This window comes from Bos indicus, chromosome 5 (assembly GCF_029378745.1).
Source record: "Bos indicus isolate NIAB-ARS_2022 breed Sahiwal x Tharparkar chromosome 5, NIAB-ARS_B.indTharparkar_mat_pri_1.0, whole genome shotgun sequence".
NCBI lineage: Eukaryota > Metazoa > Chordata > Mammalia > Artiodactyla > Bovidae > Bos > Bos indicus.
Genome location: NC_091764.1, coordinates 12,290,384 through 12,867,099, shown reverse-complemented (window position 1 = coordinate 12,867,099; position 576,716 = coordinate 12,290,384). Strand labels below are relative to the sequence as shown.

Below are 576,716 nucleotides of genomic sequence, written 5' to 3'. Positions count from 1 at the left end.
GGCTAATGTGTATGAGAAACTCAATTAATAATTAACAAATAAATCGAGTCCAGACACAGCAACCACAGTATCTGCTTCTGCGGGGATGAAATTCAGACAAGTTCCCCTCTTCTAGATTACTTTGTCCCCTGGTACAAAATCAATGTTGCCTTCCATATCTACAGAATTATATAGCAATTCGATTAGCGCTATTTCCGGCCCATTTAGCTTCCAATAACTCCAGAACAGATCTAAACTTTTCGATGTTTGATGCTGATGAGCAAAAATGGCTGAATGTCACAAAAGACAAGGATATCGGAATCCCTGAAAAATTGGAACAGTTGTGTCGTCTTCCTACTTATGAGAACCAAAAGGTAAATTTATGGGATGCAAACCTTGTCTGCTTTTAGATATTCACGTTCTGGATCACCAATTTAAGCCACAGTTGGAAACTTTGAAGTTTTTCCAAAAAAAGTTTCCTGGAATTTTTCAAACAATTCGGTTTAATTTAAGGCAGAATGTTAGCATCTTCAATGAACTGTAGACAAAAAAGAAGGAGGTTATGCAATTCAGTGCTCAGAAACTGATGAGTACTGTACTTCAAAGAAAATCTCTCTTCTGATGAGTCCGACAAGAAGCACTATGATAAAAATCTGTACCTGAAAGTGTGATTAGTGAGACAGGTCAACTGTATTTCTCTCCCCAAGAACGTCACCCCTATCTGCAGCCTAGAAACACGAGCTCTTCATGGAGAATATCTTTCTAAAGAGCACAACAATCAGGGTAAATGTCATCTTCATTAATCATCCTCTCATAAAATAGAGTCAACTGTGAAAGAGCATTAAACATTAAGTCTAATTTCCTGAGGAGATGATCGGTAACCATGAAGCTTAAGCAACTATCAGGCCTAAATGTTAACTAAAACAAGACCCTTTCCTCACTGCCTCTGACGCTTCTTCGGTTTTCCCCCTTTTCTTCATCCTCCACTCTCCCCACCATGCTATATGGAAAAACAAAATCAAGGAAAAACTGAAAATGACCCATAAATGAAAAGGTCATTTTAGAAAGAAAAACAGCAGTTTGAAAAATCCTGTTTTGTCAAATGAGATTTACTTTCCAATCAACTCAAAGTTCTAAAATATGAAATTTAAAATAATCTGACAAAATATAACTTAGACATTCTCTTCCAATCATCACAAAAAGAAAATATTCTAATGCAACCTACTCCAGTGACAGAGAACCTGGAAATGGCTCCTCGATTCATTGACAGCATTTTCATGAAAATACAAGTTCTTTACAAGCTATTTCTATCACTTTTAAATATCATCAGGACTATTATCCTTTACTGTCCTTTAAGTGAAATGACAAGTCACCAGTTGTTCACTTAAGGTAAAATCAATTGAAATATTAGCATGGGACAGAATATTAGGTTGAAAAATAAACAAAACAAAGGTGGGATTTATTGTCATGATCAAATACACATACATACACAAACGCAAGGATGATGCTAACAACAAAAACTCTTATCATAGAGAAATAAATAAAAATATGTAACAGAGTCAATAAAATGAACATATACATAAAAATATTTTTGTTTTGCAGACTTTTTTCTGTTAAAGACCAAATGGTAAATATTAGGGGTTTTGAGAGCAATATGCTCTTTCACAACCCATCAACTCTGCCCTGGAGAACAAAAACAGCCATAGACAGAGGTAATCAACATGGTGTGGCTATGTTCTAAAAAGATTTATTCACAAAATAGGTGGCAGGTCACATTTAGACTGGGGACCATGGTCTGCCAATCCTTGATTTATGTCAGTGAGCGCAAATTGCCAGCAAATTGTACACACTGGCTAAAATGAATGAATAGGTACAGTGTAGATAGGATTTTTGATCACTTAAACACAAATGCATCTTATTTCAACAGAGAAGAACTGTTTCATGTGGTATAACTAAATAATATAATCTGACTTTCAGTACTGGACGTGACCTAAAAAATGTCTAAAAATCAACCCATTAATTTTACAGATGAGTAAATGAAAGTCAAGAACATTTGAATGGCAAGTACTATGTTACACAGACTTTTTTTTCTAAAAAAACAAACTTTCCAGAAAAAAAATCTTAAAACATAAGACATAAATGTCAAAATGGAATCTCTCTAGATGTGATAAGAAATAAAAGAAACATTAGTTTCATGGGATTTGTTTGCGATAAACACAGGCAACAATTTATTGCTTCTCTGTTATTTTTATTGTTCTACCACAATTTGCCACAAATGATGTTACTGAGAGAAGTGACTTTTTCTAACAAAAATAAGCTGAATTTCCACCTATTATCATTGTGAACAAAATTGTCAGATACTGCAAAATGGCAGAGGCTTAATTTTATCTGAGTAAGGTAGGATCTACTAATGTTTATCACTCAATTCCCCACTGTCTGACTTTGGTTATCAGGCAAATCATAATGTAAACCATGCTATCTACTATATGTTTGCCCCACTATTTCTCTAAAAAGAGGGTCTGCATATGGAAAAATTATATAGATATCTATACTGATGGATCAATTGAAAAACAAGGTGCTATAATTCTATTTAATGGCCATTAAGTTAAAAAAAAAAACTCGGGTATAGGTGATCTACTAGGAGAATTTTAAGGATAAATGCACATACACACACACACACAAAACTAAAGTAGAACAAAACCCCAATCCTCTCTTGTCGGGGCATTAACTTTGTATGGTATTTTAGGAACAACAGAGGAGGGTCTAAGGAATAGTTTAGTTACTAGGGGTGGAATAAAGCATTGCTGTTGTTATTTAGTCACTAAATCGTGTCCAACTCTTTGTGACCCAAGAGATTGTAGTCTGCTAGGTTCCTCTGTCCATGGGATTTTCCAGGCAAGACTACTGGAGCGGGTTGCCATTTCCTTTTCTGGAGGATCTTTTCAACTCAGGGATGGAACCCGAGGCTCCTGCAAAGTCCCTGCATTAGCAGGCGGATTTTTTTTTTTTTTTTTTTTAACCACTGAGCCACCTGGGAAGCCCAGAATAAAACATGGCTCAGTGCTAAAAACCAGTCAACTGATAGTGATTTGGGAAAAGAGCCAAGATTTTATACCTATCTCTATTTCACAGTTTCTTCTTTAAAATATTTCTTGTAAGAATGTTAGAGGTCATGGAAAAAGAGTCTTGGCCGATTGGTCATGGCCAATTAATTAAGAGAAAGCAAATACACTTAAAAACAAACAAACAAATATGCCAACCTCAAGGTTGGTATTTGTAAACTTACATAAACTTGTTTATCTGAAAGAGAATTTCCCCTCCGGATAAAGCTTCATGATTCCTTTAAAAAAGCAATGTTTTCCCTATCAAAGTGAACAACCTTGAGGAAAACAATTACTCTTCCTCTTTTTCAATTTTCTAGTTCCTGAAATGCAGGTTTGGACTAGATGTTCTGTAGGTTCCCTAGAAGTCTCTAATTTTATGTGTTTGCTCAAGTGCTTTGTTTTTTCTAAATCATTGTCCAACCAAGTGAAACACTATCTGAACATTATCAGAACTTCAGTGAGATCATGGAATGAAGGGATAACACCATTGGCCATTTCTTATTTATCTTTCAGGAGAAAATGACTTTTAATTGGAATGAATTTCAACAGGAATTTTTATATCATAAACTGAATTACAAAGTAACATAACATTTAAGAAGCTTTTAATGAATTAATCATGTTTGGAGAACTTCCTAAAACAATGGATAATGCTTCTTTTTGAAAGGTAACACATTTTTCTGATTAATGTGGTCAAACAACAAGAACTGTGTGTTAATAGCAAGAAATTCTGTTAGTTCATTCAGGTATACAGTGTCACTCTAGATTAATACATGGCATTTGGTGCAGTACATCTCTGAAAAAAATTTAATTGAGTAGTGAAAGTGAAAGTCGCTCAGTCATCCGACTTTTGCAACCCCATGAACTGTACAGTCCATGGAATTCTCCAGGCCAGAATACTGGAGTGGGTAGCCTTTCCCTTCTCCAGGGGATCTTCCCAACCTAGGGATCAAACCAAGGTCTCCTTCATTGCAGGTGGATTCTTTACCAGCTGAGCCACAAGGGAAGCCCAAGAATACTGGAGTGGGTAGCCTATCCCTTCTCCAGTGCATCTCCCCGACCCAGGAATTGAACCGGGATCTCCTGCATTGCGGATTCTTTACCAACTGAGCTATAAGGTAGTTATATTTTTTCTGTACAGAAAAGTTACTGCCTCTGTGCTCTTGGATTGAAAGCTCTGAAAACTAACATGTATGTCCCTAAAGGTTTAACTTCAGCAGGGTTAATACACATTTTAAATCTTCACCAATATCAATAAAAATGTTAACTGATTTGCCTACCTCTTGTAAATCACTAGTTCTAGAGAGATTTTCAAATTTTTATTTAATCAAGGGCAGACCTATTCATTCACTTCTTTTTTGTTGTTCATTTGCTTGTTTGGCAAATATATATTGAGCATAAACTGTGTGCTGCAAAGGATATATGTTTTTTTGATTTCTGCTACAATACCCAGAAATAATGGAGGGGGAAAAAGCTTTGATTCTATGAGACCTAGGTATTTAGTCATGTAAAATTGTTTTTTTTTTTTTTCTTTTCTTTTTGATTAATGGTTCTTTTACAATTAGCTATGTTTTCCAACCAGTCCATTCTGAAGGAGATCAGCCCTGGGAGTTCTTTGGAAGGAATGATGCTAAAGCTGAAACTCCAATACTTTGGCCACCTCATGTGAAGAGTTGACTCATTGGAAAAGACTCTGATGCTGGGAGGGATTGGGGGCAGGAGGAGAAGGGGATGACAGAGGATGAGATGGCTGGATGGCATCACTGACTCGATGGACGTGAGTCTGAGTGAACTCCGGGAGTTGGTGATGGATAGGGAGGCCTGGCGTGCTGTGATTCATGGGTCACAAAGAGTCGGACACAACTGAGTAACTGAACTGAACTGACTGAGGTATGTTTTGCTTAATAATGACTTTACTTACTAATACAGGAATACCTCAGAGACATTATGGATTTGGCTCCAGACTACCACAACAAGGCAAATATCACAATAAAGTGAGTCACATGATTTTGTGGTTTCTCAGTACTTATAAAAGTTATGTTTACACTTTTGTTTATTAAGTGTATAATAGCATTATGTAAAACAAACAAACAAACAAACAAAAAACCACAATGTACATACTTTAACTAAAAAAATACTTTATTGCTTATAAATGCTAGGCATCATCTGAGCCTTCAGCAAATCCTAATCTTTTTGCTGGTGGAGAGTCTTGCCTCAAGTTGCTGGCTGCTGACTGATCAGGATGGTGGCTGCTAAAGGTTGGGGTTGCTGTGACAATTTTTTAAAATATGAGAACAGTGAAGTTTGACCCACAGATTGACCCTTTCATATTTTCTCTGTAGCGTGAAATGCTCTTTAATAGCATTTTACCCATAACAGAACTTCTTTCAAAATTGGAGTTGATCCTCTCAAACTCTGCTGCTGCTTTATAAACTAAGTTTATGTAATACTCTAAATCCTCTGGCATTTCAACAATCTTCACAGCATCTTCACCAGGGGTAAATTCCATTTAGATATACCACCTTCTTTGCATATCCATCCATGAGAAGCACTCCCCAACGTGAATGCTTTATCACAAAGCTATAGCAATTCAGTCACATCTTTATATTCTACTTTTAATTCTCTTGCTCTTTCTATGGCATCTACAGTTACTTCCTCCTCCCAAGTCTTGAACCCCTCAGTTATTCATGAGAGTTGGAATCACCTCCTTTCAAATGCCTATTAATGTTGATATTTGATATTGTTTCCATAAACCATAAAAGTTATTAATGGCATCTCGAAGAGTGAGTACTTTCCAGAAGGTTTTAGTTCACTTTGCCATATCCATCAGAGGAGTCACTATCTACAACAGCTACAGCCTTAGAAAATGTAATTCTTAAATAATAAGACTTGAAAGTTGAAATTAGTACCTGATCCATGGGCTGCAGAATGCAGGCATGAAAACAACATGAATCTCATTATATATTTCCATCAGAGAAATGCAATGCAATCAGGTGCATTGTCAGTGAGCAGTAATATTTTGAAAGAAATCTTTTCTAAACAGGAGGTCTCAGTAGTGGCCTTAAAATATTCAAGAAACTGTGTTATAAACAGATGTGCTACCATTCCAACTTTATTGTTCCATTTAGAGAACAATGAGTAGATTTAGCAAAATTCTTAAAGGCCCTAGGATTTGGGGAATGGTAAATGAGCACTGGCCTCAACTTAAGGTCCCCAGCTGTATTAACCCCTAACAAAAGAGTAAGCCTGTCCTTTTAAGGTTTCAAGCCAGGCATTGACTTCTCCTTTCTGGCTATGAAAGTGTAGACGGCATCTTCTTCCAACAGAAGTCATTTCATCTACATTGAAAGTCTGTTGTTTGGTGTAGACACCATCATTAATGATCTTCACTGATCTTCTGGATAATCTGCCACGGCTTCTACATTAGCCCCTGCTGCTTCATCTTGTACTACGATGCTATGGAAACAGGTTTTCTCCTTAAACCTCATGAGTCCACCTCTGCTAGCTTCAGACCTTCCTTCTGCAACTTTCTCACCTCTCTTGGCCTTCATGGAATTCAAGAGGGCTATGGCCTGGCTCTGGATTAGGCTTTGGCTTAAGGGAATGTTGTGCTTAGTCTGATCTTCTATCCAGACCACTATAGCTTTCTCCATATCAACAAGAATGCTGTTTTGTTTTCTTATTTGTGTGTTTACTGGAGTAGCACTCTTAATTTCCTTCAAGAACTTTTTCTTTGCATTCACAACTTAGCTAACTGATTGGTACAAGAGGACCAGCTTTTGGCCTGCCTCAGCTTTCGACATGCCTTCCTCATTAAGTGTAATCATTTCTAACTTTTGATTTAAAATGAGAGATGTACAACTTTCCTTTCACTTGAACACTTAGAAACCATTGTGAGGTTATCAAACTGGCCTACTTTCAATATTTATTGTATCTCAAGGAACAGAGAGAGCTGAAGAGAGGGAGAGAGATTGGGAAGGGCGAGTTGGTGAAGCAGTTGGAATTTATCAATTTATCTCATGCATTTATCAATTAAGTTTGTCAATATACAGTATTGGAGAAGGAAATGGCACCCCACTCCAGTACTCTTGCCTGGAAAACCCCATGGATGAAGGAGCCTGGTGGGCTGCAGTCCATGGGGTCGCTAGGAGTCGGACACAACTGAGCAACTTCACTTTCACTTTTCACTTTCCTGCATTGGAGAAGGAAATGGCAACCCACTCCAGTGTTCTTGCCTAGAGAATCCCAGGGACGGGGGAGCCTGGTGGGCTATTGATTATGGGGTCGCACAGAGTGGGACACAACTGAAGCAACTTAGCAGCAGCAGCAGCAGCAATATATAGTATAGTTCATGGTGCCCCAAGACAGTTACAATAACAACAAAGATCAAAGATACCATAATAATATTATAATAATGAAAACATTTGAAATAATGTAAGAGTCACCAAAATGTGACACAGACACAAAGTGAACAAATGCTGTTGGAAAACTGACACAGGAAGCCTTGCTTGACGCAGAATTGCCACAAACCTTCAGTTTGTTAAAACATGCAGCATCCATGAAGCACAGTAAAACAAAGTACATTAAAATGAGGTGTGCCTGTATCTTTAAAACACAGATGGAAAACTATACCTCCATAAAATGGTAAATCGACTGCCTTGTCATGCTGAGGACCCTCAGTCCCCAGGTACGATCCACTGATTTCCCTGTTCCTGATCTTTGAGCCAAGATGCTCGATTTCTTAATCCAAAGTAGCTTGGTCTCAGTGCTAGGATCTGTAGTCCTAGAATCCACGGGTACTGATCTCTTAAGACTTCATAGACAAGAGTTCCACAGAGAATAGCATGCAATGGCAGGGAGGCAGATGTCAGAAAGGAACAGAGATGGTAGTAATAAAAGCTATCAAGGGCCTCCCTGTCTGGTACTATGCTGCACTCTTCACATACAGTATTTCCTGTAATCTGACAACTGTTTCCCACTTTACAGATGGGAAAGGTGAGGTTTAGAGTGAGCTCAGAACTAGCTGCTGCTAAGTCACTTCAGTCGTGTCCGACTCTGTGTGACCCCATAGACGGCAGCCCACCAGGCTCCCCTGTCCCTGGGATTTTCCAGGCAAGAACACTGGAGTGGATTGCCATTTCCTTCTCCAATGCATGAAAGTGAAAAGTGAAAGTGAAGTCGCTCAGTCGTGTCCGACTCCTAGCAACCCCGTGGACTGCAGCCTACCAGGCTCCTTGGTCCATGGGATTTTCCAGGCAAGAGTTCTGGAGTGGGGTGCCATTGCCTTCTCCGTCAGAACCAGCTAGACTGAGTATAATTTAGTCTGACTCTGAGACTCTGCCCGTTCAGAATATTCCAGAAGCATAAATAGACCAGGAAAGAGAGGTTAAAAAAAAACACCAAACCCAAAGAAATGTGCCTCTGTGCTACTCCCCTAACCTATATCCCATGACAGCAGGAAATGAATCATTGTTAGTGTTCACAGCACCTTGCTAGGGACACTGTAGCCACTTTCTAGACAATGTTACATAAATGATAGTTCACTGGTATATTCTTCCTTCCATTTTATATAGTGCCTTTGTGTTTATCATGGGCAAAAATGAACAAGTAAAATTAATATAAAATTATGCACACACATGCCAGCTTGTACATTTATCACAATAAGAAATGTTGAACATTACAAAAGTAGATTGACTGGTTTGATAATCTATCAAGCAAACTCTGGGAGATGGTGGAGGAGAGAGAAGCCTGGCATGCTGCAGTCCATAGGATCACAAAGAGTTGGACATAACTTAGCAAATGAACAATAACACAAAAGTAGATATAAGAAAATATGAGCTTGAACACTTTTTAATAACTATTAATTGTCCTTGGTTTCAAAATTATCAGAGAAGGATCAAGCATAAATATACAAAGAAGCAAAAAGAAACAAAGAGTCATTGCCAATTATCTCAGATTCTTCTCTTGGCTAATTTCACCAAAACCATGTACCAGTTGGATTTATCATTTAGATAATTTTTTGCTTAGAGAGGAATATATTTATTTTAGAAAGGGTGCTTATGACTTGCATTCTCTTCAAAAATGATCTTCCCCTCATCATGTTGTAATGGGGAAAAGATTATATTTAAATATAGAAATCTGCACCTACTGAGGTTGAAGATGATTGTCATTTTTCCACTGGGACTACAAATTTCATTTCTTAGAACTAAACAGAACAGGTTCAAAATCCTAAGTTTTCTCATTAATGCGCACAGTAATATCAGTCTCTAAGCATAAACAGGAATTGAACAACAGAATAGCAAACAATTGGTCTCTCAAACCTAAATAAAAATATCACGAAGTTGAATTATCTGTATGATTCTATTGCCAAGTATGAATGGGTGTAGAAGAAAGGGCATATGACAAATAGAGAGCAGTAAAGAAAAGAAATAACTCCACCCAAATATCCAGCTGAGTAGGAGGCCTGGAGCAGCAGCAGATTCCTGATCCTCAGTGAAATGCCAGGAGAGCGGGCTAGTTCTCTGGCATTCTTCTTGCTTCCTTCCTGTCTTTATCACAGGAACTTTGTTAGAGAATCTGGGCAATGTATTTGATGCTAACAAACAAACAAAAACTAAAAAACATGAAGTTCAGATGTAATCCAACCAGGTCAATCCAGGCTCTACCACATAATACAAGTTGACTGGAGAAAAGCAATTTCTGCAAAACTCAATTTCTTACACTCAAGATTGGAAATATCACTTGTCTACAGTTTGTTGAGAGAATGTGAAATAATGATTTTAAATGTTGAGCACTGGCATAAAGGAGATGCTTCTAAATTGATGGAAGCTGTTGCTGTTTTTGTTTTTAGTAATAATAACAGTGGTAGCAGTAATAGTAGTTAATAGAAGTAAACTACTAAGCTAGTAGTTTACTAGAGACTTCAGTGGTGCTGCTGAGTTAACTGTGTTCTTCTTTTTCCCAATCCTATATGTGGAAATTATAGTGTCAGAGCCTTTAGTTCATTTCTCTTAGACAATATCAGGTTCCCTCAACATATGCTAAAATTAATGGCCTAATCACATAGTCCAAGATCACTTCTAGTTACTCTGTCCCAGGTAATGTGGTACTCAAACCAGTTTTTCCATTGGTGACAAGACGGGCTGCTCCATGTTCAAACCCAGCTGGGGCCACACTTCCCAGTAATTCATTCCTCAGCTGATAGAATGACAGTGATTATCAGTAAAATTTCAAAATCAGTTTTAATTCATAGCTTTTCTTAGACCAAGCCTCAATATTTAAATCTGCAGAAAATTATAGTAAAAAATAAAACCAGGCATTGACAACCACTCTTAAGTCTGCCCAGTAAGCTAAAGATGTAAAAACTGGTAAATGATATATTGCGTTTAACAGAACCATGTGGGTGGATGGAGTAGGAAATGGCAACCCAATCCAGTATTCTTGCCTGGAAAATTCCATGGACAGAGGAACCTGGTAGACTACAGTCCATGGGGTCACAAAGACTGGGACACGGCTCAGTGACTGAACGCACACATGCACACACACACACACACACACAAAACCTCTGTGAGGAGATTCTGATTAGTTTCAACCTTCAAATTTAGAAAGGGATAGAATGAAATAAAATTCCCAATACGTATTATTGCAAAAGGCTTCTTCTTCTTCTTCTTTTTTTTTTTTTTTTTTAAACAGTTGGACAGCACATCAGGTAATTTAAAGTGTGTTCCTAAAAGCCTGTAAAGCTTGGAAACTCTTACTGGTCCTCTGTCTTTGCAAAACTGCAGTTCACAGCACTTTCCACTAAATTAAAAACTTTGAATTGATGAAGCCATTATTTCCTATTATTTTCTTTATAATCTTTCTGAACTAAATGATCAGTTTGAAAGATCTCAAAGTCTCATCCCCCCTACTTTCCAACTTATATAGTGAAAAATGATTATTAATAAATGTAATTGAACTATCATATTTTTTCAAAATATAAGGTCAGTGGAGGAGTGAACAAGTGAAAGTCAAAGTGACTACTGGTAAAGTCGATAACCACTGACATAGATCTTAGTTATCACAAGAGACTTTCATCGTACATGGAAAATAAATAGTATTTTTTCTGAAAAAATTAATTTCCAAACTTTTTTTTTCTATGTTGAATTTCATGATAGTTTCACATAATAGCTTATAACCTGTAGTTTCAATTTTTCTTATATCCCTGCTCACTTTTTTACTAAATGTATGGGTCTCTTTATGGGACTTTCAAACTTGAAAGCATTTTCTCAGTTATGAGTAAGAAAATCATTTTCTTGACCTAAACATTCACTTCTCCTATATCTCTTTCTTTCACTAAAGTTTTCAGGTGAAAACTCTCCTCTATCCTCCTACGGTTTGATTTTATTATTTCTGATCTAGAAGAACCACGATGACCTAGGTCAACAACAATCTTTCTCTGTAGTTTCCTTCCATCTCCACTTGCCATGATACATGTGGCAGGCAAAGAGAAGTGAGAATGGGAAGGACACTTGTGACCCATTTTTAACACTCACCCCAGTCCAGCAGTGTTAGGTTATTTCCAAGTTAGAATCTGTGTAATATCTTTTTGTCCCCACAGCCTATCCTCATCCTACTCCTGCTGAGACTTGGCTAAGTCTCTTTACTTTGTGTGAATTGTATTTCTGCAAAATTCTGAAATACATACTATTTTTCTTTCTAGCATCCTATTCTCTAGACTATATAAGTGTCTGCTGCCTTTTACAAGAGCAGGGTAGCCACCTCAGCCTCTAAAGAAGATGAAATTCTAGAAGGTCAGAAACTTTGGGAGGCTCAGAATTAAGGTTTTTTGTTTTATTGTTTTTTAAAGACGACAAGATCACATCAAAACCACACCAATATTGTGATTCCTAAAATTTAAAGACCTTGGGTAATAAATTTTCATTAAGTCATTTGGTCAACTGGCTGAATGTAAATATGCCAGTGAGACAAGAGGGAACGGGCCAGGGCACAGACTTTAAAAGAATTCCAAGGCCACTGGGGAATAGAACAAAAACTAGTAAGAACTCATTAGGCCTAAGACAACAGAAGATTCAACTTCCAGTAGACCTTGAGCCTCATTATATGCTTATTGTAAGACATTAGCCTATGCTAAGGGACACAACCAGAGGTGCCATGACAGTTTTGAGGCTGCCCACAAAAGGCCAAAAAGTGGGCAGTGGCCCAGTTCCTGGAAATCTCTGCTTCTTCTCTATAATACTTGAAATAATCCTCCTAGTCATTAGCTTATGAAATTACCCAGCCTATAAAAACTAATCACCCCATATTTCAGGGCCTCTTGCCTTCTAAGGTGGCCCACACTCTGTCTATGAAATCTGTTATCACCATAAATAAACCTACTTTCCCACTTAGCTCTTGGGGCAGAGCTCTCTTGCCTGCATGTCTGTATCCTTTATGAGCATTCTATATTAATAAATCTACTTCTTGCCTATCACTTTGCCTCACAATGAAATCCTTCTGCACTGAAACAAAGAACCTGAGTTTCATTAAGTCCTGGGACCAGGTGTGTGGTTTCTGCTGGGAGATTGTGGGTTCAAGTCCCCTCCTAAGCCAGGAATGGTGTGTTGAAGTCCCAGTTGAGGTGTGATAGGGTTTGAGTCCCAATCTGAGTTGTGCAGTTCTGCCAGGACCCAGGGTAGGTGCTAGTAAAATAAACACGATCATCTCTCAAGGGGCTCATATTCTGTTAGAGGAAACCCACAGGTAAGCCAATGAGTGCTAATACAATGTGATATATGGTATATAAGAGATAAATACAGAATGTTGTAATGTACGCATATAATAAAAGCATAAAGGGACAGGAGCCAATCCTACAGGAGCTGGAAATTGGAAAGTTGGGAGAAAGGGAAACTGAAGCTGGGTCTTGAAATACTTGAAGCAGTAGTTTACCAAACAAAGGGAAGAGTTCTCCCATTTATGCTTTCTCATTTCAAAAACAAGAATACATTAAAACTGGAAAACTTTTTTTGTAAGCAAAAGATAAAAGGAATATGCACATAACATCTATTCTACACTATGCTAGCCCCTCAATCCCTGTGTAAGATGCAATTTACTCCCTAAGTAAATACTACCAGTGTCTCGGATCTATTTTCCGTTCAGTTCTTTATATTCTTCCTCATTTCCTCCATTGTATTTTCTCTGGACCCTTTCTTGACAACTACTCTTCAATTATCCAGAGACATCTCTCCATTTCTAACCATGGAACTGCTGTCTCAGAAGCAAGATGCCTGATTGGGTACAATTTGATCTCCAGAGTATTTTTGTCCAGAAGTCAGAGTAAAGAAATTTAGTTTGGAGAAACTTTTATTCATTAGGCATTAATTCTACTTTCCTTTTAATCCAATTGGGTCCATAGAGAGGACCCAGTTTTCCAAGTGGATATTTTGTTTCTTCCTCAACACGTGACTGAGGAAATTTTCAGATTAGGAGGAAGGCACAAAAGCCTTAATCAAGGAAAGTTTACACTCAGAAAATAAGATTTTAAGTGAATAGTTCAGTTTAAATTTTATTTTTTTAAAAATAGCTCAGTTTAAATTACATTATTTTTTCTATAAATATATTCAAAAGTCACTTGAGCTTCCTTTGAAACTTTCTAGAGTTAATCCTTTTGCAGAGTCCCTCTGGTGGTTAAGTAAATAGTTAGCACTGTTTCCCACCTTAGAGAAAACACTTGTCAAGGAAGAATTAACTAGATCTCCAAAGTAGCTATTTTCTTATCTTGGACTCCTACCACCTCTAATTTCCACAAGGTCTTGACCCTGCTGCCTATGCAGCTGTGACATTTTTAGTATCCTTCCCTATAACACCCTCTGAAAAGCATCTTGTTTGATTTAGAAATAATATATTTGTTAAGTGTATTTTAGCAAAAATAATCCCTTACTTTAAATATCATATGGATTTTTATATACAAAACAAACTTAAGTTAAACTGGAATAATATATAATAGCTTCATGCTAAGTCGCTTCAGTCATGTCTGACTCTTTGCCACCCTGTGGACTATACAGCCAGCCAGGCTCCTCTGTCTATGGGATTCTCCAGGCAAAAATACTGGGGTGGGTTGCCATGCTCTCCTCCAATAATAGCTTCAAAGAAATTAAAAGAATAATATATCCTAATCATGTTATCATTTTATAGATAAAGCAACTGATAACCCAGAAACTTGGTAACTGCTCAAAATTATATAAGCTAATTGATATTAACAGCAGAATCAGTTTGAACTGGTATCAGAAACTCCTCGCTTCTACTCCAATGCCTTGTCCACATTATACATTTTATAATTAACTTGTGGGTAGAGAGTAGAGATTATTAAATGAGAAAATGCTTGTAAAGTCCAACACCCAAAATGTAAGAAATTATTGATAAATGTTAACATTTGTGCTTGCTATTGCTATAGCTGTTTTGGTTGTTATTGCCACACAAATATTGTAACTATTATAATGATAGCTGCCAGAATTATTCAAGATCAAATCATTTCATCCAGCATCTTGCCAGTCAGGGATTCTTAGCTTGGGGTCAAAGAGCCTTAGGATTTCACAAAATATTTTAGGAGACTTGTAAATGTCCAGAAATGTGTGGTAAAGTTTTTGCCTGTGTATTTGGATATTTTTTTTTTTCCTGGGGAGAGAAGTGATAATTTTTATCGATTCTCAAGGTATATCCATGCTGTTGAATGTATCAGTATTTCATTTATTTTTGTTGCTGAATAATATTCCATTCCAGCTGGCATTTGAACTGTGTGGGCCCACTTAATGCAGGTATTTGTCCATAGTAAAGACTATAGCACTAAACAGTCCATGGTTAGTTGAATCTGTGGATGCAGAGGAAGCGCCATATGGAGGAAAAACTAAGCGATACACGGATTGACTCTGCACTGCTCAAGGGTCAACTATATACAGATATATCACATTTATCTTCATTCATTCATCAATTGAACATTTGGGTTTTTTTGCACATTTTGGCTCTCATTTATAATACTATGAATATTGTGTGAACATTTGTTTGCAGCTTTTTTGGATAACTGCTGAGTCAAATGATAAGTCTATGCTTAACTTTCTGAGGATTTGCCAAACTGTTTTCCAAAGGCACTACGTTATTTTACGTGCCCACCAGAAAAGTATAAGGTTCCCATTTCTCTACATCCTTGCCAATATTTGTTATTTCCTTAAAAAAACAAACAACAACAAAAAAACTATAGGCACCAAACCACCGGACAATTACTCTCATCTCCCATGCTAGTAAGGTTATGCTCAAAATCCTGCATGCGAGGCTTCAGCATTACATGAACTGAGAACTTCCAGACATCTGAGCTGGGTTGAAAAAAGGCAGAGGAACCAGAGATCAAATTGACAACATTCGCTGGATCATGGAGAAAGTAAGGGAATTCCAGAAAAACATCAGCCTCTGTTTCATTGACTATGCTAAAGCCTTTGACTGTGTGCATCATAACAAACTGTGGAAAACTCCAACAAAAGAGATGGGAATACCAAACCATCTTACCTGTCTCCTGAGAAATCTGTATGCTGTCAAGAAGCAGCGGTTAGAACTGAAAATGGAACAACAGGTTCAGGATTAAGAAAGAACTACAACAAAGCTGTTTATTGTTACACTGTTATTTAACTTACAGTCAAAGCTGTGCTGTATGCTTTTGCTCAGTCATGTTCGACTCTTTTTGATCCCATGGACTGCAGCCTGCCAGGCTCAGTCCACGGAATTTTCCAGGCAAGAATAATAGAGTGAGTTGCCATGCCCTCCTCCAGGGGATCTTCCCAACCCACGGATCGAACCCAGGTCTCCCACACTGCAGGCAGCCTCTTTACCTTCTAAGCCACCAGGGGAACCCAAGAATACTGGAGTGGATAGCTTATTCCTTCTCTAGGGAATCTTTCCAACCCACCTCGTGAGAGATGCCAGGCTGGGTGAGTTACAAGCTGGAATCAAGATTGCCAGGAGAAATATCAACAACCTCAAATATGCCGATGATACCACTCTAATGGCAGATAGTGAAGAGGAAATAAAGAGCCTCTTCATGAGGGTGAAGAAGGAAAGTGAAAAAGCCAGCTTAAAACTAAATATTAAAAAAAGAATTAAGATCATGGCATCTAGTCTCAACATTTCATGACAATAGATGAGGAAACAATGGAAACAGTGACAGACTTTATTTTCTTGGGCTCCAAAATCACTGAAGATGATGACTGCAGCCATGAAATTAGAAGACTATTGCTTCTTGGCAGGAAAGCTATGACAAACCTAGACAGCATATTAAAAAGCAGAGACATTACTTTGCTGACAAAGGTCTGTCTAGTCAAAGCTATGGTTTTCCCAGTAGTCATGTATGGATGTGAGAGTTGGACCATCAAGAAAGCTGAGCACTGAAGAACTGATGCTTCTGAACTATGGTGTTCAAGAAGACTCTTGAGAGTTCCTTGGACTGCAAGGAGATCCAACCAGTCAATCCTAAAAGAAATCAGTCCTGAATATTCATTGGAAGGTCTGATGCTGAAGCTCCAGTACTTTGGCCACCTGATGTGAAGAACTGACTCATTTGAAAAGACCCTGATGCTGGGAAAGATTGAAGGCAGGAGGAGAGGGGGACAACAGAGGATGAGATGGTTGGATGGCATCACCAACTTGATGGACATGACTTGAGTAAACTCTAGGAGTTGGTGATGGACAGAGAGGCCTGGTGTGCTGCAGTCCATGGGGTCGCAAAGAGTCAGACACAACTGTTCTACTGAACTGAACTGATGCTGAAGCTCCAATAATTTGGCTACCTGATGCAAAGAGCTGACTCACTGGTAAAGACCCTGATGCTGGGAAAGACTGAAGGCAGAAGAGGGTGACAGAGGATGAGATGGTTAGATGGCATCACCAATGCAATGGACATGAACTTGGGCAAACTACTTGAGATGGGGACAGGGAGGCCTGGTGTGGTACAGTCCATGGGGTTGCAAACAGTCAGACACAACTTGGTGACTAAACAAAACATACCCATCTTAGTAGGTATGAAGTGATATTTTATTGTTGTTTTGATAGACATGTCCCAGATAAGTAATGATATTGAGCATCTTTTTGTATGTTTATTTGCCATTTTCATATTTTATTTTGGGGAAAAAAGTTCTATTTAGACAACTTATTTTTATTAAGCTTTTTTAATTTAGTAGTAAAAGTTTCAAATATTCTAAGGCTCATCAGATATGTGATTTGAAATTATTCCTTCTCATTCTGTGGGCTATCTTTTCACTTTCTTAATGTCCTTTGAGGCATAAAAGTTTTTAATTTTTAGGAAATTTGATTTATCTATTTTTCAACTGTTTATGCTTTTGCAGTCATATTTTATACTTGATTTTAACCAGAAAGCCAAGAAGTGATATAGCTGTATATTTTAAGAACCGTTACCTAATCCAAGGTGATAAAGATTTACATCTATTGCTTTACCAACAATTTTACAGTTTTTGCTTTTACACTTGAGTCTTTGCTGTTTTGAATTTATTTGTATATATGTTACAAGATAGGAATCCACCCTGTAGAATACTAATAGAATATACTATGATACAGCTGAAGCAGATACCCAAATGATCTACATTATTATATTTAAGATCTCTTCTAACCAAAGGCTTAGTATAATAACTTTCAGTTTTATATAAAGGAAAATGGAAAATATGTATATTGCAATTTTAAGTGTTAAACTTTTATTTGAAACAAAACAAACAAACAAAATGATCTTAAGTGACATGTACACAGTAGAGCCACAGAGGGAGTGTCACATCATTAGCATTTCATTTAATTTGAGCTAATCACCTTTCAGATCACACAATCTAGAGCAGCTCACAGAATATTCACAGCAGAGAGACCAGCTACAAAATAATCAAAATGAAGAAAGTAATGAGAGAGCCAATTCCTTGGCAGCTTGATAAGAAATCTGGGGCTCCCAAGGAGGAGAGAGAGGTCTGGGCCTCTTGAAGAGGAGACAGGGGTCTGGAATTCTCAAGGAGGAGGAAAGGACAAACATCTTTTTTTTTTTTTTTTTCTTCTTCTCTACATTCGTTAGTCTTAGTCACATAAAACGTTTTTTTTCTTTAAGCCCGGAACTGATGATTATACAACAAACAACCCAGTTTAAACTCTATAATCTAAGGATTATATAACAACAATTTTTCCTGCTTGAGGACAGCTTCTCCTTCTTGAAAACCTCCTGACTAATCCTGTTATCTTAAAATGTAAATTGTGGAAGTGGGTCTAGTAAGATCTTTACAACCTTGAAACATTCCTTTGATTTATTGTAATAACCAGTTTAAAAAGTATCTAACTCCCTTTTCTAAGACTAATGAGGGAGGCACTCTCTGTCCCCCTTCTGATGTCTATGTCAGAAGCTTTCTCTGTCTCTTTTCATATTTTAATAAAACTCGGCTACACAAAAGCTCTTGAGTGATCAAGCCTAGTCCCTGGTCCCAAAGCTAAATCTCCTTCACAGATCACCAATCTGACATCTTTCATCGTAAGTTATCATCTTGGGGGCTCGTCTAGGATCTTCTGGACAAGGTAAGAACACTAAAGAGCTCTAGCCTCTCTGCTATTTCAGTATATACATATTTTCTGCTTTACTTTACTAACTTTACAGTGTGCTTGTGTGAATGAAAGACACATCTTGCACGAGGCAAGTGTTGAGCCCTGCTCTGCAGTTTCAAGGCGCCTCATAATGACTGAATGCAGCTCCAAAAAGGGGAATCTTGCTTGGGGTTTATATTGACTTGCCAATGCCAAGACACACCCAATATCCCTGCAAGGGGAGCGGCCAGAGATGGGCAAAGCATGTGGCCGGAATTTTCCCTTCTCAGTCATCTTTTCCTGGTCTCTTTGACCATTTAGTAATTGTGTGGGGAATTAGAACTACTAACCTAATCTGTCAGATCACAGACTTTCAAGGGAATTGTGATCCATGCTGTTAATATGTCTTTTCACTTAGACCCCAAGTACGGAAGCGCGTAGCCTTGCTAGGAGCTGAAAGTTGCAAGAGTACATTTGGAGCGAGAAGGAGTTCTAGCCCCAAGAATATCTCTCAGGCTAGAGGTCACTCTCTTGGCTGCTTGACTCCGGGGCCAGAGTCCTAAAAGTGAGTCTTTGTCACGGCTGTGCCTCCCATCTATGTGGATAGAAGCACTGCTGGTGACCATGAGGTTTTTGAGGACACAGATGGGCAACGGCAGGATCTGGTCAGATTGGAAGTACAGTGGGCTTCTTCCTTTGGTAACGCTAACTTAGTGGACCAGAGGAGGCTCTCATGTGGCTTTTGTCTCAACTCCCTAGATATTCCTTTTGTGAGATCTGTGGGAATGAACTGGAAGGACTAGCCCTGGTAGCTTGAGGACAAAAATCACTTTTTCCTCGCTGGCCAACCCTCCACCACCTCTTTTGCTATACTGGTGTGGTGATACTCAGTAGGGACATCTTGGTTCTTGTTCATCCCTTTATGACTCACCATATCTATTGCAATCAGGACTGTACTGAGGAATGTGCATGGGCACATGCAAGATGGATGCTTCCCCTAGTAGGACTAGCTTGGGAAGCATTCTGAAAAGCTACTCTGCTCCACCCGAGGTGGCATCAGAGAAAAGGGCAAGTCAAACAAAGGTCTTGGTGGTATGGAACTAAATCAGTCTAGGATACCATCAGGTCTACCCCTCATGCATCTCCACTCTGCCTCAACCGTAGAACTGGGAGGGATGAATAAGGTACCTGTGTCAGTAAGGGACAGACTAAGTCCTACCAGGGAAGGAAAACTTCGGTGGAGAGTCTGTCTACACCTCCATCTAGAACAGGGAAGGATGCTTCTGGTGCAAAGAAGCCATGGCTGTGAATGCCACTTTATTCTCTCTTACAGATGGAAGCTAGCCATTCCAGAACCACTCCTTTAAAATGCATTTAAAAAAAAAAAAAGAGCTGGGACAAGTTTGATCCCCAGAGTTTGAAAAAGACATGCCTGATCTTCTTCTGTGATACTGAATGGCCACAGTATCCTTTGGAAGATGAGGAACACTGAACTATTACTGAAGAGTCTCAACTATAATACTGTTTCACAATTGGATCAGTTCTGTAGAAAACAAGGGAAATGGGTAGAAGTGACATGTGTTGCTCTTTATCTCTCTGTGAGACATGCCAGACTTATGTCCTAAGGGTACAGATTTGGGTGTGAAACCTTCAGCTCCCTCCTGTTCTCTTACTTTGCCCCCGTATCCAGGGATCCCAACTGAACAGGCTGAAAATTGGGGCACCCTTCCAGGAGGGGTTCCCTCAGTCTCAGTAGAAATTCAAACTGTCCTGATTGTGGTCAAGACTATTTTGAGGATCCAAAAAGTACATGGAGGTCTTTATGAAGCTAATTTTACTTTATGATCTTACTTGGAGAGATATAATACATGTCTTGGGACAGATGCTGACTCCTGACTCGAGAGCTTAAGTTTTGGAGGAAGCTACTACTTTTGGAGATGAATGGCTTGAAGGCAAGGGAAAAAGGAAACACAAAATAGCCCTCCTCCCTACTGGGAGCCAAGCAGTTCCTCTAACAGAGCCACTTTGTCCGATGTATTCTTGTAGGGCTCAAGTGAGCATGTGCTGAAGACTTTAAAATTATGCTAAGTTGGCTGACATAGAACAGGGAGAGAAGGAAACTCCTGATAAACTCCTGGTAAATTCCTAGATAATTATGGGAGGCTCCTTACAAGTTTACTGATGTTGATCTAGAAAGTTCAGAGGGAGAAATGATCTTAAAAGATAGATTTCTTACTCAGTTGACTCCAGATACCTGCTGAAAGTTACAAAGACAGGAGTTTGGACCAAATCAGTCTATAAAAAAATTGTTGCAGCTGGCTCAGATGGTATATTATGGTAAAAAATACACGAAGGAAAATAGGAAGATAAAAGAACCTACAAAAGACAAAAAGGGCTTCCCTGGTGGCTCAGAGGTTAAAGCGTCTGCCTGCAATGTGGGAGACCTGGGTTCGATCCCTGGGTTGGGAAGATCCCCTGGAGAAGGAAATGGCAACCCACTCCAGTATTCCCACCTGGAGAATCCCATGGACAGAGGAGCCTGGTGGGCTACAGTCCACGGGGTCGCAAACAGTCAAACTGAGCGACTTCATTCACTCACTCACTCACAAAAGACAGAAGCCCCAAGATGGCTGTTAGACTTGCTCTGAAACAGCCTGAGGGAAAAAATGCCTAGAGGAACCAAGGTGAAAAGGGATGAGCTTGTTATTACTGTGGAAAGGAGGGGCATCTCAAGCAGGATTGCCCTCAGGCATCTAAGCCACCCACAGCTCCATGTCTGGTGTGCAAAGGACCATACTGGAGAAGAGACTGGCCTCCGAGGTGTAGGCCCTAGGGGTTGGACTCAAGAAAATCTGGACTGAAGGTGCCTGGGGTTTCCGACACAAGCTCTCATCCTAATTACACCTGAGGAACCCAGGGTATTAATAACTGTGGGGAACAATCAGCCAATTTTCCTTTGGACACTGGGGCAACTTTCTCTGTGCTCACTGGTCCGCTTTCCTCCAGATCCACCACCCTAATGGGACTGTCTGGACAAGCCAAATGCTATTATTTCAGTCATCCTTTAAGCTGAAACTGGACTCTCTGCTATTTTCTCAAGTTTCTAATTGTGCTGGAGGCTCCCTCACCCCTTCTGGGGAGGGATATACTGAACAAGGTCCAGGCCTCTGTTTTCATAAATATGAAGACTGCTCTTTCTCTCCCATTAATTGAACAAAATGTAAGTCCTAAAGTGTGGGCTGATGGAAAAAACTGTGGGTTGAGCACAAAATGCTGTTCCTGTCTTTATCAAGCTCAAAGACCCTCACCTATTTTCACATCAAAAGCAGTATCCATTAAAGCCTGAGGTGTTAAGGAAAGTTTAAGACCCATCATTGAAATTTAAAGGAACAGGGGTTACTAATTCCCTGTAACTGTCCATATAACACTCCTATTTTGGATGTAAAAAAGTCAAATGATAAGTGGAGACTAATTCAAGATATACAAATAAAAAGTGCCTAATCCTTATAACTTATTGTCTGAAATTCCTGAAAGAGCCAAATATTTTTCAGTCACTGATTTGAAGGTTGCTTTCTGGAAATAAACCTATCATCCTCTACCTATGACTTTGAGACAACTGAGAGGACTCTTGAGCATTGCAGGCTATTGCTTCATTTGGATTCCGGGTTATGGGGAACTTGCCTGGCCTTTATACAAACTTATAACTGAAACTCAGCAGGCCCAAACCAACAAACTGGTTTGGTACCCAGAGACTCAAAAGGCTTTTTGCAGGTTCCCACTTTGAGCTTGCCCAAAGGATCAGAGTTCACTTTGTTACTGAAAAAAGGCTATGGCACATTGCTTAAGGCTAATTGCTACTATTGTTTTGCTAATGCCCAAAGCTCTTAAGTTTACCAATGGACAAAGTCTTACTGCACTGACTTCTCATGATGTAAGTGGGATCTTAAACTCTAAAGTTCAGAGCAACAACGGCTCCATCTTTAAAGCTGCTGTAACTCAAGGAGTATCAAAAGCTCTAGGAATAGAATATCACTTACATTGTTCCTGGAGACCCCAATCTTCAGAAAAAGTTAAAAGGTACATTATTAAGAGGTATCTGCATAAGGTAACTCAGGAAACACAAGACTGTAGGCTTAAAGTTTTACCCATAGCTTTAATGTGGGCTTGAACTGCCCCTAAGAAGAAGGGAGTGTCTCTATGATAGACTGTTTGTGCACACAGATATTGTCATAGACAGTACACCTTAGAACTAACTATTTGTCTCAGCTTTCAGCTTTTCAAACTCCTCATCTATTGAAGGCTTCCCATGGTGGGTTTCTCCACTTCAAAGAAAAGACTCCCTTCAACTCTGCGAATACCTTCACCAACAACAATCATATGTGATGCCTCTTCTTGATCTGATGACATCTAGCAATCCTAAGATGGACTGATGAAACTATGGACATAATGTAACTTTTCATTTTGATTATGCTTTAACTTGGTTTAATGACTATTTTGCCTTACATTTGTAACTGTATAATGGGGTTTGTTCCTAACCATCTGAACTCTTTTAGGTTACAAATGGTTGTCCAGTCTCCTATGAGTGCCACAGCCTCCTCCAACTATTACTTGGGGCCCCTGGATCAGAGACCCTCAATATGAGAGTTAGGAGAATATGTTGTCTCAACAATTTAGGGACAGCACCCTATCAAAGCTATGGAATGAAAATGATGCCCCCTTCCCTTGGCAACAAAATCCTCCTAAAAGAAAAGGGGGGAATGAGAGAGTCAATTCCTGGGCAGGTTGATAAGAAATTTGAGGTTCCCAAGGAAGAGAGAGGGCTCTGGAATTCTCAAGGAGAAGGAAAGGGCAAACTTTTTTTTTTGTTCTCTACATGCCTTAGTATTAGTCACATAAAACATTATTTTCTTTAAGCCCGGAACCCATGATTACACAACAAACAACTCAGTTTAATCTCTATACTAAGAACTATAGTGAAGTTGCTCAGTCGTGGCCAACTCTTTGTGACCCCGTGGACTGTAGCCTACCATGCTTCTCCGTCCATGGGATTCTCCAGGCAAGGATACTGGAGTGGGGTGTCATTTCCTTCTCCAGGGGAACTTCCCGACCCAGGGATCGAACCCGGATCTCCCTCATTGGAGGCAGATGCTTTAACCTCTGAGCCACCAGGGAAGCCCTATACTAAGAATTATATAACAACAATTTTTCCTGCTTGAGAACAGCTTCTCCTCCTTGAAAACCTCCTGACTGATCTTGTTATCTTAAAATGTAAATATTGGGATTGGGTCTAGTAAGATCTTTACAACCTTGAAACATTCTTTTGATTTATTGTAATAACCAGTTTAAAAAGTACATAACTCCCTTTTCTAAGACTAGTGAGGGGGCACTCTCCATCCCCCTTCTCATGTCTATATCAGAAGCTTTCTCTCTCCCTTTTCGTAATTTAATAAAACTCTGCTACACAAAAGCTCTTGAGTGATCAAGCCTACTCCCTGATTCCGAAGCTAAATCATCTTCTTTCAAGATCATGATTCTGACATCATTCACCTTAAGCTATCAGTAATCTCTTAAGAAACACTTTGTTGTTGTTCAGTCACTGAACAACATATTGTGTGAAGTGTATCTAAGTGTCAATGAAACTTAAACTTTAAGCAATTAAAACATCAAAGAAACTTTAGTGTTTTTATAAGTAGTAATTCAATCTCAATTCAAGAAAGTAGTATTCTAGCCCAAATCAAACCATCAGCAAATAGATAACTTCTCAAGAGAATGCTAGACTCATCTTCAATAATCATCTTAGTTATAGCTACATAGATACCTAGTCAGAGCAAACTCTCTCTAGACTGTTTTTTGTTACATTCTTGATTTCAGTTTAAAGAGTAGGCCAACAAGGTAAGCAACCTCACAAAAGACAGTTAACTGCAAGGAGGGGTGAAAACACCCACCTGTGTATGCAAAATGACCTATTGGAGTGACAGAAAAAAAAAATAAAATCTCTACTTACACTTTAAAAGAATGACAAAAAAAAAACAAACAAACAACAATATTTATTGGTATTTAGCTATTAACGTAATTTCATAGCAATGTCATCACTCAGTCTACACCAGATTCATATCTAGATAAATTCATGTTATGGGGTATTGCTGTACCAAAGAAACAGAAGTTCCACAATGGAGAGTTTGATATGGTGGTCCCACTCATACCTTTACACTTTCAAACAGAGAGTATTTCAGTGTACAGGCAACCAAGAAGGAGATTTGTGTATTATATTACCCAGTTGTAAATAAACTGATCCTCATTAAATGGGTATAAAACGACAGGATATTTTTGTTAAAAGTCATGAATTGGTGATATGAGGAAGAGAGAAAAACTGAACAATAAAAAATTGCAGATTAAAGCTTATAATCTTTAGTACCAGCTCATCAGCCACACTGAAATATAAATAATGATAATCTAACCAAATCAGACAAGAAGTTGTCCAGAATACTGAAATTATCTAGAAGACTTTTGAAGTGTGAATTCATATATTATTTACAATGAACATTTTCATAGAATGTTTGTGACTTTAACATTAGGGCCTCCCTGATAGCTCAGTTGGTAAAGAATCTGCCTGCAGGAGACTCCGGTTCAATTCCTGGATCAGGAAGATCCACTGGAGAAAGAATAGGCTACCCACTCCAGTATTCTTGAGCTTCCTTTGTGGCTCAGCTGGTAATGAATACGCCTGCAATGCAGAAGACCTGGGTTTGATCCCTGGGTTGGAAAGAGCCCCTGGAGAAGGGAAAGGCCCACTCCAGTATTCTAGCCTGGAGAATTCCATGGACTGTATAGTCCATGGGGTCACAAGGGTTGGACACGACTGAGCAACTTGCACTGAACTGCACTGCACTGCACTGTGACTTTAACAAGGACTGAGAAAGCAGTTAGTTTCCAAAATATCTTCATGTTATGAAGAGAACACTTTGAAGGGAAGAAATTGGGGAAATATCTCTCCTGTTGTGTAGTTATTGTAAAAATGTGTACATATCAACATTTTAAATGAAAATTTTTTCTGTACGTTTTCATTCAAAGAAACAGTTTTAGATATTTACAGCATTTGTTCAAAATCTAGATTTTGTTTGCAAGAATAAATTACTGATTCCCAGGTGAGACTAGAATTTAAGATGAATTCAACCTACAAATTTTTGCATAATTAGAGAAACAGTTTAAAATTGAATATCACATTATATTAGCTGCAGCCAATGAGCTATTTCTTCCATTTTTACATGTGTCTAATTTTTTTTGAGTTTTGAGATATAATTGGCATATATTATTGAATAAGCTTAAGACATAGATGATGACTTGATACATATATATTGCAAAATCATTACCACACTACAACTAGTTAACACCTCCATCATGTCACACAATTACCACTTTATGTATGTATGCGTATGGTAATTGTGTAGTAGTTTGAGCATTCTTTGGCATTGCCTTTCTTTGTGATTGGAATAAAAACTGACCTTTTCCAGTCCTATGGACACTACTGCACAATTGCACTCATCTCACATGCTAACAAAATAATGCTCAAAAATTCTCCAAACCAGGCTTCAGCAATATGTGAACCATGAACTTCCAGATGTTCAAGCTGGTTTTAGAAAAGGCAGAGGAACCAGAGATCAAACTGTCAACATCTGCTGGATCATTGAAAAAGCAAAAGAGTTCCAGAAAAACATCTATTTCTGCTTTATTGACTATGCCAAAGCCTTTGACTCTGTGGATCACAATAAACTACGGAAAATTCTGAAAGAGATGGGAATACCAGACCACCTGACGTGTCTCTTGAGAAACCTGTATGCAGGTGAGGAAGCAGCAGTTAGAATTGGACATGGAACAACAGTCTGGTTCCAAATAGGAAAAGGAGTATGGTTAAGGCTGTATATTGTCACCGTGCTTATTTAACTTATACGCAGAGTACATCATGAGAAACTCTAGGCTGGAAGAAGCACAAGCTGGAATCAAGATTGCCGGGAGAAATATCAATAACCTCAGATATGCAAATGACACCACCCTTATGGCAGAAAGTGAAAAAGAACTAAAGAGCCTCTTGATGAAAGTGAAAGTGGAGAGTGAAAAAGTTGGCTTAAAGCTCAACATTCAGAAAACGAAGATCATGGCATCCGGTCCCATCACTTCATGGCAAATAGATGGGAAAACAGTGGAAACAGTGGCTGACTATTTTTGGGGGCTCTAAAATCACTGCAGATGGTGACTGCAACCATGAAATTAAAAGATGCTTACTCCTTGGAGGAAAGTTATGACCAGCCTAGACAGCATATTAAAAAGCAGAGATATTACTTTGCCAACAAAGGTCCATGTAGTAAAGGCTATGGTTTTTCCAGTAGTCATGTATGGATGTGAGAGTTGGACTGTAAAGAAAGCTGAGTGCCAAAGAATTGATGCTTCTGAACTGTGGTATTGGAGAAGATTCTTGAGAATCCCCTGGACTGCAAGGAGATCCAACCAGTCCATCCTAAAGATCAGTCCTGGTTGTTCATTGGAAGGACTTATGTTGAAGCTGAAACTCCAATACTTTGGCCACCTGATGTGAAGAGCTGACTCATTGGAAGAGACCCTGATGCTGGGAAAGATTGAGGGCAGGAGCAGAAGAGGATGACAGAGGATGACATGGTTGGATGGCATCACTGACTCAATAGTTATGAGTTTGGGTAAACTCCAGGAGTTGGGATGGACAGGGAGCCCTGGCGTGCTGTGATTCATAGGGTAGCAAAGAGTCGGACATGACTGAGTGACTGAAATGACTGTGTATGGTAAAAACATTTGAAATTTATTCTTTCAGTGACTTTCATGTATATAATATAGTATTATTAACTAGTAGTTCAGATTCTCAGAATTTACTCATTTTATAAATGGAAGTTTATATGCTATTTCTTTCATTTAAATGTCCTATTTCTATAGGACTAATTCAATAGTTATTAAAACCAACAATCCAAATAACCTGAATTCAAAATCTGACTCTTACATCACTCTAAATAATATTTAAATCAAGATTTTCAAAAATGATGAAGCACATTAAAATATAACACATTCATTCTTTACAATATTAATAATAATGTTGGATGAAAATAGAAAAGGATGCTTGTATTAATAATAAAATTAAATTATTTGAAAATGTTATTACTCTACATTATTCTTTTCAATTTCTATTATGAAAATATATATTTAGTACTTTAGTAAGTAATTTTTAATAAATAATTTTAGATATTTTAAGAGTATCCTCAAAATTTTTCATTGGAGTGTGTTATTGAAAAAGTTTGGAAATCACCTCCACAGAAAATGTTGCACAAATAGATTTATCGCTCTCTGAATGTGCCTAATGGTACACAATCATCTAATAAAATGGAAATAGCCCAGCACTGAGTGACCTAGATTCTAATCCCTTTAAACAGTTGTAAAACTCCAGGCAAGTCAACTTCCCTCTCGGGGACATTTCTGCCCATCTGTAAAATAAAATGGTAAGACTGGCTAATCTCTAATGACCCATCTAGCCCTGAAATTCTGCTTTCAAGATGTTCTTCCTATGAGACTATGAATTTCGGCTATGTATTATTCAATCATAATTACATGATAATTTATCATAGACTTTAATGATGACAAAGGACAAACAAAAAAGCAATGACTAATTTTGAGAAAATGAATAAAAAAATCATATTAAATACTAGCTCTTAAGAGTATAATCACTCTGATTGATCATTTTTCAAGCACTGTTAGACTTTGTGTTTTGCTTTTGGAGCGACACGAAGATAATATTATCCTTCTCAATTACGTTCTATATGATACTTTATAAATAATAGCAGCACTGATAGAAAGCTCACATTATTGCTTAATTCTCATTTTACAATGGGAATTATACCTTTTTTTAAAAAGTAGAGTTACAACATAATATTTAAAAGTAAGAAAATAACGTATGTAGATGATCCCAAATAAATGCATCAGAGGGGGTTCTGGTTTCTGAGTAAAATATCAAAGAAATTTCTTATATGATTGATCTAGGCTTTGTTCCAAAATTTTCTATAACATATATATGTATATCACTTCTCAAATCATACTTTTGGTTAGAAAGAACTGTTTGTGTTTTTTTTTTGGCTCTTTAATGTTTCCAGTCTTTAATGTAGACAGATGGGAAAAAGTGTCATTCAATCATAAAAGATAATGTGCCTAATTTACTATAGTTTATTTACTATACTATAGTTAATTTACTGTACTATAATTTACTATATTTGTAAACTTACTCTAAAGTAAACATTAACCCCAAACTGCACATGCTTCTGAGATAGTTTTAGGGAAACAATCTTATAGACATGATTGAAAAAGTTAGCTTAATATACAATAATGTTTTTTAAAAAAATACCTGATTCACTGGAATTACCTTATTCATTCAACAATTCAACAGATATTATCTAATGCCAACTCTATATTGTACACTATTGTAAATTTTGGCCATGTATTATGAACAAAACTCTTATTCTCTAAGAGTTTTCATTCTTGAGAGAGAAATAAAGTTATATGGCATTTTGGAGAGAGAAGTATTTATTTAGTAAAAAAATAATTCTTAATAGTGATGAACATGCTAAGGAAAAATATAGCTAGTTTCTAAAAGTTATAGTGGCTATAATGTTAATGAGAGAGATAGGATTCTGATGAGGTGTTTGAAATATTTTGTTATGGAAAAGACTGGAGAAGTTTTGAATTTCACATGATATAAAAATCTATGGTCTGTCGATGTTATGAGTAGAAGAATGTAGTTCACATGGTCTGGAATGGAACTGCAAACTTTGAAGGCATCATATGGGTCAGGGATGTTGAAATGAACCAGGGGAAGGGATGAAAAGAGACATTTAAAGTTGCCCGAATTCTTGGTACATATGAGAGAATAACTGAAGTTAGAATAGAGTCTTGTTGAAAGTAGGCTTCCCAGGTGGCGCAGTGATAGAGAATCCGCCTGCCAATGCAGGAAACGCAAGAGACATAGGTTCAATCCCTAGGTCAGAAAGATTCTCCTGGAGTAGGAAATGGCAACCCACTCCAGTATTCCTACATGGAAAATTCCATGGACAAAGGATTCTGGTGGGCTATAGTCTAGGGGGTCACAAAACAGTCAGACACGACTTAGAGACTAAACAACAACAAATGAAATTAGAAAACTTTCATATTTAAAAGTAGGAGAGATAACTGGACTTCATTAGCCTGGAATAATGAAAGAGTTTTACAGAGAGACGAAATATGGTAATCTCTATAATTACTCAGAAAAAATTAAAAAAAAAAAGAAAAAAATTTAAAGAATGCTTAATTGATCTAAAAACCACAGTATATCTTTAAAAAAAAATGTGGGCATGTAGTAGAATGAGCATCATTTAGTTTAAATGACTAAACAGACCAAGTGTCTTCAATAGACAAAGGAAATTACATCAAGGAAAAGAAAGGACATCAGAAGCATTCTGTGAGGAAGTAAGAGAAGAAGAGAGCAATAGAAAGAGCTGAGAAGTCAGCAATGGAAGAATGAACCTTGGTTAGAGGAAAGCACAGACAGAATAAGAACTTAGCTACTAAAGAGGATAAGTAATGAGAGGGCCTTGTACTTTTACAGCTTACGTTTATGGCATACATTAATGACAGGAATGTAAATAAGTGAACAAATACAAAAATATAAAGTCAATTCAAATTACTAGACACGGGACTTCCCTGGTGGTCCAGTGGCTAAGACTCTGCACTCCCAGAGCAGGGTTCCTGGGTCTGATCCCTGGTCAGGGAACTATATTCCACATGCTACAACTAAAGACTTCTCACGTTGCAGCTAAAGATCCTGTGTGCTGCAACAAAGACCGAGCACAGTCAAGTTAAAAAAAAAATATTACTAGACACTAGCAAACACATACATATAATATATAATGTAATGTATGTACTATAAAATGCAATACATATCAGACCTGTAGTATTACATACACATTTTTTCTTCATAAGATGTTTAAGAAGGCTTCACTCATTCATTGTTTCAATAGCTATTTTCTGAGCATCTACATACTATTCAAAGCCATAGTCAGGAAAAGTCTGTTAAACATGAATGCATAGAAACATTTGACAACTGCAGTTTTCAAGACAATTGTGCTAAAACAATGAAGTAAGCATACGCGTTAAAATAGTAAAACAATTTGAGTTAATTCTCTAATCTGGTACCACTACCTGATTCACAGAAATCTAACTATACAATTTTTCAAAGTCCTTAAGTTTAGCATCTTGGGCTTCCCAGATGGTGCAGTGGTATAGAATCTGCCTGCAATGCAGGAGAAATGGGAAATGCAGGTTCGATCCCTGCGTTGGGAAGATCCCCTGCAGGAGGAAATGGTAACCCACTCCAATATGCTTGCCTGGACAATCCCATAGACAGACGAGCCTGGTGGGCTAAAGTCCACGGGGTCACAAAGATTTGGACGTGACTGAGCACTCATGCAAGTTTAGAATTTTATACTTGTGGTAACACAAGCAGGATGGCATGTGAACTTCTGTTGCAGCCAGTTCATTAACTTTACAATCATTTTCCACCTTTTTCCATCATCTTTTTTGAGTTCACAAGAATTCTTTCTGAGTGTCTGAATGGTATACAAATATAAATGATTATCCCATAGTCCAGACTATTCACCGTGTGGCTAAAGTCTTTTAACATGGTATCTTCTACTCCCTGAGAAATTTATTATTTAGCAAAATAATCTAGTATCCAAAAAATTCTATGAAAGTATTTATAGCTAATGTATCTTAGTAGCATCAATTTCCCCATCTCCAGTTATTAAATTAAACCACATGACAAGCTAAACTACTAGAGGTGAAAATCAGTTTGGAGCACTCTTAGAGGAGTGGACAGACTCTTATCACCAGTCCACCTAAAAATGCTTTCAAAATGATCAGGATAAAATCTGATCTATACTGAGTAAGAAAAAGCAACAAAGAAATGCAGAAAACCAATCAGCAACAAAAAAAAAGAAAACTGGTCATTTCAGCAAACAACCCATAGTGTCAGTAAAAGTGTCTGAAAAGTGAAAGTCGCTCAGTCATGTCCAACTCTTTGTGACCCCATATACTGTAGTCTGCCAGGCTCCTCTGTTCATGAAATTCTCTATACTGGAGTGGATAACCATATCCCTTTTCCATGGGATCTTTCCAACCCAGCCACCAAACCTAGGTCTCCTGCATTGCAGGCAGATTCTTTACTGTATGAGACACAAAGGAAGCTATCCCTTGTGTCTAACTATCTAACTGGGTCCTTTTTTTTTGGAGAGAATTAGTTTCTTTTCAGCCACTGTGACCAGAGTATCATTAACACTTTAAACCTGTGTTCATGCTAAAACTGTCTATACAATATTAGTGATAGATATTATAATGACTCCAAAAGGAAATTTCCAGAAATTTAATATTTTTTTATGGGGGGAGAGAGAGAGAGAAGCAGATTATTTACCACAACAAGTATTGCCTTGTACATACTCCAGGTAAGCAGCTTAAAATTAGTTTAGCAGAACAAAAGAAAAAATAGTTTTTATTCTCCTTTTTACCACTCAGTTTTCAATGAAAAATTTCCTAAGACATTCTTCAGTAAATATCTGAGTAAAATACAAACTCTTCAAGTCAACAGCATTATGCAGACTATATAGGTTTTTGGGGTCATAAAGGAAATTTCACGTCTTAAAGTAATTCACTGGTAATTAAATCAATATTTAGGCTATTACTCAGGAACAAAGACAACAAAATGGGAGAAAGACATTTCCTGACATCACTCTCTCCTCTGCAAGCAGTTTCCACCACTGTTAGCAGATACATCATTCTTTTGTTAACTGCAGATACAGTCTTGATCTTCCTCCTTGCCTGTTTTTCACCCTTTAATTCTATCTGGAGGGCTGGGTTTGTTTTTCCTGACAGTATTTGAGATTTCTAAGCTACCACAACGGTGCCAGCCCATACTGTGCACAGTAAGTGAAGAAGAAACAATCTGGCTGTTGCTTTAACACTTTGCAAATAGAAACTCGTTTCTTCTGCTTGATTTTTGCCCCTGGATATCCGACAGAGCAATCATCAATCCACCAAATAAAAGGCAGGTTTCCTTTTCATCTTCCCTACATGTAAATTTGGCAATTTCAGATGGATATTTGCAATTCAAAGAAAAGTGTTGTTTTTTAATCATGCATTGGCATTCTTTTATACAGTAAGAAAATCTGTTACCTTCCTCAATTTTTTTCAACTAAATTCGAATAAATAACTCTTTAGAATTTATACCAACTACAATACCAAAGAACAAGACTTTTTTTTTTTTTCTTTACATGGGTCCAAATGACAAGATTTTTCATTAAATTAACTATGTTGCTAAACAATATAGCAAACCATCAAAGGACAAGAAAACCATTCTCACAGTTTGGGTGCGACAAAAGTATTTAGTGAAAGAGTACTTACTAAGTTTGTACATGGGAGCAAAATTTACCAACAAAAAAATGTGTCTCTGCGGCATGAGGATTAACTTAGGCTGATTATTTTTAAGAAACAGAAAATTCAGGAACTTTTCTTGTTGCTTCCTTAACTGCCTAAAATAATTTAGATAAAAGGCCTGTTCCCAGAATAAAGCTATGACCAGAGATATCTGCAAGAACATGGGCCGGATGTGGTGGGGGCACTGGAGATCAGGGCACCCTCTGTCCCGCTGTCTCCACATGGCCTGTCATACAGTTGTTTACCAAACATTTACTTTTTTACTTCCATGGGAGTCTTCTTCCTCCCTTTTGAGTTCCCAAGCCATGACCCACAATATCCTCCTCTGCCCTTACCTGAAGATGGTAACTAAGGTGAGGGTTTCAGCCGTTTTGGCAAATTACTCAGTCTTCCTGGGTCTCTCCCATGTAATTTATGTAATTTTAAACTTTAAAGTTTTTTCTCCTGCTCATCTGTCCCATGTCAATTTAATTCTTAAATCAGCCATAAAGACTTCAAACAGCAGAGGAAAATTTCTGCCTTGCAAACAGTTGGTGTAGTTGGCAGGATTCAACTTCACAGGTTGGACACTTCCGTGAGGCTGCTGCAGCAAAGTGGAGACCCTGAGACAAGTGAAAAAGCCCAACGGAAGGGAAGAATTCTTACCACGTCAGTCTCCCTGATTGCCTGTAGGTTCTATTGGAAAGTAGGGTGGTAAGAATTTTTTCCGCTAAAATTAAGATTAGCAGGAGAAAATATGTATGGAAGTAATTCCTTGGACTTAACAACTCTAGTAAATTTAACAGAATAACTCATGGCTTTACTGATCATTACTCTCCCCAAAACAGTCACTTTCCCTTTGTCTCTGTTGTGTCTTTTGTCTTGTTCTATATCCTGAGAGTTTGACTTTATGACCAGTGAGGATATGCTTTCTGATCTCTGCCATCTGGAAGGTGTTCATACTGGTGTGTATCTGGTGGTCAGTTGAATAGACTCTCTGTGACCCCATGATCCCATGGACAGAGTCCGCCAGGCCCCTCTGTCCATGGAATTCTCCAGGCAAGAATTCTGAAGTGAGTTGCCATTCCCTTCTCCAAGAGATCGTCCCAACCCAGGGACTGAACCCAGGTATCCTGCCTTGCAGACAGATTCCTTACCATCTGAGCCACCAGGGAACCCCTGAGTAGACTGGGATCAAAGAAGCTGTAGCCAGGTTGATCAGAAGCAGGTCACACAGCGACTGGCATCTATTCGTCCAGCCATGCTAGCTTTCAGGGGAGTTTGTCATAAGGGGTCCCTGTCCATAAGGGATATTTTTCATCTCAACCTGTTTTGTGACTTTGTTGTTTTGTGACTAAACTTGTGCAATAAGGGCCTTTACTTTCTTAGAATAATCTTGGGAGGGGACTTTCTAGACCATCTGAGGACTTCATCTTTTTGTACCCTCCTCTGAGGATGCTTCTTGCAACCATGATTAAGCCATAAAAAAGCTTATCATTTGAGTCAGTATTAAGATTCTACTTATCAATAACCAGACAGTGAGTCCTTTAAATTGGAAAAACTTCTAAATTGGTAAATCTAGAGTGCACTTTCACAGCAAACAGTTACTTTCTTGGTACCCAGGAAGGATCAAATTAAAAGGTGGATACACAGAAATAGAATAGCTAGTCTTAAGAACGCTCTTGATTAAAAAAAAAAAACAACAAAAAAACCAGCTCAAGAGGTCTCATCAAATTTGCTGGTCAGTCTCCCCTCATGGGCTTTACAGATGCTACAAAAAATATTAGGTTATTTAACAAAAGAACTGGAAGAACCCAAGCAGCAACCAAGGGCCTCTTCCCAACAAGTTGGAAACCTTTGAAGGATTTTTAAGAAATACAGTATATAAAGTGAAAGTTGCTCAGTCATGTCTGACTGTTACTGCAGAGCACTATTCAAAGAGGCAGAAGAAAAAAGAATTAGAAAGGAAAGACTTATGGGAATCATCCCAGCAGGGTAAAAAATTTTAGATGGTTATTAAGAAATGGAGGGTATGGGGAGGGAGGAGGGAGGTGGGTTCAGGATGGGGAACACAGGTATACCTGTGGCAGATTCATTTTGATATTTGGCAAAACTAATACAATATTGTAAAGTTTAAAAAAAAAAGAGTAAAAAAAAAATAAAAAAAATTAAAAAAAAAAGAGATGGAATGAATAAAACCAACATTGATGGGGTTAAAACAAAAGTTTTAATATAGCACAAGTGAAGAGTGAGTAGGCCAAAGGGATACCATCCAGGCTGGCCCCCTAACACTAAAGGGTCCAAAGCAAGTCCATTCTATTTACTCCAGTTTGGAAAAACTTAAAAATCCAGAAGGCAAAATTTACGTGAGAAACCTAACCAGCAATCACTTAGGGGTAGCTGTTAGGCTAATTAATCAAATTAAAGATTAACAAAAAGGGTCCATTGGCTTGACCCCTCCTGGAGACCTAAGGCCTTTTATACAGAAGTGGGTAAAAGGGCTTGGGAATAAAAAGGAGACGTTTCCTGGGATGACTTTTCTAGTTCTCCAATGGTTAAGACTCTGCCTTCCAATGCAGGGGGTACAGGTTCAACCCCTGGTCAAATAATCAATAAATAAATGAATAAATAAATAAAAGTTAAAAATAGAAGTTAACAGGGATCCTTGATGTAGTTACCCCATGAGCTATGCTACCAAAATCATTGGTGGGACCCAGAAACAATTAGATTAAAAAATGAAAGGATTGATAAGATTATAAAGGCTGGAATGTTTAAATGGGGGTTATGTGAAGAGGTTATGTCAACATTGTCTTAATGTATCATGGGAATGGATGCTGTGTCTGACCAGAACATTTTCGCTACCCAGTACTCTAAGACCAAGACTTGTCTATGGAGTCCTAGTGGAGGCAATGGTTAGAGGTATAAGAGTTTATGAGAATGAAGTGGAAGTATTTCAATGGACTTTATGTAATATGGCTCCCTATTTTTCGGATGACTGTGTTGTGAGGATGGGTGTCCTATCTCATCGAGGAACATTCCCCCTCCCTGGTATTATAAAAAAGGACATGTAAACACCACCCCCCAACAAACCCCACCCCCCCAGCTTCAAGCAATGTTAATCAAACATGCTAATGGGAGCCAGTGGGATAGTCTGAGACCACACAGTGTGAAGTAGAAGCTTGAAGCCAACTGTTCAAGGCTTAAGAGAAGCAACTATTTTTGTCTTGCAAATCTATACAAAATCAGAAATGCAAACACAGCCCACAATCAAAAAGCTAGAAATAAAACTACCATAAGATCCAGCAATTCCACTCCTGGGTATCTACCCAGAGAAAATGAAAACACTAATTGAAAATGATACATGCAACCCAACACTAATTCAAAATGATACATGCAACCCAACACTAATTCAAAATGATACATGCAACCTAACACTAATTCAAAATGATACATGGACCCCAATATTCACAGCAGTCTTAGTTACAAGTAGCCAAGATATGAAAGCCTACCTACATATCCATAGACAGATGAACAAATAATATACATATGAATAGTATATGTATATAAAATCTTAGTACATATATATCTCACACATGCACACACAATATTGAACACTGCTGCTGCTGCTACTAAGTCACTTCAGTCGTGTCCAACTCTGTGTGACCCCATAGATGGCAGCCCACCAGGCTCCACCATCCCTGGGATTCTCCAGGCAAGAACACTGGAGTGGGTTGCCATTTCCTTCTCCAATGCATGAAAGTGAAAAGTGAAAGTGAAGTGGCTCAGTCATGTCCGATTCTTAGTGACCCCATGGACTGCAGCCCTCCAGGCTCCTCCGTCCATGGGACTTTCCAGGCAAGAGTATTGGAGTGGGTTGCCATTGCCTTCTCCAATATTGAACACTAGTCAGCCATAAAAAAGAATGAAATCTTGCAATTTGCAATAATATGGATGGACCTAGAGAGTACTATGCTAAGTGAAATATGACAAAGACAAATACTGTATATTTTCACTTTCGTCTGGAATCTAAAAAAACAAACGAACAAAACATAAAGAGATATATAGGTATAGAAAATAAACTGTTCCAAGGGGAGGGGGGTTTGAGAGTGGGTGAAATAGGTGAATGGAATTAAGAGGTACAACCTACTAGCTATAAAATAATTCATAGGATATAACATACAAAGGGAACAGTCAGTAATATTGATTTAACTTTCTGTGGTGTATAATCCACAAAATCATCAAATTACAATGTTGTATATCTGAAACTAATATAAGACAACTACAATTTTTACAAAATTACATAAAAATAAATCTTCAATGAATGAATACATAACAATGACTCAGGAAGTTTTCCTTGTTACATCCTTCTTAACTGCCTCAAAAGAATTTAGATAAAAGGCCTGTATCATATGAGAGGTATCAGAGAGATATCCACAAAGAAAATAGGTCAACATTCAGAAAATGAAGATCATGGCATCCGGTCCCACCACTTCATGGGAAATAGATGGGGAAACAGTGGAAACAGTGTCAGACTTTATTTTTCTGGGCTCCAAAATCAATGCAGATGGTGACTGCAGCCATGAAATTAAAAGACGCTTACTCCTTGGAAGGAAAGTTATGACCAACCTAGATAGCGTATTCAAAAGCAAAGACATTACTTTGCCAACAAAGGTTCGTCTAGTCAAGGCTATGGTTTTTCCTGTGGTCATGTATGGATGTGAGAGTTGGACTGTGAAGAAGACTGAGCACTGAAGAATTGATGCTTTTAAACTGTGATGTTGGAGAAGACTCTTGAGAGTCCCTTGGACTGCAAGGAGATCCAACCAGTCCATTCTAAAGAAGATCAGCCCTGGGTGTTCTTTGGAAGGAATGATGCTAAAGCTGAAACTCCAGTACTTTGGCCACCTCATGTGAAGAGTTGACTCATTGGAAAAGACTCTGATGCTGGGAGGGATTGGGGGCAAGAGGAGAAGGGGACAACAGAGGATGAGATGGCTGGATGGCATCACTGACTCGATGGATGTGAGTCTCAGTGAACTCCGGGAGTTGGTGATGGACAGGGAGGCCTGGCGTGCTGTGATTCATGGGGTTGCAAAGAGTCGGACACAACTGAGCGACTGATCTGATCTGATCTGATCTGATGGTAGGGAAATTTGACATGGGTTAGGAGCAAAGTCCACTCTGTTCCACTGTCTCTGCATGGCTCAACAATTAGTTCAGTTCAGTTCAGTTGCTCAGTCCTGTCCAACTCTTTGTGAACCCATGAATTGCAGCACGTCAGGCCTCCCTGTCCATCACCAACTCCAGGAGTTCACTCAAACTCACATCCATCAAGTCGGTGATGCCATCCAGCCATCTCATCCTCTGTGGTCCCCTTCTCCTCCTACCCCCAATCCCTCCCAGCATCAGAGTCTTTTCCAATGAGTCAACTCTTCACATGAGGTGGCCAAAGTATTGGAGCTTCAGCTTTAGCATCATTCCTTCCAAAGAACACCCAGGGCTGATCTCATTTAGAATGGACTGGTTGGATCTCCTTGCAGTCCAAGGGACTCTCAAGAGTCCCTTCTCCAACACCACAGTTCAAAAGCATCAATTCTTCAGCGCTCAGCTTTCTTCACAGTCCAACTCTCAAATTCATACATGACTACTGGAAAAACCATAGCCTTGACTAGATGGACCTTTGTTGGCAAAGTAATGTCTCTGCTTTTGAATGTGCTATCTAGGTTGGTCAAAGCTTTCCTTCCAAGGAGTAAGTGTCTTTTCATTTCATGGCTGCAATCACCATCTACAGTGATTTTGGAGCCCCCCAAAATAAAGCCTGACACTGTTTCCACTGTTTCCCCATCTATTTCCCATGAAGTGATGGGACCAGATGCCATGATCTTCATTTTCTGAATGTTGAGCTTTAAGCCAAGTTTTTCACTCTCCACTTTAACTTTCATCAAGAGGCTTTTTAGTTCCTCTTCACTTTCTGCCATAAGGGTGGTGTCATCTGCATATCTGCGGTTATTGATATTTCTCCCGGCAATCTTGATTCCAGCTTGTGCTTCATCCAGCCCATAGTTTCTCATGATGTACTCTGCATAGAAGTTAAATAAGCAGGGTGACAGTATACAGCCTTGACATACTCCTTTTCCTATTTGGAACCAGTCTGTTGTTCCATGTCCAGTTCTAACTGTTGCTTCCTGACCTGCATATAGGTTTCTCAAGAGACCAGTCAGGTAGTCTGGTATTCCCATCTGTTGAAGAATTTTCTACAGTTTATTGTGATCCACACAGTCAAAGGCTTTGTCCTGGTCAATAAAGCATTAGTTACCAAAAATTTGTTTTTCCATCTTAATATGATTTTCTCCCCTTTAAAGTCCCAAACCACTGTAGCAACATCCTCTTTAAGTTTAGCTGAAGATGGTATCTAAGGTGACGGTTTTGGCCATTATCTGGAGTTACATTTCCTAGGTCTCTCCCATGTATTCATATTAAATTTTTTTCTCCTGTTAATCTGTCTCATGAAAATTTAATTTTTAGACCAGCCAGAACTTAGAAGGGAAGAAAAAAATGTCTTCAGCAGTTGTAACTATACACAGGAATGGTTTAATAAGTGCTTAATAAAATAGTATCTCTGATGGAAATTGCTGATTTCAGCTAGTATCAACTCTTTCATAAGGTAATAATTCTCAGGTCTGATGTACATATTAATCACCTGATATTATTTAGAATTGGTATTTTTGCATCAATACTAGAAATTTTATTTCAGTAAATATATGAGTTCAGAAACTTCTGAATCTGTATTTGGTCACATGAGTTGATCATAGGTGACTCAGAAATAATTTGAAAAACACCCTGGCTACTCCCTATTGACTTAGAGCCAACTATGAGACACAGAGTATTATGAAATGAATTGTTCCCCTCCTCTCCAAATTCATATGTTGAAGTCCTCACTCTCAGTATGGCTGTATTTGCAAATGGGCCCTCTAAGCAAACAATTAAGGTTAAATGAGGTCCTAAGTGTAGGGTCCTGCTCTGACAGGATTAATGTCTACAAGAAGAGACACCAGGGAACGTGCTCTCTCTCCATACATGCACTTAGGAAAGGCCATTTGGGGATATGGCTAAAAGGAGGCTGGTGGTAAGCCAGGAAGAAATTCCTCACCAAAAACTGAATCAACTGGAACCTTGATCTTGGACCTCTAGCCTCCAGAACTGAGACAGTACATTTCTTTTTTGAAGCCATTGCCATCTACAAATTGGCACTTGCCATCTGCCTTTACAAGGATGAAATTATGAGCCTCACAGCTGCTGACCTTCAACACTCCCTGTAAGGAGTTCATGGAGGAGACCAGGAATGAGTTACACTTGTGCTCTGAGAAAAACTGGCAGAGCAGGTCTTCAGACAGATATTTTCAGGAGATGATTTTATGAATTCAATTCTTGCATCTTCTTGTATCTATAAAAACACTAAAATCCTTCATGGTGAAATCTCCTCCTTGTGAACAGTAGTAACCTTCTGCCAAAAAAATATGTGCTTGATTGAATGAACTCCCCCTTCACCAAAATCACATATAAACTGGCCTCCTCCCTACCTCTTTGGAGTGCTACCTCTCAGAGCTACCTGATTGCTGTCCCCCAGGCAGCAGTCCTCATTCTGCCCCGAATAATAAAGTGTACAACTCTCAGATGATACTTTGTTTTTCTTTCAATTGACATCATCCACATTGTTGTAGCAAACTAACATACAGAGTTCTCATCAGAAGTTGTTTATTCTGGATCTCTGGAAACTTCCCCACCTTGCTTCTCTTAGCTTCTCTCCTTAGACTCTCCCTGAATACTTTATTTCATTTAGGGTATCTAATACATGAGTACGGTTTTTAATACTTCAAATCTGAACAACAAAATAGACAAAGCTATAGAAATACACAGAAAAATTGGCAGAAACTACTCAAGTACCTGAATCATTCACTTTTATTGTAGTCTTTTTCCTTAAGAGTTTCAAATTTGATTCAGTTGGTACTAAAATATTAGTGATTCCTAACCTGGGACCAATGCATACCTTCCAAGAACAGTCAAACATTGTAAAATGTTGGGTACATAGAAATTTTTCTGGTGAAAGAATCTCAGTGGGATCCACTGACAAAGCTTCCCTTAAGACATAAAAATCTACCTACTTGAATTATAGGATGTGTTTTTCCAGATGTTAGATATATGAATAAACAGTTTCCCTTTTCAACTTAACCTGGTAAAATAATCCTACTACAAAAGAAATAAGTTGCCCATAAAATGTTTAGCAGTTTATGGCTTAACAAAGAGAAGACAAAAGAAAAGTATAAGAGATTATTTCAAGTCCTATTGTCTCCTTGAATCTTTCCTAAACTCTCCAATTCAAGTGTAGTCATCCATTCCTCAAATCCTCTATCTTCCCCTGTCTATGCTGCCCATCTGATGCTTATACTTTACATTCAGCCTCTGCCAGTTTAACTTTCACCAGCAGACATTCCTTCACCATTATAATAATTATAAGATGCAGGTTGGAAACCTTTTTGGAACTGTGAATAAAGTCAAAACAATGTCTAAGAGAAAACCTCCACAAGGGCCACAGAACAGGATTTCTTATTTAAAAGCAAACATTACTTTAAAATGAAACAAGCCCCCAAACTCTGCTAAGCTCACCTAGACTTACTGAAATATCCAACCCAACTTCAGTTTTAGCCTCTCCTAGGAATGGAATTTTAAGCCAGCAGTGTGGAATTTCCTGGTTAGCAATAATGAGGTAATCTGCATGATAAGATTCTTCGCCCTTTCCACTAAGGAAAGGTGACCTAGCCTGAAACAATTTTTGCTGTCCTTGTGTTGTTGTTGTTAATAATCTCCTTGTCCCACCCTATTTCTAGAAAAGCCTTCCATGTTGTAAAACTTCCTGGAGCACCTGTCTGTTTACTATTAAAAGGTGGGTTGCTATCAGATTCATGAATCATTTAATAAAGTCAATTTGATCTCAAATTTACTCAGTAGAATTTGCTTAACTAATACATGTGTTCTCTTTTAATTGGACTTAAAGATACTATTTATAAGCTGCAGTGTCTTATTCATGCAACAATATATACTGTCATGGAAAGAAATGAGCAAAACAAAGGAATATTACCTGTAAAAATTCTAGACAGGAAAAATTTCAAGAAATAAAATATTTAAAAAGCAATAATTATCTTCTATAACTAAACTGGCAATAGTTGTGTTGCAGGAAGGGGCACCCCTTCCAGGGCCTGAAACTGGGCTCTTGTCTAACACTCAGAAATGAATTGTCTGAGGAGACACATGTGCTGACAAAGCAAGAGATGTTATTGGGACAGGGCTCCCGGGTGGAGAGCAGGAGGGTAAGGGAACCCAAGAGAACAGCTCTGCAACTTGGCTCACAGTCTCAGGTTTTATGGTGATGGGATTAGATTCCAGGTTGATTTGGCCAATCATTCTGACTCAGAGTCCTTTCTGGTGGTGCATGACTTGTTCAGCCAAGATGGATGCCAGTGAGAAGGATTCTGGGAGGAGGTCGGACATGTGGCGTCTCCTTTTGACCTTTCCCAAACTCTTCTGGTTGGTGGTGGCTTATTAGTTCTGTGTTACTTACCTGGACTTCCTGTCATAAAACAACTCACGTAAATGGTTACTAGGGTACCTGGCCAGGGTGGGTGGTTTCAGTCAGCGTGCTTCCCTTAACAGTATTAGAGTACATGTCATGAATTTAAGACTATAATAGGTAAGCTCAATTAAATTCATAAAATCAACTTTTCTTAGTAAGTGGAAGAAAAGCAAAACATTTAAAGGAAGCAGTACAGAAAAAAAAAAAAATTTTGAACAAGGACTATCAACCTGTTCATTTGAAAATCTGAAAGATAATTTGAGAAAAAGTTTGAAAAAGTTTTAAGTCTACCTTATATAGTACTCATGAGAAATGCTGGGCTGGATGAAGCACAAGCTGAAATTAAGATTGCCGGGAGAAATATCAATAACCTCAGATATGCAGATGACACCACCCTTATGGCAGAAAGTGAAGAGGAACTAAAAATCCTCTTGATGAAGGTGAAAGAGGAGAGTGAAAAGGTTGGCTTAAAGCTCAACATTCAGAAAACTAAGATCATGGCATCTGGTCCCATCACTTCATAACAAACAGATGGGGATACAGTGGAAACGTGTCAGATTTTATTCTTTTGGGCTCCAAAATCACTACGGATGGTGACTGCAGCCATGAAATTAAAAGATGCTTACTCCTTGGAAGAAAAGTTATGACCAACCTAGATAGCATATTGAAAAGCAGAGATATTACTTTGCCAATAAAGGTCCATCTAGTCAAAGCTATGGTTTTCCCCGTAGTCATGTATGGATGTGAGAGTTGGACTGTGAAGAAAGCTGAGCGCCAAAGAATTGATGCTTTTGAACTGTGGTGTTGGAGAAGACTCTTGAGAGTCCCTTGGACTGCAAGGAGATCCAACCAGTCCATTCTGAAGATCAGCCCTGAGATTCCTTTGGGAGGAATGATGCTAAAGCTGAAACTCCAGTACTTTGGCCACCTCATGCGAAGAGTTGACTCATTGGAAAAGACTCTGATGCTGGGAGGGATTGGGGGCAGGAGGAGAAGGGGACGACAGAAGATGAAATGGCTGGATGAACTGATATAGTACTGATTCTACTGTTTAGCAAACATTTATGATAGAGTTCCTGAAGTTAGTTTATAAAGTCAGAAGGAAAACTGGGGCTAAAACAATGTTTCAAATTGAAATTCTTTTAGAAATATAACAAAACACAAGAGATTTTATCAAGACACTGAATTAATTAAAGCTAATTTCAATCTAAAATCCTCAACTGAGCTCATCTGATGTTGCCTCTCAAAGTCTGCAAAAATTTTGAAAAGTAGTTTTAAACCTTATTTATTTTTGCAAAAGAAATTTAACACTATGTATATAGCCTTGATCAATAACAATGGAATCAAAATAAAATCAACCATGCCACAGTAGTCATTTCTTTGAATAGAAAATAATTTTTACAAGTAATTAAACATGACATTTGAATTAGTTCATGATCTATGACAGCTCACAATAGGATAATCTTGGATTGGACCACTTAATTCTTGATTCTTTAGTCTGTTTTTCCCACAAAGGAACTTTATTTAGTTTTATTTTTTAAAAAAAGGAAATGTTAATACTAACTATAAACTCAATATTTGATGTCATTTATATTAGTTTTAACTGGAATATGGGTAATTATGAATTTACAGCTGACCCTTAAACAACGTCGGGGTTTAGGGATGCCAAACCTCTGAACAGTCGAAAATCTCATAATTTCTTATAGTCAGCTCTGTATCCACAGTTCCTCCTTACCTTTGGATTCAACTAATTTGGGTCATATTTACTAAGAAAAAAAAAAAAAATCAGCATATCAGTGGACTATGCAGTTCAAACCCATGTTGTTCAAGCATCAACTTCTCTCGTGTTATCAAATTAGTTCTTCTTCCCCAGATTAAATGTCCCTGAAGGACATCTTGAAAGAATAATGAGAAAGATGACATAGTACTGACTGAAATGAAAACTAGATAACAGCAGTCTTTTGGAAACAATTCAAACAACTTAGTCTGGGAATAGCTTGGATTCTCACATAAAGTATAAAATTGAGAGAGGCAGCATGACTAGAAAGCAGTTATCTGGCAGCCCTAACATTTCAGATGCTTTCAAAATGAGGAAACCTCCCAGTTTCTTCTTCCATATGAGAAATCACAGTGCATGGCTATCAGTTGGGGCCAAAATAAACTCAAAAATCGAGGTTGACTTTCATTTTCAGCGATCTGTCCGACTAGCTGTCCTAAGAAATCTTCCGAGTACAGAATACCTAAGAAAAATGCATGAATACTCATTAAAAACAAATAAAAACCTTAACACAAATTCACTGATGAGCTGGCAGAAAAATAAGGGAAATTCTCTGAAGCCAGAATTGTCACAGTACAAACCCATAAAGCACTGAAACACTAAAAGTGGCATTCCCAAGGATGTGATTTTAACTGACCACAAGCCTTAGAGCCTAAGTGTTAAAGAGAAAGCTTAGGTTCTCTGCAAGTTGGAAAGTCAGAATGGAGACTTCAACACAATGCTAGACACCCAAACAGCTTTCAACATCGCTGCATGTGACAGAAACAATATTATATGTTGAACATAATGCTTTCTCTTCCTGGGCACAGAGGAAGGCCCACTTCCCAGCCTTCCTTGCCGTTTTGGGGGGACTGCATGACAGCATGCTGGCCAAGTAGGATGTGGGTGGGAATGATGTTCTCCATTTCCAGACCTGGCTTTCTAGAGGTAACATATTCCACACTGTAATGTTTAAAAATGTGGGAGGAAATCTCCTTTCACATCAGACTTGGCATGAGGCATAAACCATCATTCTGTTAAGCCATTGAAATTTGGGAGTTTATTTTTAACTACATTTAGCCTAATGATTTTGATTAAAATAATCCAACAAGAAAAAAACAAAGTTTGCTCCACAGAGAGAAATAATTGGAATACCTGCCCTCAATAGGATATAGTATTGAAAGTAATATTCACAGGTGTTGTGGGGAAAAAAAAATAAGTCCAAGCAAAAAATTAGAATAGTCTCAAAGTTTTTGAGAGTCTCCAGGTACCTTGAGGATGAAACATAAATTCTCTCTCTACAAACAGACTTTAAATCTAGAATCAAATATTCTCAAATATATAATTCCAGGATATTACAAGTAAAAATAATAAAGCATGTAAGGAGACAAACGACCATGCACAAGAGAGCAGAAACAATAAACTACAGAAGTAGAAAAGCAAAAGCTACCATTACTAAAATTATCACAGGGATAATATAAATGTTTCTATTAAGAAAATACTATATTAAAATGATACACTAAAATTATAATTAAACAGTAACAAAGTTTCTAAATTTGCCATGCAGATTTGGAAAGAACTCAATGTAATTTCCAGAAATAAAAATGCAATATTTAATTTAGAAACTCCAGATTAAACACTAATTACATTCTGAAGAGAGAATCAATGAATTGAAAGATATGAAACTAATATTTAGAATGTAGCTCAGGAAAAAACATATAAAATATAAAAGGGCTAAAAATAAGATAGTCATGTGTTCTAAAATATGTTTATAAAATCTGACCTTAGTAATTAGAAGTAGTACCAGAAACTCTGGAGACTTAAATCTCTTTGAATCAAATCAACAGCTGAAACAGATATAGTTAAACAGAACTAGTAAGCTGGTAGGTAGGTCAGAAGAAATTATCCCTAACAAAACTTAGGGGAAGAGATGCAAAATACAGATGAAAGTAAAAGATTTATAAGATGTATTGAAGCAATATGATAAACACTTCATTGAACTTCTAGGAGAGCTAGAGGGAAAAAGGGGAAAAGGATATTCAGACATAATAATATTTTCCAGTAATAAAAGACTCCTAGATTCAGGAAGCTAAATACATCCTAAGCACAACGAAATAAATAAATCTATAGTCAGAGCCATCCAAGGAAACTGAAAAACACCATGTATAAAAAGATTTAAAAGCCCAACAGAAAAACAAAACCACTTACAAAGTGCTTACATTACACCACCAATTTATTTCTCAACAATGGAAGGCGAGAGAGAGTTGGATTAAATCTTAAAGAGAGAAAAAAAAAAAAACATTCAGTGCATATCCAATTTAACCATATTTTAAGAATTGGGGTGAAAAAAGACATTTTTATGCAAACATTTACTAACATTATTACCATCAACAAATACTTCTTAAAAGGAATTTCTAAAGAAAGGGCTTCAAGAAGAAAGAAGTTGACCATAAGAGAAAAAAAAAAACTAAGTTGTAATAAATGAATCTAACTCAAATAAATCATTTAATGCTTGATCTTACCAAACCATAATATTAACAATGTATAATTAATGGAGTTAAAAACTAATGACAAGGGGAGTTTTGTTTTAGAATAGGTCAGAACAAGAAAGCACGTTTGCTTTAAAATGAGACAAAGCCAAATAAATTATAAATATAATATTTTAAAAGCATCAGGGAACTTCAGAAGCAACAAACTAAAATTCCAGAAAGAAGAAAAACTCTTTTTTTTTGAGCAGGGGTTTTTCTCTTTCCCTTGCAGGCATTTTCTGATTCCAGGTGCTTATGGAGGCTCTGGCTTGGAAACTCTGGGACCGGGCTACAGAAAAGAGAAACTAGCAAAATTTCAGTGATTCTGCAGGACTAGTGTGGGAGGTTTCAAACTCACAACTGCTCTCCCCAAAGAACATTTGCTAAATTTTGTGCTAAACAGGAAGCTGAGAAACTAGGTGGAAAGCTTCCTGAATGCAACGTGGAATTTCCAGATGGAAGTAACCTAACTCAATATACCACCAGTCTTACCTTCAAGGAACAGGTCCTATTTTGAAGTAATGTAAGCAGGAAGACCAAAGAGCTGAGCTAAGGTCTCTGAAGGACATAGCTGAATTTTCTGCAGTCTTTCAAACTGGAGGAGCCAGAGATATACCGACTTAGAATCAAAACTCTGCAGGCAGAGAAGGAGCACAGCAAACAGAAGCAGGGGTATTACAGAAGTGGGCTGGGTCTACCCAAAACAGAAACCCAGCCCCGACTTTAATTAATGTCTGATTGGATTCAGGAGTTCCGATCCTCACTCTTTGTATCAATAAGGGAAGATAACATAACGTAGAACCTCGAGAGTTAAAGCACCAACATGAATTAAGAAAGTACTAGAAGTGTGAAGACAAGAAAATATGACCAACTCTCATGAGAAAAGGAGAAGTGAGCCAAATACTGGAGTTGGCAAACAAGGATTTTCAAACACCTCTGGTTAAATGTTTAAAAACATGGAGAAAAAGAGGGGCAAAGTAGATCAAAGAGTGGAGAATTTAACAGAGGATTAAAATCTATGAAAGAGAATCCAATGAACATTTCATAAATAAAAAAAGAAAATATCTGACGCTAAGAAATTAATAGATGAGTTGAACAGGAGACTGAACGCAGCTGAAAAAAAGTGAAATAGAACTAGGTGCTGGAGAAGGAAATGGCAACCCACTCCAGTGTTCTTGCCTGGAGAATCCCAGGGACGGGGGAGCCTGCTGGGCTGCTGTCTATGGGGTCACACAGAGTCGGACACGACTGAAGCGACTTAGCAGCAGCAGCAGAACTAGGTGCTAGTGTTTTCAGTGAACTAGGAATGAGGTTTTTTAAAAACTGAAACAAACCAAAAGCAATGAGAAAGTATATATGTATGAAAATGTACAAGACTGTGGGACATTGTTTTTGTCCAGGTACCCCAGAGAAAACACTTTGATGAAAAGATCGGCCTTAATGAGATTTAATAGTGAGAGCTCTCCAGAAAAGCATTGTTAGGGAGTGAAGCACGATTGAGAGGGAGAAATTGAACTGAAATGCAATTGCAAGAGAGGGCTTTATCAATCTTGTACAAGTTCTGGGACTGGGATGGCCCTTCAGAGAGGTCCTGAATTGAGGCAGGAAGCTGGGCACTTTTGCTTCCATTCTGACCTGTCACTGAAGGCAGCTGCCTCTGAGAAGGTGCCATAAACTTAGGCAAAGCCCAGCTCTTTGGCTGACGGCCATGCCGAGATGGGCCTCAGCTGTGAGTTGTCAGAAATCAACAATCCCAGTGGCTGGGGGAATGATGCAGAACCTGGATTCGGGATGGTTCCCCACAGCCTCCACAAGCACCCACACTTGGAGCTACCTGCTTCATATAAATTCCCCCACCTGGAAACAATTCCTCCTGGACTCTAGTTGATCTCTTCTGTGTAAATTTGCCAGGGTAAAATTAGTGGACATATTACAGCCCTCACAATTGCAACAGTTCCTGGAGATAGAGTTGACATTCATTGTCTTCCCACTCTACTGACAATTCCTGATTCACTCTTGGCTACCACATCTACTGGTTTAGGTGCTGTGGGTGTGGGGTGACAAACACTTGTTCTCAGCATTATTCACTAAGCCCTCCTTCAGCTGTGGCTGCTGCTCGTATTCACTCACCATCAAAACTGGGCAAAGAAATGGCGAAGGACATACACCCGGATCATCTGAGTGGTAAATACATTCTTACCCTCTTCAGTCTGTAGCAGAGAACTAGAGTCAATTACCCTTGCCAATACAGTGATTTCTTTTCTTGTCTACTGGTCTCTTGGAATGAGGAATCCAAAGTGATTAGATGGCAACCGTGGAATAAAATTTCTTAGGAATCTGTGTTCCCTGATAGAAACATTCCTTCCCTGGGAACCAGGCTCTCTATAAACTTAAGCACTGGGGATTCAGTTAACATAAAATCTCCAAGTGGATCACGGAGAATGATGGTCTGTGAGTCCACTCCTATTTCCAGTATTTGGCTCTGGCTCCTTACACTGAGATTAATTAGGACTGAGCATTTTTCATCGTTGCTAGTTAGAGTGTGTGCTGTGCCCTGGAGAAGGAGGCCTGTCCTTGCAGAGTATCATCCCTAAGATAACATTCAGGTTGCACCTTTACAATCCATTCCATTGCTTTATCAAGCCAGAAGTTTCTGGGTGGTTGAGTAGGTGATAGGAACTTTGGATCTCAAGTCATGTGCTCACAGCTACAGCTCCTTTGTTAGAGGGGTTCCTGGTATGAGGCATGTTAAATCACATATCAGTGAATCAAACAACAATAAACTCTTATAGAAGGGTGCTGGCTAAGGTTCTCTGAAGGCAAGTTAAACACATGTAGGAAATATGTATCAGATCTAGACAAATCACTGACTTCCAAGATGTAAGGAATCTGGTGTACTCAATTTCTTACCAATTAATTCTTTGGTCTCCTTGAGGGATGGGACCATCCTGAGGTATAACATGGGTCTCTTGCTGGCAAGCAAAACATTCCATGGTGGCAGCCCTGGAGAATGGGAGCCCATGCAGACCACATCCTGGCCACCATTGCTAGTTCATGCCTGAGCCCACTGTGCTAGAAGCAGAGTGGTGGATGACAGAAGTTAGCTGGCATCAACTGACAAAGGCTTTCTGTCTCTCTTGCTAAACAGCAAAATGCCTATTGTGTCAGTTTTCCTTGTATTGCCTCTCAGCTGTGAATGTCCCCTTCAGTACAGGCAGGGACAAATAGCAGACTTGCTGAGGATTTTCTCCTTCAAGATGAGCTTGATGTTAAGCTTTCTCAGTACAGGGTGCTAAAGGAATCTTAAGGAAGGAAACAGTCCTGGGATACCCAGTGTGGGCAAGGCATCAGCAGCGTGGAGGAGAGGACATGCAAAGAGCCTACCCCCGTCAGGGGCCGTGTGCATCTTCACTGCATTGCCTCAGAGCTGTTTCAGTTTTAATATTCTCCACCATAATCGGCCTGCAGAGAACTAGTTCACTTTCTTGTCCATCCCCCACCTCCCCGCCACCCACTAGTTCCCTGTGTTGTCACCACACCAACCTGACTTGCTGAGCAGGATGTAACAGGCACTTTAGGAGGCTTTGGTACCAGAAGGAAATAAACTCTGTATTTCTGGGGCCCAGCATCATGGTCAAATTTCTAGGGGTTAATTGGTCTATAGAGTGCCAGCAAAATCCCTTCAAAGAAAAACTGTCTGATATGGGAGAATGGCATTGAAACATACAAAATATCATATGTGAAATGAAAAAAAAAGAAAAGAAAAATGCAAAAAAAGAAAAAGAAAAACTGTCATACACAGCCTCACTTAGCACTGAAGAAGTCATAATACTTACTAGGCACTTTTGGATTCCGAAGGCAAAAGTCATATTTGAGTGTTCTGTACTGATCCATTAAACAAGTAACTGTAAGTCTGAGAGTTATGGGGCTTAAAGTAAAAGAAAATGACATGAAATCTGACCATAGTGAAACATGTTTATCAATTGGATTCTATGACCCAGCAAGTTCAAATGACACTTAAACTGTCCAGGGCAAGAGGGCTCTGTACAGAGCCTTTCAGTTCAGTTCAGTCGCTCCGTCGGGTCCAACTCTTTGCGACCCCATGAATCGCTGCACACTAGGCCTCCCTATCCATCACCAACTCCCAGAGTTCACTCAGACTCACGTCCATCGAGTCTGTGATGCCATCCAGCCTTCTCATCCTCTGTCGTCCCCTTCTCCTCCTGCCCCCAATCCCTCCCAGCATCAGAGTCTTTTCCAATGAGTCAACTCTTCACACAGAGCCTTTAGCCAAGCCAAATAGGAGAATCACACTGCTGACCCCAAGAGATAGAAGTAAAACTGTATCTTGGTTTTATCCTTGTTACTGGGCCTAGCAAAAGACAGAGTATCTGACCGGACAGCATCCAGAGATCTTGAAACATGTCGTGGATTGTTTTTTTCAACTGATCTACTCAGTTTTAGTTCGGTCGTGCAAAGCAGTAATTCAAAACCAAGTGGAAATGGTACAAAAATGTCAAAAAAAAGCAAGTCTACAAACGCCCAAGTAAGCTGAATGAGCAGATGGTTTAAATGTCTACATAGCAGCACATTCTGCTGTATTGCCCCTGCTGCCTTAACCCACACTTACAGCCTTGTAAGATTTCTTTATGATCAACAGACAAGAAAAAGCATCCGCTAGATTTATAGATGATATTAAGAAGACACCACAAGATACTACAATAAACTGGTTTATGTTCATACAACAAATATTATTCAACAGTGAAACAAATGAATAGTAACTACATGTATCAAATAGAACCATCAAGAAAATGTAATTCCATAAAATACTTTATGTAAAAGAGTATATTCAGTATGGGTGAAGGAAATGGCAACCCCCTCCAATTTTCTTGCCTGGAGAATCCTGTGGACACAGGAGCCTGGAGGGCTGCTGTCCATGGGGGTCGCACAGAGTTGGACACGACTGAAGCAACTTAGCATGCATGCATGCATTGGAGAAGAAAATGGTAACCCATTCCAGTATTCTGGCCTGGGGAATCCCAGGGGAAGAGGAGCCTGGTGGGCTGCCATATATGGGGTTGCACAGAGTCGGACACGACTGAAGCGACTTAGCAGCAGCAGTGGCATATTCCGTATGCATGCATGCTAAGTCGCTTCAGTCATGTCCGACTCTGTGCAACCCCATAGACTTTAGCCCACCAGGCTCCTCTGTCCATGGGATTCTCCAGGAAAGAATACTGAAGTGAGTTGCCGTGCCCTCCTCCAGGGGATGTTTCTAACCCAGGGATCAAACCCATGTCTCCTACATTGGCACGTGGGTTCTTTACCACCAGCACCACCTGGGAAGCTTCATACTTACTATAACTCCATTTATGAAAAGATCTAAGACAAGAAAGCTAAAAATTAAAATATTTGGAGATGCATGATAGAAAAGCAAGGAATGATTAATACAAAGTGAAGGATATATATGCCTTTGTGTATTTGGGCTGAGAAGCAGCAGTAATTCTGTTAGAGAAACACAGAGGCCTTCAAAGGAATTGGTAATGTTGTATATCCTAAGCTTGTGATGGATATATGAGTACTAATCTTATAGTCATTCTTTTTGCTAGTGGCTCTCAATCCAGGCTGTACTTGGGAATCACCTGAAGAGCTTTAAAAACCAAGAACAAGACACAAAATCTGATGCCCTGGCACTGAGGGATTTATCCTGAGATGTCTGGATTCGAATGTTTTCCAAGTGATTCTAACTTGTAATTAGATTTGAGAAACATTGTTTTACACTCTTAATATAGTCTTTTGTATTTTTATACATTTTTTTTTTTTAGAAGACCAAGGACACCGGAAATGAAGGAATTCTCGACTTAGAGTTGTTGTGATATATTGACCCATGTTGCTGCTTGCTCCATGGCAGCCAGATCACATGGTAGTTTATTGGCCTTTAAGGACAAGCCACATAAATGTTCTCATGAGGTAATAACTGCTCCCACCCTAACTCAGTCAACCCCACTTGCTCCTTCTCTTTAGTCACCACCTCGTCTGCCAATGAATTTTACCCTAACCTAGCACACTTCAGGCATCTGAAACACAGGCATTTTTCTTTGTGCTATTTATCCTCTAATTCTGATGTTTCTCTTTCTCTCTTATTATTTCACTTTTTCCTGCCTTTATGCCTTCAGGCCGTTATTTTGGCTTTCTTCTTCCCTCCTGACAATCCCATTTAGTGCTTTTCTTTCCACTACTTTTTCGTCATGGAAATGTCTAAACACTGACTTAGGTCTCTTCCTAAATAGATTATTTTATAAAGAAAAGAAGAATTAAAATGCATTAACTAAGGAACTTGTCTTTTAAGTTGGTAAAAGAAAAAAAGAATTTAACAAGGATATTAACTCTGACAGCTCTGTTTCAGGTTTTTCTCTATTTTTATAAGTTCCTAAAAATTATACAGGAGTGGAATCAAGTTCTTAAATGTCACTTCTTCAGTGTAGTGCTTTAATATCACTAAGAAACAGTATATTTTAAATATCCCTGAATCCAAATCAAAGATATCAAACGTGTAAAAATGAAAGCATGATCATCTAGGATGAAACTCAAGAAGCTGAGCCCAATAAAATCAATACCAGCTCTATTTTTATCATGTAAACAAAGTGTGAACATTCAAGCTAGTAACACAATGGGGAAACTTAAGGCATGAAATGTTTCAAATTCCCATTACTGAATAAGATGCTTAAATGTTAACGGTATGCTGAGAATAATTGCATTTTTTCACCAGGACTTTCAAGAATTGTACTGGAATATCTCAAACATTTTTGTTATGTAAGTTATTGCAAATGAAATATTTTTCTAACACCTTTGAAGGGCCACTTTGTCATCCTAAATATTTCATAAAAATAGAAATAGAATAATTCCTTAAATAGCTCTAATTTTTCAGATATTTTATTTTCAGACTGCAATCATCTTGAAAAGAAGGACTATTCAAGGCTTATTCAAATGTTTGTGACATTTTTCCATCATATTTTCCATCATATTTGATAGAAACAAAGCTTAGATATCATAGTTTTCCAAACACAGTAGCACAAAAAGACAAATACCAGTTGCCAAGAAACTAGAATAATTATGTATAAGTAATAAGACTGATTCATTTAAGCATATTTCAAAAGATTCCTAGCTTCCAGACAGGAAACCTGTATAGGTCAACATAGTCCTTTTAGAAAAGAAATCAAAATTAGGCAATTAACCTTTTAATCCACCTAACAGTTCAAATTCCCTTCATTTCAAAGTTATACAGGCAACACAAAGATAATTGTTGGAGTAAAAGAGTGTTTCTAAAAAATAGAGATTATGGTGGTGTATATGTGTCTGAGTGTAGAGGAATCTAATAATTAAAAGTGAAAAAGACAAGGCTATGCTAGCAGATGTTTATTCTATAAGGGTATGTTTTTTTTTAATGAAGTTTTAATTTGAGGTCATTATTTTTATAACTCAATAATTTAAGGTGGTGATAAGTATTACATCCTGGATTTAAAAAAAGATAATATATATATATATATATATTACACTTGGATAAACAAAAATACCTACCTAATTACCTAGTAGTATCCACTAAGATACGTACAAAGATGACCTAGATCAGAACAAAAGAACCCAGTGTTCTCTTGGAAGTGGATGTGAGAAGAAGGTGAGTGTATCAACTAGTGTCAATCTGGAAGTATCAGGATATGTATGCTTCTACCCAATTGAGGATATTTGCTTTTAGCTTAAGTAGACCTCTAATGGAATTCCCTGGTGACTCAGCAGTAAAGAGTCTGCCTGCAATGCTGGAGATGTGGGTTCAATCCCTGGGTTGGGAAGATCCCCTGGAGAAGGAAATGGCAACCCACTCCAGTATTCTTGCCTGGGAAATCCCATGGACAAGAGGAGCATGGCAGACTACCGTCCATGGGGTCGGAAATAGTCAAACACAACTTAGTGACTAAATAACAACAACAGATGTCAAATAGGAAAATTTCAAACTAACCCAATTTTTAAATGTCCAACTTTTTCTGATAATCCAGAGGCTAAAATTAGCTTAAATAACTAGGATATTGACTATCTCACATAACAAAACATCCAGAGGAGAAGACTCCACATTGGTTGACTCAGCAGCATAATTACATTTTTCAAGGACCAGTTTGGGATTCATTTTTTCCTCAGTCTTTCTGTACTTCCATCCTTCATGTTGTCTTCATGCTGGCACATGAAATAAAGTGGCTGTGTAATTTCCAGGTACTGGATTCAGATCCAGGAACAAGCCTACAAAGAAGGCTCTTTTAAGAGCAGAAATATCTTCACTAGAATCTTCCAGCACTTCTAACATTTCATGGAAGAGAATGGCCATATTGTTTTTGGAACAGGTCACTGACAAGGGGTAATTTAATACCATGTGGATAGACTATTCATTTGAGGTGAGAAAGTTGTGGAGAAAACTCTAGTATTAACAACATATTTCAGCTCATATGGCATTCATTATTTCATTTATTTAATAAATACTTTTAATCTTAGGTATCTATCATGTGCCACTAGCCATATAGTAGTAAACAATGCAGTCATTGGTTTTGATCTTATGCAGCTAATAGTCTAGCTGGAAAGGTACATAGTTTTTAAAATTTTGGAAATAGCTCAATGACGAATTTTTTAAAAATACTATTGAATCTAATAAAATATGGATAAATCTATATGTGCAAACTATCAAACTCTGGTCAAAAAAACTCAAAGAAGTAAATAAAAACAGAGAGATATTCTATATTCTCACATAGAAAACTTAAGATGTCAGTTCTTCCCAACTTGATCTATAAATTCAGTACAATACCAACCCAAATCTCCATAAGTTATTTTGCAGGTATCAGGAAACTGATTCTAAAATATATATGGCAAGGTAAAAGACCTAAGTATCCAGCACAATGTGAAAGGAGGAGAATAAATTACCTGACTTCAAGACTTACCATAGGGCTTCTCTGGTGGCTCAGTGGTAAAGAATTCACCTGCAATGCAGGAGACATGGGTTGGATCCCTGATCTGGGAAGATCCCACATGCCACATGGAGAAGGCAACGGCACCCCACTCCAGTGTTCTTGCCTGGAAAATCCCATGGACGGAGGAGCCTGGTGGGCTGCAGTCCATGGGGTTGCAAAGAGTCGGACACGACTGAGCGACTTCACTTTGCTTTTTCACTTTCATGCACTGGAGAAGGAAATGGCAACCCACTCCAGTGTTCTTACCTGGAGAATCCCAGGGATGGGGAAGCCTGGTGGGCTGCCGTCTATGGGGTCGCACAGAGTTGGACACGACTGAAGCGACTTAGCAGCAGCAGCAGGTGCCACAGAGCACTAAGCCCGTGCACCACAACTACTCAGCCTGTGCCCTAGAGCCCGGGAGGCATAACCACTGAGCCCATGTGCCACAGTGACTGAGGCCTGCGTGCCCTAGAGCCCATGCTCTGCAACAACATGAGCCACCACAGTAAGGAGCCCGCAACGCAACGAGAGAGCAGCTCCCGCTCACCACAACTAGAGAAAGGCCTGTGCAGCAACACAGACCCAGCACGGCCATAAATAAATTTATTAATTTTAAAAACACTTACTGTAAATCTACATTAACTAAGACAGTGTGGTATTGTGAAATAATAGACAAATAGGTCAATGGGACAGAATAAAAATCTCAGAAATAGATTCACATATCATTAACTGATCTCTGACAAAGGAGCAAAGATAATACAATGGAATAAAGATTCACCTTCAACAAATGGTGCTAGAACAACTGGACATCCGTACGCAAAAAAGTAAATTAAGACACAGACTTTATATCCTTCACAAAAATTAACTGAAAATAGGTTACTGACCTACTGTAAAACACAAAACTATAAGATCCCCAGAAGATAATATAGGAGAAAATCTAGATGACCTTGAGTATGCCAATGACTTTGAGATATAACACCAAGGGTATGATCAAAGGAAGAAATAAATGATAACCTGGAATTCATTACAGTTTAAAAAAAAATTTTGCTCTGTAAAAGACAATTTCAAGAGAAAGAGCAGGTAAGCCACAGACTGGAAAAAATATGTTTGCAAAAGATATATCTGATAAATGGCTGTTATATAAGATATGTAAAGAATTCCTAAAGTCAGGAATAAGAAAACAAATATCCTATCTAAAAAATGCCAAAGACTTGCAGACACCTCACCAAGAAGATATGTAGAGGCAAATAAGCATTTGAAAAGATATTCCACGTCATATGTCATACGGGAAATTAAAATTAAAGCAATTAGATACCATTACACATGTATTAGAATGGCCAAAACCCAAAACACTGACAACATGAAAAACTGATGAGGATGTGGAGCAATGGGAAGTGAAATGTAAAATGAATGATACAGCCACTTTAGAAGAGGGTTTGGCACTTTCTCACAAAAGCTAAACATCTTACCATACAATCCAGCAATCAGGTTCTCTGGCATTTAACCAAATGAGTTGAAAACGATGTCCACACAAACACTTGAACACTGATGTTTATAGCAGCTCTGCTCATAACTGCCCAAACTTGGAAAGAACCAAGATGTCCTTTAGGAGGTGAATGGAGAAAGAGACCACAGTATATCTGGACAAGAGAATATTATTCAGCACTAAAAAACAATGAGCTGTCAAGTCATGAAAAGACAGAGGAAACTTTATATGCATATTACTAAGTGAAAGAAGTCAATCTAAAAAGACTAGATGATGCATGATTTCATCTATGTGACATGTGGAAAAGGCAAAACTATGTACACAGTGAAAAATGGACAAAAAGTGGTTCTAGGGGTTGTGGGAGAGGGAGGAATAAATAGTCAGAGCACAGAGCACAGATGGTTTCTAAGGCCGTGAGGCTACTTTTTCCTAGATGATACTGAAATGAACTTTGGGTGACTACAAACAATATAGATTGTTCATAGACTATAATAAATGTACCACTCTGGTTCAAGATGTCAATAGTGGGGGAGGCTGTGCATATGCTGGGACAGGGGGAATATGGGAACTTGCTTTAAAACTTCTGTGAAAAATAAAGTTTATTTTCTGATCCTCTTGATTTCAATCAACTAAATCATGGGTTCTGTTGAATTCTGCCTCAATTCTATGCTGAATTCACTTTGCTAAAGCCCCTTCATGACTATGCATGTACCCTTGGCTTAAATACGTGAACCGTGAACTTCCAGATGTTCAATCTGGTTTTAGAAAAGGCAGAGGAACCAGAGATCAAATTGCCAACATCTGATGGATCATTGAAAAGGAAGAGAGTTCCAGAAAAACATCTATTTCTGCTTTATTGACTATGCCAAAGCCTTTGACTGTGTGGATCACATAAAACTGTGGAAAATTCTGAAAGAAATAGGAATATCAGACCACCTGACCTGCCTCTTGAGAAACCTGTATGCAGGTCAGGAAGCAACAGTTAAAACTGGACATGGAACAACAGACTGGTTCCAAATAGGAAAAGGAGTATGTCAAGGCTGTATATGGTCACCCTGCTTATTTAACTTCTATGCAGAGTACATCATGAGAAATGATGGGCTGGAAGAAGCACAAGCTGGAATTAAGATTGCTGGGAGAAATATCAATAACCTCAGATATGCAGATGACACCACCCTTGAGCCTCTTGAGGAAAGTGAAAGTTGGCTTAAAGCTCAACATTCAGAAAACGAAGATTATGGCATCTGTTCCCATCGCTTCATGGCAAATAGAAGGTAACAGTGGAAACAGTGGCTGACTTTATTTTTCTGGGCTCCAAAATCACTTCAGATGGTGATTACAGCCATGAAATGAAAAGACACTTACTCCTTGGAAGGAAAGTTATGACCAACCTAGACAGCATATTGAAAAGCAGAGACATTACTTTGTCAACAAAGGCCCATCTAGTAAAAGCTACAGTTTTTCTGGTAGTCATGTATCAATGTGAGAGTTGGACTATAAAGAAAGCAGAGCGCTGAAGAATTGATGCCTTTGAACTGTGGTGTTGGAGAAGACTCTTGAGAGTCCCTTGGACTGCAAGGAGATCCAACCAGTCCATCCTAAAGGAAATCAGTCCTGGGTGTTCATTGGAAGGACTGATGCTGAAGCTGAAACTCCAGTACTTTGGCCACCTGATGCAAAGAGCTGACTCATTGGAAAAGACCCTGATGCTGGGAAAGACTGGGGGCAGGAGGAGACGGGGATGACAGAGGATGAGATGGCTGAATGGCATCACTGACTCGATGGATGTGAGTCTGGGTGAACTCCGGGAGTTGGTGATGGACAGGGAGGCCTGATGTGCTGTGGTTCATGGGGTCACAGAGAGTTGGACAGTACTGAGCGACTGAACTGAACTGAACTGAACTGAACTTGGCTTAAAACTTCTTCACTATTTCTGTTCGGGGAGACACTGCTTTGGGAAAGAATCCTGGTGATCCCCTTACTTGCTGCAAGTAAGGATAAATCCCTTTTTCTCATGAACTTTGATTTACTAGTGTCTACTGATTCAACACCCACCAAGAAGTGAGCCCAGTTTTCAGGTAACAGCTAGGATAATAATGTAGTATCACATATGCTCAAGAAATGTTTAGAATGAATAAAAGTCAAACATGATTCTACTTGCTACAAACAGAATGGAGACCAATATAAACACTACTTTCAGGGAGCTTACAATTGAGGAGGTAAATAATAAACTAGGTAGTTACCCAAAAATAAATATGGCAAGCTATATGATAAAGGGAATATAGTATGCAATGTTTTCTTTGTTTGTTTACTTTGCCAATTTTTTCTGGAGCCAGCGAGGCAACTAGTTTCATCGTTCCATGAATTAACGGTAATGACTATTGCAGTTGACTCCGAAATGTTTGAAGGTCAGTGTCATTAAATCACTTGTTGCCTTTCTTCTTTGAGATTGCTCTCACCTCCACACTCTGTGATGATGTTGTATAAACAACACTCAAGCCACACAAAACTTACAATTAACGTGTCTCTCTACTGGTTACATCTAGGCGATAACATTACTGCTGAGGTATTACAGAGGCCGGTTATTGGAACAAAGTTAAGTCTGGGGTTGTTTCCTACATGAAGATTCACATTCATTCAGTTGCTATTATCATTTTCATATCTTCAATTTGATTGCAAACTTGTTCATCTCACTATAACTGATACATATTTGGAGAAGGCAATGGCACCCCACTCCAGTACTCTTGCCTGGAAAATCCCATGGACAGAGGAGCCTGGTAGGCTGCAGTCCATGTGGTTGCTAAGAGTTGGGCACCACTGAGCGACTTCACTTTAACTTTTCACTTTCATGCATTGGAGTAGGAAATGGCAACCCACTCCAGTATTCTTGCCTGGAGAATGCCAGGGACAGAGGAGCCTAGTGGGCTGCATATTAGTGGCCTAATTAATATTTGGTGAAGAGTTGGCCTGAAGCTCTATTGGTACCACCCTGTAAATACCTCTCACGGAAAGGTGAACTGGATTCACTTCTCTTCTGTTATTAAGCACTCCATCAATGAATAGTATGCTCCCCAAGTAGCAGAATCTGGCAAGTGTTTAATCCTACACTGTTGGCATAATAACTTTGGCTGTGTTACAGCATTGTGTTCTTCTAGCAAGTTTAAAATCAATAATAGGAAAGTTACTTCTGGAATCTTCTCAGTCCTTAAACTGAAACCAACTGATCTGTGATAAGAAAAGTCACCTTTGTCTACTTAATTATTAACCTTTTAGGACACAGTGCTTGATAGTGTCTATTTCACATGTATAGTATCTATAAAATTTACAGTGAACTTTTCAGATGGATAATGAGTTTCTTGTAAAGCCATTCAATTTTTTTCTTGCTTGCTTCTACAGAAAATCTGTGCTCCAGGTTCAGGACATTTTTTTTTTTTTTTTTGCTTTTTTCTCCCTTCATGACACTGTTTAGAACATGGAGGATGTTTGCAATGATAAGAGGATTCCAGCAAGGACTTGTCATAAGCAATTGCATGCAATTTCGTTGAGTATGAGGTTGTGGGTGTGGATTTTGTGCTTGACATAATGTCTCTGCTAAATTACTGACAGTGGTTTGTGGCTGTTCTGACTGCTCAGGAATATCAAGCCCTGAAATATATTACACTTCTTTTTGATGTCTGGAGACAAACTATATATTTTCTAACTTATTCTTTTCCGTTCAGACTCATTTCCTGTCTCAAGTCATCTCTATTATTTCCTGACTCATCTCTCTGTTTCTTATTCTCTGCCTTAACTGTATATTCTTTCCCAAAAGAAAAGACATTTTCTAATAATAATATAAATAATAATTACAATTTATCTTTCACCTATAATTTTAACAGAAAGTATCTGATAATTAAGTACATGTGCATAGTTTCTTTGAAATTTTAAATACAGTTTGTATCTTTCTTTGTTTAGTTTTAGGAGTAACTGGCCTTTGAAAAATATTTGCATAACACTTTCCTAACTTTAGAGTTAGTTTTTGTAACATCTGCTAGAACACTGTTTATCAAACTATAACACACATATGAATTACCTGCGGATCTTGTTGAAATACAGATCCTGATTCAGTAGGCTTGATGAGGCCTGAGATACTGCATTTATAACAAGCTTCTAGGGGATGCCTTGGAGAAGGAAGTGGCAGCCCACTCCAGTATTCTTGCCTGGAGAATCCCAGGGACAGAGGAGCCTGGTGGGCTGCCATCAATAGGGTCGCACAGAATCAGACACAACTGAAGCAACTTAGCAGCAGCAGCAGCAGCAGCAGCTGGGGGATGCCAGTGCTTTATAGTATGCCCTGTTCTTTCAATGGCAGAGTGCTAGATAGTAAAAGCTACGAAAAAGCAAAGACCTTCACATCCTTGCTCATCACTGCATCTGTTTTATCTACTGTAGTATCTGTTACATACTTGGTTACAAATAAAAATTTATTAAGATAATAATTAGCTCCCTGAATCATCCACACAGCACTGTGACAGAGTAATGGCAGACACTATGCTCCCACTTTACAGAAGTTCCATAAAGTACAGTGATTTGCCTAGGACTTCCCTCATGATCCAGTGGTTAAGAATCTGCTTCCCAGTGGGGTTTCACCCCTGGTCGGAGAACCAAGATCCCACATGCCACAGGGGAACTAAGCTCATGTGTTGCAAGGAAGACCCAGTGCTGCCAAAATACAAATTCATTCATTAGAAAAAGAAGTACAGTGATTTGCCTGTAGATCACAGAGTAGCAGAAGCATAGCTTAATCTGATTGTCTAGCTCCTATTAACAAAGGACAATAACTGCTCAGCTTTCCAGTGTCTGCTCACTTAGTTTTCCTTAGAAGATGTCACAGGTTTTCAGTGATTTTAGTAACTCTAAATGTGACTTCCATGAGTAGCAGATGTCTAGAAGGAAGCAAATTTATCTTTGGAGTGCTTTTATCTCCACTCACATGGCCATGTATAAGAGCCCTTGTAAAACTCTGTGTGAATTTTCCCAGAGACCAATTGGGCCTGTCTCTCTTTGAATGGTAAAATTTGGGAATATCATTTAGGAGGGAGAAAGATTTAAGATTCTAGTTTAAAAAGTAATTATTTTAGCATGACTGTATCACTCCACCTAAAAAAATTCACAAAGTATAAAAATTCAAGGATATAATCACCTTGTTAAAACTGGAATTGCAAAAACAATGTAATCTGGAAAGAACATGAAGCTCTCCTGTCAAGGTTGTGATTTAGAGGCTTCTATTAGTAGCTTCTGAAGTAGTGGGAGTAAATTATTTTCAAATGTTAGAAGCCACTTAATTGCAATGAAATATAGTTGAATAACAATTAGTAATTCTACTTCAAAGCATAGTAATGGATGGAAAATCAACTTTCCAAAGAAGCACATTAATTGTGCAATTCCTTAAAAAAACCACTTTGTCAGGTTGTTTTGATTCAAGGTGTTCTAAACCATATTTTAGCAGGAATTCTGACAGCTGGGAAAAATCCACCTGCTGAGTTACTACCTTTTAATTACTCAAATAAAGAACAAAGTAGAAAGCATGAAAACTTAAATAGAAAAAGCAAATTTAAAGTTAAGAGAGAGATTACTCAGGTATTCTAAGGTTAACTTAGCTATCCCATGTAGGACAGAAGAAAACCATATTTATTATTTCCCTACACTGTCTAAGGAGAACAGATCTTAGAGAAACTCATTTGCCCTGCTGAGTAGAGTGGCAAGCAAAGATAATTTTGAAGGATGCAAGGGAAACAGGAGACAAGAAGAAAAATAAATTATAGCTAAATTGTTCCAATGAAGCAAAGGAAGTGTGAATTTCATGAGAGGAAGGGTGCGGCAGCTTGAAGATTGGAGTTGTGGAAACAGATGTGACAAGTGCCAAGGACACAGAGCAGAGGTAATCCAAATGTTGAGGGGTTTTTTTTGGCTGTGCCATGCACCTGATGGGATCTTAGTTTCCTGACAAGGGATTAAATGCCAGCCCACAGCAGTGAAAGCACTAACTTGAACCACTGGAGCACCAGGGAAGTCCCGAGATGGAATTTTAAGGAAGGCTTATACGGTGATAGATTTATAAGCCCCTGTATCTCTCCAATCTAGGGTTTCTCAGCCTGACCATATTGCCATTTGGGGACCAGGCGGCTCCTCATGGTGGGGACACTCCTATGCACTCTACTCAGTTGAGCAGCAGTGTTCTTCCTCTAATTGTGACAACCAACAAGTCTCCAGACATTGCTAAACGTCTCCTCAGGCAAAATGACCCTCTACTGAGAACCACTAATCCAGTCTCAAACTTTTTGATAAAGGTCCACACAGGTTATCTGTGCTTTCGGGATCTGGCAGGTATGTGTGTGTCATGTTTTATTCCGTTACTGTTCTCCTTTGCTCGTTTCCCAGGATGTGCCGTCTCAGTGCAGCCCAGCACAACAGCAGCGGTGTCCAAGTGGGTCCAGTTACATTCAGATTAACCCTTAAGTGTTTCTGTCTAGAATATTTGCCCTAAAATTCAAGTACAGCTGCAAGTCCGTTTGAATTATCACCTTAGAATGGAGGAAACATTGCATCCCTATAATGACTGTGACGGGCAAGTCAGTGGCTATTGAACTGACAAGAGGTATGATGACAGAACACATCAAATGCAGAATAAGAGGGTGGGAATCCCCCCTTAATCAAGCTTTCAGTTTTTCACAGATTAGAGAGTTAAGGAAGTATTCAAGACAGGCCTTTCCATTGAAAACATAGATGGACACAATGCTGTAAACCCTTAACTCTAATAAAATAATCCATGTGCAATTCTAGACTGAAAATTGCAGATTAACCCAACCTTTCCCTACATGATATGTCTTAATAAATTACATTATTTCCTGGAAAAAAGAAAATCAAAGAAAGATGAGGTATCAGCAGATGTGTGCCGGCAAATGTGTCAACAAAAAAAGAGCACTCACTTGCAACACATTTGCCAATTTCTGTGGTATAGCTACTCCCACTGTGGCCAGCTGCAACCCTGATACTGTCAGTAACATGATGTCACTGAAGGCAGGGCTAGAAACTGGCTCTCTTGAGTCAACAGGTGCAGGGGTTACCGCACTACTAGGTTTGAGGCAGCAATGTTTGAGCTGCTTCAGAGCCTTGCTGTGCTTCACTTGCTCAAAAGTGACCTCTGAAAGAGAAACATCTGGAGGCTGTGGGGTATGTTACGAAGTAGGTTTTGAAAACACTGATCCACTAGCCGCTTTGCCATTTGAAAATATTCCCCTTTGGTGTCTCCTATCTTTCATTTTGCAGAATAAGTTGTGAGTGTGTGCATGCCCAGTAGTGTCTGACTCTGCAACTTCCATGGACTGTAGCCCGCCAGACTTCTCTGTCCATTGAATTCTCCAGGCAAGAACACTGGAGTGGGTTGCCATTTCCTCCTCCAGGGGATCTCCCTGACCCAGGGATCAAAGTCTCTCTTGCGTCTCCTGCATTGCAAGTGGATTCTTTACCACTAGCACCATCTGGGAAGCTAGTGATTTAAACCCATATGATTAAAATCTCTGGGGATATTACTTGGCACAGATTAACTAGAAACACTGGAGCATAAGGAAAAAAAGTTATTCTAAGCATGTAACATATTTACAGTTTGTATGTTATATGCCTAAAACACTGAAATCTGAAAATACATGCATATGTGAGATGTTGTCTATGGAGTCATGATTATAACGTGCCTGAGTACTATATTGTATATAAAGCCTCACAGGTAACAGGTAATAAAGATGACCTAGGAGTTTAGAGGACTCCAGTACTATAATTATATGAGAACTCAGTGTCCCAAAGATCTGTGTGTATAGAACAACATTGCACTTCAATCTAAAGAGTTTAAGAAAAGATGGAGAGATGTGTGAAGTCTTATATTTATAACCATTTGTAAACATTTGAAAGAGACTTTTCCCTGAACATTTTATAAAGAACGAAAAGATTCTGGTTGCAAAATTTGAAGAGAATGTGGAGGGCAGTTTAAAGAACTGGAAATGACTGGAACAAGGAAGAATCAACAGTGCATCAACACATTGGCCCAAGAGACTGAAAAAAGTCACAGATCAGTGAAACAGAGTGAGAACAAACAGGGAGAAAGTAGAAGGTGGTCACCCTGAGGAATAGGAAAGCCATGTGACACGCTTGTGCAGTGAGTTGCTGTGAGCCTTCCTGGAGGCCTGAAGTGGGCCTCTTGACCACCGAGGCCGCTGGGCAGAAAGGCTAATTTCCAACCCCAAAGGCTCCTCAGAGCCAGGCAGGGCCCTAGAATCTGCATGACATGTGGTGAAGTATCATGCAAGCAAGACCACCATGATCACCCAGGCACTGCTGAGAACTAGACCTCAAGGCTGGAGGGGAAAATTTGAGAAGTAACCCAATATTGCTTAACTCTTGGGAGACGGAAATCCTCCCAGATTTCAGTGTCAAAAAGTAACTCTGAAAAAACACTATGTGATCCCTATTAAAGACATAGGTGGGGCTAAGAGCTACAGTGGGCGGTTATTACACTCAGATCCATTGATGTCTAATACCAATGGATTTGCCTGAGTCCATAGTCAGTCTATGCCATATATTAACTTCTCCAGAGGTTTCAGTGATAAAAGCGGGCAGAGGGTGTTAGAATATATAGTGCACTCAGTGAAAGGAAGGTTAAGACGTTGTTTTGGTTTGTCTGTTTTTATTGTTGTTTTTACTAAGGAGAATATGATGGAAATAAATATTTTACTGCATGTTTAAAATAAGAAATACATATTATTGCAACCTAGTACAGACACATACAGAGAGAACTGTAGCAAAAGCCTTGCAAAATAAAACCTACTTGTTTTCTGATCTACTATTAGAATGAAAAAAGACTGATCTTACCCATTACCTTGATTTGAGGATTCATTAATGGATAAATACCTACATTTTGGAAACTATGTTATATAAAACCTCCCATTTCAAGGTGAATTAATCCTATGGCTAAATTTTTCTACATAATAACAGATTAGAGACACACAAAGAGAAAGATTTTGAAAGGGCAAAGAGACTGGTGATCAACACTAGAAAGAGGCAGGAAAAACTGATTAGAAAGAAAAGGGGGTGATGTAATATCTACCAGAATCAGAGGCATTTTGAAAAAATAAAATGATATGATTAAAATGGACTTAAAAGAAAGTTTTACCATATTAGTAGAACTTTAAAGCCATCCTTCTTCTGGAGGATAATATGAAACATTGCATGTTATTAATATGGATTAAAATTCTATATTATTCTCTGCTGGCTTTAAAAGAGGTATATTAGTACCATAAAATCAAATTTTTGGTCCATCATCAGCTTTTAAAAACAGAATAGAAAATACCCGTGAGCACTGCATGTAATACTATTTTGTAAACATGTTGTTTTTAGTTATATGTGCACATACATGCTATGTGTTTGTATGTGTACTTCATTACAATGTAAAACAACTTTTTTACTGAGGGTTGGAGTCAAAACAGTTTAAAAGCCACTGCCTTCAAATATGCTTGAACATGTATCCTAAGAAACACAAACCGTAAAAGCAGCATTATTTATAACTTTAAAAAATGGCAACTCTGAACATCCTTAGGCAGGAAAATGGACAAATAGACTGTGGTATTTTTATATCATGGAATACTAGACTGCAACAAAAATGAATACACTACCACTTTACAAAACAGCACCGATATATCTCAAAAAACATGTCAAATGAAAAAATTGTTCACAGAAGAGCATACACGGACTTATTCGACTTATATTAAGGTGCTAAAATAATCATGGAACAACAGACTGGTTCCAAATAGGAAAAGGAGTACATCAAGGCTGTATATTGTTACCCTGCTTATTTAAATTATATGCAGAGTACATCATGAGAAACACTGGGCTGGATGAAGCACAAGCTGGAATCAAGATTGCCAGGAGAAATATCAATAACCTCAGAGATGCAGATGACACCACCCTTATGGCAGAAAGTGAAGAGGAACTAAAAAGCCTCTTGATGAGAGTGAAAGAGGAGAATGAAAAAGTTGGCTTAAAGCTCAACATTCAGAAGACAAAGATCATGGCATCTGGTCCCATCACTTCGTGGCAAATAGATGGGGAAACAGTGGAAACAGTGTCAGATTCTATTTTGGGGGGCCCCAAAATCACTGCAGATGGTGATTGAAGCCATGAAATTAAAAGACACTTACTCCTTGGAAGGAAAGTTATGACCAACCTAGACAGCATATTCAAAAGCAGAGACATTACTTTGCTAACAAAGGTCCGTCTAGTCAAGGCTATGGTTTTTCCAGTGGTCATGTATAGATGTGAGAGTTGGACTGTGAAGAAAGCTGAGTGCCAAAGAATTGATGCTTTTGAACTGTGGTGTTGGAGAAGACTCTTGAGAGTCCCTTGGACTGCAAGGAGATCCATCCTAAAGGAGATCAGTCCTGGGTGTTCATTGGAAGGACTGATGCTGAAGCTGAAACTCCAATACTTTGGCCACCTCATGAGAAGAGTTGACTCATTGGAAAAGACCCTGATGCTGGGAGGGATTGGGGGCAGGAGGAGAAGGGGACAACAGAGGAGGAGAAGGGAACAACAGAGGATGAGATGGGGGCTGGATGGCGTCACCGACTCGCTGGACGTGAGTTTGAGTGAACTCCAGGAGTTGGTGATGGACAGAGAAGCCTGGCGTGCTGCAATTCATGGGGTCGCAAAGAGTCTGACACGACTGATTGACTGATCTGAACTGAAAATAATAAAAATAGAAGATGCATGGCTTAGTTACCACCAAGTTCCACAGATATGGAAAAATCATTTTTTTAAAAAAAGGAATAGTAAGTCAGAATTATGATTACATCTTGGCGTTCGAAAGGACAGGAAGACATTCAAGGAAGTGTGCTTTTTCCATTTCTTAAGCTGATGTGGAGTGCAGATGTGTTTTCTTTTTTTGGTTTGTTTTGTTTGTTTTGTTATACCTTTATATACAGGTTATAGGCAGGTACTCTTTTGTACATATAATTTAAAATAAAAATTCCTACAATGAAATTACTGTTGTTGGAACAACATTCTTTTAATTAATAATGGAAAAATGATTGCTTTGAATATTTTATATCTAAGATTTTAAAGAATACCTGAAAATTTTAAGAGCTTTTGTGCTAATTTTGGGTGGGATGTAGTTCTAATTGTACAGATATACCATCTACATATTATAATTCTTTTTCCTCCTTTTTGCTATGGTTGTTTTATGTCAAATTGTTTTGTCTAGAAGTTCCAGAAAAATTAAAAGATATTTTTAATTAAAAAGTATTTTCTTTTATTCCACATGTAAAAAAAACAATATTTCACAATAGAGTGTAAGGTAGACTATTCCTTTAGGAAAATGTTATTTATTATAAAGGATAATGTTATGAGCTAAAAAGTGTCCTTCAAAAATTCGTATGTTGAATTCTTAACCCCAAGTACTTCAGAATATGACTGTATTTGGAAACAGGGCCTTTAAAGAGGAAATTAAGGCAAAATGAGGTTTGATTGGGCAGGCCCTAATCCAATGCGACTGGTGTCGTTAAAAGAAAAAGATATTAGAACATTACAAGTATGCACAGAGGAAAGATCACATAAGGATACAGTGAAAAGCCAGCCCTCTGCAAGCCACGGAGAGAGACCTTGAAAGGCAGCAAACTTTGATCTTGAGCTTCCAGTCTCCAGAACTGTGAGACAATACATTTCTGTTGTTCAAGCCACCTAGTCTATGGTATTTTGTTATGGCAGCCAAGCAAACGAATTCAGATTATACATCCTTATAATCAGAAAAATGGAGAAGGCAATGGCACCCCACTCCAGTACTCTTGCCTGGAAAATCCCATGGACGGAGGAGCCTGGTGGGCTGTAGTCCATGGGGGTCACTAAGAGTCGGACACGACTGAGCGACTTCACTTTCACTTTTCACTTTCGTGCACTGGAGAAGGAAAGGGCAACCCACTCCAGTGTTCTTGCCTGGAGAATCCCTGGGACGGCGGAGCCTGGTGGGCTGCTGTCTATGGGGTTGGGCAGAGTCGGACACAACTGAAGCGACTTAGCACCAGCAGCAGCAGCAATCAGAAAAAATAACCAAAACTATGCTTAAAATCTGGTTTTAGCATAAACTAGCTATGTGACCTTCACTGTAGTATTTGAAATCTCCAACTGTTTTAAGGGATGAATAATATTAATACCTACCAAAAGGGAGGTATGAGAAAATGTGCTTGAGGTATTCAAAGTAAATGTAGCTATTATTAAAAGTTGTCAAAAAATTTTAATGCTATTTCCACACAACTCAAAATGCATAAAAATATCCCTATCATGAGATCCAGTCATTTTATCCAATAGAGAAAAAATGCAGACAAAGATTTACACCACAAGATATTAGTCACAGTGTGGTTTATATTATCATAGAGTGGAAATAATCCAGATATTTAAAAATAGCATGTGTGTGTTAGTTGTGTCCGATTCTTTTCGACCCCATGGACTGTAGCCCACCAGCCTCCTCTGTCCATGTAATTCTCCAGGCAAGAATACTGGATTGGGTTGCCATTTCCCTTTCTGGGGGATCTTCCTGACCCAGGAATTGAACCCAGGTCTCTCACATCACAGGCAGATTCTTTACCATCTAGTAAGTTAAAATATAACTATAAGTTGAATATATTGTAGTTGTTAAAAAACACTGTGATAATATTTATGACACATTAAGTACAAACAACAAACCTTATGTTATGGTTATGACCTTAAATATACCTAGGAAAAAGACTAAAAAGAAAGAGAGCATGTTAAGATTATTAATAGTGGTTATTACATTTCCCTAAAAACACAACCTATGTGTATTCCTATCCAAAAACTAAATAAAATATAATTGTAAATGACAAAAATATTAGTGATCATCCTATCTTTAAAATATACAATAGAATTCAGATCTGTCTAAATAATTCATGTGGCATAGAGCATAAGCTCTGTAGGACTTAATAATCTAGAAATATTTCACTTCAGGTCAACAACATTTTATTAGGCACATGTTGTGTGATAGGTTCTTATATACTAAGATTTCTAAAGATGTAGTGAGTCTTCAAAGGAGAACTACAAATATTCCAGAAAATAAGAATAACACACAAAAAAGAAACAATTCTGTATTAATAGATTCTAAGTAGCCTACTGTATTATCTACTATGGAAAATTAATACTTCGTTATAAAATTTGAACTGCCCACAGCCATATTTCTTAAATAACTTCATTTGTATCACTCACAAGTCTTTTATTAATTTCAAATGCATATAAGTTAAAAGTTACTTTATTATTTTTATACCTCCTTCTTTCTCTTTGTCAATCATTCATAAACATAAAATTATCATCACAATGTGATATTCAATCTTATGTAAAAAAAAAAAAAATAAGATCACAATGTAATAGGAAAGACCAAAAAAGTAAAGAAATTATTTTACACAAAAATTTTTGGAAATTTATTAGAACATTAGTACTTAGGCTTTTATGAGTGAAAAATTAGTCAGAAGGGATAACATTATTTTGTTAGGAGTACAAAAGTAAAAGTTGAATGGTGTGAAAAATTGTTTGACAGTCATTAAGCACATTACTAATTAAAACTCTTCTGCAACTTGCTGTATGAATAAGTACTTAAATAGAATTTGACTTAGTTCAATTAAGAATTTCTCTTTTATGGTTCTTCATAGATGCATTGTTTCAAAAAATGAAGAGTGTGATGCTACTATAAATTGCAAATTATTATTTTAATCATGTCAATCTTTGCATAATTTGTAACTGTGAGACACATCATGGATATATCTAATCTAAAAACATAAATATCAAATACCATTTCCTTGATATTTTCAGGTTGCAAAGCAGAAAAAGTCATAATTATTGGACTGATTTTTTTCAAGTAATATTTAATGATCTATACAATAAGGCCTATGCTGGAGGCTAAGTGAATAAAACTGACAAATTTCTTGCCCAAATGAAGATATAACTAGTGGGCAAGTTAAACAATAAACAAGGGAATAAAATTATAATCAAATTAAATGCTGTTATAAGTGTGGTGAAAAATAAGAGCAGGTGGTAACAGAAAAAGAAGTAAGGATGTGCAATCTATTTAGATGGTAATAGAAATCATCTCTGAGGTAAAGATCTCTGCATCAGAAGCTGAAGAATGAGACTGACTGAGAGTGGCTGAGCTTTCTGCTCAAGGGGTAAAAAGCCATGAGATCAGAGAAACAGAGAGGGGCAGATGATGTCAATTCTTGGATTTCATTTGAAATACAATAGGAAGTCAAAGGAGGCTCCAAGAATGAAAGTGACATGTTTCAATTTGTATTTTTAATACATTGTTTTGACTGCTTTTTGCGAATAAGCTGGAATGGGATGGGAATGGAAGTAAGGAGAGCAGTAAGGAGGTTCTTAGAGCAGTCCAGATGAAGTACGGTGGTGGCTTGGACCAGAGTGTTAGCCTTGGGAATTCAAAGTTCTGAGCATAAGTTGGTCAGGGTCTGCTGATGGGTTAGATGCAGAGATACTGAGGAAAAGTAGAAATCAGGCAAAATGTTTAGATTTCTGACTTGACCAAGCAGGTGAATGGTGATGTCATTTTACAAAAATTACGACGTGTGTATTTTGAGAGCAGAGAGTGGGCTCAATTGTTCAGTCTGAGATGTGTGAAGTCGAAAGTGCTAAAGACAGATAAGTAACGATACTGCATAGGAGGTTAGATACACTAAGAAGAGAAGTTTGAGATGCAGACATGATCGCAGGATCACTTATCTGATTTATTCCAATAACTGCTGACATTTCCTACCATGCAATAATGTGAACTCCAGAGGACTGATACATTTCTTTTTCATAGTTGTTCACCAAATTTCTGGTTCTCATCATGGAATAAATGAATGAACACTATGAACTTAAATCCCAGGCTTGAATATGTACATTTTTAATTGTACAATATAAGAAGTGTGCCATATAAGGGCTTCCCTTGTAGCTCAGTTGGTAAAGAATCAGCCTACAATGCAAGAGACCTAGGTTCGATTCCCAGGTTGGGAAGATTCCCTGGAGAAGGAAATGGCAACCCACTTCAGTATTCTTGCCTGGAGAATCCCATGGACAGAGGAGCCTGGTAGGTTCCCAGTCCATGGGGTCACAAGAATCGGACACAACTTAGTGACTAAACCATTACCATTATATATAAGAATTAAAAGCATTAACAATGTTTAGCCTTTTTTTACATGCTGCCTACCAGCTGTGTCAACTCCTAAAGTTGAGATTAAGATCTGGAAAACATTTTAAGAATCACCTAATAAAACTCCTCCTTTCATAGATCAAAAAGCTGGTGCTCAGACAGAATGACTCAAGATTATATTTGTAGCAGAGTGGAACCCAAGTTTTCTCATTCCACAACTGGTGATCATTCTACTGCTTTTCTGATCAAACTCATACAAAACCAATTTCCGTGGCATAGAGATAACTAAAAGCTTCACAGAAGATCACAAACACTGCTTAAATTATAGACTTGCCTATGAAATAAATTCACCTCAAAAATAACAAAATGTGGAATACTAACACACCACTTTTTAATTTACTTGCTCAAAGAACTTCATAAATTAAACAGAAAAACTCCCACACACACACATTAAATGACTGAATGTTCTTTGGTTTCCAAGGAATTCTCTCACCAGGCCTTAGAGTAGAGACATTTACGATGGAAGATGAAGTCACTTTTAAAAAGAAAACATTGGTTCTTTTGAATCTGTGGAAAAGCAAATGTGTGTCAATATGCTGCTGACTCAATCATACCACAGTAACCATATGAGAATATTCCACATTGTTCCCTGACTTCTGAATACCTATGACATTTTCCCATATTAAGATGATGCCCAAACGACAACAACAAAAATTTGCACAACACAAACACAGCCACTCTTAAGAGGCACACCACAAGGTCCTGCATTTCCAGCCCAGGGTTGATGAAACCTGTGCCACAGACTACACAAATTTTTCATGAAAAATGGAAACTCTTGGTTCTCATGCTGTCATTCATAGAGAGCTTTAAATAAAACACCCAATACTTCTTTCAGGGCTTAAAAACACAATAAACTTGGAAGTCCATGAAAGCTTATGACACACTTAGAGACAGCTAAGCCTTCAAGTATTGCCTTCATAAAGGGTTCTTTCGAATGTGCTGGATATAGTTTAAGAAAACAACACTGGCTCCTTGAAAGTGACCTATGCCTTATATTGACTGCAAATGCATGTGTGGCACATCTGGAAGGGGAGTCTGTCTGTAGGAAGAAATGAGGAGACTCTTGTAAAAGAATTAATCCAGAGGGAGCAGAGCATAGATACGCGAGCGCAGTCCAAGGACATTAGCACCACCTCGAATTCATAATTTCCAACCTCAACTTGGAACTAAAAAGTGACAGAAACTCTCTGTTGTTTCCTGATTCAGAATCCATTCCACCCCCCACAACAGGCATTGCAAACTCTGCTCTCCTAAAAACCTCTAACTCCCGCCCATTCCTTTTGCAAATGGTTTCACTTCCTGCCTCAGAGAGACAATAGAGGCAATCAGGTGTGAAAACCCTCAGCTCAACCATACCCAAATCAGTAAACCTTTTCACACCACAGCCATTTTGTTTTTAGGCTTTACAACTATTTCAGGATAAATGACATATTTTTTTCCTACTCATTTGTCAATTAACTAAAGAATACATCATTATAGAATGCTTTGAATTTCATCTTCTTTGGAGGGAACTCAACTGTTGGTTTTCTTCCCTCTCTCTTTTTTTAAACATCTTCCATCTCTCCATCTTTACTGAATCTTTCCTTCCTGGCAGCATTTAAACACATTAATTTGCCTCATCTTAAAGAAACAAATGTACAAAAACAGAACAATGATTCCTTTCGCCCTAGCTTCCTACTCCCCTAGTTCTTACCCATGATTGTTCTTTCCTTCCCAGACAAAAGACTCCAACACCGTGTCTTTAGCTCTCATTCATCTCCGTTTTCATTCCTCCATTTAGTTCTCAACTCACCCCAAATGGCTTTCAGCCCAACTGTTCTTCTGAACGTGCTCACTGTTACGTAACCAATGACTTCTACAGAGCAAAATCCAACAGATACTTCTCATCCCTTCTCTTGCTTGAAGTATCATCAGCATTCAAAATTGTTGGCTGCCACCCTATTTCTGCAAATAATTTGCTTCCTTAGCTTCACTGATTGCATATTCTGTTCTCATCTGCTTTTTCACTGTTATTTCTACGACCTCTTCCTCTCAGCCTCCAAAGACAACACTACATTTTAATGCCACTCAGGGCTCAGTCCTAGGTCATCTTTGTTTTTGTTCTGTATACTCCATCTAATCAATTCCACCTACTCTTACAAACTGAATGGCCTCCCAAGTATATGCTGATGACTCTCAAAGTTTATCTCCACTTCAGAATTCCCTATTGACTATCAGGCCCATTTCCGATACATCCCCAACATCTCTAGTTGAAGAAAGCATTCACATTCATTTTGCAAACAATGTATTTATTACCTCCACCCATTCCCGGAGCTTCAGTGCAATCCTTGTTCTTCTCTTCAGTAAACAGAAGCACAAGTGACCAAGTACTCTAGCCAGAAAACTGAAAGTCACTTGACTCCTTTTTACCCGTAACACCCTCATAGCCAAACTCGTATCCTAAAAATTCACTGACTCGATGGACGTGAGTCTGAGTGAACTCCGGGAGTTGGTGATGGACAGGGAGGCCTGGCGTACTGCGATTCATGGGGTCGCGAAGAGTCGGACACGACTGAGCGACTGAACTGAACTGAACTGAACTGAATAGCTCTGGAATCGATTTTCCCCCCAAAGTTTCAACTGTGGTTCAACTCCTCTATAGTAGTAACTTCTTAACTGGTCTACTCTTGCGATTGCATTCTTAAAATTGTAGCCAGACTGAGCTTATAAAATACAATTTCTACTATATATATCCCTGCTTAGAAGTTTCAATGCTTTTTACATTTTCACTACATTATATTTGCTTCCATAAATAATACTGCTTTATTTATGTATTTAAATATTTTATACATGAACCATATATTCCTTTGGAACCCGTCTTTTTAACTAGACATCTTATTTTTTAATGTTATCATCAACAATTCATAAGCTGCAAGGCATTTCTTTTCAACTGATGAATCGGGTTCCATTGTATGATTAACCCAGGGTTTCTTTATTCATCCCTCTATTGAGAACGGTTATGTTAGTCCCACGTTTTCATTGCAATGAGTAATGAGTTTCTTGAAAATGTCTCTTGTTCATATATGTAAAGTCCCTTCAAAATACATACCTAGAAGACAACTTCCACAGTCATGATGACTGTACTTTTTAAGCGTCATTAGATACTGCCTCGTTACACAGGACTGATACACTCCAACTTCAAGTTAGCAGTTATCTGGAAAGAAAGGGATGGAATGGGACCAGTGTTGGGGAGTTTAGCTGAAGTGAAACATTTAGTTCTTCAAAACCTGTGAAGCAAATGCAAATATTAGGCTTGATGATGACTAGAGAGGTACCTAACGTATTCTTTTCACACTAATTTTGCACTTTCAGACTATTTCATAATTTACATATGTTAAACCAAGCTTTCAGTGTTTTTCATTATCTAAGAATAAAATGCAAGTCTTTTATTGTGACTTACAAGGCCCCCTTCATCTGGTTTTCATTGGTCCTTCCAGCCTCACGGAAGAAAGCACAATGCTCTCATCTGACCGAAGATGGGGTTTGATCTCAGGAATGCAGCGTCTTAACAGACTTTCCTGATCCTAACTCACGGAATTGACTGGATTCCCACAATTTAGGTAATCATTTTACTTATTTAGTTAATTATTCCACTGCCAGAATATCATTTTCAAACATGGCTTGAGGTGCCACTGCTTTTCCTCCAATTTTTCCTGCAGTCATCTACTTATTTAATTACTTCTCAGCTCTTAGGTCTCAGCCTAAATGGTACTTCCTTAAGAATCCTTCCCTGACCTTCTGAGGCTTTTTAAATTTTCCCTCGTCATACCCTTTTATAACACTCTTTCCTTCCCATTTTGCAACATCCCTTACATTTGTAATTGTTTCTTCAATGTCTTTAAACAATGTATTGATTTATTGATTGACTGATTGATTTACTCTCTTGAATCTAACATTCTCATTAGACTCTAAGCTCCTTTAGGAGAGAAACTGTGTCTGCCTTGTCCAAAACTCTATTTCGAGCACCCAGCATAATGCCTAGCACAAATGTGTTCAACCAATAGTCACAGGAGAATGAAAGTATCAGAGAAACAATGTTAGGCAGGGTATGCTGGATCCTCCAGATCAGTTCCCAAACTCCAATAGAACTATAGAGATCTAGGGCAAGACCTATGAAAGAAAATAAAAAATGAAAATCACATTGCACAGACTTACGAGATACTAAGACAAAGCAGCAAGACCTTGAGCACCATTTAAGTATAGGTGACTCGGGTTGATGTTAAGTCAACTTTCCAAATCTGATGATAGTTGGTGTGGTGTGGACCAAGAATGGGACATGCAGTTGTCGGAGCCACAGGCAAGGCTAGCCAGATATGCAATTGTTAGGTAGTCGGAATAGGAAAACGGAGTCCAGAATCAGTTCAGTTCAGTTCAGTTGAGTCGCTCAGTTGTGTCTGACTCTTTGCAACCCCATGAATCACAGCACGCCAGGCCTCCCTGTCCATCACCAACTCCCAGAGTTCACTCAAACTCATGTCCATCGAGTCAGTGATGCCACCCAGCTATCTCATCCTCTGTTGTCCCCTTTTCCTCCTGCCCCCAATCCCTCCCAGCATCAGAGTCTTTTCCAGTGAGTCAACTCTTCGCACAAGGTGGCCAAAGTACTGGAGTTTCAGCTTTAGCATCAGTCCTTCCAAAGAACACTCAGGGCTGATCTCCTTTAGAATGGACTGGTTGGATCTCCTTGCAGTCCAAGGGACTCTCAAGAGTCTTCTCCAACACCACAGTTCAAAAGCATCAATTTTTCGGTGCTCAGCTTTCTTCACAGTCCAACTCTCACATCCATACATGACCACTGGAAAAACCATAGCATTGACTAGACAGATCTTTGTTGGCAAAGTAATGTCTCTGCTTTTCAATATACTATCTAGGTTGGTCATAACTTTTCTTCCAAGGAGTAAGTGTCTTTTAATTTCATGGCTGCAGTCACCATCTGCAGTGATTTTGGAGCCCAAAAAAATAAAGTCTGAAACTGTTTCCCCATCTATTTCCCATGAAGTGATGGGACCAGATGCCATGATTTCATTTTCTGAATGTTGAGTTTTAAGCCAACTTTTTCACTCTCCTCTTTCACTATCATCAAGAATGGTGGTGGCCAAAAGACAATGAAGGGAAAAGCCCACGAAAATAGACTGAAGGAAGGTCCAAGGACCACAGTGAGGACCTCAGGTAGAATAAACAGCCCTCCTGGCTAGCCCAATTTACATAGGGCAGGCCCAGAGGAGGAGAAAAATGTATAAAAGGAGGAGCCAAAAGTGGGCCGGGAGCCTCTTTTCTCTTTGTGCCTTTTGGGTCACCATGCCCTCACACCTCGAGGATGTATTTTCCTTTACTTTCTAAATGAAACTGAGCTGTAACACTGGTCCGTCCAAGGGCTGTAACACTGGTCCCTCGCTTCATGTTTTTGTTGTGAGGAGACAGAATTGAAGAAATTACAAACTCCTCAGATAGAATCAAACACTAGGCTTCTGAGGGACAGGAGACATCATTGAGAGAATCAGAGAAGTGACCAGAATGGCAGAATGACATGTCTTAGTCTGAAGCTCTACATTTACAAGCCCTTGTGAGAAGGTATCAATTTATCACAGAAGGTATCAATTTATCTAGAGTGGGTAGAGATAGAATTATAGAAATAAAAAATTGTTACTCTTCAGTCAGTTCAGTTCAGTTGCAGAGTCGTATCTGACTCTTTGCGACCCCATGGACTGCAGCATGCTGGGCCTCCCTGTCCATCACCAACTCCCAGAGTTTACTCAAACTCATGTTCATTGGGTTGATGATGCCATCCAACTATCTCATCCTCTGTCGTTCCCTTCTCTTCCCACCTTCAATCTTTCCCAGTATCAGGGTCTTTTCAGTTCTTTGTATCAGGTGGCCAAAGTATTGGAGTTTCAACTTCAACATCAGTCCTTCCAATGAATATTCAGGACTGATTTCCTTTAGGATGGACTGGTTGGATATCTTGCAGTCCAAGGAACTCTCAGGAGTCTTCTCCAACACCACAGTTCAAAAGCATCAATTATTTGGCCCTCAGCTTTCTTTATAGTCCAACTCACATGTACATACATGACTACTGGAAAAATCATAGCTTTGACAAGATGGACCTTTGTTGGCAAAGTAATGTCTCTGCTTTTGAATATACTGTCTAAATTGGTCATAACTTTTCTTCCAAGGAGTAAGCATCTTTTAATTTCATGGTTGCAGTCACCATCTGCAGTGATTTTGGAGCCCAAATTAATGAAGTCTGTCACTGTTTCCATTGTTTACCCATCTATTTGCCATGAAGTGATGGGACCAGATGCCATGATCTTCGTTTTCTGAATGTTGAGCTTTAAGCTAACTTTTTCACTCTCCTCTTTCACTTTCATCAAGAGGCTCTTTAATTCCTCTTCACTTTCTGCCATAAGGGTGGTGTCATTTGCATATCTAAGGTTATTGATATTTCTCCTGGAAATCTTGATTCCAGCTTGTGCTTCATCCAGCCCAGCATTTCTCATGATGTACTCTGCATATAAATTAAATAAGCAGGGTGACAATATACAGTCTTGACGTACTCCTTTCCTGATTTGGAACCAGTCTGTTGTTCTATGTCCAGTTCTAACTGTTGCTTCCTGACCTGCATACCGATTTCTCAAGAGGAATATTTCTCATTTAAAATATAGAAATAAAAAGTATGTTACATCCTTAAATAAGGGCAGATTGAAGCCAAAGAGAGCCAAGTTTGCAATCTATGACTTTCAATAAAAATATCCACTTTCAACATTGTACCTGATCAGTTGCTGCAAATTGTTTACATCCTAAGAAAATAGTTATGCTATGTATACTCACAGGGATGAATAATGCATCCAGAAATATCTTTCCCCTCAAAAAATTATTTTTAAAATATGAGTTATTTTGTCTACCTGATACTAAGTCACTGAACTGACTGAATTCTCACATTTTATCTAGTTGCCTTAGTTATTCTGTTAATTATTTCACTGCTAGACCATCATTTTTTAACATAAACCCAGCATATATAATGTAAACATAAGCTGTCTGAAAAAGCAGCTCTTTAAATCCACCAGCTATCTCATACCTCTTACTGCTGCCTTAGTGCTGTTATAAAACATATCACTTTCCTGACCTCCAAAGATATTCCTTGGGGTCAATACTGTAGATCCCATAATTCACTCAAAAGCTAAAGCTATTGTCAAGGCAACAGTTATATTCTGAAGAGTCTTGATAAATAATTCATTGAATACATTCTTTTCCAGAAGATCCCCTGGTCATGAACTTGGTTCTTCTTCAAGACAGTGTAAATACTGCCTCACAATTGAAGAGCTAGTTCAGCATGGACCAGCTATAGGGGAAGCTGAGGTAGAAAGACACATTTTAGTCTATAAACATGAAGTAGATTGTAAATGCCTATTGACTTGCAGTTATGTTGCTGTCGTCCAGAGCGGCATTTACAACCAGGGGGTAGAAGAGGCAGGGAGAGAATCCACAGACTGGGGAAAGGATAGAAGTCTGTGGTTCCTACAAAGTTCCTGGTAATGGTCCAGGGAAGAAGCAAAAACCCCAGATAGCTATGGCTTTTGGAGAGGCGAAGGTGACACCGAATCTGTATGTCACCTATTTCCTCCTCTCTAGCTAATGTGTATTCACACTAAAAGTGAAAGTAATAATCCTTGTAAACCGCCATTTAAACAAGCAGAATTGTATTCAGTTTAACATTTGTCATGTGAGACAAACTGCATCATTCTACAAAAATAATAGTCATCTGTGTGGCTTTGGAGCACTGCCAGCATTTTCACCAGGCACTTTTGTCTTCTTGCCACTCCTGCCCATCATCTGAGCTCCAGCCCTGGTCCTCTCTGGTCCAGAAACATAACGTGGACCAACCCATGTGGTGGTCTCTCAGAGACTTCTGCCTCGGAGTCCCACTGGAACCTGGGAGCCTTTAGAAAGGTTAGGAGTCCACGATCCTAGGATATTACATCCCTGGGAATGACATCCAAGGGAAATCTTTGCCTCTTTGCTGAACCTAACACAGTATCTGTCAAAAACACCTGATCAGTCATTCTTTTTCAATATTCTGTCTTTTCTATTTTGAATATATGCCACATGAGGGCAGAAATTATATCTTTCTCACTCACTATGTGTCTGGAACATGGTAGTGATTTAGGAAGTACTTGGTGAGTGAATAAATGTTAAGGGGTGAATAGATGGATGGATAGATGGATAAACAAATGGGTAAAGGCAAACACTTTCTCATAGGCCTTTTGGTTTTACAGAGTGCAAAATTATTTGAAATGAATCACCCCAATATCCCTACAAAATGGCATTAAAAAAGAGAAAGAAAGCCCTGTTAAAGACTCCACTAGGTACAATTAATGATAAAAAAGAAAAAAAGGCCCTTTAGGACCTCTGTGTTTATTAACCTCACTAGGACTCCTAAACTGAATAATATTTTCATTGTGTAATCTTAACATTTTTAACTCTAGTAATTTAATATGTGAGCATGCTGCTAGACTAGGAGAAACTGTTTGCATTTTCCCTGGAATCTGCCCTGCCAATCATACCTCTAAATACAACTACAGTAATTAGTGTTTTAATCAGTTTCCAGACCTCATGGTTCCACAGACTGTAAAGTGCAGTGAAGGCATTTCCTGAGTGAGACTGTTGTAAAGACTCAGAAATGATATCTTCCATGGAAGTGGGTGTGTGCGTGAGGAAGGAGGGGGAGGTTCCCCTGATCTCAGGCCTTCATATTGTCAGGGGGCAGCAACACAATTAGAATGACATTTTGAAAATCTAAAACATCAATTAGTTCTGTCCTAGAAGCCTTAATGTCCCTACCATATTAGCTTTGTTGGCATTTGTAGGGAAAAGAACTTCTAAGGCATTTTATTTTCTGTGAATGTGGAGCCACATGTAAATACAGTTTTTTTTTTCCCTTTTTGATGAGGAGTCCCTGCTAATATTTATAATGTGAATCTGTGCTATGAAAATAAGTTCTCTGGTTGGAGAATGCAACAGGCAACATTCCAGGACAGGCCAAAAAACTTATTATTATTACTATTTGACCTTCAATAATACTAGTCTGAGGCAACTAGTTTCATGGAAAATGTGTTTGGACTCAAACACATACGTTAAAACTGCCAGAAAATTGCAGAAACATTGAACATCTATTTAAGGACCAAAGAAGAAAACTGCTAGACTCATTAATGACATATCCTTTAGCTTACTGGTACTTAGGAGACCAGCTATTTTAATGTTTTGGTCTTCTTATAATTATTAGGGGCTTCCCAGGTGGCACTAGTGGTAAAGAACCCATCTGTCAATGCGGGAGACATAAGAGTCATGGGTTCAATCCCTGGGTTGGGAAGATCCCCTGGAGGAAGGCATGGCAACCCACTCCAGCATTCTTGCCTGGAGAATCTCATGGACAGAGGAGCCTGGTGGGCTACAGTCCATAGGGTCACAGAGTCAGACATGACTGAAGTGACTTAGTGTGCACACACACATTTATTAGAAGTTATGCTAAAGATTTTTGTGTCTGGATTGAGAAGGGCCAAGAAACCTATAAGAAACGAGTGATCTCATGAGACATGGTAAAAAAAGAAAAATCTAGAAAACTGGTAGTTTGATGGAATTTGGTGACCATTTTTCCTAAAATGAAATAAAGAATTCAAAATGTGATGCTGCACTTTGAACTTAACCATGCCTAGAGTTCCAGTACACTCAAAAAACTGTTCTAATTTTGATCTTCATCTTCAAGATTGCAGTAGCCTCCTAGGACTTTGTCTTATACATCAAGTTATTATCCCTTTTGTATCAGGTCTGCTATAATTGTTCATTATAATTACAGCTGCTTAATTTAGCAGATGGCTGGAACTGAACAATTCTTAGAGGAATTAAATATGGTTATGTCATTTCCCAAGTTGATTTAAAAGAAGTAATTTGAGATCAAGCAATGTTTCAGTTTCAGTGCTAGTTCAGAATCATGTTTTAGATGTTTAGTTTTAGATGTTTTCTTTTCTCCACTTCTATAATTTTGAATATCTAAAATGAACTAAGTCTGTGTAGTCAAGGCTATAGTTTTGCCAGTAGTCATGTATGGATGTGAGAGCTGGACTATAAAGAAAGCTGAGCACCACAGAATTGATGCTTTTGAACTGTGGTGTTGGAGAAGACTCTTGAGAGTCCGTTGGACTGCAAGGAGATCCAACCAGTCCATTCTAAAGGAAATCAGTCCTGAATATTCATTGGAAGGACTGATGCTGAAGCTGAAGCTCCAATAATTTGGCCACCTGATACAAAGAACTGACTTATCTGAAAAGACCCTGATGCTGAGAAAGATTGAAGGTGGGAGGAGAAGGAGACGACAGAAGATGAGATTGTTGGATGGCATCACTGACTCAATGAGCATGAGTTTGAATAAACTCCGGGAGTTGCTGATGGACAGGGAGGCATGGCACGCTGCAGTCCATGGGGTCACAAAGAGTTGGACACGACTGAGTGAATGAACTGAAACTGAAAATGAACTGGGTTGTTGTTTCAATTTTTTAGGTTTCATGTTATTCAATACAGAAATAAAGATGAATAAATAATTGCACCCATATCCCACATTTTGCTTCATGATTGATTGATCCAGAGTCCCCAAAGGTATTTTCCTATTGTGTTTGCACAGTATTGGCTCTCATCTTTTGTCAGCAAAGACAAGGTGGATAGAAATTATTTCTTACACCAAACTTCTGAAACATGCTAATTCTATTTCCGGTGAATAGCCCATATGGCTCTCAAGATCTAAGTAAAGTGAAAGTGAAGTCGGTCAGTTGTGTGCGACTCTTTGCCACCCCATGAACTGTAGCCTACCAGGTTTCTCTGTCCATAAGATTTTCCAGGCAAGAATACTGGAATGGGTTGCCATTTCCTTCTCCAGGAGATCTTCCCAACCCAGGGACTGAACCCTGGTCTCCCGCATTGTAGGCAGACACTTTAACGTCTGAGCCAGCAAGGGAGTCCCAAGATATGTGATCAGATATAATTAGCACAAAACAGAGAGGCTTCATCTAAAAGAATATGTCATCTATGTTTTTTGTTCAATGGATATTTAATTGGCCAAGAACTATTGAGCAGGATCACACATTTTCAAAGACAGGAAACTGAAAAGGAGTAATTGCTCATAATCCCCTATCTCTCGCTAAATAACAGGGTCCTTCTCCCCAGCCGGGTATCTCTTCCAAAAAGGAAATATTTTTAAACCAAGATTTCACCACTCATAAGGATTTATTCTTATATGCTATTCAATATCTTTGAATTTCCAATTTCTGTGCTCTCCAAGCTATCTACTGCTCCTGTTGATTTTTACTTTGGACACCAGAGGAAGCAAAGGAAGCTAATATTTAAGGGTGTGCATAGATGGCATCCGGTCCCATCACTTTATGGGAAATAGATGGGGAAACAGTGGAAACAGTGTCAGACTTTATTTTTCTGGGCTCCAAAATCACTGCAGATGGTGACTGCAGCCATGAAATTAAAAGACGCTTACTCCTTGGAAGGAAAGTTATGACCAACCTAGATAGCATATTCAAAAGCAGAGACATTACTTTGCCAACAAAGGTTCGTCTAGTCAAGGCTATGGTTTTTCCAGTGGTCACGTATGGATGTGAGAGTTGGACTGTGAAGAAGGCTAAGCGCCAAAGAATTGATGCTTTTAAACTGTGGTGTTGGAGAAGACTCTTGAGAGTCCCTTAGACTGCAAGGAGATCCAACCAGTCCATTCTGAAGGAGATCAGCCCTGGGATTTCTTTGGAAGGAATGATGCCAAAGCTGAAACTCCAGTACTTTGGCCACCTCATGCAAAGAGTTGACTCATTGGAAAAGACTCTGATGCTGGGAGGGATTGGGGGCAGGAGGAGAAGGGGACGGCAGAGGATGAGATGGCTGGATGGCATCACTGACTCGATGGACGTGAGTCTGGGTGAACTCTGGGAGTTGGTGATGGACAGGGAGGCCTGGTGTGCTGCAATTCATGGGGTCACAAAGAGTCAGACACGACTGAGTGACTGAACTGAACTGAACTAATAGATGGTTGATGCAGTCAGGGGAGCTCATTACTATGATACTGTGTTTTGTATATAGATGCCTTCTTCTGAGGAAATAACGGATCTTAATTTCAAATAAGAGGTCAGCTTTGTAATTCCCCTCTGAAACTGGCAAATTAAAACAAAAAGGCATCTTCTATTGAGTACTGGGATTGTAATGGAAAGTAGTTAGGAGACCTGGGTTTGTGTTTTTGTCTGCCACTTGCTATTACTTTGGATTTCAGATCTCTCTGTTTTAATATCTTCTTCATAACCACAAATTATGGCCATGAAGAATAGAATAATGTGTACATATAATAGCATGTATGAGTATTATATATATTTTTATGTTTATAATATTATATACATATAAAAATAATAAGAAAGCTGTGGTACATATGCACAATGGAATATTACTCAGCTATTAAAAAGAATGCATTTGAATCAGTTCTAATGAGGTATATGAAACTGGAGCCTATTATACAGAGTGAAGTAAGTCAGAAAGAAAAACACCAATACAGTATATTAACGCATATATACGGATTTTAGAAAGATGGTAACGATAACTCTATATGTGAGACAGCAAAAGAGACACAGATGTAAAGAACAGACTTTTGGACTCTGTGGGAGAAGGGGAGTGAGATGATTTGAGAGAATAGCATTGAAACATGTATATTATCATATGTGAAATGGATCACCGGTCCAGGTTTGATGCATGAGACAGGGCGCTCAGGGCTGGTGCACTGGGATGACCCTGAAGGATGGGATGAGGAGGGAGTGGAGGGGGTTCAGGATGGGGGACATATGTACACCCGTGGTGGATTCATGTCATTGTATGGCAAAAACCACTACAATATTGTAAAATAACTAGGCTGTAATTAAAATAAATTAATTAATTTAAAAAATAATGTGTACATAAGTAATATATATGTTGTTATTTAGTTGCTAAGCCGTGTCCAACTTTTTGTGACCTCATGGACTGCAGCACACCAGGCTCCTCTGTCCATGGGATTTCCCAGGCAAGAACACTGGAGTGGGCTGTCATTTCCTTCTCCAGGGGTTTTTCCCCACCTGGAGACTGAACCCACATCTCCTGTATTGGCAGGCAGATTCTTTACACTGAGCCACCAGGGAAGCCCTAAATTATATGTGTGTGTGTGTGTGTGTGTGTGTGTGTGTATATACACATAAGTATATAAAAATGTGTATATATTCTATATATATACATAAATATATATATAAGTTCTCTAGGAATGATAAAAATACTGTTTGTGTAAAGATATTTTTAACATTACTGTTGTCAGTAATCTCTCTGCAGAGGAGTTGAGAGAAAGGAGTGGAAAGATGCCATCCATGGGCATTCTTGTGCCCTGCTTCAGGCTGTTTTCACGACTGCTGCTTCCCTCCTCAGGATCCCCTCAGGAGACACCAGAACAGATATACACTCTTCCCTGGGCCTGGTCAACTACACACTTTGGATCCCAATCTTGAAGATGGCAACTACTGCAGTGATGATTAATAGCAGTCCAGTCTGGCTGAAAACGGTTTGCCCAAGAGAAACCTTCTCTCAGGCTGGCAGAAGGGAAAGGGCATAAGTTTTACTATCAGACAAGCTCATTTTCTAATCATGGTTTATCACTTATCTACTAACAGTTGGATCCTGAGCAGTTACTCAATCCTAGTAAATCTTGTAATCTTGGTTCCCTCCTACTAGATTAAAAAGAGCTGAACTACGTTTTAACGATATTGTAAGGCTTAGGTGAGAAACTAAAGTGAAGCTTCTGGTGCAATTTTGTTCACTTGGTAGGTCTTTAATATGTCTTCTTTATTTCATCCTCAATTCTTTTTCTGTTCTTCTGGCAGCATCCAAGGAGCTATCAAGAACATTCATTGTAGACTCCTCTCTGAACCAGTACTCCTCAGCCCGTCCCCCGCAAAACCAGCATCTCCTCTAGAAAAAAAAGTGTTCTGTTTTTCTTTCTATAAACCTCAATGACATTCACTGGAAAAGTTATCCTTTTGTGATAATTTCTTGTGATCCAAAGTAGCTTTCCAATTAATTCTTTATTGTGATTATTTGCTGTATTTTGCAAAACAGACATTGGGAGAAAGCACTAAAGACCTCTTATGTGCTTTTCCTCTACATCACAGTATTTTGGTTTATAAGTTTTTGTTTTATTTGAAACCAAGGAAAGCTTTTCATCTGCAGTCCATTCTTTTATAAAGAGTTACAAACTTTTAGAGTCAGTTTTGCTGTCACTTTGCATTTATTTTACCTGAGTTCCCTAGTGGCTATGCCAAGAATACAATCAGTTGGGTGATTCAAAGAGAAATTCTTCTGGCAAACACTGATAAAACAGTAATGGTTATTAAAACTTCATATGATAACGAGTCAGTTCAAAGAATCAGAAGATAGAACATTTTCAAATGTCATGGCATGCTCTACTGAATACATCACATATATTGTCTAAATTCCACATGATCTCCCGCCAACAGATGAAAATATTGAGTATCTAAAAGATTTAATAAATTTTCCAAGGTCATGTGTCAGAGAAAGATGTAGACACTGCTGATTCTTAACCATGGCTCTTTTCACTAAGCCGTTAATTATTGTTTTATGTGAGAGAGAACAGACACCTAGGGCTCTTAACTGATTTGAAGGAGGAGACATCTTGTGCTGGAACACCCAGGTTACTCTTCATTTTGACCTTATCTCCCATTAACATATTATGAGATGGGCTCCCTTCATATTTTTCTTGAGGGTTTTCATTTAATACTGAGGAATGAAACACAAATATGGTTCCCTGCCTTTTTACTTTGTCTCAGTTTTCCATTTGTTTTCATGTTTTCTTTTTCATAATTCTTCACTTCTAGTTCTAATAAATGTATTATTTGTTTTCATCACATAGGGCCTTTTAAATCATCTCCATTCCTTAAAGATAGGTATGGAATGAATGAATGGAAGTATAAGTAGCTCTATAGAGAAAAATGCATGATCATATGAAATAGTTTAGGGCTATAAAAAGTGTGATGCTTTGAATATAAATGATGCTTCTTATCCTCTTTGCCCTATATTTCACTCTATTTTATATGTTAAAACAGCATAGTCCCCTGCATGTCCCGAAGTATAGCCAGGCTGAAGCCCATGAGAAGTAACCAGGAACATTCCAGGAATTTTGACAATTGCAAAAACGACCTTGATTTGCCCTGTCCTTTTCATCCACCTCTTGGTTGGATCCAGGTTCTGATTTGGGGCTCTCTTCTCTGGCTTTTGCTTCCCCCTCCAGTGCTTGGACTTTAGGGCTAAGTACATCTGACTCTGGGCTTGCATCTTCCCCACTTTCCTAGGCCCTGGCTGAAGTTCACCTCTACAGTCTTCTGCTCCTTGCTCTTTCAGGATCCACTCCTCTCCTGGCTTAGCCTCCAGGTCTCAAAATCATGCACTCTGCTTAATGGAAAATTGTTCAAGCCAAAACTGTTCTTCCCCAGCAATCAGATACATTTTCCCAAGGCACTGATCAATTTATCCATGTCTCCCCCGCCATCACATGATCTCCCCAGTGAAGTAAACATTAACACAATGCAAAAGACAGGTTTTTTTCAAATCCAGGAGGTCGAGTAAAGAATGTTGCTATAAAGTAAAATAAAAGTCTTTACATGAGCGGCATATTTTTTCCTTTCTTATTCCCTTATCTTGTAACATAAGATGTATTGACTTTACAGCACAGTATTTCAGGATTGTGAATTGGCATAAAAGTACTTAAGTTACTGGATATCAAGGAGAAGAGTTACCATCGCTCAAGGACTTCCCTTCTCTTCTGGGGAAGGGGGGAATAACTGTATCATGCTTGGCAGAATTATGATCTTATTTCTGTCTTTATTTGGAGATTAAGTATGGTTAAGGAGATGTGAATGGATGCCAAGCTGACAAGAGGTGGATTGTGATGGGTAATTTTACATGTCAGTTTGACTGGGCCATGAGGCATTCAGACATTTGGTTAAACATTATTCTGGATATGTCTGTGAGGGTGTTTCTGCATGAAATTAACATCTAAATTGTAGACTGAGTAAAACAAAGTGCTCTCCCATAGGTGAACCTCATCCCATCTGTTAAGTGTCTGAACAGAATAAAAGGCTGAGTAAGGGAAAATGTGCTTTCTCTGCCTGTCTTTGAGCTGAGACATAACTCTTTGCCTGCCTTTGGATGCATCAGACTCAAACTGGAACTTACACCTTTCACACTCATGGTTCTTGGACTTGAGCTCGGACTTGGACTGGAACTATACCATCAGCTCCACCGGGTCTCCAGCAGATCTTGGGACTTCTCAGCTTGCACGCTCTTGTGAGCCAATTCTCCTCATGAGCCAATAATATACTACTCATTCTAGTTTTGTTTCTCTGGAGAACTCTTTTAATATACCTGTTCAACACTTAATCACTACTTGTCATTAAATAATTATTTATGAGATCATTTATGGTCCAACTACATATCCCCTGTGTGTGTTCATTTGCTCGGTCATGTCCAATGCAGCCCGCCAGGCTCCTCTGTCCATGGGATTTCCCAGGCAAGAATACTGGAGTGGGTTACCATTTCCTCCTCCAGGGAATCTTCCCAACCCAGAGATAGAACCCACATTTCCTGCATTGCAGGCAGATTCCTTACCGCTGAGCCACCAGGGAATCCCACATATCCCCTGACTGTATTACAATATTAAAAACTATTGTTATTATTATAATTACAATGTAAATTTAAAAACTATCCACTACAGCAACAATAATGACATCCAATCCTTGTTTTACACTAAAAATGCTAGGTCCAGGTTTTAGTACTTTATATGCATCAATTCATGCAATCTCTACAATAAGCCTGTGAGTTAGATATTATTATGATGCTAATTTGCTAATAAGAAAACTGAGACACAGAGAGATTAATTAATACACTGAAATACATCCACAGCCAGGACTAGAAACCTAGCAAGTTGGACCTAGATCTCCAACATGCAAAATGTATCTGACATTATTTTGCTTTGGAATCCCATAATGAAGGGCAGTAGTCTTCTTCACACTGTATTCTCTACACCTAAATACATGAGAGAAGCAGCTTGAAAGTATATGTAAGGTCTTATCTACATGGGTTTGATTACAGAAACTAATAAAGTATTCTCTAAATAAAAAAAAAAGAAAGAAAGAAAGTATAATAATAAGCAAGGAAGTTGTATCCTGGAGCTAAGCCCCTGGGTATGAATCCCAGTCCTAACTCAATCACTTTTGACTGTGTGATTGGAGGCAAGTTACTTAACCTTTCTGTGCCTCAGGTTTTCACCAGCATTATTGTTAAGATTAAATAAATCAGTATTTGTAAAGTGCTTAGAATAGTATCTGGCATTTACTCTGGCAAGTACTCAGTAAACACTAGCTTTTCTAATGATGCTGGTTTTACTCATTAATTTATTCCCATCGCCCATAAAAAGGCATATAATAAGAGATTCAACAAATACCTGATAAATTAAAGAATGCATTTGTTGTAGTCCATGTTGCATTCTTTTACCTGACAACTGGGCTGCTTACTTGCCTTCCCTTCAGCCCTTCATCACCTGTAATGTATGAGGCACTGCGCTAGAGATTAGGGTGATGAAACTGAGTAAGACATGATGCTGTTCCTGTGGCATTTGGAGCTATGCACGTAGACTGACATAAGACACAGAATGTGGCATCATGAGTAGAATAACATTTTCATCTGAACATTAAGTCAGAACAGATGATGGAACTTCTAACTCGGGAGTGGGGGTAGGAGAAGGACCACAACCACCAGCAACGTGGATGACCCTCTGCTGTGAGCTACCCGTAGTAACAAAGGGAAACATACCATTCTCATAACTGTTTCCCCAAATATCAAGGTAATGCTGCTGAGGACACTGGTTTGTTAGGAGGAGCAAACTCAGGTGTGACCTTACCTGCAAAAAGATGAAATGGCTACCCACTTCCTACATACAAAACAGGTGGCAGAGGGGTCTCCTAGCCCCTGCAACTCTTCTTATACTACTGAGACCAAACAGGTTCTAGGCCTAGAGGAAAGAAAGAGGGCATGTCAGTGAGGAAGGTATTTGGCCGGCTAGCGTCTAAATGCCCGATGAAGACTGCCTTCCAGATGGGGGTGACTTTTCTCAGGTAACAGGAAGTCTGGCAACAGGCAGGTAAGGGTCTTGGTTCAGCTGCTTAAGAGTTTTATCAGGAACTGAAGTCTAAGGTGCTGGCTTCAGCTTTTATATTCATCACCCCATAGTTGCAAGATAGAAGCTCTGGCCTCCAGATTTCACTTTCCTATTCAAGACCTGAAGCAGGAGGTAAGATGCCAGCCTTTTAGGAAGAATGCACAGTCTTTCCAGAACCCCGCTAGCAGACCTCTGCTTGCATTTCATCGTCACATGGGCAATGCCAGCTGGACTCGGGCCTGGAAAAGCCAGAGACAAGTCTATCACAATTCACTTAGACAAAGGTCATCTAACTTTTCTGTAACAGGCCAGATAGTAAACATTTTAGGCTTTGCAGGCCATACGGTCTGTGTAATCACTCCACCCTGCCATTCTAGCCTCCATAGGCTATCTAGAAACAACCCAATGCTGCTGCATTCCAACAGCACTGTACTTATGGACTCGGGAACTTGACATAACTCTCACATATGATGAAATATTATTCTTTGGACTTTTTCAAACATACAAAACAATCTGAGGTCACAGCTGTATAAAAACAGATGGCAGACCTGATTGGCAGGAGACCATAGTTTGCTGAACTCTGACTCAAACTGAGAACAGTCCACCTACTGGATCGGGCCAAAAATCCATGACAAAGTTGGTGTCCTGATAGTTGACTCAGAGGGAGAAATGACTATTGGATAGGGAACTAACAACACAGTAATAAAGGGTAGGTTTAATTTTCCATATGAAATAGGATAAATAGAAAGCATTTAGCATATGATGAGGACATATTTTAATTCCTTTCATTTTCCTCCATTTTCATTTAAAATTCTTTCTTCTTCATAAAGGCCTTTTCTCTGCTCCATGAAAACAGCTGTTTTCCTGATTTTGATTTTTAAATAATATTAGGAAAGTTTTTTGGGGGAGGTATCTATCTTTCAATCAACATGGGACTAATTATTTCCTGTTGCCACACTTTAAGGGAAAGCTAAAGAGTCCTAAAATTATGAATTAGAAACTCTAAGTTTCATAAATGTTTCACAGTTTTCTTCCTGGCTTCCAATGGTGAGGGAAATGCAAATGAAAACTTAACATAGAAAAAGATACCCTGGGTTCTGCTTTGGCCCAATCTCATTCATTATACATTCTCCACTTACAAGAGAGAGGGAACTTTAAAAAAAAAGATTTGTAGCAAGCAGAAAATAGGCTCCCTCTTTATATATTTAATTACAAAGGCAATTTCCTTTATAGCCTACTTACAGGAATACCTCTTAACATGTTGCCAACAGTATCACAACTTGTTTATTCAAAGGTTATGTGTGAAGGAAAGCTTTTTGATATTAATCAAGTAATTTGCTAGCATTGCTGGGAAAAGGAAAATGTTAACTTTATCCTGAAAAATGAAACAGCTCATTAATCAAGTTCACTCTACTGAAGACAATTATGGAGAGACAGAGGGCAAACAGGCCCTTCAGATAAGAAATTCCTAAACTGATGATACTTTTAATAGGATTTGACATAGACATCTGCATAGAAACTAATGAAGTAAACAAACTTTAATCACCTTACAAATCCAATATATCAGGTATTTATGAATTCAAAAGTTACCATTTGTTATTAATTGAAAAAAATCCTAATGAACCAAATTCAAGAGCAAAATTCTTGCACATGGACAATTTAGTTGGTGTTCATTTATTATCTCCAGTTAAAGTTAAGAGGTGAAACAGAATATGCCTGTTCTTAAAACATCTGTCTCATTTTTTGGTTCCCTCAGCAGCACACCCTTGTAGGTTTGAGACTGGGTTTCCATCCATCAATATTAAATTCTGCAGTAGGAGGCTTTTAAAACTATTTGTATAAATGTAGCTGAATGGATAAGGTTGCAACATAAATAATATGAAAAATAACTCTGTTCTGAGGCAATATGGTACATTAGGAGGAGGTCTTTTTTCCTAGCATGATGAATTGCAAATATCTATTAGTCAAAAGCCAACAAAGAGTTAAGTTTTATAAGTCAGGCGTATCTGAATAGTTAATAACATTAAAGCTATTGAGATAAAAGAGAAGTTTCCATAATATTGCCAATTATTTCCCCGATTCATTTGCAAACTTTACTGTTACTAAAATTAAAAATTTACTAAATTGTATGATGTTAGCCATTACAGAAATGCAAATTAATACCACAATGAAATACCACTTCCCATCCACTAGGATTTTTACAATAATAATTTTAAAAGGGGGCTTCCCTGGTGGCTCAGGGGCAAAGAACCTGCTTGCCAATGCAGAAGACATAGATCTGATCCCTGATCTGGGAAGATCCCACATGCCACAGAGCAGCTAAGCCCGTGCACCACAACTATTGAGCCTGTGCTCTAGACCCTGGGCGCTGCAACTACCAAAGCCCATGCACCCTGGAGCCCACGCTCGCTAACAAAAGAAGCCACCACAATGAGAAGCTCAGGCACCACAGCTAGAGAGTAGCCCCCACTCGCCGCAACTAGAGAAAGCCACACAAAAACAAAGACCTCGCACGGCCAAAAATAAATAAATAAAAATATCTTTAAAAAGAAAATATTAAGTGTTGTTGAGGATATGGAGATGTTCAGTTCAGTTCAGTTCAGTCGCTCAGTCATGTCCGACTCTTTGCAACCCCATAAATCGCAGCATGCCAGGCCTCCCTGTCCATCACCAACTCCTGGAGTTCACTCAGACTCACGTCCATCGAGTCAGTGATGCCATCCAGCCATCTCATCCTCTGTCGTCCCCTTCTCCTCTTGCCCCCAATCCCTCCCAGGATCAGAGTCTTTTCCAATGAGTCAACTCTTTGCATGAGGTGGCCAAAGTACTGGAGTTTCAGCTTTAGAATCATTCCTTCCAAAGAAATCCCAGGGCTGATCTCCTTCAGAATGGACTGGTTGGATCTCCTTGCAGTCCAAGGGACTCTCAAGAGTCTTCTCCAACACCACAGTTCAAAAGCATCAATTCTTCGGCGCTCAGAACCATCATATACTGGGGATGGGAATGTAAAATGGGGCAGGGACTGTGGAAGACAGTTTGGCAGTTGCTCAAAAAACTAAAATAGGATAATTCTATGACCCCACAGGGAGGCCTGGCGTGCTGCGATTCATGGGGTCGCGGAGTCGGACACGACCGAGCGACTGAACTGAACTGATGACCCACAGTTCTGCTCCTATGCACCTATTTAAAAGAACTGAAAACAGGTGTTCACATAAGAGCCTGCAGATAAATGTTCACAGCAGCACTATTCATAAAATTCCAAAAGTGGAAATAACTCATTTTTTTTAATGGTGTGACAGAATTTATAGCCTAAGGAAATTATCAAATGTTTAAAAAAATTCTAGGTAAATCATCATCTTTGAACAGTTTGGAGTACATTTTTATAAGATCATGTAGTGGAGAAAAAAGTATTGACAGCAGATGTGAGAGTCACCTGGGAAGGGAGGAACCGCCTTTGATTAGAGCCGGAGTCTTGAACTCAAATGCCTCTAGGGGCCGAGCATAAGCGAGGGTGGTGGGGACCCTGACACACAGCAGAAAAGTCCTATCTGAAGGGAACAGCAACTGCCCGCAGAGATATGACCCCAGTTGCTAGATATTTTGTATTTCAAGGAAAACCAGAAACCCAAGTTTTTGTTTTGTTTTTTGTTTTTAACTCTGGATTCCTAAATATTTGTTGACATTAAAAAAAAAACAAAACAACAAAACATGTGCAGAGGCTAAATTCAGTCTGTAGGCTGCCAGTTTTCAAACTCTGTTTTAGGGAAAACACCTGGGTAATCAGCTTTCCTTCCAGTAGAATAGGTCTGGAGGCCTTTGCCTAAGCAGATGGCAGGAGTTTTGAGATTGGAGTGAGCACAGCAAAGAGGACTGCCTGAAAGGCGGCTGAAACCCACGGAGAGAAGCGGCCAGTGAGGAACTCCCCTCGCCAGGGGCGGCTAGAGAAATGCAGAAAACCAGGATGTTCAATATTCAATTTTAAGGTTTTGATTAAATCCACTCCATCACTGAAACCTTTTAAACTGGCCACATACACAAATGCAAACGGTTTTAGGGGAAATCAGAACAGAAAGTGCTCTGAATGGCAGAGTGGTAAAAAGAAAAGGCCAGCAGAGAACAGTAAAAGCTGAGGCTGACAGCCTTGGGATTTAAGAGGATGAGATTAACGAGAACTACGGAACAGCACTGAATTCCCCATAGGAGATGGGGAGGCCAATCATCAGGCTGAGCTCAGCTGCCACCTGAACTGCAGGAGAAAGCTTCAGTTGGTACAACATTTTAATTAGAAGCAATCCATGGCAAACCCCCACTACTGACAGGCAAAGAAAGATAATAAAGTGGTTGTGACCCAAGCATTTGTACAACTGAGTGATCCTCTCCTTTTCCTCCTGCTTTCTGACCATGTATGGATGTAGTTGGAATTGGTCTTCAGTTCTGAGTGAAATTCCTTCAGCCAGAAACACTCCTCAATCACATCTGATCCTCAAAGACTAAGGGGATCAGAAAGGGAAGCAGGACTCCTCTGGTGTATTGATTGCGTACATATCCATCAATGTCTGCCCAGGATTTAAAGTCATCAGATTAGGAAAGAGAAAGATCTGCTTTTGTACTGAACATGACTTTGAACAAGTCGTATGGCCATTGTAAGATTCTGAATCCTCATCTGGAGTTTGGATTTGAGGATAATTATGATTGCCTTGTCTACTTTGCCAAATTGTTTTTAAAAAATAAGGATAAAAACAAAATGAAGACTTTTGAAAACTGAAAAACATTCTAGATGCAAAAAAGACAATGACAACAGGAACACAATCTTGAGAGTGAAAAAATGAAATAATGTACTCTATTCAGATTTATATCTATGGGAAGCACCCCACTGCACTGCAATTCCAAGGAGCAACTTGAATGCCACTTATCTGATATGAAATCATTGAGGGAGTTAAAGCCAATGGAGAAAGCTGATACAAGTGGGGCATTTGGGTGGTCACCTCATTTTCAGCACTGCTCAGAATTACTGTATGTGTTGTTCCAGTGTTAGAGAATTTGTATTGCTTAGAGAATTGTATTGCTTAATAATCTGGTTAATGTCTCCAAAACGAAATATGTTTAAAACTAAGACTTTTAAAGGTCAATTTGGCAATTTCTCTTATCCTAGAAACGGAGAGCTACAAATCTTCATTTGTCCTGCCTTCTCATTATCTGAGTGGTATTTCTTTTCCAGAATGACAGGAAAGTACCCTAGATAAAGGAATGATTCAGCTTGGTTGTTGAGAGGCAGAGAGAAGAGTTTGAAGAAATGTGCCAAGGTGTTTATAACAATATCTTAAGAAATGCCTGCCCCCATCTCCTTTTGACCCTTGATTGTCTGGATTTAAAAAATTCATCTTTGGACAAAAGCTTTGATCTCACTTTACTTCCTCTGCTAATCAAAACATCTCAAAGTATATCTCATTCCTGATAATGACTTCCTCTCCCGGAGGATCAAATGAACAGACACTTATGTTTTGACTCATGTTTAGTTGTAGACTTTCCAGCCACATAGTGAGTTAGAGAGAGAGAGAGAGTGTGTGTGTGTGTGTATGTGTGTATAATGTGTGCAAGCACATGCATGTGCATTACAGAGAGGAGATGGACAAGGTTGGTTAAAGGGAATCACACAGAACAGTCAATGATCATAAGACTTGTAGCAAATCTATTTCCTGTTGCTACACTGTTGTAGAAAAATGGCATGCAATTCGTATCTTATTCTCAAGTGGCACAGTGCTGAAGAATCTGCCTGTCAACAGTGCAGGAGACAGGTTCAATCCCCGAGTCGGGAAGATCCCCTGAAGTAGAAAATGGCAACCCACTCCAGTATTCTTGCTGGGAAAATTCCATGGACAGAGGAGCCTGGTGGGCCACAGTCCCTGGGGTCTCAAAAGAGTCAGATACAATTGAGCAACTGAGCATGCATGCGAATTCATATTTTACAATTATTCTCTGGTCTATAAAAGGCTTTCATCTAGATTACATAGTGCATCTAGCTAGTACACTCCAAAAGATTTACATAGAACAGCTTCAAGTAAAATAAAAGATAAAAAGCTAGCCAATTTCAACATGAAGGATCATGTCCAATTTGGTTATATCTACTGAAATCTTGCACATTGTGCTTGCTGAAATCACTAAGGAACTTTGGATCACTGATGCATCGTGGCTAGATCAGAAGAAATAACTGAGCAGTCATCAGAAGACAAGAATGGATCTTTGGAAATGGTTTCATCAACCCTAATACTTCTCTGTACCATTTACTCAGCTCAACTGTGTTTAGTGAGGCATGGTTGATAAATTTATCCTAAAATGAAGAATTCATGTCTTAATTCAGGGACCCACACTGAATTTAGTAATACCTTCATGTATGCCAGCCATAAAAAATCCATGAGTGAAACTTCACTGGTATCAACCTTCTCTTCCAAAGAAGAAAGATGCTTCACAAACTCCAGACGGCTGGCACTGGGCCATGGAGGATATAACCTACCACTAGGACTCAACATTCTACCTGCTATGTTTGATTACTGTGAATGTGTAGTCTAAGCTATGTCATTTGACTGCTCTAAGCTACAGAAAGCTACACTTTCCTTCATTTGAAAGTGCAGAGGTCAAACCTAATATTTGCTCTTGTTCCTGTTACAATTTCCATGAGTATCACTTTGTGGCCACTTGAGAAATAGACAGGGCTGTGGTTCATGTTTGCCCTATGATGGAGAAGATAAGAGGCTTAGAGAAGCTTCCTGATGGTAGACACTGACTAAGGGGGAACAACAGAATGGGAAAGACTAGAGATCTCTTCAAGAAAATTAGAGATACCAAGGGAATATTTCATGCAAAGATGGGCTCGATAAAGGACAGAAATGAGACAGACCTAACAGAAGCAGAAGATATTAAGAAGAGGTGGCAAGTATACACAGAAGAACTGTACAAAAAAGATCTTTATGACCAAGATAATCACGATGGTGTGATCACTCACCTAGAGCCAGACATCCTGGAATGTGAAGTCAAGTGGGACTTAGGAAGCATCACTACAAACAAAGCTAGTGGAGGTGATGGAATTCCAGTTGAGCTATTTCCAATCCTGAAAGATGATGCTGTGAAAGTGCTGCACTCAATATGCCAGCAAATTTGGAAAACTCAGCAGTAGCCACAGGACTGGAAAAGGTCAGTTTTCACTCCACTCCCAAGAAAAGCAATGCCAAAGAATGCTCAAACTACCGCACAATTGCACTCATCTCACACACTAGCAAAGTAATTCTCTAAATTCTCCAAGCCAGGCTTCAACAGTACATGAACCGTGAACTTCCAATGACAAGTTGGATTTAGAAAAGGCAGAGGAACCAGAGATCAAATTGCCAACATCTGCTGGATCATTGAAAAAGCAAGAGAGTTCCAGGAAAACATCTATTTCTGCTTTATTGACTATGCCAAAGCCTTTGACTGTGGATCACAAAAAACTGTGGAAAATTCTGAGAGAGATGGGAATACCAGACCACTTGACCTGCCTCTTGAGAAATCTGTATGCAGGTCAGGAAGCAAAAGTTAGAACTGGACATGGAACAACAGACTGTTTCCAAATCAGGAAAGGAGTATGTCAAGGCTGTATATTGTCACTCTGCTTATTTAACTTATATGCAGAGTACATCATGAGAAATGATGGGCTGGAAGAAGCACAAGCTGGAATCAAGATTGCTGGGAGAAATATCATAACCTCAGATATGCAGATGACACCACCCTTATGGCAGAAAGTGAAGAGGAACTAAAAAGCCTCTTGATGAGAGTGAAAGGGGAGAATGAAAAAGTTGGCTTAAAGCTCAACATTCAGAAAATGAAGATCATGGCATCTGGTCCCATCACTTTATAACAAACAGATGGAGAAACAGTGGAAACAGTGGCAGACTTTCTTTTGGGGGGCTCTAAAATCACTGCAGATGGTGATTGCAGCCATGAAATTAAAAGACGCTTACTTCTTGGAAGAAAAGTTATGACCAACCTAGACAGCATATTCAAAAGCAGAGACATTACTTTGCCAACAAAGGTCCATCTAGTCAAGGCTATGGTTTTTCCAGTAGTCATGTATGGACGTGAGAGTTGGACTGTGAAGAAAGCTGAGCGCTGAAGAATTGATGCTTTTGAACTGTGGTGTTGGAGAAGACTCTTGAGAGTCCCTTGGACTGCAAGGAGATCCAACCAGCCCATTCTAAAGGAGATCAGTCCTGGGTGTTCTTTGGAAGGAATGATGCTAAAGCTGAAAACTCCAGTACTTTGGCCACTTCATGTGAAGAGTTGACTCATTGGAAAAGACTCTGATGCTGGGAGGGATTGGGGGCAGGAGGAAAAGGGGATGACAGAGGATGAGATGGCTGGATGGCATCACCAACTAGATGGACGTGAGTTTGAGTGAACTCTGGCAAATGATGATGGACAGGGAGGCCTGGCGTGCTGCAATTAATGGGCTCACAAAGAGTCAGACACGACTGAGCTACTGAACTGAACTGAAAATCACTACAGATGGTGACATAGCCATGAAATTAAAAGACGCTTGCTCTTTGGAAGAAAAGTTATGACCAACCTAGACAGTATATTAAAAAGAAGAGACATTACATTGTCAACAAAGGTCCATCTAGTCAAAGCTATGGTTTTTCCACGAGTTATGTATGGTTGTGAGAGTTGGACCTTAAAGATAGCTGAACACTGAAGAATTGATGTTTTTGAACTATGGTGTTGGAGAACACTCTTGAGAGTCCCGTGGACTGCAAGGAGATCCAACCAGTCCATCCTTAAGGAGATCAGTTCTGAATGTTCATTGGAAGGACTCATGTTGAAGCTGAAACTCCAATAATTTGGCCACCTGATGCAAAGAACTGAAAAAACCCTGATGTTGGGAAAGATTGACGGTAGGAGGAGAAGGGGATGACAAAGGATGAGATGGTTGGATGGTATCACCGACTCAAAGGGCATGAGTCTGAGTAAACTCTGGGAGTTGGTGATGGATAGGGAGGCCTGATGTGCTGCAGTCCATGGGGTCACAAAGAGTCAGACACGACTGAGCGACTGAACTGAACTGAACTGAGTAGTAGCAGCAGGCTAACTAGTCTTCAGCTGCAGTCCATGGGGTCACAAAGAGTCAGACACGACTGAGCGACTGAACTGAACTGAACTGAGTAGTAGCAGCAGGCTAACTAGTCTTTTCTCACAGAGAAAAATTTTTGAATGAATACAAGTCCAAACAAAAATTAGTGCTATAAATTGAAGTGACAAAAACAAGATAATATTCCTTGACCCATTTTACAGAAACAGTAACACTTTGCCAGTACAGGCACATTTTAAAACTAACATCAACAGGGTAATTAGGAAAATAGATCTGAGGGGCTATGATGAAACCTAAAACTGATGTATTCTTTCATATCATTTAATGAAAAATTATTCAATTGATGTTTAGTAGCATACAACAGAGAAACACCTAAATCTTTGGTGATATAGGACAGATTTCTAAAAAGATACTTTAAAACATAATTTCATTGAAAGTTCCCCAACAGCCATCATCAGAAAGTACAGGCAAAGGCACATTTACAGAATAATATTCTACTGCAAAGGAAACATAAAATATATAGATGTGAAGTATAATTACATATTTAAAATAACACAAAAAGATAAAAAATGAAAGCCTATTGAGATTATTAATTGGCTTAATGTAATTTGATAAGTTGCTGTCTAAAGAATTTAAAAGCTAATTATTGCTAGAGTCAATATGGTCTTTACTTGTTAAGTGAGATCAGAAAAGGGCCTACATTAAATCAAAGGGATTCACTTGTTTCTAATCCTCACACATTCTGATTCTTTGTAACCGATGATCTAACACACAAGACAAGGGGAGTGTCCAACTGAAAAAAAGGCATTTTAATTCTTTTATGACATTTTTAGTATTTTTGGAAAGAAATTAAATTGCTTGACTTCTCTCTCAATGTCTTAAAAGCTTTCATTATAGTCTCTAGCTGCTCAAAGATGATGCCAAGAGAATGTTCTCAGAGGAGTTATTTCATTTTGAGTCTTCTGGGATAGAAAAAAAGATACATGATAGAAAATTGTTTGAAAAAAGTTTTTCTAGGAGTTTTGAGCTATTACTGAAATATAGAACTCTATTTTCTCCATCCGACTAGAGAACAGCTGATAGCTTTGTCTTGAATGAGGGATATACCTGTCAAATCCAAAGGAGATAGGAGAGAAATTAAATATATTTTAGATCAGAATTGATGGACAGTTCCAGCAGAAACTTCAAATGGGTTGAACATTTTTCCAGCCTCTTCACTGGTTGTGCTATCCAGGCTCTTCTTTGTTCAACTTTTTCTCCCCTACAATCCAGTGGCTCAATCTTGGCAGCTTATTAAGCCACCAAAAAGGACAGTCTCAAACTCTTCCACTTAAATTCTCTTCCCTCTGCAGCAGAAACTTAATTATTACTAATGGCAATTAACTGTTCATTCTCCACATGCCCATCCTTTCTCTTTCCAAAAAGAGAAAGGCTTTGGCTTTCTCAAAAAGGTAGATTGATGTTCAAATAGAGACACATGGTGGTTAATGTATAACCAATAATAATGATTAATTTGTAGTTGCCAAAAGCATTGTTGATATCAGATATACTGTGTTCAGAAAAGATGACATAGTTTTGGTCTTGTTTCATTGGTGAACTATAGCAAAGTCTTAAGATCCTAAGCCAGGCCAAATTCCCTACTTCTTCTTTTTTTTTTTTTTGGTAAAAACTGTCGTGTTCAGAAGACCCTGATTCTCTACTTCTGATTATGGAGGAAAGCACAGCCCTATTTTGCTGAGAGACATGGATATAGCATAGTCAGGAGTGTGCTATAAGGAAATCTTGAGCTGTTGCTGAGTAGAACACAAAATACAGCAGACAAAGGTGAAAATTTGACAGATGAAACTTCAATTATCTTGTTAAAACTGTTATATAACTTGATTATACATTGCCTTATTCCTCGATAAAACTTAGCTGTAAAGGATTTTATGTTATGCTTAAACCCCCTATGGATGTATGAGGTTACGTTCCAGCTTTACAGTTAAGGAAAGCAGGGCTCAGAGGTATGAAATAACCAGTCCATGTCCCAAAGCTAGCAGGCAGCAAGCCTGTCCCTGCCCTGTGCTCACATGTCCTGTGTCATGAGAGAAGTCCGGCAGTGAACCCGAGTCTGGAGGTGTTTCCTCCACCTGCTCTGGTACTTCTTTAGCTATTCCATATTCCACAAATCACATTCTCTACTTCTCCTACAACAGATGATCACCAAGATTAAAGGAGGTTACTATGAATGTTTACATCCCACCAAAATTCACATGGTGAAAACCTAATGCCCACAGGTGATGGTATTAGGACGTGACTAGGTCATGAGGATAGATCCCCCAGGAATGGAACTAATACCTTTATAAAAGAGACTCAGGGATCTCTCTCACCCCTTCCACCATGGGAGGAGACATGAGAAGTCCACAACCTTCAAGAGGGCTCTCACCTACCATGCTGGCACTCTAATAATAGACTTTCAGCTTTAGCACTGTGAGAAATAGATTTCTATTGTTTATAACAATGGTCCCCATCCCTTTTGGTATGGGGGACCGGTTTTATGGAAGACAATTTTTCCATGGACCAAGAGTGTAAGGCCCACAAGTTAAGTGATTTAACCAAGTTTCCAAAATTAGTGGCAGTTATACAACAGCTATAGAAATGTCAGATATTAAGAGGTCTTAGGATATGAAAACACTGCACAATTGGTTCTATTTTAAGATAAAAGGAGTTTTAACGTGACTTGAGTAACTACACTCTGAAACCAGTGAAGGCCATGTCTTTCTTTTCTGACATTGTTTTTCTAGGCTGGCACATTGTGTCAAGAAGAAGAACATAAAATAGACCGTAAATAAAAATTACATTTATCATTTGCTCATCATCAACTTGATATTTTTGAAAATAACTTTTTATAAAGTTGAGATTTGGGGATCAAGTGACTTTTTATTTGATATTTTCATCCTAGTGATCACAGTTTTCCCAGAGTACATGTTTCCAGTACTAAGAAAGAAAAGGCAACTAAAGCTTGGTTATTCTCTTACATGGGAAAAACTGGGTTTCCATAGATAATTTAAGAATTGTAAAGGACTTCCTTAGAGGTCCAGTGGCCAAGTCTCTGTGCTCCCAATGCAGGGGGCCGAGATTCAATCCCTGGTCAGGGAACTAGAGCCCACACACTGCAACTAAGAGTTGCATGCCACAATTAGAGAGTCCACATGTCACAACTAGAGTCCACATGTCACAACTAGAGTCCACATGATACAACTAGAGAGTCCACATGTCACAACTAGAGAGTCCACATGTCACAACTAGAGAGTCCACATGCCACAACCAGAGAGTCCACATGTCACAACTAGAGAGTCCACATGCCACAACCAGAGAGTCCACATGTCACAACTAGAGTCCACATGTCACAACTACAGAGTCCACATATCACAACTAGACAGTCCACATGCCACAACTAGAGAGTCCACATGTCACAACTAGGGAGTCCACATGTCACAACTACAGAGTCCACATATCACAACTAGAGAGTCCACATGTCACAACTAGAGAGTCCCCAAACCACAACTAGAGAGTCCACATGCCACAACTAGAGAGTCCACATGTCACAACTAGGGAGTCCACATGTCACAACTACAGAGTCCACATATCACAACTAGAGAGTCTACATGTCACAACTAGAGAGTCCCCAAACCACAACTAGAGAGTCCACATGATACAACTAGAGAGTCCACATGCCACAACCAGAGAGTCCACATGCCACAACCAGAGAGTCCACATGCCACAACTAGAGAGTCCACATGTCACAACTAGAGAGTCCACATGCCACAACTAGAGAGTCCACATATCACAACTAGAGAGTCCACACATCACAACTAGAGAGTCCACATGTCACAACTAGAGAGTCCCCAAACCACAACTAGAGAGTCCACATATCACAACTAGAGAGTCCCCATGTCACAACTAGAGAGTCCACATGCCACAACTAGAGAGTCCCCATGTCACAACTAGAGAGTCCACATGCCACAACTAGAGAGTCCCCATGTCACAACTAGAGAGTCCACATGCCACAACTAGAGAGTCCACATGCCACAACTAGAGAGTCCACATGCCACAACTAGAGAGTCCACATGTCACAACTAGAGAGTCCACATGCCACAACTAGAGAGTCCACATATCACAACTAGAGAGTCCACATGCCACAACTAGAGAGTCCCCAAACCACAACTAGAGAGTCCACATATCACAACTAGAGAGTCCCCATGTCACAACTAGAGAGTCCACATGCCACAACTAGAGAGTCCACATATCACAACCAGAGAGTCCACATGTCACAACTAGAGAGTCCACATGCCACAACTAGAGAGTCCCCAAACCACAACTAGAGAGTCCACATATCACAACTAGAGAGTCCCCATGTCACAACTAGAGAGTCCACATGCCACAACTAGAGAGTCCCCATGTCACAACTAGAGAGTCCACATGCCACAACTAGAGAGTCCACATGCCACAACTAGAGAGTCCACATGCCACAACCAGAGAGTCCACATGCCACAACTAGAGAGTCCACATATCACAACCAGAGAGTCCACATGCCACAACTAGAGAGTCCACATGTCACAACTAGAGAGTCCACATGCCACAACTAGAGAGTCCACATATCACAACTAGAGAGTCCACATGCCACAACTAGAGAGTCCACATGTCACAACTAGAGAGTCCACATGTCACAACTAGAGAGTCCATATGCCACAACTAGAGGGTTCACATGCTGCAACTGAAGATCCGGCATGCTGCAATGAAGCTTTAAGTACCTACATGCCATGATTAGGGCCTGGCACAGCCAAATAAATAAAAGATATATATTTTAAAAGAATTATAATCATTTCATTTCTATGTATTTTTCACTTAATTTAAATATTATTTTCAATACCATAGAATTTGCTCCTGACTATTTAAGACTCAACTTAGTTTAATGAAGGGATATTGCTAGAAAACTTGGCTTCAGCATTGGAATTGCCACATGCTGCAAGGGGAGAAGAAGATGAAATGACAGTGGAATTAGACTAACTCTGCTATATTTAGTTTAGCAGTAGACTAATGTGTACATGTACCAGGGCTTTAACCTTCTAGTTAATGTGATTTTGGATGGTCTTCCTACAGGATGCAATCAGAGAGGACTCTAAATTGGCTTTCATTCCCTCTGCCACTTCACCACACATTGACCTTTTGTTATTGTTATTCCATAGATATTTGAGATATATTTCTCTTTGGAGTACTGCTGTAATTTGAAGTTTCTTATCCACTTGAAATTTCTGTGAAGTTTTCTCCGAAGTTTTCTAAAACATTTCTCCAACTTCTTGCAACTGCTCTGATGTTATTGCGTTGGTTCATTGTTGGCTTCCGAAGAGTGCAGAGAAGAGCTTCTGTTTAGCAAGAAAATTTTGGATCAAATGAGAAAGTTCCAAATTAGTGACACAACTTGCTTGAGGTTATTAAAAAACAAACAAACCTAAAGGAATCTACAAAGTTAATACCTAAAATGGTGTTTGTGAAAAGTTTCCAGAGATTCCCACATTTCTCCTAGGTCTGTTAAAATCCAAGAGAATGTAAGTGTTACACCTGTAGAAGATTTTTAAAAAGGCTTATAAACATATTTGTTATCAATGCTTTATTGTTGAAAACAAAATCAAAATTCTCTGGCACATAAAACAATTATTTCTACAAAAGGAAAGCCTACAAAACTTGATAATTTATACAAATAACAGTTTCTCAAAAAAATAAAATTTTAATTTAGTAAACTTGTCTTGTGCTCTATAGTTTTAGCACTGTCTGCAATAATCCACCATAAATCCCTGAGCGGAGACATTTTTTTGACCATGTTCTGTAGACCTCCCCAAACCCTCCCCCCGAAGTTGGTCAGTTACTAAGTCCAGCCCTGTGGTGAAAGTTGTCAGGGACATTTAGTTATTAATGATCCATGCATTTTATGACACAGGTCCAATTATTATGCTACTTGGGAACTGGGTCAACATGAAGTGCCTCTACTGTGCAATCAGTGAAACTATCAAGAACCAAGTGTGTGAAGGGAAGAATAACAATTTAAAGACACAAAATGTTAAGACAAGGAAGCCATCATACGTCAATAACTATTTAAATAAATAAAAATGTTAGACACTGAATTCACCTCTATATCCTTATATTAAATTCCTCTTTTTCTTTTTTCTTTGCAATTACCAATGCACTAGAAGATGAAAAATATACCTCAACCCATGCTTTTGGTTTGACCATGGGTTTGTTGTTGTTAAACATTAAATATCATTCTGAAAACACAGTGATTTAGTTATAATTTAACTTCTGGCCCTTCAATGAAATGCTTACCAATAAAATGTTACATATTTGGAGGGCCTTCTTTTTATGCCATTAACAAATCTCTCCCACTACATTATCTTTCTCACCAACACACTAATGCCATAGAAGCACGACTTTAAATTCTTTACCCCACCATATTCAGATATGCAGCAAAACATATAAAATATGAAGAAACACATTAAGATCTATTTGCACATGTAGCTTCCCTTCAATGGGGATGCTGACCATATACACGTGGAGTATGAAAGGACAAGAAAAAAAGCTAACTTTAAGTTGCAAAGAACTGGTTTAATGAATCAAGTTTTGTTATTTTGCTATGGCAGAATAATAAATAAATAAATATGTAGAGTACTGTATAGCTACCTCCTCTAGGAAGAAGTAGAGAGTGGATTGCTGTTTTTACAAAGTTAATTTTTAGTAGCAAAGTTTGACTGCAAGTCAGAAAATGTTCAATAAATGTTTCTCTCTACTTCATTTATAGTCTTTTACTTGTGAAATGATCACTGAAGTGGTTACTAATAGGCAATGAAATAAAATGCCAAATTTGCTAGTGAAAAATAGTTTTCAACAGTGAAAAGCACTTGGCAGGAAACCTAGAAACACGTGGACTAACGCTATAGTCTACTGCAGCTTAAAATAAGATATTTTTTTATGTCTTTTGGGAAGAACAAGTATGATTAAAAATAATTTCTCAAAAACTTATCAGCACTGCTGTTTGGGTACCTATTAGAAAGTGATTAACATTTCATACCAATTGTTTCCAAAATATAAAATTGTCGGCAACACTGTCACACAGACTTGATTTTTAACCCAGCAACATCTGGAAGGCACAAAGCCTCTTCCCTTTTGGACTAGCTGCTGGTTAGGTACTGGAACTAGAACACTTTTTAAAGTTCCTCTTGATTTACTTCCTTATATAAGCATAGGCATTAACTAGGAATAGCCATTTTACAAGGCAATTTCAAAAGCCTAAGAATTAAAACAATGAATTCTCCTAGGCAGTTTTGGGAAAAGTTGGTGACGTCAAAGTGAAAAATGCCTGCCTGGCACACATGGGCCTCTCCCCTCCCCTCCGAGGACGTCAGTGAGAAACATGCTTTGCTTTCTCCTGCACATCCATTACACAACACGAAAAGCAAAGGATGTCCACACGATGGTGACGTCTGAATCATAAAACGTTATGTGCACCAGTCAGGAAACAAATATTGACTCTGACAGGTCCTGACACAGTATTAGAAAAGTTTTCTAGGTTTTGGAAACTGATAAGTAGGCTGTCCCAAAGAGGGAAGGCAGCAACGTTAAGACAAATGGCCAGCTCACCAGAATTCACACCACACTTGAATCACCGCCCATGAACTTGACCTTAATGGTTTACCACGGCTGAAAAGACACCCTTGACTTTCTCTCACAGTGTTTAAGGAACAGTATAATTTCTAAATTAGCTTTCATAAATGAACCACATTTGAAACTTACACCTCTTCCCCCTTTTAGAATGCCAAAAGATCCCGTTAAGTGCTTGGGTTTACAGTTTTATGGGTAATGATTATATCCTTCAGGAAGTTTCCAACATTCCCCCCATTTTTGGTGTCGATGGCTGTGTCCATAGCAAAGTGGATACTCCCAGAAGTGGTGGTGGCCTCAGGGACCTCTGCCCCCGGTCTCCAAGTCCGAACTAGCTCTTGTCATAGCACTGCTGGGAAGCTCTGCTCCTTCATGAGTCTGGGTTTCACGTATGGAGGAGGGTGCGGTCCGGCCTTCCTGTGTCAGGTCTTGGAAGTCTTTAGGCCTTGCTTTTCCATGATGTTCCAGAGCTTTCGGAGATTGGACTGTGTGATGATGTCATCCGGCTTGAGCTGTAGTGCCCGCAGGTAGTTGGCCTCAGCCTTCTGGAGCCGGCCATTGAGATGCAGGATGGCTCCCAAGTTCATCAGAGCAGCCGGATACTGGAACCAGAGAGAGGAAGGAAAACGATTAACAGACCGTGGTAAGCTTTCCTTCATGGAAGACAAAAATCTTCATCCACTTATGCAAATGATTCCCTTATGTCTGGAGGCATTTTATGGAAGCAATTTAGCAATTTATACCAATAGATAAGGATACCAGGAAGAAAAAAAAAAGCTTTCAAACAGCTGCTGTGTACTTTCTGCTTTAAAAAGAGCAGGCAGTAAGGGAAATAGTTGTTCCTTTAATGAGAAAGTATAGGTTACATATGAAGACCTAGTAACCTAGTCAGACTGTCCTTTCATGAGAAAAAAAGTTAAAAGGGATACAATTTTAGATGGAAAGAATTGAACTTCTTTTCAACTCAATGCCAAGGGGAAAAAAAAAAAAAGGAACTAAGTGGGAAAAGGTGACAAACAGTGCCTTTACTGAGGTCTTGAAGGTGAAAACCCTGAAAAAACTTCAAATGCAGCCACTAAAATCCTTTCTACATTTAACTCAAGTAGTTTAATGAGATCAAGTTTTTACCTTTTAAACTTACGATGGTCAATGTTTACAATAAACATAGCAACAGAGTATGTAGCATGGCTTCCCAGGTGGTACTAGTGGTAAAGAACTCACCCGCCAATGCAGGAGACCTAAGAGACGTGGGTTCGATCCCTGGGTTGGGAAGATCCCCTGGAGGAGGACATGGCAGCCCACTCCAGTATTCTTGCCTGGAGAATCCCCATGGACAGAGGAGTCTGGCGGGCTACAGTCCATAGGGTCACAAAGAACTGGACACGGCTGAAGTGACTTAGCATGTACAGTACTAGTACTAGTTTAATATAATGGTTCCCATACCCAAGTTCTCCAACATTAGTTAACAATAAATAACAAGACCCTCCCAAAGCGGGGAAAAAATACTTTGCTTGCTTTCTATGAGTAAGTGCTCTTCTGTTCTTGTCTTGTTCCTAGAACTTTCTGGTTAACAAAGTACAGTTAGTATCTTGGCAGTTACATAAACGAATACTTCAAACATCAGATAAAACTAAAATTGTTTATGCTAAGATTATGTTTTCATTTTACAGCTGGTGTCAACTATTAATTGTCCTGGCAACTCTATGATGTAGCCTAAAGTAATCACAATTATTTTCACAATTTAGTGCTTTCACAATGCAAGCATTTTTTTCAGCTGAATTCATATGACTCTACTCTTTACTGTAAATACAATTACTTCTAAATCAAAAACTATGCTGGGGGGGTGAGGTATGGTCGAATAGCTCAGAGTAAATCAACTGGGAAAAGATGATCAGACTTGGATTTGAAGAGATCTGAATTTGAATTCTTGCTTAACCACCCGCTGTGACCTTGGTGAGGTCCCCTAATATATCTGTGCCCCAATTCTTCCATTTATGAAATACTGAAATAACATCAGTTTTTTGCATATTGTTAGAAAGATAAAGTGAAAAAATAAACGTAGCATAGTACATGCACATAATAAACACTCTACAAATGTCAAGTCCACCTTTTCTTGTCTCATTTTGCTTGAGGTCTAACACATGCATGTTTATGATTTTTATGCTGTTACACATATTTTATAATTTTTACTTTAATGGCTGTCTCACATATCTCTGGATGTATACCAAAGTTCTCTTAAGTCAACTTCTGGGCACTATTTTCCAACTTTTCTGTATCCTTTTTCCTTTCCAAAAACAATGTTGCAAATATAAACTATTCCTGACCTTCAAAAACCTTTTGGTTAGGATGACTCCACACTTATCAAGAAAAATACAGATGGTCAACTTCTAATTTTAAACACCAAGCCAAATAAACATAGCTCTAAATTACATGTGCAGTGAATAGCTCCGCATCGGGAACCTAAAATACCACCACCTACTCTGTCTTCCTCAAAGAACTTTATCACACCACACATTATTATACTGAGTTTCTTGATGCTGCAACACAGTTCTGAATTATGTTCACTCCCAGAGCTTAGCACAACTGTCAGTAAACAGCTCCTAAATTGATGGTGAAGCATGTTCACAGCCTGGCTTACCGGATATGCAAAGTAGATAAAATGTTCAGACCTCCTCCTATCCAGAGTGGGAAGAAAGGAAACGGGGAGGGAGAACCATGGTTGGAGGCCGTTCCTAACTAACCAGAAATAGAAAAGGCGTAGTGATGGGGCTGTGAGAAACCAGATGTCTCTGTGGAGCGGTGGTTATTTCTTGAACCACTTTACTATCAGAGTCTGTACCTAACTATAATTGCAACTCAAGGGGATTATTAAAAACACTCAGAGGTTACAGAGTCACACTGCCTAGGTTCCAATGCCAATTCCGCCCCTGAAGCTGAGTGAGCATGGAGACTTCAGTTTCTTCTGGAAATGGGGTAACAGAACCTGCTTCATAGGCCTGTTGATATTATATGATCATGTAAAAGTGTCAGTTTCTCTTTTCTGTCTACTCATCATCTCAAACATACAAAACAGAATCTGTCAATGTGCCTGAATGACCACTGAGTCCAAACACTGAGGATTTGTGAACTGGCTCTGCCTATACTAGGTTTGAAGACTTTCTTAGGTTAAACCTGGAAAAGCCAGCTGGGAACACAGCTGGTGAAGTACATACTAGGTCACATAAACAGACTCTATTATTGTTACTAAATTGTGGCCTTGGGTCCTTCTCAGACTACTTCGAAGTAACCTTTCTGCTATCACGTGATAAAAAAAAATCAATATTTTCTAAGAAAACACAACTAGGAAGTTAAATCTGTTATCAAAATAAGTTTGGAATGTTAATTTATAATGATGTTTTGAAATGATTATAATTTTGCATTATCCATGCTAATACTCATTAAGCAAAAGTAATAAAAAATTGACATTATGAAGTTAATGTGAGATAATCAATCTCTTGAAAGCTCATTTATACTCATTGTGTTCTCTAAAGAATAAAAATCCAAATAAACTAAAAATGTGCATACTTAAGAATATCATTGAATATTGTTAGGCAGTTATATATTTCTACGTTCAGATGAGACATTTTGGTTTAAATATGTCTACTTTAATAGAGTTTTTAAAAGTTCTCAAAAAATTTTAAAATTCTATGGACACATATAATGCTTAAAGCATCACCACAGCTTCTTACTTGAGTAAATAGAAACTGATGAAATTTACATACTGGTGTGCTCACTTGTGACATGAGCATCACTGCTTTAGGTAACTGCTTTAACAGTCAACCATCATTTTGATAAACAGGTTCATGTTTTTGTTAAAAATTTATGAATAAAAGTACATATAGATGACTTTCTTCTTACACAGTTGTTTTCTCTCTTCAAAGACAAGGGCTTTACCTTTCAGGCCTGTTATATGTCCCTTCCACAGCGCTGACTAGGGCAGCTAAGTGGATGTCCACTGGACTGAATGCTTTCAGGCCTTCTAGCCTTGCGACAAAAAGCACCGGCATTACCTGGGAGCTTGACAGAAACTCAGGGTTTCAGGTGGCACATACTGAGTCAGAATCTAAATTTCAACAAGATCTCCCTGATGCTTTGTATGCTTATTAAAATTGGAGAAGTATGGTTCTAGAGATCATTTCCAGATTCTAGATTATGTCCTTTTAGGTCTTCTGAGATGAAGTTTCCTATAAAAGGATGAAGTTCCTATAGAACAAAGTATGTCAGATCATATTTCTATCCTTTCATAAAGTAGGATTCTTCTCTTGGCCCTGGAATTATTTTAGGGATTAAATGTTCCAAAGAGACTTTATTAACAGAAGCCATAAACGACTAAATATTGTTAGACAGGAGAGGGAATGAGAAGAATTTTCATAGCCAAGGAAGAGCAAGTTAGTTTCTAACCACTTTTAAAGACTACCTCACTGTATAACTGAAAGGCAAGAAGTCCAGGTGACTGGCCGTCTGATTACACACTGGTGTCACTGCTCTCCGCCAGCTGTGACTCATGGGCTGGGGAACAGAAACCCAACCACAACTGCTGATGTCTTCCCTCACACACATCCTCCTTTATTAAAGACAGCCGATGAAATGTTCAGGATGTTAACCAAGGCAGTCAGGCAGCTTGCAACTCAGGAACACTGGGCTTGTACTCATCACAGCAAATGACACCAGCTCCTACTTCACAGACTAGAAAGGAGAACCAGATCTTTCTTGTTTCCTTGAAGAGGACAGATGCTTTACATCAAAGGGGTTGACTAGGAGCCATACTGAGGCAACAAATGACGTCTTTTCCAAGTCTCTAGGGAATTATGCTTTTATTGTTACTTTACTGTGGTCTTTGGCTTACTTCTTGAGCACTGGAGAAAATAAGCAAAATTAAAATAATAGATGTATACTGGGGTGGGGTAGAGCAAATGCAGTTATGAAAGTCTGATTCTAATCTAATGCCCTAGAGGCTCCCAAGGAACCCAGCTGTACTCACAGGGTATCCTGATCACACAGGGTTGGAAAACAAAGTCATCTTCCTTGTCTTGCCTATTACATACTCTTGGAAAGTTATCTATGGAGAAGGGATAGTGAGATCACAAGGGGATTTAGGACTGGAAATTCATCTTTCTACTGGGAACAGAATTGAAATATAGAATTTTAAACAGAGGACACTCTTTTCCTAGAAAAAAGAAAAAGGACTTGGTTGAAATGTTCTAGAGTTGAAAACCCACACAGTAACTGGTCTCTGCACGCCATTAGTCCCTGAGACCACTTCCTTTTTATGAAAATAAATCAATAGGCAAGAGAAGCTATGAAAAAGATGAAGCCAGAGATAACAGTCTAGTTTTATATATCTATTTTCACTACAAGTGTTGCCGAAATTATCCATATAGTTGTATGTTTACTGAAATAAATTTTAAGAAAGACTGTCTCAAGTTAGCCTTACCTAGCTATCACTCAGTTAATACATTACACATTTTGGGAATGTTTTCAAGATAACCACCTTTAACCTCCTTTCTGAATTTGCGAACTTAAATGAGTTTACACAGTCTGAAGTTTTTAATGGCTTATTACTCTTTTTTCAAGTAGTTATACGTGATAACTTAATGAAGGTTGCCTACTGCTGTCGAACTGGATTCAGCTGAAATTCCTTACCCAATTTAATTTACTGAAGCAGTAACTATATCATGATGCTTAAAAATTAATGGTATAAACTTTTAAGAAACATAGTCATGAAAAAAGTATTTTTGTATACATCAAAGGATCTCTTTATATTTACTGTGCCTTGTACATGGCAAATATTTCATAAATAACTACGGAATTAAAGTTTTTAAGATCATTAGGCTTGTGGAAGAAAAAGTATAACATGGACTGAGACAAAAGTAGACGTCTTATTCCCCTCAGTTCCAACTCAATCCTTCTTGGTCCCATCGGCATGCTTAATGGTCTAATGCCAAGCTAGAAACCTAAATACCCTTCATTCACTGCATTCTTCCACATGCACACATATATACATTCATCTAATTGTCTTTTGGCAACTTCATCCTCAAATCTCCCTTACACTCTCTTTTAATCATACCATTTTCCTTTTTACCAACTTGATTTAAGCGATGATCATTTTTTCAGATTGTTTAAATACAATTATTTTGACAGAAAAGAAGAATAAATTAATGGGTAGCTGAAAAGACCAATGGGTAAAAGATTAAATGAATGAACACAAAGGTAAAGCCATATGCAGAGTTTTTTCTTTATTATGAATATTTTAGAGCATACAAAATTTCAGAGAATACTACAAAAACTGTTACTTGCCTAGCAAATAAAACTTTATAAAGACAACTGAAGCCCCCAAATATCTTTCACTGAACTCTCCCCTTCCTCTGAATAAAACCACTATCCTGAAGTTGGTATTTATTGTTCCAATGTATGTTTCACAGTTTTATTTTTTGTGTGTCCATAGCAAATGTATGACCTTGTATATAAGTTTTAACTTCATACATTTGTCATTATCCATCATGGATAATGATGCCAACCATGCTTAGCCAACCTGCCAAGCACTCACTTGGAACTTGAAATTTCTGCTTTTCATTTTGTTTATCTTTGTTGATATGTGTGAGGTTTAGCTCTTTCACATAAATTCTGTTGAATGACTACCCATTTTCTGAAGGATGGGCATATAGACTCTTTTAAAGGATGCTGCCACTATAATTCAAAAAGCTACATGCATCCCTATGTTCACAGCAGCAGTATTCACAATAGTCAAGACATGGAAACAAACTAAATGCCCAACAGATGAATGAATAAAGAAGATGTGCTACATACATACAATGGAACACTTCTCAGCCGTAAGAGAAGAACGAAGTAATGCCATTTGCAGCAACATGGCTGCAACTAGGATTATCATACTAAGTGAAGTAAGAAAGAGAGAGACAAATATTATATGATCACTTGTATGTGGAATTTAATATAAGACACAAATGAACCTGCCTATGAAACAGAAACAGACCCACAGACATAAAAAAAAACAGACTTATGGTTGCCAAGAAGGGCGAGGGGTAAGGAAGCAATGGATTGGGGGATTTGGGTTAGCGGATGCAAACTATTACATATAGAATGGATAAACAACAGGTTCCTACCACACAGCACAGGGAATTATATTTGATATCCTGTGATAAACCATAATAAAAAAGAATATAAAAAGAATGTGTATATATATGAATAACTGAATCACTTTGCTGTAGAGCAAGGGTTATATATCACTGTAAATCAGCTATACTTCAATTAAAAAAAAAAACTCTCATCTTAAAAAAAGAGGCTGCCATCAATATTCTTGTGACTATCTCTACATGAACTTATGGGAGAGTTTCTAAGAGTGGAATTGCTGGACATGGGGGATCTTCAACTTTGCCAGATGTCACCAAATTACTCTTCTGTGTGGTTGTAGCAAAATGCTTTAGCATCAAGAGCCTTTATTTCATATCCTTAATAATAGTTGGTACTGTCTAGTTTTTAAATTTTGCAAATCGAGAGTTTGCAAATCTTTTTTGCAAGTTTGCAAATCTTTTTTAAATTTTGCAAGTCTTTCTGCCAGGTGCTATTTGGACCATCCATTTCTCATCAAACTCCTCTTCTGACAAAGCTCTTCTTCTACTCTATTTCAGACAAACTTCTGATCATTTAAAAAATGACCATATTCATATATTACTCCTCTGTTTCCATAGTACTGTCTACATACATTAATTGCAATACTTACCACAATGAAGGACATCAACTTATTGTGTCTACCTTCTATGCTGGAGGGTAAGAGAGTGAATTTACTTTAACTGTTTTTATAGTGCTACTGCCAAGCTCTGGCATGTGAAAGAAGCTCTCGAAGAATGCTTTCTGAAAGAAGAAAATTTGTATGGTTTAGCAAAAAGAGGTGACCTAGGAGAGGTAAATTCTAGTCTAATCTCGGAGTAGTTTAACAAACATTTATTAAACACTTACTATATGTCAAGGTTGCTGCCAGATACTCAAAGTGATGAAAAAGAACAATATATAGTTTCAGTCTGCATGTGGCCTGAGATAACTTTAATTGCACACTTGGCATTTGTTGCAAACTATTAGGAGGTGTACATTCTATTACATATCATTTATGCTCCTGAAATTTATGAGGTAGACGAAACTGATATCCATGCATCATTTTGAGAACTATAAGGGACTGAACAGAAGAAGGCTTCACTGCTCTCAAGGAGTTGCAATCCAGGGCTTGACTACATATTCTTCTATGCCAAAGGAGAATCAGACACTTCTAACAGAGATATGAAGACAGAGCTATGGGGTGAAAGGAGATTCCCTCCTCATGGGTGTGAGGCTCTTAGACAAGATAGTTGATCAGGTTGCTTCAAGTTCTTTATGCTTCCAAAATGAGAATGATATATAAACCTTTGAAATGAATGTGTCATATCAAAAGCAGTTTGTTACTTTTTAAAGCAAACTGCAGAGAGCAGAGACAGCACTGGAGAGAAGCCTGTATAGAGCTGGGTTATACAGTTCAATTAGACTGGAGATTCAGATATCAGTACAGACAGTCACGATGTTAAACCTTCTGAGATTAAACCAAAGTGGAAAGAAAACTGTTATTAAAAATGAAATATTAATACAATTACACTATCTTTCACAAAATTTTAGGAACCAAAAACCCTACAACCAGTGCAATGCTCCCAACTCAGACATAATAGTTCTTTGAAAGTTATATTTTGGTTACAGATATATTTTGAATAAAGCATCTCTGAAAAAAGATTTACCAAAGTGTACAACCAGCTAGGGAAAACAACACAGGGAGTCTAGCAATGGCAAGGCAAATTCTGACAGATAATAGAAATGATTTATCCTGATTCTCAGTTTCAACACAGTATTTGTGTTTTAGAAACAGCTTTGAATAAAACAAAACAGATATAGGTGACAAGCAAGACACCACGCTGTACTGAGGGAGTAGTTTCAATTTGCCAGTGAGATATTTTATCCTGTGTGCTCAATCCTTCTCTCTTACATCTGTCCCATCACAGCGGGCATTACAAGACTGTTCATTTAACTTTTATGATGGGTGTGATTGCCACAATGTGGGGTGCTATTCATTTCTATGGCAATCAAAATGCCAACAGCTGTGGTTTGGGGGATAACAAACAGTGACTGTAACAGAATTACTTCAAAGGTAGTGGTGATTTCTAATAGATTTTAAAGTGCATCTACTAAAGTGCTAAGACCTCAGAAATTATTCTTCAAGGATGATTCTATTTCAAAGACAGGTTTTCCTGATGCCCTTAATTTCACAGGAAGTCTCTCACATGATCCAAATGGAAAATCTTGTTCCCAGGCTACCTAGGTCTCCCTCACTGCTTTTTTCCTAAATTTTACTTTTTTTTTTTTTTTTTTTTTTACTTTTTAAATGGAATGATTCTTTAAATTCTATAATGCTTTGCAGTTCTCAAAAGTTTCACACACATTTCATATAATCCCATAATAACCCGTTTCTCCCCCATCTCTCACTCACAGCTTTTCAAATGCAATCAGCACACTGTTTATCTTGATTCGCAGCAAGCACGTAGCTCATCATGTGTGCCTACTTGCTGAGTTGCTTCAGTTCTGTTGAACTCTGTGCGACTCTATGGACTGTAGCCTGCCAGGCTTCTTTGTCCATGGGACTCTCCAAGCAAGTATCCTGGCGTGGGTTGCCATGCCCTCCTCCAGGGTATTTTCTTGTCCCAGGAATCAAACCTACGTCTCCTGTGGCTCCTGCATTGCAGGAGGATCCTTTACCACTGAGCCATGGGGGAAGCCCCACATAACTCATCATTTCAAAGAAACTACCAAATAAAAGTTCTGTCTGTGTGAGAAAATATATGACGGCTTAAAGTACATGTAGATTAGAACAATGGAAATAAGAAGAACGTATTGAAGGTTAAAAACACTGAAGGAAAGAAGTTCAGAAAAAGATCTGTACACTAAGCAAACATTATATATCTCAAACACCAAGAGCTGCCTTCTCTTACTAATCTCGAGAGCTGCTACAAAAGTCCACAGCATCTTCTTCTCCTTTTCTTTGAACCAAATTTCTTGTCTGTTTCTAGTCCAAATATGATTTAAGTGATATAATTCACTCTACATTTGACTCGTTTCTTTTTAGCATGAAGGGGAGGTAGGAACATGTGCCTGCTTTCTCAATCATAGTCACATTACACAGAAGGATTTCCAGCTGTACAGGCCATCCAAATGTGTATGTGTGATGCATGAGTATGAATATATCTAATACAATGACTGCTCATTCCAAGGAGTTGAAACATGTGACTGGAATAATCATGTTGTTATTAAAACGTATTTTCAGAGATATGCTGGAAGCTGAGATTTGGACTTATACTACTTAAGAACTCAGCTGCCATGGAAGATGGAAACAGAGAGCTAATTCTTATTTTTCCCAGAGGGAGGAGGAGGGCTGGCTTTTTCTTTTTTTTTTGCTTGTTAATTGATCTGATTAAAATAAGTACAATATAGCAAGAGGTATGACCACACTGACAGAATCAAAGTTATACTTGAATAAAGGCTTGACAGATGCCATGATAATCAAATTTAGGATATTACTTTTAACTAAAATACATTACTTTTCTAATTGACTTCTATGTCTGCCAATGAATAACTTTGATCTGATGGAGGTCAACTGAGAGACACTAGTTTGCATGTTGTGGAAATGATAGATTTGTTCCTATATGGGACTAATTGAAAATGTTCATTTTTTTAATGGAAATGAGCATGTCAGAGACATTAAAACAGTGGATTAATGTGAAATTTGGGTTAGACATCCATTCTCTAAAGACGGATAACACGCTTTTTCCCCTCTTATAAAGCAGATGGGGATCCAGGTGTGAATAAGCAGGATTAATGCCAAGGTGCCAGTGCCATTCAGAGCAATCATATTTCAACACGACATCAGAAGGCAGCAACTGTCCACCCACAGGATGAAGAGGAAGAAACACAGATCCCTGGGAGAATGCACCAGAAACTTCATGCACACAGCAAGTGGAGAGTTTTCCAAATGCTCTGAGTTAGGATGATCAGGTCAAATGTAACAAGCAGGAGCAAAGTAATTCCTCCAGAAACTATAAATCTTTCAAGGGACTAAAAAGAAAATGTAAACATACTGTCTGCTGCATGGCATTCTATTTGCACTTTTCTAGGACCAAGACTCTGTTGATACATGCTTGGAAAAATAATGATGCAAGGTCTGCACACACACTTTCAGAAAATATTCCATCAGGACACACTGATCAAGGTGAAGCCATGCTGTACTCCAAGCCATTACACTTGCCAAAATGTCACACCTGCTGAAAACGTAAAAATAAACATGGCTTTTGTGTATCAACACTCATGGCAAATCAAGGGAGGCTAAATGGCAGAACTTTTGCAACTCACATAGTCTCACATTCACGCTCAAGATCTCTGAAATGATTCAGAAACCCTCAAGATTTCTGAAATGTTCACATTCAATTGCACACTTGGTCTTTATTTCTGAAATGTTCACATCTGAATGTTGTCACATTCAGACTGCTCCTTCTAACGTAAAGTCTGTAGAGTCAGCATATTAGAGGAAGACATTAAAGATTGGCTTGATGACATTTTTCTGCATAGTACTTTCAAAATTGTAAATAAAACAGATTTGGTATTGCAGACTGGTTCCAAATAGGAAAAGGAGTAAGTCAAGGCTATATATTGTCACCCTGCTTATTTAACTTCTGTGCAGAGTACATCATGAGAAACGCTGGGCTGGAAGAAGCACAAGCTGGAATCAAGATTGTCGGCAGAAATATCAATAACCTCAGATATGCAGATGACACCACCCCTATGGCAGAAAGTGAAGAGGAACTCAAAAGCCTCTTGATGAAAGTGAAAGAGGAGAGTGAAAAAGTTGGCTTAAAGCTCAACATTCAGAAAACGAAGATCATGGCATCTGGTTCCATCACTTCATAGGAAATAGATGGGGAAACAGTGGAAACAGTGTCAAACTTTATTTTTGGGGGCTCCAAAATCACAGCAGATGGTGACTGCAGCCATGGAATTAAAAGACGCTTACTCCTTGGAAGGAAAGTTATGACCAACCTAGATAGCATATTCAAAAGCAGAGATATTACTTTGCCAACAAAGGTCCGTCTAGTCAAGGCTATGGTTTTTCCAGTAGTCATGTATGGCTGTGAGAGTTGGACTGTGAAGAAAGCTGAGCGCCGAACAATTGATGCTTTTGAACTGTGGTGTTGGAGAAGACTCTTGAGAGTCCCTTGGACTGCAAGGAGATCCAACCAGTCCATTCTAAAGAAGATCAGGCCTGGGTGTTCTTTGTAAGGACTGATGCTAAAGATGAAACTCCAGTACTTTGGCCACCTCATGCGAAGAGTTGACTCATTGGAAAAGACCCTGATGCTGGGAGGGATTGGGGGCAAGAGGAAAAGGGGACGACAGAGGATGAGATGGCTGGATGGCATCACCGACTCTATGGACATGAGTCTGAGTGAACTCCGGGAGTTGGTGATGGACAGGGAGGCCTGGCGTGCTGCAATTCATGGGGTCGCAAAGAGTTGGACACGACTGAGCGGCTGAACTGAACTGACCTATTCTTATCTCTTCTCTGAGTAGCTATATTTTTGACAATGCTATACACTTTCTTACCTTCCTTCTTTGGTCTACCCTATTAATATAAAACAAGCAAGCAGGCAAGTAATAGCAATCAATGAAGTAACTACATAGACCAAGAGTCCAAGCAACTGGGAATTTCAAATATATTTACTGAATAGTTATTCACCCATACTCGCAAATAACAACCAAAATAGGACTTGAAAAGGAATGTAGAACAAAATGAATTATTCCAATGATTAATTCTCACATGCCAACTTTGATTTCTTTTAGACTCATCTTCAATGCCCTTTTAGGGAACCATAATGATTATGTGATGCATGTCAAATACGTTTATAGAAATCACAAAGTAATATGTTTCACCTACTCAAAAAAACATAACTTTGTATTGACAATGCAACAACCTTGAATAGTGATTTGATACCAGACCACAGAAAAAACTTGGCTACATTTCACCTCTACATGATTTGTATCTGAACAAGCAAAACAAAAAGAGCTTCTCTAGAAGTACAAGGGAGGGACACCTCAATTCTTTCACCTAAGAAACTAGAAGGAAGATCCTTTAACTTCTATTACATATTGACTATTCTGAAAACAAAGTATCTTATGAATACTTCACTAAGTATCTAATTAAACTACAGGTCATTTGTCTCATAAATGTTTAATATCCATTATATATAATAACTAAATCCAATTTCAATATCTTGAAATGGCTTACAGAAATTAAGCTATGCTCCAATGCTTGTAATTTAACACTTTCATTTACCTCTGTCAAAGATAGAAGTTTAAGAACTTTGTGAAATTCTTTGGCTCATCCAAGAGAAGAAGAAATTGAGCAGTAATTATAAAGGCAATATTCTTAGAAAATTAAGTCCTGGATGCTAAGTGAACATGACCACTGTAAGTGATCATATGAGAGGGCAGCCTTCAGCAGAGAAGCAAGAGGGCAGTGGTGAATCAACAAGTCCATTTAGCTCCAGAACTTGAAGAACCTGTGAACTAAAATATTGTCTGCCATATCAGTAAATAAAGGATGTTGCAGTCATCAAGCCATCACATTACAGCTGTCTGCACAAGGAAAATCAGGATGCAGACAAAGAAACTGCCTACTGCCAAGCCCATCTTGAAGTCAGCTGCTTCAGCCACCCCTGACAATGCACCCTGAGACAACTCAGGATGAGAAAACACAGGATACTGGCCCTAGTTAGCTAAAGTGTATATCAAAGAAATGATTTCAGTCAGCTGTGACTCTTGAATCTTTCTATACATCATGCGAGCGTGCTCAGTTGCATCTGACTCTTTGTGACCCCATGGCCTACAGCCCACCGGGCTCCTCTGTCCATGGAATTCTCCACACAAGAATACTGGAGTGGGTTGTCATTTCCTACTCCAAGGGATCTTCCTGACCCAGGGATCAAATTCACATCTCTTGCTTCTCCTGTATTGGTAGGTGGATTCTTTACCATTGAGCCACTAGGGAAGTCCCTTCCTATGCATGAAAAGAAAGTGAAGTCACTCAGTCGTGTCCAGCTCTTTGCGACCCCATGGACTGTAGCCTACCAGGCTCCTCCGTCCATGGGATTTTCCAGGCAAGAGTACTGGAGTGGGTTGCCATTGCCTTCTCCAGAGGATCTTCCGGACCCAGGGATCGAACCTGGGTCTCCTGCATTGTAGGCAGACTCTTTATTGTCTGAACCACCAGGGGAGTTCTATGCACAGAAAAGTGCTAACTTCCTTAACTTGAAGTATCCGGTTTTGTTTTATTAACAGTAATGTTTTGATGTTCAGACTATCGGTCTTTTGTTGCAAAAACTCAAATATATCCTGGCTACCAGCCCTGGCCTCTCTGGGAATAGTTTCTCAGCATTATCTGAGATGCTGTGTTTTGGGCTTGAAATCCTCAGAATGTTCCCCAGATAAGACATAACTCTCAACTTTTAGATCGTGTAATTTTTTACAAGCCACAGTAGGACAGGAAGCAAGACCATCCCCAAAACAGGTAGATCAATGTGGTGTGTTTCTTACTAAATAAATGGGATTTAGGGAAGATGAAAAAATCTATAACAATGAAATAATACAAATTTCAAGAAGAAAGTCACTAAAGGAACATTTTGTAGGCTGAAAATGGTTAACACATGTCTTCTGTAGTTCTATGACTAGAATTTCTAAAATATGGGTTGGCCAAAAAGTTCATCTGGGTTTTTTGTAAGATGTTATAGAAAAAACTGAATAAGCTTTTTTGGTCAACTAAAGAAATATATTTGTGTTCAGCAGTGATCTCATCCATTATAGCCAAATTTTTTTACTTTCTTTTCTAATAAAATTTATTCACATTTTCGTTCATCTAATTATTGAGCACCTATGTTAGTAGTCTTAGATTCAGTAGTACACAAAACAGTTCAAAACCCCAAGCCTTATGGAGCTTAAATTCTACTCGAAAGATACACATGAAAAAAATAAGTAAAATATATAGCATATTGTATTGTGATATGGGCTTCATTGGTGGCTCAGAGGCAAAGAATCCGCCTGTAGTGTAAGAGACGCAGAGACACAGATTCAATCCCTGGGTCAGGAAGATCCCCTGGAGGAGGAAATGGCAACCCACTCCAGTAATCTTGCCTGGAAAATCCTATGGACAGAGGAGCCTGATGGCTTATATTTTTAAATGGTTGAAAACTCTCAAAAGAATGAGGAATACATCAAGATACATGAAAACTACATAAAATTCAAATTTCAATGCCCATAAATAAAATGTCTTTGGAACATAGCCACATTCAATCATGTATTATCTATGGCTGCTTGCATGCTACAAGGGCATGCAAAGAGCTGAGCAGTTGCAACAGACACATTATAACTGCAAAGCCTAAAATATTTTCTGTCTGGTCTGCTACAACAAAAGTTTGTCAATATTAAATAGGGAGATTAGGAAAGGTCTTAAGAGAAGATGTTATCTGAGTGAAGAACTGGAAGGAGTTGAAGGAGTAAGCTTCTCAAGGAGTCACATGATCTGACTTATGCTTCAAATGCTGTGTTGAAGTAGATGAATAAAGGAGTCAACTGTAGTATTATAGGTCAGTAGTGATATTGACGTCTTTGACGAGGACAGTTGCAGAGGAAGTTGGCTTATGCAGCTAGGAGAATGAAATGATTTATTGCAGGGAGAAGGACAATGTGAGAAAGTGTGGGAAGATCAGGAACTCAGTTATAGACTAGTTGCTTGAAGGGACCCCTGCAAGTGAAGATACTAATTGGGCACTAAATAGATTAATCTGGAATCCAAAGAAGAGATACTAGCCTGAAATACAAATTTAGGAATCACTTGGGGGAGTCTTTTTGTTTCTGAGTTTTTGGAGGCATAATATTATGTTGAAATGCTGATGAAAAAAATCTGGTAGAGGGAAAAAAGCAGTTAATATGAGAGTCAGTGATACAGAAACAGAAAAAAAAGAGGGAGGGAGGAGAGAGAGAGAAAGAGGGAGGGGTAACATCCTTAGTCAAGAATAAAATCATTTAGCGAAGAAATGAAGGGTTTGGGTCTAGCTAGAAGTATGGACAGTTTATCCATAACAATAGGAGGAAAGGTAGCATTAAAGGCACAGATGCTAACAGATGGTTAAATTTGCTGATGGGATACTGTGGAAGTTCCCTCTGATTACTTCTATGTTCTCAGTGAAAGAGGAAGCAAGGCCATCATTTGAGTGCGCGATGGAAGAAGGGCTGTGAATATTTTAGGTGAGACAGTTAAGTGTGAACAGTCATCCATAAAAACATCAGACAGACTAGAAAATTGTAGTAGGTTTGCCTTGAAGTGATGATACTGGGCTTAAGGTATGTTGTTTTCTAGAGCTACCTTTTGCTTCAACATGCAGACAGGAACCAGCAGAGATGGATTCAACCAGGTGTTGATTGGGCCCCAAAGACATGATGGAACAAAAAGAAGCAAAGCAGCTGAGGTTGCATCCAAGGAAGTGATCATGACTGACCTTGAAAGGTAATCTCAATAAAGAGTAAAGTGAGGTTTGATGATCAAGAACACTGAAACACTCACGATCTCCATGGACTGGAGATCCTAGTTGTGACTGAAGCTTTGGGAAGCTGGTGCCAGAACTACAGATGGAAGGCAGGTAGGCTGTGTGAAATGAGGTCATGGAGGCAGAGAAGAGCAACTGGTTAAGAGGGCTGTCTTGACAGAACACAGTTAATAAAACATTTCAAGAGTTGGGCAGTAAATGATGGGCAATGCAGGCAGAGGAGAGAAATACAGAATCTTAAGGGGATTAGATTCTGGGGAAGAGGTATGACTTATGAGAACTAGGTCTTCCGGGGTGATTTTTGTGAACAGGGATAGAAAACATGAATTAGATTAGTTTTGATGGCACCACAGGAAAAAATAACAACAATTTCATTAACAAACACTATCAAGGAGGGGTGTGAGGATAACCTTTTAGTAATTTTTTTTTTCCCCCCAAGATAATCACTACTTGCTAACACCTAACTTGAAGTTCTAAAGTAGCCTTTGGAATTTTTATCACAAAATAAGCATGGCACCAAAATCATGTCTTAAGATGTTTCTAATAACTGATGAACACATCTCTTAATTTTATTATCAGATTGCTCTAGAAGCCTTGTAGCTCATGTTACTAGCCTTAATTTTCCATGTACTTCAGTAGCTAAAAATAATATTCTCTAGGGAGGACTTGTCGACATTCACTCTTGCCATCTCTTGTTTGACCACTTCCAATTTGCCTTGATTCATGGACCTGACATTCCAGGTTCCTATGCAATTTGCTCTTTACAGCATCGGACCTTGCTTCTATCACCAGTCACATCCACAGCTGGCTATTCTTTTTGCTTTGGCTCCATGCCTTCATTCTTTCTGGAGTTATTTCTCCACTGATCTCCAGTAGCATATTGGGCACCTACTGACCTGGGGAGTTTCTCTTTCAGTATCCTATCATTTTGCTTTTCATTCTGTTCATGGGGTTCTCAAGGCAAGAATACTGAAGTGGTTTGCCATTCCCTTCTCCAGTGGACCACATTCTGTCAGCGAACAGCAATCAATGCAAAGAAATAGAGGAAAACAACAGAATGGGAAAGACTAGGGATCTCTTCAAGAAAATCAGAGATACCAAAGGAACATTTCATGCAAAGATGGGCTCGATAAAGGACAGAAATGGTATGGACTTAACAGAAGCAGAAGATATTTAGAAGAGATGGCAAGAATACACAGAAGAACTATACAAAAATGATCTTCATGACCCAGATAATCACGATGGTGTGATCACTGACCTAGAGCCAGACATCCTGGAATGTGAAGTCAAGGGGGCCTTAGAAAGCATCACTACGAACAAAGCTAGTGGAGGAGATGGAATTCCAGTTGAGCTATTGAAAATCCTGAAAGATGATGCTGTGAAAGTGCTGCACTCAATATGCCAGCAAATTTGGAACACTCAGCAGTGGCCACAGGACTGGACAAGGTCAGTTTTCATTCCAATCCCAAAGAAAGGCAATGTCAAAGAATGCTCAAACTACTGCACAATTGCACTCATCTCACACGCTACTAAAGTAATGCTCAAAATTCTCCAAGCCAGGCTTCAGCAATATGTGAACCGTGAACTTCCTGATGTTCAAGCTGGTTTTAGAAAAGGCAGAGGAACCAGAGATCAAATTGCCAACATCTGCTGGATTATGGAAAAAGCAAGAGAGTTCCAGAAAAACATCTATTTCTGCTTTATTGACTATGCCAAAGCCTTTGACTATGTGGATCACAATAAACTGCGGAAAATTCTGAAAGAGATGGGCATACCAGACCACCTGATCTGCCTCTTGAGAAATCTGTGTGCAGGTCAGGAAGCAACAGTTAGAACTGGACATGGAACAACAGACTGGTTCCAAATAGGAAAAGGAGTTCGTCAAGGCTGTATATTGTCACCCTGTTTATTTAACTTACATGCAGAGTACATCATGAGAAATGCTCGACTGGAAGAAACACAAGCTGGAATCAAGATTGCCGGGAGAAATATCAATAACCTCAGATATGCAGATGACACCACTCTTATGGCAGAAAATGAAGAGGAACTCAAAAGCCTCTTGATGAAAGTGAAAGTGCAGAGTGAAAAAGTTGGCTTAAAGCTCAACATTCAGAAAATGAAGATCATGGCATCCGGTCCTATCACTTTGTGGGAAATAGATGGGGAAACAGTGTTAACAGTATTAGACTTTATTTTTCTGGGCTCCAAAATTACTACAGATGGTGACTGCAGCCATGAAATTAAAAGACGCTTACTCCAAGAAGGCTTTCTTATCTCTTCTTGCTATTCTTTGGAACTCTGCATTCAGATGTTTATATCTTTCCTTTTCTCCTTTGCTTTTTGCTTCTCTTCTTTTCACAGCTATTTGTAAGGCCTCCCCAGACAGCCATTTTACTTTTTTGCATTTCTTTTCCATGGGGATGGTCTTGATCCCTGTCTCCTGTACAATGTCATGAACCTCAGTCCATAGTTCATCAGGCACTCTATCAGATGTAGGCCCTTAAATCTATTTCTCACTTCCACTGTATAATCATAAGGGATATGATTTAGGTCATACCTGAATGTTCTAGTGGTTTTCCCTACTTTCTTCAATTTAAGTCTGAATTTGGCAATAAGGAGTTCATGGTCTGAGCCACAGTCAGCTCCTGGTCTTGTTTTTGCTGACTGTATAGAGCTTCTCCATCTTTGGCTGCAAAGAATATAATCAATCTGATTTCAGTGTTGACCATCTGGTGATGTCCATGTATAGAGTCTTCTCTTGTGTTGTTGGAAGAGGGTGTTTGTTATGACCAGTGCATTCTCTTGGCAAAACTCTATTAGTCTTTGCCCTGCTTCATTCCGTATTCCAAGGCCAAATTTGCCTGTTACTCCAGGTGTTTCTTGACATCCTACTTTTGCATCCCAGTCCCCTATAATGAAAAGGACATCTTTTTTGGGTGTTAGTTCTAAAAGGTCTTGTAGGTCTTCATAGAACCATTCAACTTCAGCTTCTTCAGCGTTACTGGTTGGGGCATAGACTTGGATTACTGTGATATTGAATAGTTTGCCTTGGAAATGAACAGCGATCATTCTGTTGGTTTTGAGATTGCATCCAAGTACTGCATTTTGGACTCTTTTGTTGACCATGATGGCCACTTCATTTATTCTGACGGATTCCTGCCCGCAGTAGTAGATATAATGGTCATCTGAGTTAAATTCACCCATACCAGTCCATTTCAGTTCGCTGATTCCTAGAATGAATTCTAGTCCATTCTGAAGGAGATCAGCCCTGGGATTTCTTTGGAAGGAATGATGCTAAAGCTGAAACTCCAGTACTTTGGCCACCTCATGCGAAGAGTTGACTCATTGGAAAAGACTCTGATACTGGGAGGGACTGGGGGCAAGAGGAGAAGGGGACGACAGAGGATGAGATGGCTGGATGGCATCACTGACTCAATGGACGTGAGTCTCAGTGAACTCCAGGAGTTGGTGATGGACAGGGAGGCCTCGCGTGCTACGATTCATGGGGTCGCAAAGAGTCGGACACGACTGAGCCACTGATCTGATCTGATCTGAGGGAGGATTTATGTCTGTCACTGCAAACAGCCAAAGAAAGCTACCAACCTCAAACCATCATATTTCACCTGGAGGGTCTTGATTCCACTGCAGGATCTGCTTGGTAAATAGCACAGAGGCTCACTGATCGGAAAGCAGGGCTGCTAGTGGACTCCATGCTGAAGAGAATCCTGCTTCTCTAGGGGACTCACCACTTGGAATATTCAACTCCAATCTGAAGCTGTTTTACCCCTTGCCTTAAGAAGAGTGGTTCTCATCTCCCCCTTAAAAGTACAACAGGATTTCAGAAGAAAAACAGGATCCTATCCTCTACCAGAAGACAGAACTTCTGTGTTCTTTTCTACTGACCAAATCTTTGTGATTATAAAAGTCACTGAAATTTGAAGATGACATATTAAAGAGGAGTTCAGTTCAGTTCAGTCGCTCAGTCATGTCCGACTCTTTGCGACCCCATGAATTGCAGCACGCCAGGCCTCCCTGTCCATCACCAACTCCCAGAGTTCACTCAAACTCACGTCCAACAAGTCCGTGATGCCATCCAGCCATCTCATCCTCTGTCGTCCCCTTTTCCTCCTGCCCCCAATCCCTCCCAGCATCAGAGTCTTTTCCAACGAGTCAACTCTTCTCATCAGGTGGCCAAAGTACTGGAGTTTCAGCTTTAGCATCATTCCTTCCAAAGAGGAGTTAGTTAACAACAATTACGGAGCCTGCATGTTGTGCAGAAGACCATTCAAAGTAACAGGGGGGAGTTAAAAGGAAAATGGATTTTGCTCTCAAAATGTTTTCAAACTCAAAGGAAGTGAAGAAATGGCAAATATACAGATAAGCAATATAAACAAGTACAAGCACACAGACAGCTAATGAAACGCGCTGACGTCCTCCTAGAACGTTATCCACTTTCGGCAGCACTCCACTTTGTTTAGCTTACCACTGAGAACCACTACACAACCCACGGTTGATTTATTGGCAGTATATGGTCCTTTTCCTATAATGAACACGGACCGATTTTCATTTTGACACAACCCTTCTCTTATGTTTCAGTCTGATATCATGCTGTAAGCAGGGGAATAATATTTCTTGCCAAAACAAAGTCTAATTTCATCCCCATAAAAAGAGAAGAAATGAATTTGCTTGTCTTCATCTATTCTCTCTCTTCATCATTGAACAGCAAATTAGACTAGTGACCAAATACATTTTGTTCCTTTCTTCACTAACAGAAAGAGTAAAAAGTGGCATACTTTTCATGCTGCCAGGATTGATTTTCCCAGGATGGATGAAGGATTTATGTGTCTACTTATATTGTTGTCTATCCAAAATCCTGCTTTTTCTCATGTGGGTACAAACTCATTTACAGGAGTATCTGCACTCTAATGTCGCTGTGTAAGCGAGTCACATATGCACTGCTGTTACCTGCAGTACTTGAACTATCCTTATCATCTCAATTTCTTACTGCTTTCCACACGCAGTTTCCCTAGTGAAAACCACATTACCCCACTGTTAACCTTAAACACGACGAATCATTTTCATTCTCAGTGCAATTATTTTTTGATAGGCATTGTATACAAAGCCCCTAGATCTTTTTTAACCCTTAGTGTCTTAATGGGTGTGAAAGCCTGTCTTCCATTATTTATACTACAGGTATCTTACTTTTTTTTTTTTGCTATTTAAAATTTTTTCAAAGCACATACACTTATATGATCCCAGATCCTGAAGGATTAAGTTGTTCAAAGTAACATAGCCAGTGATCAGTATTGCTGAGTCCAAACCCAATTCTTTCCACACTATTTCCATTTCTCTTTCTACTCTATTCTTCCAACTTACTGTGATGGTAATAGAGTGATTGTTTCATCATGGTAAACACTGGCAGTGATTCACAATGTTTGTCACAAATATTTGGAGAGATTGCATTGACAATATCCTGCATCCTTAAGGGCATAAGGCTAACTGGAAGACAGAGAGAATGACAGACAGAGGTATTGAGAGATACAGAGAATCTATCTGTACCAACATGAATTTTCTATGATTTTTCTGAAACACTATAAAAAGTATCTGGGGTCAATGAAGCTATTCTTAATTTAGTCTTTATTTCTTGCTTCATGCATTCTAAGAGTGAAAATAAATCAATAACTACTTGAAGAAACATGAAATTAATTTGTATCTTTATAATTGGTTCACTGCTTACAAATAATAGGATTAAGATTATAATGCTTAGATATTTAAAAACAAAACACTCATGTCCAAGATTGCTAAGTCACGTCAGTCGTGTCCGACTCTGTGCGACCCCATAGACAGCAGCCCACCAGGCTCCCATCCCTGGGATTCTCTAGGCAACAATACTGGAGTGGGTTGCCATTTCCTGCTCCAATGCATGAAAGTGAAAAGTGAAAGTGATGTCGCTCAGTCGAGTCCGACTCTCTGCGACCCCATGGACTGCAGCCTACCAGGCTCCTCCGGACGTGGGATTTCCCAGGCAAGAATACTGGAGTGGGGTGCCATTGCCTTCTCAAGTGTCCAAGATTAACCACACCAATTTCTACTGAGGTTTTTAATCTTTGAATGCAAACTCATGTCACAAGCAATCATGCTAAATACCTGTTATTTTAATTTATTTGATTAATAAATATATTTTTCATTTATGAAGTTCTGAGTGGAGAATGATTAAAAGCATAGTTAATATTATTTTCAGCTATCTACCAAAGTATAAGGAAAACTAAGATTATAAAACATGAATTGCAAGGCAATTAAAGTAATAAAATAATTTTTAATCAATTAGAAGCATCAAGGATGTGCTGGTAGCACCATACTTATTTTCTGGAAGAAAGTTTCACAAACTTTGTAACACTTACTTCTGTGATTATTAGGTGCTAGAAGTGGAAAAATCATCTTAACTGTAGCCATTCTTGCTAGTGTTTGTTAATGGGAAAAAATAGTGTTCCAGATAAGCAAAATATAGAATTATCACCACATATATTATCTCAGTTAAAAAGCATTACAATGCGGGTTTCTCCAAGCTATCTGATCTACATAGTTATATTTTGTTCAGATAGATCATTCCCGCTGAATAACACAAAGACCTCAGATTTTAAAGGTGCTGATAAACTTATTCCTCAAAAAGGAGGAAATGTTTTAGACAAATATACTGAAACAGTATAAGCATGTGTATGTATGTGTGTGTATGTCTCCCAAATGGCCAGTGGGAACAATTCTAGATTTATAGTAGGAAGATCCAAATTTTAATTTTTACTGTAGCATTTTCTACCTATATGACTTAGGAAAAATCATCCAACACTGCCAAATCAGTTTCCTAAATGAAAAAAAAGTAAATAAACACTAAAAGAACCTTTGTTTTCCTCATTAGATATTATGAGGAATAATAAAGTAGGTGTACAAACATTTGGCCAATGTATAAAACACTACAGGAATGTTAGATATTATTTTACAGCATGTTACCAAAAGAAGAGCCATAATATTTTAGTGGTAATGTACAAACTTCCAGATGACAGTACTGTCTTAGTAGAAAAAAACTACATCAAGGGTGAAAATAAGATACATTATGTATAAGGGTAAGGTAATCAACACCAAAGTGAAAGAAAATTAACATTTTTTGTTCTTTAATTTGTGGGGGTAAATTCTGCTTTGTAAATTCTTCAGTTGAAGAACAACAACAGTAAGCCTTAGAGAATCTCCTAATCTGGCTTATTCTCAAGAGGCATCTGAGGAGACATAAATATTTGTGAAAAGAGCATAGACGCAAATGCTGGAGGGATTTCGACTCTGGCAAAAAGTAAAATATATTAACAGAGCACAAGGAAATTCACAACAGCATATGGTTAAACTTCAGCTCGGAGTCACAAATGTACATTGAGAATCCACTGTGAGAAGACTGAAAGTTGTGCACAGAAAGAATTTTATTAGAGGAAAAAATTAAACTGAACTCATCTGTTTACCCATAGGGTTGTTGCTATTTAGTTTGGAAAATTTCATTACTGTTATAAATCTTCAACATAAATGCTAAAGACTAACACCTACCGTGCAAGAAAAAAGAACAAAATTAAGGTTTTTAATCAAGAAATTAAGAGCTCCCTGGGAAACAGTTGGGGAAAAAGGATGCATCATATTTCATCCTTTTGCAAAAGAGGAAAGCCTGAAAAAAAAAAAAAAATTAGACCTTTCAGCAGGAACTGGCATTAAGGACTTCCCAGGTAGTGCTAGTGGTAAAGAACCCACCTGCCAATGCAAGAGACAAGAGATGTGGGTTTGATCCCTGGGTTGGGAAAATCCTTTGGAGGAGGGTATGGCAGCCCATTCCAGTGTTCTTGCCTGGAGAATCCAGGAGGAGCCTGGCGGGCCACAAAGAATCAGACATGACTGAAGTAATTTAGTGTGCACTGGTATTCAGACACTCATGATTATGGAGAAAAATCACTCAGCAATGGAAATAAGATTTCTCTCTTAGTATAGCATACTCATTAAAAGTGAAAAGTGCAAGTCGCTCAGTCTGTCCAACTCTTTACAACCCGGACTGTAGCCTACCAGGCTCCTCCATCCATGGAATTTTCCAGGCAAGAGTACCGGAGTTGGTTGCCATTTCCTTCTCCAGGCGATCTTCCTGACCCAGGGATCCAATCTGGGTCTCCTGCATTGCAGGCAGACACTTTACCATCTGGGCCACCTGGGAAGCAGCCTATATTCATTGAAAGAATTCATTAAAAAGATATGACATACTCTTATTCTAAAATCCTTAAAAGAGTGTAACATACCCTAATCTATCTACCAAGTCTTCTCAGTGGGTATTTAGCTTGTTTCTACTTTCTTCACTGTTAGAAACAATGATGTGGAACACAGATGGTATTTGATACTGATTTTTAAGGATGGATTCATGGGGCCAGGGAGAAGAATAGGACAGGACATGTGGGCAGGAGAAGAATTTCAGGGGAATATAAAGGTAAAGTTGCATGAAATTTCACAGCATGAAGAGTTCGTGGATGGTGGCGGCGCTGGTGATCAGGAGATAGTAAAAGTTAGTGCCTTGTATGGTTACATGCACTGGGTAGGGGCACCTTTGCTAAGGTGAACTCAGCTTTTACATCTTTGGTTTCTGATAAAACTTCTGTTAGAAAAATGATTCCATTTCTGCTCATGAAGTGTGGGAAAAGGTTATTATCAGTATTAGAAGTCAAAGAATACTTATATTTGTTATTTGAAAGAAACGTGTGCGTTGGAAGCCACTTTAGTTGTGTCAAACTCTTTGCAATCCTATGGACTGTAGCCCACCAGGCTCCTCTGTCCAGGGGATTATCTAGGCAAGAATGCTGGAGTGGGGTGCCATGCCCTCCTCCAGGGGATCTTCCCAGCACAGGGATCGAACCATGTCTCTTAAGTCTCCTGCATTGGAGGCAGATTCTTTACCACTAGTGCCACCTGGGAATCCTGGAACAAACACGATGAGATACAATTCTCATGGCTAAATTAGAGGATCAGATTGAGGAACCTGAGATTTGAGGCAGAGAAAGCAGTAGCTTGAATTAGAATCTTGGTTCTGTCACTAGTTAGGTTATGTGACTGCAGGCAGATCACCCATCTTCGTCTATTTATTCGACAGCTATTTGCTAAGCATTTGCTATGGAAAGATGATGTGCTGGTGTATAAAACAACCATACACTCTGCCCTCATGGAGCCTACAGTCTTGGGAAGGGAATGAACATCAAATCATCACAAACTAAATGAAGATCAGCTATGATACAAACTACAAATATGAAGCAAACTATAGGAAGAAAATGCAGCTCAGAGTTTTCCCTCAATGATGATTGCCAAGTTGAGATCAGAAGAATGAGCAGAAATTCACAGAAAAGGGAGGTACAAGTTCAAATTCTGGAGTTGGGACAAAGAAGTGCACGTGTAAGGCCCTGATAAAAAAAAACTAGGCTAACAAGTGGTTGCTCAGGAAGCAAAGGAGAGAGACATGACTACTCACTCAAGACTCTGTCAGAACTAGTGAATGAAGGGGCCCCACATACTTCCTTTCCCAGGTAGCTTCTCCCACTGATAACACCACACATACTTTGGTGTAGGTATGGCAAACTTCCTGAATGTGACAGAAAACTTACTATTCCCAACAGTGGCTCTAAAACTACCCCATCAACTCTTCTAGAAACACAGAAGGCATATTTGAATAATCTGTAAAGTACCTGTAAATTCAAATAAAAGCAACTTGGTTTGTGTTTGTTCAAAGGGATGCATCTGCGATACTTGCAAGATTTTTCTTTCAAGCATATACATGTCAAATTTTTAAACTAAGAAGAAATCATCAGATACAGAGCAGTCTTCCTTATCTGAATGTAAAATTCCATTTCTAATATTTAAGAAGAAAGAGCTTGTTAAGCAAATTAATATTGTAGAGAGGGTTTCCTGAAGACATATTTAACCTACGTGCAAGGCCAACCACTTTATAACACATGGCTAATATGCAAATGAGAAGCTACTAAATGTAAATTAGTTTGTTCATTACAATGGCCTAGTAAGGCTTAGAAACGCATTATCATTAGTTAAGTCACTGTGATAAAGTTATAAAGCTGCATTTTCTATTAAAACACCTTCATTCTCTATTCCTTTCACTCATTCGCTCACTCACTCACGAAATCTGCTCCTTGGGGAGTCTTCCCTATCTCAGGATATGGCAATTCTATTCTTCTCAAAGTTTCCCAAGTAAAAAACCATGGGATCGTCTTGACTTTCTCCCTCACACCCTACATCAAACCCATCATCTAATAGGTAGGTTCTGCCTAAACATATGCACACACGGACACAGACACTCACGTACACACACCCATGATCATCCTTCCTCTGCAAGAATTTTTTCTTAGTCATCTTTGTAGTTTCACTCTTTTTTTCTGCTTTTTTTTTAAACCACCCTCCCAGCACACCCCAGATTTCACTCTTAATTGGCCCTAACATATCAAGTTTAGGCATCACAAAACCTTTTGATATCTTTCCACAAACTTTGGGATAAAAATGCTTATTCTTTGTGTTCTGTTTTTTTTTTTTTTTATTGCTTTACAGAATTTTGTTGTTTTCTGTCAAACCTCAACATGAATCAGCCATAGGTATACACATATCTCCTCCCTCCAAAATCTCCCTCCCATCTCCTGTCCCATTCCACCCCTCTAGATTGACACAGAGTCCCTGTTCGAGTTTCCTGAGCCATACAGCAAATTCCCATTGGCCATCCATTCTACATATGGTAATGTAAATTTCTATGTTACTCTTTCCATACATCTCACCCTCTCCTGCCCACTCCCCAGGTCCACAGCTCTATTCTCTATGTCTGTTTTTCCACTGCTGCCCTGTAAATAAATTCTTCAGTACAATGTTTCTAGATTCTGTTTATATGCATTAGAATACAACATTTATCTTCCTCTTTCTGACTCACTTCACTCTGTATAACAGGTTCTAGGTTCATTCACCTCATCAGAACTGACTCAAATGCATTCCTTTTTTTAATGACTGATTAATATTCCATTGTGTACACATTGACCAGAACTTCTTTATCCATTCATCTGTTGATGGACATCTAGGTTGCTTCCATGTTCTAGCTATTATAAATAGTGTTGCAATGAACAATGGGTTACAGATGTCTTTTCCAATTTTGGTTTCTTCAGGGTATATGCCTAGGAGTGGGATTGCTGGGTCATATGGTGGTTTTATTCCTAGTTTTTTTTAGGAATCTCTATTCTGTCTTCCACAGGTTTTTAAAGTAACTTCCAAATCTGCATCTCTACCTCCCCTAATTTTCAGGCTTGTATTCAGTTGCCTGATCTGCACTGAAGGACATCCAGCAGTCAACGTCAATGTGTTGTCTTGCCTATGAGAATGTTCATCTTTTAAGATTCCCTATTTAAATAACAAGTGGCAGAATTCACTTGATCACCCAAACTACAGACTCCTTCCTCTGCCTTACTTCCTTGCCCCTACTAAAGAATTATCAAATGCTGCCCATTTGAGCTCCTAAGTACTTCTCAAATACGCCTCTTCTCCCTCTCCCACTTAGCACTGTCCTCGTCTAAGGGAGCTCATTAGTATTCTGTTCATATTTAGACCTCAGTTTATCTCCTCTGTTCAGACAAGAAGGGCAGGAGAAGAGGTTCCTCTGTAGAGAGGTAATAGGCAGAAGCTGAGCATAAACTCATCTGCTACAAATCCCTTGCTACCTTCTTAGACTCTCACAAAAACAAGCCCAACAACATGCTGACAACTTTATTTGATACACAGGAAAAAAAGTCAGAGCAAGAGTTATAAAAAATATTCTAGTGCCGTTTCTTCCCTGTTCTATATGATACCTTTGGGAATTCACTGGAGGTCCTTTCTCATTCACTGAACTTGGCAGCTACAACTCTCAGACACAAAGAAAATGGAGAAGTCTGGAGATGTCTAGAGGGCTGTGTTTTCCTTTTCTTTGCTTTTTTTTTGGTTAAGTTCAGTCAGGGCAGAAAATATTAAAATATGCAAAATATCACTTGACCACAAAAAATGTAGCGGTGCACCTTAAGTTTGCAAGGATTTTCTTCTCTAATGCTGCATTACTATTTTGCTGAGCTACTCCACAGGATAAGGTAAAATGGACTCTGATAGCAGAATGCATACACACATACAGATACACACACAGGGTAACACTGTGAATAGCCAACGGAGTTCCTTATGTGCTGCCCAAGAGACAGAACAGGGATCTCTGAAGCATAAACAGTACTTCAATATTGAATACATCATATCTTAAAAATGTTCTGTATTACCACAATTACATTTCAAACCTGTGTGCAAACAGCTGTTTGCATAACTACAGGGGGAATGATGTGTTACGTTTTTGTTTAACTTTGCACGCATCTATTTCTCAAGAAAAGGGGCATCCGAGCTTTGCTTGTCTCTTTGTGGTTGTAGTAAATACAACTTGATACTGCTTCATAGCGGGATCCCTGATAGGGAACCTATGATAAAAGGTTGGTTTATAATCATGGGGATAGCAAGAACATAGATGCTATATTTATTTAACTGAACTATACAAAACAACCTATTATAAATAGAAACATGTATTTAGAAAGGTAAGGGTAAATGATGAAAATGATACAAATAATATGGTGAAGTCTGCTGATTGCTCCCCTAGTACAATCTGGTTTTCCCTTCTTCCTGAGTAAAGGGCTACCCACTAGATACAATATTGCCCACTTTGTCCTGTGGCCAGGCTTGGTCATGTAATTAAGTTCTCGCCACTGAAATGTAAGCAGAACGGATATGTGTAACTTGTGTGAAAGAAAATTCTTACCCTGAACTTCCTTTCTTTTGTTCTCCAACACATCAGGACAGAGCCATGCTTATAATCGATTATGACCATGCAGAAGAGGCTAATACTGTCTGGGGTGGCAGAATGTAAGGAGGAGTCCCTTAGATTCTCTAGGGGCTCGGAGCAGTCAGGCCTGCCTTCTGTCACATTATGTTCAGGTTTGGGGGTATCTGGGTTTTACGTGATACGGCTGAATGTATATATTGATCTACCAGTGTTTCAATGAGGTAGACACTGGAGGAGCTCTTGGAGTGTTGAGTGTAAGAGGAACCTAATGAGCGTGAACTTCATTAGTAAAGTATTAGGAACAGATTTACATTTTAGAAATATCACCTGGCAGCTACCGGGAAATGGATCTAAGAAGGAGACAGACAATTCATGCAATAGGAGGATCACCCTGAGGTGGGTACAAGAGTAATGTGGGAAGAGATAGAAAGTGAGGGAAGACAGATTTGAGAAGAGAGGGAACACTAACAGAAGGGCAGACTTGGAGCTGTGTCTGTCTATGTCTCTTGCTCAGTGCCAGGGCAGAGGATGGCACCATTTATAAACCCTGGGAATTCAATAAATGCTAATCTCAGAAAACCATCTTATCCAAAGAGGTTAACTTTCTGCAGACACTTGTGATATGTCAGCTGCATGACTCAATGCCTAACAGTGGAAATAGAACCTTCAATATTAAATTACAGCAAATGACTTTTCTCCCTAAAGGGCATAGATGTGTCACTTTTAGCAGGATATGATGTTAAAATAAAGTACTTTTGTGATTATATTTCATTTGATTTCCCCAACTATAATTGGTTTCTTTCTTTTCTCCTTCACTCAGCACATAGATTTCAGTAATTTTTTTCCAAGGCAGACAAAATCTAAGAAAATACATCTCTATCTAACCTTTCTCCTCTAAGGCTTCTGAAAATTAGGTATTTTAATGCCACACTTAAAACATCTAAACCATGGTAACAATCTTACAGAATATGACTGTACCTAGTGTTTCCAACCAACTTATTAAGAATTTGATGTGAAAAGGAAGGCATAAAAAATGGTAAATATGGAGACAGGAAGATGCTTTTTCTCTCCATGTGCTCTATCACAATTAAAATTTGAGTTCATGAGCCCATATTGACTATAATCCTAGGATATATGCATTGAATTGTGCAAAATGTAGCAAGCAGAAAGCACATGCACAGAAACACAAAAAAGACCATAAAAATCTGCCTTTTTGTTTTTACGCTATCGAGCCAATCCCTTGTTCCGCCTTTATCAAGATGCAACACTAAAAACCCTTGGAAGCAACTCTGCCTAAGAAAGATCATGACCTAGCAGAGGTCAGCATTTAGAGTTGAAAGGAGTTTCTTTTGCTCACCACCATGCCATACTTCAAACTGAGATTCTCACGATGAGCCTGTAAAGATTTTAAGGATTTAAAATTTAAGGATGTTGTAGCTTATGCTTTTGTTCTTATACTTCTAACACAGGCATCATGCTGGCTAGAGAGCAGGCTATAGCAATTTGTTTGATTTAGTTTCAGAGTGCTTATTGGGCCCAAGTGATTCCTTAGTTTGGTTAAATGCACATAAAAAATACAAAAATGTGTGTGCTGTATTGTGAATTAGCTATCTTCTGAAACACTTCAGTTAATAATAGCAAGTACCAAAGAGTTAATTGAAAACAATAACAATTATAGTGACATTCATTGAATTCTCACACCAGCCCAACACAAAAAAAGAAATTCAAGTTAATTTGAATGCAATGCAACATGTAAGTGGTTGAACCAGAATAAAAGCAGACCTTGTCCTCAGTTTTATAATATAGCAAAAGCACTAGTGAGCAGATGTTCCAGAAGAGCCCAAGTTAGGAAGTATACAGAAGGACGCAATCCAAAGCTCACTATTATCACTCTCAGTTTAAAATCAGGTGATAATGCTGATGACAGCTAACCTTTGTGGTACACTTCCCTGGTGGACTGGACAGTAAGGAATCTGCTTGCTGTGCAGGAGACGCACGTTCGATCCCTGAGTCTGGAAGATCCCCTGGAAGAGGGAATGGCAACCCACTCCAGTATTCTTGCCTGGAGAATCCATGGACAGAGGAGCCTGGCAGGCTACAGCCCACTGGGTCTCAAAGAGTTGGACATGACTGAAAGACTTAATATATATCATATATACTATGTTTCAGGCACTATTTAAAATGCTTAAAATCTATGAACTTCTTTGATTCTCAGGATGATTTTATGATTTAAGTACTACTAATAACCCATTTAACAGAAGAGGAAATTGAAAGACCGGGGGGTTAAGGAATAAACTCAAGATCACAAAGTAAATGATTTAGCTGGAACTGGTTGATGTGGGAAAAGCCAATCAAGAAAAGAATGCTGGCTGTTAAACTGTACATGTGTGCGTGCCAAATTGCTTCAGTCACGTCCGACTCTTTGCAACCCTATGGACTGTAGCCCTCCAGGTTCCTCTGTCCAGGGGATTCTTCAGGCAGTGCTGGAGTGGGTTGCCATGCCCTCCTACAAGGGATCTTCCCGACCCAGGGATCGAACCTGCACCTCGTACATCTCCTGCACTGGCAAGCGGGTTCTGCACCACTAGCACCACCTGAGAAGTCCAGCTGTTAAACTAGGGGCCCACAATCTCATGGCACATTATAATCAACTGGGGAGATTTAATAACTAGGGTGATGGGTTCTGTATTTGACCAACTAAAGTCAGGGTGTCTGGTGAGACTTAGGGCTCACAATGTTGGGAAAGCTCCCCAAGTGATTCTAATGATGAGACTGACTGTACAGAACAAGGTCAGGACTACTATTTCTATTCTTGGAAAGTTAGCATTTGGGCTCAAGACCAATGGCAGGAGGTAGATTAAAAACTCAGTAGTAAATAAGAGAACTATTACTTCTATTGTGATAGAAGATATTTTAGGCATTGATTGTAAACAAAATCATTACAGATGACCTAAAACAGAATCCCAGAGTGAATGTAGGATCCTGGGCTTACTTAATGAATATCAAAGCTGACTTTCTTATTGGGTTTAATCAGATAGTAAATTTACCCTATCGTTTCCAGAAACAGTCTAGGAAAACTAGACCTTTTCTCAAAACCATAGTTAATGCCTTGGTTTTCCACCCTTGTTCTACTTTTCCTCAACTGATGGAACTCACAGAAGAACTAATACCAAGTGTAAGTTGGGGAGTGGGCTCAAATTGAGTGCTCTCCTCCAATGATAAAGTGTTGATTCCACAACCCCATTAAAACCAGAACATCACCACCAAACCCCAACATAGAAGGTACAGTTAGCACTCTGGCCCTTGCATCCTGACCCAAGAGAATCACTACCAGGCTAGAAACAGTGATGGCAGGAAGAGTCTGGGGGTGGAGCGGGGAGGGGGATAAAAACCAACTCTCCCTGGAAAGCACACATACTAGTTTAGCCAATTTGTACCTTTTGTCTTTAAAATTCTTAACCACAATCAGGTTTCTTAAAATGTAGGCGGTTTTTCTTAGAGACTATACCCTTTCGTTCATTCTCATGGTTGACATAAAACCCTAAATTTCCAGAGCTGTGGCTATGCCTTGCCATATTAGGTCTTTGGCACACTTGCCCTCTCCATATAGGTGACACACCTTTTTTTTTTGGTCATTTCCCTCTTCACTGGTGTTTTTGTCCTATTGTGGCTTCAAATTTCAAAATAGGTCATTCATAGACAATGCTGCTGCTAAGTCACTTCAGTCGTGTCCAACTCTGTGCGACCCCATAGACGGCAGCCCACCAGGCTCCCCTGTCCCTGGGATTCTTCAGGCAAGAACACTGGAGTGGGTTGCCATTTCCTTCTCCAATGCATGAAAGTGAAAAGTGAAAGTGAAGTCACTCAGTCGTGTCCGACTCTTTGCAACCCCATGGATTGCAGCCCACCAGGCTCCTCCGCCCATGGGATTTTCCAGGCAAGAGTACTGGAGTGGGGTGCCATTGCCTTCTCCTCATAGACAATAGCACAGGGAAATAAACCACAAAATCTAGTCTTATTTTATTTCTACATACAATTGACTAATGGGGAGGAAAACTTTTTGGCTTCTTATTATAAGTTTTTTTCACATACTCTTATTTTTAGCATTGATATATTTGTCACTAGTTTTTTTTTATTATTATTTAATTTAATTAGAGGCTAATTAAAATATTGTGGTGGCTTTTGCCATGCATTGACATGAATCAGCCACGGGTGTACATGTGTCCCCATCCTGAATCCCCCTCCCTCCTCCCTCCCCATCCCATCCCTCTGGGTTGTAACAATGCACTGGCTTTGAGTGCCCTGTTTCATGCATCAAACTTGGACTGATCATCTATTTCACATATGATAATATACATGCTTCAATGCTATTGTCTCAAAGCATCCCATCCTCGCCTTTTCCCACAGAGTCCAAAAGTCTGTGTTTTTTATATCTGTGTCTCTTCTGCTGTCTCGTGTAAAGGGTTGTCGTTACCATCTTTCTAAATTCCATATACATGTGTTAATATACTGTATTGGTGTTTTTCTTTCTGACTTACTTCACTCTGTTTAACAGGCTCTAGTTTCATCCACCTTAGTAGAACTGATTCAAATGAGTTCTTTCTAATAGCTGAGTAATATTCCATTGTGTATATGTACCACATTTCTCATCCATTCGTCTGTCAATGGACATCTAGGTTGCTTCCATGTCCTAGCTATTGTAAACAGTGCTGCAATGAACACTAGGGTCCATGTGTCTCTGTCAATTCTGGTTTCCTTGGTGTCTCACTAGTTTTTTTAAAAAAAGAAATTTTATATAGGGTAAATCACCTGTGGAGAGGGAGAAATGCCTTTTAGGGGCTATTTTTTTTTTTTAATATTTGGCATTTTCAATAAAGTCTGAATGGATTTGTAAAATCAGTTTGTACCTTATTATTTAGTTTGTGTTTTGTAGAGGAAATTGAGGTCTCTAAAGCAGTCAAACCATTGGGTTAAGCAAAGAAGTTTAAGAGTTAATATCGCTTTTCTAGGTAATGATAAATATACCTTATTTGGATTATATAGCTGTACGGCAGCTGGTCCTAAAGTTTATAGCTATTCATTCTATTAGGTTTGTTATAACTTCTACCACAGGCTGAGTTTCAGAAACTGAATATATGAACACTTATTAAGAGACCCAACAATCTGAGTGATTCTGAATTTCCTGAGAGTATGAATTCATTTAAAATTTGAGAGAGCACCCAGTTCATTAGAATCACTGTCTCCTGAGAATCAGGTGAAGAGACCCAAGAGACCCAGGGTGTGTGCCGGTCAGGAGCAGCAGGAAAATATTTCAAGATTCTCCATTCAGTGAGAGTTAAAAGATCAGTATTATTCCTGAAAATCTTTTTTAAAAACTCACTCACATGGCTCGTGATGCTTCAGTAAACTACAGTACAGCCTCTCAATGTGTTCTTGGCAGCCAGTCTCGTGTTTGATTTTATTTCCAGCATTGTAAAAGATCATCGTGTTTTGTGCTGAGCAGCCCATGTTGTGGTTGGCTTGCATTTAGAGGCTGAGTTTTATTGGGGGAGGGACATGTTTAACACAACATGTTTCAAACACGAGAACTACACTCAGTGCTGCAAGATGTCCATGCTAGGAAAGGACAGGAAGCCAACACAGAGTGAGAGGACAGAAGCTTCCCGGGAATCCCTTCACAATATTGACTGAGCACCTACTGTCTTCCAGGCACCACTGTATGTGCCGGGGAGAGCGAATACAGAAAACAAAGGCCTTGCCATCACGGAGCTCATGTTCTGAGAGCTGATGCAGTTAACGCAAAGATGTAAGAAAATATGTAGGCTGTATATGCTGATAAAACCGAAGAGGAAACGTACAAGAGGATAAAAGACGTAGGTACAGGTACAGCAGTGTTTCCTGTGGAGCAGAATGGGAAATCTTACTGACACAAGTTTTTATTAACGTTTGAGCGGAGAGTTTAGAAAGTGCCAGAGCTAGCCACGCTGCTATCTGGAGGAAAAGCATGGCAGCCAGAGGAAGGAATATGATTATAAATGCCTGGAGGAAGGAGCATGCTGGAGTCTGAGATGGGTAACACCGATCTGTTCACTGTTTATATAACCTGGCAAGTGGAATTGATTTCTTTATTTACGAATTATTCTATGTGAAAAATATATAGACAAATTCCTGCAATGTAAATAATTTAGCACTGGCTGTGGACAAAGAAGTATTTTAAGTGCTCTCTACATACTGTTTAATTCCCATAACAAACCCTCTGAGGTAGTTATTATTACCTCCATTTACAGAGTGAGCAAATGAAGCTTAGGGATGTAAGCAACATATCCAAGATCTCAGAGTGAGAGGAGGTGAAGCCCTGTTGTACACCCAACCCATCTGATTAGCCTATACTGCTAAGGTATGCCGCCTGCCAGAGCCTGTGAAAACAGCATGATTCCACTGGGAGAACACTGTAGAGCCTGCTCTTCCCAAACCAGTGAAGTCATTGAAGAATGCTATTTATAGCAGCACCCAGGATACAGACAAAGTCTATGTACTACACACGTCTGTGCACAATCCAGAAAGCAAAACCCAAAGTTTCTTTGTGAAATATCATGTTGGAAGTATGATATTGAAAGTATGAAAAAGTATCTTTTTTTCATTGATGCCATATGAGTGGAATATAGTTTTCCCTAAACATTAAAAATGTTTTGCTGCTATTAAGGCACATACAATATGATTCATGACTAAGTGATGGGTTGTGATGGATACAGACTCCTGAAAACATGTAAAAATAAAAACTTGATTTTTAAAACACATTAAAATATATCTGAAGAGGTTTCACTATATCAAGGACCATTTAGCACTATATACTGTAATTTCATGAAAACAGTTCAAAAGAGACATTCAAAACCTGTAGTAATGAATTGCCCTTTAACTTTCAAACTTTATTGATGGTGTATATCATGTTTTGTCATCATTCCTGCCTTCACTAGGAATTCTACCTTGTTCTGAGGCTATTGCCAGCACCTATCTGGCAGAACTTTGGTTATTGCCACAGCCTAGCATGTTTAGCACACTTTGAGGAGGTAATAAATTTCCATTAAGGTAGAGTTAAAAATTTAACTTTTAACAAGAATTGAGTCATATAATATCTTCATCCTATGCTGCTGCTGCTAAGTCGCTTCAGTCGTGTCCGACTCTGTGCAACCCCAGAGATGGCAGCCCACCAGGCTCCCCCGCCCCTGGGACTCCCCAAGCAAGAACACTGGAGTCGGTTGCCATTTCCTTCTCCAATGCATGAAAGTGAAAAGTGAAAGTGAAATCGCTCAGTCGTGTCCCATGGACTGCAAACCCATGGACTGCAGCCCACCAGGCTCCTCCATCCATGGGATTTTCCAGGCAAGAGTACTGGAGTGGGGTGCCATTGCCTTGTCCATCTTCATCCTATAGTTCCTTTCAAATAAACATCTTCACTATATCCAGTAACTTCGGTTTAGACATATGAGACATACTAGGACTGAATAAATTAAGGACTATAAGATCAATTCTAAATTACTCAATAAAATCTTCTTGTTGTAATATTTGATTAATGACACTTCATTAAACAGATTAAAAATATACAATCAATTTAGCATATTTCAAAGTAGCTTTTTTTCTCCTTTCCAGGAATTTTTAAAAGGGGAATGTTAATATTACTTTATTTATACATAGGAGAATTTTAGCTTCTTGTGTATTGAAACATTCAGTTCAGTCGCTCAGTTGTGTCCAACTCTTTGTGTCCCCATGGACTGCAGCATGTCAGGCTTCACTGTCCATCATCAACTCCTGGAGCTTGTTGAAACTCATGGCCTCACCGACTTGATGGACATGAGTTTGAGCAAGCTCTGGGAGTTGATGATGGACAGGGAAGCCTGGTGTGTTGCAGTCTATGGGGTTGTACTGGAAATCAAAATAACCTTAATATGTGAACATACATATTATACATCTCAAATACATCTTTTGACCATAATAAACATATAGTAGAAATAAAATAAGATGTGATATTATACATCTATATCATTCTACAATAACTTGCATTTAAAGAACAGAAATTAACAGCTAAACTTTACAAAGAAACCACCAGGTAAGTAAGAGTCTACTGTCCAAAGTGTCTGGCCTTCCAAATCCTAAACCAACATTTCACAACATCATTGTGCTTGCTTCAGCTTATTAAAGAAAAGGAAATAAATTATTTCTATGAGAGAAATGAGAAGCATATTTACTGTGGTTACATAAGTCAGTCAAGACAACCAATACATCTCAAGCAATATGAAAATAGTAATCTGTTTGCTATGTTTCTTAAAGTCCCTAAATAGTCCTTGAAGACAACATAGTGAGTTCATGCATTTTTAGGCATTGTATAAGCTGTGGAAAATGCGAACTTTCAAAACTCATAAACTATATAAACTACTCATTAAAAAAAAAAAACTAAGAAACAATTAAATCCTAAGCCTGTTTCAGCTACAGCACTGATACAGCAGAAATCACAACATTTTTGTTTCTCATTATATCCCTGGTACTTATATTAGAACCTGACATATAACAGGCACTCTGATTGGCTGGATTTGTATTCTGACTCTACCACTAGCTGTGAGATCCCGGAAAACTTACCCTGACTCTATTTCTCCATCTGTAAATAAAAATGGGGTAGAATTGAACCTTTAATGTTTAACTAGTGTAGATGTTATTAGGCTGAGATTTCCTAATTAAAAAAAAAGTTTTGTCTGATCTCAACATTATCATGTTTATTCTTCTACAAGTTATAGAGATATTGTTTGGCAATAATTCATAATACAAGCAGAAATACAGACCTTTAATAGTTGTTTACCAACTTTTAAGCCACTCAATATTATCACTTCCATCTAGGTCAATGCTCTCTTTTATTTACCTCATTAAGTGTGTGAGAAAAAGGTTCCTAAGTTCCAAACATGGAGACACAGTTTATACAGATGTGAATGTAAACAATGGGTTTAAAGCAATCATATGGTACTCCAGCACTTATGGAATAATCCATCATCTGCTCACCACACAAGTTCCTCACAAGAAGAAAATGCCTAGAAGTTACTGTGTCAATCAGCATACCGGAAAATAAAATGATAATGATATATTACTCAATGAAAGGAAAACTGAGCACATGTGCATGTATCCAGTAAAGATTTCCAAGACTAATCAAAGTACATAATCTTCTCTGGGCAGCAAAATAATTCCCTCTTCAAGACTTGCGGAATCTAGTGCTCTCAGCATGAGCCTAAGAAAACTATAGCAAAAAGAAGATATTAAAGTGAAGAAAAGTAAATAAACATAAGTGAAAAATTATAACTGCTACATAGAAATCTTTTTAGACAAGTAAATTCATAAGCAAGCACAGTTGCCTGTGTATTTGAGATGTGTTAGGAACAGCGACCTACAGAAATGCATTTTTAAAGCCCTTTGTTCTTTCATTATTTTCATATTGACATTTTTTCAAATATGGTTTTTCACAATTTCTGGTATCATTTTAATAATGCATCTAATCATGGATATCAATGCATATTAAAGATATATTTATTATAGTAGCATTGATTTGCTGACTGTTGTTAGTCACAAAGCTGTGTCTGAGTATTTGCAGCCCCATTGGCTGCAGGATGCCAGATTTCCCTGTCGTTCATTATCTCCTGGACTTTGCTCAAATTCATGTCCACTTAGTTAGTGATGCTATCTAACCATCTCATCCTCTGCCTCCCACTTCTCCTTTTGCCATCCAACTTCCCCAGCATCAGAGTCTTTTCCAATGAGTTGGCTCTTAGGATCAGGTAGCCAAAGTACTAGAGCTTCAGCATCAGTCCTTCCAATGAATATTCAGGGGTGATTTCCTTTAGGATTGCCTGGTTTGATCTCCTTGCTGCCCAAGGGACTCTCTAGAATCTTCTCCACTACTACAATCTGAAAGCATCAGTTCTTCGGTGCTCAGCCTTCATCATGGTCCAACTCTCACATCTGCACATGACTACTGGAAAGATCATAGCTTTGACCACACAAACCTTTGTCGGCAAAGTCTCTGCTTTTTAACACAATGTCTAGGTTTGTCATAGTTTTCTTCCAAGGAGCAGGTGTCTTTTAATTTCATAGCTGCAGTCAGTCACCATCAGCACTGATTTTGCAGCCCAAGAAAATAAAATCTGTCACTGCTCCCTCTTTTTCCCCTTCTATTTGCCATAAAGTGATGGAATCAGATGCCATGATCTTAGTTTTTTGGATTCTGAGTTTTAAGCCAGCTTTTTCACTTTCCTCTCTCACCCTCATCAAGAGGTTTTTTAGTTCCTCTTCATTTTCTGTCATTAGATTTGCTGATAGGTATGTAAACTAGCATACTTGTAATTATAAATAAAAGTTCAGCCAGCTGAAACAGATGAAAGTTATGATTATAAAAATTTAACAGGGACATCCTGGGTGGTCCAGTGGGTAAGAATCCTTCTGTCAATGCAGGGGACACAGGTTCGATCACTGGTCCTGGAAGATCTCACATGCTCAGAGCAACCAAGTCCATGCCACACAACTCTTGAGCCTGAGTGACCTAGAGCCCATGCCCTGCGCTGCATGAGAAGCCTGTGCACCGCAATGAAGAGCAGCCCAGCTCGTTGCAACCAGAGAAAGCCCGTGTGCGCCAACGAAGACCCGGCGTAGCCCCCCACCCCAAAAGTTAACAAACAGTATCATTCTTTGGGAAAACATAGCTGAACTTTATTAAGAAAAGAGAAAACCACCATTGCTTTCTCTAATGGGAGTGGAAAATGGAGTATATATTTAAGAAAAATAATTTGTCTTGCAGGAAAACTAAATATGTGTCAAGGACTTTTATTCACTTCTTTTAGTAGCTTTTATTAGGATTCCTATTTAACAACCAATGAATCTTACAAGTAGAACCAAGAAATAAACCAGTACAAATATAGATTCTTTGGGGAATATCCAGTTGTCTTTTATATGATTATACAGGTAAGTAGATAAGGACAGAGTAACTTATATTGGAGAATAAGAAAAAAAAAAGTGTTTGAAAGCAGTAGCAGCAATGTTCTACATCTAGCCATTCTTGAGCTTGCTGAGATCTATCATATCACCCTTTCAAAAACACATTTGATTATTTCTGCATGTAATTTAAGCAATTATTTTCTTTAGTTATAAACTGTTGGATGTATAAATATATAAATTATTTGGTAAATCATCCTAACAAATCTTTTCAAAATTACTTCTCTCTTGAAATTTTAGCATGCCTAAGCTGAAGAAGTTACTTTTAAAATAAAACAAATTCAATAAATTGAGCATTTCAAACTCTTGACACAAGATCTTTAATGGCACCACATTTGCCCTCTTTAAATTGCCATTTAGTTTTCGAATGGGCAATAATATGCTGCAGTATGTCTTAGAGCTGCCTTCCTGGAAATTATTTTGCTAAAGATCTCATTTTCATAAAGTGACATAAAAACAACAAAACAGAGGTGAAAACCACATAGAAATAATGAGAGTAAGTCAAATATAAAAGCCCTATGAAATTTAGTCCTTTATAGTTTTACTTTTTCACTGCTATCACAACACAGGTTCTGGACAACTGATAAAACTCTGGATACCATACCACAGTGGCCATTTGTTGGCACTTGGTATATGAGAAAGTAACAGTTGATTATAAGGAAAAGACTGAAAAAATTTGTAGCATACACATTTTTTTTCCCCCTTCTCTTAAAGATGTCATTCTTTCCAGCTCTCTTGTAGGGTCTGTTAGTAAAATCCTGAAGCAAATTCTTTTCAAGTTGATAAAGGAAACTCTGGATTCTGACCTTATCTAGTGACAAGAATTTTAACATTATAACAACTCAGCCTGGGAAAAATAATGTCATTCAGGATGACACAGATTCTCCTTGACCAAAGAGGACACCCTTCTGAATCCTCTTTTTGAGGAGGCCTCATCTCTAGGCCTTCTCTTAGGCCTGCCTAGCCCAGCTGTAAAGAATTCTGCTAAGTTAATTAAGTGAGAATCTCCTCATCCTATCTGATCATACTGGCTTGTCTTCCACAAGAATTCTGTTAAGTTGGTTTACCAAGAATCACCTTACCCTGGAGGTCTCAGTAATTTGCCATCCACTGAACACCCCTTGCTGCTTCTGCTGTAATTGGTCTCCCCTCCTTCCATAGTCATGACACTGATCTCAGTAGTCCTGAATAAAGTCTTCCTTACTATCTTCAAAAGCAAAGAAAAATTTTATTTTCTTTAGCAAAGACATAGGACTTTCCAGACGAAATTAATCCATCAGTCTATTCATTTCTTAGGATCTGCCCAACTTTTGTCTTTAGGGTAAAGAATAATACTATTTTATCTGTAGATGCAAGAGTTCAGACAGATAACAAGGAGTTAGGAGTAGTTTGAAAATAAGGAAACAAACAAAAAAAGAAGTGGAATGTTGCAGTAAAATCAGAAGACAGATGGGATAAGAACTGTATATAAACACAGCTTTTTGTTAACGTTTCAGGGTATCTTTAGAAAAACATGGCCCCATAAGACCAGTAGAGGATCAGAAACATATATGTCTCAAAGGTTAATAGAAATGAGAGAGAAATTTTATATAGAGTGGAATACTACTCAGCCATAAAAAGAAAGAAATAATGCCATTTGCAACAACATGGATGGATCTAGTGGTTATCATACCAAGTGAAGTAAGTCAGACAGAGACAGAGAAAAATATCATATGATATCACTTATATGTGGAATCTAAAATATGACACAAATGAATTTACCTACAAACAGAAATAGACTCACAGATGCACAGAACAGGCTTATGGTCACCAAGGCAGAGAGTGGGTGAGGGAGGGGTGGACGGGGAGTTTGGGATTGCTGCTGCTGCTGCTGCTAAGTCGCTTCAGTCATGTCTGACTCTGTGCAATTCCATAGACGGCAACCCACCAGGCTCCCCCGTCCCTGGGATTGTCCAGGCAAGAACACTGGAGTGGGTTGCCATTTCCTTCTCCAATGCAGGAAAGTGAAAAGTGAAAGTGAAGTCGCTCAGTCGCATCCGACTCTTAGCAATCCCATGGACTGCAGCCTACCAGGCTCCTCTGTCCATGGGGTTTTCCAGGCAAGAGTACTGGAGTGGGGTGCCATTGCCTTCTCCGGGAGTTTGGGATTAGCAGATGCAAACTACTGACTGTATACAGAATAGATAAACAACAAGGCTCTCCTGGGAACTATATTCAGTATCCTGTGATAAACTATAACAGAAAAGAATATAAAAAAGAATGCACATAGGTATACGTGTGTGTGTATATACATATATACACATATATGTGTGTATATATATATATAAGTGAATCACTTTTCTGTACAGCAGAAATTAATACAACATTGTAAATCAACTATATTTCAATAAAATATATTAAAAAAAAAAAAAAGACATGGGGAAGATCAGCTGCAGAAATAACCAAAGGGAATTATGAAGAATGTAGTAACTGGGGGTGGGAGGTCCCATCCCTCTGATGGTGGCAGCTACTGGTCCACCCTAGTTGATATTTCCAGGAAGGAACATGGGCCAGTGTGGTTACCTTAGCTGAGTTAAAAGCAAATCAAAACCTGAATCTAGTTTCTCTGGAGGAGAAGAGACTAAATGTAATTTTAGTGTGTGGTCCCGCAATTCAAACACTTACAGCTATATATCCATGCAAAGGACACCCCCACAAAGAAATGTGAGTAAAAATAAACACGCTTGGAATCAGAAAACATAATTAAGTGGAATTCTCGAAAGGCTTTGATGTTCTTCAACCTCAAAGTACTCAAGCTGATTTTCTTTAGAACCAATCGCCACATCAGTTTCTGCCCATGCCTCACATCCCCTCAGCCTTTTCTGGTTGTGAATCTTAAACACACACACACCACATACACACATTTTCAAAAAAGTGCTCAAGAAATGATTGCATGTGGATTGTGATGAATAACAATACCCCAAGGATGGAAAAACTTTAAATGCAGCTTAGTTCAGCCCAAATACCTGACCCCACTCTAGGCGCAACTAGCCCACACCAACAGCTAGTAAACAAGTGGATTGTACTCAGCATACTTGTCTTCCAACCATGAAGAATTATACAAGATGATAAACAAAAGCAGTAACCACAACAGAAAATCATTTTTTTTCTGGTTTATCTAACACTTCGGAACAGAAGGATAACAAAAAGTAACAACAATGCAAGCAGAAAGAAATGAATGCGCCAAAAACTCAACTTTGTAACTTGTTAGAAGAAAAGCAACATCCAAATAATTTGGAAAGAAGATCTACAGTAGAAAGAGGTTTGAAGACAGATAGGGATGTGATGGAACCACAACTGATCCTGGCATCACGGAAGCTCTCAGGGTAGTGGGCATCTATCTTGCTAAAATTAGACATGAAAAATTAGAAATTTGCTTTCTCTGGCTTTGTGCATTAATGTACATAACATCAATCGGATTAAGCCTATTCATGAACTGAGGTAGAATTTAGATCTGTTGATTTAAATGGGTATGTGTGAATAACCAACTGTTTTTGTCTCAATATCTCTGGGCCCTTTTAAGAAAACCATGTAAAGTGTAGGGTTTGGGAAACTAATGGCAATTTCTCTCTTGATGGAAACGTATTTATTCTGGGTTTGTCAACTTACTTCATTATAAAAATATTTTTTATTAAAAATTTTTTTGGCCACGCTAAGCAGTATGTGGCATCTTAGCTCCCTGATCAGGGATGGAACCCAAGCCATCTGCAATGGAAGTACAGTCTTAACCACCGGACCATCAGAGAAGTCCATTAACTTACTCCATTTCTGACTATAAAATATATAGATATATTTGTAACTGAAATGACTAGTGAGAGTGGGAAATACATTTGCAATATTAAAACACATTTTACTCATAAAGTCAAACTGCTGATTCTGGGATCCATATATTATTAATGCCTAAAAGTCAAGAGACACATGGTATGTGATTTTCCCACATCACAGAACCTTGTGGAAAGTTTTGGAAAAGGCCATATGGTTTTTCCTCTATTTACAAGCAGAAATGTGGTTTAACTGCTTCCCAGACACATTATTATTAACTCTGTCATTTTTTTCCCCAAGGAGACGGCAATCTCAGTAATTTTCCCCCACCAAAATCCCCTATATGGTCAAATCTGAATCTGTCCTTCTGTCCTGCTTAACTTAATTTCACGGTCTCTTGTTCTAATTAGGGTTGAGGAATATCTTTCCACCAGAAAGCAACCATAACTCAGAATATCTTCTGTCTCTTCTACCAGACAGTAATTCTTCCATGAGAGTTAATTTTTAACCTTTCTTCCCCAGATTCTAGTCTCCATGGTTATTTCTACTGCTTGGCCATCTCTCCCTTCTTTACCCCACTACCATATTTACCGTTAAAGGGTAGTCCAAACTGAAAGTAACAGATTGCAGAATCTATGTACTAGCTCAAAACACAGCTCCACTCTCTTACAGTAAGCACATTCCTTTGAATCTCATTTTTCATTTGATCTTTTGACATATAATCATTGCTAAAGAGCCCAAATGGATAACATCACCTTTGATTTTATAGAAACACTCTGAAATACTTTATGTTCTAAGTACCCAGGAAAGGTATAATGGATACACGTAATTTTCTATTGGACAGTCCAATCCTTGGAATACATTCCCCTTTAAATCATACTTAGTGAATGCACACTGGAAAACATTTATAAAATATTACACATATTGGAAATATAAAGGATGAATAAAACAATTATTGTAGAAGTCAAAGAACTGAATCAAAGCTAGAAGTAATCTACCAGTGATTTCAGAACTTTATTTAGAATTATCACAAAATGACAAAGGGCTTAATTTCAGTGTCTCTACTCGTTTTTTGTTTTTTTTTTTAATCATGTATAGATAGTATAAGCCTATATCAAATGTTATCTACTGCATGGCCCAGAATATCCAGCTTCCCACAGGCCTCTGACTTCATATTCTATCCCTTTTGCCACAGGATCAACAGAGTCAAAACAATATGACAGTAATAAATTACTACCTAAGTTGGAGAAGACTCTTGAGAGTCCCTTGGACTGCAAGGAGATCCAACCAGTCCATCCTAAAGGAGATCATCCCTGGGATTTCTTTGGAAGCACTGATGCTAAAGCTGAAACTCCAAGACTTTGGCCACCTCATGTGAAGAGTTGACTCATTGGAAAAGACTCTGATGCTGGGAGGGATTGGGGGCAGGAGGAGAAGGGGACGACAGAGGATGAGATGGCTGGATGGCATCACCGACTCAATGGACATGAGTTGGTGAAAGACAGGGAGGCCTTGCGTGCTGCAGTTCATGGGGTCGCAAAGAGTCGGACGTGACTGAGCGACTGAACGGAACTGAACTGAAGCTCCCTCTATTTCTAATGTTTCCCCCCCTTGTATCTTTATAGTCTACTTTTTCTTCTTCAGTCTCTGGGGAGGAAATAATCCTTTAGGATCTTCAATACTTTCTTTGCTCTCCCCTCTATTTGGACACATTTAAAATCTCAAATGGGGAGGGAGGTGGGAGGGGGGTTCAGGATGGGGAACACATGTAAACCCATGGCGGATTCATGTCAATGTATGGCAAAACCAATACAATATTGTAAAGTAATTAGCCTCCAATTAAAACAAATATATATTAAAAAAATAAACACATTCACACATACATATTCCCTTGAACACATATTTTTAACATTTAATAAGCACACACTTAATATTTCTTTGGTATTGCATATTCATTTACCACCACACTTATTTACAGATTAAATCTAAATGCTCTGCTCCCGAGTCTCCATTTTCTTAACATCAAAAACTTCTGCTCATGTCACTGAATTCATGAAGGTAATCAACGTCATCTTTTCCCCTGAAGTCAAAGGACTTTCTCAGTTCTTGTTTTTCTTTATTGTTTAGCAGTAGTGGAGACTGTTCTCCAAAGTTGATATCTATTGTGATATCTTTCTCTTCCTTAATGACCTTGTCCTCTTCTTTGGTAATATCTCGTTTCTGCAAATGACTCCCACATCTCTATGCCTAATGGTGGTCTTCCCACCAAGCACTTGATCAGAACATCCCATAGAAAATCAGAACATCCCACCTCTCACTTAAAATCTGCTTGGTCCAAACTTAACACTTCCTTCTTGAAAAAAACAACTCTTCTGTCCTATTTCTGTTTTTTTTTTTTTTTTTTTTTAACCCAAGTTGCCAAAGCTCAAAAATTTGGAACACTTGTTGAGTCAATTTTCCTACTTATATCCTATTAAATAATATACTTGCTTTCCCTGAATGTTCTTTTCTATTCTGCAGTGTTTCTGTACTTTAGGATCTATTATGTCTGTGGCTTATACTATTCAAAGGACCTTTTATTTGGTTTTCTCAAAGCTGTATCTCTACTTGACAAGTGCAACTCAAATTCTTCATCACATCATATAAATGTGATCATTTTCATTATGTCATCCTACTTAACAAAATTCTGGAATATAAACTCCTCATTCTCAGTAAGGTATTCAATGCCTTTCACTTGGTTTTATATTATTTTTCAGTTCTACCTTCTCCTACTCTTCCTCTCTGCCCATCCACCACTGGCAATATTAACCACAGCTGCTTACTGCTCCTTTGGCAAAGCTTATTCTTTCTGAGGCTATGTCCTTGTTAATACATATGCTTCTACCTGCCAGATTTCTCCCTTTTCTGTTCATCCTCTTAAAAACTTCACCTATACATGTCCAATCATTTCAAGATTCTTAAGTTTGTCAACTCTGACTCAACGTCTTCTAGGATCAGTCCAACTGAAAGTAACTTCTTCCTTCTGTACACTTTTCCAGCACCTAGCTTCCACGACTCACAGAGCCCTTATTATGTAGCATCATTTACTGCCCTGAACTGTAAGGATTTGAGTCCATGCATTCTCTCCCTCACTCTCTGCCACATTAGATAGTACATTTCTCAAAGTCATGGTTAACTTTTCACAACTTGGTAATTCTACTGCACTCGGCACAGGGTTTTATACAATGTTGGAACTTAATTTAAAAATTAAGTTGAATGAATTCAGACCAAAAACAACTACATGCATAAAAATACAAAATATATAAAAATATAATTCCTCATCATTAGAAATTACTCTCTTCAAACTCTGGAATTGACTAAAAGCCAAACAGAACTGGGTGACTTTGTACTACGCAAATTCCCCATTATTCACATTTTAAAGAAAATTTAAAAACCCATAAATTAATGCATAATTTGGCTTACTTCCCACAGGAGGAACAAAACAGTTTCATTTTAATGTTCCCTCTGGTCCTTAAGAGTCAGCAGTTTTTGATGTGCGTAATTGGGAGAGAAGACAGAAAAGCATTGTCTTTTTAAAGTACTCTCTACAGAAAGATCAATTTTATCCATAAAAACGGAAAACTGAAAGTGGAAAAACCTAAAATGGCAATGTTGGTAGTTTTCCCACTACAAAAACACGTTTTCATATAAGAAGTTTGATTTTAGAGCAATCACACCCGACAAAATAAAAATTAGGTATCATTTTTGTAATAGATGTATTTCTTTAGTCTAAATGTACACTTCAGTAAATGCCTATGTATTAAATATCCCTGATGAAAAAATAATATCAGAATCTAACATTTAAAATTATAGGTACCTGCTAATTTAGACTTCCTCAGTACTCTTGCCTGGAAAATCCCATGGACAGAGGAGCATGGTAGGCTCCGACAGTCCGTGGGGTTGCAAAGAGTCGGACACAACTGAGTGACTTCACTCACTCACTCACTCAACTATTTTAGCATTTGGGTCACTGGAATTCTTCGAATATTAATACTCCTGAAAGTCAATCAATAATTTTAAAGCAAGTTGTATAGAAAAATAATTCTTTTGTAGAAGAGAAAACATAAAACAATTCAGCATGGAACATCATGGAGAAATGGAATAGTATTTTACTAAGAAGGAAATCCACCCTGCAGATAATGAACAATCTTCTTATACCAAGTGGGTAGTACATGAGGGCTACAATTAAAAATGTTACTTTGCATAGTTATGATCTGATACAAACACTGTTGGAAAATTCACAGAGTTCCCCACATACAGCTACAGATTGTTGTAGTTGAAACTAAACAGAAAAAAATCCTTTATGAAAAGTGAGAGTAAGATTAGATTACCATATAGACAAGGAAAATAGAAGAGACAGTGAAAGCACTTAAATAGGAAATAAGAGTTGAGGTCTGTTTACCAAGTTCTCATATAAACAGGTAACTGAAATTTATTAAGTGCAGAAATAACAAAGAATATTTCTATGACAAAAGGAATAAACAGCCATGAGCAAGATAGATGTCAGATGGATGTTTTCATTTAGATCACATGCTAAATGTTAATAATTCAGGCATGAGGCAGTTGTTTACATCGGTCTCTTCATTTCAGAATAGAAACCTGTATTATTGTCAAGGTCTGTATTTTATCAGTCTTGTCTTAGTGGCATCTTACTCGATTATGTACAGGAAACCAAACACAACTTGTAAAATAGATTAGAGAAAGATCACATATGTTGATCCATAAACTGTAACATCCTTTACTATTGCTAAATATAAACCTCATATCCTATCCAAGTCTATAAACTACTTAATTTATTGTTACCAGATAAGGGAAATAGTATTTGAATAAATGCATTTTTTTCAAAAGCAATTTGCAGCATGTTTATGAAGAAACTGTCTGGGATTTCATAAATGTGACTTTGAGTTAAATATTGATTTTATGATTTGGCCAGTCATTTAAAATAAATAATCTCATAAGTCAGGTTTAAATCATGTGGTGCCCCATTGTCTTTTTCACTTTTGCGGTATGGTTAGGGAGTTCAGATAGCCCTTTTCTCACTAATCCCGTACAATGTGCTGAAAACAGCCAGCTGCCCAACCACTTAACAAAAATAAAAGTGACAGTCAAGGGACTGCTACTGGATGAATAAAGGTTGAACGTACCATCATTTAGTATGTATATTAAGAGTATTGTATCATTCTATTATTGATTCTATCAATCAATTCTATTAATCAAAGAAAAGAAGGAAGGAAGGATCAGAGGGAGGAAGGGAGGAAGTCAAACAAAAAAAATCCTGATTCCTGTCTTCAGGGCACTTATAGTAATAAGTTTAAGGTGTTAAGTCCAATCCTTTTCTTAGCAATGTTACACAAAGACGCTCAACTTGGGCATGTACAGAACTGTGTTTCCTGCATATGTATGTCCCCTTGCAACTCCTAATTCCCTTTTCTGCTCCATTTTTCTTCAAAGCACTTACTGCCGTCAGACATACTATATACTTTATTTATCTGCTTCTGCTCTGTCTCCTCACCTCTAGACTATAAACTCCTAAGAAGCACAGACTCTTTTCAGTTTTTTTCACTGCTGTGTATCTGGCACTTAACAGGTGCTCTCTAAATATTTAATAAATAAATGAGGAGACCATTATTTTTTGTTGTTTTTCTAGACTTTTGGTGCATTTTCTAAGACACAATTTCATTTTTTTTTCCATCAAGCTTTGTTCTTATACACACAGCAGCCTGGGCAACAATGTGATTCCACTTACTAGATGTGATACTGGGTGAGTTATTCATTTCTCTGAACTTCAGCAGAACAAGGATCACAGAAGTATCTGTGGGTTGTTGCGAGAGATGAGTGAGAGAATTCACATGATGTACTTAACTTGGTGCTTGACACATGACAAGTGTTTAATAAAGTTTAGTGCTACTTGTTACAACTATTGAATTATTCTCTTCTGTTGCAAACAGCTTACTGATTCTTAAATCACCTTATAGTTAATGACACTGGGGACATTTAGATTCAAGAGCTAAGGTTACACGCAGCTGAGTCTCCTGAAAAAAAGCTACTTCCTGTGTGCGCTGCTTTCAGGAAGCATTAATCCTTCTCTTGTTCCATACTGTATTTTAATTAATTGATTGTGTTCAGTCTTCTCTGCTACACTGTCTGGTTTTTTAGCGTATAAAATCTCTGTATTCTATCACAAAGCAGGCACTCTATAGATGTTTGTCCAATGGATGAGTTACTGTAAAGAAATGATTCCATTACTCGTAGTCACATCAATCACATCACACGTGCACTATCATTACTTCTTGAAAATTACATTTCTCAATAGATGGTAGAGATCTAGAGAGCAGAGTGGAGGTTTTAGTGTTGGAGAGTGATGCAGAGCAGTGTGGATGAGAATAAAAGCAATGGCATTCAGTAATGTACTGTGAATAAAAAAGTGCTCAGAAGATCAATAGAAAACCAGTTCTTATACTCTCATAAATGGTTACTCTATTTCAATAGTAATGATCTAATTTCCATCCATCTTACTTTACAGAAGTGTGACTACTCAGGGAGAAATTCTAATAAAAAAAATACTTGATAAAGTTGAAAAGAACAGTTATTTGAAATGAGGACTGTGGAATAGGGACATGGCACATCAAGATTGTATATTGTCACCCTGCTTATTTAACTTATATGCAGAGTACATCATGAGAAATGCTGGGCTGGATGAAGACAAGCTGGAATCAAGATTGCTGGGAAAAATACTAATAACCTCAGACATTCAGATGACACCACCCTTATGGCAGAAAGTGAAGAAGAAATAAAGAGCCTCTTGATGAAAGTGAAAGAGGAGAGTGAAAAAGTTGGCTTAAAACTCAACATTCAGAAAACTAAGATCATGGCATCTGGTCTCATCACTTCATAACAAACAGATGGGGAAACAGTGGAAACAGTGGCAGACTTTCTTTTTCGGGGCTCCAAAATCACTGCAGATGGTGATTGCAGCCATGAAATTAAAAGATGCTTGCTCCTTGGAAGAAAAGCTATGACCAACCTAGACAGCATATTAAAAAGCAAAGACATCACTTTGTCAACAAAGGTCTGTCTAATCAGAGCTATGGTTTTTCCAGTAGTCATGTATGGAAGTGAGAGTTGGACTATAAAGAAAGCTGAGCACTGAAGAATTGATGCTTTTGAACTGTGGTGTTGGAGAAGACTCTTGAGAGTCCCTTGGACTGCAAGGAGATCCAACCAGTCCATCATAAAGGAAATAAGTCCTGAATATTCATTGGAAGGACTGATGTTGAAGCTGAAACTCCAACACTTTGGCCACCTTACACGAAGAGCGGACTCATTGGAAAAGACCCTGATGCTGGGAGGGATTGAAGGTGGGAGGAGAAGGGGACGACAGAGGATGGATGGCATCACCAACTCAATGGACATGAATTTGAGTAGGCTCTGGGAGTTGGTGATGGACAGGGAGGCCTGGCGTGCTGCAGACCATGAGGTTGCAGAGTCAAGACACGACTGAGCGACTGAACTGAACTGAACACAGCTTGAGGTTTGACCACATGCAAGAATCAGTGAGAGGTTAGGAAATCCAGAGGTATGTAATATCACAGCAAAAATACTTTCAAAGAACTTATGTTAATAGTCATCCAAATGCAGAATATTTAATAGTGCTAAAACCTGTATTCAAATGATAAAAATATACAGTGCTTTACACAGGATAGTAAACAGCAAAATGACTGGCAGATTTTATGGTTGAATCAGCCATTTAGCATGTATTCAAAATAAGACATCAGAGAGAAAAAACTCCAGTATCACAAGGCTTCTATGTCTATAACTCTCACATGCTGTGAATCTATCTTTGTGTAGTGCTTCTCATTAGGAAGGTACTTACATTAGGCCGCAGTCTGGCTGCCAGATCATAATACTTCTCAGCTGCTTCATTGAGGCTAGCCTGTCTGTTAAAGAGAAAAACATCAAACTCTATTAGTTACTTCAAATTTCAGACTGATGAACAGAATCATTATGCAGCAAAATAATATTAACTTTAAAAAAATCACAAAGTGAAAGGGCAAGTCACTCATTCATGTCTGACTCTTTGTGACCCCATGGACTTTACAGTCCATGGAATTCTCCAGAATACTAGAGTGGGTAGCCTTTCCCTTCTCCAGGGGATTTTCCCAACCCAGGGATCGAACCTAGGTCTCCCACGTTGCAGGCAGATTCTTTACCAGCTGAGCCACAAGCCATGTCAATCAAATAATAAGCTGACTAAGCAGAAAAGGATAATGAAAAATTGAATGCACGTACTGTACTTCTGGAGCTTCCAGGGTGGCTCAGAAGTAAAAGAATCTGCAATTCAGGAGATGCAAGTTCAATCTCTGGATTGGGAAGATCCCTTGAGAAGGAAGTGGAAACCCACTCCAGTATTCTTTCCTGGGAAACCCCAAGGACAGAGGAGCCTGAGGGCTACAATCCATGGAGTCACAGAAAGAGTCAGATATGACTCAGCGACTAAACAACAAATAATGTACTTTGTCATGATCTTTTAGACATTGTAAGTAATATCTCAGTATCTCAGCCTAATCCTTTTCAGCAGATATTACTGTAAATTTACACATGAGACATTAGAAATGTCATTTTTCTTTTCCAAGACAAACAAGATAATATGTTACAGGGTTAAGATTCTCCTGCTTCAATACGATGTTCCAGAAAAACCCTTATTTTTAAAAATAAATTGTCAAGATTACTATCTAGCTCTTTTTGTTTTATGAAAATCATAAATGCTTGCAGTTTTTTTTTTTTTTAATCTGTATCTATCTATAAAGTTACTTTCTTTTCAGTTCAGGAGAAGAAACTTTCAATGTCTGTAGTCTACCAAAAAAAAAAGTCAGCCTCTCCCTCTCTTTGCTCTCTGGCCACAAGGGCAGGCACGTGACGCAGCCTGAGCTAAAGGGATGTTCTTGCTTAGGACCTTGATTCCTGAGCAAATGGCTGTAAGATGAAGAAACAGTTAGAACTGCTCACAATGGTGGAGGCAACAGGGCTATGTCCTTTCAGACTCTTCTGGCAAAGAACTGTAATTGGATGTCCTGCTTTCTTCCAGGAAGAGCCTGAGGCTACCTTATTTCCTACTGATTCAGGCTTCCAGCCTGTCTTGAATTCTGCAGTTCCCACAGCCTTCAAATAGCAACAGTTTTTCTTAATTACCACAAAATACCATGACTGTCACAGTTGACTGACACAAATAAGATGTACACTAAACTTTATAGGTAAGTTTGTGCATTGTCTATTCTTGCAATTCACAGCAAACTCGTTGCTTCAGCCAACTGGTTAATAGAAGAAATCAAATGTCTTGAATTTCCAGGAAGTCCAGTCAATAAGCCATCAAAACACGGCATGTTTGGGACTTCCACGGCAGTCCAGTGTTCAAGACTCTGCACTTCGAAGCAGGGTGCATGGGTTCAATCCCTGGTACAGGGACCTAAGGGATCACATCCCACGTGGTACAGTCAAAGAAATAAATAAAATATTAAAAACAAACAGAAAACAGTACGTTTTATGATCATGCCATGCTGCTTTCAGAAAACCTTCTAGAACAGTAGATAATAAGAGTTAGAAGCCCTTGCAGGTTGCACTGCAGTCTGGTGAGCATACTTGTGGAGTACAAAAGAAACGCTATAGAAAAAAGACAAATTCAGCTTTAGATATATGTACAGCACAGTTATAACATGAACAATAGTAGTTAATGCCTTGAGGTCCTGCAATTAATGGAGTTCTCTTGAAACTGTGACATGAAGAAGCTTTTGAGATAAGAAGATTGCAAAGAGGCCAGGAATAAAGAAAATAAACAAAAATTAACCTTTTCAACTAGAAAGCTACTACTCTCTTTAAAAGAGAAGGCATACTGGGCATACCTATAAAATTGAATTTGCACTTTGGTCAGGCCACATAAAAACTATAAAGACATATACCATGCAACCATAAAAATTATGGGAATAAGTGAAGACAACATTTCTCCAGAGAGCAGGACATATTTTTCTAATTTTTAAAGGAAAAATAATTAGAAACATTGCTATTTTTAATGGGGTTATGAGAAAGTAAAAACCCTTGACTTAAGAGTCTACTGGACTCACGACATGTTACAACGTGCCTCTGCGATTTATATTCTCATAAACGTTGAAGTTCAATTTCAATATGTCATGAAAAGTGCTTTAGCCTGGTATGAAACTGTAAAAATTCTCTCGCTAGGGTATTTAATGAAGGTTCCCTCAACCAAATTATAAGATCACTTTGGTTCAGACTCATTTGGAAATTTGAACCAGAATTCATTAGGTCATGCCCTGGAAAGGTTTTCTCCAGAGCAAAATAAATGGCATGGAGGTAGGAAATTAGAGTAACTTAATACCACAAAGAAGTAGGTCACTTTGAAGCAAGATAAACCAGTGTATGTCAAATATAGAAAGTATGGCTATCATTGATATTCATCTTATGGACATTCAAAGTCATGAGGTAGATAAGGATCAAAAGTGGAACTAAGGAATTCTCTGGGTAAAATGCCTTTAAAATAATAATCGATGCAACTGCAAAAGGTTTCTTTCCCTAAAAGGGTTATCAGTCTATCAAGCCTTCCCTGTCTTCAGTCTTTTGAATTCGCAAAGGACAAATCTAGATGACTTAGTCTATTAAGCCAGAAGTTGAATTAATGATATTCCATTTAATAAAAATATAAATAGTAGAGATTATTATATTTGCTATATAATTGTGAAAATTAATTTTGACTCTTGGACTTTGCTTCTAATATTAAATGGCTTTTACTGACTAGTTATTAGGCATTTATGGCAACACATGTAAAACTGTGGGGAAAACAGCTGCATCAGCTCTACCCACTCAATCTTCATGTATATGCTTGTTATACTTTCTACAAAGAAAACTCATGAGGAGCTGTCCAATGTCTACTTTATGGTGTAAGCTATACTGCATACTCCCCTCTGCAAGAAGCATCCAGGGAGTACTTAATAAATCTTAATTGCTAAAATGATTAAATCATTAATCAACATTTGAAAATCGAGGAAATTAGCAATGTTCTGCTAATTGCTTAGTGGATTCTAGTAAATATTGTCTAGAAACTTAACCACTGTTGTTAAAGATTGATTACAGGACTCAGATTCCCAGGATTACTGGGATCAAACTATTTAAAGAAGCTGATAAAATATGTTTTTCCTGTATACCCATATTTTTTCTTTGTTCATTATTTCTTTTCTGGGACACTAAATTATCTATCATTTATCAAATTCCATGAATTGATTACTGCATTTGCCAGTTACATCAGTACCATGAACTGACTGCTATTATTAACCACATTTCAAAGACGAGTAAAATTAGGTTTAGAGAAGTTGACATCCCCCAAGTTAACACAGCTGGTAAATGGTTGAGCTCGAAATCAAGGACTCTAAAGCAAAATATCTGAACCACAAGGTCAGGCAGATATCTCTGTAAGCATCAGATATATCAGAAGGACATGTGATACATTGTTCTGTGGCAGATGACCTCACCAGTTCCCACATCAAATACTAAGAAAGGAATAAAACATGTTATTTGATTATTATGATTTAAAAGCAATGATTTAAATGTAAGAAATGAGATTCGAAACAGTGAAAATATGGAGAACATTTGCAATGACAGGTTTTACTTCCTGCATGACCCTAACTCCCAAATTACCAGACACAGTTGAGCAAAGAACAGTTTGAGAATGATGAAATGCATGATATGATGTTTTGCACTATGAACCTCACCCTCTCCCAAAAATGGGGGAGGCAAGGAACTAGGGAATGAGAAAAAGCAAGAACAGCGTTTGGATACTCACTTTCTTACCCTCACGATCTCCTATTTTTGGCGGCAGGGGTGTGTGAGATCACAATTAGACAGAAAACGGAACCCTAAGTTTCCTATTATGTCCAAGTAGAAGACTCAGAATGTGTCACAGGGAAAGCAGTTGGCTCTGCCAAGAGATCTCCCAGGCCATATGCAGACACCCTTGTATTCTGGCCACAGTACATTTTAAAAAATCAGGAATGAGACAGTGAGGAAGAAAAATTACTCTTACCAGGAAAGTACACTAAGTCCAGATGGGTGACTGTCCTCATCGAACATGTCACCTTGGGTCAGCATTATGTCCCCTATGCACGTGTGCTCAGATTTGCCCAACTCTTTGTGAACCCCATGGACAGCTGCCCACTAAACGTTTCTGTCCATGGAATTTTTCAGGCAAGAATACTAGAGTGAGTTGTCATTTCCTCCTCCAAGGGATATTCCCCACCCAGGGACTGAACCCCTGTCTCCTGAGTCTCCTGCATTGGCACGTGGATTCTTTACCACCGAGCCACCAGGAAAGTACATTATGTCCCTTATCTAGAGAATAAAGAGTTAATCACTACGCCAACAATAGACATCAACTGCAGACTCATACAGAGGCTTCTTTCTTACTATTAACTCCTGCCCATCATATATGTAAGGCCCTCTTTCTCTGACCTGTGGCCTCTGGGGGCCAGAAAAGATAGGAGGTAGAAAAAGCCAGATGGTATTTGTAAACTCGACTATGAAGTAAACCTTGACTTCTGAAGAAATCACTGGATTGGGCTAATTGTATTTTTGGTCTTTAGATTCAGTTTTTCTGCCATCAGTGAAAAGACAGGCTCGGAGTTGAAACAGATAGTAACAAAAGTCATAAACAAATATCATCATTTGATTACTATGGAATTCTATTTTTGTACAAGGGACTATGAAGCTTACATGCTAAAAATAAATAAATTTCACATTATAATTCTTCTCTCTGATATTATTTTATGACAGAAAAGTGTCTTTTAGAACACAGGTTTAGGACTCAATATTCTGACAAGATATGTATAAAAGAAATCTGGGGATTGATTATGTGATGAAACAACAACTTAACATGTCCTGTAAAATGTTTGAGGAGAATCTAATTAAAGAATTATTTATAATTACCTACATTTTTATGTATTCTGTGAAAGTTGGTAAATTTAAAATGACTTCTTTGAGAATACAGAAAATAAAAACTCAAGTAGCATTTAGAAGACTCTCTTTAACTACAATTATTAATGATTGTGAATGGCCAATTTTGAATTAAAATTATTTAATGTGGATAATAATCACTATTTGACTCATATAAAAGACAATATTTTATTAGTCTTGGTGATCATGTTCAAGAATAAATTATGAGCATTTTTTTTTTTTTTTTAACTAGAGAGCTGTTTGTTCCCTGTATCATGAAAGTAGAGTGAAACAGTAGCTGAGGTTTCCTGGGTTTTTGCCAACTTGCTAAACTTACATTTAGCTTTAAGTTACTCAAAGCAGAGCCACATTTTAATTCTAGTTGATCAATGTATGGTAGGAATAGATGTAGAACTAAAATAAACAAGGATATAAAAATGTATGGAAAATCTTAAAATAGCAAAATCAGAGTCACATATATGTAAAAATAATGGAGCAGAAAAAATCCTTGCAATGAAACTCCTAGAATAAACTGTTAATGATCATCAAGGATTCTCAAATGATAACTCTCAGTCAAGAAACCAAAAGTGGCCTCATGGTCTGTAGGCATCCATCTCAATGCTAAATATCAAGGAGAGAGAGGCAAAGTGGAAATGTAGCAGTAACAGAAGAAAAGACTTTGTTGATGTTTTAGTTTTACAAAATAATTCCTTAAAGTTAGACATTTCTTGATGTCCTATAAGAGTGTCAGCCCATTCTTTAATGGCCTCAAATCTTTCAGGGCTGTGAAGGACAGGTTAAGCCTGTATCTGTAAAGATTACACAATAAAAAGAGAGGAAATGAGGAAATGTGTATTGGTAATGTCCACTATAATATTCCCATATAGTACTTATATTCAAGATGTAATGCTTGGGTGGAGAGACTGGGTTGAGAGGGATGAAAGGACAGGCAAGCTAGAACTTCCTTATAGGAGAGGTCCAAGAACCAACATCATAAGCATCGCCTGGGACTTTCTCTGGAAGGGTAAAACCTCAGGTACCACCTACATATCCTAACTAGAACAGGCGGGGTAACAAGATCTCTAGTGATTCACGACTCATACATACTTTAATGTCTGAAAGGCATGGAGAAGGAAGATGCCTACCTTCCTTCAACCTCATCTGCCATGCCTCTTTGAACAGTTTTTGTTTTTAATTTCTTGGCCCTATTTACTTTTTTTTTTTTTTTTTTTTTAACTTTTTGGCTGTGAGGCATGTGTGATCTCAGTTCCCTGATCATGGATTGAACCTGTGAACTCTGTGATGTAAGCGAGTCTTAACCACTGGACCAGCAGGGGAGTCCCTGACACACCCCTTTGCTTTAAAGACCTTACAACCCATTACAACCTAGTTGAAACAAGCCCCTCCTGACCAAAAATGGTCAGAAAAGTACAATTTATAAATGGAAAACCCAGTAACTTTTCAAGTGGTCTCTGATAATTTGCTAAGGTATTAAAGAAGAAAGCATATGACCCAGAGGGCCTTGGAGGTATTTCCAACATCCAACATATGTGTGCATGTATATGTGTGTGGGTATTCATAATCTGCTCTGAGAAAATAATCTTTGTTCCTTTATCCCTTAAGAACTTCAATTTTATGTCACTTCCAGTAAAATTATTTGAGAATGAAAACCAAAAGATAACAATTTTTTCTCAAATATTCACTCTGCTCTCTAAAAATCAGGGAAACATTGGAAACCCCTTGGTACAGTGTAGTTCTGCCTTTCTTACTTAGGAAGCAGTGACAACGTGGACCCTTAGACCTGGAAAAAGGGGAACTGCAGTTATCTCAGCAGTATGACACTATCCTAAGATGATATGTCTAAAAACTTAACATCTCTAAGTACAAATTTGGAGTTCACTCTCCTATGACTATAAATCTATTTTATAAAATGTATCATAAAGGGTAATTTAATAATATTGGAAGAATCTTACTATTTAGGATTTACATATTTGAAAATCTGTTACTCCCTGTAAATCCTTTTTCCATCAGTAAATTCAGGAGTCACAGCCTCTAGGTAATTGCTCAGTTATAAAGATGTGAGGGAGCCAATGGGACACGGTGAAAACAGTATTAAACCTGGCCAGAATATGCTAAGCATAAACCCCAGCTTTACCAACCGTGGGAAATAACAACTAACATTGAGCCTCAGCATCTTCATCTGTAAAATGGGAATATAAATATCTTCTTCATATATGTGCAATTATAATTAAGAAGGTGACACATAAAATGTAAAATATAGTCCAGGTAGACAGGAGGTATTTGAATAAATGCTACTTTTGTTCCTTCATTACCCTATAAGTGGATTAAAAAAAAAAAGAAAAAAAGCTTTTCATCACAGCCCATGGATGCTGGGAATAAGTTAAATTTGTTTTCAGCATCTCAATACTTCCTCTCAGGTGTCAAATATCCTTGTGTGCTTTCAAGCTTCCAGTTCTGGGAGAACGCTGAATAAATTCATTCATACAAAATGCTTCTAACAGAATAATTGATTCAATACTTTCCTTTCACAACTCTATAGACATTGCTCTACTGAGTTTTAGTATTTTAAATTCCTTTGATATTTTCCTTTGATGATAACCAATATGCTTTTTTTTTTTTTTTTTTAATGCTCTCATCTGGAAACATCCATTACTCTTTCCTTTTCCATTTTAAGTACTAAAAATGTCAACACGTGTAGTCAATGTTCTAATATTATGTGAGGCCTTCAACATCTGTGATCACTCTTCCTGGAAATATATTTAGTAATTAGCCAAAATGTGGATCCTGTCTTCCCAAACAAGGCAAAAGCCAGAAATTCCCTCATCTTCCAGCTTTCTTCCAGCCAAAGTATCAGCACAAAACTCAAGTTCCATCAATCAGATGCAACCTCATAAGAGTCAAAGTCAGAAGTAAGCATAATGGGCTGGGGGTGGGGGAATGGGGGGGAGGGCAGCTGCACCCAGAAGAATCATCTCATGAATGTGGTGCTTGCTCTTCTTGGTTCCTTGTGGGTGATGACAACAGAGCTCTGGATTCTAAAATGTGCTGTGCTGCAAGGAAAGCTGCTGCTGCTGCTGTTGCTAAGTCGCTTCAGTCGTGTCCGACTCTGTGCGACCCCATAGACGGCAGCCCAGCAGGCTCCCCCGTCCCTGGGATTCTCCAGGCAAGAACACTGGAGTGGGTTGCCATTTCCTTCTCCAATGCAGGAAAGTGAAAAGGGCAAGTGAAGTCGCTCAGTCGTGTCTGACTCTTCGCGACCCCATAGACTGCAGCCTACCAGGAAGTCCATGGGATTTTCCAGGCAAGAGTACTGGAGTGGGTTGCCATTGCCTTCTCTCGCAAGGAAAGCTAGGCAGTAGAAATTATTTCTGGTTATGTAGAGTACTCTCAGTCTTGTCAGAAGAGCCTGTAGAATTCTCTACAATAAATCTCTACAATAAATCCTGTTTCTGTTTAAACTGGCAAGAGTGGATTCTTTAGTGAGCAACTGAAAACAGTGACTCAAACAAGAAGATAAGTTTAGGAGTAGATCTCTTTTCATTAATTTGACTTCTAATATGATGATTAAAGACCTTCATCCTATCTTGGAAATTTTGTCTATCTGTTGATAATTGTTTATCTGCTCTAGGCTCTCCTTCAAATATTTTCTATTTACATTAACATCTATATAACAAATACAATTACATGTGTATGTCTGCCATATATGGGCTTCTCTGGTCCCTCAGATGATAAAATATCTTCCTGCAATGCAGGAGCCCCAGGTTCAGTGCCTGGGGTGGGAATATCCCCTGGAGAAAGGAATGGTTATCCACTCCAGTATTTTTGCCTGGAGAATTCTGTTGACTGAGGACCCTGGGGGGGCTACAATCTATGGAGTAGCAAAGAGTTGGACACAACTGAGAGACTAGCACTTCACTTTTTCATTTTTATGCCACATATAAGAGCATATAATTATATACACATATTTATATATACAGACAAAAGTATCACAGATTACATGTGTACATGTACATGTATACATATTACATGCATGTATGTATGTATATATGTATATATATGTATATATAACTATACGTACACAGTTGTATGCTATACTTAATTATACAAATACATATATATATATATATATAACTACTGTGTATACATCATTCTCATTCTATCCTCCAATCTTTTATCCTTTCAGTCATCATTTTCATATTTTTAGTGTTTCTCATTAAGTTCTGGGAATATATCTATAATTTCTATTTAAATTATCTATGAATTTTACATTGCCACCACTGTAGTCATAAACTCAGAGCTCCTATTAATCACTGAGTAAATTTTTCTGACGTTATAAGACCCCTCTTTTCAACATCCTATTTTATTTTCACAGATACATTCAGTTCGGACAGGTTAGATTACACTTCGATAATAGACACATCCTAAATCTTAGTGAAGGGACAAAATTTATTTTGCACTCATTCAACCTATCTAATGCAGGTGAGACGGGAGGTTTGTCTCCCATTGATTATTCCAGGATCTGTTTCTACTGACTCCTACAATTTTGGCTTGAAAGTAGCACACGTCACATTCACACACATTCCAGTGACCCAGAAAGACCCAGGGAGGCCTTCAACTGGGAGAAGTCAGGCAAGTGCAGTCCCGTTATGTTTCTTCAAGTCAGAAGGCCAAATATATTTGGTGAGCAGCATTAATACTTCCACATGTAGTGCTCTTGTGAATCACCTTGACAATAGAAATTGGAGGTGGTGGTTTAGTTGCTAAGTCATGTCCAACTCTTGCAACCCCACGGACTGCAGCCTGCCAGGCTCCTCTGTCCATGGGATTCTCCAGGCAAGAATACTGGAGTGGGTTAATTAGAAATGTTCTAATTCTACAGAAAAAGATCTTCATCTATTATTGAGAATTAAAATGAGTCTTTTAGAAATTTTGCAAATTTATAGCCTCTTGAAGGTCTGAATAAGATAGACTTTCCCCTTGATGGGCCCTTCCAATCTAGTTTCTTCTGGGGGAATAATTAATAGATTCCTTGGGTCAACTCACCGGGAGTTAGCCTAGGAAAGGGAAGTTAAATGAGGATGCCTCAAATCATGTCTTGAACTCTCACATTTCTTAAATTGCTGATTTTGGATCTTAGGTCAACCATTAATTCAAGACACAGTCAGGCAGACTTCTGCCCTTTCCCTTACATCCAATTCATCACCAAACCTTGCCAATTCTGTCTCCTAAATATCTTATGAAAGAACAGTGTTCTTGAGGAACTCAAGAACTCAAACTCAATTTACCACAATGTGGCATTACCAAGGGAAATATCAGATGCAACACTGAATAAGCAAATTCTTGACAGCTAACCATTTTGATAAGGCTGCATTCAAGGGAAAACCAATAGCCTTTCTTATTATTTTTCAGAAAACCCCTAAATGTTCTTGATTAATAAGGGAAGAGGCTGGTGTTCAGCTTGTACAGTAAGCATTCAAGAAATACTTGAATTTGACAGAGCTGAAAAAATAACCAAACACATTCACAGGAGCTGCCACCAGGTTGAACAGGATGTGGGCAGGCTGCAGTGGTCATACTCACAATCACCATAGGAAGGCACTGACTGAATGCAACTTGATAAGCAATGCATACTGCAGAAAGCTAGAGAGGTTTTGAAAAATAAATCCTAAGAATTGCCATGCTGCCAATGTATAATAAAACTTTCCACTGGTTTCTAGCACTACGGTAACTAAGGAAAAATTACAAGTGATATATTTAACAAGGACCTTTTTTGTAATTGTTCTTATAACGAATATTGGTAGACCTTGAATTTCAGATATTGATTTAATATGTAGCAAAATGCCTTGTTGATGAAAGTATCTATTATGATTAAGATGAATTAGCATCTAGAAACATGTGCATGCACATTCTTGTAAATGGTTTATTGTGATTAAAAGCATAGTGTTTTATTCATGAAGAACAGAAAGTCCCCTTCCCATCACAGCACCTGACCTTGTCATGCATATTAAACTTGTCTTTTAAAAAAATTATCCTTCCAGTGAAGGTTCTTGCAAACTGGTTACAATATATTTTTTAAATATACCAATAGTTTATTGAATCCTGATTTCTCTTTGAAAGTATCTGCTTTAGGAATGCTAAGCATTAATGTGAAATGAGAGTATTCAACTGAAACCTCACAGTATTCTTTTTCCTCTCAGACTCTGAATTTCTTATTAAAAATTTATTAAAAGCCAAGGAGGAAACCACTAAGATATAGTTACATTAATAATCTCAAATTATAAATAAAATCTCAAAGTAATTTATAAAACTTGCTTTAAATATTGGTTCCTGGTGGGTATGTGATTATAAAAGGACAGGATGCTTGTGGCGATGCAAATCGTCTGTATTTTGACTGGAATGATGGATACACAAACTGGTATGTGTAATAAAAGCACACAAAACTAAACACACACAGATACACACAATGGCATAATAAAACTGGGGAAGCCAGTACATTAGTATCAATGTCAAAATACCGGTTTTGATACTGTATGGTAGTTCTACGAGATATCACCATCCGGGAAAGTGGATAAATTGTACAGGGATCTCTCTGTGTTGTTTCTTAACCGCATGCAAATCTACAATCATCTCAAAAAATTTTTATTTTTAAATGTTCCTCTATTTTTCTCAAAAGTCCACGTTTTAAAAACATCCAAACATGGACCAATTCTGTTATTCTTCTTCCCAGGTAAGAGTGATCTACGTAATCAGAAACTTCCCAGAAGCTAGGCTCTGAGCCATCGTGCAATGTTACCTAAGGAAGCATCTGCATGGAGACTTTGGAGTGGATTTCAAGGAACCACATGTGAGAAGTGGTGTACACATGGCTAATAGAATAAATAATGCTTTTTGAACAACTGTATAAATCATTCGAGTTTCTTAAAAACATCCTTCTTTAATGCATTCACTTTCATTTTATATTGATACAAAAAACTGTTCATATGCCTTTTACTTGTTTTGAATTATTGTAATTAGTCTTCAAAACCATATTTCTGAGAAGAGATGCATAAATAGGTCTAAAAACATACTACTTCAACACATAACAACAGTGTTAATTATAGGCTCATTTGAGAATTTGATAGGCCTTCGATATATTTATATTTGATAATCCTCTCTACTATCAAGCATAATGTATTCATGTGCCACATTCAAAATAATTAATAAAAAAATACAAATACTGAGATGCAGTTGACTAACTGACACAATGTTCTGTCTTAGAGACATTTAATTAGACAATTATTAATATCAATTTTGCAGCTTTCCTTCTGTATTTTATGGACAATAATTTTTTAATGGAAAAGGGTCTCAATTTTCAGAGAATCCTAAACTCTCATATATCCTATATACTGGGCACATAAATCATAATGAATTAAATAGACCCAACTGATTTTAACATGGTTAAGCAGCATAATTCATTTTGGAATGTAGTGTAAGGTGGTACTTACAAAAAGGGGAATTAGTATAATTGAATAAATTATATTAATAGGTTTAAAGCTACAGTGTAGTCTTTTCAGGTACAGTAGCAAAAACTAACCTGAGCATGTGGGCGGCATTGAAGACAACATCAAACTCTGTGCTGTCCAGCTCAGCTGCTTTTTTTGCCATCTCAGCTGCTTCTATGAGGCGGGCTTCTTCCAGAAGAAACTGACCTGCAAAGCATGAAGTCAAGTGAGCTGAAACCTAGAAAATAATAGTCCTGTGAAACAACTAAAGCTGCTATAGAGAAAAATCTAAGAACTGTGGTAAAGGTGACACAAAGCTAAGATTTATGGGTGCTGCACATCTACATGCTCATTATTCAGGCATACTTTATACGCCCTTCCCTTAACTGCAGAATACTGCAGTGTGCCAAATCTGTTACATTAACACTTTTTTTCTTAAAAATCCTCCACAGATTATTGAAGAAGAAATAAAATGAACAGATTTAAAGGTATGTTACAAATAGGTAAAAAAAACATATTTATTTTTTTAGGTATAACAAAACAAAAAAATTTCTGGGAAGATTTTAGTTTTCTGATGGTCAAAGTGGGGATTAAAGCACTATGTTAGTTGTGCCAAATCTATAGCTCAGGTGAAATATATTTCAATAAGCCACTCATCAACTGGTTTAAACATTAGTTTCACCTATGTAAGTCACTATAATCATTATGTTGCATCACTAGTGTAAAATTTAATTATTAGCTATAAACCTCTGAGACTCTAAGGTGAGAGTTGCTTTGTAGGAAAAAAAGATATATGACAATAAGTTGAGTTGATTTTAATTACTGGTCCTTTAAAGCAGCTTTTGTCTCTGATGCATATGCACAGTGCTACCCATATTAAGATACATTTATTTCCTTATCTAAGTAACACTAAAATTATTGAATAGAAACATAGAAAGGTTAGCTTAGTATTATCTTATAGATTGACTACTAAACACACAAGAATATTCACAAATTCAGATTTTTGAGATTACTTTCAGGTCAGCTCTGCAAGGTTAAAATTATTGCAGATAGAGCCACACAATTCTTCAAAACTCTCTCTCAAGAACTGTTGTATGATGCTACCCCAAAATCATACTGTAAAGGCAGAGAAAGGTGAAAAGAATTGGGACCAGTTTTAAGGCTGTAAATGTGCACAGAGAGAACAGGCTGCTTTCTATAGGTAAGGATTTACTACCAGCAAAAGTAATGATGTTAAGCCTTATCTGATACAGATAATCAAATGAAAATCAAATCAAGGGAGGACAGAGGTATACAGAAACCACCCAGGCAATTGACAGGCTTATAAAGGTGTTTAATTTTATTATTTTTGTTTGTTTTGAGATTCCTATTTTCTTAGAGTTCAAGACTTTAACACTATGAAATATTGCTGGAAAAATGATTTGCAAGTCCTAAGGCATACAAAGAAACTGAAAAACTTTAAAAATGGTAAATTCTTTGCTTACTGCTTATCTTGTAAATATTACAAATGATCTTCTAACCTAAATGGCAGTTCTTAAAATACAGGGGAAACTTTCTACTTTAAGGTTTTATAATCAACCACAGTCACTGCTTGTACTTAAGCGCAGCTTCTAAACTTCAACTAGTAAAGAATGGTGAGTAAAGCCAGGCCTAGGCTTTTAATCCTACATTTTGACAGGAGTTGGAGGTCCTTTAGTTGTTTCTACAAAATGTTTTATATCACTTTCTTAGTTTTTCACATAACATTTGGCGCCTTTCTCATCTCTCAAAACAAACATAATTTTGGGATCAGAAAATGATTAAGAAAATAAGTTGTAAGGAGTTATGTTGATACATAGAAAAATGTATTACTTTAGGAATTCATGTAGACATTAACTCTACAGACCTGTTGAAATGAGATTCAATTTAAAGTATATGAGGTTTTAATAATGTAGGACAAAAAATAGACAATCTGCAGCATACTGAATATTAATATCTCTGCACATATGCCTTGGAACAGGATACCAGGCTAAACTCATTTTTCAGTTAGTTATGCTTCTTACAGATTAAAAATTAGAACATAATATTAATTGCTACCTATCTTCAAGGCCTATTTACCTAGCTAAATGTATTAATAAATATACTAATTACTTATGTGATTTTTAAACAAAGGATAATGTAGGAATTTATTAATTATTCTTTTCCTTTCCAGACAGTTATTAATTCTGAAAATGTATTCTGTATTAATAGAAGAGAAATGCAACAATTAATGGAATAATGAAGGTTATTTTATTATTCCAGATGGTAAGAGGAAAAGGAGATGTATTAGTTCTGGGGGAAAAAAATGAAATCTATACTCTCCTTGCAGAAACAGAGGGACAGAAGTGACAAGAAGCCTAGGTGATAAAGACAATGATACTCGATGGCTTAAAAGGACAGTTGATACGCAATGACCAGGGCAAAGCCTTTCAAGTTCTACTAATGCTGAACATATCTCTGATGTTCATCAGCAACAAAAAAAGAGTAACTAACTAGTTGGGTAAAATCAAATAGGCGATTTTTAAAATATTTAAAAACATTTCCTTACAGTTTAGGTAAGCTTTGCTACAGAACACAGACTTTGTAGCAGCTTTCAAGATCCAAAAACTACATGAAACACATAATTTTTAGTACTGCAAATGGTAACCAAAAAAAAAATTCCTATATGATAATTTTCTAACAGGAGGATTCATTCATCATATTAACATGCAAAAAAAGAATAATACAACATATGTGTAAAGTATCTGTCTAATTCCCTCCGTTCTGTTTGCAATAACTCATAGATCTCAATAGACCAGTTAGTGTTCTATGATAAAGCTACAAAACATCAGGCAATGTGAATCATGTAGTGTTTTTAAGTGAATTTGAAAATCTGAACCAAAGTTGAAAATATTGATACATTATTACTATACTGTGTTATACAGTAATCAATTGTTTGAAATAGAGCTCACAATTGATGGAAAACAGGGCAAAAAGCATTTCAAATACACAGAACCAACATAAATAAAGAAATAAAGACATGCTAGGTTTCTTCTACATAATTATCCAAAGATCCTAAATTGATATGTTTTTGGGGAATAACAAAATTTGCTCTTACTCCTAAAAGACTACCTTAATTGCTCCTCTTCTACTAGCTTCTTCTATTATTGCTCCATCATACCCCAGCTCCAGACTCTGAACTACCCTGCTTCCCTTAGTGTAGCCTGCTGCTTCACATCCTTATTTGGCCCTCAACTCTTCAGCCTCTATGGTTTCTCTGCCTTGTCCTGCCCCAATCTCCAGGCTGCCTATCTTGCCCACCTAGTATAATAGGAGATGCTTCACTTCCTTCCTAAAACACTTCCTTTTTGGTGAAGCCTTCTTTGACCACTTTCCAGTAGTGTTAGAATTGCTTCCCGTTTAAGTTCACTGTAATATAATTTACCAGTCTAAACTAGAGCACTTACAAGAGTAAAAGAGAATGGCATTGTTAATTGTACTGGAACAGGGGCAATAAACCAGAATTGTTCCACCATGACTGCCCCACTTACAGCACATGGGACAGGCTGGCAATCTCAATCCTCTTGTCTTCATTACTATCGGGAGGTGAACTGTTTTACACAATAAAGCACTGAATCAGTGTTAGGAGAAGTGATCGATACCAGCAAGTGAGCCAGAAGTACTCTTCACTGAAGAATACAACGGTTGACCATTGAGCCCATGAAGACTGAGCCAGATCCTGAAGCTTGGTGAGTTGGATCTCCTATTGGGGCTCTGAGATTGAGGCTTCCCTGGTGGCTCAGATGGTAAAGAATCTGCCTGCAATGCGGAAGACCCAGGATTGATCCCTGGGTTGGGAAGATCCTCTGGAGAAGGGAATGCTACCCACTCCAGTATTCTTGCCTGGAGAATCCCAGGGACAGAGGAGCCTGGTGGGCTACAGTCCATGGACTCTCAAAGAGTCTGACACAACTGAATGACTAACACTTTCACTTTCATTCTGAGGCAAGATTGAGTCAGGACACTGCAGGGAGTGAAGGGTGCTAGAAAGGAAAGGAAGAAAACTTGAGGAGGGCAGGCTGAAAGATTGCCTTTCTCAGTGGTTCTCCAGTTTTAGCATGTATCACAACCACTTTGAGGACTTGATAAAACAGAAAGCTAGATTCTGTTCCTAAAATTTCAGATGCAGTGGGTCTAGGGCAGAGCCTATGATTTACATTTTTAAGAAGTTCCTACAGAAAACTGATGCTGCCAGTACAGGGCCCACAGCTTAAGAGCCAGCTGTCTTATGTGAACAAGAAAATGAATGTTTTGCACCATACCCTGGACTCCTGCCTGCGAATAGCTAGGATTAGCTGACTGAGCTCTTCTGGAAATCAACTGCATGTGACATGCCCTCCCTCACATCACAGGCATAATGATCAAGTTCTACATACATGTACAGCTAGAAATACATATGTATATGAATAAGAAATACTATATGTAAGTTTACTCTCTCAAACTCAAAATGAGGAGATTTAAGAGTTTTATTCCTCACTAACAGGCTAGATCTCTGAGAAATCATTTCTCTTTCACATAGAGTAGACAAACACATTCTTTGCATTTGATAATTGAGTAGAATTTCAAATAAAGAAACCACAAAAATTTAAGTAAAATACATTTTGTTCTCCGGGTGTACTGTGCTACCATACCTTATCATTATTTCTTTGGTTTGTAATTTGTCTTACCAAAGTTAATTACAATCATCTTATTTCCTTGTATCCAATCAAAGGGAGAAAGACCAAAAAAAAGATGAAGAGTTATAAAAGAAAAAATACATTTGAGTACAGAAAGGCAGAAGAGAAAATAAAAAGAGAAAGCTTTCTCCAGAGGCCCCGATACAGAGCTTAAGTAGTCTCCCAGGGGAAAGGGGGAAAGCGGTTCAGAGTTTTGAATTCAACTATTTCAGCATTAGAGGTGTGCTGCTGCTTCTCTGGACAACTGTCTCACTGAACAATTTAAGAACTTTGTCGATTTTTACCAACATATCAATATGAGAAGCCTGTGAAGATCAATCTTTCATTAATTCCTGGATTTAAAAAGCTGTCTGAAAGGTAGAAAACCATAAAATTGTAAGCTGGCCTTAAGCTGTAGGTTCAAAGACTGCTTTCCAGACGTTCTGCATATAAACTCCCAAGATTAGTTGGGACTGTCATTTTTCACTAAAATATTATGAAAAACTCAGTCTTATGATCAATGCAACTAAATTAAGGAACTAAAACAATTAGTAGTAAGTGCTATGATAATCCAATTCTCTTGAGGAAAAATCACTCGTACACAGCCTTTAAAAAATGGTTAAAGGTTGGGACTTCCCTGCCGGTCCAGTGGTTAACACTTCACCTTCCAATGCAGAGGGTGCAGGTTCGATCCCTGGTCTGGGAGCTAAGATCCCATATGCCCTATGGCCAAGAAACCAGGACATAAACAACATAAGCAATATTGTAACAAATTCAATAAAGACTTAATTTACAAAAAATAATAATAAAAAATAAATAAAAATAAAAATGGTTAAAGGCAAATGAAAATCTTTAATAGAGAATTTTTGTTAAAATAGTTCCCCTTAGAGAGGACATCAGGTTATCAAAATATATCTAGAATTGTCTTACTTCCGATACCACCCTGTCTCAAACCATCCTCTCCCCCTGGGTAACAGCAGTAACTTCATAATGGGTCTCTGCACTTCTGCCCCTGATTCTATAGGCTACTCTCAACATGGAGAAGGCAATGGCACCCCACTCCAGTACTCTTGCCTGGAAAATCCCATGGACGGAGGAGCCTGGTAGGCTGCAGTCCATGGGGTCGCTAAGAGTCAGACATGACTGAGCGACTTCACTTGCCCTTTTCACTTTCCTGCATTGGAGAAGGAAATGGCAACCCACTCCAGTGTTCTTGCCTAGAGAATCCCAGGGACGGGGGAGCTGCATGGGCTGCCGTCTATGGGGTCGAACAGAGTCGGACACGACTTAAGCGACTTAGCAGCAGCAGCAGCAGCAGCAGCAACTCTCAACACAGCAGTTAGGGATCCTGTCATTCTAAAGTTGGCTCAGGGGAGCTGAAAGTCATTACACTGGACTATCCTGCCTGATATGACCAACACGGAGTTCTACCCTCAACCTTTACGTCAGTTCTCTGACCTCATCTCCTTTGTTTTCTACTACTCTCCCTCTTGTTCACTGAATCTATATTAGGCTCCTGCTGTTCATCTAACACATCAGAGTAACAAAGACCCCTTCACCAGGGTCTTTTTCCATTCTCTCCGCCTGGTATGCTCTACCCCCGATATTACAGAGGCTCACTCTCTTAATTCCTGGCACACAGTGGGGATTTACTAAAGACATATTCAATGGCAGGACTGAATTAACCTAGTCATAGCTCTATGTGGCTAACTGCTTCGTCTTCCAGACCAAGTTAGAACCTAGCCAACGCAGGTCATCAGGCGCTTGCCTATTCATAGCCTCTCACCTCACAGTGATTTTACGCAAGGCTGTAGTGAATGGTCACATACGCATAATACACAAGGGTACCATTCACAACGATGTCTCTGAGAATGTGCCTCTTGTGGTTGAGCAACATGGTGGCCCTGACTTTAGACCTTTGAATTTCCCTTGAAATATAAGTGATCCAGACATCAATTATATTAATACCTTCAAAGACATTTAATTTCAGAAAAGTTCAAACTATGTAAGGTGTCTAAAATTTATTATATTCTATTGCACTGTGAAATAATTTCAACCATTTGAAAATAACAAGCTGAAGGTTAAAGTATCCAACCCAACATATGGGGATATGAAGATAAATGCAACATTTATTTTTGGAACAGTTTCCATCTAGCAGAGGAAAAGGGAGATTATGAAGATAGTTTAACTATAAAATGTATATAAATTTGAAAAGGGAGCTGTGCAAGGTACCACAAGCAAACTGCATCATTTCTGGATGGAGGTGAATTGCTTGGCATTGTTCACTTTATAATCAAATTTAAATATACATAAAGGGCACAAGCTAAGTGTTCAGTTCAGTTCATTTGCTCAGTCATGTCTGACTCTTTTCCACCACATGGATTGCAACACACCAGGCCTCCATGTCCATCACCAACTCCCAGAGTTTACTCAAGCTCATGTCCATTGAGTCAGGGATGCCACCCAACGATCTCATCCTCCGTCATCCCCTTCTCCTCCTGCCCTCAATCTTTCCCAGCAACAGGATCTTTTCCGATGAGTCAGTTCTTTGCATCAGGTGACCAAAGTATTAGAGCTTCAGCTTCAACATCAGTCCTTCCAATGAGTACTCAGGACTGATCTCCTTTAGGATGGGCTGGTTGGATCTCCTTGCAGTCCAAGGGACTCTCAAGAGTCTTCTCCAACACCACAGTTCAAAAGCATCAATTTTATGGTGCTCAGCTTTCTTTATAGCCCGTACATGACTAATGGAAAAACTACAGCATTGACTAGATGACCTTTGTTGGCAAGGTAATGTCTCTGCTTTTTAATATGCTATCTAGGTTGGTCATAACTTTTCTTCCAAGTAATAAGCATCTATTAATTTCATGGCTTCAGTCACCATCAGCAGTGATTTTGGAGCCCAAAAAAATATAGTGTGTCACTGTTTACACTGTTTCCCCATCTATTTGCCATGAAGTGATGGGACCGGATGCCATGATCCTAAGATCATGGTGACCATGGTGACCAAACTCTGAATGTTGAGTTTTAAGCCAACTTTTTCACTCTCCTCTTTCACTTTCATCAAGAGGCTCTTTCCTTAGTTCATCTTCACTTTCTACCATAAGGGTGGTGTCATCTGCATATCTGAGGTTATTCATATTTCTCCCAGCAATCTTGATTCCATCTTGTACTTCATCTACTCCAGCATTTCTCATGATGTACTCTGCATGTAAGTTAAATAAGCAGGGTGACAACATACAGCCTTGACGTACTCCTTTTCCTATTTGGAACCAGTCTGTTGTTCCATGTCCAGTTCTAACTGTTGCTTCTTGACCTGCATACAGATATCTCAAGCGGCAGGTCAGGTGGTCTGGTATTCCCATCTCTTTCAGAATTTTCCAGAGTTTGTTTTGGTCCACACAGTCAAAGGTTTTGGAATAGTCAATAAAGCAGAAGTAGATGTTTTTCTGGAACTCTCTTGCTTTTTTGATGATCCAACGCAGTTGGCAATTTGATCTGTAGTTCCTCTGCCTTTTCTAAATCTTGCTTGAACATGTGGAAGTTTATGGTTCACATACTGTTGAAGCCTAGCTTGGAGAATTTTGAGCATTACTTTACTAGCGTGTGAGATGAGTGCAATTGTGCGGTAGTTTGAGCATTCTTTGGCATTGCCTTTCTTTGGGATTGGAATGAAAACTGACATTTTCCAGTCCTGTGGCCACTGCTGAGTTTTCCAAATTTGCTAGCATATTGAATGCAGCACTTTCACAGCATCATCTTTTAGGATTTGAAACAACTCAACTGGAATTCCATCACCTCCACTAGCTTTGTTCGTAGTGATGCTTCCTAAGGCCCACTTGACTTCGCATTTCAAGATCTCTGGCTCTAGGTGAGTGACCACACCATCGTGATTATCTAGGTCATGAAGATCATTTTTGTATAGTTCTTTTGTGTATTCATGTCACTTCTTGTTAATATCTTTTGCTTCTGTCAGGTCCATACCATTTCTGTTCTTTATTGTCTATTACTAGCATCCAGAAGCAATTATCTGTACCTGAGGGCTCTTCCCAAAGATTCAGATGACTAGAACAAGAATAAAAGGCACTGCAGAAGTATTTGGGCTGACTGGTTTTGACTTGTAATCATGGTCATGACATCTCATTATAACAAGAAGAGTCAGTGAAGTTGAGCTGAGGTGAGTGAGCCCTTTCTGTGCTGTTTCTAACTAGGGAGGGGAGTAGTGAAGTTCTGTTAAGATGGGTGGGTAATATCCAAATGCACAAGATTTACACTAACTTTTGGAAAGAGATTCTACTGAAGAGAGGCTACTTGTTAACATGTGCTCATTATGCCTGGGAGAAATAAAATTAGGAGAATCTTCTGCTTCTCTGAAGAGAAGTTTGCTGAATGTCTGAGTGAGGTTTGCTCTCAGTCTTACACCAATCTCTCTCTCCCTTCCCTTCTAGTTTTGCTGCTTCATGTTTTTGTGCTTTGGCAGTCTGATTAATAAAAGCTCTGGTTTACTGAGACAGACCCAGAGTGATAACTGTGCCACAGTTACTGGCTAAGAAAACAGGTGGGCCAAGAAAACAAGGAAAAGGTCATCCAGGAGATCAATCTGGACAGTTCAGTTTGAGGCTGGAAGGTCCTGGATGTATCCCTACATGACCATGAGGCCAAGAATCTGGCCTGAATTGGACAGGTGGCACAAAAGGTGTCCAGGGCAAAGGAGATTAGAAGATTAGCAGGCCAGGGCTCTGTGCTCATCCAGAAAGGAGGCCAGGAAGGCTATTGCTTTATTGCATTTATTTCTCCTCTGACTCTTTTCAGAAGGGCTACGAAACCAAGGGAGTTACGAGGACTATCAGATGGAGAGTGGGAATTAGAGAGGGCAAAGAAGGGAAAGAGAGGGGCCCAGGGAGGAATTGAAGAGACCAGAGAAAGGGGAGGAGTGGTATGGGGGCATAGAGTGGGCAAGAACCTGATCCCATTATAGATTTAAGTAATAAAGAGATTCAGTAGAGATCAAGTATGCTCCATCAAGGACAAGACAACAATGCTAAGACTTCAAACAGTCTGAATTTCATCACCTAAAGATGAGGACAAAGCCATAACTAGATGAGGAGTACAACCTAATTAAAGACAGGGGAAGTAGTCACATTTTATTCTAGGATGTTGTGTAATCTGAGACAAGGGAGCTGTAAGGAAAGAAATGAGACAGATGCAGGACTCGAAGGCAGACACTGAAGTCACTACAGAAAGGAACATGGCTCTGAGACTAAGTTAAGGTGGGTGGTAATGAGACTGCAGAGAGGTGGTCAGGAAGCTTACATCCTCTGCTTAAGAAGAGCTCAGTATTTTCACTGTGCTCCACAAAATTCCTAAGGGCTTTTGGGAGATATTCCCTTACAAATGTGTCCACAGGGGCACAGAGGAGTCAATGGCAGGATACACAAACTTTGGGAACAACTGTCGTACGTAGTCAGAGGCAGATTGCAAACAACCTCCCAAGTACATTCAGTCACTGAATGAAATAGCTAAGATTGGAAAGACAGCCTCCCTCCCTCCTTCTCTTTCTCTCTCCTCCCCAATTCTTCTCTTGTTAATAATTACTTGTCACTTATAATCCTTCTTCTTACAAGCAATTATTCCCTTTCTCTCTGGTCTTTCTGTCTGCATGCTGACAGGTAAGGATTTCCTCTTTTTCTTAATTCCTACATCTTTATTCTATCTCCCTTTCCCCTAATTTCTGTCCCTTACTTATATATTTTATTCAAAAATAATTCTATACAATTCATTCATTCTTCAGGATATTAGCATAGTTTTCATTATAATTTTAAAATTATTATAATTTACTCAGCATTTAACTTAAATGCAGAGCACATGATGTGAAATGCTGGGCTGGATGAAGCAAAAGGTAGAATCAAGATTGCAGGGAGAAATATCAATAACCTCAGATATGCAGACAACACCACGCTTATGGCAGAAAGCAAACAGGAACCTTTTGATGAAGGTGAAAGAGGAGAGTGAAAAAGCTGGCTTAAAACTCAACATTCAAAAAACTAAGATCATGGCATCTGGTCCCATCACTTCATGGCAAATAAATGGGGAAACAATGGAAACAGAGAAACTCTTTATTTTCTTAGGTTCCAAAATCACTGCAAATGGTGACTGAAGCCATGAAATTAAAAGCTTGCTCCTTGGAAGAAAAGCTATGACAAACCAAGACAGTGTAATAGAAAGCAGAGATACTACTTTGCAGACAAAGGTCCATGTAGTCAAATTTTGTGGTCTTCCCAGCAATCGTGTACGGATGTGAAAGTTGGACCATAAAGAAGGCTGAGCACCAAAGAATTGATGCTTTTGAACTGTCATGTTGGAGAAGACTTTTGAGAGACCCTTGGAGAGCAAGGAGATCAAACCAGTCAATCCCAAAGGAAATCAACCCTGAATATTCACTGGAAGGACTGATGCTGAAGCTGAAGCTCCAATACTTTGGCCACCTGATGGGAAGAGCTGACTGGTTGGAAAAGACCCTGATGCTAGGAAAGACTGAAGGCAGGAGGAGAAGGGGATGACAGAGGATGAGATGGTTGGATGACATCACTCAATGGACATGAATTTGAGCAAGCTCCAGGAGATGGTGAAGGACAGGGAAATCTGGTGGGCTGCAGCCCATGAGACTGCAGAGTTGGTTGGACATGACTGAGCAGCCAAACAACAAATGAGCATTTATTACATGCTAGTTATTTTATGAAATTATAAATGAATCCTCATTTGAGGTCATAAAAATCATCTCCAGATTAAGAATTTGAGGGGCAAAGAGGCTAACAGAAGTCATGATCAAGGAGGTAATCTATAGTAGGGCTGGGTGTGCCTCATTCCAAAATCCTTGATCCATGATCCAAAATCCAATGCACTTTCTATGTCCTAATCCAAAACTTCAGTTCTCAACTTCTTGTTTTTATGACTTTTTGAGTCCTATATAAAATCTTCAAAAGAATATATGTAAATTGTTGCTATGGTCTGAAAGTCTATGCCTTCCTCCCTTTCATATGTTGAAAGCCTAACCCCTAAAGTGATGCTATGCAGAGGTAGAGTCTTTAAGAGGTGCTTCCATCGTAAATGTGGGGTCCTCATGAATGGGAGTAGTGCACTCACAAGAGAGACCCCAGAGAGTTCCCTTGTTCCTTCTACCATAGGAGAACTAGACAGAACATGGCTATAAAGAAGGAAGCGGGTCCCAGACAGAGTCAATCTGAGCATGATCTTGGGACTTTTGGCTTCCAGAACTGTGAGGAATAAATATGTGTTGTTTGTAAGCACAGTATTGTGTTATAGTACTCTTAATGGACTAAGGCATGAACTTAGTCCACTTTCTCTTAGCAAAACAAGATCTAGTCAAAAATTATTTTTAAAAAAGTAGATTCTCTCTGTTCTCTGCTAAGTGATTTCAGTCGTGTCCAACTCTGTGTGACCCCATAGACGGCAGCCCACCAGACTCCCCTGTCTCTGGGATTCTCCGGGCAAGAATACTGGAGTGGGTTGCCATTTCCTTCTCCAACGCATTATGCATGCATGCTAAGTCGCTTCAGTCGTGTCCGACCCTGTGCAACCCTATGGACAGCAGCCCACCAGGCTCCTCCATCCACAGGATTCTCTAGGCAAGAATACTGGAGTGGGTTGCCATTTCCTTCTATCTCCATGCAAAACCCGGAAGCAGAGATAAGAAAAGGAAAGAGTGAAACTAACAGAAAACCAGTCTATCCTTCTTTCGTCATTCTTGTGTTAAATAAAATACTGACTGTCCACCTTCTTCGTGTGAGGTACTATTTTCGGTGCTGGAGAAGGTCACCTGGTTATATTCAAGACTCTCTGGTTTTGAGTCTTGGGTTCCTCACTTTTTTTTTTTAACAGGGATAACCTGTGTTATCAGAAGGAATAGATGACATAGCATGAATAAAACTGCACAGGGTGGGGGCTGGTGCCTTTCCTCCTGTCTTTTGTCCTGACTCTCCTCTACATGAGCCCCCTCCCTCCATCTGCCCCTTTCTGGCTCTTCACTGTATTGGTGACTGAGCTGCCCTTCCTGAGGTTTTTAAGTAGGTGATTATGAGAGCTCCATGGGTATCTCCACCAAAATCTCAGCATTCTGTGTCTGTGTCACCTTTGTGGACCCAATGGACTTACGTTTAGTTAGAGTGAATTTTTTAAAGCATAAGGCCATAAACATATCATGGGCTGGAGATCAGACAAAGTTCAGACCCTTACTAGGCATAGGGCCTTCAATACATCACTTACACTCTTGATATCTTAAATTCTGCATCTGTAAAACAGGCATAATATTATTTTTTGCCCAGTGTTAAGATTCCTGGAGTGACAAAAGCACCTACAACTGGGTCAAAAATGCAAATGTTTGAGACTAAACCTCAATAATAGAGTACTAGCATTAATGGATACGTATGTGTCTGGCATGACACCAAGCAGGTTCCTTTATGTATATTCTCCAAACTTTGGATTCTGGCCATGCCATAATAGTTGAGTTTATTTAATTATCCTAATAATGTGAAGCATCTTATCGTCCTTGTATAGCTTTTAACAGCAGTGTTAATTTCTTTTTAGAAACATAATGAAATATAACACAACTTGGGTGCAATGGTCTGCATATTGTAATCCTAACCCCCAAGGTGTTAGGAGGCAGCACCTTTGTATGGTCATCAGTCATGAATGCTCTGAGATTTGTGTCCTCATAAAATATGGCTCAAAGAGCTTCCTCATTTCTTCCACCAAAAAATTTTACAAGGGGAGGTCTGCAACCCAGAGGATGGCCCTCACCAGACAATGCTGGCACCCTGATTTCAGAATCCCAGAACTGTCAGAAACTGATTTCTGTTGTTTATAAGCTACTGAAGCGACTTAGCAGCAGCAGCAGCAGCCTGTGGTATTTTGTTACAGCAACCTGAATGGCCTAAGACAGTGAGTCAGACCTGATGTCATCTTGGAATCTCAGAAATATGGTGTTAGGAGCATCTTCCATATGGGGAAAGGAGCACTGAGAGGTTTAGACATTTGCTTACAGTTGTATGACTAACAAGTGGCCGTTTGTACGACAGTGAGGTCAGGCTGGGTGACACCAGACTGTTGTTACCACAATAAATTGGTTTTTAAATGTGTTTTATGAAAAAAGGTTTATAAGACTCAACTATACAATGCATAAGAATCATATATTGGTTATACTTAAATATAATAAAAGTTTTAGTTTTAGTGTTTATATTTTAAGGAGTATATTATTTCTGTAAAAAGTAATTGGAAATGACATTTAAAAGGCCAGTAAGTAGTGGTTTCAAAGTAGTAAATATTATATGTATATAACATTCTTACTTCTTCTCTTTCCTCAAAAGAAAATTCAGACAGAATCAAGAATGGAATGCTGATAATAAATTAAATGTATGAATTTCATAAAGATTTCTCTCTCTTATTTTTAAGTCTTTTATGGCTTCAGAGTAAAAGGTAAAAAATAACAGATGAACAAAGACTGTCTCATCATTCACTGAAGCCTGGACCTTAAATAAGTTGTCCATGTTTGACAAGATAAATAGAAATAGTCTTCTGTCTCTGAATACCCTACATAACAATAAAAGGTGAGTGATTCCCAACTTTCAGTGTATTTGACACATATGGTATCACCCACCAATAAAGCATCCATAGATGTAAAATATCAGTGTTTATCCCTTACACTGACATAGAGATGATGACAATGCAATGTCGTAGTCAGGAGTGTTTCAGTTCAAATGCTGCCTCTGCACTAAATAGCACTGAAATCCTAGGTAATCTGCCTTATAGCTTGATGACCTCACCTTCCTCATTGCAATTGGAGACAGGTAACCTCACCACTTAGCTTTTTTATGGGTATTAAATAAGACCCTACATGTGAATTTCTTAGGATATAAAAGCACTTAGTAAATGTTTGTACTATTATTATATTTGATGAATTCATCAAGGAAATACAGTATTTAAGAGAAATCAGACAAGATGCCTTTCTCTACTTTTTATTCCTTTATCACATAATTTTTAATGTCTTCAACTTTACATATTGAGTTCTATTAAATAATTTTTGGATAATTATTTGGTTCTTATAATAATTTCCCTATCTTTTCTACAGATTGAGCAATAGATTAAGATGCTTATTCTTTCACATTTTGCTAAGGTATTAATTACTTCAAAAACTAATATGTTTATTAAAGAAAACAAAATAAAAAAATATTAAGCCTGCCCTCCCAAATTAACTGCAGAAGTCCAAAAAGCTAAAATTCTTGACAGTTTTCCTCGTTTTACTTTACTTTCTTAAATGATATAGCTATTTTGTATAATTTATGATTCTTTACGTACCATAATGTATAATAGATATAGTTGCCTCTGTTATTATTATTCTTTATAAATTTAACCTAGGATTTATAATATTTCCTCAAAAGGGAATAACCGTAGTTTATTTAATTATTTTCCTTTTTGGGGCATTTAGATACTTTTAAAATTTTTCTCCTCTAATAGCAATGCTGTGCTCCAATTACTTTGTGGATAACCTTAAACATAGAAAAAAATTAGTATTTTCCTAAGATATATTACCAAGAGAAGAATTACTGAGAATACACGCTAGAACAACTGAAAGGAATGCATTGTTACTTGAATTTGACTTCTAATGAAATGGCATGTTTACCTATCTTTTAAAACTTGTTATATTTCTTCTTTTGAGAATTATGTGTTATTCTTACTGTACCCCTTAGTCTTAGTTCTGTTTTACTCATAGTTCTATAGAGTTTCTCACATCTTAGTAGCCCTATCTTTTACCTTTTGCTTCTAAGTAAACTATGTCCTACCATGTAACTGTCCTTTAACTGTCTTCTTTATTTGAAACACATAAATCATGTAATTTTTCCTTTATTTTTGGTTTGTAAGTTTAGCTAATTCTTTCCTTATTTCTTCATATTTTACTCCTGGGAAAGTTTTAATTCTAAAAGTCTCTGGCGAGTATCTCACATAAAATGTACACCGGTATGAAGATTAAATTATATTAAATTACTAAACATATTGCTATAAAAGTGAATTTAAAAATAAAAAATCTTAGGCAAGAAGTAAATTGCTTGGAACAACATTTAGAAAAATCCTGTTCTAATTACACACCTGTGAACTTCCTGTACTGTCCTTGAGCAATGAAGGCACACAAAATATTGATATTTTAGCAAAATGTTTTAGTCTGAAGCACTGAACATAATTGGAATCTCCATGTAATTTCTGCAAAGGTTAAAAACGTATATTCATTTTTAATCAAGAAAATACCATTATTTAGTTCCTTATTTAATTTTTAAAATTACTCATAATTTCTGAAGTGATTAAAAATGAAATGCTACAACAGAACCAATTTCAGTTCACTGTCATATTCTATTTTAATTACAAATAATAAAAGCAATCACACACCTCTCACCAATTCAACCCATTAAATAGTTTTCAGGCTTCTTTAAGTGTTCACTGATGAAAAATCAAACCCGATGTTTTAATTATTTCTACCTTTAACTATTTAAAAAGTGACTACTTTTTAAAATGAAATTTAATATATATAAATTATTCTGAAGAAAAATAGTCTACGATGGTAACAGTAGAAAGTTCTGGACTTAAAAGTTGAAAGAGCTGGATTTTCAAGTTCTTCTCCTACCATGGACATATGTTGAAAATTTCTGATCTGAGAGTCACTTGAAAATTCTGAACTTCTACTGTCTTAGCCAAATGTAATTGCAATCCATTCCTACCTCACAGAGGTTAAATAATGACCAAACAATTCAGGGTCAGAAAACACTGGGTAAGATCAGAAAATGTTAGACAAATGTAATAAGTTCTCAGGATTCTAAACTTGTTGATAGTAATGATTAAAAAACAACAACAACAACAACATAATTATAGCCTTAAAAAAACTTCACACTTCTCTGTAGGCCCAGGATGAAAAATGACCAGCTCTCATAATTTGGATGTACTTCAGTTTGGATGTGTATTCCACGTTTCCTTAGCATCTAACTATGGTTCTAGTTCTATCCTTGAACTATTCCCAGACACATGCTATGCCCTCTGCCTCAAGCATTTTCTTTGGTTTAATGTTCTTCATTGCATCCTCTCTCTTCTACACTTTTGTCTAGAGAACTGCTACTTATCATTTACATGCATCGGGCATAGCTCTCCTGTACCCCAGCCACCCAGGTCAAGTCCCCCTAGTTGACAGCGTGTCTCCTTTTAAAAACCAATTGTAATTATAATTAAATCATTCTTTTTATCACTTGTGCCTCCCTTTCCAGTTTTCAGTCTACAGTGGAGTCTGTCTTATTCCCCGTTGTACCTTTATGACACTGGGGAGAATCCTGCTGTCCCTCCCAACCCCCACCCAAGCACAAGGATCTCTCCATCCTCCTTGCCTCTTGTTTGTAGAAAAGTTCAAGTTTCTTAAGTCTCCTGAGTCACAAAAGAGCAAGCTCAAGTAGTTAATGATCAGGACAATACAGTCATAGAATCTTTCAGTTTCTGATACACATTTTTGAGTTGTTTTACAGATATTATAACTAATTGCCCACTGAATTCTCCAGGCAAGAATACTGGAATGGGTAGCCATTCCCTTCTGCAAGGGATCTTCCCAACTCAAGGACTGAACCTGGGTCTCTCCTACACTGCTGGCAGATTCTTTACTGTCTGAGCCATAAGAAAAGCCCCAACTATAACTACTACCAGAGGGGAAAGCTAACTGAATGATGACCAGACTGCAGCCATGGCATAAGCTGCTCTATCTTGAGCAGAACTAGCCTCGAGAGAAAGGAATTAACACTATTGTTCATAATAATTTATAACTCTGTGGGTGTCAAAATAATTGTAGCTTGCTCTGCTCATATATGTAAGCAGGCAACTAAGATTTGCCAGCAAAGACATGCTACAGAGATATGTCAACATCGACTACTCTGAGAATACGGTGCCCTTATGTCAGCATGAAATTTCAGAAGACAGACTTTTACCCCTAATCTCACAGAGACAGAATAGTGTCTGACAAATGGGGATTTGTAAGACTCTTTTGCCCCTTTCCTGTTTGTCTATTTCTTTTCTGCTTAAACCTTATAGAAATGAGATCACTAGAACATTTAACCTAATTCCTGACTTATGCTCTACTGAATGCCCACAACACATTGCCTAACCTGTTGATTCTTTCCCTAGATTAAAAGAAGAATGAATGATTAAATAGTTAAAGAATGACTAGCTTTCTATGCCCAGCAGCCCCTTTAGCAATTCTGTAGGCAGAAAACACAGGCAGGAGAACATCTGAAGAGATCATAAGGAGTCAGCTAGGCTGCACGCAATGGAAAAAGATGCAGAGCCTGACCTCTTGCCTTGATGATTCTCAGAGATCCTCTCCCTCTTTTGCCTTTAAAACCTATCACTGCTAAGCAGAATCTTCTGAGCTGCTTTCAGGACATGAGTCTGCCTTCTCCCCAGATAGTCAGCCTTCTGATTAAAGCAGCTTTCCCTTTCTACCAGTACATGCCTCTGGAGTATTGGTTTTTGAGCAGCAAGCAGTCAGACCTGAGTCTGGTAACACTTATGGTGCCTGATATATATTGAGCTGGAGGAAGAAGATCAGGATGGGTCACTATGGGACTTCCCTAGTGATCCCATGGCTAAGACTCTGTGCTCCCAACACAGGGGCCCCAGGGTTCGATCCCTGGTGAGGAAACTAGATCCCTCATGCCACAACTAAGAGTTCATACGCAGCAACTAACGATCCCACGTGCTGCAATGAAGATCAAAGGTCCTGCATGCCACAACTAGGCCCGACACAGCCAAATAGGTAAATAAAATAAAATTTTTAAATCTTAAAAAGGACTCATAATTATATAGCTGAATCCTTGGAAATGAACATCACCAAGAGAAAGGATCAATAATAAAGAAAAGGAGGCTAAAGTCTTTGCTCTTAGAAACATATGGTTAAGAGATAGATAGGAAAACAAGAACCACCCAAGATCTACATAAAAAAGTAGTTCTCATTAGAATTTGTCACAATCTGCTCCCTTTTAATTTTTTTATGCTCTGGTGCTTAATATCTAATGACTTGACATCTGTCCCAGACTTATGCATAGTAGGTACCTTATAACAGACATACTGATTTTAGTTTTTCAGTTTACATCAAATTTACTAGTATGTATTATAAAATATTCTTTCTGACAAAATGGTTTTCCAGTAATCCCTTAAAACACAAACCAAGACCAAGAAACAAGGAGGGACTTGTCTTGACCATTCTTTTGGCAGAAGCTTCCTGTTGGAGCCAAAAGAAAATTTATGGAGAATCCCTTCGCTAACAGGAACAGAAGAGACATCCAGGCACCAAATGCTCACTTATTAATAAATTAAATTCTATAAAGACCAGATATGATTTATTTTATGTGGACATGGAAGTTCACTGTAAGTTTGATGAGACATGAATATATTATATTAGTACCAATAGCATAGTTTGAAACCTATTTCTTTTATATTCCTTAAAATTTCTGATGAAAAACCAGTGAGAAATTAAGTATATATTAGTAACAATGTGAAATATGAGTTGGAAAACACTTTGGAAGCCCATATCAATATTTTCACTTTACAGATGAATCTTAATCCCAGAGACTATACGTACCACATAGGCTACATTTTAACTAACTTATTAAACCAGTTTTATAAATCTTCTTAGCTTTCTTTCCTGAAGGTCAACATGAAGAAAAAATGGCAATCTCTAATGTAATCCCTTCACCCAAGGCATAAAACTAGTGGGTTCAAAACACAAATAACATTATAATAACACTTTTAAATATTGCCTTCTAATTGCCATTGCAGTCACTATAAATTCCTATAATATCCTCTGTCTAGTCCCAACTGGATGGCATACTCCAAAGTCACCTGTACCATTAATGAGCTAAAAAAAAAAAAAAAAAACCCACAATCAGCAGGCAGGGCAAATTTCCAATAGAACAAAACTCACCCACTCTGGCATGTTCATTATCATTTGCAAAACCATTAAAAAAAAGACTCAAAACAACATTTAACATTTCATTTACATTATGCAAATATTCATTCAACATTAATATTTCATTTAAACTTTTATTTTTAAGCTGACGTGTCATTATTCATTCAATCCATGGGCATAATAAATACCCTTAAGAATATTCACAACCAGTAAGTGGGAAAAAAAGTGATATAAAAGCCATAGCATGCATCTTCTTGGACAAAGAGTAATACAAAATTCAACATAACAAATTTTCAGTCAGTTTTGGAACCTGTGTCCAAGTCTAAAACTGACCGAGCTCAGCATTTATTGTGATTACTGTGATATGGTAATATGCTGGATATCGACGGTGCAAAAATGAAAAATAGGTCCTTCCTGTTAGTTACCTCAGAATTTTCTAAGGAAGGTAAATGTATAATTTCATTATAAATATTTACGTCCCCACAACCACTCTGCAGCCTCAGCCACCATCATTCTTGCCTGTGAGACTGCAATCGAGTTCTGTTTGTGCTACTCTGATCCTTCTCTAATCCTGTCTTACCACATGGTTCCTTCCATTGCCCTTCAAATAAGAAGTGAACTCCTTAGCTTGGTTACAAAAGCCTCCTGGCCTTGGGGGCTCTAGCTCTGCCTCCTCTCCAGTCTCATCTCCTCCCACCTTTCCATCAGGTTTAATAAGCTCTGGTCATAGTAGCCTCTTTCTTTGCTGTGAACACAAGCTTGTTCTTGCCTGTGACCTTTAAACTTTGTTTCTTTGTCTGAAATGCTCCTTTCTGGCTCTTCAAAGAGTTGCAAGATTTAAAATATCAGCTTGGATTTCAAATATCACCTCCTCAAAGATGTTTCACCTATTTGGTTTCAAGAATTCTTGAACTCTACCTCCTATCACATCACCTTCTGAAAAGGACAGCATCCTATTTATTACCTACATAGCACAACTTCCATTCTGAAAACACAACAGTGCTTTGCATCTTATACAAATTAAAATTAATAAAAACTCCGCTAAGAATTTTAAGTTGTGATTTATATGAATTTGACGTTCTAAAACTGCACAGAAGGGCTGACAAATCCAAAATACCCATCCACCTACCCAGCCACCTTGTGTCTGTCTACAATAGATGCTTTGGGTCTATCTAATTGTGTCTATTAGCAACGTTGTGAAAAGAACTGGAATATGTATTATAGGAGAAAAGCAATGACAGCTATCAAGGGACCCAAAATTTAGCTACTTACAATTAACTTAGGCAAAACCTTCATCTCTCTAGGTTTCAATCTACTGATTTGTACATCAGAGGTTACATTAGATAAATTTAAAAGAACTTTTCAGTTCTAAATTTTACTCATTTGAAGCAGACTTCTTCTAAATAAAAACGTTAATATTCCCTTAAATGTACATTTTAAATAACTTGAGCACAGTGAGATAGGAATATCAGGCAGTCAGTTATGGGCTTCCTGTCTGTTTGTAGTTCTTTCGCCTTAACTACTCTTTTTTGGTGCCTCATTTTTTGACTCCTTTCCATTTCCTATCCCAGAGTGGGGAAAAATACTATCCATAAAAGCGTATTTAATTATACAGTCATCCCTCCCTTAGAAAACAAATGTACTTCTAATAATAGCTATATGCCAAAAAATTTTAAATAACCGAAGAGTACTAAGAAGAATTAGTTTCACACATTCATTTATAGAACATTTATCACTATTTTTCTAATAACATACACAATAAAGAATCTATTTCATTTTCTGTTAAAACTAAATCCAAAAATTTCTCTTGCAAGTAATACTCCCTATTACCACCCCAGGGAAAAAAAAAATTCAGGAGAATATTGAAACATAAAAAATAAATTAAAAGATTAGTAGTGGGTAAAGACAGAAAAGTCAGAATAAGGGAGCTAACTCTTAAAATTAATTAATAGTTTTTTTTTTTTCCTAGTGGCATTTCAAATGAAGCAATGATGAAGTTTAAAGGAATTGGTTGTGAAAAATCTAAAGTATATAATAAAATTATGGGAAAGAAGCTTAGACGATGCAGTAAGTAGAATTAGTTTGAGGTACAGAAAATGCAAGCAGAAAGATAGGATTTAAAAAAAAAATCTATTTCATAAAATGACAAGAGGTCCTTCAGCACTCCAAGAAAATAATCAGGGAATTACTTTAGCTCAGTAGGGGTACCCAAAATAGTATGCATGTGAAAACCCTAATTTAAAACACTTCATATAAGAAAACCTGAAAAAATAAACTAAATTCTGCAGTAAACTTGAATTAGTTGACTACTATCTTAACATGGCAATAAAACTGCATTGTGAAAGAAAGTCAGGGGTGGTGATGCAGTTAGTTGCATCAAATTACATGCTGTGCTATGCTGAAAAGATAAAATATCATCACAACCCTACATTTATAAACATATACACACAATATAAATAAACAAATGAACTGATGGTTAATTAAGTGTATCCTCCATTTCAAAATTTTCATTTTCCACACTCAGTGAAAAATGGGCTATCAGTGATACCCCATCACTGATTCATTTTTACTAGCTGGAAAATGGGAGAAGGAATTTAATATTATACAAATATATTAGTTTTATTTCCTCAAGAGATTTCATTCCTATTCATCTTTAAGTTTACTACCTGATAATAACTTAACACATCAAAGTCAATAATGGTCAAAAAATTCTTTTTTCAAGGGATCAGCAAAAGTAAATGCTTTTCAGCTCCTTGAAAGCTATTGCAAATGCAAATAAGGTAGAAATCAGTACATTTTACCCGATACCAAACCAGCTACATATACTGCCTCACGGAACACATGACTCACTACTAACGACAATGTGGAGTGTAACAGGTTTGTTACATAAGTTCATTCTGGACTGGTTAAGATAAACTGAGGGTAAACCCAGTGAAAGACACATCCTTTATAGTCTACAGTTGTTATCCTTGACCCCAATCTCAGGCCTTTAGAGGCTGGGGTACTTCCAAATCTTCCAAGATTTTGTGGCCAAAAAGTAAGCCTCTAAAACTTCAAAATATTACAGTCAGTGAGCAATATATTATCATTTAGAATGAAAAGAGAACTAATATTAATATTTTAATTATATACCATGCATCAGGCAAGGAGTGAGATGATTTGCTGATGAGATCTCATTTAAACCCCAAACTGAACTGGGGGCTGGGGGTGGGGAGGGACTGAAAATACCTTTCACCACTGAAGTCCTATGAAAATAACTAAAATATAAGGCATAGCCCTTGGTATCATGACTGCTTTGAACACGAAGGCAAGAATACAGCTCAAGGCTATATCTGCAATGGCGAAGGCAATGTCCTCTCAAAGTGTTCTTTATCAGTGCAACCTGAATCTCCTATCAGCATTCATTGTAATTGTGGGGGACATGGAAAAAACTATCAAGCACTCACCATAATGCATGTAACAGTTTCCTTTGGTGGGGTCCAGTTCAATAGCCTTCAAGAAGAACTTTTCAGCCTCACTCTTACGACCCTTGAAAAACAGAGAAAATGGATGATTCAGCAGCACATCGAGAGGGATTCTTCACCCTCTGAGCCCATATGAAGTAGACTAATGTCTACCTGGTATGCATCATCAAAAAGCAGTGCTTTGTTTTTATCTAAATGGGATGATCGAGCAGAATGTGTTGAGAGAGCAGACTGAAGTCAGAATCCTGGAAAACATCAAGATTAGAAGAAGAGACAGAGTGAGTCCATCAAAGATGTCACAAAGAAGAACCAGGAGAGCAGGAGAAAAAAAGGAAAAAATGGTTTCATGGAAACCAAAAGGATGAGTTTTAAGGAATGGTGGGAAATGTGTTTTCATTTTCTATTTTATTTTCTCCCTTCAATTTACATTGTCAACATTCATTCATTCATTCTTCCTTGTAAAGGATGATGATCATTTTAGCTTTTGAGATGATTTTGACCTAATGTTTACTTTATATAGGAAGAAACTAAGTCACAATTTGTTGCATCTCAAGCAAATACTGCTTATCCTTGCTGCTGTCACTCAGGACTACAACATATGTAAATCAGGATTTTGTCTAAAGCTAGATCTTCTCCCTATCTACAGTTTTAAGTAAACATTAGCATCAATATCGAAAATAAGCAAAAAGTAGGAGCAAAGGCTTATATGTAATAAACTGATTTTTCATGAATTAATAGCATAATCCAGGCAGATTCTAAAACTAGACATTCTTTGCCGTATTGTAGCTTCTGAACCAAAACTGCCTACAGAGTAACAAAAAGGGGGTGACTCAAGGTAAGAGAAAAGTCCAAGGAAGAAGCTTCCTAAAAAAGCCCTGTCCTGTATGTCAAGGGTAAAATGAAGATCTATGTTAACTGGGTGGAAGCAAGTCATGGGTGATGCCTGGAAGCTGTGGGTCTAAAGAAAGAGAAACAATCTTATCTGATGGTTCCTTCTAATTCATACACTGTACCACATTAGCTTCATGTGATGTTTTTCTTTCCCCTTCACATACATATTTTTTAAACCACTGTTAAGGAGGTAATTATTCCAAAGATAGAGGTATATGATTAACCTAATATTCTACATTTTATGCAACTTTGACTCATGTCTCCAAAAGACCTCTCCTTTTTGTGTATTCATTTTGCTTAAAGAGCTCATTCTATTGCTCTTTTACTCACCCATTATTCCAGCAGCTAGTGATAACTATATGATCAGACCACTGACTTTCTCTTTCACTTTACTAATGCTACTTATGTCAATAACTCCTCTTTAATTTATAAGAAACATTTTGTCAAATATCCAATAATTAAACATTAAAAATTCTCCTGCGAGATTTCTCACAGTGTTTTAACTTCAAAGGAAAGCACAAGCAAAATACTTGCTATACATATTACCCTTTGTTGAAGTTAGTAAGAATTAGCAAGAATCTTATCAAGATAGGATCCCCTAAGTGATTAAATAATTCTGATGAATTAGGCAGTCTATGATATGAGTTAAGAGCACAGATTTCAGGAGGCAGAGCAGCTCTCACACTTTTGTAGCTAAATGACCCTTGGAGAATAATTTCGAAAATCTATTAGTTATAACTTTCTCTATTACAAAAAAACAAGGCAGGTGGAGCACAGAAGATTTTTTAGGGCAATGAAACTATTCTGTATAGTACTGTAATGACAGATAACATGTCATTCTACATTTGTCAAAAACATATAGAATACACAGCACAAAGAGTGAACCCTAATGTAAACTATGGCCTTTAAGGAATAATGACACCACCCTTATGGCAGAAAGTGAAGAGGAACTCAAAAGCCTCTTGATGAAAATGAAAGTGGAGAGTGAAAAAGTTGGCTTAAAGCTCAACATTCAGAAAACGAAGATCATGGCAACTGGTCCCATCACTTCATGGGAAATAGATGGGGAAATAGTGGAAACAGTGTCAGACTTTATTTTTCTGGGCTCCAAAATCTCTGCAGATGGTGACTGCAGCCATGAAATTAAAAAACGTTTACTCCTTGGAAGGAAAGTTATGACCAACCTAGATAGCATATTCAAAAGCAGAGACATTACTTTGCCAACAAAGGTTCGTCTAGTCAAGGCTATGGTTTTTCCTGTGGTCATGTATGGATGTGAGAGTTGGACTGTGAAGAAGGCTGAGCGCTGAAGAATTGATGCTTTTGAACTGTGGTGTTGGAGAAGACTCTTGAGAGTCCCTTGGACTGCAAGGAGATCCAATCAGTCCATTCTGAAGGAGATCAGCCGTGGGATTTCTTTGGAAGGAATGATGCTAAAGCTGAAACTCCAGTACTGTGGCCACCTTATGCAAAGAGTTGACTCATTGGAAAAGACTGTGATGCTGGGAGGGATTGGGGTCAGGAGGAGAAGGGGACGACAGAGGATGAGATGGCTGGATGGCATCACTGACTCGATGGACATGAGTCTGAGTGAACTCCGGGAGTTGGTGATGGACAGGGAGGCCTGGCGTGCTGCGATTCATGGGGTCGCAAAGAGTCAGACATGACTGAGTGACTGATCTGATCTGATCTGATTGGCTCATCAGTTGTAACATGTACAAGAGAATTTCAAGTTAACACAACCAGAGAAGTGTAGGAGGATAAGAGACTATATACCAATTCTATATCTTCTGTTCAATTTTTTTTTGTAAACCTAAAACTGCTCTAAAACGAGCATTTATTATTTTTTAATATGATGATAGTAAAATCTATTTCATGCAATTACAGATTTATCTGAAAGGATACACATGAATAGTTGTTACAGTAGATAGGCATATTCTATGCTTATAATAAATGTTAACTTATTTTATTTGTAGAGTGTTGTTATTGCTCAGTCGCTAAGTTGTGTCCAACTCTGTGACCCCACGGACAGGCTTCTCTGTCCTCCACTATCTCTTGGAGTTTGCTCAAATTCATATTCATTGAGTTGGTGATGCCATCCAATCATCCCATCCTCTGTTGCCCTCTTCTTCTCCTGCCCTCAAACTTTTCCAGCATCAGGGTCTTTTCCATTGAGTTGGCTCTTTGCATCAGATGATCAAAGTACTGGAACTTCAGCTTTAGCATTAGTCCTTCCATTGAATATTCAGATTTGATTTCCTTTAGGATTGACTGGTTTGATCTCTTTGCTGTCCAAGAGATTCTCAAGAGTCTTCTCCAACACCACAGTTCAAAAGCATTAATTCTCAGTGCTCAGCCTTCTTTAGTGTCCAACGCTCATGTGAATTCATTCATGACTACTGGAAAAACCGTAGCTTTGAATATATAGACCTTCATCTGCAAAGTGATGTCTCTGCTTTTTAATATGCTGTCTAGGTTTGTCATAGCTTTTCTTCCAAGGATCAAGCATCTTTTAATTTCATGGCTGCATTCACCATCTGCAGCAATTTTGGAGTCCAAGAAAATAAAATGTCACTGCTTCCACTTTTTCCCCCTTCATTTGCTATGAAGTGATGGGACGGGTGTCATGATCTCAGTTTTTTGAATACTGAGTTTTAAGCCAGCTTTTTCATTCTCCTCTTTCATTCTCATCAAGAGGCTCTTTAGTTCCTCTTCACTTTCTGCCATTAAAGTGACATCATGTGCATATCTGAACCCGTTGATATTACTCCCAGCAACCTTGATTCCAGCTCCTGATTCATCCAGCCTGGTATTTCACATGATGTACTCTGCATATATATATATACGTACATAGTATGCAATAAAATACAGAGTTCTGAATGACAAAGACTGTATCTTGCTTTATTCAGAGCCTCAAAACACTTGGTCAGTCTTTAAATCATCACTGGAAAATAAGATAGGAAGAACTTGCACAAGATAATAAAAGAAAGATACAAAATGAAAACTATCATTGGTAAAGAGTCTGGACAAAAGTTTTATACAAAAACATAAAGGCGGCTGTGAACTTTCTTCCACTTAAGTTTTAAGGACAGAAGAGAAGAGAGTGGCTCACTTATCACTGTCACAGTAAGCAGTGTAGTAGAATCCTCACGTGTACACTCCACTGGCCAAGCAGCAGTGGGGTGGTGTAGTTGCTCAGTCATGACCGACTCTTGCGACCCCATGGACTATAGCTCACCAGGCTCCTCTGTCCATGGGATTTTCCAGGCAAGAATACTGGAGTGGGTTGCCATTTCCTTCTCCAGAGGATCTTCCAGAGCCAGGGACTGAACCCAGGTCTCCTGCATCACAGGAAGATTCTTTACTGACTGAGCTAAAGCAACAGTATATAGGTTTAAAAAATAAATCAAAATTCAAAGGCCAGTCATCTCAGGTTACTCAAATGAACCCAGTGATTAAAAGACAGTGAGCCCTACCACCTCCTAGATGCAAAACAAATATATTAAAGGACAGAACATTCTTTTTTGTGGGAAGTAGCAAACCACCAAGTAAAAACCCATCTTTCTACTTTGATCACTTTTTAGTCAAGTGCCAAATTATATGGAAAATAAAAGTCTCAGGAGAGTATATAAAATTCAAGATTCAGCCAGACGCATAAGCCAACCAAACACACATATCACTGGATCATAGGAAGGGTAGTAGGGAGGTAACACTAAGTTTAATCAAGTTTACTCTTTTCACTATTACTGTTTTAGAGGAACTTTGGTTAAAAAAGTAGAGAAGAAGAAAAAATCATGTCTCAGCAGGTTTTTTCTTGGCATCGTTTAGATTATGTCAGCATTTCTACAAGCAAGCATTATGGAATAGCCTCTGGTTATACAAAACCCCTCATATCAACCATCCTTACTCATTGCGTGTATTGTTTGGGGTGTTTGGACACTTGTGGTGTTTGAGAAAACCAAGAAAAAGGGCCTGTGGTCAGTGTGACAAATAAGGGAAATGTGAGTGGAGTGGCTCAGTTTCCACTGCCAGGTCCATACTTATTGGCATATTCATTTGTTTTTTTAAGTTAAAATTTTATTGAATTCCTTGTCCTGTACTAAGTAGTAAGTATATAACCACTCAAGTGAACCACACAGAGTGTCCCTTGCAAGTCCGAGTTGCAGGAAGTACATAGAAAACAAGTAACCCAATAAGCAAGGGAGTCAGCCGCAGAGAACTGAGGGCTAACAATGACTTTCTCTGATTCTCATTGAGGGATCTGGCCTGGAGCCGAACAAGCCTCTGTTTGAATCTTTTTGCCTCAGTTTATTTAGCTGTGTGACGCTGAGTATCTTTTGTAACATCTCTGAACCTCTTTTTCCTCACTTGGAAAGATTAACATAATACCAATTTTGAGGGGTTGCTAAAAATCGTTAAGTCAACTGGAAATTACCGGTTTCAGCAATTTTATATAATCGTCTGAGATTTTTAATTTCCTCATAATTTGGCACTTGAGTAAACAGTGATCAAAGGAGAAAGATGGGTTTTTACTTGGCAGCATAGAAAGCTCTGACATTCTTTGATTTTTCTCCTATCTCCTCAAAAAAAAAAAAAAAAAAAATCATTCTTTCCACCTTGAAGGCCCACTATCTGGTTCCTAATTACCAAAATTCAAAAACACTTTGTAGAACTTCATGTCATGGTAGAAACTAAACTTCAAAATTTTCCTTTAAAATGTCTCCCATTCCTATCACTTTCCCCTTCCTCCAATAAAAGACTCTTCCAGCTCACATCTTCAATGTTACTATAGATTTCAGATTTCCTGACTTACTTATAAAGTTTGCAGCACTTTACTGAGTATGAAAAACACAGACTCAAGATTAGTATCATTTAAATTCATGAAAAAAAGCATCCTCAATCAGAACTAGGCTTGGTCAGGTCCTCTTCTGATTGGCAGCAGTAAAACATTAATGTAAACATTCAGTAAAGTTTAGGTAGCCTGTTTTACAGCATATGATTAGTTGGCAGCACATTTATTTTGTTTTCTAATTAAACTGGATGCTACGTTCCCTGCTCAGAAACAGGCACCCACCTGAGCAGGTATACAAGGTAAACAGCATCTCTTTTGACAGCTGATCAATGCTTTTTCCAACTATGAAATAAAGGAATATAAAAATAGATACTTACATAGTAATATTTACACATACACAATTCCTCCCAAACCTGGAGCTCCTGCTTAAGGAAGCACTCAGGAATATTAAACATGAGAGAATTATATACTATCAATGGCTTCAGCTTGAACTGTCTCATTTTTTAAAAAAAGTTAATCATACACCAATTTTTTTACTTATTTTTAGTAGCAAATCACTCATTATATCTACCACCCTACACACAAGTGTGTTTTGATGTCATAGCTTAGAACTGCTATTTTACTGAATGACCTGAAAATATCAAGATTCTACATTCTTGCATATATATATTTGTAACGTAAGTAGCATACTAATCTTGTCCTCTAAACTAGATTACTCCCTTAAGACTTTACTTTTTCTTCTATAGTCATCCAAATATTCTATAAATATAATGATCAGTCAACAAATGAACAGGCCACCACTATTTTCCTGTACATAACTTAATAGCATATAGTAACTCTTTAGTTATTCACGTGGTCACATTTTCAGTAAACTACAGAGCTATGAATAAAGCAGTAATTTATCCACTTTACAGATGGAAACTGTCACATGAGCTAAGGTCTGTGCTGTGCTTAGTCACTCAGTTGTGTCCAACTCTTTGCAACCCCATGAACTGTAGCCTGCCAGGCACCACTGTCCATGGGGATTCTCCAGATAGGAATACTGGAGTGGGTTGCTGTGCCCTCCTCCAGGGAATCTTTCCAACTCAGGGATTGAACCCAAGCCTCCTGATAAACCATAAAAAGTGGTCCTCAGACTAGCCTGATTCTCATCCAAATATTTATATCCCAATAAGGGATTACTTGTGTCTTCAGCATTGGTAGGAACACCAGTTGTGGGCATGGGTGTTCAGTCGTATCCAACTTTTTTGCAATCCCGTGGACTATACAGCCTTCTAGGCTCCTCTGTCCATGGGACTCCAGGCAAGAATAAGTGGGTTGAATTTCTTTCTCTAAGGACCTTCCTGACCCAGGGATCAAACCCCTGTCTTCTGCATCTCCTGCAATGGCAGGCAGATTCTTTACCACTGAGTCAACTAGGCAACCCAGTAACATCAGTTGGAATAATACAAAAAATAAACCAGAGGATTTTCCTTGGGTCACTCTACTCCTATTTAGATGCTGCTTTAAGTTTACTGTAGAAGAGTCTCTTTCTGCAATTGTGATCCTGCAGTCACTTTCATACATTTAGCGTTTATTTTGGGGGAATGTCTGACAATGGTAACTGTTGGTCACTCATTCAAATGTGTATCTACATGGACAAGAAATAAGAACGGGAAGCAGCCAATAAAATGGATCTAAAAGCTTATATGGGCTCCCCTGGTAGTAAAGAATCTGCCTGCACTGCAGAAGACCTGGGTTCTCCCCTGGAGAAGGGAATGGCAACCCACTCCAGTATTCTTGCCTGAAGAATTCCATAGACAGGGGAATCTTTGTCTAGTGGGCTATAGTCCTTGGGGTCACAAAGAGTTGGACACGACTGAGCATGCAAAAGCATATATGCAACTTAGTGTGTGCATGCTCAGTCCCAAGCTCCTCTGTCCATGCAATTTTCCAGGCAAGAATACTGGAGTGGGTTGCTATTTCCTAGTCCAGGGGATCTTACCCACCCAAGGACTGAACCCACGTCTCTTGCGTCTCCTTCATTGTCAGGTGGATTCTTTACCACTGTGCCACCTGGGAAGCCAAAAAGCTTATACATAGTTTAGTAAATATGTTGTTTGCACCTGCATTATAGTTTGAGTGCAAGAGGAAAAGCAATAAAACAGCCTTGGAAAAATAATTTGTGGAGGTCCTCATTTACAAACAGAAGAAGCATTGCTTGACAGTACATCTTAACATTATTATTTATATATGAAGTGTCTTCAGGATATAAAACATTTTCTCCTCATAAGAAATAGATCATTAAAAAAAAATCTAACAATTGAATTAAATCTTACTAATGAAGATGATTTACATCAAACCATTTAGTTCTAAAGTCCCTCTCTAAGTCATTATGCATAATCAGCCAGAGGTAACCCTAATGAAAGGCAAAGTGAAGGGGTAAGGACAATGATAACCTTCAGAATGAAATGCTTTATTATTATACTACTACAGTATTTACCATCAAATCATCAGGGACCCAAAATCTGATGATGACATTCATTTTTTAGGGGCAGAATACTATTTCTTCTAGAAAGTTTTAAAAATAGTAGAATAATGCTACAAACAAACAAAAAAAAAAAACCAAAATGAATGTGGCTAAACAGGTTAATGATAATAGTTTGTGGTTCTCACTGAATTATCCCTCAAGTTTCACCTTCTATAATTCTCAGGTCTTTTGTGATCTCTTTCCTAAATGTCCCAAAGCAGAAGCCACTTCATAGACACTTGGAATATGTCATTAAGCCTAAACATATGTCAAATTAAGGGCAGCCAGTGGGGACAAGGGTAGCATCCAGAAGAAGTGTTGAGACCTCAGCAGGGAGGTATGGCTCTGGGGCCTGCCTGGGCAAGGCTGGTGCCCAGAAACACAACTCCCAGACCTGAACAAGGCTTCCCTGAAACCCATCCCCGGTCCCACTGCAGAGCCATCATACTTCAGGGTGAGGAATTAGCTCAGACCCGGTTGACTTGGGCAGCTTCCTTCCTAGCTTTCTTTATTTTTTTTTAATTTAAATTTATTTATTTTAATTGGAGGCTAATTACTTTACAATATTGTATTGGTTTTGCCATACATCAACATGAATCCGCCACAGATGTACATGTGCTCCCCATCCTGAACCCCCCTCCCACCTCCCTCTCCGTACCATCCCTCTGGGTCATCCCAGTGCACCAGCCCCAAGCATCCTGTATCCTGCATCGAACCTGGACTGGCGATTCGTTTCTTATATAATATTATACATGTTTCAATGCCATTCGCCCAAATCATCCCACCCTCTCCCTCTCCCACAGAGTCCAAAAGACTGTTCTATACATCTGTGTCTCTTTTGCTGTCTCACATACAGGGTTATCGTTACCCCCTTTCTAAATTCCATATATATATATGTATCCAAATCCTGAAAGATGATGCTGTGAAAGTGCTGCACTGAATATGTCAGCAACTTTGGAAAACTCAGCAGTGGCCACAGGACTGGAAAAGGTCAGTTTTCATTCCAATCCCAAAGAAAGGCAATGCCAAAGAATGCTCAAACTACCGCACAATTGCACTCATCTTACACGCTAGTAAAGTAATGCTCAAAATTCTCCAAGCCAGGCTTCAGCAATATGTGAACCGTGAACTTCCTGATGTTCAAGCTGGTTTTAGAAAAGGCAGAGGAACCAGAGATCAAATTGCCAACATCCGCTGGATCATAGAAAAAGCAAGAAGAGCTCCAGAAAAACATGTATTTCTGCTTTATTGACTATGCCAAAGCCTTTGACTGTGTGGATCACAATAAACTGTGGACAATTCTGAAAGAGATGGGAATACCAGACCACCTGATCTGCCTCTTGATAAATTTATATGCAGGTCAGGAAGCAACAGTTAGAACTGGACATGGAACAACAGACTGGTTCCAAATAGGAAAAGGAGTACGTCAAGGCTGTATATTGTCACCCTGCTTATTTAACTTATATGCAGAGTACCTCATGAGAAACGCTGGACTGGAAGAAACACAAACTGGAATCAAGATTGCCGGGAGAAATATCAATAACCTAAGATATGCAGATGACACCACCCTTATGGCAGAAAGTGAAGAGGAACTCAAAAGCCTCTTGATAAAAGTGAAAGTGGAGAGTGAAAAAGTTGGCTTAAAGCTCCACATTCAGAAAGCGAAGATCATGGCATCCGGTCCCACCACTTCATGGGAAATAGATGGGGAAATAGTGGAAACAGTGTCAGACTTTATTTTTCTGGGCTCCAAAATCACTACAGATGGTGACTGCAGCCATGAAATTAAAAGACGCTTACTCCTTGGAAGGAAAGTTATGACCAACCTAGATAGCATATTCAAAAGCAGAGACATTACTTTGCCAACAAAGGTTCGTTTAGTCAAGGCTATGGTTTTTCCTGTGGTCATGTATGGATGTGAGAGTTGGACTGTGAAGAAGGCTGAGCACCGAAGAATTGATGCTTTTGAATTGTGGTGTTGGAGAAGACTCTTGAGAGTCCCTTGGACTGCAAGGAGATCCAATCAGTCCATTCTGAAAGAGATCAGCCCTGGGATTTCTTTGGAAGGAATGATGCTAAAGCTGAAACTCCAGTACTTTGGCCACCTCATGTGAAGAGTTGACTCATTGGAAAATGCTGGGAGGGATTGGGGTCAGGAGGAGAAGGGGACGACAGAGGATGAGATGGCTGGATGGCATCGCTGACTCGATGGACGTGAGTCTCAGTGAACTCCGGGAGTTGGTGATGGACAGGGAGGCCTGGCATGCTGCGATTCATGGCGTCGAAAAGAGTCGGACATGACTGAGTGACTGATCTGATCTGATGTATACTGTATTGGTGTTTTTCTTTCTGGCTTACTTTACTCTGTATAATAGGCTCCAGTTTCATCCACCTCATTAGAACTGATTCAAATGCACAATGGAGTATTACTCAGTCATTAAAAAGAATGCATTTAATCACTTCCTAGCTTTCTGAATACCAATAAGCCTTCAGATTTAGGTGAACCTTTGGACGGGAGGAGGCCGCAAAACTGGTTGAAATGAAATGGCAGACAAAGTGGGATAAAAGACTGCAGCAGACTGAATTTCATTTGAAGAAGTTATAGTGCAGCAGCCATATGCAGCTGGTATTCTGGCTTCAATGCCAAACGTGTTACCTGAGCAACAGGCACAAATCAGCAGCTTGTTAATAACAAAATATAAGGGTCAATATCCCTAAAAAAGGCATGTTACATTTACTCAATATTCAATTTACCTAAAAGGTAAATTAATGCATTGAGATATTAATCATCTATTAGAAACATTGCTCCCAAATTACAGACCTCAGTATTCCTGATGGCTCATTAGAAACTGCACTCAGCTAGCACATAGCTAAAGGACAGAAAAAGACAGTAATATTCCTGGAAGCAATTTGTTATGCCTCAAAACTTTTAAGTCACAGATACACTTGGCTAAACAATTTTATCTCTTGTTATTTGTACTAAGGAAATACCTGTAAATTCCAAGAGGTAGCTATTTATTTTCATTACAGCATTGTTTATACAAATTCAGTGTCTACCAGCATAGACTTGGTTAACCACATGCCATTTCAAGGAAATATGTATCTATTAAAATGATTTTGTAGAAAGTATTTAAACCACCAGATATTTCATGATCCATTGCTAAATGAAATAAGCAGGTTGTAAGATGCTGCTTATGTTCTAGTTAACTATTGTTTTAATGAAAGAGGAGGCTAGCACTACCTCTATCAATACTGGCTCATTTTACTGCTGGATTTCAAAGGTGAATGAGAGGGTTGTTTCTCTGGGATCTTAAGACTGATGCAGAGGGAAGTACATACCTAAAGTAAACTATTAAAAAAATACTGCTGTGTTAGTGTCAAACTAAGTGTTCTGAGCACACAGAACAACTTCATCCACTGGAAAGGGAATTCGTCAGAGATGTGGCATTTCACTACACAGAAATGAATTAAGCTCCTGCTATGTACCATGCTGTGTTACAGTCCTGGTAATTAAGATGAAGTTCCTGCCCTCCTGCAGTTCACACTCTAGTGGTGGAATGGTAGTTCACACAGGAGCAGTGACACCGTCGGTCTAAACTAGTTTAGTAAAAAAAAATAACAGGCTAATGTGAGACAGCAACACACACTAGGGGTGGGATGGAGTTTGAGAAAGTCATCAAGAAAAGTCTCTGCTGACGCTGGAAAAGCAACCTAAGTAAAGGAAGTGAGTGAACCATGCAAAGACGTGGCATGTTTGGAACATTAGAGCCTAACAAGAAAACCAATATGGCGGCAGGGGAGTAAACTCCACGAAGAATCACAGGAAATGAGTGTGAGACACTGGAGTGATCAGGTTGCTTAGGGCAAAGTAGTCACTGTAAGGAGTCTGGAGTTAACTTTTTGTTTTGGTAGTAAAAATCACAGTTTCAACATTAGATGTCACATGTTGCTTTGAGGCGTAGCATTTCCTTGGTGTTAACCAGCAAAGCCACCGAACAGCCTCTGGGAACTACACAGAATATGGAACACTTTATGAATGTATGTCACTCTTGTGTGAGGGCCATGATAATCCTCTCTGCATCATCTCAATTTTAGTGTATGTGCTGCTGAAGCAAGCCCTGGAATTTCTCTTAACTAGAACAGAACACCATGGAGGATTTTAGATAGAAGCACAACATGATCTCACATATTTTAAAAAAAAAAAAAAAAACAAAAAACTGAGATCTTGACCGGAAAACTGACTGCATCAGGCATAGAAAAAAGGGGGACCACTTAGAAGGTTGTTAATACTCCATGGCAAAGACTAGGGTAAAAGCAGTGGAGCCAGTGAGATGTGGTTAGATGTGGAGTATCTTGTAGATATATGACTGATAAGATTGGATATAGGTATAACATAAAAACAGGAGTCAAAGATGACTCCATAGCTTTGGCTTGTGGCACCTAGGTGAATGCAGGTATCATTTATACACATGAAAAAGATTTCTTGAGAGCAAGTGTTGGTAGGAAGGTACATGTGTCATGGAGCAACCAATTCCTATTTTTGAGATGCTACAGCAGGAGAGTGTGGAGGACTAATTCAGAAAGCCTGACCAGAAAGGAAGTCACAGATCAAGCCTTGGCAAAAACACCAGCTATCTGGTAGCTTCCCTGAGAAGAAGTTAAAAGAAAACTTGCAAGAATGCCAAGAGGAAAGCAAAAACAGAAAAAAGGGGAAAAAAACAAAATCAAACAAAAACAAAACAAGCCTTCTATTTAAAGCATGGTTTCAGTAAAAGAGAAGAAAAATATATTAAATTACTGTTTAAAATAAGTAGCTTGACTTTCACAAATATTTTAAATATTTTATTAGTAAAAATATATATGTTGCTTTCTATACATCTTTGACATTTATGAGTAAAAAAAAGTTAAGATTTTAGCATATTAATACAAATAGCTAATTTCCAAAATATTACATAATGAAAGATGTTTAGCTTTATTCAGATATCCTGTTATATAACAAATTTTTACTTCCTTTCTACCTCTGTTCACTTGCATATTTTCCCTTCAAGCTTAAAGAGGTCATCCACACGTACTACAATAACATTTCAATACGAGATAATTAATTTGATAGAATACAACCACATCTTAAGCTCTATCTGGGGAAATTGCTTTGGCTGTTACATTGCATTGCTACCCTAAACTCAGTTAAGTTAAAACTCTTCTCCATCTATAATATAAATTTATGAGAATATTTCATTATTAAAATGTCTGAGGATGCTGTGGTGAAGTAGAAATTTTCTTTAAACACATTTATAACTAAATTGCAGATATATATATCCTAAAATTTTACTTTAGAATTATGAAATCATTTTTAAATATCAAAATCAGCTATCTTTAGACTTCAGAATAGTACACAGAATTTCTCTTTGACTCATAAATTAAATAGAAAAATATGTGTTTGTAGTTAAAACAATGAACTTTCAGCAATCCATTAAGTTTATTCATTGATTTCCTTAATCCAACTACTATTTACTGGGAGTCAGACATGCCTGAAGCAACTTAGCAGCAGTAGCAGAAGCAGAGTTAAGCACTGGGATGAGAATGGTGAATTAGGAACAACCTTTGCCTTCAAGCCTTTAAGCCACTTAAAATTGGCTTCCCTGGTGGCTCAGACGGTAAAGCCTCAAATGCCGGAGACCCGGGTTCAATTCCTGGTTCGGGAAGATCTCCTGGAGAAGGAAATGACAATCTACTCCAGCACTCTTGCCTGGAAAATCCCATGGAGGGAGGAGCCTGATAGGCCACAGTCCATGGGGTCACAAAGAGCTGGACACAACTGAGCGACTTCACTGTCTTTTGCCTTCATGAAGAGTCCAAAACTGTAGGTATCATGCGTACAACGTAATATTCTAAGTGAATTTCATTTAGAATTAGTTGAAGTACTTGGGAAAGTCTTCCAAAGGAAGTCCTGCTTGCTCTAAAAAATCTGAGAGCTGTGTGATTAACTAGTTGAAGGGAGACAAAAATACGTGAAGTAGAGACACAACAAAGGTAACATCTCTATGGCAAAAACACTGCATGAACCCAGGCTGAGGGAGCCAGAGAGAAGGAATAGAGGTGGGCTATTGAAAAGGTTGAAGGTAGAGCCCACCTTCAGATGGATTACATGAAGGAGTTGGTCCTTATCTGTTTTGTCAATATCACTTCTGAGGGTTGTGTGGGTAACAGTTGTAATGGGAACAGAAGGGATGCAGGCAGATTAATCCAGGCTTTTAAAAGACAGTGATTGGGCTGATAATGGAGAGGAAGATTAGTGGACTGACAGGAGAGATATTTAGGTCATACAGACAGGATTACAAGATGGATAGGAGAGGGAGAGGGTGTGAGATGGAGGTCACAAAGATGACCTCAAGGTTTCTGATCCTGAAACTGAGATAAAGTAGGTAAATAATGGAAAAAGACCAGGTTAAGGGAGGAAAATCACAAGCTCAGTTCTGAGAATTATACAGTACCATTGAGACATCTGAGCTGTCAAAGATGTGGTTTGTTAGTCAGGCTGAATCAAGAGAACTGAAGTAAGGTAAAACAGTATTTCAAGAAGACACGAGTAGTCAATTATGTCAATTTCTGAAAAACTCCCAGTGGGTTTAGTGACACAGAGATCAGACACTAGTAAGTTCAGTAAGGTGTATTTTTACAGAATAATAGGTCTTGAAGCCAGAAGGAGTGGGGGTAAGTCTGGGGAGAGGGTTGAGGAAACTGATGCCCTCAGTCAATATGTCTGGCTCTGAAGGAGAAGGGACGTGATCATGTCAATAGAAGAGAATGAGACATATTGAGTGTTTGGAAAAAGAACACAGAAAATCAAAACATAAATTGGAACTGGAAATAAAGATTAATGTGTAGATTTACTTTTTCATAGTTGAATTGAAAATGAAAAGAGAAAACCTCGAAATTCTAGAATTCTTAGTTAACTTTCCAATTATAACCAAGGCCAAAATAAACCAGCCTGGAATTCTTTAAACTGAGTCTTTTCCTTCTGGGTCCCCTAAGAGAACACTCGATTCCTGCTTTTGTTGTGACCCTTACCAGACCCTTACCATATGCACTCTTATTCCCACTTGTAATCTCTTCTAATCATAAACCACTGTAGGAGATTGATTTAGTCAACACTTAGCCAAAGGCTGGGGCTTCCCTGGTGGCTCAGACAGCAAAAGCATCTGCCTACAATGCGGGAGACCCGGGTTCAATCCCTGGGTTGGGAAGATCCCCGGGAGAAGGAAATGGCAACCCACTCCAGTATTCTTGCCTGGACAATCTCATGGATAGAGGAACCTGGCAGGCTCCAGTCCATGGGGTCACAAAGAGTTGGACACGACTGAGCAACTTCAGTTTTAGCCAAGGGCCAGATGTTGTGTGTGTGAAGTCTCTTCAGTCATGTCTGACTCTTTGTGACCCGATGGACTATGGCCCTCCAGGCTCCTCTGTCCATGGGCTTCTCCAGGCAAAAATACTGGAATGGGTTGCCATGCCCTCCTTCAGGGGATCTTCCCGACCCAGGAATCGAACCTGAAACTCTTACAACTCCTGCCTGGACAGGTAGGTTCTTTACTACTAGAACCACCTGGAAAGCTGCCAGATACATGGTAGGCAGTCATAAACGCATGAAAACTTTAAATATACTGGAAAAGAAAATACTGAAAACACACTTCCTACTCTCATTGGGAAGTCCTGTTGCCTCCACGAAAGAGCGTGTAGGCTTCAGTGGGTAAATCTGAGAACATCATGAGGCTCGAGTGATACCCAGAATGTCACTCCTGTCACTGTCAATACCTCGTCTAGACAGGGGGAAGAAAAGAGAAACCACAGTTTCAATTAGCCTTCCGTGGTCCAAAGATGGCACCACAAGTTCACAGAAAGTAGACAGGACACTTTAGATGGACAAAGCGGTCCACGTGACCTCCGTTTCAGGAGTCAGTCATCGGAAAGCCCCCAGATTTAGCTCCTGCAGCAACTTCAACCATCCGGCTGCGCTGTTTGTGCAAATGGGTGCTTCTTGTTTGTCATGAGAAATTGCTGGACTGCTCCATCCCAAACTGTTTAGCTATGATGTGGAAAGCTGCTACGCTGATTGGTCCCCAAGAGGCAGCCTTGGCTCACAGAGCTCAGAACCGACACTCGTGCTCAGCAGTTAAACCCCATGGGGATGGTTAGGAAAGCTGCTCTGTGAGAGTGGAGAGCAGGAGTGCCAACAACAGCTGCATTGCAGCTGGGTCGCAAAGCAGAACAAGCAGTCCCCTGACACCATAAAAGGTGGTGGATGACGGGCAGGCGATCTCTGCACCTCCATTTGTCCCTGGCAGGCTGCCACGACTCTAAAATCCAAATGCTCTCACAAGAAGATAAAGCCAGATGTAAATAATTCCCTAATTTCATACCTATTTTTGGTCGAAATCTTCAGCAGTAAGGATAGAGAGGGTTATTTAATTTATTAAGATGTAACTCTCTTTGATGACTGAACCAGTGTACTGCATAAAAGCACTGGATTCAGTCACAGAAAGTGGTAGTCACTCAGTCGTGTCTGACTCTTTGTGACCCATGGACTGTAGCCCACCAGGCTCCTCTGTCTATGGAATTCCCCAGGAAAGAATACTGGAACGGGTAGCCTTCTCCTTCTCCAGAGCATCTGCCCAACCCAGGGATCAAACCCAGGTCTTCTGTATTGCAGGCAAATTCTCTACCATCTGAGCACACCAGGAACCTGAATTCTAGTCTGGTTCTGATACCAAGAAGATGAATCACCAAGGAAAGCCACTAATTTGAATAGGTTTTGCTTTTCTCAATTGTCAATCAAAGGACTGATTAAACTCTACTGGCTTAAAAAACGGAGTTCAATTCAGGGAAGTCATCATTGGTTAAAAATTCAGATTAAAGAAAGTTAAGCTCTTAATTCACATCATACTCCTTTGCTTCCATTGTTTTTCAATCCATGACAGAGAAAAGGAATGCCAGTTCCTTTTCTCCTAGATCCAGCCAGCTGACACTGAGACTGGGGATAGTAGCCAAGACCTAAAATCCACTGTATTTTAATTTACTAACAAACAAAATTAAATGGAATTGGAATGAATGACCCCCTTATTTTCTTCTGAAAGGACTTTAAGGTAAAGATGGCTATCAAAGGTAAAATGTCCTGAAAGTGAAAGCGGCTCAGTAGTGTCCAGCTCTTTAGGACCCCATGGACCATACAGTCCATGGAATTCTCCAGGCCAGAAAACTGGAGTGGGTAGCCTATCCCTTCTCCAGTGGATCTTCCTGACCCAGGAATCAAACCAGGGTCTTCTGCATTGCAGGAGGATTCTTTACCAACTGAGCTATAAGGGAAGCCAAAACGTCCTAGAAAGGTTCTTATACAAACCAGACCACATGCATATTGAAACGGTATACTGTGCTTCTCATTTTGTAAGTGATTCTCAGAAGTAATTCTGGTTTGCCTAAAACTACTCTATGTCCACTGTTATAGTGTAAAAATAATAGCCAACCCTTCCTGGTTTGGACAAATATTCTATAGTTACCCTAATTCTTGTTTCCCTCTCACAAGTATTCACCTAAATCAGACAAGTCGACAATGGCTTGCAATTGCAGTCACACTGCAATATCAGCTGCAACCAGGAGACCCGAGAGCAGCGTCGGTGAGGTCTTACGGTGACCTCAGCTTCCTATTTCCGCCACACTCCCAACAAAGAAGACATGAACAAAGATATCCTTTCACAGCACAAGGCCATCTGATCTTTGTCAAGCGTAATTAAGTTTCCATTCATCTCTGCTTCCCCAAGGCAGATTTTTCTGGGAGTCTGTTGTCCTAGCACATTGCAATTCTACTTTCTCTTTACAGGTTATATGAGAAGAAAAGAAACACTCTAAGAGCAGCTTACTACGTGCCAGGTGCTATTCCAGGCACTTTCTCTGTATCGTCATATTAAATCCTTGTATTACACCTGAGATATTATTATTATCATCTGTTTTACAAAATAAGAAACTGAGGGACAGTGAGATTAGTCTACTTTGTCCAAGGCACAAAAGCTTGATTCGTCAGAACCGGGGTTCAAACAGAGACAATCTGATTTCACAGTTAAGGTATTACATTATTGACCTGGTCCAGAAGTTTATTACGAGGAATCATTATGCTATTTAAAGATGAGCTTTACGGAGTAGGTCCACCCATACACTCATGTACCCACCCAACCCCATCCCTCAGCAGAGATTCAGAGAGTATCCACTGTATGCCAAGCATGGTGTCAGGCAATGGATTATGAGATGACTCCTGCTCTTATAGACTGAATAATACCATGGTGACTCTGGAAATGGGCGTTTATCAATTGCAGGATCATACTTAAAAAGGCTCTCATTGTACATAGTACCTAAGGAGAAAACAGAAACCAAGGAATCCGTTGTGTCTGAGCAAGTCCAATGAGGGGAGGGCTCAAAAAGGAGGTATCATACTTCAGCTGGTTCACAGACAGAGCAAAAGTTGGCCAAGCATCGAGACAATAGGCTACCTGCTCAGTCCAAGTGCTGGTGGCTTACAAGTTCTCTTTACAATATCCAAATTCAGGAAATTATTTTCAAAGTCAGTCTAATGGAGAAAACGTTCCTTGTTTTAACACCATTAAAAGGCCATGAAGCTAACAAAGGTTCATTTGACATCAACCATCTCAAAACCCATGTATTTGAAAAAATAAGGTTACTTAACAATATAAGTTACCAAATTTCTACTTTCTGCTAGTCTAATGTTTCTTGAGTTACGTTCTGTGAATAATAAATTTCTGTGACTTACAAAGAAAGAGCTATTGAAATTAAATATTAAACAATGTTTAATAAGAATTGTTTAGTAAGCAAAGCTCACTCACTTTAATTTCCAGAGTGTGAAGTGACCAGAGATAGTACATACACAATTACAGGAACCTCTAATCCAGGCAAAAAGGCAAAACACACACACAGTAAACGGTCAGAGACTGGCAGATTACCAGGAGAGTGAGTTTGTATGTATAAATGCGTATGACCAGCATATCTCCAAACTGGATCCTTCCCAAGTCTCAGCAGAGTGTGCGAGGAGAAGCATACACACGTGGGTGTTTCAGCATTATTACAGAATAAGATTTTCTCTCTCTGAGAAAATGTGTAAGATCAAGGAAAATGTGGGTCACTAAACAGGAAAAAAATCAAGTACAGAGGTGACACAGAGATGGAACATACTAAGTCTGAACTTCTCTGCCTCTAGATAGACTATTTAATAGTCTTCAGTTCAGGTCTAAATTATCACTGTCAACATCTCAGGCCCTCTTGTTCTTGACTGGAAAAACATGCCATGAAGGTTTCACAGAACTCATTAGACATCAACCTCCCAAACAGTCTTCATCAAATTAGGAGCTATGAATTGATGGGTACACTTTAAGTGGTACTTTTGATGACTTGCTGGAAGCCAACTGTGGATTAGCCTGAGAGTGAGAAAATCCTGAAGGCCAGTCTTTGGGTGGAGGGTGTGGTTCCCACTCTTTCATGGTCTTAATTTCCAAAGAAACCAATGAGGTTCTCACAGTAAAGAACCAAAAAAGATCCCCTCCTGGTGAGGGCAGGCGAAGAAGAATAATCTTTGTGAAATATGCTCTATGATGAATTCAACATATCCAACATCCCACAAAAAAATGACATGGCATGACAAAAGGAAAGAAAGAGTCCAAAAAGACGAAGTTAGCATCAGAACCATACTAAGATACTGAAACATGAAATACGTTATAACTGTCAGAAAAGAAACTTAAAATAACTATGATTAACATGTTAAAGATTCTAATGGAAAAAGTAGACAACATGCAGGAACACATGTACAATGTACGCAGAGAGAAATTCTAAGGAAGAATTAGAAGTAATGCTAAATATCATAACAGAAATCAAGAATAAATTTAATGAGATCATAAGAAGACTCAACATGACCACAGAAAGAATCAATGACTTTAAAGATAAGTCAATAGAAACTTCCCATACTGAAATGTAATGAGAAAAATGAATGAAAAGCACAGAACATCCAAGAACTATAGGAAAACCTCAAAACATGTAACAATCATACCAGTAACTGGAATATCAGATGGGAAAGAAAGACAAGAGGGCAGAAGAAATATTTAAAGTAATATTGATGCACAACTTTCCAAAATATAATAAAGGCCAAACCACAGATCCGGGAAACACAGAGAGCACTAAGCCAGATAAATCCCCAAATAATAAGCCGAGGCGTAGTATTTCCAAACTACAGAAAGCTGAAGACAGAGAGAGAATCTTAAAGTCGGAGAAAAGAAAATACCTATGGAGAAATAAAATTAAGAAATACATTAGATTTCCTGGACATCCCTGGTGGTCCAGTGGTTAGGAATCTGCCTGCAGGGGACACGGTTCTATCCCTGATCCCAGAGGATCCACATGCCTTGGGACAAGTAAGCGTGTACACCATGACTACTGAGGCCTCGCACGACGACTACTGAAATCCACACACTCCAGGGCCCCTGCTCTACAAGAGAGGCCGGCACAATGAGAAGCCCACACATTGCAACAAAGAGTACCCCTGCTTTAATTTTTTAATGTTTTTTTTTTATTGTGGTAAAAGTCGCACAATATAAAACATACCGTTTTAACCATACTGAACTGTACAGTTCAGTGGCAGTAAGTACCTTCACATCGTTGCGCAACTCTCACCATCATCCATCTCGAATTTTGCACCTTCCTAAACTGAAACTCTGTCCTCATTAAACACTAAGTCCCCATTTTCCCTCCCCACTCCCAGGCTATTTAGGCATCCACCAGTATACTTTCTGACTCTCTGAATTTGACTATTCTAGGTACCTTGTATAAGTGGAATCAAACCTAATGGATACTGAAATGTATTTTTAAGGTTAACTTAATATACATCCTATGAAGAGATTTTACCTTTTCTTCTGTGCTATACAGTAGGCTCTCATTAGTTATCTATTTTATACATTGTAGTATATAAATGGAGGAGGGCATGGCAAGCTACTCCAGAGTTCTTGCCTAGAGAATTCCCATGGACAGAGGAGCCTGGCAGGCTACAGTCCATGGGGTCACAGAGTCAGACCTGACTGAGCAACTGAGCACAGCACAGCAAAGCACAGCAGCAGTGTAGATATGTCAAGCCCACTCTCCCAACTTATCCCACCTTCTCTCTCCTTGGTGTCATTGTTCTCTATGTCTAGTGTCTCTGTTTCTGCTTTGAAAATAGGTTCACCTGTACTATTTACTGTTTATGAGGCTTCAGAAATGAAATCTCTCACATTTTAGAATAGATGTGGCTTCATTTACATATATGCCTCTGTGTGTACATCTGTTTGTATAAATACACACACAAACATCCAGATGTTACAAGGGAAAAAAAGGCAACTTTCTTTTGGAAGTGTTGGTCCAATCACTGGAATGAAAGACATTTGTTTTGAAAGTGTATGCGGTCAGTACCACCTTTTAAAAGAGTAAAGCTAATCACTCAGTCATGTCCGACTCTGCAATCCCACGGACTGTAGTCTGTCCAGCTCCTCTGTCCATGGAATTCTCCAGGCAAGATACTGGAGTGGGTTGCAATTTCCTTCTCCAGGGGATCTTCCCTACCCAGGGCTCGAACCCAGGTCTCCTGCAATGCAGGCAGATTCTTTACCAACTGAGCAAAATGTAAACATGGGTTTAAATAAGCATGCTGTTTTAATAACTATAGATGCTCAAATTTTGTTCTATTAAAAATTATCAAACCAGGTAAATATAAAATATAAATTATAAACGAAGTTTAACTCACATTAAAATGTGCTAACGCTTTATTACATAACCGGAGAGTCAACATGATGCAGCAGAAAGAATGACAAGGTGGAAATTGTGATGTTAGGTTATGTTGTACCATGCTCAGTCACTCAGTGGTACCTAACTGTTTTGTAACCCCTATGAACTGTAAGCCCACCAGGCTCCTCTGTCCATGAGATTTCCCAGCAACAATAATGGTGTGGGTTGCTATTTCCTTTTCCAGGGAATATTCCTAACCTAGGGATCAAATCCATGTCTCCTACATTGGCAGGCAGATTCTTTACCACTGAGCCACCTGGGAAGCCCAGTATCATCTTATTTACCCCTAAATATGCTTTTCAAGGGAGAAGGCAATGGCACCCCACTCCAGTACTGTTGCCCGGAAAATCCCATGGATGGAGGAGCCTGGTGGGCTGCAGTCCATGGGGTCGCTAAGAGTCGGATACGACTGAGCGACTTCACTTTAACTTCTCACTTTCTTGCATTGGAGAAGGAAATGGCAACCCACTCCAGTGTTCTTGCCTGGAGAATCCCAGGGACGGGGGAGCCTGGTGGGCTGCAGTCCACGGGGTCACACAGAGTTGGACACGACTGAAGCGACTTAGCAGCAGCAGCAGCATGCTTTTCAAACATAGCATCATGATTCTTAGATATAAAGCTAGGTATGATTATTTCACGTGACTTTCAATGCCTGAGAATTTGAGTATTTTGATTTTACTATTTCTGAGAATATCTGGCAAAAGAAAATATCTCTTAACAATGACTTTCAATAACTGACATAAAAAAGCAGAATAAAAATCTGAGATACTTCAGAGGTACTTGGATTCGTAGGTCACTTGGCGGCAACAAATAGAGTAATTATAAGATCGATTTTATAACTATACCTAAATTTAAAAAAAAGATTGATTCTACATATCAAAATGCATAAAAAGAACTATCAGATTCATTATGATTTAGACTAAAGATAATACAACGATAAGTGAATTACTGCCAGAATGCCAGTAAGTTTAGATGTGGCAACTTGATATAAAATGCTTAGCTGAACACGGCATTGAATCAAATTTTCTTCTACATTCCATTCAATATTTCAGTAGCACAATATATGTGATACATGCCTTCTCTTTTCACAGAATAAGTTTTGTAACTTCAATGGTATGTATCCATAATAATCATTCAGTGAGTCACAGGAAAATTTTTTGTTTCCTGCTCCCTCTAATCTAAACATGACTGTACGGTGATTATAATAAAACAAAGGAACCTAAATGTTAGTCAGCGTGCAAAGTGGGAAGAGTTTTGCTTTAGAGAAGACGAAATGGAAAAATCATCTCAGCTCTAAACAGTAATCATCATTACAAAAGGCCCAGGAAGCACACAGGGCTGCACACCCAGATAAACTGCACTGACACCTCTCTAGCCTGGGGTAGGGAACTTTTCCATGGAACTTCAAGTACTTTCACAACCGGAGTTTTATGTAGCCCAATTAACTTTGGCTAGACATAGAAATCTGGCTCAGTACTTCCATGCGGTAGCCAAAATAAAGGTTTGCTGTATCAAGAATTACTGTCAGAGTCTCCCATATCCTTCCTTCTCTCTTACTAACCTAAATCTGGAAAATAACCTAACGGCCAAGTTCCTTTTACTACAATTTAGATCAATACTAATTTTACTGGCTCAAAAAAACTATAAAATATTTGGCTGAAATAAATTGAACAAGGACAAAAGGAGGACCAAAAACAAGTAAGGATGTACACACAACTGAAGTATATACATGGTTTTAGAAACAACTATAAAACCATACGAAACATGGTGATAATGGAAACTTATTCCTTCCTTTCTCAATGCTTGTCCAATTTTAAATTCATGGCATTAGTCCTAGGTAACAAAGTTCAAATAAGGAATAAATCACAATTTTAAAGAGAACTTGTGTTTAGTATTTTAACTGGACATGACATTGGTATGAAAGCTCTATATATTCTATAGTTGGGTCACGCAGGCCCAGCTATATTTAAACATGGAGGCTACCAATGACCCTAAAGCAGAACTATTTTCTAGGGCACCCTGGAACATTGGTGACTGAGGAACATAGGACCTTAAAAGTGCCAATAGCCAAAAACAGAAGTCCTAAGTTCATGAGCTATAAAGCTTAATAATAAAAATGTGTTTACCCATTCAAACTAAACTAGTACTTAGAGGTAATGCCTAAAAATAAGCTATTTTCATACCTTATGGGGAGGCAGGAGCACTAGCTTACTTTTAGCATCTCTAATCAGGTATAAAAGAAAGGAAAGCATCACACAAAATTATTTTATATAGAATGGATATTAACGATGCTTAATTAAGAAGTACTTGAGGATGTCTCCAATTCTACTATTGAGTAGCTTATTTATTCTTGGGACATGTCCTAAACCTTAGAAGCTCAGTTTTCTCATTTATAAAAAGAAGGTAGTACTCATCAAAAAGCTTCATGAAATAACACATATCAATCACAGGCATTCAGGAGATGTACACCCTCTTGTGCCTACCTCCCCTTCCAGGGTCTTGAAAATTATACTGAATCCACTCCACAATCAGGCCACTCTCATTCATTTATTCAGTATATACCACTGGGAATTAGAGTGATGCCTTAGCATGGATAGTAAATCTCAATGCACATGTTGGCAAAAGGAGATTCAGACTAGGGAAACAAGAATATTTAAAAATGAGCTACCTGTACACCTTTAACTTACATAGCTTGTCGTTGTTATTTAGTCACTAACTCGTGTCCAAATATTTGGAACCCCTTAGACTGTAACCTGCCTCTTGAGAAATTTGTATGCAGGTCAGGAAGCAATAGTTAGAACTGGACATGGAGCAACAGACTGGTTCCAAATAGGAAAAGGAGTATGTCAAGGCTATATATTGTCACCCTGCTTATTTAACTTATATGCAGAGTACATCATGAGAAACGCTGGGCTGGAAGAAGCAGAAGCTGGAATCAAGATTGCCGGGAGAAATATCAATAACCTAAGATATGCAGATGACACCACCCTTATGGCAGAAAGTGAAGAGGAACTCAAAAGCCTCTTGATGAAGGGGAAAGAGGAGAGTGAAAAAGTTGGCTTAAAACTCAACATTCAGAAAACGAAGATCATGGCATCTGGTCCCATAAATTCATGGGAAATAGATGTGGAAACAGTGGAAACAGTGTCAGACTATTTTTGGGGGCTCCAAAATCACTGCAGATGGTGACTGCAGCCATGAAATTAAAAGACACTTACTCCTTGGAAGGAAAGTTATGACCAACCTAGATAGCATATTCAAAAGCAGAGACATTACTTTGCCAACAAAGGTTCGTCTAGTTAAGGCTGTGGTTTTTCCAGTGGTCATGTAAGGATGTGAGAGTTGGACTGTGAAGAAAGCTGAGCACCGAAGAATTGATGCTTTTGAATTGTGGTGTTGGAGAAGACTCTTGAGAGTCCCTTGGACTGCAAGGAGATCCAACCAGTCCATTCTGAAGGAGATCAGCCCTGGGTGTTCTTTGGAAGGAATGATGCTAAAGCTGAAACTCCAGTACTTTGGCCACTTCATTCGAAGAGTTGACTCATTGGAAAAGACTCTGATGCTGGGAGGGATTAGGGGCAGGAGGAGAAGGGGACGACAGAGGATGAGACGGCTGGATGGCATCACTGACTCGATGGACATGAGTCTGAGTGAACTCCGGTAGTTGGTGATGGACAGGGAGGCCTGGTGTGCTGCGATTCATGGGGTCACAGGAGTCGGACATGACTGAGTGACTGAACTGAACTGAGACTGTAACCTGCAGGCTCCTCTGTCCACGAGATTTCCCAGGCAAGAATACTGGAGTGGGTTGCCATTTAATCCTCCAGGAGTTCTTCCTGACTCAGGGATCAAACCCATGTCTCTGTGTCTCCTGCACTGCCGGCGGACTCTACAGCTGAGCCAATGGGGAAGCCCAGCTTATATAGTACTATACAGCAATTACATCTAAACAAAACTGGGGGAAATGACACATGCCCCGCCCTTACATAACTTAACAAGAAATACAAAGGAGGGTGCAAGGACAGTGGCTAAGATTGTGAAATGCCTTATACTAAAGATATAAAAAGATAAGTAAAGACTTACTCTCCGCCCCACATTCAGGGTCAAAAGACATAGATTTATATCTGCCATTCAAGGGGAAAAGTGCCACTACAGAGATACTGAAAATCAGCACCATGGAAGTATAGAGAAAGGAAAAAAAAATAATCGCTTAAAAGACGCAGGCAAGACTTCACAGAGGGAAATAAAATTTGAACAGGCAGAGAGAGGAAAAGAACATTTTTGTCAGAGGAATAAAAAAGGATTTGATCTATGGAATTTGTCATAGCATTCTGGGAAATCCTAAATCTTTTTGAACTTTTCTAAATACTATCTATACTAAAAATTCTGAAAGAAAATTTTGTACAAAAATGTTCTGAAAGACATACCACTAGCTATAATAAAAGCACCAACATTTTTGTTTTTGTCCAAGTTGTTTCAGAAAAATGTAATTCTTTATATGAAATCTTAATATACGATACAAGTCTAATTTTGTTGCAAGTCTGTTGCAAAGTACGTATTGCATCTTTGGTCAGTTCTGATGGAACAGTAAAAACACCATTCCATTTCTTTTCCTCTCTCTTCAGAGTAATAGCCAATTCCATTTTATAATATTTTATATTTAAAGCATTCAGAAGTCAAAATGTGTGGCATTTTCTACCTTGCCAATTTCATGTTAAGTCAATGGCATTTCACCAGGCTAAGAAACCCAAAATTAGACAAAGGCAATCCACTGGGATCAGAAATTTGCCAAATCTCATAATTCAAAAAGAAACTATTAAGGATGGTTTTGGACTTTCTGGCACTGTGAGTTTAAGCCATTCCATAATAGGGTTTATATTTCATCTAATCAGCAAGTTGGAAGCTATAAAAGTTCTGTTGGGGGCAGGGATTAGAATTTGAATTGTAATACATGTCTTTTCTTCCCTTCCTTCCATATGTTTGAGTAAATTAAAACTGCAAAATTTTGTTTTTAAAAATATCGTGTTAAAAATAAAGCAGCTTGTAAAATCATAGTTTTAGTACAGGAAACTTAAAATATTCAGGCTTGAAAACAAGAAGGAAAAATAAAGGATACGTGGTTTCTATATACAAAGTTATGTCACAGTCTAGGGATATTCAGAATTAGGTACAGATAAGTTTTCAATGTTTTTCTTTTCCAAGTGATTTTATTGGAGGAAAGATAAATCAGGCATTTAAAAATTTTATTTTTGATGGTGGTATTCTTTGAACGTGGCCATTTATCAATCTAATTTAAAATGTTTATATTTTAATTCCATAAGAACATATAAAGGCAGTAGTTGCAGCAAGAGGTATATATGAATTCTCTTCTTATGTGGAGCTGTGTGAATTACCACCCTATCAGAAAAGGAAATGGAAAAGGTTTTCGTAAGGTAAAATACATTTTTTCTAACTGATTAGACTAGACATAGTATGATCTGGTAAATGGCGCAAAGAGCAACTCATACCCTGCAATTCTGAGTCATGTTCTTTCCCTTTCTCTGTTCCTTATTTTTTGGGGCCCCACATTAATTTCTTTAATAATTCTTTCACATATTTTATTTCATTTTTTTTATTTGTATATGAAAACATTTCCACATCTTTATTCTCCTACCCTTCAAATGAAAATTGTTTTGCCATCACTTTTTAATTTCTAAAAGCTCTTATTTTTTCATCTTTATTTTTTTATGTCATCCTGCACTCCACAAAATGCTATACTACCATCTCGAACGATTTTTTTTCTTCTGTTCCCTCATTTCCTTTTGCTAATCATTTGTTTCAGCTCCAATCTTTTACATTTGAGGGTTTCCTAATATGACAGACGATCTCTGATTGCCCATTGTTATTTTACAAGTTGAGTTAATAAAAGCTGAATGAATTCCTTAGGCATAAACGTGCTTTCTAGACTGAAAAGAGTCCCTTTTGTATGTGTGGTTAGGGAGCAGGTCATTTTCAGAGATCTCCAAATGTAGGTATATGGAAATCTTTTCCCCAGAGTGATTCAGTTTCTCCAGATAAAAATGCTACCATTTCTTGGGCGATGAGGTTTGTGTATATGTGTTGCCAGTTGGGGGTATCAACTCTTGTGTAGTTGTATTCTGCATGTAATAGGGGAGGGGTATTGACAGTCTGAGTACTCCCCTGGAAAACATTTGACCAGTCCTCTTGTCATTCCCCTCTGCATTCCACCCTCGACTGGGCAAGCTGTTGCAGAGTTAGGGAGCTGTCTCATTCAACTGCTTCACCGCTAAGAACATACCTTCCCTTGACCTGCAGTGAGTGCTTGGTTACTAGGGCTGTGCACACGGGGAGAGACAACTGATTACCCTATTTTATTCTCCTTAATGCACTCTCTTCTACATCAGCTACCACCAAGTCTTGAGTCTCTAGATTTCTTATTTTTATCCCATTCCAAACCTCCTTTAGACAGTGCTTTATTCAGTTTTGATGAATCAGTTCTAACACCTTTTTCTGCTACCTGAGTTTCAAAAATCAACTTAAATTTCACCTCCCCTCCCATTCTGATTGTTCCTACGAGGTTATTCCCTCTCAATATTTTATTCAGTAAAAATTTATTCTGATTTACTCACACAATCACCATTTCTGTGCTCACCGTTCTTTTTAAAACCCACTCTGTAAATCTTCTAGATTTAAATATGTCTTTTCAAAAGACACGTTTAGTATCATCTTCAGCTAGAGTTTTCAGTGAACTGACTTTAATTTCCTGGCCTAGGAATTCCTTGCTCATTCAAGTAAAGTAAATTCAAAACCCAAACCCCAGTGAGGGGAGGACAGTGGTGACAAATTCTCTGCAAAGATTTCAGATTCCATGCTGAGAAAGGCAAACTTTCATGTTGCCCTCTTTTATCAGTATGTGAACTTTTTCTACATTGTTCCTTCACAGAGGATATGAACTTTCCTACTTTATTCAGACACCTAATTCCTGGCCTTCTGTTGGTTCAAGACTTCATCTCATATTCCATCAAGAAGGAAAGACAGACAATAAGCTCCTTCCCATGGGTTGTTAAGACTAGTAAACCATCCCAAATCAACTTTAAGATCAGCCTACTGTTTACTGTTCTGGTGTTTAGTTACTGCTTTATTTCCATCCTGGGGAAATTCTCTTCCTACGCTTTGAGCTCAGCCATGCATTAAGAGCATATCTCTTGTATTTTATTAAGCATACTTAGATGTGTTGTAGTGAGACATTTTCTGGTTACTTGGTCTGCCTATATAATCTCTTTAATAGCATTTTAGTGGTATCTTAGAATGGAAAGGTAGTACTTGGTTTAGCTTATCATCTTCTATGGGAAATAACATTATTTTTAAACAATTATAAGATACCTTTCTATGAATTTACTTAGGAATTACTTTCCTGACCATTGTCTCTATGTTTTGCTAATATTAACTTATTTTTAGTAACACTGAAGAGAAATTAAGGGATATGATTAAAATAACATAGACAATAGATTTAGATTCAGACTGAAGGCTAGTTGTACCATATATTAGTTGGTGAGCTCAGAAAAGTTATTTAAATATTTTAAACAATCTCTTATTGTAGAAAACAAAAAAAGAATATTATTATTACTTGAAGCACATAAAATTACAATTTTTTGTAAGTCACAGTGGTTGACTATAAACAAGTCCTTATGCTTCCAATATCGCTTTCATAGAAATATGTCCAAGAGACTCATCATATAGTGGGTAGCCAAATTATGGGTGCATTTCTCTTACAGAATGACTTCCAGTTAACAGGAATTCTAGGTGCCACTGATGGACACACATGCAATGTCTTATATAATAGTTGCTTTTTGGAAACAATCAGGTATTATAGACAATCTGGGGTTAACATTGGCTTACAGAATATAATCCTTATGCAAATATTGCTATTTTGACAAGTTCATTATATAATCACATACTTTGGGTTCCCCATTTATACATTTCAACTAAGTTACATCAAGGATACACATCATACTTTATCTATGGCAAACCCCATAGCCAAAGAAACTCATTTTTCTATATTTTTTGTCTATTGTTCTAATTTAGTATGACCATCAATACATCCTAACAGTGTAGATTAACTGGCCAGGAACAGGTACCTCAGACCCTATCTACCTCAATCTGCACAGGAGAACCAATTTCTAAAGGGTGAAAGAGACAGTTACTCACTGTTAGAGCAAGCAGTTTCCCATAGGTAAGATGAGCAGGGATGTGGTCAGTCTTGGATCTCAGTGATTCCATATACCAATGCTCTGCTTCCGGGAGCATGCTTAACCGCATGTACGCTTCACCTGACAAGAGAATCAAAGGAAAATCAACCTGACGTACAGTTTTCCAAGAACATTTGCAACAGCATCATATCACATGTTTATATTCCACATGTGTTTATATCACATGTTTATACATTTTCAGATTCTGTGAGAAGTACTCTCATCCATTATCTCATTTAATTCCCCTGAATCATCATCACGTCGATTTCACAGATGAGAAAACTTGTGTTTGGCAAAATTAAGTGAAATGCCTAAGTCAAAAATGTAGTATGCAATAAAGCTTTGATTTTTTTTTTAAATCTAGAAATGTCTCACTCTCAATCATATGTGCTTTGTTACCATTTCATTTTTTAAGGTTGGGTCTTTCTTATCTACAATCATTTGTTCTTTTTATTCATATTCATTCTTTCCTTTACAAACTCAAGTATTTATAGAATAACTACTAAATGGAGAGTATTATGCAGGACCTAATCAACCAAAGTTCAAGGTCCTACCCACTAAAGTTGAAAACTCTGTTGAGAAAGTAATGTTAAATGAAGAAGTTAAAGGGAATTCCTTGGTGATCGAGCGGTTAGGGCTTCATTCTTCCACTGTAGGGGACACAGGTTCAGGCCCTGCAGAAGCAATGGGGCATGGGTTTGGTCCCTGGTCTGGGAACTGAGAGTCCATAAGCGATGTGGCCATGGGGAAAAAAAAGCTAAAAATATTTGGTATGAAGCATTGGTGCTAGATCTTAGATTTTTCAGAAATTATTTGCATTTTATATTTTAATAAGTAAAGTAGAATTTACCAGTTTCATTTGGAAAATCCAGTGAATATGTGACAATTATTTAGCATGCCCATTACCAAGTGCAAAGCTAGTCTAAGGCCTTTCAGCCGTCAGCTATTATTTTCAACTTATATAAATTTTGCCCACCAAATAGCTTTTTATTAACAGCCAAGCACGAGAAAAAAATCAGAAATAAGCCAAAAGTGTATCAGTTACCTTCTTATCACCACCTGCCTCTCCTTTCTACACTTATAGTTTGAAAGAATATTCCACTTGATAGGAAGATTAGATTGTAAGATGATTTGTGTGTTTAAGTTAAATAGTATAGTTATATTAAACACTTCAAATGTAGAAACTACTCAATTTCTGAGACCAAGCAACAAACTGGTGACCTGCATTATTTTTCAAGCAGATTTTTATAACAGCTTAACTAATCATAAGTGTGATGGCTCTTTCCATTTAGAGGAATAATCAGAGGATTTTCCTAAAGGTATCACCCACACTGGTTGTACATCTTTGCTTCAAAGAAAGAGCTAACTTCCTTTTATTTTAATCAAATTCTCTTTACATTACTACAGTGTTGTCAATACAAATATGTTTGATGAATTGAATTGATCTGCGTCTCCAGGCCTTTTGAGTGCCCTTTGCTCATCAGTTAGTAAAAAATATTGGTGACAAATTACATGTAACATAAACAAAAATGTATGTACCACTCGCACATCTATGTGTTTCTAGTTCTGAAAACAGCCCTTAAACTATAGTATCATAAAAATGATAGCTTGATTTTTTTTTCCTAAAGCTTAAAACATGTTTCCATTTAAGAAGAATTTGGTTAGACATAATTAAGTGCTCAGGCTGAGATGCAAGAAATACTGAAGCAAAGACCGAAGACTAGAATAAAATACACAAAATACTCATAGTTGTTAAGATTGGTAGGATTAGGTACAGATTTTTTTTTCATGTTTCTGTAATAATTATATTGTCTTATTATCATATCTCATAATAAGTAAAACACTGTCAGGCAATTTTCTTTTTAAAATGTTGAACTAATAAACATTTCCAAATAAAGCAAACAGTAATTTTTCTTAGGGAGAGTGAACCATTTCTTTATACTAAATATTAGATATGATTTATATAAAATATAAAATCAAATATTTAAAAATTTAAAGCAATTAATGATAAACAAAATTCAACTATCTCTGAAATGGATTATAAAGCCAGTAGAAATTTCAGAGTCAGACCTGAAAGATGGGTCTGCTTTATGAGGTTCTGTTTGGAATTAATCTGAAATTCTACTTACAGTCTTCAACTGCTTATAGATCACTTTTTAGAAGTTGACAATCATTGCATTTAATATGGCTTCTACTTTCAATTTATTTAAAAAAACGAATTTGTAGAACAGTAAGTTATCGGCACAGAGAAAACACAGGAGAATCCTAAGTCCATGGTTGCTTTTGAGATTCAAATTTTCATATTTAAGTGGTTGATGTTTGAAAATCATTTCAAAAAGCATACTCCTCCTTTGTTCCAAGTCAGAAATCTACCATTATTAAAACCCATTTTGAAATGAAATATTATTAATTTGCTAACTACTTAACTTGACCTATTTTGTTCAGTAAGAACTCATAAGCAACTTATTAAGTTATAAAGCTAGTGAGGTGGGAAAATATCAAAGGATCATAAATAAAAAATATTATGTAATAATGTATCTTGGCAAGTATATAAAAAATGTAAATAACTAGCTTCCTTAGGTTCTATACATTACAACTTAGAAACACTTCATGTAATCATTCGTTGTATCTCAGTAATAATGATGACAATAGCACTCACTGAATGCTTATTGTGAATCAGGGTAACAAACTACCAGAAGCAAACATCTGACTTACATGTACCCACTCCTCCCATCCTATATCTTTGGGTGCACAGAAGGTTTTCTCACTTAGCCCCACACGGGTCCTTAACACCTCACCCTCATTCAGCCAGTGCCAACTAACTTTTAGATTACGTTTGTGAGATGAAATGTATTTTCAGTCTCTATATTAGTTGCTCTGTACCTCATTTTTTTTAAATTAAGGAATGTCCTTAATTAACCTGGATTTTACAGATGAGAAAATTGAAAACCAGAGTAGCTAAATTAAACACACAAAACCATAAATGTAGAAAGCTGCAGTTCAAACACAGGACGACCTGATCTCAGTGCATTGCTAATCTGTTGGTAGTGAACAATCACTAAATTCCCAAGTCTCCAGATCAGGTGAAAATTATACTTTGTCTCACTCACGGGAAACTGTTTTCTAGCTTGTGATACACAGGCCATCAAGTTCATTTCACTTTGCCTTGAGCTTATCTATTGAATTAAAGGACTAAGAAAGAGCAATAATAATCCATGGCTGACCTTTAAAAACGTTTCTGCCTCAAACTGGATTCAATTCTTAACAGGGAAATATCTAGCATATAAGATGTACTTTAGTTCTTAAGGTTAACCTTAACACAAAAACAGCCCATAAAGTGGTAATAAAGACGCAAAACCAAAAATGCAAGAAAATAATCATGGATGAATTTAAATGTGTGTAAAAGGCAATTCAATAAAGGTTCAGGCAATAAACAATATAAGCCCAAGTACTTGCTGTATTCCTGGCATGGCCAAGGTAGGAGCTTCATATTTCTAATTCATATAAGGGGCTTTTTATGAATGAGGAAGAAGGCTCAGGAATAACAAGTGACCTACACAGCTAACAATCCTATCTTATAAGATTTGGGGACTTTCTTGACATGCCAGTGGTTAAGACTCTGTGCTGTCAATGCAGGGGGTGTGGGTCTGATCCCTGCTTGGGGAACCAAGATCCTACATACAATGTGCTGTGGCCCAAAGATTAAAAAAAAAAGTCTGAATGTCTTGAAAGCCCATGCTTTTTGCCACTGCATCAAGCAGTTACCAACCATATAAAGCTTATTACTTATTGAATATCCACTGAAGTATTAAACGTATTACCTTTATGCATTTATATTATTCTTACACTGTTAATTAGTATTGGTCTCATTTTACAAATGAGGTCACTATGGGTTACTGAGCTTAATCAACTTGTTCAGTGTTCAAAAACAAGCAAACGACTTGAAGATTTGGATTAGATTCTATTTTTACCATACCATTTAGTTCAAATATGTAAAAAAAATTAGAGAAGAAATAAAATAATTGCAAAAAATACCATCACTGAATTCAGTATTAGGAGAGAGAATGGTGTATATGTAATCCTTCAAGCTTGATTAAAATAGTAAAATCATAAAAATTCCATAAAGGAAATGATCACAGGAAAAGAAAGTTCAGTAAGTTCAATAAGGAAGAGAATGAAGAGACTTTATTGGGAATAGGGTGCAGGAAGGTGGGTTAAGTCATCTTTTGTGGTACTGTAATTCTTCTTAACTTACAATAATAGAAAAAAAAAAAATGTTTACAGTACCCAGGAGGTAAGAAGCAATGATGAGTATTTTTCTTTCCTATCCTACAAAAAAAAAAAAAAATGACATAATAGAAGCACTTTTCATAAGAATTCAAAGATGTGGTGTGTGATGATATAGTGATCAGGTTCATCACCCAGATTTATTTCTGCTTCACTCACAGACAAAGGGGATTTGGATGTCTCCAGGCTGGCTTCAGGCAGATATAAACCAGTTTCAGATGTAGAACAAATAATGTCACTCTTCCTCCCTAAAAACCCCTGAATCTAAATAACCCAGCAAAGGCTAACTCCTTAAAGGAAAGAATGCTAGATTATTGATGATGTAAGAGTCCAGATCTCAGTGATTCTCATGTTTCAAGTTACCGGACAGCTCTGGCTTGCAGATAAAGAATAGAGCATACAGGGGTACATATTACCACTATCTGCTAGTCTTACCTTTTGTTTTTCCTGCTTTTCCACAAAATAATACATTTCTATTTCTATATTTCAGTTTAGATTCCTCTTTTTTTCCCCCTTTTAGATTTATTTAGATAGACGTGGCATAAAGCATTGTAAAAGTTTAAGGTATACAACATTATGACTTGACATATATTGTGAAATGACTACCACAATAAGGTCACTTGATATATTTCATATAGTATAGATAAGACATAATGCTTGTTTCCCTCGATGTGCGAATTTTGAGGATCTACTCTCTAAGCAAGTATATCATATAGCAGTGTTAACGATTATATGATATTGTACATTGTATTGAACATTAGGCTAGTGCAAAAGTAATTGAGTTTTACATTGCTGAACTTTGCTGTTTGATACTGGAATACAATCTTAAACAAATGTGGCTACGTTATACATCATTTTAATGTGCACTTCTCAGTTCAGTTTTTTTTTGCTAATAACTTATTACTTCTGTTAATTTTACATTTATTTTAGACTATATAAATGATGTTAGACAAAAAGCAAACTCAAGTGATTTTCTTATTCAAGTTCAAAGAGGTCAGAAAGCAGCAGAGACAACTCTCAACAAAAACAATGCATTTGGCCCAGGAACTGCTAACAAAAGTACAGTGTAATGGTGGTTCAAGAAGTTTTGCAAAGGAGATGAGAGCCTTGGAGATGAAGAGTATAGTCACTGGCCATCGGAAGCTGACAAAGACCAACTGGGAGCAATGAGCAAAGCTGATCCTGTTACAAGTTCAGTTCAGTTCAGTTCAGTCACTCGGTCATGTATGACTCTTTGCAACCCCACGATTGCAGCACGCCAGGCCTCCCTGTTCATCACCAACTCCCGGAGTTTACCCAAACTCATGCCCATCGAGTTGGTGATGCCATCCAGCCATCTTATCCCCTGTCGTCCCCTTCTCCTCCTGCCCCCAATCCCTCCCAGCATCAGGGTCTTTACCAATGAGTCAACTCTTCGCATGAGGTGGCCAAAGTATTGGAGTTTAGGCTTCAGCATCAGTCCTTCCAATGAACACCCAGGATTCATCTCCTTTAGGAAGGACTGGTGGATCTCCTTGCAGTCCCAGGGACTCTCAAGAGACTTCTCGAACATCACAGTTCAAAAGCATCAATTCTTCTGCACTCAGCTTTCTTCACAGTCCAACTTTCTCATCCACTCATGACCACTGGAAAAACCATAGCCTTGACTAGAAGGAACCTTGTTGGCAAAGTAATGTCTGCACTTTTTATATGCTATCTAGGTTGGTCATAACTTTCCTTCCAAGGAGTAAGCGTCTTTTAATTTCATGGCTGCAGTCACCATCTGCAGTGATTTTGGAGCCCCCCAAAATATAGTCTGACACTGTTTCCACTGTTTCCCGATCTATTTCCCATGAAGTGATAGAACCAGATGCCATGATCTTCGTTTTCTGAATGTGGAGCTTTAAGCCAACTTTTTCACTCTCCTCTTTCACTTTCATCAAGAGGCTCTTTAGTTCCTCTTCACTTTCTGCCATAAGGGTGGTGCCATCTGCATATCTGAGGTTATTCATATTTCTCCAGGCAATCTTGATTTCACCTTGTACTTCCTCCAGCCCAGCATTTCTCATGATGTACTCAGTATATAAGTTAAATAAGCAGGGTGACAATATACAGCCTTGACGGACTCCCTTTCCTATTTGGAACCAGTCTGTTGTTCCATGTCCAGGTCTAACTGTTGCTTCCTGACCTGCATACAGGTTCTCAAGAGGAAGGTCAGGTGGTCTGGTATGCCCATCTCTTTCAGAATTGTCCACAGTTTATTGTGATCCACACAGTCAAAGGCTTTGGCATAGTCAATAAAGCAGAAATAGATGTTTTTCTGGAACTCTCTTGCTTTTTCCATGATCCAGAGGATGCTGGCAATTCGATCTCTGGTTTCTCTGTCTTTTCTAAAACCAGCTTGAACATCTGGAAGTTCACAGTTCAAGTATTGCTGAAGCCTGGCTTGGAGAATTTTGAGCATTAATTTACTAGCATGTGAGATGAGTACAATTGTGCGGTAGTTTGAGCATTCTTTGGCATTGCCTTTCTTTGGGATTGGAATGAAAACTGACCTTTTCCAGTCCTGTGACCACTGCTGAGTTTTCCAAATTTGCTGGCATATTGAGTGCAGCCCTTTCATAGCATCATCTTTCAGGATTTGAAATAGCTCAACTGGAATTCCATCACCTCCACTAGCTTTGTTCATAGTGATGCTTTCTAAGGCCCACTTGACTTCACATTCCAGGATGTCTGGCTCTAGGTCAGTGATCACACCATCGTGATTATCTTGGTCATGAAGATCTTTTTTGTACAGTTCTTCTGTGTATTCTTGCCACCTCTTCTTAATATCTTCTGCTTCTGTTAGGTCCATACCATTTCTGTCCTTTATCGAGCCCCTCTTTGCATGAAATGTTCCCTTGGTATCTCTAATTTTCTTGAAGACATCTCTAGTCTTTCCCATTCTGTTGTTTTCCTCTATTTCTTTGCATTGATCACTGAGAAAGGCTTTATCTCTCCTTGCTCTTCTTTGGAACTCTGCATTCATATGCTTATATTTTTCTTTTTCTCCTTTGCTTTTCACTTCTCTTCTTTTCACAGCTATCTGTAAGGCCTCCTCAGACAGCCATTTTGCTTCTGTGCATTTCTTTTCCATGGTGATGGTCTTGATCCTTGTCTCCTGTACAGTGTCACGAACCTCCATCCATAGTTCATCAGGCACTCTATCAGATCTAGTCCCTTAAATCTATTTCTCACTTCCACTGTATAATCATAAGGGATTTGATTTAGGTCATGCCTGGAGAATCCCAGGGACGGGGGAGCCTGGTGGGCTGCCATCTATGGGGTCGCACAGAGTCGGACACGACTGAAGTGACTCAGCGGCAGCATACCTGAATTGCCTAGTGGTTTTCCCTACTTTCTTCAATTTAAGAAACAACTACAAGAGAAGTTGGCAAAGAACTTAATATGGATCATTCTATGGTCATCCAGAAATTGAAACAAATTGGAAAGGTGAAAAAGCTCGATAAATGGGTGCCTCATGAGTTGAGTGTAAATCAAAAAAATAATTATTTTGAAGTGTTGTCTTCTCTTATTCTACACAAAAACAAACCGTTTCTAGATCTGATTGTGACATGGGACAAAAACTGGATTTTATACGACACCCAGTGGTGAGCAGCTCAGTGGTTGGACCAAGAAACTCCTAAGCACTTCCTAAAGCCAAACTTGCACCAAAAAACAGTCATGGTTACTGCTTGGTGGTCTGCTGCCCGTCTGATCCACTAGAGCTTTCTGAATCCTAGTGAGACCATTACATCTTAAAAGTATGCTCAGCAAATTGATGAAATACACTGAAAACAGCAATGCCTGCAGCTGGTATTGGTCAACAGAAATGACATAATTTCTGTTGGGGCCAAAACAGAAAGGGCCCAATTTTTCTCCACGACAACACCTGACCACACATCACACAACCAACATTTCAAAAGTTGAACGAATTGGGCTATGAAGTTTTGCCTCATCTGCAATATTCACCTGACTTCTCGCCAACTGACTCTCACTTCTTCAAGCATCTCAACAACTTTTTGCAGGGCAAATCTTCCACAGCAGGCAAGAGGCAAAAATGCCTTCCAAGAGTTCCTGAAATCCTAAGGCATGGACTTTTATGCTACAGGAATAAACAAACTTATCTCTTATTAGCAAAAAATGTGTTGATTGTAATAATTCCTATTTTGATTAATAAAGATGTGTTTGAACCTAATTAAAATGATTTAAAAATCACAGTCTGAAACCACAATTACTTTTGTACCAACTTAATACATCCCTAGTATTTTGTAGTATAACTGGAAGTCTGTACCTTTTGACCACATTCATCCAATTTCTCCTCCCTCCAAATTTCCTATTTGAAAAAACAAAAAAATTTGACTACTTTTAACAAAAGTAGTCACTCTTTACTCTTACAGTAATTGTTAAATTTCTTTTTTTGAATTCTTAAATATGTATCTTGCATATCAATTTAGATTAGCCAATGTGGATAACTCATATAATGGTAAACCTAAAGTTTAATGAGACAGCATTCACAGTTGCCTTCTGGTATTTATAATCTTGTGACAAAGAGATATGTTTATCATATATATTTATGCTATCAAAATTTTCTAAGATTTTTTTAGGTGTACATGAAACAAATAATACAAAAAACTTTTAAAAAATTACTACTTAAAATTTCAGTTGTGTTTAAAAATGTAATTTCCTAGATATCATGTTTTAGAATGAAGTATCAGGGAAACAATAAAACATACGGTAAACGGCTGGGAGCAAAGTCAGAGTGAACAGAGAAACATGAGTGGAAAAGGTTATGAAAAACACAGAACTTCATATACCTTGGTATAATTTAAGGAGTTATGAAAGCTTCAGAAGTATGCTTGCAAAATACTGGGACAGCAGCACCCTGGGGAGAAATGCTATCTTTGTAAAAGGCCTCACATAGGTTACAGCATTTTTTTCTGGCCTCTAAAGAATGGGCACGTTCAGAATATAGCCCCACATGGTTTCTAGCAGATTTCCTCCTGCTGATAGAGTGAAAGCATCTCATTCTCATTACTGCAAGTGTTGTAGGATACTTAGCCTCAAAGTTAGGCATTCTATGGTAATCTGTCTACTTTCCAAGCTTTCCCAGTTTGAGGAACAGGCTGGTCATTAAGGTCATCATTTCTTTCTCATGGAATGCTTATTTTCCATTTAAGATACCAGGTTTGTTTCAGTGGTTTTTATAAGTAGTGTTTCTCTGTGCTGGTCAGTTTTCTTCTAATGAGCACTTTACCCATCTTATCTTCATGTTTGTTATTATTTATTCTATATATGTTACTGTTCTTCCCTTAGAAACTAATTTTGCATTGAATATTAAAATGAAATAAATATTTTAATTAATTGACTTATTAACTTGGTTTGTCTCATCTGGTAAAATTATTTATAATTATGATGCAGCACTGAATTATGAGTTATAAAAAAAAGAATGATAAAATGACTGGGTTTCTAATCCTTATCTTGCCATTAGAACTTTGTATGGTTGTAGACAAACAGGTTATTTGAAAGGGACTTAATTTTTTAATTTATTTAATTTAGGTTAATTGGAGGATAATTACTTTACAATATTGTGATGGCTTCTGCCATACATCAAGATGAATTGGCCACAGGCCTACATCTGTCCCCTGATCCTGAACACCGCTAAAACCTCCCTCTCCACCCATCCCTCCAGGCTGTCACAGAGCACAGGCCCGGGGTGTCTGGCTTCACGTAGAACTGGCACTGGCCATCCATTCCGCATGCAATAACGTACATGTTTCAGTGCTCTTCTCTCAGGTCATTCCTCCCTCCCCTCTCCCACTGAGTCCAGAAGTCTATTCTCTGTGTCTCCATTGCTGCCCTGTATGTAGGATCATCAGTACCGTCCTTCTAGATTCCAGATATATGTGTTAATATACCATATTTGTCTTTCTCTTTCTGACTTACTTCACTCTGTATAATGGGCTCTAGGTTCATCCACTTCATTAGAAGGGCTCTAGGTTCATCCACTTCATTAGAACAGACTCAAATGCATTCCTTTTCTAGCCGAGTAGTATTTCATTGGGCATATGTTCTACAACCTCCTAACCCTGAAAGGGCCTTAGTTTTACCACCTACAAAATGAGGAGCCAATACCAAATAACTTTTTAATCTCCCAAATTAGATAATAATTTATAGACAATCATTTCCAGTAATCTGTATAGTTGTTTCATAAATCAGCGACAATACCCTAGTTTAAGGAAATGTCAAATTGATGGATTTTCTAGACGATCTACTCAAGACTGACTAGATCAAGTCCTGATTACTCCTTGGAATTTATTTTTAACATTTATATATTTATTATCTAATTACATCTACTCATTGTTGAAAGTCTGAAAAGTGGTGCTTTTATTAAATTAAATGAATTCCATCAATCATAGTTACTGATTAGTAAAATTTTGTTTTTCCACAATTTATTTAAACATTAAAAGAGTAAATTATAAGTAAAACAATTTGCTAGTTTTAAATATTTAGGTTCCTTCTAGCAGTTTACTGTATTAAATAAAAATATGCTATATTTTCCAAAATTATATGTTCTCATTCAATATTAATTGCTTGTGTATTCAAATTCCCCTCCCATATTCTTGTAGGTACTAAACCTGCTTTAGCAATTATCCTTTTCTTTTTTTTAATATACATCTTATTATCTTAGAACACATATACAGCAGTGAAATCCTTGAACTAACGAAAATGCATATATGGTTGTTTTGCTTTCTGGTTTCTCTTTTTTTTTTCGCTACACTATGGGGCTTGTGGAATCTTAGTTCCCAGAGCAGGGATTGAACCCAGGCCCCCGACAGTGGAAGCAGAGAGTCCTAACCACTGGACAGACAGGGAGTGCCCCAAAAATGCATGTTTTAACAATTTTTTTCCACAAAAATTTAACCATCATTATTTTTTAAATGTGAGTCATTGTTTAATGATTTTAAGGCAGCTTTTAATTAAGACATCTATCTTTCTCTATGATAGGCAAAATACAGTTAATAGCTTTTCATCAGACTATTTTAATTTTTACACATGCAAATCAGGTTGACTTTTCCTGTGTAAATTTACCACTATCTATTATACACAAAGAACTATTCTCCACCATAGGGATATATATTCACCTTTAATTATATAGTTTCACTATTAAAATTAGCTGCCTATCCCATATGAAATACATTCTGCCATGTGGTATGAGGCAGATAGCTAATTTCATTCTTTCCAAACATTTAATCAATTCTCCTAGGCAAACTTTTATGAAAACTCCCTTCCCTCAACGATATTTAATTTTACATTTATTATCTATAAAACATAATAAATTTTTATCAGTTTCTAGGGGCAAGTCCTTATAGCATCAAATTTAAGAGAAATCCTTGAAGCTAGAAAGGCTGTTTTTAAAGCAAAGAGGAAATGCAGGGGAAAAAACTGAATATGTGTTTCATTAAATTGAAACGCTAATCTTGAGGAAAGAGGTTAAACTTCAGTGAAAGTTTAAAAGGTTCCTAATACCTAGTGTTAAATACTGAAATGATGTGCCATCAAAATTTAACTTGAAAAACAGCCAGAAGCCTATGTCAATATAGCTCTTTTTGCAACTGGGTATCCTGAAATTCTCTAGGTTTATCAATTTCCTTTATGCTTTCAAGGAAATAAATCACTAAAAACAATCAATCAACAAATGTGGGAGACAACCCCATAGATTGCTCAGAATTTCCCAAAAAAGAGAAAATGAGACTCTGTATGTGTGTGTGTGTGTGTGTGACCCTCTCCCTCCAAATATAATACTATCCACAATTTAAGGGACTAGTTCTGATAGACAGAGTGCCTGATGAACTATGGATGGAGGTTCCTGACATTGTACAGGAGACAGGAATCAAGATCATCCCAAAGAAAAAGAAATGCAAAAAAGCGACACAGCTGTCTGAGGCGGCCTTACTAATAGTTGTGAGAAGACAGGAAGTGAAAAACAAAGGAGAAAAGGAAAGATATACCCATTTGAATGCAGAGTTCCAAAGAACAGCAAGAAGAGATAAGAAAGCCTTCCTCAGCGATCAACGCAAAGAAATAGAGAAAAACAATAGAATGGAAAAGACTAGAGATCTCTTCAAGAAAATTAGAGATACCAAGGGAACTTTCATGAAAAGATGGGCTTGATAAAGGACAGAAATGGTATGGACCTAACAGAAGCAGAAGATATTAAGAAGAAGTGGCAAGAATACACACAAGAACTGTACAAAAAAGATCTTCACAACCCAGATAATCACAATGGTGTGATCACTCACGTAGAGCCAGACATCCTAGAATGTGAAATCAAGTGGGCCCTAGGAAGAATCACTATGACCAAAGCTAGTGGAGGTGATGGAATTCCAGTGGAGCTATTTCAAATGCTGAAAGACGATGCTGTGAAAGTGCTGCACTCAATATGCCAGCAAATTTGGAAAACTCAGCAGTAGCCACAGGACTGGAAAAGGTCAGTTTTCATTCCAGTCCCAGAGAAAGGCAATGCCAAAGAATGCTCAAACTACCGCACGATTGCACTCATTTCACATGCTAGTAAAGTAATGCTCAAAATTCTCCAAGCCAGGCTTCAGCAATATGTGAACCGTGAACTTCCAGATGTTCAAACTGGTTTTAGAAAAGGCAGAGGAACCAGAGATCAAATTGCCAATATCCACTAGATCATGGAAAAAGCAAGAGAGTTCCAGAAAAACATCTATTTCTGCTTTACTGACTATGCCAAAGCCTTTGACTGTGTGGATCACAATAAACTGTGGACAATTCTGAAAGAGATGGGAATACCAGACCACCTGACCTGCCTCTCAAGAAACCTGTATGCAGGTCAGGAAGCAATAGTTAGAACTGGACATGGAACAACAGACTGGTCCCAAATAGAAAAAGGAGTATGTCAAGGCTGTATATTGTCACCCTGCCTATTTAACTTATATGCAGCGTACATCATGAGAAAAGCTGGGCTGGAGGAAGCACAAGCTGGAATCAAGACTGCCAGGAGAAATATCAATAACCTCAGATATGCAGATGGCACCACTCTTATGGCAGAAAGTGAAGAGGAACTAAAGAGCCTCTTGATGAAAGTGAAAGAGAGTGAAAAAGTTGGCTTAAAGCTCCACATTCAGAAAACGAAGATCATGGCATCTGGTCCCATCACTTCATGGGAAATAGATGTGGAAACAGTGTCAGACTTTATTTTTCTAGGTTCCAAATCACATACAGAAATTAAAAGACGCTTAATCCTTGGAAGGAAAGTTATGACCAGCCTAGACAACATATTCAAGAGCAGAGACATTAATTTGCCAACAAAGGTCCGTGTAGTCAAGGCTATGGTTTTTCCAGTGGTCATGTATGGATGTGAGAGCTGGACTATAAAGAAAGCTGAGTGCCAAAGAATTGATGCTTTTGAACTGTGGTGTTGGAGAAGACTCTTGAGAGTTCCTTGGACTGTAAGGAGGTTCAACCAGTCCATCCTAAAGGAGATCAGTCCTTGGTGTTCTTTGGAAGGAATGATGTTAAAGCTGAAACTCTAGTACTTTGGCCACCTGATGCGAAGAGCTGACTCATTGGAAAAGACCCTGATGCTGGGAAAGATTGAAGGCAGGAGGAGAAGGGATGACAGAGGATGAGATGGCTGGATGGCATCACCGACTCGATGGACATGGGTTTGGGTAAACTCTGGGAGTTGGTGATGGACAGGTAGGCCTGGCGTGCTGCAGTTCTTGGGGTCGCAAAGAATCGGACACGACTAAGCAACTGAACTGACTGAAAAAGATAATCTCACAATAAAATAAAATGGCTTAATAGAACTGAAATATTTAGAGACTACTAGAAATATATGCAAGGAAGTTATAAATTGTGTTGAGAAAAACCCAAAGTTTACTCCAGAAGGAAGAAAAAAAAATGAGTAAATGTATTACTAGTTTGGGATTAATTAATGAAAATAACAGTATTCAGAAAAATAAGATACAAACTGCAGGAAACCATCAGAAAACTATAATAAAAGCATTTTTTATTTTATACACATCTTAGGAATGCACTTCATACGTATGGATTAAGCAACATGACTCTATAATATGTAATGAATAATGTATTTTATACTATAAAATTTTTTATGAATGTTAATCACTAAGAGAGATGAGAAATTTAAAAATTCATCCTATTGTCAATGAATACTTAAAATAAGGTTCTACTAACAGCTCATAGAAACTCATGCTCATAATTACATATTTGGAGGGAAAAAAAAGACTTGCAATTTGAAACAAAACTCTTCATGTTCCGTTTTAATGCTTTGTTCAATCTGAATATGACAATAACTTTTATCATTATAAATAAAATCACAACTTATGTAACAGCTCATGGGGGAGTTAAACTAGATTTTCTTGTAGAAAACAATCTCTCCCTACCTATTAGAAAAAACAGATATAAATATATACACAGCAAAGGACATACAGTTCGTAATGTATTTAATTTTTAACTTCATTTGTATTACTGGTCTATTCTAAATATGTGCAACAAATGATCATTTTCTCGACACTAATTTTTAAGACTGTATTTTTCATACATGGTTTTTTCCTTCTTCATGATTATGTCTATTTCATCTCAATGTCATCAAAACTGGCATCTTTTAAGAATGCCAGGATTTGAAATTTAGTTAATTTTCCAAATATAGCATAACAATACATTAATTTTCTAAGAACAATCCCACTGATATTTCTTAACCGAGTAGAAGACTCATTCCATGGAAAGTATCCAATGAAAGAGCAAATTATACATGTTTTTTCTCATTTACTTCTACTGAGGCCTCAGAAAACATATTTTTAAAGAAGAATATATTGAAACTATTTGGGAATCAGATATTAAGGGTATAATTAGGTATTAATGAGTATATTAATTTCTTTATAACTCAATTTAAAAATAAAGTTTTTAAGCTTCAGTCTTTTCCTTTACCACTAAACTGGAAAAAATATGAATTAATGTAACAGGTGGGCTTGTGTGGTTTTAATAGCAGTGAAATATAATCAACTGTCTCATATTTCCAGGAAAGCAAGCGACATCTAGACCTAAGCATGATCCTGCAGCAACCCTAGCATGAAAATGTTCAAACTCCCCATAGGGACCATATATCTTCTGGTCTTGGGTTTAATTGAAACTTTAAACAAAATATATTACCTATTTAATGCAGCTGAACTGGAGGCTGGCCTTTGTAGTGTATAGACTAATGCCTAGCAAATTAATGTCTGTAACTATAGTATGTAATGTAGAATTTAAATCAAGCGTGAATGGTAAAAAGAGGAAAAAAAATACTACAGTTTTATACTAAGAAATGAACTTTTAGGAGCAAACTGTGTACATACATTTTATATATTTATTCTTTTTGATACACAGCCAAAAACTCATGATTTCCTTATATTGTTGGCTCCACAGCTTACAAAGTGAATTTCTAAAATATCCTGGTATTGGTCTTGTCCTTTTTCCTGGTCTTGTCTCTTCTAATGATGCAGAAATAAAAGTTCAATGAATAGATTTAGCTTAAAAATTCAAAGTTAATATTCTTTCTGGAGGTAAACAAATCAATAGCTAATCCAGTTATATAGTCATATCATATTTGAAAGGCTGACTCATAGATTTTTAAGAGTGCCAATGGAAGGAATCATAAGAAAATCACCAGAACTTGAAATAGGGGAAGCAGGTGGTATAAAAAGCTTAACACTACTGGAGTGTTAATGCTTCCACACTTGAAAGATGTGAAGTTCAAATCTCACACAGTAAAAAACCATCTTTTCACAGTCAGATGCTAAATGACTTGAGCATTCCACTTAAAAACCACCAGTCATAGAAGACAGATTAAGCATGTGAACCATCCTGTAAGAAATTTACTCTGAATATTTATAAATATACTCTGAAAAAAGTGATGTAAACACATACACACACATAGATACACACACTGGAATATCCAACAAAAAGAAATTAATCAGCCGAAAAGCCAGCCGTACAGAGGCTGAGAGAAAAACAGACTTCTTTGACAGCCAACCTACTAACTGAACTCAGCACAGAGTTTACATCCTTCAAGTGAGTTAGGATAAATTTACAAGTGAGAGTTTTGGTGTTTTGTTATCAGGAGGTGGATTTGACATCTTTGTCAGTTCTCCTCACCTAAACAAGAGTAAGGAACCTAAAGTTCCCTCATAGCCATTTATGACACAACTTTCTCATTCCACAAGTTTACTTCTCAAAAATATGCATTTAAAAATTTGTGTAAGCTTTTTACTCTAAAAACCCCTGCAATAAATTCATTATGTCGTCTATTTATTTGGTTCTTTCACCATTCTCACTAACTAGCTCAAACTGGGGAAATTTCACAAAACTGAAAATTAGGTCACAAAATTTCTTCTTTTTATGAAACAATGTGAGAAGAAAGCATCTTGTCAATCTTAAACCTATGTAAGTAAAAGACTTGTAAGTTGCAGGCTGATGGAGGAAAATATATTTTCCAGTACTGAGCTACGACTTTATAAGTAGCAGGGATGTGTACAAAAAGAGTTCTAGGAATTATCAGAAATAAGAGAATCAAAACAGTATTTTCCTAGGAGATCAAAATAAAGGCAAATTAAGTTAATAAATAGCAATGATTATTATCATGCATTTCCCTTGGAAGAATGCAATCACTCCCTACAGTAAAAACATGTTACCCAACACAGACATTCACTTTTTATAAAAATAACAAAAATATATACGCAAATTGGGATAACAGTATCACATTAGAAAAAAAGAAAGCTTGAGATTTTCATTGGTTTGTTTTGGTTTGTTTGGCAAGTCAACATAGCATAGCCTACATAGTAATAAACAAAATATTATTGAGGCTACAGTAATACAATTAGCCATTTGATTTATAGCCATTTACTTATTAAGGAAAGATACTGGAGTTTTAGACTAATTGTAAAATCATTTAGAAAGTTCTATGAGAGCAGAAACCATATGGACCATTTCAATTTCATCCCACCATCACCTATATATCCTCTCCCTGACTCAGGACTTATATCTTTAAGATTGTTTTTTTCTTTGTGCATACAGATTTTTCTAAACATAGTGATTGCAGACTGCAACAACAAGGCATTAACTCTAGACTCTCACTCCATGAATACATCACACACTTTGTTCTCAAGATATATTACCAAGATGAAATGGCCGAAATTGCTTACATAATTAAACCTGACAACCACTTTGCATTGAGAAAGCCAAGTAATTTTAAACAGTAAATAGGCTTAAAAATGATCTTTGGGATTGGAAAGATTCATGTGATAAAATTAAAACTTACAGCCTAATTTAGTTTCCTACAATCTCTTAGGATTATTAAAAAACAATGCTTAAGTATACACAATAAGGGAAATAAAGAGAAAGAAGAGAAAAAAATGAAGGTAGTTAAAACTTATCCTACATATAAAAAATTTTAATATCTTGCATATTTTATACATATGTGATAAAACAATTTTGTAGGTGTTTCATTCTTTTTAATATGAAAAGGTTTTTTAATATATATTTGACAGGGAACAATATCTATATCCATATATCTATATAGATATATCTATATGTAAATATAGATATTGTTATTGTTCAGTCACTCAGTCGTGTCCAACTCTTTGCAACCCTGTGGACTAAAGCATGCCAGGCTTCCCTGCCTTTACCATCTCCATATGATAGTTTTTAAATGGGAAAAGATATGTTATATTGATATAGAAAAGAATGCCAGTTTTGGCAAGACTGCTAAATAGGAAAAGCATTTAAATTTAAATCAGGAAACTACACTTCTGTTTCTAACACAAACAGGGCAATCCCAAACAGATCAACCTAACTCTTTGGGTGTGAATTTCCAGCATATAAAATAAAAGATTATGTTAAGAGGATTTTAAAAATATCAATCTTCTATCTCTAACATTCTATGATTCTAAAAATCATTTACAATTTGAGAAGAGGAGAAATTGAGAATCAATAAAGGCCTACAATGGGTGTCAGAATAAAAAATAATTTCAGAATAAAGAATAATTTTGACTAAGTCTAGGGGGAAAATATGTAATGACGGGAAAAGGAGAAAAAACTCTAAATATGATGATTTCAATTTAGAGGGAATAGTGTATTAATGGAATTAAACTAATTGGACACTAAGTAGGCTGTTTCAGTAGGATTTTGACTGTGGTTGTTGAAAGACAAGGAAAAATGGACTTCCAGAGAAAATACAGCACTTATAGATAGGACAGAACTAAATAGAATCCATGTTGGTGACTCCAGAGCCATCACTATCTCAAAATTGTATCTATATAGAAATCAGATTTACATTGTTAACACAGAAAGAACCGCCAGAGAATACAATTAGTGACTTCTGGAGATTAAAGCCCACAGAAATGATAATGATTACAAAGGAAGATAATATTACAAACCACTGACTAAGTTGGGCATTTGGTCCAATATTCTTTACCTTCATTATCTCAATCAGTCCTCAAACAGACACTACCATTACAGGCACCTTATGGATGGGGAAACTGAGACTTCAGTTAAGTAATGTCCAACTTCACTCAGCTACAAAGTGCTAAAGCCGTAAGTTGAACCTTGGGGTCTCTGAATCCAACCCTTATCCTCTGAAGAAGAAATACAGAAATGAAGTTGCACAACTGGCTAGGAGCAATTTTTTATGATTTGGCCTCTTTATAATTCATGTATTTTCATACTTACTAATTATAACTGCTGTCTAAGTAAAAGTTTAATTTTTGTTTATAAAAATGATGTACAGTATCTTTTAAAACATGATTTTTACATGCTTATAAATTTACTTAATTTTAGATGGGACACAATCCTCAATTATTGTGACTTAATCATCTTGATGCTATGAAATCAAAGAGAATAATGAAAATGTCTATGCAAGTAGATTTTTAATTTTACTTATAAACTACCACAATAAAAATTAAAAGTCTTATGATAAAACATGGAACATTTTAAGTTGGGATAGCAAGCTAATCAATCTTGTTATTTTCTGTTAATACACAAATTCAAAAACTAGGCTCATTTGATGTTCAGGGTAAGTCAGCTACTAACATGCAGCAGGGAGTGATGTTTTTCATAAAATGTTCAAGGGAAGGGGAAATACGAAGGACCAGAGTGTGTGTTTTCTTTAAGCAGCTGCAATGAATCGCGTTATTAAACAAATAATATAATTAAAATATAACTGTATTTTTTCACACATATTCCTTTATTTCTCCTAACCTCTCAAAATAAAAGAAAAAAAATACTTGCATATACACATAGAAGTGCTTGGCGCTAATGATCTTCAAGGGGTAAATGAATGAGCCATGAGAAAAATGAGTACTTGCAGGCTAAATCTAGCCAGACATTAAAATCCATCACTGATCCCTAAAGGGCACCAATAATATGCAAATATGAGAATTAGGAAACATATTCAAGGCTGTTGATAAACTTGATAGGATAATCAGCACATGCTGACAGACTAATGAAACCGATGAACCGACAGGGCAGTTTATCTCCTGGGCCACTTTTCTCCTTGTCAAATGGAGGCTAATCAAAATGTATTAGGAGTTAAAGCCAACACTCAGAGGATATCACCCATTTGATTAGGAGGTGAACCTACTCTCAGAGAAAATTATAGTTTCGTGAACAACTGAAACTGCAAAACCTAGTCAGCTGACAGACCTTCACATAAAATTAAACAGAAGGCAGCCACTATAATTATGGAAGAAATCTGGAATTTTAAATTATATTGAGATTCTCCCCTTGCAAATTGTTAGAGGGCTTTGCAGAGTCTGGGCAAAGCGGCTCCCTCCTTCTATGATGGAAAATAAGACAAAGGACTAAGCAATCACCCCAAGGACACACTTATCTTTTGCTGCCTATGAGTGCTCAGCATCTGTGTAACCATATGAGACACAGATCCCAAGGTAACAGCTGTATTTTCAAGCAAATGTATTTACATAAAATAATTGAATGAATTTTTGAAACTGTTAACTATAGTGAATACCACACTTCCTATTAACAATGAAGATGCCATCTGTAGTCTATTGTCAAGGAGCTGAATCCTTTCCTAATTTAAAGAAAAAGATCTTCATTGATAATCGAGGAAAATTGGGAAATAGTCCTTCCTAAGCATTAGTGTTAAAAACGAAATTATAAACTAAAACCAATATGCCTTAGAGAACACAGTTCTTTCAATATTCACTGTGAAATGAAGAACCATCCAGCACTAACACAGAAAAGCTCATTCAACTGATACATCTACATATTCTCGGTACACAGTTTATGGACATGGACATTTCACCTGGGTGGACAGAATGATAGTAAAATGTCAAACAGTAAAAGGCGTGAGTTTACCTCGTAAGATGTTAAGGACAAGAGTACATTGAAGGAAGCTAGATTTTACCTTTTAGTGATAATATCCACAAGAAAAATAACAGCAACTAAAAATACTTCAGTGTCCTCTTTAACAGGAGCATTAAATCACCCTGCTGCTGTCCAGGCTAACTAGGGGCAGGATTCAAGAGACATATGAATATATTAACCTCTTCCAAATCATTTTTTTTTCTTTTCTTTTTGATGATGTGTGCCTTGTTCGAGCTCTAAAACATTTCTAAATTTTCTTTTGTTTAAAAAAAAAAAGTAGAAGTGAGTGTCCTTACCAGGCATATATTTTCTAGTTAGGGAAGGCATGGGATTTTTTATGTATACTCAAAAGCCATATGGCTACGATCAGATTTCTCAAATCACAGGATACAGAAGTATAAAATAATCCTAGAAATGATGTAGTCACATATAGTTTATATACATGAGGAAGGCCTAGAAATACTTTTTAAAAACTTAGCCAGGTTTAATGAAAGGAAAATTTGAGGTTTAATTTGTACTTTGGAGGAAAAGAAATATTGATTCGAAGACAAAAACAGCCCTCTCACTTCTCTCCCCCATCTAGAAACAGCAACGTTAATCAACAGGACATCTTAAACTTCAGGGATTCTTTTCAAGAGTCACATACTGAATAGACAGTTTTTAGGTGTGTCCATGATCAAATAGTTGTGGCCACAATTTACTATGAGACTGTCATGGACCAATCACAGGTTATAGGCAGAGTTATTAGTAACTCTACTTCTTGACCCCTTGCACCTAGAAAAATCTATGTCCTCACTTGCATACTTTCTAGAAAATTGAGCTAATTACTCAATGTAGAACAAGCAACAATTGTGCTAGAACATTTATACTCTTCACAGTATTGCTTTTACTCTAAAGTAATACTCTAGGGGAAAAAAAAAAAAACCTCTTGCAATCTAAACCTTTATCAATGCAAACAACACAAGTTGACTCATTCTCATCTATTGTAAGCATCAAAATCAGGAATCTCTATATCACAGCATGTTTACTTTTGAGAATATTCTGATTAAGAAAATAACATGATCAAAAATTATCAGAAATTTGATAAACTCATCAAAAACTATATGTACTTTATTCATCATTTGCAATCTCAAGAGTCTAGCTAATATTTGATACCCACTTTGGTTTATGAGCCCCTTTTCAACAACTCTGGGATCCAGCCAATTTGTTGAGAATCACTATATTAACAATATTTATTTGTTCTTAGAATAGGTGTGCTTTGTGAAAATTTAAATGTGACATCCAATTGTGAATATGTTTTTTTTTAGTGAGGATTAAAACATGATTTAATAGGGATCCATTTAAAACAAGTACAGGTTTTAATTTTTCCACAGATCCCTGAAATATCAATTAAAACATTATTATTTTACTTACCCATCATGTTGTACAAGCTCTGTGGGGCAAATTGCCTGGGCATTTTCTGAATTGCTTCCTTGTATACACTAAGGGCATCCTAATTTAAGAAACAGAAAAAGAAATAAAGTCCAAGGCTATTCACTGAAACAAAATAACAACATCTTTCCAAAATTAAAATATTCCATTTTTCTTTCTAAATGGTTCATTAGAGCAAAATTCAACTTAGCTAGTCTTTGATATCAAATTACCTCAATTTCATGAATAAAACCATTCAACCCACCCAGTGAAGGTTATATAAAAAATCAGTTTAACAAGGAGTCAAATGTTACCAATGCTCTTTAAATTTCTCAATTCAGATAGATGATGCAATAAAAACAACTAGAAAAATTTATATTTTGGAGTCACCCATAGTCCTCTAAAATTCGTCATTATTTCAAGTCAAGCAATTAAGTATAATCTAAATAAAATATCAAATAATCAATCTTCTAGCAACTGAGACATACTGAGATCATGAAATGCAATTATTTTTAAAATTGCATCCTTATCCTCAGATTGCAGTCTTAAAATATCATGTAAGAGTCTCTGGGGGAGTGTTTTGAGAAAGTGGGTTGTGGTATCGCATGGGAGAGACAAAACCCATGGAGGCAGGCTTCATGTGAGAGATAGGGTACACAGGACTAAGTAATCCTCCTAACTTCCTGTACAAGATCCTGTATCCATCACTTTCCCCCTCTTCCCAATTTAGAAAACAATAAAATTAGTTTTCATTGCATTATTGCATTTAAAAGAATAAAAAGAAACAAGTAGGATTTATACCAAATCACTTAACATGCAGAGTATAAAGAAATGTATTTTTTAACATCAAACAATGAATACAGATAACAATAATAACATGTCTTAAATCATAAAATCAAAGATATGGTGGGCGAACAACTTGGGCAGTAATGCATGTTATTTCCCTTTCATAAGGAGTCATATTACTCTGAGAAAATCATAGTGAAAAAAATCCATTTTGTTTAAACAAAGATTTTTCCCAGAAGAATTTCCCCATAAAACTCTTTTATTAAAATATCAGTTCTTTTTTTTTTTTTTAACTCTTTTATTAAAATATCAGTTCTTAAATTATCAGTGTTCCTACAATGAGATCACAGGTAGAAGTCATTGAGACCAGATCAGAACAAGGGGGAGGAACAGGGCAGAGAGGTTCTGGCCTGACCTCATAGTGTCCCTGCTCATGATAGAGTTTCCCCAGGTTGTACAGACAGCTGGTGACCGAGCTCTTGTGGGCATGAGGGTCCTTTAGGTTTTCGTCAGGGATCTCAGAACACTTCAGGAATGTGCGTCGCGCTTCTTCTGTCTTTCCTTGGTTCATTAGAATAATACCTGTGTTTAAATATGCAGCTGAAGGGTAAAAAAGTGGAGATATAAATGAGAGAAGATGATGTACACTGTGGAAACAATAAAGCTATTTTTACTTCAACTTCATTTTTATGCATTAAAAGAAAACCAAGAAATGAACCTCCAGGGAACAAACATACAAAAGAAAAATAATGTAGTACAAAGTACAGGTATCACATCTATATATATATATGGTACCACTAATACATAAATGTATTAGTTGTCATTTATATATATACATATATATATATATATATAGTCTCTGCCTTCAAAGTATCAGAATATTTTGAGCTTATAAACTAGATGAATAAAAGCTGCATGTTTCTTAATGTATCAAAATGATAATCAGACACCAAAACATTAAAATTGAGAGATGTACTTGTTAAAGGCTCTTAATTTGACTGGAAAGTATTCACAAACAGAAGTATCGTGTTTTTTAACCCATGAGGCTTTAGGTCACCATTTTCATGGGGAAAGAAAGAGATATTTTAAAAGGATTTGAATATCACTTACAAGCCAGTGTAGGCCTGCTCCCAATCGCCAATTTATAATAATGTAGTGCTTCTGCAAACCTGCTGTTCTCTTGTAGAAGTAACCCTCTGCATGAGGAAAATAGAAATTTGGAGACAAGACAGTATTAGTATACATAAACCCACAAATTTTCATTTTTTATTTCAAAAATAAAAATGGTTAATGGAGTCATAAAAATGACCTGGTACTATAAAAATAAATTCTGAATAGAAGGAAATTATTCCTCAGGAAAGAAAATGTTTGGAGAGGTATCAGTTGCATTTACGTTGCATTAGAAAGTATTAAGAAGTATTTTTTAAAAGCCCTTTACCCCTCACTGAACTTTCCCCTTCCCAGCAGTCTTTTCTCTCCCACTAGAATTACCAACCACTTGCATTTCTCCTCGGAACATGCACAGTTTTCCATCATTTTAGAAAAGAAACTTGTCTAAAGCCCTAAGCTGAAGCTCCAATACTTTGGCCACCTGATGCATAGAGCCAACTCACTGCAAAAGACCCTGCTGCTAGGAAAGATTGAAGGCAGAAGGAGAAGAGAGTGGCAGAGGATAAGATGGTTGGATAATATCATCAAGTCAATGGACATGAACTTAGGCAAACTGCAGGAGATAGTAAGGGACAGGGAGATCTGGTGTGCTGCAGTCCATGGGGTTGCTAAGAGTCCAGATACAACTTAGCAACTGAACTCTCTCTCTCTCTCTCTCTCTCTCTCTCTCTCTCTCTCTCTCTCTCTATATATATATATATATATATATATATTTAAAACTGAACTATATATATATAGACACACACACACATTTAAACTTAAGATGCCTCTCCCACTGGCCCTACTGTTTGGGAAATACTGACCCACAATTGCCCAAAAAGCAACAGGTAACCCAGGTCAACAGGATGGAGTCAGAATCTAACCAGATTCCATCAAAGAACACAGACTGAAGGCCATAACCTAGTTACTTCTTTATTATTTGGCTTTGGGCAAATAAGCTTGAATTTCAGAGCAGTGAGCAAACTTCAGCCAACCGTTGAGAGACGAGCTTTTGTCTACAGACACTCAGAGTCTATGCGCCTCCCTAGGAGGCTGCTTCGGCAGTGACTAGCCACGTGGATTATCCCAGCGCTTCCAGACCCTGCCCTCATGACCAAAGTGAGAATCAATTACTATTATGTCTGTGAAAATAGTGTCAGGGACCGGGAACTAGGTTCTGAAAGCTCTCACAAAGGGCTCTGTGACCTGTCTTTGCTCTCTTAAAATCAGCGAGTGTCTTACAGACATTTGACGCCTGTCTTGGACCTGAGTACTACTGTCATCAGCCTCAAACTGCAGATTCCACTTGCCAGCTCCGAGGTCTTCAAAAGGCAGTAAAATGGAGGTTTGAAAAATGAGAAGCCTACTGGTAAAAACTTATCATTTTGTAGGGTATTTTTAAATACTCAGCTTATTGTTTAATGGGCATGATTAAAAAATAATGAAGTAAATCATTTTGAAATTAAAGTTGGTTCACTTGTTTTATTAGCATAGATTAACCTCATTATTTCTATTGTTAAAAGAGCCTTGTGAATAGATGAAACCACTTCAAATCATATTAAGAGTTACATATTCACAGAAATGTACATATCTATTAAAACTTTAGAGCAACAATTTGATTACAAAATTGATATGCTTTGCTGTTAAGTACACTTTGCTGCTGCCGGGTACAAGGGAAAACAAAGCTTCCTGCAGTATTCAAGAGTCTGTAAAAATGTTCAGTTGTCTTTAAAAGCAAGTAAAATTGATAAAGAGAAAGAACACTTATATACTTTCTACAAAAAATAATATCCTTTATAAAAATAATTTAGACAAAAGGTTTTCCAATTAACTAAGCTCATATATATTATCTCATTTCAGAAACTTATTTACAATCTTAAGTGTCTTTCCTTTGAGGTTCAGATAAAGAGGCACTTCTTCTCTGATAAAAAGCTAATGTCATCAGAGGAGAAATTTATCTTAACCCAAGTCTTCCTACTTTTCTTGGGAACTCAAGTTCTCCCATGAGCCCCTCCTTATCCAGTATCTTCAATCTGTTTTCCCCAATGCAATTTCCTTTCCCTCAAGACTACAAGAATGTTTGTTTGCCTCTTAGCAGAGGGGAGAAGATAAAACCTTACCACCTTATCATTCCTGCATCCAGCTCTTTACTTCTAACTGTCATGCTTCCCTCCAAAGTCAGATTTTTCTTTCATAATGGTCTGTGGTGTGCATGTCCAATGACTCAAATCCCATTTACCCCTAAATCCAATCTAGGCTCTTTCCTAGAATTCAGCTGAAATGTCATAATCAAATTTCCACTAACAATTAAACTCCCCAAAGAGTTTGCCTATATGAACGCCCTACTCAACTGTAGCATTTGTGACTATTAAACCCATTTTCCTTCCTGAAACTCTGTGTTTCCTTAGCTTCTGGAAAGCTGGACTTCCTTAGTTCTATACCCCTGAAACTTCAGAGTATGAAGAAAAGCACATCTTTATTCATATATTTTTTTTAAAAGAGGTTGATAATTCACAGATTGTTGTCTTTTCCTCCTTTTCTTGATAAGCACAGTCTCTGCATGATGACATGCAAACATCCAGCTCATATGCTGACTGTTCTCAATTCTAAAGTAGTGATTTCTCTACTGACATCCAGATCTGTTGAAAATCTAGCACCTTACTCAGCCACGTCAATCTAGGTGCTTGCTGGAATTTCAAAACCAATATATCCAAAACCCAAAAGCAATATCTCCCACTTAAAATTATATCAAGAGATGAATGAGACAGATGAAGAAAAACATCTTCCCTCAGCAATCAGCACCATCATTCATGCCACTGCCTAAAATCAGGAACCTGGCTATCACTCTTGACTTTTCACTCACTCTCACAAGCCCAAGTTTAAAGAAGTCTCCAAAGCCTACCAGTTCTTATTTTCTAAGGCTCGTCACTGTGGCCCTCCAAGGTTCACTTTTATAGATCTAGCAGAGCCCTTTTTATCTTTCCTGTCACCTAAATAACCGCAATTGCCCACTAATTAGTCTGCATATAATTACATTTCTAAAGGGCAAATACGCTGTTAGGCTAGACAGAAAGAACATGAGGTGACGAGCGCGTATCTTTGAAAATGTGCCTAAAGCCCATAAACCTTGAAAATGATGTATTAAGCCTCATGGGCTCCCTGATGCTGATGTATTACAGTCGTGTCATTTTCCAACTCATAAAATACTACATGATAACCACTCCTAGACAATCCTGTCCAGCCTGCCTCATTCTTTGGAGAAAACTAGTCACACACAGTGATGTAGTAGCAAGTCACCAGGATTATACATAAAGTAGCTCTTTGAATTAGAGAGCATCACCCTCTGTATATCTGAATAAAGTTAGCAATGGAGTGAGTCCAAGTTAGACAACTATAGTGACCAGGTTTTTATGGCTAAGGATTTAGTTGAGTATCAACTATACCCTAGTACACCTGCTGCAAATATGAACAAGGCAAATGCACTTGCCTGCGGATGTACTATCTGGTCAGGGAGACAGATAAGAGAATAAATGGTGTGGAAAATTACTATGATGGAGGACAGAGGAGTAACACCACTCTAGGTCAAGAATGGACAGGGAAGATTCATGGAGCCCAAGTGCCATTGGCAGAGACTTGAAATTAAGCAGTAGTTAGCCAGCAATAAAAGGTATCATCATCAGCCCTATGTTATGCAGGAAAAGAGGTCCACAGAGAATTTACCAACTAAACTTTAGGTTTTCTGGTTAATAAGAGGCAAAGGCAGGACCAGAACATAGTTTCTCTGACAATAAATCCCATGCTGTTTCTGAAAGTAAAAAAGAAGAGAGAGAAGATAATTCAATTCTAGATGCATGGGTTCTGGATTATGGTTTCATTTGCTCCAAAATTCTCCAGATTTTGTATAATGTGAACTTCAACTTATGCACTGAAAAGGACTCAAACTGCCATTTTGTCAATTCAGGATGAATCTGGGTCAATTAACAATAATGCTCTGTTCCTGCTGTTTTCCACATTTACTGAATCTGTTCCTTATTTTACTGAAGACTGGACAGTGGGAGAGAAATCCTTCACATCATATAAGTCATGGTAAAAGAAAGAGCTAAACTTACTTGGCACTTATAATGTTACATACAATACTTTACATTTACATATATTAACTTAATTATTACTCATCAATAATATTGTGAGACAGGATATTATACTAGCTCCATTTACAGATGATGGACTTGGGGTAAGAAAAATTTAGCAACATACTAAAGGACACACCACTAGCAAGAAGTGTCCCACAATTCAAGCCCAGCTGTCAGATTATAAAGGAGGATCTGTATTTTAATACAGCATTTGTAGCAAAGGCTTTTCCACAGCTGTTTAAAAATAGATGACACAGTTTGTTTACATGCTGATCATATCAATAAAGTCCTTAAGTTTCTATGTAGTACATTAAAAACAACAATACATTTTAATATACCATCAAACCAGAATCTAGTAAAAAATAGTGTTACTTATATTATATGAAGTTGCTTAGCAATTAAGGAAACTGGCCTATGCTATACATTAATGTAAACTTAAAGTGTCTTTTGGAGAAGGCAATGGCACCCCACTCCAGCACTCTTGCCTAGAAAATTCCATGGATGGAGGAGCCTGGGAGGCTGCAGTCCATGGCGTAGCTAAGAGTCGGACATGACTCAGGGACTTCACTTTTACTTTTCACTTTCATGCACTGGAGAAGGAAATGGCAACCCACTCCGGTACTCTTGCCTGCAGAATCCCATGGACAGAGGAGCCTGGTAGGCTGCAGTCCATGGGGTCACTGGGAGTCGGACACGACTGAGCGACTTCACTTTCACTTTTCACTTTTATGCACTGGAGAAGGAAATGGCAACCCACTCCAGTGTTCTTGCCTGGAGAATCCCAGGAATGGGGGAGTTGGTGGGCTGCCATCTATGGGGTCGCACGGAGTTGGACACGACTGGGGTAACTTAGCAGCAAAGTGTCTTTTGGGTGAGAAATTGAAAAAATGTTGCTGATCTCTAATAAGTAGTGGCACACACCTTTATGTGTAAGTGGATATATTATAGTGTATTTTAATAGGTTGAAATATATTACTTCTCATATTTTCCCCCAAATGACTTATCCTTCAGAACCACAGTCACTGGAATAAAACAGTCAGTGAAGATACAAATTGGAGAAAGAGAAAGAATAAATACTTGTTACAGTTGAAGGAAGAAAATACAACTGGATATACAAAGTACTATTCACTCTAATATTTAGACTAAAGACCATTTTACTTAAAGGAAAAAAACAACAAAATGTCCTGTCTTAAAATGTTTCAGCATTTTGTTAACCTGATTTTGATCATGTTCTAGGAATTACCATTAAGGGTGGAGACTTTCTTTTTCTTGTGAAAGTTTTGCCCATCATTACCCTAGTCTCCCCCAACAACCCCATCTTTGTCTAAATATCCTTTTTTAAAAAAATCACAAGACTCTAGACATTTGATAAATGAAAACCAGTCAAATCCATGGTAACAGTGGATTGGACATAGTTAAAAACAAACAGTGAGTATAAATAGGCATACGATCTCCGGCTGATTCTACATATTGACAGAGACAGAAGGGGAACATTTTTTTTTTTTAGCACAGTGCTTCTCACTCAGGGATGACTGTCACCCAGGGGACACTGGGCAACGTCTGGAAATGTGTATGTCTGTCACAACTGGTGGATGCTATTAGCATCCCGTGGGTAGAGGTCAGGTATGCCATTAAAAATGTAAACATGTGAGAAGACACAAGACAGTCACCCCAAAGCAAAGACATCTCTCGTCCCAAATGCTAATAGTGCTTAGGTTAAGAAACTACATGTAGTATTTCATATGTACTAACTGCAACGCATTTCTTTAGAACATAGGGTCCCCATGTATTCGATAATCACATACATGAACTATATAAAGAACATAGATTGTAAAAAGGCAAAATACAGGGAATAAATTATTTAAATTAAAACTTCACCATCATTTCTACTGACTTTTCATATAAAAATACAGAAGAGTACATTTTCTCATTTTTTTTAAAGCATGCCATTCCCCACCATTGTCAGTACAGTCAAACAAAATGTCAGTGGCTCTTGGTATTAATAGAAAGTTGCCCTCAATATAGAACTGTCAAAACATAGAAATCTTCAAGTAAAGCTACATTTTGCCTCAGGTTCAAACAAAGGTCTTTAAAATGGTTGAAATGTGATGTGTTCAAAGTTGGTATTAATAAAGCACATTAGCAGAAGAAAAGTATACTTTTCAAGAATATGTGTTGCATTGAATGAAGTGGACACTTAACACAGACTGTGAGTGAAACAGGATGTGGTTGACATAGTGTTGTTATCTGTTAAGACCAGGGAAATACTAAAAAATAGTAAAACAGAAAATTCTTAAAGAGTTGGGAATACCAGATCACCTTATCTGCATCCGGACAAACCTGTATGCAAGTCAAGAAGCAACAGTTAGAACCGGACATGGAACAATGGACTGGTTCAAAATTGGGAAAGGAGTACGACAAGGCTGTGTATTGTCACCCTGCTCATTTAACTTACATGCAGAGTCCATAATGTGAAATGCAGGCTGGATGAATCTCAAGCTAGAATCAAGGATGCCAGGAGAAATATCAACAACCTCAGATATACAGAAGTTCCACTCTAATGGCAGAAAGTAAAGAGGAACTAAAGAGCCTCTTGATGAGGGTGAAAGAGGAGAGTAAAAAAGCTGGCTTAAAACTCAACATTCAAAAAACTAAGATCTTGGCATCTGGTTCCATTACTTGATGGCAAATACATGGGGAATTAGTGGAAACAGTGACAGACTTTATTTTCTTGGGCTCCAAAATCACTATGGATAGTGACTGCAGCCACAAAATTAAAAGATGCTTGCTCCTTGAAAAAAAAGCTATGACAAATCTAGACAGCATATTAAAAAGCAGAGACACCACTTAGCTGACAAATATCCATCTAGTCAAAGCTATTTTTTTTTTCCAGTAGTCATGTACACATGTGAGAGTTGGACCATAAAGAAGGCTGAGCACAAAAAAACTGATGCTTTCAAACTGTAGTGTTGGTTAAGACTCTTGAGAGTCCCTTGAACTGCAAGGAGATCAAGCCAGTCAATCATAAAAGAAATCAACCCGGAATATTCACTGGAAGGATTGGTGCTGAAGCTGAAACTCAAATACTTTGGCCACTGATGCAAAGAACCAACTCTTTGGAAAAGACTCTGACGCTTGCAAAGATTAAGGGCAGAAGAGGACAACAGAGGATGAGATGATTGAATGCCGTCACCAATTCAATGGACATGAGTTTAAGCAAACTCCTGGAGACAGCAAAGGACACACAAACACTCCCAAATCTAGCTTGATAAAATAGACATCAGGCAAAAATCTCAAGTGATTATCCCAGCAGTAAATGGAATGAAACTCAAAAGTCCTTTTTAAAAACAGAAGCTATAAATAAAGTAAGTTACTACAGCTTGAATTAACTGCAGTAATGCCCGGTTTAGAATGATACAAGAGTTTAGAAATCAAGCACCTAGTATGCACAAGCCACTAAATATACACAAACAATCAGAATCAGTTGGTACAGTAGCCTTGGTCACGTGACTGAATTCTGTCCAATGAAGTAAAAGCTCAGTGGCCTGAGCACCTCTAGGCAGAGTTCTTAAAGAGGAGGGAACATGTTCTGCCTATCCTTCCTCCGTCTTGTTGAGAACAGGTGGAGGCTCTGTTCTGAGGACAGTAGACAGGAAACTGAAGGGAGTCCACAGGACTGCACACCTCTGGACTTCTCTAAACTGAAAATACAATTTTAGCTAGTTTAAGCTAATGTTATTTGGGATTTCTTATCACTAACTTTCTTATCTGTTCTCTACTGATAAAAGAAGCACATGTATTGTTTCATTTATGTTTTCTTTTTTTCTATTTATAAAATATTTAATATCTAGTATAGCTCTTATAGAAAATTTTAAGGAAAACTTATTTTAATTATATTTGAATGAATACAAAGCATGGGTTGTCTGGTTTTGAGTGATAACCAGGTGAAGCAACTGCCAAGTATGAAATGTGCAATTAAAATATTCAATTAAACTTAAATAATTCAAGAGCATAACAGGTGCATGAAATAGGAACTCTTAAATTAAATGCCCAGACATCAGAATGGTAAGAGTTATCACTCTTTGCCCAAAAGAGTAATGCATTAGTAGCATTTTTATATAAAAACATTTTAATTAATCCCCTCAATCCCCAAATAACTAAAAAGGGGAAACTCATAGGAATTATCAAGTGAAACGAAAATAGGTATAATTTTCTTCTCAGAAGATTCAGTGAGATCTAAGTGACTGAATCTGCATTCCATGGGAGATTTCAGAGACAAAGTTATATAATATTCTGGTCTCACATGGCATGTCTATGGCTTTCAGGTCACCCTAGGATAACAGACTTTTTATTGAAAACCAAGCAAAATATTTCTCCCTACTCATATTTTTTTTCCTCAAAAAAAACCAAACTTTCCTTCTCTCCTTTTCTTAAACTGTTTCAATGTAATAGGTAAAAATAACATTTTTACAAAGAGAATTTTGGATAGAAAAGTACCAAGAGAGAAAGGGAATATAAAAAGTTAACTTTTTACTTAAAACATACAATTTCAATTTATTAGAATAATAATATGTGTGCTACAAAAAGCACAAATTAATTGGATATTTATTTTAAACTATTGCTAGGTTATTATAAACGATTACTATATACTATATGTACTCTGAGCAAAATCAAAAGATGTCACTTCTTGAAAAGGTTAAATTCCACTAAACAGGGTAATGAACATGTCGTTTCCCTGCTCTATATTTTTATTACATGAAGAAGAATGGAGATGGGGAAGAAGACAACCGTGTGACATGAACTAGACAGATGCTCACACGTAACTCTATTACATGCCTCCCCAAAGCTGAACCCTGTTTTATTGGATATCACCTCCAAGTGTCACAGAACTGCCAAGCAAACCAGTTTCAGTAAATACAGGTAAGCCTCCTCTCTGGTATCTTTCTTTTGACACAGATCTGTTTATTTGTTCTAAATTTGATTTTATATAAACTTTGCCAACTGAATAAAGTATAATAATGACATCCTATTTCCTAAAGGTGATTATATTTTATTCTAACCTATCAAATATGGGGCAGTAAGCATCCACAAAAAAATTGTTTTTATTTTTCTAATGTATTACTAAAAACCCCATCAATTAATATTAGGAAAATGAATAAGTTGTAGATTTTACCTTTTTTATTTTGAAATTAAGTTTCTGCCTAGGGTCTATAGAAAGAGAAATATAGCCTCACTATGGTAACATGTCTGAAAAACAGATGAAGACTCAGGTAAATGGAACATTCATTACAAGGATGCTTCTGATTTAAAACTTGGACTGTGAAAGCTAATTAAACATTTACCCATATAAGTCCATTTCTGTTCTGTAACAGGTCCTGAACAAAATGCTTCACAATTACTATCTTGTGTAATTCTCTTAATAAACCTATAAGGGTATAATCCCCATTTTACAAATAAGGAACCTTATTTACAAATAAGGAACCAAATCAGAATTGTTACTCAAATCTACTTAGTTAATTATTGTTGGATATAAGATTTGCAGACTATATTGTATATTAATATATGCATAATTCACTTTATACCTGTCTTCTGAATACATAATTAAGGCTATATTTTCCTCTACCTGTCATATAATAATAATAGGTGTGAATATACTTTCCTAGTTAAAAAAACTACTTAATAGGAAGTGAGAAAGAATTAGGCTGGATGGCTTTATGATAGTGTTTTCCATATTATTTCTTTTCATACTTAAAATCAGCAACTGAAACTATTATTACTCATTTCACTTTAGAGATGTGAAAACATCAGAGAGAAAAGTTAAACAGCTTGCCCATGGTAATATAATTGCAAAGCCTCAAGATGAGACTTAAGTTCAAAACTGCCAGGCTTCAAATCACAGTGTCTTTCCATGACTCCACAGTGGCAGACTGGGAATACATACCTGTTCTTAGTTTAACCATTAATAATTGCCCTCTCTCTCCTGCTCATATACCCAGTGCTTTTAATTTTCTATACCAACAAATTTCTCTTCTCTCTTTCTGTATTTGTACATGCCAATCCCAATATATAAACATCTCAGACTTGCCTCAAAAGTGGATAAACTACAGCCTCCAATACCAAATCAACTTCACCAAGAAGTGCATTGTAACCAATACACTTGTGATAGTTAATTTCATGTGTCAATTTCACTGAATCATAGGGAGCTCATAAATCTGGTTAAACTTTTTTTTTTTTTAATGTTTATTTCTTTGGCTATGTCAGGTCTTAGCTGTAATATGTGGGATCTAGTTCCCTGACCAGGGATGGAACCCAGGCCTGTTACAATGGGAGTGTTGAGTCTTAGCTACAGGATCACCCGGGAAGTCCCTAAACATTATTTCTGAGTGCATCTGTGAGGATGTCTCAGGAAGATCAGCAATGTATCCAGCAGATGAAGTAAAGCAGATTGCCTTTCCCATTGTGGGTGGGCATTATTTAATCTATTGAAGGTCTGACTAGAACCAAAAAGAGAAGGGGAAGATTTCTTCCTCTCTGCCTGGGCTGGGACAGGGATCTTCCCTGAGCACTCCTGGTGCTCAGGCTTACAGACTCGTACTAGAATTTACACCAGGCTCTCTCAAGGTCATTCAACCACACCACCAACCTTCCTGGGTCTCCATCTTACAGAGGACAAATTGTGGGACTTCAACCCCTATAATCGCATGGGTCAAGCCTTACAATATCTCTTTACTATAGTATGTACACAATCAGTTCTGTTTCTCTGGAGACTTTGATCTATGTAACTTATTCTTGGGCTTAATACCCATTCCTCTTAATTCAAATGCTTACCAGTGAGTGTAAGCAATATCTTCCACAAAAGCAGAGCTGTGTACAGTTAGAAATGGGATAAAACAAACAGCTAACAAACTCTTTAGCGTTCATTATTATACAATTACATCGAGTTTCCAGGGCCTTCATTTAATCCTTACAACACCAGGTGATATCAGAACCTCATCTTGCAGATGAAGAATAAGAATTAAGCAATTTCACCAAGCACAAGACCAATAAATGGGCAATTTGAATCCTAATCTGTTTAATGCCCAAACCCCTGCCCTTAGTATTTCACAAATCTGCCTCCATGATGCAAAGGCGAGTGTTCAACTTTTTAAAAATCAAAACTTTTCCCTCTTTTCTACTCCTCTTCTCCCCACAAAAACAAATATCCTTCTTTTCTCTCCTTTTCTCCCACAAAAACCAATACTATTCAAATAGGTCTATTTTCTGGGATCATAGTCAAATCTCTTTCAAATATTCCCACATCCTCTTAAGAGAATTTTGTGATTTAAAACAAGCAAAATTAAGAATTAAAAAACACACCTAACACAAATTAAAAGAGGTAACTACCAAGGATGGAACTTTAACCTATATACAGACTGGCTTTTATTCTCTGCTGTTTACAGGGGCTATGCAACATGGATGACTAATTATAATGTCATTTTTTAAAAGAGAGACATTTATCAGCTGGACAGTGGACAATCACTGCTGAGGAACCCCAAGCTGGGATACACGTACACACCAAAGGCTGACCTACTTGGTAAAAGTCGAGGTAATGAAATTTTTGATTTGTTCATTCATTCATTCAAAACAGAGCTTGAAAGGGCCATTACAGAGATTTTAATGACTGGAAGGGAAGAGAGATAATTTAAAAAGCAGTAACAAAGTTGTGTACAGGGTACCCTGATGCCGTCTGAGGCACGGTGGAAGTTCATAACGAGGAAACCTAACTCAAACTAGTTTGTTAAGGCACCGGGAAAAAAAATAATGAACATTTGTGAATTCCATAGGAATCAACACACTCAAAAAAAAATATTACCAAAATAGAAAACAATCAGGCCCTGATTCCATCATAGATATGGTTATAATGTGGGACAGAGATGCTCCCACAGGCACACAGAGATTTTGTACAATGTACTCACTTTAAATATAAATGTTCAACGAAGGGGGTGTTTTCTTTGTCCCTTAACAGCAGGGACAAAGCTCTAACAAAAGTCTGATGTTGAAGCAATAAATTATGAAAGGGGAAAAGGTATCATGTATCTCACAGACCAGCAGGAATTGGTGTTAGGTCAGCAGCACTTAGAGCAGTAGTTTCTAACTTAGGAATAAGCAAGAGGAGTTCCAAAAATTAAAGTTTTAGCCTATCTCTTTTGGCCTGGAATATATTTTACAACCTAGAAACAATTCACTCAGGGGCTTATCCTGAAGTACTTGAGGAATTAAAACAAAACACCGTTTATAACAATGTTCCTAAAACTAATCTTTCAGGTTTACTTTTGGTGATAAGAAGACATATTCCTTCACTCAAGTCAATGGTCAGGAGAGCAAGGATCTGTTTGTGGCAGGGGTCATTGTTTACAGGTTCTAGCAATCGGAGCTAGAGGCAAATTAGTGGCTGAAGACAGGGAAAAAGAACTGGTGGGGAAGCATAAGATTTGTTGGAATGATGGAAGGCTGGGGATTGAGGTGTTCACAATGAAGAGAAAATGGGTGAATACTTTCAGTACCACTTGCTTTTTATTCTCTTGTCTTTTCTGTTTATTCCACCCTCATATTTTATAAAGGTACTGGCCCTGCCCAGAGAAACTTCTCATCTTTGAATGTTTCCCATTACTTTTTTTTTAGAGCAGAGTCTAGAAACTGGCCATCTTACTCATCTTTCTTTGATATCAGTTGTTGCTTATAATTACAGTTCCACTCTCTTCTCCAATTCTGAGTACTGAGTACTCATTTTACATCCCAGGTTTGCTTCGACTCCAAATGTGATCTTTGAAGATTCAGAGAACTTCCTGAGAATTTTTACATCAATTAGGCAAAGATACAGGGGATACTCACACACAATCATTAAAACAAATAAACCAAAGGCAATCCATAGAATCTAAATGGCATTAAAAACTGGAATACCTTTAGATTTCAGGGTAGCTCAGATGAATCCCCTAACCTGAAATTTCTATTCTTTAACAAAGTGCTTGCCTGTCATTTTCTGAGTCTGGAGATGAGATGTGGTTACACTGACCAGGCTGGATCTGGGTCTTCCTCTCTAGATGACTGGTGGGTATTTCTTCACTCTATTCTCCGTATTATCAGAACAGCAAGATGGGAACACGCCTCCTTCTTGCCTTTCATCCAACCCCCTATCTAGTCACTTCTACAAATAAGGGTGCCTGGGGAAAGTCAATGTAGGGGCACTGTAATTGAAAGAAATGGAGGAGTAAAGAAAAACGGCATCTTTTGGTACTCATTCTTCTTCTACAGAGGTAAACAGGGATGCAGGAAGAAAGAAAAAGCAGGGAGGCAAGGCCCTAAAATAATCCATGACACACCCTTTACACACAGAGACTTTGAGGAAAATGGATGTACCTAAATCATGGACAGCACATACAAATATACATCCAACACATATTTATCAAGCTTGTGCTATGAGCTAACCACTATACCAGGCACTTAGGCTATATATAAACTCTGTCTTCAGGGAGATTACATAAAGCTTACATATACAAAATGAACTAACAGTTGTACTTATTTAAATACTGCTATATACAGCTAAATAGGAATTTATAAAGTTCACTAGAAGGTGATAAATGTTAAAAAAAAAGAATTAAGTAAAAGAGAATAGGAGTGTGAGAGCAGTGCAGGGGCTGCAGTTTTTTGTTTTTTTTTTTTAACTTTATAATATTGTATTGGTTTTACCGTTTAAATAGGGCAGCTGGGGAGCCTCATGCAATTCTTTGGAGCAAAGAATTACAAGAAGTGAGTGATATGAGATATAATTTAGCCACAGTAATAATTTAGTACACTATTTATATGAATAGCATGCAAGATGAAAATAAGCAGCAGATGACAAGATATTAATTTTTAAAATTCATCATCTTAATATCCAGATGGTCTCCCTCAAAACTTCAATTATACTTTAAGAAACTTCTCCAACATACGAAGCAACTTCTCCCAAAATGAAGGCCAAATTAGTTAAGTTTTGTGTAAGAGAAAAAAATAAAATGGAAGACAAGATTACTGTACTACTGTGTCTAGGAAATAATTCTTAAGTCACAGTAATTGTAAATCTGCAGAGGACTGACTGGAACTACACAAATAACAAATCCACATCGGTTCATTTTTCTACAAGAGTAGAGGAAGATCCTTTTTTTTTTCCCCCATGATGTAAAACCTCCTTCTGAGAAAACTAAAATTAATGTATTTGAAATCCTGCTGCCTATCAGCCAGCACTGCCCACGTGAATATAATTTTAGGAACCACGACAACAAAAATGCTTCTGGCCATTTGAGCAACCTTCAATCAGTTTTAAAGTTAAACCAAACACGAGGCACTAAAAACCAGGACGCAATTATGAATCTCTTAATAAACCTCTTTTATAGGCTTTCTAATATATGTCTTCAAATGCACCTACAGTGCTCTGGATAAATAATGATTATAAAATTAAAGGCCGTTTTAATGAGATTTCAGAAAAATGTCTTTCATCGTTTTCCCAACATGGAAAATAGTTTAACTCTCTCTGCACAGTTAATTTTGAATGAATATTTCTACATGCAAAAAGCGTGACCCACACTGTGCCGTTTTAAAACTATATTCGTAATAGGAAACCTATAATACAAACAAGCAGAGGAAGGATTTAATCTCCTCCTTTCTGTTGCCAGGCTCCTATTTTTAAAAAGATTCTGATTTCTCTCAATTTTACTTTAGGTTGCAATGGGGAGGGCAACATTTAACAACATTTAGCAACATTCTTTGCTTCCAGCAAGCAATCCTAGATAGCAACACCAGGATGTGTAGTATCCATCACTATAATGAAATGAGTGTAAAATAATAAGTGGTTTAATTCAGTCCTATCCAAAAGCACTTGTTAGTACCAAGGAGGTGTCAAGGACTTCACTATGCGCTAGAAACAAAGACATAAATAAATTATATCCCCAGCTCCTAAGGAGTTCCTAGTGTGAATTTCAATTCTTTGGTCATTGTGGCCATGCATTTTGTAGGAAAAAAATTATTCTCCAGGACATCCTGTTGTTTTTTGAAGACAAAATGTTATCCTCTACTACATTCAGAAGTGCATAATACTTCCAGTTTCTAGACCCATGATTAATGTCAATATTTTGCCCCCAAAGGGACACAAAATCCTCATAGAAATACTTCTCTACAGTACATGATCTTTGGCCATTTTCTCCCTTCTTGCTGTCCTATACTTCAGCTTCAATGGCATCAAACACCCTAGGTTTCTCTCTTTTTCTTTGAGCACACTTTATGGTTCCACTTTCAATACCAAGCTCCTTTAATATTGATGTTACCCAGGATTCCATCCATGGTCCTTCTTTCCTTTATCCATATATATACATACATTACACATACATACACACACACAAACACACACACACACCCTCCCCAATTATTTATAGTTAGTTTCAACTCACACACTTGTATAATTATTCCTAAATCTATATCCTCTACCTCAGAATGCTCTCATGAGTAGTAGAAACACATTCTAGCTGCCTAGTGGCTGCCCAACAGTCATCTGAAACTTACACAGTCAATTCTGTACAATTTTCCTCCTAAATGAATTTCTTCGTTTGTCTTTATAGTTTGACTCCTCTTGTCTTTCTTTATTATTCTTCCTTTTGCTCCAAGCTGAGCTGTCTTTGCCTTTTCATAATAATACAAGCATCTCTTGTTTAGAAGAGATGTTGCTTTATTAACATATTTTTAAATCCAAACTTCAAGCTACTTGAGGACAGAAACTATACTCTGTCAGTTTATTCTCACCATCCAACATCTATCACTCTGAGGGCTCTACTGTTTGTTGAATGACTGAAACCTTATTTCCAATAAACAAATTGCATATGTGTTCACGCCTATTTGCTGTTGTTGTTCAGTTGCCTAGTGAAAGTTGCTCAGTCGTGTCCGACTGTTTGCGACTCCATGGGCTATACAGTCAGTGGAATTCTCCAGGCCAGAATACTGGAGTGGGTAATCTTTCCATTCTCCAGGGGATCTTCCCAAGCCAGGGGGTCTAACCCAGGTCTCCCACATTGCAAGCGGAGTCTTTACCAGTTGAGTCACAAGGGAAGCCCAAGAATACTGGAGTGGGTAGGCTATCCCTTCTCCAGCAGATATTCCTGATCAAGGAATCGAACCAGGGTCCCCTGCATTGCAGGCGGATTCTTTACCAACTGAGCTATCAGGGAAGCCCTTCAGTCATTAAGCCATGTTCAACTCTTTGCAACCCTATGGACGGCGGCACAGCAAGCTTCCCTGTCCTTCACTATCTCCCTGAGTTTGCCATCCAAACATTTCATCCTCTGTCACCCCCTTCTCATGCTCTCAATCTTTCCCAACATCAGAGTCTTTTCCAACGAGTCAGCTCTTCACATCAGGTGACCAAATGGAGCTTCGGCTTCTGCATCAGTAATTCCATTGAATATTCAAGGTTGATTTTCTTTAGGATTGACTGGTTTGATCTCCTTGCTGTCCAAGGGACTCTCAAGCATCTTCTCCAGCATCACAGTTCAAAAGCATCAATTCTTCAGTGCTCAGCCTTCTTTATGGTCCAGCTCTCACATCCGTACATGACCACTGAGAAACTCATAGCTTTGACTAGAAGGACCTTTGTCAGCAAAGTGATGTTTCTGCTCTTTAATACATTGTCTAGGTTTCTGATAGCTTTTCTTCCAAAGACTAAATATCTTTTAATTCCGTGGCCACAGTCACCGTCTACAGTGATTTTGGAGCCCAAGAAAATAAAATCTGTCATTGTTTCCACTTTTTCCTTACTTATTTGCCATGAAGTGAAGGGATCAGAAACCATCATCTTCATTTTTTGAATGCTGAGTTTTTTTTTTTTTTTTTTTTTTTCCTTCCAATTTTATTTTATTTTTAAACTTTACATAATTGTATTAGTTTTGCCAAATATCAAAATGAATCCTCCACAGGTATACATGCGCTCCCCATCCCGAACCCTCCTCCCTCCTCCCTCCCCATACCATCCCTCTGGGCCGTCCCAGTGCACCAGCCCCAAGCATCCAGCATCATGCATCGAACCTGGACTGGCAACTCGTTTCCTACATGATATTTTATATGTTTCATTGCCATTCTCCCAAATCTTCCCACCCTCTCCCTCTCCCACAGAGTCCATAAGACTGTTCTATACATCAGTGTCTCTTTAGCTGTCTCGTACACCAGGTTATTGTTACCATCTTTCTAAATTCCATATATATGCGTTAGTATACTGTATTTATGTTTTTCCTTCTGGCTTACTTCACTCTGTACAATAGGTTCCAGTTTCATCCACCTCATTAGAACTGATTCAAATGTATTCTTTTTAATGGCTGAGTAATACTCCATTGTGTATATGTACCACAGCTTTCCTATCCATTCATCCGCTGATGGACATCTAGGTTGCTTCCATGTCTTGGCTATTATAAACAGTGCTGCGATGAACATTGGGGTACACGTGTCTCTTTCCCTTCTGGTTTCCTCAGTGTGTATGCCCAGCAGTGGGATTGCTGGATCATAAGGCAGTTCTATTTCCAGTTTTTTAAGGAATCTCCACACTGTTCTCCATAGTGGCTGTACTAGTTTGCATTCCCACCAACAGTGTAAGAGGGTTCCCTTTTCTCCACACCCTCTCCAGCATTTATTATTTGTAGACTTTTGGATCGCAGCCATTCTGACTGGTGTGAAATGGTACCTCATAGTGGTTTTGATTTGCATTTCTCTGATAATGAGTGATGTTGAGCATCTTTTCATGTGTTTGTTAGCCATCTGTATGTCTTTTTTGGAGAAATGTCTATTTAGTTCTTTGGCCCATTTTTTGATTGGGTCGTTTATTTTTCTGGAGTTGAGCTGTAGGAGTTGCTTGTATATTTTTGAGATTAGTTGTTTGTCGGTTGCTTCATTTGCTATTATTTTCTCCCATTCTGAAGGCTGTCTTTTCACCTTGCTAATAGTTTCCTTTGATGTGCAGAAGCTTTTAAGGTTAATTAGGTCCCATTTGTTTATTTTTGCTTTTATTTCCAATATTCTGGGAGGTGGGTCATAGAGGATCCTGCTGTGATGTATGTCGGAGAGTGTTTTGCCTATGTTCTCCTCTAGGAGTTTTATAGTTTCTGGTCTTACGTTTAGATCTTTAATCCATTTTGAGTTTATTTTTGTGTATGGTGTTAGAAAGTGTTCTAGTTTCATTCTTTTACAAGTGGTTGACCAGATTTCCCAGCACCACTTGTTAAAGAGATTGTCTTTAATCCATTGTATATTCTTGCCTCCTTTGTCGAAGATAAGGTGTCCATATGTGCGTGGATTTATCTCTGGGCTTTCTATTTTATTCCATTGATCAATATTTCTGTCTTTGTGCCAGTACCATACTGTCTTGATAACTGTGGCTTTGTAGTAGAGCCTGAAGTCAGGTAGGTTGATTCCTCCAGTTCCATTCTTCTTTCTCAAGATCGCTTTGGCTATTCGAGGTTTTTTGTATTTCCATACAAATTGTGAAATTATTTGTTCTAGCTCTGTGAAGAATACTGTTGGTAGCTTGATAGGGATTGCGTTGAATCTATAAATTGCTTTGGGTAGTATACTCATTTTCACTATATTGATTCTTCCAATCCATGAACATGGTATATTTCTCCATCTATTAGTGTCCTCTTTGATTTCTTTCACCAGTGTTTTATAGTTTTCTATATATAGGTCTTTAGTTTCTTTAGGTAGATATATTCCTAAGTATTTTATTCTTTCCGTTGCAATGGTGAATGGAATTGTTTCCTTAATTTCTCTTTCTGTTTTCTCATTATTAGTGTATAGGAATGCAAGGGATTTCTGTGTGTTGATTTTATATCCTGCAACTTTACTGTAGTCATTGATTATTTCTAGTAATTTTCTGGTGGACTCTTTAGGGTTTTCTATGTAGAGGATCATGTCATCTGCAAATAGTGAGAGTTTTACTTCTTCTTTTCCAATTTGGATTCCTTTTATTTCTTTTTCTGCTCTGATTGCTGTGGCCAAAACTTCCAAAACTATGTTGAATAGTAATGGTGAAAGTGGGCACCCTTGTCTTGTTCCTGACTTTAGAGGAAATGCTTTCAACTTTTCACCATTGAGGATAATGTTTGCTGTGGGTTTGTCATATATAGCTTTTATTATGTTGAGGTATGTTCCTTCTATTCCTGCTTTATGGAGAGTTTTTATCATAAATGGATGTTGAATTTTGTCAAAGGCTTTCTCTGCATCTATTGAGATAATCACATGGTTTTTATTTTTCAATTTGTTAATGTGGTGTATTACATTGATTGATTTGCGGATATTGAAGAATCCTTGCATCCCTGGGATAAAGCCCACTTGATCATGGTGTATGATCTTTTTAATGTGTTGTTGGATTCTGATTGCTAGAATTTTGTTAAGGATTTTTGCATCTATGTTCATCAGTGATATTGGCCTGTAGTTTTCTTTTTTTGTGGGATCTTTGTCAGGTTTTGGTATTAGGGTGATGGTGGCCTCATAGAATGAGTTTGGAAGTTTACCTTCCTCTGCAATTTTCTGGAAGAGTTTGAGCAGGATAGGTGTTAGCTCTTCTCTAAATTTTTGGTAGAATTCAGCTGTGAAGCCGTCTGGACCGGGGCTTTTGTTTGCTGGAAGATTTTTGATTACAGTTTCAATTTCCATGCTTGTGATGGGTCTGTTAAGATTTTCTATTTCTTCCTGGTCCAGTTTTGGAAAGTTGTACTTTTCTAAGAATTTGTCCATTTCTTCCACGTTGTCCATTTTATTGGCATATAATTGTTGATAGTAGTCTCTTATGATCCTTTGTATTTCTGTGTTGTCTGTTGTGATCTCTCCATTTTCGTTTCTAATTTTGTTGATTTGATTTTTCTCCCTTTGTTTCTTGATGAGTCTGGCTAATGGTTTGTCAATTTTATTTATCCTTTCAAAGAACCAGCTTTTGGTTTTGTTGATTTTTGCTATGGTCTCTTTTGTTTCTTTTGCATTTATTTCTGCTCTAATTTTTAAGATTTCTTTCCTTCTACTAACCCTGGGGTTCTTCATTTCTTCCTTTTCTAGTTGCTTTAGGTGTAGAGTTAGGTTATTTATTTGACTTTTTTCTTGTTTCTTGAGGTGTGCCTGTATTGCTATGAACTTTCCCCTTAGGACTGCTTTTACCGTGTCCCACAGGTTTTGGGTTGTTGTGTTTTCATTTTCATTCGTTTCTATGCAAATTTTGATTTCTTTTTTGATTTCTTCTGTGATTTGTTGGTTATTCAGCAGCGTGTTGTTCAGCCTCCATATGTTGGCATTTTTAATAGTTTTTCTCCTGTAATTGAGATCTAATCTTACTGCATTGTGGTCAGAAAAAATGCTTGGAATGATTTCTATTTTTTTGAATTTACCAAGGCTAGCTTTATGGCCCAGGATGTGATCTATCCTGGAGAAGGTTCCATGTGCGCTTGAGAAAAAGGTGAAATTCATTGTTTTGGGATGAAATGACCTATAGATATCAATTAGGTCTAACTGGTCTATTGTATCGTTTAAAGTTTGTGTTTCCTTGTTAATTTTCTGTTTAGTTGATCTATCCATAGGTGTAAGTGGGGTATTAAAGTCTCCCACTATTATTGTGTTATTGTTAATTTCTCCTTTCATACTTGTTAGCATTTGTCTTACGTACTGTGGTGCTCCCGTGTTGGGTGCATATATATTTATAATTGTTATATCTTCTTCTTGGATTGATCCTTTGATCATTATGTAGTGACCTTCTTTGTCTCTTTTCACAGCCTTTGTTTTAAAGTCTATTTTATCTGATATGAGTATTGCTACTCCTGCTTTCTTTTGGTCCCTATTTGCATGGAAAATCTTTTTCCAGCCCTTCACTTTTAGTCTGTATGTGTCCCCTGTTTTGAGGTGGGTCTCTTGTAGACAACATATGTAGGGGTCTTGTTTTTGTATCCATTCAGCCAGTCTTTGTCTTTTGGTTGGGGCATTCAACCCATTTACATTTAAGGTAATTACTGATAAGTATGTTCCCGTTGCCATTTACTTTATTGTTTTGGGTTCGAGTTTATACACCGTTTTTGTGTTTCCTGTCTAGAGAATATCCTTTAGTATTTGTTGGAGAGCTGGTTTGGTGGTGCAGAATTCTCTCAGCCTTTGCTTGTCTGAAAAGCTTTTGATTTCTCCTTCATACTTGAATGAGATCCTTGCTGGGTACAATAATCTGGGCTGTAGGTTATTTTCTTTCATCATTTTAAGTATGTCTTGCCATTCCCTCCTGGCTTGAAGAGTTTCTATTGAAAGATCAGCTGTTATCCTTATGGGAATTCCCTTGTGTGTTATTTGTTGTTTTTCCCTTGCTGCTTTTAATATTTGTTCTTTGTGTTTGATCTTTGTTAATTTGATTAATATGTGTCTTGGGGTGTTTCTCCTTGGGTTTATCCTGTTTGGTACTCTCTGGGTTTCTTGGACTTGGGTGATTATTTCCTTCCCCATTTTAGGGAAGTTTTCCACTATTATCTCCTCAAGTATTTTCTCATGGTCTTTCTTTTTGTCTTCTTCTTCTGGAACCCCTATGATTCGAATGTTGTAGCGTTTAATATTGTCCTGGAGGTCTCTGAGATTGTCCTCATTTCTTTTAATTCGTTTTTCTTTTATCCTCTCTGATTCATTTATTTCTACCATTCTATCTTCTAATTCACTAATCCTGTCTTCTGCCTCTGTTATTCTACTATTTGTTGCCTCCAGAGTGTTTTTAATTTCACTTATTGCATTATTCATTATATATTGACTCTTTTTTATTTCTTCTAGGTCCTTGTTAAACCTTTCTTGCATCTTCTCAATCCTTGTCTCCAGGCTATTTATCTGTGATTCCATTTTAGTTTCAAGATTTTGGATCAATTTCACTATCATTATTCGGAATTCTTTATCAGGTAGATTCCCTATCTCTTCCTCTTTTGTTTGGTTTGGTGGGCATTTATCCTGTTCCTTTATCTGCTGAGTATTCCTCTGTCTCTTCATCTTGTTTAAATTGCTGAGTTTGGGGTGTCCTTTCTGTATTCTGGCAGTTTGTGGAGTTCTCTTTATTATGGCGTTTCCTCACTGTGTGTGGGTTTGTACAGGTGGCTTGTCAAGGTTTCCTGGTTAGGGAAGCTTGTGTCGGTGTTCTGGTGGGTGGAGCTGTATTTCTTCTCTCTGGAGTGCAATGAAATGTCCAGTAATGAGTTATGAGATGTCTATAGTTTTGGGGTGACTTTCGGCAGCCTGTATCTTGAAGCTCAGGGCTGTGTTCCTTTGTTGCTGGAGAATTTGCTTGGTATGTCTTGCCCTGGAACTTATTGGCCCTTGTGTGGTGCTGGGTTTCAGTGTCGGTATGGAGGCAATTGATGAGCTCCTGTCAATGAATGTTCCTTGGAGTCAGGAGTTCCCTGGAGTCAGGGTTTGGACTTAAGTCTCCTGCTTCCGATTATCGGTCTTATTTTTACAGTAGTTTCAAAACTTCTCCTTCTATACAGCACCACTGATAAAACATCTACATTAAAGATGATAAGTTTCTCTACAGTGAAGGTCACTCAGAGAGGTTCACAGGGTTACATGGAGAAGAGAAGAGGGAGGAGGGAGTTAGAGGTGACCCAAATGAGATGAGGTGAATCAATAGTGGAGAGAGTGGGCTAGCCAGTAGTCACTTCCTTATGTGCACTCCACAACTGGACCACTCAGAGATGTTCACGGGGTTATACAGAGAAGAGAAGAAGGAGGAAGGTAACAGAGGTGGCCAGAAGGATAAAAGGGGGGAATGAAAAGGAGGGAGACAGATCCAGCCAGTAATCAGTTCCCTAAGTGTTCTCCACCGTCTGGAACACACAGAAATTCACAGAGTTGGGTAGAGTAGAGAGGGGTTAGGGAGGAGACACAGGCGACCTGGTGGAGAAAAAGGAGGGTCCAAAGGGAGAGAGAGCAGTCAAGCCAGTAATCTCGCTCCCTAGTGAAAAATGGGTCCTGAAGATTGGGTCCTTAAAGGTACAAAATTGGTAACAAATACATAAAAGCAAAAATTAAAAATCTAGAGTAGAGTTTGGAATTTCAAAAATACGATGTTAAAGAAAAGAAGAAGGAAAAGAAAGAGAGAAAGAACGAACAAACAAAAACAAACAAGGTCGTGAAAATTATAAAGAAAGTACAGGTACAAAATTGATAACTAATACCAGAAAGCGAAAATTAAAAATCTAGAGTAGAGTTTGGAATTTCAAAAATACGATGTTAAAGAAAAGAAGAAGGAAAAGAAAGAAAAAACGAACAAACAAAAACAAACAAGGTCGCAAAAATTATAAAGAAAGTATAGGTACAAAATTGATAACTAATACCAGAAAGCAAAAATTAAAAATCTAGAGTAGAGTTTGGAATTTCAAAAATACAATGTTAAAAAAAAAAAAAAAAAAAAAGAAGAAGAAGAAAAATAAAGAGAGAAAACAGACAAACAAATACGAACAATGTCACAAAAATTATAAAGAAAATACAGGTATAAAATTGATATCAAATACCAAAAAGCATAAATTAAAAATCTAGAGTAAAGTTTGGAATTTCAGATATACAATGTTATATAAAAGAAGAAGAGAAAGAAACAGAGAAGAAGAAAAAAAAAAAAAAAAGTCACAGAAATTATATAAAAAAAAACTATAGGTACAAAATTGATAACATATACCAAAAAGCGAAAATTAAAAATCTAGAGTAGAGTTTGGAATTTCAAAAATACAGTGTTAAAGAAAAGAAGAAAAAAACAAACAAAAAAAAAACAAGGTCAAAAAATTATAAAATATATATATATGAAGTTTGCTGAAGAAGAAAAAAAATAGGGTCTTTTTTTTTTTTTTTTTGCAAAGTAATAGGTTATAAAAGTGAAAATTAAAGGAACAATAGAGGACTTAAAAATTTTTTTTTTTTTATTAAAAAAAAAAAAAAGAAAGAATGATCATAAAAATAATAAAAATATATCTAGGGCTTTTTTGGGTTTTTTTTTTTGTGGGTGTTGTGGGTTCAGTTCATTTTTGGCTAGTTCCTTGGTCAGATTTATATTTCTCAAGATCTATAGGCCCCTTCCTATGTAGTCCGTAGTAACCACAGGGTTTTGATCTATTGCCTGTAGCTTCCAAGGCGTTTCCCTCTGTTATATCTTCTTCTGTTTGCTAGTCTCTTCAGTATCTGGTTTCCGCCCTGACTCAAAGGGCACGGTGGAGGACACTTTTTTTTTTTTTTTTTTTTTTTTTAGGCTTACTTGTTCAGTCGCGCTGTGGGGAGGGAGGGAGGGATGCTGCAAACAAATAACACTGGCGTGGGCTCGCAGTGCCTCAGCCACCCTGGGTCTGCCCCCGCTCACGGCGCGTGTAGCCTCCCTGTCCACACTGCTCGGACTCTAGGTTGTTCCGCCGGGAACAATCCGAGGCTGGCCCTGGGCTGCATGCACCTCCCAGGTCCAAGCCGCTCAGGTTCAGGCACTCGGGTAGTCCTCAGAGGCGCAGACTCAGTTGGGCCTGCGTTTTGTGCTCTTCCCAGGTCCGAGCGCCAATTTGCTCTTCCCAGGCGAGCGCCAATGCTGCGACTTATCGCCTCCCCGCCACTCGGATATCTGGATGTAATACCGGCGCACCTTCTCAGGCAGATGTTGACCGTCCAGACCCCCAAGAAGTTTTAGTTAGCAAAGAAGCCTGCTTACAGTTTAATAGATAATGTCTCTCTGGGGCTACGATTGCCCCCTTCCGGCTCTGGCTGCCTGTCACCGGAGGGGCAAGGTCTGCAGCCGGCTATCTCTGTTCGGTCCTTTGTTCCGTGCGCGGGCCTGGCGGTCTTAGGTTAGGGCTGGCTTTTCGCGTGGTAGGTATCCCACAGTCTGGTTTGCTAGCCCAAATTATTTCGCTTAGATAGCGCTCAGGGTATTCAGGCCAGATTCTTACTCTCAGCGATGCAGCCCGCGCCGCGCCTCCCTGCCCAGCCCCGGCTTGCTAATGGCGGATGCAGGCGTCTGCGCTGCTTCTCTGCTGGGGGAGTTACCGTAGGGCTCGCAATCTGCGAGTTTTAAATTGTTTATTTATTTTTTCTCCCTGTTATATTGCCCTCTGTGCTTCCAAAGCTCGGCGCAGATTCGGCAGTGAGAAGGTTTCCTGATGTTTGGAAACTTCTCTCTTTTTAAGATTCCCTTCCCAGGACGGAACTCCGTCCCTCCCTCTTTTGTCTCTTTTTTTTTGTTTTTAATATTTTTTCCTACCTCCTTTCGAAGAGTTGGGTTGCTTTTCTGGGTGCCTGATGTCCTCTGCCGGCATTCAGAAGTTGTTTTGTGGAATTTACTCGACGTTTAAATGCTCTTTTGATGAATTTGTGGGGGAGAAAGTGTTCTCCCCGTCCTACTCCTCCGCCATCTTGGCTCCTCCTGAATGCTGAGTTTTAAGCCAGCTTTTCACTCTCCTCTTTCACCTTCATCAGGAGATTCTTTAGCTCCTCTAGGCTTTCCTGATAGCTCCTCCAAAGCAGGAGACCCCAGTTTGATTCCTGGGTTGGGAAGATCCCCTGGAGTAGGGAAAAGCTACCCACTCCATTATTCTTGGGCTTAGCTGGTAAAGAATCCGCCTGCAATGTGGGAGACCTTGGTTTGATCCCTGGGTTGGGACGATCCCCTGGAGAAGGAAAAGGCTACCCACTCCAGCATTCTGGCCTGGAGAATTCCATGGAGTGTATAGTCCATGGTGTGGCAGAGAGTTGGACACAACTAAGCAACTTTCACTTTTCCTTTCTGCCATTGAAGTGGTTCATGTCTATAAACATACTCAAAATATAATCCATATTAATCAAACTTTATAATTTGTCAGTACATCTCATAAAAGTGTGAAAATTAGTGATGTTTGACATAGGTATTACAAGCATTGGGGATTTTAGAGTGGCAAGAAAATAGATTTTACCTTGAAAGCTAAACTGTAAAATCAAGCCACAATGATTCAGAGAAATGGTATTCAAAAATGAACTGTGGGGAAAAAAAAAATAAGATGGCTCTGAAGTTAGCAGGTATGAAGTGATAACCTGTTTAACTGTATTAACACAACTGAATTCAATACAAAATTCTGCATGTAAGAAAGGTAGTGTGACTTAGAAAAAAGGTCTGTAAGTGTGATTTACAGAGGTAAATGCCAATAGCACTTATTCCAGCACTTTCCAAGGAAGGAGGAACTTCAGTCAAGAGGTTTCATAGCATCAAGCTGTCCTGGACTAATATCATTATAATTCATCCAATATTCTTTTGCCTGATACTCTTATATACTGAAAGTTTTTAACACTTGGATAGATATGCTTACCAAATAAACTAATGATTTCCATGATGATTTGACTGGACTCTGAGTGAGGCTTTCCTGGTGGCTCAGATGGTAAGGAATCTGCCTGCAATGAGGGAGACCTGTGTTCAATCCCTGGGTCAGGACTATACCCTGGAGAAGGGAATGGCTACCATTACAGTATTCTTGCCTGGAGAATTCCATGGAAAGAGGAGCCTGGGGGCTACAGTTCATGGTGTCTCAAAGAGTTGGACATGACTGAGCGACTGAGTCTTTCTAGTTCCTGTGACAATACAGTGGGAGAAATCCCACCAAAACACTACTTCTACAGGATAACCCTGTCAAACTTCTGTGTGTTTTTATTACACAAGTAGGTTTCTCTGGGACTGATCACCCCAGGCAACTAAGTATCCCAGGCACCTGACCTGATAGCTTCTTCCTGAAAACCACTTGCAAAAACCCACTAGATACTTTGAAAGCTGTAAAATGAGCTTTCATGTTACCTATAATTTGTACTTTGAATAATCACATATGATGTTTTACACTATAAAACCTGCAATAAAAAATTTTTCATTGTGTGTCTTTTTTAATCGGTCTGTATGTATTATAATTTAGCCTCTCCATTAAATTATTTCTGACTTCTTCTTTACCATCCTACAGACATCTAGGTCATCATATATTTATTCTCTTGTGTTAATCTATCTGCCATCTTGACAAGACAGAAGACTTGAACAAATTTCTTGAATGTAGTATATAGCATTCTACATTCTATAGCATATAGTATAGTATCCAAAACTTAAGTGGATAATTTAATGCTAAAATATACTCAAGAATTTACATGCACAAATGCATATAAATGGTTGATGAAATCATCAAGCATGGTTAATTTGCCCTAATTTCAAATAATTACTAATTTTCACTTTGAAAATATTTTCAATAAAGGCGACACTGATATCCTTAGTTGATCCACTTTTCCTGTAGGGATGGTTAATGCTATAGGAATTCTACAAATTAGAATTGAAAATTACTGAAAGATATATTTAAACAATGTATTTCTATAAATAAAAATCAATTATATAGCCACTTACACATCTCAAGTAGGATTTTAAACAGATTATTTCTATTTTAGGAACCATGAAACATCATCACAGTTTTAATAAATCAGAATAGAAGTAAATGCTTTATTATTTACTATTTGAGTTTTTCTGTAACAAAGATATCAGAATTTGTTGTGCTGAAACATCCCTTGGCTGGTTATCCAATTATATAATATAATTATTTTCTCTTATTAATTCTAAAAAAAGTTTTTTGTTTTTTTTTTTTCCAATATGTTTGTTATAAAGAAAATGTTTTGGGTTTGGTGGGAGAAAGGAAATGAGAAGTCAGATCTTGACATCAGATGATATATTCCAGAATGTTTATCCCACCTCAGTATGTATACAATAACCATGTTACCTGTGAGGTAATTTTACTACTCTTACATTTTCTAGACATGGCTTTTTCATAGGTATACATAATGGAAAAAGTAGTGGAATAAATCAATACGAAGAGTCAAACGGGAAAATGACTAGTAACATGAGTTGGAAAAGAAGGGAACTGACTAGATATACTTGGCAAACCTGAGACTGTTTTCTAGCAAACTTGCATTTTGTTAGTTTATTTTCAGTCAGTGAATTCACTAATCAACTTATTTAATAGTTTATTAACTCATTAATTAATCCATTAAATCATTCATTAGATTCTTAATCACCATGGATTAGTGCACAATTTAAAGCTCATGTGCTTGGCATGGTGCTTGGTACTGGGGATGGAATGCTACCTAAACATCCCCTGGCCTTACAGAGATTGCACTGTAACTAACAAAAGCATGGTATCATATATGTAAATGTGCGTGTGTGCATGCTAAGTTGCTTCGATCATATCCGATTCTTTGCAACCCTATGGGCTGCAGTCCGCTAGGCTCCTCTGTCCACGAGATTCTCCAGGTAAGAATATCTGAATGGACTGCCATTTCCTCCTCCAGGGGATCTTTTTGCATTGGAAGGTGGGTTCTTTACCACTAGCACCACCTAGGAAGCCCAATATGTAAATATGATCCATACTAAAAAGAAACAAGTATTAGTTGCTGTGGTAACATCTGGGACCAACTATCCATATTCCAATTCTGGTAATAAGAAAAGTATCAAGAAATCTTCCCAGAGAAGTATACAGGTATGTGAAAGTATGAGGCCAGGCAAAAAGGATGGGGAGTAGGGTATAAAGAGGTCATAAGAGGAGAAAACAGAGAATGCTGCAGGCAAAACAAATAGTATGTGCAAAGGCCTCCCGGCAAATAAGAATGTAACATTTGGGAAAAATCCAAGAAAGAACTTTCAACTAAAACCCAGACATATGATAGAGCAACAACAAAATTTGGAATCAGTTATCTTTAGAAAAAAGTAAAACCTAAATAATCAGAACAACCAGTTTAAACTGTAATGAGTGGGAATAAAATAATATAATTCACATTAGCAGAAATACTTTTTAGAAAAAAATTAGAATAAATCATCAACAAACATGTGAGACTTTCCCAAACACAATTCTTTAAATATGGGAAATTTAAAGTTTGAAATAAATACAGAAATTCATTTATCTGGAAGGGATACTTCAAGAGTAGAACAATCTCAGTTTACCTCCCTTGAACATATAGTCACTGGAAAATCAACTAAAAGCACAAATGGACTTCTAATTCAATTTAACAAAGCTGTGATAAGTTCCTATTAAAAAAAAAAAACACAGGAATAATCAAGAAGTGCTTGAAGATAAGTAACAAGAATGGGAGACTTACCTTTTAAAATATAAAATATACCAGAAGTTATATTAAATAAAACAATCTGTTCTTGGTGTAGGTTATCAAAAGACCAAAATAAAGCCCATAACAACCTTTTGTTTACATATAATTCAGCCTATGTGAGAAGCAGTTAATAAATTATTATGGGGACATTATGTTTCATTTTGGGGGGGTGGAAATCACCTTAATACAAAACATATATTCAGGGTAGACTAAGTAGCTGAAGAAACAAATAATTCTAAAAACATTTAAAAATGGACAATAACTTTTAAAAATATTAGCCTATGACTGGTCTTCATAGAGACAAAATGCAGAGGCTTAAAGGAAAGGATCTATGGATTTTATTTATATATATATATATATATATAGAGAGAGAGACTCAAGTTATGTACAATAGATTATCATAAGAAAATTAAAAATACAAGCAAAAACTAGGAGAAAATATCTGCAGAACAAACATTTGTGTTATACATATAAGTGCAACGGAGGGGCCTATTTTTACCTTAAATCTTATAAATCAACAAGAAAAACATCTCAGTAAAGAATTAGGTAAATGAAAAAAAAAAAAAAAAAGAATTAGGTAAATGGCTGAGAATTAGGTATGCCTGAGTCCCTTCGCTATTCACCTTAAACTACCACATTTTTAATCAGCTATACTCCAATACAAAACATTTTTGACGTTAAAAAAAAGAACCAGGTAAGAAACCTGAATAATTAATTTCCAGAAAAATTACTAACAGCTAATAAACAATATAAACTCCACTGGTAATTAGGGAAATGAAGAATTAAGCAACACAGTCTTGAAACCATCGTACTGGACATCTATTAATGCTGTCTATGTAACAGACCCAATTGAAACAATATAATCAGAGGCAGTAATGAAAATTATGACACATCTGTACATATACTCAGGAGTAAAAAGTCACTGGTTATGCACATATGCAGGGGAAAAGTTAAAATTATGCTTGTATAATTACATGTTATAACTACATATAGAAAAAGGTAAAAAGATATGTACTAGAGAAGGAGATAAGATGTGTAAGGAATGCAATAATAACTTTTATATTTTACTCATATTTTTCAGTAGTGTTTCAGTGTTCTGCAACATACTGTATTCAAGTACAAATGAAGTGGTAAAATAATCAATTAAAACAAAATCAAAGTATATAATAAGTGTTAGGTTTTGTTCTTCCCATGTGAAGTAGGCAAGTACCTGCAAGCTGTTTCACCTTCTTCCAGGAATCACTAAAGAGCCTGACGAGTCATGTATCCAGAGCTCTGATGACTCCAAGCCACTGGAATATGACCAAAGTCTCTCAGTCCCATTCATCTGATATTAAATATGGCAAGCACTTCCTGGCATTCCTGTTTGATAGCCTCTCCTGAATTCTGTTTTGCGAGACCTGTCGACCTCCCTGGTATTCTCTGCGCACCTCCCTCCATTCCTTACATGCACATATATATGGAAATTGGCAGGAAACCTTGTCCTGAACTCTAGCCATTTGGCCAAGTGTTATGCCCCGCCTCATTTCTACAGATCTCACTTTCATAGGATTCTCACGCCTTATTTTCAATGAGGATTCAAGGGATGACTCAACCCCATTATCAGGTAGTCTTACCAGCACAGCTCAGCTGGTAAAGAACTGGCCTGCAATGCAGGAGTCCCTGGTTCAATTCCTGGCTCAGGAAGGTCCCTGGAGAAGGGATAGGCTACCCACTCCAGTACCTTGGGCTTCCCTAGTCAATCAGCTGTTAAAGACCACCTGCAATGTGGAGACCTGGGTTCAATCCCTGGATTGGGAAGATCCCCTGGAGAAGGGAACGGCTACCCACTCCATATTCTGGCCTGAAGAATCCCATGGACTGTATAATCCGTGAGGTTGCAAAGAGACATGACTGAGCGACTTTCACTTTTTCACTTTACTTCCCCCCTCATTTCTACAGATCTCACTTTCATAGCCTTCTCACGCCTTATTTTCAATGAGGATTCAAGGAATGGCTCAACCCCATTATCAGGTAGTCTCACCACTTTCATTTTGTAATCTCTTATCTTTCTAACCTCTCAAGGGTCCTCAAAACCTGACCCTGAACAAACAAACAAATCTCTCATTCGAACTGTACCTACGGTGACAACTCTGCACCCCACATTTCCCTCATTGCTCTATCCTCCTAAATTAATTCCTCTGAAGACAGAGCTCTTGGCATCATGAGATATATAAATGTGTTCTATGTAAATTTTTAGATTTGTTAAGGAGTCTTTCCCTTAACCCCTCTCTCCCATTAAAAACTCATGTGCTTGGCATTGTGCTTGACACTGGGGACAGAATCTGTCACACTGCCTCAAAATAAAGCTCCCAACAGGCAGCTATCATGGATTGAATTATCTCTCTCCTAAAAAAGATGTGTTGAAGTTGTAACTTTCAATACCTCATTTGGAAAAAGGGTCACTGCAGATGTGATGTGATAACAAGAGTGAGTCCCTAATCTGACTGGTATCCTTATAAGTGGATGCAAAGGCAAAGTCACAGAGGGAGATCATCATGTGATGACAAAGGCAGAGATTGGAGTCATGCAGCTGTGAGCCAGGGAACTCCAAAGAATCCCAGCAAACCACAGGAAAGAGGGAAGGAAGGATTCCCCTAATGGTTTCAGAGGGACCATGCCCCGTGGACAGCTTCACTTTGTACTGCTAGCCTCCAGAACTGGGCCACAATACATTTCTATTATTTTAAACCACTTAATTTGCAGTACTTCATTGTGGCAGCCCTGGGAAACTAATACAGGAATCAACCCTAACATAAATGTATTTGTTTCTGAAACTTTAAGAAAATACAACTCTAGACACCTTATTCAAGAAGGCTCTTGTTGTCCAGAATTGTTCAGTGACAATGATCAAAACAATCATTCAAAGAACCACAAATGCAGCTATCTAATATCCATTGCTAACCTTATCACTTAAACGTAACCTCTGCTCTGATAAGAATTTCATAAATCATTTGTAAAATCAGCAAACACAGTTAGAACTTCTGTAGATATGGAGAGATGTAATGACCAATAAGAAACTGCCACTACCTCAAGAAGCTGAATTTGAATCGTAATGACCATTGTATTTCAATATAAAATACGGTTTTTCTATAACTTCAGACAGATAATCATTATGTTGCAGAAGTATTTATTTATTCCTAGTTTATGTCTTGTTCACTGAGGCAGATGTTGATCAAAACCTTTCCTAGCACTTCTAGAGATGATCATAATTTTTTGCCTCTTCTGACTTTTTAAAGAGCATAGCAATTGAATTGTGGTATTGAATACTCCACCATAAATCATAGAATAAATCCCATTTGAAAGTGGTGTTGTAATCTTTAATATGCTACTGCATCTATTATATTAATTTTAGGGTATGTTTACATGTATATTGTACTGATGTGCTCAGTCATGGCTGACTCTGCAACCCCAAGGACTATAGCCCACCAGGTTCCTCTGTCCACAGAATTTTCCAGGCCAGAATACTGGAGTAGGTTGTCATTTACATGTATATTCATAAGTCTAAGTGGCCTGTTGTGATTCTGTTATTTGTTCTTGCTTGTTTGCTTCTTGTTTTTGAGTTTCATTGTCATTATTCTCTTCTGTTTTTTGATTTTCAATTACATCAGACTTTTTACTATCCATTTTATCTAGCTTCACAAAAATAACTGAAAAGCATAACTAGTACAACAAATACTATTTGATTAAATATTTGATAGAACTTATTCATGAAATGCCTTAACTTGATTCCTTGGGGGAGAAAATTCTTCAATGTGGTTTTCAAATTTTTCCAAGGTTTTGATTCAGATTGTCTACTTCTTCTTGGGCTAATGTTAAACATTTATATTTTCCCAGAACAGTATCCATATTACTAAGATGTTAATAAATATAACTAACATTGTTATTTTAAGCTTCCATATATCTGAATACAGGCCTATTCTCATTCTCAATATTGTATATTTGAGATTTTGTATTTTGTACATGATCTTTGCCATAAATTGTTGATCCTTTAATAGAATAGCTCTTACACTTATTCATTACTTCCCATTTTTTCTCTATATTCTACTTTATTAAAATTTTCTATTTTTAGTTCTCTTAAATTTATTATTAGTTTATTGTATTACTCCTTTCCTAGCTTTTCAGATTAGATGATTACTTACATTTTTATAGAACCAAAATGACAGCTAATTTATGGTGGCAAAAATCTCTATTATCCACAGAAATAATCCCCTCTGTTATGCAAGATAATCAAGAATTGATTAAACCACATTAAATTTATTATCTGCATTCTGAAATCTGGTGCCTAATGAAATATTCAGTGTTCTATTGAATTCCCTGTTTAGGTAGCAATTGGAACAGAATGACTGGGATAAATCTATAACAATGAAAGAACACTGAGTATTTTTCAGATGAGAAATCAATTATATTTCTGATGGCAGTGGGCAGTGTAGTTAAAAGGTTGAAAGTCGGCTGTGCATTTGTAAGATCTGACAGTGTAAATCACTGAGCAATGGTCCATCCGACTTATCCCTGAAAATTTATTACACCTGAAAAGATAAATGAATATCATACGGCAGATCTGTTAAACGGGCCTTAAAACAACTTGTGGGAACTACTGAATTTTACTAAATTTGACAATATGAATAAAACACTAAATACAGGCTATGCAATAAATGTAACACATCTATTGAGATTAACAGTAGAATTGTTAGGAAGTAGGCAAAATGGTTAAGGGCATTAAAAGGTGCAAATTTGAGTAATAAGATAAGTAAGTCCTGGAGATACAATGAACACATGGCAAAGTGACTAGTTAATAACATTATATATTTAAAAGTTGCTAAGAAAGGGATGTTAAATAAAAGTTCTCATCACAAGACAAAAAAATTTGTAACAGTGTATGGTGACAGATGTTAACTCAATTTCCTATAGTAGTCATTTTGCAATATAAATAAATATTGAATCATTGTACATCTGAAACTAATAAAATCTTACATGTCAATTATACCTGAACACAAAAAGGTACTACTAAGTACTGTTTTAAATTTTACATTATGTGACTATAATCTGTAACATGGATTGAAGTGATAACAAAATGTGATAATGTTTAGGCAATTAAAAACAGTTTCTATAGTACTTTCTCAAAGGCAACTTAGCTCAGATGTACAAACCCATGAGGTTTTTAACAAAATAGTATAGCCTGAGTTTAGTAAACTAAGGAACTATCATAAAAAAATTTAACTTATTTTTTGTTAGATGTAATTCCAAGTATTTTATTTCTACATGAAAGGTGTTTTGAACTATTTTCCTGAATTTGAAAGTTGTATACTGAAATTTTTCTTCCCTCAAAATCTTGGTTTATTTCTGCCAGCTAGGGCAGAATACTATTGTTGCAGCCTTGCAGAGTCAGAACATCTTAAGTTCAAATATTGCCCCCTCTACCGTGTGTGCAATCTTACACAAATTATCTGAGTTTCATTTTCTTTTTTGTGCAGACATCAAGTGAAGATAAAATGTAATAACATATATAAGCAACTAACAAGAGTAGTTAGGACATAAATATAATTCAAGTAACTATTGCCAAAGAAAAAATTTTAAATTATCCTATCATGAGAGTTGCACTATAAAGAAAACTGAATGCTGAAGAATTGATGGTTTTGAACTGTGGTGTTAGAGAAAACTCTTGAGAGTTCCTTGGACTGCAAGGAGATCCTACCAGTCCATCCTAAAGGAAATCAGTCCTGAATATTCTTTGGAAGGATTGATGATGAAGCTGAAACTCCAATACTTTGGCCACGTGATGCAAAGAACTGACTTATTGGAAAAGACCCTGATGCTGGGCAAGACTGAAGGCGGGAGGAGAAGGGGATGACAGAGGATGAGATGGTTGTATGGCATCACTGACTCAATGGACATGAGTTTGAGTAAGCTCCAGGAGTTGGTGATGGACAGGGAGGCCTGGTATGCTGCAGTCCATAGGGGCTGCAAAGAGTCAGAGATGACTGAGTGACTGAACTGAACTGACTGAACTGAAAGCTATACATATGCACTGCTTGGATATAACTTGGTATTAATTAATCTTGTATAAAAGAAGTCCTCAAAGTTTTAACATCTTTTAATGCAATGCTTCCTAAACTTTAGATATAACCACTTATCATTTATACTATTTCTTCATAGTTTTCCAAATCATTTTTTTTTCTCTCTTTTCTCTCCTAGAACAGTATTTGGTTGTGCTAGTTATATTTTTAAAATATAAACATAAAAATAAAACTATAGGAATTAATTTAAAGACTATCTCTGGCTTCTTAGAATATCCTGAGTCTGGTCAGTGGTGGCATATCTGTCTTTAGGAATTATTGTTTTGAAGTTACAAAATGAAGTATGTTTCCAAGTTATATTCCAAATAAAAATTTCCAGCAATATGATTTTTTCTACAATTTACAAAGCAGATAGATTTATGAATACTGAATATGTTTTTTAAAAAACTTAGGTTACTTATTTAAAGGAAAGTAGAAGACCTAATAGTAGCTTATGATTCTCAACAGCCTTTATGGCTCGGTGATAGAGAATCTCAGTGGTAGAGAATCTGCCTTGTAAGGCAAGAGACACAAGTTTGATTCCTCGTCTGGGAGGATCCCACATATCTCAGAGCAACTAAGACTGTGCACCACAACTACTGAGCCTGCGCTTTAGAGTCCAGAAGCCGCAACTACTGAAGCCTGTGAGACCTAGAGCCCATGCTCCCCAACAAGAGGAGCCACTACGAGAAGTCCTCGCACTGCAACTAAAGAGTAGCCCTCACTCGCTTCAACTAGAGAAAAGCCTGTGCAGCAATGAAAACCCAGCACAAATATAAATAAATAATACTATAAAATCCATTGATAAATAAGAGCATTTCATGTTAACTACTATAACAGCTTCATTAGTTTCAGATGTTGGTCATAAAGCATCTTTAAGAGACTTAACTGATAATATGAAAGGTGATTAACAACTGCTGCTACCACAAAGGAATGTTATTGGGCTAAAGAGAGCAAAGTAAACTCCTTTACATTCAGGATTTGCAATAGAACAAGAATTATGTCTGTATATTAGAGAAAGTTATGTGATATAGCATATATATCTCAAAAAATGTTTTTTTATTTGTCAAATAGTCCTTAAATTGTCCAGGAGAAAACCTTAACTACATAAAAAAACAGAAAAAAAAAAAAAAGATTGCTCCTAAGTATACATGATGCCAAGCATATTTATGATATTATGGGTTGCAAAATATCTATCGATGTATTTTATTACTATTTAATTAAAAATCATTGAAGGATTCACCTATTTTGAAACATAATTATGTAGCAGAATTCTGTGAACCACATGGGTTATGTAACACAATGTATCAAAAATCATTGCCACGTTTTCTTGTGGAATTGCCTGTTCATTTGAGGTAACAGTTAAGTGTTGTTAAAGAAACTTGTCATATTAGAAATATTACTTTGACACTATTTATGCCATATCCCATTTCCTACAAATGGTGAGGTGGGGGAACCCAATCTTGTTAACAACCACTCCTCCAGCAGGAATTTTCATTAGGGTTCAGGGAGGTTTATCTATTTGTTTTCACAGTTTATATATGTATCCACAGAGTGAGCTATAAAATGCAGTTCTTAAATTATATCTAAAGTATATTCATCTAATTGAGTACATTTTCTTTTTCTTTCAACCCTTGCTCAACAAACATCACCAAAAGATAGTTAACTTTTTAACCAATGGCTGCAGATGAGAAAAACAAGTTCAGAGACGAGATGCCAGTTGTTCAGCTTTTCCCCCCGAAAACGCATAGAAATAGGCACAAGAAGCAAAGTAGCCATATGTGACCCAAATTGCGAGGCAAAAGGTCCCTCTGACAATATTATTTTCAGAGGCAAAAGTAAATAAACATTTGTATAAATTTATTAAACAGATAAGGTTTTTTTATTAAATAATAAAGTATGAAATTATGAATTTATTATTTATTATGAATAATAAACTATGAAATTAAAAGACGCTTACTCCTTGGAAGGAAAGTTATGACCAACCTAGACAGCATATTAAAAAGCAGAGACATTACTTTGTCAACAAAGGTCCGTTTAGTCAAGGCTATGGTTTTTCCAGTAGTCATGTATGGATGTGGGAGTTGGACTATAAAGACAGCTGAACACTGAAGAATTGATGCTTTTGAACTGTGGTGTTGGAGAAGACTTGTGAGAGTCACTTGGACTGTAAGGAGATCCAACCAGTCCGTCCTAAAGGAAATCAATCCTGGGTGTTCATTGGAAGGACTGATGTTGAAGCTGAAACTCCAATGTTTTGGCCACCAGAGCTGACTCATTTGAAAAGATCCTGATGCTGGGAAAGATCGAGGGCAGGAGAAGGGAATGACAGAGGATAAGATGGTTGGACGGCATCACCTACTCAATGGACATGAGTTTGGGTAAACTCTGGGAGTTGGTGATGGATAGGAAGGCCTGGCATACTGCAATTCATGGGGTCGCAAAGAATCGGACACGACTGAGCAACTGAACTGAAACTATGAATAATATGGTATCGTCATATTATTTAGATGAAGAAGACATGGGGGGAGCTTTGCTAGAGAATCTAGATACATCCATTCACGAAAAGAAAAAGATGCAATCTCAAATTATTTCAGAGAAATGATGATTTTATACACACACACAGACACACATATATATTATGTATATGATGAAGTATAAAACAGCAGAGATCTTGTAAATATCAGGGGCTGTATAAACTGGAGAGGGAGTGGTCCACCCGAAGGCACAATTTAAAAAGAGAAAATTGAACTCTGCAGGTCAACACAGAACACACCTTGATCTAATTTAGACTTCAGGCCAAAAGACTGAGACCCCAGGTTTAAAGTCTAGGAGGTAAATATACAAACAGGAAGTTAAACAGAGCTCATCTTGTCTGCTTTCCCTTAAAATATCTTGATTTTGGTTTGTTTTTTTTTCTTCCTGAATTAAAAAAAAATATATATGTGCTTGAGATTTAGCCATATTAAAAAATGAAGTTGGAAAATTAATTTAATACTATGGATATTGCATTGCAGTCATTAAACACAAGCAGTAGACATCTTATGATGCCTGTTCCCTTTCTACAGGGAACTGGTCCTCCGCCCTTCTCCCTTCTACTCCAATCCTGGAGCCACTGTCAGTGGGGGTCTGTTTCAAGAATGCAGGACCCTTTTCAGGATTAATAGACACACCAAGACAACTCCTTCAGAGCCTAAGAACACTCTATATGCATAGAGTCATCTCATTAACATAGACAGAGTACCAGAAAAAGCAGTAAACCCTGAGGAAACCAAAAATACAAAATAGAGACAAATACTCAAAACATAATAAAGTATCTGGATCTATTTATGCCTTCATCTAGTCAACCCCAGGAAATTTTCAATTATGGGGGCTAATAAATTCTCTTTTGTGTTTAAGCAAGTTTAGGCTAAGGTTCTATTACTTATAAACAAAAAAGTATCCAATACAAGAGACAGAAAAGGATTTCAGTTTAACTTGCATTTATCCACTCACATCTAACTGCACCCCCTGGACTTTCCATTCAAAGAACAGAAGAGCATTTTCCCCCAGTGATTTCTCTAACCTAACATACACAGGCATTCCAAATTATCCCATTATTCCAACCTAATCATCTCTACCTTTGAAGGACAGGGTGGAAAAAGAAAAATATTATCTTATTAACTTCCCAATTTCAGTACATACTTTCCATACATACTTTGACACCAGTGATTCTTTAACAGAGAATAAAATATACCATTAAAAAATCAAGATATCAATTATATAGAGCAGCATGCATAGCAGTCTTATTTTATGAACCCAAGTACTAAGGTACAAACTTAAAAAAAAAAAAAAAAACTAAAAGCTGTTAAACCAATTTTTGTATGTTATATGGCATACTACTTCAAAAATTTCAGCCATATTATGTGAATACACATGAATATCAATGATGTGACCCAAAACAAAGAGTTGTAATACAAATACCATCCATTTGCTAGCGTCAGAAGCATGATTCATGAAAAGACTTTCAGAATATTAGCTATCATCATATCCATTTCCAGCAGTGAAAACAATAGCCTTGCTCATCATGTTTCAAAGATACCAAACCAGGAAAAGCAATGCATACTCACAAATTATAAAGCATGTCAGCCATGTTGCTTCGGTAATACAAAGCATTTCTATAGGCGCTTTCAGCTTCAGAAATTTTGCTCTGACTCTTGAGAACATTTCCAAGGTTACCCCACGCTGCCAAAAAAAGAAAGAAGTATTCAGACTAGTGTCATTCTGATTATATATGATATACTATCAGGCCGTCAGGAAGTACCACAAGGAGAGAAAAAAAGCCTCATAAAACATTTTTAAGAAAGAAAATTTATTTCCTTTAAACTCAAACTGAGGGATTACATGTGAAAGCCTAAAGGATGATGATTATGTCTCAAAGTAAATATATACACATACAATTCATCATAAGGCCAAGAACGATGTTACCTTAAGATCTCCTACAAAGATGTGAAGCTCTTTCAAATTTCAGTAGAGTTCTTCACGAACTGAAATTGTTGTATACCTACTAAATCAGAAACTGTAAGAAATGATCTTAAAATAAACAAAGGTTTCGTTCAAAAACAAAAACACTGATAAATAACAGAAGAATTGGGAATCAAAAAGAAGATAACTAAGATCAAAGATATAAAGAGGCTTAATGGCACCCCACTCCAGTACTTTTGCCTAGAAAATCCCAGGGACGGAGGAGCCTGGTAGGCTGCAGTCCATGGGGTCGCTAGGAGTAGGACACGACTGGGCGACTTCACTTTCACTTTTCACTTTCATGCAATGGAGAAGGAAATGGCAACCCACTCCAGTGTTCTTGCCTGGAGAATCCCAGGGACAGAGGAGCCTAGTGGGCTGCTGTCTATGGGGTCGCACAGAGTCGGACAGGACTAAAGTGATGCAGCAGCAATAGTCATCAGAATATATCAGCAAAACATTATGCTCCTTAAAAGAGTTAAGTATATATGGTTTACTCAGATATAATGTTTTTATATCTTTCCTGCTAATAAATTCACAAGTGGGAAAATCAGTAAGTTTGTGTCTTCACACATAATCACACTTAAAAATGTACATTTTCACTATCCCCTTTATTTTTCACTCTAAACAATCATGATTTCTCAATATTATAAGATACCCCATCACCAGCTGCCCACAAAGCAAGGCACTCAAGCAGACCTATTCTTCAAACTTGGATGCTTCTCTTGTCCTTTTTCTTTCCTACAAGGAGATGGGTTGCTGGGCCCTTAAACCAGAGTCCCTCCCAACTAGAAGATGAGGATGAGAAGGCTCATGTGTGTCCAGATCTATTCATCTGGAGAATTACTAGTTCTATATGGAGAATGAAAGGGTTTGAGATACCAATTTTTAATGCATAAAAACGTATAGAATCTTTCGATCCCAAATTTGCTTGTGTGCCCTGTAATTTAACACACTGTGCCTTCATTTACTAATCTGCAACATGGGAGAAAATAATATCTCCTGGGTTTTTTGACAAGGACTAAATGAGTTAGTATATGGAATGTGTTTAAGATAGTGCCAGCCATGTGGCAAACACTCAATAAATGTTTGCTATTATCATTAATATCATTGTAATGGATGCTCTTCACAATTTACAGTGTCAAGCATTGCTTACAAAAACAGGATCAAATATAATGCACTTTACATACTTAGTAATATCTACAGAGAATAATAATCTTTCATATTTGGAAAGTCATATACCTTCTTTGGCTTCTGATGGAGAACAGAAGAGAAGCACATACTTACCATTATGCAGTACCTAATCATGCCACATGTCACACCATATACTTGAAAACTATTGTCTCACTGAGCTCTCAACATAGTACTGTATGTGAAAACCCTGTCCACTGCATGAATAAGGAAACAGACTCAGAGACACTAAACAACTTGCCAAGTTAATACAGAAGTATGAAAGCAGAGATTTCAATCCAAGGCTTGTTATTGGTGTTTAGTTGCTAAGTCGTGTCTGACTCCTTTGCAACCCCATGGCTGTAGCCCATGAGGCTCCTCTGTCCATGGGGTTCTCCAGGCAAGAATACCGGAGTAGGTGGCCATTCCCTTCTGCAGGGGATCTTCCCAATCCAGGGATCCAACCAGGGTTTCCTACATTGCAGGCAGATTCTTTACAGTCTGAGCCACCAGGGGAGACATTTAAGAGGATGTTTAATACAAGTCTCTTAGTGTTGGCTGATAGTAGAAAATAATCAACTTATCCATCATGGAAATATCATGAGAAACTTTATGGATTACTATACAGCAGTGAGAATCAACAAGTTCCGTGTAAATATTTTAACAGGAATAGACCTTGAAAAAGCCGAAAAATATTCAAAATACCTAATGCATTCTGTCACATTACTTAAAAATATTAAAAACCCATTCCTACCCGAAGTACCATTATATACTTTACAAGGATACATTATAAATCTAAGGACAGAAATCAATTACATTAGGATAGTTGCCTATGATGCAAAGGGATATTTAAGCTAGGAACAGAGGTAAAAGGGAATAATATATGAATAAAAGAGGACATTTGTAGGGATCATCCTGAAAACTGGCCAGGAACTAAGGAATATAATTGATCTAACTTCTGAAGCTGGGAGAAGAAAAGAGGGACAGAAGGGAGGTGAGGATAAGAGAAAAGGGGAAATGGAAAATTAAGGTCATGCCACGCATTCTTTTAAAATAGAGATGGAATTATCCTATATCCTACTTAAGTAATAAAGGGTTTTAACATTCACTAAACCTTTTCTTGTGTTGATGTTAAGACAATTCAAAATGGATGTTTGAGGTTACCTTCAAATTTGCACATGGTCAAGTTTACTTTGGACCAATAGAACTTAAAGATCTTGCATTTTTATGAATATTTAATGTCATTTTACATTTTTAAGCTCATATATGTTATTGATTCATTCATTTCATGCACTAATCTTTAAAACCATTCAGTTTTATTGGAATAAAATCCCTGGAATTCTTACAAGAAATTGTGATTAAAGTCTAAAAAAAAAAAGTATCCAGTTTTTTAAAGTCTGTATTTTAATAGACAGTGTCCAGATGAATTCAATTCTCACATTAAAACACTGGAGATGATAAAGTACTTATCTGAAATTTTAAAAAACTGTATTTAGTTTATTCTAAAAACTTCATGTAATTTTTGAAAGTTTTTCCCAACAGCGTTTCAAAATATTTAGAGTACTAATTTTATTCCTGTTGTTTGACAAAATGAATATTGGAAGAAGCTGTTCTTGTTGAGGGACTACTGCTCATCTCATGGGCTTAGCTTGAACAACTGCAAACCTAGGTGGAGAAAAAGAGGAGGAAAATGTAAAGGGAGAAGGAGAGGTGGAAAAGAAATAAAAATATATGTATGCTGGGATAAAAATAATAGTGCTTTCATTTATTTAAAGTTTACTATATGCTTGACAGTGTCCAGAATTTATATAATATAATAATAAACTTTGAGGTCCATCACTATATCCATTTCATTGATGTATAAACTAAAGTTAACTCCTTAAATTGCAAAGTTAATGACAAGAGAAAACCAGATCTGTTTCCAGATGTCAAAATCTCACCATCTCAATACTGAATCTAACTACAAAGTCAAATCACATATCATAGTACTCAATATTTACACATATTTAATTGAGGGACTAAAGTATAAAATGGAGCCAAGATTAATTATCCAAATGAGTCATTCCCTCAGAACTGGGACAAAATACTCCAGAAACAACAAACTTTAGTACCCATGGTACCAACAAACTTTAGCTACATGGTACCCATCTTTCGTAATGTATTTTCCACACCACAGAATGTCACATTTTAAATGTTACATTTTCTAGAAAATGCAATGGAAAGAGAACATAGTTATATCTATGTAAATAAATGTTCGTTGCTCAAAGATACTGGAGATTAAGTACATTTATCAAGGACTCCTAAGTACCCTAAAGGTGCCTTATATGTGATGGAGATTTAAAAAGCATTGTTTAACAAGCACATGACTTATTTCTTAGGAAAGTGAAAAGTGAAAGTCGCTCAGTCATGTCTGACTCTTTGCGACCCCATGGACTTCTACAGTCCATGGAATTCTCCAGGCCAGAATACTGGACTGGGTAGCCGTTCCCTTCTCCAAGGGATCTTCCCAATACAGGGATCAAATCCAGGTCTCCTGCATTGCAGGCAGATTCTTAAGCCACCAGGGAAATTCAAGAATACTGGAGTGGGTAGCCTATCCCTTTTCCAGGGATAGGCTGGAAAAGGGATATCTTCCTGACCTAGGAATTGAACCAGGCTCTCCTGCATAACAGGCAAATTCTTTACCAGCTGAGCTACCAGAGAAGCCTTTATTTATTAGAACTAAGCATATATGATTATATTAAGGAAAGGTGAACTGAAGCTTCAAGGTATCACGGTAAGTTTCAGGGAATCTCATCTGTGAAGTTATTTTATTTTCAAAAGGAAAACAAAATTTTTCTTTTGAACGAAATCAGGAAGCAAAGAATCAAGAACAACTCTTATTATATCTCAAGGGCCCTTCATACTGGCATTTAACTACACCCAAAAGGTATCCACTTACTAAGAAATGACCTTAATTCACAAGGAAAGCTACTCAAAGGTCACAAACTGCCACAGTTTATGTTATTTGAAAGGCAGAATAACAATTAAATATTTCCATCTTGCAAAGGTTCTTCTAAAGAGGAAAATCAAATGTTAGCTCTTTCTGGAAATGTTAAGTGATCTACAATGAATCACTCCAAAACTTTTTCAAAGACCTCATTCAAATATAGTAGTTCTAAGTTCACAGAGTAAGTTTAAACTTACTCTAAAATATCAACTATTGTAATTTCATAGTGCTCGATATATTTTATAAAAATCAATGCAGGCAGATTTGAGCAATTTTTTCCAGGGTATTTTTACTTTACATTAAAAACTGGAAGATATTTATATTCAATGATTATAAAAAAAGTTGTTTTTATTATGACTGTGGCATGCATTGCTCTTTGAAAAATTAGCTAATAAGATGAAATAATCTCTTAATATTCAAATTTTAACTACTTAACATTCACACAAGCAATTATACTTCAGGGTTAGCATACCACTATTTCTGTTACACTGATCCTCTGAACAGTCACCAAAATCAACAAGGGCTCTCACTTTTTACTTCTACCTTTAGTTGTAATTTACCTTAGAACTTTAATACATGTCTTTAGTCCCTATATCAACACCAAGTTCTATGTAAAGATCTTGCAAAACCAAAACATTGAAAAATGCTTTAACTATCATGATAAATTCTAAATTTTGCTTCCTCCAATTCTCAGTAACTTGTTTGAAATCAGAATGCTATCACAAAAAGGGGTTACATGTTGAAATCTTGCCAGTTATATAAGCCAGATCGGCTGCAAAAGAAAATAAATACAGGAGTCCCTAGTGTAGCTGATAATTGTTTTCCTTCAGATTATAGCCCTATTTTTAGGCTTCTATATATATGAACTCTTTCAGTCCTCCTAACAAAGATTATCATCCCGTTAGTACTTGACAAGGCAACTGTGCCTTAGAGAAAGGGATACTTAAAAGCTAACAGAGATAAAAATTGTGTCTGTTAGGTTCTGAAGTCCTTGTTTTAACCACTATGAAACACCTGGACTTCAGATGTGTTCCAAAAACAGTGTTCACATAGATGTAAGTTAAATAAGTGTCATTTTAAAATATGAGGAACTGTTATGTTAAAATTTCTAATCTCAATGAAAACCGTAAAAAAGAAGCAAGCAAGCAGAAGGAGAAGGAAAAAAGGGCCATGTAAGTGCATGAAACTTAAGATAAATGTGAATGTGTTTTGTTTTGTTAATGCTTTCTCACTCTATCCATTAACAAACATTGTAAAGGGTTCAACTCTTGTAGCCTGGGTTTATACTGATTTCATGTCACTTCACATGATCCAGGGAAATCACAGCACTTACAAGCCTACAAGGATTTATATTTCCTAAGGTAATTATACCTTGGATTATTACAGAAGGAAACATAATGTTGAGTGGGTAAAAAAGGTCTGGTTAAAATGTTAAGTGGAAAAAATAGAAATAATTTAAAGATTATGATTCATATGATACCAGAATACATATACTACATACTTTTATGTAATTCTAATTATAGCAACTTTATAATATGCAATTATCTCTCTTATTCGTCTATCTTTGGTTACTTCAGATACACCTGAAAATCAGTATATTTCTAATAAGGGAAAAAGTATTAAAAATGAAAAAATAAAATTTAGTACTCCAATGATTTGTTTACATTGTCTTCATAGCACTGTTAATTAGTATAACATATATGTGCATATTGTAATATCCATATATACAGTTCAGGGCAGGTTTTTTGGTTTTAACAAATCTAGGATTATTCCTTTGCATTTTACCATGTGCAGTCTCTATTCTGACTTTGACTACAAGCCACCCCCACATCCACAGTTCAGTGTCTGCTATAAGAACTCTCAAGGATCACAGCTGTGTGCTGGCAAAAGGGCTTGCATAACTCAATGAAGCTAAGAGCCATGCTGTGCAGAGCCCCCCAAGACTGATGGGTCGCAGTGAAAAGTTCTGAAAAAACATGGTCCACTGAGGGAGGAAATGGGAACCCCTCTAGTATTCTTGCCTTGGGACCCCGTAAACAGTGAGGAAAGGCAAAAAGATACAACACTGGAAGATAAGCCCCTTCCCAGATCAGAATTTGAGCAAACTCCAGGAGACAGTGAAGGACAGAGAAGCCTGGCATGCTACAGTCTGTGGGGTTCCAAAAAGTTGGACAGGACTGAGCTATTGAACAACAGGTCAGAAGGTGTTCTATATGCTACTGGGGAAGAGCTGGAACAATTACAAATAGCTCCAGGAAGAACAAAGCAGTGGAGTCAAAGCAGAAATGATGCTCAGTTGTGGGTGTGGCTGGTGGTGAAAGTAAAGTCCAGTGCTGTAAAGAATAATATTGCATAGAAACCTGGAATGTTAGGTCCATGAATCAAGGTAAATTGGATATGGTCAAGCAGGAGATGGCAAGAGTGAATATCAACATGTTAGGAATCAGTGAACTACAATGGACAGGAATGGGTGAATTAAATGGACAGGAATGGGTGAATTTAATTTAGCTGACTATTATATTTACTACGGTGGATAAGACTCCCTCAGAATAAATGGAGTAGCTCTTACACTCTACAAAAGGGTCCAGAATGCAGTACTGGGGTGCAGCCTCAAAAACAACAGAATGATCCTGATTCGTTTCCAAGGCAAACCATTCAACCTCAGTAATCTGAGTCTATGCCCCAGCCACTGAAGCTGAGGAAGGTGAAATTGACCAGTTCTACGAAGACACATAACATCTTTTAGAATTAACACCAAATAGAGATGTCCTTTTCATCATAGGGGCTTGGGATGCAAAAGTAGGAAGTCTAGAGATACCCAGAATGGCAGGCAAGTTTGACCCTGGAGCACAAAATGAAGCAGAGCAAAGGCTAATAGAGTTTTATCAAGAGAATGTGTTGGTCAAAGCAAACAACCTTTTCCAAGAACCCAAGAGACAACTATACAAAAGGACATCACCAGATTGTCAATACAGAAATCAGATTATTTTTTGCAGCCAAAGATAGAGAAGCTCTATACAGTCAGCAAAAACAAATCCTGGAGGTGACTGTGGCTCAGATCATGAGTTCCTTACTGCAAAATTCAGTCTAAAATTGAAGAAAGTAGGAAAAACCATTACCCTCATGGATCAGCTGGTAAAGAATCCACCTTCAATGTGGGAGACCTGGGTTTGATCCCTGGCTTGGGACGATCCCCTGGAGAAAGGAATGGCTACCCACACCAGTATTCTGGCCTGGAGAATTCCATGAACTATATAGTCCAGGAGATCACAAAGAGTTGGACACAACTGAGTGACTTTCACTTCCTTCAGGAAAAACCACTAGGCCACTGAAGTATGATCTAAATCAAATCCCTTGTGATCATACAGTAGAGATGACAAATAGATTCAAGGGATTAGATCTGGTAGATCGAGTGACTGAAGAACTATGGACAGAGGTTTGTAACTACAGGAGGCAGTGATCAAAACCATCCCCAAGAAAATAAATGCAAGAAGACAAAGTGGTTGTTTGAGGAGGCTTTATGAATAGCTGAGGAAGCAAGAGAAGGAACAAAGGGAAAGACATACCCAACTGAATGCAGAGTTCCAAGAATAGCAAGAAAAGATAAGAAGGCCTTCTTAAATGAACAATGCAAAGAAATAGAGGAAAACAATAGAATATGAAAGACTAGCGATCTCTCAAATAAAACTGGAGTGATCAAGAGAACATTTTATACAAGGATGGGCATGATAAAAGAAACAATAAGAAACAAAGAGAAGCAGAAGAGATTAAGAAGAAGCGGCAAGGAAAAACAGAAGAACTATATAAAAAAGGTCCTAAAGACCCAGATAATAATGATGGTGTGATCACTCACCTCGAGTCAGACATCCCGGAGTGTGAAGTCAAGTGGGCCTTAGGAAGCATTATTATGAACAAAGCTAGTGGAGAAGATGGAATTCCAGCTGAGCTATTTGAAATCCTAACAGATGATGCTGTTAAAGTGCTGCACTCACTGACTAGAAATTTGGAAAACTCAGTAGTGGCCACAGGACTGGAAAAGGTCCATTTTCACTCCAATACCAAAGGACAATACCAAAGAATATTCAAACTACCATCCATACAACTGTGCTCATTTCATGTGCTAGCAAGGTTATGCTCAAAATTCTTCAAACTGGTTTAGCTGTACATGAACCAAGAACTTCTAGATGTACAAGCTGGGTTTTGAAGAAGCAGAGGAACCAGAGATCAGATTCACTGGATCATGGATAAAGCAAGGGAATTCCAGAAAAACAGCTACCTCTGCTTTATTGACTATGCTAAAGCCTTTGACTGTTTGGATCACAACAAATTGTGGAAAATTTTTAAAGAGATGGGAATACCAGACCACCTTACCTGTCTCCTGAGATACCTCTATGTGGTTCAAGAAGCAATAGTTAGAACCAGACATGGAATAACTGACTGGTTCCAAGTTGGAAAAGGAGTACAAGGACATATGTTGTCATCCTACTTACTTTACTTACATGCAGAGTACATCATGCCAAATGCCAGGTTGGATGAATCACAAGCTAGGATCAAGACTGCCAGGAGAAAGATCAACAACATCAGATACACAGATGACTCCACTCTAATGGCAGAAAGAGAAGAGGAACTAAAGAGCCTCTTGATGAGAGTGAAAGAGGAGAGTGAAAAGCTGGCTTAAAACTCAACATTCAAAAAACTAAGATAATGGCATCCGGTCCCAAGACTTCATGGCAAATAGAAGGGAAAAAAGTGGAAGCATTGACAGATTTTATTTTCTTTGGCTCCAAAATTACTGTGAATGGTGACTGCAGCCATGAAATTAAAAGATGCTTGCTCCTTGGAATGAAAGCTATTGACAAACCTAGACAGTGTACTAAAAAGCAGAGACATCACTTTGCTAGCAAAGGTCCATATAGTCAAAACTACAGTTTTTCCAGTAGTCAGGTAGGGATATAAGAGTTGGACCATAAAGAATGCTGAGCACTAAAGAATTGATGCTTTTGAACTGTGGTGCTGGAGAAGACCCTTGAGAGTCCCTTGGACTGCAAGAAAATTAAACCAGTCAATCCTAAAGGAAATCAATCCGGAATATTCATTGGAAGGATTGATGCTGAAGCTCCAATACTCTGGCCACCTGATGTGACGGGCCAATACACTGGAAAAGATCTTGATGCTGGAAAAGATTGACAGCAAAAGCAGAAGTGGGCAGCAGAGGATGAGATGGCTAGATAGTATCACCAACTCAATGGACATGAATTTGAGCAAACTCTGGGATAGTGGAGGAGAAAGGAGCCTGGCATCCTGTGTCCTATCTAACTCACAAAGAGTTAGACAGGACTTAGCGACTGAAGAACAAGAACAATCAGAACCATGCATGGTCTATGAAGCTGAGTCTTCTCTGTAAAGGCCTTCACTCCAATTTCCCATCTAGGCTCAGAATGTTTCTCACTGCATCTTAATCCAAACAAAACAAAACAAAAAATCTACTTCATGTTCCTCTCTGATAGCAAGGTATTCTCTGTGAAGTTTCTGGTTAACTAACCCACAGGATTATATAATAAATGAAGATAGTAAGGCATTTGCAAATATAATGACTGGACAAGGAGGGAGAATTTGGAAACACCTAACTTTGAGACTTTCTTCAAATCCTAACAGATCCTTTTTCTAATATGCCTATTACACTGTTGAAAGTAGTCAATCTAAAAGACTTAGTGAACAATAACTGGCAGGCCACAAATGGTGGCCCTAATTATATGAAGTGTTAGCCGCTCAGCTGTGTCTGACTCTTTGTGACCCCATGGACTGTAGTCTGTCAGGCTCCTTTGTCCAGGCAAGAACACTAGAGTGGGTAGCCATTCCTTCCTCCAGGTCTTCCTGATCCAGGGACCGATTCCGGGTCTCCAGCATTGCAGGCAGATTCTTTACCATCTGAGCAACCAGGGAAGCCCATTTACATAAAAGACACACCAATTCAGTAAAGGCTCATAAGAAATTCCTCACATTTGGCTGATCTCTTAGCCCATGTAGCCGTTCAACCGTTACACATAGATTGATAGCAAAATATACAGAGTTGTTTCTGATTTCACAGTCAGAATATAATTGACCCAAAGGATCTCTTACAGCTTGCCTCCGTCATAATTAATATCATTTGAGTCTGGTTAAGCTCTAAAAGATGAAGAACCTTTAGAAAAGGCGAGAATTCTAAACAACTCCAGTGGGGGTGGGGAGGAAGAGAAGTGATTACAAAAAAATTCTCCCTTTTGTTCTTTTACAACCCAATCTCATAAGCTACTTTATCTCACAGTGAATCCTGTCATCATTAAATGGGTTCCTGCCATCTAATAGCCCCAGGTTAGTTTCCAAATATGTGTCACTAAAAGGAAATTTGATGCAGAAACCTAAACCAAAAAGATCCCAAACCTAAGTTTTTAGTTTTATTTCTGTTACCAATTAGATCTGGGTCTACTGAAGTAAATTACTGGACTCTCCCATTTCTTATTAGCAGTAGTAAGTAAACGCGTAATACGGGCCAAACTCTGGGCTAGGGGTGCTGTTCACGCTTGGTCCCACACAGTGCTATTGCTGTACCTGCCATACAGATCAGCCTAGAAGCTCAGAGAGGTTGTAACAACACTAAAGATGAGCGTAAGAGCTCCTTGTGTCCTGCCTTCCGGTGGCTCAGCTGGTAAAGAGTCCTCCTCCAACACAGGAGATCGCCTGCAAGCAGGAGACCCAAGTTCGATCCCTGTCTGGGTTGGGAAGATCACCTGGAAGAGGAAATGGCAACCCACTCCAGTACTGTTGCCTAGGAGATTCCAAGGACCAGAGGAGACTGGCTTAGAGACTAAACCACCAAGACCACCCTATCTACCTTACTGTAAATCTGACCAACTTATCATGCCTTTTCTCCCTAAGCATTCTGCCTCTCAGTTGCTCAACAGTAAGACAGGTGTAACAATCCTTGCCCAAGTTCAACTCCAGCATCACTGAAGTCATTAAATAAGATAATAGATGTGTAACTCTACAAAGTACATTTCTATGGAACAGGAATGATATATCATTAATAGATCATCATCCATAAAAAACATAACCAAGTAGGAACACCCTTTAATAGTGTATCTCCTATATTCAGTATCTATGGTCATGCTACTGAGAATTCCACTGCCAAACAAATCAAGGCCAAGAAAAGAAAACTCAAAGCAACATTAAATACTCCTGAGGCCAGTTTTTTGTGATTTTCTTTTGAGAATATCATTAAAAAAATTTTTTTTGGCATGTTCCCTAATCAGGGATCCAGCCCACACCCCCTGTAGTGCAAGTGCGATGGCCTAACCATTGGACCGCCAAGGAAGTCACAAAGCCAGTTTGAAGATAAGAAAAATTAAAATAAATAAATAAATAAAATAAAGATTCCACTTTATTTTAAAACAGCTGTTCCTAAGATAAAATGCAGTATATATCAAATACAGTACATCATGACACCATGTTATAACCTATGTTAACTTCAACATATTAATTTGTGACAGTAGCTTTTAACTCAGCAGGTAGTGCTGAACATGGAAAAAGTAGAGTTAGTAATAGAGAAAAGGGCATTTTAAAAGTAAGAAATGTTCAGTAAAAGCATAAATATAAAGAATAAAATATTTATGTGGGTAGAAAAATATTCTTGAATGCTAATAAAATAAAATTAGCTATTAAATAAAATAAATTTCTAAAAATGCCAATTACCTTTACTATATGCTCAAATCTTGGGCAACTATCATTTTAATGTATATTTTCAGCTACTACAAACAACAGAAAAAAAGAGGGAGGTTGATTTTCTTTGCCTTTTTTGCTGCTATGGGGCAAACAGATAGGGCTCTTCAAAGGCTGTGCAGCCGGTACTTGTATGAGGTATTTGTGTTACTTGAAAAACATGATACTGATATAAAGGATGATGCTATTCATTTTACAGCCTTTAACATACAAACTCAGAAAGTTCCACTTCCAAACAGCGAAAGGAAGCTAGTACACAGAGGGGAAAATTCAATAGGAGGAACCCAAAGAGTGAATGCACTAAAGTGACATCCTCACATCAGCTGAGCACCATGAGAAAGAGAAGGGCTGGGCCATTTTCCCGAAGCTCTAACAGGACATTTTCAGTGTCCATTAAAGTCTCTTTTACACAAAACACACCTACTGGGTGCATATTAGTTTTAATAAATATTACCAACTAGAAATTATGACTAGATATGTGGTTTTAGAGGCATAAACACATATAATGCATTCTGAATGGTGTTGACATTCAGAGGATTTACATGTTAAGTTGATTAAAATCCATAAAGAAGCAGTATTTTCCTAGGCAGTCATCAGGATTGGGGTTAGGGTATAGTTCTTTAATTCTAAAGTCCTACTTAAAAGCCTCGAAAGTAAATATCTACTCTAGGCTCCATTTGGAAAAGCCACAATCAGAACATGGCAGATCTCTGACCAAAGTGTCACTTAAGCCTCCTGTTTCTAGAATTGCACCATAAAACCCAAAGATATGGCACAAAAAGAACCTTACTGAGTATTATCTGCCCCCCGCCAAACAAAAGAAAGAAACACCTTTCTTAAAATCATTGTCCTAAACTGTAAGAGCAAAAGAGATTTTTTAAAACCTTGTGCCATTGTTTCCCAATAATAGAATTCCAGAAATAATTTTAAATATATTGTGATCGGAGATAAGAAAAAGGCACAATGCAGATTTGCATGGCATCACTAATTAATATGCTCATGTTTTCTTTATGTAAACCCAGAAACTTATCTCTACTTGAAAACTGTTTTCAACACTCACATGAATACAGACAACAGCATTCAGTTTTAACCACTAGAGTGAAAACAACTTGAAGCCATCCTTGGAAAATATTCAGATTATATGAAAACAGACTAAGTAGAGAAATGAGGTATTCTATACCAGTATTGCAAATCTCCAAAGCTTATTTGTAAAAACTCAAAGAGAATAAGCCAAGTAATAAAGTAAGACCAGATATTATCAAAATATCTCTGACCTCCTTGTCCCTCTTGGTAGCCATGCGATATATATTTTGAGAAATTTATTTTTTTCACAAGGAAAAAGAAGACAGAAAGAGAAGAAGAAATGTTTATTACGTTTCTTTATTAAACAAACTCCCAGCTGTAAAACACAGAGCCCCACACACTGTAAGACTAAGTTTCTTCCACCATCCAGGGAAAGAACTGCACTTACCAAGAAAAGTTTCTTGACACCTCAGTTCTCTGTTCTAGTCAAAATCTGACACTCATCTGTTATATTAAATATGTAATCCAGTTCCTTCTTCCTAAACTTTCCTAGAAAGTTCTCCTAATTAAAATGTATGCCTACATTACTCTCGGAAAAATATTAACACTGATATTTTAAAAGAATATCCCATGATGTTTTACATGAAGGAATTGATCAGAGTGGCAGCCAGTATTATTGAGATTTAGACACCTAAATACAAGACTCAACAAAGGACCTAATATAGTTCTGCCCTCCAGAAGGGTTTTGTTTGTGTTTGTTTCTACTATTTAATCAAATTATATTTTAGCATCTTACTTGGAAACAATATCATCATTTTTAAATAAAAATTTTTAGTGTTTGGTTCTTATTTATTTTTTTTAGTAAGCACCTATGTGTGTTTTCTACTAGATCCCCTAGATAGTAATATTCAGATTTTTTAATTAATACTAATATGCAAGATTAAAAAGAGGAGAGTTCTAATTTAACACTCTCTTGAGAAACCTATATGCAGGTCAGGAAGCAACAGTTAAAACTGGACATGGAACAACAGACTGGTTCCAAATAGGAAAAGGAGTACATCAAGGCTGTATATTGTCACCATACTTATTTAACTTATATGCAGAGTACATCATGAGAAACGCAGATAATGGCATCTGGTCTCATTGCTTCATGGAAAATAGATGGGGAAACAGTGTCAGACTTTATTTTGGGGGGCTCCAAAATCACTGCAGATGGTGATTGCAGCCATGAAATTAAAAGACGCTTACTCCTTGGAAAGAAAGTTATGACCAACCTAGATAGCATATTCAAAAGCAGAGACATTACTTTGCCAGCAAAGGTCCGTCTAGTCAAGGCTATGGTTTTTCCAGTGGTCATGTATGGATGTGAGGGTTGGACTGTGAAGAAAGCTGAGCACCAAAGAATTGATGCTTTTGAACTGTGATGTTGGAGAAGACTCCTGAGAGTCCCTTGGACTGCAAGGAGATCCAACCAGTCCATTCTAAAGGAGATCAGTCCTGGGTGTTCATTGGAAAGACTGATGATAAAGCTGAAGCTCCAATACTTCGGCCACCTCAAGAGAAGAGTTGACTCATTGGAAAAGACCCTGATGCTGGGAGGGATTGGGGGCAGGAGGAAAAGGGGACCATCTCAGAGGATGAGATGGCTGGATGGCATCACCGACTCGATGGACGTGGGTTTGGGTGAACTCTGGGAATTGGTGATAGACAGGGAGGCCTGGTGTGCTGCAATTCATGGGGTCGCAAAGAGTCGGACATGACTGAGCGACTGAACTGATGCATAAAAAAGGGCTCACACTTTGTTTTCCCATTGAGTTATACATATAAAATCTCCTAAATCCAACTTTTTTTTTTTCAATAATCATATGATTTGAACATCTCAGATTTTTCCATAATCCCTCAAGACTTAACTGGAATTTTCCTTTACTTCCATGGGCACAAGTATAGATGTGCATGATTAATAAGGATAAAACTGAAAAGTGTGTCTTACTGAAAATCTGCTATAGCTGTGACATTATCTGTAACTGTATTACAGCAGAAAATGAATATATTTTCGCTCTTTAGCCTTCTGTGTTTTATAAGAGTCAAATACTAGAAATTTGATTTTGCCTAAAACATTGCTCTAATACATTTTTTGACTGACTTTAGCAGTGTTCTCTTTTGTTGAAGGAGAACTTAAAATTTCGAAAATATTAGCTATGTCTTAAACTCTATTCTCAAATATAATTTCTAACATGGCTAGCCATTCCTTAACAGATGCCAGATTTATGGATATTTCTTAGGCACTTCTCTTTCTGATAGTGCGGTAAAATTTTGTTCAGAGATTCTCTCCTTATATAGAAATGCAATCCCAAAGAAACACAATGCCAAAGAATATTCAAAGTAGTGCACAACTGCACTCATCTCACATGCTAGCAAAGTAATGCTAAAAATTCTCCAAGGTAGGCTTGAAGAATACATGAACCAAGAATTTCCAATGTTTCAGCTGAACTTAGAAAAGGCAGAGGAACCAGAGATCAAAATGCCAACACCCACTGGATCATAGAAAAAGAGAATTCTAAAAAACCATCTACTTCTGCTGCATTGACTACTCCAAAGCCTTTGATTGTGTGGATCACAACAAACTGTGGAAAATTCTTCAAGAGATGGGAATATCAGACCACCTGACCTACCTCTTGAGAAATCTGCATGCAAGTCAAGAAGCAACAGTTAGAATCAGACATGAAACAACAGACTGGTTCAAAATTGGGAAAGGAGTATGTCAAGATGGTACATTGCCACCCTGTTTATTCAACGTCTATGCAAAGTACATCATGCGAAATGCAGGACTGGATGAAGCACAAGCTGGAATCAAGATTGCTGAGAGAAATATCAATTACCTCAGATATGCAGATGACACCACCCTTATGGCAGGAAAGCAAAGAGGAACTAAAGAGCCTCTTGATGAAAGAGGAGAGTGAAAATGTTGGAATAAACTCAATATTCAAAAAACTAAGGTCATGGAATCTGTTCCCATCACTTCATAGCAAATCGATGGGGAAACAGAGGAAACAGTGAAAGACTTTATTTTCTTGGGCTAGAAAATCACTGCAGATGGTGACTGCAGCCATGAAACTATCAGACACTTATTCCCTGGAAGAAAAGCTATGACAGACCTAGAGAGCATATTAAAAAGCAGAGGCATTATTGTGCCAACAAAGGTCTGTCTCATCAAAGCAATGGTTTTCCCAGGACCCATGTATGGATGTGAGAGTTGGACCATAATAAAAAGCTGAGCCTCGAAGAAGTGACGCTTTTGAACTGTGGGGTTGGAGAAGATTCTTGAGAGTTCCTTGGACAGCAAGATCAAACCAGTCAATCCTAAAGGAAATCAGTCCTGAATATTCATTGAAAGGATTGATGCTGAAGCTGAAGCTCCAATATTTTGGCCACCTGATGTGAAGAGCTGACTCACTGGAAGAGACCCTGATGACAGGAAAAGAGAAGAAGGGGCGACAGAGGATGAGATGTTGGATGGCATCATCTACTAGATGGATATAAGTTTGAGCAATCTCCTGGAGCTGGTGATAGATAGGGAAGTCTGGCGTGATGTAGTCCATGGGGTCACAAAGAGTCAGACATGACTGAGTGACTGAACTGAACTGAAAAATGCTAGATAGAAAATATAAGTATTTGTCAATGAATATATTAATTGATGTGCTTCTCTTGTGGCTCTGCTGGTAAAGAATCCACCTGCAATGTGGGAGACCTGGGTTCGATCCCTAGGTTGCTAAGATCCCCTGGAGAAGGGAACAGCTACCACTGTGGTATTCTGGCCTGGAGAATTCCACGGACTGTATAGTCCATGGAGTCATAAAGAGTCAGAACGACTAAGCAACTTTTACCACCACTACTTGGTATTAATTGATGGGACAGTAAGGGGAGTCCTCAAACCTAGAAACTGCTCAAAAACATGAGTCCAGAAGGTTAATAGGTTCTGAAGATGGCATTTACCCTGTGTAAATTTGTGGAACTAAGAGGAATCAGGGCTTGGGATTTAATTGGCTTCGAAAGAGAGGTTGGATAAGAGAAGCCACACAAACTCAAGCCTTGGGAAGAGAAGCACTGGTCTCACTCAGGAACATGGGTGAAAAATTTAGAAGACTATAAATTGGATAATACATAATTAGTAATTCTTGGACATATTCCAGGAATGCAAAGTAAGTTCAACATTAATATAAATCATTAACATAAATAGATTAAGTGGGGAAAATGTCTATCATTATCAATTAATTCACAGAAAGAAAACTTAGACTAGAAATCAAGAGGAAAACTGATAAAAGCTGTCTACTGAAAGACATAAAATGCACATAATTAATGGTGAAATATTTAAAACATTCTTTCTTTAAAAAGAATGAAATAAAAATCCACTGTCATCACTTCTGTTTGACATTGTAATGGAGATTCTAGCATAAAATAAGAGAACACAAGTGAAAGCAACAAAACTGAAATGAAAAGATGTATGGGGTGGGGGAGGGTCATCAATGATTCTGGTAATAGCTTATTTTCAACATGCAAAATGTGTTATTTGTTTTAGTGGTCTCCTTTAAGTGGTTCAAATACAAGGTATGTGGATATATTTCTCAATGAATGAAATATCTCATATATGTTTAACAAAAGAGAAGCAAAGAAAAGTTAGAACATTTTAAGAATGAAATACAAAAACTAATATGGAAATCAGAATAATATAACTTCATACTTCTTTTAATTATATGTGAGTGTGTTTCTTTGAAATATAACCACTAGTAAATATATTCAATCTAAGGCCACACTAATTTTAGGGTTAAAGGCTTTCAAACACCCATAAAGATTCGGTAAGTTTTGTTATGGTAATCCCAAAGACACAGTGATATGTCACCTACTTGACTGTTATACACGATAAGACCTTTTTTACTGAGTCCGTTGTCTTTTTTCCTTCCCTGAAAAATTATACTTGCAGGCATTAGAACTGGAACCAAAGAAAAGATTTATGTGCTAATCTGTTCTTAGAGGAAACCATATGCTTTTGAACTACTGTGACTTAGTCCATGTCAATGAGAAACCACAGTTAACTTACTCAAGAATCAAATGTTTAAAAGGTGCCTTAACAATTTAGATTTTACTTCTTAAAAATCCTTTGGTTGAGATTTTCATTTCATTCTTGTCAACCCCCTTATTTTATATTTCTTTCTTCTACTTAAAGAGACAAATTAAGAAGAAACAACACAGGATTTCCAGTTCAAGATGGCAGAGCAGAAGAATGTGTGCTCATCTCCTCTTGCAAGAGCACCAGAGTTGCTCCTATCTGTTGAACAATCATTGACATGAGGACACTGGAACCCACCAAAAAAAGATAACCCTATGTCTAATGACAAAGAAGAAGCTATAACAAGATGGTAGGAGGGGCACAATCACAATAAAATCAAATCCCATACCTGCCAGTTGGGTGATCCACAAACTGGAGAACAATAATACAGAAGAAGTTCTCCCACTGTTGTGAAGGTTCTGAGCCCCATATCAGGCTTCCCAGCCTGGGGATCCAACAAAGGGACTGGGAATTCCCAAGGACTCTCACTTTGAAGGCCAGCAGGATCTGATTACAGGACTTCCACAGGACTGGGAGAAATACACTCCATCCTTGGAGGGCACAAACAAAATCTCACATGGACTAATATCCAGGAGAAAGGAGCAGTGACCCCGCAGAAGACTGAACCATACTACCTGCTAGAACTGGAGGACCTCTCATGCAGGCATGGGTCAGCAGGCTTGCCACACAATTGGAGAGCTGGCAGCAGCAGTCCTGGAAGGGGCCCCATGGCATAAGTCCTCTTGGAGGTTGCCACTAACCCTACCATGGACCCCATAGACCCCAGGTCTGGGTCACTTCAGGCTAAACAACTAACAGGGAGGGAGCACAACCCCAATCACAAGGATATAACTGGATTAAATGTGAGAGTTGGACTGTGAAGAAGGCTGAGTGCCGAAGAATTGATGCTTTTGAATTGTGGTGTTGGAGAAGACTCTTGAGAGTCCCTTGGACTGCAAGGAGATCCAACCAGTCCATTCTGAAGGAGATCAGCCCTGGGATTTCTTTGGAAGGAATGATGCTAAAGCTGAAACTCCAGTACTCTGGCCACCTCATGCGAAGAGTTGACTCACTGGAAAAGACTCTGATGCTGGGAGGGATTGGGAGCAGGAGGAGAAGGGGACGACAGAGGATGAGATGGCTGGATGGCATCACTGACTCGATGGACATGAGTCTGAGTGAACTTTGGGAGTTGGTGATGGACAGGGAGGCCTGGTGTACTGCGATTCATGGGGTCGCAAAGAGTCGGACACGACTGAGAGACTGAACTGAACTGAACTGAACTGAAGCACAACCCTGCCCTCTAGAGCAAGACCTAGTTTATCCCACCACTAGTCCCTCCCATCAGGAAGGATACACAAGTCTCTCAGTCTCCTCCATCAGAGAGCAGACAGAAGAAGCAAGGAGAAGCACAATCTCACAGTGGCTAGAACAAAAATCACATAAATCACATAAATCACAATGAAAAAGCAGAAAGTCATGTCACAGATGAAAGGACAAGATAAAAGCCCCGGGGGGGATGGGGGGGCTAATGAAGCGGAGATAGTAAACCTTCTCTAAAAGAATTTAGAATAATGATAGTGAAGATGATCCAGGATCTCAGGGAAACAATGGAGCAGATTCAAGAAATGTTTACAAAGACCTAAAAGAGCTAAGCTTCCCTGGTAGTTTGGATGGTAAAGAATTTGTCTGCAATGCAGGACACCCAGGTTTGATCCCTGGGTAAGGAAGATGCCCTGGAGAAGGAAATGGCAACCTACTCCAGTATTCTTGCCTGGAGAATTCCATGGAGAGAGGAGCTTGGTGGGCTACATTGCATGGGGTCGCAAAGAACTGGATACAACTGAGCAACTAAGCATACACACATGCAAAAGACCTAAAGAACAAACAAACAGAGATGAATAAATACACTAGAAGGAATCAAGAGCAGAATAAATGAAACAGAAGAATGGATAAATGACCTGGAGAATGGAATGGTGGAAATCTCTGCCACAGAACATAGGAAAAAAAAAAAAAAATGAAGACACCCTAAGAGACCTCCAGAGCAACATTAAACACACCAACATTCACATTATCGTGGTCCCAGAAGGAGAAGAGAGAAAGAAAGGACCTGAAAAAATACGTGAAGAGATAATAGCTGAAAACACTTCTAACATGGGAAAGGAAATAGTCAACCTAGTCCAAGAAGCACAGAGAGTCCCTGGCAGGAATACACTGAAACACATAATACTCAAACTGACAAAAATTAAAGACAAAGATAAATATTAAAAGCAACAGGGGAAGATGACAAAGAGCATACAAGGGATATCTCCCAAAAGGTTATCAGCTGATTTCTCAACAAAAACTCTACAAGTCAGAAGGGAATGGCATGATATACTTAAAGTGATAAAAGAGAAGAAATTACAACGAAGAATACTCCTCCCAGCAAAATTCTCGCTCAGATTTGATGGAGAAATCAGAAGTTTTACAGACAAGCAAAAGTTAAAGAGAATTCAGCACCACCAAGCCAGTTTTACAACAAACACTAAAGGAACTTCTCTAGGCAGGAAACACAAGAGAAGGAAAAGATCTCCACAAAATAAACCCAAAACAATTAAGAAAATGGTAATAGGATCATACATATCGATAATTACCTTAAATGTACATGGATTAAATGCAGGAGCCAAAAGACATCCACTGGTTGGGCAGATGAAAACATGTGCGTGCATGCACTTCCACTTCCCACATCACTCTACTTAACCCCTCAAATTGTATGTATTTTATATTGCTAGGTAATCATGTTCCCATTATGGCTTGCAATATTAAAGATCTTTTATTTTTTGTCTGGCTATTGATTGTGAAAAATGATAAACATTTTCTACTATAGTGATTTTTGATTAGTATAATAATTGTATCACGATTGCTCAACAGAAAATAATAGAATCCTACATCACTTAAAAAAAGCAGCAGCAGCAGAAGAAACACAGAATTTCTTTACCCTATGGAAACCTTATTCCACTTTGTATTGTTTTTCTCTCAATCAGCCTTTTAGGGAACTTTTTGCTAGCTATCTCCTACCACATCTCTCTGTCAAAAATGAAAATTTGTATTTTATACCTTTTTAACTCAAGACAGTCTTATAAAATATTATACTGGTTTTCCTTCTTAACGGCTAAATTTTATTTTTCATAAAAATCTGAACCTCTGAAATTTTCTCATCTTACCTCAGAAGTATTGTAACTTGACAAATTATCTAAGAAATATAGTAAGATTCATTACACAATCTCAAAGTTAGCTGGTTAATTGCAACATACCACAGTTAAAGAACACAGTCAATTAGAGGTAATCAAAAACTTAGACCATAAAATCCACAATGAATTAGTCAAGTTTCACATGACTTAGTGGTTTAGATTTCACTTAAACTATCAATTTTTTCCTAAATAAAATGATACTCCTTCCACATACTTGTTTCTTGAAATCTGCAACCATGTGAAGCTGACATAAAGGTATCAATTTCACAGAAATCTAGGAAAAAAGAAAAACTGTCAAATGTTGCACAGCTGAAACAACTATTTAATTTCTGTTTTTCTATATCTAGATAGACAATATTTGTTATTTGCATAAGGAAGGACTGAATATAGGAAATATAGGATGTGTGAATAATCACCTTTATAATTTCAAATATGTGGTCATTTTACATAATTTTACATATTTACATTAGAAAAGAACATTAAAATAAATGTTATCATGCTAAATTTTCCTTGGATGAACCCTGCTTCATTAATCCTAAATATTTTCAGAAATTGTTTCTAAACAAAAAAATCACAATATGTTTTATAAGGCAAATTGCTACAGAGTTAATAAACCAACCATTCTAAAGAGCAGATCTGATTTTTAATTTATAACTTGTAAAACTGTAAATGCCTTTTAGCACACTAAATATGCTGCCCCTATGCTATCATTATCATCCTTTTTTATGTATATGAGCTCACTGATCTGTTTATCCATAACAACTTTGTAAGTCTCTGTGTATGACCATAATTAATAAGGAAGTCAGCAAATAGGTGGTTTAGGGAAAACTGATGATGTGTTTGAGACGCAGACAAATCACCGAGATGGCGAAGTCCTACAGTCACGGGGACAGTAACTTGGAAATTCAATGACACATTTATTGACTCCATACTAATATATCCCAAGTAGTGTTCTGGATTCTATACAGAAACCAAAGTGAAGGCACACTTTGGACAGAACCTTGCAGAATGAATAAATTTTAAGAGGAGGCAAAACCATAGATGAGACAGCTGTGGAAATGAGAGAAAGATAGTCAAAATTGTGTAGTGTTTCTTGAAAGCCCTAGTAGCAGAAATCAATGGTGCCAAATTCTGTAAGAGCCAAAGATACATGGGAATTTAGATAAGGCCAGAGGCCAAGAAAGAAAAGTGATCATACATTTAACCACTTTGAAATGCATTAAGAAATGCTTTTTCCAAGCAAATACTTATCAATATAGTATATAAAACACAGTGTTTTAAACACACACTAAAAAAAAAAGCTTTTAAATATTATTATATTTAAATAATATAAATATATTGACTTGTTCATTAAATAATGAGCTTGCTTATTAAAGCAGTCAAAGAAAATTTCCTCCTTCCCAAGCACAAAAATGCAAAGAATCATTGTAAATGAGCAAACTACAGCAATCAACTATGTCTAGTATTTTCCTGACATTATCAACCACATAATGAGATAGGACTTGTGGTTTACATAGTCCAAATCAGCTATCATTTCTCTACTATCCAGATTTAAACATAAATTAGCAACACACTCACTATGACAGGCTCTACTCATCATCATTTGCATCCAATCAGTTAATGACTGGCAGCTGTCTGTACGACCCATTACTGAAGGCAGCAGCTTTCATGTATAATGCTTCATGAGGCTTAAAATCATATTCTGTTGAAGTAATAGTAGACTGAAGTACTCCAAAATTTGCAAAGGCTTTCAAAGGAGAAAAAAAAAAAAAAACTAACTCAATGAAATAACTGTAATCTCAAACACAATTACATAAGACTGGCTTTAAAGCATTTCTAATCTTTGGCTAGGCTCAAATAACATCACAGACTAAGAAAAAACTATCTTAAAGAAGATGACTACCAGTCTCATAATTGCTAAGGAAGTCACTGGAGCCAGAATATTTATTAGCATGTTATAAATAGAAAAAAATCAGGAACCTGGATTTTAAAAGTTTTGCCTTGTATCAAAATGGAAGCATATGTCACAGAAGGGGCTCAAGGAGTCCAAAACTAACTCCACTCCCAATTCTATCCCTCTTATTATGAAACATGCCTTAGTATGGAATGCTGCTGCTGCTGCTGCTGCTAAGTCGCTTCAGTCGTGTCTGACTCTGTGCGACCCCATTGACGGCAGCCCACCAGGCTCCCCCATCCCCGGGACTCTCCAGGCAAGAACACTGGAGTGGGTTGCCATTTCCTTCTCCAATGCATGAAAGTAAAAAGTGAAAGTGAAGTCGATCAGTCGTGTCAGACCCTCAGCGACCCCATGAACTGCAGCCTTCCAGGCTCCTCCCTCCAAGGGATTTTCCAGGCAGGAGTACTGGAGTGGGATGCCATTGCCTTCTCCGTTAATTTTAAATTTACACTAGATTTGCTTCTACGATTTCAACCCTTTTTTTGTTATTATAAACATACATAATGGCCTGCCTCAGGGAGATAACCTGAGTCAACCACCTGTGAAGGACATTTTCAAGGACTGAATAGTCATTTTACTTTGTTTCCTCACCTCCCCTCCATCTCTGAACTATGAGAGAACCTGGAAACCAGGCCCTGACAAGATGATTATTTTGTGGTGCTAGCCTGCCATCTTCTAGGTCAGCTGGCTCCCTGATTAAAATCTCTTTCTTGCCTCAACGCCTCTTCTCTCAGATTTATTGGCCTGTCGTGTGGTGAGCAGAGCAAGCTTGGACTTGGTAACAAGGATATGGTACATCAACAACATATTTTACACTTTCACTTCCTTTAATAAATATACACCTTATCTCTAAATAAGTTCTAAAATTTTTTAAGGAGGGGGATTACGACTAACATTTATTCATCAGTGTATTCACTCAAAAAAACCCTCTCTCTTCCAGGCACTGTCCTAGTAGCTACATACATAGCATTAAAAAAAAAAAAACACACACACACAAAACTCCTTGTCTTCTTGTGTCATGCATTATACTGTACAGTGAACAACACATTCAAACAATAAACACAGAAATAAGGAAAATATAGTCTGTCAAATGGTCCTAAATGTCATGGGAAAAACAAAGTATGGAAAGAGGACAGGGAACACTGGACAAAGCAGAAGCAGAAGGGTAGCTGCGATTTTACAAAGAGCAGACAATTTGACAGTAAGCACCTTAATGATAATGCAACGTCACACCAAAGACCTAAAGGATTTGAGGGAGACTATCTTAAAAAACACATTCCCAGAAAAAGCAGTAACAAGTGCCAAAGGTCTGAGGCCAGGGTTTCCCTGGCATAAAGAAGGCACAACATATGGGCCAGGAGGGCTGGAGTGAAGCAAGCAAAGGCAAGGCTGGGAGCCTGCAGTGTCCGGTCTCTGCCTGTGTGCTTTTGAGTCTGAGAGAAATGGGTGCCAGTGTAGCACTGGGAGCAGTGAACACCACAGTCCAGTTTATGTTTCAAAAGAATCATAGGGCTGCTGATGAAAGGTCGATGCTAAGGATGGAAAAATGGAAGCAGGGGTTCAACTCAGACGAATAAAAAGCTTGGACCTCCTCACTCCCATTCTTACAAGAATGTGCTAAACAAATGGCAAACTCAAGGAAGATCCAGTTGCAAAGAGATGAGACTACCTGGAGGAGAAACGGACAGGAATAAGTAACTGGCAATAACCTGCTGAAGGCTGGTTAACCTTCAGTAACCTGCTGAAGGCTGAATATGGTGGAGCTTAAGTGAGACTAAGAAACTTCTGGAGCCCCTAATCTTAGAGGCATCTAGCATCTAACTCTTTTGTGGGTTTTAGTTCAGGGCCCAGGAACTCCCAGGTTCTTGCATTGAAAAGCCAAGAAACAGGCCTTCCTGGCTCTGCAGAGGAGGAGAAAAAGAACTTTTATGAAATGATCCTCCTTCATAACAAAGGTCGCCCCTCCAGGGAAGCAGCTTTACCACAGCTGTTTCCCAGGGCTGTGGGGGACAGGCACTCCTCTCCCTCCCATCCCCTCTGGCTTTCCTGTCCCAACAAGAAGGAGAGAGAAGGAAAGTTAAGAAACTCTCATAAAGGTGACAGCCCGGAGACACTAAGATTTAATCACCAAAAAAAAGAGGACACATTCCTTCTCCTACATTTAACCAACACACCAGCAGGGCTCCAGTATAAAAATGGTTAATTTACAGGAGAAAGAGATGCAAAATACAGACTCCAAGTTTGGGCTAAAGCCCAAAGACTATAGAAAAGAAAAGGAAACCAGGGAAATACAATGCCTCTATCTACAGCAAACATTCAACGCAAGCCCAACTCAGGGTCAGATTAACATTAAAACTCACATTAAGCCTTTTTTACCTAAATTCCTATTATTAATACCTGATAACATCACATCTGACTCTCACAAAAGCATGGTAAAAGGCAAGGAAATGGAAGCAGGGAGATTTCGCTATAGCCTTTTAGTCTGATAAAAGATGGTGGTGACTTGGGGCATGATGGTAGCAGTGGAAATGGTAATACGTGGTCAAGTTCTGGATGTGTTTTTGAAGACAGAACAGAGGGGATTTGCTGATGAAATGGATGTAGGGTAGGAAATAAAAAGAGCAGATATACATGACTCATAACGTTGGGCAAAGCTTTTGAGAAAATGCAGTTGCTATCAACTGAGATGGTAAAGCACTTGGCTGGAGTACAGGTTGGCAAAGGGGTTGTTCAGGAATTCAGTTTTTGATGTCTCAGAGGATTTATACTACTGGTCAGCTGTATACTCATTTAACTAATAATATTTGGAGTACTTAAATACGATCACACTTCTTAAGTAGTAGGAGACACGAAAATATATCAGACGTGCTTAATAACTGTTTTACTGAGTGAACAGATGGATGAAGAAATGACCAATCATTTTAACCATGCCACCAAAATAATTTCAACAAAGTCAGAATCATAACTGTCAACAGTATAGTAGCTAATGCTGGAAAATATTGGGGAATTTTTTCACCTACCCTGGGACAGAGACTGCTACTTATAGCAGCATCTCAGGATCAGCCCCACCCTTCCTCAAGAGCAACACAGTGTGGCAGGGCACTCGGATTCCCAGGATAAAGATGATCTCTCCCAGCCTTCCTTGTAGTGAGGTGTGGCCCAGAGTCTGGGAGCGAGCATGGGATGGCAATCTCTGTGCTATGCTCTTAAAGAGAATGGGAACACCCAACATTTGTCCCTTCTGTCCCCCTTCCTGTTAGCTGAAGTGCTGAAGTGACACTGAGCCATTTTGGACCACTTGGACAGGGTGACCCCACCGAGATGGCAAGGGAACAAAAACAAAGGCGTGCGGATCCAGAAGACCCACGGCGCCATCTTATCAGCTCTGGACTACACAGGCTTAGACTGCTGTGAAACAATAACGATTCTATCTTCTTTGAGCCACTGCCATCTTGCCTCTTTGTTACAGTAGCTTAACCTGAAACTTAACCGATACATTTAATAAATCCTTCAAACAACCCTGTGATGAAATATGCCGGGGTTTTCTTTTAATTCCTTACAGTGTATATCTCTTTTAAACAGCAGGAAAATAAACTGGCAACCTAGCCATGTTTTATATATTCTCATGTACCAGTGAAGAAAAACTAGCCGAAAAGCATTCTATAAAGAACAGATTGCAAAAATTTTTACAGCAAGATTCAGGTGCAGACATTCAATAAATTGTTCAGTGCTCACTATGTTAAAAGCCACAAGGTAAAGAGTTTTCCATGAGAACTGAAGAATTCTATGCTATGTATCAGCTCAATTTTAATGTTTCTGCTCCTATTAAAGTCTCTGCAATCTATTAACCATTTTAAGTTAGTTAAAGACAATTAGTCCCCTGTCTTAAAGAAATGAGTAGTTGTTCAAGAACTCTAAATTGGTAATCAGATAGGAATGCCAGAGTTGTTTGTGGGACATCTAGATACTTGGATAAATATCCTGATAGGTATCAGCAGGCCATTCCATTCATTAGGAACAGTCTCACACATTCAGTATTTGAATACTGGTACAGAAATGTGCTGGAAAAAGTAGAAAAAGCCTAGTTCAAACATTATGCAAGCTGCCGTAATTTAAAGGATAAACACACAAAAAAATAGCTTATGAAGAACAAGACGCTGGCACTATTTACTATGATATATTTTTGTACTTAAAATGTACACTTATTTTCATTCAACTGCTCTCTAGCTTCTGTCATCATTTCCTTGCCTAAACCAGAGAAATCACTGAATTAACAGCTTTTGACTATTCACTTACACTTTAAAGGCTACTTTCTACTCTAGCAATAGATTTTGAGATTTGCTAAATAATTTTCTAAATCAAAAGCAATCATGAAAAATATGCTCAGCCTTCTCACTGTACAGTAAAAAGTGTATTTCCTTAAGTGACTTAAGGACTTACTTCCAAATGAGAATGTGCAAACCGCTTGGCAACATCCAGATAATTTAGCCTCTGCAAAACTAAGGATGACTCAACGCTTACACATGCACACACTGACACCTACAGACACGATGCCAAGATTCAGAGGTAGCCTTATCTCCAATCTTTCAAAAATGTCAGTGTAAGCCTTGTGGTATTTCCTCAGGTGATGCTTGGAAAACAGAAGGGCTAAACTGTATTTAAGTGAGATAACGTGACTTATTACATGATGAAAAGAGATGATGTCCATATCATTATTTTAAAATGTGGAAATCAAGCATTTTTCTAAATTCTGACGACAGTCAATATTTTTACACAATAGGAGCTCTAACTCCTCTGGACAAGTATAGTCAGGAACTTAGGAAAACATTTCCCTATTCCAAATATGGGACAACGGTAGTCTCTAAAATGGTCACATTAATTATCTCTCAAAGAAAAAAAAAAAAGAAAATGTTCAAGTAAGTATTACAAGAACCTCTTCTTTCTTAACACTGTTAAAAAGCAAGAAGGAAAGATATAAAAAGGCAGAAAGAGTAAACCATCCAGGTAAAAGCATAAAATAAAATATTACCTTTAGCTGGGTTTACTTTTATCCCTGACCTATACAGCATTTCCTCATTCTGCCAGTCTCCGTTCCTGATCGCCGTCTTGAGTCCATAGAAAACAATTAATGCAGCTGTAGCATAAAAAATCAAGCTCTTGAGAAACCTCTTTTGGACTTTGACATAAAGGGCTCTGGCACCCACTGTAATGAGGAGGCAAAAGCCCATACTAGGAATATACAATACTCGCTCTGCAATTACAAAGCCGACATAGAAAAACAGGTTCGTGGCAGGAACAAAGGGTATTATTAATAAAGATAAAGACAGAACAACTATGTTCTCCGTAGAAGGAAGCTGTGTTCTCTGCGATGCATTGTTTCTAATGCCATTTTCTACTTTGGATGCAAAGCTGGGTTTAATCTCTGAGTTCCCGTACTCCACCTCTGAATGGCAGCTATGTCCATTTGCATTCTGCTTGCCATTTGTTACAAATTTCCCGTTGCATTCTCTTTCTATGCTTGGGCTCTTCAAACCAAAGTAGGCAAGGAGGAGGAGTCCAGTATAGAAGGCCACAGTGTGTAAGTTTCTCCAATCAGAAATTGTTTTGAGCAGAGGCACGGCGTCCATTGACCAATCAAAACTGAGGGTATCTGGGCATAGCAACAGCCAAAGGTTCTTGGTTGGCAAGTAGAAGAAGGTGAGCGTGCGAGCCAGGAGGCTGTCCGAATCAGCAGCTGGGTTGTCAGAGTTGGAAAAGCTTGGTGGTTTGTTTCCCATCCAGTATAAACGGGCACCCAAAAGGGAAGTTCCCCAGAAAGTTAACAAACTAATGCTGAGAAAAAGAGACAAGTTCTTCCTCTGAAACCAAAAGAGAGGGGGAAAAAATTAAGATCATCATCAATACGGCACAGGAACAGATCATTTAAAAATGAAAAGTATCTTTAAATGGACAACTAAAAACAGAGTATTAGGTTTCAAATACATGACTTTGTTTCTATCTCCTTTAAACATGCTTATGGCTCCTGTAAGCTTTAAAAAATTGACTATGGAATCCAATTCTGTATACAATTTTTCATGAGTATCTTTTCCTCTTGTTTCTCGCTAAATACCAGTAACCAGAGCCTCAATTTCTTGACCTCTATAAAATGGGTTGAAAATATTTCCCTCCCCAAACTGGTATTAGGTCAAAATGAGACCACAATATACTCAGCACTGTATGTGGAATATAGTAGACATCTAGTAAATGTCTTCTTTCATTTTATAGTTTAGATTCTGGGGAAAACAAAGAGCAGGCATGCCAAAAAACATGAAGTTGACAGGATTCTGCATGGCTCAAAGGAAAAAGAGAATTTAGCTACAGGTATACCCTGATTTTCAAATGTTCACTTAATGCCACTTTGCTTTTACAAAAGACCTAAATTAGTACCTATTCTCATTAGCAACAACAACACAAATGCAAAGAGGATTTTCACTTTAAAAAAAAAAAGGTGAAAAGTGAAAACAGGTTCTGCATTTGTTTTTGCAGGGAGCCATCTAGAGAGGCAGCGCATACCCCAAACAGAGTGGAATCACCAAGCGTTTTCTCCAGGAACTACACTCAACATCAAGCTGCCACGGCTTTAAACTGTTTCAGGGACCATCTGCACTTCATCTCCATTTATTTTCTACATCTGCTACCAAGATGTTTCCTAAGGTAATATAGCACAGAGTTGGACACGACTGAAGCAACTTAGCAGCAGCAGCAGCAGCATTTCAACTTAAAAAACTTTTCACAGGAACAAATACCTTCATATAACAAGGGGAACTGTGGTATGTCTATGCCAGTCCCTGTTTAACTATCTTGATCTCTTCGCAGAATTTATAAACTGGGCTCTCAGTGACATCAGTGATAATAAACATCTAATAAGACTCCTCATGAATCCTAAATTTCCATGTCAATGGTAACTTTTTAAAAGTAAAATGGCTTTAATAAAAAGACAGAACTGAGGGAGGGAGGCCAAAGGGCATCACTGTTAATAAGAAATTTCTGGCAAACTCTTTCAACCAAAATAAGAATTTAGTGACCTCAATTTAAGTTCCGAAGAGGCAGTGGAAAGGGAGAAGAGCCGACACCATTTCCCAACTTTAATGATTCACTGCTAATGTGATCTCTCGCTGAGATCAAACAGAATGAGCACACACACTCTGGCACTATATAAAACTGTCTTCCTCAAAGACATTCAGAAAGGTGCCTGGAACCATACAAAGATATGCCAAATATTTTGCTTAAAAAACCTATAAAAGGTAACAAAAGCAAAAATAAACAAGTGGGACCACATCAAATTAAAAAGCTTCTGTACAGCAAAGGAAACCATCAAACAAAATAAAAAGTCAAACCACTAAAAATTTGAGATAATATTCGCAAGTCATGTATATGGTAAGGGGTTAATATACAAAATATATAAAGAACTCACATAACTTAAGGGAAAAAAACAAGAATCTTTTAAAAATGGACAGAAGATCTGAATAGACATCTTTCCAGGGAAGATATACAGATGACCAAAAGGTATAGGAGAAGGTGCTCAAAGTCACTTATCCTCAGGGAAATGCAAATCAAAATCACAGTGAGGTATCACTTCACAACTATAAGAATGACTTATCAACAAGACAAGAAATAGCAAGTACTGGTGAGAAAGTGAAGAAAAAGGAACACTTCTGCACTTCTGATGGGAATCCCAAGTGGCGCAGCCACTACAGCAAACAGTGCAGAGGCCTCTCAAAACATTAAAAATAGAACTACCATATGATGCAGTAATTCCACTTCTGGACATCTGTCCAAAGAAAATGAAATCTCTACCTAGAAAAGATGCCTACACACCCATAATCACTATTTACTGCAACATTATTTACAACAGCCAAGACAGAGAAACAACTTAAGTGTCCATCAACGAGTGAATGGATAAAGCAAATGTGCTATATATGTACAACGGAGTATTACTCAACCATAAAACTTTAAGTTCGGTCAACAGCAACAAGAGACCCTGCAGGCATTATGCTAAGTGAAATTAGTCAGACAGAGAAGAACAGACACGGTATGACCTCACTAGTAGGTGGAATATCAAAAAAAAAAACAAAACTGAACTTGTAGATAAAAACAGATTGGGAATGCCAGATGCAGGGGTTGGGAGAACAGCCAAAATGGGTGAAGGGGTAAAGATAGTCAAAAGTTAAAAAAAAAAAAAAAAATGTCCAGCTACAAGATAAATAAGTTCTGGAGATGTAATATATAGCATTGGGATGGTAGTTAAAAACACTGTATTGAATATTTGAAAGTTGCTAAGAGAATACATCTTAAATGTTGTTATTACAAGAAAAAAACAGAAATTTGTGTGTTTGTGCTGATGGATGTTAGCTAAATTTACTGTGGTATTCATTTTGCAATATATACACATATCAGATCATCATGTAGTATACTTAAAACTAATTCAATGTTAAATGTCAATTACATTCCTCCCCAAAAAAGAAAAAATCCTAGTCCACAAAGCAATGTATTTTGAGCATGTACAAGTTCTATGAAAATAGTGTCTTATCATATGATGCAACCATCACTGAACTCTCCTCCTCTGACTGTCTCTCATTCACCCCAGCTCTACTTGCTAGAAGCCACAGAACCCATCTGGGACATCTGCTCCATCTCTACTCTGAACCTATGTCAGCAAGGATCATGATATTACCAATTGTTATTAAATACTAATGACATCATCCTAACTTTTCTTCATCTTCATAGTCATTTACCCAACTGCCTACTGGGCACAGTCAGAAATACGTTAGGTACCTCAAACTCAAACTCCCCAAAATAGAAATTTTTCATTAATGTCAGATCATTCCCTGGTGGCTCAGTCAGTAAAGAATCTGTCTACAATGCAGAAGACTCAGGTTCAATCCCTGGGTGGGGAAGATCCCATGGAGAAAAAAATGGCAACCCACTCCATTATTCTTGTCTGGGAAATCCCATGGGTAGAGGAGTCTGGTGGACTACAGTCTGCTGCTGCTACTGCTAAGTCGCTTCAGTCGCGTCTGACTCTGTGCGACCCCATAGACGGCAGCCCACCAGGCCCCACCGTCCCTGGGATTCTCCAGGCAAGAACACTGGAGTGGGTTGCCATTTCCTCCTCCGATGCATGAAAGTGAAAAGTGAAAGTGAAGTCGCTCAGTCGTGTCCAACTCTTAGCGACCCCATGGACTGCAGCCTACCAGGCTCCTTCATCCATGGGATTTTCCAGGCAAGAGTACTGGAGTTGGGTGCCATTGCCTTCTCCAGTCTACGGTGTTGCAAAGAGTCAGACATGACTGAGTGACTAACATACACACACGTTAATGCTAAATTCACAGAATTAACTGCCTAAAATTAACTGTTTAACAAGTTTTAAAACATTTGTGGCAGATTCCTGCTCAAAATTAATTCATGTAATGCTAAATAGAATTTTTAATGATGGAGGAGAAATGTGTTCATTAGCCACCAGTCTTTCCATTTCAGGTCTGTCCTAGCAAAAGCCAATGTTTGAAGACACACTTTTATCTAAGGATAACTTCTACAAACCATTCCTTTGCTCCTCTAAAATTCCATCCAGTAAAAGTTCTAAAATTTCTTATTTTAAGGGAGAAAACTCATGAAACCATAAAAGTTGTAATAATTTGTTAGATCAATCACGTAATTGAATATTCTTAGATTACACAAAGGACAAACATATTATTTGGCAAAGACAAATGAGGCAAGGTACCAATTTATCATAAAGAAGACAGATCTGGGAAAACAATTAAACTTTGAATTTGTACCAAAAGTCCATTTTGTAACTGAGTATTAACCAAGTCCTCTGAGTATAACTAGGGCCATTCTACGACAGTATCTTCTGGTGGGGGTAAGCAGAGAAGATGAAGGGGAGGAAGAAGGCATTACAAAAACAGCTACAGTCAGGCAAGAAAAGTAAGGGAGTAAGAGCATTACATGGGGAGAGAAATGTAAGTAACCAGGTTTCTTTGCTGGTTATGAAACTCCAGAATAAGCTGGTCTTCAGTTCAGTTCAGTCCTCAGTCATGTCCTCCTCTTTTCGAGCCCATGGACCGCAGCACGCCATGCTTCCCTGTCCATCACCAACTCCCGGAGCTTGCTCAAACTTGTGTCCATTGAGTCAGCGATGCCTCTAACCATCTCATCCTTCATCGTCCCCTTCTCCTCCTGTCTTTAATATTTCCCAGCATCAGGGTCTTTTCAAATGAGTCAGACCTTCGTATCACATGACCAAAGTAATGGAGCTTCAACTTCAGCATAAATTAGTCTTAATGATTACATAATTATGATTATATAATCATAAGTTAGCTTTAATGATTATATAATTTTGATTCTTATAGAAATGTCATAAGGCAAAACTATCTTATTAATTTTTTAAAAAAGTATCATTATGCTAAATTTTAATAAAGTATTATAAACATTACAAACTAAGATATGATTAAATGATTCTAGTCTTAATTATGATGGAAGAAAATATCAATACACTCAACTACAAAATAAAGATGTGAGTAATGAAGACAATTCAATGATAAATATTATATAAGAAGGCTGCATGCATGCTCAGTCTCATCCAACTCTTTGCGACCCCATGTACTGTAGCCCGCCAAGCTTCTCTGTCCATGGGATTATCCCTGCAAGAATACTGGAGAGGGTTGCCATTTTCTTCTCCATGGGACCTTCCCCATCCAGGAATCAAACTCGCATCTCCTGTGTCTCCTACATTGGCAAGCAGATTCTTTACCTCTGAACTACCTGGGAACCCGTAAGGCTAAGTGCTGAGAAAATGAGAGAAATGAAAAAGCCTGAAAAATAAAATGTGCATTAACATATTTTACATTTTAAAACATTTTCGTGTACAGTCTCTAATCTAAACAACTGACATAATAACCAGGATCAAGAGACCCAAAGGTTCTGAAGTGAGACATTCCATATGTTCATTCTCCCATAATGGCAAAATCTACGTGGGCTAAATAAACGACACTATGGAAGGAAAACTGAGCTAATACGTTAAAGAGAATTAAGGCTAAAATTTTAAAAGTAGAAGAATTTCTAAAGCCTTGAGGTAGGTTCATACTTTAAAAAGTGGTAGCCAAAGATTGAAATGGTGACTTTCAAGTCTCTTTAATGCCTTCTCATAGAATTTTGTTTAAATTATTATCTATAAGAATGGGACTCTGATAAAAACCAAGTCTCTCTTCTAACCTCATATTCACTAATCCTGTGGAGATGGAAAGCTTGTATTTCTTGATTTTGGTCGCTAAACTCTGATTTATGGATTCAGTTAAATTAACAGTTTTGACTGAGCTACAACTAGGAGCCAAGTGACCATGTGATTAGCCTCAGCACCTCTGCACTGTTTTGTTCTCCAAGCGGAGCAGCAAAATTATTCAACACAGGTGTTCCCAAGATAAGGCATGAGAATTCTGATGAGCTGCCACCTTAGACTTGAAAGTCAAAACTGGTAAACCACCACATACAGAAGATGAGATTCTAAATTCTGGGACATTTAAACATGATCTGGATATAACCAATGATTGAGAGCACTGTAAAATGATTGCAATTTAACAAAAAAAGTCTAATCAGTTCATTCAAGACAAAGGTTTCTTTACGTGGCAGACACTCTTCTTTTAGTGCTGGATATACACCTGTAAGAAGAAATGAGAGCCCATGTATTCTTGGAGCTTCACATATTCTACTTTGTCTAGAAAAATACTTTGGAAGGAGAAGGATCATAGTGACTTCAATGATAGTTTTCAAACCTAAAGGATGATCAATATCAACTGTGAGCTTTTAAAATACTGATGCTCTAGTATAAATCTCCACAGGAGATTATAACATAGGCAAGGTTGAGAATCATCGAATATTTGCTCAAGTCTAATACTTACTATTACCACTGAAAATACTGTTGGACTCTAGCTTTCATTTCACAAAGTCTAAGGCATATTTTCCTCACACGCTAAATGAAGGAACCATAATGAAATGTAAATAATGCTTCCTTTCAGGCTCTGGGACAAATTGAATTCCTAGTGTAACAAATGAGTGCCATGAAGGTCAGGCTACAAAGAAATTGAGATCTTTGGAATAAGTAGAATTCAGGGTTGAAATATTCAAGTCTTGTTGCAGCATACAGAAGACAAAGGGTTTGTTCTTAGAAAAAAAAAAAAAAAAGAGTCTTCTAAACATGTACCACAAAAAAGCAAATAATCCAATAGTAAATACAGGTGTGAAACTACAGACATGAAATTCAGAGAAAAGAGAACAGTAAATATGTGAAAAGATGCTCAATCTCAATAATCAGTGAAAGCTGAAGTGGAAAGAACATACTTCAAATAAACTTAAGCAAAAAAAAAAAAAGAAAAAAAGACCTGGATATTAAAGTCCCTGAAATTGTGCTGAAGTGAGAACTACCACACACTGGGGAAAAAAAACATAAATTGTGCAAACTGGGTGGGAAATTTGGACGTGTTTAGGGAAATTAATAATTTGTATCCCCTATCATTTGGTCATCTGAATTTAGTTATATACTCTTTAATAAAACCTCTTAGATCTGAATACAATGTCATCTAATGAAGCATTGTTAATAAAAGCAAAAATAAGGAAAGAACTAAAAACTTCATTATATCAATATGAAAATAAATTATGGTAATGATCATATGATCTAATATATAATGTAATTAAAAGAAAAAGCATTTATATAATCTCTATATATAGTATACAGCTACATATATTTATATAAATATATATCAACATGAAAAATACTGTATAGCAATAAGGCAAACAAATCATTTTATACTAACATAGCTAGTGAAAAACCATTGTGTAAAATATGCATATTATAAAATCATATTAGCCATTCAGGAAATAATACTGTTTTTTCACAAATGCATACATATGTTTATAAAGGTTTTTTGTTGGTTTATTTTTTCCAAGTCTAGAAACAATTAAACCAAACATAAGATGATGAAATATCTGGGACAGGATATGGCAGGGAGATGGACTGATGGGTAAGAAAAAAAGGTAGCTTCAAATTTCTGAGTAGTTGCTATTTATTCATAGCCCCTCAAAATTTATTACAGAAAACAAAAGGTCCAAAGATCTGTTATGCCTAAACTTATATTTCTTGAGTTTAAAAGAGAATTTTTCTGCTTTGAAATATACAAATAATGTTAACAAATCTAAATTCTGGTTACAGGCACTTACGTATGTGATGTGTTAGTACTATAATTTTCTATATTTAATAATTATGGTAGCTATTTTAATTTCCTTAATTAAAAGATCTTTTCCATGTCCCTATTTAATCTATAATTATTTTGTAATCTTTACCCTAGTTTTCCTAGAAAATCTCTTAATTTCACAATACACCCTAACTGGCATACAAAATTATGAAAATGTTATGCTACTCTTTTATATCTGGGGTAAAATAACTGACACATCTTTGAATTCCCAGAAGTTAATATACACTCTGACATTTGTAGGTATTCAAATAAATTATTCTTAAACTAACTCTGACCCTCAAACCAAAAGTCTATTTAAACCTATCATCTCACACATTTTGAATCTTGTTATGCTAAATCCTCATTCCTAATCCCTTATGAAGGGCTATAAATTAAACAATATTGCACAACTCCAAGGCTATTTAAAAACAGCTTGGTTATCATCATATACAGAAAGTTGGCCTTGTCACCTTTATATCATAACATTTTTTGCCTGTCTCAATCTCTCTCCATGAAGAGTACACAAAAAAGCAATGACATATGTTCTGGAGGAACACTCTTCTGACTACAATTTCATTCCAAAAGTAGAATTAAGAATGGGAAAATGACTAGATGCCTAAGAAAATTATCAGCAAACATATTTTATGTCAATTATTGAATGGACAGGGTTCCTTCATGGTTTAATTCACTATCTACTTACAGAATGATATAAATCTGCTTCATGAAAGCCTAATTTCTCTACAAATTCAAATATGTTCTTTTTTTTTAAATTCTCCTTTAACATAAAAACAGAAACCAGATCTAATCTCCATTTCACTGTAAAGAATTATGTGTTTCTAATCACAAAATTTTAGAGATTTTTCTGGAACTGTCAAATAGGAAATCACAGAATGGAAATCAGGTAGGAAGATAAAATTCATAGCTGACAATTTTATCTCTCATCTTTGGATACTAATGGAATAAAAGGATGTAGCTAGAGCTTAACCAAATAATGAGAAATTTATCATAAAATATCAAAGTCTTTTCCACACATCACCTGAAATATGAAGGCAAAGCTGATGAGAAGACCCTGCCACATAAATGAATGGTGATGTCTTTATAGAAGCCATACAGTGATTTTTTTTCCCCCTCTATGGGAATCTTTGACTAATGAAATAATATAAGAGAAAAGCAAAAATCAATTACAACAGCTCCCCTCTATGTTGTTCAAGGAAAACTACCATTCGTGATGGCAGTTCCAATACTGCCTTCTGCTCTCACATTTTGTGAGACAAAAAGGAAACTGAAAAGAATTGTTTCAGACTCAATGAAAGAAAAATGTAAACATTCCGCCTTAGAGTATTAAAACCATCATGAGACTCACTTTTTGGCAAACTAATGAAAATAAATTACTTAAGCACAAGGCTCATTTAATTCCAAATTAAGCCCTTGGCAATGATAGTAGCGTGGTAATAATAAAGTAGATAAAAATCAGTATCTGAAAGTTATAAGAATAACTGAGAGAAAAGACTATACAGACATAACAAAAGTTGAGCATCCTCTATTTTGAATCCACCATTCATCACTGAAGTCATAAGCTTTTGTTATATCAACAATACAGGATTTCTTCTCACTGTTCTCCTTTCTGAAATAGTTCTCACTGGAGATTAACCCCAAAACAGATTTTTCTGAATACATGACAAGAAGGAATGTTTGGCTAAAAGTATAATTGGAATTTTTTTTCTAGAACATATTCTGAGATTAATCAGTTTTGCCATAATCAAGTTGTCAGGGTAGTTCTGTTTCCCTTCAAACAAAGAATTGTTTTCCTTATTAATAATTACCCTATATACAACATCAGAAACCTTTTTCTATACCAACTTACAAGATAAAACAATTTTAATATTTGATATTTCAAAATTATAAAGAGGTTCAATGGGTAGGTTCATCCAGTCTTTGTGAGGAAAGAATTTAAAAACTGAGAGCATTAAAAAAATGTTAGTACATTAAAAAAAAAGAAAAAAAAATGTTAGCAAAATACTTAACACTTTATATTATAAGGAATTTTTTCATTTATTCAAGCTGACTCTATAATATACCATAATACTTTCTATTAAGCTTGGCCATGTATTAAAGTATTCCTTATATCCAGGCAAATATTGAGAAGCTTCATAAAATCAGATAAAGATTAAAATTCACTGATGAAAATGTACAGACTTTTTAGACAAGATTATAACTTATCGAACAAGATTTTCATGAAAGGAAGAGTATGGCCATATAAAAATCCAAAGAGTTTCAAAGCATATTCATGTATGTGATACACTGAATAACACATGAATAACACATGATATTTATCCAAAGTTTAAAACCAAATATATTTGGATTAATTTGGTAATAAAAAGCAACCAAAACCAACAGGATTTTTTAAATTTCAATCACAACTATTAGCTTATTTGAAATTTTCTTTTCATGTGATATGTCTTCATGTGATACTAGCTAACATTGGAGAAAATGGAGATTAAAAATTATTTTTAAATGTGATATAAAGAGAAAAAAATCTAAGATGACCATCTATTGTTCTTTCATTTAAGTATAGTTGAAAACTCCTTAATTTTACTTAAAATTTTGTTTTAGTTATTCCTTAAAAGGTGTTAGCTAGTGTTCACATCTTGATTTCAAATACCATTTTCCAATAAGCAGAACCAAAGTTATTTGGAGAAATGTACTGATTTTAGGCCTGGGCCAGGAAATACAGAAGAAGGTGAGCCTGGAGAATCTTCTAGTGCTAGAAACTAAAAAAGTGCTCAACAAACACACACACACACACCAGGATGCAGAAAAGGGTCAAAGGCACACAGGAGCATGCTTAAAGAGCTCCCCTGGCCAAAGCCAGACAATTTCAGCAATAAAAGAAGAAAAGTAGTATTAGGTTATAATCTAAAGTATAAAATATCCATGAGTCTATACTGACAAATGATATAATAAAATGATATGAGAAAATGGGAACGAGGGAATATAACTGTACAAGAGAAACTTGAAAAACACTTTTAAGTCACTTCAGTCGTGTCCCACTCTGTGCGACCCCATAGACGGCAGCCCACCAGCCTCCCCCGTCCCTGGGATTCTCCAGGCAAGAACACTGGAGTGGGTTGCCATTTCCTTCTCCAATGCATGAAAGTGAAAAGTGAAAGTGAAGTCGCTCAGTCGTGTCCGACTCTTAGCGACCCCATGGACTGCAGCCTACCAGGCTCCTCCATCCATGGGATTTTCCAGGCAAGAGGACTGGAGTGGGGTGCCATACACTATCTCAGCCAAATGATCAAGGTCAACCTGAACAGTAATAAATCACGTTGATAGAATATACCCTTCATTTCTGATATTCTGTGATCAAAATGTCACTTTATCTGTGTGCTTCCTTTCAAAACCAAAAAATCCAGTCTAATCATGTGAACAACATCAAGCCAATTCCAATGGAGAACATTTTACCAACTACCTGACTAGGAATCCTCAAATTGTCGTTTATCAAAAGTAAAGTTTTGCAAAACTGTCAAAACCAAGAGGAGCTGACGAAGACATGACAAATAAATGTAATGAGCTATCCTAAATGGCATCCTGAAACAGAAAAAAAAGGGCATAAAGAAAAGATGAAGGAAATCTGAATACACTATGAACTTTATAGCATGTATCAGCATTGGTTAATTAATTGTAACACATACACTACACTAGGGTAAGCTGTCAATAACAGGCAAAATTATATTTGACTATATGAGAACTCTGTTGTACTCAATTTTTCCGTAAACATAAAACTGTCCTAAAAAATAAAGACTATTCTAAAGAATGGTTGTTACTAGAGTAAGAGTTGCTAGAAACCAAATGAAATTAAATAGATGGCCTTTGATGGGTCAATATCTAGGAGCCAAGAAATATTAACTGAAAAATTAACATCAACATAAATGTCTGTTAACATTTTACATGTCTTCAAAATTAAAAGGACAGTATAAAAGAATAAAGTAAATGACCACTGAATTCAGGTTAAATATTCACAGCTGATTATATGGACTGTATGAGAGATGATATACTGATTTCAAATCCTGTTTTGTGTTTTGTCTGGCATTCCACATCTTTTGTTTTACTAGAAACCTCCAAAAGAGAAGCAAATACCCTGGGAAGGACGCTTCTAAACCCATGGCTAGGGTGTTTTGGTTGGCATGGTGACCCATTCTTCTTCATTAAGCTAACATGGGGAAATTAAGCAGTTAGCAATTCCTTGTGCGCCCACGGCGAGCTACTTCCAGAGCTAACTATTAGAGACTGAAGTACCCAAAGAGTTCATTACTGAAAGTGCACGGGTGTGCCACAGCCCCTAAACCATTACACTAAAAGCTACCCCCTTAATGCCAGCCTTCAGAGTAATCTTGTTTAGCTTAAAATAAGAGGTTTAACGCTTCCCACCAGGCAGTGCGCTGTGGTCAAATCAGGTTAGCCATGAAACAATCCAGCCTTTATGAAGAAAATATGTGAAGAAAATAGCCTCGTGACCTAAGAAACAAAAAATGCTTTAAACCAAAGAAGACACCTCTCTGACTATTGAAACACTTTGGGTTCTTACTAAAGTGCTTTCCCTATATTTTAAGATGACACACAACAGGGGGGAGAAATCAAAAAGAAAATAAAAGTGCTCAAAATTAACAGAATTGGGAAAAGGAACTCTTTTTCTATCAATCTCTCAAGTGGACAACTGTACTGCAAATGCATTTCCTGTGCCAATGGATTAAAGGGCAACATTCTTTTAACTCTGTGTGGCTTTAGTGCCACAAACTAGCCATTATGAGATGCGTTCCAGTCTCATTAATGAGGTAAGCATGTGAGCCAGCATTTTGGAAACATAAAGAGACAAATTATAATGAGACTTCACTCAGTGGGGAGGCCAAGATACAGCAGTCTTCTCTCAAAGAGAATAGACAGCTCTTTAATGCATGTGGGAGTTTTCCTACAAAGATACAAAAGACACCAATAAGAAAATAAAGATTTTATATGTATATAAACAAAACACACACGTACCTTTATAGGTAGGTTTTCATTAATAAGCATAATTTTAATGCTTAATGTCTTGGCATGGAAATGTGTTCCCATTCTGTAATTATACTTATCTTCTGCTAGATACGAAGAGTAAATTCAATGTGTAAATGAACAAGTGCTCATTTACTTATTCTCAAGGTTAAAAATGTAGCCCTTTATCTATACAATCCTCAGGTGGACTTTGTCTATATTCACAAAATGCTCACTGATATAATATTCATTTTTTGATTGGGAAACAGAGTAATTAGAGTCTTTGAAAGAAAATTTTCACCTGGGAAAACATCCATCAATTTTTCAAATTTTCTCAATATTACAACCATTCAGAAATTCCCAGACAACACTCTGGCACAAACACAGACATAATAATTATTAGTCATTCAGAACAGATAAAGAGAACTGGACTCTTCAATAAGAACACTTGAGTAGAACACTCTGGGCTTACTAAGCAAGAACGAGCATCATCATCTCTCCTTCCCTTACCTCTGTCTAAAGACAAACGGAATAAGTAAACACCCATGCCAGATTTTCAAGTGATCAGAGTAGGAAGCAAAGTTATGGTTACTAGACTCCATTACAGAACAAAACAACTCTACCTTCAGATCTTTTTTGGGTGGACAATTTGATTTCTTCCATTGACTACAGAAAGAGATGTGAGGAGCAGCAAAGTAGTGATGTCAGCAGTAACCTAAGGCTAGTTGTTCAAAATACCTTAAACCAAAAATTGAGTCCAAGAATGAGTGATGTGAGCAAAAACAAAAACTATACCTTGAGTTCTCAAAATCACTGCAGATGGTGATTGCAGCCACGAAATTAAAAGACACTTACTCCTTGGAAGGAAAGTTATGACCAACCTAGACAGCATATTAAAAAGCAGAGACATTACTTTGCCAACAAAGGTCCATCTAGTCAAGGCTATGGTTTTTCCAGTGGTCATGTATGGATGTGAGAGTTGAACTATAAAGAAAGCTGAACGCTGAACAATCGATGCTTTTGAACTGTGGTGTTGGAGAAGACTCTTGAAAGTCCCTTAGACTGCAAGGAGATCCAACCAGTCTATCCTAAAGGAGATCAGTCCTCGGTGTTCAGTGGAAGGACTGATGCTGAAGCTGAAACTCCAATACTTTGGCCACCTGATGCAAAGAGCTGACTCATTGAAAAGGATCCTGATGCTGGGAAAGATTGAGGGCAGGAGGAGAAGGGGACAACAGAGGATGAGATGGTTGGATGGCATCACCAATTCAATGGACATGGGTTTGGACGGACTCCGGGAGTTGGTGATAGACAGGGAGGCCTGGCGTGCTGCACTTCATGGGGTTGCAAAGAGTCAGACACAACTGAGCGACTGAACTGAAGAGTCATCTCTCATATCTATGCATGTTATTACTCTAAAAAAGAATTTCTTATGGAAATAGTAAACCTAGATGGCAATACTTATTATAAATAAAGAGGATGGCTTTTCTAAGAGCACCAATATTTGTACCATCAAATAAGCATTTTTAAATGCATGCTTTTATTAGCTGAAATTAATCATCAAAAGGGCTCCCTTGTATTATACTTACTTTATGAATAATAAACTAGTTGCATGTTTCATATTATGCAGACACAGAAATGATTGATATAGATGCCAAGTGGCCATGAGCCAGATGTTTGGGAACAGATGAAAATACAAGCAAGTTTTTTTAGTTCAAGTTCTGTTCTGATGGCCTCTTCAAGTATGTCTTCTTGCCAGAAGCAACTTGGCAAAATGCAATTTTGGGAGCCTTTTGGTAGCAGCTACCAATCTAAACAGATGAAATCTTTGTGTAAATGCTATTCATCTAATTTCATTTTTTCCCTCTTTTAATGTGAGATTTGAAATTAAATTTTAATCATACACTGATTTTTAAAGACTATATATGTGAAATGAGGTGCTTCAGAAAGTTCATAGCCAACTTCACGAGATTTGGAGACAGAAAGGAATTTGACAACTGTGAAACCTATGTAACCACTGCAGTATTTGTCTTCTACATGAATAAGACTTTAAGTGAAAGTGAAGTTGCTCAGTCATGTCCGACTCTTTGCGATCCGTGGACTGTAGCCCACCAGGCTCCTCCGTCCATGGGATTCTCCAGGCAAGAATACTGGAGTGGGTTGCCATTTCCTTCTCCAGGAAACAAGACTTTAATACAACCCAAAATTTGATCTGACTTTAAGTTAGTTTGAAAAAAAATTCTGCATTTATTAAATACCTATTTTGAGGACCATTAAAATTCTCCCCATTAATCTTCCCTTTTTAGCATGTCCAGCTTTTGTAGCTATCATTGAAGAATGATATTGCTAACCATTTCAAACTGGGTTAAAATCTAGTATTTTTTAAGATGTAGATCTTTGATTTTAGTAATATCAATGTTAATAACTCCTAGATTTAAGTAAGAATTACTGAAAAAATCTCTCATGAGTCTTCAAAACATATTTTGGATAATTCTTTCAGCCCAACACAACTCCAATTAGCACTAATCAATGCCATGCCCTAATTATTTAAAATTAAATAAACTGAAGTTACATGTGCAAACATTTTGCAATTCACCCTGCATCCACTTCTCTTTTCAAGTTAACTCATAAGATAAGACAACTTGTTTTAATAGATTATTATCACTGGATTACATCCAGAAAAGCATTTGTCTTATGGGAATTCTGTCTGCTTTCATAGTTGTGGTTTAGTGGATGCTCCTGGGCTAAACTGTCAATCATTTTGATTGGCTCCTGGCCCCGAGAACCCTACTGGGAGTCAAGCAAGAAGTTTTTTCCAGGTGTGTGACTGGCACTCAGTAAGTCTAGATGTAGCAAAGGGGAAGGGACAGGAAGTGATTGGTTAACATATCTGACTGGAATGCTCTGGCTTGTTATTCCATATTTAACATGCCCTTGTTTAAATGCACTAGTCCCTGTTCCCTCATAATGTAATGTGTTAGGCACCTTCAACACAGCAATAGACTCCAGCAATGCTTAGAAGTGTAGAAAACTCATGCAAGCATTGCCATAGGCAAGTCAAACATTAACAAAACCCAAAGATGAAAAATCATAACACTGTGCTATAAATTTTGATAGCTAGAAAATAATAAAAATTACAGGATACACTTGAGTCTTTATTTAGCCTCTGTGACTCAAAATTCCCTTTTAAGGAGTACCAGGAAATTCCATTCTTGAATAGGTTCCGTAAGAACTCCTGAATATCCCAGCAGTTTTACAGTGAGGATCAAATTTCTCAAAAAATCATTTCTGTTCTACTCTAGGCCATATCTCAAATCTACCCACGTATCTTGTTCCTTCAATAATCTAAACAAATTCAGGTCAACCAAATGATATGCTAACATGACTACAAATTAAGCTCCATTCTATTTTTCTGTGAGAGACCAGATATTATGAGGAAAGAGAATTGTGTGTAATTGCCTAATGAATTCAAACACCTGTTAAGTCATTTTATCTCTCCCAGATGAGGTCCCAGCATCTAGTAAAGAGAGCAGTGCCTAGAAAACAACATTCTAGGCTGTCATTATATTTCACTGGAGTGCGGGAGTGATCATTTATTAGGAGGAGTAACACTAATTATGAAGGTTTAGTAAACATTATACAGAATGTTTTTACATATATTATCTCAAGGAATTCTTTCTAAAGCCTTGTTTGTAAACTTTGTGAATTTGTATTTTACGAAAGGGTTGGTGAAACTCAGATGAGATAGGTTGCCCAGAGCTAATGGATAGAAGGACTAAGACTCCAAGTTATGTCCTTTAAAAGTCCTGGGTGCCATATCCTAGCCCCGGCCCCCACCAAACCACACAGTTCCCATTTTGCAACCACTGCCTCCAGTCTTCACCACCAGGTTCTTTAACCTGCTCTCACCCTCTCCAACCTCTAAGTGATATCCAACATGAAAGACCATTCCATTCCACAAGAGAAGCTCAAAAAGCCACAGATGGGCAAATGCTAGAAGAGGCCTAGAGATCAGAGATATCTATCTGTAAAATCCCAGAACCCCAGAGATTTATCTCCTCATGTTTATTACTTCTGCAGTGAGGAAATGGATGTCCATTGAGCTTAAATGTGCTCACCAAGAACACAGGGCTATCTGACCAAGTTCGGGATCAGAAGTCTCATCTGTCTTTGTGTTTGTGGCATGGAATGTGATCCCTCTGCTTCACTCTTCAATAAGAATCTACAATAATTCAGGAATAGACTCCAATGTTTTTGACCTAGTATTCAAAGCTATCCAAAATCTGGCCCACCTTTACTACATAAACTTCAAAATTATCCAGCCTCATTACTCTATATATGAAGCAACTTTGCATCCATCTACCTAATGGTACCACTATCCTAAATGTTCTTTTTCACCTCCAGCTTAAATTCCACAAGACATTCCCAACTTCTCCAGGTTACATTAATCCCTGCCTTCTCAAAGCTCTCCAGTTTTATAAATTTGTACCATATATGAAAGATTGTAAAGGTCAAGTCTGAAGGTGCTAAGGGCCACAGTGACACTAAACACATATAATCTTAATGATTATCAGAAATAAGTCTCACTGCTCCCACAGAAATATAAGCTTCTAGAGGGTAGGTGCCCCACTGTTTATAATAGTCTACCTATGGGAGTTAACCCTCGCGGTCTCAAACCTAATGTACTCTGGCAAATGGGGTGTGTCTGTTTAACTTCACTAAAGTAAACATATCCATAGTAACTGGACCTACACCCGACACAAGGCAGGCACTCGACATTAGATAGATGAGTAGGCACAGGAATGATTGAGCAAATGAATGAAAATGAACAAAAGAATAAGGAACCAAGACAGCAGTCTAGAAGGGAGTTGGAGGGCAAATATGAGGGTGGTTTTAGATACAGCAGAATCTTGATACAATGATCAAACTTTCCAATCAGATCTCTCTAGCCTACATACCTATAAAAGACAATATAGAGAGGGGGTCCTTTACCCTAATGGCACCCCACTCCAGTACTCTTGCCTGGAAAAGCCCATGGCCAGAGGAGCCTGGTGGGCTGTAGTCCACAGGGTCACTAAGAGTCGGGCACGACTGAGCGACTTCACTTTCACTTTTCACTTTCATGCATTGGAGATCAGATCAGATCAGATCAGTCACTTAGTCGTGTCCGACTCTTTGCAAACCCATGAATCGCAGCATGCCAGGCCTCCCTGTCCATCACCAACTCCCGGAGTTCACTCAGACTCACGTCCATCGAGTCAGTGATGCCATCCAGCCATCTCACCCTCTGTCATCCCCTTCTCCTCTTGCCCCAATCCCTCCCAGCATCAGTCTTTTCCAATGAGTCAACTCTTATCATGAGGTGGCCAAAGTACTGGAGTTTCAGCTTTAGCATCATTCCTTCCAAAGAAATCCCAGGGCTGATCTCCAAATGGTAACCGACTCCAGTGTTCTTGCTTGGAGAATCCCAGGGATGGGGGAGCCTGGTGGGCTGCCGTCTTTGGGGTTGCACAGAGTCGGACACAACTGAAGTGACTTAGCAGCAGCAGCAGCAGCCGCCTTTACCCTAACATTTTTTGAAGTCCATGTGGCTAGGTGATGATGCAGCCCCTCATTTCTTTAACTTACATAGTTTATGTCACTGTCCAAACCTTTAACAAATCATTTACTTTTCCTGGTGGGTGCTGTATTGACTTAGGAGTTAGAACAATGATATAGCATTTATTTTTTTATTATTTTTTTTTGTTTTATTTTATTTTTAAACTTTACATAATTGTATTAGTTTTGCCAAATACCAAAATGAATCCGCCACAGGTATACATGTGGGCTAACAAATCTTATCTTGCTTACTGAGGAAAAAAGTTCAAATATATTTTTTAAATATACTTGAAACATGAAGCTAGGTCAGTTCCTAATATTTAGGGCTCTTTGTAATCAATGAAGAATAGGAGAAGAATATAGTATCTTAAAGAAAAGAAAAAAGGAGAGGGAGAGACAGAGAGAAAAGGAGGCAGGAAGACTTTTAACCATTAGACGTGTAAGTTCACCTGAACAAGATGACAGTAATCGGATGACAGGAAACCTCCGGGCATCATCAGCTCTAAATGAAGAGCCTTAAGAAGCCCACTTCCCTTCCCAAGGTCTTCAGGAGGTGATCCGAGGTGTTAGAAAAGTTTGTAAAAAAAAGTTATAACACTGGACAAATGTAAGACATTACAGATATGAAGGATGGGCACTCATGAAACAGCTACGTTAGTTCCTTCCAAAGGATGCTATTGTGAGATGTGAGAAACGTCTATGTAACTGCATACCTCCCAGTAACTGGATACTATCGTCCTAGGGAGAAAGTTGTTTTTAATCTCATTTCTAAACATTCCTATTTAAAAAAAAGGCAGTCATTTCCTAGTTTAGTGTTGTACAAAGTGAAAATTTTAATGATTAATAAATATAAAAATGGACTAATCTTTGCAATGTTAGATAACAATATCAGAATATTCAGTTACTGAAATTCTCTAATGAACTCTGACTTCTAAAAAATATATAAAATAAGAGGAACAACTATTCGTATGATATTTATGGCACATATTTTAAAATTGGCCAATTTTCAGAGAAGAGTAACCATCTTAAAATGGATAAAAAATAAAACCAGTGCACATTAATGGAGCATTTAGCATGTACTAGGCATTCAGAATTTCTACATATGAACTCACTGAATCTTCAAAATACCCTCAGTTTGAGGTGTTCTGAGACACAGAGGTAAAATCAGAATTCCCAGATCAGGCCACCATTTAAAACAGCTAATGCTAAGTGCTAAGTCACTTCAGTTGTGTCCGACTCTGTGTGACCCCATAGACGGCAGCCCACTAGGCTCCCCGGTCCCTGGGATTCTCCAGGCAAGAACACTGGAGTGGGTTGCCATTTCCTTCTCCAATGCACGAAAGTGAAAAGTGAAAGTGAAGTCGCTCAGTCGTATCTGACTCGTAGCGACCCCATGGACTGCAGCCTACCAGGCTCCTCCTCCATGGGATTTTCCAGGCAAGAGTACTGGAGTGGAGTGCCATTGCCTTCTCCGTTTAAAACAGCCGGCTTTATTTATTCATTCCTTCATGCAACCAGTGGCCTCATTAAGATAAGGAAGAAAATATTACAAATCATTGTGAAAAAATCTGAAATAACTTTAAAAACAGCCAAATGTAAAACTGCACTTTAAAAACATCCTTAAACAATACTTACTAACTAAAATGTAATATTTATACAACATTCAAGACTGAAGATTGTGGCTTGATGAGTTTGAAAGAAAGGGAAAGAGATGCCAAATTCATGTGGATCCTTACAGATTTAGTTATCCTGGAAAACTCAATCAGTACTTCTAGTGATGTTTGATTGCCAAGTGCTCTTCATTCAAACAAGACTTTCCCAGTGGCACTCGAGGTAAAGAACACCCCTGTCAATACATGAGATGTAAGAGATGCAGGTTCAATCCCTGGGTCAGGAAGATCCCCTGGAGAAGGAAACAGCACTCCAGTAGTCTGGAGAATTGTCTGGAGAATCCCATGGACAGAGGAGCCTGGTGGGCTACAATCCATGGGCCTGCAAAGAGTTGGATACGACTGAAGCAACTTAGCACAGCATGCCTCATTCAAACAGAAGGAAATGGCCAATTTTCAAAAAGACAGGATGAAAGTTATAACACAGTAATATTGTCAAACTTTCCACCACCCCCCAACTGGCATTTACTTCTCAGCTGTTTCTTTTTTTTTTCCTTTATTTCGGTGACAGCTCCCCTTCATAATAAAAATGCTTGGCCTTTGTATAAAGAGGAATAAATAAATATCCTCAGCATCTCTTTCTTAATAATTTGCAAAAAAAAAAAAAAATCAAGGAAGATGAAGAAAAATTCAAGTATCCTTCTACTACAAGTTAAATTTGTACTGAAGATATATTTTTACAGCTGTGATGAACTTCTAGAGCTGGTTATTCTTGGAAACTGCTTTCTGCTTACTTGGGCTTCCTTTGCGGGGAATTGTTACCAAAGTTTACTTTGCATGATTATTTTGAATGAATCTGGTATCCAGAGAATAGTAGAAGTGCTAAATTTGGACTTGAATTTACTTTCAAATTTTAGGGTAAAGGAGAGTCGACTAATACAGAGCAGTATTGGGGATACCTGCACGGTGAGCTCACTGGTACTCAGATAAAATACAGAGCAGAAAATGAGAGGAAAGGACTTGTGTTCTCAGGGTCACCTTAGGCAAATTCCACCACTCTAGATTTCCACCACTGTAACAGAAGAAGATTTATATCCTCTTGACAAAAGTATTAAAGATTCAGATAAAAATGAATGTGAAGGTCGTTCGTAAAATGCATATAGGAAACTGAATGAATGATACTAGTGTAAAGATATTATCCCAAACTTAGCCTCTATGGAGAGCATGTATGACTTAATTCACAGGGGTGTGTATATCAACTAAGGTGCTAAATAAAGTCAGCAAGCTATAAAGTCAGCAAACTGGCCAAATCTAGTGCACACATGTTTTTCAGATAAAGTTTTACTAGAACACAGAACATCCAGTTGTTTTCAGTAATCCCACAGAGTTAAACCGTTGTCATGGAATCCACGTGACAGGAAACATTTACTATCTGACCCGTTATACTGTTTGTAAAGGGTCAATATGAGCCTTTACAGAGGCTCTGAGACAGAGGATTCAATATGGAGAGTTCTTAGTCCAAACCACTGTTTGACACTTGACAACATTATTTTGTTTAGGCTTTTTTTTTTTTTTTTTTTTTCCTTTTTCAATTCCCCTACAGAGAACGGCGAGTTCAATTTGGTATTTCAAGAAAACATGCTATTTTTCTTGCATGGAAAAAGGATCAAAGTCAATTTCTAATTACATGCCTAAAATGACAGCACAGTTCATGTAAAATGACATAAGGAAACAATTATGTAGGATAGAATAGGGAATTAAGAAATAGAAAATATAATGGACTTCTGGGAGAATCCATTGAAGAAAATCAAGTATTTGGGTTTAGAAGATAATGAAAAAGATAACTTCAAACCATCATGATCAAAGGGAGATATGAAGATAATTTAAAGCAGATTTCTCTGAAAGGTGAAAGAAAACATAGAGCCCACTTCAGTTTGCAATAAATACTCAGTCCTCAAAAAATATTATTCTAAGTACTTGAGGATCTATTCTTCTGGGAATGAATGAAGTACTTCATATTGGCATAGTGATTCCATCTTTCCAATCAGATTATTTCAAAGACAAAGAAAGTTTATGATCTTACTTTTTAAAAGATTTGCAATGAAATTAATTTTTAATTATGGTTAAAAATAACATGATGTAATTTGGTTTTTGGAGCATCCCAGAAACATCCATATTTGGAAAGTAAACCCTGGAGAGGTTCAATTGCTTGTCCACAATTACACGAGCAGGTAGTGGCCGAAACTGTGAGAGCCCAGGCCTCCTGATTAGAGCTTCGGGATTGATGTCATTATGCCACACGGCCGTACTTTTCACAGCGTGCTCCCTTTATCTCTGAAATCACAACTTCTCTCAAATGTCTAACATTTTTCAGAGGCTCGACTGTAATTAACCTAGAAAAAGGCCACCAGCTGCATGCAAAGGTGTAGCTTCAAACAACCTTTATATAAATCTGATGTAAATCAGCAAATGTCTTAATGGCATATTAAATTTTTATAGAATCTTTCTCCCATAGTTAACTATGTTATTGCTCTTTTAAAACAGCTCAAAAGTAAATCTACCTCTAAGGAGTAAGCTGGGACATATTTTAAAGATGGCCATTTCTTTAAAGGGGTAAAGAAAGACTCCAAATTCTTTTCCAACTTTAAATATGTTTAGTTTGTCTAAAAATATGTTTTCTTTTTTTTAAAAAGTTAAGGAATGGAAATTGAGTCTATCTTAGATTTTAAAAGCACCTTTACACTTTGAAAAAAATCCCTGGACACAGCTAAAAATAAGTCAACAATATGTACTTAAACACAACACAATTACTTCTGCATGTGTAAGACATCTGTAATCTGTAATACACAATGAGAGGCAAATATATGAAAAAGACTACAAAGTACTCAGATTCCTATTTCCACTATAAGCAATTGTTACTCATTCAAGAACCAAGAGCTGCATGTACTAAACACCCAGCCAAGAAAGCTACCAAATACTGATGTCAGATTCTTACTGCAGAAAATTACATTTGTGTAGGGACCTACAATTTATCACCATTTTCAAAAAAAACAAAATAAGGATCCAAGCATTCTGACCCAAACATAGGCCCAAAGAAGATACCCTGATTACCCAAACACTACAACCAATTTGTTAAACAGTAAATAAGACAGGCAAGCATATTAGAGACACCAGTGAAAACATGCAGGAATCTCTGTAAGACTTAACCAACCACATGGATTGAGGTCACAACTTTTTTTTCTACAGATCTTGTTAAACTTGGAAAATCAAAAAGAAAATAAAAGTTAAAACAACACTACCTCTATGAAAACCAATAACTTTAGATCCAAACTCCCTCACTCTTAATTTCAAAATATGGAACTAAGATTATGATAATAGTTGCAAAAACTTGGTGAACACATTCAAAAGCAACATGAAAAATAAACTGATTTTATGATATGCAAATGATATCTCAATTAAACTGCTAAAAAATACAAAAAGGCCAACCTAACATGCGGCTATTTACAGTCTTTATTCCATTTATTGTAAATATTCAGATATTTCCCTTCAGAAATACTAAAAGTTTCTTAGTCTGGAATGCTGCCATGTTGGCGGTGTTACATGATACAGAGTTTATGCACACTGTTATCTCCAAAATAATTTGTAAAAATCAGAATTGCATCTGGCCTCAAAGGTTACGAGTACTGAATCAGGGCACCTAGAGCTCTATTTTATATAAATAGAGGGAATCTCAGATTCTAAAAGACACTCTTTACAATCCACATTCAATAAGGCCTGACACATCCTGTGCAAGGAGGACCTCCAAAAGACACACAGGCACTGGGCATCACAACACTGCTGGTCATTCTAAGCTGTATCATATTTCCAATGAAACTTATAGGAAAAGGTTTTTAATCTGAACTATAAAGCAAACTCTTTAGCACAGACTTATCTTTTCCCTTGTAAAGTCATTAGGAATGCATTGTCTATACACATAAGTTAATAAGGTTGATTAGCAATGACGCAGCAATATGAATTCAGAGTCAAACCAAATGCTTCAATGTGAACTGACTCCAGAAAATTCAATTTTGCATGCTTTGGGGATGCACCATGCATTACAGAACAGGTAGAGAAAATCATAAGGAGCCTCAGAAGCAAATCTAACCCAGCCCAACCTCAAAGGATGTATATACAAGGCCCCTCTTTTAAATCTGTTCAGTTCAGTTGCTCAGTCGTGTATGACTCTTTGCGACCCCACGAAGCTGTTCATCACCAAATCCCGGAGTTCACCCAGACTCAAGTCCATCGAGTCGATGATGTCATCCAACCATCTCATCCTCTGTCGTCCTCTTCTCCTCTCCTGCCCTCAATCTTTGCCAGCATCAGTGTCCTTTCCAATGAGTCAGCTCTTCATATCAGGTGGCCAAAGTATTGGAGTTTCAGCTTCAACATCAGTCCTTCCAATGAACACCCAGGACTGATCTCCTTTAGGATGGACTGGTTGGATCTCCTTGTTATCCAAGGGACTTTCAAGAGTCTTCTCCAACACCACAGTTGAAAAGCATCAATTCTTCAGTGCTCACCTTTCTTTATAGTCCAATTCTCACATCCATACATGACCACTGGAAAAACCATAGCCTTGACTAGATGGACCTTTGTTGGCCAAGAAATGTCTCTGCTTTTTAATACGCTGTCTAGGTTGGTCATAACTTTCCTTCCAAGGAGTAAGCATCTTTTAATTTCATGGCTGCAATCACCATCTGCACTGGTTTTGGATCCAAGAAAAATAAAGTCTGACACTGTTCCACTGTTTCCCCACCTATCTGCCATGAAGTGATGGGACTGGATGCCATGATCTTAGTGTTCTGAATGTTGAGCTTTAAGCCAACTTTTTCACTCTCCTCTTTCACTTTCATGAAGAGGCTCTTTAGTTCTTCTTTACTTTCTGCTATAAGGGTGGTGCCATCTGCATATCTCAGGTTATTGATATGTCTCCCAGCAATCTTGATTCCAGCTTGTACTTCCTCCAGCCCAGCGTTTCTCATGATGTACTCTGCATATAAATTAAATAAGCAGGGTGACAATATACAGCCTTGATGTACTCCTTTTCCTATTGGACAAACCGATGGTGGACATGCTATGCCCTTGCAGGCCAATGTGATGTAGATGAGCAAGCTCAGAGTATCAGTATCTCAATGCCTGTCACTCTTCTGGGATAGGAAGATGAAAAAGAAAAAGAGTATCCAGTACTTTTTCTCAAGGAAGCTTCTAAACCATCTACACACACACACACTCAGTACTATTCATATAATGCCTTAAATAATCAGGCTACCTTTTACTTGAAGGAACACAAAGACAAGGATCTATACTGAAAACGATCACTGCATTTAGAATTAGCATTGCCTTTGAAATCCAGCTTCACTGCATGCTAATCAATTCAGGGAGATTCACTCAGTCTCTTGTAAAATGGGTACAAACAATGACCCCACAGGGTCACTGTGACAGCTAAATTAGAAAGCAAATGTAAAATTCCAGGGGGCTCAGTGGTAAAGAATCTTCCTGCCAATACAAGTGATGCAAGAGACATGGGTTTGATCCTTGGGTCAGAAGATCCCCTAGGGGAGGAAATGGCAACACACTTCAGTATTCTTGCCTGGAGAACTGCATGGACACAGGAGCCTGGCAGGCTTCAGTCCATAGGGTCACAAAGAGTCAGACATGATAGAATGACTGAGGACACATGCGCACATAAATTCCAAGAAAGCAGTTTTGTCTGTTTTCTTCATTACTTTATCCTTGACACCTAAAAAGGCGCCTCATATTTAGAAGACACGTGGTACCTATTTTTCACAAAATGAAAAGATAAGAAAGAATCTAGCAAACTTGTCACATGACAGGCACTGAGGGAGAAAAAAATGGAAATTGACTCTAAATCCAAAATAAATGCACAAGCATGAAATGGTTTTCAGTTCAGTTCAGTCGCTCAGTCATGTCCAACTCTTTGAGACCTCATGGAATGCAGCACACCAGGCTTCCCTGTCCATCACCAACTCCTGGAGCTTGCTCAAACTCATGTCCATCAAGTCAGTGATGCCATCCTGCCATCTCATCCTCTGTTGTCCCCTTCTCCTCATGCCCCCAATCCCTCCCAGCATCAGAGTCTTTTCCAGTGAGTCAACTCTTCGCATGAGGTGGCCAAAGTACTGGAGTTTCAACCTCAGCATCAGTTCTTCCAATGAACACCCAGGACTGGTCTCCTTTAGGATGGACAGGTTGGATCTCCTTGCAGTCTAAGGGACTCTCAAGAATCTTCTCCAACACCACAGTTCAAAAGTACTCAGCTTTCTTTATGGTCCAACTCTCACATCCACACATGACTACTGGAAAAACCAAAACTTTGACTAGACAGACCTTTGTTGGCTCAGAGTCTTAAAAAGTTAAAAACAAAATTCTGGATGATCTGAGCTACTTAGTTGTCACTGTTAGAAATTTCTTTCACTCAAGACTCTTCCCTACCCAAAGGAACTGGGATAATATATTATCCATCTTTGTATTATTAGCAGCCATAAAATGTGTAATTGCATGTAGAAGTGTGTATCATTTGTATTTAACACTATTGTAGGTAAACAGCACTGTTCGCAAGACCAAATAATATGAGAATGACTGATTATTTCATCTTATTTGGATTTTCCATTTTAACCAAACCAGGAGCTTTGGTGTTAACTATGGAAAGAAATTCCTTCTTCCCTAGCTAGGCACTCTCTGAAATCCTTGGGCAAATTACTTCACTTCTATAAGCCTCACTCCTATAAGTTTCCTTATCTGTAAATAATATCTACTTTCATAGAATCCAACAAAGAAATGCATAGAAGACACTTTGCTAGCACACAGTAAGCCTTGATCAATGGTGGCTGTTATCATAATTACCACCAGCTCTGTGTATATGCAAATGAAGGCTAATGAATTTAAATGGGGTATTTCTCTTCCTCTTTAAACAATATGGAAGTCAGCAGGGCTGCAGAGAAGATTACACTACAGAATGCAAGAGAATCAAAGACTACAAATTATCCTGTCCAAGAACCAGAAACTTTCAGCTGCTGCTTTGACAGCTTAAATTCAGCCCCTTTCTCACTTAGCCTGCCCATTTTTCAATTGGCATCTCTGCATTTTCTCCTTTCTGGCAATTTTACCTCTGAAGTACCTTCATTTTTGGAACCATCCTCTCTTTTGACATTAGGGTTGTCACTCATTTGAATATTCATCCAACAGAAAGAAACTAAAGTCATATTGTATGGTCACAAGAAACTTTCAGCATCTTTAAGAAATGAGTGGCATCCTACAACATTCCTGGAATTGTGAGTCTCAGGGTGAACAGCGATACACAAGCTGATGAGTCTACTGCTAATGCCTAAAATTTTTCTTGCTCCAAGTTTGCACAGTGGTGCCTTGGAGAGCTGGAATAAGGTGTCAAAGAACAGCCAAGCCAGTATTCATCCTCTCCACCTCTAAACCAATCCTAGGCTCAGTATCCTCAAACAGAAGATACTTCTATTGAGGGGTAATCTATTCCAAACATAATATCCTGTTAGTAAAGGACATTAATCAAATTAGAAAAATACACAGTGATTTTAGTCTCTTTGTGTTAAGCTTCTGTTAGCTACAAAAGTATATGTTCCATTTGAGGGAATTCCCTGGCAGTCCAGTGGTTAAGAGCCCACATTTCCACTGCAGAGGACATGAGTTCCATCCCTGGTTGGAAGAATAAGATCTCTAAGGCTATGCGGTGTGGCCAAAAAAAGAAAAGAGTAAGTTCCATTTGAAGGGCTTAAATCAAGCTGGAGCCTTAAATCCTGGAATGACTAATATAGCTAAAGAGAAAGTATCTAGGGGGAAATAAGAAGGCAGTCTTATTCATGACACACCTGAGGAATGGTACGTGGTGGTGGTCCATTACAAGTCTCTAAAGTGGCAAATTCAAAATTATTTTCATAATCACAAGTTTGTTTTTTTCTATAATTAAAGGCATGGAAGCAATGTGCACAGTGGTAAAAAGCACTGGATCTAGAGGAAGAGGTACTGTTAACTGTACACCCAACTAATTTCTGTGGACCCCAATTTCTGCAAAAAGAGATGGGTTAGCATATAGATAGATAATTTCTAATATCCCTTCCAGACCACAAAATCTTGTGTGTATGGAAATCTTACAATGTTTCATAATATTATATGGGGTATCAGACTCTCAATGTACATCAGTGGGTGCCAGACCCAGCTACTCATCAAAATTACAGGAAAAGCAGCTCTTTTACCCCTTTCCTGTTTACCCACTTCTCCTGCCCTCTAACCTTAAAAGAACATAATTACAGGAATGAGATCAGTAAGCAACTGGAACTAACCCCTGACTTATGGTCTCCTGAACGCACACCCTGCCTTGTCTAACCTGTAGATTTTTTTTCCTAGATAAAGAGAAGAATGAAGAACTAAGCTGTTAAAAAATGACTAGCTCTCTACCTGCAACAGCCACCCGTCCAAGCCCTTCTAGCAATCCTGCAGGCAGATCACAGCGGGGTAAAATAACATCTGGAGAGAGAGTCAGACAGTCTGCACACAACGAGGAATGATGCAAAACCAGCCTCTCCCCAGTACCGCGCTAGTTCCCTTTAAACTTTGTCACAGCTGAGCAGACTCTACAGAGTTGGCCTCTGAACAGGAGTCCATCTTCTCCCCAGATTGCCAGCTTTTCTGATTAAAGCACTTTTCCTTTCTACTGACACTTGATTCTTGAATTATTGGCTTATGAGCGGCAAGGAGATGAACCTAGATTTGATAACAACAGCGGGAATTTTTTAGAAAGTAGATCTAAGAACTAAGATCCCACAAGCCGTGCACAGTACACTGTGAGAGGAGGACATAAGTAAATAGTAATTTTTCCTGCTACTTCTCCACCAGCTCCTCCCTAACACTTCAAATAAATAAATAAGCAGAGCAAAATATCCTTATTCAGTAGTGTCCAGTTTGCAGCTACAATCTCCGATTTAAAAGTTTCCCCATGAGAGGCTGACAATCATTCCAGTTTGGAAACCCATAATAAACCCTAATGCTTAAACAGTCTCCATCCCCTACCCACCTTAGCTATTACCTGTCACTTAAACCATATTCTTAAATATTAGGTTTTTCAAACTCAAAACCAATCTTGTGCATGTGTGCTCAGCTGTGTTCGTCTCTTTGTGACCTCATGGACTATAGCCTGCCAGGCTCCTCGGTCCATGGAGTCTAGACAAGTATACTGGAGCAGATTGCCATTTCCTACTCCAGGGGATCTTCTGGACCCAGGGACCCAACCCATGTCTCTTGCGGTCCCTTGCACTGGCAGGCAGATTCTTTACCACTGGCAAGTATAATCTCACCTATAAAACGAAAACCACTTTTAGCTATAGACTTTTCTCAGCAAGCCCAAGTTACCAGGAATTAAGTTCCTGTAAAAATAATTTGGTCTGAATGTTGTTAAGGCATTTGAAATATTTTATAAAATCTCTTGCAGCCAGAAAACAGTATTGCTTTAACAACAAAAATGCTGCCATCTCTGCTCTCCTTAGGAGGTAAGGAAATAAACTAAACTACGGAACAACAGCAATAACAACAAAAAGCAGCCTCAATGCTTCCCTGAAAAGGTTTATTACAAGAGATTCTAGAATCAGCTGCCACAGTGTTGCCTGCCAGGCTAGGGAAGATCAAGAGAAGGCAAGAGATGCATGTTCACCCTTAGGTGTTAACATGCTTCCTCTTTCCCCAAAGAACGAGATGAACGCTGCAAGCTATTGCAGCCACTGCACCAATCTTCCTTACTATAAACCTTACGAAAAGCAAATATACAGCAAACAGGGTACTGGTAGGGAGCAGACCAGAAAAAGCTTGGATCCCCTCCACTTCCAGATACATAAGCAACAGCACCATCCTGAGCCTGAAGCGGTAAAGTCAGGCTATAAAATTATGAAATGATGGTAAGATATTATCAATGGAGAAAAATGAAAGAATGAGTATGTGTACTTATTTTCAAACAAAAGATAAATGATCAAATCAGTTGTTCAGAAGAATTTTCCTTGAAAAGGGCCTTTTTCTCAATATTCTTTAAATTGTCAGCACTGTTGAATAGAATAGCAAACACTTTGATCGACATTTCACCCAGCATCCCATTAGAAAAGTCAGAGCTAAGTCAACTGACTGCTCTGCAAAACAGACAGGAAGTTTACTTTTACAGAAACGCTAAGGAAATATAACAGAATGCTGTCGAGGATGGTGATATCAACTACAGAAAACGAACCTGCCTGAGAATGTACATTTACTATATTCATATCTGGTAATAATTTGGCAAGGCAAATATTATATTCCATCGTCTCTACAGACCCTGTAGCTGATGTTCAGTACATTTAGTAATTTATCCAAAGTCACATCATTTAAATATAAATCTTCAGGATCCAATCCAAAGGCCTTTCTAAAATGTTCTTACCTGGATCTATACATGAGAAGATTAGCCAATCACCAAGTGCTACTTCAAAGTAAACATCACTTGCTTTCATAGTATTAGGTGTATTTAACTTTTTATCATACTGTTATAAGATTTTAAGAAATGTCACTCAATGGAACAGGTAAATTTTTGCCTGAATCTTCAAATTAGGAGAAATAATTCTATGTAATTTGGAGTTTTCCATTTCATAAAAATTACAGAAATATACTCAAGCCACTCATACCTAGCTTTGATATAATCTGACAACATTATATAAACATGTATTCCTGCAGTTTATTCTGGTGGGACACGCCACACGCACACACACAGTACACCCTTTTATAAGGGGAGACTCAGGGTCTCAGGCATTAGAAACCAAGATAACGCCCTCAAAAGGCTGGCTTGGTACTGCTAACAAGTATAATGACGCAAAATTTACAAAATTAAAATGCTGAGGTGTTTTCTTGTTTGTTTTTGTTGCTTTTAGATATATAAAATGTAATTACTTCTAAGCTGTCACAACTGATGTTGTATATAAGCAATGACTACTAAATGTACTTCGTATGTGGTTATCTTTAATGATACAATAATGGAAATTGTGGATATATTTTTCATTTTCTTCACATACTAAAAACTAAGTCATTTATTTGTTTTTAAATGTGCTTCATTTTTCTCATGTTGTCCTTGCTGTTTTCTTTGAATCTTACGTTAATTATAAGCAAAATGACAACCACACACCCAAATGCAGGCGCTGCAGATTCCCTTATTACAACAAAGAGAAGTATTATGATCTCTGCATTCTATTTGATTTCCTGAAATGAAATAAATAAACATGCGGAGAAAGAAAGAAAGTGTCCTCTGGAACAGAAACACTGACTTCACTAATGAAGGCCATAATTACTGAGGAAACATGTATTAAATTCTGAATTCATGCTATTCCACTTGATGCAAGAGTTGTAATCAGACCAACAGAGCATACAGGAGCCATCTGGGTGATGCAAAGTTGTAAAGACAAACCCTGAGAGCAAGGGCACGTCGACCTTCCTAGTACCAAATCATCGTAGACTTTTGTATTAGAAAGTGCTGTTGTTCCCTTTTCATTTCTTATTTTCCTTCTGAAGAAAGGAATACTGTGATCGACAGGTATGAAAATGGATATTAAAAAAAAACTTATCATACCATGCACCCTTTACCCTATTATCAATGATCAATGAATTTAACATTCAGTTTTATCCACCCCACCTCCCACCTGGGTCACACCTTTTAAGAACTCTCTAATGCACTCCAGAAATCTGGCTTTCTATAGCTTATATTTCACTTGAGAAATATAAGAAATCCTAAATTAGCATTTCCATCGTTGCAGGCCTTTAAGACAGGAATCTGACTTCTAGGGTTTCAATGACAATGGGTTTCAAAATGTGCAAAGCACGTCATTTTCCGTGAAATTGACAGAACCCAGTTGAATATGAGTAACCTGACAATCACGAGATCCCCGTCAGTCAATCTGATTCCTCTGAGGCAGCAGGTTATCAAAAAGTGAACCGAGTGATGTAATACGCATCCCAGACAGTGTTATGAGAACAGCAGAGATGATTTCAATGAGACTCATTATTTATTCATCACAAGGTCCAATTTGCGTGTTATTTTCACTGACGGTGTACGCAGTTAACTGGTTGAAATTCAGTGCTGATAGAGTGTTTTATTCCATACTGTAAAAAGGACCCTTTTAATTTTTTTTTCTGTTTTCCTGTATAAGAGTACAAAACAGAGAGATTTTGTGTTTGTGGCCATTCATGGTGATATCTGAACACCATTTAGCAAAGCCGGAAGAGCAGACATTGGAGAAAGCCCTTAAGGACTCCCTGTTTTTTTCATTAGGAGTGTATAATAACATGTCAAATATTACAGAGTAAAAAGTAAAACAAGATTATTATTCAGAAAATAACTACTTTTCCTTTAAATGCTATAGAACGAGATAAACACTGATAGGAAACACAGAATGAGATATAACCTCCACTTCTGAGTCGGATCCTTAGTCTCATCACCCAAGGGACCTTCTCTAAGGTTCAGGGAAAGAACAGGAAAGAAAGCTCTCCCAACAGGCAAGAAAGAGCTGGCCTGTACATTCTTGGACTCTTCACATGGACCAGTCCAAGGGCTAGCACATTTGAAAACCATGCATCATCTCTCATCAATGTTGGGGTCACATCATATCTTAAAAGGCCCTGACATCATTAGACACAGTAGCTATCTCAGTTCGCCTTTCCTAATTCATTTTACTAAGTTCATGTGCTTTATGTATCCGCTGAAAGGAGTGCTCAGTGCTCCTCAGTAACTTCCTCTGAGTTTCCCTCAAGAAAACGCTCACCCACCAGTTTCCACGTTTCCCCACCTCTCTAATTATAAATACCTACATCCAAACAATCCTTCAGGGCCCTGCTGACGTACCCTGCCCCAGAAAGTGCTTCCCATCCCCTCAGCTGAAAGTCACCTCCCCGTCCTTTCAGCTGCCCTCCGGCTCCAAGTGCCTGACAGCCCTCACCACTCTTCAGCTTGAATTACATGTACTATTCTCAACTTCCTACTACTCTCAAATGTCCTTAAGATCAGAATTTTATTGATTCATCTTAGATTCCTCACATCACCTACCACAGTGCCTTGCACAAAGATGAACCTTTTAAAAAATAATCATAATTTGTGATAAGATCGCTGTCCCAGGTATTAACACTCTAACGCTAGCATCACAGAAACTTGCAAGAATAGTCAGTTTCCCAATTTTAAATGACTTGACTTGAATCTAAACAGCAAGCAGAATACAGAATCATCTCAAATCAGCTGAGTGAAGAAGGCAACCTGCAGGAATAAAATACCCTATTAATCTTTGACTTTTAGAATTGAAAAATATTTCTGAACCTTGACTTTATTTGTAGTATTATCTGGTTAGCGGTCTTGGCAGCTGTTCAAAGTTTTAAAGTACTACAGGTCATGAATATTAAACGCTACAAGTTTACTGGGAGGAAATCCAAATTCATTTGTAAGTGCATGACAAATAGTCACCCCCTCCAGTTTCAATAATGCAAGGAAATACTGTGATCAGAACCAGAGTTCCTTGCTATATCTAGATTCTCACAAAGTCAAGTGTAAGACAAATGAAGGGAAAGACAATTTTCAGAAAGCAAGAACACTACTTGAAGCAGAGTGGCACAGATGGTGCTTAAAGACAATCAGAATCAGCAAATATATCCTATTTCATTCAAGGCAATGGATATGAGGGTCACATCTTGAGTAAAACCACAATCTGGTCTAGAAAGAAAAGGGACGAAGCCATAAATAATAACAGATTCTGCTAATGCCATCCAAGCAGCTAATCAAGTTAAAAAAGCACATGTGGATCCAATGTGCAAATACCTGCAGGCTATACACTGGTTTTTTCTGTACGTGGGGAGCCACACAACATAGTCTGATGTACAAAAGCACCACATTTAACGTCTTCACTGTTCAGACAGTGATGAGCCCAAAACCTTCAACAGAATATAAGCCCCAGCCCTGGGAAACCATTTTCAAAATATGCCCAGTAAATGGTTTGGAACTATGCAACTATTTGCTAGTGTGGGTCAGATGGTTGCATCCCATTATAGAGCCAAGCATACTTAATACCCAAGATAAAGGTAAACTTGCTCACCACAGGCAATTTCCCTCCATCACATCTGGCTTTGCATTAAAATAAAGTTTTGCTAGACAGAGACAACTTGTTTTTCAAAAGTGGCAATGACTCCCTATCCCTCTCTAGTAATATTGTGTCTTTATCTTGTTTACATGAAATAGAGCCACGAGATTTCATTTGAAAAAAAGGTGGCTATCCAGATAATACATCTTGGAAACAACTACGGTAAAATAAATACTGTCATCTGTAGAGAAAGTCTTAAAATACCAAACCCAAAGGGCTTCATTTTCCAAATTATTTTGGGCTATAATTACAATTGTTACACTCGCTTTCAGGTTTCCTTTCCTTTTTAATTTTTTTCCACCTGTAACTGAATAAGTGATTATGAGGCTAATAAAGGGGGAAAAAAAGATATTTCCACATTAAAACAGTTAACAGATGTTAAATAAGCACAGAAAATGGCCACTAGGCAAGCAATGACTGATGTTGGGTAAGTAAGAAAAATGTTGCCTTTACTGATTTTATTACCCATGTACCTCCCGGGATCATGGGAGACTTGTAAAGTATTTTGTGGGCAGATAAAAGTCTAGCATTTATTTGCAAGGCTAGTTTAAGTGTCTTTCAAGGGTTCCCCATCCCCCTTACATTTTGACAACATAAAGCTAAGTAAGTGAAAACCATCTAAGAAAGGCTAAAATAGGCATTTGTTGAGAGGTCAAGAAAACTTATTTTTCAACATTTTTCTGACATGCATCTCTTCCAGTCCCACCTTCCAGACCTCCCTAATCAGGAATGAAATCCTCATTGTAGAAAGGAGAAGGTATAAGATTTCACTTTAGCACTGCAGGCACATCTGTTTCAAAAGTCAGCCTTTAAGTGTGAATTCAGTAATTCACTGGGGAAACCCACATATTTAATCTCTTACAAATCCTCCAATTTTTTCCCTAAGTATTGAAAACTGTATTATTTCATGTTATACTCAATCATATTATTTCAAAAGTCATTATTCTCTTGATAAGCATTTACTAACTAAGCTAAATGTGCTAATACTTTTGGCATATTCAGAACAGTGCACAGGAGATATGAACACTACATGGTTCTGCGTGTCGGTGTGCCCATGTGTGCGTTCAGTTGTGTCTGAGTCTTTGCAACCTCGTGGACTGTAGCCCACCAGGCTCCTCTGTCCATGGGATTTCCTAGGCAAGAATACTGGAGTGGGTTGCCACTTCCTCTCCAGAAGATCTTCCCCACCCAGGGATCAAATCCATGTCTCCTGCACTGCAGGTGGATTCTTTACCACTAAGCCACCTGGGAATCCCATACGTGGTTACTAAATACTAAATAAAATATCTACAATATTCTGGGTACTTACTATTTCCTTATTTCCTCTGCAGAACTACAGAAATTTTACAAGTCATATGGACACAGGCATCATTTGCTTGAACCTGAGCAGTCAAAAAAATGGCAGCCGAGAATTCTGACCAAATCCAGTCATCCCGAGAAGGCTGTCTGGCCCAAACAGGGCATATTTGTTCTTAAGTAACCAATATTAAATAACAGGAGATGTCACAGAAAATCCAGATGGAAGTCTTAGAACAACCTTAACCTCTCCCAAACAGAACCCTGTACTTTCTTATTGCAATGACGGGATGGAGGGAAGTCCCAGGGAGGGGACCTAAGTCCTGTCCCTACAGTTCCTTCTGCCTGATCCTAGTAAACGTTGACTTTAGGACATTAATCTGACAAGAAGTACAGAATCAAAACATCTGACATTACTAAAGAAACATGAAGGGAGAAGCTGAGTGTGATTGCTATGAGAAAAACATTACTGACAAAACTATAAAAATGGAGAGACTGCCCCTCTAGTTTTAATCATTTCCAACTTGAGGAGGACCACCATTTTTAGATTTTTGAGCATTTGGCTAGTTCTTTGGTTTGCATAATAGAGCTAAACATTTGTGCACTGGGTTTTTCTGTTTACATATAAATTCTGTTTTAATAAGGCAGGGAAGTTTATTTCATCTGGCAAACTATGATAACTCTGATGTAGAGTTAATTAGTAAGACATTCAAGATGTATTCGTTTAAGGTTGAAAAGTCTTTTAATCCACTTCCTTCAGAGTCTCTTCTAACTTACCCCAGGCATAGAAATATATATATTTTAAAGACATAATATGAAATTTTTCTATAACTTCCATATGTAATCTATGCCAGTGTTTACAAGCTCTGTAGTCATGAAATTCTAAATGGAAGTTTTTGCTTAAATATTCATGCTTCAGGTTCAGTTGATTCCTAATTCATATGCTTTCAAACCACTGGAAAAGTTTGGCCATCTCTTTCTTGAAATAAAGAATTATAATTTCCATTGATGTTTCTTCTTTCCCTTCAACTAATATGCATTAAGTGCCTTCCAAATACCGGGTATCCAATTCACAACAACAGAGAAGGCGATGTCACCCCACTCCAGTACTCTTGCCTAGAAAATCCCATGGACAGAGGAGCCTGGTGGGCTGCAGTCCATGGGCTCACTAAGAGTCAGACATGACTGAGCGACTTCACTTTCAGTTTTCACTTTCATGCATTGGAGAAGGAAATGGCAACCCACTCCAGTGTTCTTGCCTGGAGAATCCCATGGACGGGGGAGCCTGGTGGGCTGCCATCTATGGGGTCGCATGGAGTCGGACACGACTGAAGTGACTTAACAGCAGCAGTTCACAACAAACACCATACAATTTCATATAATCTTCCCAACCTCTCCAGGGGAGAACATGATCTCTACTCTGACATGAAGAAACAGGTCATTGAACTAGTTTAAGGTGACTCACTCAGTGCAAGTTAAGATTCAATGCTTATTATTTCCTTCTCTACTGTGGAGTCATCTACTTTCTTTATTCATCTTCATACCCTTACAGTGTAAGATCACTCGACAGTCACAAATATGTCTTCTAGTTCTAGGGATTCCATTTTCTGGGTGACCTTCACATCTCTGGTTCTCTACACCTCAGCTGGAGACAAGGGGCCAAGCATAGACCATCTCCAGGTTTCTCACAAATCTATAAAATCTATTATCCAAATGCCCTCATTAAGCCCACAAGGCCAAACCTAAGAAAAAAGAAAAAGCTAAGCTGAGATAGCAACTATCAGATGAAGGGTATTGCTGCCATGACTAACTTCCTTTCCCACAAGGAGTGGTTCAGACAGCCTGGGTAAGTTTCCATTTGAGAACTTCTCAAGACCCTGAACATTCAAAGCATTAAGTCCTTTCCCATAGGATGGGGAACTTTGTGCCCGACTCTTTGCGACCCCATGGACTGCAGCCCACCAGGCTCCTCTGTCCATGGGATTTTCCAGGTAAGTATACTGGAGTTGTTTGCCATTTCCTTCTCCAGGGATCTTCCCGACCCAGGGATCGAACCCAGGTCTCCTACACTGTGGGCAAATTCTGTTAATCTGTCCTATGGCAATTTAATTATTAGTGCAACCAAAGAACTTAGATGGAAAGAAAAGTTTTCATTCCTTGCATTAGTGGCAGTTCTCATTTTCTTAAGCAGCAGCATGAGTAAGGCTGCCAAATAAAACACAGGATGCCCAGTTGCACTGTACTTTCAGATAAACAAAAATAATTTTCTATTATAAATATGTCCCAAATATTACATGAGACAAGTTTACAGTAAGGAGCTCTATCAGCAACTTTATCCTTGAAAATAAGCTTAGAGAACCAAAAATTTCTCAGAAGAGAACTTCAAAAACGCTAAAAGCAAGTCCTAAACTGACATATCAAAATAATTTCCTAATTTATGAAATGGTAAAATGAAAATTCTGCAGAAGAAAACACAGTGCTTCACAGGCTGTCAAGGTCTTAAAACACCCAATCTGCATCCCCAAATAGCTCTCACCCTGCAAAGGACAAGGACCATGACTTATTCTATTTGTATTTCCAGTACAACAAGAAAACTTGCTATTGTTGATGATGTGGTTTTAAAAAGAAAAAGACTGTTCTCCCTAATTTTCTTTGAATGAATATTTAAAATTGATTTGAAATTAAGAGCTTGGCTTTCAAACCTACGTTGTGTTCAAAGCACCAAATCCAAATGAGGGTTCTCAAGTTTCAGCGGTTAATTGAAATCACAAAAGAACTTCATTAACCACTTGATACTTGAGTTCTAAGTAAACTCCTTGTTTCCCCACAGAGCAGAAGTACAGCAGTAATTACTCTTCCTAAGTTAAAAAAAAAAAAAAAAAAAGTCATTTCAAAATAAATGTTTCTATTTCCCTCCATTTTGTTCTTCAATTCCTTCCCAATTCGATTTTAAGTAAAATTAAGAATTGAGAGGAAAAAAGTAGTAAAAACTACAACACTTGACAGTTTTCTCAGGGTCAGTATCCTAAACCATTATACTCCTTGCTGAAGAGTATCCAAAAGGATAAAGGAGCTGGTCTGAATCATGTCTGAGGTTGCAGGCACTGGCCAAGTTCAGTCTTTTACTTAAAGGCAAGGCAAGGATGAGTTTATTGTGAGGGAGGGAAGATGTGGATATGAGAAGCAGGCAGTTTCTCAAGATGCACTAGTCCGCTCAAGGCATTCCCTTAACACACCAGCAGGAAACTGCTCAGTCCTCTTCAAGTACTTGGGATCCAAAAGCGCTTCCGTGACCTTCACACTACACTGCATTTGAAACCACTGAGGGAGTTCGGAAGAACACATGTTAAGCCCTGAGGTCTTAATTGGCCTCAGGGCAGAACTTATAATAGCCAATTTCTGTTTTGACTCTTCTATTCTTATACACTACAACAAGGAAAAGGTGAATATGACTCATTATTTAACAATGTGACTTCCCAAAGCACAGCAGAGGTTTGTTTTCCAAAGTCAGCTTAGGAAAAGTAATATTAACAAATGGCAGAGGATTTCCTCTTTCCAGAGTGCAGCACCCAGCTCACTGATCAGCTGTGTTATTTTTTCAAACACCTATTACAGGCAATTTATTGGATTACAGGACTTGGACTGAAATAAACGAGTAAATGATAAATAAATAAAGATGCATATTCTTTACAAGGCAGAACTGTCCTTCTACCCTCTTGGGGATTTCCTCTTGGAAATCATGAAACTAAGTTAAGAAACCTGAGAAATAAAATAATCAGAGACTGATACCCAAGTTAGTAGGAAAGGTCAGAGAGAACACTTCCACCTCCTGAAGATCAAAAAGTAACTTACTTTAAATTCTCTCTGAAAAGGAATAATTTGTTTTAAATGGGGAAAAGGGATCAAGCAGGGAGAGAACTCAGTAACCCAATGCTCATGCCCAACAATCACTTACTTTGTAGATGGTGGGTAAGATCTGTTTCATTTTCAGTCTGTGAAAGACAAAGACATCATAAACGGCGGAAACTGCCAGGACCGTGACTCCTTGCTCCTTCCATAACATGCTGCATCCGGCGCACATTCCCGTCCCCAGGAACCAGCCCCAGGTCCTGGCCGAGGAGCCTCTTGTAGAACAGTGTTTCATGTAGCAGAGCAAGGAGAGGAGGAAGAAGAAACTGGCCCCCACGTCAGCCCGGCCCACGATTCCTGCCACTGCCTCCGTGTGGATGGGATGAGAGGCGAACATCAAGCCAGCCATGAAGGTCCAGTATCCGTCCCCAAGGAGGATCTTAGAGAAGTTTGTGAAGAGACCGGTGACCGCCGCGTGCAGCAGCACGTTGACCAGATGGTAGCTCCAGGGATTCAGCCCTCCGATGGCATGGTTCAGGCGGAAAGAAAGAGTGCAGAGGGGCCGGTAGGACTTGTGGCTGCCGCTGTGGGTTAGCAGGGTCCCCCAAAAGTCATTGTAGAAAATGTGGGTCCAGGGGGTTTCTGGGAGAAGGTCCTGGTTCGTCTTGATAGCACGGCTAAAAAACAATGTCAGAAAAGAAATCAAATGTAAAAGAAAAAAAAAGAAAACACATTGCTAAAATATACTGCTGAAACATCGCCTTCCCGCGTAGCTTTCTCTTCACGTGGTTTTAGATGGGCTTCCAGGTGTACGTGATTAATGCAAAAAAGCCTTAGAGCAGCTTCACAGGGAGACTGAACTCAGATCCTCCCCTTCACACTTACTAGGTGCCACAATTAGGGTTGTATTTCTTCTCCGCAAAAGTTTTTCTTCTTTGTTTGAATGCAAATACCTTTGGAGAATGAATGCAGAGTTTCCATCCCTTAGTAAAAGCTTAACAAAGAAGCTGTCAAACAACTGCCCTTCTATGGCATGATGGCTAGAAATGCAGATCTCAGGTACCAGGCTGATATAAGGCCTGAGAATTGGCATTTTTTAAGAAGCAAAGTCTCAGGTAATACTGATGTAGGGGATAGACTTAGAGGAAGGACTAGCTCTGTTAGTAGAAATAAATTTTATATAGAATCTCTGCTCAGGGAAATGATTCACATACATGAGGATCACCTGGGGATCTTGTTAACAGGCAGGCAACGGTTCTAATTCAGTAGGTCGAGGAGGAGCCCAAGATTCCACATTTCTAACTCTTATAATTGTTCATTTATCTTCTACGCAGAAAAGCAAAGGACACTGCTTTGCAGATTCATGCATGTTCTGGAAACCTAGTGCAAGGAACATCTTGTCCCTGTTGGCTGTTGCTATTACTATTCTACGAAGACTGTATTCTAATCTACAGAAAGGCCCTTATTAAATTCAGCCTGACCCACAACTTCTGAAATCAGGTGCACCTGGGGAGTAGAATGACCCCGTTACCATTAACGTATGTCTATGCCTGTTTTATCTACTCTGCCAAGCACTATTCTAGTCCTTCTACATGTATTATCTACTTATGAGAACTAGCTGACTTTTCTAGATATTCAATAAAAGGCAGAAGATCTGTCAGAATCATGTTTTAAGAAGTACTCAATGTGACAGACAGTTCAATGTGTATCCTTCCCTTTTCCCACACTTATAACATCTTTAGTTTTCAGCTGGGTCCTCTGGGGAAAAAAAAAAAAAAAAAGATCATTTCCTATCTTCCTTGGCTGTTAAATATGGTCATATGACTAATATTTGCCACTGACTAATATTTGGCCAGTGGAACACATTGCAGCCCGCCTGCAATGCGGGCGACCAGGGTTCGATCCCTGGGTTGGGAAGATCCCCTGGAGAAGGAAATAGCAACCCACTCCAGTATTCTTGTCTGGACAATCCCATGGACAGAGGAGCCTAGTAGGTTACAGTCCACGGGGTCGCAAAGAGTCGGACAGGACTGAGAAACTTCACTTTCACTTTCTGGGGCGGGGCGGGGGGGGGGGGGTGGAGATCATTTCCTATCTTCCTTGGCTGTTAAATATGGTCACATGACTAATATTTGCCACTGACTAATATTTGGCCAGTGGAACACAGAGAACTACTTCTTCTGGGAAAAAGTGTCCTTGAAAAAGCTTAGTATTCTTCCCTCCTCTACCCCTCTGCCTCCTTTCTGCTGGATCACAGATGTAATAGCTGGAGTTCCAGCAGCCATCATGACCCATAAGGTGTCCTTAGGAATAGAAATCATGCCCAACAGAGCAATAAGACTGAAGGAAATGGAGGCCCTGTCATAGTAGACCATACCAGCTCTGGGCAAACTACATGAGTGTGAGAAATAAACTGCTATCTTGTTTAAGGTGCAATATTTAGGGTGTTGTACTTCCCTGGTGGCTCAGATGGTAAAGTGTCTGCCTGCAATGCGGGAGACCCTGGTTCGATCCCTAGGTCAGAAAGATCCCCTGGAGAAGGAAATGGCAACCCACTCCAGTACTCTTGCCTGGAACATTCCATGGACAGAGGAGCCTGGTAGGCTACAGTCCATGGGGACATGGTTGAGCAACTTCACTTTCTGTCTTCTTTATTTAGGGTATTAGCAAGTGGCAGCTGAATCTACTCATCAGTGAAATCCTTTGTTAACAGAAGACCTACTATATCATGGTGGTTTGATTTTCTACTTTGATTTTTACAAGGCTCTGTGTACTGACTGTGTATAAATGAATTTCCATATAAATTGGCTTTTAAAATATTAGAAACAGATGTTATTCTGGATCCATTAAATTAAAACACCTTGTTATGACATTCATCAAGAGTCTACCCCAGAAGTAATTGCTTAAGACTTGATGGGTTATAATTAAAATTTTAAAGAAATATGAAAAACTGCCAAACAGTGTTGTCAGAGAAAGCTGATTTCAAGCCATTGAGAATAAAAAGCCAACTGGCCTCCACTAAACATTAACCTAAATACTGATGTGAATTTCTCTAATATCAATGCAGAAACACATATTCAAAGTCGGGGCAGCAGAAAGCTCAACAGCAGAACACTATGGGATAAGACTTGGCTAATTTAGCAAGGAAAGCTGAGAAGCACATTTTGTTTAGGACAATACTTCACCCGTTCAGTGGCAGACCCATATAGGATGGAGCCACGTTCCCTAAACCAGGTTTTCTACATGCTATTAGTTCAGCCCCACAACCAGCTTTCCTTTTCAAGTGAAAGAAAAAACAACAACAACAACAAAAAAAAAACTTAAAAAAAAATTGGTTCAAAGTCGCCAGGATTTCTTATGTCCATAGCAATAAATCTAGTAATCCGCAGCAGCCAACAAGATATAAGTCTAACTCCAATGAAACAAGAATTTCAAAACAAAGGACGAAACTAACAAATCTCATAATTTCACTGTGAGAAAAAAACTGAGGTACAGCCCTAAATTTTCTGCACTGTAGGAAAAAAATTTAAAGGGCAAACAGCATCAATAAAACAAAAATCTAAGAGCAAAGGAACATTTCACCCATGTTCAAAATATACTCCACTAGTGGAGACATCAGTCTGATAAAATTATCTGATGGGTGTTATCTTATTAGGTAGGTTTTTATTTACTCAATGAATGTTACGGCATAAGAACATGAAATAAGACTAAATTATACTGGGCTTTAGAATATAAGTCATCACACACATGCAAGTCAGTGATAAGGGATGAAATATACATCCCTTTCATCATATTAAGGAAGAAATGGACCAAAAGGGATTTAATAGAATCTAAACAATCTGCCAGCAAAATGGGAACCAAAGGTAGTCATTCAACACTAAACATAATAGGCTCTCATCTGTTTGAATTTTCTTACCTGAGTCCAAAACTGAAAGAGGGAAACCTCTTCTGCTATTTCTCAGCTAATAGAAAGGCTTAAGTCAAAACAAAATTTCATGCTCTTATAATCTGAAGTTACTTCTGTGAGTGGGTATTGCCAATTCAGAAAGACACTAAGGAATTAGGAAATTTTCACTCCAGGAAAGATGAAGAATGTTGAATGTAGCAGATGTGGAAAAGAAACAAATGTAGGCAGAATTCTCCAGAGAACACAGGACTAGGAGATTGTCTTTGGAAGCAAAAAGATCTATTCTCTCAAGTCTTCAAGGGGGTTTTAACCTGTTTTCAGTTTTGTTCATTTGCGGCTCTTGGTTTTTTGCTGCCTTATGATTTTTCCTTTAAAAAATGTTGACAAAGGCCAGCACTGTTATAAAACTGATGAATGATGTGACACCACCAGCCCAACTGTCCTTGTGTGTGTTTCTGTGCTATTTTTTTTCTGTCCATTGACCTTTTCAGTCACAAGCACCCACATAAATGATGACCATCAGTCCTTCAGAACAGGAATGATGCTTACATTTTCCAAACATCAAATGGCACACTCTTCCCCAAGTGATTTCAATTGTTCTACTAAAAACTAAGTAAAAGCCAAACTTTACACTTAAAAAAGGCAAAAAAAAACCTGTTTTTTTTTTTTTTTTTTAGGTGATGGATTGAAATTTGTTTGCAGGATAAAAAAGAAAGAGCATATATCCTTTGTTAATCTGCCCTGCTTCTGTGCTACCCAAGCACACCTATCTATCTCCAGGAAAGGCAGTGAGATGCAATAGTTACGAAAAGTGATTCTGGAACCAATTGGACCAATTACTCCACCTCTCTGTACCTCAGTTTTCTTATCTGGAAAATAAGGATAACAACTGTACTTGCTTTATAGGACCATTTTGAGGAGTTAATGTGTTAGTAAGCAAAAAGCATAGTGTTACATGTAATATATGTAACTGCTATCATTATTAGTATTATTATCACCATTAACACAAAACAATTACTGCTCCAGCCATCCATGAAAACACAGTGCTCTTCCTTCATGTTTACAGCTGTCAACGTCTATGCATCGTGGTCATGACTGTTTCACTTAAAAATCCTTTAAGATTTAATGACACTCTCAGAACAAAATAATAAACATTTACAACATCTTACCTTTAGTCTTTTCCTATTTTTTTTTTCTTTCCCACATAATAGTCTTTTAATAGACTTGATAGTAAAAAGCAATGTAATTGCATACAAGCAAACTTCTATCTTCTTTGACTTCCTCTTTCCAACCCTCCTTGGCTACCATTTCCTTCAGACTTTTCTCACAAATGTGGACGTTTCTTCCCAGTTCTGTCTCCTGACCTTTGCTCACTCTATACTGTTCACCTCGGTGATCATCATCTCCAGTGCCTGCAACCAGGGGACACTTTCTCATAGACACCTTCAGCCTGGGTGGTGCTCACGAGTCTACACGTCTACTGGCCCAGGGGATAGTTGTACCTGAATGAGGAAATCGTGGTTCCTCTACTAACACCAAATGGCCAGTTATCCTTTATTCTTTCAAGAGCACAGCCTTTTTACCAAGTTGGTGGATAAACTTCTCACAAACTGTTGTGCTGAAGCTCAAATAGGGCAATGTTAAAATGTCTGAAATCTACTTTGCCTGGTGTCATGGACTGGTTTTTCCAAACACCTTCTTCTAGTTAACAGTGCCCTGTTCTTCCTTTTAAGAACAGGCCAAATCCACTCTCCATTCATCTGAATAGAGTGAAGCTGTTGTCCTCACCTCCTGATGAAAGTTATCTATGATCTGCCCAGTCAGTGTACTATATCCCCATCCTCATTCCCAGCCATAAGACCTGACTTAGCAGCCAGCCAGGTCAATCACAGTCAAAGTAAGCTCCAATAATCTACTGGGAAAGGACATCTTAGGGGAATGAGATCAGTCCTAGGGGTGCTAAAGGCCCTGAAGACAGAGCCTAAGGATGAGGCCAGCACAAACAAAAGGGAAGCCAGATCAAGGAGACAAAGAGGCAGTTAATTCCTAGTGCAGCTGGAACCTGTCTTCTCTCTTTGCTCCCACATCTACTTTCAATTTGGTGAAGGATAATTTGACACTGGGCAAGACCTCAGCGAAAAATTCAACGTGCAAATTTCCCTTGAATCTCCTCTAACTTCTCTTTTCTCTTCCTCTCATTCAGGTTTCCTTCATTTCTGACTTCTATTGGTTAGGAGATTTACTAAAAGTGCCTGTTGATAATTTTGTTTCCTTCATTATGCTCAAAGTCCCCTTATGGAAAGAATATATTTTCTCCAATGCCCAATATATATTAGGCACATAACAAATATTTGTTAAACTGAACTAAATAGTCATCCCTGCCTGCTTTCATTTCCCTTTTGATCTCTTATGCATGCTGTGGATAGAGAAACTTCCTGAAATTTAACTCCTGAAGTATAACCCTAACACCATCACTCTGCTTCACAAGACTCCCTCATCACGCCTTATTTCTTACCATAATAAACACCCCTCTAAGCCCGGAGTTCACAGCCAGTCCCATTATGACTTCTAGGCCAATCTCCCATTACTTTTCCACATGCATCCTAATGTCAACTTGAATTCCCCAGCTCTCAGGCCTTTGCTCAGATCATTTTTTTCCTTTTTCTGCCTGAACTGCTCTTCTTCAACCAGTCTGTATGTATGTGAGGACTCAGTTGCGTCCGACTCTTTGCCACCCCATGAACTGTGTGGCCCACTTGGCTCTGCTGTCCATGGGATAATCCCGGCAAGAATACTGGCATGGTTTGCCATTTCCTCCCCCAGGGAATCTTCCAGACCCAGGGATTGTGTGTCCTGTGACTCCTACATTGGCAGGCAGATTCTCTTCCACTTGAACCACCTGGGCAGTCCATTCAACCAGTTTATATCGGTCCAAATGTGCTTCAATTCAGAGAAGGCAATGGCACCCCACTCTAGTACTCTTGTCTGGAAAATCCCATGGATGGAGGAGCCTGGTGGGCTGCAGTCCGGGGGGTCGCTAAGAGTCGGACACGGCTGAGTGACTTCACTTTCACTTTTATGCACTGGAGAAGGAAATGGCAACCCACTCCACTATTGTTGCCTGGAGAATCCCAGGGACGGGGGAGCCTGGTGGGCTGCCGTCTACGGGGTCACGCAGAGTCGGACACGACTGAAGTGACTTAGCAACAGCAGTAGCAGCTTCAATTACCAATGCTCGTTTGTGATGCCACAGTCTCCCCCGAAGTATTTACTAGTTATTGTTGCAAATCAACTAGATTTTGACATTGCACACTGCCACATTCCCATTAATAACACTGACTTCTTACTACCGTCATCAGGGATCTTAAATGGGATGATATGTGAAAGGCATTTCAGAAGAGTAGAAGGAAACATATGCTGAAATCAGGACACAGGTGATTTTAATAGTTCCCCTTGTCTACCCTACTGAAAATTACAGCTCAACAAAATGGATTGATTCTGTCTTAAGAAAATTATTCACCCACTCATTTATTCATTCATTTCATGATGAACTAAACACCATAAAGGGCACTGCAGATGGAATGGTGAGCAAAATAGATATACTGACTTTAAGAAACAGTCTAGGAGAATAGGCAAAGATGTGTACAAGCAATCTCACTGCAGCGCGATAAATACTACTCTAGCACGAAATCATGATTGCTGTGGGAGAACAGAACAGACTCCTGAAAGTCTTAGCGGATCAAGAGATTGCCGGGGGGAAAGCAAGTCTACATACATGGAAGGAGTTAAAAGGAGTTGAATTGGGAGATTACCAGGCTACTGGGCAATATTATCAAAGACCATGAGGCAGGAGAGAAGGTGGTGAGCTTGGGTAATGAAAGGAAAAAAAAAGCAATAGGTTGGTTGGGCTGGAGTAAAGTTTGAAGAATAGAGCAGCAGGGATCACTGGCATTTGCTCTGTGTTACTACTTTCCTTCACGAGATGGAGAGCAATGTTGCTAGACATCAAGCTCCCTGATGGTCGTCAGGTCCAACTAAGCGATTGTCTTGTTAGAACTTGCATTATTTCCCCAATGCACTGTTAATACCTAAGAAACAGAACAGCTTCTTATTTATCTTCTGGAGCCCTGCACTTAGGAGGCATTCAATATGTATTGCTGAACTGAATTCTAACTAGAAATGATTGGTATTGATGAACTGCATTCATTGTTTAGAAAAAAATCTACATTGTTTTAAGTAGAGAATTATCACTTTCATCTAAAAGCAGTTCATTCACTCAGTAATAATTAACTGAGAAAACCCATCAGGGTAATTGGCTTACCCAAAAGTCTTTGGCACACATTTGCCACTTAACCTAAAATCCTTTCATTACAGTCCTTCTTTAGGGATAAGCCATTATATTTAGAAAGCTCTAGTTAATAGCAAACACTTAGCTACTAGGGTAGGGAAATGAAAGATACACTGTAACATCTGAGGGTTGGTCTTAGTCTGGGGAGAAGAAATGAATTTCAGATTCCTGGAGGAAGGTCTACAGGTAGAGCAAGTAAATTTTGGTGCAGGAACCTGTTCTGGTTCTGAGACATACTAGTTTTCTCTCAGGTCCTGCAGATATGGAAGGCACTAGGGCAGAAATGGTATGGACCTAACAGAAGCAGAAGATATTAAGAAGAGGGGGCAAGAATACACAGAAGAACTGTACAAAAAAGATCTTCACAACCCAGATAATCACCATGGTGTGATCACTCACCTAGAGCCAGACATCCGAGAATGGGAAGTCAAGTGGTCCTTAGGAAGCATCACTACGAACAAAGCTAGTGGAGGTGATGGAACTCCAGTGGACCTATTTCAAATCCTGAAAGATGATGCTGTGAAAGTGCTGCACTCAATATACCAGCAAATTTGGAAAACTCAGCAGTGGCCACAGGACTGGAAAAGGTCAGTTTTCATTCCAATCCCAAAGAAAGGCAATACCAAAGAATGCTCAAACTACCGCACAATTGCACTTATCTCACACGCTAGTAAAGTAATGCTCAAAATTCTCCAAGCCGGGCTTCAGCAGTACGTGAACCGTGAACTTCTAGATGTTCAAGCTGGTTTTAGAAAAGGCAGAGGAACCAGAGATCAAATTGCCAACATCTGCTGGATCATTGAAAAAGCAAAAGAGTTCCAGAAAAACATCTATTTCTGCTTTATTGACTATGCCAAAGCCTTTGACTGTGTGGATCACAATCAACTGTGGAAAATTCTTCAAGACATGGGAATACCAGACCATCTGACCTGCCTCTTGAGAAACCTGTATGCAGGTCAGGAAGCAACTGTTAGAACTGGACATGGAACAACAGATTGGTTCCAAATAGGAAAAGGAGCATGTCAAGGCTGAATATTGTCACCCTGCTTATTTAACTTATATGCAGAGTACCTCATGAGAAACGCTGGGCTGGAAGAAGCACAAGCTGGAATCAAGATTGCCGGGAGAAATATCAATAACCTCAGAGATGCAGATGACACCACCCTTATGGCAGAAAGTGAAGAGGAACTACAAAGCCTCTTGATGAAAGTGAAAGAGGAGAGTGAAAAAGTTGCCTTAAAGCTCAACATTCAGAAAACGAAGATCATGGCATCCGGTCCCATCACTTCATGGGAAATAGATGGGGAAACAGTGGAAACAGTGTCAGACTTAATTTTTTTGGCCTGAAAAATCACTGCAGATGGTGACTGCAGCCATGAAATTAAAAGATGTTTACTCCTTGGAAGGAAAGTTATGACCAACCTAGATAGCATATTCAAAAGCAGAGACATTACTTTGCTAACAAAGGTCTGTCTAGTCAAGGCTATGGTTTTTCCAGTGGTCATATATGGATGTGTGAGTTGGACTGTGAAGAAAGCTGAGCGCCGAAGAATTGATGCTTTTGAACTGTGGTGTTGGAGAAGACTCTTGAGAGTCCCTTGGACTGCAAGGAGATCCAACCAGTCCTTTCTAAAGGAGATCAGTCCTGGGTGTTCATTGGAAGGACTGATGCTAAAGCTGAAACTCCAGTACTTTGGCCACCTCATGCGAAGAGTTGACTCATTGGAAAAGACTCTGATGCTGGGAGGGATCGGGGCCAGGAGGAGAAGGGGACGACAGAGGATGAGATGGCTGGATGGGATCACTGACTCGATGGACATGAGTTTGAGTGAACTCCAGGAGTTGGTGATAGACAGGGAGACCTGGCGTACTGTGATTCATGGGGTCACAAAGAGTTGGGCATGACTGAGCGACTGAACTGAACTGAACTGATGCTTTAAGCATGAATTTATCATTGACACACATAACACATTCCTAAACTTACTTGTTTCCATCTTCATCTCCTCCTACTAGATTGTAAACCCTTCAATGGCAGAGATGATGACCTCCTAAGAAACTAGCCTTTTGTTAAAAAAACGTAAGTCACGCTGTCTTGATGTTAGATGAAAAGAGGCCATGGGAGTAACAAAGTGCCTGTTGTCAATCATCTAAGGGACACGGTCCCCAAGTAACTGCTAGCTTTTCAAGAAGGTTAAGTTTGAGAATGCTCAGCCTTGTAACTAAAGAATATTCTTAGTGGTCCCCTCTTCCATCCCTTTAAAAGTTTTTCCTATAAGCAATAAAGGAGTTTTATGAGCTATATCTAAACAGCAACCCTCTCCAGTCCCCCACCCCCGAAACAAAGAAAGTAAGGATCTGATTAAACATGGCCCCAGAAGCAGCTAAACTCAGCCCCAGAGCTGCTGCAGATTCAGATTCCTTCTCTAAAGCTTCCCAAGTAGAGTTTTCCCAAGACACTCTCTTGTCTAGGTGGGAGAAAATGAAAAGGATGAACCTTGACTAAGTAAGTGTCTTTAGTTCCACAAATAAATCAATGCTGCCATTTTCAGAGTTTCTACAGGAAATGTTCAAGAAAAAAACTCAATAATCCATGTAAAAGACAGCTGCTGATTTAAAATGAAAACTTCTGGGACCCCTCTGGCAGCCCGAAGGCTAGGACTCTGCACTTCCACTGCAGGGGGACATGGGGAACTAACAACCTGCATATGATGGCATGCTATGTGGTGCAGCCAATAAAAACATAAGTAAAATAACTTTTTTTTAAATTATAAAATTAAAACTTCTGTTACCTAAAAATGTTTATTCAAGTATTAACAAGAAAAGCATTTTGCAAGACTAAAGCAAAATCTAAGAGCATGGGATTATCATGAAAACCATACTCCAAGCATTTAATTTCACTGATTAAAATAGTCCTCTACCATAATATTAGCATAACAACTTAAAATTTTTTCATTGCCTTGCTAATTGCATGATAAAAAATATTTTCCACACATTTACTTCTTCACTATATCCATATGATGCCACCATAACATAAAATATTATACTTACAACTCTCCTCCTTCACATTCGCAGTACATTCAATCAGTCTCAAAAGCATAATGAAAATATCTTTATTCCTAATTTTCCAGACTTTAAATTAGCAACATCTAGATGAGGTTTTCGGAGAAGGCAATGGCACCCCATTCCAGTACTCTTGCCTGGAAAATCCCATGGACAGAGGAGCCTGGTAAGCTGCAGTCCATGGGGTCGCTGGGAGTCAGACACGACTGAGCGACTTCACTTTCACTTTTCAGTTTCATGCATTGGAGAAGGAAATGGCAACCCACTGCAGTGTTCTTGCCTGGAGAATCCCAGGGACGGGGGAGGCTGGTGGGCTGCCATCTATGGGGTCGCACAGAGTCGGACACGACTGAAGCGACTTATCAGTAGCAGTAGGAGATGAGGTTTTGGGCTTCCCTGACGTGTAAGAGACTTGGGATTGATCCCCTGGAGAAGGAAATAGCAAACCACTCCAGTATTCTGCCTGGAAAATTCCATGGACAGAGGAGCCAGGTGGGCTATAGTCTATGGGGTTGCAAAGTCAGACATGACTGAGCAAACACATACAACAAGAAGAGGTTCTATGAAGCTTTTTCACTTTCAAACGTTAACTCCAAGTTTATGAACCACTTTAACACACTGCTGCTGCTAAATCACTTCACTACTTTGTATATTTTATGAATTTCAGTTTCACAGCTTTTCATAAATTCATAGTTTTATTAAAAGGTAATTAAATTTTGATTTTATTACATTTCATACTGTTTCCCTTACAATTGGGTCTGTGCATTAAAGTGTGACTGGTTCCTTATAATTTTTCTTCTTTAAAATATCACAGGACTTCCCTGGTGGTCCCGTGATTAAGATTCTTCACTTTCAATGCACTGGGTTCAGGTTTGAGCCTTGGTCAGAGAACTAAGATCCTATGTGTCATGCAGCCAAAAAAACAAACAAAAACTTACAAATGTTTGTCTTTTCTAAGAGGAGAAACGAATATGAGATTATATATTTTAATATAATTCAAAGCTTTCAAAAAAGACAGGGCTCTATCAGACACCAGAATCCAAGAAAGAACACAAGCATAACCATGCAATTCCAAGAACACCTATTTTGTATGTAGTCTTCTTCTGTGTGCTTTTATAGAATAAAAGATGATGATGTACTTTTGTGCTTAAGAATTTGATTATCCATGTGTAGAGGATCATGTCATCTGCAAATAGTGAGAGTTTTACTTCTTCTTTTCCAATTTGGATTCCTTTTATTTCTTTTTCTCAATTACTAGAACTAATCAATGACTATAGTAAAGTTGCAGGATATAAAATCAACACACAGAAATCCCTTGCATTCCTATACACTAATAATGAGAAAACAGAAAGAGAAATTAAGGAAACAATTCCATTCACTGTTGCAACGGAAGGAATAAAATACTTAGGAATATATCTACCTAAAGAAACTAAAGACCTATATATAGAAAACTATAAAACACTGGTGAAAGAAATCAAAGAGGACACTAATAGATGGAGAAATATACCATGTTCATGGATTGGAAGAATCAATATAGTGAAAATGAGTATACAACCCAAAGCAATTTATAGATTCAATGCAATCCCTATCAAGCTACCAACAGTATTCTTCACAGAGCTAGAACAAATAATTTCACAATTTGTATGGAAATACAAAAAACCTCGAATAGCCAAAGCGATCTTGAGAAAGAAGAATGGAACTGGAGGAATCAACCTACCTGACTTCAGGCTCTACTACAAAGCCACAGTTATCAAGACAGTATGGTACTGGCACAAAGACAGAAATATAGATCAATGGAACAAAATAGAAAGCCCAGAGATAAATCCACACACATATGGACACCTTATCTTTGACAAAGGAGGCAAGAATATACAGTGGATTAAAGACAATCTCTTTAACAAGTGGTGCTGGGAAATCTGGTCAACCACTTGTAAAAGAATGAAACTAGAACACTTTCTAACACCATACACAAAAATAAACTCAAAATGGATTAAAGATCTCAATGTAAGACCAGAGACTATAAAACTCCTAGAGGAGAACATAGGCAAAACACTCTCTGACATACATCACAGCAGGATCCTCTATGACCCACCTCCCAGAATATTGGAAATAAAAGCAAAAATAAACAAATGGGACCTAATTAACCTTAAAAGCTTCTGCACATCAAAGGAAACTATTAGCAAGGTGAAAAGACAGCCTTCAGAATGGGAGAAAATAATAGCAAATGAAGCAACTGACAAACAACTAATCTCAAAAATATACAAGCAACTCCTACACCTCAACTCCAGAAAAATAAATGACCCAATCAAAAAATGGGCCAAAGAACTAAATAGACATTTCTCCAAAGAAGACATACAGATGGCTAACAAACACATGAAAAGATGCTCAACATCACTCATTATCAGAGAAATGCAAATCAAAACCACTATGAGGTACCATTTCACACCAGTCAGAATGGCTGCGATCCAAAAATCTACAAGCAATAAATGCTGGAGAGGGTGTGGAGAAAAGGGAACCCTCTTACACTGTTGGTGGGAATGGAAACTAGTACAGCCACTATGGAGAACAGTGTGAAGATTCCTTAAAAAATTGGAAATAGAACTGCCTTATGATCCAGTAATCCCACTGCTGGGCATACACACAGAGGAAACCAGACTTGAAAGAGACACGTGTACCCCAATGTTCATCGCAGCACTGTTTATAATAGCCAGGACATGGAAGCAACCTAGATGTCCCTCAGCAGATGAATGGATAAGAAAGCTGGGGTACATATACACAATGGAGTATTACTCAGCCATTAAAAAGAATACATTTGAATCAGTTCTAATGAGGTGGATGAAACTGGAGCCTATTATACAGAGTGAAGTAAGCCAGAAGGAAAAACACCAATACAGTATAATAACGCATATATATGGAATTTAGAAAGATGGTAACAATAACCCTGTGTACGAGACAGCAAAAGAGACACTGATGTATAGAACAGTCTTATGGACTCTGTGGGAGAGGGAGAGGGTGGGAAGATTTGGGTGGATGGCATTGAAACATGTAAAATATCATGTATGAAATGAGATGCCAGTCCAGGTTCAATGCACAATACTGGATGCTTGGGGCTGGTGCACTGGGACAACCCAGAGGGAGGGTATGGGGAGGGAGGAGGGAGGAGGGTTCAGGATGGGGAACACATGTATACCTGTGGTGGATTCATTTTGATATTTGGCAAAACTAATACAATTATGTAAAGTTTAAAAATAAAATAAAATTAGGGGAAAAAAAAGAATTTGATTATCCAGATGCATTCTAAATAGGTAAGCATGACAATCTTAGAATACACCTTACCAGTTAAAACACTTGCCTATGCACATAAACATGCTGTACACATTTCAGAACAGATATGCTAAAGTACATGGAAGTTTTTCCAACTAGTCAAGTATTACCTTAAAAAAAAAAATCATATCCTTGAGAAGGGATCGTAAAATCGTCACTTAAAGTAAATAGGAAAACTGCCTTCCGGCTAAGACCACTGCTTGGGAACCCACTGAGAGCTCTTGCTGCCAGACCGAGGAAGGCAGGGGAAATCTTTTTCCAATGAAGAAACTAACAGGCTTTAAGAAAACAGGCACTGGGAGATGGGACGATATTCACACTACATCATCCAGATGTTTGGCTTATCTGTAAGCCTAACTCCTGTCTTGTCTGAATTAAGTCTTAACCAAATCACCGTTCTTTATCCATGCACCTCCTTCAGCCTAAGAGATGAGCCAAGAAGCTTCTTTTAGGCAAATGTTTGCAATGATCTTTTGCCTCTTCTACTTAAAATTTTCCACATGCTGCCAATGTATCCCTCACAGGTACTTTTGTTATAATACTACCTTGCATTTATATCATGACTTTACATTTTACAAAATGTGCTCATGTTCACGGCTATCTCGAATCCTTGTCACCACCCCCATGAGTAAGCAGATGTGGACATGCCAAGTTAGCAGTCTTGCCAGAGACAAGTGCACTGGTAAAGATCAGAGCCACTCACGCTGGAATCCAAACCTTGGTTCCTTGTCTGCTGCCAACCCAATATTATGGGCTCAATCTTGGGCCCCTAAAATCCATATGTTGAATCTTTAAGTGCCTCAGAATGTGACTACACTTAATCAGACTTTAAAGAGGTAACGAAGTCAAAATGAGGCCATTAGGCTGGGCCCTAATGCAATCTAATAACTGGTGTCAGCAACAAAATTTGGACACACAGAGAAACAGGAGAGGCACATGAGCACAGAAAAAAAAATAATAATAATAAACATGTGCAGATCAACAAGAAGGTGGACATCTGCAAGCCAAGAAGAGGCCTCAGGGGAAACCAAACCTTCCTACACCTTGTTCTCTGGCTTCAAACCTCCAGAACTGTGAGAAAATAAATTTCTGTTGTTTAAGCAATGTATTCTGTGGGATTTTGGTATTGCTGTCCACATACACCCTACTATGACATAGAGACGGTCATACATAATTACATACACTCTCCTGTTTATCCTTCAGAGTTTCAGAGCAACTAGACTTCACACAAAAGCTGTATCTGTCCAACACTATGTCTGGTGCTCTGTTTTTGATGACAGGGGTTGAACTGCTTTATAAGCTTAAATAGGACTTTCAGAAGTATCTTAGTCTTAGTTCTGCCAGGATTTGTCTACATGCTTTATCAGAGAGGGGGAAATGTCCTGTTCATGCCAATGAAGCATTAACTCTAACTAAACACACATAATAAAACAAGTGCTACTTCATATTTACACTGAGATCACAGAGCTTACAAAGCACACACACATTATCTCCTTTTATTCTCACAATACTGCTATAAAACAGAAAACTAAGCCGGATGGGTTAAGTTAGTTAAAGCAGAGCATATACTTAATAAGAGGCAGAGAAAGACCTTGAACACTGTTCTCTAAACTACTCCATTTAACCTTCAAAGCAGCTCTGTTCCTCCACATGGACAATAAATCTCCCACAAGAAGTGTTTGTTAAGACGATTTGAAAGTAAAATCCTAGTCTATTATTGCATTTTGTCTGGAATCCATATATCTGCCCTCAAGACTCAATAAGGCTATAAAAATGCCTTTGTGCCATATTCTTTTAATTTCTACATTCCAGAAAGAAAGTCTTCTTTTAACACTAAGGACTCTTGGAAAACGTGAGTCAAAGGAAGGTGTTACTTGTCTCCCAGTGATGGGTGAAAAAGGCAGCTTTATGCAAACCAAAAACTAACCTATAATTTCATATTACAAAATATAATAGAAAACATATTCTGGCAGAAATTGTGCTGTCTGCATCCCTTTTCAGCCATAAAATAGTTATACACACACATATACATCTGAGAAAGATCAGACTTTAAACATATTGTAGCAACACACACACAGCATGGGACGTTTCACCAGGACTGCCTGTGATGACAGGAGACACAGACATCCTACAGTAAAAGCAGCCTCACAGCTAGAGCAGAGAGTCTTTTTGGACACAAGAATAGAGGAGCCCTGATGAAAAACAGATAGGCAAGAGCAAAACACTCTCATTTAAAACTAACACAGATGAGCCTACACAAAGTACCCAAACATTTGGTCCACAAACCACCAGCAAGTCTCTAATTTGACATGGAAGGCAAGAGATATTTCATCCCAGAAGGAGGAAAGAAAGATATTAACTCTACCATTCAAATGCATCAGCATTCCAAAACATAGTAATTGCTAATGTATATTAGATGTCATTCCCTGACCAAGCTTTAATTATCAGGAAATAAATCAAACTTCAGGAAGCCCCGACACTTTTTACTCTGTGGCCCTTTAAATAAATCACATGGTAGGCATTTAAAATACTTATGCTGAACAATGAAAACTATCATCTTTCTCAGATCTCATGTTATAAACAGAACAAATTGTGAAGCACCAACATGCCCTTTAAGACTCCTCAGCATGGTATATTTTACCCTTTTTCTGGCCCCTGAATCCTCAAACTTGGAAGAGCTGGATATAAGAAGAGTCTGTTTCACCCTCTGTATCTAAGACTACTAAATCCTCCACAAGACTAGAAATCTCAAAACAGGCCACAAGCTCATTTTTACTCAGTATTAACCATCACTGCCTTCATTAAACATAGTTTCTGTTACCTTGTCCATTGCAAATAAAAGAAATCTTTTTTTACCACATAACTATCCATGCTAATTAAATAAACAAGTAATGAAAGAAGCAATCAGAACCTTTCTGTAAGAAATGGGAGATAGTATTTAATCAGAGGAATCTAAGCATAACAGATCCAATTTTTCACTCCAATCTGTAAGAAAATAATCTACATCTTTTATCTGAAGCAACTCCTAAAAGCCATGTTAAGTGTAAAACACACATACACACACACACATATACAGAGTACACACTCTTTGCTGCTGCTAAGTCGCTTCAGTTGTCTCTGACTCTGTGCAACCCCATAGACGGCAGCCCACCAGGCTCCCCCATCCCTGGGATTCTCCAGGCAGGGATTCTCCAGGCAAGAACACTGGAGTGGGTTGCCATTTCCTTCTCCAAAGCATGACACGCTCAGTCGTGTCCGACTCTTAGCGACCCCATGGACTGCAGCCTACCAGGCTCTTCCATCCACGGGATTTTCCAGGCAAGAGTACTGGAGTGGGGTGCCACTGCCTTCTCTGACACACTGTTTAGAGTTAGCCAAATCTCAACTCAAATATTTCCTCTTGAATATACTAACTGGATGAGTCAGTATTCTCATCTATAAACCGCTGTTCCTGGGGGGGAGATAAAGTAAGATAATAATGAAATAAGATAAGGTTAACTCCTGAGACACAGTAGCTGCTTAGCAAACGGCTGTTCTCACAGTGAATCACCTCCCTTGCCTTCCTGGAGCCTGCAGTATACCACTGGACAACACAGAATTTCATCTAGCATTTAGTTCCTGGCATTGTTGATCTTTTCTCTTAGCATATTCTTCAGATCCTTTTGTTCCTCTCTCCCTCACCACACCCACTTGAAATTGTGCCTGTGTTCATCATTAATTAATCCCATTAGCCTAACTTAAGAGAGTGAGAATGATGTTCCCAGAGGTCTAACTCATCTGGGATAATGGATGACAGTAAGGTTAAGTGAAGGGACCAAAAAGGATAACAGAAAGGAGAAAAAGTCACAGGACTGATGTCATAGAGCAGTCTAATTAGGATATTCTGGGAAGTGGCCTCATGGGATGCCCAACAGTTGTATATCATCAAAGAAGCTAGGCTTGGGTATTTCTTTCTGACAAAAGATCATCAAGTCTAATAAAACTATAATGTGCCCTGCAAACTATTTTTTGAGCTTTCCAAGGCCTATTTTTTGTTGTACAAAGTAGGAAAAGGATTACTCCAGGAATTTCTACTGTCTCTCTCTCTCTCTCTCTCACACACACACACACACACGCACACACACAGTTCATTATTTTCAAAGATACCAACTTCTAAACATATTAAACCTTTTAAATCTTGGCTAACAAAACGTAAAAGTCAACATAGTATTTGAAAGAGTCCTCTATACACTCTTCATATAAGCCAATCCTAGGCAGGTGGACAGTAAACTGGCTATAATTTGTGATGGCCCGGAAGACAATCTAGAAGAGTTTAAGATCAGAAATGTGATCATCTTGCAAGAAAAGGCAATGTCACACACTCTATCATGGTCATTCCACTCAAAGCAGATGGATTTTCACATTGAAAAACTAACATTAAAAGTTGCCTTGGGGAGGAGAACAGAACAGACATCCCCAAATGCTATATCGCTCTGCCTTCTAATGGTTTCTTTTCTGGGGGCATCCTGGAGAGAAGTTCAATCTTTCTAATGGGAATATAACTGTACAACAACCCTCCAAGGGCATTTAACACTCTAAAAAGAAACTCCAAACTCTGCTGTCTTTAAAAAGCAGGAGGTCACTGGGAAAAGTCATTTTTTAAAGCTCCAGTGAACTAGCTCTCTGCTTTTAGCCAGCTACAGAGATAAGGCCTGCAGTCTCAGTAACAGAATCACCTCACTTTACTTTTTAATACTTGTCCATTTCAGGGCTTTCAAGAGGAATCAATGACTCACAGCATCATCATGGCTTGGACTATGTGCATGCCTATGTTTGTTAAAGCAGAAAGGAAAATCATCCATCAATGATTCATTTTGGATGAGTTATTTGATACAGGTTATAACGGGAAACCTAAAGGGATCTTCTTCTCCATCCCCTCAATATAGGAAAAAAAAATTAATAATCTCATCATGGTCACCTCTCAGAATTTAAGTGAAAAAAAAAAGTTCCTAGAGGGGAAGGCATGTGTTTTTTATTTCCCATTCTGAAAGCACACACAGGTATCAGTTTAAATGGCAGTGAATTCTTCTGGAATTTGAAAGACCATGCGTTTCACACGTATAAAGATCAACAGTTGTTTTAGAAATTAACTACACCACATCTTAAACTTCTACATCAGTTTTAAACTGATCCAGGTGCTATCATCAGGGCAGAAACAGATGCAGTGTTAGCACATTAAACTGTGAATCCAGTTCCAACACCACTTAATGGGCTCCATATGCTGAAAATGATCATCATGGTAGGAAGTGCACTCCACCAAAAGCCCAACTTTCAAACCAAACAAGAGTTTCATTATCTACATTATGCTCACAAGCAACTACTCTGGAGCTAATACGCTTTTTATACTCATCGTGGTGCATTAGCAGTATTGAGGGTAGAAATGGTTTTAGGAGAGTAACGCAATGACAGAGAAACAAAGCCATACTTGTCACAGACATGTGGATGTCATGACACTCATGCTGTCACCACACCAAAGTCAACACTGGTCACACCAGTCTGTCTTGGCTTGTGACTCTCTCTGGATCCCCTAAGTAGCTAACGGAGGACAGAAGAATGATGAGGAACTTTATATCAGAACCACCATGACTTAACATATACATAGAACTTTCTAGTTTTCAAAGTATTTTTATATGCATCACATGATATCACGAAAGCTTTTCCTATTTTTTTAGAGAGGAAAATAAATGCTCTCATCCAAGACTGCACAGTGAAGGAGGAGGAGGAGGATTAGGGAAAAAAAATCAGATGTTTAGTATTCAAATGCTATTTCTGCTAATCCAATGTCTACAGTCTTGAAATTTCTGCACTGGGAAGGCCCTTGCCTCCATTTAATTTACAATTACACACATACACATGCACACAAACACACAATCAAAAAAATTTTTTTAAGTTATTCTTGAAGAATAACAATGTACAATAAAGCAGCACAACTGTGTTTTAGTCAATCCCCTTTGGTCAATACTGTTTTTCTTTTGCAACTCACAGCATGGTCTAAAAGGCCTAAATGATACAAAATTAGTGCAACAAACTGGAAAGCTGTCTGGAAGAGAAGGATTTCACCATAGAGTGTTCTACATTTATTGACTTTTCTATTGATCAAAAAGTCTTCTAGTCTTTAAATAACAACTTCAAAAACAGACTATTAAAATCATGCCAAATTATTCTTTATAGTTTTCCCAATTTCAGAGTTCAACTCTGATACAAATTAATTGACTATTTAAACTCCACTGAGAAGTCACTATTCCACATTTCTTGAATCAAGTCATTTACTTTTTAAAATTCCTCTTATTTCCTGAGCTTCAGCCTTAGTACTTACTTTGCATCAAGCAGACCTCTGTAGTTGGTTTATCCTGAGTGAAGCCATCTTTCAAGTGTAGCTCACATTAAGAATCAAAGCTTCTGTTATGATAAGGTGACAGTGAATGTCACATTCCAAGTGGTGTGTGTGTGGGGTGGGGGGAGGGCAGTGCTTCAAGAACACGTATGAGTTTATGTGAAAAGATTCTTCTGAAAATTAGACTCCCATCTTTATTTTTCATCTAACAGGGTCTTATTTTTTGTTCTATATATATAATGTTGTATATATTACACAGAGACTAAGCAATCAGAAGAGGCAAAAAGAAAGAAAAAAACCATGGTAGAATAGAAGGAAATTTTGAGTAGATTTGTGAGAGAGAACACTAACCACACAAAACCCGAACCTTTCTGTCTCCACAATGACAGAGGAAGGGAGGCAGTCCAGACAGTTTTGTTTCTTCTGTCCTCTGGCTTGTACTTACTCGTGTAAGAACTGCAACCAGATAACTCTACTTAGTGGCCAAAAAAAAGGTGATATTGATGTTTGCATTATTTTCCTATTGTTACTATACACTTAGTAGCAAAAAATTACAAATTTATCAGCTCTCAGTTCCAAAGGCCTTAAGTCCAAAAGGGATTTTACTGGATGGAAGTCAACGTCAGGACTGTTCTCCTTCTGGAGGCTCTGGAAGAGGATCCAGTTCCTTTTCCAGCTGACAGCAACCCTTTGCGGGCTCATGGGTTCTTTCCCCATCCTCAGAGCCAGCAACAAATTTCATCACACAACCTCTGCTTTCATCCTCTCTTCTCTGACTCTGACCCTCCTGCCTCTCTCTTTCCACTACAAGAACCCTCATGACTGTACCAAACCCACCCAGATAACACAGGATAATCTCCCATTTCAAATCTTTAAAGATAGCATATTCCCAGGTTCTGAGGATAAGGATGTGGCTATCTTTGGGAGGCCATTACTTTGCCCACCATAGTGTCCCACTTAGCTAGGGCTGTCCCAGCATATTAACAAGGTGATCCAAACCATTTCCTGAATAAAGTATACACAGGACTCCTTAGTCCTGTGTGTGACTACATAGGCACACAGGAGCAAGAGTCAACAATCTTTGTGAATACACAAAGAATACCATTGTTTCTTACTTTCTACAATAACGAAAGGAAAACCTGATGCAAACGGCTGGAGCAACACTCTGATAAGACAAGGTAAAGTGGAAAATAAGTTGATAGGTAGAACAGACAAAGCCCCAAACCTTTTCCTGATTTGAATGAGAGGAACAATTTTACATAGCTATGTAAAGTTCCACATAGCTTTCATCACTGAAAACTCCCTCTAAAATCCCTCCTATGCCTAAGATACAATCTGGAGGACTAGACCTTGTAATTAAGGCAAGTGGTCAGTTGTTGGCTGTGGATTTCACATACATTATGTTATACTCAGGGATGATATTTAAAACATTAACAACTGACAGAGAACTGGCAGTGCTTTAACAGGGTTTTCTAGAGCCTCTACTACATTCAGCATTAAACTTTAAGTAGCTGGTCCTTGGGGAGGTCCAGCTCATCTCAGATGAGGGAACAAGATGGTAAAGGAAGAGAAGAGCCTCAAGAGGAACGGGAGGCTATAGCTATTTATCAACTGCAATTGTCAAACCAATGAAAACTGACTAAATATTAGTGTTCCAACAGAACTGATTTAGTTGGCCAATGATTGCTCAATGAGTATGCATTCCATTTCTAATCAGGGAAATAAAGTGAGAAGGAAAAGAATGTTTGATTAAAAAAAAAAAAAAAGAATGTATATTGATATAAGTGAGGGGAATGATTAGATTAACAGAATTCGGTACCCAAACAGATCCTGATAGAATGGAATGACCAAATGAAGTAAACCAATTGAGGTTTAGTAGGGATAAGGATTAAACTCTAAGACCTAAAACTGTGCTCAAAGCCAGGAGCTACAGGATGAGAGATCATGAGTCAGCTACAAATGAATGGAAAAATACTTAAAGATTTCAGGAAAAAGGAAAATGCACTGAGTCAGCATGACGTGGCCACCAAAGAGAAAAAAATTAAATGCAAACTCAGACTGCAATAAAAACAAACACAATACATAATCAAAGCTACGATATCTATAACAAGGATAAAACAAGCTCAAAATATTTCAGTATTCTTATGTATTACTGTAAGCTATTATCACTGTTACTACTGCCTGTTGTTATTACACATACTAACAATAAAAGAGAGTGATGAGAAAGATTTTCTAGTTAGTTTTTTTGTGATACTCTGTAACAGAAGAATTCAAATTCACCATCTACTTTACAGGGTGGTAACATTTAAGCAAATATCCTCATTTTCAGAATGATTAAGTCAATTATCCAAGGTCATCTAACTTTAGGGAACCTTTTGAGAAGAGACTTTAAAACTGGAATATATTCAAAGAAGCAAACAAAATGACATGTGAATCTTGGAACCATGTCACTTGGGGAACTTGTGAAGAAAAGAGGCTTACTTATCCAAGTAAAAGGTAACTTAGAAGAACAAAAATAAATTTCTCCAAATTATCTTCACATCAAATTTAGACTTGATCTAAACTTATCATGAAGACAGAGACCATGGAATTACTTACAGTTTGATACTTAGCTACATGGAAGAACTTGAATGTCTAGTGATGGAATGCACCACTTCAAAGGTTAGTGAGTTCTCCAAAACAGAGGTAAGATGGTCATGATGAATAAGATCAGATGAGAGCTACACTAGATGTATTTCAAGTGCACTCCACATTTGGGGAGTCAATGATGCTCTATCTCTGCAGAATACCACATCTAAAACCCAGATTCAGAACACAATATTTTGTTATTCCTTAAGTGATTTATACAGAACCTTCATGGTTTCCACCACACAAATATACTAATTGTACTACTAATTTACTTAATGCTTAAGTTGATTCAGTCATGTCTGACTCTTTGAGACACTATGGACTGTAGCCCGCCAGGCTCCTCTGTCCATGGGATTCTCCAGGCAAGAATACTGGAGTGGGTTGTCATGCCCTCCTCTAGGGGATCTTCCTGGAGATAATTTACTTAATATCTTTCTTTAAATTGCCTCCCTTTATTTTCCTTATATTTTGCCTTGTTCTTAGCGATAATATCCATGGACAAAAAACCCTTAAAATACATGGGCTTCCCTCATGGCTCAGCTGGTAAAGAATCCACCTGCAATGTGGGAAACCTAGGTTCCATCCTTGGGTTGGGAAGATCCCCTGGAGAAGAGAAAGGCTATCCACTCCAGTATTCTGGCCTGGAGTATTCCATGGACTGTATATCCAATGTCTACACAAATACCTCCTGAAATCATAGCACACATACCACACTTAAACACACTATTGTAACTTCTCATTTACAAATTATATATGTTTTTCTACTTACACATTTTCCTCCTATCTCTAAATCTTGAAAATCATCTTTAACACACCTGATGGGCAATTATCATATTTTAATACTGTTGTGGCATTATTGCTGTGTTTGTTTGTTTTATTTAAGACTGGGCAGTGAAAAAATTCTTCCCAGGCTTCCTACTTACTTGGCCATATTTGCTTCACGTTTTGAAAACCAATTATTCATATAATGAACAACAGCCTTTAGTGTCAAGACAGAGCTCTGGTCACCATTAACTCTTCTTAAAGTTGAGGTCAAAAGTCTTAAACACATTATTGAATTTGTCAATATTCCAATTAACTAACAAATTAACAGCTGTATATTTGCCATATTTGTTCAGGATTTCCATTTTCCTTATAGACTTATTGGCAACATACCATACATTTAGTGAGAGTGAAACAATTCAATGAAGCATTTTGAGGAAAAGGAGTATGATTTGTCTAATTGCTTTTCCTCCACAACTGCCTTAAGAAAGATTCTAAACAAAGAGCACAGACTTCTCACTGCCCAAACTACTTACATTTTAAAACACAGAGGCTTCTAGTAGACTTACTTTAGTTGACACTGCTTTGTAGCCTCACTAGCAATTTTGCAAATATCTGCTATAAACTGAAAGAAAGGCTCTTCACACATGATCAAGGTTCGAATGGAGATTCTCACCCAGCTTTAGCACCTACTTTAGTTGACAAATGTTTATTCAGCTGGTTTTCCTCCTTTATTATGCTGTAGTAAAATAAAACACTTTCCACCTTGCTACCTTAAAAAATAAACAACTCTGTCATTAAAAAACACTTCAGAAAATATTGCAGTATTATATGTTCTGCTCCATAATGTTTATTGACATCTTAGAAAAGAAGACAAAAAGGAAAGAAGAAAACATCCACTAAAGAAAGCAGCCAGGTCTAACTACAATTAGACGGAATATTATGCTAGACTGAAACTATCTTGGATAGTCCTTGCTGCTGTTGCTGCTAAATCGCTTCAGTCGTGGCCGACTCTGTGCGACCCCATAGACAGCAGCCCACCAGGCTCCCCTTCCCTGGGATTCTCCAGGCAAGAACACTGGAGTGGGTTGCCATTTCCTTCTCCAATGTATGAAAGTGAAAAGTGAAAGTGAGATCGCTGAGTTGTGCCCGACTCTTAGTGACCCCATGCACTGCAGCCTATCAGGGTCCTCCATCCACGGGATTTTCCAGGCAAGAGTACTGGAGTGGGTTGCCATTGCCTTCTCTGTGGACAGTCCTGAGGTAATATTAAATCTTTTGGACACTGTCTTCCTTGACCATGACCCAAAGTTTATATTCAATTTGCAGCAGGGGTGGAAGCAGCAGGGAACGGGGAATGCAAATCCAGATCTAAAACATTCGCTTCCTAAGACAGATCTATTCCATCTCCTTCTGTTCGCCATTCCTCTCTCATCCTTTTAAAGCTGTTTCATTTCTTTGGATGACAAATTAAGTTAAAGTTATAATTCAGAGAATTTGAAAACTTTCAACTAGGATTCAAAAGCTGCTTTGAATTAGTAGCTGCCATTGGCATGCAATTTATTTGTAGTGAAGACTTGTGCCTTTCAATAATTTTTTTTTTTTGGCTAAGCCTTATAAATTAATAAGAGCTTAATAAAACTTCACCACTGCTTTGCAAAAGAAATGCTGTTGTAATTACAAAAGAAATACCCCAGGCAATAACATAGGACAAATTATCACTCAGGACAAAACACAGAGGTACTTTAAGCCACTTAGGAAGACAACATCTGTGATAAAAATAACTGCTGAAACAGTCCACAGTAGTATATTATTTATTCAGTCTGAAAATGTGTAGTACAAGTTCCACTTACAAAAGAATTACACACGTAATTAAAAACAGCAACTGTATCTCAAGTAAGATGTACATCATGTCTGGCTAGGGTGAGAAGAGAAGGAATGATGAAGCGAGTTTGACAAGACATTTTGCTGTGTGTGACATTCAGCTTTCAAAGTTTTATTTTAGAATTTTTTTCCTTTTTAATGTCACATTTGAAGTGAATTTGGCTAGATGACCAGTACAAAAAAATCAAGACACCAAGCATGTCTAATTTCATGGAAAAAGTGCTTATCAACCTGGTTATCCAACCTGAGAAGCTCACCAAGATCTTCAGGTCACTTCAAAAAATGGTAATGGTTGGGTATTTCACACATAAAATATTCTGTATTTGACCCTGATAATAATAGCTTTGGTTAAAAAAAAAAATAACCATTTCCTATCTATGATGAAGGCAACACTGAGTCAAGTGATGACACAGTAATAGTAAAGAATGCAAAGAGGACTTCTACATATCTCAAAACCTTTCTTAACACATTTTTCAGACACAACAAAAAGTTCTTAGCATGATCGTTTAGGAGATTCACAGCACCAACTACATTCTTTGAGCATACACAGAGACACACAGAGACAGAGGAAGAGATGGACACGAGAGAGAGAGCACATTGGAACAGATATCAAGGGCTAGAAGTTTCAGTGTTAGTATTTACCACAATCTTTTGAATATCTATCTATTCCTTCATCTAGGGGAAAAAACAAGTTTGAGACCCATGATCTCTAACAGCTCCCTTATGGCTCACTAGGGAAAAAAAACTACTAAGGACATTTCCATACTTAGCATTTCAGGACAAAAGTATGTAATCAACAAAGACTTTGACCTGAAGGTAAAGATCACACACAAATCCAAACCCCACAGAATTACTGTGACAATCACACTGCTCTTTTATTAAAGATAAAGCCATTCAACAAATATTTATTAAGCACCTACAATCTAGTAGGCTCTGTCTTATGAAAGGACTTAGCCTAAGTTCTGGTCAATGAGACATAACAAAAAATCTTCTGGAGATTATTTTCTCATTGACAAGAGAGAAAAGCACCCCTCATCCCTTACCCTTCCCAGACTGGTGACTTCCTGTGAGAACGTGATGTATTTACCTGCAGCAACCTTAAAAACAGGCGAGAAACTGCTGACCTATAAAGATGGACAGATCATGAGCTCTTGGTATCATGGTTAAGTCAGGAAAGCAACTCTGAGACCACCTTCCTCCTGATTTCTTCATAAAGAAGAAATAACCTTATTATAGTTGAAGACACTTTTATCTGCTGTTAAGGTTACCAAAGTTAAAGCAACTAATAATAGTCTTATATATCTATTTGCTGATAGCTCAGTTGGTAAAGAATCTGCTTAGAATGCAGGAGACCTCGGTTCGATTCCTAGATCAGGAATATCCACTGGAGAAGGGATAAGCTACCTACTCCTATATTCTTCAGCTTCCCTTGTGCTAAGCTAGTAAAGAATCTGCCTGCAATGCAGGAGACCTGGGTTCAGTCCCTGGCTTTGGAAGATCCCCTGGAAAAGGGAAAGGCTACGCACTCCAGTATTCTGGCCTGGAGAATTGCACGGACAGGATAGTCCACAGGGTCACAAAGAGTCGGACACAACTGAGCGACTTTCACTTTCACTTCTATTTGCTATTTCATATATCTTTCTCTTACCATCTAGAACCAACATATATTCAACTTTTGTATTATTTATTTCAGTTAGGCATCTTTTAGAACCAAAATATATAATTGGTGTTGTTGCTGTTGTTCAGTTGCTCAGTTGTGTACAACTCTTTGTGACCCTATGGAGTGCAGCATGCCAGGCTTCCCTGTCTTTCACTATCTCCTGGAGTTTGCTCAGATTATGTCTGCTGAGTTCATGATGCCATCCAACCACCTTGGGTTTACTTAGTAACCTCCATGCTAAGGCACTTCAGTCACATCCAATTCTTTGCCACCTCATAGACTTCTGGCCCGCCAGGCTCCTCTGTTCATGGGATTCTCTAGGCAAGAATACTGGAGTGGGTTGCCATTTCTGCCTCCAGGACATCTTCCCAAGCCAGAGATGGAACTCTCATTTCTTAAGTCTCCTGCATTGGCAGGCAGATTCTTTACACTAGCACCACCTGGGAATGCCATTTTTTAAACTATCTCTATCCTATTCTTTACCTTCCCTTTCAGAAATTACCACCATCTTGAAGTTGGTCTGATTCTTCACTCTGTGTTTTTATACTTTTACCATTTAAATATGTTCCATGTAGAACAGATGGCATTGTTCTGCATGCATTTAAAACTTACTGAAATATATTATAGGCTTCCCTGGTGGCTCAGACAGTAAAGACTCTGTCTGCAATGCAGAAAACCCAAGTTCAGTCCCTGGGTCGAGAAGATCCCCTAGAGACAGGAATGGCTAACCACTCCAGTACTCTTACCTGGAAAATTCCATGGACAGAAGAGCCTAGCAGGCTAAACTAAGCTTCATTCTGCAACTTACATTCTCACCCAACCAGTGTCAGATTTACCCACTCCTATACAACTTCTTCACCGTAACTATGTTAGAGTAGCTCAATGAATGAAGATTGTACAACACAGGAGTACAGGCAGACATTTAGACTGTTTCTAATTTTTTGTTTGGCATGGTTTTTTAACACATAAAACTCAAAGCTATTGCTTAGTCTTCCAATTATGCGCTAAATACAGGAAAAAAATAAACCTGAAAGACACACAGTACATACCCTGGGAGACTATTATGACATGGTAAGAAAAAAAGGGCTACGGGACACACTGTTTGATAGGAGAGCACCACTGTTATCCAATGATGTTCTACTAACATTATCTCTAAGCTATTTTATAAATTACTGTCAATATCACCAAAACACTCTTCTCAACACTAAAGGACAAGATATAATGTACAGCAATGAAGCCCTAAACAGCCAGTTCACCTACACTGCAGACATTTATATTGGCTAAGGGAAGTCTAGATCAATAAACACTTTAAGGCCAGTGTGCTAGGCAGAGACACAAAGGTGCAATTATAAAAACACAATAGAATTCGGTTTGAGATGATACAGTTTAGTTTGTAAAAATGCTAGTTCAAACCTTCCAATCTTGCACTCATTGTTTAGAAACCAAACAGATTCCCTTCAGGGAGAAAAAAAAAGCTGTCAGATTGCTTTTGCAGCATATCTGCAAACCTCTTCTGTAAATCCGCAACTCCATGCTTTTTAAGTGCATCCCATTGCTCTAGGGATAAAAAAGAAAACCTTTAATAGTGTATACATAGTTCAGGATTACATAGCCTCTGCTCACCTTTTCAGCCACATCTGAGGCCATTTCTCCCTTAATACCAAACTTTCATTCATATCAGACTTTTATCACTTCTCTTACAGAGCTCTTAACACTTTCAGTATCCTTCTAAAGGCTCTCTAAAGTGTTTCCTCCCATTTTCACCCCATCCACCTTTACCCTGCAAACGTCCACTCACCCTTCAAAGTTCAGCTTCAAAGTTAATTACAGAAAGCCTCCCAACATTTCTGAGTGGACGAGGTCTCTCTGCTTTACCTTTATAACACCCAGCACAATGATAATTATTTGCTTAGAGATTCTCTCTTCCACTAGACCAAAAAGGCTGGAAGGGCAGAGATTATACTCCAGTTTTCTACCAGTATATTCCTAGATCCTGGATGAAGCACAAGCTAGAATCAAGATTGCTGGGAGAAATATCAATAACCTCAGATATGCAGATGACACCACCCTTATGGCAGAAAGCGAAAAAGAACTAAAGAGCCTCTTGATGAAAGTGAAAGAGAGTGAAAAAGTTGGCTTAAAACTCCACATTCAGAAAACTAAGATCATGGCATCTGGTCCCATCACTTCAAATAGATTGGGAAACAGTGGAAACAGTGGCAGACTATTTTGGAGGGCTCCAAAAATCACTGCAGATGGTGACTGTAGCCATGAAATTAAAAGATGTTTGCTTACTCCTTGGAAGGAAATTTATGACCAACCTAAAGTGAAGTGAAGTTGCTCAGTCATGTCCGACTCTTTGTGACCCCATGGACTGTAGCCTACCAGGTTCCACTGTCCGTGGGATTTTCCAGACAAGAATACTGGAGTGGGTTGCCAATGAACAACCTAGATAGCATGTTAAAAAGCAGAGACATTACTTTGTCAACAAAGGTCTGTCTAGTCAAGGCTAGACAGGTTTTTCCAGTAGTCATGTATGGATGCGAGAGTTGGACTATAAAGAAAGCTGAGTGCTGAAGAATTGATGCTTTTGAGAGTCACTTGGACTGCAAGGAGATCAACCAGTCCATCCTAAAGGAAATCAGTCCTGAATATTCATTGGAAGGACTGATGTTGAAGCTGAAACTCCAATACTTTGGCCACCTGATGCGAAGAACTAACTCATTTGAAAAGACCCTGGTGCTGGGAAAGATTGAAGTCAGGAGGAGAAGGGGATGACAAAGGATGAGATGGTTGGATGGCATCACCAACTCAATGGATATGAGTTTGAGTGAACTTCGGGAGTTGGTGATGGACGGGGAGGCCTGGAATGCTGTGGTCTATGGGGTGGTAAAGAGTCGGACACGACTGAATGACTGAACTGAACTGAGATTCTGGAAGAGTGCCTGGACAAATTAGAAACTCAAATAACTTTTCAAAACCAATAAAAATACTGCAAGGGAAATTGTCATAGGATTTGACACAAGTAGACATGCTATAAATGCTGCCTGAATAAACAAATTTCTAACAATACCAAATGCCACGTAGCACACAACCTGAAATCTAAACGCAGGGTTAGCACCTCTGTAGACCAAATGACAATCATCATCATTAAATAAAATGACTCTTATATAAATAGTCTCATTCACAGACCTCACTGGTCTGTAATTACTCTGTCCTGATACCTGCAGAGTTTATATTTCTACTGACATTTAACTTTATTGTTTGCAAATGAAATAAATTGAATGTAAATAAATTAGGCCAGATAAAGGTTAAGGATAACTACGTACATTATAAAAATCAACCATTTACTATTTCTAAATTACACTTTTCAATCCTGCAATTCAGAATATTGAGATTTAAAACTTTTTCTGTCTTCTCTTCCTAAAGAACTAGAAAGCATGGATCATGTATCACCATCTGTTATACACTTAACATGTATCAATTTATTTAGAGGTAACATATGATATTAGTTTCAGGTATACAACATAATGATTTGATGTTTGTGTATTTTGCAAAATGATCACAATAAGTCTAGTTAACATCAACAATTACTTATTTAACAAAGACTTTTACATCCCCTGTGCCAGGCTCTATTCTACCTTTACAAATAAGAACTTATGTAATCTTAAGGTTTAAGAGATTGAATTACAAATAATAATCATACTTATATATAAGCAGCACTAAGTTGTCTATGTATAGTATTTTTTTAAAACTATATTAGTTTAACTTCAATTAAGGATAAATTGGGGTGATGTTTGACAAAAGGAGATCAGCCCTGGGATTTCTTTGGAAGGAATGATGCTAAAGCTGAAACTCCAGTACTTTGGCCACCTCATGCGAAGAGTTGACTCATTGGAAAGGACTCTGATGCTGGGAGGGATTGAGGGCAGGAGGAGAAGGGGATGACAGAGGATGAGATGGCTGGATGGCATCACTGACTCGATGGACGTTGAGTCTGAGTGAACTCTGGGAGTTGGTGATGGACAGGGAGGCCTGGTGTGCTGCGATTCATGGGGTCACAAAGAGTTGGACACAACTGAGCGACTGAACTGAACTAAACAGAACTGAACTTGACAAAATTAGCTAATGACATATTTATTACTACTAATTTCTATCACCAAGCTAGGATTACTTTGATTCCTCTTTCTTAAAGTCAATACTCTCTTCACTTACAAAATGTTTTTTTTAAACATTCACAAAAAAATAAATAAATAAAAAATAAACATTCACAAAACCCAGAAGCTTGGTCGGTGCAAATTTTCTTTTAAACACCATTCATTAAACAAAATTCAAATGAAAAAAAAACAGATAATCCCTGATTTACTACTTATAATTTGTGCAGAAAAAGGCCTTATCTTTACATAAATAAAGGATCAAAGCCACTCATTTTGAGTGTCCTTCCAAAGCTAGTACTCTATGTTTCTACAATATTACCATGAAAATAACTCAGAGACCATGAAGTAGGTTTGGTCCTGACTGTGGATTTATGTGAGAATATTGAAAAGCTATCTGAATCAGGTCTCTGGTTTCTCATTTGTAAACAAAACAACAAAACTAAAGATTGAGGAAACCATAGGGCAGCCAGGAAATTAAATGTTTCAGACATACTGCCTTACACGGAGAATCCTAACACCACCTAAATAACAGTACTGTCAAAATAACATAAACCCTTGGAATGTACTGTAAACACTTTATTCATCAAAGCACTCACATTACTATAATTTGGTTCTATAATAAGTTCTGATTTGTTTTCCCAGTTTTGTTTTCATGAAGATTACTGAGAACGCTACTGCTTCTCAAAAAAATAATACTTCTACGTGTATTTTAATCACTATATTAGGCAGCATTAATACATAACTTCCCAAATGATTGTTCCTGAAAATAGCAACTTTCTGAATTTCTTGATTATTTTATCTTAATATCTAATTTTTTTTCAAGCTGAAACACCTGTTATCATGATGTGCATTATTAGCTAATCTAGCAACTGTTTCGGAGCTACAAGTACGGTCCAAGGGTTTTAAGGGCACTAACAGTATATCCCAATTAAACTTCATGGCAGATAGACAGGGGGAAATGGAAACAGTGACATATTTTATTTTCTTGGGCTCCAAAATACTGTGGACGATGACTGCATCCACAAAATTAAGACGCTTGCTTTTTGCATGAAAAGCTATGACAAACATAGACAACATATTAAAAAGGAGACACGTCACTTTGCTGACAAAGGTGCGTACAGTCAAAGTTATGGTTTTTCTAGTAGTCATGTATGCATGTGAGAGTTGGACTGAGCGCCAAAGAATTGCTGCTTTCAAACTGTGGTGCTAGAGAAGACTCTTGAGAGTCCCTTGGACTACAAGGAGATCAAACCAGTCAATCCTAAAGGAAATCTGAATATTCACTAGAAGGACTCATGCTGAAGCTGAAGCTCCAATAATTTGGCCACCTGATGCTAAGAGCCGACTCATTGGAAAAGACCCTTATGCTGGGAAAGACTGAAGGCAGGAGGAGAAGAGGGCAATAGAGAATGAGATGGCTGGATGGCATCATTGACCCAATGGACATGAATTTGAGCAAACTCCAGGAGATAGTGAAGGACAGGGAAGCTAGGTGTGTTGCAGTCCATGGGATCACACAGAGTCAGACACAACTTAGTGACTGAACAACAACAGCAATTAAACTGTAAACATTTCAGGACAGAAAAAAATCTTTTTTGATGTTTCTTTTTTTCTCTAGACAACCTAGTAAGTATATCACTCATATTAAATGTTTGCTATTTTAAGAAGAATATTTCTCTCTAGAGTATATCAAGGCCCTGCAAAGTTCAAAGCATCTAAGATGTGCATCCTTGCACTGTAACAAGCAAAGGCACAGTTTCTAGTTGACCTGCTCCCATAAGAAACTTCCCCCTCTTCTCAGATAACTTCAGATCTCTGATCTATTCTCCTATAATACAGCAAGATAAAATTTAAACTGGATTATTCAAATTAAATTTTATCTTCAAACTTCATAAAAGTTGCATACATATTTCCTTTCTATATTTAAAGGCAGTATTATCTGATGCAAGGAACAATAAAAGTCTGATTGCCAGCAATTATGAGACGTCTCTCAGCTTGGTCCCTTACTAAGGCCACTTCCTTAGTTCATTGAGACCCACTTCCTCAACAGCTTGACAAAGGATAAGCACTCAGTTAATACGACTTACCTTCTTGCTCTCCTCCCTCCAGAAGAGAGAAAAGAAGCAGATATTATATCTTTACAGATTTTAACTCTGTACAAAACAAACCAGCTTAATATGATTCCTTAAGATATAGTGGTTAGCTAACTTTCAATGTCTTTGATGTTTTACATCTTATCCCCAATATTCCTTTAGACCATTTATTTATATTAATAGACCTAGCTATAATTTCACCACATAATAAATTCAAGTCATAATATTAGCAATTTTAAGAATTACTTTATGCAAATCATTTACATCATTACACTCCAATCTTTACATCAGTAAAATAAGGGACATGGGAATTTCTAAACTTATTTAGCTCTAAAAGGGATACCTCAGTTGAGGGTGAAATATGTTGATCTAATTACTTTGCCAACAAAGGTCCGTCTAGTCAAGGCTATGGTTTTTCCAGTGGTCATGTATGGATGTGAAAGTTGGACTGTGAAGAAAGCTGAGTGCAGAAGAATTGATGCTTTTGAACTGTGGTGTTGGAAAAGACTCTTGCGAGTCCCTTGGACTGAAAGAAGATCCAACCAGTCCATCCTAAAGGAAATCAGTCCTGGGTGTTCTATGGAAGGACTGATGCTGAAGCTGAAACTCCAATACTTTGGCCACCTCATGTGAAGAGCTGACTCACTGGAAAAGACCCTGATGCTGGGAAGGACTGGGGGCAGGAGGAGAAGGGATGACAGAGGATGAGATGGCTGGACGGCATCACCGACTCAGACATGAGTTTGGGTAAACTCCGGGAGTTGTTGATGGACAGGGAGGCCTGGTATGCTGCGATTCATGGGGTTGCAAAGAGTCGGACACGACTGAGCGACTGAACTGAACTGAATAATAAGTACATTTTCAAAGAAAAAGAGATCAAATTCAGGCATTTAATACTTCACAGATAGGGCTTTAGGCATTAAGCTTGAAAGCTTCCTACAGGTTTGGTCACCAAAAGAGATATTCTAATATCCAGTAAACAAGATTGCATGTTATATGGCCATGTAAGAGAGAATTTCAAATAGCTCAGCAGGAAGGCCACATATATTCAACCAGAGGAAAAAAATCAATCCATCCAGTAATTAAGAAATACTTTCTATTCCCACCAAAGATGTGCAATGATTTGAAGCAAATGTTGCTGTATAATTACATATGAACATAATTGAGGCTCTCCATCTCTGCAAGTCCTTTTATGTAAGTAAGTGATTTGAAATGGAATGCAAAATTTAAAATATCTTTTTATGCTGACCATTAAAATTATACTTCAGGCTCTAAAACTTAGCAGGGAACAAGAACTCTTTAGAGATGTGGAATAAAAAGATAAAAAGTTAGTACAAACTTAAAAAGCAGAATACTACATATTTAGTAAAGCCATTATTGGGACAACATTAGCATGGTTGTCAAGGGGTCTAACTATGGAAGCAGAAAGCATGTCAGAAATTCATACTGACCCTTCCTTCATAATTACCCTTTTAGTCTACAATCTTCCTAAGAAGGATGGTTACACCAGTATATCTTATGAATACAAGATATACAGCACTGTAATCAAAATTCAAACCACAATGAAGCATATACTCATTTGCCAGTTTCTTTCATGGGATGCAATGATATTCAAATTATATTTCAGGATAGATTAATGAATTTGCTTAAACATTTTATTCAAAATGAAGTTTGGAGATCAACTTGATATGTATAAAACCAGAATCACTTGCTGCTTCCTCTCAACTTACTATATATAATACAACCATCAATCTGAAATAAGTTTTTTGAACTCATGGTAAAATTTTCAATTACTTTTATGTGTACTCTCTCACTAATATTGAAGAAACTTGGTTTTCTCCAGCAACCTGGTGAGTGTTTTTGTTTGTTTTTTAATTACAGAATGAACAAACTGGAAGACATATTAAGGAAAGTTAAATTTAAAGACTCAGGATAAACAACATGTCTTAGTATAGTAAAATTTCCATTTCTTAAGTCTTCCCCAGAGTATCCCGGTGATTTGAATAAACTATGTTTACACAGCATATGCAAAGATATACACCTATTCGGTAGAGTTCTCTTGTGACGGTGGTTGTTTTTAAAATACATAATAGGAGTCCTTCATCCTAAGGATCTCCAGGTTGGAGAGATAGACACTTGGAAGACAAAGGGTTGGAAAAAGAAGCAATTAGGTATAAAATGCTTGAAAAGCAGAAAAGGAAGCACCAGTGAGAAGAGAAACAAACAGTGAAGCACTGAAAATGCTTAGTTGAAATGAGGAATTCAAATTATTTTAAAAACACAGTATTGTTCCCCCATGTCTTGGTTCTCCACTGACTGCAAGTCTCTACTTCCATGGCGGACAAATCTGGGAGTCCTGCCTGCCCACCCCATTCAAGTTCAGCAGGAAAATAAGAAAAGAGGACCACGCACCTCACGTATCCAGTTGTTTTTGTCTCATTATAAATACCTTCCATTTCTAGTGCTATTAATAAACCCAAAAGTTTTTCAAATAAACTACTTCAGAAGACAACTTGGAATCAATGTAATCATCTGTTTTTGTAGTTTCCTATCTCTTCTGTCAAAGGAAGGGCTGAATTATAATGAAACATCTAAATTACCTGTATATTTTTAATAGATTATTTCCTGAAAACAATTTCATCAATAATTAGCTTACCTCTCATTTAACATGAAAACTCAAATGCAAATTTCAATGATCACAAATCATAGAATCTATGTCATTCATTTCTAACATCCCAGTGAATAGTGACTTTTCAGGCCATTTAATGTTACTAAATTTTCACAGGCATGAAATTCCAATGGATTTCTTTGTAATCCATTCTATATCTTTTCATTATATAAAGTATTGACAGCATTCCCTTTCTGCAGACAATGATAGACGTGATAGAAATTGATTTTCACTCAAATATCGAACTAGCATTTCACTGCTACTCATTCACACATTTTTACTGAGTGCTTGCTATGTGCTAGACACTTTGATTTAATAAGTGAGTTAGAGAACAATCTTTGAACCAAATTGTTATAATTAGTAATGTATATTTTTAGTGTATCAAGGTCACAAGTTGACCTAGTCTGGCCACCATATCTCACTAGCGAAAAGTCTTGGACTCTGCTTATGCACCTAGCCTGTTGCATAATTATTAAGTATTCTCCCTTTAAAGGTCAAGTCTCTGCAATATAAATTAAAAGATCCAGACAGAATATCTGTTATTTCAAAAATGGAATAACAACCAGCACCAAGACCAGGACTTAATATTTACACATTACTCTTTTCTCACTCTCTTTTTTTGGGATAATACAGGGAAAACAGAAACAGAGGGGAGGGCAAGGGAACTACAAGAAGAGACTCAAGACTGGAACACAGGCGAACACCTAGACTCGGTGACTAAACAACAACTTCTTTGGTTCAAGAAGATACTCGGACTAGAACGTCAGAGCAAAGAAATGGCTGCCCATCCCCCTTCTCAGGAGCTGGGCTACATGGGTCTTCTCTGTGGAAATAATGAAGGGGAGTCAATATGAGAACTATTGAAGGTCCAAATCCTCAAATAACTGCACATTCTCCCACTGTAGATTTTTATCCATTTCTCTTTGAGCCAAGGAAAATATCTATGCTAATGATGATCCATTCACTCTTAAAAAAATGAAATACTTTTATTTTTCATTCCACAGCAAATTGGTTTTAACAGATCAGGAAATGTGGAAAGCCTGGTATAGTACTCATATGAAGAGCAAGAAGTAACAGCTGGATGTGTAATTATGAAGGAAAAAATATTAAAGATTTCTTTTTTAAATACTGAAATCACACTAAGTGTCTGGGGTCATTTTGTGTAGTGGAAAACTTTCCTAAACATATAATGAATTCCTGAATGTGTCTACATAATACAACAAAAAACAATACTCAATGATTACATGATGGTGATATTACTCATGACTTAGTATGGTATTGAGTCATGGGGCAGGATTAATCCAATATACTTCAATTATGAAGGTAAGTACAGAATATATTTTATAAAGATTTTCCACCAATTTGCTAATGTTTCAGAATATAAAACACTATATTACAGTAATAAGAGAATTAATTTATGGAACATGTCATTTTCCAAAATCAACAATGTGGGAGAAGATAAACTCTTACAGGTTAATTTCAGTTCCATAAAAGAACACTGAAGAGTTAAAAATGCTCAGAATACTCTAGACTTTCTTCTACCATCATTCCAAAGAAGGTTTTTAGGATGCGCTCTCCATTCGCCTTTTCTCTTTTTCTAGCATTTTCTCCCACACCTGCCTCCACACTGTGGCTCACTCCCAGGCTGTGTAAGGATTATGAAGCTGATTTGTTTGGTCACTGCTAGATCGCCACATGGAAAATGAAACCACGCCACACCGTAATGTACTCTGCTGCACTAAGGGCAACAGAGTGACATCACAGCAGGAAAGCCACAAGCATTTCAATAAAACTGCTTCCGAAAAAAAATGTCACATATTTTTAATAACACTGTCAAATTTTCCATTTGCTACTGGGAATCTGAAAGAGATGTTCACTGGAAATCAAGTTGGTCACAAAATTACCCAGGAACATTTCACTTGGTACCACGGGCTGAGATAGAGTTTGACTTGGATACCCAAGGGATACATTGTTAGAGGTGCATTTGAGTTTTAGTTTGACATTTTATAAATCCTTCATGATCTTTGTAGATCCTCTCCCAAGAAAAGAGAGAAATATAGGTTATATATTATTTTTTACAGTAGTTTCAAGTTGACAGAAAAATTGAGCAGAAAATACAGTGTTCCCATATACCACTACTGCCCCTACACCCAACCTCCCCTACCATCAACATCCTCCACCAGAGTGGGACATTTGTGACAATCAAAGAACCTACGCTGATACATCATTACCACCTAAAGTCCATAGTCTGCATCAGGGTTCACTGTTGGAGTATTAACACTTTGATAGGTTTGACAAATATAAAGTGATAGGTATGCAGCATTATGGCATAAAGAATAGTTTCACTATTTTAAAAATCCTTTGTGCCATGTCTATTCATCTCTTCTTCCTCCTTAGCCTCTGTCAACCACTGATCTTTTTATAGTCTCCATAGTTCCGCCGTTTCCAGAATGTCATATTCTTGGACTCATACAGCATTTTCAGATTAAATTCTTTCATTTACGCATTTAAGGTTTTTCTATATCTCTTCACAGCTTGATAACTCACTTCTTTTTAGCACTGAATAATATTCCACTGTCATACAGCACTTTTTATGAATATTTTACAGCACCTTGTAAGAGGTACAAGGCAGAGGCCACACAGAGTATTAAACTTCCATGTTCCTATCACATAACAGGGATACAGTAAATGACTTGTTGAATGAATATATTATTGATTTATAAATGATACATCATTTTCACTTCCTATAAAGTAAGGCAAGTATCTCATAATGCGATATGAGAACTAGAAGAATATATTTAAAGAGTTATTACCAAAGCAACTATTATTATTAATTTATTTAACTAAAACAATATTTTTAATTTGGAGTTATAATCTTTCAGTTCCAGGAAAATAAAATGGTGAATGAAAGAGGAAATCAAGGCCAGAGATAGGGTAAGATACCTAAAAGGTACAAAATTTAAGAAGGCACTCATTCTCCTGCTTGCTGTGTCAAGATCCAAAATGTTTCCAACAGACTAATAGAAAACCAAAACAAGCAATATATTTAATGTCCTTGAATAGAAAAGCCTAGAATCCAGATCCACAAATTAACTATGCCAGTAAAGGTCAAGGGTGTGCTGGTTTAACAGCAGAAAATGTGGGTGTTTTCAAATTACTCCCAAGGTTATTAAGAATCTACATTAAGAAAGTGAAAGTCCCTCAGTCATGTCCAACTCTTTGTGACCCCATGGACTGTAGAGTCCATGGAATATAATGTTTGTAAAACCAATTAAGATAAACATAAGGTGAATTACTAAAAATATACAGTAATATTACTATATAAAATATTGTAACAGTCAAAGGTGCTCAGTCATGTCTGACTCTTTGCAACCCCAAGGACTATACAGTTCATGGAATTCTCCAGGCCAGAATACTGGAGTGGGTAGCCGTTTCCTTCTCCAGAGAATCTTCCTAACACAGGGATCGAACCCAGGTCTCCCACACTGTAGGCGGATTCTTTACCAGCTGAGCCACCAGGGAAGCAACAAACGCAATAAAAATATATATCATATAAAATAATATTTCTTAGTAACTAGTATGAGGTCATCAACAGTGCCTGGTTCTGAATACTTCATTTCAAAGTGAATGATGATTTTTAGCAATGTGTATCTGTGTCCCTCACACTTTGCCTATTCTGCCTTTTTTCATTTTCCTTTTTTTTAAATATTATGTACTATACTTTTAGTCTCAAACACACTATATATTATATATATTTTTAATTTATATATATATATATATAAATATAAATGTTTTAAAAAGTAAAAAAAAAAAAAAGTGAATGATGATGTAGGTTGCCAAAATATCAAATCACTTTGTTGTATACCAAGTGCTCATATAGTGTTATAGATAAATTATACTTACGAAAATAAATTCATAGAAAATCAGATTTATAGTTACCAGAGGAGGGGTGATAGAGGGAAAATTAGATAAAGGAAGCCAAATGGTATAAACTTCCAGATATACCGGTACTATGAGTATAACACACAACATGGTCAAGATCATTAATACTGCTCTGTTAATACATGAAATTTAAGTAAATCCTAAGAGTTCCCATCACAAGGAAAATAACTTTTTTCTATTTCTTTAATTTTATATCTATATGAGATGATCGATGTTTGCAAACTTATTGTGGTAATCAATCACTTCATGTGGCATGTAAGTCAAACCATTATGCTGTACACCTTAACCAGTGCTGTATGTCAATTATATCTCAATAAAATTGGAAAAAAAGAAATGAGGAAAACTTTACTGAGAGAGCTATTAAAGACAAGAATCATTAAAGGAGGTTGCAATATCTACTTTTCTGAAGGGCGCTAAGCACCAGGCTCCTCTGTCCATGGGATTCTCCAGGCAAGAACATTGGAGTGGGTTGCCATGCCCTTCTCTAGGGGATCTTCCTGACCCAGAGATTGAACCCTCATCCCTTACATCTCCTACATTGGCAGATGGGCTCTTTACAGCTAGTGCTACCTGGGAAGCCCTCATCTTCTGTAATCTCTGCAAAATCCCATTAGGAAACTAGAGACAAACATTGAATAAAACTAGTTAAATTTTAGCCACTATTAAGAGTAGTGTATCATATGAATGTTTATAAAAAGAAAAATTCAAATATGAGAAAAAAAGAAAAAAAAACAAAAGTATCTTAAAGGCCAATAATATTACTAAAATGACAAAAAAAAAAAAAAAAGAACTATAGAGAAGTTACCAAAAAAATGGAGAAAAGAACTGAGGTTACCCAGTGTTTTTTACATTCTTAGAAACAGTGTAAGTTAAATATAAACAAATGAATAGCACACATACATACTCATATACCCACTCAATTGGTTTGTTTAATAAATGCAAGGAAAAAAGGAATGATGATAAACTGGAGAGTAACTAAAATAATACCAGAAGAGTAAAGTATCTAGGAACCAAGTTAACTAAAAGGTTAGAAAATGAGAAGTAAGTCTCAAAAAAGAGCTATCATGTCATATAAGAAATTAATGTTGAAAGTAATGAGGAAGAAAAATAACTCTGAACTGAAATAAAAACTTTTAATAATGTGAGTTGTTCAAAAATGGACAAAGTTGTGTCTTAAGTAGTAATCTTCCTTTATTCCTTTTAAAGAAAGCATTGAAATAGGGGCTAGATGACCATCTCTTACTGAAGATGTTGTAATTCTAGCATTTTTCTTACTTTTAGAATGAACTATAAGTAACCCTACATACTATGTGAAACACTCATTAAATAATAGAGGATGACAACTAGACTAATTTTTAGAAATTACTTAGAAAAAGTTAGATCTTGACTCAATGTGAATTTGGTCTGTAAGTTTCTTTTTATATAGCACACTGAAAAATAGTAAAAATGCATGCTCGTGGTCAGAAGTCTTATCTACTACAACTATTTTAGATTTGAGATGAAGTCTATGGCTGCATAGTTAGCCATCAAATGGTCTGCTTTTTATTTTCCTGTTAAATTAGCTTGCAGTTCACGTGTTTCAAAATAGATCTCTTCTCAGGACAAGCTCTCATCATCATAAAATTCAAAGAGGCTAAACATGAGAGAGAAAATAAATGATGGTAAAAATACTAGAACACTATTTGACATCACTGAGGATTCATTAAGCAGCTATTAGTGAGAACTGCCATATAAGTATTATAGAGATTTAAAGAACCCTAAAAATGCTGACAATCAAACCAGAGGAGGCCTTTCTCTTGATACACTTACATATGAAATAAACACAAATACTTCACCTACATCCATGCTCACTGTTAGCAATGACCTAGAGAACCCTGCAATTAACCTTTCTATCGGATCATGGTCTATGGCATGTGGCCAAGCACATGGGAAGAGTTAGGCAAAATTTTGTTACATGTTTGAAAAGAATGGAAGCATTAAAGTTAAGCCATCCATCATTCTTTTAGACTTCCCATAATTAAGAAACAATTTAACTTGCAAAGATTTACTATGGAAAACTTATGTTAAGAAGAAAAGACCACAAGATGAACAAGCACAGAAGAAATAACTTTTCTATAATATCCATCATCTGGAAGTATTTAAGAGTTCTACTGTCCTTCATTGATTAATACACACACACACATATATACATATATGAAAAAAGGCCAGTCAGCAGTTCTGTGACAATTACTAGAATAAAGTAAAAAATTAAAACTTAGGGTCTGGGAAGTCCAAAAGTTAAGACTCTATGTCTAAGAAATGCTAAATTATTTTCAGAAGTGAACAGAACAAAAGGTTAGATACAAGTAATGAATGAATGATGAGACACAAGGGAAAATTAACAATTTTACTTCTATCTTAAAAATCTCAGTTCCAGTTCATTTCTTCTTTTAAGGTATAAATGTAAGTAAAATGTGCTGCCTAATACAATATAGAAAATGCTACCAAAGATAGAGAAGAAAATTAGAGTCTTAAAATTTTCCATTATCACAAAGGTCAACCTATACACCCAGGAATGACTGCCATGTGCCACCAAGCTTAAACTTACCAGTGAAGAGACTGATACTTCAGTTCTGTATAATACGGACAACTCTACTACCAAATGAGCCCGATGGATTAGGTGATTCTTATAACTGTCACCTTTTTAAATTCCACAATCTGTTGCCTTTTGCCTCTCTGCATTTTCCTACTGGCAGGTTTAAGCCCAATGGCACATGCCAGTAGTTTTTGTATGTGTACACTGACCTTTGGGATAATGGAAAATTTTAGACTCTAATTTCTATCTTCTCTGTTACAGAAAGGCAAAAGACAACTAACTGGGAGTATAAAAAGTTAACAGTATCAGGGTCATCCAATCAACTTGGTTCATCTGGAAATGAGAGTCTTTATTATAGAGGAGGGCTTCCCTCCTAGGTTAGCTGGTAAAGAATCCACCTGCAATGCAGGAGACCTGGGTTTGATCCTTGGGTTGGGAAGATCCCTTGGAGAAGGGAAAGGCTACCCACTCCAGTATTCTGGCCTGGAAAATTCCATGCGATGTACAGCCCATGGGGTCACAAAGAGTCGGACACGACTGACTCACTTTCACTACTGTGGAGCAACTTAAGTGCCATTTTCTCCTCATAGGACCTCACTGTGTGCACTCTCATTGAGGAATAAGACAAAGTTTAATGATTAAAGACACAAAGGACCTAATAAATAAGTGTGAGTAATTTGGTTCAAACGAGTCACTGGTAGTAAACACTCACACACACAGCGGTTCTTTTTTCCTTTGCCAATGGCAACAGATTGTAACACCACGAATGGCCTTCTGTCACTCCACATACAGAGACTAACATTGAAGAATTATTACATGACATAGTCCAAACGGTATCACACAGAATTAGTGAACTACAGGCTCAATTCCCAGAAGAATATTACATAACAGTGAAATAAACACAAGATGGTTTTAGGGAAAGGAAAAGTACTTCTTAAACGCCAGGTAAAATGTACAAAATTGACTTTCATAGAAGAAGGAAAAATTCTTGTTTCTTCTAACTTGTATTCTCATGTTTATAGCCTATGCTCTGTCTACTTCAACAATTCAACCCAAAATATTTCTAGAGTATGGACTGGAATACAGAAGAAAAGTTCTATTTGCCTAGACAAATATGCAATCCTTCTTCTAAGAGAAGATTCTAATTAGAATCTTCTCTAATTTTTCCTGTCTCTAGTAAATATTTCCAGTATAGTACTTGGAAATTTACTAACTAGTAAGACTCCCCTTTTCATTCTTAGAAACAACAAAAGGCCAAAACAGTTCTTCTCGTTTGTAGAAATAAATTTATATGCCCAAGATGGAGTTACGCCTGCCCAGAATGCATGTCATCAAACCAAAACTTAGATAACTTTTGTGTTCCTGTAAATGCTCTGCTTGGCTGGAAATTTGGTTATGTCCGGTCAGCCACCCCCAAATGCCAGGCCAATTTCAGGCCTTCTCACTCCAAACTAGATTGACTATGTGACCGCAGCCACTGGCTATCTCCTATGCTTTCCTGTTTTTTATTCTTTATCCCATAAAAGCTACCTAATTTCTGCCCCATTTTGCGGTTCTATGAAAGGAGACTGTCCACTTCATAAAGTGTTAAAGTTTGTATAACCTAAATAGGCTTCTTTCATCTTTTTTTTTTTAACATCTTAACTTCAGTTTGTTATTTGAAGCAAAAACAGCAGATTCTTGGTGGTCCTGAGGTAATGGAGCCACTCTCCACACACACGCAGGAAGCTGAAATTTTACTGACCTGGACATACACAGTAACTTGTTACAAATAAGTCCCAGAGGCCACAACATTTTAGAACCATCACCAGAGCACCATCTAATCAAGAGGGTTTTGTTTGTTTGTTTGAGATTTTCTAGTGGTCTCTTAAAAACTCTGTGGCCGAACTTCCTCGGTAGTATAGCAGACAGGAATATGCCTGACAATGCAGGCGGCAAGAGTTCAATCCCTGGTCCAGGAAGATTCCACATGCCACAGAGCAACTAAAGCCCAGGGGTCAAAACTACTGAGCCTTCATCCTGCAAGCACTGAAGCCTGTGTGCCTAGAGCCTGTGCTCCACAACACGAGAAACCACTGCAACGGGAAGCCCACGTACCACAGTGAAGAGTAGCCCCCACTCGCTGCAACTAGAGGAAGCCTGCGTCCAGCAAGGAAGACCCCGCACAACCAGTAAAGAAAGAAAGAAAAACAAACATCTCTGAGGCCCTCGCAGAGGTAGTGAGCATTACAGGCCCCTGATTCTAGGGTGATGTGAATACAGTATGTGGATTGCACATGTGTGTTAACTAAATACTTTCCATTTTACATAATTCTCCATGAATAAAGCATAATTTCACTCAAAGAATTTGAGCTACTGCTATCACTGATCATTTTAGAATGATTTAGGTTTTCTTACATGTCCTAAGCTTCTACTGTCCTAAGGTTTATACATTTTTAGCAACTAAATGTTCTCTGAGTAGAAAATTTTAATCTTCATTTCTAAAATGAAGAATTAGAGAAAGCATAACCAGCACATTAAACTCAAGAAAAAAATTCAAGGGGGAAATTTCCCTTTAGACAACATTTGCTCACTCATATTATTTAATATATACCTACTATATCAAGTATTATGCTCAGTAATGGAAATACAAAGATGAGTACCATCTGCTCACAGAGGAGAGAGAGTGAGCTGCAGTTCATATAAGTCTATTAGAATCCTTAAGGAAGTGAGAAGAATCATCCTGCATAATGGAAATTAATGACGTCCATTATTTTCTTCTGGGAATAGGCACTATAATCCTTCAGTCTGATTCAACATGTCACTCTGAAGTGTACTGGGCTCTTCAAATTTGCTGAGTCACACCTTTACTGTTCAGTTAATCAAAATGTTTCATCCTTCAAACTTTCACTCCTGCTTCTTTTTGGGACAGAAAAAGCAACAAAATATTTATCTACAGCAGAATACTTGCCCACATCAATACAACTTGAAAGAGATTGTCCACAATGGAGACTATCATGATCCCTTTAAAATGCAAGCATAACAGAAAATCCAATTCCTGATTCTACATGTCAGAGGAGCAACATTTTCCCCTCCAATGTTAAATGTTAGGTCAGATCAATTCCTTGAGGGAATTCTTACTTGTTTCTTTAAAAACTTAGTAAAAGTAAAAACACAGCATTTAAAAGAGTACGGTTTTAAATATTTTCCAATACAATAATCTTACCACTAGTCGGTATAAATTTGATTGGCTGCCAGAGGCATGTTAAGCCATGGGTTTCTAAGACTCTGAAGACCACACAAGAAACCCCAAAGAACTCATTACCAAACAATATAAATCAAGCTACATTTTGCCAAATGGATAAACTAAATGTTTTACAGCAACTTCAGTGAGATCAGTAGATTCAGCCTACTTGATGGTTAAACATGCACAGGACTGTGGGCTACAAGATGCTAACAAGAAAGGAAATGTTAGGAATATTGAATCAGAAGAAACGATAGAATTTATCAGTTACAAAAGTTAAGAGTTCAGAGAAATAACCATGACGAATTTAAGCCGAGTGATGAAAGGAATGAAAATAAGGCAAGGATCTGGTTGTTAAAGTAAAATCTGAAACTTTGGCAAAGATAACGGAATTAGCATCTGGTCTTTGTAATGAAGTGTTTGAGGCTGACCCACTCGTGGAATGAAGCATAAAAATCAGGAAATGCATGAATGAAGAGTTTAAATTGAAATTACATACAAAGTCCTTAAGAAAATGCCCAAGCTGTTATCTGTCATATACTACTTTCAGAAAATCCCAGTGGTCATCTCAAGCTCAGGAGCGCCCAGCATGTCCTCGCCCTCTTTCATGGCCTCGTACATTGTTTCACACCTACCCCTTTACATTAAAAGTGGTTTACACGTTCAAAAAAGAAACAAATAACAGGCCCCAAATGAAGTCACTTGTGCTCAGCCGCAGGTCAACAAATCAAGACAATATCTAATCTAATTATAGTTTCAGCCTATCCAAAAATGCAACCTTTAACCAGTCAATCTGGAATTAAGTGATTTGCGCTAGTGAAGTAATCTGCCTGACAGATCCAAGTCTTTCCCCCAAAGGAAAGTGACCTTGCCTGAAACAATTCACTTTTTGCTGAAAACTTCCCTTTTCTGCCTCCTCCTGTCTGTCTCTAAAAGCTTTCCATTTTGTACATTTCCTAGGACCAACTTTCTACTTGCTAAAAGAGATGCTGTCCAACTCATGAATCACTGAATAAAGTCAATTGGCTCATTAAATTTGTTCAGTTGAATTTTTTGTTAACAACATCTCCACTTTTATCTTTTCTTCCATTTCACTGATTCTCAAATTGCCTATTAAATCTTTCCATCTGGATTTCAAGCAGTACTTCAAATGCAACATTTTTTAAAGGTCAACTACTCCTCATATTCCTCAACCATATATGACTAGTTCTGTGAGCAGCATCTTCATTTTCATTTCTTACTAACTCAAATATTCATTTGGTTTCAAAATCAAACAATTCAAGAACTGCCCTGTCTTTTGCATCTGCTCTTTATGTTCCTTTCAGTAATAACTGGTAATTCTGGCTCTCATTATCTCTTAGTTTGATTACTGAAATGGCCCTAATTTGTTTCTCATCTGATTGCTTTCTGTATGCTTCCTTTCTAATCCTTCCTAAATACTACATCAAGATTATACTGTCAGCCCATGAGATGACTATGGAATATCCTTGTTGAAAAATCATCCAAAATTTTACTTACCAACACAACATACTATTTTGGCTAGACATGAAGGGTTCACAACAATTGGTCTTCTCTAGTTTGTTTTTTCTATCTTATTTTCCGCAACATGCCCATGTATAAGTCACATTATAACCAAACTAGGCAAAGAGGACACAGTTGAAGTGGCAGTACAAGCACAGACAGACAAGCAGGATTTCACCTCAATGCTTGTACTTCCCCACCTTAGTAGCTCTACCTGGCAGTAACTTTCTAGTCTAGAAACATCTCCCTCAAAAGTTAATCTCCTCACAGAAGCCTTGGCCATTCATGATGAAAAGCAAAGTCTTCCCCTTACTTAAATTGCTAAGACAGAAGTTACAGAATAGTGGTTAAGAAAATGGATTTGGCATGCCAATTATCTGAATTCTAAAGCTAGTTCTGCCAATCACTAGATGATCCTCAACAAGTTACTTTCTCTATAAAACCACACTTCTTTTAACCTGTAAAATGGGAATAATAACAACTGCGTTTTAAGGACTGTTGTGAGACCTAATTGTACCAGTACCAGGTAAGTAGCCATAATTACCAATCATCAGCATCTTCATCGTTATCATTTCCTGTTCCCTCTTGTAGTGTAATCACAATTATACCATATACCACAATGCAATGTGACATCAGGAAAAACACAGCTGGCACTACATCTTGCACTTACATAAATGAATGAACCTACAGATACGAAATTAATAAGGCACACTTAAAAATAAGTCTTAAAAAGATGGCAAAAATACAGCTGCACACAGAAAAGACAACAGAAGGAAATATAGCTTGAAAGAGCAGGGCTCTAAGGAAAAAATTTACCAAGCCCCGGAGTGTCAACTGGTTGCCAGAAAAGCTTATGAGACTGTAAATGCATAGCTGACTGATCAAAGAAGTTGTAATTTCATGGAAGTGCTCAGTGTAGGACTACATATTAAATGTGTACTGATAAAATAGAAGATGTCAAAATAAAGGTGACTAGAATGGCTAAGGACTTAAAAATAAAGCCAAATGAGAAGTTTCCAAATAAAAGAAATGGTACAATTAAGTTGAAAGTGAAAAGCTAAAGTACAGATAGGACCATTGCCTTGAAATATTTGAAAGACTGTCACTTGTAAAAGGGAATTAGCTGTTTTCTGTGTGGCTTCATGGGGGAAAGCTTAATACAGGAAATAATGTAATGGAAAGAAACTTTTGCTCAATAAAAATAGAGCAACTATTAATGATGCCCAGGAATATATCAGCCTACTATTACAGAGTAGTGAGTGCTCCAGAAACGTAAGCATTCAAGCAGAAACTAGACAACACTGCCAGAGAGGTTTGGAAATTTACATACAATACATATATCCTAAGTACTACTATGTAGTTAAGTTCCCATACATTTTAAGGAAAAATATTATCACTATATTGCATTGAGGCTAGGGAATAAATGAAGGTATTGGTTTGATATGTCTGTTAAAATTTGAGTTCCCACAGAATGATAAAATTGGGTATCTAATGTGATCTCAATCAAGTAAATCACATATTTTGGATTTAAACATAATAATTAAAAATAAAAACTTTTTCTAAGGATAGAAGCCATAAGTGATGTTATTGTTTCTTAAAATTTGTCTCTAATTATAAAAAATGTTCTAAATCAGTCACATTTCTTGCATAAAAGAAACACCTAATTCTCAATATTTTTCTACAGGCTTGTAAGATATTTAAAAAAGAAACAAGGGAGAGTAAAAGAAATGAAAAAAAGGACAGAAGAAAACAGACCAAGCCAGTCAAGGATTTATCATCTTATGTGCTCACTGATTTCAACAAGCCTAGTAACAACTTATATCACATATAAAAGACAGCCTCCAAATTTTTTCATACGTATCTTTGACAAAGCTATTCAACATGATCCAGAAAAAAATATCCAACAGGTTAATAAAATTCCATTTGATTTTAGTTATATCTGTATTACATATCAATTTGATGTCACTTTAAATACCCCTTCCATGCGGAAGAATTAGTTAAATCTGTTGACTTTTTCCAGCAAATGAACAAGCTGTAATACATGCAGATTTTCAGTTTGGCCATTAGTCTAAAATAATTTCTTACTTCCTATGGCATCTTTCTTTAATTTCCAAGAAACTTAAGGATTCATGAATCAATGTTCTCCATACAATCAGACTTACAGAGAGATGCAGGTAAAATAACATCCAATAACAGCTAGTCTAAGACAACTACAATAACTGATTTTGTTTCTAATGTGTTTCAGTGAGATGTAGCAGCCACTGAGAAAGAAAAACTAAGACATCAACAATCTCCTTAAATTTCTGATATGTTTAAATAGCTTTAGGAAGCAGAACATGCTATAGAAAACTTCAAACAAACCTTGCAAAACACTCAGTAATTTTGCTACAGCAAGGATCCAGATTCATGTTATAAAGGGTACATTCATTCAGATAAATGTATATGAGCTCTTACCCTGCAATTTTAAAAAAAAATGTATTTTGAGTTTCTAAGTAATTTGCAACTTCAAATCTGCCCTCTGTTCGAAATAACTGAAACAATTTTTTCCCAAAGTATTCCTTGTAAAATATCTATTTATACTTATTTTTCCTATTTGTATTGCTTCTAAGACTGATGATAAACTATACATAATAAAAGCTTAAGAAATATGTATGGTATGCAGCCAAGTTATAAAACCTCACTAATTCATTTGAATATAATTTCTGTACACGCAGATTTTTCTTTACCACAATGTTTAGAAGTACTCACCTAGAAGAAGCACCTAGAACTACTCAGTTCAGTTCAGTTCAGTCGCTCAGTCGTGTCCAACTCTTTGTGACCCCATGAATCATAGCACACCAGGCCTCCCTGTCCATCACCAACTCCCGGAGTTCACTCAGACTCACGCCATCGAGTCAGTGATGCCATCCAGCCATCTCATCCTCTGTCATCCCCTTCTCCTCCTGCCCCCAATCCCTCCCAGCATCAGAGTCATACTTAGTAGGTGCTAAATAAGTATTTCCTACATTAACTGAATGAAAAACATTTGATTTCTGTTTTATAAAAATCTGATTGAAAAATATAAAATTTCCCATGCTTTAAAGATTTTGGGCTTCCCTGGGGGATCAGACAGTAAGGAGTCTGCCTGCAATGCAGGAGACCCAGGTGGAAGATCCCCTGGAGAAGGAAATGGCAACCCACTCCAGTATTCTTGCCTAGCAAATCCCATGGATGGGGGAGCCTGGCGGGCTACAGTCCGCAGGGCCACAAAGAGTCTGACACAACTGAGCAACTTCACTCACTTAAAAGATTTTATGGACTTAATTTGAGGATCAAAATGTTATGTATGCAATGTTTTTTCCCCCTGATAGTTCTGTTATTAGTGTAAATTACAGTTAATTTCTATGTTCTTTAAAACTAGAACAGCTTTTAATATGGAACTCATATAAACATGGTACTCTTGCCTTTTACATGAAAGACAAAATGTTATCCACAGTATTGGAGAAGGAAATGGCAACGCCCTCCAGTTTTCTTGCCTGGAGAACCCCAGGGACGGGGGAGCCTCGTGGGCTGCCATCTATGGGGTTGCACAGAGTCGGATACGACTGAAGCAACTTAGCAGCAGCAGCAGCAGCATCCACAATAAGGAAAATCAAAATCTTCGAACAATTGATAGGAATCAGTATAAGCTTCCTTTGATCATAGCAAAACATCCATTTTTATTTTTTTTTTAAAAAATGGTGTGTAAGAATACAACTGAAACACAAAGACACGCGCCTGAGACACAAGGACAGCAATACAAAAATGACAAGAGTCTATCTGAAGTGTGGCTCATGCCTTAGAAATCTCAAAACTCCCCAAAAGCCCTTTCCTAGGAAAGGTGAAGGAGGAGCGGGCTTAGTTGTTGCAAACTTCCCGGTGTCAAGCACTTTGTTCTTGAGGTCAGGTCATGGTCAGGAGGTTCCAGTAAACCTCCACCCAAAGAATGTTATTCCCTGTTCTGACAAAAAAGGGCAAGGCCCCAAGGCACAACTTTCCACCTCTGACATCCAGGTCCTGCCTAAGAGGAGGCAGATTTCAGCTGCCAGCTCCCTCAGGGCCAGGTTCTCAGACCCTGCTCAGCTGTTTCTGTGAAGGATCCAGGTGCCCAGGACCCAACTGGCCCCCAGGCAGCCCAAGTGGCGGGGGCAGGTCCCCCGGATGGCATGATGGCATCCTAAGAAGACTGCTACCGCCATTAGGTCGCAGAGGCAGGGGTGGGTAAGGGTCACCAGCAAGGCCTGGGCCTGGCCAGTGGGTGGCCATGGCGAGGGTCCTGGAACCCTGCAGGACACAGTCCTCAGCTTGTTCCCTGGGACCCCCGTCTCCATTGCTTGCCCATGATGAGGTGACCCGGAGGGCCCCGGGGAAAAGGCTAGGATTCGCCTCATCTCTCTCTCCGGAGGATCTACACTCTGTCAGACTTGACTTGAATGTGTCCACTAACAGTTGCTCATGGACAGTCCCTCACTTGGGGCGGGGGGTGGGGGGGGGGAGCACACGGGGCCCTGACCAATGACTGGGCAGGACCACCAACGGTCACTCATTAACAGTCCCTCACTTGAGGGGGTGGCACACGGGGCCCTGACCAATGGCTGGGCAGGACCACCAACGGTCACTCATTAACAGTCCTTCACTTGAGGGGGTGGCACACGGGGCCCTGACCAATGGCTGGGCAGGACCACCAACGGTCACTCATTAACAGTCGCTCACTTGGGGGAGGGGCACACGGGGCCCTGACTAATGGCTGGGCAGGACCACCAACGGTCACTCATTAACAGTCCCTCACTTGAGGGGGTGGCACACGGGGCCCTGACCAATGGCTGGGCAGGACCACCAACGGTCACTCATTAACAGTCGCTCACTTGGGGGAGGGGCACACGGGGCCCTGACTAATGGCTGGGCAGGACCACCAACGGTCACTCATTAACAGCCCCTCACTCGGGGAAGGGGCCCACTGCGTCCCTGACCAATGGCTGAGTATATCATTAGTGGTCTCTAACAGTTGCTGGTAATGATATAGCAAGGTATGGCATGCAGTGAAGGCCCATGTGAAGGGCAGCACATGGCTGCGCTCTATTATAAGAACGACTGATTATATTTCCCTTGTCTCTCATTACACAGGTATAGATTTTTATTATAAACAACATTTTCTCTTTGTATACAAAACAAAAGTTAATATCATTACATAAAAAGCTGACTTAAAACTCAATAAAAAAACAAAGATCATGGGATCCGGTCCCATCACTTCATGGCAAACACACACAAAAAAGTGGAAACAGTGGCAGATTTTATTTTCTTGGACTTCAAAATCATTGTGGATGGTGACTGCAGCCACAAAATTAAGACTTGCTTGCTCCTTGGAAGAAAAGCTATGACAAACCTAGACAGCATATTAAAAAGCAGAGAAACAACTTTGCTGATAAAAGTACATCTAGTCAAAGCTATGGTTTTTCCAGTTGTCATGTATGGATATGAGAATTGGACCATAGAGAAGACTGAGCACCAAAGAATTAATGCTTTCGAACTTTGGTGCTGGAGAAGACTCTTGAGAGTCGCTTGGACTGCAAGGAGATCAAATCACTCAATCCTAAAGGAAATCATCCCTGAATATTAATTGGAAGGATTGATGTTGAAACTGAAGCATCAATACTTTGGTCATCTGATATGAAGAGCTGACTCATTGGAAAAAACCCTGATGATGGGAAAGACTGAGGGCATGAGGACAAGGGAACAACAGATGATGAGACTGGCTTGATGCCACCATCAACTCAATGAACATGAGTTTGAGCAAACTCCGGAGATAGTGAAGGTCAAGGAAGCCTGGCATGCTGCAGTCCATGGGTCACAAGAGTTGGACACAGCTAAGTGACTGAACAGCAAAGCTTTCCAAGTTTCTTCAGAAAGAGACTCTTCATATAAATTCTCAGAGTTTTAGCTCCTCCAGAGTGGAAAGAGATTAAGATAAAATACATGGAAAGGACTAGCCTAATTTAGAAAATACACAAATTATACAAATCCATTCCACAAACTTGTCTATGAAAGATAAAAGATAGCCAAAAGACATACTATACATCCCGAGCATGGGACTTCTATGCTTTTTCCTCAGTCACCAATCCAGAGTAAAATAATGTGAAAAGATTATTTTTTATCACCCCAGAGATGAATCCCCAACTCACTCTCACGTTCCAGTCCCCAAATCACTAGGCTCCTGGCAACTGACAGGACCGATTACACGTACAAAATCCACTCCTACCTCCAACTCCTATCTGTGCCCAGATACCATGGGTTCATAAAGCAAGAAAAAATTGAAATAAGTGTTTGTGAGAAGGTCTAAATGCAATAAAACATCTTTTTAAAATCTATTTATAGCTTCATTTATATCCTATATGTTTATACCATTTCTGTGTTGGGTTTTTTTTTTTTTCCCCCCATTCTGTGGCACTAACTCAACATCCATGTCCCCTGCAGAAATCACCTCCTTGAAAATGAGTTCCAATGTTACTTTCTCCTTAAACCCACCAAAGCCACACCATGACGATTGAAGCATTCTTTCTTTTGTGCAGTCAAAAAGCTAGCAGCACTGATTTTACTCTCCTCTGCAGTGTGAGCTGTATAATACATAATGAATCTCTTCCCAATTAGGTTATGATGACACTGAAAGCAAGATCTGAGGCTTCTGAGGCTTTTTCTTTTATCTTATAAAACACCTAACATGATACAGAGTAGACATTCAAGAAAAATTTATTGAACTGGATCTGGAATTTTCTTCCAGTGTATATTACTTATGCCACTGCGTGTTACTGATAACTAGCTGATAATATTATTTCTCACCATAGATGCTTTCATTTACTATTTCTAAATATTAGCAGTTTTAAAAGTAAATAATTTCAGAGTCAATCGTTTTCTTTCAGGGTAGAAAGTCAACTGAGATATCTTTCTTTTTTCATTAAAATAAACTGGTGAGTAATGGATTCAAGAGAATAAGAAATCTTGAAAGCAGTAGCTAATACCAAATGGAGACAGAGATTATATAAAAACTTAGGAGTAATTTAATATAGTGATGGCAAAAACTTTTGGCTTATACAAATTCACATTTGGGAAAAAGAAAGTTGATTATAGAAAACCTATACACAAAAATATTAAGAGAAAAGAAAAATGTATCTAATACAAAATAAATTGAAACTAATTAGAAACTCTACTTGGTAAAAGGCTCATAATATCTGAACAAAACAGACAAGAAGGGATTACTTAAACAGTAATTTTTAATTGCATTTGAGATGCAGCAAATAGCAGCAGAAAGAATACTGGACTAAATAAAAGACTTACTACAAGCTTTGCCTCCAGTAGTTATAGAGGGCCTCCTGGTATTATAGAGGGAGATTAGTGAATATCTGAACAATAAACAAACAAATGAAAGAACTGAGAGTGTATAATGCTTGATGATTAATGTATTTGATCTTCCAGTTCAGTTTCCATATCTACAAACCAACAACAATAATTCCTTCCTTATCTAGGAATTTTAGAGATTATATAAGATTGTAAACATAAAAGAGCTTTTAAAACTGCAAAGCAATGTACAAATAAAAGTCATTTTATTGTAATTAATTTATTACCATACAATACACAGAAATAAAATTATATTGTCAACTATTTTCCAAATAAGAATAATAGCAAAAATTCTGGAAAAAATTTTAAAAGATACAAATCACCATCCACTTCTTTTTCAGAAGTATTTCAAAAAATTTCATGTTTTTTTAGGTAATTAATCATCTCTGAGTTTTCTAGAATTTTAACAAAATTTTACATCAATTTATATTAATAGATTCTGTGATCACTGACCTAGAGCCAGACATCCTGGAATGTGAAGTCAAGTGGGCCTTAGAAACCATCACTACGAACAAAGCTAGGGGAGGTGATGGAATTCCAGTTGAGCTATTCCAAATCCTGAAAGAGGATGCTGTGAAAGTGCTGCAATCAATACGCCAGCAAACTTGGAAAACTCAGCAGTGGCCACAGGACTGGAAAAGGTCAGTTTTCATTCCAATCCCAAAGAAAGGCAATGCCAAAGAATGCTCAAACTACCGCACAATTGCACTCACCTCACACGCTAGTAAAGTAATGTTCAAAATTCTCCAAGCCAGACTTCAGCAATATGTGAACCGTGAACTTCCTGATGTTCAAGCTGGTTTTAGAAAAGGCAGAGGAACCAGAGATCAAATTGCCAACATCCGCTGGATCATGGAAAAAGCTAGAGAATTCCAGAAAAGCATCTATTTCTGCTTTATTGACTATGCCAAAGACTTTGACTGTGTGGATCACAAAAAACTGTGGACAATTCTGAAAGAGATGGGAATACCAGACCACCTGATCTGCCATTTGAGAAATTTGTATGCAGGTCAGGAAGCAACAGTTAGAACTGGACATGGAACAACAGACTGGTTCCAAATAGGAAAAGCAGTTCGTCAAGGCTGTATATTGTCACCCTGTTTATTTAACTTATATGCAGAGTACATCATGAGAAACGCTGGACTGGAAAAAACACAAACTGGAATCAAGATTGCTGGGAGAAGTATCAATAACCTCAGATATGCAGATGACACCACCCTTATGGCAGAATGTGAAGAAGAACTAATGTGAAGAAGAACTAAAGAGCCACTTGATGAAAGTGAAAGAGGAGAGTGAAAAGTTGGCTTAAAGATCAACATTCAGAAAACGAAGATCATGGCATCCGGTCCCATCACTTCATGGGAAATAGATGGGGAAACAGTGGAAACAGTGTCAGACTTTATTTTTCTGGGCTCCAAAATCACTACAGATGGTGACTCCAGCCATGAAATTAAAAGACGCTTACTCCTTGGAAGGAAAGTTATGACCAACCTAGACAGCATATTCAAAAGCAGAGACATTACTTTGCCAACAAAGGTTCATCTAGTCAAGGCTATGGTTTTTCCTGTGGTCATGTATGGATGTGAGAGTTGGACTGTGAAGAAGGCTGAGCGCCGTAGAATTGATGCTTTTGAAATGTGGTGTTGGAGAAGACTCTTTAGAGTCCCTTGGACTGCAAGGAGATCCAACCAGTCCATTCTGAAGGAGATCAACCCTGGGATTTTTTTGGAGGGAATGATGCTAAAGCTGAAACTCCAGTACTTTGGCCACCTCATGCGAAGAGTTGACTCATTGGAAAAGACTGATTTGGGGAGGGATTGGAGGCAGGAGGAGAAGGGGACGACAGAGGATATGAAGGCTGGATGGCATCACTGACTCGATGGACGTGAGTCTGAGTGAACTCCGGGAGTTGGTGATGGACAGGGAGGCCTGGCGTGCTGCGATTCATGGGGTCGCAAAGAGTCAGACACGACTGAGTGACTGATCTGATCTGATCTGATTGTTTTTTAATCTCCAGAGAAGCCACAATCCATTTCTTAAAGACTAACTCTAGAGATGTCAAATTCTACATCTAATTAAAATTTATTCAAGTTTTTATTAACTATATCAAATAAAACTTGACATTTCTTAGAGCCCATTATAAATTAAGAATGGTCTACTCAATTTCAGATAGCTACCCATATAAACTGGGTAATTCTACTTTTAATTTTTCATTTATATATTAAATAGTTTTACTCACAAATATTCACATGAATTCAGACAATTGCTTTCTACCTAAATCTCAATCTAAACCTATGAATTAGGGTGACTTCAATATTTTTATGCCAATATTCTGCCACTAGTTTATTTATGACATATTTATGACATCCTAGAATAAGATCCCTGGGTTGGAAAGATCCCCTGGAGAAGGGAACAGCTACACACTCCAGTATTCTGGCCTGGAGAATTCCATGGACTGTATTGTCCATGGAGTTGCAAAGAGTCTGACACAACTGAGCAACTTTCACTTTCAGAATAAGTTTGATCTGGATATTTTGTGTTTGTTAGTTACTCCAGGGAAGGTAAATTTTGCCTCATATGATGTTGCTCCATGTACCTTCATTCAATTTCACTATACATTCAGAGGTCATGTATTATTTATCTAAGGCCCAAGAATAGATATATGGAATATTAATTACATAGAGTCACAAAAATATACATCACCTCCCAGATTAACCTTCTGGTGCATCTAAGTTTCAGTTTAGTTCAGTTCAGTGGCTCAGTCGTGTCTGATTCTTTGCAACCCAATGAACCGCAGCACTCCAGGCCTCCCTGTCTATCACCAACTCCCTATGTCCACCTAAACCCATGTCCATTGAGTCAATGATGTCATCCAACCATCTCATCCTCTGTCATCCCTTTCTCCTCCTGCCCTCAATCTTTCCTAGCATCAGGGTCTTTTCAAATGAGTCAGCTCTCTGCATCAGGTGGCCAAAGTATTGGAGTTTCAGCTGCAGCATCAACCTTCCAATCAACACCCAGGACTGATCTCCTCTAGGATGGACTGGTTGGATCTTCTTACAGTCCAAGGGACTGTCAAGAGTCTTCTCCAACACCACAGTTCAAAAGCATCAATTCTTCGATGCTCACCTTTCTTTATAGTCCAACTCTCACATCCATACATGATTACTGGAAAAACCATAGCCTTGACTAGATGGACCTTTGTTGACAAAGTAATGTCACTGCTTTTTAATATGCTGTGCAGGTTGGTCATAACTTTCCTTCCAAGGAGTAAGCGTCTTTTAATTTCATGGCTGCAATCACCATCTAAGTTTACATTTGGTGTATATGTCACAGATGAAACTTAAACTGCACTATATCTACTTTACCTCACAGAGGTAGCACTCACACATGATATGAAAAGGAAATGATATCTTCCCACCGATCAACACTGAACCAAAGGGAACTAGTTACCTTTTTTTTTTTTTTTTTTCTGCTCCATATGAACAATACAATTTAGAGGCTGTTCCTAGAAACACTCTGCTTTAAGCTTCTCTGCACCTCCAGTCATCTGTCCAGGAGTTAATGGTCTGGAAACTAATAGTTAAATGCACTGGGTAAACTACCTAATTAAAGAAACCCTGGGTGAATCCTTCCATAAAGAGAAAAACCATTTGCCAGTGAACACAGTCACGTCCTTACATGGTATTTCATAGGTTTAAAAACTGTTATGTTGAGTCATGCAGCACATTTGTATTCTAGACCATTTCTGTTAATTATTTAGAATTTGAAGGTCAACCTTCCCATTCCTGTTTGCTTCAAACAACCTCTCAATTGGTCCTACATATTAAGAGTTTGTTTTGAACTGAAAGAGGTTTTGTGCTACCATAAAATCATGGGTAGATCTTTTAGGAATGGATAAAACATATACACAATCCATGGATTTAAGAAAGGTGTGGGTATATATACCCATGTGTGTATATATACGTGTGTGTCTATACATACATATATATATTCACATTTTCAATTCTTCTCTCCAAAGGAAATAAAATAAGTAGAAATGCCAAATACTGAGGATAAACTAAATAGAAATGTGAAATACTATCATCTGAATACTGATTTCCCCTTGTGGGCAGGGTGAAGAGCACTTTAAATTGTAGTTGCTAAGGAAAATCACAGACATCACTCTTAAGTACTAGACTTAAGTAATTTTTAAGCATTGCTTGTGTGACTAATTGAATCGCTTCTTCTTACATTAAAAAAAAAATGCTACTGATAGAAATAAAGGAACAGACTTTTCTGTATCTTTGATCATTTGCGAACCACTCAGAGTGCTGCTATCTGACAATATTTAATACAAAATACAATATTTAATACAAAATAAAAGACTTCCTTTCAATTTCCTGGTTCTTCCCTCCCCCTGCCCTCCTCCCACAGCACTTTGTTAATATTTTATGATGGCTGAATCTTCATGTGTCTGCTTCTCTGTCTCCCTCAATAGACTGCATGTGCCTCAAGGAGAGGAACCACGTTATTCATCTATCTCTATTGTCCCAGAAGTGGCACAAAATAATCCCTCAATAAACGGCTCATGTGTTTTAATTTCAAAGAGCATCACTGAAGACAGCATCCAAAGACAGAGCTTAGGGGGAAAAAAAAAATGGAAACCAAATATGTTAAGGGCCACCTGCTGAATTTACATTGAGTCCCTTGTCAAGTCATAGATCTGGTCAACCTAACACAAGCCTATCGTTCTGGAGAATGCCACCTTTGTGGCTTCAAATGCAGAATTCATCATGAAAACCAAGTTTCAGTTAAAGAAACCTCTGGAAAACAAAGTCTTACTGTAATATCCACTTCTGAAATTTAAGACTTCAATTTAAATTTACATCATCTGATCAACAGCCATCAAATGAGCCCTTACTTTTTATATTAATAAAGGAATAAGGCAAGGCAAAAGAGGAATTTAAACAAATGTTTATTTAACCTATTATATCCCAGACAATGCCTGCCCTTTGTTATTAAAGTCAAAATTTAATCATCACTGATTTATAAATTTCTCAGGGGCAAAGAAGTACACATTCTTTCATTATAAACTTCCAGATTTGTCTTTCAGGAATGTAGGTTCCAAGTAACAAAAATATCAAGGTTTGTCAAAGAAAGAAATTCTCAAAAATTTTAGGGAAAAAGTCATTATGAGCAGTTTTCACTTTTTTAACATTTACAGACTCCTTAACTCTGTTTACTTTGATTTGGAACCCCCTCCTCTTGGCCAAAAATGGTTTCTGAAAAGCAGCCAATCTCCTTAATCTCATAAAAACATTTAATGCTATTGACCAATGCAATTCCTTCTAAAATTCTCTCCTCTACTATTCTGTAAAACTGTACTCCTTTTTCTGCTCTTGAAGCTCATTTTCTCTTCTATTTTCACTTCCTCCTTAAATCAGAAACTTTTTAACTATATTGTTTTCTTTGATTTACCATCCCACAGAACTCAACTGTCTTATCTTGTCAACAAGAATGAGTCCAATATTTGTTCCAAAAGAGTTGCTTTCCTATTTCCAGTTTTCCTATTAGCTGTATCTATCTGGATGCAATGATGTCATACCAGCCACTCAAACTCAACATATCCAAAATTTAACATCTTTTTTCTTGTATATCTTACTTTTGCTAACGGCATCCACTCTTCCTGGACACCCTGGATCAAAAACACTCTCATATTTTACCCTGCATAAAGTCCTGTTGATAATACTTTTATAGTATTTCATACCTCTTTTCATTTCCTCTATGTTCCAGCTTCCATTAACAACATTCAGGCCCACATGGCTATAAACCAGGAATACCTTGGAAGCTCTTTAAAGCTCCCCACTGCCATACCATTTTAAGAATCCTACACTATTGGACGATCCCTCCTACAGCAGATCCCCCTTAAAGGAGTTGTGCCTTACCACAAGGTCTAAAACCCTTAGCTGCCATTTTTAACCTTCCACAATCCATGCTCATTCTGCCTTTCCAGCATCATCTCTAAACTTTATCCATCAAACCAGGCAATTCACTTTTCTATACCTCATGCCTTTTCATTCCACATTCTTTGTCAAAATCAGTTTCATCCTTCAAGGAGAAAACTTTACAAGTTTCTTTGAATTCCTCACTTGGGAATCAGTTCTTCTCCTTTAAGTGCCTTCAGACTACTGCCTGATGTCCCTTATTACATTGGAAGCTATCCTCATCCTCGCCCTGCACATACAAGGTTCTTAAAACTCATGGTCAAATATTTTGAAAGTTGTCCAAACCCTTGCCTCCCCTTTAAAAGTTTTAAAAATAAACACCGTTGATACAAAAATACATTACAAAAATATAGCCTGGTACGTAGCACTTCCATGCACATGTTTTCTAGGCATGCCAATGTGTGTTTCTGATTTAACCCCCTCTTTGTTGTTTAAAAATGATCTACAACCAACAGGGACAGCTCTAAGCCACACACAAAACATTCCACATTTCCCAGTAAATGCTAACAGGAAAAATGTGTTTGTATAGGATTCGACTCTACCAATCAAAAATCAACAAGGACAAACCCTGTATTCTCCCTACCCCTCCAAAAAGTGTGGACATGACATTTTTATTATCTCATCAATGAGAATAAATCATGCATTCCAAGTTCTGAAGTGTGGGAAGACTACAACTACTAAAATTGGAGGGGTGGTGTTAAGAAGTACTGATTATTTTAAGAGCTTAAGTAAATTCTGACCTTTATAGTTTTCCTCCAACTTAACAACAAAATTATGAGCTCTGAAAGTGCAACAAAGAAAACAACTTGAAAGAAAAGGAAGCCTGATGTCCAGCAGGCTGCCCAGTGCTGAGATCAAGTGCCCAGAGACACAGCTGAAAACAGCAAAGACCATGAAGAATGGGAGTTGTGGGCAACTCTGCAAGGTAAAAAGCCGGACGTTTCCTCCCACATGGGACACGCCTGCTCCCCAGCATCCACAAGGGTCACAGGCCCCTTTGTTTGCCTTCTTATCAACTATGCTCTAGTGTGTTCCTGCTGCTGCTGCTGCTACTGCTAAGTCGCTTCAGTCCTGTCCGATTCTGTGCGACCCCATAGACGGCCTCCACCAGGCTCCCCCGTCCCTGGGATTCTCCAGGCAAGAACACTGGAGTGGGTTGCCATTTCCTTTTCCAATGCATGAAAGTGAAAAGTGAAAGTGAAGTCGCTCAGTTGTGTCCGACTCCTAGTGACCCCATGGACTGCAGCCTACCAGGCTCCTCTGCCCATGAGATTTTCCAGGCAAGAGTACTGGAGTGGGGTGCCATTGCCTTCTCCTACCAGGGGCCAAGCACTGCACCTAGAGTTGAAGAGCATCATCTGATTCAATCTGCAAGCAGTCCTCAGTGAGGAAGACACGGTTGCTATCTACAGATGAAGGAACTGAGGCTAGAGTGGTTAACAGCTTGCCCAAGGTCACACACAGCTAATACTTGCCATGTTCAATTTTTAACTCTCTACTTCATCCTACACAGATTATATTAACTTTTATTTGTTTGCATTTATTTACTTTTTTATTTACCATTATTATTACTTAGTCCTATAAAGTCTCTTGATGAAAGTGAAAGTGGAGATTGAAAAAGTTGGCTTAAAGCTCACCATTCAGAAAACGAAGATCATGGCATCTGGTCCCATCACTTCATGGGAAATAGATGGGGAAACAGTGGAAACAGTGTCAGACTTTATTTTTCTGGGCTCCAAAATCACTACAGATGGTGACTCCAGCCATGAAATTAAAAGACGCTTACTCCTTGGAAGCAAAGTTATGACCAACCTAGATAGCATCTTCAAAAGCAGAGACATTACTTTGCCAACAAAGGTCCGTCTAGTCAAGGCTATGGTTTTTCCTGTGGTCATGTATGGATGTGAGGGTTGGACTATAAAGAAAGCTGAGCGCCGAAGAATTGATGCTTTTGAACTGTGGTGTTGGAGAAGACTCTTGAGAGTCCCTTGGACTGCAAGGAGATCCAACCAGTCCATTCTGAAGGAGATCAGCCCTGAGATTTCTTTGGAAGGAATGATGCTAAAGCTGAAACTCCACTACTTTGGCCACCTCATGCGAAGAGTTGACTCATTGGAAAAGACTCTGATGCTGGGAGGGATTGGGGGCAAGAGGAGAAGGGGATGACAGAGGATGAGATGGTTGGATGGCATCACTGACTCGATGGACGTGAGTCTGAGTGAACTCCGGGAGTTGGTGACAGACAGGGAGGCCTGGCGTGCTGTGATTCATGGGGTCGCAAAGAGTCGGACATGACTGAGAGATTGATCTGATCTGATCTGATGTGTGTCTCATAAAAAGCCAAAGAACGTGACTCAACCTAAGACTCCTGACAACTAAACAAGCCTGACTGAATGCTTTGCCATGATGCTCCTTCAGGCTCCTTTGTGTTACAATCCCTCAGGCAAGGAACTCTGAGGGCTTCACCAGTCAGAACTGTTGAACTGTATTCTCCTACAAAAGATATGCTGGAGTTCAAGCCTGTATTGTCTCAGAATGTGAACTACTCTGAAGATAGATAGGGTCTCTATAGAAGTAATCAAGTTTAAATGAGGTCATTAGGGTGGGCCCTAATACAATATGACTGGTGTTCTTATACAAAGGGGGCAAATCTGGACACAGGACCAGCCCACCCCCAACACACACAATCATGTGATGATGAAGACAGAGATCAGAGTGATGCTTCTGCAAGCTAAGGGATGCCAGACCTTGCCAGCAAATCCCCATAAGCTGGAGGAGAGGCATGGAACAGATCCTTCTGTCACAGCCCTCAGAAGAAACCCCCTCTGCAGACACCCTGATTTCAGTCTTCTAGCTCCAAAACCAGGAAACAATAAATATATTTTTCCTGTATCACCCAATTTGTGGTACTGTGCTATGGCAGCTCTAAAAAACTAATACACCACACTACTTCCTTAAAAGGCATGTGGCCACAGCATTGGCAAGTAAGAGACCATATTTCTATTCTACCTCTCCATGTATTCCCTAGAAGTGTCTCTTAGTATATTAAGCTCACTTCTCACCTCTGGGAAACAGCAGGGCACAACCTCTCTTCCTGTAATAAGTGGCTTGGAAGGGAGAGCCAAGTGGTTCCTGATCAAGGCAGGCTTTGCATCATCAGTCTGCACTAACCTGCTCTCTGGTTTGCAGAACTGAGTTCATTTTTCACCACTTAATGTATTTCTCATCAGTGTTATCAAGAGTATAATAAGTCTATGTAAGTTTCAAATTTATAGATAGCTACTGCAGATAAGTTAATTACCTAGTAGCAATTCTCCCACGGAAATATTTTTTAAGCTTGAATATTAGCTACACTGATGCAAAGGCTGGAGAAGGGAGTGACCTTATGCTGTCTAGGGAGGGAATGGTATTTTTGGCTGGAGTTACGAATACTACATGAGCTTTTCTGAGTGCATCAACCAGAGCATCAACCATTGCTCTTCAAAACAAAAGTTGGCCTGCATGTATCATTGCTTGGATTTGTTTCAAAGGTACATTTTCTTTACTTCTAGCTATTAGTTAGTCACAATTTCTGTAAGTAGCAAATCCTTATATCTTTTTACAATAAAAATTAGGTTACATTACAAAGAATACTCTTGAAAATACGCCCTGTAAACAGAAATTTAGAGATAACCATAGTACCTAGCCTGGAAAATCCCATGGACGGAGGAGCCTGGTGGGCTGCGGTCCATAGGGTCGCGAAGAGTCAGGCACGAGTGAGTGACTTCACTTTCACTTTTCACTTTCATGCATTGGAGAAGGAAATGGCAACCCAATCCAGTGTTCTCGCCTGGAGAATCCCAGGGACGGGGGAGCCTGGTGGGCTGCCGTCTACGGGGTCTCACAGAGTCGGATACTACTGAAGTGACTTAGCAGGCAGGCAGCAGGCAGGAACTATAAGTGTCAGAGTATTTTATATAAATCGGAGAAGGCAATGGCACCCCACTCCAGTACTCTTGCCTGGAAAATCCCATGGATGGAGGAGCCTGGTGGGCTGCAGTCCATGGGGTCGCCAAGAGTCGGACACGACTGAGTGACTTCACTTTCACTTTTCACTTTCATGCATTGGAGAAGGAAATGGCAACCCACTCCAGTGTTCTTGCCTGGAGAATCCCAGGGACGGAGGAGCCTGGTGGGCTGCCATCTATGGGGTCACACAGAGTCAGACACAACTGAAGTGACAGCATTTTATATAAATCACATGATCCAATCTTCTCACTGAATCTAAAATGACTTAATATTGTCCTGGTTGTCTATATAAAACCTTCAAAAACATGCATTAAACATGTGAATAAAACTGTAAGCCATTGTCAGATAATTCAAAGGCTGATGAACTACAGACTGATATCTTAGAAAGTGAATTTACTGTACAATTCACAGAGGTCAAAAACAGAGCTACTGAGATATGTTTTCATGTAAGTTTTTGACATGACTTTTCTTTGTCTCCCTAGACTTTATTTCACACAGCAAGCGATATATATGATGGCATTTGAAGGAGACAGTGATTCCAAAACAACCACACGTCAGCATACCACATGGTCATGTCTATGAGAAATTCAGCCAACCTAGTCACTTTGACAGTCTGTTAAGGAGGTTAATTAGGGACAGGCTAACCTGTCTGGTGAAGAAGGCCTATTTCTTTTAAGTCCATTAGAGTGATTATCTCATTTGTTATACTATAAAATAAGGACTGCCTTCATGAATTAAACAATGAATGAAAAGACAGCCTCCACCCCCCTCTCTTAAAAGTATAATTAGCAGCACATAACGTCGGGCTGCCGTCTATGGGGTCGCACAGAGTCGGACACGACTGAAGTGACTTAGCAGCAGCAGCAGCAGCGGCAACATCACAGAAGCATCTAGGCTTTACAGGAAATAATATTTCATAAAATTATTTTCCAATTGTATAAATAAAAATTGCATAATAACTTGCAGAGCATCTGTAATGTTATGAAAAATACCAATCAGTATTTCAGGAAACAAGGCAGGAAAAATAATAAACAATATATGAAGAATACAGTGTAAATAGTTTGAGTTTGAAAGGCAACTAAAAATGATTGTTTCAGAAACTCTGTTGATCTAAAGCACAGCATGAACCAACCATGTAGCCTTTTTACAACATAGACATATCTTAAATTATAATTATTATTGTAGCTAACTTTTATTTTGGTCTGATTATATCTAACCAGATGATGACTTTAAAAGAATTTCACAGAATATTGAAATAGAAACGTTCATATCCCCATTTTATAGGTGAGCAAACTGAGGCTTAGAGGAACTGAGTAACCTGCCCAAGGTCTTAGTCAGTAGCTGGCAAGTTGCAGAACCTGCACTTATAACTCAGGCTCCCAAGGTAACTTCCTCTGGATTTTCAGGGCACTCTGATTCTTAACAGAACTGGACTGGAAAGAAAGGGGCTTGCCAGAAGCTTCAACCAAGGTTTAGACAAAGAGGCTGCTAAGGAGGACACTTTACCACCTCACATAAGGTCTCCAAAGGAAATGCTGAAACTGACCCAGGGTGGCCTTTCTGGGTTCAGTATGGCTTTGAGCAGCTAGCACCCCCAGATGGAGCCATATCCTCAATAGTACAGGAATCATCCTAGGGTCAGCCAGGGAAACCTCAACCACAGGGCAGAGAGGAGAGGACCACAGGGCAGGAGTCCTCCCTGGACTCCAAAGGTGCTTTTCTTCATTTGGTAACAAAAATCTCTGGCAATTGAGTGGAAAGTACATTCTTGATTAATATAAGTATTTATTAATAACTATCTTAGAGTGTGGAGAAGCGGTCCTGGAGGGACAGGAAAAAGAAAGAGACTAAATACATTCAAGGTGTATCGGTTAGGCTAGATGCTAAATATTGAGCCAAGTGTTTACAAATACACTATCTATGTGCCACCAATGTGAGCACTTTTTTGTTGTTGTTGGCCCATGATTTCTTTGGGCCAGCTACTCTGATGGACAGCGAACAAACAAGAACCCTGAGGTTTTCAGAGGTTAACCATATTCCTTGAGGTCGCAGAGCTACTAAGAAGCACAGGATCTAAATCCAGGTCTGGACTGCATTACACCCTCGCGCCATATACCAAGAGAACACAGTGATTACACGGGCGTGAAATGGTTCTGGACCACAGTGAGCTTTCAATTAACCCCGTACGCCCCATCACCTTGGCTCTAACTCATAAAATGGCCTTAGTTTTCAAATAACACTGCATTATTCAAATCTACTAGCATGGTCTTAGTAAAGAAAGATAATGAAAGCTAAACCATGCATCTAACATATCCTCAGAACTAAACACAAATAGAACTGCCCCTTTTCCCTCACAAAATTACGTTTGCCTCATCAACTAAATGCATACTGCTTTTCTAAAATTCTTTGCCACCGACTTTCTTTTTAAAGTTGAAGTATAGTTGGTTTACAATGTTGTGTTAATTTCTGCTCTCCAGCAAAGTGACCCAGTTACACAGATGCATTCTTTTTTATTAGTTTCCATTATGATTTACCATAAGATATTGAATACAGTCCCCTGTGCTATACAGTAGGCCCCTGATGTTTTGGCACCTTTTAAAATTCTATTTCCCAATGGTCACATAGATTACACACATCACTTCTTAAAATACTGTTTTTTAAGATATAGAGAATTATGCCTAACTTCAGAAAGACATTCAATTTAACATGTCTGTCACTGAGTACCACTTTATTAAATCTGCCATGCAGAATACATTTTTTCCATAAACTAACCACTCTAACAAAGTTATTCTTAGACCAACTACTTACATTGCTAGAATAGGCTGAAGGTACTTTGATCAATTTTTATACCAAAAGATAAAGCAGGTTGTTGAGTAACTTAAAATATATGTAAAGGATCTGAAATAATTCGTCATTGCATGCATTAAAGTAAAGTTCTCTAACTTTCCCTGAAATTTTTTCAGTAGTAAAATCAGAAGCCAAAGGGTTCAATTTACCACCAGCCCCTCCAGCTGGTATCAGTCTATTATAAAACTTCTTTTTTTATACCAAATAAAATCATTCTTCAGCCTTGTTTCAAGATACCTTAGTAACCAGCTCTATTTAGTAAGCTTTACCCTTCCGTTGTGCTCAATACTTTCATGGAAATACTGGCAAAGAAGCTGGCCAGGTCACCTTGGCTACAGACAACCTCTCCTTCCAACAAACCACCCTCTTCAGTCTTATCTTATTAAAATCCAACAACTCAAAAGGCTCATAAGAGCCTCTCATCTCAGATACACACACTTGATGTCTTCTATGAGACTGGCACTGTTCTGGTGCTCAGAACACTCTGGTATTCTAGCACATTGCCTTACGTCTGAAAGGTCAAAATCACTGACAACACATAAACCTGTATCTACAACAGAGGAAGATCAGGGGACATTATTTAATCATGCTCTCCAACTATAAACCTGAGGACACCAACATTCATTTAAGGCAACTCAATCCTGATCCTGCAGATACAAACACTAGGCTGAATACAGGACCAGGATATCAAGACATGGGTGAGTTGTAGAGGAATTTATGGAATGAACAGGCTGCCTTACCATATAATTTTCTCAGCTACTTCCATTTCAAAAGATTCATTAATGAACTATTCCATGTGGTCTTTGGTGTCTTACGATCCTAGGCTCCTTTTCCTTATTTTTCCAAAAGATTTCTATTGGCATCAGTGCTGCCTTTTCTGACATACTTACTACAAGGCAGAAACTGTTACAGTAATGTTATATGAATATTCACAAGGATCCCATGATCACTGTCTTTTTTGTTTCTGTTTGTTTGCAGGTGGAGAAGTTAAAACTTGGAGTAGTTAAGTCTTGAGTCTAAAGTCAGCCCGTCAGTTACTAGGGATCTGTCTTCCAGCTCTCATCTCTTAACAAATACACTGTCAAGAGGTGGTTAGATTTGCCTTCTCAAACTGGAATATCATATATCACAGTAACTGAAGTATCATTTTCATATGTTTATAATAGAATCCTTTATATAAAGTAGGAATACATGTAAGTCTTTTGACACAACTCACACAAAAAAACTGTAGATCCTTTTTCTTAAATTTAAAACAGCTAAATTCACAGGAGGTACAGTCTTCCATTAGTCTGCGGAATTAACATTCTCTAGGTAAGCAAGGCAGGGCTCGGCCTGTTTGTGAAATGTCACGAACAATATACCTCAATTTATCTCCACCAACAGAAATCCTTTTTGTGTGTCAGTGGATAGATGTAGAGGAAGAGGGGAAATGTGCATCATTTATACCTTTCAAGAACAAAGCTCAATGACAAGCAGTCAAAGGAGAGAGGACAAAGGCGAAAGGGAGGAGTTGGAAAGAAGGCGCGCGCCCCAGGAGCCGGCACTAGCTGAACAAATTGCAGGGCTGTGCCCTGTCCCACATGCTGGCCCAGGGCACCGAGTTGCCCCAGGACCAAGTCACATGTGCCTTCTTCTCACGCATCAACAGACCCTGTGCAAATAAGTGAATAGCTGCGAGTGAGTGACCATGGCACCCTGGAGCCCTCGGATTGTAAAGAGGTTTTCTATCGGAGAGCTGGAAATCAAATACGTGAAATTTACATTGTGGGTACAAAGCAGCTGATGCTGAAAAACTTCCCTAGAGATCAAGCAAGCATAAAAGTTAAGTCATTTTCCCAAGTTTCATATACAGTAGATAAGCCTATTAAGAACATTGTAAGTGATGCTAATTGGCTCATGGGTTATATATCTCTTTTGTTTGTTCTAAATGAACCTTCACACACTGCAGTGAACTGGGGAGAAAGACAGTGTAATAAATCTATCTGAAACAAAACAGCATTAGGGTTTGAAAGATGCTAATGAGCTCCAGTGTTCCAACATAAAAACCTTCCATCCCCACCCCCACACAAGATTACTAACTCCTAAGTCATTTCTAACCGGCATAGGAGGAAGCTGTGTAAAAATTCAAATCCTCATGCTGTTAATTCCTTAATTCCTTTAATATTTTTAAAGGGAAATCAAGTGTCATTTGAGATAGTAACACTAATTTAGTCATTTAGCATGAAAGAGTGCTCTTCTGCACATAAAATATTAAGAATAAATTGAATTTATATCATTTCACTGGAAAACTCCATCACCATTAATTAAATAATGCATTTTAGAAGTTATTATTTTCAGAGTAAATCTGTGCCTAAATTCAGAACTAAAGATGTGTCTTAATTTAAAAAAAAAAACACAAAAAAAACTGAGTCAATCATTTTATTATCCTGAGATAATATCAGTGACACATGTAAATGAAAGAACTACATAAAATGCAAAGTCTTTTACAAATGCTAACAATTATTTTGACAGCTTAAGAACCCAAGACCTGGAAGGTGAAAGTGAGGGGAATCCTAAAAAAGAAAATAATACATCCTTTAATCCTTTACATACCAATAATCAGATTTGTGTAAATACCAACTAGTGGAAACTATTCAGAATCACTAACCCATACAGCTATCATGCAGCGAAACACTGACATTTAGACGTATGTATATACGTATGTGTGCATCTAGTCAAGAAGGAAAGATCAATGGACAGCAGCACACTTCTGGAAATCACTAAGGAATTGTAAAGACACAAAAGAATTATAAAACAGACAATGCTTTTTGGTCTGATTCAGATACTCAGCACATTTTAATTTATCATGTAAATAGTTAATTGAATTTAACTTAAAGGAGGGAAGGATTTAGTAACTCCATCAGAGGACAACTTTCCTAGGACTGTGCCTTCTCTCTACACTAGAGGCACATGTATTGTCCGGAAAGTGCTTTCTAATCAGAAAAATCTAAGAGTGTGTTAGCTTCTTCCACTGAATGTTGCTGAAACCAGGAAAGAATAATATTGTGTTATTCAGACTTAAAATATATATTCTTGAGTTGGCTTCCCTCTTTAGAGCAGAAGCAAAACACACTCCAGACGACTTGTTTATTGGACTGGATATACAGAGTGCCTTCGGAGAGGAGTGTCTATCTGGTCCTGTAACACAGAAGACCAAAGGGGATGCCCACCCTCCACCCATGTCATTTGAGTACTATGGATGATTTCATGTAACCAGCTCCCCTAAACAGAGGCTATGGCACCCCGGCAATTATTAAGATTTGTTACAAAGAAAGAAGGAAGACACACAAAGAAGGAAGGACAGAAGGAATTTTTTCAAATACACTGAAATCTAGTCTAGTAATTTACTTCTTTTAAGCAAAGCCAGCATTTCTTTCTTCTAAAGAAAATGAATTGCTGAGAGAAAAACAGTGTTATCAACTGACAATTCCAAATCAAAGCAAAACAAACTACTAATATTAAAGAAATTTCAAATCTTGCGTCTTTCAAACAGGAACAGAAATCCATAGCCAGAGAGAAGACCAACTCCCAGCAGCCCAACCTATTGCTCCACAATTGTGACAATGTCCGGGGCTCAGTATCAGAAAGCGTTTTACTCTGGCCCCGACAGCATGACCTTGGGTAATTCACTGATTTTTCTGAGCAGTTTTCTCCTCTGTAAAGTGAACAATAATATGAATACTTGCCTTGCCTACTCCACAGGTTAAATGTGAGAAACCAATACAACACAGAAAGCAAATTGAAAGCATAATCAATCACAAAGTCTTACACATTCTTATCATGAGTCATGTCCAACTCTGTGAGACTGTAGCCTGCCAGGCTCCTCTGTCCATGGAATTCTCCAGGTAAGAATACTGGAGTGGGTTACCATGCCCCCCTCTAGGGGATCTTCCTGACCCAGGGGTCGAACCTCCATTTCCTGTGGCTCCTTTGGCCACTCCTGGGGTTTCTCTACCACTGAGCCCCTGGGGAAGCCCTTTAATACACCGTAGTGATATTTACACAGAGTCCACATGTGTCTATTTATTTCTTATTTCAAATGTTTCTTAACTATAATAGTATACTTAAACCTACTGGACCTTCCCTCTTTATTAACAACTGGAATTCAGCATACACGTAATTGGAGCCTGCTGCTGCTGCTAAGTCACTTCAGTCGTGTCCGACTCTGTGCGACCCCAGAGACGGCAGCCCACCAGGCTTCCCCGTCCCTGGGATTCTCCAGGCAAGAACACTGTAGTGGGTTGCCATTTCCTTCTCCAATGCATGAAAGTGAAAAGTGAAAGTGAAGTCAGTCATGTCCGACTCTTAGCAACCCCATGGACTACAGCCTACCAGGCTCCTCCATCCATGGGATTTTCTAGGCAAAAGTACTGGAGTGGGGTGCTATTGCCTTCTCCAAATTAGAGCCTATAGGATGCAATTCTCTTCCCAGACTGCTCTGGAACCTCTCACTCTTCTGGCAAAGCTTCACTTCTCACACTTGCCATTCAGAAATTTAAAAAAAAAAAAATGCTTACGTTTGTTTATCCCACGTTTCAGTAACTGGTTTCAAAAACAAACAACAAACAAAAAGAATGAACCAAGAGACTTTAGGAAGCCCTTTGGCACAGGAAATGCTTTATCACCTGAAAGGCGCATCCCTCAGGGAGTTAGGAACAGCTGGTGACAGAAACAGGAAAGGAGCTTTCCTGTGAAAGTCAATTCAGAGTTCCTCGGTTCTGAAAGTGAAGAGATGGAAAAGCCACAGGGGTTTGGAGCTTCAGAATTCTAGAAAAAGCAGACACAGAATAGGCCAAGAACCCAAGAACAGTTAAAGTCTCACGGTGAGTGCAATGTGAGATGTGAAAGGCAAAATATACATTTCTCAGAGCCACTAAAGAGCCAGCTGGAAAAGATGGGGACGGTCACTCCTGCACAGGAAAATGCTCTGGGAGAGCTGCGAGGGAGAGAAAGGAAGGCACACTGGGCAAACATTACTAAGGAAAGGAACAGTTCTGCTCTTCATGCTAGGAAGATCACAACTGAACAAATCGCAACACAAAGGAGCATGTCCTAAGGGGAACTAGGGTGGGAGGAGCGGGGGAGGGCGCACTGGGCAGAGGGGACATATTTACAATCCCAGCCTTTTCAACCCCCCATCCTGGCAACCCCACTATGCATATTCCTGCAGTTCTGAGCCTACCCAACTGCTGCTAAAAACATATGTAACCAAGAGAACTGAGTCCTCAGTGAATATATGCCAGGCTAGTAGCTACAGGTACCTGCAAGAATGGAAGAATTTTGAATATTTCCACTGAATTTGAGGGGAAAATATTTACTTTTCTTATTCCACATACCTATATAAAGGGTCAGAAGAAGTCCTGTCATGTCATTGCTGTACCTGGATAATACTGCTGTAATTAACTCTCAAAATAAAAAGTACTTTACCCAAAAGATGTTTCTAAATTATTACATAATAATATAATAATGGAAGCTTTTTTAGCAAGTCATATTTAAAATACAGAAGCAGATCTGACTTTTTTTTTCTTTTTTAAGGAAACTCATGACTTTTTGTAAAGAAATCACTGGAACACTATTGGGACACTGGAAAGTCTATTCTCACACCAAAATGCCATTTTAGGAAAGCACATATTACTCTCTTAAAATAGGAAACATGGTTTATCAGGATGGGGAAAGGAAAGGAAAGTTAAGCCCTCTGTTGCTCTAAGGGCATTTGATGTTCAATATCTGCTTTTAATCGCTAAGAGAATTATATACACACAAACCTGTGCTGACATGATAAAATAAATTAAGTCAAAGATAACTGTAAAAGATAAAGACCTTAAGAAACAAATCTAGCAAACAACAGTCTAGGCAGATTTAGCAAAAACTAACACTACAGGGAATGATATAAATCATCTACATACGGATGAGTTCTGTGCGAACCCTGTAAAAGTCTAAATAGCATCTCCTTCCCAATTCAGAAATAGTTAAATAGCAAAAAAGCTATTACACATAAGTGAAAATTCAGTTTAGAAAAAAAGTCCTATGACATTTCATAAATAATATCCCTTAGCCATCCCATTCTATTCAGACCATCTAAAATTAACTGTGGAAGGAAAAAATAAAGAAATACAGAAAACGATAAAAACTGCTTTACTTAGGCAACAGTGAAAATATAAATACGAAAAAAGATTTTTACCAGTTTTCATTGGGTATAATCATTAAAATAAAAAACTCCACCATCCAACCAAAACATAACATGTGTTAAAAAGAAACAGCCTGATGAAGATCACTGAGCAAACAAAACAGCATCACTGCTGAACACAAACTGTATCATTATACAGATACAGAGCGATGCAAAGAAAACAAATGACACATTTTTCATTTCTGCTGACTTATAATAATAAAACAGGTAAGCATGCTGCTACTGCTAAATCACTTCAGTTGTGTCCGACTCTGTGTGACCCCACAGACTGCAGCCCACCAGGCTCCCCCGTCCCTGGGATTCTCCAGGCAAGAACACGAGTGGGTTGCCATTTCCTTCTCCAATGCATGAAAGTGAAAACTGAAAGTGAAGTCGCTCAGTTGTGTCCGACTCTTAGCAACCCCATGGACTGCAGCCCACCAGGCTCCTCCGTCCATGGGATTTTCCAAGCAAGAGTACTGGAATGGGGTGCCATTGCCTTCTCCAAGTTAAGCATGAGGGATTCATTTTTAATGCTATAGACATAGATCAACTACAGCATAAATGAAGAGTAAACATGTTCTTAGAATAAAACATCTACAGGATCCCTGGAAGCTGAGGTTGTTCCCTCTCCAGGACCCTTGCAGAGGCTGGGGAAAGTCTCTCAGGAAGAGCTCTAGGGGCCTGAGATGTCTTACTAAAAGATGATGGAATCAGTCACTGCTGGAGACAAAAAGAAGCAACAGGAATCCCCAATAAGTGAGAGCAAAGTGCACATTTCAACACTCCTCATCGTCGCTACTTCAAAATAATGACAGAGGCTCATTTCTCCCCTCCCCCAAAATTAACCAAATTCTGTTTCTCTACCAGAAATACCAGCTAGTGAAAATACCTTTCAGAGTACAAATTGAAGGAAATTAATTCAGTACCACTGATCTCAGTGTCACAGTGTCAACATGAATAAAAGGATGGCAATAGAAGAAATAAAACAATCCCCACTTCTGAACTGTGGGGCTTTCCTGACTCTCAAATGTGAGGGCCACTACCATATGTTAGGTCATATCTAACATCTTTCCATTATTAACTAATACTGCAATTAAAATTGGGGTGGAGCAGATCATTAACCTTCCAGGTGTGTATGTCATAATTTCTCAGCTAGACTGTAATTCCTTTGAAGAAGGAAAGTAGAAATTTAGATTCTTACTTGTCTTTTTTTTTCTAACTCTGCACACATGGACAATCTGATCTATTGCTTCTTAATGAAAGGAAACTTCAGCAAACTGAACACAAGGAAATCAGAAGATAGCAGCAAAACAACAATCAGGATATCAGGGAAGCTTAATTTTCTATATTGTTTTACAGGCAAAAAATTTAGAAACACCTTAGAGATGGTCTCTGCACTGACCAAGACTTGGAAAGAAATCTAAAAATCAGAGAGGATACAGTATAAAGTAGTTGTGCCTTATAATACAATTATAAAATTTACTGTTATAATATTTATTGTATTATAATATTTACTGAAATTGTAAATGGAAACAGAGACATAAGCTCCTAGCCAGGGCCTTCCACCTTTCAGAGAGTGAACAAATGTCTGCAGAAATGAACCAGCCCCTCCAAGGGTCAGGGGTCAGCTCTAAGTCATGATCTCTAGAATCACGAAAACTAGAGAATCCCAAAGTAACAAGGAAAATCCAGCTTTAGGCTTTGAAGTCACATGTGAGAGACTATATTTTTTCCTTCAATTTCACTTCAATTTTCTTTAGGACATTAGGGATATTTGAATGAATATGGTAATAAACATTCCTTCTGTTGCTGCCTTGTCTTGTAAAGCTTGCTTACATTACTCAGTCCAATAATAAACAGACAGACATAATTGTATATAAGTATGCATACACATACACACATATAATACATATATACGTAGGTATATATGCATATAAATAACTAAAGTATATCTCTTATACAAACTTCAATTCTGCCAACTTCCCCAGTCTGAAAAACAAATGAGGGGGGTTGGGGAGACAGAAAGAACAGTCTCTATGGCAATTTTATCCACCAAAAAAATAAGTTTTCTATAGTTACAAATTTATAGGCAAAATTGATAACTGGTTTTTAAAATTCCATTGATGGACAAGTCATACAGGAAATAATATTGGTAAGGATAAACTAAATAGCTTTCCTTAGTAAAATAACTAATAAAACATAAGTAGGAATATTTCAAAATACTGGAAAGAGTTCTTCACAATATTTTTCATATAATTTAATCATGTGGGGTTAAAAAAACACCTCTCCAGCCAAATACTCTTTTTTTTTTTTGCAAAATGGATTTTCCAGTTCGAAACAAAGAACTTTACTCCTAGTGACTTGCTGAACCAACTAATACTGACATGATACAAAGAAAAGAAAAAGTTAATTTCTTACATTCCAGTGCAGAAGAACATGCTGTGATTTATTTTGGGGTGTTTTTAGTTTTCTGTTTTAGATTAAAAATTAAGGGACTTCCCTGGTGGTTCCCTGGTTAAGAATCTGCCTTGCAATGCAGGAGACATGGGTTCGATCCCTGGTTGGGGAACTAAGATCTCACATGCCACAGAACAACTAAGCCCACATGCCACGACTAGAGTCTTACACTGCAGGGACAGACCTTGCACGCCGCAGCTTAAGACGCTACACAGCCACATAATTAAATCAATAAATATTTTAAAATAATAAATAAAAATTAAAATAGCTGATACCAAGAGGAAGAGGAAGAGGGCTCAAGATTAACCACAAGGCAGGGAAATTCCTTTTCCAATAGAATGTCCCAATTCTGACAAAAATCAAAGCAAAACGGAGTTTGCTCTCTACATCTTTTTTGTCTACTGTTTTGGCGCTCAAGAAATTCCCTAGCAGCTTCACGCATTAAGGAGAGCTTGCAAAGCAAAAATGAGTCCTTTCCCATTGAACAGTATCTTGATGAATCCTCCATTGCTGTGGGCTTAAGAGAAAACACATGCGTGCACGCACACACACGCACACACACACACACAAGGAAGGTAGGGCAAATCTTTTCCCTTCTGTGACAAGTAAGAGCCTTCAATTGTTCACTCTTATCATTCCCAAATAGAAATGGAAAATAAAGAAGACATAGCAATTATAACCTAGGCTATTTTCTGAAAAATCTAATGTGACTGGAACACACTCACACACAGAGGAGATAAATCGATGACACACAGAAAGCTCCAGGGCAGAATTCTGCAATAAAGCTGATGCTCTCCACTAAGGAAATTAATATGCTGTTAACTCCAGCTGAATATTTGTTGGGAAAATTAAAAACCAAAACCAAAAAAATGAAGCATGAACTTGCCCTGAACAAAGCACTAACCCCACATTTCCTGACCACTTCTCAATTTCCAGATAGAAGCCAAAGAGGAGTCAGCCTTGGTCTACAACTGGAGAAAGAAAGAACTGACGTGGGCTTAAGATACCTGAGAGACAGAAGGCTAGAGTGCTGCTTCCTTACAATATCCACCAATTCAGCCAGGCCACCGGTGGTGAAGCAGGACACCATGACAACAAATTGTGCTCCCCTGTTAATTTCTGACAGGGTAGGAGGAAACATGAATTTTATCAAGTCACAGAAGCATAGCAATTTCATCAGACCTAACACCCAACTCCACCTAGAAAATTTACTTAAAAAAAAAATGTCAATTTCATTCCACTTTCTAAATATGCAGGTCTTCCTTCAACACAGCCCATCTTCTTCTGGACACAGTGTCCTAAACACTGCTTTTAAAGAGGGTTTTCATACTCCCCAAAAGGAAAAGTGATACAAGATAATCACTGGGGTATAGGAAGAAATATACTGAAGCTTTTATCTGCATCTGTTTATTTTAGTTTCCATTTTTGTAGACCTGTCATATACAAAATATCATATTACAGTATTATATGTATATAATGTATTTTTCAAATATTAGTTTGTTTTGCTTAGCCATGTCCAACTCTTTTGAGAACCCATGGACTGTAGCCCACCAGCCCCCTCTGTCCACGGGATTTCCCAGGCAAGAACACTAGAGTGAGTTGACATTTCCTTATACAAGGGATCTTCCAGACCCAGAGATCGAACCTGTATCTCCTCCACTGGCTACAGTACTATACTGCTACAATATTATATGTATAAAATGTATTTTCCAAGTATTTATACTGTACATTCCCCAATATTTTTGGAATGGTAGATTAAATTAGTCAAAACCAGGGAAGAATAACTACCAGCAAACAGATAGGCCTACTCGATACATTCCTATTGGCTGAGGGCAATTAGTGTCAAATATGGTAGTAACCAGAATTCTTCTCACCTTTATGTATCCGATTCTAAAGCTTCCAGGGGGCGGTTATAAACAGAATCACATTACAGCTGCTCACAACCCTGTTACACAGCACTTAGGTGGGTGCACCCCACTCTGTAACAGCCGAGAAGGGGCCTTCTGGGGTTGATTCTATCCTCTTCCCCAGCCTGCTCCTCCACTAAAAGTTTGTATCCTTGGACAAAAATCACTTCCATGAGGATTCTTCAAGTGTTGGAAAAACAACAGTAAGATACACTCTTTCTAAAATGACAACTTGGTAGTGTTGGTTGTGAACTTCTCCCCAGGTATTCACAACATAACCGCTCTTCCAGTCAGATTAAAAATCATGAGTCCCTCATTGGTGAGAATGTGAATTTAGGTACAGAGAAAAGCCAGTGAACTACTAAAGAAAATGCACAATCAGAATTCCATAACAAGACACACTTCCACCTGCTGGGCTAAAATATCCCAGTGTCAGGTCAAGGCCAATGAAAAAGAAAGTCTGTCTCCAGCTACCTGCTTCATGTTTGTATTTGAGGAGGAAACAGAGTTAAGGGGCAAGAGCCAAGGGGGGAGTCTTTAAATTTGCCTTTGGACCACTCAAGAGTGTCCATCTCTCTCTCTCTCTCCTTTACTTTCTCTGTCTCTTGCACACACATGCATACAGACACACACACACACACACACACTTACACATCCAACTTCTTACAGAAAGAGCAACCAAAAAACTACTTAAAAGCCAAAAACCTGCCCAACAACCAGAAAACAGGTTTGTCTTTTCATGCCATGAGTTGTCAAAGTAAGGACTTTGATTTACATGACCTTTCTTCCTTACCTTTTAGTGCCTATTAAGTTTCACCCCAGGAAGTTATTCACTTCCAGGAAGTTATTCAAACCCATTAAGCATCTAATCTCATTTGCCCTTAACTGAAGCATTTCTAATCAAAAATTCTAAATGTACCCAATTTTCATTGTAAAAGTAACTGCATAAACAAGTTATCAAGTCAAGCAGCTTGTCACCATGTGATATATCGTGCCCATGAAAGAATAAATTGAAGCATCCTCCCCAAACTCCACATATTTATTCTGTATATAAAGGGACAGTCAATAATTTTTGTTAATTCCATTGCAATAAATTTGCCATATTATCAAAATTGGGAATAAAGAGGCTACTCAGAAGTAACTCAAAGGTATTGTGTATCACACAAGCCTTTGAATCCTAACCCTTTAAACAGCCATCTACATTGTACTTCATTTGGAAAGGATAAAGGATATCCATGGCCACAGGTCACAGGTTTCTTTCCATTGTCCTCTTTTCAGAGACAGTGTGCTTCAGTGACTATGCCAAATGCTGATCTCAAAGGTTCTGCTTCAAAGTATAGCTTCATACCCAGTTCCTCAAAGTGATGGCAGAAGAGGTCTTTGACTTGCCCTGGCTTCAGTTAAACACGTCCATAAGGCAAGAATGGCAGAAGGCCGTGTTGGTCAAAGAGGTCTGTGAGGCATTTCTGATCCTTCATTAGACAAGCATCAGGAGGACCCATAGAACTCTCAGCAGAAATGCAGATTCAATGTTTCAGATGAAGCCAGTAATAAATTCCAGGGCCCATATTTACCAAGGTCAAACACATGCCAAGCATAAGGTCCACAGAAGTCTTTCTGTTCAATCAGTTTTATGGAACAGTAGATAACCAAATTGTAAACATTTCCCAAACCTGAGGTCACTGAACCTGCTCTCTCTTTTTCAGCACTCCCATCATACCTCTAGCCAATGTTCACAGTCCACAAGATTAATGTAGGGACTGAGATCACAAACTGAGATTATCTGTTTTTTTAGGACCCCAGAGTTAAGGATTAAGGATTAAAGCAGCTTCCCAAGGAGCATCTGTCTATCATTAAGAAGCACTGAGGCCAAAAATTCAGTGCTTCATTGTTTGTTTATTTATGTTAATCATGTGATTGATTGTTACATATTTCTAAATAAATAGAAATGTTAAGAGGCTTTTCTCCACGGGTGGGGGGCCTTCAATCCTAGTAATTTAGTTTTAGACCACCAATGTGGCCTTTGGAGAGGGCCTTGCTTTCTAAAGCACGCAGCTGTAAACAGCAACTGGTTGAAGGCCTAATTAGCATTAAACAGGCCTCAGGAATGAACAGCAAGATGACAAGGGTCACTAAACTGAAGAAGGGGTCAAGCTACCCCAGTCTCACAGGACAATGCCCAAGGTACCCATGCAAATTAGGGACGCTGCACAGGCATGTAGGGGATGAGCAGTTGGGACCCAAACCTCCAATCCGCCTTTCACTTTGGCTCCAAAATAGAAAAAATATAAAAGAAAACCAAATGGCCCACTTCTTGGGTGCAGCAAGCTATGTAATTAGTAATCACTTCTGTCTGGGAGAAACAACAAATAAAAGGCAGCTAAGAATATCGCAATGGCAACCAGGAGGAATTAGAGGACACAATTAGCATCTGTGTTAAGATGGGCAGTGGTTTTCTCCCACAACATCCCCGTATTTCCACCACAAAGAGCAGATCTGTACAACGAACTGCCAGCTTGTTGATTTCTTTTTTCTGTGGAAAAAAATAATAAAGAACAAACTCCACACACATACTCTATTCAAATGTGACAAAGAACCCTTTTTTTCAAAATGTACTATAGGCCTGTGGGTTTTTTCACTCTCCAAGCAATAAAAACCCGTCCTTTTTCAAATGACTGCAAGATAACTACAGAAATTTGATTTGGGGAAGTTTAAGAGAGTTATTTTCAGCATTTGTGCTCTATTAACTTTGAGCTAATCATCAACCATAATCCCCTTCCCTGTTTTGTTTGTTTGTATTTTTTTTTTATTCCTACTTTTGTTCATAGCCAACCTGGGATAAGTTTTAGCTACTCTGAATGAGAATAGACTTTGTATCAGTGATCAAGTTATTTAAGGTCAGAAAATATTTGTAATTCCAAAGACAAAATTTTTCCAAGATAACACAAAAAGAAACAGAAGCTCAGAAAACTCAAAATAAAAAGTACATTCATTATTCATTCATTATTCTAGCCCTACTTTCTAAAATAGAAAGTTGTTTTTGTAACAAAAATGAGAGCTGTAACCCTACTAAGAAACTTTTCCTCTAATTATACAGCAACTTCAGAATAAGCATTTGCAGTCATAAAGCCCATTAAGTCTATTTTAAAAAGTGGAAGGAAAAAAAAAACTTCAGATATGTTGAAAAATCAACAATAAAAAAGGAAGATGAGATAGAACATTTTTATTCAAATATGTAAGTACATTTTGTGTCCCATGTATTCTTTAAGATTTACCTTTGAGATGCAAATACATTCTTACCACAAAACTGAAAAGTATTAGTTCAAACTTCTCTTGGGGAAAACACAATATTTTTGGTTTATATTTCTACAAGACTTTTTCTTAAAGCACATTTCCTAATCGTTCTTGGTCATTCCATTTGACTGTGAAGGAAAACTAACTTTACAAACTTCTTATATGATGTTGCTGCTACTGCTAAGTCACTTCAGTCGTGTCCGATTTTGTGCGACCCCATAGACGGCAGCCCACCAGGCTCCCCCGTCCCTAGGATTCTCCAGGCAAGAACACTGGAGTGGGTTGCCGTTTCCTTCTCCAATGCAGGAAGTGAAAAGTGAAAGTGAAGTCACTCAGTCGTGTCCGACTCTTAGCGACCCCATGGACTACAGCCTACCAGGCTCCTCCGTCCGTGGGATTTTCCAGGCAAGAGTATTGCAGTGGGGTGCCAGTGCCTTCTCCGCTTATATGATGCTACTTATGCTTATTTTTTGACCATTCCACTTGGCATGTGGATCATAGTTCCCATGCACCCACGCAGTGGATGCCCAGAGCCCTGACCACTGGACCAGCAAGGAATTCCCTTATGTTTTTTATATATATTCATATCACAAGGTTTCAGTACAACACATAGAATTTATATCATACACTCAATGGTATCAGTATTATATGAACATTCAATAAAAGAGGTGAGGATTTCTGTCAAAAAAAACAAAACAAAACACTGAATAAGATACTTTAGGGAACTTACCTTAAGGCCATCTAGTCTATATTTCTTAGAACAGGGAAAAATGAAATAAAGTCATTTTATTGCTCTTTGAGGGGCTGGCTTCCCAGGTAGCTCCACAGTAAAGAATCCATCTGCCAATGCAGGAGACTTGAGTTCAATCCCTGGGTCAGGAAGAATCCCTGAAGAAGGATATGGCAACCACTCCTGTATTCTTGCCTGGAGAATCCCATGGACAGAGGAGCCCAATAGCCTATAGTCCATGGGGTCGCAAAGAGCCAGACATGACTTAGCAACTGAGCTCATACACAGCTCTTTGAAGCTATAGAAAACTATTTTCCTTAGATGCTGGAGTGATCAGTTAAACTCATTTAGCTAATAAAAATTAACAAAATATTCTCCTTCACTCTAACATCATCCAAGGCAGACAAGTAAGCAGCCGCTTTGCATTAAACACATAAAGGTTTAAAAAGCAGATATTGGCAAACATTTATATTGTGCTTTGCTCAATTTATCAACGATCTTACAGAGGGTGTGGGTTTGCTAAAAGGGAAATAGAAAAGACAGAGAGCAGAAAATTAGTCAAAATAATTTTTCCTGTAATGAAATATTTACAAACAAGTGGTACAGAAAGGAACTTATGAAACATCCATCTTTGAAGGAACAACCCTTCCTGGAGGAAGAAAGGAGAAATTTAATGGATGAGACTCCATTAATGCTAGAACTAAGGCATTTAACAGACTCTAAGAATGTGGCTATTTTGCTTCATTGCTATGTTAAGTGACAGTGCTAAAAGATCCGATCTATTATCACATCTTCATTATTCTTGATCACAGTACGACCCATACTTGCTAGTACAGGATATGCAAGAGATGTGGGTTCGATCCCTGGGTCAGGAAAATCCCCTGGAGTAGAAACTAGCAACTTGCTCCAGTCTTCTTGCCTCGAAAATTCCATGGACAGAGGAGCCTGGCAGGCTCTAGTCCACGGGGTGACAAAGAGTCTGACATGACTGAGTGACTGAGCACGAGCAAGTGCTTTCTGAATAACATAAATATTAATCATAAACCTATCCTGGCAGGTTTTACAATGTACAGCTATGCCCTGAATGTTAAGTTTCTCAATTATAATAAATGTGAGTTACATCTGAAAGGATTATCACGTGAAATATTCTTATTTGCTATCTTCTGTGAGTGATTACATTAAAATGCTCAATTCAATAGATCCTATTTGATATTTGACATCCCATGTCTAAATCCTTGAACATCTCCCCATCAGTAAATTTACCGCAAACTCATCCAGCATTTGGTCATTAACAATCTTTCCCACCTTAGTTCCCATCACTACCAACATCAACACGCAGCACTGCAACCATTTCCAATTTCCTTACACTTTCCACTTTGATGTTAGGCTTCTTTGCCTGCTTGTGTTATGCTCTCTGTCTGGAATGTCCTCAGTCACACTGTTTGTCCAGAGAGCCACTCAGCCTTGAAGCGCCAGGCTGTGCAAGAATTCTTAATTGACTGACAACTACAATAAAAGGAACTCTCTAGCTTAATACTTAGCAAGCCTTATTTCAGACTTCTTCAGAAGGATGAAGCTGGAGAGAAGACTTGGACAGACCTAGAATGCTCAATATTTAATAATGTGCCCATTATAGCTCTCTAGGCAGGGCTGGCCCATAATGAAACATTGTAAGATATTTTAAGATATCACCTCTGCTTTAACTAGGTACAATATCATGGGGCCAGTAAGACTCTTCAACATATAATAATTACTAGAAACTAACAAATTTGACCAGAAAATAAGGGATGAGAATAAGAACCATATGAATATTTATATAGTATTTTGCAGTCGAAAAAGTAATTTCCATATATTACCAAATTTAACCCTTGAAATTGAATGGGGTGATTTTATATTATACCCAATTTACTGAAAGTAACACTGATTCACAAGATTATACAACTCTTTTTAAGATGGATCTGAGACATGATTCTAGGACATAACTCTTTCGCACTTCACTTTCTCAAATGGTACAATTACAAAGAGGAAAGGGACCCTGATATAAGGGACTCTGGAGAATGGGAAGGAGCTGGAAAGGGAGAAAATGGGTTCTTTCCACTGAAAAACAATGAAGACAGTATAAACATCAACAATTTTGGAGACAGTGAAGAGAGGAATCTGCAAGAGAGAAGCATTCAGCTGGGGAGCCAGTACCTAAAGAGATGCAAAGCCACGACAAGGCATTTGGAATGAGATAGTGTGTAAGTCTGCGACTGGCAGTTTGTGAGCAAGTCAACATCAGATTTCAAGAATTTAAGAAAGATATTTTAAATAATTGTCTCCAGAACATTTTATTGAGAAAAACCTCACCAGGATTCAATGTAAATTTAACAGGTTAGCAGCTGGAGAAACTTGGACTTAGACACATAAAGAAGGGAATGTTGTGCATCCTTGGTAAATCTGGCCACAAAACAAAAACATAAAGCCACCCTTTAAAGATTTCTTTTGGAAATTACACAGTATGGAAAAAGGAAACCATTCTTAGGATATTTCACTTTGATTCGTTTCACCGCCTTATTATATCAACAGAAATGTTTCAAACAGAAAAACCTATTCAACCTATTTTAATAACCAACCAAGTAGTATACTGATCGTTAGGATCCTAACAATTACATTATGCCCACTTCATAAATGCCCACTTTTCTAGGAAAATCTGAGTTTGTGTGTGTTTTTCTGCTGTAGTTACTAATCATATCCCCTTTCACTCTCGAAATCTGGCTTAGGCAATAAATGATAAAGTCTTTCCAGTGAGAATATACCAACACTACAATGAACACAGCGATTTCAAGGCTGTGACCGGAGACTTCCTCTTACACAACACTAAGGGTCACCATTCACGCTAAAATCTGTGAACAGGGCACCCCCAGAGCTGCGTAACACAGAAGAGGAGCAAACCATGAAATCAAAGCATGTTGGCGGGCTCTTACTTTCAGAGCGTCTAAGGTATGCTTTTCATAACTTAGTTAACATGATGCACCTTTGTCCGGCAGTTTTAAGTATCCAAACTAACAGCAAAGCAGGAAACGAACAAGAACAAAGTGTGCAGCTGACTCCAAACCCAGCACACACCCAGAGTGGAAATGGGGCATGGTCCTAGCACTCCCTAGGGACTCGTGTCACACCCATACCTTCTGATAATGCCCAGGAACCACCAGCAAGGCCTACACTGGCCCTTTCCTCTCTTTGCTCCAGGCTAGCGCTTCCCAGGTGGCGCAGTGGTAAAGAATCCGCCAGTCAATGTAGAAGCTGCAGGAGAAATAGGTTCAGTCCCTGGGTGAGGAAGATCCCCTGAAGGAGGAAACGACAACCCACTCCAGTATTCTTGCTTGGAAAAGATCCCATGGACAGAGGAGCCTGGTGGGCTACAGTTCCCTGGGGTTGCAAAGAGTTGGACATGACTGAGCAACTGTGCACACACATGGGTCATGCTATGGTTAGCATATTTAGGTTTTAAAAGAAAGATCTAAATATAAAGCAGGCATTATTAGAAAGGCTACCATGAATAAACCAAGACATCCTTAACATATATGAGTTAATACTGATATTTACATACGCATCACTGGAAACTCCGTAAAAGTTGGTTCAATTCAGTGGGATACTCTATTTGTACATACGCTTGATTTTCTTGGTAAAACCAGAAATGAGGTTTTATGCACACACATACAGACAACCCATTTACAGTTTCCTAAATTATGTTTCCTCTTAAAAGGAAATAATACAATCCTCTCAAAACTCTGCCAAGCCCTCAACTACAGACTAAAGAAACTGATAGATTATAAATGTGTCAGAGAAAAATCAAATCAAGCATAAAAGGAAAACGGGCTGAGTTTTGTCTCCTTCCACTCGATACGACTTGGTACATTTACATTCCCTACCACAGTGCTATTGAAAAAGGAAGAAATATAGGCATCATTATATATCACAGGCTTTTACTGCTGCTAGAGACTAAGGCTGGCCTCAAGCAGAACATTTTTATTCTCCAGGAAAAATATTTTTCTTTTTCAGATTGCAAAAAAGTTTAGTGACCATTATTAGTTACCCAGAACTCCATGTAGTTCATGAGACCTAAAATCAGCCACAATCATGGCTCACATCCTCTTTTAACTTTTCTTCATTTGCACCTCTCTCAAAGTTTACTCTCCTGGGCCCTCACTCATGGCTCCTGAGTATGGGAATCCTGTTTGTATCTATTTAGTTCATGCAGGCTCTAAAAACTAGCCAGTCCTGCTCTAATTTTTCCATATGATTAAATTAGTATTTTTAATGAAAATACTATTAATAATAGAAAAATCAACCCTAAAATAAAATCCTATTTACTGATGGCATTTTGGGGTCAATCTAATCAATGGGAATTTCCACAGTTTATTTGGAAGTTGACTGGAACACATGGGTTTGTGGCAGAAGCACCATGCTGTTGCTGATATATTTACCATTATTGTTTTACAATGAAACACCAGGTTGGGGCTAAGGACACGAAGACTCAAACACTTTCTCAGCCTCCCTGGTAGCTATGTCCCTGTTAGGGAAAACATGGGCTGAAACCACTCATCCTGGCCAGACACCATAGTAACTATTTGCATGAGTTATTTTACAACAGGAGGTCCTGGAAAGGAACACGGAACTAACAAGACACCACCGAATGGGAGAATTTGAGAAAGGTCAAAAGGAGACCCCAATCCCAATGTCCTACCAACCTCCCAGAAATCCTCCTCGCTGGAATCTATCTTGGCTGAGTGTTTTATGTGCCATTAGGAAGGACGCTGATTCAGAATGAAATGCCAAAGACAACCCAAAAACAAATCCTATCATCATAAAACCCAAGACTGAGAGCCATGTGGCAAAGCAGTTCTCCTGGGATCCCTTACCCTCCTACTCCACCTGGGCGCCCCTTCCCAATACAGTCTCTTGCTTTATCAGCACATCTGTTACCTCGGACAATTTATTTCCATGTGTTAGACAAGAGCCCATCCATTCTCAGGCCCTAGAAGGGGTCTCTTTTCCTGCAATATGACCATGTGATCAAATTCTAGCAAAGGTGGCCCAGGAGAATTGATAAGGACAATTTGCAGGTCCTGCCTGTGGAGGAAAGTGGTACCACCCACTTTCTCTTCCCAGGGACTTCCGTGAGTGGAGACACAGTGCTGGAAGGCATGGCAGCCACTAAGAAATGAGATAAAAGCCCAATCTTGAGGATGGATTGAAGGAGTTCTATCAGCCCTCGAGGGGAATTTTTATGTGAGAGCAAAATAAATTTCTGTCACTCTGAGATCACTGCTATTTTGGCTTATTTTTTATACAGCAGCTTCAATCTATAAATTGATGACCAAATCAATTCTTCTCTTCATGTCTCTTCATTGTTCTTCATCTTCCAGGTAGAATAATAAAGAGAAAAGGTAAAGATATCCTGGTTGAAAGAAATATTCTCCCTAACCCTTGGCAAAGCAACAACAATTCTAACAAAAACGTACAATTCTCACACTTGAAAAATACATTTACATACTAATGCCACAAAGAGGGATCACTCTTCATTCTGAAAGAGAAATATCTTTCCTAAAATTCTTATCTCTGAAATGCCTGTAAAAAAGAAAAGGTAACATCTGCTCTAAAGAAACAGAAAAAGAAAAAAATGTCCCCAGGGGCCACTTAGGGCTCAAGCATTAATATCCTGGCTAAAAAAAAAAAAAAAAAAAACCCTTCTCATTTTTCTGTGGATAAATTACACGCTAGAAAAGTTTTCTTTCATCCTTAGCACATAAACAACTACCTAGGAAACTCCAACAGTTCAAACAATATTAATTATTTATCACAAATCAACAGATATTTTATCACAAACTGTAATACAATCAAAAGAACGTTAGGTTGAACAGTAACAAATCACTGCCAAGCTTTTGACTGCATATAATTTGAAACAAGACTCTAAAACTGCCAAAAAGACATAGAAGCTGGTAGTCCCTGGTGACAAGCGATGTAACTAACTCAGGAATAACTGTGAGGAGAGGAGCGTGGGGGGAGTTCAGGAGCAGCCAAGCAACATATAACATTTTCACTTGGGCTCAATTTTTGCATCAAAAAAACAACGTGGCATATAAATTATATGAACATAAACCATACACTGCATATACATCAAAATACCAAACCATATTTAAAGCTAAAGAAACACCTTCCCTAAAAGGTGTACTTCTTTATTGACACCACCTATGTCAATAAAGAAGTACAAGGATAATTTTCCAAAATAATCAGTAATATTCTCTTTTCCACTTAGAAAAAAGATATCCTCATTTATCCTAACATCACTTTCACCAGCCGAATAATTCCACAAATGATTAATAAAACAGGGACCCAGTAGAGAATGTGAACATTTGTAAAATTCCACAATTTCTTGGGTAATTAGCATTATTTGGCTTAGCTTTTGTGTCCAGAGGGAAAAGAATTGTATTTATTTGAGGGTAGGGAGGGTGGGGACAGAAAATACTCTAAATTAATTCTTCACTCTTTATCTTAACAGAGGTCAAAATGTTCTACCTCCTGCAATGATGTGAAGTACTTCCTTCCTACGTGCAGCGTCAGTAGGCAGCAGAACCATCAGAACAGTCTACAGTAACGGAAATGTTGTGTACTATCTAATATAAGCCACAAATCAAGATAGTTTACTGAGCTCTGGAAATGTGGCTAGAGCAATGAGGACTGAAGTCCTTATTTCTTGAATTAATTTTCATTGGAACATTCGGCCAGTGGCTACCACATTGGAAACACGAGTCTAGATGGAGCTCTGTTTCCCCCATCTTTCAAGTCTCCACTCAAATGCTATCTCCTCTATGAAATAGTTCCAGATCCTGCAGCCTCAAAGTTAGACCTCTTTCCTCTGGTTAGAGAACAGCAACTTAAATACAAAGAAGCTGCAAGGAGTTAGGTGAGCATATAATCAGTTAAGCATCAAATACAGAGGCATATTTATATTTATGGGCCATGATATAAGAACAATACATATTTAAATATCCAATGGACAGCAGTAGAGAGAGGGATACGATGTGAATGAAACCAAAGGTGAGAATCAGATATTCTGGTGCAAACATAAACTGAAGGCAGTATGGGGAACCCGTGCAATAGCACCTCTTTCTCTTTCTGTATCTACCACTGCTCCCCTTTTCAAGCTCACCTACCTTTCTTCCTTAACTACCTACTTCATTTTCAGTTTCCTCTCTCCTCTGCAACCACCTTAGATATATGAATTCTTATATACATATATATACACACAAATACATATGCAAATTAAATGCAGGTATGATGGTACAGTAATAGGGTTAGTCGCTCGGTTGTGTTCAACTCTTTGGACTCTAGCCTGCCAGGCTCCACTGTCCATGGAACTCTCCAGGCAAGAATATTGGAGTGGGTTCTCCCATTCCCTTCTCCAGGAGATTGTCCCAACACAGGGATCAAACCCAGGTCTCCTGCCTTACAGGCATATTCTTTACCATCTGAGCCACCAGGGAAGCCCCGGTATGATGGCGTTCCACTAAAATGGTGCTTATCACCTTCTATTATTCATTAATTACTTACGTACAACCTCTCTGTCCTACCCAGTCATTTACCATTGTTTGCCCCATGTCAATATAATTTGTATTGTTGTCAAAGGCAAAGGCATTTCATTTAAGCCACACCATTATTTGTTCTTATGTATAATGAAATTAAGGACTGGGTTGAAAGCGAGGGTACTAAACTCTTAAACCTTTGGTGGTCAAGAAGGCTTAAGAAAAAAGAAAAGTGTCCTGTCTAACGTGTGACAGCTGTTACCCAGTCCTCTGCTGGTGATGCCACATGGTGCTGTGAGGCCAGGCTTGCCAGCTCCTTCAAGTTTTCAAGAGAAGCCAGAAACTCAGGTGTTTATTTAAAACCCAGTTTATAAATGCTAACTTTTTCAATTAAAAGAGAGAAAAAAAAACAAAAAGATACTGATTGTATCAAACAAATGTCCTCTGGCAAGATACTGCAGACCATAGATTTCTGATCTCTGCTCTAGGCAAATCCACTCTTTTTGCATTCAACAAACTCTTCTGGGAACCCAGCCAGGAATACTTCAATGAGCAGGACAATTCAGGTTTTGATAGAGCAGAAAGATAACATAAGGAAGAAAACAAATTAGTAAGGCTATTCTAGATCACCATAAATGTTTCAGCAAGAGTGATTAAAAGAATGATGGGCTCATTTAGATTAAGTGTTTCAGTTCAGTTCAGTTTAGTCACTCAGTCATGTCTGATTCTTTATGACCCGATGGACTGCAGCACGCCAGGCTTCCCTGTCCATCACCAACTTCCGGAGCTTACTCAAACTCATGTCCGTTGAGTCAGTGATGCCATCTAACCATCTCATCCTGTCATCCCCTTCTCCTCCCGCCTTCAATCTGTCCCAGCATCAGGGTCTTTTCCAATGAGTCAGTTCTTCACATGAGGTGGCCAAAGTAGAGTTTCAGCTTCAGAATCAGTCATTCCAATGAATATTCAGGACTAATTTCCTTTAGGATGGACTGGTTGGATCTCCTTGCAGTCCAAGGGACTCTCAAGAGTCTTCACCAACATCACAGTTCAAAAGCATCAATTCTTCGGCACTGAGCTTTCTTGATAGTCCAACTCTCACATCCATACATGACCACTAGAAAAACCAAACCTTTGACTAGACAGACCTTTGTTGGCAAAGTAACATCTCTGCTTTTTAATGTGTTGTCTAGGTTGGTCATAATTTTCTTCCAAGGAGCAGGTGTCTTTTAATTTCATGGCTGCAGTCACCATCTGCTGTGATTTTGGAGCCCAGAAAAATAAAGTCAGCTACTGTTTCCCTATCTATTTGCCATGAAGTGATGGGACCAGATGCCATGATCTTAGTTTCTGAATGTTGAGTTCTAAGCTAACTTTTTCACTCTCCTCTTTCACTTTCGTCAAGAGGTTTATAGGACAAATCAATCTCCCCCTTGGCTATTCTTGTACAAATGAAAAAATTACCTCAAGGGAAGGCTCAGGGGCAGCTATTCTAAAGGTCAGTGGTTGTGTTTATTTACCTTGCTCTGAGGATTAACACATTCTCTTTTGTAGGTTATACCCTATGGAAGACAGTTACCAAAGCCTCAGACAGAAAAATCATGCTGAACTACAATAGAGCATTCAGTTCTTCCAACACCCTACAAATAGAGAAACACATTATAGGTATCTGAAAATCTGAAACCCTAACTCTTTCAGATACCCTTGTAAACAATGGGCCAAGAGCTGCTGCTGCTGCTGCTGAGTCACTTCAGTCGTGTCCGACTCTCTGGACCCCATAGACGGCAGCCAACCAGGATGCCCCATCCCTGGGATTCTCCAGGCAAGACCACCAGAGTGGGTTGCCATTTCCTTCTCCAATGCATGAAAATGAAAAGTGAAAATGAAGTCGCTCAGTCATGTCTGACCCTCAGCGACCCCATGGACTGCAGCCTTCCAGGCTCCTCCATCCACGGGATTTTCCAGGCAAGAGTACTGGAGTGGGGTGCCATTGCCTTCTCCGGGGCCAAGAGCTACTAGATGCAAATCAACTCATCAAATACACATGTTTAAGAAGTTTAATTGCTGATCATTTACTACAGTCATAATGTATTAAATAGGATACTAAATTTCACAGACTGGATGGTTTAGTTTATTATTTCCTAGGCAAACTCAAGTAAAAGTCAGAATCTGACTTGCAGTTATGCATTTTACTAAGGGTATAATAATAAATTGCTCAAGGATACTTAAATTCTAATGAAATTCAGATCCACACACAAATTAAACTCCAGTAGCAGAATTTTATACTTGGGGTAACACAGATAATTTTCAGTAATAAGTCAGAATAAAGGCACATTGGTTCAGATTTTGAAAGGACTCTGTTAAAAGAAAACAAAATTCAGCCCATGAAAAATAAACATTCTCACACCACTTCTCAGTTGTATGCTTCAGAAATATCTAGGGAAGACGATGGCTTAAACACATGTAACTACGAGGTCATCATCACAATTGTTCAGTTGTTGGTGGTGTTCAGTCACTAAGTCATGTCCAACTCTTTGCGACACCATGGACTGCAACATGCCAGGCTTCCCTGCCCTTCACCATCTCCCGGAGTTTGCTCAAACTCGAGTCAGTGATACCATCCAATCATCCCATCCTCTGTCGTCCCCTTCTCCTCCTGCTGTCAATCCTTTCCAGCATCAGGGTCTTTTCCAATGTGTCAGGTCTTCACATCAGGTGGCCAAAGTATTGGAGCTTTATCTTTAGCATCAGTCCTTCCAATGAAAATTCAGGTTTCAGGATGGGGAACACATGTATAATTTTTTTTTAATTAAAAAAAAAAAAAAAGACAGGCTTGATCTCTTTGCTGTCCAACGGACTTTCAAGAGTCTTCTCCAGAACCACAGTTCAAAAACATGGGTTCTTCAGCACTCAGCCTTCTTCATGGTCCAACAATCACATTCATACATGACTACTGGAGAAATCATAGCTTTGAATATATGGATTGTGGTTGGCAACATGACGTCTCTGCTTTTTAATATGCTGTCTAGGTTTGTCATAGCTTTTCTTCCAAAGAGGAAACGTCTTTTAATTTCATGGAGGCAGCCACTGTCTGTGGCATTTTAGAGCCCAAGAAAATAAAATCTGTCACTGTTTCTACTTTTTCCCCATCTATTTGTCATGAAGTGACAGTGATTGTTCAGAAGCTGCACTTAACCTCTACATCTCATTCTGCTATTGGAGTAATTCTGTCAGACTTTCATGAACCCTCAACTGGTCCTCCTTAGAGAAATGGAGAGACTCGATGGATGGGTGAGCTGTGGATGGAGCTGGGCATGGGTGGCTCAGTCCCTCCTTGGCATTCTTTGGGATTTACCTACCTGCAGAGGTTATATATTTAGGTATGTTTCCTAAGCCACCCATAAGCTAGGCAGATTCTGTCCCTGGAACAGAAGGTCTCGAATGCCCCTGCTGCTTGTGGCAAGGTGTGAAAGCCTTGTTAAGGAAAAAAAGGATTAGCACTTCTGATTGTCACAATTATGCCACATTAAAACATCTTATCTAGAATCAAACACAGTGAGATCTAAACCTGACTCCCGTACTCTTTCAATTGGTTCTGATTCTAGGCAAAAACAAAAAACTTGATGCTCTCAGAAGCTTAACCGAAATGACCGATAAATATACAGTTGTAGAAAAGCCGGCATCCACACTATAAATTAAGGAAGCACCCCCATCAAGATGTCAGTAACTTTGAGGAATTTCTCCTGGATATATGGAACCTAATTAGAAAGACATTAAAGGCTTAAAATATGGCCACACCACCAGAAAACCACCCAGTGCTGTAGGAAGTACACCAAGTCTGTTTGGGAGAATTCCACAGATGCATCCCACTTTGCAGGGTGTGAGCGGGAAGTGCAGACAGGCCCTGGGAGATGGGTACACACTGTTCAGCATAATGCAGAGCAGCTGTGCTGGGAGGCCCACGGTTCACACAGCCAAACAACTGTTCTAGGGCCTTTCCTTCTGTAAAGAGCTGAAGTACCAAAAAGGAGGTAAGACACAGACACAGTGCAAACTGGGCACTGAGGGCAAAGCAAAAAGGCAGATGGAAAGTGTGAATTCTCACACTACAGCCACGGCAAACAGCAGAGTGAAAGAAGCAGACAAAACATTCCTCTGCTAGCCTCTGTAGAGCTCCACCTTCCTCTCTGTCTCTCCTTTGACTTCTAGAACCTTCATCCTGTGATGCTGAGTTTTATCCCCTTGCTCTTGAGCACAAGTTCTCAGAGAAGGGGCCTCATGGAAATTCTGCAGGACAGCAAGGCAAACTATGATTCTGAACAGACTTCTCCATTTGCAAAGACAGTGTAGCAGGAAAACAATTTACACAAAGTAACTTTAAAACAAAATATAATACACTACTAGGGGAGTCCATGGGGTCGTTAAGAGTCTGCACAGCACGACTGAGCAGCTTCACGTTCACTTTTCACTTTCATGCATCGGAAAAGGAAATGGCAACCCACTCCAGTGTTCTTGCCTAGAGAATCCCAGGGACAGGGGGGCCGTCTCTGGGGTCGCACAGAGTTGGACACGACTGAAGCGACTTAGCAGCAGCAGCAGGGGTAAAACAGATTGCTAGTGGGAAGCTGCTCTATGAAGCTCAGCTTGGTTCTCTGTGATGACCTGGGAGGGGAGGAGGGGAGGAGGGGAGGAGGTGTGTGTGTGTGTGTGTGTGTGTGTGTGTGTGAGATTCACTTTCTTATATAGCAGAAAGCAATACAGTATTGTATTATACTCCAATAATACTCCAAAAGCAATTCTACTCCAATAATAATATAGGATGGATTTGGCATCAGAAAAATAAATAAATAAAACATAAAATACAAAGAAAAATTTATTTCTGAAATGGAATTACTTCAGGTAACAAATTCTTAAAACTCAATCTTTTCAATACAATCTGAGAAAACATGGTCTTTATGAACCAGATCTGAGAAACCAGAACAAGATTGTGTATAGAACTGGTTGATAAAGCAGCAGGATTTTAAGATGGTAGGGTTTCTTTAGGAAGTTTACCAAAACTGAAAATTCAATAGCAGAATTTAAATACTTACAGAACAAAATAAACCGCAGAATCGATCAGTGGAAAACAAACTTCTTCCATCCCAAGGAAAAGACAAAGAAATATCAGACGAATAAAAAGGGGAAGCCAGGTAGGGCACAGAAAGAACAGAAACCAACGTACAGGTAACCTCAGAAAGAAAGACCAAGGAAAAGGAAGAAAACATCAAATGTTTGTGAAAGAAACTTTCAGAGGCTGATACAGAGCTGAAGGACTCAGGACAAGCTAGCGATCGACACCAGAAAAACTAGTGAAAACTGATCAAAGTCTAGCTATATCCTAGTTCATTTTTGAGATGTACGAACTAAAAAAAGAAACCTGAAAGCATCGAGACAGAAAAACGTTTATACTACAAAGACTCAGACTGACTTCAAGCTTTCCCAGAAACCAAGGAAGCAACACTGTAACTCAAGATTAACATACAGAAATTGTTCATTTTTGATTGAAAGAAAAATAGTGACAGATATGCAAAGGCCCTTATATATCTGTATATAAAGATGGTATTAATACACATACAGATCTAAGAGAAAGATGAAAAATCAGATATTGTAAATGCTGTCATAAAAGAGAATGTAAAGGCACAAAAAATTTAAAGAAAATATAAATACATGATAATATAAAAAGGATAATAATATGCCAAAAAGAAATAGAGGACAAGTGTGATGAAAATAAATTTGAGTAAACACTGTCAATTTTAAAAGAAGATATCAATGTATCTTTTCTTACACTAATAAAGAACATAAAACTTTATGTTCACGCTTTAAAACTTAAGGTAGATACTACTGGAACTAAAAATGACTCATTCGTCTCAAATAAGTTAAAAAACAATTCATCAAGAGCATCAAAAAGGACTCATTCCTCTCAAATAAGTTAAAAAAAAAAAAAAAATTCATCAAGAGCATCAAAGAGAAAAAGATACAAATACTCAGTCCAGGATGCAATCCTCATGGACTGTAGCCCGCCAGGCTCCTTTGTCCAAGGGATTGTCCAGGCAAGAATACTGAAGTGGGTTGCCATCTCCTTCTCCAGGAGATCTTTCCAATCCAGGAACTGAACCCAGCTTTCCCACATTGCAGGCAGGTTCTTTATCATCTGAGCTACCAGGGAAGCACTATGTGACTACATTTAAAGACAGTTTCTTAAAATGAAAAGACAAAATACAAGTGAATATACATATACACACAGATAGATAAATAGGGGTGTATGAACACAGACAGGAGAAGACAGGAAGGAGGAAGGGAGATATATACATATATATAAATTCTTCTATTGAATAAATGTAACGACCCTGACAAGAATGTCTATATAGGACACCTGAGCAAGACTAAAACCTGTACAGTTGGCAGTACCCCTAAACTGTGAATGAAAACCCTACAAATCAGAGGGCTTTCACACAGTAAAAAATAAAGTATCAAAAATATATCATAAAAGAAAATAACTGTAGAAATAAAACAGAGTGGCAAAAATTAAGGACCCTCATTCTCTTTCCATTTACACAGGCAAAAGAACTGGATATACAGAGAATCTGAATATTACAACTGATAAGGTTGCTTGAACAAACATATATTAAGTTCTAAACTGTATAAAAGGTTCACCTTCGATTGTTATGGAGTACTTTTAAAACTAATCCTGTATTATAACAGAAAAAAGAAATCAGCACATTTGAAAAAGGAAGCCTTTCCATTATCACAATTAACTGAAACTATGAATCATGTTAAGATGTAGAAATTAAAAATTTGCAAATTATATATTACCTTAATAAAAATAGAAAACTTTCAAAAAGAATAATGAAATTAACACCTATGCTTTGTTGCCAGGTAGTAATGAAAAGCAATTTTACAAGAAAAAGCTTTCATTGCTAAACACTTTAAAGTAGAAAAAGGTAATAAGCATTCAATGACAGAAGTTAGAAATATACCAAGAAAAAAACTAATCAAGTCAGACATTCATTAAAATACTAAAAAAAAAAAAATTGTAGAACTGATTAATATATCCATAAGTATTATGAAATAAAAGTACATGAAAAATAAAACCTCTAGATCAATAGTTCTCAAAACTTACTACACCTACAGATCATTTGGAGAAATTATTTAAAATATATAGACTCAAAAGCAAGGGCTAGTGTTCAGGACTTTCACTTCAAATTAACACCTTAGTGGTTCTTACAATTGTGGTCTTAGGACAACTCTTTGAAGATTAAAAAAAAAATGTTTTAGACTCAGTGGTCATGTCTCTCAAAGATATACAAAATAATAAAATAACTCAATAATAAGAAAGTGAAGTCACTCAGTCATGTCCGACTCTTTGTGACCCCGTGGACTGTAGCCCACCAGCCTCCTCCATCCATGGGATTCTCCAGGCAAGAATACTGGAGTGGGTTGCCATTTCCTTCTCCAGGGGATCTTCCCAACCCAGGGATCGAACCCAGGTGTCCCACATTGCAGGCAGACGCTTTAACCTCTGCGCCACCAGATAAAAATACAACAAGGATATTTCAAGCTATAAGAAAATACTATTCACTACTTTATCCTAAAAAATTTTAAACAAAGACATAAATTACACTCCCAAAAAAAAAGATGAATAATTATAGTAGAAAACTAAAACTGAACAGATCAATTGCCATAAAAGCAGTAAAATCAGTGAAATACCTTCCAAAGAGCACCAGGCCAAGATGGTTACATAGACAAATGCATACGGACCCAAGGGACACATACTCACATTATATAAAACGTTTCAGAGAACATAAAAACTTTCCAAATGATTTTTTGATGCTAGCATAATCCTGATAAATACAGTTTAAAAAAAAAATAAAGAATCACAGGCCAGTCTCGCTCATGAAAACAAGTACACTACACCAGCAGCACAGACTCCAGCTATGTACCAGCATATCATCACCTTGTCCTCACACTGGTTTTAGTCTCCGGCGCAATATTCATTTAGTTGCATGAAAATTATTAGTACTGCTTGTATATCAACATGTGACGGTAGAAAAATAGATGTATTTTTTAAATAGGGGCTGTTTGTTAAGGAAAACAAAGTGAACACACATTATTTATCTCTTCTCTCTCAAAAAACCACAGGGAAACATCAGTAAAGGACAATTTGTTGACTCAAGGACAATGTGTTGACAAAGACAACACTTTGCCCATATACTCAGGGAACCTTTTTGTATCACAGTATTTAATCATTCATTAAGTATGTATTAAAATTTAGTCTGTGTCCGATAGTATGTATGGTGTTCTTTTCTCTTTCCTGCAGGGAGATTATTAGCTTCCTAAAGCAACCACCCTGTCATCACAGTCACCGTTTTCTCATCCCAGTCATATCTGCAGGGCTCAAAAAGTATTTGTCACAAATAAAAAAAAAGATTGAAACAAAAGAAAGAACTCAAAAAAGAGATTGTCAAACAAAATCTTTGAATGAAAACAGTTGAAACTGTTCGAGAACTCTGGATGTCAACATCACTTAGCTCTTACTAGACAGGATTCTTTGTGGGGAGGCTTCCTTCAGATGGAGACTGGCACTGTTCAGTTCAGTTCAGTTCAGTCGCTCAGTCGTGTCCGACTCTTTGCGACCCCATGAATCACAGCACGCCAGGCCTCCCTGTCCATCACCATCTCCCGGAGTTCACTCAAACTCATTGTAAGCGAAGCTAAAAGAGCTTCAGGTCTCAACCCAGGCTCTGCTGGTCTAGGACTCTCGGACAGCTTCAGAGTTAAAAGCCTCTTGCTGCTTTGGATCATGAAGGCTGAGAAGTTTCTCTGTGTCTGGGAAATCAGTGCTCCAGCCTTCCACCAATTTCCAACATCACAGAGCTGAGGAGGCTTCGTGTGTTCGCTGGCCCCCTCCTTCTGCTTTCAGGCCGCACACTTTACATTGTAGGCTTCCTGGAACATCCTGACAAATGTGTATTCTTATCTGTGACGACACACTCCCCTGGCTGGGAAGGATCCCAACACACGAAGTTTCTATGTCTCTCACAGCTTCCTGTTTTTCAACAAATAAAAGCCTCAAAAGGAAAAAAAAAAAAAAAAATGCTGTAGACTCAGTGCCTCCTCCTGTGCCGATCCTTATTTGAGTAAGGAAGAGCAGACAAACATCTGCTCGGTGACTGATCACTCATTATGCTGCTCTGACTTAGTTCCTGCACTTCCTTTCATACTTACAGGAACCACAATTAACAGCAAATAGGTTCTGTTGCTATCTGCCATTCCACAGCTGCAGTTTTTTCACCTAACTTCTTATTAAGGACACAGGGATCTCAGCCCCGTGCTCCTGATGAGCTAGATAGAGAGGTGATAGTATGGTTGATGTCCCGCCCACCCCCATCATGGGTGATGTCCCGCCCACCCCCATCGTGGGCGGGGCGGGAGGTAAAAGAGGGAGGGGATATACGGATACATATAACTGATTCAACTCCTTGTACAGCAGAAACTAACACAACATTGAAAAGCATTTTTTATTCCAATAAAAAGAGATAATTATGTATTCTAAATCTAGACTGATGAAAATATCAAATATGACAGAATCCCTGAATATTCAGATTACTCTCCTCTATATCACCATGTCAGTTTCCTTTAGCACTTATCTATTTGAATTGCAGGCAATACTATTCCTCTCATCTAGAAATTCTGGACTTAATACTTTCTTCTTCATCCCTTATATTCAATCTCTCAAGTCTTACAAAGGAAATAAAAAGGTTATACGGCCACAGCATTCCTTTCAGAAAGGTAAGGAATTAGGGTAAGGCTGGTATTACACATGAGGTGAAGACCAGGATGCATTGGCACAAAACACTTCAACAGCTCTACAGCAGCCCTGCACAAGCATTTGGGAGAACAAGGAGAAGTAAGGTAAACAAGAAAGAGAAAATGGTCAGCAGTCGGGTAGATAGCCAGCCCCTGAGTAGAGAGGCAAAAGAAGCAATGAATGAACATTTCCCCAAGCAGTAATCACTGAGGAGCTTTGAAAGACTGAAATCTCTAAGGGTCCATTTTAAGTTGTTGCTGTATTATACTGGAAACTCCCTCACTTACATCAAACCTGCATTTAAGTCTGGGTTCACAGCAATGACATCAGGACTCCGGGAAGTATAAAGACCACTTCAGCTTGCAGGGGGTCCTAGGGGGGTGGAAAAGAGACCAGCAAGCAGGAGGCACAATGTGTAATGAGATCCAGATCTCAATAAAAGCAGAAACTTAGAGATGGCAACAACTATAAAAATGTTAGCCTTCTATGAACCCCTCCAATGGTAACGTCACAGGGAATTCCAACCTATGTGGGACAGGGATGCAAGCTAAGGCTTATTTCAGTCTTCGAGGACAAGGTGGCCACAGCACTTGTCTCCCTGTTGGGCCGTCAGCCAACACCTACTTGTCCCAACCCTCACAGCTCAGCATTGCTCCTACCAGATCAGGTGCACAGCTCATGAACCATTACCAAGCAGCATGATGTGCCAGGCAGACAGGCAATCACTTTCTATCAGCATTTCCTTTAACACTTAGTACACTGAAAAATCCACTCCATTTTGTCAGAAGTGAGAAGATGGAGACTGAGAGAAGTTACCAAACTTGATCAAGATCCCACTGCAGTTTAACTGGCAAGGATAAAATCTGAACTTATCTTCCCAAGACCGAGATCCCATGCTTCTCAGTGTTCTCTGTGCTGTATCCACAAGCTAAGAAGCTTTTTTCTATAGGTGAATCCTGAATTTCTAACTGCCAATTTGCCATTGAAAGTCCTCTGAACAAACCTGGGGCAGTAAGGAATAATTTTAGTAGAAGATTTAACATCCTTCTAAAGCTAAGAAAATACAATCATTGAATGAAAATCTGAGAATATGCCTTTGTGTGGTTTTTTATACTGTTTGTAAATGGAAAAGTAATGCCAATTGATGTCAGAAATCGTGCTAGAAGATACTATAGATATCTGTGAAGAGATTCAGCTAAATGAGAGCTCCTCAAATACACTGATGACACATTTTAAAATAATTAAAAAGGACTTCCTGGTGGTCTAGCGGTTAAGAATCCACCTGCCAACGCAGGGGACAGAGGTTCAATCCGTGGTCTGGGAAGACTCCGCATGCCATGGAGCAACTAAGCCCAAGAGACACAACTGCTGAAACCTGTGTGCCTAGAGCCCACGTTCTGCAGCAAGAAACGCCACTGCAGGGAGAAGACTGGGCATCGCAACTAGAGAGCAGTCCCCGCCCTCCACAGCGAAGCCCTGGTGCAGCCGAAAGTAAAGAAATGAAATTTATAAAGAAACAAAATAACTAGAAAACTTAGGGATTCTTTAAAGGTCTAAATTAGCTATGTCCCAAATTTACTTGGTTAATAATTTGTTTTTCTCATTCTGAAACTTGACTTTGGACAAAAGTGACAGAATAGTTTGAATAATGAAGAAACCAGAGTGAGTAAAGGACAAAACACAAGAGATAATCCATTCACCATTCACCAGATAGTTATTTTAGATACAATCCTCTAAAAATTAGGTTACTGAGGTACCCCAGAATCTATTAAAATAATACTGTTTGCATTTAGCTTAGCAGAGCACCAAAGGTTTAAGCACCCTTACATTTAACCAAAGAGTTTTATCCATCAACTCCCAGGTTTCCAACCCACAGGTATTTCTTCATCCAGGCATTAACTGGAGTTGATATTTACAAGTCATTTAGAGTTTACAAACTAGTTTGGGGGTACAAACTAGTTGGTCATCTATAAGAGGGCATAACTTTTATTTAGCTTGGAAAATTTGTCAATTTGTTTAACTTTTTATAGTTCCAGCTTTATCCCAGGGACGGGGGAGCCCGGTGGGCTGCCGTCTATGGGGTCGCACAGAGTCGGACACAACTGAAGTGACTTAGCAGTAGCAGTAGCAGTAGCAGCTTTTCACATATCAAGTTTTAAAATTATTACTAACAAAATTTATAATATAGTCACTCAGGTACTAGAATTTTACAAGTACTTAGCTAGACCTCAGTGCTTATATACTAATCATGTCAGATAGCTACTGACACTTAGGGTCAAGGCTTCAATATTATAGTGTATTCTCATCATACAGACGAGTTTTTGTTTCATTCTAGGAGTTTTTTCCACAAACAGCAAAGAAAAGTATTCAAACTTTACAACAGAATCTTATCTCTCTTTTAAGATAAGTTTTAAAGAAGCCATATAAGGAGAAAATGTTAAATTCTTCAGACAGCTTCTTGTTCATTTTATGTAACAAAATATAGAGAAGATTTGGTATTAAGCAGGGTTCAAAACATCCTTTAAAAAAGTCTGTTTCAATATACATCAGGCCACTGAGACACATTCTGCTGATATAAATGTTCAAAAAGATATGATCTGGATTTGCTTCCCAAAGCAGGGTTCTTCAAACAGCAGTGATGGTAACAATAATAGTAAACAGCGTATACAGTACTTTACCACTAAAGGCATTTTCCCATATTGTTTCATTTAATTGACACACAGCCATGGAAATAATTCTGACACCAGCACCTCTATTTTACCAATGATGAAACTAATGTTAAGAGGTTAAGATCAACTGAGACTTGAGAGGTGGAGCACTTGTGTAGATTCCAATCCTTGACACCCAATCCAGGATTTGTTCTTTATGGCTATGCTGCCTTCTACAGTGACAGACAAGGGTTTGAATTTCTCAAATCAAGTTCATGTAAATATTTATGAGATGGGAAGCTCTATTATATATATATATTTACATCAAATAATGCAAAATTAACCAAAATTATCTTAATCTTCAGTGTTTTTCTTGGGCTTCTCTGATAGCTCTTTTGGTAAAGAATCCGCCTGCAATGCAAGACACCACGGTTCAATTCCTGGGTTGGGAAGTTTTGGTAAAGAATCCGCCTGCAATGCAAGACACCACGGTTCAATTCCTGGGTTGGGAAGATCCGCTAGAGAAGGGATAGATTACCCACTCCAGTATTCTTGGGCTTCCCTTATGGCTTAGTTGGTAAACAATCTGCCCGCAAAGCAGGAGACCTGGGTTCAATTCCTGGGTTTGGAAGACCCCTGGAGAAGGTAAAGGCTACCACTCCAGTATTCCAGCCTGGAGAATTCGATGGACTATACAGCCCACGGGGTCACAAAGAATCGGATACCAATGAGCAACTTTCACTTTCTTTTAGTGTTTTTATTGTTGTCAAAACCTAATTTTACTATAAGGGATAATATGCTTTGACTTTCAATTGGTGTTTGAATAGAAAGTAATTATTCCACAGCTGTATTTTCACATTAATGATATTAGTTATAAGTCACATACCTAACCTTGTATATACTATACTTATGAAATGAACACTGTCATGGATAATTCCATATCAATTATAATTCAAGTTTATCCTTCTAGATCTGGAATCTATATCTACGAAAGAAACTATAAAATAACTTAATAAGTCAATGCTAAACTGGTTTTCAAAATTTTATACCATTTATACTCACATTTGTAATATCTAAGAATTCCTATAGATCCATATCAACTCTTGGTATTGTCAGGAATATTGCAGAATATTATATAGTAGTATAAATCAGTAAGAGTTACATATCACAAGGATGAATTTTTAAATATTATATTGTTTTTACAAAGCAAATGATCAAAGGCTTTATAGACCTCAATATCATTTTCATAAAGCTCAAAATTAAAAAATGTAAATAGAGATATATACATGTATGGTAAAACTACTTTTAAAAAGATACCAGAGTAATAAACACAAAATTCTAGATGGATTTTTTTTTTCCTGGTGAAAGCAGAAATATGGGATTTGGGTAATGTAGCTAAGAATTTATATTTTACTATATTCTTTCATAAGTACAAAAATCATATCAATTTGCATTTTTATTGAAATATATTTGATTTATAGTATTGCACTAATTTCAGGTATACAGCATATTGATTCAGTACTTTTGCAGATTGTGGGTTATTACAGGACAATGGCTATAATTCCCTGTGCTATACAGTATATCCCTGTTACTTAATAAACTTTCTGTTTTAAGTGACAAGCATACCATACAAATCTTACTTCACATTATAGTAAAATCTTAAAAACACTATTTCTGCCAAAATAGTCAAAAATTCGAATCAATCATACTCTTTTCAAGGGCCTCTCTTGTAATTATCCACAGATATAACTGCCTGATCCAATCTCATCATACTCTATCTATGGGATTACATCTTAACTCAGATATTACTGAGCCACTTTCACTGACTTCATGAAACCCCATGCATACTTTGCCAAATGTCCAAAATTTGTGTGCATTTTGCATTGCCCTGGCATGTGATCTTGAGATGTTCCCAGAAGATAGTAAAAGACTTATTGACCTGATGCCAAAGAGCAGAAATGCTAGTAGGATTAAGTGGGGAGGGACTCATGAATAAGGAGCCCTTTGATAAATCATTAATAACTATTTTCTGGGTTTAGAGAGCAACTATATCCCTATAGGAACTATGATAATAAGCACTGCACCAGTTGGATTCCTAGCACTGAGTACACGTCTTAACCTATGTGGAACCTCAGATTGGTCTTCAATGAACTGACTGACAGAAACATTAATAAACTACTGGCCCCTCAACACTGCTATAAGGGAGGCAAGGCAATTTATATGAAAAACTCTGTAAACATTCAAGCACATCTAATCAAATATTAATATTTTTAAAGAGATTTGTATTCATGAGCAAACTGTCAAGAGAAGGCAATTACATAAATGAAGCAACCTTTATTTCAACTTGGAACCAAATGAACAAAGCACATCACACAAATAACAGAGAAATAAAATCAGCCCTCCATATCTGCCAGTTCCGCATCTGTGGATTTGACCAACTGCAGGTTGAAAATATTAAAAAAAAAAAAAAAAATCCAGAAAGTTTCAAAAAGCAAAACTTGATTTTGTCCCACACTGGCAACTACTGATGCAGAGTTTATATCATATTAGTTATTATAAGTAATCTAGAGATGATTTAAAGTATAGTATAAGGAAAGATCATGTAGGTTATATGCAAATATTACACCAAATATATAAGAGACCTGAGCATCTGGGATCCTAAAACCAATCCCTGGAGGATTCCCAGAGACGGCTACTGCTAAACATGTTCCAACGATTTCTAGAGGAGGCTCCCATGGGTTTCCTAACAGAGTCCCAGTAAAATTATTGAAACTTCAAGCTCTTCAACCATGTCGAAAATGGGACTGACTAATTTTCAACTTTGCAGGAACATATCTATATTAAATAAAGTCATCTACATACTGTAAGCCAGGCCAAAACTGAGAACATTTGGGGCTTGTCACGCATTTTCTTTTTATTCTTGGAAATCCGGGTTTGTTTTAGGAAAAGAACCTGGATTATAAAACACGAGAGATATTAAGGAAAATAAAACTTCTAAAATAGCAATATTTTTATCATCACTGCTAACACAATGATTCAATTTTCCTCACAGGAAGGAAAAGGCCCTTGCGGCAAGGGGCTCATATAGCGCCATTTGCGTGCATCATCCTGGAACAGTGTGATATTTGGATTGGTGGTTGCCCATCTGTGTGTACAAGTAGCACGGCCATCACTTCCACTACGTGGGTGACTCCCTTCAATAAAAAGCAAATGTTGTAGGCCAAAGGAAAATGCTGTCAAAATCCACAAATGCCTCCACAGTCAACAGAGCTGGTGATTACTGCTAAATAATTCCCCAAAGCCAAATCTCTCCAGGTTCTCTATCCGCCTGCTTTGTTTATATCCCAACACTGTTCAGGATACTACGCTGACGCTAATTATTCAAAGGCAGGAAGGAGGTCTGTATATTCCTTTGTCCCATGCTGTGACCGAATCTGGAAGCAGTAATACCTGCCAAAGCAGCGAGGCCACATCAGCAAGGAGAAATCCTCATGCAGCTTTTCTGGCAGGATGAATGCTCCCAAGCACATTCAACTTCTTTTATAGAGAAAACGCATGTGCTCCCCTTAATTTTTTGACATACACTAAAAAACTGACTATTCTGTTCATCAATGACTTCTCTATCCTTGGGAGTGTTTCTTATACCTCAAAGCCCTGAAATTGCCAATCATTATAGATGGGAGGGACATAGGGCCTGGGTTGTTCAATTTTGTTTAGAATCTTACATACTTTTATTGGTAAACAGAGAAAATTAGCCAAGCATCCAAGCTACTGCTGCGGCTGTTGCTAAGTCACTTCAGTCGTGTCCAACTCTGTGGGACCCCGTACACAGCAGCCCACCAGGCTCCCCCATCCCTGGGATTCTCCAGGAAAGAACACTGGAGTGGTTTGCCATTTCCTTCTCCAATGCATGAAAGTGAAAAGTGAAAGTGAAGTTGCTCAGTCATATCCAACTCTTAGCAACTGCACGGACTGCAGCCTACCAGGTTCCTCCATCCATGGGATTTTCTAGGCAAGAGTACTGGAGGCATCCAAGCTAAGAAGTTAAAAAAAAAAAAAAAAATAAGACAGAAAGGCTCAGAGGAAATACAGGGAAATGATAAAACCATGGACAGAGGAATCTGGTAGGCTACAGACCATGGGGTCACGAAGAGTCGGACACAGCCTAAGGACTAAACCACCACAGAGATATTTTAGAGGTAATCTGCTACTGTAATCCTGTTGCTCAAACTAGACAAAGGCCATTTATGTCACGTATGAGCCTGGATATAACAGTTTTGGTTTTTTCTATTATGCCATTTTATCTTTAGAAGGTATTTACTTTTCATATTGTAATTAAAATCTTTTAATTTTTTTAAGTAAAATGAAATTATTGATCAAAAAAAGGAAAAAACAATGAGTACTGCAGACAAAAACGTTGCCTGTCATTCCAGTAAACAAAGAATGTGGCTGCCATCAGGCCATCAGCCACTATAACTGTCCCCAACAGTACACCCTGAGAGGAACTCAGGGTGGATCAAAACAGGATACTGGCCCTAGACAGTTAAGATGCATATCTAAGGAATAATTTCAATGAGCCCAGACTCCTGCATTCATAGAAAAACACGAAAAGCATTAACTTGAGATGTTTGTTTTTGTGATTAGCAGTAATCTTTTGATATTCAACTACATATTTTTTGTTGTTATTTTATTTTGTTGTTTTTTGTTTTCCTGTATATCCTGGGTGCTCAGTTGCTTCAGTCGTATCCAACTCTTTGTGAGCCTATGGACTGTACCACTCCAGGCTCCTCTGTCCAAGGGAATTCTCCAGGCAAGAATTCTAGAGTGGGCTACCATTTCCTGCTCCAGAGGATCTTTCCAACCCAGGGACTGAACCTGCATCTCTTATGTGTCCTGCACTGAGACGTGTGTTCTTTACCACAAGTGCCACCTGGGAAGTCCCTGTATATCCTGGCTCCTCCCTTACCTCTTTGGAACAGTTCTGCAGAGCTCTCTGAGAGGCTGTCTCCCAGGCTATAGTCCTCAGTAAGGTTCCAAACAAAACCCAACTTCCAACTCTTATGTTATGTGTTTTTCTTCAGTTGGGGCAGTACATATAGCAAGTTAATTTTGAGGATGAGGTGGACCCAACATTAAATTACTAAGAGTGTATAGTTTAGGTCTCTTCAGTCACAAGTGATAGAAGCCCAGCTCATATTTGTCTACCAAAAAAAAAAAGAGAGAGAGAGAAAATTCACTGGATCACAAAACTGGTAAGATATTCAGACTGGACTGTCAGAATTCTGAATTTCCAGCTCAAACTCTGCCTTCCCCTCAGGAGTGATGTGAGCTCCCACACACATCAGACAGTCTTGCCTACTGCTGCTAATTGGTTTAGTGGTGAAGTCATGTCCTTTTGCAAACCTATGGACTGTAGCCTGCCAGATTCCTCTCTCCATGGGATTTTCTAGGCAAGAATACTGGAATGGGTTGCCATTTCCTTCTCCAGGGGATCTTCCTGACCCAGGGATCAAACCTGTGTCTCCTGCAAAGCAGGCTGTCTCCTGCACTGCAGGAGGATTCTTTACTACTGAGCCACGAGGGAAGTCCAGCAGCAAGACTATTTTGCTTATTACTACATGCTATGAAATTCCAAGGGGGAAAAGTTAACAAGTTTCCTTTCCAATAATTTCAACAAAAAATTCAAGAATTGAGTCTCACTTGATCAATATTGGTTACTTACTCCCTGTGGGCAGGAGATGCTCCCTTGCTTATTACAGCAAGGAGAGGGATGAAGGCAGCCCCTCCTGAGCTACACTGACTATAGGAGGAGAGGCTTCCCAGATGAAATTCCAGATACTATAAGGAGAAGAAAAGGGAAACTGATACTGATGCTGAAGAAGCACAAACAGGATATTGCCACCACAACCAACCACTGCTCCATATCTTAAAGAAAAAAAAAAGCAAATGAAAAAGAGAGGTACTGAGCAGCTAACCCTAACTAAAAAGCCTCTTGATGAAAGTGAAAGAGGAGAGTGAAAAAGTTGGCTTAAAGTTCAACATTCAGAAAACGAAGATCATGGCATCCAGTCCCATCACTTCATGGGAAATAGATGGGGAAACAGTGGAAATAGTGTCAGACTTTATTTTTGAGGGCTCCAAAATCACTGCAGATGGTGACTGCAGCCATGAAATTAAAAGACGCTTACTCCTTGGAAGGAAAGTTATGACCAACCTAGACAGCATATTCAAAAGCAGAGACATTACTTTGCCAACAAAGGTCCATCTAGTCAAGGCTATGGTTTTTCCAGTGGTCATGTATGGATGTGAGAGTTGGACTGTGAAGAAAGCTGAGCACCGAAGAATTGATGCTTTTGAACTGCGGTGTTGGAGAAGACTCTTGAGAGTCCCTTGGACTGCAAGGAGATCCAACCAGTCCATCCTAAAGGAGATCAGTCCTGGGTGTTTATTGGAAGGACTGATGCTAAAGCTGAAACTCTCAATACTTTGGCCACCTCATGCGAAGAGTTGACTCATTGGAAAAGACCCTGATGCTGGGAGGGATTGGGGGCAGGAGGAGAAGGGGACGGCAGAGGATGAGATGGCTGGATGGCATCACCGACTCGATGGACATGAGTTTGGGTAAACTCCAGGAGTTGGTGATGGACAGGGAGGCCTGGCGTGCTGTGGTTCATGGGGTCGCAAAGAGTTGGACAGGACTGAGCGACTGAACTGAACTGAGCAGCTCAACTTACCTGCGCAACATCACCTCTGTTATCAGAGTTTAAGTTACATTTGCTTACAGCACTAATGAATCTGAAGAATTTTCCCCTCAAAGTGACTGCAAGATGGAATGTTGGCAGGCATTCCAAATACAATAGTATACAAATGAACTTCGATTGTAATCTCTATTTCAAGGAAGCTTTGATTTGTGAAAGCTGCTCACATATAGTATTTGGAAAATAATTATATCTCACATGGCACTTTTTTCTGAGGTGCTTTCTATAGCTCATTTAACCCATCCTCAAACATTTCTGTTCACAAGGAGATGAGTGCAATTATACTGTACTCTGAGAAAATCAAATATAAAAAAAACCAGTTTCCAGGCCATGTAAATTCAGGGGTGCTTTTTCCATTTCAAAACGATACAACATTGCATGAACTGACTCAGCTGAAGTACTTTTTAAAAGCACCTCTTTTAAAATCCAAATACTTAATTTATAAAGTTTTGCTCCATAAAGAAATTAGCAGAGCTTATCTATTATTTTAATTGAGGGCCATCCACTTCTTATAATACAAAGTCACTAAGCCTGACACCCCATGGGTTTTTGATTTATAATAGTTTTCTGAACTCAGTGAATTAAACTACTGATGAGAAAAATCAATAGCAGAATATTTGTTTCTAAAAGACACTGAGTAATAAACATATTTGAAACAATGCATTTACTCTTTATTTTTATTGTCTACGAAATACCTTAATTTCTCAATATTCTCTCAATTTATTTCTGATGAGCAAAAGGCAGAATAATGGAAATATGAGAAGATATCATTCCCTAGGGTAATCTCCTGGAAAAACAGGTGGACTCCCAGACATAACTCTCAATCTCCTGATTCTGGTGACATCTCCATTTGTCCCTTTCACAGATGTGACTACAGGATTCCAGAATGTTCCAATGCTTGGCAAAACATGACCTACTAAGACGCCCTAGAGAATTTGCTCAATAATAGCTCTAACCCCATCAAGCTTTTCTAATTCATGTAGTACAAATTACTTTTACCTATATTTTCCTAGGAAAGCCAACCAGTTTCATGGACATAAGACACAGGCTGACATTTAAATCAACTAACTTTTGCATCAAAAAACTAGAAATGCATTTTAGAATACCTTTGAAAATTTGAACAGCTTTACACATTAATCAACTGGGTCTCCCAGAAAATGTATTATGCCTTCGGCTGTCTCACAAGAGAGACCTAAATCTCAGAAGTTACATGTAAAGTTTTCAAACCTTCTTTAAAAGAAATGAACTCAAAGTTTTCTTTTTTTACAGATTCTTCTCCATTCAGCAAACAGAAATGAACAGTTATTTTCTTAATCAGTTTCCTCCAGTTAAAATTACTAAGCCACTCAATATACAAAAGAGGCCAATACATAAAACTAATCCTAAACACTTGTTATAATAACATCATGTTGACTTTTAAACTTTAACCTTACACTCAGTAAAGCCACAAATGAGGAAATCATTCTAAAAATATTTACACATGGTTGGTCTTTTTGTTTTCACAAAACTTCTCCTTTCTTTTTTTTTATTTTTATTTTTTGGCCTAGTCACATAGCTTGTAGGATCTTAGTTTCTCAACCAGGAATCAAACTCAAATCCACAGCAATGAAAGCACAGCATTCTATCCACTGGACCAGCAGGGAATTCTCTTCTTTTCCTTCATTAAAAAATTAAAGAAACAAAGCCCAATTGTAGTGCTTATTTTCTTTAAAGTTCTACACACTAGATGTTTACTCGTGTTAACTAAGGTATCTGATAATGTTATAGATATATATTTATATCCTTGATACAGAATTAATTTTCTAAGGGTTCTGGCTGGTCTTTATGAGTTTTTAAATTAACTATATACTGAAAGAATGTCTAGCTGTTCCTGAGTTTATGCTTGAAAAAATATAAATAGCTCATCTGTCAGTAATTTAGGATAACCCCAGCCATGAGACTGTTATAACCAACTAGACAGTTTTAAAAAAGAAAGAAAGAAAAAGGGATTACCAATAAGTGAAAAAAATTGACAATCTATGGAGAAGTTTATTTAGTTAATAACCATTTGGAAAAAAATATTTAACTTTATCAAAAATACAGACTGCAAATTAAAATGGAATGCTGTTTTCTCCCCTATAAAAACTGCAATAATTTTGAAAACCAATAGCCAATAATTCCGTATTGGTTGGAATAAAGTATGTGTTCACAATATTCTAGGGACAGTGGAAATTGGCACAATCTTTTGAGAAATACCTTGGAATTCTGTTGACCCCTTTAAAACAAACTATTTGTCTAGAAATACCCTAAATACGTGGGTTTCCCTGATGGCTCAGTGGGTGAAGAATCCACCTGCAATGCAGGAGACACTGGAGACACTAGACCAATCAATCCCTTGGCCCGAAGAGCCCCTGGAGAATGAAACGGCAAACTACTCCAGTATCCTTGCCTGCGAAATCCCATGGACAGAGGACCCTGACAGGCTGAAGTCCAAAGGATCACAGAAAGTCGGAAACAACTGAGTGACTAAGCAATATTTAAGTGTCAAAAACCATATTCCACACTCCATACAATGTAAGTGTTCCTAATTCCAGATATTTTTTGTAGAAGAGAAAAAGAAGCATTAGGAATTAGTAATGATAGAAGCTAAAATCAATAAGTTTTGAAAACTCATATTTTAATTATGCATATTTTATGAAGTAGTAAACCTCATAAAACTTCATGCTAAAACATACTTCCAATTTTCCTTTTTTAAATGAACTAAAAATGTCACTAAGTGTGTCACAATATTTTCCTATATTTATGTATATTCACATACATATTAATATTTCCTATATAGATTCATATTTTCCCAAAACACATTTTTCATTCCTTCAAGATTAGCCTTTTTAGCCCATAGCTTTCCCATTAAGAGATGATTTACAAATTTCAAAATAAATTTTTTGCACAGTTTCCAAAATAACATTATATTCTTATTTCAGAAACCTAAAATTATACAACATATTTTGTACGTTGCCTCAGAATTTAACACTTTTCCAGAAATCTCTTAACAAAAATATTACTCTCATAGCCCATAGGTAAAGATCACAAGCTCTGAAGTCATACTTACCTGAGTGTGAATTCTAGCTTCACCACTTGCCCTTGGGCAAGTTATTTACCTTTTCTTTAACAGTTTCCTTATCCAAAAACTAAAAATTATCCATTCGATAGCTGTTCACTGAGTTTCTAACAGGCACCAGGCACTATAAAAGCTGCTGTTTTAGGATTTAGCCTAGAAGAAGAAAACAGTCATTGACCTCATGGAGCTTATACATCGGTGGGATAATAACTCAGAACGCTGTGGTGAGGAACTAGAAAAATAAAACTACAGATGAAGCACCTTGTGCGGTGCTTTATAAGCATAAACTCAAAAGACAAGGGCTCCAAAGTCACAGGATTGATAATAGTTATTATCTCACAGGACTGATGATACTACAATTATCTCACAGGATTGTTGCGAAAATTGAATGCGCTAATTCATACAAAGCACTTAGCCTTAGGTTAAAAAATCTCTACATATATCAGCTATTATTATAAAATAATTAACATCATTATTATTTCTAACGCAGTCTCTATTCACTTGAGATAGTGGATGGGAGAACAAAGTGACAATTAACAGGAAAGTCTTTTAAGTCCCTTTAAGAAATGGCAAATGGCATGCTGTGTCGGGTCACTGCTCAAAAACACGAGGAAGAGATGTCAAGACGCATTTGATTCCTTCATCTCAACCACGCATGCTGCTCCCTAACAGAAGTCTGTCTGACTGGGTCAGTACTACAGGAAGCATGTAACTTCAATCGTACTTTGTTTAAAAACTAGTTTTAACTTTTAGAGCTCAGGAATATAAAACTTCAGAAGCACTTCATAACTTGAACCACAAATGATTAAAGAGAAGGAAAACAAAAACTACAAATAAAGTGTACGGTGTGACATCACATAAGCTTTGGAACTGGCCAAAAGAAATGGAGACACAGTTCTCCATGCTGAGGCCAGACCTCTAAGTCAGGAATTCAGCAGCTACACACACACACACACACACACAAAAGCATCACGGGCACAAAGGGGAGTTGTGCCCACATTTTCAGACGCAGGTGAGCAAGGCTGAGCAGGTAGGTGGTGATAAGAAACAACGGTTTCTCTCTGTCTCTCTCACTGGAATGTAAGTTAAGGAAGACAACAAATGAATGCGTATCAGTGCCTAAAGTGGAAGCAAGTCCAAGTTGAGAGAGTTTGGTAAATCTTTATTTTTCTCAACATTAGAAGAAATGATAATGATGGGACGTGACGGAAGCATTAGCTACTGCTACAATGACCATCATATTGTGCTATGACATCAAATCAGTAGGCTGTAAATCTTAAACTTACACAATGCAGCAAGTTAAATACAGGTCAATTTGAAAAAAAAAAAAAAAAGTTTGCCACACTCAGGTGATGCCAGAGTGATCCCATGGTAGCATGCGTCCTCTGGAAAGGAGGGAAAACATGGTTATGAAAACAGAGAAAGGCCCAGCCTACCTCCTATGGTAAGTAGACACCCCCCAGGCTGCCACCAAAGGGTCTACATAGATTTGGTACAAAATTACCAAAGAATGGAATTCACAGGGAATTCCATTCCTTTGGTTCAAGTAAAACAGGAAGCTACTCTTATTCCTCAAAACTGAACATCTACTTTACCGCTAAAAGTAACATTCTGAAAACCAAACTAGGCTTCAGCACAAACTATGAATAACGTTTATAGGTAAGAGTTTTGCAAGACTAGTACTATTTAATCCATTCATTTCATTCTTTCATTGAGCATCTCCTATGTGACAGGCGTAAAGAAAATGCTATTGTCTCCATTTTACACATTAAAAAATAAGGATTTGTAGAGACTAACTCTCCCAGGATCCTACAACTAGAAAGTTGTCAAAGGATTCCACTCTCTCCAAAGCACATGTTCTATTTAACTACCTACCAGAAGTATTTACTCTAGTCATGCAACCATTGTTCCAAATAATTTCTAAGCTTTCTTTAAAACAATAATCTATTTCTAAACTTTCTTTAAAACTATGGTCTGCTACATTTAAGAAACAAATAGAAAAGCCCACCTTAATACATGATAGCAGTATTTTCTTTTTATATCACCCAGACCAATTTTCTTATATATTATTAAGAATGATTTTTGTTAGTAATAGATTATTCAGACTGATTTCCAAATCTGACTTGTCATATTACAACCATCCAAAAGCTATTTGGAAACAATATCAAATAAACCCTCAAGGGTAAAAGAGCTGCCATCACTTGAGGATGCTCAAACAGAAGTGCTGCTGCTGCTAAGTCACTTCAGTCGTGTCCGACTCTGTGCGACCCCGTGGACGGCAGCCCACCAGGCTCCCCCGTCCCTGGGATTCTCCAGGCAAGAACACGGGAGTGGGTTGCCATTTCCTTCTCCAATGCATGAAAATGAAGAGTGAAAATGAAGTTGCTCAGTCGTGTCGACTCCTAGCGATCCCACGGACTGCAGCCCACCAGGCCCCTCCGTCCATGGGATTTTCCAGGCAAGAGTACTGGAGTGGGGTGCCATTGCCTTCTCCAGTGAAGTCACTCAGTCATGTCCAACTCTTGCAACCCCATGGACTGTACCCCGCCACGCCCCTTAGTCCATGGAATTTTCCAGGCAAGAGTACTGGAGTGGGTTGCCATTTCCTTCTCCAGGAGATCTTCCTGACCCAGGGATTGAACCCGGGTCTCCCATGTTGCAGGCAGACGCTTTACCATCTGAGCCACCAGGGAAGCTCTGCCTAAGAGTCTTACATAAAACTAAAACCAAGGTGATAGCTACAATGACCTCTTGGCTGGAGGTTCTAGGTAAGAAACCACATCTGTGCTCATCCAAGTTGTTAGCCAAATTCTGTTTCTTTACTCTTCTAAGACTGACGAGTTTCTTGGTGGCTGTCAGCTGGGAGCTCCTCTCAACTTCTAGAGGTTGTCCACACCTCTTCTCACAGGGTGCTTCCACCTTCAAACCAGCAATGGCCAGATGAACAGAGTCCCTCCTAGGCTTTGAAGCTCTCTTACTTCCTCCTCTGCCACTGCCAGGGAAAATTTCTGCTTTTAAAGGGCTTACCTTTTGGGGTTAGGCCCATCTAGGCAATCTCCATATCTTAAGGTCAACTGATTTGGGACTTTGATTACATCTGCAAAATCCCTTCATAACAGTGCCTTAGATTCACATTTTATTAAATAGTCAGAGGATGAGAACCTGGAAGGGCCACCGTTAGAACACAATGCGTTTGTGTTCATGTGTGTGTGTGGGGGCGGGGAGGGGGGACCCTTCACAAAGTTAGAAGCCACAGTCACTTCTGTATCTCCAGAATACACACAAAGTGCTGAAATCAATACATCACATAAACATCTGTTGAATTCAACAAAACCCTCTCAGTAGACAGAAACATGCACGGGGTCAAATACTGCCATGAATTGAACCCTGGCATTCACGATGCAATAGAAATGTGATGTACTCACCTCAAAGCAGATAGTTTATTAGGCAGGTAGATAAAATGTTGATGGTGTATTAGTTGTTTCAATAGAAAAATGCCAGGTATACATCAAAAGCTAAATAACTGAGCAAGTGAGGAAAAAGAACTTTTAAAAGACACAAACAGTTCCTGGTTATTTCAAAAACTCCAGTGTCCCATACCTTTTCCTAACTTTATAACAAAACTCTTTGTATCACTATAAGAAATGTCTAATGTAAAAGAACAACCTCACTATAAAAATTATTCAATGTATTACATAATGCTTTGAGTAGCGCAGTAAGACAGGCAAGCAATGACCTTTCCAGTCAGGGCCAGGAAGTGTGACAATTTAGGATCAGCACCTTGAATAGAGCCAACAAGCAAACAGTTGGCCCATGTAAAAACCAGGACAAAAGAAAAATCATTTGGCCAGAGTCCCTAAATCAGAAGGCTAAAGCAGCATTTCTTAAATTTAAAAGGGGTTGGGGGGTAAAAAATATGCACATTTTATTCCCAGATGCTCTGAATAAACCACAGAATCCCTATCAACTCAATTTATTCTTGAGCAACTATTTGCCTGCTTTGCATCTTCATGAAAACAAAATGGTATTTTTTCCCAAAGCATAAATAATCCTGTTCTTTCACAGACTGAAGTGATATGTGCATAAAGATAATTAATTCCCATCTTCCGCTGTTATCTATTCGTCCATTACCAAAGGGTAAGTGGTGTTTTCCCTAGGCTCTTGTGTGCTAATGCACACAATGTTTACTGGTAATAAGCATTTCGAGCTATTGAAGAGCAGCTTCAAAAGGACATGAAATTAGCTCAACATACATCACAACACTGCGGTATTTACAACAGGCTCCCGTGGATAATGGAACTTCACTTAGGACACTCGATTTCTGTTCAGTCAACACATATCAAATATTACTAAAGGGACTGCTACCTGCAAAGGACCTCAGCTGATCTAATTTAACTTTATCTTGTAACACAGGGGAGTTGGAGCGTTCTTTGTGACAGTCGTCTTTTCAGATTCTACAAAAGGTTTTTCTGCAACAACTGTTATCTGTCCATCAGATTTAATCATCATGTGCGGCATGGCATGAGCTGCTTTAATTTGGGGTTGCCTGAGCTCTGCTGAAGGAATGAAAAAATTAAAGGGCACACACGCAAACAGAAGAGAAAATAAATCCCTGTTGTGTCTTTCAAGATGCTCACTGATACCTTGTTCTTTATTTTTTTCCCTTCTAGCAATAAAACTGGATTTATATTCTGAATATTTCTCAATCCAAACCTGAGATGGCAATATCTTTTGCAGACAGGCTTTGACGACAAAAAGAAAGCCAACAAGCATGAGAATTCCCCCACCTCAAAAAAAAGTAAAAACATCCCTTCAGAAAGTTAAATTATGGGGACTACCCTGGTGGTCCGGTGGTTAAGAATCCACCTCCCAGTGCAGGGGACGCAGGTTCTATCTCTGGTCAGAGAACCAAGACCTCCCATGCCACGGGGCAACAAAGCTCGCACACTGAAGCTAGAAAAGTCCACACTCTGTAACAAAGACCTAGGACAGCACCCCTCCAACAAAACAAAAGTTAAATTAGTAGTTTCTTAGCCTAAAAAGTTATTTTTTCTAAGAGGTATCAAGTAGAGGGCACTTTCAGAATGGGGCTTTAGTTGGGAGATCACTACTTAAGTGGTGGCTTAATATTTGGGTGGAATACTGCTGGTGCCTGCCCCAAGCCCCATCGGCCCCTTGCTCCCAGTCCCTCTCGAGAGAAGGGTCACCAGGCGGCATCCATGCAAGGAGATATAAGTAGAGGTCTGCAGGTGGAACTTCCATAAAAGTTTATGTCACCTCTATTAAAAAAAAAAAAAAAAACAAGCAGATGTGCCCTTTCCTATACTTTGCTCCCTCCACTTCTCTCTGCCCAGAACATGGACCCGACCATGGATGTGGTGAAGATCCAAGGCAACGTGCCAAGAATGGTAGAGGAGAGAGCCTGGCCCTGGTGGGTGGCATGGAGCAGCCCCAGGTGCTGGCCTCTGACTCTCCTGTTACCTGAAACAGACAAGCTCCTATGTACTTAAAGTCTCCAGAGACAGGTTTCCTATCATTTTCAAACAAAAGCATTTCAAACCAAAGCCATGTGCTGTGTGCTCAGTTGCTCAGTCAGGTCCAACTCTTTGACACCCCATGGACTGTAGCCCACCAGGCTCCTCTATCCATGGAAATTCTCCAGCCAAGAATATTGGAGTGGGTGGGCCATGCCCTCCTCCAGGGGATCTTCCCAACCCAGGGATTGAACCCAGGACTCCAGCATTACAGGCAGATTCTTTAACAGCTGAGCTACCAGGGAAGCCCTAACCAAAACCATATTTGACTCTTATGACCTTTGATGAGAGTACAAAAAATTCACATTTCAGAAGGTCACCATAATATTTGCTAATATTTCTCTCAACCATGCAAATACTAATTTGATATTCCACAAAGACGGTTACAGAAGTCTAATACATGTCATTTAACAGTTATTGCTGGTCAACAGTAAACAAAGTCAAAATGTCCAAAAAAAATTATGAAACACTTGGTTATCAAGCACTTAATATATGCTTGCTTAATTACAAAAAAAGCGCAGAAAGACAACAAAACTTTTCTCTCCAGAAACGTACTAACAGCTAAAGAAAACAATGGAAAATAATGAAGAAAAAATACAAAATATACACATGAAATATATAAGTCACATTGCATTGTGACTAAGGAGTCTTATTTCTATGGTGCTGCGAGAGTTATATTTTCTATAGTGTTGAGGTGGTTAAAAGAAAGGACAGATTACTGGGAAGTAAAACTATCAGAAAAGCACCTGTAAAACAAATAAGGCTTGCAAGGATTTCTGACAGTCAAAATGGGACACAGAACGTTTAAGAGATTAATACTACCACTCTGGCTGAAAGGGAAGGCTTGTGCTGGGAAACAATGAAAAGGAATAATAAAAACTACCACTAACTGAGTGCCTGGTGGTCCTTACCTGACAGGGTAGTAAAGGCTATACATCTGCTCTTTCATTTCGCACCCACAGGAACTGGATGAAGCCACTATTATTATCCTTATTCACCAATGGGTAAATGAAGGCTCAGAAAAGAATTAACCAGACAAATGCCCACAGCAACTATTGTAAATGCAAGACCAATTCCATGATAAAGATGGTGAAAGGGTATAGACACAGTCTAAATCATCACAGAAAGGTAACCATGTATATATGAAGCAAGCAGAGTGCACTAGAGCGTAAAGACTAGAGGTAAGGTGGTCGCATGGTCTGGGAACGAAAGATGCGCGGGAGGTAATAAAAAACAGACAGGACCTGGGGAATGAAGGCTGCACAGGATACAGTGGAAAATCACCCTCTTTAGAAGTCAGCTCTTTCTAAACTCATTTCTTCTCATTTAGGCTATCCAGCTGCTTTGTGTTCCAACCTACCATATAGTGAATGCATATAATATAAATATTACAGATATCACAATAGTTTTGAAAGACATCTTTATCTCATTTAGGCTTAGCCTTGTGTCATTTAGGCTTAGTCGTGAGGCTGAAGACATAAAGATGACATGACAGAGGGGGAAGTCTCCAGAAGGAAATAAATGAAAGCATGCTTCTATCTTAAAGGATTTTGGTCATGAGGATCCAGAGCACAGAAGAGTTACTGAAAGGTAAGGACAGTGGTCCTACACTCAGTGTGAAAGGAGTGTGCTCCAGGGGGAGCCCCAAAACATTTAGGGGGCTGACAATCCTCTTTGGCCACACGAGGTTCATGTTCACCACAGAGTATGAGGACTATAGCAGTCGACTCAGAAGAGTATGTAACCCAGGAAGTGAAGTGAAGTGAAGTCGCTCAGTCGTGTCCGACTCTTTTCGACCCCATGGACTGTAGCCCACCAGGCTCCTCCGTCCACGGGATTCTCCAGACAAGAATACTGGATTGGGTTGCCATTTCCTTCTCCGTAACCCAGGAAGGGAAATGCAAATGCTAAGAAATATATGTATGCTGGAAGAACAGTACTGGGATCCAAACAAAGGGATTTGTCCACAGTCTCTCAACAGAAAGACAGACCTACTTACATCTTAGTAATCACTTGTCCTGATCACAAAAACAGATGAGAATTCCAAGGGCTCCATACAGATCTAAGGACCATACAGATCTCTATACAGATCTCCATATAGATCTCTACCAAAGGTCTCACTTGCTCTCCCATATTCTCACATGGCTTCCTGAATGGGAGCAAAGAGATAGGAAGGCAAATCCTAGAGCCTCCCATTTTACCTAAAGAAACGACTTAATTGCGTGGACTAAGTTTCTTCTGCTTGACCATTTAGTGGTTCCCTTTCTGACTATCCAGGAAGTAAGGAAGGCCAGATCAGTTAAGAGAGTAATAAAAAATTCTCAGTTTCTCTGCACATCTGGACTGACATTGAGTCTTTTAACCATGCATTAAAATTAAAAAAAAAAATTAAAAAATCAATACTACCCCTAGGAAAGCCCTCTTGAGAGGGAATACAAATAAACAACTTTTGAAAAGCATGTATAAGTGGATATAAGCATTGGTTGAGGCCCCAGATGACAAATATCAGATACACAGGGAGGTGCAAACTAAAATGCAAATTTCAAAGTAGACATCACAAAAGTATCTGACCACTTGCTGATGTATTGGGAACAAGTGTCAGGTCATAGAGACAAGAAGAAGGGGTGCTACCTCCTTCAGCTCAAGAAAGAGGAAATTCAACAGCACATCCTAAGCTTGTTATGTTGTCTCAGGGCTGGAAGTCAACATTTAGTGGTGTCTCTAACCTGGGAAATATCAGGTGGCCTGGGGCAGCATGACAACGCTGTACCTGGGAAGTACTGAAGGTTCTCCTTTCCAAGAGGAGGTCAAAGACGGGCAAGTGTTCCCTGAGGATCAGCAGTGGGTCTGGCAGAAGGAAGAGCCAGCGTGGAGCCATTCTGAATTCTTCCTAAGAAGGCCACAGGAGCTTCCTAAGAAGTCTCACCAAGAGAAACTGTGACACAGACCATCAAAAACCTAGGGCGGAGGGGAAACGGTCTGCCAGAGGCAAAAACAAAACACTCCAGGGGAGCCATGGTCAGCGGTTCCCAGCAGGGAAGGCACCGATAGATTCAGAGACACTCCCATAAGAAGATGATTCAGCTCCCAGTATCTCTACTACGTCTTAAGTATGCAAAACCTGCATGAATCCACAATACACAAAAAAAGAACTTTCTTGCGGACCTTTTATACAGTTCTTATATTTCAGAAAAATCTTTGACAGAAGATAGGAGAAGAAACAGAAAGAAGAAACAAGTATGCTGCAAGAAGCAGTGGTTCCTCTTTGCTTCAGCACTTACTCAGGCTAGGCTTACCAGATGCCATGAATGAATGCCAATTACAACCCACTGTCCAGAATGCAGATTCCCCTTCTACAGCGAAGTCCACCAGAAGCAGACAATTAATTTCCCAAATGAGACTGTCATTGCAAGTAAAGGGGTTATAAGGCTTTCTAGTACCAGAAAAATCAGAAGACTTGCTAGAGTTTTGATTAACAGGGGATAAACTTCACCGTCTGAGTATATTTTAAATGGACAGTAGGAAACACAATTTAAATGTGCCTTGTAATTTCATTCCATAACTTGTACATGTTCAATGTACTAATTACCCAGGAAACGGTTTACAAAGCAACTTACCACGAGTTCCATTTCATCCTTGTATCAATCCATCACATTAACATAGTTTAAAGAACTAAGGGTCAATGAACAGTAAGTACCAGTACTGGTTCTACCAAATACATCTTGTAAAGCCCACTCTAGGACTCTTTACAGCACATCTTCCTGTTCTCCCGTACGTTTTCCTGAGTCAACCTTCCTCAATTCCTGTATAGCATCTCCTATCCACATAAAGCTAGATAACCCTGGACTCTTGCCTTAATTACACCCCAGCTATTCCTAAACAGACAGCCCTTTCATCCATTATTCAATTCCCTTAGCCTACTTGGCCTCCTGACCAATGACTGAGAAATTTGTCTCATTAGATTTAACACAGGGTAAGTTCAGCAAAAATAAATAGAAATTCCAAAACAACAGTGATGCACACAAGATGGGATTTCATTCCACCTACATAATATACAGTCCAGTGCTAGAAATGGCAGGTCCCTGATAACAGGGGACCCAGACAGAATCCTGTATCAACTTATAACATCTGGTTTGGGCCCATCTTGGTGCTACTATCACACCCACATTCCAGCCAGCAGGAAACGAAACGGGAAAAGAAAGGACTATCAAGTTACATACCTCTCCTCTGGTTACATCCCATTGGGCAGGATGAAATCTTGTGGCCACACCCACTTGCAAAGAGGCTGGAGAATCTGAGCTCTTAACAGAGCATGGATGTATCTTATTCACATCTTCAACACATAACTGACACTGTTTAAGACACTGGTCACTCAATCAATTCAAGATGTATATATTTCAACTCGTTATGCTCTATGCCTTAAACTTACACAGTGCTGGTGTGTCAATTATAGCTCAATAAAATTGAAAAAAAAAAAAAAGAAAACTCTGAAGAAAACCAAAGAAGTGACACTAGAAAATCCAGGATGCTGATCACCTTTGTGAAAGAAGAATATAGGAAGTAATAACTGGAAGTGAGCATATGGGCACTTTGGAGTACCAGAAACATTCTATTTGACCTGTGTGCTGGTTATACAATCATTTTATAATAATTCATTGAACTGTGTGTTTTTGTTTGCTTTATATTTTGTTTCTCTATGTGTATTTTATTTTTTAATGTCTTAAATTATAAAAAAGCTGAAAAAAGAGACACTGGATACTATGATTGTTACAATCACTGCTACAGTTATTCACATGACAAGCATTCATTAAGCAATTCTCTATGTATCATTTTTAATTAACTAAATAGAAGACTTACTAAAGATCATTTTATTATTTTTTTTTCATCATTGGTCAAAACAGCTACCACTGACATTAAAAGAACGAACAATAACTGTTGGTTCTGCTCTGCCACAGTAGCCTCAAAATGTTTAAATATTTGGTGGTAAATGACCTGCAATTCTTACTCCATATGAATGAGAACATATTCAACTTTTATATTTTCCTACTTGGTCAACAGATAATTTATTCCAAGTCACAGGAAAATGTTCCCAAGCCTTAAATAAAACTCATCACACAGCACTGAAACTTGAAAGACACTATGAAGCTAATAGGAACACAGGAGCCCACCTGTTGCTTATATCTACTGGAGAGAACACAGGAAACTATTAACAATTATTAGTGCATTGATTTGGAATGCAAATGTCTCTGTCATTCAGTAAGTGATCACAGAATTTAAAAGGCAACAGATCACTCTTCTTAATCAAAATCACAAGAAATACTCTCATAAGACAACTGAAAGGTAGAACGTCTGATAAAGCAGCTAAAATCATAGGATAAAAATAAGTTCCTCCATGACATCAACTTACCACTATGAAGGATGTAGTTTTATGAATAAGGAAGACACTCCCATATATCCACTAAAGATAATATAGGTTTGTCCCTGGCATACTAATTTAAGGGAACACAATCATTTTTGCCATTTGCCTTTTGCAAACTTGCAAATGAATAGAAAAGAAAGAAAAGTACTTAATTATATTAAATCAAAAGGCTTACACTATTTTATTTAAGTTGGAACTATTAGAAATTTTTAGAGAGGCAAAATGAAAAATACCAGAATTCAATGTCTCCTATAAATTACTATCAGGAAAGTTGAGAATTGAAAGCTAACTTTTCACACCAATGGACTCTCTTCCCTTCTCCCAACATATATTTATTATTCCACATCACTGCCTAAAATACTTTCTCTGGAATGTGATCTTTTGAAGGACGTCAGGGAATTGTCTCCCCTTGGGTACTGGTATTGAAAGTAATATGTTCCCTCTTTAAAATGCATAGAACAAAACTCAATAGAGTGGTTGTGGCTTGAGCATCACAGATTTAAATCAACCTCGAATTTCTTTACAACCAATCAAATCTGTAGTTAGAAAGTTCTGCGTTTGTTTTAATCTTTAACTTCTGACTATTTATTCATTTATTCCTGAACTATTTGCAATATGTAAATAAATAAAACCTAGACACAAGCCTATTATGTTGCTTTCCATGGCATTTACTTCCTGCTCCCTTGCTGGGGTAGGCAGAGCTGCCTGCCATTTTAAATAAATACACTAATCATGTGGCTATTTTTAAAAGTTTCCCACAGGGCGGTTGCTCTAAAGCAGTAAACATAAGTGTCTAGTCTCTCGGTGTGGGTGCTTTGAGTGTAGGTTCAAATTCATTTCTAAACAGAGCTGCACATAACAATTTTAATTATTAACGTGACTCTCCCTGTACTGTCATTTCAGACCTGACATTTTTAAAAAGTACATGTTAGACTGTTCAGTTGTACATAACAGAGGAAGAAATTATTTGGCTAAATTAGTGTTATATTTACTGTTATTCAACTTTATCGTTAAATCAATGTTAATTTTCTCAAAAGGATGGAGATTAAACAATATCATAATTTTACAGTTCCTAGTCAAAATTTTATTAAGGAAAATACTCACAGCATTAGTCATTCAAAGTTTATAACCATTCAGCACAATTTCTAAATGGATCAATCAATATTACCTCCCCTTGGACATTTTAACAGTCATAAATGCTAACTGATCTTTAGTTGCTTACATTTCATATGATTTAAGAAGGTCTCAAATCACGGATATATTAGTGCATAAAAGTACAGCATTTGTTCATCTGTAAGGTAAAAGGGAGATTAATAAATCTCCCTACAATATTTTAAAAGCTGTGTAGCTGGAACGTTCATTAAAAATTTCAGCTTGGATTTGTTGAAAGCAACCAACATTTTCCTTTTTCAACTGTCTATTCTTAGGTAAAGCCTATTGTTTGGAACACATTCAAAATAGCAAGTGGCAATCTTGGTTTGTACTTCTTAGAAATGTTAAAATGCTAGCAATAATATAGTAATCATGGGACTAAATACCCATCATGGGAATAATGCCCAGACCACAGAAAATGTTAGCCTTTTCAGACAAGACTGTAGAAGGAAAACACAATGGAGTAAAGATTTAAAATAAAAAAGTTATTCTGATACTATATTGCATTTACCCTCACATTTATATTACTGAAAAGCATACATAATAGAATGCAATAGCTTCAAAACAACGATTATAAAGTCACTGAAATCAAAGAGGAATTAAACAAAGAAGTTAAAACTGGCAGGCTTTTTATTATACGAACACTAATGGTACTTTATTGATACTGAAAGATGTTTAAAGCAATTCTAAGACAGAAAGAAATTCTGTTCTTTATACATAGGACATGTTTGTCAAAAAATAAGTTAATCATTTTGACAATGATTGATAAATATTTTAATAAATGAGGAAATGGAAGAGCTATTGAGAATGCCAGGATACTAACCTAAAATAATACTTAAATGAAGTCAAAAAAATACTCAAAATGAAATTTAAATTTGATTAAATTTTCCATACTATTTACTCACCATTTAAATATGCTCTATCATTTACTTCCAAGGTACCTCAAAGAAAAAGAAAAGACTTAAACCAAGTGAGAAGAGCCTGGGCTAGAGTTAGGTAAGAAAGGTTTTCACCTTAGGTATAAAACTAAACACTCAGTAATGAAGACAAGAAAGTAAAATAATCTTTTTAAAAATCAAGTTAATGCAAACAATGTTTAAATAAACAGAGGATCAGTAAAATGACCAAACGGGACCTTTCAGGACAGACACCTCTCCCAACGTCTCTTGTTTGCCTAAAGCTAGTCTCCCAGGCCTTTCCTGAGTCACAAAAGCCTGGTTCAAGAATCAGTGATTTAAAAGATGTGAATACAAGTATCAAAAGTAGCAGTAAGGCCAGGAGAACTGATAACAATTTAAATAGCAAATTAGCCACATGGCAATCACAGAATCTTTAGTTCTGCCCTGAAGGACACAGATAATAGTACTTGATACACACTGTGAGTTGTTTTACAGATACGGAAACCTCTACCAAATGGAAGAAGTTAACTACATGATGACAATGAGCACGTAATCCCCAGCCCAGCTGGAGCCTAAGAACTGATCATGTTAACCCTTGTGACACTACACTGCTACCATCAGCCAGCCAGAGAACTGCGCAAAAGCTGATCACACACCCTGCACTGCCCCTCCCCCACCACGCCTTTAAAAATCCTTCCCTGAAACTCACCTGGGAGTTCAGGTCTTTGCAGCGTCGGCTATCCAGACTCCTCATTTGGTGCCTTGAAATAAAAGCCACCCCTTCATTCACCACAACCCGGTGTCAATAGGCTTTACTGCACATGCGTGAGTGAGAAGACCTAAGTTTGGTCTAGAAGAAGTATCACCAACTTTTCCTTTTGCCTCAGACAGGTGGCACATGGCTCAGCACAAGTTTGTCTGCCTTCACCTGAATATTTGATTCATCATTTTGATTTGGCCTTAATTTGACTTTTTAAATATTACATTAGCATATAATTTATCTTATTACTGAGTTTTCAGCACGACTTTCTCCCTAAAATTTTATGCTCAAGGCAAGTATCTCCCTCACTTCCTCCTAGTCTCAGCTTGCTGTTTAGTATTCATTAAATACCTGTTAAATGAAAGCCAGAATGTGTGAATTAACTTATGTCAATATCTCCTTGCCACCTGCAACAAATCTCAGACTCTCTCCAATATATTCTCTTGATAGCTCCATTTATGAGCACCCCTCTTGTCAGGTATTTTATGTATATTATTTCTAATTCTCACAAGAATCCTTCAAGGTAAATGTAACTCTTCAGATTCTATGACTAAGGAAAATGAGTCTCTGAGAGTGACTTGCTCCTAACACAGGCCCTCAGTAAATACTGGCTGGATAATGACAAAGCCAACAGAGACCTAGCCTTTAAGCCAGGTACATGTTCCTCTGGGTCTGCAATCGTCAACCCCACGCTGCCACTGTTAAACTTCTCTCATTGCATTTTGGAGCTCCTCTTCTGTTTCCAGTAACAAGTGCGGTAGGCAGAACATTAAGATGACCCTCATGATCTTTGTCCCCTGGTGTCACTGCTACAATTAGGACAAAAGGGTGATCATATGAGGGGGACCATCACATGAACCCTTCCTTCAAAAGCAATGAGTTCTCTCTGGCAGGTGACAGAAGGGGATGTCAGAGAAATTCAGAATACAAGGACTTGACACAGCACTGCTGGCTTTGAAGAACACTGTCCCCAGCTGACAGCCAGCAAGGTAATGGGAACCTCAGACCCACACACACAAGAAACGGGATTCAGCCAACAATCTGAATTGAGCTTAGAAGCAGCTCTTTCCCGGAGCCTCCAAATGAAAGCCCAGCTGATGTCTATGCTTTACCTTGTTAGACCCTAAGAAGATAACATAGTTAGACCTACTTAAACTTACAATAGTTGTTTATGCAGCAAGAGAAAAAATATATCAATCCCTGTATAACTTTTTTTTATATTACAAAGCATGATAATTATGTATCTGTTCACCTGAGGTCCTTATTACCAAGGCTTAGAGATTTACTCACACACCCTGGTGTGATTTGCCCAAGGCCAGATACTTGAGAGTCACACAGCTGATGTTGAAGAAATGAATTAATTCACACATTAGTTCTTTAATAAAGGTTTAAGGTGTTGACAGTAATGATGTAACAGAAGCAACTTAAGTTTAACATGGTCCCTCAATCAGTGTTTGTGAGCTAAACTTTGACATTCTATACCTTGTCATGTAATTTAAAGAATACACATTTCAAAGACCCATGCCACAACTATGCAAACTTCGGATATCTACTTAGTATAACTTCAGCTTTATTTTATAATCTATAAAAAACTATACAAGTTTAGGTATAGAAAGGCTTTTGCATTGTGTCCCCTGCAAAGAAGATAAGACCAAATATCCCTAACGTCACCACATTCCTTATTTCTCTTCACTCCAATTGCTCTGCCTTCCAGCTTCACCACTGCCATTAGGGTGACACCCAAAATTATAATGTCTGAAAAAACTTCCCTCATAATTACTTCTAACTTCCCCTTGTGCACTGTTGGTAAGGGTCAAAATTGGTGTGGCTACTATAAAAACAGAACTACCACATGATTCAGCAATTCCATTTTGGGACATTCATCTGAAAAACACAAAAACATTAATTCAAAAAGAGTTATGCGCCCTATGTATGCATAAATATGTTCACTGTGGCAATATTTATAATAGTCAAGATATGGAAACAACCTTAGCATCCACCTATAGATGAATGAATAAAGAAGATGTTATTTATATATACACATACAAGTACACACACACACTCACACACCCAGTGGAATATTACTCAGCCATAAAAAAGAATGAAATCTTGCCATTTTTGATAACATGGATGGACCCAGAGGGTATTATGTTAAGTAAAATAAGCTAGGCAGAGAAAGACAAACACCATATGATCTCACTTACGTGTGAAACCTAAAAAATCAAACTGGAAAAAACAAAAGGATTCATAGATACAGAGAGCAAACTGGAGACTGCCAGAGAGGAGAGTGTGGGAGGCAAAATAAGTGGAGGTGATTAAGAGATGCAAACAGAATATGGTCAATAATATCGTGAAAAATTTGTACGGGGACAGAAGGTTACTGGACTTATTGTGGTGGTCATTTTTTGTAATGTATTTAAATGCTGAGTAACTATGTTGTACAACTGAAATTAATACAATATTGTACATTAACTTTACGTCAATTAAGTAAAAAGGGTATATTCAAAGGCATGTCATTTACAACGGGGAAAAAAAACACGTAAAGCTAGTTACTTAGACTGACTGTCCATAAACAGTTCTTAGAAAGATACAGCCACACACACACGAAGAAAAAGTCAAAACACTGAATTAGCTGTTTAATGTTGACTGTCAGTGTTCTTGCCTGGAGAATCCCAGGGACAGGGGAGCCTGGTGGGCTGCCATCCATGAGGTCACACAGAGTCGGACACGGCTGAAATGACTTAGCAGCAGCAGCAGCAGCCATCCATACTCTTAAATTCTACACAAAGGAGGGAGCTGGCATGGACACTGTGTATTTATTTGTCTTTTGATCACTAACACTTATCATGATGCCTAGTAACACAGTAGGTACTCACTACATGCTTTTTTTAATGTGCGCAGTATCATTGACTTTTTTACAACTTTTAAAGGTTACACGCTATTTAGTTATTTTAAAAATGGCTATAGTCCTTGTGTGGTACATCTTTGTAACCCACCTTAAACCCAGAAGTTTGTATCTCCCACTTGGCAACCTACTGCCTGACCCCATAGCCACTAGTTTGTTCTCTTTATCTGCGAGTCTACTTCTTTTTTATTATATTTTTTTAGATTCCACATATAAGTGATATCATAAAGTATTTTTATCTCACATTTCACTTAGCATAATGCCCTCAAAGTCCATCAATGTTGCTGCAAATCACAAAATTTCATTCATTTTTATGGCTGAGAAGTATTCCATTATATGTATGTATGTATGCATATATGTATATATACACATCACATAGTCTTTATCCATTCATCTCCTGATGGACACAGGTTGCTTCCAAATTTTGGTCTCTACATAATGCTGCTATGAACAGTGGGGTACACGTAACTTTTCTAATTTAGTGGAGCGTTTGGGCGTTTTTTAGACATATACCCAGGAGTGGAATTGCTGTTGATACACATTTATTGAACTGAAAGGGCACTGAAATCTGTGATGATTTTTGGTATCCATGAACGTATATGCTACCCTCTCCTTACAGCAGTGAATACTCTATGAATCAGCAGGCTTAAAATAAATTATATTTCCCAATATTCACTGTTTCCTAACTGCATTTCTGTTATTCAATTTGCTTTCTTAATTGTATTTACATACACTAATAAATGCACTTCCCTGGTGCATAAAGAATAAAGAATCTGCCTGCGATGCAGGAGACCTGGGTTTTATCCCTGGGTCAAGAAGATCCCCTGCAGAAGGGAATGGCAACCCAGTCCAGTATTCTTGTCTGGAGAATCCCCATAGAGAGAGGAGCCTGGTGGGCTACCGTTCATAGAGTCACAAAGAGTCAGACACAGCTGAGTGACTAAGGTTTTCACTTTTTTATACTAATAATCGGAGAAGGCAATGGCACCCCACCCCAGTACTCTTGCCTGGAAAATCCCTTGGATGGACGAGCCTGGTAGGCTGCAGTCCATGGGGTCGATAAGAGTCAGACACAACTGAGCGACTTCACTTTCACTTTTCACTTTCATGCATTGGAGAAGGAAATGGCAACCCACTCCAGTGTTCTTGCCTGGAGAATCCCAGGGATGGGGGAGCCTGGTGGGCTGCCGTCTATGGGGTCGCACAGAGTCGGACACGACTGAAGCAACTTAGCAGCATACTAATGAATAGGGAAAGTCCTTCACCAATGGGAAGTATCATGAAGAAAATAAAAAGAGGTTAGAAAAATAAAAATAATTTCTATGATTTTTTTAATATATTAGTCAAAGTCTTTAATTGCTGTTATTATGTAAATACAGCCCACTATCATGATGCTGATTATCCATGCTTTGAAATTCCCTTACAAGGTCCTCTTAGGGCAATTAACCTTATCTGGGTGATACCCAAGAGAAGCCTAAGTTTCACTGTATCCTAAACTCCAGCTAGCAGTATTTTAGGTAGGTGCTGCAATATTCCAAATGAGAACTATAAAGATACTTGTGTGACCTACAAAAATTCAGATAAACCATGCTTCTCTACAGCTGGAAACTTAAATTAGTTCTCATCTATTTGTGAATAACTATCACATTCAACTGTTCATTGAGACTTTAAGATTAAGAGAACCAAAATGCAAAGAGGTTACAGCTGTCCTCAATAAAACAGTAGCCAGAATAAAATTGTTTTAAAAAGCCCATTGAGACATTTACTCTAATAAAAATCTGTATAAAAATTGATAGTAAAGCAGATAGAGAATTTTAAACTTCCAGAACTAGTATTACACAGCCAGCATCAACTTGAAATTGCCTTTGGTAAAGGGTGAATAATCTTTCAAATACATTACATTAAAAAAAAAAAAAATTCCTGAAATTTAACATCAGCAAAACACTTTAACAAATCTTAGCTCCCCAAAATACCAGCAACAATTGCTCCCAAACAAATTTCCAACTGCTCTCTCACCCCAAGTTTTTCCAAGCATTACCTCCTAGTGGACAGGAAAATAAGAAGGGAAAGGGGTGAGACAATAAACAAAGAGTAAAAAGAGAAAGCTCTCATGACTTACAAATTAGGTAAACCTACTATTAATCAGGAATTGGCTCTGTGTTGTTTTTGCATATATTATCATGATCCAAGAACTAAGGCCAAGCCATTTAGTCATTTATTACACACACTATTCCTCATAAAATAGAACCTTGCCAGCTAAACACTTAACTTGGTTTACTAGTTCCTGAATACACAGCAGTCTAATTGCAGTACACACACATAACTAATCTGTATAGCTAAGATATTACTTTAGCTAAATCCCACATTTGTTCTTTCCCTTGGCATGGCCAAAAATAAACCCTATTATATATACTTCAAGCCTGAAAGTTTCAACAAATTGATAAGTAAACAAATTAACACACATATCAAGTATTTAAATAGAGGCTTCTGATGCCTACAGTTTTAAGGGCACACAGCTCTAAATTTTTAGCCCCAAATCCCCACTGTTCTAAAATTTGTATATGACCTACTAAATACTTCTCACAAATTATGTCCTGACAGCATGTTATTTCTCCTTACTGAAAATATTACTGTACTCACTAACATATAATTTTCTTCCTTTAAAAGATGAGAAAAAACCCTGAACTCCTACATGCCAAGTCTTACCACCACAGGGCCAGACACTCTGGAGCCCAATGCTGGCAACCTACAAAGTCGCATTCGCTCAGTTCAGCGATAAGCCTGTTAGGTTGCCCAGTACAATCTTCTGTGCTACACATTACACAGCAAATTTAAGTGGTGACAACTATCAAGTACTGTGCTTGGCAAACTCTGAAACAATGCACATTTGTAAAGGTAGCAGCCAATATTCAATAGGTTTTTTTCATTTGTTGAATATATAAACACAGATAACACTGGCACTTGATTCTAAATTTGCCAACTGTAATGACAAACACATGTGCACATTACATAGCTACAGATGCACTTAAAATAATTACCTTATTGAAGATGTCTACTTCTCCACAAGCTACCAGAAATAGCTGCAGAGCTCCTCTGAATGCAATAGCTTTCCATGTCCAAACACATTAATCAGAACAACTTAGATACTTGGAAAGGCAATATTGATATCTGTATACCATACTTCTTCATTTTTTCCCTCTCTAAATATTTTATCCCACAGTTTCTAAGTAGATCTCACTTTGCATGTGTGCTCATTAGAATTCTAAAGAAGGCAGCTATAATGACAGAGGATACTGAGGTATAACCACAGCTTCCTCTTCGGGATGGCCCCATTCCATTTTTCTCATCCCGTTGTCTCTGATTCTGAGATTTCTTAACCAGCTCACTCTTAAACTAGTGGCTTCACTGAAGAATATTTATGTAATACACATAAAACTGTACAAACAAATATGGTAAGACTGTTAATCTCTGTAGAGAACATGAAGAGAATGGGCAACAGTCAAGAGCATTTATTGGAAACCCGAAAATCTGTTGCTGCTAATTCAATATTGTTTAAAATGGACAGAGTTGTGGGCTGGGTACCCAGCATTGTTTCTTTCCTAGGACATATAACTGATAAATGGCCCCAGGCCACCCTCTTCTTTTTCCGAAACACAGATACTCATTCAGGAGAAGAGCTCAGAGAGATAAAAGTGGTTGCTTGAGGGAAACACAACTCTAAGACAGGGAGCGGATGAGGCTGGCTCTGGTTTTCATTAACCGTCTTATAGTATCTTTGACTTTTCAAATTAGAAGGATTACTTCAATAAAAACAAACTTCTTATAAAAATTAAGTTAAATAATCTCAAAACAAGTTTTAAGTAATAATGTTCCTACTGTTTAACAGGCTCCAGGCATACACAAAGTAAGAAGTCAAATAGGACCTTCATCTCTATTAGCAAACTTCTCACAACCAGAGGGCCAGCACAGGAGCAGGCACTTCAGTTAAGTAAGTGATACCAGGGGCCTTGAAGGGACAAGAGGCCTGGTACTTCCAGCTCTTTTGATGCATGTATTCCAAATGCTGGAGACTTCCTGGTACCACCGGGAGTCAAAAGAAAATGAAGACCAGATCCTTAGTTGTGGCTCTGCCATTTTGTGAGGCACTTTACATTTCCGCTTTAGGCTCTCAAAACTCAACCTCATTAAAAGGAGATGGCAAAATAACAATCATGAAAGTGCTTAACAGCTGTAGCTTGTACAGCAATTCTGTTATGCCACTCTGATTTTTCTCTCCTTTTCTCCCTCTTTTTTCTTTTCCCCCTATTCTTCTCTCTTTTCTTTCTTTTTGACTTGTTGGAATACTCTGACACTGGTGTGCTTTCAAGCAGAGCTGCATTATGGAGTGATCTCTACCCCCACCCCTCAGATTTCTGGGTAAAGGCTTGAATTAAAACTAGATTTTTTTTTTTTTTTAAGTTGTATATCCCCTATGTTGAGAATGAGACTGGCATCTCTGGAGACAATTCATTCACACCCATAAAAAAGAATCAAATTGGAAGATTCAAAGGCCCAACAAACAGAATGCAAATGGCTCTGAGTAAGTAGTATAATTTAATCTCAGTAGAAGAAATCAATTAATACATACACAGAAAGGACTAGAAGAAAATATAACAAAGGGTTAAGAATGATAGGGTTGAGGTGGTAGAAATAGTTTAATTCCTCTTTTTTTTTCCATAATGAGTATTTATGATTGGGGAAAAAATGTTATAAGTGTTTTCTTTTTTAACTGTTTTAAGAAAGCCAACATAACAGATCAGAATAAGAGGGCAAACAAAGAAAACATCAACCCTTCCTTATTTAACTAGGTCACTCAAATGTGTATCAGTTAAGAAAAGGAACTTTCCTAGGAATGTACAGCAATTCAAAGGTGGTGTGGGATAACTGGTTAAAAGTCTACTGCGCTGCGCTCTGCTTAGTCGCTCAGTTGTGTCCGACTCTTTGCGACCCCATGGACTGTAGCCTGCCAGGCTACTCTATTCATGGGGATTCTCCAGGCAAAAATACTGGAGAGGGTTGCCACACCCTCCTCCGGGGGATCTTCCCTACCCAGGGACTGAACCCAGGTCTGCACTGCAGGCAGATTCTCTACCATCTGGGCCACTAGGGAAGCCCAAAAGTATACTATCTGAGCCCAAACCCTGCCTTTGCAAGTTTCTAGCTGTGTGATCTTGGGAAAAATACATTATGTCTAGGAACCTCAGTTTCCTATCAGGGTCACTAGGAGATCTACGTAAAGTGCCTAAACCCATACCTGGCACATATGAAAAACCCAATTTTTTTCACTAGGAAAAAGAATTACAGGGTCATTACCATCTCATTATCAGCATCTGATTGGTCGGTGTCACACATACTATTCAATCACCTAAGGTTTTCCCTGTATTTGTAATCTCAATTTGTGTATACAATTAACAACTAGAGACCACTTCCAGTTAAGGGCAAAGAGACCCAAAACTATGCTTGCTGACCACTCTTGTGAACAACTCATCACAAAAATGGAATCCATAAATCATAATTTCAGTTTGTTAAACCAATCTGTTCAAGAGAAAATTAATATTCAGAACAAATACATTCACACTTAATGGGAACACCTCCAGGTATTACGAAGCTGACAGAAAATAAAACAGCAAGTCTAGGAAAGTGACTGGTAAAAAGAAAACTGACTTTGAATATACAGAATAGCAAGTTCTTTTGAAAAAATATCCCCTTTAACTCTACTTTCAAATCTGGATGTCATCCAAAAGTATTTTTTACTGATTTTTAAAGACATTTTATTAACATTTCTTAAAAAAAGAAAAATGCCTCTTGCTCCAAATCTAGTTTGTAATTTCCCTTCCTGCTCTCTTACCTCTAGAAAATAATATTCTGAAATTTTGGACAATTAATAGGAAGAGGTCTCAAAAATTTGAAGCTGTTATCTTTGCCTTTTCTGACACTCAGGGCTTCCCTGATAGCTCAGTTGGTAAAGAATCCACCTGCAATGCTGGAGACCCTTGTTTGATTCCTGGTTCAGGAAGATCGGCTGGAGAAGGGATGAATAAGCTACCCACTGTGGTATTCTTGGGATTTCCTTGTGGCTCAGCTGGTGAAGAATCCATCTGCAATGGAGGAGACCTGGGTTCAATTTCTGGTTGGGAAGATTCCCTGGAGAAGGGAAAGACTACCCACTCCAGTATTCTGACCTGGAGAATTCCATGGACTGTATAGTCTTTGGGGTCGCAAAGACTTGGACACAACTGAGTGAGTTTCACTTTCACTTTCTGACACTCTACGGTCTGCACGTATCATCTCAACACCAAGAGCAGAGAGATGTTTATTGTACAAGAATACCGTCAAAGGTCATGAAGTCACTCAATTTTTCCTAGGAAAGTATAAATGGATACTGCTATCTACAAGAAACAAAATATGAGATGATAATGTCACTAAATAATGGCCACATGTTCTCAGAGAGTCATACCAGTTATACCTCTAAAAGATTCATGATGGAATATATACCTGACAATTGACTATCAGTCTCTTTTCCAAGTCTCCATCCAACAGTTTTATTTCCTTCAAGTTTAACAAGTAGCATGATTGTAATGTCCCTCCTATTCAAGACTGACAGATGAGAGGCTCTGACTCAATAGCTGAGTCTTCACTTCTCATTAATGTGATGATAGATTTTTAATACACACTATGGCACCTGAATCAAATCCCTTATGATTATACAGTAGAAGTGAGAAATAGATTTAGGGACTAGATCTGATAGACAAGAGTGCCTGATGAACTATGGATGCAGGTTCATGACATTGTACAGGAGACAGGGATCAAGACCATCCCCATGGAAAAAAATGCAAAAAAGCAAAATGGCTGTCTGAGGAGGCCTTACAAATATCTGTGAAAGGATGTGAGAGTTGGACTGTGAAGAAAGCTGAACACCGAAGAAGTGATGCTTTTGAACTGTGGTGTTGGAGAAGACTCTTGAGAGTCCCTTGGACTGCAAGGACATCCAACCAGTCCATCCTAAAGGAGATCAGTCCTGGGTGTTCACTGGAAGGACTGATGCTGAAGCTGAAACTCCAATACTTTGGCCACCTCATGTGAAGAGTTTACTCATTGGAAAAGACCCTGATGCTGGGAGAGATTGGGGGCAGATGAAGAAGGGGACGACAAAGGATGAGATGGCTGGATGGCATCACCGACTCGATGGACATGAGTTTGAGTGAACTCTGGGAGCTGGTGATGGACAGGGAGACCTGGCGTGCTGTGATTCATGGGATCGCAAAGAGTCGGACACGACTGAGTGACTGAAGTGAACTGATGGCACTTTCATTTGACTCCAAAATTAATAAGTAATTGCTTCTGAATTTCCAGCCTAGCTTGCACATCTCAATGCTCAAACTTGAGCTATATCAGAAGGAAACTGGGCAAGATTTTGCTTCCCCAGAATAATTAACTTTTATTATCACTAACTCTTCTAACAAATTATAAGAACAATTGTTTCTTATAACAACCCAGAGGCTCTTTGTATCCTCATTTTACTGATGAGGAAATCAAACCTCAGAGAAACTGAGTGATATATCTCAGGCTATAAGTGACAAAGGCTGGCACTCAAATGGTTACTTGGTAAGAAAGCCTATCCGCTGCCTTTCAGCGCACTGAGCAGGTGACATGTGTTTTCAGAAGTCCTAGGATGCTTTGCAATGTACTCCAGACCGTGCCTTGGTTTGGTAATGCACAAAAAGCTGTATTAGGTCCCATCTCCCAGAAGGCCTTGCACAACCACAGCTAACCGGGAGGAGAAAACCGCAATGGGAGTTCCTAAACTGAAACAAATGGAAACCTCCACACCACAAGCTTTCCCCTCACAAGCAGTGTCCCACTTGAGAGTGGGTTAAGTGTACCAGTTTCTCTCAGCTTCAAAAACCCCTTCTTGTACCAAATTACAAGACTTGAGGCCTCATAATTACTATAGTTGTAAATTTCTCTTCAATTCTATGGCTATCATCCTCCTTCACATCAGATGAACGACTGAATCCTAATTCATCCAGTCTGTATTTAGTGAGTGCCTACAACATGTCAGGCTCTGCGGTAGGTACCATGAAGATTCAATGAGCTAGCACTTGTCATGAAAAACCTGCAGTCTTGCAGATGGAGCACACTTCAGTCAAATAATTATAACGAGGCAGAAAGTGAAGGTTGTTTGTCAAACTTTGCTTTGTTTCTTAGGATAGATTTTATTGACACTCCATGAAATCTGGGGAAAGAACTAGAATAAAAAGTTTTAATGCCACTGAAGTTAATTTCTCTTGAAACTACCTCTGTTCCACAGCTTAGCAAATCACATCTTCTTCAGGTGGTAACACTACAGAAAGCTTCATATTAGTATTTAAATCATTCTTTCACAAACCATTTTAGAGGAAAAGAAAAGCATGTACAAAATAGTATGTTTCCATGTGAGAATACTACTTAAATCCAAGTCCTTTGATTTTTCTTTTTTAAATCAAATGCTGATGCATAATTCATTAGGAAAGTCTTTATAATGGCAGAAATGGGAGAGCTGGTGAACAATTTACAAAATACACAAAGGAAAAAAACCTTATATTTCTTTCAGCAGCAATCCAGCAAAAATGAAAACTGCCACCGAATGTGTCAGAAAAAGCAGTAATGATGTCAGAGAACCCAGTTGCTAAACTTCAATCTGGGGATAACCAGACAGATCTGGGTAGGTCATTACCATCTTGAGACCTCAATTTCTTCTACAAAGTGAGGCTAAAACTTTTTGGCCTATTTACACCACGTAGTTCTCATGAGCAGTCAAACACAATAGTGGATGGGAAAGCACTTTGAAAAAAAATTACCTCCTACATAAATGGTCACACATATCATCACAGAAATCTCAGAAATGTAGTCAGAGCAAGGCACTGACTTTTCCACAAATCTTTAAATAGCTTGCATATTTTAATCTCTATTTTTGTCTTCTCTCACCAAAATTAACTTGGATTTTTTTTTTCAAGGAGTTTGCTGAAATCAATCAGTTGTCCTCTTAACTATTTTTAGAAATTACCTCATAGTCAACTGCTGGATGCAAAGAGTCATTTTTAGACAATAGGTTCATCACATAATTGTGGACATAGTCCCTATTCAGTAGTAAACTATAATAAAGAAGTCATTTCTCAGTTCTTTAAATGTTAACACTGAAAGTACCAAAACAGAACTTGTGGAATTCAGGGAAAAAAAATAAAAATAAAAAACACAATTCAAGCTATTATGAGGACAAAAGCAAACAGAAATCTTTTTTTAACTTTCAAAACTCCTTCGTTTGAATGCTGATGTTTTCTGGTCCAGATGAAAACTGAACAAGCCTGAGTTTCATCTCTGGGTGGCGTCCACTGCTGAAGCCCCCAGCAGCTGCCATTTACAGGAAGCACGGGAACAAGGGAGAAAAAGGCTCTTCTGAACAGTAACTTTTATTTACCAGAAACTGGACGGGGGGAGGAGGGAGTTTTAGCTATTTACTGGAAGGTACACAGATTAAACCCAATGACTTGTGTGTCCTTTCAAATTACTTCCATTTAGAAAACCTCTCATTAAATGTAATCTAATTGAAAAGCGTATCGGAACCACTTATATTTGTAACTCCTCTCTTGATGAGCAATTAGTTCTATTCTTGCTTTCCTTTCCTCATCTACTTACAGCTAAAACACAGCAGAGGTGAGAAACTTTTATTAAATCATCTTTTGCTGAGTTTCCTAGACCCAAATAAATCTTTCTCCCTATCCAACCCTCACTTCAGCCATTAGGAACTGGAAAGGATAAGTAATACAAAAGTGGGGTTTTTGCTCTAATTAAATGAAAAGGAAACATAAAAACATGCTCAGCAGCACTAGTCATCAAGAAAAGATAAGTCAAACCCACAACAAGATAACCATTGCATACCCTCTACAATGATAAGAATGAAAAAGACGGTAACAGGTGCTGAGGAGGATGTGGAGAAAATGCAACACTCACGGACTTCTAGTGGGAGGGAAAAGTAATGAGGCCACTTAGGAAAATAGTCCAGCAGTTCCTCAACTCCTTAAACATAGAGTTATCACATTACCAGCAACTCTACTCCTAGGGAAATGTCCAAAACAACTGAAAATTGGTTTTCAAACAGAAGCTGTTAAAGGAAAGTTCATAGAGGCACTAGTCGTGATAACCGAAAGGCAGAAACAATCCACAAGTACACCACCTGATGTGTGGCTACACAAATTTGGAGCATGCACACGATGGAATCCACAGTGAACTACAGGTGGCCGTAAACGAGGAACCAAGTACTGGTGCATGCTACAACATGTTAAACCCTGAAAATATTAAGCTAAGAAGTCAGCCACAGAAGCTTACATATTATGTGATTCCATTTATATAAGTAATCCAGAACTGCCAAATCTATATAACAAAGATTAATGGTTGCATAGGACAAGGACGGAGGAGCCTGGAAGGCTGCAGTCCATGGGGTCGCTGAGGGTCGGACACGACCGAGTGACTTCACTTTTCACTTTCCTGCATTGGAGAAGGAAATGGCAACCCACTCCAGTGTTCTTGCCTGGAGAATCCCAGGGACGGGGGAGCCTGGTGGGCTGCCGTCTATGGGGTTGCACAGAGTCGGACACGACTGAAGCGACTTAGGAGCCACAGCAGGACAAGGAAGGATGAAGGTATAGAGGTGACAGGAATTTCTTTTTGAAGGGATTAAAGCGTTTTAACCACTGTGGTAACTGTTGCACGACCTGGGAATATATTAAAAACCCTGGGTATATACCCAAGAAAGTGAACTCAGGATCTCAAGGAGATATCTGTATTCCCATGTTCATTGCAGCATTATTCATACTAGCCAAAATATGGAAACAAATCAAATGCCCTGCAACAGATGAATGTGTAAAGGAAAATATATATGCCTACATATATGAAACATTATTCAGCCATGAGAAAGGAGGAGACCCCGTTCTTCACGGTGGCATGGATGGACCTTGAGAATATTATGCTAATCAAATAAGCCAGATTGAGAAAACAAATACTACACGATCTTGCTTTTATTGGAATCTAAAAATAAGGGGAAAAAATCAAACCACCAAAACAGGAAGTAGAATAGTGGTTACCAGGGGTCATGGTAGTGGGGCAAGTGGGGAGATACTGGGTAAATGGTACAAAGTTGCAGTTATGTAGGACAAATAAGTGCAGATAACAAATGCACAGGCATGACAACTGTACTTAATACTGTACTGAACACTGGAAAAATGCTGAGAGTAGATTTCAAGTGCCCTCATCACACATAATAATGGTAACTAGAGGAGATACGTTAGTGGGCTTGACAACAGTAATCATTTCACTAGATATATGTATACTAGTCATACTATACATCTAAAATATACACAGTTTTTACTAAAAATATATAAATGGAAACTTCTGTATAGCACAGGGAACTCTACTCAATATCTTGTAATGGCCTACCCGGGAAAAGAATCTAACAAAGAGTAGATATCGGTATGTGTATGACAGATTCACTTTGCCGTACAACTGAAACTAACACAACACTGTAAATCAATTACACCCCAATACAATTTTTCTTTAAATTTTTAAAATGTAAATGTAAACACACTTAAATTATACAACTGAATCCAGTTTGTGCTTCATCCAGCCTGGTTTAAATTGTACAATTAAAATGGGTGAACTGTATGAAATGTGAGTTGTATCTCAATAAAGCTATTGTCAAAAGAGACAAAATGTAAGAAGAGCACAAAGTATGCAATTTTAGAGATCAAATAATCATTATACTTCAAAATTCAAATCTCTTTAACTGTAAAAACTTCACCATAAAACTCTTTTCAACAAACAAAAAATAATAAAAATTATCATTTATCCGGCATACATTTGTAGGAACCTTACAAAAGTCATCTCAAACTTTCTTAACATTCAGATGTTGCTATTTCCATGAGAATATAAGTTAAATGAGAATCTAAGAGAAAGCATAAGTTGTGGTCACACAGTTGGAAAACCAATGGCACAGAACATGTACCCAAGGTTAGCTCATACCAAAACTGTGTTCTTTCTCGTATGTTATGAGATCCTGATTAAAGGAGACAGAATCATGTTTTCCCTATCAGGCCCAAAGAAAATTACTACATAAGTAATTTAGGTATAAAGAAGGAAAAGGCATTCACCCAGCAACTGTTGCATACTGCCACCCTGCTTCTTTAACTTATATGCAGAGTACATCATGTGAAATGCCAGGCTGGATGAAGCACAAGCTGGATTTAAGACTGCCAATATCAATAACCTCAGATATCAATAACCTCAAATATGCAGAAACATGGAGAAATATCAATAACCTTAGATATGCAGATGACACCACCCTTATAGCAGAAAGTGAAGATGAACTAAAGAGCCTCTTGATGAATGTGAAAGAGGAGAGTTAAAGTGTTGGTTTAAAATTCAACATTCAAAAAATGAAGTAAGCCAGAAGGAAAAACACCAATACAGTATAATAACGCATATATACGGAATTTAGAAAGATGGTAACAATAACCCTGTGTACGAGACAGCAAAAGAGACACTGATGTATAGAACAGTCTTATGGACTCTATGGGAGAGGGAGAGGGTGGGAAGATTTGGGAGAATGGCATTGAAACATGTAAAATATCATGTATGAAATGAGATGTCAGTCCAGGTTCGATGCACGATACTGGATGCTTGGGGCTAGTGCACTGGGATGACCCAGAGGGATGGTATGGGGAGGGAGGAGGGAGGAGGGTTCAGGATGGGGAACACATGTATACCTGTGGCGGATTCATTTTGATATTTGGCAAAACTAATACAATTATGTAAAGTTTAAAAATAAAATAAAATTTTTAAAAAAATGAAGATCATGGCATTTGGTCTCATCACTTCATGGCAAATAGATGGGGAAACACTGGAAACAGTGACAGACTTTATTTTCTTGGGTTCCAAAATCACTGCAGATGGTGACTGCAACCACAAAACTAAAAGATGCTTGCTCCTTGGAAGAAAAGCTATGATAAACCTAGACAGCATATTAAAAAGCAGAGACGTTACTTTGCCGATAAAGGTCCAAAGAGTCAAAGCTATGGTTTTTCCAGTAGTCATGTACGGATATGAGAGTTGGACCATAAAGAAAGCTGAACGCCAAAGAATTGATGCTTTTCAACTGTGGTGTTGGAAAAGACTCTTGAGAGTCCCTTGGACAGCAAGGAGATCAAACCAGTCAATCCTAAAGGAAATCTATCCTAAATATTCATTAGAAGGACTGATGCTGAAACTGAAGCTCCAATACTTTGGCCACCTGATGCAGAGAGCAGACTCACTAGAAAAGACCCTGATTCTGGGAAAGACTGAAGGCAGGAGGAGAAGGGGATGACAGAGGATGAGATGGATGGATGGCATCACTGACTTCATGGAGGTGAGTCTGAGCAAAGCTCCGGGAGATGGTGAAGGACACTGGCATGCTACAGTCCATGGGGTTGCAAACAGTCAGACACAACTGAGCGACTGAACAACACCAACAACAGACCTGCTCAAAACTTTCTATTTCCAATTTCCTATGAAAGGTTAAATCTCTGTAAACATAAAGGAAAACACATCAAAAATAATGATAAATAGGCAGATCTCTAGACATAGTCACTGAATCAAATGAAATTGCTGAACTTGACCACTGCTGGCAGACAAAATGGCACTGCCATATGGTTTATCCTACACTTAAGAATTACGTATTTTCTGACTTAATATAAAGTTCAGACTTTATATTCAAACTGTTGGCCAACTCTTGATCTTCACTGTGTTAGAAGGGATCCAGCACCAGAGCCCAGGGACCAGGGTTCTAATCCAACACGGTGGCTTAGTAGACTTGTGACTGAGCAAAGTATACCCAAGGCTTCCCACTGTGAAACCTGTGAATTAAAACTCCTGCCTGGATTTATAGGTGTATTGCTGGGATATACTGGAAAAGCTCAGATTTCACAGATTAAAAAGCAGTGCCACATGTAAGGAATGTTAGTTTCTATCTTGCTTTGCTTTGCAACTTCAAGTGTACTCTGCAGCATTAAGAGTAGAAGTTTTTTTGCTTTTTAATTGGATTAGATGAAGTTTGAAATATAACTCCCCAACAACTTATTTTGTGTCCTTGGGGATGCTGCCTAACACTGTTCCTTAAATTGTCTCATCTATAAAACTGGTAATGAGGGGGCAGCCACTCTTTTGCTCCTGCTAATTGGTTCCGTGCAGGAATATGAGCCCACGGTTGTCAAATTCTTAATTTTCTTTTAAAATTAAGAAAGCTGTAAATATGAACCAGGGAGTAGGGTGTTCTAATTTTTATAGGCTGGCTACCTACTGGTTTTTTGTTTTGTTCTGTTTTCCTTTGCTTTTTATTTTTTTGTAACACAATTCAGAATAAACAAAAAACTAGGCTGCCAATTTACAACTTTAAAAATTTACAAAATGCCTGATATACTGTCAGCGCCAAACAATTTCCTGAATGAATGCCCTCTGGATAATTAATAGAAAATTTCAAAGTGTTTTGTGATGTTTAATCCCTCCATTCGATTTTCCAATTGTTTCCAATTTTTTGAAGAGCTTATTTTTATTTGCTCAATAAGCCTCTTAAGGTACACAATATAAAAATTACCCTTCACCTATTACTCTTACGAGTAAAATCAGCAGATAATAAATTTGTCTTGGGAGCAGGTTCACAATGTGGTAAAGAATTTTATCACTGAATTGCTTGAAGGTCCTCAACTTCCTGGCACACCAGGGAAGAGGTGATAAATTTCTCATGGATACAAACATCCCAGCATTCTAAATCACCCTCTCATCTTCCACCCTTAGCCTTGTGATGCTTTATACATGAAGATGTTTATTTCTCTACAAATTGTGTAAAGAATGCTTGTATATCAGAACCAGAAAAGGCTCATTTCAATAACTAAGTTGTGGTTTTATGTACCAACCACCTTATTTTCTACATAATGAATGATGCACCATAAGGTACTATTGGACACAGCCTTAAAGACACTCTACTTGATTTGGTGATAAATCCAGGCACCTGACATATGTCTGCTCCCACTTTTAATGGGCACTCACAGAAACAATTAACCAAATATTCCAAAGCACGCAAATATGAATGAACCACTAACACCTGACAAAGTGAAAGTGTTAGTCGCTCAGTTGTGTCTGACTCTGTGCGACCTCACAGACCGTAGCCTACCAGGCTCCTTTGTCCATGGGATTCTCCAGGCAAGAATCCTGGAGTGGGTTACCATGCCCTTCTCCAGGGGATCTTTCCAACCCTGGGACTGAACCCAGGTCTCCCGCACTGGCAGGCAGTTTCTACCACTAGCACCATCTGGGAAGCCCCACTTGACAAGTGTCCACTAATTCTGATAAAACTACCATGGTCATCTTTAATTCTACCAACAATTTGTGCTATTTTCAGATGGCACAAATAGATGAATTAAAGTAAAAACTTTTTCTTCACAATATTTACATTTCATGTAATAAAATATCATGAAAAATGGGCATTTTGCCCAAAGATGTACCAGATTTGCCGAAGATTTACCAGAAAAGTCTACTGCATTCAAAATCAGATTCATTTGACCAAAGAAAAACGAGAAGAAGAAAAATTATTTACATACCAAGTTTTCCAAAAGAAATAAAGTAAAAGAACCAAAACAGCTATTGTGCCTCTTGTATTCAATCATACATGATATTAGATAATTTAATTTTCACTATTTCATAATGACAAAAATAAAATGAAATGATAATGTGACAGGATTTGGGAGCCAGTGAGAGTGGGAGAGAGAAGGAAGTAATTGCTTTTTTTGGTCATTATCTGGCTTCTGGAGGTTATCTTTGCTAATACAGTCACAGGGAACCCTTTTCATTGATTGTAACAAATCATGAAGTATCTAACCAAGGTTGTGCCCTACTTATAATCAAATCCCATGAACCAAGAAATAAACCAAGAGCCATAAACAGAGGAGCAATTCTGTAAAAATTCCTTCTTGGTCTGTATAAGGGAAGACTCAGAGGCCCACTGAGTCATTTATAATATTAATTTTAGACTACCAGTTATGAGAATGCTTTGTCTTCTCTTTTTTTTTTTAATTCGTAGTCCCTCACACAGTTCCTGAATATGGAAGGAAGGGAGCAAGCAATGAGAACCTGAGTGAGCAGGAGCCAGCTGAGTCACCTAGCTGCTGCTGCTAAGTCGCTTCAGTCGTGTCGGACTCTGTGCGACCCCATAGACGGCAGCCCACCAGGCTCTCCCGTCCCTGGGATTCTCCAGGCAAGAACACTGGAGTGGGTTGCCATTTCTTTCTCCACTGCAGGAAAGTAAAAAGTGAAAGTGAAGTTGCTCAGTCGTGTCCAACTCCTAGAGACCCCATGGACTGCAGCCTACCAGGCCCCTCTGTCCATGGGATTTTCCAGGCAAGAGGACTGGAGTGGGGTGCCACTGCCTTCTCCGTAGTCACCTAGCACCTTATCTCAAAAGAGACCAGAAACAGCAAGTCACAAGAGGCAACATGAAAAGGCTTCACAGATGGTAATCAAGCAACAGCTGAAAGACTGGCATTAAAAGAAAAAAAGAAAAACACCTTTTTTTTTTTTTTAAGTAGTGGTACCTAGATATCTCTAAGAGCACTTTCCTAGTGCAGTCCAGTGAAAATAACAACTACAATAAAACATTTTATAATGATCCCAACTCAAAATGCTTTTTTTACAACTTTATTGAGTTTTACTATACATTGCAAGATTCACCCATTTCAAGTGTACAATTCAATGATTTTTAGTAAATTTACTGAGTGGGGCAGCCATCACAATAAATGTTTAGAATATTTTCACAGCCTTATTAAGATCCCTTATGTTTATTTGCATTGATTCCATGCTTACTCCCAGAAAACCACTACCTTACTTTCTCTCCTCTATAGACATTTGCCTTTTCTAGGCATTGTACATAGATGAAATCATATGCTAATATTCTATCACTTTCTAAATATGTAAAGTCACTTAACTTTGCTATGCCTTGTTTTCTTCCCAATAATCATTCCTAACTTCACAGAACTATTACAAGGATAAATGGAATAACCCACGTAAAATGCTTAGAACTCTGGCTGGCACATGTCAAGGAAACAACTAACTGTAAAGTAGTTAATACCCAACTATAGTTTGCTTGTAACTCTACTAGTTTCTGTATCAGAGGGAGCCTCAAATTCAACATGTCCAAAGATGCATTCTGTACCTCTCCCTTTAAAACTGGTTTCCTTCTAAGTTCCTTCATACAGAGGACATTCTGAGTATCCAACTAGTTATCAGAAACTTTCACAAATTGTTACACTCTTTCTTACCCATTCTCACATCCAGTCAGCAAGTTCTAGAGTCCTCCTTACCCCTAGAATTTGCCTCTCTCTTCATTCCCTTAGCTTCAGTTAAAACTCTCATTCTTTTTTCATTCTTTTTTCCTATCTGTCCTCTCTACCTTCAACAGGGTTCTCCTCCAATCTATTTCACTTCTGTTAGAGGATTCTCTCTTAAAATCCAAATATTTGGCAAAACTAATACAATTATGTAAAGGTTAAAAATAAAATAAAATTAAAAAAAATAAAGCTAATTCATCTTTTAAATTAATAAAAAGAAATTAAAATCTAAAAAAAAAAAAAAAAATCCAAATCTGATCATTTCTTTCTCCTTCAAGGGCCACCCTCGTTTCGCTCCTTACCCTGGTACCCAGGCCTCATGACGAACTTTCTACCTACTTCTGTATTTCAATTCCTGGCCAGTCTCCCAAATACACCCTTGGTACCTGCCATTCTGAACAACCTGCTGTTTTTTCAATGCGTGAGCCAGTCTTAACACTTCAGGCAAGCCAGTCAGTTCATAGCATCCCTAAGATGGCCATCTGCCTTGCCTAAAGCTCAGCTCAAGTAGCACTTTGTTTATCAAATTCCCAGGCATGAATTACCACCAAGCATGATTGGGAGGTAACTTCTCTGTCCAGAGCTGAATGAGGTCATAGTCAAAAAGAAGCTCTCACAGCGCCAGGAACTCGATGAAGCGGCTCTTCTTGAGCCCAAGAGTGACATCACTTAACCTAGGTGGAGGGTGGAGGCGGGAAAGCACGGAGGAGGGAGCGGGCGTAGAGGTAGGAAGCATAAGCAGAGAGAGGAAACAGGAACTGGAAAGAGAGAGAGGATATGAAAGAATAGGAAGGGAGGAGGGAAAACTGGAAGATAATAAAGGTAAAAGCTGCTCGATGAGGACAAAGGATATCAGAGGAGAAAGAGGAAGAAGGGGTCGGGCCCACATCTCTGAGGGGAAGCTTTTCTTTTAGGTATGAGACTTTCATAACAATGGGAACCCTGTCTTTTCCTCCTACCTGTGATGACAATCATACTGCTTTTCTTTCTATTTTTCTGATTCTGAAACATCACCACTCACAGTGATTCTAGCTCTAAAGTGGAAGGAAAATTTACACACTTCCATCTGTTGGAGACAACATTTCATTTCCTTTCTAAAGCATTCTCCATATTTACTGTCAATCAACCAAGAGTTACTTTTCAGGTTCTCCATCTGTTTTCATTTTTTTTCTTTTCTTTCATCAGAATCCACGGAAAACTAGACTTATTTCAATACGCCATAAATATCAAGGATATTTGGGTGAAAGAATCAAGAGTTAAAAGAGGTATTAAAAGATTATCCAAATCAGCAGTTTCCAGTATTTTCTCCACAGACGCCTTTAAGTACATCCACCTGCATTCGACCCAAAGCCTGCTAACAGCTTCCATGTCTAACTCTGTCTTTTCACAATGTATTTTCTAACTAATTATTAATCAAAAGTCAAGGCTAACAATCAGATTTTCTGACTAATATAAGCTACTCGGTGCTAAGATCCCTGAATTTATAAAATTATTAATCAAAACCCAAAACAGAAACAAAATGTCAACATTTTGTTAGCCTATATAATCCTATATTGGTTCACCACAAGCTTGGGGGGTTTTAATGGAAGTTGATGGTGGATTCTGATGATGAATCAGATGGACAAAAGGTTCCATGATACAGAAAAATCTGATTTGAAAGCAAAATTCACTCAAATGTGACTCTGTATGCTCTGCAGTAACAAGGTGGGGTAAGACAAAGTAAGTACACCTTTGAGTAAATTGTACAATCTCACAGTTACTGAGGAAAAAAACAAGATTCAATTTAGATCTCCAGAACTCTTATGTATACCAATGGTTTCACAGAAGGAATCAGGCAGTTGAGCTCCAACATGTGCGTTCAAATCTGATTCATCATTTAATGGCCAATGACCTCAGGCAAGTTACCTAACTTCACAGAGCCTGTTGCCATGTTCGTAATAACTACCTTATTGGGGTGAAAGGATTAACTGCAATGAAATATGTAAAGAACTTACTATGATATTTTGCATATAATTTAACAACTTAAAAGATATAATAATCTACTTCATGCCTACATATTTTTATGGAGTTTCTCAAATACTGTCAATACTCCATATAGCTGTACCATTCTCTAAAACTTCATCATTCCCAGTATGATGCCATTTTTCACATAACCCGCAAAATCAGAGCCTACTTTCCTCTCAAAAGAATGGATGGCACCAGAAGACCTGAAGCTAGGAGCTGCAGTACCACAGCCTCAACCCCAGTTTCCATCTTCAGACTGTTGATAAGTCCACCTTTGAACTCCACATTAAGCCACATAACCCACTTTGGCCCTCATTATCTGCTAGGCCAAGAATCATCATTGCAGGCAGACTTTTTTTTTTTCATCTACCATTCTCCATGCTGAGGATACATGCAAAACTCTGCAGGCACAGTTTTGAGGTTTCCATCCTTCTCACAATCTGATATTTCCTCTATAAATCCACATGATTCACCATTTGCATGCCATTCCACTAACAGAGTACCTAATGGACTAGACAGAAAATTAAAGTCTAAGAAGCTGAATTGGATTTCATGCTCATAACAACCCTATGAGAACAGGAATTACTGTCCTCTCCATAAAAGAGCAAACCCTGGTTCAGACAAGTCACTGACTTGCCCACTGTCACACCTCCAAGAGGAAAAAATTGAAGAATAAACTTAAGGATTCCTATTAGTCAATGATCCATCATAGTTGATTTTTCTTCTATTAACAAGATATAATTAGCCCATTTTCTCAAGTTCTTATTTCCCTGGAGAATTAGCATACACAACTTGTAAATATTTCCCTTTGTAATGCATTATTCAGGTATCATGTTCATAATGATTATGGTTCATTCAAATCTTGATTTAAGAACACAATAGGTAGGCTGGAAATGACTTGAGATGGAAATATGGGGCTGCCCAAAAGAGAAAGAAGGATCCTTGCAAAAGCAAGAATCCAAGCCAAAAAAAAAAAAGAACCCAAGCTGTAACAGCTGGAACAAAAGAGGAGCAGCTAAAAGGGAGACTATAACGTATTGAATACTTTGAACTTCGTGGGAGAGAACAGGGCACCCATGTTGGAAGTCACGCTCCCCTTGACGATAGCTCAAAGTGATCAATGTGATTAGAGCACAGCCAATAAGATGTTAGGTTCAGACGTGAACCCCTGCCAGAGGGGAACAATGTCTCAATTGATCACACAGCATCAAGCCAAACCCTGAAATCTGAAATGTGAATTGGGAGGGTAACTTCAATATAAACATTGATTTTATAGATATGATTTCAACAGTACACATTTTCCTGTTATTTCTATAAAGTATTTCGCCGATATCAAAATACCTCCCAGCCTTACATAATGTAAGCACTGCTTGGACACGTTCACAAATCACCAGATCTTTGGCTCAGAGCAACATTAGCAATTCACCACTTGCATATTGAAAAAACTACAGAATTAGAATAGGCCTAGAACTGTTGCCAACAAATTTACTGCCTCTGTGTTATTTGTAAATTGATTGTTTCTCTTCTGGCTTATGACAATTGCTAAAAACTTATATATATTACATATCTACTCATAAAATTGAACATTAGAATTGAACTTTCCCCAAACTCATCTATTATGATACCTTTTAAACAATATTACAATATATGTTTGATTCAATGAGTTTCTTCCAGCTTAATTTTTTTAATTGGTTTCACTAGCTCCAGGTTCGGAGAAGGCAATGGCACCCCACTCCAGTACTCTTGCCTGGAAAATCCCATGGACGAGCCTGGTAGGCTGCAGTCCATGGGGTCTCTAGGAGTCGGACACGACTGAGCAACTTCACTTTCACTTTTCACTTTCCTGCAGTGGAGAAAGAAATGGCAACCCACTCCAGTGTTCTTGCCTGGAGAATCCCAGGGACGGGGGAGCCTGGTGGGCTGCCGTCCATGGGGTCACACAGAGTCGGACACAACTGAAGCGACTTAGCAGCAGCAGCAGCAGCAGCAGCTCCAGGTTAAAGCCTTTCTATCCAAATGTCTCCTTTCACAGAAACTGTTTACTACCTGGCATATCCATTAAGAATTTTTAATAGGCCCTTATTGAAAATCAAATGAATGGGTTTTTTGGTGTTGTTTTTAAGCAGAACTGGTAGCTTCTGGCTAAAATGTATTCCATGCATTTATCAGGCCTCTCAAATTCATTTCACATGCAAACATAATTAGTCTTCAAATTAACTACTGAAAATAATATCAAAGGCAGCATTTTCCACTCAGGAAAGATTAATCTATTATTTTAAATCTGCAAACCAAACTTTGAGAAACAAATTTTGAAAAGCCAGGTACAATCGCTTTGTAGAACTTACACTTCCTGCCTGGCAAGTTAACAAGACTCCCAGAAAGTGCAAGAATCGGATACAATCCTGCAGGAGGCAATCCTGGTTTTGACATCCATTTTTCTACCTGAGGAAAACCACATCCAAACCACAACCATTGAACATGTGAGACTCTAAAAGAGGGTGGACGAAGGCAATCCAGTTCAAAGCAGAAACATACTGCGTTTTTCCTTGCCAATAAAGAAAAAAAAAAAAAGTGCATTACTGAACACATTTTATCGAGGGTGCCTCCTGGGAAGCCCAGAGAACAAAAAAGCATCAAGAGGAGGCTGTCAACAACCAAGTAGTGATGCAGAGTCACTTTGCAGGTGTCAAAACCTCCATCACAGAAAATCAGGACCAGTGGGCGAGCCCAGGAGAAAATAGACACCAGAAGAATACCAAACAGCTGCTTAGGGCTGAACTCAAACCAGGCCTGAACCCAGGAGGAGGTCAAGCAAAACACTTGGAGAGCAGGGGTTGAAGCACAGCCTTTGAAACAATGTAACAAAGCAGCAGACAGCTGGGCAACAACTGCTGGGAGACCCCAGCCTGCAGCTCCAGAGGCAGGGGGGCCAGGCTCACAAACAGCTCCAGCAGCATCCCCCAGGCAGCTGCTCTCCGATGAAGCAGAGGGCGCTTCCTGCAGGCCCAAAGGGACAGCCAGACCACATGGCAGGGGATGGAGCACCAGCTCACAAAGACTCACTGTTGCCCCCAAACACACTCGGGATCCAGGGACAAGTTAGGACAAAACCCATAAACAACCTCCACCCAGTCCCTGACCGCTATTCTAGACAGACCGGCTCTGGGTTTGCCAAGTTCTACCACAAAATCACCTGCGAGGGCTCACTGTCATACTGGTCCCAGGCAAAAGGAAGTCAGTAACATTTTACATCTGTAAGTCTGACCCCTGAGCTTTCACTCCTAACAAGTATATCTCAAACCTGTGCTTCCCATCAAATGTCAGGGGGCCCCTGAGAGGACACAGATGTGCTCTTGGGGACCAGAAAGATCCTCAGGGCAAGAGTTTATTTCAGACTTTACAAGCCCCAAGGTCCCCGTTGGAACTACTCAACTCTGCCATTGTAGAGACAGCAGCTAGAGACAGCAGGTCCACAGATAGATGCAGATATTAAAAAAAAAAAAAATAGGCTACAGGGTAGATTTGGCCGACAGGCTATAGTGTCCACTCCAACATTTGGATGATAATCCAAGGTACACACACACACACACACACTCACACATCCTATTTGAAAGTTCTACCTCATATATATGACCACCTTATAATGCACACGACTTCTGAGATTGCATTTATGATCGAGCTGGAACCAAAGAGTACTACTCAAATGACCAAGGGCATTAACAGACTGGAAGCGGACACCCTGGGTTGCATGGACATCTGTAGTCCGCCCCCTTCCCAGAATCGCTTGTCCTTTCTCCTAATAGACGCCCTCTTTCCTAAACTACATGTGGCATGGGCTAAGCAAACCCGTCTCGTCTTCACTCCAACACCCGGCTAGAGGTGCCTTCACCCATGAGCTTGTCATCTAAGTCAGGAAAACGACGGTTCCCCCACCCCCCCACCCCGCCCCCCCTCACCGGGAGCAATTCTGGGAGAGCCTCGGACGAGAGCTGAGGTTGCCACTGGCCACAGTGACCACCACAATGCCCACACCGAGAGACGGGGCGAGAAATGAAGCCCTCGTGGCCTCCTCAGGGCTCTAAGTTCAGACAAGCAAGAGGCTCTGTATTTCCTCAACTGGGTTTGGGGCACTTAAAATCGTATCACCAAAATGTATAAAATGCTAGCAAAAATGAAGGGCCAATGACAAGGTCTCAGCAGCAATTCAAGCCGTAGTACAGGCAGGCCTGAATGCGGGTACTCAGCACAGCCATGTCATGACAGCTGTTCTTGCTCACCGAGGAGACTCCGCAGATCCCTCCGCCGTCTTCCCCTGCAAACCGAGCTCGGCTATCTTCCTTTTTTACCCACTTGTTCAAACACAGAAACGCGAGAAGAGTCCCTCTCCTAAAACCTTCCGCATTCGTCAATTTTTCTTCATCTTTTCCTAACATACTCAATTTTTTTTTTTTTAAAAAACCTCTGTTCCTACCTTACTTTTATTCCTCATCACTGCCAGGAACACAAATCCTCCAATATAATCCTATTACAGACATCTTTCTGGTCGCTCTGCTTTAGCTTTCACCCTGTTTCAGACAGTTCTCCAAATTTTATCAGGGGTCACAAGACCGTCAATGAGCTGGGTTTTGCCTCCCTTGCCAATTCATCTTTTTTTTCCCTCCGGCTCTCTACCTTCTGCTCTAGCTTTATGCCCTGCTATTCGGACACCATAACTTTCTCTTCCTGCATATCTCCTCCTCTTCCCCTCCCCATATTTATTAAGTTATTTCTTATTCTTCAGGAATCAGTTCTCACAAGAGCTCCTTATCTACTCCCTCCTAGTCTGGGTCAAGTGCCCCTCTTATGTATTTACTCACAATCATAAGCATGTCTTCCTGTTAGAGAAACTATTTTCTTGGTCTCCCCTCCGGATTCTAAAATCCTTGAGATTATGGACTACATCTTCTTCAGAGTCCGTGCCGCCCCCCGCCCCCATATTAAACACGGTTCCTGACACGGTTAAGCACTTAGAAATGCTTTCTTAAAAAAAAAAAAAAAAAAAAAAAAAACAGGAATGACATGAGCTGAAAGCATCCCACACTGATGCTTTCTTGAGAGATGGAACACTTCTATGTAAGAATGACTTAACACTTTTAAATCAAAGGCCAATGTCTATTTGAGTGGATTTCCTGAATTTAAAATAAACCACATTCAAATCTTTCTCACAATCTTTGAATAGAATTATCATTTTTTATACTATAATTTGCACAAGTCAGGCTACTTAAATGGTAGACATACCTATACGTTTTCTTTATTTCCATCGCTTCTAGTAACAACAGTTGTTTGCAGCCTCTGAGATAAGTGACCAGAAAACACAATACAATTTACAATGTTATAAGTAAATATCTTTAAATCTTTTGATACACATATAATGAAATATGGGTATAAGGAAATTATCTCCTTATTAGTTCTGTTGCTTGCTTACTTTCTATTCATCTCTTTCTTTTTTCTAAGACCAATACAGATAGAAGTCAGCAGCAACTGATGTGATTTTCTTGGGAAAACATGCTTAAAATATAAATAATCTCCTGTAAGTGAAGGTAAAGTGATAATATTTCACAAATGAAATCACTCTTTAGCTTCCATTTACTCAAGATTAAGACAGAGAATACCATTCCAGTTTTCAATAAAGTTATAGCTATAAAGTGCTTCTTTGACCTCTTTCACCAATTTCAGTCGATTCTGGTAAATTCTTTCTGAACACACAAATAGCTTGCAGACATATACAAAAGATTTTTTCCAAATGCAGTAGGTAAGCAGCATACAAAGCATTTACTCTATTTTGATATAGCATCCCAGTGATGCTCAAAGGAAAAACATTTGGGCTAAGTTCTGGTTTGTGTTTAGGTTTTTATTCAGATTTAGAGAAAACTTTTAAAGTAAATAATGTTCTTTTCATAACTTAGGTTTTACAGAAAATTTTTAAGCTTCTTTGCTAACCAGTTTTCACAAATAATGATGACACAAAATGAAAGTCAAAATTTCAACTCTTGATTATTCTTAGCATTTATAACAATTTTAACTTTAAAATATCATCTATGGTCTACCTTAAATCTTAAAGTTGAGTATATGAATAAAGTGTCCAATTTAACATTAAATTTGCTAATTATTTCAGGCTTTAGTTAGAAAAATAAACCCAACCCTGTCCAAAAATAATAAATCCTCAGAATTCAAATTCCGAGTACACAAAGATAAACATCTGAGTACTTATGATAACTGCCTTTAAAAAAAAAAAAAAACACACCCCCCAAATTCAGCATGCAATCAAAATCTGTCATAGAATTTAAGATACCAAAGAACCACTTTCCAACAAATGGAGTTGAATTCAGAGGATTCCATTCTAACAACCTGTCTTGATTTAACCTCAAGAAGCTGACAATCATTTGCTGCTCTGGTTCTAATCTACAGAGGTACTCAATCAAAATGACCCGTTTTCCATTGCAGTGCCTCTGTCTCCCATCCTGATTTCTCCATAATGATCCCTCCTCTAAATCATAAGAGGAAAGCATTGTATCATAAACAAGAAAGGGGCAGAATCCTCTTCAAGTCAACTCCTCCCAATTTCACCAAAATTCATTTATAGGAATATCAAACCTAAGCTTCTCCTTCATAGTAAGATAACCCCTCTTGCCATCCAATCCCTCACCCTGGAGAAATCCAGCTATTGGACTTTTCTTTAGTCTTAGAAATCAACTGCTGAGGCATGTTTAATAAGGCCCTGAATTATTGGTTTCTTGTACTCATTTAAATTACTCCCAGAGAGTTGAGAGCCTTCGTGCAGAAACCATTTGTCGTTTCCCTTTAATAAATTAAAACAGTATGACAAAAATGGTTTTAACCCGTCAGTAACAGAATCTGGTTTATTAAAATACTGGGTGAATTTTCACCTGAATATTCTAAAAATGTTCCAAGGAACAGATGTGCATTAGAGAAAACTAGGCTGCTATCCAACAAGAACCAAAAGTGCTCTCCTTTTTAAGAGTTTGCCACTTGCTGTTAGAATTTAGTTATCAATAGGAACAGAGTAAACATTCCAACTGAGAAGAAGGCAACACATAAGAAAGAAAATGATGATTATGGCTGAGGTAAAAACATCTTCGGTTCATATGGTTTGTTGTATTAGTGCCTCATTTTCCACTGTATGCATAGCAAAATGCACAATGTTTTACTGAAAACATTATTAATGACCCCCCAGTGGCCAATTTCAGATATATTTTTTAGACAAATGGACCCAAATCCCAAACCCTAAAATTGTGACCTGCTTTAAGCTGGAAGGAACCTTGGAAAATCATTAGAGCCACACCTAGACTTTAAAGAGGAAATCATCTAATCAATTCCATAAACCTTCAACATCCTAAGCTTACTTGTACTTTGAGGAAGAAAATATTTCTTGTTTGGAGGGGAGCAGGGCAGGAAGCAGGGAAGGAAGCCAGAAATGTTAGTGTCAAGTGGTAAGTAAACATGTGAAAGATCTGTTGAATCAAAAGGGAGATCAATATTCTTAAAGGCAGAACTACTGTAAATAAATTAATATGAGTCATAGGTCCTGATCAAAGAGCAAGTCAGTGAGAGAGTAACAAGTTTCCCAGAAAAGCCTTCAAAGAACAGAGCTTTTATACCCGACAGACTCACTGTAAAATGAAAGATATATAAAAAGTAGTCCTGGGTTGTCCCCCGAGAGGGATGGGGCTGTGGAGGGAGGCGGGAGGGGGATTCAGGATGGGGGGACACCTGTACACCCATGGCTGATTCATGTCGACGTATGGCGAAAACCACCACAATATTGTAAAGTAATTAGCCTCCAATTAAAATAAATTAAAAAAAAAAGTATTCCTGGAATCTGGGCTCTCAATTCAACATAACATTTTGCAACATAATTCAAAATAACTCCATATTTTCATGAAGATTTTGTCTCATTAATATTAATAAGGAATATCTTAATATTAAGATATGTCCTTAAATAATGATTTTCCTGAAAAATCTAAGATATGCATCAGAGAGTAGAACAACTCTTACAAGATGCTAAGAAATCATAATTTTCCATGTGCTTCTACACACAGTACCTATCATCTAATCTAAAGAAGAAAGTTACTTTGCCGTGAAGATGTCAGGGAGACATCTGAGTTCTGGTTTTTGTATATACTTTTTTTAATTGATTGCTAATGAATTTAATAATTTAATTCTATTGGAGTATAGTTTATTTACAAGGTTATATTAGTTTCAGTTATACAACAAAGTGAATCAGTTATACATGTAATTGAGTATATACCACAAACATTTTACTGGCAAAATCTGGTGTGTATACATATATGCATATGTGTGTGTATAATGGTTAAATTTCAAAATCATTTGTCCAAACCTATAACCCAAGGTGAAAACTGAATTTTAAAATTAGTAATTACTTAACATAGCTCACTGAACCCTCTCAGTGACACTAATTCTATCTGAAATGCCAAGTGAAAAATTATCAGAAATAAGTTTAAATTTTGAATATTGGCTTTAAAGAAAAACCCCTAAATATTCTACAATATTTTTAGATGTTATTAAATAATTATCTTAAAGTATCAGCTATAGAATTAATGAATGTTTCCTTGATTAAGAGAAATACTTGTTAAGATCCTAGCACTGCACTTTATAAAACTTACTAAATTCTCCCAACACTATAAAGTAGGTATTACTATCCTCATTGTACTGAACAGGGAACAGAGGCTAGAAAAATTTTAGTAACAATCAAAATTACATAATTAGCAAGTAATAGTTCTGGGATTAGATCCCTAGGCTATCTGATTTCAAAATTCTTGTGGTCTCTCTTAATTTCTGCCACTGTGTTGCTTGGAAAGTTCTTAAAAAAAAATTTGTAATTAGTTACAAAATTGTATCACCAGGCTTAGATATTAGATGTCACCCTCCAGTACATGTGCTAAGCATACTTACTGGAAATTCTCAATACACCACTGATTAACACAAACACTTCAATGCAGGAAAAACTTCAGCTTATCTGACACACATCTTTCCTAATCACCGGGCTGCCAGTACTGCTATGACTCTGAATATACTCCCAAAAGAAAAAGGCTTTATTGAAGAGAGAGAACATTAGTACCCAGTAACAATATGCATTACGAAGCAGAACCACAGTACCAAAGATTATTCACACCCGATGCACTATAACTGGTCCTTTTACCTTGCAGAAGGAAAAAAGTACTCAGATTGGAAAGAATATCTATCCAAAATAAGCACAGAGACCAGCAACAGTGGGAAAGCAACAGAAAAAGAATCATTGCTATTCAGTTGCAAAGCTGTGTCTGACTCTTTGCCACCCCATGGACTACATTATGCCAGGCTTCCCTGTCCTTCCCCATCTCCCAGAGTTTGCTCAAACTCACGTCCATTGCATCGAAGATGCCATCCAACCATCTCATCCTCTGTCACCACCTTCTCCTCCCACCCTCAATCTTTCCTAGCATCAGAGTCTTTCCAACGAGTTGGCTCTTCACATCAGGTGGCCAAACTATTGGAGAAAAGGTATGCTGCTGCTGCTGCTAAGTCGCTGCAGTTGTGTCCGACTCTGTGCGACCCCATAGATGGCAGCCCACCAGGCTCTCCCGTCCCTGGGATTCTTCAGGCAAGAACACTGGAGTGGGTTGCCATTTCCTTCTCCAATGCAGGAAAGTGAAAAGTGAAAGTGAAGGCACTCAGTCATGTCTGACCCTCAGCAACCCCATGCACTGCAGCTTTCCAGGCTCCTCCGTCCATGGGATTTTCCAGGCAAGAGTACTGGAGTGGGGTGCCATTGCCTTCTCTGGAGAAAAGGTATAGATGAGAACAAAACCTGCTTCCATGGAGAGACCAGGGACAAGTTCTAAGAGATTAGAAGTAGAGATGGGGTGTGGCAGGGTGGGGGATCAGAAGCTGGGGCAGCAGGAGTTCAACCACTGACTCCAAATGAAAAAGTGAGCAAGGACATGATGGAGAACACAGCTCTGTATTCAGGTGAGAAGAGAGTGAGCTGCCAACCACTCAGGGACAACCGAGTCACACATCCTCTGGTCCAACACCCCCTACCTCTAACTGTATCTTCCTGCATCTCTTTATTTTATTTTATTTTTTTTTTGGTGCTTCCAGACGCAGCCCGACGACGAGGGCTCCCGTCCACTGCTTTGTCCGGTAGAGACCGTTCACGCGAGAAGCCTGCATCTCTTTAAATACACAGAAAACACTCATCAGACTATTTCATTTGATCTTCACTCTGTGGTTGGCAGTTGTTAGCATTATTTGCACTTCCTGATCAATTAGGAGAGCAAGTTTTAACCACCTCAAGTCCTAGTTAATAAAGTGTTAATTCCAAGACTAAAATGCTACTCTCTTATGTTGGCCTACTGTTCTTTCAGTACTGTAGACAGACAGTATTTCAAAAAGAAAGAAATAATTATAACTTACTTTAGAATAAATTCTTTAAAACGATGTCTACTAAGTAGGCATGTAACCTTCAGATATATAAGGAGTTCACCTATTCAGAAAAACCCCAAAGGTTAAGGTATAGTGTACCAGGTTAAAAAAAAAAATCAGAGGGGCCCAAGCATTTCTAACACATTTCAAAAGGTAGATATACCTTTATCCAGTAGTATCACCCAGTGCCTGAATATCATTAATAAATCTTCCTCTTTCCTACTTTCAGCTGTCTATATTTTGCTGCCTACGTGACATAAAGAGTCTTCATGCAATGTAAGCCAAGTTCCCTTACAAGGGATTGCTCAATAAAAGTACACTCATCAAGGCACTGACTACAGACTCGTTTAGACATCAGTTTCTGGACAGCATCACTGTTGCGATGAACACAAACTTGGGCAAGCTCCGGGAGACGGTGAGCGACAGGGAGGCCTGGCGTGCTGCAGTCCATGGGGTTGCAAAGAGCCAGACACGACTGGGCGACTGAACAACAACAACAAATCTGTTCAAGTCATAAGCCTAAGGCAACTGCCTATCAGTTTGTCAAAATCAGAACCTAACATCTGTCTCCACAGTAATGTTACAAAGAAGATGACATTTTAATACAAGATAGTGACAGATATTTCAATTGAGATCATCTAGATTTTAGCAGGCTCTCTACATTTTCAAATATATATACAATATCTTCAATATATATATACAATATTTTCAAAATATATACAATATCTTATGATCAACTTAAAGATGTCATGATTAAGCAAATATGAGACAAAACAAAGAGATTAAATAAAAAGGCAAAACTCATATGCTTTTGAGATATAAAAGATTATGCTAAATCTTTTTTAATCCAGGAATTTAGGCAGTCTTTTCCAAATGTCTGTAAAACACACAAAGCTAACGTGTACATTACATGAATCAGCAGCATTGATCACACCTAAGATGACAGAAATGCAGACTCTTAGACCGGAGCCAGGCAGAATCTGCATTTTAACAAGCCCAGGTGATAAGCAGGTAGACTGACGTTTGGAAAGCAATAATCTAGAAATATATACATATACACATACATAGATGGAAAGAGATCCAATAAGAAGCCCAGCTTGAAAATGTGCTTTTAGGAGAGGTACAAAGACCTTCATGTGGTTCAAAGAAACTGAGAAAATTCTAAAAGCATTTTAGAAGAATTTTTAAAAGATAATCATCCATATCAAATGATGAAGGTGGGGTGTGGAGAGGGAGGTAGTTATGAGAGAGGACCGGGTCTAAGCCCCCTTGCCTGCCACAGGCATCCTTAACATCGTATCAGGTCTGAACTTAAAAGCAGCTGCACAGACCTAAAGAACAGAAACACTGGGGTAGGAGGAAGTGTGAAGATTGGGATTGACGTACATACGTCACCATGTGTAAAGCAGACAGCTAGTGGGAGGTTGCTGTATAGCTTAGGGAGCTCAGCTCAGTGCACTGTGATGACCGAGAGGGGCGGATGGGAGCAAGGAGGTCCACAGGGAGGGGATATATGGATACCCAGCTGCCGTCTATGGGGTCGCACAGAGTCGGACGCGACTGACGCGACTTAGCAGTAAGCAGCAGCTGATGCACTTGTACAGCAGAAACTAATAAAATATTGTAAAGCAACTATATCCCAATTGTTTTTTTAAGTAGGTACTAGTCTCTCATAGAAATGGTTTACTTTATGTTGATGACTTATTCATCAGTAACAGTGAAATTTCATTTTCTGTTCAACATGGAATACTATTAGCAAAAAATACTATTGTTTTTAAAAGAAAAATGCAAAGACTTTTTAAAATATAGAGGTGGAGGAAGCAACCTAAAGGACATCATTTCAGTGGGATATTTTAAATAGAAGATACCTATGGCAAACTACAGTTGGTAATTTCAGGCTGGACACTAGTGTCTTTATAACAGATTTCTTCTCAAATCTCAAATTCATTTTCTTTGGTTAAGTCAATACATATCCCTATAGGAGTGGGTTTAAGTGTAAAACCTTATTTCTTTAATATAAATTCAGTGATACAACAGCACCATTTTTTTCCTTTCAATAGAATAACAAGAATAACCTTCCTATTTTAAATGAGGTTTACCAAATGAATTCAGGTATACCAGTTTTTCACATCAGCTATAAGTAATTACCTCCCTCTAAAGGGCCTATTTCTGCAAATAAAAACGTCTTTTTGCCTGATTAAACTTCTTCATCATCGGAGAACTTTTCCTCTGCAAATTTGTAGTTGGGAAATTTGTCATTAGAAGCTTGCTTTGTCAAAATGAGCTCTTTTCAATTGTTTTGGGAAAGCAGTCCTGCAGTTAATTACTTGGAGGAGGAGAGAAACACCCTATTCTAAAAGAAGTACACTTGACAAAATATTTGGACCCAAGTATTCTACCTTAAGACATCTTTTACAATCCAAAGCAGGAGGCTCCGTATTTATAACACCTTTAAAAACCTGAAGATAGGAGGGTTGAGATGGACAAAAGATAGTATAGAAAACAATGAGAAAGGTCCCCAAGGGGAACAACACAGCTGTCACCTTTACCCTCCTTTCCCAAATGGCTCTGTAATGACAAGTGTCCTCTCCAAACTGCGAAAAGCAGTCAAGCCTAAGGTGCAATCTACAGTCACCAGCCAAGGCACCCCTGTGGAGGCCACAATTCGCAGGAATGTCACTGCAGCATGCACTGAATACTGTGGAGTCAGACTACTGACTTTTTAATCCAAAAGATATCCCAAAGAGAAAAGAAAGCATGGTAGACATGAGACTAGTCGGAAATTAACAAAAACAAGGTGTTTACTTATTCCCCAAGTGTTTTCACTTATCTGCCTTGCTCAAAGACTACTTTTGTGATCTTGGATTTATAACAGATGCTGAATAGCAATATGCATTATAATAATATTCTGAGTATAGGCATATAACCCAGCCGAGAAAGCAAAGCAAAAACAAAAATCAAGGCTATGGCCTGCATCTTTTCAGTCCCTTTATAGAATACTTATAAGCAACTGAAAAAAAGAACACAAAATTCCAAAAGACCCAGCTGTAAAAATTTCACTAGCCTTATTCATCTTTCTTTAAAAAAAAAACACACAGCATTTTGTAAAAAGCAAACTTGTGAACTGCATTTAAAATGAATACCCAAAGAATTCCAAATATGCAGGGTTCTATGGGCTGCCATTTTCCCCACTGGATTTTTAAACAATGTTGAATCATGACTGTTTGAAATACTTCGGTGCCATCATTTAACACCGTTCAAAATGTCAAGAGCCATATTTTGCCCCAGTGGCCACTTTTCAGCAAATAACACATCCTTTGAAGTCAAAATACTCCTAAATGATGCCAAGTGAGAATTTCTAGGCTAGAACAGTCGAATTTTTCTACTTTTAAAGAAATCAATAATCCTTGGAATGACAAGTAGGAAAACAGCACTTTCATCATCAAAAGTTGTGAATTTTTCTTTACCCCACACCGGCAATATTTTTACACATTGTTTCCTAGTTAAACCATAATCATAAGCCTATTGTGAACTTTTTTTTAAACTCGATGCTCCTGAGGAATAATCACACATGTATCATAATAAATTCCACAGAAATAAAGGGCAATCATCAAAGACAAAGGGAAAGAAATACTTTATTTGGCCTCAACACCTACCACACAGCTGCTATTCCAAGGGCACTGATGTGTGTTTCATTTGACAAATATGTAATTTATCCAGTTTTCTTGACTAGAAGTATATGCTGAGCCATGCTTCAGACCCTGCCTCACTCTGATATCACAAAATGCCCTGGCAAAGAAATCATAAAACAAAAGCTTAAACCAAATAATCAAAAGCAAATAGCATCTCCTGTGCCATGTTCTAAGGTACTTTTAAAAGAAATACATTAGCACCGCCCTCAAGTGTATATAGCCTTGGAATAACTAAATGTATACATAATTTCACTTATTTCCACAACAAAATGGAATCTAAAGGTGGAATTAGAATTTTCAATTCTAATCTCTTTTCCAAATTAATCCTTTAGACATGAGCAAGTTCAAATTTCTCTCCATCTCATCTTTAAAATAATCATTTCCAGTTACTCAAATTAACTGTATTTGATGAAATGCCCTTAAGTAAGATAAATCACTTTTAAAACATGATAAAAACTTTTAATGTAGAATCTGGAAAATAAATCATTTCAGTGCTCCTACTTTCTTCAAATTTCTCCAGAGTAGATGGGCTTACTCAATTCTTTCCCACTTAACTATAAAGAAGAAAGGTCATGGATGAACCCAAAATGATAATCCCAAAAAAATCTCTTAAAGTTTTAAACAAACAACTATACCTTTTATTCTAAGAAACCTTGAGTACCAGAGAAACTGACAAATATAATTGAAAAGTTAAATTGTCAGAGAGGAGAAGATCAATAGAAATCTGATAGAACTGCATCTTGTTAGAATTAACTGCCTGGAAAATACAGCCCAAATAATATCTGAGACAAAAGTCTTCAATCCCTATGACTAGTCAAGGCAAATCCAGTTAATTCAAAGAGTTCAGCCGATGCAGACCTTCCAGGAAAACAAGTGACATGGGCAACAGGAAGGAGCCACGTGGCAAAAGCATTCTAAAACGTCAACGGGTACAAATAAGGTACCAGTGAGCACTGGATCAAGAATAAATCCAGTTCAAACCATCTACCATGGATCCTCAGCACAGATGCTCTGGGAAAGAAGCCAACAGAAGCCCAGTGAAAGTTTAAAACGGTGAGCATCCATCAAAATATATATGAGCCAGTGCAACTGAAACTCTGCTAAAGGACAAGCTATCAGCATTGTTTATGTCTATCATCAGACTCCCAGATTCAAACACCATGCAAGCACCTGGTAAAGTACAGGCAGGAAAGGACAGGCGGGTAGGGACGCTTACTGACAAGGGAGAATGGCTGTTGTTTGTCCCATGTACCATAAACATGGGAAGCCCAGGTCTAGAGGTGTTTATAATCAGTGAATTAATGAATGTAGCCCTTTATTCCTCAAGACCAGATCAGATCAGATCAGTCGCTCAGTCATGTCCGACTCTTTGCGACCCCATGAATCGCAGCACGCCAGGCCTCCCTGTCCATCACCAACTCCCGGAGTTCACTGAGACTCACGTCCATCAAGTCAGTGATGCCATCCAGCCATCTCATCCTCTGTCGTCCTCTTCTCCTCTTGCTCCCAATCCCTCCCTCAAAAACACATACAAATCAGATCTTTAAAGAAACCATCAAGCGTTGTGCATAATTCCACCTTAATGATTCAAAATATTACGCCTTTTTCATCCCATGAAAAGTAGACGGATGTAGCTCCTGGTGATGGGCTCTCTACTCTTTTTCAGCTAGGCTCTTAATGAAGACAGCTATTCATAGAGGGAAGGTCATTACATTCAGCAACCCACTTGTCCTTTCCATCAAGGCTGCCACACTTGTCAATATTGTGAAGCCATTTAAGGAAGGACTCCAAGTTCATATAAGATTTAGCTTCCAAGAGAGAATCAAAAACTTAAGAGATGAATATTAGTGTGTTAAAAGCATGTTAGGTGAGAATAATGAGGTTATAAGAAAGTAGGTTTGTCAGACACAGATTTACCAGAGCGCCTTAAGGGTAAACTTTGTCCTTTCCTAGTATTTTGAAGGTGCCAGGTTTAAACAAAACATACCCTTCACCTCTGATAAAGAGCTGCACCATCAAAGGCATTTTAAATAGGTGCTTTTAGCATGCTAAATAGCAACAGAGATTAGGAAGACAAACTGCTCTTAACTCATGTTGGAATCCAAAAGGCTGAAGCTCTTTCAGAATTATAGCAGCAGGGAATTCAGTGTTACTACGGGGTACATTAGCTCTGAAAAACTAAGTGCAGATGACAAGATGATGTAAACTGATAATATGCAATAATACAGGCAGCTCACCCCCTGCCCCCCAACCCCGTACATTTATATATGAAAGCAACTAAGAAACAGATGGCTGGCAAGAAATTTCCCTGTGGCATTTGTGCATGTCCGTTCAGTGCTTGTATTTGGGTCATTTGCTAGGATAAACCCCATGTGACAAGCTCAACAGAGGTAAGGCAAAGCAATCCATACAGGCTTCACTTAATTTTAATTTACTGTTAAGAGATGTACTTGTTCAAACAGCAAAATGACTTTCTCCACATAGATGTGATTAAACAGTCAAAACTTAGCTAGAAGATAAAATGTCCTCTAAAATATTTTATAAACTGTCAATTGTATCCACTGGCCTTTTTTTTTTTCCAATACATTTGCAACTGGGAAAGAAATGAGAATGAAATAACACTCTTGTACACACTAGCCTAAAAAGACAACCTTAGATGCAAAACAAACTTCTCTCTTATTTACTTTGATTTTATAGTAATTCTTTCTAAACATTCATTTACTAAATACCAGACACGTTTTCAATGGTTGAACATACTACAACTTTAAGATAACAAACCCAGATTGGTCCAAGGCAAATTTATTAGAAAGAACATTTTACAGAGAAGTTAGAGGAACTGGTCATTTCACAAGAAATTCTTATACCAGGTCAAAAGCCCAAACTGATAATAACATTAAAAGATCAAGTAGAAAATATAGTTTAATATCTTCAGAAAAAGAAATATATATATTAAAAAAAAACTTGTGTCATACTTTAAATCCTCTGTTTCTTCATTTAAATACTGTTAATGAAACTCTTTATGACATTCAGGAAAAAAATGAGTACTTTTAAACTGAGATTTACATTTACACCTAGATGAATAACTAAACTAGGAATGTGTTATTGAGAATTTGGGGTGGTTTTGATTTCAAGAGTAGAAATTCCTGTTGTGGAGTTGCTTCACCAAGTTTTACACAATTACTGCACACCAGTAACTAAGAAACCCAAAGATAATGTTAATGATTATGGTTGACTTTAACAACTGCAGAATGAGCAATAAAGAAAATTTTTTTCAAAGCGGCCACAAGCCCATTTCCTACTTTCAGAAAGTCAAAATTGTCTTTTTAAACTAATATGTTATTTTACTCACATTAGAATAAAAAGATGAATTTGCAGCATTAACTTATTTACTTGTTACCTACTATAAAAAGCATGCCATCAATTAGAAGATATATGCAAAATGAAATGAGAGTAGGAAACAGCAGTTATAGTTTTACTTTTGTTGCTTTGAAGTAAACGGACTCCTCTGTTGGTGTTCTCTCTGTGCAAAACATAACAGGACTTTTAAAGAGGATGAAGGGAAAGTGATGCAATGTTATCCTCAACAAATAAGTCAGAGAGCAGAGAATTTTGGGTCAGCAAGTTTTCCCCACTAGCCTAACATTAAATTTCTCCAGAAAATGAAATGGTCCTTCAAGAATTCACATGCAACATGACTTAAAATTTAGCAACGACTGTATATTTACAATTCCAATTTTACTCTAACCACAAATTAAGATTCAATACAGTTATTACTAGATTGAAAGCAAGGGGAGAGGAGGAAGAAGCTGAAACCATATATGCTTTTTCATCAGATATGGTGAATTCCACTCTTCTACTGTTTGTTTCATCACATCAGAGCCATATTCTTAACTTTAGCACAGAAACACTTGTAAAATATTAAATTTTACCATAGGGAAATTGATTTTGCTAAAAGAAGGTTTCAGATTACCACTTAATCTCAACCAAGCTACATCAAACACTGAACGTAATTACATATATAGTTTATAAAGTAAATTTGATCACTATATTTAAAAGAAATGATAACTTGGAGAAGTACCACAGCAATAACGTTTAAGCTGAAGCAATAGAAAGCCCTCCTACAGTAAATGCCAGATTCGTCAGCTAAAATGCAGAGTCTTGATTTCACTAAGCAAGTCGAGCATAAAAGTCATTTCTCTCCTTGAGCTGCTCTCTCATTCCCAGTACGGCTCTCTCCTTTGAAAACCATATTTCACTAAAGTTTTGGGGCAGGCTGGGAAAGCAGGGAAGCAGCAGAAACCACAGATGTAGTTTAAACAAGTTTCACACCTGAGTCCTTGTAGTCTGAAATGGAGTGGTGGAAATAAACACATTACCATCCTCCTACAATTTCCACTTGCCACTCCCAGCTTTTTTCCCCTTCTCACACCAGTGAGTTAGAGCAGTGGTCAGAAAGTCTAAGTGGGAAGTCACAATCTACAGTTCACCTTGGCACTGAATTACCTGAACATGCTATGCAGACACCGAGGAAGTTCCACGCTCCTATTAATACATACTTCATAATTTCTAGGATTCATAAAAAGCAAGTGATACTTGTAAGACTTCATACTCTGAAGAATATGTAATCACACACACAATTCTGCTACTAGGAAAACTAGAGTCAAATACACTTTTCAAATTGTAGCTAACTATAATTTACAGGCCTTCATTGTCACATTGGTATATATTGATATATATCATATATCGAGCGTGCATCAGATATAGGCAAATCATCACATTAAATTCACCTATGCAGCTAGGTATGTCAGGAATTTTGACACTCCATTCAATCTATAGCAGGTAAAGAACTTACAACAATTGCCAACTATCAAAGCACAACTAATTTATCATCATACTTACACTCTGTCCAAGTTACAACACTAACACTTCTGACTGAGGAGTCAAGAACACAAAATAAACTTTAAGTCTACAGAGAAAAGTACATTCAAAGGTAGTTGAGCTCCAGCCTTAATCTTTATTGGATAGATTCTTCTGACATGTACTTTTTAAAGAACTGGACAGCAATAAAGAGTAGCCACGCCAGTGATGCTTGATTTATCAGCGTTCTACAATAGTTACAGTATTACAGTAAGTTACTTTCTTATATAAGCTCTTAATTATTGGCTTAAATACTTACTCTTCAAACTGTCCCCAACAGTACCAGTAACAGCCCAGATTCTCCCCTGAGCTCACTTTACTGAAAAGTCACCCAACTCTGGAAAGCAAGAGTTTTTTTCTGCCAGTACTCTAGAAAATAGCAGGTGCATAGTAACACAAAGTTGGAGGGAACAGAAGCAGCTCGTATCACTCTTACACACAGACCATTTGTTTCTCAGAGCTTGCAGCATAATTGCTAAAGACCGCATGCACATCGCTTGAAAGTTAAGGAAAAGTTTATGTCTACCAGTGGCTTTCTATCAACTAGTATCTTATAGACACTTACATAAAAGGCACTGAGAAGGGTCTGCTGGATGTTCTTGCGTCTATTACCAGGGGATTTTGTAACAGACGTGGGTGTGAACCAAGATTTGGTGACTTAAGGTGTACAACTATGAACACCCTTTTAAGTGGGAGAGGGGGCACAGCAGAGGATACAGAATCTGGCTAATCACCATCTAGAGAAGATTCTGCCTTCATCTTCCCCATCAACCACTTTGCTTAAGTTCACTCACTGCCTCTCCCTGACCCTGGGGATCCATTCACTTTCCATAACCCAGAGAGGCTGCTGAAAAGCTGTCAAAGTAAATCTGTGCTCACTTTTTGGATGGTTTAATTTCAATGGAGCATGAAACACCCCAGGACGGTTAATAAGTTTAGCCAGGCGTGCTGTTCTCCCTAATATATTTTAATTATGCATCTGTTTTCATTGTAATCAGATTAAGTCACCGGAAAGACACAAATTGGAATTTCCCCTAATGGAGCTTTTCATCAGTTTCTAAACACTAACAACGTTTTAAAAAAAAATAGGTAGAGACACGAGCACAACTGTGACATTTCCCAGAAATCGATGCAGTTTCTTTGACAACACAGTTCAGGTCTCATTAGCCACCCAAACTAACCCAAATGCAGAAGACAACTTCAGTCTCTAGGGGCGTCTTCTTCCCCCAGTTAGCACAAAAGAATCGCTAACGTCTAAAGTAAAACTCCCAAACAGAAATGAAGGCCCAGACTTTTATAAAATAATACTTCATCTATTTGTGAGGGAGGCGGGGGCGCAGCACTGCCCTGGCGCAAAGTAATATACACCACGCGTCAAAAGGGAAAGTTGAAACAGTGCGATCTCTCCACTATTTGGGCAACTGTCAAATGTGTGTTTCAACCTCGGGAAATAAAAGTGTCCCATCAATAAAAGGAAACGTTAGAGGGCAGATCTATTAGAGGGCAGGGAGCAGCTTCCTTCCAGCCCAGACGTAAAATCGCTCAATGTGCTTTTGTTACACCAAGGAATACCTAAGAATTGTTTTTAATGCGTTCATTAAACAGTTTCCCAAATTGCTGTGACTTCCGCTAAGAAACTTAAGCATCTGCCAACAGTCTAGAAGCAAGGAGAGGAACCTGCTGCAAAGTAAGAACCCAAACTCCCTCAGCCCGCCCTGTGAGCCCGCGTCCCGAATGTTTGCTTTAGGTTCGGATGTTTACGCGTCTCCTAAGCGGTCAGGTGCAGGAATAGTCCCTCCAAGATGCACTTCCAGCCTTAAAGCGGGGAAGCTTCAAAGCCACCGCGGAGTCCCCAGGCAGCCCGTCACCCCTTCCTCTCACCCCCTTACCTGTCATCATAGCAGAAATCCGCACTCAGGGTGTTGAGATACAAGGCGAGCCCCAGAGCGCTGCTCACCAACTCTGCAATCATCTCTCCACCGCCTTCTCTCCGGCTCGGCTCCCAGCGCGAGGGCAGCAGCGGCAACAAAAAACAGAAGCATCAATCCCCACCTTCCGCCGCTTTCTCCTCCCAGCTTCACTTTTCCCTCGCTTCCCCACCCTGCCTTCCTCCCTCGGGTCCTTCCAATCCACCGCTCTCCTCCTCCTCCTCCTCCTCCTCGCCCGTCTCCGCAGCTCCTGCGTCCTCCCCGGGTGCGGGCTCACACCGCGCTCCCCATGCCCTGCGCCGGCGAGCGGCGAGCGGCGTTCGGGCTCCGCGTCCCCCGGCGGATGCACAAGGCTGGTCCTTCGCGCGGCTCGTAGCCGCCACCCTAACCCATGGCAGTGCGGGGCGTCCTAGGTGCGGAGTGGGACTCGGAGAAGGTGGGAGAGTGCGGGGTAGGGGCAGAGGGACCGGACCGAGCCGGGCTCTGGGACCAGCTGGAGGAAGAGAGAGAGAGGGAAGGGCTGCTGGGAGGGACAAGGCAAACCGCCTCCCCTCGCCGCCTCCCGGGCACACGGCTCCTATGCCGCTCGGGCAGACTCCGGCCGCCACAGCGGCTGCAGCTCATTCACTCTTTATTAGCTCCCCTCCCGGCCCTAGCGCCTTCTCCAGTGAAGTGAGAAGCGGTGGCTGGAGCCTCCAGAAGCTCCCGCGTGGGGTTCTCGGCGCTGCCCCCCGCGCCTGCGTGGCCAACCCTCCATCCCCGGATCGCCCAGCCCCTTTCCCCACCCAGATCCGCCCCCTAAGGTTCCGCCCACATTACCCCCTAGGCTAGAGGCTCCTCCCACTCTCTCCCCGGGCGGGAGGCTCCGCCTTCCCACCTCCCGCCCTCCCCCTGTTTCGTTCACCTTCGATTTCAGTCTGGGAAGCCGCGGGGATCCAGGGGCGACGGCTGGAAAACAGCCCAAAGAGATAGCTGGAGTGCGCCCTGGGCGCGGGAAAAATGAGACCGGGAGGACGCGGTCGCTCGCTCCGCTGCTGCCTGGCGGCGCCTGACACCAGCGGGATCTCAACCTCGGGCGCTGCGTGTGCCAAGCGATGCCAGGCGTAAGTCCGGTCAGCTGGAGAGACTTCTGGGGACCGGTAGAGGAAGAACAGGTTTGGCTAGTGCTGCAGACTTGTTCGCCACGAACACACACGCGACGCGTCAGACACCCTCACTGTGCAGGAGCCGAAATGGAGTGGATAGTGGGGGTTGGCGAGTTTGAGGTGGCATCTTAGTAGGGAGATTTCAGCTCCCAGCCGACCTTTGTCCCAAATGTCAATGGAGAGACGGGTGGGGAGGGAAATATTCCCGCAGTTAGCTTAAAAAGAAAGGACCCCAACAGAGGACAAAAAGATTAGCACGCACACAGGCATACCCGCAGCTGCGGCGGCTTTTCGTGGTTTCAAGGGAACTGTCAGGCGGGCTGGGAGAACGAACAGAGAAGAGACGTCTTAACGACCCAGTACGGCGCTATCCTTAAACCTAGAAAGACTGGAAGCTAATGCCCTTTCCTTTCCGCCCGGATGCAGACCGAATGGAAGGCATCCAACATGATGAAATATTGTGTAGAAGAATGGTCTGTGTAGAACGAGGTCTGGGTACTAAAGTTGCAAGACCGAAGAGGACCGTGGGCTGCCGGCCACACCTCTTCTCTACTTGGCCTTTCCGGCTGGATGAGCGGCTCGCTTGGACCACGAAGTACACTGCTGCAGCGCCCCCTGCTGCTTAGCATCCGCAAAGCATTAAAAAACTGACCCGGAGAGGCCGACTTCCCCTCTCCCCCGCCTCTCAAACCTAACCAGCACCTACCCAGCAAGTTCTCCAAAACGGCGTGGAGAAATTGATCACCGCCCCGCCACCCCCATCCCCAGGATGTCTGGCAGTGGCCTGAAAGTCAAGTACCGTGATTTGAGTGTCTGCAAAACAAAGGTCTATCTTTTCCTGAGTTCACAAGGAAATCGATGTAGACACAGATGAAACCATGAATATTCATTATATTGTGCCATGCAGGATGGTTCCATTTTTGTGCCCTGGGAAAAACATACATAAATGCATATAAGAGGGAATTGTATCTTTAAAAGTAGGTACTGATCTTTACCTTTTTTTTTTTTAACCTCATAACAGCCCACTGTCAAAAAGTTTGCCCCATCAAAGGTCCTCTCTGTCTCTCCATCGCACTTACCTGTTGACACTGGATCCTAGGACACTGGAAGATCAAGCTTCTCTAGAATCAGATGCCTGAGTGTGAGTCTCTATTCTAGTGCTTCCCATCTGGGTGATCTTTAGCCAGTCACTTAACCTCTTTGTTCCTCAGCTTTCTCATAAAACAGTGATGATAATAATACCTATCTCTGGGCACATCATTATGAAGATAACAGTAGTCAACATGTGTAAAACACTTATTAACCTAAATGAAATAGAAGTGGTAACTATTGTTTTTTATTATTATTATTATTACTCTCTCCAGGGTTCCCTGGTGGCTCAGATGGTAATAAATCTGCCTTCAATGCAGAAGACCTGGGTTCCATCCCTGGGTCAGGAAGATTCTCTGGAGAAGGGAATGGCTACTCACTCCAGTATTCTTGCCTGGAGAACTCCATGGGCTAGAGGAGCCTGGCCAGCTACAGCTCATAGACTTGCAAAGAGTTGGACATCACTGAGTGACTAACACTTTCACTTTCATTATCTCCAACTTCCTCTTATCCTTTAGGCTGTCAATTAATACATTTACCTCCAAAACACATCTCATCACATCCACACTGCTGCAGTCCTCATCCAAGCTACCCATGTTCCCATCGTGGACTAATGCAGAAGCTTTCCAAGTGGTCTCCTTGCTTCTACTGTAATTTCCACCGCTCCTCAGTTATAACTTCAGGTATTAAAGGATTCTTTTGAAACCCTATGAACTCCCTGCTTAGGGGAGAAAAAAAAAATGTTCAGTGACTTCTTGTTATACGTAGAATAAAACCCAAATCCTTACCACGACCAGCAAGCCTCCATCTGGTCCCGTGACTCTCCCGGTCTCACTGCGCTCCAGTGCCCCAGCCACACAGACATCCTGTTCTCTGGAATTTACACTTTTCTTTCTCCCACATGGAATGCCTTCCACCCAGACCTTCTCCTTCTCAGCATTCAAGTCTTGGTTCAAATGTCATCACCTTGAAAGGCTTTTCCAGCCCACACTTTAGGAAGTAGCCTCTCCACCAGCGATCCCTGTCCCATCTGCCGGCATTAATTTCTTCATCGTAGGTGTCGGTATCTAGAATCACCACCAGAAGAGCAGCTCCAAGAAACCAGGGACCTTATCAGTCTTGTTTCCCATGTGATGCCCAGCACCTATAAATATCTGGGCAGCTAAAAGGAAAAAAAAATGACAATAAATAAACAAGTAAATATGTTTAGCAGAAACTATAACAACTGAAAATACACAAACTTTAATCTTGAGAATAGGGCAAGCTGATTTGTTCTCGATGTTAGAGATAGTGAAAAATTAACAAAGGAGAGAGGGAGGAAGTAGGTTAAACCTTCTTAAGAATGCATCGACTCTGCAGGAAAGTGGGAGAGGTAGGAAGTCACAGACAGCCCTGTTCAATAATTAAGAGGACTCAGAGGAATGAAAGTATAAGAGCTTTGGGTTCAGCCTGCTAAAAGCTTGTAAGCATTTCCCAGAGCTGTCTCCATTTTCAAGACTCCCACAGTTTTAAAGGAACATTTTCTATACTCCTCCCTCGCCCCCTCCTTTTCTCCTCTCCCCATCTCCAACGTCTCTGAATTAGAAGCCCAGGACACTGTGAGACATGCCATAAAGTGGCACATCTTGCCAATCCTGATGAATGAAAGGCTGGAAATCCAGCTGTGTGTGAGAAATCCAGTTGCTTTTAACAAATTTTCCTTCTATAATTTAACGTGGGTCTCAGTACTCTTCCAGCGCATTAAGCCTTGGTCTCTTTCACCGCTTTCCAAGGGCTCAGAAGCAGCCAATGCCTGCATTTTCAACCTCCCTTAAACAACTTTGGGGAGAAATCAGATTAAAGATGTAAAGATGTCATCACTCTCCTTGGAGATCATTTCAAACCTGAGGACATTCCTTTTTAATTTATTAAGGTGAGATTATAAGATTGCTGCCTGAGTTCTGAAATATATATATTCTATTTAAAGTTACTATTGCTCTTCACAGAGGAAGGAAATTAAGCTGGCTGCCTTGAGTTTTCTACCTTAGATACAAGACTGGCCAAAAAAGTGCTAAGCCCTTATTTTCCCCAAGTAGTTTCCACACATCTGCTACCTCACCACTTCCTCAATGAATTATTTTTTATAGTTGCCCTGACCTACCCTGCATTTGTTCTGTATTCCCAGTCCTTTGTTGTACAATTCATACCTCTGCGGTGCCAGTTCCTTGGGGTAAAGATTTCCTTATTTGCCTAAGACATTTTTAGTTTATTGTGCAATACCATCTTCCCTTTGGGTGTTGCATAAATATTAACTAAAAATCCACATCTGGTCTTGGTCGTCATTTCTATTTGTCCTAATACAACTTCTCTTTGAACAATTCATTTGGAAAGTGTGCCAAGGGTGAAATGTGGCACATAAATTCTCCTGCTGCCTAGGATGCCTTTTAAAGCACCCACAGATTTAGTTATTTATGAACAGAAGATTTGCACCTCGTCCTTGCTCTCTCAATTCTTAAAATTGTACCAGGCCAAAGTAATTACAATCTCCCATATGTTTTGTGAAAAGGTATCCAAGAATCTCCTGCTAAAATCTTAACAGATTGACTAGGAAGCAGAAAGGCACTAGCCCAGCAGGTGAAACTGCCTGTTAAGGGAGGTCAGAACAGGGCTTTCTGCTGAGGGACTCCTAAGCTCTGGGCTTTACTCAGGAAATAACCCTGCGGGAGAAAAACAGCAGAGCATGGATGAAATGTGGGTCAGGGAGCTGAAAGAGGCACCCGGGCTGTTTGGGTAACTAATGACAGTCAATGCATTGGCTACACGTTACCTTTCCACGTATCCCAGCATACCTTAAAGTGCTACCCTGTAGATACTACAAATGTAACCACGCTTTATCCCCACACTTGCCATCTATTAGGAATGTAATTAGGAAGAAGCAGCAAAGGATAGAGATCCTGTCTCCCTCTCTCACCCAGGGCGGTTAAGAACCAGCTGCTACTAAAAGAATGATCACTTTAAGAATTTCCCAGTCTCCCAGCTTCCAGTTCAGAGACGTGGAGGTGGAGGAGGAGTATAGAAATAACATGCTAATAACCAGATATGGATAATTGCAGAGATGTTGAGGCTAATGATAGAATTCAGAAACTCAGTCAAAAAAACCAAGGACGGCCTCTTTCATAGAATCTCTCTGAAAGCAATTACAAGCACTGGTATAAACAGTGATCAAAAATATTCTAACAGCTTGAAAATGGCACAGAATTTTGGGTAACAGAGTTTTGATAAGACTCAGATTCTGTATAATAAAAGAAAAATCAAAAAGTAGAAAGAAGATTAGTTTTGATGTGGACCTTAGGTAAATTAACCAGTTATTCATGAATATTGCCTTGACGCTTAGCCCAACCTGGATAGACTCTTTACAGCCAGCATTATCCAGTAAAACTTTATACAAAGGTGGTTTAATACCTATGCTCCTCGATGTGGTAGCCATCAGCTACGTGTGGCTATTGAGCATATAAAGTACGGCTACTGTGAGTAAGCCATTAAACCGTAAGTTTTATTTAATTTTAATTAACTGAAATGTACACAGCAACATTGTCTAGTGGCTACTACGCTGGACAACACAATGATTTCACTTAAAAGCTAGTTGCCTACTCCTCCCAGTGGTCAAAGCTTTATTTAGCCTGGCTCCTCTTGCTCTAATATCTTCTACAGCCACGTGTGACCCACTTTTATGAAACAGCTCCCGGCCCTAAACACTTTTTAGGTGTTAGGCATTTTGGGAGCACAGTCCGTGTTGTGATCTCATTTAATCCTCTCAAGAGCCCTGGGAGATAGGTACCCTTACCACCATATTTTACAGATAAGGAAATGAAGGTTGAGAAATTGTCTATAGTCTGACTGCCTCTAAGTGATGAATCTGACATTTGAAATATATGTCTTTTAACTCCAAGATCTGTGTGTTAATTCAGTGTAGTCTCCCATTCAAAAGGCCACATCTTCATTAGGATCTATTTCAGGAAAGGGAATTCCTGGCTATAGCCAAGGTGTTTTGATTAAATTCATATTTTTCCTCCTCTACTATCCCTCAGAACATTCAGGATAAAACACTGTGGAAGTCTTTCTTTATCTATCATTTTTGCTTGACTTTTCCCAAATCCGATATAGATACCTGCAAAGACCACACTCTAACATGTGATAGAAACTCCCCCATAAAACATACATGTATACCATATATTTTTAAGAATAAACATATTCAAGCATGCATAGACTTTTTCCTAACATAATCCACACCATCTATGAGGAATAATTAAGATAAGCATAACCCAAAATTCAGCATAATAATGAAAGTATTAATGAAAATCAAAATTTGGAAAATCAACTAAAATATTTATATAAGTGACTTCATAATATTAATGTGTCATATTAATATCTTAATGTATAATTGCTATATAATGTAATGTTATGTTATATTAATATAATTAATTTCATTAATATTGTATTATTGTATAATATTATATGAAGTCACTCAGTCGTGTCTGACTCTTTGCAACCCCATGCACTGTAGCCCACCAGGCTCCTCGGTCCATGGGATTTTCCAGGCAAGAGTACTAGAGTGGGGTGCCATTTCCTTCTCCAATAATATTATATATCATATATAATTAATGTTATATAATAATATTAAGTCACTTGTATAAATGCTTTAGTTGGTTTTCCAAATGTTAAAGACACTTTATTATGTTAAAGACACCACTATATATTTGCACGTCATAAAGCCTGTTAAATCCACTTATTATTCCTATTAAAATGATTAGATTCCTATTTAGTAAATGACAAAAATCAATTCATTTAAAACTTTTGCAATAAATTTAATTAACTTGCCCCTTTGAATTAATAAATATCAAAATTTATGACTTATTTAATAGTTACAAATGAATTATACATTTATGGCCTTATATATAGTCTTCCACTATCCTGCACTTTTCTTTCCAATACTCTTTAGTCTTTTATCTTTTTTCTCTTGTTCTTTTCATTTTGTTCTTTCATTTTTGCATGTTTTGCTCCAACAAAAGGCTTGAAATCTCCATGCACAAAAGAACAAAGATCTTCACCCTCACATGTGTGAAGATCTTGCCCTGTGATATACAAACTAATCAGAAAAGAGGCTGTCTGCAATGGTAGATGTGAAGCTAAGGCATTTATTTTCTTGGCAATCAGTTCCAGAGAGTCAGTCCTTGGACTGAAATGGACAAATGATGTCAACACTAAATTCATCAGTTCCAAGCTGAACACCAATGGGAACCTGGATCAGGAGCCTCTCATTCCTCTGCACCTCCTCCCTGAGTTAATCACATGCCAGTGCTGGGCTGGAAGGTTGTGATCCATTACCTTGGATGATTTTGGCTACGTGTCTCCCCTGATTATACTGCAAAGTGACACAGGCAACTACCGAATCTGCTTCCTCTCAGGAGAGACGGGTTTTCATTTTCTAGAATTTTACATAAATGGAAATAACACCATGCACTTTTTCAGGGATGAGAGTTGCCTTCTTTCACTGAGCATAATTATCTTGAAATTCTTCCATGTTTTGTGCATATTAATAGTTCATTTCTTTTCATCTCTTTCTCTGAGTAATATTCTATTTGTATGGCTATATTACCATGTGTTTTTCCATTCATCTGTTGATGAACAGAATTTGAATTGTTTCCAGTTTACAAACAAAGCTGCAATCAACACTTATGAGAAGGCTCTATTTGAACATAAACTTTCATATATCTTGTTTAAATACCTAGGAGTGGGATGTCTGAGTCATTTGGTAGTGTTTAATATTTTAAGAAACTGCCAGACTTATTCCAAGGTAGTTATAACATTTAACATTCCCATAAGCAGCTTATGAGAGTTCCAGTTATTCCACATCCTTGCCACATTTGAGGATCAGTCTTAATTTTAGACATCTAACTAAGTGTATAGTAGTATCTCATTATACTTTTAATTTCCATTTCCCTAATACTAATAATGTTGAACATGTTTTCATATGCTTATCTTCAACCCATACATCTTTGGTGCTATATCTGTTCAAGTCATTTCTCCCTCTTCCCCTCATCTCCCTTCCCCCCTTCCTCCTCTTCCTCCCTCTCTTATTTTCCTTCTTCTCCATTGTTGTTAGCTGCTTGAGCAACACCAGTTTATTAGCTCACAGTTTTGTAGTCCTAAGTCCAGCATGGCTCAACTGTATTCTCAGTTCAAGATCTCATATGATGGGAATTTAGGGGTTTAGGTGTTTCCCTGCTGGCTCAACGGTAAAGAATCCTCTTGCTAATGCAAAAGATGGAGATTCGATCCCTGGGTCAGAAAGATCCCCTGGAGAAGGAAATGGCAACCCACTCCAGTATTCTTGCCTGGAAAATCCCATGGACAGAGGGGCCTGGTGGGCTACAGTCCATGTGGTCACAGAGTTGGACGCCACTCAGCAGCTAAGCAACAAAGGGGTTTAGAGAGTTGGGCTCTCATCTGGAGGCTGTAGAGGAGAATTCAATTTCCAAACTCATTCAGTTGTTGGCATAATTCAGTTCTTTGCAGTTGTAGAACTGAGGTTTCCATTTCTTTGCCCCTTAAGTTTTGTTTCTTTGTTTGTTTTTGCTGTACCACGTGGCATGTGGTATCTTAGTTCCCCAACCAGGGATCAAAGCTGTGCACCCTGCAGTGAAAGTGTGGATACCTAACCACTGGACAACCAGGAAATTCCCTGCCTCTTAGCTTCTGGAGGCTGTCCCTTTCCTTCTCACAAGGACCCCTTTCTTTGCAAACCAGTAGCTGTGTTTGAAGGCTTCCCTGGTGGCTCAGCAGCAAAAAATCTGCCTGCAATGCAGGGGAGATGGGTTGGATTCCTGGATCAAGATGATCCCCTGGAGAAGAAGATGGCAACCCACTCCAGTGCTCTTGCCTGGGAAATCCCATGGACAGAGAAGCCAGGTGGGCTACAACAACAAATGTTTTGGGGTATTTTTTCCCCCTTTAAAACAATTGCATTGCTGTTTTCTTATTGGATTTTGAGATTTCTTTATTTAAAACAAAAGTCCTGTGTAAGATAAGTAATTTGCAAACATTTCTCTCAGCTTGTGGCTTGTCAGTGTCTTTCAAAGAGCAGAAATTCTTAATTTTGATTAAATTCATCTTTTTTTGTTTTTAGATCTCATTTTTGGTGTTTGACCCAAGAAATGTTTGCTTATTTTAAGGTCACAAAGATTTTCTCCTGTTTTTCTCTGTAAGTATTATCGTTCAGGGTTTTAGAATTAGGTCAATGATTCATTTTGACTTAATTTTTATATATGGGATGAGGTATGACTCAAAGTTTGCTTTTGTTGGGGTTGGTTGGTTGGTTTTTTGTGTGTTTGTTTGCTTTTGATCCTTGGATGTTCACTTATTCCAGCACAGTTTGTTAAAAAGTCTGTTTCCCCACTGAATTGCCTTTGTGTCTTGGTTAATTGTTACATGCTTGTTCAGTCACTAAGCAGTGGCCGACTCTTCTGTGACCGCATGGACTGTAGCCCACCAGGCTCCTTTGTCCATGGGATTTCCCAGGCAAGAATACTGCAGTGGGTTGCCAGGTCCTTCTCCAGGGGATGTCCCCGACCCAGGGATTGAACCCCTGTCTTCTGCATTACAGGCAGTTCTCTACTACAGAACCACCTGGGAAGCCCTAATTGAGGTATGGGTAGGTCTTTTTCTGGGTATATATTCTGTCCATTGATCCTTTTGTCTATTTTTATGCCAGTATCAAATTGTCTTGATTACTGAAGCTTTATAAGTCTTGAAATTGGGTAGTATAAAACAAATCTGTTCTTTTTTGTTTTTTAATCATTCCCTACTTCTGTTTAATTATAATAGTTTAAGCTATATTTCTCTTTGCTATTTATTATAAGCCCTTATAATCTGGCTCTTATTTGCTTCTTCTTATGTATTAAGTACATTTATATGTAAGTATGTGACTAGGTACATGTGGCATTTAGGTATTTAAATGTAGTTGTATCTGTTTCCTGAGTGTGTTTCTCTGTATGAGAAGCAGAGTGAGCATTTATAACCTACAATAATAGTAGTAGAACGGGCAGTCACTATTAAGACATGCAGGTATCACTCCTTCTAACCAATATCCTTAAAATATTTGTTCAACGGGTATTTTTCTTTATGTTCAAAATGACAAACCTATTATATGCTTGGAAGATGACACAATACTATAACCTGGGTGGGATTATCACTCATCTATACTGTAATTGGATTGCACTAATCACCAACATTCAGCCCTGGTGGCTGAGTGGCAAGAGGTCGCCTGCAAAGCAGAAGACGCAGGAGATGTGGGTTTGGTCCCTGGATCAGGAAGATCCTCTGGAGAAGAAAACGGCAACCCACTCCAGTATTCTTGCCTAGGAAATCGCATGGATACCATGGGCAGAGGAGCCTGGTGGGCTGCTGTCCGTGGAGTCTCAAACTAAACAATAACAAAACAATGTAATGGATGTGGTTACAAGGTTTTTGTGTTTTTTTTTAGCATTTAAATTCCCTGCCTCCTCTCATGCATTCATGACAGCAAAACATTTCCCAATTTCCTGTGGTTCCAGTTCGAGCATCAGTTTTTCTTTTTTGAGGCTTTAGAACAAGCATCTAAACTTTAGTTGTAAATCATTGGTTCTCAGCAAATAGCATCGATCATGTTCTATAGTCAGTTTTATCCTTCAGCTGATGGGAACTACAGACTTAAGTCTCAGGGTTATTGCACCAAGCCCCCTACTTGCAGGAGCAGGCTACACAACTACCCAGTGGAGACAGGCTGATTCTGACCCAACGGGATTTCTGAGTTGCAATTCAAGGGAGTAATCATCTTTTTAGCCTGCTTGTTATGAAAGGAGTCAAACATGCCCTATATTTCCAATTTGTTTCAGTTGTAATTTTGTATCCCTAATGGATCAGAGTACTGGGCAACTGCCTGGCTGACCCATCTTCTAACCTGGCTCTGGGAATGGGTGTCAATTCCATTGCCGACAATACACTACAAAAAGCCAAACACAGTGGCTGCCTACAGGTACACGTCTACCTTGTATGAATACTTTGTTTTCCCTTATCCCTCCTCCCCGTCCCCTTTACTGTCTCTCTTACCTACTGCCAAATTAAACTGGGTTTCTGATGTAGGGAAAGAGGGGGGAAAAAAGGTGTTTATTTTGTTGTGTCTGTGCTTAGTCACAACCATCTCTTTGCGACCGTATGGACCTTAGACCACCAGGCTCCTCTGTCCATGGAATTATCCAAGCAAGAATTTGAGAGGGCGTTGCCATTTCCTCCTCCAGGGTGTCGTCCCGACTCAGGGATCAAACCTGGGTCTCCTGTGTCTCCTGCACGGCAGGCGGGTTCTTTACCTGCTGAGCCATTCTACCAGCACTATGCCAGCTACTTTAAACATGCTGCTGCTGCTGCTGCTGCTGCTAAGTCGCTTCAGTCGTGTCCAACTCTGTGCGATCCCATAGACGGCAGCCCACCAGGCCCTGCCGTCCCTGGAATTCTCCAGGCAAGAACACTGGAGTGGGTTGCCATTTCCTTCTCCAATGCATGAAAGTGAAAAGTGAAAAGTGAAAGTGAAGTCGCTCAGTCATGTCCGACTCCCAGCGACTCCATGGACTGCAGCCTACCAGGCTCCTCCATCCATGGGATTTTCCAGGCAAGAGGACTGGAGTGGGTTGCCATTGCCTTCTCCGTTAAATATGCTATGTAACTGAATTCCCTGTCTCACCAGATGGGCATTGTTAGTGTCTTTTCACAATTCACAAAACTGAGGGTCAATGATATGAAGTAACTTGAACTAGATGGTACAACTAGTAAACGATGACCCGGAATTCTATGCTACACCTGTCTTGTTTCAAAAGCTTTTTTTTTTTTGTATTTTAAATCATATACGATGTCTAGCTTATTCACAATATTGAGAACTATCTTCAGTATGAAGTTATCATCATCTTTTGATGTGTGTAAGACGAATCATCAGGCTGTACACCTTAAACTTACACAGTGCCATGAGTCATTTATATCTCAAATAACCTAGAAGAAAACACTTTTTTTTGGCCGTACCACTTGACTTATAGGATCTTACTTTACCCAGGGCCTTGGCAGATAAAGCACCAAGTCCTAATCAATAGACTGCCAGGGAATTACCAAATATTTTTTAAAGAAGAAGCTAAGATTCAGGCAGAGAAGGGATTAATTCCCACTGTTGGAAGTTTTATACTTCAATTTAGTATTGAGAGCCAAGTGAGGGAGCTGCCAATCTACACAGACATAAAGAAATATTTTAAAAAAACTATTTTATAGATAGAGAAAAATTAGTCTTTTACCTTGAGGCCAGATATAGAGATTACAGAATACTATGTATTCACAAAAATCTACTAATTACATTTCCTATCTTTCATCTGATTAAAATTGCCTCTAAAAATTATTTTTTATAACAGAAACATCAGATAACAAAGAAGTAAAAATTGGCTATCAATCCTTGGAAAGCATTCAAACGTTCTGGAAACAATTATTTGGTAAAAGCGACTCAAAACAACAACAAAAATTCCTTAAGAATATGTATAGATACTTTTGGAAAATTCTAGAACTGTATAATATTAAGTCAAGGATCATTCATTAAAACTGATGTTGGGAATGGTTGCCAGGGGCTGGTGGAGGGGTGGGGCAGAGTTCCTGTTCAGTGGTATAGAGTTTCAGTCAAGTTGAAAACATCCTAAAGATCTGCCATCATACAATTTGCATATAGTCAACAATACTGTACTGTACACTTAAGGATTATCAAGACAGTAAATTTTATGTTATGTGTTCTTTACCATAGGTAAAAAAAGAAAGAGATGCTGGTAAATCAACTTTAAGTGATAATTAATGAAATTTGCAGAGTACCTCTTTTAAGACCATTTCAAGTTGTCAGACACATTTGGAATTAAGAATTACTATTTATTTGCATCATTTTTTTAAAGTTACCCTACTAAATATATTTTTAAAATATACATTACAGCATATCTCTGCAATACCAACTCATTTTAATAAGCTGACTGTTGGCAGAATTATTTCAGCAAAATAGACCATGTCTTTAAAGGAAGATTAATTTGTTTGCTATTTTTCTAATGCATTTAGCAGAAAATAATATAAAACAAGTTAAAATCAAAGTATTTGTCTGAATGTCCGTAAAATAAAGCTTCTACCAAAGTGGTCTTCAGTTCAGTTCAGTTCAGTTCAGTCACTCAGTCGTGTACAACTCTTTGTGACCCTATGAATCGCAGCACACCAGGCCTCCCTGTCCATCACCAACTCCTGGAGTTCACCCAAACTCATGTGCATCAAGTCGGTGATGCCATCCAGCCATCTCATCCTCTGCCGTCCCCTTCTCCTCCTGCTCCCAATCCCTCCCAGCATCAGGGTCTTTTCCAATGAGTCAACTCTTCCCATGAGGTGGCCAAAGTATTGGAGTTTCAGGTTCAGCATCAGTTCTTCTAATGAACACCCAGGACTGGTCTCCTTTAGGGTGGACTGTTTGGATCTCCTGGCAGTCCAAGGGACTCTCAAGAGTCTTCTCCAACACCACAGTTCAAAAGCATCAATTCTTCGGCGCTCAGATTTCTTTATAGTCCAACGTTCATATCCACGCATGACCACTGGAAAAACCATAGCCTTGACTAGATGAACCTTTGTTGGCAAAGTAATGTCCCTGCTTTTAAATACACTATCTAGGTTGGTCATTACTTTCCTTCCAAGGAGTAAGCGTCTTTTAATTTAATGGCTGCAATCACCATCTGCAGTGATTTTGGAGCCCAAAAAAATAAAGTCTGTCACTGTTTCCACTGTTTCCCCATTTATTTCCCATGAAGTGATGGGACCAGATGCCATGATCTTAGTTTTCTGAATGTTGAGTTTAAAGTGGTCTTAGAAGAGGTCATTTCCTATCTCAGATCAGTCATTGGACTTAAAATATAATTTAAGATAGAAACTTTTTAGGAAAAACTTCAACAAAAATGGTTTCCATTTCCTATGATTCACTAATTGCCACTTATTAGTAAAGTGTACAGCCCCCAAATATAAGTGACTACTTGGTTCCTTAATTATGCTTCTCCTGGGTCATATAAAAACAAAAAAGCCTTTGCAATGTAAAGTCAGTGAGAACAGGAAAATACTTCACTATCCTCACCAGTCCCTTGAAATCCAAGTTCCTAATCCAAAGCCCTTTTCTTTGAAATCTCATGCAACAGCAGTATTACTGACCGCATTGAAAGTCATCTTTAGAATGTAAAGTAATTTAGAATTACTTTTCAGAACTTGAAAACATAACTTGTCTTTCAAGATCATGTGTTCAGAAACTTGCATTTTCATGGACAGAGCTGATCCACGGATTAGCTTAGTTTCATAACAGAGATATATTTTTATGAAAGTGAAAGTGTTAGTTGCTCAGTCGTGTTCGACTCTTTGCGACCCTGTGAACTTTGGGATTCTCCAGACAAGAATACTGGAGTCAGTAGCCATTTCCTTCTCCAGGGGATCTTCCCAACCCAGGGGTCAAGCCCACATCTCCTGCAGTGCAGGCAGATTCTTCACCATCTGAGCCACCAGAGAAGGCTTGATGCCAAAAACTCAGTACACAATTTCAAGTCATTCAGCATTGTTGCAGAAACTATCCATGTTAAGGTAACTGCTGAGCCATGAGGACCCAGATTGATGCATAGGGAATAGCAGTTTCAAGAGTCTTAAGAGGTATAATAAGAATTTTATAATAGATTTTATAATATACATCCATTTAAAATAAATTAATGAAAACTTTCATAATGTTTTAATACAAAATTTACCCTAAAGATCAGGTCAAAATGTACTCATAGTTAAATTAAACTTCACCAATATATTGGGCCTATACATTAAAACCATAATAAATAATTTCCCCAACAATCCCATGTTGTTGTTGTTGTTTAGTCACTAAGCCATGTCCAACTTTTTTGTGACCCCATGGACCATAGCCTGTCAGGCGCCTCGGTCTATGGAATTCTCCAGGCAAGAATACTGGAGTGGGTTGCCATTTCCTCCTCCTGGGGATCTTCTGGACCCAGGGATCGAACCCACATCTCCTGCATTCACAGGCTGATTCTGTACCACTGAGCCACGTGGGAAGCCCAACAATCCCATATATGCATTTAAAAATATATATATACCAAGCCATGGCACTATTTTTAAATTGCTCAGTTCATGTCTTCTTAGCGCCACTCAACAATAATCACAAATGCCCCTTTCATTCGAGTTCAAACCTCAACCAAAGCCTGAAATGATTCTCACCATGGCAGAAAATACATCTGCACCCTTCACAAGAGGAGAGGACCTGGGGTCCACATGCTTCCTGTTTCCCCCACAGTTTGCTTACTGAATGAATAGTTTCCCCTTAGCCCACTTGTGTTGGTTAAATCTATGTATATATCCAGACATCTGTTTTGGTTTTCTCTCATCACTTCAGACTCCATCTGGATGTAGAGCTTTTCCCTGCACCCAAGCCCACTTGGCCCGGGCCCTGACATTCTGCCTAACTTTGACAGGCTTATCCATGGAGGCTGAGCTCTGTTACCTGGACTCTCTCGCTACTCAAGGAGGTTCTGCTATATATCATTTAAAACCACAGCTCCATCCGTCTCTTGACTTCTAGTCTAGGCTGATGCCTATGGACTCCTTTGGCTGTATTTCCATTCTGCAGACTGAGTCTCCTTGGATAGCCATACCTGCTGGAATCAAGCCCAAATTCATCAAACATCTTTGGACTCTACAGTTGGACAAGAGAGTCCCTTCATGAAGTCACCCAACAGCTGGAGAGTTTTTTGTTTCACAGTAACAGTTTTTTCACCACCTTCAATCTTGTTGTCTTGATTAGGTCCCAGTGCAAATCGCTTCTTTATATATTTCCATTTACCGTTCTGTCCATTCTCACAAATTTAGTGTGATACTTTCAATTCTGGCCCATGGCAGCTGAAGAATGCTGTGGAATAGTAAACAACTCATTTCTTTTACATTTATATTTGAAGACTAGCAATAAAATGTGATACTAACTCTTTACACTGGCAAACACAGGAACCTTGAATAGTGAGATCATTAATTGATTTTTATAAAATTATTTAATGAGATTTATTTAAATTGCTTTGATTAAAGTATTTATACTTACTAATTATAAATTGTAGTTTTCTGTATGAATATTTTAGAAGATATATCATTTACTTTGAAAACAAAATAATTTGTTTATATTTTTTACATACATTCATAGTTTTGATGAAAATACATGTTGTACACTTTGGATATAATTGTATATTTAGTTCCTTAGATCATTACTGTTATCAGAAAATAAACTAGGTAAAAATCTTGATTTCACAACATAATGAGTTTGCTGAGTTGAAACATGAATGCAAGAAAATAATTTTATAGAAAAAATATAATAATATATATATTACAGTTGTTTATTTTATGATTTATCAAGATATCACTAGCCTATCAATGAAATGTCCAACATGAGCAAAAGTAATTAAATTCATTCAGCTTTGGTATTTTGCCAAATGTCAGTCATATGAAAAATCATAACTTTACACATTTTCAGATTTTGTTATAGAAGTATATTTGTCACAGTAGAAAAACTATTTGATTTACAAGGTAGATGATAACGTTTATACTCCATTTATACTCTTGCCTTGGGCTCTGCAAATGTTAGGGGCAGGCATAAGTTCCATTTCATATCAGAAGAAAAATTGAAAAATAATATGTACTTAAAATAGAGTAACAGAACTTTGCCCCTAATTTCTCTTAGCTTCAGTTGTTATTTGTCTGTTTTTGTTGGTGGAGGTGAAAGTGGGGTTCTGCTTTCTAGAGAAGTGTTTATGTGAACCTCTGATTACCAATGTTAGAGGATATTTTGAGCTGCTTTCTAAAGAATGTCACAAAAATACTCACCTGCTTTACTTGATTCTTCTACGGAATACAGTGTTTCACATAAGAAGACGATCTCGCTTCCCACGTAGGTCTCCCGTACTTGAATCAAAGCCACACTGACTTGTCAGGACGCACTGCAGGTGGAGGGGTTACGTGTGTGTCCTAATCTGCGTATCCTCATTCCTTGGCAGCTTTGTTGTCCAGTAGAGGGAAAACTTAAGGAACAGCTGAAATCTGTTTCTTATCATCGTATTTTCCAGAGAATGGAGCTAGTCCTCTTGTCATCTGTTGGCTCGGTATCTGTCTCTGCCATTCGTTCTGTATGATTTCCCTTGAGGTAAAAATGTTGAAAGACAGCTTCATTCCTTCTGTGCTCCAGCCCTTTGCATAACACCTGCTCCGAAAATGCTCATCACTCCAGTATGGTTATAAGCCATCCAATTGTCAAGTGATCTGGTTTCAAATTTTAATTTATAAAATAAAAATATTTTATTTAATCTTTCCAACATACTATAACCCAACTACTTCATCTGTTCTGTTATTTCTCTCTCCCGGTGTATCCTGTACACACCTGGTTTTATAAACTATGAAAATGGCTGCATGCAAAACATACATTTTCAGAAGATGGTTTTCATATATCATGCAGGGCACTTTGAACAGTCCTAAGCCATGGCCAGTCACTATGAGAAGAGACTGGAAGAAGTCCTAGGAGAGAAGGACTTCAGTTGAGTTGATGGTGGCTTTGTGAAGTGACGTATCCCTTTCTCTAAAGAGAAATGTTACCTGCAATATTCTGGCCACATGCCCAGTTGGTCATTTGGGATGCTGTCTCTCCAAATCTGCAGCTTCGGTTATATCCACTGTCTTAATGCACTTCCTGTCAGGAACGGCTGTGTAGATGTGCCAGTTAAATAGCTGTTATATCTGATACGTGAGAAGCTGTGATCAGGAGAGCAAAGAAATTCTCTTATATGATGCCAGTGCAGAAGTCAGAGATGTGCCAAATAAACAAATATATATAAGAAAGTTGTTTTGAAGTATTCCCAATTGCTCATTTATTTAAATATATTTCTTCATGCTACCACAGCTTGTGTATTGATTTTTAGAAGACATCCTGCTTATACTTATTTTGAGCTTTCTAGGTTTCTCAGAAATTTTAATCAGAATAGTTAGACTGACTGCTCTCAGTGATTACACTATCGACTGATTGCTTTTGTCAGCTGTGTTGGGTAAATAAAAATAGCACCACAAAAGCCGTACATTAAACATTTTTTGTTAGCATGATGTTTTACTTAATACATGGTTCCTGACTTTAGCAATACCCCAAATTTTGTTTTCAAATAAGTATTTTGATCACAAAATAATCTTTAGGGTTTTTTTTGCTGTAAATAATAAAATTATTTGTCTATTTTTTCCATTTCCAGGCAGAGAAAATATAAGAACCATGCTTGGACCACAGTTAAGTATGCATATTGTTAGACCTTTTCCTCCACTTTTCCATTGAGCATAAAGATTTTAAAAAATTCAAATAGCAAGGAAAGATCCAAGTAAATTGAAAGAAATCACAGAAATTTGCTTCTCTTATCGTGTTAAAGGCAACTTCCCCAAATCTTGCTGGCACCCAGTGGTTGCATAGTAGTTGCTTGCTGGGCTGAGTTATTAAACCCTTTTCATGCATTTACCCGTACAAGAGGCAGTTTAAAATAAAATACCAACTTAAGCATTGATTTTTTTCTAAAAGATCTTGGCTTCTATTATAAAGTCCAACTTAATAGCATATGTTAAATTATTATCTCTAACAAAGTGATGAGTACCAACAGTGGAGAGAAATATGCTACAGTTACTTATTTATACACAGTCTTCCTATTTTTGTATTTTTTTCAGTTACTAAAATGGAACCATAAACCAGAGGGCAATGCATTCCTTTTCTCTACCACCAGATGCACATAAAAGAACTATGGCTTACAGGGAGGATGCTTGTTATTTTGTGTGGAATCATCAAGAAACAGATGGAGGGTGATTACATGGCCTATGCCCTGCTGACTGTTTTAAAGCGAATAAACATTAACTTGTATTCTTTGAGTTTGGATTAGTAAACAGTGATCATGTAGAATGAGGAAAACGCAATTTCAGATGATCACAGATAATAAAAAAAAAATAGTGGGAGTTTTGAGCCATTGAGGTCCGCTACACAAATCCTCCTAGCTCAATAGGTAAAGAATCTGCCTGCAAAGCAAGAGATTTGGGTTTGATCCTTAGGTCAGGAAGATCCCCTGGAGAAGGAAATGGCAACCCACTCCAGTGTTCTTGCCTGGAGAATCCCATGGACAGAGGAGCCTGGCAGGCTACAGTCTATGGGGGTCTCAAGATTTGGACATAACTTAGCAACTAAACCACTGCCACAGCACAAATCCTGGACCACTGTTTAACGTATAGTGAAATATCTGGACTGGATAAAGCACAAGCTGGAATCAAGATTGCCAGAAGATATATATAACCTCAGATATGCAGTGACACCACTCTTATGGCAGAAAGGGAAGAACTAAAGAGCCTCTTGATGAAAGTGAAAGTGGAGGGTGAAAAAGTTGGCTTAAAGCCCAACATTCAGAAAACAAAGATCATGGCATCTGGTCCCATCACTTCATGGCAAATAGATGCAGAAACAGTGGGAACAGTGGCAGAGTTTATTTTTGGGGGCTCCAGAATCAGTGCAGATGATGATTGCAGCCATGAAATTAAGACACTTACTCCTTGGAAGAAAAGTTATGACCAGCCTAGACAGCATATTCAAAATCAGAGACATTACTTTGCCAACAAAGGTCTGTCTAGTCAAAGATATGGTTTTTCCAGTGGTCATGTGACAGTTGGACTATAAAAAAAGCTGAGCACCAAAGAATTGATGCTTTTGAACTGTGGTGTTGGAGAAGACTCTTGAGAGTCCCTTGGACTGAAAGGAGATCCAACCAGTCAATCCTAAAGGAAATCAGTCCTGAATATTCATTGGAAGGACTGATGTTGAAGCTGAAACTCCAATACTTTGGCCACCTGATGTGAAGAACTGACTCATTGGAAAAGACCCTGATGCTGGGAAAGACTGAAGGCAGGAGAAGAAGGGGATGACAGAGGATGAGATGGTTGGATGGCATCGCCAACTCAATGGGCATGAGTTTGAGTAAGCTCTAGGAATTGGTGATGGACAGGGAGGCCTGGCATGCTGCAGTCCACGGGGTTGCAAAGAGTCAGACACGACTGAGCGACTGAATTGAACTGAGCTTCACTGAAGTATCTGTAGGAGATAGCCCAGAGTTCTTGTGCAAAGTGGAAATCATTACATAATTCAGCCCATCATGTGCTTAGGGAAGTTTTGAGTACATTCTTTTACATGATGCTAGGGGTATAAAGATGAGGTTGGTGTAGCATAGTTCCTATCATCAAGGAACGAAAAAATGAGGTGGCTATCATTGCCCCTCTGGTAGTACGCCATTGATGCCACTGCTTAAGCCAAGCTTCTAAGAATGTAGGCACTTGGTCAATAGTTGTCCAGTAGGTGACTATTATGCAGAAGCTATGGTAGCCCCCTCTCCTAGGGATGGTTAAAAAAGATTAATGGGAATTCATGACTTCTACCCATTAGCATTTAAGCCCTCAAGTCCTTTTGCTCTTCAGTCATATTTGGGCATTCTCTCTTTCTCTCAGGTGCAGACTTTGTTTTTCTTCCAATGGTCAATCACATTTGGCATAAACCTCTCTTTCCTCTTCCCTTCCCCTCTAATGCTGATTTGGTGGTTGAAACTCTTAGTCCCCCAAATAAGGTGTGCAAGGACCATCACCTTCTTTAATTCCTTTGAATAAAAAAGAAACCCAACTGGAGCCCTCCTGTGCGGGGTTGTTTGAGATTACAACACAGCCATTTGTGGACAACTGCTTTCTTTTCCTGGGCAATCTGAGGAGTCCCATGGCTCATGTGTTTGACTGAAATAGAAGGAGAACCCTTCATGTTCAACCCTCATGGTTATTGCAGGTAATTCTCACTGTCTAAGCCCAGGGGAGGCCTTGAAGGTCATTAGCCTTTCTGCCACGTTTGGAGCCTAAGAATCTCATTGATGTCCAAATCTCAGAGCCAAATGTTCAATCTACAATGCCTTTTTTAAGATTCTGTTGCTTCCTTCATGCACTGCTAGGGAGTGGGTTGAAAATGGCTGAGAATCCCCACTAATCCCATAAGACTTTAATCTTAGCAAATCTATTTTAATTTACCAGTTTAGACAGGAAGTGGGTGTCATCTTCAGATACTTTTGTTTTAGCTCCACAAACTCCTCTTAAGACAAAGGAGCCCAAAGTTCCTGAATAACTTCTTAGATAGAAGGGATGGGAAATTATAAAGAACAAAATAAAATCTCTCATAATCATTATGTTTCTCTCTGAGGACTTAACCTCTCTTTCTAAGGACTTAACCTGTCTGCTTCTTCAGTTTTCTTTTTCTTTCTTTTAATGCAATGACTGAATGCTTGCTAGGGGCCAACCTCACAGAAATTCTTAGGGATCAATATCACTAATCCCATCTGGAGTTGAAGAAACTAGAGGGCAGAAAAGATGAATAAAATAGCAGAGCTGATATTTGACATTGCATCTGTTTACCAATTTCAAGAGAAGTGTATTTAAATGGAAAGAAATGTCTAATATGAGACTAGGACTCCTGCAAAACAGCCCAAACTCCTGCAAAGTGGGTGATCTTTACAAAGTTGTTTAACCTCCTAGATCCGCAGTGTGCTTATCCAGAAACTGAGGTACCTGCTCACAGAGTTTATTTGGTTATTAAATGAGAGCATATATGATCTACTACTTTGTAAAGTCCTTTGTAAAGTTGGAGGCACTGTACAAATGTAAGACACTAAGCTCTTTCTATAACTTTATGACTCTACAAATTACACTTTCAGAGTACACACACACACACACACACATATTCAGATATATATGAAGCATGCAGGCCTGTATACATACATACATATATATATATATATATATATATGAATCACTTTTGTATACACCAGAAACTAATACAACATTGTAAGTCAACTATGCTGCTGCTAAGTCGCTTCAGTCTTGTCCGACTCTGTGCGACCCCATAGACGGCAGCCCACCAGGCTCCCCCGTCCCTGGCATTCTCAAGGCAAGAACACTGGAGTGGGTTGCCATTTCCTTCTCCAATGCCTGAAAGGGAAAAGTGAAACTGAAGTCGCTCGGTCGTGTCCCGACTCTTAGCGACCCCATGGACTGCAGCCCTCCAGGTTCCTTCGTCCATGGGATTTTCCAGGCAAGAGTACTGGAGTGGGGTGCCATTGCCTAACTATACTTCAGTAAAAAAAGGGAAAAAAATCACGATCATGTTCAGTGATCCCCAACTACTAAAGATGGAAGAGACAGTCTACAAGCAGAGCTGAACATCAATTAAGAAATAAACAGAAACCAAGTGACGAGCCATCTGTGAAGAATCTATGCACATTAAATTCAAATTTAAAAATCTAAGCATTCTGACGGAGCAAGTTATAGACTACAAATGAGAGCAGGATGACAGAATGTGTTATGACTACAGACAAAAAGAAACACCAACAAAAAATTAAGGCCCCAAATTGAAGATACAAACTAGAAAACCTGTAATGTTTTCCATTTTTATCATGTCTAGCATGTACCAGGAACAGGCCAGGTACACGTGAAGGTAAGTGTTAGATGATCAGTGATGTGATTATTCCTTTTGCATTCAGTCTTATTGAGACATGACAGATAGATGTCAGAGAGAAACAATACCTTTTTTACTAGTAATAACTATTGTTCATTTGGTATTGAGCATTTACTAAGTGCTTTACAGGGATTAATTAATTGCCTAATAATGCTCTGATTATTCTATCCCCATTTCACAGAAAAGGAAATGGAAAGACAGAGAGGGAGAGAGACAAAGGAAGAAAGAGGGACATATAGTATTAAGTAGCAGACCAATATTTGAGCCCCAAAACTCTGGCTTCAGGAGAGGGCACTTAACAAGTATGTTGTGAAGTTGGATTGAAGAACCTAACTTAGCCCTGAAGCTAGAAGAGCCCTCCTCATATAGCAGCCCAGATATATATCTCTGCACACACAACTTAGTGAATTTGGGCTTCCAGAACACCCTAGGGAATTATTACCTGCCTCAAACCCCCCAAGCACAGAGAGGCCGAAAAGCCCCACACCTGAGAGACTAGTGGATTTTTATTTAAGTCTCTGAGGTGTGCCGATCTGAACCAAGGCTTCTAAGATGGGGTTTTGTCCCTCCTTACCATCTTTCCCTTTCTTCAAGTAACTGCAAGGCTAGAAAACAGCAAAGCCACAGATGAAAGTATTCTTAGTCTCTGAATCACGTTTTGGAAATGTATCCATCCCCCCCCCCACCCCAACCCCCCGGGGCTTCCCTCATAGCTCATTGGGTAAAGAATCTGCCTGCAATGCAGGAGACCCTGGATCGATTCCTGGGTTGGGAAGATAGGCTACCCACTCCAGTATTCTTGGGCTTCCCTTGTGGCTCAGCTGGTAAAGAATCTGCCTGCAATGCGGGAAACCTGGGTTTGATCCCTGAGTTAGAAAGATCCCCTGGACAAGGGAAAGGCTACCCACTTCAGTGTTCTGGCCTGGAGAATTCCATGGACTGTGTAGTCCATGGGGTCACAAAGAGTCAGACACGACTGAACGACTTTCACTCACTCACTCACTCACCCCACCTCCCGCAGCCAGAAATATCTTCTTCTGATGGTTAAAAGAAATAAACCTTTGTTGTAAATGAGCCACAACACACATTAGGGGTCTATTTGTTATTACAGCTAACCTGCCTGCCAATGCAGGAGACACAAGAGACCTGGGTTCGATCCCTGGGTTGAGAAGATCCCCTGGAGAAGGGAATGGCAACTCCAGTACTCATGCCTGGAAAATTCCATGGACAAAGGAGCTTGGCGGGCTACAGTCCCTGGGGTTGCAAAGAGTCTGACAGGACTGAGCACACACATTTACTCTAACCAAAATAGAGGAGCACAGAGAGAAAGGCTGTGTTTACATCAAACTGTAACATATTACCCCTGCCCAGCAGAGCAACACGGATTGATTAATGGATCCCAGACACTCTTCACTCCAACAATTATATAAATTACTCCTTTTCCTGTGGGGACAAGCTAATGAGAAAGGTAAAAGGAAGAGCAGAAAGCTTTACACCAATATCTCTCAGAAGGAGAAGTTTCTACGTTGAGGCAGAAATGTGAGGAGAGTGAGAAAACTGGGAGAATATTGTTTTCCCCATTCTGTAGATATTATCATCCTTCTTTGAGATGAGAAAATTGAGGTACAAAGAGGTTAAGTAACTTGTCTACATTTCCTTATACTTCTTTTATTTGTAAGACATAATTTGATTATATGACAGCAAAACAAAAGGTCTAAAAGTAATATATGCCAAATGTGAACACAATTATGGAGATGTGAACATACATTCATGCACTAAAGACCAAAATTAGGGAAGAGATTTTTTAAACAAAATGCCTTTGACAAGAAAAGCTTAAACCAAAATACGATAGATTTGCGCATTATACTTCCCTACTTTAAATATTAATCTCTGTTAAATATTTAACAATGTACTGTTCTCCTCTCAAAAAGAACATCCAGAGAACACAATAAGGAATCAAGGCTGTGTCCTCAGTTTTGAGGAAGAAAATCGTATAACAGTGCAATGCAGTTTTCCAACAAATTCAGAATCTCTTCTTTAAACCGGGTCTTTGCATGTGTGTGTGCATGCTAAGTCAGTTCAGTCATGTCCAGCTCTTTGCAACCCCGTGGACTATAGCCCACCAGGCTCCTCTGTCCATTCTCCAGGCAAGAATACTGAAGTGGGTTGCCATGCCCTCCTCCAGGGGATCTTCCTGAACCAGGGATCATATACTTTATGTTGATTCCTTCAACTTCACATAATACTCATCCCCAATCATTTCCATCTTCCTCAAGGTCTGGGCTTCTAAAGAATCTCACTTTCAATTCCGCAGACACTGAAAGTTGGGATGTGAAAATAATGCTGTTTCATGGGAGCTGAAAGTGGGATCTAAAAGACAGAGAGCTGTGTTGGACGCTTCCTCTGAAAGTGACCAAGGCTCTGAGACTCTCCTATGAGTTCTGAGAGAATGACACGGCATCTGAAATGCACAAGTATAAGACAGCATCAGAGCGCTAACTTACTAATCGAAAATACAAAATAGGAGACTTCCCTGGTGGTTCAGTGGCTGGGAATCCACCTTCCAATGCAGGGCATGCGGATTCCATCCCTGGTCAGAGAACTAAGATCCCGCATGCCGTGGGGTGACTAAGCCTTCACACCGCAACTACTGAGCCCATGTACTGCAGCTAGAAAGAAGCCCACAAGCCACAGTGAAGAGCTCACATGCCACAAAGAAAGATCTCATGTGCTCCAACTAAGACCTGAAGCAGCCAGAAATAAATAAATAAATATTTAAAAAAATATGCAATATAACTGCCTCATTCACACAATCTGCACATTTTCCCTTTGTGTGCACCCTATGTTAGAATCTACATCATTCTCAGGAACAACATGTGAAGGGCTGGCACGGGAATGAGACCACTTGATCTCCCCAGGATGAAGGCCTTCTCTCTCTGAAGTCAGCTCACCTTGAATCTGCAGGTTGCTTGGAAGGCAGAAACCAGAGATTGGGGCTTGGAATAAATGTTGAACTTTCTCCAGCTTCCCTCCTTGGCCCTCTTCTCATTCTATATCTGTTCCCCAGGCTATCTCGCCCACACACATAACTTATATCATGTAACAGAGGCAGATGACTCACAAACGTGTATCTCCCAGCCTTAACCTCTTCTCTGAGTTCCAATCCATCTATCAGTCTTGACATTTCCACTTGAAAGTCTCAAGGGCACCTCAAAATAAGCACATCCCTGAAACCAGCTCATGAAGTTCCCACTCAAGACTGCGTCTCCTGGTGTGCTGTCTCAGTAGGATGGCACCAACTTTACCTGGCTGCATAGGAAGAATAGCAGGAGTCATCCTTGATAAGATCCTCTCCCTTACCACCTTCATAGTTGATTCTTTCCTGAGTCTTGTTGATTCTAGCCTTTAAAAAAGTCTCACCAATATTTACACTTCAATCCATCACAATCAACAAAATTATCTTTCAATTACCCTCAACTCTCACCTGGGCAATTACAATAGCCTATCTGATCTCCAGGCTTCCATTTCCAATTTACCCTTCATATTATAATTATAATGGTTTATCAATATTTAAAGCATTTATCATTATCCCATGCCTCCTCCAGCAATCATTTCCCACTGCTCTTGGGATAAATAATACAAATCTTCTAAATGCCATTTGAGGTTCTGCCTGGCCTCAGTGCATCTCTCCAACTTCATCTTCCTTCACACTCGGCAACCCCCCCAAAACCACAGCTCCAAACACCCTGGTGTTTCAGGGTCTTGTATTTGTTGTAGCTCCCCGAGATCCAGCATCAGGGCACTTGCTATTCCTCCTCTCAAGCACCTGCATGCACCCATCCCTTCTTCACAGAGTTACTGCTGCATATTTTTTTCAGATTTTGATTCAGATAGGACATCCTCAAAAACTGCTCCCTGGCCTCACTGACTCGAACAAATTTCCCTGGTCTAGGCTCTCCAAGGCCCATGTTCCTCCTTCGTAGCGTTCGTCATCATTGCCATTTTATATCTGTAAGTTCCAAAGGAAAGAATTGTGTCTGTTTTTACTCATGACTTTGCATCCCAATGTTTTGCACAAATTTTGCCCATAAAAGGTATTCAATATTATTTTGGCAAACAAGTAAATAAAAAATGGTAAGTGGAAATAGAACTACTGTATGACCCAACAATTCCACTCCTGGATATATATTTATAAAAAAAAAATTTATTCAAAATACTAATTCAAAAAGACACATGTACCCCAGTGCTCACAGCAACACTATTTACAATAGCCAAGATATGGAAGTAACCTAAATGTCCATCAACAGATGAATGGATAAAGATGTGGTATATATAGGACATACATTCATAGTAGTATATGGAATACCACTTAGCCATAAAAATGAATGAAATTTTCCCATTTACAGACACAAGGATGGATCTGGAGGGTACTATGGTGCATGAAATGTCAGACAGAGAAAGACAAATACTGTATGATATCACATACGTAGAATCTCTAAACAACAAACTAGTGAATAAAACAAAAAAGAAGCAGACTCAGATACAGAGAACAAACTAATAGTTACCAATGGGGAGGGGGGGAGGGGAGGAAGGAGGGACAATATTGGGATAGGAAGGAAAGAAGTTATTATGAGATTATATGAAATCATGTATGTGAAACTTTTGAAAGCTGTTAAGCACTACACACACTCAGTTCTCAACACGTGTTAGTTGTTATTAATATTATAGGTTTCTTTCTTTTTCTGTACTTCTTTTTCTTTTTTCCCCTGTACTTCTAAGTCTTATCAGTGGCTTCATAATATGACTGACTAGGTCTTTTTGTAATCACATTAGTATATAAAGTTAGTATTCCCTGTCCTTTGAGAGATGGAAGTTGGATCTGGTTTAATATAAAAAGATAGCCCCATTCCCACACACCCAAAATGCAGAACCAGGCTTCACACACACAGGAGAACATATTTGTGATCTATGTAATTTACAATCTGATCCCCCTTACTATCTCTCCTCTGAAGGGACAGTCCTCTTGCAGAAGGATGTGATGGCATCCCAAGTCTCTTCTTCAATGGCATAACCCCAGTTATTACCCATAAAACACCATTTCTAAAATCTTCATAATCATGATTCAGCTACATTCCCTCTCATGGATGATGTACCCAGAATTGAGTATAATGCTTGGAGTGTGGTTTAATGAAGTGCCCTGCTCACCACTGGACGGTAATAAGCAACTTATGACTAAGTTTATGGGATTCCCAGGTGGCTCAGTGATAAAGAATCTGCCTGCCAATGCATGAAACAAAGATGTGAGTTTGCTCCCTGGGTCAGAAAGATCCCCTGGAATAGGAAATGGACACACACTCTAGTATTCTTGCCTGGGAAATTTAATAGACAGAGGAGCCTGGGAGGCTATAGTCCATGAGGTTGCAAAGGGTCAGATATGACTTAGCAACTGAGCACACATACCCACAACTAAGTTGATAGATTTTTGTTGCTTGTTGTTTATTCACTAAGTCATGTCCAACTCTTTTGTGACCCCATGGACTGTAGCTCGCCAGGCTCCTCTGTCCATGGGATGTCCCAGACAAGAATATTGGAGTGGATTGCCATTTCCTTCTCCAGGGGATCTTCGGGAATCAGAGATTGAAATCAAGTCTCTTACAGTGGCAGGCAGATTCTTTACCACTTAGTCACCAGGGAAATTTACAGACACACTTCCAAAACTATAGTACAGCTTATTTTAAATTGAGAATGAAGGGAAGTGTATTGGATTGAATAGTATCCCCTGCCCCTCTGGATTCATGTCCTTCCCAGAACCTTAGAACGGGACCTCATTTGGAAATAAGTCATTGCAGATACAATTAGTTAGATGAAGTCCTGCTGGAGTAGGATGGACCCTTTATCCAACATAACTAGTGTCCTTAAAAAAGAGACAGGGAAACAGATAAAGATAGGAGAATGCACTGTAAAGACACAGATGCGCAAAAGAAAGCCAGCCAGGTAACGACAGGAGGTTGGAATTATGCAGCAGTGTCATGGATTGCCGGCAGCCACCCCAAGACGTGAGAGAGGCGTGGACAAGATGTGCCCTCTCAGGCCTTCAGAAGGAACCAATCCTGCTAACCCTTGAGCTCGAATATGTAGCCTTTAGAATGGTGAGAACATTAACTTCTGTTTTAATCCACAACAAACTTTTTAAAAAGAAAAAGTCACAGTTTCTGTAGGTATCTCCCTCTCCTTCCTCCCTATCCTCCTCGTGAACCTTGAAGCAGAGGGTGCTTTAGGTGACCTTGCCCATCTATGCTTGGATCTACTATGTGGTCTCAAAAGTCCTCCGTATTCAAATTCTTGGGACCATCTTGCCATAGCTCTGAGAGCTAACCAAAGAAAACAATGTTGCTGGATTTATATTGGATTCCTACCACAGGCATTTGCATTAATGCTGCACTTATCTTGAACAATCTAAAGGCTTTCAAAAAAATGAAACAACTTTGTTTATGCTCCTCTTATATTATTTCCAAAACATGTATTTAAGCAAAATTGGCAAAGTTTTCAGTCTCTCTTTGGGTTATCATATTTAGGTGAGAAAATTAAACATTGGCAACGTTCCTTGCATTTGGTCAAGAGCACCATTTCCAGCTTGTTTTACTTTCTCTTTGGCCCCATGAATCTCTGTTTGCATTGCTGTTCTCCCAAGGCCTCTGTTTGTCAACTCTAATACCCCTCCCCTCCCTTTTGCATAGATTGACCCTGGGGAATCTTGTGGTTTTCATTTTCATATCAAACACAAGTCTGTCTCTCTTAAGGAAATGTTTTAATAAAGCAAGCCAGTCTCACCAACCTGATGCTTCTCTGAGTGCCCTTTTCCCATTGCAAGAGGGCAGGGCCACTGCTGCGACTCTGAGTTAGGTATTCCATCGTCACGAAGTTACACTTGGCTTGGTGAGTGGCAGCAATTACTTGGTGAGGATTTGCTGTGCGCCAGTCGGAGGTCATGGTAATAGAATCCTCCTTTATTCAGGGTCCTGGGATCAATGACCAGAACAGGTCTAGCCTTGAATAAAGCATTTCTGACGAGATACTTATCTTGAAGAATCTTCTACATCAACTGTAACACTGCAGTTAGAGAGCCAACATATATTCAATATATTGCTATAAAATGGAATGCCAAAAGCTAAAAACCACAATAAAATCTAGTGGTTTTGCAGTCTCAGCAAGCGACTCTCAGAATGAAGAATTGTTTCTATTAAAAAATTATTCGAAAAGCAGAGACATTAATTTTGCATCTCTTATATTACTCTGTTTACAATCTGTTGTTTTAGATAAAGGTCTAGAAAAGATTTCTCATACTTTGTGGGCGGCTTAGTTTCAGTGTACTCCTCCAGGGGAAAAGAATAAGGAAAAATCAAATAAATATGTTTGTGCATAAGGAACAAACAATTTGGTTGCCAAAGGGAAAATTCATTAGGCTAAAAATTATTCTCTAGAGATAGATATTGTGAAATCAAGGTTTGCTTTTTTTCTTCTTCAAAACTTCTTTGATATTCCATCTTGTTATTTGTGGAGAAGCTCAGTGGCATGAAGAGTCTCAAAACATATTATCATTAAAAGCCATGCGTTCTTAAGCAAAACTTATGTAAAATATTAGGGATTCAAGTCCTTAGAAAAATACCTAATGTATCCAAAACCAAAGCAGTCTGTTTTATCTTTAAAGTTAAGACAAGAAGAGCAAAACACTCCATCTATGTTCCTTTAGAGAAGGAGGGCTTAATCTCCCATGTCTAAGGAATCTATGTTGGATGATGGATTTCAGGGGATCCCTGAGCATCATGGTTACAAAATTGCAAAGGTGGGATTATTCACTTTCTTCTGAGACAGGGGTCTATCATTTTATCAGATTTTCAAAAGTCTATGACATCTCAAAATTAAGATGCACTGCAAAGAAAACTCTGTTTGAAAGCTTTAAAATAAAACTGTGGGTTATTGTTGAAAGCTTTAAAATAAAACTGTGGGTTATTGTTACTAAAGTAATGATTAAATATTAGAAAACTGAAATGCTTATTTTCTTTCGAATATAAGACAAGAATTAAGATTTTTTATTAGTTTTCCTTCTATCAGGAAATGGAGCAGAAAAGAGGAACTAGAGTATTTCCTTTATAGAAAAGGGTAGTATAGCTACAACTCAGGTAAAAAAATTGAGGTAGAGAAAAGGCTTCCCTGGTCTCAGAGGGAAAGACTCCACCAGACAATGCAGGGGACATGGGTTTAATCCCTGATCCAGGAAGATCCACATGCCTCGGGGAAACAAAGTCCATGGGCTACAGCTCTGACCCCGCACCCTAGCAGTGCCCTGCAACAAGAGAAGCTGCTCATGCACCACAAATGGAGAGCAGCCCTGCTCACCACAACTAAAGAAAGCCTTCACGCAGCAACAAAGACACAGCACAGCCAAAAATAAAAGATAAATAAACTAAAAAAAAAACACAAAAGTGTTGAGGGGAAGAGTCAAGGAACCCTAAAACCTTCAATAAATCGTCCTATAGAATATGACACATTTCATTCAATACCTCCTGGATTAAACACAATGCCCACTTTTGCTAAATGCTGCTGCTGCTGCTAAGTCACTTCAGTTGTGTCAACTCTATGTGACCCCATAGACTGCAGCCCACCAGGCTCCCCCGTCCCTGGGATTCTCCAGGCAAGAACACTGGAGTGGGTTGCCATTTCCTTCTCCAATGCATGAAAGTGGAAAGTGAAAGTGAAGTCGCTCGGTCGTGTCTGACTCTTAGCGACCCCACAGACTGCAGCCTACCAGACTCCTCTGTCCATGGGATTTTCCAGCCAAGAGTACTGGAGTGGGGTGCCATTGCCTTCTCCATACTAAACGCTACATTTTAAAAAAATCATCTTCAAGGCTCATTCTATTTTCTCTCCTCCTTATTCAGCAAGACCACCACGCTCTGTTCTCTAAAGATCCTTATATTTCTTATGCTTAGATCTCTCTTCAAAGAGGCAGAACTTTGTACATCTCTACTTTGTGACTCAATTGTCTGGGTGTCTAGTCTAAAAGTCATATCACTTTTTGGGCAAGTGGATATCTGGTTTTCCCAACACCGTTTGTTGACTGTGTACTATTCTACATCATTTCCCCATATGTATTCTTGGCTTCCATGTTGAAGATGAGCTAGCTGTATATACACAGGCTTATTTCTGGGCGCTCTCTTCTGTTCCATGGTCCTGTTATATCTGTTTTTACATCAGTACCATACTATTTTCAATTACTGCAGCTTTGTAATGTATCTTGAAATAGGATGTTATACTCCCAACTTTGTTCTTCTTTCTCAGGATTACTTTAGCTATTCATGATCTTTTATGGTTTTGTATGAATTTCAGGATTTGTTTTTTATTTTTCTGTCCAACACAGTGTATATAGTTAACAATACTGCATACTTTAAAATGTATTAAAAGGGTAGGTCCCATCTTAAGTGGTCTTACCCCACAGGGAAAAAAAATGCAATAAAATAAAATTCATATTGAAGAGTCATGTCAAATGATACATATGCCATTCCTTTCTCTAAACTCGGACACTCTCTCGATAACTCTTGTCTCATTAAAAGCCTCATACAGTTGCACAATGGGACTTCCAGCGTGGCTCAGTAGTTAAGAATTCTCCTGCTAGTGCAGGGGACATAGGTTCGATCCCTGGCCTGGGAACTAAGATCCCACATGCCACGGGGTAACTAAGCCCCTATGTCATAACTACTGAAGCCCAAGTGTCCTAGAGCCAATGCTTTGTAACAAAAGAAGCCACTTCAATAAGCCTGCACCCCATAACTAGAGAGTAGCCTTGGCTCACTGCAACCAGAGAGCCTGTGCACACGCAGCAACTAAGAGCCTATGCACCGCAATGAAGACCCACTGCAGACAAAAAATTAATTTTAAAAAATGCTGTTGTTTCTTTTTAACTAAGATCACTGCATCTGGCCCCATCACTTCATGGCAAATAGATGGGAAAACAATGGAAACAGTGACAGACTTTATTTTTGGGGGCTCCAAAATCACTGCAGATGGTGACTGCAGCCATGAAATTAAAAGATGCTTACTCCTTGGAAGAAAAGTTATGACCAACCTAGACAGCATATTAAAAAGCAAAGATGATACTTTACCAACAAAGGTCCATCTAGTCAAGGCTATGGTTTTTTCAGTAGTCATGTACGGATGTGAGAGTTGGACTATAAAGAAAGCTGAGCGCCGAAGAATTGATGCTTTTGAACTGTGGTGTTGGAGAAGACTCTTGAGAGTCCCTTGGGCTGCAAGGAGATCCAACCAGTCAATCCTAAAGGAAATCAGTCCAGAATACTCATTTTAAGGACTGATGCTAAAGCTGAAACTTCAGTACTTTGGCCACCTGATGCGAAGAACTGATTCATTTGAAAAGACTCTGATGCTGGGAAAGATTGAAGGTGGGAGGAGAAGGGGACAACAGAGGATGAGATGGGTGGATGGCATCACCAGTGCAATTGACATGAGTTTGAGCAGGCTCCGGGAGTTGGTGATGGACAAGGAAGCCTGGTGTGCTGCAGTCCATGAGGTCACAAAGAGTCGTACACAACTGAGAGACTGAACTGAACTATAGTTCTTTCATAAAGGCTTTGACCTACTAATCAAATTTGCAAAAGAGAAAACAATTGAGGACCCATTCTGGACGCTTTCCTCTCCCTTATCCTCACATTCTATTTTTCACAAATTCCTGCCAGTTTTACACATCTCTCAAATTTATCTCTCTTTCTCTATCTCTATATCTCCATCTTGGTTCAGGTTACCACCATCGCTTGCCTGGATAAGAAACAGTCTATCTCGATAGCTTCATACCTGTTGCCTTCTTACAAGCCATTTTTTCTGTGGCAGCCAGAGTTATTCAGAAACATAAATCTTGTCATCATGATCTGTATAAAACCATTCAATAGCCTCTAATAGCTCTTGAGATGGTGTCCAAAATGTTTAACATGGATGCAAAATCCTAGCCAGTGTGACCCCTAGCTTGTTCCTCATGTAATCTTTTACTATTCTTTTTGCTCTCCACAATCCACTTTCATTGGTTACTATTAAAAGATCTCTCAAAACTGTTAAGTTCTGTGTCTCCTCAAGGTCTTTGTTCTCTTCTTCTTTGCTTGAGACTATCATACAAGCATCCTGCATGCTTTACTTTTTCCCAATTCTGCTCTGAGTTACTGCACCCCTCCTTCAAACCTTAGCCTACACATCACTCCACGTGGAAGCTTCCACTGGCCTCCTTCCAAGGTCAGTAGCACCCCTACTTCCATATCCAGTGTCATCTATTTTTCTTTTATATCAAGTAGCACAGTCTGTCAGAGAAGGCAATGGCACCCCACTCTAGTACTCTTGCCTGGGAAATCCCATGGACAGAGGAGCCTGGTGGGCTGCAGTCCATGGGGTCACTAGAGTTGGACACGACTGAGCAACTTCACTTTTGCTTTTCACTTTCATGCACTGGAGAAGGAAATGACAACCCACTCTGGTGTTCTTGCCTGGAAAATCCCAGGGATGGAGGAGCCTGGTGGGCTGCCGTCTATGGGGTCGCACAGAGTCGGACACGACTGAAGTGACTTAGCAGCAGCAGCAGCACAGTCTGTAATTTTATATTAATATATGTGTCATTATTTGAGGACTGTCTGCCTCCATCTTCCCCTGTTAGCCATAAGACCTAGTTTATCTGTTTCACACCACAAATTTATTCCAAATAAATACTGAATAATGAATGAATGGGTAGTTCTGATCTCTATAAGGAAACTATACACTATTAGGGTGAGAGTCAAAATGCATAAAGAGGGAGAGTGCAGAAAGCCCTGCTGGCTATCTCCTTTCCTTTCTTCACGGCCACTTTTATATATCATCAAAGCAGAACTTCAGCTCCATTGAGCTGAAGATCTATTTGTTTTACCATTAACAAAAGACAAAAATTCACTTTAAAACATTTGCCTGGGGATATTGTGTTAGAGTTGCAGCAGAACACAGGACTCATTTCAAAGGAAGAAATTTGTTGAAAAACTTCATTGAAGTACATATGGGTAAATGAAGGAAACAAACAAGGGATGGTGATGCTCCAGAGACCAGTATGAGCAGGAGAACATTATTGCCCTTTGTACCAAAGGGAAAAGAGGAGGAAATATGGACCTCCTCAAGTTATAGTTGAGAGGCAGGTGGAATCAGCCCTATGTAAATTTAGTGGCAAATTTGGGATGGTACAGGGGAAAAATATGCTCTCTCTTTCTGCCCTTGTCTCCCATTCATTGAACCATCTAGAAGCCAGATGTAAGCAAGCCTGGGATTTGTAGTCCACGGGGGGCAGCCTCTTCTGCAAATAATGCATGACAGACAAAAGAAAGAGTGGATCTGGGGCTGAATATGGATTTAGGCACATATTTTCTATTTATATGAGGTGAAAAGCATCCCTATTAGGAATGGAAAGTTTCAATTTACTACAAGAATCCCACGGACAGAGGAGCCTGGCAGGCTACACAGTCCATGGGGTTGCAAGAGACAGACACAACTTAGCCACTAAACCACAAAAAGAGATGCCTAGAGAAATGTGGTTGATAGTATCAAATTTGGGTCACAAAGACAGGTTAGCCACATAGGAAGACTACAGTAAAAATTCAAACTCTTTTAAAACCAAAACCAAGGGATTTATCTTAGTGAAAAGAGATACAAGAATGAATTTAATTAGCAATGAAGAGCTAAAAGATAGGTAGCAAAGATATGACTACAGTTGTAAAATTAATCTAAACCTTGATAGTGCTAACTCGTCATTCATAAACCTCAATTTCTCTGATAGGCAGAGTAATGCTTGCCAACACCCCCTTCCCCCACCAAAGATATCCAAGTCTGAATCCTTGGAACCTGTGAATATGTTAGGTTATGAGGCAAAGGAGACTTAAATTTGCAGGTGGAAATAATTTTGCTAATCAGTTGGCCTTAAAATAGGAAGATTATCCTGGATTATCAATGTAGGCCCACTGGAATCATAAGGTTTCTTAAAAGTGGACAAGGGAGGCAGGAAAGGAAATTAGAATGACTCTGTATAAGAAGGACTTCAAAGCTACTGTTACTGGCTTTGAAAATGGAGGAAGAGATTGATGAGACAAGGAATGTGGGCAGCCTCTAGAAGCTGGAAAAGGAAAGGAACTGGATTCTCTCTTGGAAGGCTTTAGAAAGGAATGCCAGCCTGTAGACACCTTGAATTAGCCCAGTGAAACCCATGTCAGAGGTATGACTTACAGAACTGCAAAATCATAAATTTCTGCTGTTTTATGCCGCTAAGTATGTGGCCTTTTTTTTTTTTTTTTTTTAACAGCACAAACAGAAAATGAATACAGTGTCCTCATTTGTGAAATGGGGGCTGATAATACTGCTCTTGAGACGAAATTTAAAATATGACTGAGCTCCTACCCCAAAATAAATATTTTAAGGGTCAGACTTGAGGCTTAAGAAATGATAGGCTGCTTCATAAAGGCATGTCTTCATTTCTGGAGCAGAAAATGTCTTTAAAAGCCTACCTGGCTGAATCACAGAGAAGTCTGTTAAAAAGATTTTTTCCCTGCTTGTGGAATACAACTGCTCTAAATCAGTCAGTCAGCCAGACATGATCCTATTTATTTTAATTAACTAACTAAATATGTTATATACATTGCCAATGACAAGAAAAAATGCATATGTTTATAAAAATTAATTTTAAAATACAAAGTAAAATCTAAATGTGTACAATTAGTTGGTGTAGAGTAGCCTATAGTACCAAATCGATTTTGAAATCTCATGTTACAGTCCAGCACAGCTGCTCAAGTAGCCAGGGTGACTCTCCTCTGGGATCTTTCTTTCTCTGGCCCACCTTCCTATATGTCTTGTCACTGTATCTATCCATCTATCCAGCCAGTGGAAGAAGAAAGAGCAGCCCACACAGCAGGGAGGTCTGTGAATAGGGTCTAGAAAGGGCACATATCCCTTACCATGTATTCAAACTTAATCACTTAGCAACACATTACAACAAGAATACTGAGAAATGTAGTCTAGCTGCATTGAGTCCACAAAGAAGAGAGACTAGATTTGGTGAATAGCCAGAGGTCTTCACTTCATGCATAATGTAACAATAGTTAAAAACCTGGAATTACCTGTATTTAAAAACTCATGTCCCATTGGGTTAGGTTTGAGACTTCAACAATGATTACTGAAGCTATTGTTTGACTATCAATTATCAGTGGAAACCTGTTGCTTTCCAGTTTCTAAGGCCTCTTATAGACACCAGGGGAACATTTCATGCAAAGATGGGCTCAATAAAGGACAGAAATGGTATGGACCTAACAGAAGCAGAAGATATTAAGAAGAGGCGGCAAGAATACACAGAAGAACTGTACAAAAAAGATCTTCACGACCAAGATAATCACGATGGTGTGATCATTCACCTAGAGCCAGACATCCTGGACTGTGAAGTCAAGTGGGCCTTAGAAAGCATCACTATGAACAAAGCTAGTGGAGGTGATGGAATTCCAGTTGAACTATTTCAAATTCTGAATGATGATGCTGTGAAAGTGCTGCACTCAATATGCCAGCAAATTTGGAAAACTCAGCAGTGGCCACAGGACTGGAAAAGGTCAGTTTTCATTCCAATCCCAAAGAAAGGCAATGCCAAAGAATGCTCAAACTACTGTACAATTGCACTCATCTCATGCTAGTAAAGTAACGCTCAAAATTCTGTAAGTCAGGCTTCAGCAATACATGAACCATGAACTTCTAGATGTTTAAGTTGGTTTACGAAAAGGCAGAAGAACCAGAGATCAAATTGCCAACATTCACTGGATCATAGAAAAAGCAAGAGAGTTCCAGAAAAACATCTATTTCAGCTTTATTGACTATGCCAAAGCCTTTGACTGTGTGGATCACAATCAACTGTGGAAAATTCTGAAAGAGATGGGAGTACCAGACCACCTGACCTGCCTCTTAAGAAACCTATATGCAGGTCAGGAAGCAACAGATAGAACTGGATATGGAACAACAGACTGGTTCCAAATAGGAAAAGGAGTACATCAAGGCTGTATATTGTCACCCTGCTTATTTAACTTATATGCAGAGCACATCATGAGAAACGCTGGGCTGGAAGAAGCACAAGCTGGAATCAAGATTGCACATGAGTTTGGTTGAACTCCAGGAGTTGGTGATAGACAGGGAGGCCTGGTGTGCTGCAGTTCATGGTATCGCAAAGAGTCGGACACAACTGAGCGACTGAACTGAACTAAACTGAACTGAAGGCCTATCACATAGCTGTTTGAGAATTAAAAGTGGTTACATACATGTTGCTTATCATAAAATTTGGCACATAATAAACACTCCATTAAAATTATATCTAATTTATTATCAAAATTATTACCACAGTTAAAACTGTCACTCTGTAATTTGTGATAGAAAAGAGAATAAAACTAATACATTGAGATCAAAAGTAATAACACAGTAAGAGTAAGGAACTTTAGCAGCCATCTATATCAATGGATAAATCATCCAGGCAGAATGACAGAAAATCAGTAAGGAAACACTGGGCTTAAGTGACATTTTAGAGGAAATTCACATACATATATTATCTATGTGTGCATATGTAAATATATAAATACACACACACACACATACATATATGTAACATTCCATTTAAAAGCGGCAGAATACACATTCCTTTCAGAAAGTGTATATGAAACATTCTCCAGGATAATTCACATGCTAGGCCACAAAACAAGTCTCAGTAAATGTTTAAGAAATTGGAATTGTATCAAGCATCTTTTCTTATCACAGTGCTATGAGACTAGAATGCAACTGCAAGAAGAAAAAAAAAAAAAAAGCAAAAACTCAACCCATGGAGGCTAAACAATATGCTACTAAACAACCAATGGATCACTTAAGGATTCAAGAAATACCTGGAGACAAATGAAAATTAAAACACACAATTCAAAAATCTATGAGATGCTACAAAAGGAATTCTAAGAAGGAAGTTCATAGAGATCTGAGCACATCAGGAAGCAACAAGTAGAAGTGGACATGGAAGAAAGGACTGGTTCCAAATAGGAAAAGGAGTATGTCAAGGCTGTATATTGTCACCCTGCTTATTTAACTTATATGCAGAGTACATCAAGAGAAACACTGGGCTGGAAGAAGCACAAGCTGGAATCAAGATTGCTGGGAGAAATATCAATCACCTCAGATATGCAGATGACACCACCCTTATGGCAGAAAGTAAAGAGGAACTAAGAAGCCTCTTGATGAAAGAGAAAGAGGAGAGTGAAAAAGTTGGCTTAAAGCTCAACATTCAGAAAATGAAGACCATGGCATCTGGTCCCATCACTTCATGGGAAATAAATGGGGAAACAGTGGAAACAGTGACAGACTTTATTTTTTTGGGCTTCAAAATCACTGCAGATGGTGATTGCAGCCATGAAATTAAAAGACGCTTGCTCCTTGGAAGGAAAGTTATGACCAACCTAGACAGCATATTGAAAAGCAGAGGTATTACTTTGCCAACAAAGGTCCATCTAGTCAAGGCTATGGTTTTTCCAGTGGTCATGTATGGATGTGAGAGTTGGACTGTGAAGAAAGCTGAGCACCGAAGATTTGATGCTTTTGAACTGTGGTGTTGGAGAAGACTCTTGAGAGTCCCTTGGACTGCAAGGAGATCCAACCAGTCCATTCTAAAGGAGATCAGCCCTGGGATTTCTTTGGAAGGAATGATGCTAAAGCTGAAACTCCAATACTTTGGCCACCTCATGCGAAGAGTTGACTCATTGGAAAAGACTCTGATGCTGGAAGGGATTGGGGGCAGGAGGAGAAGGGGACGACAGAGGAAGAGATGGCTGGATGGCATCACCAACTCAATGGACATGGGTTTGGGTGAACTCCAGGAGTTGGTGATGGACAGGGAGGCCTGGTGTGCTGCGATTCATGGGGTCGCAAAGAGCTGGACACGACTGAGCAACTGAACTGAACTGAATATAATATGTAGATGACAAGCTTTTGAGGTCTTGATTAAAGCTTAAAAGAAATACTAAGTCTTTGCTACCCACGTATGAAGATCTACTCTCCCAGAAGAGGGGTAAATGTGAGATAAATACTAACTGTATCTATAGAGAAGAGAATTACTTGCAAAGCAATAAACCAGAACATTGAAAACTGCCTCAGGACAATTTTAAACTACTGGTTCACTTATCAGTGCTGAGATAGCTCTTGATTCTCCATGCTAATGTCCTGAAGGCGATGCAGAGAAAAATCTCATTTTAGCTATTGTTTTCCATTGTTCTTTATGAGAATTGCTAATAAGAAACAGAATTGACTTCATCAGTTTCTCCCCGCCCCCGCCCCCTCTATTTTCCACTGGATTTTGGAAAATATTGATTAATTACTGGAATGGGAAAAGACACAAAACATATGAGAAAACTGGGAAAAAAATGGACATTGCTCAATTTGGAAAATTCATCCTAGGTCACTGAGAGATAACATGATAGTGGATAGAGAGCATTATTAAGTCTCACAAGATATTAGTTTGAAAAGAAAAGAAAAGGAGAAGTTGAGACTAACATCTTGGCCATAATCAGGTGTAGGGGAGGAAAAAAATTTCCTTGAACCTCTAGAGTCTCTGGCTGTGTCTGAAAATTAAACTGACAAAGACAGATTAACAGGAGAAAAGCACAGAAATGATATGTTTTATGTGACACTGAAGACTTCATAGGAAATGACCCACAGAATCAGGCTTGAATGTTTATGCTGCTGCTGCTGCTAAGTCGCTTCAGTCGTGTCCAACTCTGTGCGACCCCAGAGATGACAGCCCACCAGGCTCCCCCATCCCTGGGATTCTCCAGGCAAGAACACTGGAGTGGGTTGCCATTTCCTTCTCCAATGCATGAAAGAAAAAAGTGAAAGTGAAGTCGCTCAGTCGTGTCCGACTCTTAGTGACCCCATGGACTACAGCCTACCAGGCTCCTCCGTCCATGGGATTTTCCAGGCAAGAGTACTGAAGTGGGGTGCCATTGCCTTCTCCAATGTTTATGCTAGGCTTGATAAAGAGTGGAAATTGATAAAAGAAATTTTCACATATTGAGGTACAGGGGAAGTCATTCTAACTTATACTTGGATTAACTTGAATTTTACTCTGACTATAACAGCCTCTTTGTGGACTATCGAATGTCCGTTGTACATCTGCTTTAATTATTCGGGAAAAATACATGCAACCAAAAGTAAGAATGTTCAAGTTAAAAACAAAGATTAAATGTTTCTCTTCTTGGACACTGATACTTGTAACTCCTTTGACAATAAGACTCTTACCAGGTGACAAGGCCAAATGACTTACTGTGTACATGCTGGACTGTTCCTTTTTTTTTTTTTGAAACCTTAAAGAAATGTAACTGTGACATGTTTGTTGTTCTTTGGTCTGACAAGATATAAAACTGCTGAAAACCCTGTTTCTCTGGAGCAGTTTCTCAGAGTGACCTGGAAAGTGGGCTTCTGGGCTAGTCCTCACGTTGGCTCAAATAAAAGTCTTTTCTAGTCTTATTATTGATTGCTTATTGGTTATCTTCATCAACAGCAGTCGTGGAGGAATATGATAGGTTAAAGAGTATAAGGTAAGTACAGAAAACTGGAGACCTTTAGCAAGGCCTGTCTGTCCAGATTCGTCTCAGAGTCCTGCAGTTTTTGGAGACAAGGACGTGCCTTTCCTCTGAGGATTAAAGAGCTTCTCTCTGGTGAGGTTTTTATGACTCGCTTCAGGGAGAAGTAGTGAGGAAGGTCACAATGACCTTGCTGCTTCTGTCTGCTCAAACGCCTTCATTTTAAAATCTTCAGTATGCCAAGATGCTGTGTTTGGGGTAGCTGAAGAAAATTCTAGAACATGTTAAAACTATTATGTTGGTTGTCTGTCTAGGTGAAAATGGTACCGCACTTCTAAATGTTACCCAGTTACAGAATCGCATTTAAAAGTGAGATTCCCATTTATAGAGGGGGCTTCCCTGATGGCTCAGAGGTAGAGACTCTGCCTGCCCTGAAGGAGACAGAGGAGATGTGAGTTTGATTCCTGGGTCAGGAAGATCCCTGGAGGAGGAAATGGCAACCCACTCCAGTATCCTTACTTGAAAAACTTCATGGACAGAGGAGCCTTGAGATGTACAGTCCATACAGTTAAAATGAGTCAGACAAGACTGAGTACACACAGGCACACAGTTATAAGGACCCCCAACAGGATCATTTGCTGCCAGTATAAGTCTTCTTGAAGCTGACTTCAGAATAAAGCTTCCTCTTCCATCACTGTTTACAAATATGTCATGACTGGGGAGGTTGCCACCATGTACGGGTCTTCCATTGAAGGGCAGCTCTGCATGCCCTGACGCAGAGTTGTAAGGTAGGTGCGGCAGTCAGGAGAAGTGCTCAGGGCCCAAAGGATGACAGCTCAGGTGACTCACTCACAGGGGCATCTGCTCACCTACTCTTTCTCCTGTGACAATAATCAGTTGTGTAAATAACAATGACTCCCCTGCCACGCATTCCCGTGTGTCAGGAATATATTCCAGTGTTTAGTTTAGGTTTTGGCTGTTTCGGGGGAAGGAAGCAATGGATATTTATAGCAAGTTATTAGATTCTGAAGTTAACAGTTTGTGTGTATTAATTTCTGTATTAAAATGACTGTAGCTGAAACAACACTTTTTTGAACCTTAAAAAAAAGGGATTTAAAAAAAAACTGTTTGTGAGATTAGAAAAAAACAAACAGTAGATGACGTTAAACATTTCTTTCTTCTAAATTTTGAGCGCTTGTATTTACCTTTGAGGTAGAGCACCCATTTATTTGGGCGACGGAGGGGTGGAATCCACACACCACAATGGGCTTTTTAGTGATGAAATTGTGAAACTAGATCCCTCACAGTATCCTGAAGACAGGGAAATGACTCGAATGCAGATGTTTCAGGTCCAAGTCATTTGTTGTATTTGGAAATGTAAATTGAGTACCAGGTCTCTGGGGATTTGGTTGTCTCTGAGAGAAATATTCATTTTTAAAATCTTTCCAGTGCTTAAGATTATTGCTTCGTCTCTGAGTTGTGGGTGTTCTCCTTCAGGCAACTGTTTACAGGAAATCTGTAACTGAGGTCACGGGGAATGCTAGAGACAGCAGCTGGCAGACGGCTCACTCCAGAGAACACCCCAACAGGAGAACCTGATGCCTCATTTGTGGCTTATCTAAGATCGCATAACTAACTCAGCTACAGGACAGAGCTCTACTTTGTTCTTTTGAGTTATAGGACCACACCCTGGTGGGTAGGTTTCCTTCATAATTGCTTAACTAATGTCCTCACTGTCCTTCACACAGAAAAAGGCTAGCCTGGGGATAGGAAACAAGTCAAGCCTAGAAATGGTGTCTCTGGGACCAACTGGCAGTTCGGTCAAGATTTCTGAAGTGCGGAAGGAAGTCTTATTGCCTAAGGGTTCAGAACAAAACCCTGGCATCAAAACTTGACCTGCTACTTGAGAACATGTTGCTGAACCTATGCTCTGAGCTGGTCCAAGAAGTCTATGCTCTCAGTCAGCGCTGAGAAAGCACACAAAGGTAGAATCTGAAACCTGTAAAGCAGACTGATAGAGAACTTTATATTTGTTCAGTGTAATTATATATAAATTGGAACGTGTATGTTTATAGCTTTTTTTATGTTGTTATTTACTTTTATTATAGTTTAACGGCTGCCCTGGTGGCTCAGTGGTAAAGAATCTGCCTGCCAAGTAGGAGATGTGGGTTCAATCCCTGAGTCAGGAACACCCCCTGGAGAAGGAAATGGTAACCCACTCTAGTATTCTTGCTTGGAGAATCCCATAGGCAAAGGAGCCTGGCAGGCTACAGTCCAGGGGATTGCAAAGAGTCAGACATAGCGATTGAGTACGTTATAGTTTATAAAAGTTTTTGTCAGTGATGGACTGGAAATAAACTTGTTGTTCATCACAGATACTTTGAGAGCACTTGCATGAAACAACTGATAGAGTTTTCTTACTGCAGAAGTCATACAGAATAATAAATGAGAAAACATTTGGAAAGTGTTGATACCTGACAGCACTTTCATGCAAATGTGGGCACAATAAAGGACAGAAATGGTATGGACCTAACAGAAGCAGAAGAGATTAAGAAGAAGTGGTAAGAATACACAGAACTACACAAAAAAGATCTTAATGTCTCAGATAGCCACAATGGTGTGATCACTCACCTAGAGCCAGACATCTTGGAGTGCAAAGTCAAGCGGGCCTTAGGAAGTTTCACTATGAAAAAAGCTAGTGGAGGTGATGGAATTCCAGCTGAGCTATTACAAATCCTAAAAGATGATGCTGTGAAAGTGCTGCACTCAGTATGCCAACAAATTTGGAAAACTCAGCACTGGCTACAGGACTGGAAAGGGTCAGTTTTCATTCCAATCTCAAAGAAAGGCAATGCCAAAGAATGTCCAAACTACAACACAACTGCAGTCATCTCATATGATAGCAAAATAATGCTCAAAATTCTCCATGCTAGGCTGCAACAGTACATGAACCGTGAACTTCCAGATGTTCAAGCTGGATTTAGAAAAGGCAGAGGAACTACAGATCAAATTGCAAACATCCACTGGATCATAGAAGAAGCAAGAGAATTATAGGAAAACACCTACTTCTGCTTCATTGACTACACTAAAGCCTTTGACTATGTGGATCACAATAAACTGTCAAAATCTTAAAGAGATTGAGAATACTAGACCACCTGACCTGGCTCCTGAGAAATCTGTATGCAGGTCAGAACAGGACATGGAACAAAGGACTGGTTCCAAATTAGGAAAGGAGTATGTCAAGGTTGTATATTGTCACCCTGCTTATTTAACTTATATGACTATAAGAAATGGTATGGACCTAACAGAAGCAGAAGAGATTAAGAAGAGGTGGTAACAATACACAGAAGAACTATACAAAACAGATCTTAATAACCCAGATAGCCACAATGGTGTGATCACTCACCTAGAGCCAGACATCTTGGAGTGCAAAGTCAAGTGGGCCCTAGGAAGTTTCACTATGAACAAAGCTAGTAGAGGTGATGGAATTCCAGCTGAGCTACTACAAATCCTAAAAGATGGCAGAGTACATCATGCAAAATGCCGGGCTGGAAGAAGCACAAGCTGGAATCAAGATCACAAGGAGAAATATCAATAACCTCAGATATGCAGATGACATCACCCTAATGGCAGAAAGTGAAGAGAAACTAAAGAGCCTCTTGATGAAAGTGAAAGAGCAGAGTGAAAAAGCTGGTTTAAAATTCAGCATTCAAAAAACAAAGATCATGGCATCTGGTCCCATCACTTCATGGCAAATAGATGAGGAAATAATGGAAACAGTGACAGATTCTATTTTCTTGGGCTCCAAAATCACTGCAGATGGTGATTGCAGCCATGAAATTAAAAGACACTTGCTCCTTGGAAGAAAAACTATGATCAACCTAGACAGCATATTAAAAAGCAGAGACATGGCCAAAGAACTAAATAGACATTTCTCCAAAGAAGACATACAGATGGCTAACAAACACATGAAAAGATGCTCAACATCACTCATTATCAGAGAAATGCAAATCAAGACCACTATGAGGTACCATTTCACACCAGTCAGAATGGCTGCGATCCAAAAGTCTACAAATAATAAATGTTGGAGAGGGTGTGGAGGAAAGGGAACCCTCTTACACTGTTGGTGGGAATGCAAACTAGTACAGCCACTATGGACAACAGTGTGGAGATTCCTTAAAAAACTGGAAATAGAACTGCCTTACGATCCAGCAATCCCACTGCTGGGCATACACACTGAGGAAACCAGAAGGGAAAGAGACACGTGTACCCCAATGTTCATCGCAGCACTGTTTATAATAGCCAGGACATGGAAACAACCTAGATGTCCATCAGCAGATGAATGGATAAGAAAGCTGTGGTACATATACACAATGGAGTATTACTCAGCCATTAAAAAGAATACATTTGAATCAGTTCTAATGAGGTGGATGAAACTGGAGCCTATTATACAGAGTGAAGTAAGCCAGAAGGAAAAACACCAATACAGTATACTAACGCGTATATATGGAATTTAGAAAGATGATAACAATAACCCTGTGTACGAGACAGCAAAAGTGACGCTGATGTATGGAACAGTCTTATGGACTCTGTGGGAGAGGGAGAGGGTGGGAAGATTTGGGAGAATGGCATTGAAACATGTAAAATATCATGTATGAAATGAGATGCCAGTCCAGGTTCAATGCACGATACTGGATGCTTGGGGCTAGTGCACTGGGACGACCCAGAGGGATGGTATGGGGAGGGAGGAGGGAGGAGGGTTCAGGATGGGGAGCACATGTATACCTGTGATGGATTCATTTTGATATTTGGCAAAACTAATACAATTATGTAAAGTTTAAAAATAAAATTAAATTTAAAAAAATAATAATAAAAAGCAGAGACATTACTTTACCAACAAAGTTCTGTCTAGTGAAATCTATGGTTTTTCCAGTAGTCATGTATGGATGTGAGAGTTGGACCATAAACAAAGCTGAGCACCAAAGAATTGATGCTTCTGAACTGTGGTTTGGGGAAGACTCTTGAGAGTTCTTTGGACTGCAAGGAGATCCAACCAGTCCATCTTAAAGGAAATCAGTCCTGAATATTCATTGGAAGGACTGATGTTGAAGCTGAAACTCCAATACTTTGGTCACCTGATATGAAGAACTGACTCATTGGAAAAGAGCCTGATGCTGGGCAGAAAGAGAAGGGGGCGACAGAGGATGAGATGGTTGGATGGCATCACTGACTCAGTGGACATGATTTTGAGCAAGCTCCAGGAGTTGGTGATATACAGGGAAGTCTGGCATTCTGCACTCCATGGGGTGGCAAAGAATCAGACATGACTGAGTGACTGAACTCAACAACTGACACTTAGCACCTTAGAACTGAACCTGACACTTAGTAGTCAATCAACAGACACAAACTAATTTTAACATATATAAATTGTTGCTATTTAAGCTAGTACTTAAAGAATGAGGAGAAATTTACCAGATGACAGAGTTAAAGGAGAAGGTTAGTTAGCAGTACCAATTTATAGAAAAGTATGAATTTATGAAAGGGCATTAAGCTGACTGAAAATTTGAAAGTGTAGGTCAAAGCCCTAAAACTTAAAATATATTTGACACATGAACAACCAAGCTTTGACCGGCATAGGTCCACTCAACTGCAGATATTTTTCAATAATAAATATCTCTGAGCTACACAATTCATGGCTGGTTTAATCCTTCGATAGAGAGAAACCTCAGATTAAAAGGGCCAATTATGAATTATACTCAAATTTTCTACTGTTTGGAGGGTCAGCACCCCAAACTGCTTTGTGTTCATTATGTATTCTGGGATTGATGAATACTCTTGATTAATAGCTAAGCCTATTCTCCTTAAAATTTATTTTTAAAGTCCTCAAAATTCCAATATTTATAACTCTAGTATTTGTCCTAAATTTAATTCTGGAAATGTGGCCACTCAATATATTGGTAGTGTTTGACATTTTCACATTGGAGAACTTCAAAATTGTGAAAGATGGACATTGGAGTTTGTTTTTGTATGGTGTTGCACATATCCATACTAAGGAAATCACAATAATGGCAGAAAACGAAAAGGAACTAAAGACCTCTCGATGAAGGTGGAATAGGAGACTGAAAATGCTGGCTTAAAACTCAACATTCAGAAAAACTAAAATCATGGCATCTGGTCCCATCACTTCATGGCAAATAGATGGGGGGAAATTGGAAACAGTGACAGATTTCAGTTTCTTGGTCTCCAAAACCATTGCAGATAGTGACTGTAGCCACAAAATTAAAAGACCCTTGCTCCTTGGAAGAGAAGCAATGACAAACCTAGACAGCATATTAAAAAGCAGAGACAAAGGTCCATCCAGTCAAAGCTATGGTTTTTCCAGTAGTCATGTATGGATGTGAGAGTTGGACCATAAAAAGGGCTTAGTGCCAAATAATTGGTGCTTTTGAACTGTGGTATTGGAGAAGACTCTTTTTTTTTTTTTTTTTATTCTAGAAAATATAGTAACTGGGTTTTTATTTATTTATTTATTTTTTCTAATTTTATTTTATTTTTAAACTTTACATAATTGTATTAGTTTTGCCAAATATCAAAATGAATCCGCCACAGGTATACATGTGTTCCCCATCCCGAAC

At 38.4% G+C, this 576,716-nt stretch overlaps 1 protein-coding gene, 1 long non-coding RNA gene and 2 pseudogenes across 2 annotated transcripts; 1 reads left to right on the top strand and 3 right to left on the bottom strand.

Moving 5' to 3' along the window:
• Positions 1–5,235: 5,235 nt before the first annotated feature.
• LOC109558329 (tigger transposable element-derived protein 1-like) lies at positions 5,236–6,972 on the bottom strand (annotated as a pseudogene).
• Positions 6,973–105,913: 98,941 nt separating this feature from the next.
• TMTC2 (transmembrane O-mannosyltransferase targeting cadherins 2) lies at positions 105,914–528,706 on the bottom strand. The gene is made up of 12 exons (XM_019960312.2): positions 528,479–528,706; positions 358,555–359,125; positions 318,628–319,456; positions 289,977–290,091; positions 250,440–250,525; positions 249,745–249,929; positions 248,547–248,625; positions 226,375–226,496; positions 196,094–196,175; positions 173,024–173,138; positions 160,313–160,376; positions 105,914–108,572 (listed from the first exon to the last, which is right to left on the bottom strand). Exons 1-12 carry the CDS (start codon positions 528,559–528,561, stop codon positions 108,393–108,395), a joined length of 2,511 nt encoding a protein of 836 aa, XP_019815871.2. The 5' UTR covers positions 528,562–528,706; the 3' UTR covers positions 105,914–108,392.
• On the bottom strand, positions 208,318–208,418 carry LOC139183335 (U6 spliceosomal RNA; annotated as a pseudogene).
• Positions 528,707–529,512: 806 nt separating the features above from the next.
• LOC109558949 (uncharacterized) lies at positions 529,513–533,053 on the top strand. The gene is made up of 3 exons (XR_002180679.2): positions 529,513–529,620; positions 530,684–530,803; positions 531,027–533,053. It is a non-coding gene; the product is annotated as an uncharacterized lncRNA (long non-coding RNA).
• The last annotated feature ends 43,663 nt before the right edge of the window (positions 533,054–576,716 follow it).

Bases quoted from the DNA above. Each gene is read 5' to 3' on its own strand.
- TMTC2 (XM_019960312.2), bottom strand. From the start codon at position 528,561: ATGATTGCAGAGTTGGTGAGCAGCGCTCTGGGGCTCGCCTTGTATCTC. The intron at 248,626-249,744 runs GTCAGGCCAGAA...TTCTTAAATTAG, and splicing joins ATGAGCAGGGACACTATGAG to GATGCCCTTAGTGTATACAA. The intron at 196,176-226,374 runs GTGAGTAACTGT...CTGTTTTTCAAG, and splicing joins GGAAACTGCTTGCTCTAACA to GGTCGTAAGAGTGAGGCTGA.